General features: G+C 37.5%; 4 protein-coding genes, 1 non-coding gene and 2 pseudogenes across 20 annotated transcripts; 3 read left to right on the top strand and 4 right to left on the bottom strand.

Annotated features, from left to right (window-relative positions):
- The first annotated feature begins 9,499 nt into the window (after positions 1–9,499).
- On the top strand, positions 9,500–39,570 carry PON2 (paraoxonase 2). Its single transcript, XM_050782935.1, has 9 exons — positions 9,500–9,820; positions 19,647–19,717; positions 28,084–28,139; positions 31,931–32,096; positions 32,628–32,754; positions 34,322–34,522; positions 37,379–37,460; positions 38,193–38,321; positions 38,945–39,570. Exons 1-9 carry the CDS (start codon positions 9,684–9,686, stop codon positions 39,101–39,103), a joined length of 1,128 nt encoding a protein of 375 aa, XP_050638892.1. The 5' UTR covers positions 9,500–9,683; the 3' UTR covers positions 39,104–39,570.
- An 8,420-nt stretch (positions 39,571–47,990) lies between these two features.
- PON3 (paraoxonase 3) lies at positions 47,991–78,363 on the top strand. Of its 2 annotated transcripts, none has more exons than XM_050782939.1 (9): positions 47,991–48,118; positions 49,655–49,747; positions 56,670–56,725; positions 65,830–65,995; positions 70,735–70,861; positions 74,159–74,359; positions 75,383–75,464; positions 75,734–75,862; positions 78,072–78,363. In XM_050782939.1, the coding sequence occupies exons 2-9, from the start codon at positions 49,684–49,686 to the stop codon at positions 78,228–78,230; spliced, it is 984 nt and encodes a 327-aa protein (XP_050638896.1). In that variant the 5' UTR covers positions 47,991–48,118; positions 49,655–49,683; the 3' UTR covers positions 78,231–78,363. The 2 variants fall into 2 exon arrangements, with proteins under 2 accessions (XP_050638896.1, XP_050638895.1); XM_050782938.1 differs by having other exon boundaries at positions 48,002–48,118; positions 49,677–49,747.
- A 5,705-nt stretch (positions 78,364–84,068) lies between these two features.
- On the bottom strand, positions 84,069–90,405 carry LOC126950843 (putative zinc finger protein 66; annotated as a pseudogene).
- A 26,718-nt stretch (positions 90,406–117,123) lies between these two features.
- Positions 117,124–142,538, top strand: PON1 (paraoxonase 1). Its single transcript, XM_050782937.1, has 9 exons — positions 117,124–117,404; positions 123,363–123,433; positions 124,941–124,996; positions 126,235–126,403; positions 130,018–130,144; positions 133,349–133,549; positions 135,193–135,274; positions 139,250–139,378; positions 142,132–142,538. The coding sequence occupies exons 1-9, from the start codon at positions 117,331–117,333 to the stop codon at positions 142,288–142,290; spliced, it is 1,068 nt and encodes a 355-aa protein (XP_050638894.1). The 5' UTR covers positions 117,124–117,330; the 3' UTR covers positions 142,291–142,538.
- A 5,397-nt stretch (positions 142,539–147,935) lies between these two features.
- Positions 147,936–539,594, bottom strand: PPP1R9A (protein phosphatase 1 regulatory subunit 9A). 15 transcript variants are annotated; one of them, XM_050782888.1, is made up of 22 exons: positions 539,090–539,177; positions 538,186–538,392; positions 535,295–536,904; positions 331,373–331,505; positions 321,610–321,730; positions 281,358–281,462; positions 245,353–245,488; positions 239,725–239,790; positions 216,212–216,367; positions 195,493–195,546; positions 192,764–192,993; positions 191,157–191,253; positions 190,885–191,056; positions 173,098–173,255; positions 172,304–172,601; positions 167,808–167,895; positions 167,632–167,709; positions 157,068–157,380; positions 155,077–155,196; positions 154,250–154,273; positions 152,661–152,843; positions 147,936–151,289 (listed from the first exon to the last, which is right to left on the bottom strand). In XM_050782888.1, the coding sequence occupies exons 3-22, from the start codon at positions 536,687–536,689 to the stop codon at positions 151,077–151,079; spliced, it is 4,140 nt and encodes a 1,379-aa protein (XP_050638845.1). In that variant the 5' UTR covers positions 536,690–536,904; positions 538,186–538,392; positions 539,090–539,177; the 3' UTR covers positions 147,936–151,076. The 15 variants fall into 15 exon arrangements, with proteins under 15 accessions (XP_050638845.1, XP_050638847.1, XP_050638844.1 ...); XM_050782890.1 differs by lacking the exons at positions 538,186–538,392; positions 539,090–539,177 and adding an exon at positions 539,471–539,594; XM_050782887.1 differs by lacking the exon at positions 538,186–538,392 and having other exon boundaries at positions 539,090–539,193.
- On the bottom strand, positions 164,839–164,933 carry LOC126951886 (uncharacterized; annotated as a pseudogene).
- On the bottom strand, positions 346,384–346,524 carry LOC126951912 (U4 spliceosomal RNA). Its single transcript, XR_007724737.1, has one exon. It is a non-coding gene; the product is annotated as a U4 spliceosomal RNA (small nuclear RNA).
- Positions 539,595–576,716: the final 37,122 nt, after the last annotated feature.

Raw genomic sequence — 576,716 nt, 5'->3', positions numbered from 1 at the left:
TTTTTAATTACATATATGAAAATAAGAGAATGATAATAAGTAAGAAAATAAGATGATAGATAAGAAAGGAATACATCTTACTGAAAATAGTGTTTTCTCCTAGAAGAAAGCCAGGGAGACTTTAAGTTTACCAGTAACCTTTGAATATTTTGCAATGCAAGAGAATTCATGTATTGCCTGTGTATGGAAAAATAAAGAAAGCCCTTTATCAAGTTACGTGTACCTGTTTTGGGTTCGATAATCTGGGTCAATATACTTCTGACGCTCTATCTTGTCTCAAAATGAGTCTGTGTTAAGGGGGTTAACCTTGCTCTTTTTATTAGCAACAGAAAGCCATTCTCCTAGTACTATAGTTTCCAACCACCTTTCTGCTTGAGGAGCTTCACACAATGGGCAAAACTAAAAAATACAAACTAGATTCACAATGCAATTTTGGCACTAATGTTGAGAGTTTAGTTTTATTTGAGAATATGGCCGTGGCAAGGAGTGAAGCATCTTACAATGGTTTAGGAAATATTAATGAGAGAAGTAAAAAAGCATGCTTGAAAAGGGACACTGGGGTGGGAAGCTATTGTCAATAGAGACCATATTTTCCAAATATAGCCAGGAGAAAACACTTGTTATTTTCAAAGAACTAAAGGTAGAAATCTTCTTAAGGAACTAAGACTCTTGTTTGTTTGCTATATGTTGGTGCAAAAGTAATTGGGGTTCTTGCCATTACTTTTAATAGCAAAAGAACCTGCAGGCAGGTTCTGTGTGAAATAATAGCCTTTGAGGCATGGTCTAGAAGAGAAAGAAGAACGGAGTGAAAGCTGAACTCCTTGCCATAAAGCTTTCATCCTAGGGAGAAACTGGGAGGATTCTAATATTGAAGCTGAGTGTTCTTTTTTAGAGACGGAGTCTTGCCCTTATTGCCCAGGCTGGAGTGCAATGGCACAATCTCAGCTCACTGCAACCTCTGCCTCCTGAGGTCAAGCAATTCTCCTGCCTCAGCCTCCCAAGTAGCTGATTACAGGCATGTGCCACCACGCCTGACTAATTTTGTATTTTTAGTAGAGACGGGGTTTCGCCATGTTGGTCAGGCTGGTCTCGAACTTCTGACCTCATGTGATCCACCTCCCTTGGCCTCCCAAAGTGCTGGGATTACAGGCATGATCCTTTTAAAATTATCCTTTTTGATTTTGTCTTGAAGAAAAAATAGGCAAAATAAAGTGGCATTACTAGAGCTTGTATACAAAGGTTTGTGGAAGATGGAATATTTAATTAAAATTACAGTTATCTGTTGAAAACTTATGCTTAGAAAATTCTATTAGGTTGTAAAATCATGAGGTTTTAATTTTATTTATTATCATTTTTTCTTAAGAAATAGATCAGTAATGCATATTGTCTTCCTTGATAACGCTTTAGTAATTATCTGTTAGGATTACCACATTGTTGAAATTTGTTGTTGTTGTTGTTGGAGACAGGCTCTCACTCTGTCAGCCAGGCTGGAGTGCAGTGGCACAAACACAGCTCACTACAGCCTTGACCTCGCATCTGGGCTCAAGTTGTCCTCTCACCTCAGCCTCCTGAGTAGCTGGAACTACAGGCATGTACAACCACACCCGGCTAATTTTTTTTTTTTTTTTTTTTCCAGAGACAGGGTCTCGCAATGTTGCCCAGGCTGATCTCAAACTCCTGGGCTCAAATGATTCTCCTGTTTTAGCCTCCCAAAGTGCTAGGACTACAGGCATGAGCCACTGTGCCCAGCTCCTTGCTGAAATTCTGTGTGAAAACTTGCCCAGCACAGGAGACAGCCCCACTCTGAGCTGGAAACCAGAGCCAGGTGCTGAAAGTTCTGATCCAGCCTTCCTTTGTTCCCATGTGTTAAGCCTCAGAAGAACAAGAATCTCAGGTTTTCCAGGTGAGACACCCAAGTGCTGAGCAGAGCTGAACTCTGCAGGACCCTCCAGGTGAGAATCAGCTCTCCTCTCCATGGCCCACCAGTGTCTCAGGGTGGCTGCAACGAAGATCACTTATTTTTCCACATCGTCAGGATGTTAGGTACAATTAATCAAGCAAAGACCAATTGGGATTATTTACAGAGAAACATTTTTCAGTGCTTTTCTGGAACAATGAGTAAATGGAAAGGATTTTGGTTTTGCCCTTTGGAGACCAAAGAGGGGGAAAAAGGTGCTGGAGAAATGGATTGAACATGAGGTTTCGGTGAGGACACAAATCCAAACCATGTCAGAATACTATCTCCAGAATGTTACTAAAAACCCGTGTTATAAAGAATCAGCATAGGCTGGGCACAGTGGCTCACGCCTGTAATCCCAGGACTTTGGGAGGCCAAGGTGGGTGGATCACCTGAGGTCGGGAGTTTGAGACCAGCCTGACCAACACGGAGAAAGCTCGTCTCTACTAAAAATACAAAATTAGTCGGGTGTGGTGGTGCATGCCTGTAAACTCAGCTACTTAGGAGACTGAGACAGGAGAATTGCTTGAACCCGGGAGGCGGAGGTTGCAGTGAGCCAAGATGGCACCATTGCACTCCAGCCTGGGCAACAACAGCGAAATTCCATTTAAAAAAAAAAAAAAAAAAAAAGAATCAGCACCAGACAAAGTAGAATAAAATAGAGTATGTGTGTAGTGAGAGGCAACAGTTCTAACAGTTAGACATCAAAGCAGGGTCAAAAAGTTTCAAATATGGAGTACAAGAGGGAATGAGCTAAAAAAAATAAGAGGTGGTGATTGGAAGGTGAGATCTTAAAATTGTAATTTTGGAGGTGTTGTCATTACCAGTAATGGAAAAGTCTTCAAGTATAACCACAGGAGTAGGTGTCAAAGTGGAGTAGAGACAAGATCATTGGAAGAGAGATTATGCAACTGAAAAGTTAGGTATGAAAAGATTACACACGGATGCTAAAATCACCAGGAATTTTGGTGGTGTGTTATAAAAGAGAATGACTTTGAGCCAGGAGCTAGAACCTTCTGGAACAGATGGCAAAATGTCCTGGCATTGGGGTCAGTAGATAACATGAAAGTTGAAGAGACTATTTAGAGATATAGTGAATATAAGGGATTTTGCTAATGACTGACTATGATTTCCAGGGGACATAAGGAAGGAGTCTGGGGAGTTGGGGGTGAATTGGGAGATGGGGAAAAGTATCCAACCACATGGGGAAGAGAGTCTGGAAGATGAGGGTTGCTGGGGAACCGCAACTTCTTTTGGGGACTGAAGAAATCTAGATCAAGGGGTACCACAAATATTGGAAGTGAGACACTAAGCACTGAAGAAGAGAGTGGTCTTGCCAGAAGCACACTCCAGGGCTTGCTAGTCACTCCTGCTGCTGAGGGTATAGAGGCCACGAGAGGGGCTGTCTTATGTCAAGCAAAACTAACTGGAGATTTCTTGCCAACCTCCTATCCTATCCCCATCCTCCTTTTTCAGTTGGTTTCCAGGCTCTGTGGAGGCATAGCAAATAAGGTTTCATTCTCCATAGACACAGAATGACTGCCTGGAGCCAGTATGAAGAATTTCAAGGTCACATATGCAGATTCAGGGGAAAGAGAAAAGGGCACCTTTATGTCAGCATCTGCTTTCCTTGGTTTAAGGTGATCCTTAAAGCTCAGATCAATTTCTAATTCTCCATTCTATTTCCCCGCCTTTCCGCATCTCCTAGCCACCTGCATACCTGTAAAGCTCTTAGGAATTCTACTTACACCACCTCAGGCTACAGCCTCAAACCTTCCTGTAGCTCATTTACTCAGATTGCTACACTCTGGGTTAATGATTCCCAAGTCTCTATCTCCAGGCAAGATCTCATTCCTGAGCAGCAGAAACTTGGCTGCAAATGTTTACTGAGCCTTGAGCACATCAAATGTGCTATGTTCCAGGCTGTACTCATTATTTTGTCCTGTCCCTGCCACCCCAAACTGTTCCTCCCCCACCCCAGTTACTCCCATTCACTCATTTACTTTCACATCTTTTTTCTTTTTTAAAAAAACTCGAATCCCATAACAGATTACACCCACATTAAAAAAAAAAAAAAAAAAAAAAAAAAGGGTCTCCTTATGTTGCTGACACTGGACTGGAACTCCTGGGCTCAAGTGATCCTCCCACTTCAGCCTGCAGAAAAGTCTCCGCCCACCCCCATTTTATTAGCCATTTCTATCCATTCAACCTTCAAAATTCCTTGAATCTGCTCCTCTCTGCCATCCCCATACCTCTGCCTTGTACACATGTGTGTCTTCTCTTGAATAGACTCCAGCCCACCTTCTCAATATCCCCATACCTATCATAGTGACCTTTGAAAACACAAACATGCCTCCCTTCCTAAAAAGTCGTTAGTGGTTTTACATCACACACAGGATAGAGATCAAAGTTCTGAGCCCCTGATACAACATTGCATGTTTGTCCAACTGCTTAGACTCTGACCGCCACCGAGGCAGGGAAGGTCTGCCTAGTTTTAAACTCTCCTTCATGCAAGTTTACATGATGTAATTTTCTACAACTCTCACTACCGGCTCATTCATCTCTGCTCTTACCAAGAATAGCAAAGAAATAGAAATCTGTTTTTATTTGACAATTAACAAAAGACAACCAAATGGTTGTTAAATGAGGCAGTGTATGGAATAAGAAGTGCTCAATAAATTATACCTGTGGTTGTTACTTCAGTGGACCCCTTCATTAAGCCTTTTTCATTAAGGCTTCTAAAAGGAGTAGAACATATGGTTCATTCATGGAGAACTACAAATAATGCTGCTTTGGACAATGGAAAACATGCATGCATTTCCTAGAAGAGGATGTAATATGTCTTTACTTTTTCCATAGAGTTCAGCCCATCCAAAGTCAGCCTCAGATGGAGGTTGGGGAGTTTTTGTATCTTTCTCTCCCTACTCCCCTCTTCTCTCCCAGTGTTTTCTCCCTCTCTGTCTTCTTCCCCAGGGTTCAATGGTTCCCGGAAGACAGGCAACAAAGCCTATAGCTCTCCCAATAAATAGGCTTGGGTCTCATGGGGACGGGCAAGCCAAAGTTTACAAAGAGCCTTAAATGTTGACTTTCAACATTATCTCAGAATTCATTTATTCATACATCATAAAGATACATTGACACAACTGAAAAAACTCATTCATTTTAAACTTCAGTTCTACGACTGGACCACTCTGCCTATAGCAAACCAGGAATAAGTATTTTTTATGAATTGCATAATTATTCTGTAACTAGCACATTACATTGTGTTTTATCTCTGTTTATGAATTTGACCTCTACAAACAACAAGTTAATATCATTCAACCTACTATTTGAAGATGTTCATTTGTTGAACATAAATATTTTAAAAAATCTTTATGTTTCTGTTATGGCATTTCTTCACTTTTTAATATGCTGGAATTCTCAGAAAATGGCCTGGCTGGGGGGAGGTTTCCTTTACTCTTTGAGAAGCCATGGAGTGAGGCGTCTAAAAGGCAAATCTTTCTTTTGCTGATAATAACCATCTTTGATAGCATGCCTTCAGTGCATTTTTGCTCCCTTTTTAAAACAGAGGTAAGGAGAGGAAGGGATAAAAGGAATATGGAGGGTCCAACTCCCCATCACATATTATATAAAATTACAATAATCACGAGTCACCTATTTCACAAATTACTGTGAACATTACAAGTAAGAATACAACGCAAATAACTTTAAAGGGTTAAAAGTACAATTATGAAAGGCAGTGTGCTCCATTGACCATTTTCAGTCTGTGAACTCTTTGTTTCTGTTCCATGGCTAGTTAATTACAAAAAATTGAAAGTGAGCATTTAGAAACTGTTACAGAAATTTGACAAGTCATTTTATGTCTGTTGAACCAAATAATAAAAGATTTGGGCTTGTATTTTGTATGTCTGGTTTTTTTTTTTTACTTCATCTTCCAGTAAGTCATTTTCATTGTATTTTACAAAGGCCAAGAAAAACCCGTCCTTCACTGCACATAGTTTGAGAAGCATTGATAAAAGGTATTATTTCTGAAATTTTGCTTCAAACCCACTAAATGTCTAATCATAGTCAGAAGTCATTATTTGAGAAAAACTGTTTCATACCAAGTATAAGGAGTTGCCAGGACACAAGCAAGTTCCAGAACAAGTTTGTTTTGTATTAAGTAACTTGGTTATTTGGTAGTCAGAAACCACTTTCCCCAGGAAACAAACATAAACCAGGGGTTATGTTCTTGGTGTAGCCAAACATCCTAGTTATCTCAAAAGACAGCTAAACTATACTATACAATGTAATAACCACTATAACATTCTTACAATGGTTTCTGATTTCCTAATTAGAAAATATGCCTCATCTCCATCTCCATGTGAGGAATGACAATTCCAGCCCTAGGATGGTGGTGGGGCTGGGGGAAAAGATGGATACTACTTCTGCAAAAGTTGTTTCAACAGCAACATTCAGAAAGAGAAAGAATATGGGGGTAGAAGATTCCTCACACAGATTATTGGGGGAACTCACTGGTCATGTTAATTAAGTTAAAATAAGGTTTCTGTTTCTCTGATTCTCTGAGGGTGAGCTTTGGTGGACTTGAAAGCCCTGGCTCATTATCGCAAATGCTTCCATGCTAAATCCCAGAGCATTGTTCCCCCTGACCACCCAGCACCAAGATGGCAAATAGGTTTCATCCTGAACTGTAATCTGTTCCCTAGCTCAGGGATTCTTATTTCCCTTTTGTTGTTGTTTTAACAAATTGTGAGGACAAGTCTGGGTGTGATGAGACACTTTGCCAAAATCAATCAGTGACACCTACTATGGGCCCGGAAGGAAAGGAAAGTCAGCACAAAAGCTGGTTTTGGTGGTGGTGGTGGTTGTTGTTGCTGTCCTGAGACTATCCTAAAGATGTAGACCTCCAATCCTATAATGTCACCTGAAACCAGGTTGAAGAACATGACTATTAGGAACATGACTTTTTTCTCTTTTTTACAAATTGGGAATAGCAAAATGGAAACAGACATAGAGAATAGGACATACCTGGATATTCTTATTTACCATCTGTGTGGTTTTCGCAGTTTGTGGAACCTGTGGAAAGACACTGTAGCCTGGCTCCTGACCCAGAATCCATGAGGCATAGTTGTGTGTACTTCCCTCAGGGCCTAAGAGATTAAGAGAGAAGCCCAGGCAATAGTCCAAGACCCTTCTGCTTTAGGTCTTTCTTCTAAATTCTGATTTATTTATTTTTGTTACTTTTAATGTTTTTGTAGAGATGGGTTCTCCCTATGTTGCCCACGATGGTCTTGAACTCCCCACCTCAAGTGATCCTCCCACCTGGGCCTTTCAAAGTGCTGAGATTATACACAAGAGCTACCTTGCCAGGCCTAAATTCTGATTTTGTATCTGAGGCTCTTCTCTTCCTCAATGATTGACAACAAAATAGTCCTAGGAAGGAGATTCCACCCTTCTCTAAACAGTCATAGCCTTAGCCTATGTCAGAGTTCTTAACCCAGTTGTCCATTGATAATTCAGAGGGATTAATGACCTCAGATAAGAAAAAAAAAATCTTGATTTCAAATGGAAGTTAGCATTTTCTTCAACTACAAAACTAGCAGACAAACCTCAGAAGCATTTGCAGTACTCGTGACTGTTACTAATGGAAATGACAATTATTTTCATTATTTAATTACAGTTGTTTTCAGTATCATGAAAGAACATTTGCACTCATTATTTAAAAGGATGTTGCTAGATCTTGTTATTTACTATGTTAAATAATGTTGCACACATTACATTACCACATTACTATAGCAAAAATTATGTTTTAGATATTTTAACAATTACATTTCAATTGTCGACCTTTAATTTTGAAGCTAAGGCAAAATTAATGTAAGTAGAGAGTTTATTTGGGCCAAGTTTGAGTACTGCAACCCAGGAGCATAGATTCAAGTTTCCCTAAATATACACGCTGATTAGCAGTAGTTACACATAGATTTTTAAGGGGAAGGAAGAGGCAGTTCCTAAATTCTTTGCGTTAAAATAACATAAGCTGTGGATTGGTTATACTTTATTCTTGGTATCATAAATTTCAGGAATATGAAGATAATGGGTGGGACAGCTACTCGGGAACAAAATATCTTTAAACAACTGTCCCCAGGCATGGGTGTTGGGGCGTGACTGAAATCCCATACTCATGTCACTCTGGGCCTGATAAATTTTGCCTACCTCACAGAGTTCAGACTGCTCTGTTATTTTTTTTTCTTACAATGTAATTGATTTTCTTTGCAATCTATACATTTTATTCACTTAAAAAAATTATTTTTCTTTTCTTTCTTTTTTTCATGAAACAGGAGAAAATCTATGCATTTTATTGCAAGCATTTATAAACATTATTCTGAGAAGTTAACCACAGGCTCACCACTGCCAGAAGGGTCCACGACACAAAAAAGGTAATGCCTCCTGGACTTTCAAAGGCAACTTCTTACTTCTCTTTCTACCATCCAGTGTAATCCAATATCCCTTAGGACTGAAGCAGAGATACACACACAAAGAGGAAGAGAGAGGTTTTTTTTTTGTTTTTTTTGTTTTGTTTTGTTTTGTTTTTTGGTGAGAGGCAGGTGGGAAATTGGCATCTACTTTTATTCACTGGTTCTTTATAAAACTGATAATTGTTAAAAATTGTCAAGTGTGACCATTTCTGCCTACATATTGTAGGGTGGCAATTAAATACGAAAAAGCATTAGAAACTTATTTCAGATGTACTAATATATTGTAATGGTATCAATCTTGATGGGTAAGTTTCATTTTATTCTTTCAAAATTGTATTTTAAATTATTCCTTCATGTTACGGTTGTCAGAGTGAAAAAGGAAAAGAAAAAAACTACACTTCTTCCCATTAAGTTGAGTTTGGATGAAAAAGATGTGTCTAAGTCCTTAAGTCTGTAGTCTAGAAGTATTAATAGAGACTGGGCATGGTGGCTCATACCTGTAATTCTAGTACTTTGGGAGGCTGAGGCAGGAGGATGGCTTGAGTCCAGGAGTTTGAGACCAACCTGGGCAACACAGCAAGACTCGGTCTACACACACACACACACACACACACACACCACACACACACACCTTACACACACTTAGCTAGGTGTAATGGTGCGTGCCTGCGGTACCAGCTACTCAGGAGGCCGAGGCTGGTGGGTCCCTTGAGTCCGGGAGATCTAGACTGCAGTGAGCTGTGCTTATGCCAATGCACTCCAGCCTAAAACACAGCGACACCATGTTTAAAAAAAAAAAAAAGTATTACGAGACACAGGATTTTTCTTTCTTTGCAACTACATCCTGTTATAAAAAGTAGTGATTCCAAAGTGAAATATTTACAAGACGCATCCCATTACTTTCCCTCCGTTGGCCACCGTCCCCCGCCCCCAAAAGCAGCTTTCTCTGTAAGTTTCTCACTGGAACAGCAAGTGAGAAATGTGTTTGAAGACTAGGGAAACGAGAAAGGTATGCGGGCTCCTAGAGGGTTTCGGGTGAGTTGTTTGAAAAAGGAGGTGAAGGAATTCAAAGTTTCACGTCAGGAGCCTAAAGTAAGGCGTGTCAGGGCCGTCCCGAAGGTATCTGGGAAAATAAGTTTGTGAGGACAAAGACCAGCGCCAAGCCCAGGGCGGAGCCTCCGCGGCCCCGGCGCAGGGACTCGACCTAGGCGGAGGACGGGGCGGAGCGCGGCCGGCACTGTCGAGCCGGGAAGATGGCACCGCCCACGGAGCTGCCGGCCAGGCCCGAGCGAGGCAGCGCGCCCGGCTTCCGCGCCATGGGGCGGCTGGTGGCTGTGGGCTTGCTGGGGATCGCGCTGGCGCTCCTGGGCGAGAGGCTTCTGGCACTCAGGTAGGTGGGACTCCCGCGCGCCCCTCCTCGCCGGTCCCCAGGCTGGGGGTGGCCGCGTGGTGCGGGGAGGGCGCAGGCTGGGGGAGGGATTCCTGCGGGACCGGCCCTGCGGCCGGGGTTGGAGAATTTTTGATTGCCGTCCCTCCCCCAGCTGCTTGAACCCCATCACCCCGACTCTCCTCTTCTAGTGAAAAAACTAGCAAAGTTTGGAGTGAATCGCGACACTTTCTTGAAAGTTGATAAGCCCTTGCTGCTAATAAAGTTCCCTTCTGCTTAGGCTGACAAGAGAATGCTTTACAATTACTCAAGGGCCAAACCTGAAAACAAAACGACTACTCATGCATTGAAACTTTAATTATGAAGATTTATTTCAGGTCATTGGTGCTGCTTCTCCTTGTTGCCCAAACGAGCCCCGTCTTTAATAAAGTTGTTCTCCACCCATTTCTGCATAGTTTGAGAAACACTTCAGCTGTAGATCAAAGACACTTGAAATATTCAGCTACTGTTCTTACTTTTATTTATTTACAAGGGGAGCCTGAAGCCAGAATGCCAGACAGTGCAGACACTATTCCATCTCGCATTTTAGTTTTAATGAAAAATCTCTGGTAGGTAGACATCATAGTTTATAAATTGCCAACTCAAAGTTTATTTTTTATTTGTTTTATTTTATTTTTTGTACAGATGGGGTCTTGCTATATTGCCCAGGCTGGTCCCTAGCTCTTGAGCTCAAGCAATCCTCTGGCCTAGGCCTCCTACAGTGCTGCGATTACAGGTGTGAGCTGTCCTGCCCTGCCTCAACCAAAATTTTATAGGCCTCATGCAAAAGAGTTCCAGAAATACTGTGCGCCTGGTATGTGTGATACTCTCTCTTAGGCTCCTGTAGTAGACTACGACCCTTATGGAGTTTAATACAGGGGAAGAGAGAAATAAAATACAGTAAATGTATAAATTAGGATGTCCTAAGGACAGGCACAAACGAACCCCATAGGCTTAAAGAGGAAAGATTACATCCCCTGAAGGTGGAGTTCCAGGAGGAAGAGACATTCGACCTGACCGTGAAGGGTGGGTGCAACACATACAGGCATGAAGGGGCCCATGCCAAATGCATAGTGCAGCAGGAGCAAAGGGACTAAGGTGGGAAGTTGGAAGACTAGCAAATGGGCCAGTTTGAAGGGAGCATAAAGTCAGGAGATGAGAATAGTAGGGTGGTGGGAAGGATAGGTTTTGAGGCCATTAAATATAAGTTGAAAAATGGGGCCCCACTTTGATAGGCCCAATAGTCCTTCAAAAGGGAAATATTGGTGGGTTTTGCTTTTCAACAAGAACTTAATGTAACTAGTTGTGTTTTATAGAGATAAACCTGGAAGGGGGGATTGGAATAGAGCAATGGTTCTCTGTAAATTAGAATCTCTTGGAGGGACGGTGTCTGGGTGGCACCACCAAAGATTCTGATTCAGCTGATCTGGATCAGAATCTACAGCCACACGTGCAATCCCAGCACTGTTAGAGGCCTAAGCTGGAGGACTGCTTGAGCCCAGGAGTTAGCGACAGGCCTGGGCAGCATAGCAAGATCCCATCTCTACAAAATAAATAAATAAATAAACAAAATTTGAGTTGGTAATTTATAAACTATGGTGTCTACCTACCAGAGATTTTTCATTATAACTAAAATGTGATATGGAATAATGTACTGTTTGGCAAGGTGTCTTCAGGGTTCACAGGTAAATAAGAAAGTACATAATGTAAGAACAGTGGCTGACAGTAGCAGTGGTATTTTGTATTTTTAAAAACACTCCTAATAATTCTAATGAGCAGTCAAGGTTGAGAACTACTAGAATAGAGAGCGGACAGGGGGAAGCTGGTTAAGGTATTGCAGTAGGTCAGAGACGATAACAGGGACCCAAATTCTGGAACCCCAGGGATGAGGGAGAAGTCAAAAGTACTGCCAGAGTTTGTGCCACAGCTCTACTGTCCCATGGTTGTAGTTTCATCTACTGATAAAGCAATGCAAAGAGGAAGAGTGTGGTGGCTGAGATGGCAGTGAGAGTTGAGGAAAGAATGCTCATGGGTAGGAAATGGACATGTTGACCTTAATTTTCATGTTAGGTAGTGCCCATTGTGCTCTACAGAACATTCATGAGTTGGATGACTTTGTATATGATCTGTCCTGCTCTCCGTTTGAAAGACAAGACCACCAAAATTTACAAGCTTATTATGTTGTCACTAATGTGTAAGCCACCAGTTTTTCTGCAAGTTGGAAGTTTTCTCAACAGTCACATTTTTCCCCTTCTCACTAATCTTAAGGTTTTAAAGTTATAGCTGCAAATCTAAAAAAAAAAAATGAAAAAGTAAATAAAACTTATTGACAGATGCACCGGATAGTTTATTTACAGGTTTTTGTTTGGTTGGTTTTTGTTTTTCTTTGTTTTTTATTTTGAGACAAGGCCTTGCTCTGCTGCCCAAGCCAGAGTACAGTGGTACATCAAAGCTTACTACAGCCTCAAACTCCTAGGCACAAGCAGTCCTCCCTCCTTAGCCTCCTGAGTAGCTGGGACTACAGATGCGTGCTACCATGCTCAGCTATTACTTTTATTTCTTGCAGAGACAGGGTCTCACTTTGTTGCCCAGGCTTATCTCAAACTCCTGGCCTCAAGTGATGCTCCTGCCTCGGCCTCCCAAAGTGATAGGATTATATGCATCAGCCACCACCCTCGGCCTACTTTACAATTTGATGCAACTTTTCTTTATGTGACTGTGATACACTTTATTGGGCAGTGACTTTATAAAGTGATAACTTTATTGGATATGTGAAGCCCCAAATGGGCTGACGTGAGAATGTTGGGTGGCTGGATTTAGCAAAGAAAAATGTAGGTTACCCAGTTAACTTTGAATTTCAGATAGATAATTTTTTTTTTAAGTATAAGTATGAAATACTTACCATACTTTTAGCATAAGCGTGGAATTTGGGACATAATTATACCGAAATATCATTCATTGTTTATCTCAAATTAAAATTTAACTGGGTACCCTGTATTTTATCATATGGTAGAGTGCCTTCTGTTTACAGAATTTGGTGACCTTTAGAGTCTGTTTTAAAAAGGAGCATGTTCAGCCGGACACGGTGGCTCATGCCTGTAATCCCACACTTTGGGAGGCTGAGGCGGGCAGATCACTAGAGGTCAGGAGTTCAAAACCAGCCTCGCCAACATGGTGAAACCTGCCTCTAATAAAAATACAAAAATTAGCCAGGTGTGGTGGTGCATGCCTGTAATCCCAGCTACTTGGGAGGCTGAGTCAGGAGAATTGCTTGAACCCCAGAGTTAGAGGTTGCAGTGAGCCAAGATTGAGCCACTGCACTCCAGCCTGGACAACAGAGCAAGACTCCCTCAAAAAAAAAAGAAAAAAAAAAAAAAGCAAGTTCCCACTTCCTCATAAGGAAAGGCTCTTCAGAGGAAGTTGAAGAGACAGAGGCTTTATGTTTGATTTTTTGCTTTAATCTGATACCTACTGTTTGATTATTCAATATTTAGAGATGGTGCTTTGGCAATTTCTCTCCCCAGACAGACAGTTATTTCTCTCCCTAGGTTGCCCACTTCAATTTTTAGTATAAGGATGTCCTAGAGGGATAAATGTCATCAAAGCTGTCTTTCTTCTTCTAAACTGTAACTGGGATTCCACACCCTCATTTTCCACCCCTCCCTAGTTGAGCAATAAAGGAGAAAATAACAGTATACAAATATTCCCAGGCCAGTTCCTGGTGTCAAGGTACGCAGCTGTGGATGAATCATGAGGCTTGAGTGCATCAGAGACCTAAGCGTGGGCAGGAACCCCCAGAGTACCCATGTGAATGTTCTGCTTGCTGCCTGGCACCTTTTATGACAATTCCCACAAGAAGCTATGTGGTCTGTTTCTACTTCTGAAGCAGCAGTCTTTTTTTTTTTTTTTCTTTTAAACCACCATCCTTTAAATCGTTTATTAGGTGACTCTTGTGTGCTGGTCAGTGTGTCAAAAGTGTAAACACTTCTTTATTCTTTTTTTAATCTATCTTTAATTTTTTTTTTTTTTTTTTTTTTTCTTCAAGGCAGGATCTTGCTCTCTCTCCCAGGCTGGAATGCAGCAGCACAATCATAGCTCATTGTAACCTGGAACACCTGGGCTCAAGTGATCCTCCCACCTCAGCCTCCTAAGCAGTGAGGACTATAGGCATGCACCACCACACCTGGCTATTTAAAAAAACACGGCTGGGCATGGTGTCACGGTGGCTCATTACCGTAATCCCAGCACTTTGGGAGGCTGAGGTGGGCGGATCACCTGAGGTTGGGAGTTCAAGACCAGCCTGACCAACATGGTGAAACCTCATCTCTACTAAAAATACAAAATTAGCTGGGCATGGTGGCGCATGCCTGTAATCCCAGCTACTCAGCAGGCTGAGGCGGGAAAATCGCTTGAACCCGGGAGGTGGAAGTTGCAGTGAGCCATTGCACTCCAGCCTGGCGACAGAGCGAGACTCTGTCTCAAAAAAACAAAAAATACATTTTTTTTTGTAGAGACAGGGTTCTTGCTGAGTTGCCCAGGCTGATCTCAAACTTCTAGCTGCAAGTGATCCTCCCGCCTCAACTTTCCAAAGCACTGGGATTATGGGTGTGAGCTACTGAGCCCTGCCAAATTTCTTTATATTAAACCAAAATATACATTTACTGACATTTGGACAGAAAGCTCTTTTACTTTTATGCCTTCATCCAGTCTTCATAGATATCTTCCCCTCTACATTATAACTGTAAATACTGAGGTTAGAGAGGTTAACTAGTTAGTTCAACAGAATAATATAATTATTCAATAATATAATTAATGAATGATTAGTGCTGAACCTGTCCCCTCAGCCAGGTCTCCTGATTCCAAATAAGTTGGCCCCAGCTCCCCACAGTCTTCTAGCTTCTCTGCCAGTGGAGCAAATTTTCCCTAGGTTTACAGGCCTAAGCACAAATTCCTAGTAACTTAATGCAAGTATTGCCAGAGTTCAAGGGGTGAATTCCAAAGGGTTTTTACAAGGCTATACATAAAAGATAAAGCCCTGGCTTCTATATCACTTGCACATAGGAGATAAAGCCCCAGCAGTTGTGTGTAAATTCAAAACCAGAGAAGTATGGCACAAAGAAACTCCTGATAGTAACACTGTGTTCCCACTTTGCTCAGGGGCATATTGGCACCATAGCATGGTGCACCCTTACTGCTACCTGCCGTGAGACCAGATAATAGCTAGCAGCCCCTGGTCTCATTCTCCTCTGGAAGGGTACTGCTGTTTCCTGAATGAAAGAAACTGAGATTGATTTCATGCTAATGACTGTTAGTTAAGAGTTCATGCTTTGTGAACAGGTAGCCTGAGTTCATTCATAGCTCTACTATTTACCTGAAAACTTGGACTGATTATTTCACTTTTCTGTGCCCTGGTGTTCTAATCTGTAGGATGGGGAACTACCTACTCCACAGTGGGACTATGAGAATGCTTAAAACAATGCCAGGCACACAGTCAGCTCAATAAATGTCATCTATGAAGACAATGAAATTCAAGCAAAATTCCTTAAACCTTTGTGCCATACATCCTTTTGGCAGTCTATTGAAGCCTTCATTCCTTCTCAGCATCATGTTTTTAAATGAGTAAAATAAAATATGTACAATTACAAAGGAAACCAATTATACTTAAGTACTGCTACCAAACTATTTTAAAATCTATGATATAATATGCTTTTTTAATTAAACCCTTAAATGGATCTAGAGGTAGGTAAATGTCTAACAGATATTTTGAAGTAGCTATGAATGTAAATAGCACTTTGAGCTATCTACAACTGAAATGCGATAGAAAAGTATCTGTAATTTCTATTAGTGACAGAATCACAAATACTACTAATAGTATTGTGGTTTGTTGTGTACACTCATCATCAAAGGAAATACTCAATTTGAATTAGAGGTTTAAATAAAGATGTATTTTTCCCCCATCCAAGTTCATGGATCCCTGAATTCTACTCATGGATTCCTTGGTCACTGGACTCCATAGGGGTCACTTGGGGAATGATTGTGACACCAATGAAGGAAGCCAGCAGATACTGTTTCCTGTATTTTACCTACCATAGGTTTGTGATGAAGAAATAATTAATAAATAACTGTAATGAGGAAGAAAAGAAAGAAAAACAAAAGGAACCTAAAATAGAGAAGGCAAATAGCTTTCCTTTTGAGTGTCAGTTTTAACAGACTCCCTGTGGTTGCGAAACAGTGTGTCTGAGGCTGGCTCTGGGTTAAATGGAGAGTGCGGCTATTGATTAGTGATGCCTGCCTGACAGCAGAATGGCAATAGCCATGCATCTCTGACCTAGCACAGTCATAAGCATGTTATAGACATAAAAGTGTTAGGGAATAAATAGGCTCTGGCCGAAGTAGAGTGTTCCTCCTCTCATATCATCACTTATATGTGTTTATACCATTTATGTCGTGCTTTTCTACATGAATACTTTTAGGCTTATTAATCTAATCCGAAAAGGTTTGTATAGCTTTCTCTATATTGAGAGAAATATGTGTATTTCTTAAATACACAAACTTCTTAAATCTGATGCCAGTGAGGCTTGCTTCCAGCCACAAGTAACATACATCAGATTAATGGTAGTTCATTCGAAGAGGGATTTATTTTCCTCACGTGACAAACACCTCTGTAGGTGACCCAGTATAGAGCTTGCTCGTTGAGCCAGTGATTATATCAAGGAACTGGGTTCTTCATATATTTTCATTATTTGATCTCTCCCTATTGACTTTATAGCTGTATCTTTCTCAAGGATGCAGAATGGCTACTGCAGTCTCAAGCACTACATGTGTGTTTAAATCATGAAGAAAGGAGACAGTGATGCCAGCTAGCTGTCTTCTCATGACTCTCCTTTGTATCCAGAACACAGTATCTTTCCCCAAAACCTGGGTCATATGATTACATCTCAATACAGGGGAGTCTGGGAAAGCAAATATTTGCTTTGCCCGCCACTACAATGGAAGCAGCAAGGGAGAAAGAAAGCGGGGTGGGAATGGCGTGAATTTTGTCAGCCCCTACGGTCTGCCACCCAGAAAACAGAAGTCCACTAACAAGCAGGGAACTAATTGTTCTGCCAGGGAAAACGTCTGGCAGTTTCCAACTGAAGAAATTTGGAAGTCTTAATGGTCCAGGAAGGATAGAGGCAAAACCCCCATTTTCTTTTATCAAAAAGGAAAGCCAAGAAAAAAATCAGTTAAGTGGAAGTTATGCACAACCCTCACGTAACTCTTCCATGTTAATAGCAGGTAGGCTGCATATCAAAACATGATATTGTACAAGAAAACTAGTTGAAAAAGATTGCCCTATTTAGCATCAATTATTTATGCAAACCTAAATTGACTCTGAAACCGGAAGCTCATATTAAACTTTCCAATCACATCGGAATGTGTTACTTTGAACAGATTGTATTTAATCCAAAGAGATTATCTTTGAAAAAGGTAGATGGTAAACATCGTTATTCCTATTTTTGTATAGTCAAATAGGCATAGTAGTAAGTTGTGTAAAATTGACATCCAAACCAATGCTTGATACTAAAACTTAGTGTACAAACAGCAGTTATAACCTATTGCTTTGTAGCTGCATCTGTTTCTGGAGTCATATAACATTAGTAGAATCTTGGAGGTGTTTTAGGCTCATGCTTATTTTATCCATAAAGAAGACTGACACCTATAGAGATTAACTGACCTGCCAAGGGTCATGGCAATTTCACTGCTAAGACAAGAACACAGATCCTTTTACTTCTTTCTGAGAAAAGTACAGAGTAGTTTAAAGCAAAAACTCCCCTGCTTCCAGCACTTCTGGCTAAGTTGAGCCTTGGGAAAATTGTTTTGTCTGATTCAGTTTTTTCATCTTTAAAACTGGAATAATGCCACCTAATTTATAGGGTTGTTTGAAGAATTAAATGAATTTATAGGGTTGTTTGAAGAATTAAATGAATGCATGGAGGTAAATCACTTAGAACAGCGGTAAATTATACGTGTTTTGTTATTTATTTCCTTTGACTACCCATGATTATCACGAGTGTCATCGTCATCATCACAATTAAGATTACTACCACATTAGGCTACATAAACTTTTTTTTTTCTCTCTCTTTGTTTTATAATTTCGATTTTTTTTTTTAGATTCAAGGGGTACATGTGCAGGTTTTACATGGGTATATTGTGTGATGCTGAGGTTTGGGGAACATGATGCCATCACCCAGGTAGTGAGCATAGTACCCTATAGTTTTTCAGCCCTTGTCCACTCCCCTCCCTTCCTCTTCTAGTAGTCCCCAGTGTCTACCATCATCATCTTTATGTCCATGTGCACCATTGTTTAGCTCCCAGTTAAAGTAAGAACATGTAGTATTTGGTTTTCTAGTTTATTTTTCCTCTCTTGAATCACTTCTGTGACACGTAGGAGTGAGATTTATTGTATTTTTTAATGCTTTATTTAAAAATTTGTATTATTTAATACATTTAATGCATCATATTTTTATTATATTTAAATATTGATTTATTTATACTTTTTGCCTTATTGCTATATTGTTTTGAAAGATTTAATATTATTTAAGTTACATGATTTCAAATACATACTGATTAACATTTTAATTAGAAACTTTGTGTATGATATGAATTGCCAAAATGTGTAGTTGGTACAAACTATGAGTAGTTCTGGGTTATTTAGAAGAAACCGGTAGCCTGCGCCATACTCTAGAAGCCTTCCCCAGTGTCTAGACCTCAGAAACTGTCAGGGATATGCACAGGAGAAGAACACACGGCAAATAGCTATTTTGTCTCTTAAATGTATGGTATGTGGGAACCACTGAAAAATGTGAAGTTTCTATAAGGTGCTATTTTTATTATTTATGGCTCTAGAGAACAGAGAAGGTGAAAAAATGTGAGAGGAGAAGGGAAAGCCAATGGTATGTGGCGTTCAAAACCAAAGATCCCACAGGTGTTGCCCCAAACTGCTTCCCGGCCCTTTAGAGTGGAGAGGGAGGGGGAAGATATCCTATTAGAGTTCAACATTCTCTTATTATTTCCTCCTTTTAATTTTCTGGATATACAACACTTTTGCTAAAGTAGTTACAAAACTAGTTGGTGTTCTCCATCCTTCCTACTCCAGTAAATGCTGTCATGGATGGGTACACTAAAATCTCAGAATTCACTGCTATATCACTCATCCATGTAACCAAAAACCACTTGTACCCCCAAAAGCTATTGAAATAAGATAAACAAATTCTTATTTAAAAAAATACTGTGATAGGGATGCTACCTTCTCTTTTTTGTTAGTTAACTATTTGTGGGATGTCTTTGGTGTGTCAGGCTCCGAGCAATGCCATTTTCTCTTGGCTTCTTTGCAGTCTCTGTGTGAGGCTTGGAGTCATTTTTCATTGTTTGACTCTTCAGAAGGAAGACAGGGCTTCTGGTTCTACATCTGGAACTCTTTTCCCACAACACCAACACTGTGAGAAATGTGAGCTGGTGCTGTGTTTACATTTGGATAGGAACTTGCATTATAAGGTTTATTGGTTGAGTTATTGGCTTTAAAATTTAAAAAAACCCGTATCAGTATATAGAACTTTGCAATAGGCCTTTTTGTTTTAACTTCATTTCTGGTGCAGTTTTATGTTCCTACCCTTGTTTTTCTATTTTCTCTTTCATCTGCTTTAGACTTAAAACGCTGTGTTTTATGTATTGCTGCAAGCCTCTTTAAACTCTTTCTAAAACAAAGCAGGGAATACATAAACAAATATATATATATTTTTTGTAACAGAAATCGACTTAAAGCCTCGAGAGAAGTAGAGTCTGTAGACCTTCCAAACTGCCACCTGATTAAAGGAATTGGTATGTATGTGAAAATGCTTGTTGGGAACATTGCATTTTTTGGCCATTAACATTAAAACACTCATTAATGGTATTTTAGCATGAAATTACTGTTTTCCAGTGGATAAATCACATTGGATCAACAAAAACCTCTTTGGTCAACCTCTTGATCTCATGCACCCTCTATTCTTCTTTTCTACCGTCACTGTAAATTATTCTTTTTTGTGTGTAATTCTATGTTTAGCATTTGATTTCTTGCTTGTTTTGTGACTTCTCTGAACTATTTTTGTCAAGTCTGTATTGTTTGTCAGGTATGGCCGCTGCAGTCTGTGTTCTGTGAGCCTCGTGATCAGCTAGTGAAGGAAGCTTTATGTAGGCAGTGACAGCATTTACTCTGCTCACTACTCTGTAACTAGGATCTTATCTTATGGCTAACATGTAACTGACCAATATGGTTTGGTTGTGTCGCCACCCAAATCTCATCTTGAACTGCAGTTCCCATAATCCCCATGTGTCGTGGGAGGGACCCAGTGGAGAGGTCATTGAATCATGAGGTGGTTACCCTGTGCTGCTGTTCTCATGGTAGTGAGTGAGTTCTCATGAGATCTGATGGGTTTGTTTGTTTGTTTGTTTATTTATTTATTTTTTGAGACGGAGTCTCACTCTGTCGCCCAGGCTGGAATGCAGTGGCGCGATCTCAGCTCACTGCAAGCTCGGCCTCCTGGGTTTACGCCATTCTCCTGCCTCAGCCTCCCGAGTAGCTGGGACTACAGGCGCCCGCCACCTCGCCCGGCTAGTTTTTTGTATTTTTTAGTAGAGACGGGGTTTCACCGTGTTAGCCAGGATGGTCTGGATCTTCTGACCTCGTGATCCACCCGTCTCGGCCTCTCAAAGTGCTGGGATTACAGGCTTCAGCTACCGCGCCCTGCGAGATCGGATGGTTTTATAAGGGGCTTTTCCCTCCTTTTGCTCGGCACTTCTCCTTGCTGCTGCCATATGAAGAAGGGTGTGTTTTCTTCACCTTCCACCAGGATTGTAAGTTTCCTGAGGCCTCCCCAGCCACACAGAACTGTGAGTCAATTAAACCTGTTTCCTTTGTAAATTACCCAGTCTCAGGTATGTCTGTATTAGCAGCGTGAGAACGGACTAATGTACCGGCACGTCACAATATGTATTATAAAAACTTCTGTTTATTTTATCTTCTAAGCTGTCACTGCAGAGGAGGAGAGTCTCCCTCTTCCCTTGACTTTATGTAGGATGTATTGTGGAGCCTGAGTCCTTGAGGAGGGGCTCCTAAGAGCAAGCCCTAGTTTTGCTATAGATAAGGAGGGATCTGTCCAGATTCTTCTCCAGCACTGAGGGTCTCTCTGGCGTGTTTGCAGTTTTTCTCCAAGGTAGAGTCCGTGTCTTGCTGTCTTTTACCCTTTGTCATCTACTAAGTACATGTCCCTAGTACATAATAGACTCATAGTAACTGTTGTTAAATTATCAATGAGCAGTAAATATTGGCTTTCCTTTTTTTAAAATTTTCTTTTTTTTTTATAGGTGGCCTCACTCTGTCACCTAGGCCGGAATGCAGTAGTGCAATGTTGGCTCACTGCAGCCCTCACCTCCTGGGCTCAAGCAATCCTCCCGCCTCATCCTCCTGGGTAGCTGAGACTACAGGCACATGCCACCACTCATGGCTAGTTTTTTATTTTTGTAGAGACAGAGTCTTGCTATGTTGTCCAGGCTGGTCTTGAACTCCTGGCCTCAAGCAATCCTCCCAACTTGGTCTCCCAAAGTGCTGGGATTACAAGCATGAGGCACTGAGCCCAGCCAATATTGGCTTTCCTTAGATATAGTTCATGGTATGATTAGAAACAAAAAGAATTAGAAGTCAAAATATCTAGTTTCTAGTTCTATTCTGCCACAATGTGACCTTAGGCAAAATTGGCTTTTGTATTTGTTACCTATAATGATGAGTTTGTGATTAGACTGAAGGTTTTAGACTTTAAAAAGCCTGGAACCATTTATTTATAATCTTACTCTGAGAGCCACAGTGTGGAAACAAATAGACTGTCATTGGGTCCCTTCTAGTCGTTTATAACAACATCCGTCTCTAGAGGTAGGAGAGACAATTTAATATTTTGTTTTATTCTTTAGAAATTAAAACTCAGGTTACATGGCAATGTTCTCCTCTTGGAATAGGTAACATTGTTAAACAAGTTTTGAGTGTCCTTGCATCTTTTTCTGTCTTTTTATGAATACTCCTTTACATAATTTTTAAAAATATAAATGGGGTCAAACTATGTATAATATTTCAAAACTAGCTTTTTATCTTTCCTGATAGTTTCAGTCCATATGCAAACAAATATATTGACTTTTTTTCACAAACAGAATTTTAGTGTAAATATTTCACAACCTGCTTCATTCCTAAAACAGTGTGAGCAGCTTTCCACATCAGCATATATAGTTACTTTGTTCTTTTTAATATTTTCACATTCCATCATTTATTTAACCAGTCCCTTTTTAATGTACATTTGGGTTGTTACAGTTTTTTGCAACTATGAACAGATCAGTGAACATCATTGCTATTGCATTTGTTTATCTGTAGAGTACATCCTTAACAATGGGATTGTTGTTCCCTTAGGATATGTGTTTAAAGTTTTGACAGTCATTGCTAAATTGCTCTCAAGTTGGCAACAGTAATAAACTCGGTACCTCATAGTTGTAACCACATTCACTACAGACGGGGTTCTCAGCACTCTTTTAGTAAAAATAAACCATCACTTGACAGTGCAGCCTTCAGAGTTTCTCTACAAATCCCCTGCTTGCCTCCCTTGTTTTCTTCTTTTAAATCAGCTTCCTCAGGTTGCTCTGCCTCTCATTCCTTAGGCATCTGTTTCCTATGTGTTCTTTCTCCTTTTTTTCATTGATACTTTTGTGTTTCCCCGGTTCCACCTCCCATCCCCTAGACTGGCTGGCTGTCCTGGAATTTCCCTTCTTTCTTTCAATTGCCCAAACACTTAGTGGGAGGAGGCAAACTCATAACAGATAGCAGATTGACAACATCTGTGCTGGATCCTGCAGACAGTTCAAGAGTCCCAAGTAACTTAGCAGCTTCATCTTGCCTTCCAGCTGCAATCAGGAGGAGACCTCTCAGAACTGGTCACTCAGCAAAAGCCAGATGGCATTAGTAAAAGATGTTGGGCAAGGGTGGGAGGTTGGGCCAGTGATCTCTTAGGTTACTTTTGCTGCTGAGTTAATAATTGTCACATTATTAAACAGCCCTTGGCCCTGGGAAGCCCACCTTCTGTGAATACAAGTCTCAGAGTAGACAATAGGGCACAACCAGCCATGTTACATGACAGACTGCCAAGTGCATTCTTCTTACAACTCACTGGGATGGAGCACTCCTCAGAGAAAAACAAGCCCAGCAACATTTGTATTCTGAACAGGCATCTGTCTATGTTTGTGACCTTTATGTTGTGATGTGTGTGAGCTGCTGTCTGGAATTGGAAAGAATGAGGAAATATGTCACCTATGGCCCCTCTTGTGAAGTGTTAAATGCCTCTGAGGCACTTCAGAAGGCAACAGAGCGGAGAGGATGAGTGATTAGAAGCACATTTGGGATACATTTTTAGATCTAATTAGAATTGTGCCTTTTTTTTTTTTTTTTTTTTTTTTTTTTTGCTTTTTTGCTTTTGCCCTGTGGTTAGCACACACCATATGAACATTTGTCAAACGCTATGTTAGTGATGCATAATGGTTAATAATAACTTGTGGTTATATATCTTTAACAACAGTTACTTATTCACAAGTCTTTGACAGTAAGCAATAACAATGTGTTGGACACACGTTTCTATACAGGCAAAAGCAACTTTTTATGATAGAGAAGGGCTGTTTCTTATTTTCTGTTTTGAAAACAGTAGTAGCTATGCACTTGAGGCCAACTCATCCCTCTAAGAGGAGAACCCTCCTTCCACCTTGCCCTTGATTCCCGTCAACACACACATACATATGCACACACTACAGTGCTTCAGTCACCATCACTGGAAGTGAACTATGTGCAGCTTTTGGGTGCTTTATATATATCGTATCATATTGTATCTGTTTTAATAAATCATAGTTATTGACTACATATCATACAGGATGTGTGCCTTCTGTGGGGCAGAAAGTAAGTTCACTATTTAGTCCTTTTTAAAAATTCCTTCCCAGTGTATCTTACAGACAGAAACTAAGCTTTTATACACCCAAGATTTGCCAGATTAACACCTGCATATTAAAAATTAAAATGTCAAGAGCTAGTTTATTTGAGGCTTAAAAGTTTAAAAATCTTATTTTCTAAATGTCTGGCCTTCAAAATTTGAATGGACTGTCTTTCTCAAGATAACTAACAATTTTATGCACTTGGCAATCAAGACCTTTACAATAACTGCTGCTTGGGAGATTGGGGGGGGAAAAGCATTAAAGTCTGTAACCCTTATAATCAAGTACTTTACAGTCTACTGATGGGAGAAAAGGAAAACAAAGCAAAACAAAACAAAAAACCACTGTGAGATATAGATACGTCTTTTCTTTTTCTAACAGATAAGGACCTGAGGCTCAAAGAGGTTAAGCAACTTTTGCAAATTCACTTTCCAATATAGTGTCTTTTCCCAGGGTGGTTAATATATATACTTGATGAGTGAACCAGAAAAGTAGAAAATAATACATTACATTACATATGGGATACTCTATTGGGTATAGTAAAGGATGAGTTGCTGTTACAAAATTATAGTGGCTTAGAAAATAGATAAGTTTATTTTTATTTTTCTCCCATCAGTCTTAAGGTAAGCGAATGGCCTAGGGTAGTTGGGTGACTGTGTTCCATGTGGTCATTCAGGGGCAAATGCTGATAAAGCAACACTGCTATCTTCGTCTAAGACTAGAACTCTGCTTGTTGCCATTTCCCAGCAGGAAGGGGTAGAAATAAAATTTATATAGATTTTTTTTCTACCCAGTAGTTGCATATATATTGTATTCTCACATCCTATTGACCAAAACTTAGACATATGGCCACATCTGTCAGCCAGAAAGGGTGGGATATGTTATCTATAGCTATGTTGCTACGTGCCTATTGCTAAAAAGGCTAAAAAGGAAGAAGGGGAACATGGATGCTGGTGAACACTTGGCCACCTCTGACACAGATAATTGCTAAAGTAATAAGATACTGAAACTAAATGTGATAAGCTAGGAGACTTTCTAAAGAAAGGGTTTGGCGTGCTGCGCTGTGCCATTCGTGGGTTTTTGCTCATGCTGTTCCTTGTGCCTGGAATTTCTCCCCCTAATTCCCCTAAGCAGTGGATGCAGTGGATGCCCTTCCCACATCCCCCCAGCTTCCCTGAGTGTTGGCTACCAAAAGCTCTCAGTGCACCCAGGGAGCTAAGTCCCCTGCCCACAGGCAATAACGGACTGACATGGTGTAGATTAAAAGAAATAAGAGACACATCCATCAATTGAAATGTGTGGGACCTTACCTGGACTCTGAATTAAACAAACTGTAAATTTTTTAAAGCTACACCTTTTAAAAGTGATTGGCTATTTGAACACTAACTAGATTTCTGATGATATTGAGGAATTATTGTGAATTTTTAGGTGTAATAATGATATTGTGGTTTGTATAAATATAGTTAGGGATAATGCAATGCCTGGGATTTGCTTTAAAATAACACAGGATGAGGATAAGTGGTAAGACTGCAAGGGAAACAAGACTGGCCATGAGCTAATAACTGTGGAAGGTGGGTACTGGGTATATAAGAGTTCACCACACCATTCTCTCTATTTGTGTCTATTTCCTATAATAAAAAGTTTAAAGAGAGAGAACCAATGAAGGGGAGGGAGAGAGTCAAGCACACAATAAGAGTGACAAACAGTGCCAAATCAGTCCACATTAAGTTTTTACATATTTACATAAATATCAACTGGAATGCAATGTTGAAATTAATGTATATCACTAGAATAAAAAAGTAAAGATTTATTAAGTGTGTTTTGAAATAAAATAAGTTGAAATACGAAAAAGAAAGAAAAGGTTTTGAAAGAGGTTTTAAAGAAAAGTGCAGGATATTCATTGGTACAGATGTTGGTGAGAGGCATGGAAGCAAAACTTTAGGGGAAAAAGACAACATATGGAATTGACACAATTGAATTTACGAGGAAGTGGCTTTACAGAGGAATCAGGGGATGTTTCTGACAGAGGAAATTCAGTAAATTCTAGCTTGAATATTTTGTTTGCTTTTAAGTCAGACCAAAGGCTTTGAGTTCCAGCTTCCCAGTTTGTGACCTTGAGCAATTGCTTAACTTTTCCAAAGCCTCCATAGTCTTACTCTAAAACAAAAGATAATCATACTGGCTCTTAGTATTATGAAATCATATGAGATATTGTATGCAGGGTATTTACATGGAGCCTGGTACTTGGTGTACCTAAGTATGATAGTTATTATCATTAAATTAGAGGAGCAAAAATTTCTCTAGCATTGACTGCTCTTGACGTAATCACAAAAAATTGGGGATATGCAGTGATAAAATGTTCCTGCAGTAGTGGCTATAGACATGATGACAGGGGAGCAGATCTGGAAAATATTCCAAAGCAGGCTACAGATGGAGACATTTTTTTCCATTGGAATTAGACAATGGAGTTAAACAGAAGTTACAATATGGTTGAAGTAAATGTATTTCTTTTAAAAAAAGATTTCTCTTTCCTTAATTATTAAAAAATATAACATTTTGTAGAAAACTTTAAACAAAGGATAAAGAAAAATAAAAATAATTCATAATCCTATCACCCAAAGAAGCATAGTTATTTTTTTCTATATATCCTTTCTTTTTCCATGTGTGTAAGCATTGTATACATGGAAATTAAATTTTTAAAAATAATTTTCAGGAAAAACAAATTTTAATTAATTGAGCTTCTACTAAATAGGACTGAAAAGCAAAACCTGGACTAGAATTCTCTGTGTGTGTGCGTGTGCGTGTGCATGTGTGTGTGTGTGTACATGCATATGTGCTGTGTATACATGTGTATGTAGTGTAGTGTTCCCCTGATTCTTATTATCGGTGGACAACCACTGTGGAACTGGAGTCTAGTCGTTCTGAACCTTTTTAGGGGAATCACAGTCTCTTTTTTGAATCTGATGAAAATCAGGGACCCTTTTAACAGAAACATTCTCATGTGTGCATACATGAGACATTTTGCGTTGCATAGAATTTCAGAGGGTTCACAGATGCTTTGAAGCCCAAAAGGGATCCACAGACCCCAGATTGAGAACCCCTCCACTATGCCATGCTTAAGCTTATTTCTATGTATCTTCTTTGTGAGGAGCAGGCAGATGGGTCATCTTTACAATGTGAAGTTCTTGGCATTTTTATTTTGTTTTGCTTTTCTGCACTACGATGGAGCAAGCAACACTGGAGGCAACTGGCTAAATGCAAACTCATGAAGCAAGACCAAAATGGCTGGATAGATAGATGCTGTTTGGTTTTGACAACCTAGAAATAATCTTGAAGAAATCCTATGGAGAAGTCTGAAAGAGGAAGATTGGATTTTGTAGACTCAAAGAGTGTGTCATGGTTTGGCTTAATCTAGGCCATTTTTATTCTTCTTTTCTTGTGTTTGGGTCTGTTATCTGTCTGTAGAATTTATACAGTGAGACTGCTGGGAAAGTCTTATGTCTAATTATTTGCTGTGCTGTGTGGAGTGTACTGCAGACAATCAATAAACAATCAATAGTAATTGTAGCCTGCCTCAGAGACAGTAGTGAGAAGCTTCAACTGGCTTAGGTGCATGGTATTTTTCATTAATTTTCTTCTGCTAGTTTTTTCTTTAAAGCCTAAATTTAAAGATTAAATAGAAAAGCTTTCTTTGCTTATGAGAACAAGTAGGCACTGTTTTTAAAAGAAGGAATATATAATCCCAGGTGTTTTACCTCTGTTAATGAGAAAGATGTCTGTTTGCTTCAGATTGAATGAGCAAAGAAGAGGACAAGGATATTTGCATGGTTAAATGCCTATGAGCCCTTCCTTCAGAAAGTAATATTCCCCTGATGTCAATTACTTTTATACGGACATCTGGATGTTTATCATAAGAGTGTACAGATGTCAACTTTTTCTGTATTATAGCTGGAAATGTGGTGATAACTTGACTTTGATTTGAGTAAACATAAAATATCTAACATTTAAAGTCAGAAGTTCACTTCAGGAAGGGGTTTAAACTGACATTTATTAAAAAGAATGGTTCCTTGGAAAAAACATCAGAACCATCCCTAAAGATACAGTCACTCTGATAAAGTAAACAAAGTCCCAGTTATGCTCTATGTAACAAATAACAGAACTTGAACATGACATTTATCTGTTCCTTAAACCTACAGAAGCTGGCTCTGAAGATATTGACATACTTCCCAATGGTCTGGCTTTCTTTAGTGCGGTGAGTGTCTTCTTCCTTCCCCAAATTCAGCAGAGGAGATACAAGGGGATTTGATGAGGGCTGCAGAACAGTACCTTGCTTTTAAAATTCATTTTCCAAGATGCATTCTGAAGAAAAGAGAGGTCAAACAGGATCTTGGAAAACTTCCTCCAGCTTTTCTAAATGTAGAGATGAAGACTCTTTGCCCATTGAGATAGTGTTCTTTATTTCCCCACTGCATTGCACTAAAATATTCCAACGCAATCTGTGTTTTGTTTTCTTTTTCCTTTTTTAAATTTTTTTATTTTTTGAGACAGAGTCTTGTTCTGGTTGCCCAGGCTGGAGTGCAGTGGCACGATCTCGGCTCAATGCAACCTCTGCCTCCGGGGTTCAAGCAGTTCTTTTGCCTCAGCCTCCCGAGTAGCTGGGATTACACGCACCTGCCACCATGCCCGGCTTTTGTATTTTTAGTAGAGATAGGGTTTCGCCATGTTGGCCAGGCTGGTCTCCAACACCTGACCTCAGGTGATCCACCCTCCTCAGCCTCCCAAAATGCTGGCATTACAGGAGTGAGCCACCATGCCCAGCGCAATCTGTGTTTTAAATGTGCGTTATTAAAAGGGATATTTGAGGTCTTACTGTGGATACTCAATACTAACATTATACTATTTTAAATACAGCATCTACTCATCTTTCTATTACATATTCAACTTGAAGCAAATATTCTTGCCATTATTATTTATTTTCAAATATTATACCAACCTTGCCCTTTTGCTTTCTTTCTTTTTTTCCCCTGAACAGTCAATCATAAGTGGAAAGTCACTAAGTTTATTTACACCCTTCACTTTGCCTTGATTCTTGTAAGCTGAAAAACAATATCCTTTCTGGGTATACAATAGAAAGACTTTAAAAACAATTGGCTTGTGAATATTGCTGTGAATATTGTTGAAACTAGCTTGTAACAATATCCATTCTAATTGGGAATCCAGATAGGGGGACAGATGAGGAGGTTCTGACCACCTACCTCCCTGGCTTGGGCAGACATAGGAGTTCTTGGCATCTTCACAGGTCCAGTTTTTCTGGAGGAAGAAGTAACCAACTCTGAAGCCTGACTGTAATTATTCTACTTCCTCTCAACATCCATTATTTTCAGGCTCTGAGACTCAAGAGGGATGTGAAAAACTGGGAGATACTTAGAAGGGAGTCACCACACTAATAAAATAGTTGTTAGACTTATGAGAAAGGTGAGAGAACTCAGCTTGGAGTAGAATGAGAATTAGAACACTCTTCAGGTTCCTGATGGTTTTTATATGAAAGACTGTGAGCAGCTGGTTATTACCACTGAGGGAATAAAGAAGTACTGTGGGCTTTAGCAGAAACACCAATATATATATTTAATTTTTAAAATAAGATTTTAAAAGGAAGATTTCATTTAATTGCCCACACAGAATGAATGAAGTGATATTTATAGTAGGACTCTGGGTCTGTTTAGGAGCACATGCTTGCACATGTGTATATAGGCTTAGGAAAAAACACTGGGACCACTGGTCCCAAATATTCATAAGTAAAGATGCAAAATTTCTGAATAAAATAGAAGGCAGTTGCACTGATTTTTTAATTTGTTAGTTTATTTGTGTTTTTTGTTGTTGTTTTGCAAGGATGTGTTCTTGGAGAGTTTTATAATCTAGAATTCACCTATTTCAAGATTTCTCTCTGGCCCCCTTAGTAATAAATCTGAAGTAGGAGGGATGAGGTCTCCAAGCACATAAATCTACAGCCATTTTAGCTTGGGGGCGTATTATAGTTACAAAGATCTTATAGCCACTTCAATAGAATTTTTCTGCCTTTTTTCTGTTATCCTCCTTTGGTTATTTCACTTTTTTTAAAATTTAGAAACATTCCCAGGTTGCTGCTGTTTTTCATTTACTTGGCATTGTCTCTAAATAAAACCCAGAGTGTACTCTCTTCTAAGTGAAGAGGTCCTACATTGTGGAGGTTGTTCATTCTTCTTCCCAGCATTTTAGCTCGTCTAACCCAACGTATTTTACAGTTATGGGTTGTGGGTCACCTCAGACTAATGTCATACTTCATGAAGAATTGGATGACATAGAATAAAATATAAAAAATGTAAACAATATGAGTGTACTTAACACCACTGAACTGTATGTACACTTAAAAATGGTGAAAGTGATGAATGTTATATGTATTTTATCACAATTAAAAATAAATTTTTAAAAAGAGAAAAAATACTTAAATAATAAGGAGTGCTAACATAACCATGACTAGTTATCACCATCTGATAGTGCTTCCTTTGCATGGAAATCATGCTCTTGTTTTGGGGACATTCATAAAGAATAGAGATTATTAAGAACTGAAGTGGCACTGCCATGTAACAATAGCATAATTCCAGTTTGTTCTACTTACCAGGCCTGCCCTCCATGAAAGTATACAATTGTAGATAATCTTTTTTAATTGGAGAGATTTCCTCTTATGTCCAATTTTATACAGAAAGTGAGACTTTTTTATTGTGTCCCTAATTATGTGTAAATATGACTGCATTGTATTAGTAAACTGAATAAGGTAGTGCATTCACATAAAATTTACCATCACCAAGAAGGCTTTACCTTAAGAATGTAATGATGAATCACCATTTTAGATAGACTGATAGGTAATTTATTAACTGATTTAAAAGAGAAAAGACCTAGATCATCTTAGTGAGTACCAAAAAAGCATTTAATAAAATTCAATACTCATTCCTAAAGTTCCAAGCAAACTAGAAAGAGAAGGAAAATTCCCACAAAACTACAGCAAACATCATTCTTGATGGTGAAGCATTAGCTGCATTTGCATTAATGTTCAGGACAGGAAGAAAATACCCAACAATACCATAACCATCAGTAATCTACTAGAGTTCTTAGTAATTCAGTAAAACGAGAAAAAGAATGTGAGATAGAAAAGAAAAAAGACAAAACTGTCATTAGAGACAGTAGGGACTGGCTCAGTTGCCCAGGCTGGTGTGCAGCAGTGCAATCATAGCTCACTGCAGCCTGAACTCCTAAAATCCTGTGCTCGAGAAGTCCTTCTACCTCAGCCTCCTGAGTAGCTGGGATTACAAGTGCTCACCCCAACACTTAGCTAATTTTTTTTTTTTTTTTTTTGTAGAGACAGGGTCTTGCTATGTTGCCCAGGCTGGTCTCTAACTCCTGGCCTCAAGCAGTCCTCCCACGTCAGCCTCCCAAAGTGCTGGGATTATAGGCATGAGCCACCAGGCCTGACCTAAAGCTGTAGTAATTTAAAAAGTGTTATATTGGCACAGGAATAGACATGAGACATTAAAAGAACAAAACAGAGAGTCCCTAAACAGACCAATGTGTAAATGTCAGAGATCCAGCACACGATAAAGGTGACATTTTGAATGAGTGGGAGAAGGATGGGCTATATGCCAGGCACTGTTCCAGGCACTGGGATCTAGCAGTGAACAAACTTTCCACAGTCAGTATGTAGATATCACTTTTCTCCACCCTCAGCTCTCCCTGGAATCACCTAGTCCACCAACCTTCTGATTACCCTATGAAGAGAATAAATCCCTGATTTTCTGTATCAACTAAACAAAATCAGTTATTTTCAGGCTTTCAGTGTTCCACCTCCCCGTTATTATTTTTTCTATTATCTTTTCTCTGTTTTTTGAGTTTTTGTGGCTTTATGCCACTACTTTAACCACAATCTCTATTTATCCTTCATGTACAGTTCCCATGTTAGTCCATAAAATTACTTAAGCTTTTGTATTTAACATTTTTCACTGTTTTGGAAAGGGTCTAAAATTCCCAGGACTCCACAGCTTTGCACCAGATAAGCCTGGAGGAATACTAATGATGGATCTAAAAGAAGAAAAACCGAGGGCACGGGAATTAAGAATCAGCCGTGGGTTTGATTTGGCCTCATTCAATCCACATGGCATCAGCACTTTCATAGACAACGGTAAGAGCCAATGAGCTACCAATGTTCAGTAATGTGTGATAGTTCACAAATGACTGTGAAAATAGATTCGAATCATATTTATAGGAAGAGAAGAACAATTAACTCATGAATGATTTCTGTATTCTTCATTGCAAAGAAGTTGTTCATTTGCCTCTTCAGCTGGCAGTAAGTTATGCTACATTTTGAAATTTCTAACAGGTAACATCTGAAAGAATGTTTATATGTCATAATCTTTTCATATATCTATGATCATTGCATTTAAAAAAGAACTGTATTTTTGAATTAAACTAGAAACAGATTATGCATGAATTTTGTATATGGAGTAGGAAACACTTTCTTAAAGGTCAGGGAACCAATGATCAGAAATAACACCAGACAGACAGCAATAGGAAAGACAGAGAATGATCTGTTAGGTCGTCCAACAGCTTATACATTCAACCTTTCCTTGCCTGTGGTATTTAAATGTCAGTGTCTGCCCAGAGGTCCCGTGGTTATGTCTTGTAAATTAACTCTGTTCTTTCAATTCTTTAGATGACACAGTTTATCTCTTTGTTGTAAACCACCCAGAATTCAAGAATACAGTGGAAATTTTTAAATTTGAAGAAGCAGAAAATTCTCTGTTGCATCTGAAAACAGTCAAACATGAGCTTCTTCCAAGGTATTTTCTCATTCTGTTCCTTCTCTAATTTATCCCCAGCATTTTCAAACAATCCCCATGGTGGGTTGTCCTGCCATCTTTTATAAGTGCCAGTGTATATATTAGCTAATATGTAAGAGCTAAAGAGCTTATATTTCTTTATTTATATATGTGTGTGTATATAGTTTCCTTATAAACCAGGGCGAGCCTGGCATATGAAAGTTGATGTCACTCATTATATTGTTCACTGTTCTATGCTGACTCCTTTGAGAAAGGATGAAGTGCCTGACTACAGGGTGATACTCTTCAGGCCCCTCTTGAGGGTAGAAGGCAAACCCTAACATTTTTTCCTGCTGTCACCCTCCATCTTAGATGACTTATCACGCAGATGAGTGTCTTGCCAAGGAAGAGTGGCCTCTTTTTTATTGGGTTTGTATGCTTTGCATGGGACTTTATACCAATTGCTTTCATAGGGTTAGCGGTGGTTGCATGTTAGTAATCCCATAGAATTAGGGCCACTCAAGTTGAGAGTGGGTCATTACACTTCAAGAACATAAAGCTGGTTGAAAATGTGGCTAAAAGAGAATCATGTGTACCCCTACTCCCAGTTCAGTGTATATTAGCCTACGGCTTCTTTTACTTTAAACTCGATGAATATTTTAAATTTCTAATGAAATTAAAAATTTCTAATTTCTAATGAAATTAAAAATATTGCCTATGTAGGGCCTATCTATGCCTATCTAGGGCATAAGCATGTAACTTCCAATCATTCCTTCCAAAAATGCACTTGATAAAAAAAAATAGGAGCATACATACCATCCAAGCATTATGGTGCTCTTTTAGAAAAAGGAGACCTACCTTCCCCATAGCTCTGTATTTTTCATTTAGCAAAGAATAAAGCAGCTCTTTCAGAAATTTTTGCATAGAGTAATTGGAATTTAAATTTAATAAAACCCTCACCTAACTGGTCTTAAAAATGAAATTGTTTTTAGCATATAAATCTCTCACCTGAAGCATTGTACTATGGCAATTTCATCATCCATCTCTCTGCAGGTGTTTATTGAGTGCCTATTCATTCTCGGCATGTCAGCTTTGTGAGGCAGGTAGAAATTGAACAGTCAACCTTAGTTTGACTAATAACTAAGCAAGGGAAATTAGAAAAATCCAGGAACTGAGTGAATGGAAGCTAGGTAAAGGTTACTGACTGCCTAACCAGCTCATCAGCCAATCAGGCTGTCTCCAGCTCTGCACTGTGGACAGCTCTGTCCTTACATGTAATTGTTAAACTCTACATTTCTTGCTGTCAAAAAACATGCCTTGATGGCACTAAGTTCCCTCTTCTTTTATAGTAATCCTGCCATAATTGCTAAATGACCTGTGTTCAGATTACCTGGTACCATACAAAATGGTTCTCTGGCAACAATATTATAGTATATTGTATATGAATATATTCATGTGATTTCAGCTCATCTTTTCCTCTTACCAAAAATTTAAAGCACATGTTGTGTAAATCATATGAGTATTTAATATTTAATATGGAGACTAACAGGCCTTTTATTTCCTCTCACATGCTATTTTTCTTTTTCAGTGTGAATGACATCACAGCTGTTGGACCGGCACATTTCTATGCCACAAATGACCACTACTTCTCTGATCCTTTCTTAAAGTATTTAGAAACATACTTGAACTTACACTGGGCAAATGTTGTTTACTACAGTCCCAATGAAGTTAAAGTGGTAGCAGAAGGATTTGATTCAGCAAATGGAATCAATATTTCACCTGATAATAAGTACGGCCCCTTATAGAATATCTTCATTTTTCTTCAGTTGTGGTGCTGGCCAAATTCTTTACCTTGCTTTCTTTGTCAATGTGAAAATAGTTTTCTTGACATTTATGGTGTATTATACGTATAATATGTAGATACACTATATATATAATTATGTATATTTTGTATATATATTTACATATAATACATACTTAGTCACATTATTTATATGCAAATATAATACCATATATGTAAGTATACTATATAATACAATAATATATGTGTATTTACATATAATATATAAAGTTTGGAATACATCATTGTCAAATTTAATTTTATAAATATAAATTTTAAAGTGTGATCATACTGATGCATACATATTGAAGTATCAGGTATTTCCTTTCAAATAAATGTGTTATTATTTTTGTTGGCTATATATTCCATTATATATATATTATTCCATTATAAGGATGATCTTAAACTAATTTAACCAATTCTCTATTGATGGATATGTGTATGGGGGTGGGGAGTTCTACATAAAAAAGTTGTATACTTCTTATGTACCATGGAAGTTTAAACAGGTATTTTTTTTTTAAAGAAAAAGTCCCTAAGATAGGGTTTTCTTTTTTTGGAGATGGAGTCTCACTCCATTGCCCAGGCTGGAGTGCAATAGCGTGATCTCAGCTCACCGCAACCTCTGCCTCCTGGGTTCAAGTGATCCTCCTGCCTCAGCCTCCCGAGTAGCTGGGATTACAGGCATGCGCCACCATGCCTGGATAATTTTGTATTTTTAGTAGAGATGGGGTTTCTCCATGTTGGTCAGGCTAGTCTCCTAGTCTCGAACCTCCGACCTCAGGTGATCTGCCAACCTCAGCCTCCCAAAGTGCTGGGATTACAGGCATAAGCCACCACACCCAGCCCTAAGAGAGTATTAAAACATAATGGTTAAACTCGCAGATTTTTGACTCATACAGGCTTGGGTTCAAATCCCACCGAAGGCACTGGCTAAATGGTTCTATGAGCTAATTTTCTGTAGAACAGACCCCTAGAAATAGAACGATTTTCTCAAAGAGTGTGATTCTTTTAAATGTTAACTTTAATAGATATTGCCAAATTGTCCTCCAAAATTATCTCATTATATTTATATGCGCAACCACAACCTATAAGAGAAGATATTAAATTCTTTATTAGCTTTCTTATCTACTGCCTCAGCACACTGAAAAATTTAAACTACTACAAATACAACATAAAATAAATTTGGCACCCCTTGACAACTAAATGCCCTTATTTTTGTGATCCAGTTTCTCCTCCTTTCTTGTTGACTATAGAAAAAGAATGTGGAATCATTTAATTTAAATTGTCTCTAACTGACCTGATCCAACCTCTGCAGCCAAGTCTGTTTTTCACTCTTATATTTCCATTATGAGAGTCAAACTTTCCAGTCACCCAATCTAACAAAAAAATAACAATAATGAAAAGGGGGATTCAGCTTTTACTCCTCTTTCACTATTCCTATCCAGCCTGTAGGCAGGTCCTGTTGGTTCTACCTGTGCCTCCTTCCTCTACCCCCAAACTCCTTTCCCTTTGAGACCTGCCTAGTTTAGGTTCTTATCTTCTCTGACTAGCATATGAGACTTTCTTCCAATCTGTTTTCTGTCTACTTGGATTTTTTGCACTCTTGCCAATTTTTTCTTTCTATGTCTATCAGCCTTGAAGGGCTCCCCAAAGGGGGAACTCTGTCTTCCTCACCTTTGACCCCTCATGCCAGCACAGTGCCAGGCACAAAGCAAATGCTCAGGAATTGTGGAACAGAACTGACCATTTGTTGCCACTTTATTATTCTAAGATTTCAGTGGAATCCAATTGCTTTTCACATCAAGGCAGAGTAAAGGGTTGAACTTTCATAGGCCAGCTCCAACTTCCCTTTTCACTGTTTCCATGCTTTCTATGCTTTAGACAAAGAACTCATTGTTTTAAACATTCCTTCATCTTGTTGCTCCTGTGATTCTGCTCTTGTGCTTGCTTCTGCCTGGAAAGTGCCTCCTCCGTCCTCATCTCCTCAAATCTCGTCTCTCCTTACATAGCCACTGCAGATGCCCCTTCCTTGGTGAGCCTTTCTGTGTCCTCAGAAGTTAGCTATTTCTAGACCTGAACTATTTCTCATGCTTATTAGGTGTTTAATGTGTACAAACCAGTGAAATTGTTCCAACATACTATAAACTTTCTAGGAGAGAGGCTGTGTCTTCTTCATGTTTATATCTGCTACAACACTTGAGTTCATGGCTTTTTACACATGATAATTGCTCAATAGAACAGGTGCCATGAAACAATCAATTCAATGAATAAAATTACCTCAAAATAGTCCATTAATTCACTCACCTTTGATGTAGACAGATTATTCTGAACTGATACTTATCTCTTACTCTTAAAATTCTCTATGTATTAATAAATATTTTTTTGAATATTAAGGAATAATCACCATTTTAATAAGAGTTTCTTTACCATATATTTCTATATGTACATGATATTTAGAAGTGTCAAATTATATTGTGGAATGTAAAAGCTTTTCTTGTGAAGCCAAGTGTTTGTTTTATTGTCATTTCAGTGGCAAATATAGACTTCATATTCAAAATGATGTTCTATATTATTTTTCCTTACAAGCTTTTTGAAAAACAGTTTAATAATTTCAGATTGTTGTAGCACCACTGAATTGATTCTGAAAGCTTACTTTTTAAATAAAAATTGACCTTTATCAAGGATTCCTTGGGGGCCCATGATTGATTAACTTTTTGGCAGGTTATTAAGACTTACTCTTTCATACTGTATTAATGAAGCTTTATATTGGCATGGAGCTCTAACCAGTGTGTCCTTTCTGCAAAGGTATATCTATGTTGCTGATGTATTGGCTCATGAAATTCATGTTTTGGAAAAACACCCTAATATGAATTTAACTCAATTGAAGGTAAAATATTTATTTTTACCTATAGACAGTAATCTGTTGTGCTTTGCAATGACATGGTTTTTCTATAAGAGTACCACATGTAGAACAAAATATGGATGCCAGTGTAGCTATTCTGGGTTTTTAAATACTCCCTACAACTAGAGAAAGCTCCTGTTTCCAGTGATCACAAGGACTGACCATGATTACATGCAGCAGCAGGTTGAGAGTGATATTTGCATCAGATTTAGGGCCCATTCCATGAAGTATTGATGGCAGTGGAAGAATTCCAATAAGAATTTTCACAATTGAAAACTCTAATAGATGCATTCTCAAATGAAGATTTATGCACAGTGTCAGTTCTTTCAATAATAAATGAAGGTAGAAATTGGGTTCCACACCATTATTATTTTCTTCCTACTCAACAACACATATTTTAGGGTAAGAATTTCCTATCTTGCTTTGATAGAGTTCCTTGAGCTAACCGATCATTGTGCATCTTTTAAGGGAAAAGGAGTTCAGTTTTTAAGAGACATTTTTAGAGGGACTGATTATCACCCTAACTTTCTCAGTTTCAGGGAAGAAGCGACTCAATACCAGTTTTTAATAAGTTCCTTTTAAGCAATATTGGTGTTAGAGGGTGGAAGCAGGGCGATGTGTAATTTCCTCACCTGTATAGAGGCAGGAAGGTTACCTCTAAATTACTTAATCAAGTTTCTCATGTCATTTAGATATTGACAATTTCTCATTTGGAAGGTACTTGAGCTGGATACACTGGTGGATAATTTGTCTATTGATCCTTCCTCGGGGGACATTTGGGTAGGCTGTCATCCTAATGGCCAGAAGCTCTTCGTGTATGACCCGAACAATCCTCCCTCATCAGAGGTTTTTATATTTTTAGTTTTTCAACCTTAATTATTCAAGTCCTTTTGAACTAACAGTACAATAAATTGTCACAGGGATGATTTGTTTAGTTATTTTAAAGCAATAATAAACTTATGTCGTGGTTTTGTAATTGCTTTAAGCCGATAATTGACAGAATGTTACATTGTTCAAATACTTTAAGAAAGGTAATCTTTTGATGTATTAAATTATGGTGGAAACTAGTCAAAAGGCATTTTTATAAAGACATGTGCCCTTCTTGGGTGGTATACTGACAATTTTTAAAATATCTGATTTATTGTCAGCTCACCACATGATGTGATATTTGTTCATGTTGAAGTAGTGTGAAAGTAGGCATATTAGTATGAAAGTATTTCTATTAAAGCTGAATTGCTATAATAACACTAAATCCTGTGTTGGCATGGAATAACTAGATGGTTTAAGAAAGTACTTTCTTTGAAGACTGGAGAAAGTACTTCAATTTAAACATTAAAAAATTGGTAACTGCTATTTTCAACAGCATGTCCCCTTAATCAGTGTGTCATTGTGGAAAACAGGGCTTATTGGTGATTGAGTGACATGCATGTACGGTGGTCTTATAGTAATACTTTGTATCCCCTGAATAGGTTCTCCGCATCCAGAACATTCTATCTGAGAAGCCTACGGTGACTACAGTTTATGCCAACAATGGTTCTGTTCTCCAAGGAAGTTCTGTAGCCTCAGTGTATGATGGGAAGTTGCTCATAGGCACTTTATACCACAGAGCCTTGTATTGTGAACTCTAAATTGTACTTTTGGCATGAAAGTGCAATAACTTAACAATTAATTTTCTATGAATTGCTAATTCTGAGGGAATTAGCAACATTGACCCAGAAATGTATGGCATGTGTAGTTAATTTTATTCCAATAAGGAACGGCCCTTTTAGTTCTTAGAGCACTTTTAACAAAAAAGAAAAATGAACAGGTTCTTTAAAATGCCAAGCAAGGGAGAGAAAAGAAAGCTGCTTTTGAATAAAGTGAATACATTTTGCACAAAATAAGCCTCACCTTTGCATTCTAACTGCCAGAACACGGATTCCACTGAAATAGAGTGAATTATATTTCCTTAAAATGTGAGTGACCTCAGTTCTGGCACTGTGACCACTATGGCTGTGTAGAACTACTGATAATAACGTATTCTGATGTTTTGTACTTACATCTTTGTTTACCATTAAAAAGTTGGAGTTATATTAAAGACTAACTAAAAATCCCAGTTTTGTCTGTGTTTAATTCTCAAGGCATATGCCTAGGAGAAATGGGAAAGCAGCTGCTTCCTACGGAGTTTGGATAGTCAGGCATGGCCATATTAATTTCTCTTGTGGAAAGCCGAAAGTGAATGGACGCTTAATTTGACATAACAGCAACAAAAATCAATGACATATTGCAACTCAAATTCCCAGTTCCTAAGGAGGCTTCCATCAGCTGTCTTCCTTAATGGGAGTCCACTTTAGATACAAAGAGGAAATAAGGGTTTGGACAGGAAGGTCATGCCACCTCCTCATTGAACAGAACTGTGAACTAAAGTCAGGAGAGATGAAGTCAGTTGTCCGTGACCACGTGGTTAAGCAGCAGCAATGCTAGGATCAGGGCTACATGCCCAGCTCACAGAAGGAGAGTTTTTCTGCTCACTGTACCTCCTATTGATTTTATAGGAGCCCTAGAGAGAGACTTTCATGTGTTTCTTTCCATTGTAATTTATCTAAGTACTTCATTTCTCATACTTTTTCCCTATCATCATCATGAAAATATTTGTCAGTTAATTACGATATGCCAAACAATGCACTGAAAGTATTACATTTGTTATCTTATTTAATCCTAATTGCAGCTGTAAGTATTGATATTATATCACTTAACATTTCACAGATGTTCAGTCTATTTCTGATGTCAGAGCCTGTACCACTAACCACTACAGGATACTACTGCCATACAATGAACTAGTATTTTGTTACTCACTTTTTCCTAATGTACACAGTTTCTTCGTGTTTTGTAGATATCAGTTTGAGTTCTGCTTTTAGATGAATCATTTAATGGCTTTTAAATGTAAATTTCAGTAGTAGTCTTAAATTTGGCCTGTATGCATTTGGCCTGTGTTGTTATTTATATATTTACCTAGTTTGTTACATATTGTATTGGATTTATTTCATGCTAAAATAATTTTCTTTTTTGTTTACATTATCCATGGGAAAATGCTAAGTCACAGATGAATATAGCAAGATTAAATATTGCAGACCTAGGGATCCAAATGAAGAACTAGATGTTTTAGATTTTATGAGATTATATCAATGAATATCTAAAAAGCTACATTTATAAAAAGTACTGGAATACAGTAGGCATAAAACAAAGTTGGTTTCTATTGCATTTATTACAAATTTTAGAATAAAACCATGTCCTTTGCAGCAACATGGATGCAGCTGGAGGTCATCCTAAGCAAATTAATGCAAGAACATAAAACCAAATATTGCATGTCCTCACTTTTAAGTGGGAGCTAAACATAGAATACACAGACAAAGATGGGAAAAACAGACACTGGGGACCACTAGACAGGAGGGAGAATGAGGCTATGGGCTGAAAAACTATTGGGTACTATGTTCATCACGGTTGACAGGACCATCCATATCCCAAACCTCAGCATCATGCAATATACCCAGGTAACAACTCTACACCTGTACTCTTTCACTACCCCCTCAAAAAATACTGGGAAGTACAATTTGCTGGATCATATGGTAGAAGTTGTTTAATTTTGAAGGAAACTGCCAAACTTCCAAGTTACTACACTGTTTTGCATTTGCACCAAGCAGTGAATGAGAGTTCCTGTTACTCCACATCCTGGCCAGCATTTGGTGTTGTCAGTGTTTTAGATTATACTGTTATGAAGTGGTATCTCATTTTGATTTGCAATTCCCTGATGACATATAATGTTGAACATTATTATGCTTGTTTGCTATCTGTATGTCTTCTCTGATAAGCTGCCTGTTTGTACCATTGGCTCATTTTAAAATCTTTTTTTATTGTTGTTTTCTTATTAAGTTTTAAGAGTGCTTTGAATATTTTGAATAACAATCCTTTGTTAGGTATGTCTTTTGCAAATATTTTCTCCCAGTCTGTTGCTTGTCTTCTCATTCTCTTGACAGTGTGTTCTGCAGAGGATATTTATTTTTAAAAGCAAAATCAGGGCACCTCTATAAGATAATATAGCCACTTCGAATGATACTACAGAATATTAGCATAGACATGTGCTCACAGTGTATTTTGAATAAAGCATGCAAGTATTTAAAAAATTTTTATTTGGACAAAAGTATATGTAAGTTAATAAGCACATGTATGGCCAGCCACGGTGGCTCACGCCTGTAATCCCAGCACTTTGGGAGGCTGAGGTGGGCAGATCACCTGAGGTCAGGAGTTCGAGACTGGCCTGACCAACATGGAGAAACCCCGTCTCTACTAAAAATACAAAAATTAGCTGGGCGTGGTGGTGCATGCCTGTAATCCCAGCTACTCGGGAGGCTGAGGCAGGAGAATCCGTTGAACCTGGGAGGCAGAGGTAGGTTTCGGTGAGCCAAGATAACACCACTCCACTCCAGTCCAGGCAACAAGAGCCAAACTCTGTCTCAAAAACAAAAACAAAAACAATTTATAAAAAGCACGTGTATTATTTATCTTAGAAATAAAAAAAAAAAAAGAATCTCTGATTTCTGACCTCTCTGGACCATGAGGAATTGTATCAAGCTCTTAGTATATTGTGCACTTATTTATGGTGCCCTCTCTCTGATCTTATACTGAGCTGAACAATTGAAAACAACTGAAACTGTGATTGGGATATGACACCATGAGGGGAATATAGGTCTTACAGGTGTGAGTATGTGTTAATTATTTTTACTCCAAGATTCTGTTTAGTGACAGTAATTGTTTTTTACTTTTTACAAAACCTCAGCTCTTTTATAATGATGAAATGTGAACATGAATACTTAATACAAGGAGTAAGATTAAACATAAGCTATAATACAGTATTTTTTTCATGTTGCATATGGATTAATCCTTAATTGCAACTCATATAAAGCTGATTATTTTCTCTGGACTTTGATTTGCTCAGTTTGAATCCTATCTTGGAGTCACAGCCAATCTAGGCTAGTGAATATCTACTCTTCTCAGCAAAGCAATGAAAAAGTAACAGCTTAAAAGTAACCCACCACCACACCAGCCACTTCTACCTTTCTGTGACTACTTGTAGTTTTCATTACTCATGCTGCTTTCCAGGGAAGAATTTCTGGGTGTGAGAGAAGGAGCTGGGTGGGAGAATCCCAGTAGCATTCTCTCTTAGCTTTCTGCGCCTGCTTTTCAGCACTTTTCTTCTAGTGTATTTTAATTTTCATTCTCTTTTTATGAGTTAGGTACACTTTGAGATATTTAAGGAGATCTGTATTTATTTTTTTGTGAACTTTTTTTTTTCCTTCAAGGATGTTGGCCTTGTTCTATGAATTTCTAGGAGTTCTTCATGTGTAAAGGAGGAAATTATTTTTCCAGTTCATAACTAAATCATCCATTATGCAATTCTTGATAGGGATTGAAAACACCAGGAAAGGATGTTTTCCATTAGAAGAGAAAGCAGTACAGATATTTTCAAACTTTTAAAATCATGGAACCTGGTTCTCCCATCACAGGTAGTATTGAGTGCAGATGACATTATTCAGACCTTTCTTAAGAAAGGGCTAATGTAAAAAATACATTTATTACATGAATTGATTCAAGGCCTGAAAATGATGATTAGGATAAACATGACTTTTGTCACTCCACTTTAGAAAACTCTCCCGAGTTCTCCTATAATATAAAATGGAAACCACAACTTTAAATGGACTCTCTGAAGCTGGGCACAGTGGATCACACTTGTAATCCCAGCATTTTGGGAGACTGAGGCAGGAGGGTCACTTGAACCCAGGAGTTCATGACCAGCCCAGGCAACACAGCAAGACCCCCATCTGCATGTAAAAAAAAAAAAAAAAAAAAAAAAAAAAACCTTAAAAAAAATTACTACAGCGTTATATATAAGATATATGGTGATACTTGCTGTAGTCCCAGCTACATGAGAGGCTGAGGTGGGAGGATCACATGAGCCTGGGAAGTAGAGGCTGCAGTGAGCCATGATCACACCACTGCACTCAAGCCTGGGTGGCAGAATGAGGCTATTTCTCTAAATTTTGTTTTTAAAATGAACTCCCTGATTTTCTATTAATATTGCTTCTGTTTCTTGGCCCCCATATCCATATAAACAGCCCTCTTTAACAGATTCTCCAAGCCTAGACACCTTTCTTCATTTCTCCCTCTCCCTCACCACCTCTTTGCTCATATCCAACCAACTGCCAGTCCCTCCACCTAAGCATTTCTCAAAACTATACAATTATAAGAACTTTGAGAAACAATCTCCTCACCTTCTCCAGTCACCCTCACATATCTCACCCAGAAAGGCCTCCAATTATCTCCCAGCCTCCAGGAAAGGTAAGTGCTCCACCTGCTCCATAATCCACTCTCATCATTGTGGAGCAATGTTTCTAAAACACCTGCCAAAACATGTTACTTCCAGTGGCTTCCCAATGCCCCTTAGAATATAATTCAAGTTTCTTAACTTGGCCTACAATCTCCCTTCCTCTCCAGATTCAATTCTCACCATCTTCCTCCCAATCATTTAAGCTCAGTGATTCTGAAAGCATGGTCCCTGGGCCAGCAGCATCAGCATCACCTGCAAACTTGTTAGACATGCAAATTCTCAAGCCCCACCCCAAATCTAACAAATCTGATACTCTGGGTCTAGGACTCAGCAATCTCTCTTCTCAGGAGCCCTCCAGGTGATTCTTAGGCCTGCTGAAGTTTGAGAACCGCTGCTCTATCTGTACTGGACTATTTCTGTTCCAATTCCCCTACTTGCCAATGCCCTGACCTCTTTCTGTGAACCTCACCACCCTGTCTCCACTTAATTAACTCTTCCTGGTCATACAATCTGACAAGTTCATGTTCAATCAAGTAATGTAATATGCTGAATCTACCTTGAGGTGTGTTCCAAACTAGAGTTACTGAGGGACTACCAGATATTGATGAAAAATCCTCTGAAGACACTTAAAGTGGAAGATAAATCTGGAAAGAACCTTCCTGGCAAAGTGTGCCCCTCAAGGATTCCCCCATTCACTTGGTGCTTATATAGTGAAATGTGAGCCTGCTGGTACCCTGGTGTCCTCCTGCTAAATACACTCAGCTCAGATGACTCCTAGCACACCACAGGCTGCACCTGAAGTCCTGATTGGGGGCACCTTCCCCATGGTGGGTTGCAGGAAGTCACCAAACAAGGTATCAGACTTTCACTACCTGACTTCATTATCAAGTGCATCTTCAGAATGAAATTAAGAATTTTATTTAAATTCAGAGATACCTAAATATTTAATAAATAAGTACAAATTTAAAATAATAAATTTTCTAAATAATAGAAGTCACTTCTTAATACAAATCTCTGGTCCTCTAGCTTTTCTCTCTCCTGAGCAGCACAAGACACATTAATGACATGTAGTTGTACCCAGGTTTTAAACAGTGGTTTCTATGGCTTAGGACAATGTTTTCTAGTGTTCTAAAATCCATATCCTCTTTTTAAAAAACAGCTTTATTGCGATATAATCGTAATCTCTTTTGATTTGTTGCTCTTCTTCTCTATCACCACCTCTTTTTCTCGGCAAGATTCAGTGATACAAACAATCTTTTTAAATTAAAAATGTAGCGATTGTAAACATGATCAAGATATAAAGTTTGAAAATTTTAAACATCACAGAGGGTCATACAGTAAAAGCAAAGTCTCCTTCCATACTCACTGACCTCCCCACTCTCCATGACCCCAATCTTCTGCTCTCAAAGTAACTACTCTTCAGTTTATGTCTAGATTGTTTACATATATATATACACACACACACACATATATGTGTATAATATGTAATTTCCCTAATTTTATACCTTAGGATTATACCACATGTATATTCTGCATCCCCCTTAATGGCATTTTGATTATCAGTGGTGTTGGGCTCCCTAGATCTACATACAGTATTGTGTTACTTACTGTTTAAACGTATAGCATTGAATTTGGTCTACATTAGCTCTTTGAAAGCCCCACTATACATGTAAGGAAAGAAGGGTCCAGAGGTGGTGATGGGTGATTTCAAAAGATTAAAGAGCCAACTACAAATGGAATTGGATCTTGAATTGAGGCCTTTTGAATTTATCTGTCCTGCTCTTTGAAAGTCAACAAACCTCTTTTACAATACTGATGTACCTGTGGCCTCTTGACCAAGTCAATTTGCTAATTGGCCTATTGCTAAGAGCAGATTTAGATGGTGATACTTGATACAGTGGCCTCCCAAGTTTGGAATTCTTTAATGCTAATTTACCATGCTGGGGATTTGAATTACTGATTATGGTATTCAAATAAAAACTAACCACCTCTAGGGTTTAAAGTAAATGTACACACACACACACACACACACACACACACACACACACAGACTCCTCTGCTTAAAGTGAAGAATTTTTAAACAACTTACATCTAACACAGAACTTCAATCAATTGCCCAAGAATATGCTGCTTTCTTTAGCCCTGTCTTCATGCTATGCTGCAAACACAGTGATAAGGAACATGAGCTCTAGAGTCACCTGATCTGAGTCCACATGGAGGCACTGACACTTCTTAGTTATGTAACCTTAAGTGAATTATTACTTTACCTCTCTAAGCCTCACTTTCCTTCTTTTTAGTCCCATCAAACTTGCAGCAAGCAATTCACTTTACTTCTTTGAAGGTAAGGTTAATAAGAAGTAATGTGACAAGGCATGCATGTGCTGAGTGAAATAATAATGTGACTATTATTATTTCATTATCCACTCCATTTATTTTTTATTCTTCTAATTTTTCTTTCTCCCAAGTCCATATTTTACATCCATCCATCTAATCATATCTGTTGAGCCATTATTAAGCACAAAGTTCTATGGATGGCACAGGAAAACCCAGCTATCAATGGGATGGAGTCCTTCCCACAGGAGCCTACAATCTCAAGCAAAGTTCAGAATTAATTAGTGGTTAATCTTTACTTCATAAAACGTATCAAGCACAGTGCAGAGCACTTGACACTCATTATCACATTTAATTTTAAGCTACCTGTGAGGTGGACGCTCTTTTACAGAAGAGGAATCTGTAGCTTAATAAAGCTGAGTACCTTATCTAAGCTGGATCCAAACTCAGGCAGCCTGACTCCCAAACCCTGCATGCACGTCTACACCACAGCCCAGGCCCCTCAGCTCTGTGTGCCTTCCTAACTTCGATTCCTCCTCTGCTTGCACTCTTTTAACATTAGTCATCTTAACAAGAACTCTTATCTATACAATTCAAGACGTTACACTGTGCTTTTAATACAACCCTTCTTCCATAGCTTTTCTAGAGGCAGCATGGTAGAGGCAGCTCAGTTAAGGGCCCAGATTTTGGAGTCTGCTGCTTGATAGCTGTGTGACCTACAGCAAGCCACATAAGCACTCTGTGCTGCAGGTCTCACCTGTAAAATTGGGTTAAGGCTACCCACACCCCAGAGATTGTGTTGATAATTAAATGTGTTAACACAGGTAAAGGTGTCAGCACAGGCAAAGCACACAGTCAGTACTGCACAAGTGGTGGGCTTCATTATTCATCCTGTAATTATGTATTCACAGTAGAATCATGTATCCCGTAGGTCAGGGACCACCTTTTCTTTTTTTAATACCCCCAGGATGGGCAAATCTTGCTCTCTCAACAAATAGTGTACTCAGTGGAACCCAACGGAACTAATGTTTCTTTCTGTCCGTAAATAAAAATAGATCATACTTGAAGATGCTACTTTGCCCGAAATGCTTCTTGTCTTCCCCCATCTTCAGTTCCTCCTCCTCCAACCTGGTCTTCATCAGGAGAGGGGAAAGAGCATTTCTTGCCTGGCAGGAACTCAAGACCTAGAAGAAAGAGGTCCTACCCTGCCAAGGAAACGACCTTCCCCTTCATCGCCTCTGCTCCTCTTCCCGTTTCCTGTGTCTTTTCCTTCTTTTCTCCTGGTGTTTCCTTCTCTGGTTAACTCTGGGGGCAGACACAGATATTCACAAGTCCGTCTGGGCAGCACACTCCGAGGTAGGGCACGAAGGTCAGGAGACAGGTTCCCGTGCCCCAAATCTTGGAGAAGATGAGTTAAAGCTCTTCGCTTCGATTACCTTCGCCCTTCCCGTGTCTCGGGAGCAATTCAGCATCACCTCACGTCTTGCCTTGCAGAAGTCCGGAATTCCAATCCTGAACTGGAGCTCCCCCTTCCCGGCCCCTCCGGTTTCCCTCTCAGGCCATCTGAGGAACTGAGGTAGGATTTAGCGGGTTTTAGGAGCAAACCCCCTCCACAACTTGGTCCTGGGCTTCCTCTCCGTTGAGCCTTGACCTTCGCCCAAAAAACAAGGACTCGTGCACGTGAAGCTGGCCTTGAACCCGGGCTGCGGGGCTGGACGGGACTCGTCGGCGCCCTGCTGCCGCACCTGGGCCGCTTACCAGAGTGGGAGGCGCGGGCGGGAGGGGCCGAGCCGCCCCAATCCGTAGGCGAGGCGGAACCGCCCGCCGCGCCTCCGGGAGCTCTCGGCGCTGCGCGTCGCCTCTGAGCACCCGAGACCATGGGGAAGCTGGTGGCGCTGGTCCTGCTGGGGGTCGGCCTGTCCTTAGTCGGGGAGATGTTCCTGGCGTTTAGGTGAGTGGCATCTTGACAGGGCGTCCTTGACTCTCATTCTCTCCTCTTCCAAGTGAGGTCAGGGGCTGCCTGGCGCCCCCTTCCTAGCGAGTAGGAAAGAGCAGCTTTGGAACCTCACTCCTCCATCGCACCCAGCAAACTGCCCCTTGAGACTCGCTTATGGGGAAAGTGAGCTACTTGCGTTTTCAAAGACTGCCGAGCCGACTTACTCCCATTTATTTTTTGAAGGTTATGACCCCCCTTTACTTTCTGAAGATCATGACCCCCTTTTACTTTCTGAACGTCATGACCCTTTTCCCAGCTCACCCTCAACATTCCGCTTGGGAAAAAAGGATGTCCATTGGGAACGCTGGACTGGGGAGAGGATCAGGCTACCAGTTGGATGTTTATGGCTGACTGAGACATTGCCCGGGTCTAGCTAACCACACAGAAGTACTGAGTTATAGAACCTATCCTAGATTTAAAGAACTGGCCAGATAGCAGGGCAAACCAGCTGAAACCTGCAGTTGGTAACTGGCATTTTGTAGGCATTTGACTTTTTGAAGTGGAAGATACAATGGTAGTAGCCAGCCTAGAAATGTCTCAGGAAAAGTCAATACTGGGCTAGAAAGAAGAATCTTTAAGTGGTAATGTACATTCATGAGTGGATCGAAAGCCTCTGCTTGCTTTCAGTTGTCTTTGAGTGTTTATGTATTTCTCTTAGTAGAAGCTGGCCTTCTCAGAGGATTATGTCTAGAATCTGTTGAGGTGCCCGATGCCTATTAGTAATACTTCCAGTTTGAGAGTTTTATTGTTACATTTGTTCCCAGTGCAACCGCATGGAGAATCATAAAATAATAGTAATAATAATAAAGTAGATCTAAGGGGTATTTTTAAAATAAATGACTGTAAGGTAAGTATCAAGTCTTCCTGAATATACTTTAATACAAATTTTAAACTATCCCTGATATTAGAAGAATGTGGAAACATTCCATTTCACTCTGGAAACAAGAAAATTGTATTGAAAAATAAATTGGCCAATTGTTTAAATTGTGGCTGGTTTAATGAATTTACATACTTGAAAAGTAAGTCAGCATAAAATTTTAAAATTAAAGCAAAAGTGACAGAGTTTGACTATTAGCACACCCTGTTGAATTTTGGGAAAGCAGTTTGGAAGGAGAAGTTCAAAGGGCAAGACTGTAGGGGATTAAGTGCAGATTTATAACAGACGATACTTTAGAAAATTAAGTAGGACTATTTTGTGCATTTAAATTAGTGATATTGTTCAATTACTCATACTATTAAATAGTGTCTTTTATTTGGGCAGCAGAATGTTTTCCATGTAGAATCATATTATAGTTTTTCAGCAATAACTGAGTAAGGTTAGCTGATATAGGTAAGATACCCATATAATGTCTACATTATGTAAATAAACATAAAAGGAGGTACCTACTTGTTATATCATTCATAAATTATGATAAAGATAGTTAACCAACACGAAGATGATTGAAGTCCACATTTAAACGTACATTTTGAACGCTGTGCCTTGATTTCCAGGATTGGGTTTTATCTTCTACAGAGAAAGGATGAGTGCCTCTCGAGAAGTGCAGCCAGTAGAACCTGAAAACTGCCGCCTTATTGAGGAACTTGGTATGTATGTGACAGTACCAAGAGGAGCCAGCACAGCTTCTTTGTCTCCATCCACCTGACTGAGCCCCACCAGCTCATTTAATTACCTGTCACTACTTAAGCCCTCCCAGTGGGACATCTGCCCCGTCCACTCTGCCTCATGCAAGGTCTTTAGGGGTGTCCTAAATGACATCCTTTGTGGCTTTTTCTCAGCACATTTCCTTACTGACATCTCTCCACATTACCTAAAGAATGTCATTGACCACACCCTGGTTTTCCCCTCACTGAATGCTTCTCCTTTCCTGTCTGTGATATTTCACTCTTCTCCTTGTCCTCTGTTACCTTCTTTTTTTTTCTTCCTTCCTTCTTTCCTTCCTCCCTCCCTTTCCTTGTTGTCATTCCTGGCTTCAAGTGTTATTTTTTTCAAAATTTATCTACAAGTACCAAGAGTAATATGACTTAGCCCCTCCCCTCAAGAACCTCAGACCCGGCTGGCACAGTGGCTCACACCTATAATCCCAGCACTTAGGAGTCCGAGGGGGGCGGATCATGAGGTCAGGAGATTGAGACCATCCTGGCCAACATGGTGAAACCCCATCTCTACTAAAAATACAACAATTAACCGGGCATGGTGGCGGTGGGTGCGTGTCGTCCCAGCTGCTCGGAAGGCTGAGGCAGGAGAATCACTTGAACCAGGGAGTCATCGGAGGTTGCAGTGAGCCGAGATCGCGCCACTGCACTCCAGCCTGGCGACAGAGCGAGACTTTGTCTTTAAAAAAAAAAAAAAAAAAGAAGGAACCTCACAGCCTACCTACCTTCTTTTAAAAAAATTCACCAAAATTCCACGGCCCAGTCCCTAACCTTACAAACTGCAGCCCTTCTTTTTTAGTCAGTTAAAGGGTAGCTCCATCTCAAACTCTCCCTAAGCTGAAATCTATTTTACATTTCTGTCCTTTTCTCTCTCATCCTCCCACCCACAACCAGCTCTGCCTCTAGACATTTTCTGTGTATGGTACCCTCATTCTCAAAAGATTCAGTTCAAAATCCAGGAACCACTGTTCCCCGCTTGTCCCTCATGCTTCTACGTGAGACATGGGCTAATCTCACCTACTAGCTAATGCCACAGCTGCTTATTTGGGCTCCACACCTCCAATTCTTCCTGACATTGCTAACAGAAAAATAAAATAAAACCAGGCTAGATTGTGTTCCCTGTTCTGAGAATATGTTCTTTCACTTTCTCACCTTTGCTTATGAAATTCTCTCCAAACTTACTTATTCCTCCGTCTCTGCTTGCTGAAATCAGCTGCTGAATTCTCACTGCACTCTGAAGCTCCGATTCACTTATGATACCTGCCACATGCCTTATATTATAGCTGGCAGTGTTCTCTCTTTCACTATCAGATTGTAAACTCCCTAGGGCCAAGGACTGTGACTTATTTATTAGAATGTGATGGGATAGCTTATTTTGGGATATGATTTTCTATTTTATTGCTATATTAAAAAATACAGAAAAAGTGCCCTTTTAATTTGAGTTTTCTGCCTTTTTTGCCTCTCAATTTCTAAAAAATAAAGTAATCTGAACCTTGCACTCCCTAGTCTTAGAGGTGGTTTGTGCTAGCAGCTGGAAAGCAGAAGAAACCAAAGAAACTCCCTTTCCTGAATTGTTTTTAAGAACCTGAGCCCCTTCAAGGGATTCTGATGGAGAAGGGATATGAATATGTGGATATCTTTGAATAATGGGGACCCTTACCCCACTGGCTGACAGCATTCTGGGAGAGGAGCAGGACCTCAGAAGGAATGGTTGCAAGGTATCTTTAGGGATGCTGGACCCTGTGTTCCAGCTAAGGTAAAGACCTTGTGTCAATGTATGACATGGAAGTAGCAGAATTGTCTAAATAAAAGGGACCAGTAACTGGCAATGAATAATTTGATGATACATAGTATAGAATGAATGCCAGATGGCCTTTCCAAAACATTCTGCTTAGGTTTAGAACCTACCACCTAAAATGATTTCATAACCCTAACAGAGAAACCCAGTAATGACTCAGATTGGATTTTCCATCAACTTAGCAGAATGGGGTATCAGAGTGATTTATTTAATTTTAAAAATAAGAAAATGTGACGTTTACTCATTTGTTTACTGTTTTGTGGTGTAGTAGTATTCATATTCACTATACAAATAACTCTCAAAATGTATAAGCCTGCAAATAATTAAGAGGTGTAATTAGATTAGATGATTGGTAAGGTCTAGTCTGACTCTTGAATTGTATCACTCAACTAGATTTGAGAAGGTAAAATTAGAGTTAATATTGTAAGTCTTAGGTCAATGTTCTGATTTTCCAAATATTTTGAAGAAAATGACTTAGTTGGAAGCAGGCTGGGAGCAGAAGAAAAAAATGCCATGTTACTTCTCATGTCTATTGGCATATGTTTGGTGAACTAAACAAGTTAGAATGATGATGGGTCATGCGTCAGTAGGACAATACTGGTATATATCTTTTGAAAAAGCTGCTTTATCAAAGGCTTGGTGACTATGAGCAGCCTGTTGAGTCCTTTACAAACATCTACATCATCCTCATAACCAATTTGTAAAGTGGGTGCTGCTATCTATGCTTTGCAGATTAGGAAATTGACATACAGAAGAATTAAGTTGTTGTTTGCTCAATGGTCTGGAACTAGGGGGTGATGGGCTTAGCTTATGAGCCAAGACCATTTCCTTCTATGCCTTTGTACTCTCTGTTGTGTAACACCACCTTTCTTATCTACTGACAACACATTTTTTATTATGGAAGCTTCAGGAAAGTATTACAACAGCAGGAAAACAGAAAATCTGAGATGCGAACAGCTGAAATATTACTAGGTATAGGTTAATCAAAACAAGGCGGGCTAGATATTTAAATTAAGATAACTGATAAGATAATACTTACAAGTCACAACTAGTTGAAGAGTAGAGGCTTTATAAAGCCATGAAAAGCTGCTGAAGGATTTTAGGTAGGGTATAGTAGGTTGTAACAGAGCTGGAGAAAAATTCTTATTTGTATTTTCAAGACCCAGATTTTTGAGGTTTATTTTATTGGCGGAAGAAACTCTTATTTTGTTTTTCTTCCCCAGTATTTTTTTCTGGGCAGAAAAGTTGAAAGATGAAATATCTTTCTCCAGAAATCATATCTCATAGATCTTTTTGTATTACGTTCATCTTTTTCTCCAAGGCTTTGAGGGTCAAGGATTGTTTTAACCAGGATGTTATCTGGCTGCCCTTGGCATCTAATCAAAGCTGCACTTGAAATATGAATACTTCAGTAGGGCTTTCACTGGGCAGGATTATTGAGTAGATGGCCTGTGTATTTAATACCTACCTGCCTTCCCTTCCACTCCTTTCCATTCTATAGCTTCCCATGTCTCCAAGATATGCTTCTACACCATAGTAGGTTCCATGTGTTTTCTTAACTGACTATCAGAAACTTCTCTCCAAGATGTGAAGTGACGATAATAAAATTAACTGATAGTAATGTTTTGATGTGACCCTTTATCAGAGTGCCTGTAGGGGATGACTGGAGAAATGAAGAAAAGAGTAAAGAAATGAAGTTATGCCAAGTAGTAGTAGGGTTGACAGGCTAAGAAGCAGTAGGCACCTATTCATAAGTCTGATTTTAGACTTAGCACTGGGGTTTTAATGATAGTTGTGCATAGACTAATAAGTGTGTGGGAAAGTCTCAGAGGAAGGTATCCTGGAGGCTTTTGCTCCCACAGGTGCCATTGTTGCTGAGATGCATGGGGCCTGTCATGCAGGCACAGTGTAGGTGGGAAGAAGGGGTGGTGACACTGTGCAATCTTGTGTGGTAATTCTTTTCCAGTGCTGAGTGCAAAGCACCAGCTTTCCCATGCTCCGGATGGAGCAAGTAAATTAAGACAGGCACAACACGTCTGAAAAATGCCCACTCTGTTTTAGGTGAGTTATTGAAGTAGGTTTATGCTGTCAGAGGAGACATGTAAAATTGTGTTTGGAAGGGAAGAGGAGCCAAACACAATTCAGGATATCTTGGACTCAGAAATCATCACCCACTTTTCAATAGTTGAGCCTCAATACATGACAAAGTTCAAAAAACAAAAAGTGTTTATTTCTTTTTTGAACCAGCCAGCTTTATTAAGAGCTTCTGCAGTGAAAAGGCAAGTATTATGTTGAGTATAAGGATACAACACTGAATAAAACCCAGTTCTTGCCTTCAGAAAGCAGACCATCTAGTAGGAAATTAACAAGTAAACAGAGGGGTGCAGCCTAGTATGAAAAAGATCATGGTAGACATAGTCACAGATGACCATATTAATACATAAAATGGATGCTGAAACCAGGAAAGTTTGCATAGGTTGAGAAGGTGGCCCCAAACCTCCAGGAGCCTGTGGCCTTGGCCAAGTAGAGGTAAGGTTAGGATGGGAAAGGTCTGAGTGTTGCAAGGAGAAAGCAACATATGCACAGAAGTGCTGGTGAATGAGTCTGGCCCATTTCACAAATTACTCACAGGACAGTAGTAAGTACCACAGCACAGCTGCAATGTAGAGTAGAGAGTGGGGCCACAGTAACTGAGACTGGAGCCAAGATGTTTGGGATCTAGACCAAAGAGCTTGGTATTTATACTGTCAGCCCTCGTGGGCCTCTGGGAGGTTTTAAGCAGGGGATAACAAGGTCAACTTTAAATTTTAAAATATGACTCTCAGCAGTGCAGAGAATGGGTTCATGGAAGCAAAGCTGAGTTATTGGGAAACTATTGTAGAAATCCAAGAGGAAGTCCTGGAGCTTGAATGACTGGTGATCAGTTGGATTTGGAAATTAAGGAAAAGGAACGCATCAAAGGTAACTCCAAGCTTCCTGCTCTAGGTGTTTGTGGAATGGAGGCACCATTCATTGAAGTAGAAATATAGAAAATAGAGCAGATTCGAAGCAGAAACTTTCAGATCAGTTTGGGACCTGTGGAATATGAGAAATAAAAGACCCAGGTAGAAATGTCCAACATGCAGGTTCATACAAAGGTCTGGAACTTGGAAGAAAGCTTTGAGCTTGATTTAGAGATTGGGGATTAAAGAGCATCCAGGTGGAAACTGAAGCCATCTGCCACGACCCATGTGGGAGTAGAGTGCATCATGTGGGGAAAATGGATGCTTTGCCATGAGAAAGAGCCATGGTCAGACAGAGCCTGGAAAATATCCACCTATAGGACAGAGAGGGGAATGAGATTAAGGTACAGGGAAACCAATAGGGGAGTGCAGAGAAGAAGGAGAAACACTTGAAAATAACCAACAAATATTCAATGCAATTTTTAAAATGACTTTATTCAGTTTGCTGGATTCTTCTGATGTCTATGTCATTTTGTGTGGAAATAGCTATCAAGGTACCATATATAGGTAAATCTTGATTAACTGGAATACTTAGGAAATGGGAAGTTCTGGTTAATTTGATTTTCATATTTCTAGGTGGGGATTACTTTCAACCTTCAGTATACTGAATAAAATAAAATCTTTCTCAACTTCTAAGTGCCTATTGTTCACCATTTTATTGATTTCAGTTTGCATCTTCTTTGACTTTTCTGCAATTTTCTTTTTCATATTTTCCCCTATACTTCCCCCATTGCCTTTTGACACTCTAGTAACCCACTACTCTAGGTAACCATTTCCCTGCATGTTCCAATAACTATGACTGTGTAGCAAACCACCCCAAAACTTAGTGACTTAAAACAACCACCACTATTTTGCTCAATAATGTGCAATGTTGACAGGGCACAGTGTAGGCAGTCCACTCTGTTTCATTTACATCAGCTAGAATGACTCAAAGGCTGGGAACTAGAGTCATTTCTAGCTCCTATGGCCTGAGCTAAAGATAATGCTGACTCTCTTTCCACTTTGGGTGATCCCTTTGTACTCTTTCCTCTGTAGTTTTACAATAGCCAGACTTTTTACATTTTGATCCAGAGTTGCCAAGGTGCATATCTTAAGAAATAGAGAGAGAGAGAGCCAGTGGCAGCTATGACTATGACTTAGCCTAGGATGTTATGTGGCATTGCGTTCATCTTATTCTATTTGTCAAGGCAGTTACAAAGTTCTACCCAGCTTCAACAGGAGAGAATATAGACTTTACCTCTTGCTGGAAGAGTCTGAACATCACATTTTAAGAACAAGTGGCGATGATACATATTGGTTCTGACATATTTGTAGACTATAGTTTGCCACACTAGATAATCTCACTTCTGTCTACTTGGAACCACATCATATGCAGATCTCTATTCCTACTAGAAGCCATGACAGCTCCTTTTTCATCTTGTTCTCAGTCAAAACTTACTTATTATATGTCTCTTTCCATAGAAAGAAATGCTGAAAACTAGCTCTTAATGAGAAAAAAGATCTGACTAAACTTTCATATTAATTCTCACTAATCTTTCATATTCATTTATACTCAATATTTTATTACTCAATAATTTCCCAATATAATTGTATAATGATAGTGTTTTAGGCTTCACGTTGGAAGAGAAGGAATGCTTGGCAGAGAGGCCTATAATAAAAGACCTTCACGATTATGACTTTCTAGATTTTATTATTGAGTCTATAGACCAGCCTTCTATGGGGAATAAAGCTGAATCTCTCAGGACATGCCCTGGAAATTGTTACTTAAAGAGTAAATCTAGGATATGAGTTTATTTTCTAGATATTTGCCTTTTTCTCCTGAAAATGGGATTCTAAAAAATGATTTAGTATTTGAGCAGTCTGATTCAAGTTTTACTGTAGAGTAGCATGCCTGTGAGATTCCCAAAAGTTAATATAGTTTCCCAAGTAAATGGTTGAACAAGTCGACAGTTTCCAAAAGAAGTTTCCAAAAGATATTTGTAGTTTGGACTGTGAGATGTATTTTTTTGAGCATTCATATATGCATTTTTCTGATTCTACCCTTCTTTTGCAGAAAATGGCTCTGAAGATATTGATATACTTCCTAGTGGGCTGGCTTTTATCTCCAGTGTGAGTATTTTCCATGCTGCTCTGATGCTCACGTCAATAGCTGTATAGACAGTACATTAATGTTGTCCACTGGAGCTGCCAGATGGATCCCTACACTCTCATCCCACCTATGGGTAAACCAGTCAACTAAAAAAACCAAAACAGGATTCTGGAGGGCTAATTAGAACACCACAGGAATGCCCAGCTTTGACTGCCTCATGGTGGGCAACTCCCTGTGGGTAGTGGCATACTCAGTAGGGTCTTGATAAATGTGTATTGATTTCCATTCGATTCCTACACTGGTCTCCAGATCGGTCCTATTGCTATCCATTCTCATCATTGCCCTATTTGACTGGGCTTCCGCTTCTAATTGTGAATGGTAGTTCACTCATGATTGGCTCTCTGTTTGTTTGTTAATGGTGTATAGGAATGCTTGTGATTTTTGCACATTGATTTTGTATCCTGAGACTTTGCTGAAGTTGCTTATCAGTTTAAGGAGATTTTGGACCCGGATGATGGGGTTTTCTAAATATACAATCATGTCATATGCAAACAGAGACAATTTGACATCCTCTTTTCCTAATTGAATACACTTTATTTCTTTCTCTTGCCTGATTGCCCTGGCCAGAATTTCCAACACTATGTTGAATAGGAGTGCTGAGAGAAGGTATCCTTGTTTTGTGCCAATTTTCAAAGGGAATGCTTCCAGTTTTTGCCTATTCAGTATGATATTGGCTGTGGGTTTGTCATAAATAGCTCTTATTATTTTGAGATATGTACTATCAATACCTAGTTTATTGAGAATTTTTAGCATGAAGGGCCGTTGAATTTTGTTGAAGGCCTTTTCTGCATCTATTGAGATAATCATGTGGTTTTTGTTGTTGGTTCTGTTTATGTGATGGATTACATTTATTGATTTGCATATGTTGAACCAGCCTTGCATCCCAGGGATGAAGCTGACTTGATTGTGGTGGATAAGCTTTTCGATGTGTTGCTGGATTCGGTTTGCCAGTATTTTTTTGAGGATTTTCTCAGCGCTGTTCATCAGGGATATTGGCCTAAAATTATCTTTTTTTGGTGTGTCTCTGTCATGCTTTGGTATCAGGATGATGCTAGCCTTATAAAATGAATTAGGGAGGATTCCCTCTATTTCTATTGATTGGAATAGTTTCAGAAGGAATCGTACCAGCCCCTCTTTGTACCTCTGGTAGAATTCGGCTGTGAATCCATCTGGTCCTGGACTTTTTCTGGTTGTTAGGCTATTAATTATTGCCTCAATTTCAGAACCTGTTATTGGTCTATTCAGAGATTCAACTTTTTCCTGCTTTAATCTTGGGAGGGTGGATGTGTCCAGGAATTTATCCACTTCTTCTAGATTTTCTAGTTTATTTGTGTAGAGGTGGTTTTAGTATTCTCTGATGGTAGTTTGTATTTCTGTGGGATCAGTGGTGATATCCCCTTTATCATTTTTTACTGCATCTATTTGATTCATCTCTCGTTTCTTCTTTATTAGTCTTGCTAGTGGTCTATTTTGTTGATTTTTTTTTTTTTTCAAAAAAGCAGCTCTTGGATTCACTGATTTTTTGAAGGGTGGATTCATTGATTTTTTGAAGGGTTTTTCATGTCTCTATCTCCTTCAGTTCTACTCTAATCTTAGTTATTTCTTGCCTTCTGGTAGCTTTTGAATTTGTTTGCTCTTGCTTCTGTAGTTCTTTTAGTTGCGATGTTAGGGTGTCGATTTTAGATCTTTCCTGCTTCCTCTTGTGGGCATTTAGTGCTATAAATTTCCCTCTACACACTGCTTTAAATGTGTTCCAGAGATTCTGGTACATTGTGTCTTTGTTGTCATTGGTGTCAAAGAAAATCTTTATTTCTGCCTTCATTTTGTTATTTAACCAATAGTCATTCAGGAACAGGTTGTTCAGTTTACATGTAGTTGTGTGGTTTTGACTGAGTTTCTTAATCTGGAGTTCTAATTTGGTTGCACTGTGGTCTGAGAGACAGTTCGTGATTTCTGTTATTTTGCGTTTGCTAAGGGATGTTTTACTTCCAATTATGAGGTCAATTTTAGAATAAGTGTGATATGGTGCTGAGAAGAATGTATATTCTGTTGATTTGGGGTGGAGAGTTCTATAGATATCTGTTAGGTCCACTTGGTCCTGAGCTGAGTTCAAGTCCTGGATATCCTTATTAACTTTCTGTCTCATTCATCTGTCTAATATTGACTGTGGGGTGTTAAAGTCTCCCATTATTATTGTATGGGAGTATAATTCTCTTGGCAGGTCTCTAAGGACTTGCTTTATGAATCTGGGTGCTCCTGTATTGGATGCATGTATATTTAGGATAGTTGGCTCTTCTTGTTGAATTGATCCCTTTACCATTATGTAATGGCCTTCTTTGTCTCTTTTGAGCTTTGTTAGTTTAAAGTCTGTTTTATCAGAGACTAGGATCACAACTCCTGTTTTTTTTTGTTTGTTTGTTTTGTTTTTGCTTTTTATTTCCTTGGTAGATCTTCCTCCATCCCTTTATTTTGAGCCTATATGTGTCTTTGCACATGAGATGGGTCTCCTGAATACAGCACACCGATGAGTCTTGACTCTATCCAATTTACCAGTCTATGTCTTTTAATTGGAGCATTCAGCCCATTTACATTTAAGGTTAATTTTGTTATGTGTGAATTTGGTCCTGTCATTATGATGTTAGCTGGTTATTTTGCTCATTAATTGATGCAGTTTCTTCATAGCATCAGTAATCTTTACAATTTGGTATATTTTTGCAGTGGCTGGTACCGGTTGTTCCTTTCCATGTTTAGTGCTTCCTTCAGGAGCTCTTGTAAGGCGGGACTGGTGGTGACAAAAATCTCTCAGCATTTGCTTGTCTGCAAAATATTTTATTTCTCCTTCACTTATGAAGCTTAGCTTGGCTGGATATGAAATTCTGGGTTGAAAATTCTTTTCTTTAAGAATGTTGAATATTGGCCCTCACTCAATTCTGGCTTGCAGGATTTCTGCCGAGAGATCTGCTGTTAGTCTGAATGGGTTTCCCTTTGTGGGTAACCCGACCTTTCTCTCTGGTTGCCCTTAACATTTTTTCCGTCATTTCAACCTTGGTGAATCTGACAATTATGTGTCTTGGGGTTGCTCTTTTCGAGGAGTATCTTTGTGGTATTCTCTGTATTTCCTGAATTTGAATGTTGGCCTGACTTGCTAGATTGGGGAAGTTCTCCTGGATAATATCCTGAAGAGTGTTTTCTAACTTGGACCCATTCTCCCCGTCACTTTCAGGAATACCAATCAAATGTAGATTTGATCTTTTCACATAGTCCCATATTTCTTAGAGGCTTTGTTCTTTTCTTTTCACTCTTTCGTCTCTAATCTTGTCATCTTACTTTATTTCATTAATTTGATCTTCAATCACTGATATCCTTTCTTCCACTTGATCAAATTGGCTATTGAAGCTTGTGCATGCATCAGGAAGTTCTCATGCCATGGTTTTCAGCTCCATCAGGTCATTTAAGATCTTCCCTACACTGTTTATTCTAGTTATCCACTTGTCTAACCTTTTTCAAGGGTTTTAGCTTCCTTGCAATGGGTTAGAACATGCTCCTTTAGCTTGGAGAAGTTTGTTATTACTGACCTTCTGAAGCCTACTTCTGTTAACTCATCAAACTCATTCTTCATCCAGTTTTGTTCCTTTGCTGGCGAGGAGCTGTGATTCTTTGGAGGTGAAGAGGCACTCTGGGTTTTGGAATTTTCAGCTTTTTTGCTCTGGTTTCTCCCCATATTTGTGGTTTTATCTACCTTTGGTCTTTGATGTTGCTGACCTACAGATGGGGTTTTTGGTGTAGATGTGCTTTTTGTTGATGTTGATACTATTCCTTTCTGTTTGTTAGTTTTCCATCTAACAGTCGGGCCCCTCAGCTGCAGGTCTGTTGGAGTTTGGAGGTCCACTCCAGACCCTGTTTGCCTGGAAATCACCAGCGGAGGCTGCAGAACAGCAAATATTGATGCCTGGTTTTTCTTCTGGAAGCTTCGTCCCAGAGGGGCACCCACCTGTATGAGGTGTCTGTCAGTCCCTAGTGGAAGGTGTCTCCCAGTCAGGCTACACAGGTGTTAGGGACCCACTTGAGGAGGCAGTCTGTCTGTTCTCAGAGCTCAAATGCTGTGCTGGGAGAACCACTACTCTCTTCAGAGTTGTCAGTCAGGGACGTTTAGGTCTGCTGAAGCTGTCTGCTGCCTTTTGTTCTGATATGCCCTGCCCACAGAGGTGGAATCTATAGCAAGGCAGTAGGCCTTGTTGAGCTGTGGTGGAATCTGCCCAGTTCAAGCTTCCTGGCCTCTTTGTTTACACTGTGAGCACAAAACCACCTACTCAAGCCTCAGCAATGGTGGACGCCCCTCCCCCTGCCAAGCTGCAGCATCACAGCTTGATCTCAGACTGCTGCGCTAGCAGTGAGCAAGGCTCCGTGGGTGTAGGACCCACCAAGCCAGGCATGGGAGGGAAGTTCCAGGTCTGCTAGTTGCGAAGACTCTGGGAAAAGCACAGTATTTGGGAAGGAGCATACCGTTCCTCCAGGTACAGACTGTCACGGCTTCCCTTGGCTAAGAAAGGGAAATCTGCTGGCCCCTTGTGCTTCCCAGGTGAGGCGACGCCCTGCCCTGCTTTGGCTTGCCCTCCATGGGCTGCACCCACTGTCCAACCAGTCCCAATGAGATGGACCAGGTACCTCAGCTGGAAATGCAGAAATCACCCGTCTTCTATGTTGATCTTGCTGGGAGCTGCAGACCAGAGGTGTTCCTATTTAGCTATCTTGGGAGCCTCCTTCCAGTTTAAATTTTCAATGTTATGCTAAATACACCACTAAAAGTGATGATTCTATAGCTAGGAGATTTCTTTGCTGTTGTGAAATAATGTTTGTCCTTCGTACTGTATATTTTCTTCTTTTTTTTTTTTTTTAATTTTCACTGGAACTAAAAGTTCTGAATCATTACTATACAGGAAGTATATATTTTGATCACAAGTTTATGAGAAATGTTAACATGAAGTTTTTAATAATGAATCTCCTTTTGTAAATGAACAACTTATAGGATAAGGATTATGTTATTTGCTTGTTTCTAATCCTTCTGCACTATAATAAATTCGGGACCTTGTTCTTTTGGTTTCTCCTTTTACCCTTTCTTGCCATCCTAGAAGATGTTTGAAAGTTGCTGATTTGGACAATAATTCTGTGCAATAGATATTTCTAGTCTATTTAGGGATGGCAAACAGGGTATTTTTCTCCCCTGTCTTGGGACTTGACACGCTTATCTTTGACTCCAAGATTACTCCCTTCGTCACACTTTGCCAGCTAACTCCTACTTCTTTGTGAGGGTTCATTGCGGTGGCACTTTACTTCCTCAGCAGAGTCTTCCCTGGCACTCTCTTGTGGAGTGAGGTGCCTCTTCAATGTTCCCTCTTGAATATTCGCCTGAGTTAAGCTGTTATAGACCACACCATACTTATGTACTTGCTCTAGATTTCAAGATCCTTGAACTCAAGACTTTGGAGCATGCATTGACATGCCCAACACCTAACATACTACCAGGCGTGTGCAAGTCCTCGAATATTTACTGAGTGCATGTGGTGATGGATGAGGATAGTGGAAGAGTTCATTGATTGTCCACATATACCTGTAGTTTGTTGGGAAAAATAAGATTCCTGCATGTCTCGATGATGATTTTCACCATTTTCACCAGTGAATGGTATGAAAAGAATTGCTTACAGTCATTAGCACATAGTTGGTTTGCTGCCACAAATTCCTACCTAACTGCTTTACACAGAAAACTAGGTGAATGTGAAGCCATTTATCAGAAGCGTTTCTTCGATCATCACACTTAATCCAGACCAAGCTTGTTTGCAGTGCCCCACCCTTATCTCTTTATCAGATTATTTTATTTCTGTAACATCCAGTCTTTGCATTAGCTGTCTATGCTCTACCTTCCCCCAAGCTACCAAGGTACTTGCCAGTGTGTTCTGTCTTGAGCTGCCTTCCTGAGCAATATTGTTTACTTCCAAACCTTTCTGCATGTGTGGGAGAGAGGCTGAACAATAAATGATCTAAGTGATTTAGGCAAATCACTCATCTAGGCCTCATTTCCCTCATGTGAAAGGGAAGATGTGAGATTAAATGCCCCTAATATATTTATATATATAATTATTATATATATTTGATTTTTAACGTATATATATAATTTTTTTCTCCAGTGCTACTATTATCTGAGCCATTGAGTTTGGTGACAAATTGGTTATGGGGGAAAGAGTGGATTGAAAATTGAATTTTATGGTCCAATGTTGGGGAGCATAGTGATGTCCTTAGCTGAGAAGAATAGATAGAAATGAGAGGATGGATTCGAGGGGAGAATGTTGATTTTGTTTTTGACTATTTGATTTTGAGCTGCCCTTTGGGAGGAAGTTGGGAATGCAAGCTAGAGTTACAGAGTTACAAATAAATGTGCAGACTTGAAAGTCCTTGTTATGAAGGAAATACCTGAATCTTTATGTATAAGATCTGCAAGGAAAGAGTATAGAGTGAGAAGGGAGGAGGGATGGATTTAAAACAGAAAGAGGCAGAAATCTAAGAGTCAGGAAGAGGAGCAGGATTTCTATCTAGGAACTCTACTTTTGACTTTTTGATAAGAAAGAAGAAGGTATATTGTAGTGTCGAATGCCACAGTGAAACAGATAAGAAGTAGAAAAGTTATCAAAATAAAGTAATTTGGAGACCATTATGTGATCTTTATAATGGTAGTTCTACAAACTGGTGGGTGTAGAATGCTAACTTCAGGGAATTGAGAGTTGGAGCAGTTCACAATAGGCAACAAGATCAGGTGATGTTCCTAAGAAATTTGATGGTGAGGGGAAGAGAGAGAAATGCATATATGAAGAGGCAGTAAAGTTAGAAAAATATGGATTTCAGGGAAGGAAACCTTGTAATTTTTCAGGCCAAAGAAGAAGCTGTTAGTGAAAAATGAGTGGTAAAGCAAGAGAGAGAAGGTGTAATCTCTAGAGACAGACCCTAGAGAACAGGGAACCAAGAAAGCAGGTAAAGGATGTAACCTAAGAACAGAGGAGGGACACTCCTTCCTTGAGAAAAGAGGGAGAAAGGAAGAGAATGAATAAAACTAAGAAGAATTACTGGGACAGAAAGGAAAGAATTATAGGAAATTCATGTTAAATGACATGATATCTTCAGAGAAGTAGTAAGTAAAGTCATCCACTCATAATAAAGAGGAAGAAAGTATGGGCTCTAGAACAGTGGTCCCAATCTTTTGGGCACCAGGGACCAGTTTCATGGAAGACAATTTTTTCCACAGTTCATGGATGGGGAGCAGGGCATGGTCAAGACAAAACTGTTCTACCTCAGATCATCAGGCATTAGATTCTCATAAGGAGCATCCAACCTAGATCCCTCACAGGCTCAGTTCACAATAGAGTTTGCACTCCTATGAGAATCTAATGCCACTGCTGATCTTACAGAAGGTGGAGCTCAGGCGGTAATGCTTACTCATCCCCAGCTTACCTCCTGTTGTGTGGCCCAGTTCCTTACAGACTACGGACTGGTACCTGTCTGTGGCACAGGGGTTGGGGACCCCTACTCTAGAAGATAATGAAATAAATTTAGAAGGGAGACATGAGGAAATCGAATAGATTGTCTATCATAATGAGCCAAAAAAAATCAATAAACAGTACTAAACGTCTGGCTGAAGTTGGGGTGGTGACTTTGTAGTGGAGTTTTTCAACCTGATTTTAAACTTGCCCTATATAAGAACTAGACCAAAGCAAAGGGAGTTGGAACATAATGTGATAAGGAAGCAAAGGGTGTGGCTATTGATGATGACAGAATTATGGTCTGGAAGCAGAAGTTTGTGGCTAGGGACATGCCAATCCCTTCTCCAGATGTGCTGACTTAAGGAGAATAAAGAGGGAACATTGCCTCCTCTGATGAGCCTCAGTAGTGCCAGTGTTGTCTGGGAAAAGCCAGGTTTCCTCCAGACAACATTGGGCATATGATTTGGGCATACAAGGACTGTTCTAAAAAAAAGTTTGAAGATGTAACTGGGGTTGTTCAGAAAAGGTTGACTACCTCAAGAGGGAGCAGTGGAAGAGCCGGTAATAGTATTATAAGTGTATGTGTATGTGTGTGTGTGTGTAGAAAGGACAGGGAGAGGGAAAGAGGCAGAAAGACAAGGTGAAATAGGAAAGACAGAATTGCAATAGACTGTAAAAGAAGATAAAGGTAGCAGAGAAGATATAAAGTTATTGATATTGATATATATCCGATCCAGTAATAGATGGGGAACATGGAGAAGAAGTGGACTGTTTTGTAACTGGTGTAGAATAAACCAACCCCAAGGTTTGTCACAGTGGACTCAGATGCAGCGAAGGCTTCATGCATTCAGGATGCCTATTGTTGATTGATAGCTACCTGATCCTAACAGTAGAAAGGACCACTGTCCAAGTTACTGGAATAAACTTTTTGTGATATATGAGTAAAGCATTCATGTCAGAATTTTCAGACATACCTACAGGAACAAAATAGGTCAAAAATAGTCAACTCTATAAGACTGGTATCCTTATGTTGATTCTTGGCCAGCTCTACTGTTTGCCACTACATGATATAATCAATGTAGGAATGGGAATGATACAATTAAACTATACACCCCTTCTCTCTGCTTTGAGGAAGGTTAGTTATAGAATACCAGTACTGGAAATAATCTTATAATCATGTATTTGAACTTCTTCATTTTATAGATGAGGAATGTGTGGTACAGGCATGTGAAGGAATTCACACAAAGTAACAGCCTAGTCTCTTCCGTTATATTTTTTGGCTTAATTCCTTTTCTCTAAATTAAAAACTCTTCCTTATCTTGAATATGGTTCTTTCTGTGTTTATAGCCAATGTTTAGATGACATCAGTAACACCCCAGATCAGATCATGGAAACAGCTGACAGAGTGAAAAAGCCCAGAAATCTAAATGAAATTTAGAACTTTGAACATTTTTATTTGGCTTTGAGATTTTAAATTCCATATGAAAATATTGTTTTGATATGTATATGTGTGCACACTTGTTCTTTATTTTTAAAAGGGATTAAAATATCCAGGCCTGCCAAACTTTGCACCAGATGAGCCAGGAAAAATCTTCTTGATGGATCTGAATGAACAAAATCCAAGGGCACAAGCACTAGAAATCAGTGGTGGATTTGACAAAGAATTATTTAATCCACATGGGATCAGTATTTTCATCGACAAAGGTAAAGCCTGTATGCTTAGGGATAAGGGGGAAATGAGGGAAATAGAAACCATTTATCTCCAGCCCCTCAATATTTATGTAATAGAAAGAGAGAGGACCGTATTTTACCATACACATATGTTTTTGTAAAATGATAGATAGGTATAAAACATTGTAACCATTGCATTAAAGAAGGAACACTAGTATTTTTGGCCCTATGTGGTCTCCTCCTCTTCCTTCTATTCACTTGTCTTCTTGTTTGACTGTCACAACCTGTTTGAATAGTATTCTCAGAAATCTAACATATAAACTAAAGACCCTTTAGTTTAGTTGTCACTAAAGACAACTGTGAGACATTAAAAAACATAACATAAAGGGAAAAAAAAAACAAATTAGACTCATCAAAGTTGAAAGCTTTTGTGCTTCAAAAGACACCATCAAGAAAGTGAAAAACAACCCAAAGAATGAGAGATATTTGTAAATCATATATTAGATGAGAGACTTGTATTCAGACAATATAAATAATTCTTACAACTTAACAACAAAACACAAATCATATAATTTTAAAATGGACAAAGTATCTACCTAGATAGACATTTCTCCTAAGATACACAAAGGCCTGTAAGCACATGAAAGATGTTCATCATCCTTAGTCATTAGGAAAATACAGATCAAAACCAGAATGAGATACTATTTCAGATAGTATCTGAATGAGATACTATTCAGTATCAGAATGAGATACTATTTCAATTATGGTGATAATTAAAAAGACAGACAATAACAAATGTTGGCAAGGATGTATAAAAATTGGAACCCTCTTACTTTGCCAGTGGGATTGTGAAATAATGTAACCACTTTGGGAAGCAGTTTTGCATTTCCTCAACATTTTAAACATAGAGTTACCATACAATCCAGCAACTCTGCACCTTGGTGCATGCTCAAGAGAATTGAAAACATATCCATGCAAAACCTGTACACAAATGTTCATAGCAGCATTACTGCTAATACAAAAGGTGGAAATAACCCAAATGTCTATCAACTGATGAATTCACAAATAAGATGTGATAGGCATTTATACAATAGAACACTATTTGGCAATAAAAAGAAATGAACTACTCATGCATTGCTATAATATGGATGAAGCTTGTAAATATAATGCCAACTGAAAGAATTTAGTCACTAAAAGCCACATATTATGTAATTCCATATATATGAAGTGTTCAGAATAGGTGAATTCGCAGACAGAAAAATTGTTGACAGGAGCCAGGGGAGTGGGGAAGAAGGAATGACAGCTAATGAGTAGGTGATTTCTTTTTGGGTGATGGAAATGTTCTGAAACTAGATAGTGGTTATGGTTGCACAACCCTGTGAATATACTAAAACATACTGACGTTTACATTTTAAAAGTCTGAATTCAATGGTGTGTGAATTATATCTCAAAAATATATTATAAAAAACATAACAGTTATTAACATGCCATATATGCTTTAAAAACAACAGTTTCCAATATTATTTTTGACTTCTTCACAGTTCATAGTTTCAAACATCTAATTTTAAAATATTTGTGGGTCTATACAGCATGAAGAAAAGTAAGAACAGGGAAACCTCACTAACAGTGACCACATGAAAGGAGGGCCAAATTGAAATGCTAGAATTCCATGAAATCTTATATACACTTTTTATTTGCTTAGCAAGCTCTGCTTTAAAAGATAATTGAATCTAACAAATTTTCATTGGTTTATAATATATAAACTATTTTCATTTATAATGGTGTCTTTACTTCCCAAAATAAAATCCTGAGCCCAACCTTGACACTTCCTCTCCCTGGCCCTTTCGATCAACTCATTATAATGTTTTGTTTGATGTATCTCTCCAATATCTCTCCCGTCTGAAATATCTGTCCACCTCTCCCCATCCTCACTGCCACCAGCAGTCCAAGGGCCCAGCATGTCTTCCCTGATTCTGCATGGGCCCCCAACTGTACCTTCCTTCTCATACCACTTCAATTCATTGTCATAGTAAGGATTGCTTTTTATGCAAATCTGATTCTGTCCCTCTTTTCATCAAATTTTCCATGTTGTTCCATCACTCTGAGGATAAACCCCAAATCTCCAGAATGGCCTGTGTTCCTGGGTGCTTCCCCTGTACATTCTGGCATCTGTATGCTCTCCAGTTTCACTGGAAACCATTCTCCCCCAGACTCTCTGGACCAGCCACACTGGATTTCTTTTCATTCGATGAAGTGTCTCATGCCTCGGGATCTTTACATCTGCTGTTCCCTCTGCCTGGAATGTCTTTGTGCCACTTCTGGCTCACTCTTTGTCATCATTGAAGCCTCAGCTTAAATATCATCTTCTCAGGGAAGCCTTCCCACCATCTTGTTCCAAGTTGTGTACCTTTCTATATTTCTTCTCAATGTACCTCTTTTTAAAAATCATTCATTACAGGGGTAACTAACTTTTTTTATTTTTTGAGATGAAGTTTTGCTTGTCACCCAAGCTGGAGTGCAGTGGCACAATCTCAGCTCACTGCAACCTCTGCCTCCCGGGTTCAAGCTTTTCTCCTGCCTCAGCCTCCCAAGTAGCTGGGATTACAGGCATGCGCCACCGTGCCGACTAATTTTTTGTATTTTTAGTAGAGGCAGGGTTTCACCATGTTGACCAGGCTAGTCTCAAACTCCTGATCTCAGGGGATCCACCCGCCTTGGCCTCCCAAACTGTTAGGATTATAGGCGTGAGCCACCACTCCCAGCCTACAGAGATAACTATTTTTTTTTTAATGTTAAAGGATACCAATTTTCTTTCCCTCTCCTGCTCTTGCTCTATAGCAAGTTCCTAAACTTAACTGTTACTCTTCAAATGAATGACACTCTATGAAGAACATGTCTCCCAACTGTAGTATTCTTTGTTTTAATTTATTTAATAATTTTTCCTCCTTGTTTTCCTCTCTCAAATATAATCACCATAAAAGCATATGTGATTTGTCCATTGCTGGATTCTGAGAGTCTAGAATGTATCTGATGCACAGTAGGTACTCTCTGAATGCATATTAGATGAATAAATAAATGAACCCTATAGGACAGGCAGAGCACATAATAATATTCAACTTTATAGATGCATACAATGAAGTTTAGAGGAATACAGTAAAGTGTGACTTCACTTCTGCAGTTAGTAAATGGCTGATCCAGAACTCAGACAGAAGAGGTCTCACTTCTAATCCTGTGTCTTACTAAGGTGAGATTAGGGCTCTATTTAAATAATTTTAAAACCACAACTGTTTTGCCTCACACTGTATAAGACATAAGATTCTTCATTGGAGATGGTATAATAAGTGATTAGATTTACCTGAAACGATTTCATTGCATGGGGTAGTATTAGAGGTAGAGGTAGAGGTGGAGTTGGGGCTTTTTTTCTTTTTTTGTTGCTGTTGTGTTTTTTTTTTTTTTTTTTTTTTTTTTGAGATGGGACACGTTTACACAATAACATTCAGTCATATAATCAGGCTTCCATAAGTTGAGTATATTATGATTCACAGCTTATCTTATTTGTTTTGTCATCTCCCTTAATTGTGTGTTTAATTCATAAGGCCAAAATATTACACATAGAAATAGAGATGGAATGAGGAGATGAAGAAGAAAAGTATTCTCACTAAGTATATCTTATTTGGAAAGAGGGATTCAGTAGATGCACTAGAAGAAATGAAACCAGGGCAGCACATATGATTGTTCACTACTGTGTCTAGCAAAAGACTGAAGGTCCGTGTTGGGGCTGAAATCCAACCCATGTTCTGTTTGCCAAGCCCTGAGCCTTGGAACAGAGCTGGATCAGACCAGAAGGAAGATTTCATCTGTGAGCAAGCACCTTTCCTTAATGTGCATCAAAGTGCCCAGTGTGTTTCAGAGGTCCTGGTTATGAATTTTGCATCTCAGGGTTTGGGCTTGTTCCATTACGTGCTTAAAAACTCCATCTGGGAAAGGAATAGGGAAGATGAATACAGATCAAGTCCTACAGTGGGAGGATGGGGCCAGACCCTTTAAAACTCCAGAGCTCGTCAAACCTAGAACTCCTGATAAGTCAGAAGACAGCACTCTCAGAGGCCAAATTACTACCCTCAATCCTGTTCACAGCAGTTCACATTCCAGTTGAAATGGGTAGGTGACATTTCTGAGGTGGGTACTACCTGGAATTAGTTTGTTTTATCTTGCATTCGTATTTACATGCCATGTCCATTGGGCTCACTAAATATTGTTATGTTGGCTTGTGTCAGAAATTCATTGTCTAGCTGGGAAATGTTGCTTATTTTAAGGTATTTACACTGCCCTGACATTTACTCAGCTTCTGTTGCAATGCAGATAATTATTGCACACACACAACGTCTCAGCAAAGTTTTGTTTGCTTGCACTCACTTTTCTTGCTGAAGGGCCGTCTGGGGAACCACATTCCTGTTTATGCATCATTATAGTTCTGTAGGTTCCTGTTAGGCAGGATATGCATATAAGAGTGAAATGACTATGGCAAAACATCTTGGCTCTGCCACTTTGTGGTGATGACATTGCTGATGGGTCATTCGCCTCCTGAGCTTCAATTTCCTCAATTAAATCTGGATTCTGGTATTTGTCTGACTTACCTATCAGATAGACTGTGAGAGTCAAATGCAAGATGTATGAAGAAAACTTTTGGAAGTGACCAAGTTTTAAAACAAGTCTAATATTAGTTGTGATAGAGGTAACTTACTTGGAAATTATGCCTTTTTTCCATGTAGACCATACAGTGTATCTTTATGTTGTGAATCATCCCCACATGAAGTCCACCGTGGAGATATTTAAATTTGAGGAACAACAACGTTCTCTGGTATACCTGAAAACTATAAAACACGAACTTCTCAAAAGGTATGGAATGAAAGTATTATGCAGTTCTATTTATTTTGCACCTCTGCTGTGTGCTTTGTTTTCTTTGGTTCAGCAGGCTTTCTTAAACTTTTGTTTTGAAGTTGTTTTAGATTTTTTTCTAAAGCTTTCTAATGATTCCCATGGTGACTCTTCCCAGCACCTCACTAGAAATTGCCTGTTAGGTATTGAATATGCCTTTATTTTCCAGCATTTTGAAAGCATTTTAATCCTATAAAGGTGCTCAATTAGATTCGCAGCTCTAATTCCATCCCCTTTACCACAGCAACTCAATACCTACTATCGGTCTCTGTTTGAACACCTACACCCTTTTTTGGTTGTCCTGGTAGGCTGTGTTCCGTGAGCCTCGCCCACCGGGTGTTATAACCAACCTCCAGAGGAGCCACTTCTTTGTTTAATTACAGCTTTAAAGTAGAATTTTTTAAAAGCCCGTGGGCACTTATAAAAAATACATTTGTTAAGCATCAACTATGTGCCAGGCACTATGCTAGAATACTTAATTTAACTTAATTCTCACAAAGCCTTTAACAATAGGCATGGGTAAACTAAGACTTAGAGAAGGTTTGGGTTAGGTAACTTGCCCAAGTTACACAGTTTGTAAGTGGCAGAAACAGGGTGTAAACCTATATCCATCTGAATTCAAAGCTGAGCTCTCAGTTGCAATGAACATCTTTCTTCCTGCATTCATTAAAATAACAGGCTTTTCAGTGGACAGGCTGCCTGTTTAAAGGCTGTAGCAAACAATAAAGAATTCATCTTTTATCAAATGGGCTTAACACTAAAAAAACTGACTCCAAAACAGTAAACTATTTCATGGGATGGAAGAATAGGAAAAGAAAAGAAAGTTCATCTTCTCTCCTTTGCTCTCTTTCTCAACATCATGTGTTAATTTCTCCCCATAGAATATGAGGGAAACAAATGCAGAGGGTAGAAGTAAGAGTGGTTGAAGTTATTGAACTCTGCTCCTAATGCACTGTGCTGGGTTCTGAGGCCATAGTGGAGAACAGGACTTCCACAGGGTTGCTGGGAAACTGTGTCAAGTCACTTAATTGGTGCCTCAATTTATTGAGCAAAATGGGGGTTCTCATTTGCCTGACTTACATAACTGGTGGATTGTGAGGATCAACTGCATTAGCATAGGATCTCACAGGAACAGTCTCCCAGAAAGTGCAGCCTGAGGGCACACCTGATATGTGGCCACTTCATTAGGGAGTACAATCCCAGGAAGCAGACTTAAGAAACCAGTGTGAGGCAAGGAAGGGAGAATGTTATGGGTTGAATTTTGTGTCCCCCTGCCCTCCCTGCTCTGCTCCCCCGCCAAAAAATATGTTAAAATCCCAACCACCACTTCCTCAGAAGGTGACACTATTTGGAAATGGAGTCATTGCAGATGTAATTAGTAAAGATAAAATCATGCTGAAATAGAGTACCCTTAATACAGTAGAACTGGTGTCCTTGCAAGAAGACAGGCAGATATACAGGGAGAATGTAATGTGAAGATGGATACTGACATTGGAGTGATGTATCTACAAGCCAAGGAATGCCTGGGACTACTGGAATGTCTTGCTGGAAGAGGCAAGGAAGGATCCTTCCCTAGAACCTTCAGAGATAACATGGCCCTACCAACAATGTGGTTTTGGATTTCTAGCCTCCAAAACTGTGAGGCAATACATTTCTGGTGTTTAAGCCACTGAGTTTGTGGTTCTTTGCTGTGCCAGCCCTAGGAAACACACAGTGAGGGAGGTACAGCAAAGGCGTCATTAAGCCAACCACTGCTAAGTGCAACTGACTGCTTGAAATCATGGGCTTATCCTCCAGTAATCAACGCAAGCTGCATCTCAGGACAATCTGGTCGAGGAGAAAAAGGGAGAAGGGTTTATCCACTGGCCCCATCTCCTGTTAGTCAAAGGTTTGCCTCAAGAGGCCTTCATTCTCCCACATTCTTGGTTGTTGTGCACATGCAAGTCTAGTTTTGTGGTATCCTATGACTCGATGTCAACATGAAGTCTGGAAGTGGGAGGCAAGAGGGCCACAGCAGACATGAGCTGAGACACTGCTAGGCTGCCCCTGTGGGAAGTATGTCAGACCTGTGCAGAACTGGTTGAAATAATAGCAGCTGGAACAAGGCAGGTGAGGCTATGAGGATCTAAAGAGGAGCCTGAGGGTACGTACACTGGCACAGGCATTGATAAGCACTTACAAGGGGGCAGAACAGAGAGCTACAGAAACAAATTATGAGGCACTTTAACCTAATTTATGGTGTCAGGCAATAGCTTTTGGAGTAAGGAATGCTTAAGCTGAGATGCAAAAGGTGAGTAGCCCGGTGACTTCGGGAAAGTCATTATATATCAAAACCTCAAAGTATTTCCTGATTCACCCAAATTTTCCTCCCTAAAATTTAATCTAAAAATGTTTAAGCATTATTTTTTCAAGTCACTTTTTTCCTTTCAAAAATAAAAATGACTTTGTTGTTCTTACTGATTGTAAGAACAAGACTTGCTCCATTTTAAAATGTCAATGATATTGAAGAACGTAAGAAAGAATATCACTCATAATTCCATCTACTCAGAGAAAATATAAAGGTCAAGATGAACTGGGTTATGCTCTGATAACAGGACAGCAAAACCCTAACATCCTGATGGCTCAAAACTGCCAAGGTTTGTTTTGTTTGCTCATACATGCTATGTATCCAGTGTAGGTTATTTAGGAACTCAGTTTCATATTATCCTCATTCAGGGCCCTAGGAGGACCACAGTCTCTATCATTACTGTGGGAACATGGGGGAAACATGGTGAAGCAAGCACTGGTTCTTAAAATCTTCCATCTACAAGCCACTCACCTCATTTCATTTCATTTCATTTCATTTCACTGGCCAAAGCAAGTCACATGGCTGTGCCTAACTGCAAGGGGATGGGGAGTGTAATTCCTGAAGGAGGATAACCATAGCTATCAGTGAACTGCACTACAACTGTCACAGATAACCATGATCAACATGTACAAGTCAACAGATTTTGGAGTTTGAGATTTATTTGTGAATTTATTTCTTTTCACTGACTTCTGTGAAAGGGAAGAGTGAGAAAATAATAAATGGCTAAAGAAAACCCATGAGGGCAATGCAGAATCATGACTTTCTATGGAATTCCTTAATCCATACTAGTTCATGTATCCTTTTTCAAATTGATGAACATATTGGTCTATGTAGAGATGAGTGATTTTGACAAGGATAAAGGATATTTAAATAACTCATGGGTCTCTTTTTCCACCTCTCTTTCACTTTAGTGTGAATGACATTGTGGTACTTGGACCAGAACAGTTCTATGCCACCAGAGACCACTATTTTACCAACACCTTCCTGTCATTATTTGAGATGATCTTGGATCTTCGCTGGACTTATGTTCTTTTCTACAGCCCAAGAGAGGTTAAAGTGGTGGCCAAAGGATTTTGTAGTGCCAATGGGATCGCAGTCTCAGCAGACCAGAAGTAAGCTCTTGTATGTATTTTTCTATCCTTTGCCCTTGACTTTTTGGTGGACTCCTTTCCTTACGAGGTAGTTACTTCCTTACTTAGGCTTACATAGTGAATATATGTGTGGAGGGATCAGTTGTGGCCAGGATTTGCACTAAATCTGTGATCCTAAGCAATCCATTTGTTTCCTTGGACTTCAGGTTCTTCCTAGTTAAAGGAGGGACGTGGACTTAAGCATAAAAGGACCTCATTCCAAATTTTTACATAACTCTTGAAACACACTTTCCTAACCCACTAAAAAGGAAGATAAATGAGCAATACTTCTGCCCCTTATGAGACTAGAAAGTATTTGACCACTTATGCTAAGTTCAGTTACACAAAAGCTCTTAGGAGAGAGGGAAGGCTACCTTAGATTGGGCATAGGGATTGTAGAAGTTTCAGACTTACTGACTTACAACAGCAGACTATTCAATGAGAAAACACTATTTTAAACAGCATGAAATTTTATGAGAAAACACTTTTTAAAAGTGTTTAAAAATTGAAGGTTTTTTTAAATAAAGAGAAGTACCTTGAATATTAACATGTGTATTTGAGATAATGAACAGAGATGATCCCTGTAGAAAACACCTTTCAGTGTCCTTCCTCTTTTCAAATATTGTGATTGAATTTTATGGTCATTTGATACTTCTTTTCAAGCACTAGTTTTTAGAAGTATATATACTTTTGGCCTTATAGGAGATTCACTTACTTTCATTCAATTTAAGGAAAAAGTTGTGACTTTGAAGTAATAAGATTGAGCCTATATATGTAATGTAGAAACACCAGTTTCATTATGGTCATAACTCATATTCAAAGCCTGTTTAAAGCACTTCAAGAATATTAAAAATACTACTCCATTATCTTATTTAACTATGGTTTAGAAAAGGATTGCAGTTGTACTTTGAAGGAGTGTGAATTTTTATACCTCTTCTCCAAAATAAAAGTGAGTGTTGTCTCTCATTACCACTTGCTTAAATGTAAATGTCATTTACTTCAAAGGTATGTCTATGTAGCTGATGTAGCAGCTAAGAACATTCACATAATGGAAAAACATGATAACTGGGATTTAACTCAACTGAAGGTAAGAGTACCCTGTCTGGCCCACACAATCTGACTTCTTACCTTAGTCCCATACTTGACCCAGGAATGTGCCCCTTGAATGAGGAAAACACGGCTGTTTGAGAGCAATGCCAGTGAGATTATGCATGCGTTTCTAAAATACAGAAGCAAAGCCCCCTAAAAATACCAATTTTAGGTGCCAGAAGGAGCTGTAGGGGTTGTGGGGATGAATAGGGAAGAAAGCAGAGAATTGTTGAGACAATGTCTTCACTGCTCCCTCTTTGTTGTAAGGTGATACAGTTGGGCACCTTAGTAGATAACCTGACTGTCGATCCTGCCACAGGAGACATTTTGGCAGGATGCCATCCTAATCCTATGAAGCTGCTGATCTATAACCCTGAGGACCCTCCAGGATCAGAAGTAAGTTCCTATGCCTCTCTGAGCTCACAGGCAAAGCTGCAAGAACAAATTTGTTGGGATGACTAGAATTTAAGCCAGTTGTATGTGGTGTTATAGAACTAAAGAAATTCTACATATGAGAAAACTAAAGCTTTTGACAGGTAGGGAGATAAGGTTCGTTAACTCTTTTAGACCACCATTAACTCTTCAGTAACTCTTGCTATTGGGAATAATGGAAAAACATAAGCTCAATTATTCATATTGACCCAGATTGCCATATCATGTTTCCAATCAGGAGATAGTCTCTGAGCAGGTCTTGCAGTTAGACAGAGAGTTATATATGGTACCATCTTCTTTCACACAGTTCAACATGATGCTCAGATAAAAGGATTTAAATAACTGTCATCTCAAAATAAAATGAGTTTTTGCCTGCAAGTTCTAACCTGTATGATGGTGTTGAAAATTGTCTTATTTTCAAGATATCATTTATGTTATTTTAAAATATCTCTTCTAAAACAATAGCATAATCCATTGAATTTTCTACATTAAAAACAACATTATAAGATAGTACATTTTCTATGGCATTAAGGTTAACAATTTAAAAATCTTTAATGAATTTATATATAGTTATAAATTCTAGGCACACATACTCAGAAATTTATTCACAAAAATTTATTGAGTACCTATGTTGTGTCACACATTGTTCTTATGCTTAGGATATATCAGAAAAAGTATACAGAGATCCCTGATCTGAAGAAAGGGGGACAAACAATGAACAATAAGCATAAGAAATAAGTAAATTACATAGTAACTTTGAAGATGGCAAATTCTATGGGAAAAAAGGCTCAGCAGAGTAAAGGGGATCAGGATTACTATATTCAGGAGGATGGGCAAGTCCTACTACTAAAGTCAGAGATCAGGGTAGGCCTCATTGAGAAAGTACAGTTTGAAAAAAATTAAAATGTGTGAATCCATATTTGGGGATTTGGGAAAATGAAATTCAAATTCAAACCCGGTAATTGGTCTAGTGGGTAAATTAGGACATACAGTTATTTCTACTTCCAATATTGCTGTTTTTCAGTTAAAAATATGATTTTTTCTTTTTTTATTAATGTATTAGTCACAGCTTCTTAAAAAGAACACAAGAAATGTAAAAAGAAACACAAGTCCAGCCTAAGCCTAGAACCAGAATTGTTACCTTAAACTAGGAAGCAATCCTTGCCTCAGATATATACCCCTAAGAGTGATAGACAAAACTTTCCTTCAAAAGCTCAACCACAATGTCTGCCTTAAGGAAATGAAATATGATACATAGGATTATTGGAAAATTATTTAGGATCTTTTTCATATCTCTATTTTCAAGTTGAATTATTTTTAAAATTTTAGATAAGACTTTTTTGTCACAATTATGACACCCTTTACTTTCAGTTGAATCTCATGTTTTCTACATGAAATCAAAGCTTAAGTATTTTTGTGTAACAAACCTGAGATGAAGGATCTCCCTTAAGACAAAAAAAAAAAGAACAAACTCAATTCTAATAAGAGATATCAATATAGACTCATACCTCATAAATTTCTAATTGTTTTCCTTTAATTCCTATAGTATTTTGTTTGAGTGAACTTCATCCAGGCTATTTGGAAGCCTGAGTGCTTAAATATATACTGATTAGCAAAGTTAAGTGTATTAATCCTGGGATCAATAACAGTACTAGGCAGTGATGTGTCAGATGGAATTCCAAAGTAGTATCCATTATTTATGCTTTCTAGCCACTTTGCAGATGTGAAGGGGCTCCAGTTGTGATGATTGCCATCCCATCAGGTTGGGTTGACTGGATAACTGGTTGTTTCTTCATTATTTTGTCTTGTTTCTCTCCCCATACTGTCAAAGGTAAGATTCTTCCCACAGAGGGATGACCGCTATCCACTTGAGAACTAAATAAGAGCATCCACTGGGTCTTACCTCCTTCTGTAAGGGATGCCTGCACTATAAATATTGTGTAAGTCATCCCTGAGGAATTTGGCTAATGTCAGAAAGCCAGTTCACTTTGGTGCATAGATATCTTTATGACATTAGTACTTTCATCAGAAGAAGAACAAGTTATTGAAGATATACAGATTTTAGCTTCTGATTTCTGAAAAATAGATTCATCCTGGAATGTTTGGGAAGGACAACATCATGAAACAGCTGTTTACTCACATAATATACTAATAAGTGATTTTTTCTTAACAGGTACTTCGCATCCAGAATGTTTTGTCTGAGAAACCCAGGGTGAGCACCGTGTATGCCAACAATGGCTCTGTGCTTCAGGGCACCTCTGTGGCTTCCGTGTACCATGGGAAAATTCTCATAGGCACTGTATTTCACAAAACTCTGTATTGTGAGCTCTAGACGCTAGATGGTAAAAAAAAAAAAAAAAGTCTACATATTTGGTAAAAGTAAGCTGATAATTGTATAAGTGGAACTGCAAGTAAATAGCAAACAACAACCAGTGAGTGTGGCTTTTCTTATGGATAGAAGTAAAGGAGCAGACAGAGATTCCATGATAGCCATCAAATTGCAAGTCAGGTTAATGACAGTCCAACAAGAAGCCAAACTTTACAGCTCTTTGTTAGCAGCCCCAGTATTCTTTCTACAATAAAACATGTGGACGATGTCCAGTGAGGTCTCCAACTCACCTAGAGGTCCTTGGTAACTGGGTCCAAGTTTCTTCCTACAGTTTTGATGTTCTGGGTCTCCTACAGTCCAGACCAAGAGAAAAGCTAATGTTCACGTATTTACAACCCCTGTTCTCTCCCACAAGTTGTGCTGGGCATAGACTGTTAATTAAGTGTTCCAGTCTGCAGATAAAGCAAGAATTAGCATCATGAGAACTTGCATTCTCCCCGGGTACTGACACATAGGAAATCGGGTTCTGAGAAATCTGACAGATGGGCCTCAGAGGCTACCTTAGGGCAGACGGGGCTTATCTGTAATAGGCTGTTATTTGTATTGATGCTTGTATCTAAAGTACAGTTGGCCCTCTGTAACTGTGAGTTCTACATCCGTGGATTCGACCAACCAGAGATTAAAAATATTTGGAAAAAAAATGGATGGTTGCATCTGTACTGAACATGTACAGACTTTTTTTGGTAATTAATCCCTAAACAACACAGTACAACACATATTTCCATCATATTTACACGATATTAGGTATTATAAGTTATCTAGATATTACCTACATAGGCGAATGTACATAGATCATATGCAAATACTATGCCATTTTATATTAGGAACTTGAGCATTCATGGATGTTGGTATCCATCAGAGTCCTGGAATCAATCCTCCTCCTCCTGGAATCAATCCTATTGAGGGACAACTGTTTTGCTAACCTACTGGGCTCTGAATCTTAGATGAAGCCTTAAGGCAGTTGTCTTTGACTGCTTTTAGCCTGCTCTTCTGGTTAATTCAATAAACACTTATTAAGCAATCTCCAGTAAATTTGGCCCTAAGGAATCTGAAATGAGTAGAATGGTTCTGGCCTAAAGTACTATTGTAAAGACCAACCTTAAACTTAGTTTGACGAGAATGAATAGAAGTGTCCTTTTTTGGTCCAAAACCAGTACAACTTTTAGCAAACAAACCATTAATGAAAGTAAGAGCACCCAAGCACCTCCCTTCCCTGTTTGTGACTTTTATTCGGGAGTGGTTTGTTGATGCTTTTTCTCTTTTGGGGATAGAGATTTGGGGAGACCAGTTTACATCCTTACCTTGCTCAGTTATATGTAAGTTTGCTGAAAAGTTTTGCAGGGTAAAATTCTCCCTTTTTCCCCTTGTAACCCATTGTGATTTTGACTATAAGACTTTATAGTTTTCATTGCTTCAAAGAGGAATAAACATTCAGCAGAATGCTATAGTCAATTATCAGATTTTAAATTTCAAAAGCCTAGCTATCAAGAGAACACAGAAAAAAAATAAAGACATAATTTAAGAAAATAAGTAGAATCAGTTTTGAAGAATATAATAGTCTTTGTTTTAGTCCCTAACCCTCATATTTACTATATTAGATAATGTTTACCAGACTAGGGGAGAATAAAGAGAGATAGGAAAAGACAAAGATAATTTAGATGCTGGTGAGTTCCTGAGAATTGATCCTGCTCTGCCTTCTCCTCAGGCCAAGTTAGAAAGGCTGGGGGATAAAACCCCTCAGGAAATTTGGGTGATCTGATTGCTGAGGGACTAATGTGTCCTTTCCCTGGGAGGGCCTGGGAAAGTCACAAAGCCCTAGGGATTCTCTGCGCTCAGCCTGATGAAAAAACAGAGAAGAAATGCTAGTGTGATTTACTGGGGATGGCATCACACCTGCACTTGAACTTGGCGCAGAAGCAAATTCCCATGTGCACAGAGGGTAATGGGGGTTAGCAGAGAAAGAACTGATAGACTTAAAAAGGTTTCGCTGTCTGGAAAAAGAAAATAAGTAGTCATTTGATTCAAATGGAGACCGAAGTTTAGACGGTAACATCAAAGACCAGCTGTCTCCCATGATGCTTTAGCTCTCCCTCCTGGATTTTAGACTCCCGGGATTAGGAGGGGGCCTTGGAATTGCTTTATATATTGATTTGTGCTTCCAAACAATGTGTGGGGACTCAAAAATACAATTACATGAGGCTTTGGAAAATAATAAGTTCTGATACACTTTATGGTTTTAGCTTTATCAGAATTGGAACAGGATAGAGTGGAAAGGACTTAAAGTCTTTTGCTAATGGACATGTGATTACTATCTTTTATTGCTTGTTCTATGGCTAAGACCAATGGGTTATTAAGTTGGCCCTCTCCTGGAAATGCCAGTGGAAGATCCAGCATAATCTCTTTTACATTTCACCCCTGCTCTTGCTCCAAGTAGGTCACTCTCAACCTTCAGCTACTGGGATCCCCTTCCTCAGTGTGTCCTCTCTTTGGGAGAGGCCCTGGCAAGATGGTTGAAGCTTGGATTCCTCCTGGAGTAGGCAATTTACCCATTCTTTCCAAAGGATAGGGTTGCTGATTGTCCCACTATCATCCTCTCTTTGCCTTGTTATCTCCCTTCAATAAGTTTTTTCTCCCCTTCATAGGGAGGCACAGGTTTACCAACAGGCCTGCAGCCTAGACAGTTATCTCAACCAACTTTCCGTTTGTGTAAGCACTCCCAATCTTCATGTGATTATGTTGAGCCTCTTCCTTCATTTAGCTTGGGAAGGAGAAGAATCACTCCTCACAATAAATGCTGTATTTTGATAATTAATTCTCTTCTCTTCCCCAGTCTTTCTGCTTAATTATCAGAGACATGAATTGGGAATACAAGGGTGAGGGTTAGGGGTAGGTGAACTCTTCCAGGAGCCACAAACAAGCTTTGGTTGTGATATTTGACTTCAAGTATTTTCAGCTATTTTTAGAATGTGGGGTACTTCACGCTTTGTTGTTTTTATCTTTGAGCCCTTCGATGCTGATTCTATAATCACAGAAAAATTCTCATTCTATATTCCTTTGGCATCAAACAGGTTTTAGTTTCAGGTAGCAGAAACCACTCTATCTAGTTTTTGGGGAAAGTGATCAAATGCAGGAACTAATGCTTCACAAAATGCTGGGGTATTTCCTTTGGGTTTGGAAATAAGACAAAGATTCTCTATTTTACCATGACTGTTGTTTAACATAGGATTGGAAGTCCTGACCAATGCTATAAGATAAGAAAAAGAAATAGGCTCTGCACAGTGGCTGACACTTGTAATCCCAGCACTTTGGGAAGCTAAAGAGGGCAGATTGCTTAAGTCTAGGAGTTCCACACCAGTCTGGGCAACATGGCAAAATCCCATCTCTACTAAAAATACAGAAAATTAACCAGCATGGTGGCACATTCTTGTAGTCCCAGCCACTTGGGAGACTGAGGTGGGAGGATCACTTGATCCCAGAAGGTCAAGGCTACAGTGAGCTGTGATCACTCCACTGCACTCTAGTCTGGGCAACAGAGAGAGACCCTGTCTCAAAAAACAAAAGAAAAAGAAATAAGGACTGTAAGAATTGTAAGGGAAGAAATAGAACTATTATTATTTGTAGATTACATAATCACCTACTTGAAAGTAAAACAATAGAACCAAGAGATGTACCATTAGGATACTCAACAGTGTTGCCTGATACAAGCTAAATAATAATATTTAATAGCAATGAAAACTATGAATTTGAATCAAAGAGAAGATAGCACTCACAATAGCAAGAAAAGCTATACAGCATTTAATAAAGAAATATGTTAACCAAGAGTACACAAGACCTCTATGGAGAAAACGTTCAAACTCTAATAAAAGATCTAGAAAATATGTTGGATATATGAATACATATTCTAGGCTCCTGGATAAGGTGAACTTATAAGGATATAAATTCTCTCCAAATTAATCAATAAATTCAAAGTCTAGTAGAACTTTTAAAAATAAATGACATAAACATTTTTATATCTTAAAGGGTCATCTTTGATTTCTGGCAATATAGCAGGCTAAATAATTCAGAACAAAACAGCCTAATATAAACAACAAAAGATAATAGATAAAATATTTTTGAAAGCATCAAATATCTCACAAGATAATATGGAATCAGCAAATCATAATTTAAAGGAAACCAGAAATCCAGAAAGGTAAGCCAGATGAATTTGCTCTTGCCCTGAGGGCATCTTAACTGATTGATCTTGTGCTTTGGGTATTAATGTCTCAGAGGGCAAGGGGAACAGAAGCCAAATCCCAATTCATCCTAAAGTGAGGAGTCTAATAAGGGACCAATGCCTATAAAACCAAAACCCTCTGACCCCAAAGGGCTCAATATTCATCTAAGGTTGAAATAAGTATAAACCCGTTCAATATTTCCACTCCCAGAAACCTAAAATGAAAATTGTCTTGGGACTGAAAAAAGTAGAAGAAATAAAGTTAATATTGCTGATTAGTTTAATATTGCTGAAATAAATTCAAAATTGTTGATGATATCCATCTGCTTATCATCACTCAGATTTTGAGTCAAATTCTCACTAATTGAATGGAAAAAAAAAAACTCAAGCTATAAATTTAGTATAAAGTCATACCATATTTGTAGTATATTTACTTACCTGGCAGAAACAAACACATATCCTCTCTGGATTTTATCCTAGATCTTAAGAAACCTAACAAATAATTATCTAAGCAATGAGCAACAAATCACAGTAAATAAATAAATAAATAAATAAGTAACCAAAGAAATAGAGCAGGAGAAACAAAAGCCAGCAGAAACAAGTGATGGCAGAAACAGACTTGCAGAGACCCCAAATACAGAAATGATCAAATAGAGGCTCAATAACTATACCTACAGAGTTTAAAGAAATAAAAGACAATTTTAAACCCAGGATACAGTAAATTGTATTAAAAAATTGCAGCAGATTTGAAAAATATAAAATTGAACTTTTAGAAATGAAAATCTAGTAATTGAAATTTAAAACTTAATGAGTAGCCAGGAAACATTTTATTATTGAGGTACAGCAGCTTAAAAATTGTTCAAATATACATTTGTAAAGGCTCTCACAGTCTGAGGGAAACATTTTCCACTTTTTAATTTCAAAGCACACCAAAAGTGTTACTCCATTGGAAAGGCTATGAGGATGATTTCTAATCTTCAGGACTCAAATGCCTTGGGATAGTTACTCAAAGCCTTTTTTTTTTTTTTTTTTGAGACAGGATTTCTCTCTTTCACCCAGGCTGGAGTGCAATGGTGTGATCATGGCTCACTGCAGCCTTGACCTCCTGGGCTTAAGCAATCCCCGCACCTGAGTAGCTGGGACTGCAGGCGTGCACCACCACACCCAGCTTATATATATATATAAAAATAGGGTTTCCCCACATTACCCAGGCTGGTCTCAAATCCCTGGGCTCAAGCAATCTACTTGCCTCAGCCTCCGAAAGTGCTGGGATTACAGGCATGAGCCACTGCACCTGGCCCCACACAAAGCCTCTAAATATACCCTCTAAAGGTGGATGACTAGTGAGGCCATGTAGGTTGAAAATAAAGACAGGCCAAAACATGCTTAGGCTCAAATAAAGTCATGGATTATGTGATGCATTTGGCTAATTATTGACAAGGGACCTGAATTCATTCTTAAGTTTTTGAGGTCAGTTTTTAGGAAGCAATGTGAGGTTGTGTCAAGGACATTAGAGACCAAAAGAAAAAAAGAAAAGAAAAGAAAATGAAAGAGAGAAACAAAAATCTTTAATGGATGGATTTAACAGGAAATGAAGCAGATCTGAAAAGATAATTAGTGAAATGAAAAATAGTTCATGGGAGATTATACTCAGTGTAACACAGAGAAACTGAGAGATGGAAACTCTAAAAAAGACATGGAGGCCAAAAGTGAGAAGATCTAGCGTAGGACAAATTGGATCCCCAGAAGGAAAGGAAAAAAAGAAAAGAGGAGGGTAGAGAAAATATTTTAATCATACTGAGACTTAGTAATGCATACCTAGCCATATGTTGGTGACATTGCAGAATATCAAACTCAAAGACCTTAAAAGGAGTCAAGGGTGGGAAGAACTATACTGTTATCAATCAAAATAGATTTTGAGAGTAAAAGTTTTAACACAGATAGAAGGGACCACCCAGAAGATATAGTGATTTTCTTTTTATGTTATTTATTTATTTATTTATTTATTTATTTATTTATTTATTTATTTTTGAGATGGAGTCTTACTCTGTCGCCCAGGCTGGAATGCAGTGGCGCGATCTCTGCTCACTGCAAGCTTCGCCTCCTGGGTTCACGCCATTCTTCTACCTCAGCCTCCCAAGTAGCTGGGACTACAGGCGCCCACCACCACGCCTGGCTAATTTTTTGTGTTTTTAGTAGAGACAGGGTAGAGTGATTTTAAGTGTACATTTTCCTTCTAATACAACCTTAAAATATACAAAGCAAAAATTTGCTGAACTACTACAAGAAAAATACAAAGAGTCATACTGTCATCATGGTTGATTTTAACTTGCATTCATTGTTTATTGGTAGAACTAGAGAAGTTTTTTTAAAAGATTAGTGAGAATAGAGAGCACCTAAAACACACAATTAGCAAACTTAACCTAACAGAATTATATAGAACCTTTTGCCAAGTAATTCAGTAATGCAGATAACACATTCTTTCAAGCTCACAAGGAGCATCTACAAAAATTGACTATATACCTGGCTATCAAGCGAGTCTTGATAATAGTATATATTGTCTGACTACAATGCAATCAAGCTTAGATTCAATTTTTTACAAACCTAGAAAATTTGCATGTTGAAAAATTATGTAACATTTCTAAATAATCCGTGAGTCAAAAAAGAGAAAGAAGTAAAATGGAAATAAGAAAGTGGTGTTAATTGAATGAAAGTTTTCCAACAGATAAAGTCTTATAGGAAACAACCAAAATTAAATTTAAGTAAAATTTATACTCTTAAATGAATATATTAGAAAAGAAGAAAGACTGATATTAAAGAGGTAATATCATCCTTTTGTTGATAGAAAAAAACAGCAAAGTAAGATCAAAGAAAGTTCAAGAAGGGAAATAGTAAACATCAGAGCAAAAACTAACATGGTAGTTAGCTCTAGGATTGTTAGCAGTGGTGGATCCATATGGGTCTGCAGCAAGTTGATTCTTGCCTCCTTAAAGGAAATAATTTACCTAAGGGGTATAAGGTACAGTGAGAGACCAAGGCAAGTTTTTGAACAGGAATGAGAGTTTATTTTAAGCAGTTTTAGAGCAGGAGTGAAGGAAAGAAAGTATACTTGGAAGAGGGTCAAGCGGGCAATTTAAGAGACCCAAGTGCCTCATCCCATCCTTCACTTGGGGTTTTTATACATTGGCGTAGTTCTGAGGTTTGCAGCTCTCCTTCCTTGATTTTTCCTTAAGGTGGGATATCCACGTGTGCAGTGGCCTGCCAGCACTTGAGAGGGGCTGCATATGCAATGTGTTTACTGAAGTTTTGTGTGTGCTCACTTGAGGCATTTTCCCTTACCAGTTGAGCATTCCTAGAGGAAGCTCGTATACCAGTTAAACTCCACCATTTTGCCTCTTAGTGTGCATGCTCGGGCCCACTCACCCAATTCCTGAGACCTTATCGGGAAGCTGCTGATCATGTTTCAGGTGTTTTCAATCTACTGGGAACCTGCCTGTCCCTGGCATCAGCTGCCACCCATTACTATTTTAGTGAGTCAGCTTAACAACCACCTGGCCATAACCTGATCGCCTGATCATCTGATGGTCGCCTGAGATTCATGGAAGCAGCGGCGGGATAGGTGCCTCTTTTGCCCTGTTCGTGTCTGCCAAACTACCTACTCTAACATTCCTAACCCAGTTCTTTGGGAAAATGGACAAAGAAAGGTCAGTCTTCGTAACTACTTCCTGCTGACAGAAGGATAGTGATGATTGTTCTGTGGGTCTTGGCCTCTTGCTGTCAGGGCAGGGTGGCTTTGTGGGTTGTTGAAAGTGGTATCCAGCAAGGTCCAGGGGAGACAGGGGCAGGATTTCGCTTCTTTCGTGTCTCACTGATGGACAGTCTAGTGGTCCTCTGTAGAAGTGTGACTCTTTTTTTTTTTTTTTTTTTTTTTGCAGTTTTAAAAAAATTTTGTTCAAGGAAACAAGTATACTTTCAATGTAATTACAATGCTTCCAAAAATCCACTCCTTTTAAAGTTACATGCAAATCATGTATCTAAAAACTGTAGTTGTGGATTCGTTTTTATACCCAACACTCTGATTTAGTGTAATGTCTGAAGTGTCAGTGGCTTAGTTATTCTACTGTAAATTCTCTGATATTTAAATACATTCTATTTTGAATTAATTTTTTTTATATTTACCGCATTTGCAAATTTACATTTTAGTATAAACTCTCTGGTGTTTTCTAGGCTGTAGTTTCTGGGAAAAAAATCAGTGTTTCTAAACTTATTACATTTGCAGGACTCATCTCCAATATAAATTCCCTGATGTTGAATAAAGCTTGAGCAACTGCTACAGGGTTTTCCTCTAGTAAAAATGTGTGCAATAGGATCTGTGATACAAGCAAATGTACTATAACCCCCTTTATATTTGTAATAGTTGTCTTCCCAATACTCTTCTTCACTTTAAAGGCTTATACTTTCTGAAAGATTTCTTGACTGTAATTGCACTGTTAATGCTTTTATTAAAAGGAACTTTTTATGTCGAGTAAAATGTGAGTACGAATTAATGGGTTTTCCATATTCTTTATAGTTGTACAATTTTTCTCAAGGATACTAGCTTTCCTGTGAAATAAGGTATAAGAACTGGTGAAAAGTTTTGCCACATTTTTCACACTTGTAGGAGTTTTGCCAGTATGAATTATCTTACCTACAATCAAGTGTGGCAACCATATAAAGGCTTTGTCACCTTTTATATATCTCTAGGGTTTCACACTAGTATAATTATTTTTATGTATAGAGAAGTTGGAGGTGTTGGTAAAAACACTGTCAGTCACATTTCTTAGGTTTGTAGAGTTCCTCTTCAGCATGAATTATCACCAAGTCTCTTAAGAATTGAGAACTTGTGGCTGGGCATCGTGGCTCACGCCTATAATCTCAGCACTATAGGAGGTCAAAGCAGGTGGATCACCTGAGGTCAGGAGTTCAAGGCCAGCCTGGCAAACATGGCAAAATCACGTGTCTCTACTAAAAATAAAAAAATTAGCTGTGCATGGTGGTAGGCAGTTGTAATCTCAGCTACTAGGAAAGCTGAGGGAAGAGAATGGCTTAAACCTAGGAGGCAGAGTTTGCAGTGAGCTAAGATTGTTGCATTGGTGACAAGAGTGAAACAATCTCAAAAACAAAACAAAACAAAACAAAAGAATTGAAAACCTGTTATAGGCTGGGCGCGGTGGCTCAAGCCTGTAATCCCAGCACTTTGGGAGGCCGAGACAGGCGGATCACTAGGTCAGGAGATCGAGACCATCCTGGCTAACACGGTGAAACCCCGTCTCTACTAAAAAATACAAAAAACTAGCTGGGCATGGTGGCAGGCGCCTGTAGTCCCAGCTACTCGGGAGGCTGAGGCAGGAGAATGGCATAAACCCGGGAGGCAGAGCTTGCAGTGAGCTGAGATCCGGCCACTGCACTCCAGTCTGGGCGACAGAGCGAGACTCCGTCTCAAAAAAAAAAAAAAAGAAAAGAAAACCTGTTATAGGCTTTGCCACATCCTACACACTTGTAGGATTTCTGTCCAGTATGAATTATGTATAATAAGGGTTGAGAACTTCCTAAAAGCTTTGTTACATTCTTTATATTTGTAGAGTTTATGTGCCATATAAATTCTCATATTTAGTAAAAGTTGATAGCTGGTTAAAGGCTTTCCCTCATTCATCAAACTCATAGGGTCTCTCTCCAGTATGAATGATCTTATGTCTCGTAAGCATAGAGGAGTGCTTAAAGGCTTTGCACATGTTCCCACTTGTAGGGTTTCTCTCCCATATGAATTATGTCTATTAAGGTTTGAGGAGGAAATAAAGGCTTTGCCACATTTATCGCACTTGTATGGTTTCCCTCCAATATGAATTTTCTTATATGAAGAAAAAGTTGTGGGACTGGTTAAAATCTTTGCCACATCCTTCACACTTGTACAGTTTCTCTCCAGTATGAATTATTTTATGTGTAGTAAGCATAGAGGACCAACTGAAGATTTTGCCACATTCTTCACATTTGTAGGGTTTCTCTCCAGTATGAATTTTTTTATGTGTAATAAGGTTAGAGGAGCAGTTAAAGGCTTTGCCACAGCCTTCATTCACATTTGTAGGGTTTCTCTCCAGTATGAATTATCTTATGTGTAGTAAGGGAAGAGAAGTACTTAAAGGCCCTGCCACATCCTTCACATTTGTAGGGTTTCTCTTCAGTATGAATTTTCTTATGTGGAGCAAGGTTAGAGCAGCAGTTAAAGGCTTTACCACAGTCTTCACATTTGTAGGGTTTCTCTCCAGTATGAATCATCTTATGTGTAGAAAGATGTGAGGACCGTTCGAAGGCTTTGCCACATTCTTCACATTTGTAGGGCTTCTCTCCAGTATGAGTTTTCTTATGTCTAGTAAGGTTTGAGGACTGGTTGAAAACTGCCACATTCTATACATTTGACAAGTTTTTTTCCAGTATGTCTTATCTTATGTCTGTTTGAATTTGAAAATTGATGAAAGACTTTCACATATTTATCACATTGAAATATTTTGCTCTGGGTAGTTGTCAAACATTGGTTAAGTCCATTATAGCCTCTTTTGTGCACCTTACACACATCTACACTTTCACAGCCTTTTTTTAACTATAAGTTGTCATGTCCACATTTTTCATATCTTCTCAGTATCAGTTTTTGGAAAGAATCTTTTATGCTCTGCTCTGGCTAAAGATCTTGGGTGAAATGAGAACACAAAACTGAGGGGTTGGCTACCATCTCATGTCTCTTCATAGTCAAAGGTTTTTTTCCTTGCTCCAGACAGGTGATGAGGTCTGGCCTTAAGACAACAATATCAAGGAAGACCAGGTTTCTGTAGTTCTCTAACATCACATCCCTATATAAATTCCGCTGTGCAGTGTCCAAGCAATGCCACTCCTCCAGAGACTATTCTATGGCCACAATGGCCACGTCTCTGAATTGCAATGGCCCCTTGTTATACAGGGTTTTTTTCCCAGAAGATCTGGAATAAAGTCTAATTTTTTGAATTTCTAACAAGCTTATCAATAATGTCAATGTTTTTGGCCAAAGAAGGAGGATATTTTGTCAAAATATCCAGTAAGTGGAAGAGCCTGTGTTTTTCCCAGTTTTTCTGACCCAGGTGTGGTGGTGCACACTTGTAATCCCAGCTATTCAGGAGGCTAAAACAGGAGAATCGCTTGAACCCGGGAGACAGCAGTTGCAGTGAGCCAATATCACACCACTACACTCCAGCCTGGGCAACAGAGTGAGACTCATTTTTGGCTTCCAGGGAGTCCTGGCCTCTTAATTGTGGATCTTCCAGTACATGAAGGTAACAGGGCCACAGAGGCTGGGCCTCTAGGAGCTGAGGACACAGAGCAGTGGAGACAGAGTGTGACTCTTGAATATTGAGAGGATGGTATCTCTCACTGAGGATCATCTGGAGCTTGATGGCCTGAAGGTGTGAGGAGACAAATCAGGTTGCTAGATTTAGAAGACATGGCCCAAAACGGAGCAACACTAGGAGACTAACAAGTGGGCCTAAAAGGGGAATAACTCAGGAGAACCATTTCCAGGTTCCTTCCAAATCTAACCAACCCTGAGAGGCTTGTTCCAGTAAACGGGAGGCTCCATTTAGGAGTTGTCTGATATTGTACTTTTCCTGACTGATTTACCCATAAGCAACATTTTTCATCTAAGGCTAAACAAATTCCTCTCTGTGCTGCTGTTAACTTATCTAATTCCTGATCATTTTGGAGGACTATAGCTGCTAAAGAGTCAATTTGCTCTTGCACAGTTGTTAAGGTTTTAGCCATGGCATCGATGTTCTTGGCTATTTCCCTTGAGGGCTGGCTATGGGTCAAGGAGGCTTTTGTGATTCTAGCAATTCTGGTTCCCATACTGGCTATAAAACAAGTCCTGTGAGAAGGAGAATTAATTGGAATGCCTGTAGATAGAATGCCTGTAGATTGGTGCTGGAAGAGAGAGATTGTCAGGGACTATGAAGATGTCTAGGGATACATAGCCTATAGTACAAGTTCCAGTCTAGTTAGTGGGGAGGCACTGGTGAACTGACTGGCCACAAACATAGAAGGCTCCTTGGGTTTTAAGATAAGTAGAGATGTAAAAATGAAACAAGGGGGTGAGGACAGCTCCAAGACATGCCAAGGCTGCCAGGTAGTTGGTGGCTATAGTCATGCCTGCTAAGACTTATGTGCGTGGGCTTTGATTCTGTTTAGTTCCCTTGGTTTTATTTTCCTAAGAAAGAGAATTTTGAGTTTGGTCCAATAGAACCCATTCTTCTGTAGAGCTGAGGTTGGTAATTTGCAGGCATTGGTTGTATCAGCAGGCCGGAATGAGAAATTTTGACTACTGAAGGAGCTTGGGTGTCCCTGGCAAAACTGGGTGGATTTATCTAGCAAAGTTCCCAGAGGAAAGTTAATATTTGAAGGTTTGGGGAATCTTGTGTGATGGTAGAATTAGTTGTGGATATATGTTTGGTAAGTTTGTTGCTTAGGATTTACGGTCAGAGTAACATTGCAAAACTGTACTGGGAAGAGCCCCAACATCCATTTCATTTTTCTTGGCCATAACGCAAATAGGGGCTAGTCCCATTAAAGTGATATTAGAAAAGATGGATCAAAAATTGGGAGGTTCCTTGCAGATACCAGGGAAATCTTGCTTTACTTTTGCAAGAAGGCTATTTGCAGGCCCGAACATCTCCCATTAGCCTCCCATTGATAGAAAATATGCAGTTGTCCCTCTATACTTGTCCAATCTCTTGGTGAGGCTGGATAAGCTCTCCCTGGTGTTTTAGCAGAAGAGCCGGTACATAACCAGCAATTGGTGGAGTAAGGGGATCCTGTGCTTTGGAACAATTACTGAGGTTTTTCCAATAATGGGAAATCAGGATGGTAGTGTGCTGCCAGTAAACAGGTGAGATTGAGAACCAGCAGGAGCATGCCCATGGCAACCTAAGGCAACTGTGAAGAGAGAAACTGGTCACAAAGAAAGCTGCCCCTGGAATGCCTAGTGGTGTACAAGTTAGGGTTAAAATAGTGATAATAATCAGAGCAATTGCGAGTAAGATTTCTAATATTAAGATCATCTTACTCTGAGGAGAAAGGACGTTGAGGGTCATTACTTATCTTTCACTTAAAGAGGAATTACAGATTTTCCAGTGCCTCACAAGTGTGTTCTGGAGCTGAGGGCATTGCTTCCCGATCTGGTGTTTCGGGGCCTTTCCATGGCTTCACTAAGGTGTGATGTATCCAACTGACAATCTCTGGTACTTTAATGGCTCTGGGGGTGAAGAGGCCTCTTCACACTGGAGTTAGTTGGGAATTCAGAGCTTCATCCCTCCAAGCTTTAATGAGAACTAGTGAGCCTGGAGGATACAGAGGCTGGTATTTTTTCCCCTTCTGATTTTGGGTTTCTTTGTAGCCAAAATTGCTGGAAAGCCTGTTGGAAGCCTGCTAAAGAAGAGACACTGTGGGTGATTTTGGCAATTTTTTCATCTAGTAATAAGTCCGAATATAGGAAGGCCTACCATATAAGGCCTCAAAGGGGCTTAATTGCAAGGGAGTCTGAGGGACAATATGCTTCCGAAGGAGGGCTAACGGTAAGAGGTTCACCCGTGGCTGTGCTGTTTTCTGACACAGTTTATTGAGGATGTGTTTGAGGGTTTGTTTAGTTCTTTCCACTTTTCCTGAAGATTGCGATTGCCAGGCAAAGCGATGCCTACTTTATGCCTTTATACCTACTAAGGGCCTACTAAGGGCCCTACTAACCTGTTGAGTTACTTGGGAAATAAAGAATGAACCATTGTCACTTTGCAATGACCTGGGTATCTCAAACCAGGGAATGCGTTCCTTTAGGATGAATTTAGCTACCTCCTGTGCCTTCTCAGTCCCTGTGTGGCAGGCTTCCACCCATTTTGTGAAGATATTTACACAGACCAAGAGGTACTTATACCTGAAGCCTGCAGGGAGATGAGTGAAGTCCATTTGCCAGTCCTCCCCAGGGTATGTACCTCTCCTCTGGATTGGACTTATTAATGGAGGGGGCTTCCCTCTGTGGGAATTATTTATGGTACACAGGGTATAGGCTTGACAAACCTGTTGAATGGTTTTGTTTAGTCCCTACCCACTGAACACTTATTTACAAATTTGCCCTAGACTGTCCTTTGCAAGGTGGCAGAAGTTGTAAAAACTCTTAATGACTTTCTATTGGGAGGTTCCATTTTTGGACCCATCTTTTCTAATATCACTTTAATGGGAATAGCCCCTATTTGCATTATGGCTGAGAAGAAAATGGAATAGATGTAGGGGCTCTTCTCAGTACAGTTTGCAGTGTGACTCTCACTGTAGACTGTAACCAATAAACTTACCAAACATATACCCGCAACCAATTCTCCCATCAACCAAGATTCCCCACACTTTTCTCCACCTACCTGCCAATTTCTTATCTCTCTTTCAATTTCTCCATCTACCTCCCAATGGAAAGATTTCACTGGGAGGCTTTCCATTGGTAGGTAGATGGAAAAATTCTTCCAATCTGTACCATCCATTGGTTTCTTCTTTATACCCATGTTGGGTGGCCCAGTCTATTTCTTCCTTAGTGTACTGGAGAAAGGGAAGTTCACTGGGGAGAGAGGGTTACAAGTCTCCCATGAAGGTATCATTTGATATGGCTGCATCTTCAGCGTTTTTGTCAGCTAACCTATTTCCCTGTGTAGTTTCATAGGAGCCCCTGTGGTATCCTTCACAATGCACTACTGCTACTTCCTGGGGCAAATGAACAGCCTCCAGTATCTCTAAGATTTGAGGCCCATACTTAATAGGAGCATCCTGAACTGTTAGGTAGCCTCTTTCCTTCCAGATAGCCATGTGGGCATGAAATACCAAGATGGCATGTTTGGAATCTGCATAGATGGTTATTCTTTTTCTTTCCCCTAGTTTTAGGGCTCTGGTTAGTGTGATGAATTCAGCTAGTTACACTGAGGTCCCTGGGGACAGAGCTTTGGCCTCTACAACTTGGTGATGGGCCTCTATAGCATACCCTGCATATCTAGTTCCATCCCTGACAAAGCTGCTGCCATCTGAAAACCATATTTTGTCTGGATTATCTATGGGCTGATCTTTTAAATCTTCCCAGCTGGCAAAAATTTTATTAAGAATCTCACAGCATGAATATGTTGAGTTATCATCTCCTGGTAGTGGCAGTAAGGGGCCTAGGTTAAGGGTGGAATGCTGCTCATCTGTTACCTGTGGGTTTTCCAACAACAAGACTTGGTACTTTAGCAATGTGTTGTCAGTGAGCCATTATGATCCTTTTAGATCAAATAAAGGGTCTATTTGGTGGGACATTAGGAGCCAGATTGATTGTCCCATTGTGATATTGAAGGCCCCCTTGAGGAGAAGGGCTGCTGCACCCACTACCTTGAGGCAATGTGGCCACTGTTGTGCTGTTGGGTCTAGGTTCTTTGAAAAGTAACCTACAACATGTTTGGCCTAAAGGTTTGAGTTAGAACTCCTAGTGCTATACCTTGCCTTTTCAGTGACGAAAAACTGAAATGGTTTGGTTAGTATGGGTAGCTCAAGGGCTGGGGCTTTTGAGAGGGCAGTTTTTAGCTACCTAAAGGTTTGCTCCTGATTCTTTTCCCAGAGATTGACTCCCTATTAGTCCCTTCTTTTAAAGCCTGATATAAGGATTTAATAATTCCACCACATTCCAGTGTCCAAAGTCTGCAATATCTTGTGATTCCCAGAAAAGCTCAAATTTGCTTTTGGGTGGTTAGAGTAAGGATTCTAAGGATGGCCTGTATCTATTCTGCAGAAAGCTTGTGTTCTTTGGGGGTCAGGATTATCCCCAAGTATTGGACTGCTTGTCTTAGTAGCTGTGTCTTGGCCTTGGACACCTTGTACCTTCTGTCTGCAAGGAAATTTAGATGTTGGACTCCTAACTCTCTTGTTAGGGACCAGATTAACAGGTCATCCACGTACTGTAGGAGATGCTCTCCCACATCAAGACTTAGGTCTTGCAAATATCTAGCCAAGGTTTGCCCAAACAAATGGGGACTATCTCTGAAACCTTGTGGAAGCACTGTCCAGGTGAGCTGTTAACTTCTTCCTTTTTCATTCTCCCACTCCAATGCAAATATAAATTGGGAGGATGGGTCTAGGTGGATACAGAAGAAATTTTTGAAGTCTAAGACTGAAAACCACTGAGCATCTGGAGGTACTTCTAGAATTACGTAAGGGTTGGAGACCATTGGGTGTATTCAGACTACTGCCTCATTTATGACTCACAGGTTCTGGACTAACCTATATTCTCCATTAGTCTTTTTAACAGTTAAGATAGGGGTGTTATAGGGTGAGTTACAGCATATTAGTCCATGTTTTAGAAATTTTTAAATCAGGGGCCGAAGTCCTTCTTTGGCCTCCAACTGAAGAGGAAACTGTCCTCTGCAAGGATAACTAGAAGGAGCCTTGAGCTGAATTACTATAGGCGTGGCCATTACAGCCTTTCCTGGTATTCCTGGGGCCCAGACCTCTGGATTAATTGGAAGGTCTGTGGGCAGTTCATCCTTGTGTGTGGTTTCCTTGAGGAATAAGACTGCATTTGGGAAAGGGGGTGTTGGCCCTGGAGGAAAGGTTAACTGAATCCCTAGTCTAAACAAAATATCTCTACCCAAAAGGAGCATAGGACATTCTGACATCACTGAAAATGAATGAGAAAATACTATTTATTCCCACAGACGGCACCAAGAAGGAGCAAACCTCTATATTATGGGCATCCCATTTATCCCCATTGCCTGGAAGGATTTGAGGATAATTGCCCAGAAAAAGAGGTAAACACTAAGCAGGCAGTTCCTATGTCCAAAAGAAATCTTACAGTCCTACCTGCCACATCTGAAGCAGCCCTTAGCTCCATCCCCTCAATAGTGATGTTCAATCCAGAAGCTGGCCAGAGCATAGAGCCCCTTCAGCTCAAGGTCATCAGGGGTTGGGATTCTGTCCCAGAGGCCCTTTGGCCCTCAGGGAAGTATCAGATCCAGTGGCTGGGCTTGTGGCAGAGGGGCACACCATGCGGGGCTTTTTCCCATCTGTTCCATTGGGGCTGTTGACCTTCCAGTGGTCTGGCTTCCTGCACCAATGGCAGTTACCTGGGATAGTTGTCTGAGGCAACCTGGAGGGGGCTAATGGACCCGTAGAGCAGCCAATAGTTGGAGCTGCCTCTTTTCCTTTCACCTCTCCTTTTCCTGAACCCTTTCCTCTTCTCCTGGTCCTGGTTGTAAAAGACTGAGGAAGCTGTTTTGAGGGTGTCAGGCATAGGGGTGTTGGGACACAGTGCTCGTTTCTGGAGTTTCTTCCAAATCATCTGGGGCTGCCTGAGTTAGGAAATGGTCCTTTAGGACCAGTTGCCCTTCTGCTGTCTCTGGGTCTAGGTTAGTATATCTCATTAGGGCCTCTTGTAGCCTCCTGAGGAAAGCAATGGAGGTTTCAAGAAGGCCTTGATCTATTAAGGCTGATTCATTGTAGTTCACACGTTTTGTTCTGCTAGCTTTCATTCCTTCTACCAGATAGAGGAATATATGGCTTCTTGTCCACATGCCCCACTGGGTATTGTAATCCCAAATGAGGTCCACCTGAGAAACTATTGTGCCCCCACTCCCACCCCCCACCCCCAGAGTAGCCACCAGGGTCAGTCATATGCATTGCATTTGCAAATTATTGGGCCACTTCCTTAATGGAGTCACGTTCTCCCTTAGAGTTTGCCTAGTATGACCGAGAGGTCCCTCCAGGTGAGTTTAAATGTTAAGCCTGCCTTGTGGAACCCTTTCATGTATTTGTCAGGGTCTTCCATAAACTTCCCTAGTTCCATTTTAATTTGGCTCAGGTCTTGCATAGTGAATGGAGTTTGGACTCTAGTGGCTCCACTGGGGCTGCTAACCTCTTGAAGGGGCATAACTTAAGCGGGTGGTGTCCAGAGGATGGTCCTGGTTAGGGAAGGGAATGGTCTGGGCTGGGAAACTTGGATATAATAGGGTAGAAGGAGCAGTGGAGTTTGAGCTAAGCTCTGCCCTTGGTTCCTCTGGGGCTTGCACCCTGGATAAACACAATAATGGTCTCCCAAACCAACCAGATGGGGCTGCCTGACTGGCTGCTATCATCGCTGGATCCGTTTTACAAGGCTGACAAAGGTCAGGGTTGTTTCTTAGGACTATGAAGCCCTGACATAGGGGATTTTTGCCCAGTTTCCCTGCTGCCAATAAAACAAATCCAGTGAATAGATCATATTAAAATTTGTAATCCCATTTTCTGGCCAAGATTCCTGGTCCCTGAGCTTGTATTCAACCCAGGCTGTATTACAGAAAAATGTTAGCCTCTTCTTTTTTAGGGTTTGGGGGTCAAACTTTTCCCAGTTCTTGAGGATGCATCTAGGGGTATGTCCTGTCATATGGAGATGCAATTACCCATCTGTGAAGAGAGAACAGAGGAGAGAAAAAGAAAAGAGAAGGCATTCCCTCTTATTTCTTTATTATCCTTTCCTAAACAGGGCATCCCCCAATTCGTTCTTAGGGTTCCAGAATAAACCAGTCTCACCAAGTACCCCTAACCTTGGTCCCATCTCATCATGATTACCCACTTGAGAAGAGGAGATACTGGAGTAAACAGGGGGCCCCTTCTTAATCCTTGGAGTCCAGAATGAACTGGTCTTACTGGGAACCCCTAACCTTGCTTTCCTTCATCTCTGTTCTAATGGTAATCTGTGCCTATAGCCTGGGACCAGCCTTCATCTCTGTCCTATGAGTACTTTTGTCTGTTGGGCCTGTAGCCTTGGACTGGCCTATGTGTGTCTCCATGACCTTATGGTGACTCTCACTTGGAGCATTCTAGCAACAAAATGATTATTTCTTTTCTGATATTCCTATTTTGGGGGGCATAAAATTTGAATAAACTTTAATGAAAAAGGCAAATTAAATGTAAAAACATTGAAATTATTCTTCAGGCTTTCAAAGAAGGTCTTGGTTATTTTTTTAAATTATGCTTTAAGTTCTGGGGTACATGTGCAGAACATACAGGTTTGTTACATAGGTATACATGTGTCATGGTGGTTTGGTGCACCCATCAACCCGTCATCTACATTAGGTATTTTTCCTAATGCTATCCCTCCCCTAGCCCCCCACCACCTGACAGGCCCCAGTGTGTGATGTTCCCTTCCCTGTGTCCATGTGTTCTCATTATTCAACTCTCACTTATGAGTGAGAACATGCAGTGTTTGATTTTCTGTCCCTGTGTTAGTTTGCTGAGAATGATGTGTTTTAAGTAGATGAGAAGACTGGTTTTCAGCCAACTGCTGCAAGGGGTTGGACTTCCATCCCTTCAAATATGGCCTTGAAGGTCCTTATACCTATTGAGAAGAGTCTGGAAGTGATTGGAGGAATGGGGACAAATTTGTATTTGAGGTTCCGTATTCTCCCAGGGTAACATGGAGAACAAATGCTTCAACAGACAAGATAATCCCTCTGCTACAGGAGAAAATGGGAAGAAGGAAGAAGAATTCCCATGGAAAACCTTCATGTGCTTGCAAAACAGCATCCCTTGGATTCAAAAGGACAGCATTTTTTTTGTCCTTTTGACATAAAGGAGGAAACTCCAGAGGACTTGGGGCTTGGAATAAGGGTTTGCAAATGGCAAAGGTAGAATTTTTCTTCCTCCCAAAGGGTTGCTTACTCAAAAAAAAAAAAAAAAAAAAAAAAAAAAAAAAAAAAAAAAAGGAAGTAGGTGGAGTCCTTTAAAAGCCACAGAATAAGATTCTATGCAGTGGATAAACAGCATCAAAAGACACCAAAAAACTTGGCCCTGAAGCACAACATAAACAAAATGCATATGGTAAGTCATAAGGAGCTGGCAGAGTCAGGGTTCTGGTGTCTGTCCCAGAAACGAGCCAACAGACATCCACAAGGAAGCCCATCTCTTTGCTGCTGTGCAAACACAGCAAGAGCTTCATGCATATAAATAACAAATCGGGAGTGTGTGTTTAAGGCAGAGAAGGAAGTCGTGTGGCATGCAAAGTGAAAGCGGGGAGGGTGGGGGGGAGGCAGACTTGCCCCGCCCCCTGGTGGGTATGCAAGACCATTTCAGGGTTCACAGAGAGAAAACAGAATAGAGAATAGATGGTGTTGGTTTTAGGGAAAGAGCCAATTTTAGTAGGAAAAACAGAGGAAACCCCAGACATTGCACAGTCTTAGGCTTTAGTCCTACCCATCTCATGAGCCTCCTATCCAGGAGAACCGTTAGTGTCTCAGGTCTACTCGGTACAGTCTCCAAGGTTTTATTCACCCCTGTGAGCCACCATCAGGGCCAGCTGAGAGATCAGCTATGGGGACCAGAGCCACTGTGACTGAAAGGAACCATTCTGGGGGTTAATTAATAAGCAGGAGAGTGAAAGGGGAGAAGGAAACCATGTATGGGGGTTGGATGCCTCCAGCCTAAGAAGGCGAGGCATAGATAAGTGTCTTACCAGTAGGGAACGTATCCAAGTCATGGTAGCAAAGTATTTTTGCACTGGTCAATCTGTACAGCTCTACAACAGCTTAATTCTTGCCCCCTCAAAGGAAAGAATTCATCTTACGTGTATAAGGCAGAGTGAGAGACGAGGCCTAAATTTTTAAGCAGGAGTGAGTGTTTAAGTTTTAGAGCAGGAATGAAAGGAAATAAGGTACACTTGGAAGAGGGTCAAGTGGGTGACTTAAGAGATCCAAGTGCCTCATCTGACTTTTGACTTGGGGGTTTTGTACATTGGTGTGATTCTGGGGTTTGCATTTCTTCTCCCCTGATTCTTCCCTTGGGGTAGGCTGTACACATGCACAGTGGCCTGCCAGCACTTGGGAGGGGCCGCATGTGCAGTGTGTTTACTGAAGTTGTTCATATGCTCATTGAGATGATTTTCCCTTACCAATCGAGTGTTCCTAGTGGCAGTTATATACCAATTAAACTCTGCCATTTTACCTCTTAGTGCGCATGCTTGGACCCACTCACCGAAGCCAAGATCCTGAGATCTTATCAGGAAGCTGCTGATCACCAGCTTCAGGTAGTTTCTATCTATTGGGAGACTGGCTTTATCTGGTGCCAGCTGCATCCAATTATTATTTTAGTGAGACAGTTTGATAACTACCTGACCATCACCTGATAGTCACCTGATATTCCTGGTGGTGGGCAGTGGGAGGGGGAGGCCCTCCTTCCCTGCACATGTCTGCCTAACTACCTACCCTAACCCCAATACCGGAACCCCAACATGAACCCCAACATCCTCACTTCCTGGTATTCATGCCCTTGCATATCCCCCTCCAACATCAAATAGGGCTGACCTGTGTAACCAATAGGATACTCTAGAAATGATGATGTGTGACTGCCAAGGTCACCATTTCCACCTTGCTCCCAGAAAGAGTGTGTTATGATAAACATTTCTGATTATTTTTAGCTGCTAAGTTCCAAAGTAATTTGCTATGATAACTAGTACAGTTAATGAAATAGAAAATGAACATATAATGGAGTGATTCAACAAACCTTAACATTTCATTCTTTAAAAAGATTGATAAAAACTAATACCCATGTGATGAGACAATCAAGAAAATAATGGCTCAAATATCCAATTTTAGAAATGAAAAAACATGCAGATGCTATAGACATTAGAGAGGGAAAGAGGAGTCAATGAATCATTTTATGCCAACAAATTTGAAAATTTAATGAAATGGACAAACTTTTAGAAAAAAATATATCATACTCTATTAATTAGGGTAAGATGAAATTACTATAACACATAGAACAAAAATATAGTGACTTTAAAAACATGGATGTTTATTTCTCTCTCATCTAACAGTTCTTGTGAGAGTTATTAGTAGGGGAGTTTCTCTTGAGGGGGTCATTCAGAGACCTCACTCATCAGATCCTTCAGGAAAAAGAAGGTACACTCAAAAGGGCTATTGAGGGAAGTTCTTTAAGGGGACTATTGACATAAGGATGGGAAAACTAAGGGAAATTAACAAGACACAATACAATACTCCAGTGCTAGCAATGGGATAGAAGAGGAGAGGTGAGGGGAAGGCCAAGAGCTCTTTCCATCTCTAGGTTTGAAGGAATAAGGAGTGGAAGCAGATACTGGCACAAGAAGAGGGTAGCCAAAGTGGAGACTCTCCCAGTAGATGCTGTGGCTGTTGGTAGAAAGATGAAGCCAACCTGTGACAGCTCAGCACAGAGGGCATGGAGGGAATAAATATCCTGACTTAACTTATTCCACCCTCTGAACTAGAAGCCCGAAGGCAAGGGAGCTGTTGGTGGAGTTCATAATGCCTCCAGGGACGGAGCATTGAAGGACTGCATAGAGAGTGAATCTTGAGCAGTGAGTGGCTCTTTCATGTTTCTAACCATTCCTAGGTGACTGCGGTTATCTGCATGGTTGAATTTAGGTCACTACTGTGTCTGTGTTCCGTCAAACTGGAAGAAGAAACACTAGAGAGAATGTAAAGGAGAAGTACCCAATGTCTTAAAGCCCAGGACCAGCAATGGTACTCAGCACTTCAAATTCCCTTCTAATGGTAAAATCTAGCCACCTGGCCATACCTAACTCATTGCAAAAAAGAAATGGGTAATGTCAAATGACTGGAGAGACATATGTTCAAGGCAAAAGAGAAAATAAATCTTAGTGAGCCATTAGCAATCTGTGCCTGCCATTTGACCACCAAATAGCCATCTGCACCCTTCTCTCACACATTGACTCCCTCATCCCTCACCAAGGGATAAAATCCCAACCCCCATCCAATTTCTGCACCCACTTCAAAGTACAGTATCTCTGGGTGATGTTCTGACCTCCACATTAGGTCCACTAGGGCTGCATGTGGAAACCTAGAAAACAAAATTATTATCCACCAACACATCTAGATTACCGTCTAGAGTGTGATCAGAATAACTATAATAAGCAGTCTTAGGAAAAGAAAGGAAGAAGGGAATAGACTTGATAGTCAGTGAAAAGTTATTTCTTTTCTTTTCACATTGCATAGCAATGAGATTATTCCACCAGAGAGGAACTGAGATGGTTCCCTGTCCTGACCATGGTGTACTTCCCCATGTTCTTTATGATTTCAAATTTTGCCCTTTGGAAATTCTTCCTAGTCTGTTATGCTTTAAAGCCACCTCTGAAATGGGTCTTGAAAAGACCATGTAATTTTAGTGTCCATTTCTTACAGGTATAGGTCTGAGAGTGTGAAGTCATTTTCAGGCCATGCTTCTGGTTGCTTTTGAAATATCAATACCTTAGAAACTCAATAGGCTTCTGGGTCTGTTTGGTTTCATGTGCCAGCAATGTCACCCAGATTTCATTTCAGAGCATGGCATTAAAGCCAACTTTACTTCCTGGTTACCGTGACCCATTTCCCTCTCTCATTGAAATGCTGTCTCTTTTGAGGTCATCAGAATACATGGTCAAGAAGAAATAACACCTTTCATAGCACCATATTTGTAGGCATTCTCTGTAGCTTTTTCCTTTATACCTGCTAGTTCTCTCTCTCTCTTCTTCTTTTTTTTTTTTTTTTTGGAGACAGAATCTCACTCTGTCACCTTAGCTGGAGTGCAGTGGTGTGATCTCAGCTCACTGCAGCCTCCGCCTCCTGGGTTCAAGCAATTTTCCTGCCTCAGCCTCCCAAGTAGCTGGGATTACAAGCACACACCATCACATCCGGCTAATTTTTGTATTTTTAGTAGAGACGAGATTTCACCATGTTGGCCAGGCTGGTCTCAAACTCCTGGCCTCAGATGACCTAACCACCTCGGCCTCCCAAAGTGGCTGGGATTACAGGCATGAGCCACCATGCCTGTCCTACTAGTTCTCATTTGAAAACACAATTTTTCTTTTACTGACCTCTGCTAAAAGCATCAAGGAATGGCCAACACACATCAACATTCTGATTGCTCTCTGGGTAAATGATCAATCTTTCAAGTTACAGCCAGAGAGAGTTTCACAAAATATTTTGTGATGACAGTACAAGAGTCCCCATTTTTGCAGCCTGTGTGTGAAATCTGTTTCCTCAGTTCTGCTCTAACCATGTATTTATCTAGGTTCAAATTTCTGTATTTTTAAGGTCATGCTAAGCTGTCGTAATGAAGACTCCAAATATAGTGGTTTAAAGGACATAGACATTGCTGGAAGGTGGTGCATCACAGTGGGTAAAAGCACAGATTCGGGAGTCTAATTTTCTGGATTTCAATCCTGGTTCAGTCATTTACTAACTGTGCAAATCTGGCCTTCTCTGAGCCTTAGTTTTAAAAAAAATTAGGTAATAATAGTTACTACTACCTTCAGGTGGTAATAAATCTTTAAAATTGAGGTAATAATATTACCTAACATTGGTAAGAATATTAAAAGAGTTACTATATATAACATTTAGAGTTAATATATGTTATATGACAATGCTATAGAAGTATCTGCTAATTTTTTTAGAACATTTATATTCTCTTTCACATAAGAGATCTCAGATAATTATTCCAAATCAGCGAGAAAATTCTGATACTTCAGGGGACTAAGAGCTTTCCATTGAGTTACTTACACTCTATGGGGTATTGTCATTAGCTTTCTGATCAAAACTTGCTCACCATCACATCGGATTCCAGCCATGGAAAGAAGAAAGAGAGTGTGAGAAGACACATCAAATATCTTTGGGCCCAATTTGGAAATGGCACAAACTACCTCCACTGACATTCTATTGATAAGAGAATAGTTACACAATTATAGCTAATTGGAAGGAAGCTGGAAAATTTAGCTTAGCTGGTGGTATGGTTTAGCTGTGTCCCCACCCAAATCTCATCCTGAATTGTAATCCCTATATTTCCCAAGTGCCAAGGAAAGGATCAGTGGGAGGTGATTGGATCATGGGGGCGGTTTCTCCCATGCTGTTCTTGTGATAGTGTGTGAGTTCTCATGAGATCTGATGGTTTTATAAGGCAGTTTTCCCTGCTCTTGTTCACACTCTCTCCAGCTGCCTTGTGAAGAAGGTGCCTGCTTCCCCCTCTGCCATAATTGTAAGTTTCCTGATGCTTCCCCAGCCATGCAGAACTGTGAGTCAATTAAACCTCTTTCCTTTATAAATTACCTAGTCTTGGGTTGGTTGGTCTTCCTTCCTTCCTTCCTTTCCTTCCTTTCCTTTCCTTCCTTTCCTTCCTTTCCTTCCTTCCTTTCCTTCCTTCCTTTCCTTCCTTCCTTTCCTTCCTTCCTTCGTTTCCTTCCTTTCTTTCCTTCCTTCCTTTCCTTCCTTCCCTTCCTTCCTTTCCTTTCCCTTTCCCCTTCCTTCCTTCCTTCCTTCCTTCCTTCTTTCCTTCCTTCCTTCCTTCCTTCCTTCCTTCCTTCCTTCCTTCCTTCCTTCCTTCCTTCCTTCCTTTCTTTCTTCCTTCCTTCCTTCCTTTCTTTCTTTCTCTCTTTCTTTCTCTCTTTCTCTCTTCCTTTCTTTCTTTTTCCTTCCTTCCTTCCTTCCTTCCTTCCTTCCTTCCTTCCTTCCTTCCTTCCTTCCTTCCTTCCTTCCTTTTCCTTCTTTCTCTTCTCTTCTCTTTTCTTTGACAGAGTCTCACTCTGTCACCCAGACTGGAGTGCACTGGTGTGATCTCAGCTCACTGCAACCTCCACCTCCTGGGTTCAAGCAATTCTCCTGCCTCAGCCAGGAGTAGCTGGCATTACAGGCACACACCACCACACTGGGCTAATTTTTGCATATTTAATAGAGACGGGGTTTTACCACTTTTGGTCAGGCTAGTCTTGAACTCCTGACTTCAGGCAATCTGCCCACCTTGGCTTCCCAAAGTGTTGGGATTAGAAATGTGACCCACTGTGCCCAGCCTCAGGTATGTCTTCAGAGCAGTGTGAGAATGGACTAATACAGCTGGGTAGCCTTATGCCCAGAAAGGAAGAATTTTGGTAGGCAGCTAGTACATTCTACCATAGTTCCTTAAACTGACTCAAAAAGAACTTGGAATATATTATAATTCTATAACTATTGAGGAAATTAAGTTCGTGAATTAGTATAAAATATATTTCTATTAAAAGAAACTAAAAAATCAAAACAATGAAAGGTCTATAAACATTGAAATGGATAAATAAATTATAGTAGATTCATACAATGAAATATGGACAGCAATTTATCCCATAACTAGAGATACATGCTAACAACTTGGATGCATTTTACAAATAATGTTGAGCTAAAGAAAACAAAAACAATTCATGTAGTATGATTTTGTTGTGGGGGAATTCCAAAAGAAGCATAATCAAACAATGTTATTTGAAGATACATGCCTAGGAAGTTAAACTAGAGAGAACAAAAAGGTGATGATTATCATAAGAGTTAGGACATTTGTTGCTTCCAGGAAAGCAGTCAAGGGAAGGTACAGGGGAGGCTTCTGAGTTGTTAGTAATATTATATTTTAACCTGGATGGTGATTTACATTGGTGTTTGTTTTATAACTGTCCTATAGAAGGATATAGGTATTTTATACACTCTCAGGTATATATATGTCACAATTTTCTAGTGGATATGAGAGAGCAAAGTCAGCTTCAAAAACTAAAGGGCAAGGGTAGGCCTGATAATAAATCAGTTTAGTATTTGTGCAAAAAAAACCAAATAGACCAATGGAACAGAAGAGAGATCTCAGAAAACACCATATTTATGTATGCGGAATTAATATAAAATAAAGTTAGCAGCACCAGTCAATAGGGAAAGGATGTTTTGTTTAGGAGATGGCATTGGGAGAATGGTCTCACTCTAAGGAAACAAATCTGTATCTTATCCAGCATCTCTAGATAACTACCTAAGAAAGGTGGACTCTGGATGGGTTAAAGATCTTAAGGTGAAGGATAACTTTTAGTTAATAGAAGACAATAAAGGAGAGTATCTTTATGACCTAAAGGTAGGGAAGAACTTCTGAAACAAAATTTAAAAAGCATAAACCCTAAGACTAAAAAAACCTGATTGAATCTGAATCATCAAAATTAAGGATTTCCACTCCTTGTAAAACACTATTGGCAAAGATAAACTGACAAGGTATTAGTAAGTAGACTATATTAGGAACTCTTAAAAATTACAAAGTGGGGATAATAAGCCCACAGAATAACAGGCAAATGATGTGAAGAAGCAATTTACAGAAGAGAGGGAAAAATGACACACATGAAAGATGTTCAGAATCTTAGTAATCAGAGATGTGCCAATTAAAACAGCACTTTTAAATTACTTTATACCTATTTGACTAGCAAAAAATTAAAAGGCTTGATATTGCCAAGTGTTGATAAGGAAGTGGGCATGTGGACCTTATGCGTCACTGGTGGGAGAGTAGATAGTTGTACCTGTGATAGGTAACATCCAGAGCTCAAGGAACCACAAGAACTGTAGGCTCCAGAGCCACTCCTGTAGCCACAGGCCTCCCTGGCAAAACAGATGCTTGAAATATTGCCTCTTTCCTCAATTATTTGTAAATTTTAGTTTTGCTCAAGCCCTGGCTAACACAAAATTACATCCTATACAAAATTACATCCTATACTGTGGCTTCAAGGGAGTTGATGGAATATAACCTTTGGTTTCTATCTCTGCAGGGCAGGTATGCACACTAGAAGAGTGAGGTCTAACCCCCCAGTTGGGGTCCAGGCACTGGTATTTTATAAAAACTCCATATATTATTCTAATATATGAGCCAATATTTTAAAACACTGCACCCAAAGGATGTTGGAAAAGAGCTTGAAGGTCTTGATTTAGTGTCCTCACTACACATCACAGAAGGAAGACCTAGGTGCACACTAAGTATTATTGATGTGTTCATGTTTCATTGACACAATACAGCAGAAATTTGTCTACAGCAAAAAACCAAATCATTTACTTTTTGCCAAAGCTCATTTTTATTGTGCAATGAGATTTTCTAGAAAAGTAATTCACTGGAAATGTAAAAGACCATATTAGCACAGCCAAGGGCAAGTCATCCAACTGAGGGAAACCAAGAGGAATGTTCTTAAGCAGAAGCAGAGAATGTAATGAAAACTTTTAACATATTTAGTTTCATATTCTCTATAACAGATGTAGCAGAAAAGCTCAGTCCTTTAGGGATGACTTTGGGAAATGGTGAATGAATAGTTATCACATATTTGTGTTCATCAAGCTCTAGGCTTTGCATACCAGAGGAGTTCTGCGGTTTCTGACAACTAACTGGTGAATCACATAAACCATAAAATGTAATTGATTCTATCAAGAAGTAAAATCAAATGAAGTATAGATGGAGCATTCTGTGGACTGTTATCAATTTTCTTTAAAGCAAAAAAGATTTGGCTTCTGCCATGAATCTGAAGATTGTCTGTGGGTAAAATGCAAATGGAAAATAAATTGTTCATTAATGAATTCTAGAAAAGCCCACTGGTAGTCAGAGAGAGAGAAAGTAAATATCTATATAGAAATTTTGGGAATAATAAAGTCAGATGTGCCCTACTATTACTAGGTTTAAACATTTTGATTATTTCCCTGTCTTTATCTTGCTTTACTCACTACTTTCCAGGACTTTTCCTATCAAGCACAGTCAATAAATCATGTGCTTCTGAAATCCTCTGTCTCCCATTCTAGAGAACCAGACAAACATCAGACATGAATCTAAGTTGCCCAAGACAGGAACCAGATACTCACTGTCTCAGCCTCTGTGGTATATTGGACATCTGTTTTCCAAATATTCCAGTTCTCTTCTTACTGTGCCACCCTCAGTGGGCTGAGTATACATCTCTGTGTCATTAAACTCAGGAATGGTCATGTGACTTAGTTTGGCCAGTGAAATACTGGTAGAAGTAACACAGATCACTTTCAGGTAGGAATTTTAAGAGCCACTGTAGTTTGCTCTGTCTCTTTTCTCTTTGTCCCCAGACTGGTAATGTTTTAGACAGAGTTTGCTCTGCCAGACTGGACCCTGGATTAGTGATGACAGAAGAAGAGCCAGAGCTAACTTGCAGTGGACAAGTAGCATGAGCAATAAATGTTAAACATAGACAATAAACCATTGTTGTTATGAGCCTCTGTTGCAGCATGCTGCATGCTGCAATAGTTCATTCTTTTTCATTTGCCATGTATGGTATTTCATTGTATGAATATTTCACAATTTATCCATTCTACTATTGATGAACACTTAATGTTTATCCAAATTTTTGTACATTATAAATAAACTGCAATGAACTTTCTTGTAAAATGTAGTTTAATGTATGTATGTAAACATTTCTTTTGACTATATAGAATTGGAATTACTGATTAATAAAGCACATATATGTGCAGCTTTAGCAAGTACTGTCAAGTAATTTTCCAAAGTGGTTGTACCAGCCTGCTCCTTCACAAATAATGTTGGAAAGTTCTAGTTGCTTCATTTCTTTGCCAACACTTAATAGTATTAGTTTTTCTTCTTTAACTTTTAACTATTTGGATTGTTATGTAAGAATATCTCATTGTGGTTTTTATTTGCATTTCTTAGGTGACTAATGGAGTTGAACACTTTGTCTTATGGTTATTGGCCAATTGGAATCCTCGTTTGTGCAGTGAATATTTAACATTTTGTTCATTTAAGAAATTAGGATGACACTATTTTTCTTATTGATTTGTAGGTATCAGTCTTTTGTGCATACATGTATTGAAAATATATTCTATTTTTTTGGAGTCTTTTTCTTAATCACTTCTGTTGATGAACAGAAAGTCTGCAATTTTAATGAAATCTAACATCAATATTTTTGTTTATGAATGTTGCTTCAAATATCCTCTTTAAAAATCTTTACCCCAAAATTACAAAATATGCTTTCTTGTTATCTTATAAAATATTTATAATTATTTTTCGCATTTAGATTTTTCATCCACCTGGAATATATTTTTGGTTGTCTTGTGAGTAAGAATGAAGATTCATTTTGGCCATATGTATATCCAATCTATACAGCATCATTTTATTGAAAAGAAAATATTTTCCCCACTCATTGCAGAAGCATTTTATCATAAATAAGGTAACCATACCATATATGTGTTGGTCTACATCTGGACCTTTTTTTTTTTTTTGAGATGGAGTTTCACTCTTGTTGCCCAGGCTGGAGTGCAGTGGCCCAATCTCAGCTCAGTGCAACCTCTGCCTTCTGGTTTCAAGTGATTCTCCTGCCTCAGCCTCCTGAGTAGCTGGGATTACAGGTGCCCATCACCACGCCTGGCTAATTTTTGTATTTTTAGTAGAGATGGGTTTCACCATGTTGGCCAGGCTTCTTTCAAACTCCTGACCTCATGATCCACCCACCTTGGCCTCCCAAAGTGCTGGGATTACAGGCATGAGCCACCGTGCCTGGCCTATATCTGGACTTTCTGTTCTGTTCCGTTGGATTATTTGTCAATCCTTGCACAAAATCACGGTGTTTTAATTATAGTGGATTTATAATAAACCTTGATTTTTGGTTATAAAATCCCCCGAATTTGTTCTTCCTCAAAATTTTTTATGGATATTCTTAATTCTTCACATTTTCACTTAAATTTAGAGTCAGATTGCCAATTTGTACAAAACCTTTCTGGGATTTGTGTTGGAATTTTATTGAGCTCCGTATAGATGAATGTGGGGAGAATGTACATCATTAAATTGCCACCTTTCCAAGATCTGAAATTGGTCTATGTGTTTCTTTAAATGTTTAGTTTCTGTTAGTGAAGTTGTAGATTTTTGTTTAGAGATTTTGAACATCTTCTGTTACATCCTAAGAGTTTAGTAGTTCTGATGCTCTTGTAAATAGTATCTTCTTAAAATTTCATTTTCTAATTGTTTGTTACTACACAAGAACAAATGATTCTGTATATTGACCCTATAGCTAGCTACCTTGGTAAATTTATGTTTTTATTTTAATAGTTTATCTATAGAGTCTTTTGTCTTATCTACATACCAATTACGTTGTCTGCAAATAATGAGTGTTCTAGATCTTCTTTTCCAGCCTTGACATCTCTTCTTTCTTTTTCTTTCCTTTAGTTTAATATTGGGCATAAGTGATAATCATGAATATCTTTGTTGTTTTCTCAATTACCAGGGAAAACTTTCAAATTCTCATCAAGTGTGAAAATTGCTGTAACTTTTTCTCTTTGGCAGATATTCTTCACCTGATTAAGAAAGTTGCATTTTCTTTCTAGTTTACTAAAAATATCTTTAATTGTAAATGAGTGTTAGATTTTTTAAATACTTTTTCTGCATCTTTTGAGATCGTCATTTTCCCCCTTTATTCTGTTAATTATATGTTGATTTAAAACTTTAAGCCAAACTCCCGTATGGTGTGTAAACCTTACTTGATTATGATATTATTACGTTTTTATAATTGTGGACTTAATTGACTAATGTTTTAAGATATTAATGTCTATGTTCATAATAAAGATTGGCCTGTAATTTTAATTTCTCTTTTTTATAATTAATTGTCAGGTTTTAGTATCATGGTTATATTCACCTGGTAAAAGAGTTGAGAGTTATTTATTTATTTTTTATTCTCTAAAAGTTAGTGTAAAATTGAGCATTTTTTCTTCCTTAAGTGTTTGGAATAATTCACTTACGAAGCTACCTGGGACTAAAGATTTCTTTAAGGGGGATTTTAAATTATAGATTACATTTATTTAAAGAACATAGAAATATTGAGATTAAATGTTTCTTCTTATGTATGCTTTGATAAATTTAGGAATTCATTCTTTTCATTTAAATTTGCAAATTTAGTGGAATAAAGTAGCTCATAATATCCTTTTGTTACATATTTAAGATCTGCGGTAATATCCTCTTTATTTCTCACATTTAGAATTTGTTTTCTTTCTCATTTTCTTTCTGTCAGTCTTACTAGGGTTTTATAGCTTTCATTAGTCTTTTCAATAATCAACTTTTGAATGTTGTGTCTTAAGATTTTATTATAGTAAATTTCGCATAGTATAAAATTCATCATTTAACCATTCAATGACATACAATTCAATGGCATTAAGTACAGTCACAATATTGTGCAACCATCACCATGATCTTGTGCCAGAATATTTTTCATCATCTCAGAAGGAAACCCATATGCATTAAGTAGCTATTCCCCATCCTCCTCTCCCCTGCAGTTCCTGACAACTACTAATCTGCTTTCTGTCTTTATGGATTTGCCTTTTCTGGCTATTTCATATAAATGGAATCCTATATCATGCAGCCGTTTGTGTCTGGCTTCTTTCACATAACATAATGATTTCAGGGTGTACCTATGTTGTGGCTTGTATTAGGACTTTATTCTTTTTTATGACTGAGTGACACTTCATACAATGGATAGTCTCTCTTCAAGTTTGTTTTTTATTTCATTGATTGCTGCTTTTATCTTCATTTCCATCCTTCTCCTTTCTTTGGGTTTTTAAGCTTTTTGAGATGTGTGCTTAGACAATTGGAGTGAAGTGATATAGTTCTGTTAGCTTTCCCTTTCTATACTTTCAGGTTCTGTTTTTAGGTACACATCAGTTTTGGATTGCCCATATCTAGACATACAAACTTAGGGCTCCTACACTTCCTAACTGGATGACACTGTATGAATGGGGATACTAATATTGATCCTATCTCCTTGTCCAGGGTGTTGTGAGAGAATGCAAGGTAAAAGCATTTTGTAAACTAACTCCTAGACTTGGACAGTACCTTGTACTTTGCACTGCCGTTGCTTTATATCTGCATGGTGGTTTCACAGGTTTTTAAAAATTTAATACAGCAAACTCAAAGGAATTATCTCCATTTTACAGATGTTATTTCTGCTACTATAGAATTTTCAGGAAGTGACCATGAATTTAGCATTTAAAGCCCAGGGTTTTGGGGGTTTTTTCTTCCAGCTTACTATAGCTGCCTTATGCAGAATGGTATTATTGGCATTCTTAGAACATTGGAATTTCACACTTTCAGAAACTTGAGAACATTGCAACAACTGCCAAAAGGGCTCAGCATCCTCTGTAGAGGAACAACACCAAGTGGTGTAGTCACCCAATCAATCCTTTTACACTTGTACAAAGTTAAACTTGGCAAATTTGGCTCTGGCTTTCTACCAATTCATTTACAGTTTTCACTGACTACTCTGTGAATTAGGCTTTTTGTGGGAAAATAAAAGAATGGGTTGCTGTGATTGCTACCAAATATATTTAGGAAGAAGTATTTGAACATGTGCAAATAAATAAGGCACATGAGGACCAAGGGAGGAAAAGGAAAGGGATTCTAATAGTCAAGATGAGATCTGAGTTTTTTATAAGTTTGCTTTCTAAGTGTTTGATTATACATTTCTGGTGATAAAAAAGTCTAATTTTAAAACACCTTCATAATTTCTCATAACATTTAAAATCTTCACATTCCATGGACTCATACTCGTTTGTACATTTTAACATGTGTGAAATAGGAAATTGTTGTATAATTAATAGTTTCTTAGAATTGTATTGTAGATTAATTATAGTTTTTCTTTTTTAGTAGTACATAAAACAAAAGAATAATAGTAAGATAGTTATGTATTTAACATTGATGGCATTAGAGTGAAATGTGGAACATTAAACTATTCCAGAGGCTTCTGTAATAAGTTTTAAACATTCATTCATTCATTCATTCATTCATGCATGCATGTATTCAACAATATTTATTAAGCACCTAGATTTTGTTAGGTGCCGTACCAGGCGTTAGAGCTATAACAACAAGCAAGGCATTGTTATATGGACTTCTGGTCTGGTTAGAAAAACAGTACAGTAATCAAGTATTAACAATACAGAGTGGCAGGAATAATAAAGAAGCAGCATGGTGCAATGAGACATACAAGAAGGGTATTCAAGATTTAGACATCAGGAAAAACTAGTAGAAATAAACTGCAAACACTGAAGGAGCAGGTAGGATTTGATCATGTTGAGAATAGAGACTAGTATTCACACCCTTGTGTAATTCCTTCACCTTGAGAGAACAGAATGAATAGAACATGGCAAAAATGATATGTCACTTTGAAAATTAGGTTACAGAGAGATGGTGACTTCCATCTTGCTTGTTAAAATGAGATCACAGCCCTAGCTAATGCCTGGGCTATGACCTTGGGAAAGACCCTGAGACAGAGGCACCAGGTAAGTTGTAGTCATACTCCTGGCTCACAGAAAGTGAGAGATGATAAGTGTTTGTTGTTATAAGCTGATACATTTCAGGCTTGTTTGTTTCACGATGGTAGATAACTAATACATCTGTAGGGAAGTGGGGTGGACATAGGTATGAGAGGCATGAGAGGGATTGCAAATAGGCATGAAGAAATTTGGAGGCAAAGGATATATTTATTACCTTGATGCCTGTGATGGCTTCATGGCTGAGTATATATGTCAAAACTTATTGATTTATATATATTGACTTATATATTGAATTAAAAAATATATAATTATATTTATATATTATAAATGTGTGCAGTTTATTGTATATAAATTATATCTCAATAAATATGTTTGTGTTTTAAAATGGGGAATAAAAAGCTTATGGAAAGACAGTGTTTCAGGCAAAAGAGCAAATGAGAACAAAAGCCCAGAGCAAGAGCTCCAGAGAGAGCAGACCATTTCAATGTGTGCATTGACTTGGGAAACCTTTGCTCTTGGATTTGAAAGAGATAAGTAGGTTAGGGGAAGGAAGGAGGACAAGATTGGTTGTGAAAAGAGAACAAAGAGAACAAATAGTCAATGACTTCAAACAAATACCATGGATTTTTGTGCAAGAAAGACCACTTGGATTCTTTAAGGCCCATAGGACAACTGGGTCAGAAAAGGAGAGAGTGGCATCTCTAGTCTACTTCCAAACCATCTTTTACTCCCTGCTCCTCCTGCCTCCTTTATACCCAACCCCTTACCATTCACTTATACTTTCCTTCCCTCTACAAATATTTGAGCATTTACTATGTGCCAGAAGCTGTTCTAGGAGTTAGAGAGAAAGTAATTAGTAAGTTAAGGTCTGTGACCTCTAAAAGTTTACATGCTAGTAGGGGAAGGCAAGTGGTATTAAGTAGGAAGATGATTTCCTATGGAGTGCTGTGAAGACAGGGGTGATAGAGTCCTTAACAATAGGTATGGCACAGCCTCAAACGGTCAGTTCAGCCCCAGCTGAACAAAACACTATTTGGAAGCAGAATCCTAGAGACCCTACTGTGCCAGGAAATAATACCTTGGTTGCTAGATCATGGTAAAATGAGGGAGGATCCCAGGGAAGAGAGTATGGTCAGTACTGTGGAGGACCTCTCGGAGGGTCTGAGGAAGTGGTTATTTACCAACCACTGTAGAAATATGCCATTATTCTAATAACCAGTAATTATGTACTGGTGCTAACCATTTGATATCAGCACTGAGGTCTTAGTAACTGGTGCAGAGAGAGGGTTCAGGAGAAGAAGGTGTGGAGGAAGGCTACTCTAGATGGTAATATTGGGAAAGGCCTCTCAAAAGAAGTAACATTTAAGCTATGACCTGAATGAAAAGAAAGAGAAATGCAAGGGGCAGTTGGGAAGTTAAGTCAGGGGGATGGGAAGAGGATTCTAGCCAAAGAATAGCAAAGACAATGATGGTGAAGTGCAATAAACTTGGTGTGTGTACAGATTGGTACAAAAGCTAATGTTGCTGCCACGTTATGCTGTGTGAATTATAATAAATTAGGTCAGATGATAAGCACAGCCCAGACCTTTTAGGCCACAATAAGGAAGTAAAATGAGAAGCCACAAGAGGGAGGATTTTAATCAGGGAAATGATATAATCTGATTTAAATTTTTAAAGGATTACATGGGCCTTGGTAAGAAGAATGGATTTGCGGGGAGGGTGATTAGGGAGAGAACAATGGAGAATCTGTTCTAGCCTGGAGACGATAGCAGCCTGAACCAGAGTAATGGCAGTGGAAATGGGGAAAAGTGGGTTGATTCAAGATTATTTGAAAGTTGTGGTGGTTTCAAAGAGAGATCCATACATTATTTGATATGTGGGCTAGGCCATTTTTGCATTGCTATAAACACCTGAGGCTGGGTAATTTATTAAAAAAAAGTTTTAATTAGTTCACGGTTCTGTAGGTTGTACAGGAAGCTTGGTGTCAACATCTGCTCAGGTTCTGGTGAGGGCCTCAGGAAGCTTACAGTCATGGAGGAAGGTGATGGGCATCACCAGCATGTCACATGGCAAGAGAGGGAGTGGGGGTTGGGGGAGGTGCTACAGTCTTTTAAACAACCAGATCTCACGTGAACTCAGAGCAAGAGAACTTACTCATTACCATGAGGATGGCACCAAGACAATTCTGAGGCATCCACCCCCATGATCCAACACCTCCCACCAGGCCCCACCTCCACCATTGGGGATCACATTTCAGCATGAGATTTGAGGGGGACAAACATCCAAACCATATCAATATGCCTCAAGGCATATGGAAGGGAGCCTCAAGAGGTGAAGTTTAATTCTTCTCCCCTTGAATGTAAACTGGACTTAGTAGTTTGCATCTAACAAACAGAATATGACAGAAGTTAGGGGATGTCATTTCAAAAGTTTGGTTAATAAAAGATTGTGGCATCCATTTTGGAGGCATGCTGTCTCACTCTTTCAGATTGCTCATTCTAGTGAAAGTCAGCTACCTTGTTCTGTTGTAGTTCTGTAGAGAGGCCCATGTATCAAGGGACTGAAGTCTCCCAAGAGCTGTGTGAGTAATCTTGGAGGCTGATCTCACCTCTTCCACCCACTCCAGTTGAGCCTTCAGATAAGATGGCAATTCACACTGACAACTCAGCTTCTAACTCATGAGAGACTTGAGCCAGAGGTATCTCCCTGTGCCATGCCTGAATTCCTGACCCACAGAAATGGTGAGATAATAAATGTTTGTTGTTTTTAATGGTGAGGCTTTGGTATAATTTGCTATGCAGCATATGATAACTAATATAGAATAGAGGACTGTCTGATCTGTTTGGTGCAAGAAGGTGTGAGGAAAAGAGATGGATGAAAGAAGATATGTAGATTTTGGACTTGAGCAACTGGATGGTAGTGGTGCCATTTATTGAAGTGTGAGTTTGGGCAGGGGGGATTAAGAGTTTTCCCTTGGATGCATTTTGAAAAGACTATTAGACACCCCAGTGGGCATGTCAACCAGGTAGCCTGCTGGGCGCTGCCCAAATTCCTTATGCACTGTTTATGAACATAAGAAAATGATTGTTTGGTTTAGCAGCTAACCTTGGGAAATATCTCCAATCTTCCTTTCTTGCCTTAACCCATTCTAATATGGCTTGTGTTCTTTGGACTCATGTAGAATTTGTTCTTATTAAACCACCCATTGTATCCATGTTATCAAATTGAGTAGTTGCTTCTCTGCCATAAGCATACTCAACTCATAGCCACTTTGGACACAGATCATAACTCCCCCTCTTTTCGAATACTCTTCTCTTTTGGATTCATTGGTTCTACTCTCTTAGGTAGATTCTTCTGCTCTACCTGGTGTTAACCAGGGTGCCTTAGCCAATGGTATTCAGTTGGTGGCCAGGCTGTGGTGGCTGAGCTTTCATTCATTTCTGCTTCTTTGGTGCCAATGGTTAGAAGGTTGGTTTCAGCTGACCACTTTCCCTCTCCATATGTTCATGGCCTTTCATGTGGATGCTCTAGTGCAGTGGTCAGTTTTTTTACATAGAAGCTCAAGGCTTAAGAGCAAGTGTTCAGAGAGAGCAGAGAAAGAGGGCAGTAGTTACAATGTGAGGCTAAAGAAGCTTCCCCCCAGATAACTAAAGGCTATAAGTAAAGCATGTTGGTATTGGCTGGCAATATTCCAGAAAAGATGAAAGGACAGTTATTGCAGAAGAGAGAAGGTGTAACTGGGACCAAAAGCCTTGAGAAGGAAAGAGACATGTAGCAAATCATTCATAGTAAGGGCAGACAGCAGAGAAGAGAGACATGGTTGTACAGAGGCACCTCCTTTGGGTCTTTACTCAAGTGCCCCCTTATCAGTGAGGCCTTCCCTGACTGCCTGTTCTTAAGTGGAGGGTATTCTTATTCCCTTTCTTGCCTTATGTGTTTTCTCCATAACATATGTGCATATCCATAATACACACATGCTAGAGCATTATATATGCCCTAGTGACATGTTTTGCTGATTTCTCAATTGACTCCCCCCATTGGAATGAACGTAAGCTTGGGGAAGACTTTTTGTCCTGTTATGTAGCATCTAGAACAACACCTGGCACATAGCAGGTACTCAATAAATGTCAGCTGCGTGAGGAAATGAATGAGCTGTGTGGGGGATGTACTTGAGAGAACTATAAAGTCAGAGTGATGTTGAGAGAAAGATGCTTGAAATCCAGATGTTGGAAGGTGACACAGAGTAGTAGCCTGGTGAGAACAGTTAGATCTTAGGGGTTCCTACTACAGCCCTCCCTTCCGCACCTTTTTGGCTGTCACCATGATCAAGCGCCTGAATCCCTCTGAGCCGCAAGGACCTGGCTGGCACAAAGTGAGTGCTCACCAAAGCTTGACTGTCCTTTCCCACCTCTGTTTGCTTCAGCTTGTTTGATCTCCCCTCCCCGACCGGACTAGGCACCTATTCTCGGTCTTCTCTCTTTGCAGTGGCAAGAAGCAAAAAGGCGCTTGGCTGAAAGCGCTCAGCTCCGGCGTGGGGCCTTCTGTGTACCTGGTCCGCCCAGCGAGCTGCGGACCCGGCGGGGAGGGGCGGAGCGGGCCAATCGGCGCTGCCCCAGCTAGGCTGCGGCTGCAGGCAGGCATAGCCTTCTAGCCCGTCGGTGTCTGCACCCATCGATCCGTCTGTCTGTCTCCGACCATGGCGAAGCTGATTGTGCTCACCCTCTTGGGGATGGGACTGGCACTCTTCAAGAACCACCAGTTTTCTTACCAGTAAGTTGGGTTGTGGTGAGGGCTGCAGCCTTCGTCCTCCTCACCCCCTGCCAGCTCCATGAGCCCCCAGAAAGTAGGGTCCAGGCTGTTAACAGAACATTTACAGGCAGGTGCAAGATGTACACTCTGCAGGGGTTTCCTAAATGTTTGTCTGGCTGTCATGTGCCCCTTGAAAACAAACTCTTGCTCATGGCCTGAGACATAGGATAAGGAGGCAATTGCCAGGGCTGTGAATGCCCAGGTTGTCAGCATACATGAATTAATTTTTCATGAAGATTTGTGTGCCCTGGCTACAGATTCACTTCCCAACCCGGAAGGAAACTAACTAACCAGGCTGGGGTTTCTCCTGATATTTTGTGAATTAGAGAAAGGAGTCCCCGTCCCTTCTGCGCCTTGACTGCCTGGCCATGGCAAACCTTCCAGGCTTGAAGATTCTCAAATTGAGGCTACTGAGGGCCACAGCAAAACTGCGTGTGGACCCGAGCAGGTGGGAGCTAACATGTGCCGTGATGACTTGCTTCAGTGGGGGCAGGCCGGGAAGAGGGAGCCCTGGAGCCAGCATCTGATGTCCTGGGGTTTAGCTCTGCTCCGTGAGTATGGGATTCTGGGCAAATCACTTTACATCTCTAACCTTCGCTGCTTCAGTAAACTGGAAACGGTAATACACACCTGCCTGGGACAGAGTAGCTATTCAATAAATGTTAGTTCCCTGCTTCCCTTTAAAGTATTTAATAAACGGTTAAGTGTTACACAAGGAGGGTGGGGATATTTTAAGAATGTATCAAAAGTTTCATAACTTGTAACAGGAGTTCATAGTCTAGAGATCATCCTAGTCTCTAAGGCTTAGTCAACAAAGCCTTATTTACTCTAAAGTAAAACCCGATCAACATTAAACATAAAAAAATTATATGTGCTTATGGACTAATTAGAAGCTTATATTCAGAATGGGTTTTTACTAATTATTGTGGAGGTTTTTCTAATTTTTTTTTAAGTTACAGAGTGCTAGAAAAAAAGAAGCAGTTGGTAATCTTGGCTTTTAAATCATGTAAAAATTAGTTTGTGAGTTTGTATTATAGGTTTATTATAGGAGATTATAGGTATAGATAAAAATATATAAAGGATGGGTTGCTGAGCCTCCTGGAGTGGCCCAGACAGAGGAAGGAAGGGAAATCGTACCCACTGTTGGAAACCCCTAAAACCTAGCTACTCAACTGGGTCTGGGGACCAGATGCCTGAGCATCACCTAGGGGCTCCCTGCACATGCAGAATCTCAAGCCCTACCCCACACTATTGAATCAGAACCAGCGTCATTGAACAAAATTCCTGGGAGATTAGAGACCATGAATCTGCCCCAGGGAGAGAAGGCAAGAGATGATATCCTGAAGCCAGCATCAGGAGCAAGCCAAATCCCCAGGGTGGATGCATCCTTTTTTCTTCAGACTTGGAGTGTATGTGTGTGGGGCTCACAGGAAGCTATATGTGTCTGGGCTGGAGGGAACTTATGGAAGCACACAAGCGATGCCCCAAGAGATTTCTGAGTTTCCCAGGTGGGAGCAGCACAGAGAAAGGAACTGGGAGAGTTCCGCTAGACCACGAGTCTCCCACCTTTGTAGTCGCTGTATGTGCCGCACAAGTCCAAGGAATGCCTTGGATGATGGTAGAAACAGCTCCCCTCTCCCACCCCAACTTGGGCTATGGAATGTTGCAGCGCTGCACCTGTATGGCAGCTTCCTTGTCCCTACATTGCTAATTGCAATACGTGAGTCCACTGAGTTTCCCTTCTCAGAAGGAAACCACAAAGCTAACGTTGGGCCTCTCAATGCATTTCTGCCATTCCATGCTTACTGCAGGTAACACACAGTTGTGGGAAGAGAGTAGTGGTGGATTCCTGATGACCTGGGTTAGATCTAATTTCTGCAACTTTCAAGTTATTTTACTACTTTATTCCAGAAAAGTTCCAGCCTGTTTCTCCACCTGAAAACTAGGGGATAATGATACATATTACAGCACAGATGTATGTGTGTGTATATATATATATACTATATTTATATAAAAACATAAAATATATATACGCATACATATATAAATCAGGCATATAGCAGGTGTCCTATAAATGTTAGCTTTTATAGCTGTCATATGTGATCTCAAAAATGCACCTATGAAACCTAATGAGTGATACTTGAATATGTATTATAATTATACCTCATTGAAACTCTGAGATAAGGACAAATAATCCTCCAACCCTCCAGCCTCCCCTAGGAGCGCAACCAACACCATCTTCTCAGTCTGAAGTACTTGCCTTGTATCTCCACAAAACACTTCAGTGGACATTTGCAGAGTACCTTCTCTTTGCAAACATTGTGTTTCTGCTGGAGGTTATAGGAATGAATAGGATGCAGTCTTCACTCACCAATTTTGAAGTCTACTAGGAGCAAAAGAACAAAAACTAACAACTGTGAAACTGACAACTATGGTAAGAAAGTTGACAGTTGTGAAGGTTCCTGAGGGTAAACTAAGGAGTTATTACCCAATACAGAAGACTGGAGAAGCCACAAAGCATCACGAGTAGGGGTCTTCCCAGTGGGTAAGGGGCTAAAGAGCATTCTAGGTGAAGGGAAAAGTGTGAGCAAATAAAGAGGTATGAAAGAGATACAGGGAAGAGTGCTTAGTATCATGACACCTAGTTTCAAATCCCAACTCCACCCTCTTAAATAAGAAACCACGTGCAAAGTACTGAGTCTCTCAGTGCCTCCATTTCCTTACCTACAAAACAGAGTAAACACTCATCTTTTTCTCAAAGGTGGCTAAAAAGATTAAATGAGGAAGTATGTGTGAGAGCCCTTATTGGGGCTTGGCACATAGTAGGCCATGAAAAGGAATTTGAATGAATGAGGCACATGTAGGAGCAGAAAATAGACTGATGAGAGTGAATTTGGCCCCAAGAAGAGTTTGAGAATGGATATGGATTTCTTAATGCCTAGGCAAAGATCTCTGCTTTCTTCTGTGAGCAGCCAGCATGTGTTTTCACTGAACACTTCTGCTTTGGTTTGGATGTTTGTCCTCTCCAAACCTCATATTTGATCTCTAATGTTGGAGGTGGGGCCCAGTGGGAGGTGTTTGGGTCATGAAGATGGATCCCTCATGAATAGATAAAGGCCTTCCTTTCGAGTGAGTGAGTTCTCACTCTATTCATTTTGAGAGAGGTGATTGATTGGAAAGAGCCTGGTACCTCTCCCCTCTCTTACATCCTCTCTCATCCCGTGATCTCTGTAAGTACTGGCTCCTCTTCACCTTCTGCCATGAGTGGAAGCAGCCAGAGCCCCTCACCAGATGCAGATACCCAATCTGGAACTTTCTAACCATCCAGAATCATAAGCCAAATAAACCTTTTTTCTTTATCAGTTGCTCAGCCTCAGGTATTCCTTTAGAGCAGCACAAAGCAGACTCAGACAAGTTCACAGCAAAGGCTGTATGGTTTCTGCACAGAGTTCAGAGTCTAGTGAATCAGGGACATATCTCAGACAATGACCCTTATCTCTTAGGCCCAGAACGTTTGGACTTAAGCCTTTGACAAGATATTTCCTAATAAATTGCAAATGAGGTAGAAAAAATATGAGTTGGATGATAATAACACAGGTGAGTCAGTTTTCAGGTGCCTCATCCAGCTTTTAAGCAGTGTTCTCTGTAGATTTTTCCTGGTTAGAGAGCTAAATGTGAGCTTTGCATTCACACTTGAGTTCCAATCTCTGCTCAGCCACTTCATAACTCTGTGGCCTTAGAAAGCCACTTAATCTTGGTCATCTGTGACTTAGGGAAAAATAACACCTCATGGAGATGTTTGAGGATTAAACGAGGGCATATACGGTACCTGAACTGTAGTAGTAATGATTATCCTGTAGAGATATGACATTTTTGGGCCACAAATTGGAACCCAAATCAACAGGTGCTGACTTAATGCCTCCTTGCCCACCCTGGGCTCTCTTTAACTAGGATTATTCTACCTTTTCCAGGCTAGAGATCATCTTCTAGCCTGAATTAGAATAGGAGCTGAGCAGTTCTGCCTTTCTCTATCTTTTGTGAACCCATATGTTTAGTGACCCTTGTGAGTCAGGCAGTGTGAGTATTCTTCCCATGTGGTTTTGAGTCTAAGAAAAGTGAATTTGACTATCCTTGGTGTTTTTCACAAGTCTTGGCCCATTCAGTGATTTTATGTCCTTGAATCTCTCCTTCCATGCCAGTCTTTGTGTTGTCCTTGGTTATGACCATCACCCTTAACATCTTGTACCTGCCCTTCGGTTCCTTGAGGGCATGCTACAAATATTCACTACACTTTCCCTAGACCAGAATTTTTTCAAATGGTGGGTAACAAAGTCAATTTAGTAAATAATTACTAACATTTTAAAATAAAACAGAATTGAACAGAAAAGTTAGGAATGTATCACACAGATTAGGGCGAGTATTGTTTGTGAAGCTTGATTCAGATGTGTGTGTGCATGTGTGTGTGTGTGCATGTGCTGGGTGTTCGCACCATATAAAATACTTTTCCTAATGTGAGTCTCCGTCTGAAAAGTTTGTAAGCCATTGCTCTATCACTTCCCCTTTTATTTCCTTATTGTGAATTTTTGCAATTATAATGTCAGATTTCCATTTTTGAAATACCTTTCCATTTCTTAGGTTATGGACAGATTCCAACTTTCTGTTGACGTCTGCTTTCTAAGTTCATATCCATCAATTAGGAAACCACAATCTCCTCACAGTCCAAGCCTTCATCATCTATTCATTCATCTCTGTATTTCTAGTACCTAGACTGGTGGTTCTTTACTCTGGTTGTACGTTGGGACAAACTGTGGCACTTTTACAAAGCAGATTACTAAGAGGCACCCCTTACCTCTTAAGTCAGATTTTCTTAGAGAGTGAAAATGATAGCCAGTGACCTGGTGGTAGGAATATACTCATTTTTTCCTGAATGAATAAATGAAAGATCAGTCGCCCCCAAATTCCTATCATTTTGTACCATGTCAGTAAGAATTTTATCTAGCGTGTCTGTTCCCCCTGTAGCCCATCCTCCTCCTGTGAGTTCAAGTCATCAGGAGGACAAGTAAACTTCTTAGCCTATCTGAAGCCAGGTAAGATTTCTAGGGATATTTGAATAATTGTCACTACCTGCCTTGACAATACTGTATCACTAGTTCTCAAAAAAAAAAAAAAAAGTTTATTGTTTAAATCTCTTGGTTGTGCTAACGTCGTCTGTTTCTTTCAAATGCCGCATCAGTAGCTTCACTCTGCTCAGGCAGTTGGCTGGTACTTCCCTCTCACATCTGTTCATTTTTCCTTTGTCCTTTACTCAGACGTTCTCCATGGTGTTTATGCACTCATATCTGATAAGTTGCTCCTGTGTATGTGTGTGTGCGTGTGTGAGTGCACCTGTATGTGTGAAATGCCTTTTTACATGCAGGCCTTGTGCGTGATTTTTTGAAGTTACAAATCCTTTCAACATACCTGTATTTTTCAAGCACTACGTCACAAAGCAGATGCCCAGTCCAGTCTGTGGAGTTAGACTGAGCAGATGAGTAGGAGGCTGCCCATCTGTCAGCATCTCTAAAACGTCAATGGAATAAACTGGAACCATGTTGCCATTTACCCGGACTTTCCACCTAGGAGTCCTTACACATTGATGAAATTGCTCCTGTGCCTGCCTAAGTACACAGAGCCCTGGAGAGGGTACTGTGTATCTCTTGTGTGTACCTATCCACCTCTGCTAAATAAACACTAAATATTGTACCCAGAGTTCCCCACTTGTCTTGCCCTGGCCTTGCCTGGAAAAATTGCAGGAAAAACTCTGGAGTTGAAACTCAGACAAAGTACAGTGAAGGAGAACTTTGTGGGTTGCCTACCTTTGCAACTTAATTATAATTTCTGAATAGTTTTGTGTGTGTTTTCTTTCTTTCTCCCCCACAGAACACGACTTAATGCTTTCCGAGAGGTACAACCCATAGAACTGCCTAACTGTAATTTAGTTAAAGGAATCGGTATGTATGTGAGAGGAAGAAGGGTCTCATTTGAACTTCCGGTATTTTTTTGCTTTTTGTGTGATTAATGTGCCTGTTTAATTTTGTCGAAAAATAAAATTTTGAATCAGGAGAGTCAGTGGTAGTTAATGATAAATACCATGTTTTTTGACTTTTGACTTTACTAACATATTACCAAGGTGTTGGCAGTTTTGGTTGTTTGTTTTTGATCAATAGAGCAAAAAAAAAAAAAAAAAAAAAGAAAAGTAGAATAAAGTTTGATTCCATGGTAATCTAACTTGAGGAGACGGCAGAAGAGGGGCAGGAGAGCCAGATAAAGCAGTGAATAAAGGTTAATTTTTTTTAGAAAAGCTCTGACAGGACTTTGCAATTACCACAAGTCTTCTCCTTATGTGTATCTCTTTTAATATTGGAGAGGAAAATTTTTTCCAGAAGCTCCCAGCAGATTTCTCCTTAGATCTTATTTGTCAGAGCTGGAGGACAGGCTGGTGCCCTAGTTGCAAAGGATGCTGGGAAAGTAATTATTGAACCTCCAATGTGGGAGGCAGGCCCTGTCAGCAAAGATAAAAGGGTAGGGGAATAGCAGCTGGGAGGCAACCAACAAGGAGAGTCCCCGGGCTCAACTCTCCAGCTGGTTCCAACCAACAAGCTTTGTTATTTGAGGACAATTTTTTTGAGATCATGCTTTTGTGTGTTTTGGGTATTTTTGTTGTTGTTGTTGTTGTTCTTTTAGAATTATTCATCTCAGTTGATTAAGGCTCAAGAGGCTAGACCAGATGACTTAGTATCATTAAATTTCACTAGATATCTTATGGTGCAATTGTTTTCTAGAAAAATACGATATTGATATCAAATATCACTGGGTTTTTGAAAAGCATACTTTTCACTAAGTGTATAAATACCTATCAAATAGTTCATTTTTCTCTAGATAAATTGAAATGTTAAAAATTTACATGTACTTAAAGTATAACTAACTTGAATACAGTAATATTTAACTGATGTTTGTAATTAGTAGTAAAAATTCATATTCTGGATCACCTAAAATGTATCCCCATTTTAACTCAACTATTTGGAATTTGCTTATATTTTCAATATGGCTTTCCAAGGGTTTAATTTTTTTGGAACTATTAAGTATCAACACATATTTGTAGTTTACCCTGTATCTTTGGAAAACAGCAAGTTCTTTTCAAATAATCATGGCTTTTGTATATTTTGTGAATTTCCATGAACTTTAAGAGGTTTCAGTCTTTGAGGAAAAAGCTCTAGTCCATCAGTTTAAAACAAATATACTAAGTGTAAATTTTAATTAAACTTGTTAATGATATTAATGTATTTTTAATTTCCATATAATCACATTCATCAATTTGAATAAATGAAAGATGAATTATTCTGAACCTGTTAAAGAAGAGTAACATATAGCCCCAGTTTCAAGTGAGGTGTTAAGAAATGGATCCACTTCCTGCAGTAATATGAAACAACCTGTACTTTCTATTCTCTTTTCTGGCAGAAACTGGCTCTGAAGACTTGGAGATACTGCCTAATGGACTGGCTTTCATTAGCTCTGTGAGTGTTTTCTTCCACTTTTCTGTGTTCTAGAACGTTTTCTAGGACTGGCAGTTTAAGTCTTTCACTTAGGCTTTCTGTATACCAATGCCCACTTTCAAATAAAATGAACAGCCGTGGTTTAAAAGACAAATTGTGTATGCATTTACACCTCTGCTATAATTATGATCATGCGTGTTCCATGCATATTTGTGTTCTTCGGTCTACATTAAACCATATTACCTTAGCTTCTATAGCAGCAATTTGTTTGTGAGTTCAGTGTATTCAAGAATGTTTTCCCCTCAATTGTCTATTCCCTGAAGCACTTAAAATTGCCATATTCAAATATTTGCTAAATTAAATATACATTTAATGTATACTACTTCACATGTCATTTCAACTTTCACATTTTTAAACATATTTCAGAATAAGCCCTCTAATTTAACATTGTTGATAGGTCCCAATTCCCAAGCTTTGAAGAGAGAATCCACCATATTTGTTGAAACTCTCCTGCATATAGATCGCTATGGTAGCTGATACAGTGCAAAACAAAAGAAGTCCACCATCTGGCCTGGGGATCATAACATAACAGAGTGGATAGGAAACAATAGACAATCATCCAGTCATTTAAAAACCTTTGCTACCTCTTGTAATTTATTTAGTCCAGTTTTCTCTTACAAAGATAGTAGATTAGTCATCCTGCAAAGCAATGTCTTGCAAACATTTCTTGAGCAACATAAGGCATACTTTAAGCAAAATCTTATATGGGAACCCAATATATAAAACAACAGCTTTGTTGTTTTGATTGAAGGCTAAGAAAGGAGTAGTTCCTCCGACCCACTAAACCTCTGTCTTTGAGATGCTTCCAAGGACCTACGAGGGAACAGTGTAAAAGCCATAACCAATATTGTATCTGTATTCCTTGCTTCTATCATTGAAGACTATTATTAATTGCCTCTTGGGTCTGCTCTTCCATTTTTGATCTTTCTCATGGGCTGGAAGCTGTAGTGTGGTGCACATATGATTTTGCTGCAGGGGATGAAAGGGTTTGTGTGGGGTGGCCTAGTGGAGCATGTGGCTTCCAGAAGACTTCTCCTGGGGACCCATCATGCAAACTAACTTAAGAGGCTTCCTATGTGGCCATCTGGCTAGCTCTGTGGTTTGGAGCAGTCAACACAAACCCATGGCCCATGCAGCGTCTCTATTAGCATTTAAAGTACTGGTATTGTGCTTGATTTTTCTCCTCCATGGTTTATAAGGGATTACAATATCCTGGAATAAAGAGTTTCAACCCCAACAATCCTGGAAAAATACTTCTGATGGACCTGAATGAAGAAGATCCAACAGTGTTGGAACTGGGGATCACTGGAAGTAAATTTGATTTATCTTCATTTAACCCTCATGGGATTAGCACATTCACAGATGAAGGTAACAAGATTTACTGTTTATTAAAATCAAAACCAAATTTAAAAAACAGAAAAACATGCCAATAAATGAATTATTTTTTCTCATCCAAATGCAGCATAATCATGAATAATGTTCTTACTCTGGGTTTTAAACTTACCCCCTATGTTAATTGACCCTTATAGTAAAACCATTAGAACACTTGAGAATGCTAAAATATTTAAGATTTGTAAAGCACCTGATTTTGTAAAATACCAACATTCACATTATCCCTATAATTACCATAATAATAATATCCAGCCCTGATCATTATAGCTTTTCCATTGTTAACAATTTTCAAGACTCAGGCATTTACAGGAACAGATTTTTCTAACCCAAGGCATCTGCAACCTATAGGTCCAGTGACAGAAAGTCACCATGGTCAGTTTTCTGCCGGCCCCATCACCTTTAGTGCCTCCTGTCTGCTGGTTCCTCTGTTCTGTGTTCAAAATGCTCTTCTGCATGTTGGTCCCTTTCCACACAACTTGTTGATGTCATCCTTTATGTCTTTACCCCATTTCTCCCTTTCCATTTGCTGCTACTTCCTTGTCTCTATATTAATTTTCAGCCCCAGTTGCACATGGTAGCACCTGAAGAGTTTTAAAAGACTCGATACCCAGCCCCCAGCTCGATAGATTCTGATTCCATTAGTCTGAGGGAGGCCTGGATCACAGTACTTGTTAAAAGTTGTTCAGTTCATAAAAATGTCAGGCTAGGGTTAAGAACCACGTTTATACCCATTACCTCCATTTCATCATCAGACGATCCCTCATTCAGTTCCTCTTCTGGACTTTCCCCACTGTGGGTGGCTAAAATTGCTGCCTTGAGAATCATCAGTGATGTTCCTATTTACAAATCTCCTCTCTTCCCTTCGTCCCTCTCCTTCCTTCCCTCTTCCCTTCCTTCCTTCCTTCCATAACCTCCTTTTGTTTTTTGTTTGTTTTGTTTTTGAGATGAGTCTCGCTCTCTCCCAGGCTGGAGTGCAGTGGCGCAATCTTGGCTCACTGCAACCTCCACCTCCCGGGTTCAAGCAATTCTCCTGCCTCAGCCTCCTGAGTAGCTGGGACCACAGGTGCATACTGCCATGCCTGACTAATTTTTCATATTTTAGTAGAGACGGGTTTTCACTGTGTTGCCCAGGCTGGTCCGGAACTCCTAAACTCAGGCAATCCACCCACCTTGGCCTCCCAAAGTACTGGGATTACAGGCGTGAGCCACTGTGCCCAGCCTCCTTCACCTCCTTTTATGCTGTTGACCATTTTCTCCTTCACAAACTTGCTCTTCCTTGATGCTGTAGTGCCCCTAGCTGCTCCAGTTCTCATCCTACTGCAGGTTTCTCCCCAATTCATTGTTTTGTCACTCATTGCCACTTCCCTGAGCACTACCCCAGAGGTCTGATCTTTTACTTCCTCTTTATTTTCTCTATTTCAGAACTTTCAAACCAGTGTCACACTGCCTGCTTTCTAGGAGGACATCCCCAAATAGGGGTATTATTATTATTCTTTTCACTAGTCCTTCACTTTTAATGCCGCAGGTGCTTACTAGACACTTCTATTTGGGTTCCTTTCCTATAGACACTTTAAACTCAAAATGTTGAAAATGATTTTCCATCCTTTTATCTTTCCTTCTCTTCCCCATGTAACGCGCACACACACACACACACACACACACACACACACACACATATATATCCCTTTCAGTGGACTCTCCACTCATCCACCCATTCATCGCCATTACATTTTATTTTAAAAATATTTTTAAATGCAAAGAAATATAGTGTTTGATGTGTGGATACTTTTTAAAATAAAAATGAGGTAGTATTACACAACCTCTTCTATAAATTGCTTTTGCATTAAACACTACATCATGGACTCCTTTACATACAGCACATTTGCAGCTGCTTTGCCAAGGTGGTTTGGGATTCGGTTGTGTGGGAGCACTGTAATATAGCTCATCTGCCAACGGATATTTAGGTTGTTCCCACCTTTATGCTCATTGCAAACAATGCCAAAATAAACTTTCTCGCACATGTATTTCCTGCGACTATATCCTTAGGATTAATTTCTAGAAGTAGAATCCACTGCACAAAATGTGAATCCAGGTTTTAATCCTCACTTGAATTTGATTTCCATACCCTCCTTCCTCAGCTATATTCAGGGCCTTTGGATTCTTCCCTTCAAATACCTCTCATGACCTTTCCTGTCTTTTATTGCCAGTGGCATCATCTTGGTCCAGTCCCTTCTCTCCACATTGCTGGATTACTGCTGTAGCCTCAGCTCATGTTACTCCTTGGTTCAAATCGGCCAGTGAGCAAAGCCTGGATCTTCACCTTAAGCCCTAACAGGACCAATTCTGGCTCCCTGTGGTTTCAGCCCTCTCACTCTCCCACTCTCTCTTGCCTTCACTCTGCTCCCACCACAACCTCACTATTAAGTGAATATGTCCAGGAACTTCTGCCCCGGGGCATTTGCACATTTTCTCTCCTCAGCCTGGAATGCTATTTCCCTAGATATCCACATATTCGTTCTCTTATTTCACTTAGGTTTTTGGTCTAACATCCCCTCATCAGAGAGAACATGCCTGACTCCCATGAGGATAATACTTCATTACTCTCTATTCTTTTATCCTGTTGTATTTTTCCCTTGTAGCATTTAACACCAACTAAAATAAATTAAACACTTGTTTGCTGAAAGGGGTAATGAAAATCATCTTAGCAGCTTTCTCTGTTCAAATCTTCTCAATTCAACCTGCCAAATTTTGCATCTTGACATGGCGAAACCCCGTCTCTACTAAAAACACAAAAATTAGCCGGGCATGGTGGTGGGCGCCTGTAATCCCAGCTACTCAGGAGGCTGAGGCAGGAGAATCATTTGAACCTGGGAGGTGGATGTTGCAGTGAGCCGAGATAGTGCCATTGCACTCCAGCCTGGGCAACAAGAGTGAAACTCCATCTCAAAAACAAAAACAAAAACAAAAACAAAACAAAACAAAACCCACCAATTTGATCATGTCAGAGGTTTCAAAAGACTTACTCTTTCTTAAGGCAAAGGCCACAATCTAACTTTTACTTGCCAACTCTGATCACACATTCTTGACCGCTTAGATGGGTCGCCTTTGTATTCTTAAACTCCCACTGACCCAAGGAAGCTGCTTCTGTTTGCTACTATTTCTCAGATGTTCTGTGAAATTTATCACCTTACACTGTGTAAATTACACTTGAGCACACCTTCTCATATTGGGAGTTCCCATAGTTTTTATACCTTTCATCACAACTGTGCATCTTGTGGAGACCATTTGAACTGGAAAACTTCAAGAGTTCTTTGGAGTTTTAGTGTCAGTGATACTCATTCTTAATTTGATAATTTTTTTTTCTTCTGTGGAGTTTTGAGTTTTCAGAGACTGTCACTGGTTCTTCCTTGAGCCACTTTTCTCTGGAACAGGAACAATCACAAATGCTTCTCTCTACAAAGAGATGAAAATATTCCATCTGCCTGACATCCTAACTACTAGCTGGAGGTGGGTTGAAATTGGTTTTTGGAGAGAGGGCTGACAGTGAGAGCTTAGTTAATGTTTCATTTTTGTTTTTAATCTCCTCTCAGATAATGCCGTGTACCTCCTGGTGGTGAACCATCCAGATGCCAAGTCCACGGTGGAGTTGTTTAAATTTCAAGAAGAAGAAAAGTCGCTTTTGCATCTAAAAACCATCAGACATAAACTTCTGCCTAAGTACTGAGATACAGCACATTTCTATTTTCCTTTAGCTGTAGTGGATAGTTAATCCACTTTTGGTTTTTCCTTTTGGCCAGAGTAGGTATGGCTGTTCAACTCTCATTTCTAATGATCACAAACTCCTCCACATGCTCTTCTGAAGAACGTTTTGAGGACTCAAGCCCCTCAGAGATGGCCCATTCTTTTCCTCTCTTTCCCAGGCTGGCTCCTGGCCTCACGATCTCCATTCAAGTTATTACCAGGAAAAAATCCTGCTCTTCTTCAGAACCAGACTTAGTATTTCAAACCCAAATAGGCTTCATAGATAAATTTGACGTAATGAGCTTATTTATTTATATTAAAAAGTAGACTCTGGGAAGTTTCCATGAATTAGAAACACAGACCCAAGAGGAGACCCTAAATCAAGTGCATGTAAGACCTCCTTATACTGCCTCCACTGCTGTTTGATTGCACGAAATGTATGCAATAGCAGATCTGTGGTAACACTCAATTCCACCCTAGGCGCCTTCACATAACATATGGTGAAATAAAACACTCAAGGATCCCCAATCTCAGTCAGCTTCCTCACATGCCCTATGAAGATCTGACTTGTAAGGCCAGTGATGGATTTAGGAGAACAACCTGACACTATCTTCTAAAACATTTACCTCCAACTCATTACGATTGTCTAGAATCCCAACCTATTTTTGTATAATTTATGTTATACAAAAATTTGACCACCTCCATATCTGTAAATCTAGATGTGTACTCTTTGCAGGTACCTAGCTAAGGGCCTGGTATGTGGTGTGCACTCTGTGATACCAGGACCCCTTCCTCTTCTTTCTTATCAGGTGGTTTGAGGATGAGGAAAATGAGATTGGAGAGAAATTGAGTTACTGGATGAGGGCCAATCAATTCACTAGTGACTAAGTAGGAACCCCCGCTCAGGTCATCTTCTGCTCCAGTGGGATGAGTAAAAGTCCGGAGAACAGCTTTTGGTAGAAGAGTTCATTCATACATTCATTTAACAAATATATTTTGGAAAGAGAATAAAGTTACTGAGTGTTTGGAGAATGTGAAGAACACCAAGATTTAAAGTAGAGAAAAGTATGTAGAATGGAGAAGCTGGGTTAATGATAACACTAATAAATGAGCTTTCTCTGTACGTCAGGTGCTGCACTAACTAATTCAAACAGTTTATTTTATTGATGTTTTACAAATACCTTCTGAATTAGGTGTTAGTATTATATCCATTTTGGATTTTTAAAAAGTTGAGGCCTGGAGTAATTGTTAAGTTCCCCTAGATGACATCATCAGTAAATGGTGCAGCTGTGATTCTAATCCTGGTAACATGAGTTCAGAGCTGGTGCCTTAAACCGCTACAAAATAGTGAAAAAAATTATATGTTTTAACATTTAATCTTGGAAATCTCAGATTTGTCTAAGTTACCGGGTTGGAGTATTTTTTTCTTGAGCCAGTTGCAAAAATGTTGGTCTTAGGCAGCATAGAAGGAGACTGAAAATAACCACGGTGCCATAATTAACTAGAGTTCTGCTCTCTCAACCCAAGGATTAGCTGTGTGTATTTTCTTCTTTGTATTTTATGGTTGTTTATAACATTAATATTCCAATTACTAATTCTATTATAATTTAAACCTGTTATTATTCATATATCACAAGCATTATTATTGGTCATTTACTGTATGCCAGGCATGGTACGAAGGCCTTTGCATTCATTATTTCATTTTATTCTTACCCTAGCCTTTCAAGGTATACAGAGAAAACAGAGGTTTAGAATAGTGGCTCAAAATTTAGTGATAATGCTGTGGCCCCACATTATGATAGCAAGCAGTGTCAGGATTCAAATGAAGTCCATCAGATTTCAAAGCTATTACTCTATTACCCTTTAAAAATTTGTTATTTATTTACTTATTTTACTACACCCCCATTTCAGCAATAAAAAGTTATTGCTCTAAACCATTGCATTCTGCTCCTTTCTGTGAAAAACAGACAAATGATAGTCCAGCATACTAATTTCAGAAATTTACTTTTAAAAAAACAGAGAGTAAAATCAGATTGCAGATTTATGTCTGGTGCCCGTCCAGACTAATCCTAAATTCCGAGACCTTTTTTTTTTATGTTGTAATAGTGGCTACCATTGATTGAGGATTTATTGAATGTCATGCTCCCTGCAAAGCACACAACAGGCATTGTCTCATTGTAATTCCCACTGCAACTCCACAAATTAAGATCCTGACCCTTAGTCTTCTACTAATGAGCTGTATGACTTTGAGAATATCATTTAACCTCTCTTTACAGATGAGAAAACTTAGGCTCTGCATGCCTGTCTAACTTGCCTGAGAGCTCAGAGCTGCGTCAGAGCTGATGCGCTGGCCACGACGCCCTCTGCAATAGAGCAGAGATAATTTTCTCCCAGATCATGCCCTCGGGAACTTCCATCACCTCAATCAGCAAAGAATGACTCACTTATGTGTTCACTATTGTACCTATTAAAGCAGAAAAATAGACTCATATATCTTACATTTTCAGTGACAGAGAGAGAATCCTAATCAGAAAGGGGCGGGGGGAAAGCCATAGCATTCTATTTCTGAGCATTCTTGTTCATGGACATTTCATTCAGTTTAGAATCACGAAATCTTAAGGCTGGAAGATAGACCAGTCTATCATCCTGCTTTCATAGATAAGGAAACTGAGGTCCTGATATGTGAAAGGATTGATTTTTCTTAGATCACACAGCTAATAGTAGCAGAGCTTTAACTAAAATGCAAGTATCCAGGCTGCTGGTTCATCATTTTTTCAGTTTCTTATGGGAGTTAGTTCTATGTGAGCACAGATATGTGAGCACATTTTTGCCCTGACAATGATTTCTGGCCTAATTTAATTTCTACTGAATTTAGTGTATTTACACACACACACACACACACACACACACACACGATGTAACACTATTTTAAGATACATATAAAAGGATTTTTATGTTACAGTGCTATAATCACTTCCTCAGATTTCTTAGACCAATGATTGTCTTTAAGGATTGTATTGGCAGGACTAATTTCATATTAATTCTGTTCCATTATAGCTAGCATGAAGGCTCCATCCCATATCTTGATTTTAGGAATAGACGGCGATGAATGTCAATTCATAATCCTGTAATGTTCAATACCTTCACCTTATATATGATGTGTGTATGTTTTATTTGCAGTTTGAATGATATCGTTGCTGTGGGACCTGAGCACTTTTATGCCACAAACGATCACTATTTTCTTGACCCCTACTTACGGTCCTGGGAGATGTATTTGGGTTTAGCGTGGTCGTATGTTGTTTACTACAGTCCAAGCGAAGTTCGAGTGGTGGCAGAAGGATTTGATTTTGCTAATGGAATCAACATTTCACCTGATGGCAAGTATGTGAACTCTCTGAAATGTAGTGAATTTACCCAGATTCTCAGGAGATATCTTGGAATATATTCTTTTTAAAAGTAATATGATACATTTTAACATGTTACCCTAGTGAGATAAAATCAGGAAAAATGTAAAATGTCTTAATTTTTCAGGGGGTAAAATTTATCAAATCAAAAATTTCGTTGTGAAGGCATATTGGTTTTGTTTCCTTTTTGGAAAAAAAGTACATTTTAAGAGGGGGAACTGTGCTGAAGATTTAGTATGTCTGAATAGACTTGTTTTGAATAAAGATTCGAGTGTATAACGAGATGAATAGTATGCAGGTATACATATGTCAGTAGTTCAGGTTTATGACAAGATAAGGAATTTGTACCAAAATGTAAATCAAGACAACACTTCCTTCATCACGAAAGTAATGCTGTGAAAAACGTCAGTTTAAGCAGTGTGCTTAGTGATGTAGTTGATTTATAATGTTATCTCATGGGGCCCTACAACAAACAATTTGCAAACCAACATTGGTCTGGAGACTGCATTTTGGGTAGCATTGGTATATGCATTAAATATCTATATCCATCCATATATATGCCCTTTGTCATCTTGCATCATCATCAAGGATTTCAGAGTCAGTAACATATGCTTAGAAAGAGCAACAGGGGCCAGGCGTGGTGGCTCATGCCTGTAATCCCAGCACTTCGAGAGGCCAAGGTGGGTTGCTAACCTGAGGTCAGAGACCAGCCTGGCCATCATGACTAAACCTCGTCTCTACTAAAAATACAAAAATTAACCAGGCATGGTGGCACACTCCTGTCATCCCAGCTACCAGGGAGGCTGAGGCAGGAGAACCACTTGAACTTGGCAGGTGGAGGTTGCAGTGAGTTGCAGTGAGCTGAGATTGCGCCACTGCACTCCAGCCTGGGTGACAGAGCAAGACTCTGTCTAAAAAAATGAAAGAAAGAGAGAGAGAGAGATAGGGAAAGAAAGAGCGAGCAAGTGAGCAACAGGGACAGGGACAGCTTTTAATTATTCATATCATGGACCAGTTTTTGAAAATAGAAGATAATCGAGCAGTAATTTCTTTTTTTGTTGGGGGGATGCACAGTGCTTAGACTAACCCCAGGTCTTTGTGGGGTATGACTAAAGCCACAGAGTCGGGACCAGACTCAGGACAGAAGAGGAGGAAGACTTCTCTCGATCGATCCAGGCCAAGCAGCTTTTCTTCTCTCATATTTTTCTCTGGATTAAAACAAGGAGCTGTTGTCAAAGGGCTTTCCTGCAACTTTCCTGGGAGAGAACTCACTATCCCCTGAAATGCAGAACCTGGGGCTTGACACAAATTGACAAACCAAAAGAGAAACACTGTAGTGCATTTTACTCCCAGATACTAAAAGTTGGTGTTAGGGTTAAGTTCCTTCCATACTGATAAGGACAATTACGTCCCCTCCTTCAGAAATAACTTTGCAGAGATTAAATCCCTCTGTGCATTGTAAACTCACTGAGTTCTTTCAGAATTTAGTGTGTTTGAGATGGGTTCCATTTTCCATTCCTTAAACGAAGTTCTTCCCTATGAATAGTTATTACAACTTCATCTTAATCTCTCAAGTTGTGTTACTTCTAGTACTTTGACGTAGCTCTTTCTTCTTTGAAGGTATGTCTATGTAGCTGAATTGCTGGCTCATAAGATTCATGTGTATGAAAAGCATGCTAATTGGACTTTAACTCCATTGAAGGTAAGATGTATTAACACTGTAAGTTTGCAGAGTGATAATTAGATTCTAATTGATTTGTGAAATTAAATGTGAAGAGAAAAGGACTGCTTAATTGGTGTGGGTGAGAACCAATTTTTCACTCCTTTATTAAGAGTCATTAGCATGGTTATGTGTTTGTTGTTCGTTTTTACTCAACTGCAGAGTGGCAAACAGCAAACCACACCTCTCACCCGGGAACCTTGCGTTCTTTCTGCTCTAGCAAACTTTGAGCTTGGCATTGTGTTCCCAGATCCTCCTTCCACCCCTCCCTTCCAGCCTTTCTTCCTTCCTTTCTCCCATTCTCCCTCTCCTCCACCTTCCTTCCCTCTCCTCCCCTCTCTCTCTCTCTCTTTTTCCCTCGACGTTGATGGAACAGCCAAGAAGTAGTCTCAACTTGTACTTAATGCTGGGCTGCTCTCCACAATGTTTATGAAGTCCACGTGCTCACAATGGCTGCCGGGTGACCTGGCTGCTCCTCACCTCTCTGCCTTTTTACCTCCAACCATTGTGTCCCTGCCCCACGTCCTCTGCCACTGTCTCAGAATGGGGCACCATTCCCTCTGCTAGGAGAAACCTTCCTCCAGATCTCCACGGCCCTCTCCTTCATCTCCTTTCATTTTTACTAAAACGTCAGCTCGGTCTTCGAAACCTGGAACTGCTCCCTTCCCCTGCATGTTTTCCCTCGCCTTTCCTGCTTTATTTTTCCATTCAGCATGTATTGCTAGCATACTATATATTTTATTCTTCCCCTTTATTACCTGATTCCCGAACTGGGGTGTAAGCTCCACAAGGACAGGCTGTTTTTCTATTTGCTCCTAGTACAATTCTAGTTGGAGCTGCCTAGTTGGCATTTAACAAATACTTGTTAAATTACTGTGGTGGGGCTGGGCATGCTTCAGGGGTTCACCTCCTGTCCCCACCAATTCTGGTCGTTTGAAGGTTGGAGTCAAAAGGGGTGAAAACACAAAGGATAGGAAAGAGAGACCAAGAGCAAACTAGAGCCCTATGAAAGCAGCCCTCTACCTCTGCAAAACAACAAGATGTTGCTTTCCTGCCATAAACGCCCACTGCAGGAAGCACTGTCAGCGCCAATTGTATGACTGTTCCTGTCAGCACATCCGAGGGACTGTCATGAGGGGCCTCACTCAGAGAAAATTACCTTAAAGCAACATTAAATGTAACATTGTGTTTGACATTAAAAATCACTGGCAGGGCTACTTTGGTATTAGCTCAAGTAAAATGGAATTTCACACGCTCACACTGGCTGAGGGAATAAAAAACAAGCTGCAGTTTTAACAATAGATATTTCTGTAAAGCGAAAGTTAAAGAATTTTATGAGAATAGAACCCAATGTAACATACCTTCACCACAGAATGTCAAGGCTCTGCTCCCACCAGGGCGAGACTGAAGGCAAGGGCAATTTCAGCAATAGACCATGTCTGTCTCCCATCATAAAAACCCCAAAAAGGTTATCCATCAATTGTCACATTATTCTTTCTTTTGAAAGATTGTATTAATTAATGTCAGTTAATTAATACTCGAGAGTGCCAAGTAATTTGATAAACTAGCCGAGGCTAATCTTAAATTTTTGAGGAGGTGTAGATGGGTTTATGTCCAATCGGATATTATTCAGCCTTAAAAAGGAATGAAGTTCTTGGCCAGCTGTGGTGGCTCATGCCTGTAATCCCAGCACTGAGGAAGGCTGAGGTGGGTGGATCATGAGGTCAAGAGTTCAAGACCAGCCTGGCCAACATGGTGAAACCCCGTCTCTACTAAAGATAGAAAAAATTAGCCATGAGTGATGGCATGTGCCTGTAATCCCAGCTACCTGGGAGACTGAGGCAGGGGAATCACTTGAACCCAGGAGGCAGAGGTTGCAGTGAGCTGAGATTGCACCATTGCACTCCAGCCTGGGCAACAAGAGCAAAATTCTGTCTCAAACAAAAACAAAAACAAAAACAAAAAACGGAATGAAGTTCTAATACCTGCTACAACTTGGATAAGCCTTGAAAACATAATGCTAAATAACATAAGCCAGCCACAAAAGGATAAATAGTGTACAATTTACCAATGGGAAGTACCTAGAACAGGCAAATTCATGGAGACAGAAAATAGAATAGAATGCTGATTACTAGGAACTTGGGGGAGAGAAGAACGGGGAGCTATTGTTTAATGGGTACAGGATTTCTGTTTGGGGCTGACTGAAAGTTCTGGAGAGGGATGGTGATGATGGTTGCACAATATTGTGAATATACTTAATGCCACTGAGTTTTATACTTAAAAGTGGTTAAAATGTCAAATTTTATATATATATTACCACGATAGAAATAATTCTCTCCTCTCTCCAAAAAAGATTCCAGGACTTAGTCAATGGATTAGTCACACTTTGATGAACCTCAATTCGCAAAAACCTGGAATATTTGTTAACAGAGAATACCGTTTTTCCCAAAGAGAGTAATTTATTAAGTTTTCTTGACCAAGGAATGCGAAATTTTCCAGTTGCCTTTGTGGGAGTGTGAGATGTGATATGCAGGGGTCTTGCCGTGAGTTAGCATGGAGAGGAATTATTTATTTGCAAGGCAAGGAGTTCACTGTTGGACTCAGAATAGGTTCCCTGCTGGACTGTCAGCACTTCCGTGGCATAAGCTGTGTCTGCTGGGTACCTGGTGCTCTCCAGATGCTGCGTTCCTCGCAGAGCTCATGTAGGAGCCTGGTAATTGCATGTTGAATGAATGGGATCCCAGGTTTCTGTGTCCTTCTCCCACTCCCACTCTCATCTCAGTAGGTTTCATCTGCCATGGAATTCGCCAATCGGCTATGCCGCTTCCAAAGATAAGAGCAAAGCCCTGCAACAAACATTTCCTCATTTAAAGACATTATGGTATCAGAGTGGTGTGCTGACACTGGGATGGACAGGGATTTAGGGATGGAGAAAGCATGGAGCCGCCTGTCTTGCCTGTCTCTGGGGTAAGAAAGACTGATGGCTCTGCATGGTGGTGAGAATGAGGCTCTGCCACGATGCTTGAGTAATCTAATCCCTCCCTGGGCATGTGAGGAACAGCTCTCATTTTGAGTAGGAGGCACAAGAAAGCGCTGGTTTTCTGCAGCTGTCTGTTCATGCCCTGGCCTTTACAATGAGTCATGAGCAGTTATTTACAGGGTCTCTGGGCACTGAGGTATGCTGGTCTCTGAGGTAAATGGTAGATATTATTTCTCCAACTGAGAATAAGAGGTAAACAAATAGATGGGATTTCTCCCTGGTAGAAGGCAGACAAGATGATGAATGGTGGAATTAAGAATCATTGGTATTATTTATGATCCTTGTACAAAGCCTCAGCAGCAATCTGTGCAGTCATCAAATGCTTGCAACTTATATTTAGAGAATAAACAGCAGAAGAACAGGGAGTTGAATAACATCAAGAAACTAAAGAACAAACTTTTCCTCAACTTCAAGGCAAAAACGAGACTCTGGGTGATCATTTCTTCTCTGGCGGCACAGCCTATGATTAGCCATTAAAGAGTCCACATTTCATTGATGTTCTTCTCAGAAATGAATCTACATTTCCTGGTGGTTTTCTGAATGCTTATAAAAATATCATTTGCACATGCCATTTTAGAAGCAGTTGTTTTATGCTGAACTGAAAACTTTTTTTTTTTTCAGTTTTAGGTTCATGCACAGATGTTGGTACAAATGATTTTGTCTAACTTTTAACAGTCTTTCTTGGTTTTCTGTATCTTTACCCTACTGCATTCTGTCCTGGAAACTGACAAAATACTAGCATAGATGAAATGTCAGAGGAATTTTGTGAGTCCTGTTGAAATGGGGCAGAACTGTATCCTTGGAACCAGCAGTGTGGTGGCCAAGGACAAGAGGCAACTTTTCTCTGATATATTTTGCTCCATCACAATTGTGTTTTACTTTATGTCTTGTTCTTTTCTTGTTTTTAATCTTGTAAGTCCCTCGACTTTAATACCCTCGTGGATAACATATCTGTGGATCCTGAGACAGGAGACCTTTGGGTTGGATGCCATCCCAATGGCATGAAAGTCTTCTTCTATGACTCAGAGAATCCTCCTGCATCCGAGGTTAGTTTTAAAAATGAACCAGATAAGTGACTTTATTCCCAGCCGTTGTTTTTTTCAGTTGAAAACATAATTCTCAATTCTATGTGCAAATAAAAGGGGGGACATGGATAGATGATCCAAATGATCAGAAACAAAGGCTTTTGAAGGTGCTTTAGTCAGCGTCTAGGCAAGAAACACATGGCACACTTAAATTGGATAATTTGAGGGGAGTTTAATCAAAGGACTATATAAAAAATGTGTGGACACAGTGTAGGGTAATCAACAGAGGATAATGCAGTACCTCAGGGCTAGCGAGGGAGGGAGGAAATGAATACCAGAAGCCAGAACAGGTACACGGTGGTGGGTGGAGAGGGTTGCCTGAGAGGAACTTGGCCTCTGGTTAAGGGATCCTCAAAGAACATAATGACGCCATATTGCTATGGTTTAATCATTCATTTGTTACCTGCCTTCCTATTCAACTCCCCCTTCCTGTGTGGTAGTATATGCACAGGTCCATGCAATGGACCAGTCCTGGAGCACATTGGCCAGCCTCTCTAGATCTTCCTGCAGGTGGCAAGATAAATCGCTGGAATTATTTTGGCTTAGAAGATCTCATCTTCCACCTTAGTTACAGTACTCAAAGGTCCCAGTTTTTGTCCATGGTCTTTATTCAGTGAACTATTTTGGGTACAAATAAGAATTTGGGACCTACTTCAATATAGGTATTTGCACATTTACTGAGTTTTCAGTATCTACTAAGGGTACTTATTATTTACATCATATATATGACATCATTTTGACATATTTGTCTGCTGCTGTGTATGTATTGTTAAAGCTGAGTTTTAAGAGTCCATTTCACCTGCCCAACAGGAAAAAAAAGTGTTAAAGCCCGTATCTCTTGGGTTAAAAAAAAAATCCAAATGCGTATTTCCATTTACATTATGGCTCTCCTATCTTTTATCTCTAGGTTTACAGGACAATTGTGATCATGTTTAATGGAAATCCTTTTTGCCTTTTGCTAGTTTTTGGCTATTAGGGTTGCTGAATGGTATGTTTAACAGAATTGAAGAAATGTATGCTGTGGAGCATTCAGTGCTCAGAACTGAGCAGAATGTTAGATTCTAATTGTTCTGGCTTGTTAGCTCATTTAGTTATCTTGGGTCGTTTGCTATAGCATGGACTTGGTTTGTTTTTCTGGAAAAAATACTTCATTTCTAATGATTGCTCTGCAAAGGAATAGTAAAAAGTAGTAACAATTCATTATCTAATGCACTGCCCCAGAAGAGTGATTTAGTTTTATTAACAAGAAGCTTAGGTAAGCCAAGGTGCACCGTCAACTATTTACCTGTAACTACTACATGTTAATGCTATGGCAATTTCCTAAGACATCTGTCCTTGGTGCCAGCTGTTTTTAAGAGGTCATTTTGAAAGTTCCCACAGACCCTTTTAGATCCAGGCACTGGTCTTCACAGTTGGCCACATTTGTGATGTACATATCCTTTCTTCAAGTCATTATATATTATCATAAAGGCTTAATAATAGAATGTTAGAGTTGAAGGGGAATTTAGAGATAATCTAGTCCCACCTGTTTCACTCTACAGATGAGAAACAAATGGTAAGTGGAAAATCCAAGACACGACCCAGGTCTCCCACCTCAGTGTAGTAATCACATGCGATTGCTATTTTTGACAGCCAGAATGACCAAATATTGGCTATTTCAAATGGTTGGCTTAACATGATACTATACTATTAATGATGCAATCACATTTCTCCTCAATTAAGTGAAGTAAACTGAACTTACAAAATTTTATACATTTAGAAACAGGAGGTTAACTTTAGAACACCCGAGTATGGTACAGAGATGTGGTTTTTTGGGGGTCACATTTTTTTTTCCTCTTTGTCTGCATTTTAAAAACCAGGAATTAAGTGTAAACATCCAGTTCCCTGACTTACCTGAAAATACATGAAAACGGACTTGAATTACTGCATGGCAACCATTTGGCTGTTGTTGAGCGTATTAGTCAAGGTTCCCTAGACGGATAGAACTAATAGGATATATATATATATATGTAAAGGGGAGTTTATTAAGTATTAACTTACCTGATCACAAGGTCCCACAGTAGGCTGTCCGCAAGCCTGAGGAACAAGGAGAGCCAGTCTGAGTCTCAAAACTGAAGAACCTGGAGTCTGATGTTTGAGGTCAGGAAGCATCAGCACGGGAGAAAGATGTAGGCTGGGAGGCTAGGCCAGTCTCTCTTCATGTTTTTCTGCCTGCTTTATATTCGCTGGCAGCTGATTAGATTGTGCTGCCCAGATTAAGGGTGGGTCTGCCTTCCCCAGCCCACTGATTCAAATGTTAATCTCCTTTGGCAACACCCTCACAGACACACCTAGAATCAATACTTTGTGTCCTTCAGTTCAATCAAGTAGACACTCATTGTTAACCATCACACTGAGTTAACAGCTTCCTCCCTCCACATTTACTTAAGTCCCCACTGCTCCCTAATGTCCCACATCCAGGATGTGCTGCTCATTTGCATTTCCTGCCTCACCCCTGTAGGTTTAATACTCTCCACCTCTGCTAAAGATCACTTGAGATCAGTACCCACCTGTTCCCAAATGAGGAAACAGGTGTGTTAAGTGTAATTTTGGAACAAAATAGGATTTATCTCATTGTATAAGATCATACGGCTTCTTATGGAGGATGACCCTACGCATAAGGTTGTTTTAAGTGACCTGACAAAAATGTTAATTCAATGTTATTTCTTTCACAGGTGCTTCAAATCCAGAACATTCTAACAGAAGAACCTAAAGTGACACAGGTTTATGCAGAAAATGGCACAGTGTTGCAAGGCAGTACAGTTGCCTCTGTGTACAAAGGGAAACTGCTGATTGGCACAGTGTTTCACAAAGCTCTTTACTGTGAGCTCTAACAGACCGACTTGCATCCACGCCATAGAAACTGAGGCCATTATTTCAACTGCTTGCCATATTCCAAGGACCTAGTGATCTTAGCTGAACAATGAATGCTGACCCTAAATGTGGACATCATGAAGCATCAAAGCACTGTTTAACTGGGAGAGATATGACGTGTAGGGCTTTTTTTTGGAGAATACACTATCAAATCAGTCTTGGAATACCTGGAAACCTCATTTATCAATAAAAATCTTTCTCACTAAAATGGATAAATCAGTTATGTCGATTGTCAGATATTAAGTAACAGTGTGTGACCCCAAAAGTACTTACCCTAAAACATGTGTTGCCTGAAAGCACGTGTATGTATTGCTGTCTTGCCATGTCTTGTTCAGAAGACACAAGGGAAGCAGGCCTAGCTCACGTGTCTTCAGAACTCCAGTACTCGCTCAGGGACTCCAGTTCGTGGGCCAGAAAACTAGATGTGCATTATGAAGTTCCCCTCTACTCCACGCACATAGCAAGTCTGACGATGGCAGTCAGACTTACTCCTGTTTTCCCTTTGATACATGACTTTCTCAGTAAATATTAACCTGAATTATTCCAACTCCCCTTGTACTCTTGCTTTTTCAATTCTCCTGTAGCAATGACACATAGGAAAATCTTAAAATTTTTGGGAGTGTTGTCACACCTGAAAATTAGGAGTCTCTATGATCTTGGCACAAATTGTACCTTAGAGTGTCTTTGAATTGGTGAAAGGAAGTTTGTTCACTGCGATGATTGGATACAGATTGAATCCCATAATTGACTTGGGTTAAGCTAAGTGTCCCCAAGGACTACACTGTTGTTGAGGTGGTGGTAGTGCTGGTGGGTTTTTGTTTAATATTTAAACTTGTTGTGGAGGCTGAAAAGAAAAAAAATTGAAAGGTAAACAAACAAATAGAAAAGATCAACAACCCCTTTGGCTATCTTCTGAGACATGACTAGGAAGAAAACATGACTTTATCATTTCTCTTATAGAAGCTGATATATAAAGGTTACCCATTTTCATTTATTTGTCTGTTTTGAAGGTATAACCTTCATGCTGAATTACTTCTTTGGGGTGTTAAGGCAGTGACTTTAGAAACAAATTTTTTTCTTGTTTTTGTTTTTTGAGACCAAATCTCACTGTTTTCCAGTCTGGAGTGCAGTGGTGTAATCTTGGCTCACTGCAACCTCTGCCTCCCAGGTTCAAGGGATTCTTGTGCCTCAGCCTCCCAAGTAGCTGGGACTACAGGCGTGCACCACCATGCCTGGCTAATTTTTGTATTTTTAGTAGAGACAGGGTTTCACCATGTTGGCCAGGCTGGTCTCGAACACCTGACCTCAGGTGGTCTGCCCGCCTTGGCCTCCCAAAGCGCTGGGATTACGTGTGTGAGCCACCGAGCCTAGCCAGAAACGAAGTTTTTCTAAGGCATTTGTTATGATGATAGTCTGGCATTTCAGAGAAAATGTTTTGCCAATAAATTGAGAACCACCAACAGTTTAAGATCACTGACTTGAAGTAATAAACAGGAACATTTTGTTTGGGTCAAAAAACCACTTTCTTCACATCAAGATTGGAGTTAGTCATGATTCCAGTGACATAATATCCTGTGCCCTACAAGGGCTCAATTATTCTGAGATGCTGCTCACAGCCCAGGATGCTGGGTTCTCTGAAAGACTGTCTTGAAATTATCAATGAGTGTGATGCTTAGGGACCCCCACCCCCACATATTTCCTTATTTAGAAAGAATGTCCTGAGTAGTTAGGCTCCCTAACATCTTCAATAAAATGACCACATTCTGTTCTTTCTTATTCTTGCTAGAATAGGCAAATTCCATGGAAGAAACAAAAGTCTATCCAATTTGACACAGCACATACTCAAGATCATTCAAAAAGGGACATGCCTTGGTTAGAAATTTCATAACCTACATTGTGAAAAAGAGGAAAACAGCTTAATCCATGTATTCTGTGATTCCCAAATCTAAATTTTCGCACTGACACAGGTTTAGTCACATATAAATTACAGTAGTTTGCGTGTGTGAGAATGAATGAAATTAATAGCCCTCACTTGTTATCTCCAAGTCTTCTGAATTTTTAAGGCTTTAGAAAGAATATCGTTTAAAATAACCCCATACTCTATGATGGTCCTGATTCTTTCTTAGCTTGCCCCTCGCTATGAGAGGCTGACTACTTAATGAATTTGTCACAGAGGTTTTCCTGGCTGAGAGATATCGGAGACTTTGACGGTGAAGCAGCGACAGGGGAACAAAATGATGGGCGAGGAAGCTTCGAGTGCAGGCTTTGCTCTTTTAACTTTATGCCCAGTTCCATAATTGTGCTTTCAAATGTAATTCTAGCTGCCAATTTACACTTTACCAGAGTTAAAACTTATTTTTAGTTTCATTTCCATGGAAAATGTGCACTTTGCTCTTGATTGACAGATATGCTTTGACAGTTGATACAGGTTTACCCAGTCAAGGCTTGTTTTAGTTGAAGGTGAAAATGGAAGAGGGAAAAAAATTGCTTCAACAGATCTCAGTATTTCTCTTTTTATTGCATTCGTTGTCTAACAACAATAATACTCATTGGCAAGAAATTTATTTACACTAACAAATTAAATTTAATCACAGGTATTGTTAGACTGGTCATAAAACAAACTGTGATATTTTGCTTGAATGCCTCTGAAAACCAAAGAGTAAGGAATGTCATTTGAAACTTTTTGAACAATCTAGAGAAGTACATATTAACCAAGCACAAGAGAACAATTCAGACGTGGCACTATTGTCTCTTCCATGCAAATGATCAGACATCAAAATGTACAAATTAAACGCTTAGGTAACATGCTATCCATACCTATCAGACTTAAAATTATTTTCAAACAATTCTTGTTCTTTACTGATATACAAAGAAAGCTGAAAAGAAATCAACTTCTTACAGTGGAATAGAATTTATTCTCTTTTATTTTCAGCTGCCCAGTTTTGTCAGTAACATGTAGCAGATGTACAAGTGGTTGCAACACCATTAAAAAATACAAAAGCAGTAGTTATGATATTAAATAATGTTGAATAAAACATATACATATATATTTAAGGAATTTCACTAAGCACTAACTAAATTTCATGTTGTTGGGAGGTGTTATCTGGCTGGAGTGCCTCTTAATTCTTACTTTTTAAGGTAATTTAATTATTTCTTGCCAATTGTTCTTTCATGAAAGAATGATTACATCCTTAACAGAAAACCTGGGTGTATAAATAATATAGCTGAAAGAAACAGAAATGTACACCTTCCAACAACATACACTCCCAACCACTTGTGCTGTTTTTGGCAACAACCAAAATGCCATCACTTGCACAAAAAGTAAATAAATGATCATATGATGGCAACATTCACCATAAGAGAGCCAGTAGGCAGTGACTTTAAGCATCACAGCCACCAATTGTCATTTTAGAATTGTGAGCAAATTCACAAGAACACACAGTGCAATTTTTAGCCAAGAAAACTGCAGTCTGCAGTTGAAAATGCCCGAAGCTGCAGAAATTTCTTCTGAGCTCCAACTCAGCAATATGCAACCCTGACATCAAAGCATTAGCCAAATATTTGAGGAAATTTTCTTACTAAAATACCAAGTATCTGATAAATCAATTTTACCAAAATATATAAACATATAGAAGGATAAGTGCATCTAGTAGAAATACTTACAATAAAAAAATCTCTTAAAATCTATGAGCCATTCAATGTATACACAATACAAGAAGTGGCAATAAGGCTATGATTATAGCTCCAGGTCCTGACTGATGTTACCAAGTTCCATACACAATGTATTTTTTAATGCCATGTGATTGTAGTGTGTGTGCATGTGTAAGGTGGGAGTTATATTCACACATATGTAGTTCTGAACATCTACACAAATGGCATGCACATTGTTGAGAAGTTGTCTGTTCTCTTATTCCTTACATCTTATTGTTGAATCCCTAGCAGTTTTGGGGTTGGGTTAGGGTCAAGCATAGGAAATCATCATATTTCTTTCCTTCTCCACTCTTGAGGATCTGGAATCAGGTCACAGGCTGTGCTGGGTCCACATGCTTACATATGCGAACCTTCAAGTAACTACCATTCCATAGGCCCACACAGACACCATGCTCGAGCAAATAAGGACCCTCTGTCTACCATAAATAGAACTTGTTGCTTTCACTTACCAGGAGAAGCTGATTCTGTCGGCTTTCTCTTTGCCCCTCCAACTTCTTAGTTGGGCCTATTCTATGCCGCTACTTCAAGTTACTCAAATGTGTTTTGTCTGGTGTTATTTTTTTTCTCCAGTGTTTTGGACCAAGACTAGATTTCCTGAGACTTTAAATATGCAAGACAAATGCAAACAAAATCTGCCAACATACCCAGGCTGCTTTTCAGGAGTGAATCACTGAAGCACATTCAGATTTCCTATAACCCTGCTTTCTTTTGGGAATGTACAACCCTCCCCCAGCTTCCCACCCCCCATCATAATGTAAACGATTCTAATAGAAAATATGGATGTTTTGGCTGGGGGTGGTAGCACATGCCTGTAGTCCCAGCTACTTGGGAAGCTGAAGCAGGAGGATCACTTGAGCCCAGATGTTTGAGGCTGCAGTAAGACATGATGGTACCACTGCAGTCCAGTCTGGGTGACAGATGACAGAAAAAAAAAAAAAAAAAAAAAGAAAGAAAATACGGACATTTTATTTCTGGACTTTATCCTTAAATGCTTAGCTTTAGAATAGTGTACAGGTACATCCTTGATAAAAAGTAAATTTTAGAAGATAGAAAAGAACTGTGCTTTTCTCTTCCATTTTACCTTTTCGTTCTGAGACCACTAAGGTCTTTGCATTAAGTAGGTGACGGGAACCCTAGTGACCACTGTCCACCAAAGTGTCCCTCATCTCCAGCTCTGCCAGGAGTACCTTTAGTTACTCAAATGGAAATATCTCAGTGTAATGATGGGGCTACAACATATCCAAAGTGTAGATGGTTCTCTCAGGGTTGCTGGGACAGCTTCCTTTAGAATCCTCTAGAACACTACTGTTAAACACTGGATCTCCTCTTGAAGTTTAGTCTGCATAACCTTTAACACTTAAACATGAATCAGAGTATCTATATAAATGGAAATTTTTATTTCCTTTTTTACAAAATGCAATTTTCAAGCACATGTTAATTCTGGTGCACAACGAACCCAGACGAGTTTGTCTTCAGCAGAAACTCTAACGGCAGAGATGCTAGATCAAACCACCTGTGACCATTTTTGTAGCTTGGGTCTGGGATATTTTAAGATGTCAGGCTAGACATGACTACAGTGTCACAGATAGTGGCAAAGGTAAATCTGGTTCCTCATTTTCCCTCTTGCCACTTTGTTTCCAACAACAATGGAGCAAAAGGTAGACAGTCCCATTTTGTGCCAGTTGAAAGCTGAGTTTGGCTTCAGCACCTATCATACTGCAATCATGAACTGCTGTGGGTTAAAAAAGTTTGTGTGATGTTGAGGGTGTGAAATCAATGTCAATCCCAGCTAAAGGATGACAGCCACAGTGCAGCTTTATTGTCATGAAACTAAAGGGGGACTTCATCAGGAATGTTAGAATGGATGAAATGAGGTTTCTTCCCTAACTTAACATTCTGCAGTAAATTCCTGATTCAGGCAAAAAAAAAGAATGAGATAAGTATTACATAAACTGTGAGTTACTTGAAGGGAGATGGTCTTAAACAAAGTAATCTGTTATAAAACTAACATCCTTCAATGGAAAACCCTGACCCAGATACAGCTCATACAATGCTTTCTGTCTGCAGCTTGGCCTCTTCGCCACACACTCCCTCCCAGCAAAGAATAACCTATACCCCAAAACACTTTTGGCTATTGTTAGAATCATACTGAGCTCTTCTTTAGGGAACACAGTTCATAGCATCCAGGTATTTCCTTTTTTGTTCATTTTCTGATAATAAAAAACTGCAAAGTGTTTAAGGTTGATGAAGTAACAATTCTGTATTAAATTGTAAGGACAGTGAAAACCACTAGCATTAAAGTAGGAATTGTGCAAGACACTGGAGCCTCGATTAGGTATCATGCACTACAGTCAATAAAAGAAATAATAGGAAAACAAAATGTGCACAAGATCTGAGGTCTTTCACTTTGTTTTCATACCCTTCATCAGTTTATATCTTATGCTTTGTGGGGCAATCAAACCAAGTGACTTTTACAATTTCATCTGTTTTAAGTGGTAATGCTAAAAGAACTCATTTAGGACTAAAATTACTATAATTTAACTAAAAAATCAAAATAGTTATAATACAAATGATTTAAGGAATAAGAATTTGATTTATAACATTGTCAGCTGGACACTGATCTAAACATTCAATGTACAAACAAAGTTATAAAGAAAAATACTTCTAAGACATTTAAGAAAATGCAATATAATAGATCATAAATTAGGTGCAAAAACAAGACACTTATAGACATTTCCAGTATATACATCCATTTTCAAATATTACCAAAGTGTAAACATAACTTAAGATAATCATCCTTCTATCTCTACTCTTGAATACAGTGAAATTTCCAGTGTGATCCAGGTCACTTTTTTCCCAAAGATAAGCAAAAATGGCAAAAATTTACAATAGCAAGCACTAATATTACTAGATTTTTTCTAATTTAGTGTTTTAGTATTAGAAAATTTTGCCAAATTTTATCGCTCATTAATAGTGGCTTCTTATTTCTCATGATGTTAATAAATAACAAAGCACCAGACATCTCAAGATATTAATAGAGTATCCAATATGGCAGTTTCATTATCATACCCCAAATGAAGACAGACAGAAAAACATAATGGTGACTTTGATAACTGTAAAACACAATGTTACTTCATGTTAACCTTTCTGAGGCTTGAATGAATGGTCTGTACCTAATGACAAAACAGCTGAAGCATAACAGACAATACTCTGGCAATGAAAAGAAAACAGGCCTTGGGTGTAGAACAGAATTAAAAATGTCTAGTTTAGATAATTTCCGAATTCAGATTTTCAGATAAGCAAAAATAATTTTTTTAAAGAAAAAAATCACACTGTTATTAAAACACAAGATGGGGCTATAAGGGAGTTCCCTTAATCTGTTACACTCAAAAGCCTTGCCCAGGCCCTGCATATGGAATAAATACTTCCAGTGGAAGATACGATGATGCTGGGAACGCAGCAGAGATTCCCATTAAGTAAAAGAAGTAAAATACTGTTCAAGAACTCATGTGGCCTCAAGTCTTATGTTGAAACTTGTCCTTTGGAAAGTGGATAACCTCAGTTTAGAGTCAATGCAGCAAAGAGAACCAGATACATGAGCATAAACTACAAAAACCCAAAAAACCCTCATCACACGAAATTTCTCAAAACGAGTTTATTTTCTCCTTCTTCTGCCCCAGTCTCCTGCACTTAGGACTTAGTTTGGTGAAATACAGAAATCCTTAATACTGGCTTAAAATTAGTATAAGTTCCTCCACTACTAAAGTGTATCCTATGCACTGCCTTAAACAAACTTTTTCTGTAAAATTGGAAATCTTTAAAGTATGGAAAGGAATGGCTCAGAAAAACCATTCAAAATCTCCCTAAAATGTTAACTGACAGTTCTTCTTTATAGGAACATTCTTTGTACTAAAAAAAAAAATTGGTTCTCCAGTTGAATATTATTCAAATCTAAATTTCCTCAAACTGGTATTTCTACTTTTCTTAAAAGTACATTTGTTAAAACACTAACTGAGCCCACCTGGGAAATCTTGAGTAGAAACTATGTGATGAGTTCCTGATTGTGACATAGACAGGCTGAAGACCAGCCAGAATGTTCCCCAGGAGAGGAAACCTGAAAATGGTGGTTTCCTTAAAAATCAATTTCCTGTTCAATTTCTTGGGTTGGGTGGGGGGAAGGGGAACTGTGTTGTATTTGCCAGTGTTGCTGAGATGCTGAACACACAACAGTAGCAAGGTCAACAGATCCCAATATCCCATGGCTGCATTAATGTCTGATTTTTTTCTTTCGTGTTCAGCTATATCTAGAGGATAAATATTACTCTCAGAACCTAAGGTAATACTCACATACACAATCTTAAGGCTTTTGCTTTTTTCAGTGGTTAACAAATAGCTATAATTTCTTTTCTTTCTTTTTGATGCCTAGCAAGCAGAATGGCTTGCTTGCCTTTTCCCTTAGTAGGTAACTATGGAGCAGAGCATCCATGTTTCCACAGCAGGGTGGTCTTACTGTCCAGACTCAGAATTAAGAGTGAATCTTTCCCACACACTGGAGTAGGTTTTGCAGCCCTAGAAGTAAGTACTGGTCCAGATCTCATGGCAGGGTGCTCTCTGCCATGCAGACAAGTGCAATTGCCATTTCAGGATCCCAAACTGAAAATTCACAGTGCTCCATCAACAACACCAAGGTGTATCATGCTCTTGTTGGGTGGGGTCAAGCTAGTTCTCCAAGTGACAAAACACACCCAACACAACACAAGATGTTGCTAAGTTAGAGAAGAGCAAAACACAGCTACTTAAATGAAATGTCTGGTTTGTTAATAAATCAAAGGTGGCTTGGGACTATGTCAGTAGTTAAAATTAAGAGTGCCTTCTATTGCAGAAAATGCAGTTATTCAACACACGGTTCCTCAGCCGGCCTAGAGCCGCATTACCCTTATCATTTAGTTTCTTCTTCATCCTCTGGAGGAGAGCAGGGCAGGAAGAGGTGGGGACTTCTCTTGGATAATCTCCATCTTCAGTAAGAGGGTATGTGTTACTGCTCACCAGCACCGTCGGCTGCAGTTGACGTCATCTTTTCTGTCTTTTTGGACTTCCTCTGCATTTGCTCTTGTTCCTTTCTCCTTAGCTTTTCTCTTTGTTTTTCCATTTTCTCTTGGGCCTTCCGAGCCTTCTCTAGAGACATCTTCATTTCCTTGAGTTTCTTTTTGACCACTGCTCGGTCCTGGGATGCTGTCATTCCAAGAGCCTAAGAAGGAAACACACACACAAACTGAATTTGAAAACCAGTGAGCCCTCTGATGATGTTAATATACCATATGTTCAAGTTTGTAAACTAATTCAAACATAAAAGAGATAAGAAAAGAGGAAGAGCTAGTTACATTTGTTAAAAATTAACACACTGGGGGCTACCCTTTTTCTTTTGTTCTTTGAAGTCCCTTGCAAAGTATACCCTAAAGCTCATTAATTAAATGCTTTCCAAATTAGTAATTAATGGGTGAATGAATGGAAAAAAGGCACAATTCTACTTCTCCGACCTTTAGGCTGTAGACATTTATAGGTAAAGGTATTGCTAAACTCATCAATATTTTCAAAGCATAGGAGTGAACACCTGCTGTCACAGAGGGCTCCAAGAAGGGCAAGAAGAATTGAAACAGCTTCCTTTCTGCCAATGTTTTCATTACAATGAGAACCAAAAGTGTCTTTGGGGCCAGAATGCTCGTGTCAGCATGACTAACCATTCTTTCCCTGTAGGTAGACCTATAAAGGAAGCTTGATTATAATGAGGAGGTTGCTCGATGAACTTAGAATTCAGAATAAGGGGAGTTGCTTATGTACTTTAAATGTTTCGTGACCTTCAGAATCAACAGCAGGATGCATCTATCTATCTCCCCAACAGGGACAGCCTTGTCAATGGGGCCTTCATATTCACAAGCTATTGATTGATCTCTAACCTTTTCAAGACTGTCAAGAGATACTCATCTGCCCGTCAGCCCAGCAGGGGGCTGAGGCGGGGGCATGGAGCTTGGGGTTACATGGAGTTGGCTGTAAGCTCCTTTCTCCCTTTCCCAAAGGAATGGATGCCACCTTGGTCTCTAAGGGGGATGGACTGGACAAGTGGAAATGAAAGTGCCATGGAGGGGAGGGAAGATGTGTGTACATACTTGGAGAAAAAAACTTCTGGGGAAAACATCATCCCAGTTTGGGAGTGGTGTGTAAGGAAGAGTGGAGGTGAAGGAGAAATGAACAAGGAAAAGAAGAGTCGTGGATCTGGGTCTTAATTCTAACGTGATGAAAAAGTCCACAGTGGCCATGATTAAAACTCACACTACATCAGAAGGAAGGAGAGTTAATATATGGACCATGTGTTGCCAGGTGGAAGCAATGGAGTGGGTCCCTCGCTCTCCTAATCAGCAGCCTACCATTTAATTTAGAACCCCTGATGGACTTTCTGAAACTTCATTTACTACTCAGAAAGAATTCAACATCCTTTCTGCTGAATGTTGATGAGAATTACCTCTCAGATATGCAGAGTGCTCTTATCTAATGAAAACATTTTAGGTGCTTTGAGTAATACAAGTTATACCTGGTAACCTAACACAGACATATAATTCTTTACCTTAAGTTTATTTCCATCCAACTGCAGGAGCTGCTCTCCAGTGATGTTTTGGGCACTGAATTCAGATACATACTGCTCCAGATTTAGGCTCATTAACCAGTGAGAAACCTGCTGCACACTCCATTCCTGAACGGCCCGATTCTGACACTGACTGTGTTTGGGAGACTGTCCATCATCAAGGATCTGAGATAGGAATGTTACGTAGTGTTGTTAAAGGACCAAGATACTATGGCTCATATTATGCTATCAGAAGGAATTTCTTAACCTATGAGAGCCACACTTATGTTTAAACCAAAATATGATAAGCTAATGGTTCTAATGGTGGTAGAAAAAATACTTATTACCTATATGTTCTTATGTTTTTGGAAGTTTAGAAATTCCCCCATAATAAAAAAGCAGCATTATTAATGTAGGAAGTTTAATATAGAAGAAAATACACTAATTTTGCAAGCTTTTACATCAAAATAGTCTGGACAGATTATAAGAGGTAGAAAATAAATATTTCATAAATCTCTATATGCAATGCATCACTTATCCTCTAATAAGACACTGGAATTTTGTAAAAATATATTAACAAATACTGAGGTATCTTTCACTTGGGAGAGGAGAGCATTAAGCTCTCAAGCCTTCTTAGGGGAAGTTTCACAACCATTATTTCATTCGAGCAGCAAGCAAACTGTGAAGAAGGTAGGGCAGATAATATCCATAATTACTTTTAAGAAATGAGGAAACGGTTGGGCGCGGTAGCTCACATCTGTAATCCCAGCACTCTGGGAGGCTGAAGTGGGTGGATCACTTGAGGCCAGAAGTTCGAGACCAGCCTGGCCAACATGTCGAAACCCCCTCTCTACTAAAAATACAAAAATTAGCTGGGTATAGTGGCACATGCCTGTAATCCCAGTTATTCAAGAGGCTGAGGCAGGAGAATCGCTTGAACCTGGGAGGCGGAGGTTGCAGTGAACCAAGATTGTGCCACTGCACTCTAGCCTGGGCAACAGAGTGAGACTGTCTTAAAAAAAAAAAAAAAAAAAGAAATGAGGAAACTGAGGCTGAGGAAGTCTATGTGATCTGTTCAAGATCACACAGTTAGTAAGTGGTAGAGCTCAACAGTTAGGAGTTTATTCCAAATTTCTGGCTCTGTCCACTGCAGAATATTCCTTTTAATAGTGCAAAAGGACAGGTTGGTTCCTAGACCCACTAAGCTGAGAGGAGATGAAGGTGATGATAGGTCTTGGAGGAAAGACAGGAGTCACCTTGGTGACCCATAAAGGGAACACAGAAGAAGGGATGCGGTAAGCTGAGATGAAGGCAAAGAGGAGGAAAAAGAATGGACCATGTCAATGTAATGGTGATGGAAGATAAATCAAGGAACTCTGGAGGTGCAATGCGGAGATTCTCTTAACTTAGGAACATCTTTTAAACTAAGACATGACAAGGGCAGAGAGTAAAGCTATTTAACACAAGGAAACCCTTCACTACAGAGGAAGGTATTCTTGTATTGTCTCATTTTTCAGCCATCTCCAAAGAAAGAAAAAGCACATTCAAACAATAGCACACAAGCCATCACACACAGCCCACTGATAGCTCACCTCGTCATCTATCATATCCAGGCTCTGAGCGAGGGAGCGATAAAAGAATCAAGACGAAAAGTGTTACAGAAACAGGAGACACAACATACATAGTACATAGTTTTAATAAAACGAAAATTGCACCAAACTTGAAGAATACGGGCAGAAAAGCTTACGAGAAAAAAAAAAAAACTTTTATGAATCAAAAATCATGTTACAAAGAAATAGTAAGAACAAACATTTAGAGCAAAAATATCTTTATTTATGGTGCTTTCTGTCCTCCCCCCATTTTTCAAGGAACTAAATCACAAACCTCACTTCCTGACTCTCTCGTGCACATTTATCTCCTGATAATTTGTAGTAATACTAATTTTGACCCTTGCTTCTAAATAAATGGTTCTCATGCTATTTTCCCTCTTTATCAAAACTATCTCTGTCTACTGCAATGATTCTCAATCAGAGACCTCAACCTAGTCAGAGAAAGTATCAGAATCTTGGAGTGAGGGTGGTTGTAGGAGGAGGCAAGGAAAAAAAAGGAAGGAGTAATTCGTAAACTTTGATGTGATTTCTGAGCTGTTCCCCCATGTTTAACTCTGCACTGCCCAGCCTCCCCATCATGTGTGTTTACATATACATGTAAAAGGGGCCCCTGGAAAGCTTAAGAACAAGATTTTGCTTTTATGTTGAGAAAGGGAGGGAGAGAAATCCTGAAGACTTCATATTAAATATAAACCACAGTCTTGATGATTTCTATGCAAGATCTACCCTAAAAACATTTTCCTGGTGATGGTTCATGGGTAAAATGTCACATTTGACAAAGCAGTTCTGTCACAGTGCCATGAAAGTACCTCATCTGATGACAGTGCTAAGGACTGAGAGAGCCCTGGTGTTTTAGGTTCTGCTCCTAAGCCGCTGAGGTCTGCTGAACTGGTACTGCTGGGACTGAAGTCATCATTGAAGGTAAAATTCTGTAAAAATAAATGAAGCTCAGTGTTACATGAGTGCAGTGAGTGAGCAAGAGGTAGGTGTTTCTGCAAGTTCTAAAAAGGCTCTTTTAAACCATCTTAGCAGAAATTCATGTATGATTTGGTGATGACCTTTAACGGGACAGCGGTTGAGAATGCTGCACCTTGTGCGGTTGAGGGAATTCTGGGTGCTTTCTTCATGTGATGAAAGGATAGATGTTTTAGAGAAATGATTCTTCAATCTCTCTTCAAGGGTACAGAATTCATTATCCTCTGCAACTGCTCAGAGGAATAATATTAATAAGCCTATCTTCTTTGACCCTAATCGTGATGAGTAACAGTGTAAGTAAAAATACAAGATGGTGCGGAGAGGCTGAGTTATTAGGAACAGATGGCAATTCATATTAGAAAGGTAGCTAGAGCACCCCCTGGGAAGGATCGCTTATTGTTGGCTGTGATAAATACTATGAGAAATGGCAGATCCTCTCCTGGATGTACCCTTCAAGATGATGAGTTCTGGGGGAGGTCACAGTCTGACAATACCCTAGTAGTTACATGCTGAAATACAACTCTCTCACAGCACCAGCAGAGCATCAAGGAGGCTGCCACACAGCACAGACACAGGTTTCCAAATAATCACCTGGGGGTGGGGAAGGTGGGAGTGTATAAAGCTTCCCCAGAACTTCATTAAAATGTTCAGTGGATATGAAAATCAAACAACAATGACTACGTAGCTGCACTTGTAAAAACATTTTTAACCAAATCTGGAGTCTCTACAGTGCAAGATAATGGTGGAATTCTTTGAATAGCATTTAGATGCCTCAGGTCCAATACTGAAAATGTTTCAAGACCAAAGTGATGTGCTGCTGTCAAAACCTCCTTTGCTAGTAATTCTAAAATGGCTGGATTTCCAGGAACTCTAAGCACTTGACCAACACCATCTTGTTTCTATTCCATTTCCTTAGGAATTGGACTGTTAGTTTTCCACTAGGTACCTTTATATTGGGTTTAGTTGGTTATCAAAAATAAATACCATGCCAGAGGCTGGAAACTTCAGTACCGAACAAACTCCAAAGTTTGCTAAAACTTCAGAAAAGAAGTCTAGGTTAGAGCACACCGAGCTAGGCCAGCAGAACATTTAAGCAGCAGGACATTTAACACGAACATTACCATTTGGTACCCCAGTCAAAACCCTTTGAGCTGTTGAAAAGATTTAAATTGAAACTGAAAAGAATTAAATTCAAGTAACATTAACCACATGTTTCTGTTTGAGAAAGAAAAGCGAACACAGATAAAAGGAGACCAAACAACGTGTGAAAGTTAGCCACCATATGTGTTTCAACAAAATGTTAGATAAGGTTTGCAGTGTCATGCTGGAAATAACCATCATGCATTTAAAAATGAGTAACACCCATGCATATATTTCCTAATTCTGTTAAAGAACTTTGGTGATAGAATTATACAGCAGTTGTTCAACATAGAAGTTTGATATTAAAAGAGGAAATAAGTAAGGGTGCTATGTCAGTATTGGTTTGTTTTAAAGAGTTTCACTTAGATGTACTGAGCACATATTCAGTCTCAAATTTATTTGCTTTTCAGTAAATCTTGAAGCACAGTGAAATAGTTTAGTAATGAAATTTAAAGTAGAATACTGGGTAAACAGATATATCACTCTGTTCTATGATTCAAATGCATCCTTCCCAGCATGGCTTAACTGTCAAACTGAGATTAAATAGCAATATGTGAAAAGATAGGCAAATCAAAGAGTAACGTACAATCTAGAATGAAACAGTATTAAAGAAGGTGATGGTTAAATGAGGCTTTCTTTTCCCCACACAAGAAATACCATGCATTGTTTATTGCAGTGTTATTACATTGGTTTCTTGGATCCAGACTACAGACATAAGTTGAGAATGCCTTCCAAAGATTGAAGAAGAGGAGGGATTTGGGTTTCTCTTGTTTGCTTTTGTAATCCATGTGTTTTCTACCTTAGACCCCTCTTTATCTGAAATTAGAGTCTCAGGAGAAGGCTGAAGGGAACTTGTAGGTGCAGGCAGGTTCCTGAAGGAATAGGATCCTTTCCGGCTGTCATTAAACCATGAAAAAGGCATGCAAGGGGAACGAGTGGAGGTCTGAGCTGCTGAACGTGGCTTGGGTGTCCAGTTTTCCAGTCTGCCTCTGAAGATCCTGTTTTGTGAAAAGAATGGGTGTGTTAGATAAAGAAAGGGCAGATAAAAGACTTACTGAACCAAAGGACTCTGAATATAGTTTGAAGTAAGAATTTGAGACACTGTTCTACTCAACAGAGTAAAAATTTTGCACTTTTGAATACGACACTAATCTTCATAGTTATCTTTTTGCCTCTAAATGGATTCTGTGACAACGATCAACATTTTCATATTGTTATTGCCATGGTGAATTTTTATAAAATGTGCCTAATAAGTGTATGTGGATGAATTATAATCAGGGAGGGGCACAGTCTTTTAGGAACTGCTATTAGGTTAATCACCACAGCATTTCCTTTATCTGGGTGACATGCCTCACAGCTAGGGACATTAGCTCATAAGCAGTATTCTTTCCTGTCTTCCACTGGACTTGTGTTCCCAAGGGTCTGAGACTTAAGAAAATGATATATTTAAATGATTTTGAAATTTCAGGGTTCATAATGCTTTAGGTAGAATACACAGTTTATTGGTTTTTCACCAGAATCTTAGTGCCTTTTCGCAGGAGGAGTAGGAGATCTGAAGTCCTCATCTCCCACCTGGAGGGCCAGGGTTCACCACCTCCTAAGTACATGGTCTCAGGCCTTCTCTTGGCCTTTAGTTCTCCATCTGTAAAAGGTGGATATTTTTATGTATCTCATTGTGTTTGTTAAGAATTAAATGAGATAATATGTGAAAGTGCTTCAAAAACTGTCAAAGGTCTATGTTTACTGTTTAACATTTAAAGGATTCAAAGGCATTTGAGGAACACAGTTTGAAAACAGATTTTTTTGTCTTAATGTAGGTTCTTTCGTATCTGTAATTATCTTTTGGTTAAGAGAAAAAAATAACTATCAGAAACCAAAGTAGGAATGGGCAGCAGTTTGTGCATCTTGGAAGAGGTCAGCCTTGCCATTTGATGGAATGCCTATTATTTGATAGCTGCTGATATCACGACAAAACAGATTCCCTTTCAGTTAAAAGTGCCTGAACACCACAGCCAGACAACTTCTGTCCCACCACATGTATACTGAATTTCAGTCTTCTTACATTTCATTTCAAATATATTTTGAAATGTATTTCCAGTTTATATAAATAGTATAACACCTAACAATTCCCATTTATTTCCAAGTATTATTGTGAGAATCAAATGGGACATGAATGTAAAAGCATCTTGTAAACTGTAAAGCAAGGTAAAAATGTAAAGGGATTATAAGACTGATAACTAAAGAGAATGAAGAAGTCAGTGAGGTTCTGATAAAATATTGAGATCAGCATGCTGGGCGAACCAGATGTCATCCTACACATGGTCTACACTCTAGGTGAGGCATTCCAAAAATATGAATCTGGATGATTATATAGGAGAGGGAAAGCTGTTCCCTCTGCAGCCTCTGGGGAGGGTGGAGGCAGAAATCTGATCTCCTTAGTGTAAATTGAACTTGGGAAGGATCTTGGGCTCTGACCGTTTGGGATGTAAACATGTGTCTCTAGGGAAAGATATGACCAGTGGCTCCATCTTCACAACTCTGGGAATGTCTCCATGTAGCTGGTCTCATCCCCCTCTTCCACTCAGCCTCCTTAAATGTCACCACATCACCTCTGCCGAGGTAAACCTCTCTGGAGTTCTCACTATCTACGCGCTCACAATTCAACTTCTGTTTTCTCTTTTTTATTTTATTTTATTTTTTTTTGAGACAGGGTCTCGCTCTGTCACCCAGGCTAGAGTGCAATGGCACAATCAAGGCTCCCTGCAGCCTCAACCTCCTGGGCTCAAGCAATCTTCACACCTCAGCTTCCAGAGTAGCTAGGACTTACAGGTATGCGCCATCATGCCTGGCTAACTTTTTTATTTTTTGTAGAGATAGGGGTTTATTATGCTATTGAACTCCTGCCTTGCCTCCCAAAGTGCTAGGATTACAGGTGTGAATCACCACACTCGGCCTCATAATTTATTTTCTGAGGCTTGTTTTTTTAGCTTAGATTCCACATTCTAGTAAAAATGCCTAGAAAGCTCTAGCTGTGCAGAAACATACAAATATTTTCTCTGCAGCCCCATACTCTTATAATTGGGTATCTCTGAGGAAGAACTGGACCTGATGATCGTTATCCCCTCTGGTTATAGATTTCTGAATCAAGAGAATTTTTAAGAGTTTCATCCACAATTGCAATAAAGTATAGTAGTGCTTAAATATATGGATGTTGTTTTAAAGTTTATAAATAGGCCATGATTAATGACAGCATGACAATCTTGTCCTACTCCCAGTGTACAGCCTTTGTAACAATGTTTTTACAACAATCACTATTATCTTTAAAAACAAATAGGGAGAAAATAAGAATTGTTTTCTACTTGTGGTCATTCTGTTGCTTTATTTGAAAAGGACTTTTGGTAGTCCACATCCTGTCCAAGCAACATTTGAAAAAAAAATCTGAAGGTCACATCTAATTAAACTCTTTCACAACAACGTTTTCACTGTCAGAAAAATATTCAAGACTAATAAGTCCACATGGACCCATGTATCCAGCACTGAGGGTCTTGAGGCCATGTGGTTCTTACATGTGTGGTGAAGGAGATCATGGAAGCTGGGCCTCTGGTGATACCCAGAGGCTTTCTTTCCCCAGCTTTGCACACCAAGTTAATAGACAGGAAGGAGGAAGAGCCAGGAAGAAGGCAATGAGAGGCCACTTCTGAGAAGACACCTATGTCTCCACAGTGGCAAACCACCAGATTCATGGATCTTTTGAAGAATATTTTTCAGTTTCCTAAGAGGCTTGGCTGTGTCCCTGCTGAAGCTGTATCCTGTATCTCTCATTCCTCTGTGTATATCTGTGATTTTAAAACTCCATGAACTGATATAATCCCTGGGTACTTGCAAGTATCCTTAAAGAACTGAACAGCGAGTGGTATGCTTTCATTTCTTGGACCTAGAGAACATTCATTTGAAAAAGGAAATTTTTACTTTAAAATTACAGATCTATCAGTTTAGCAGACATACTTTCTAAAATAAATGTCAATTTCCTTCTGAATAAATTGAACTCTTGGGCCCACAATAGAATCAGAAAGGGTTTGGGAGCAGTTATTCTATGTTGATCATTCTTATAGTCTATTTCACTTTGTATAAATCCATTAGGAATAACACAAACTCCTTCTTTCCTTATTTGTTTCCTCCCTTTCTCCTTCCTTCCTTCCTTCCTTCCTTCCTTCCTTCCTTCCTTCCTTCCTTCCTTCCTTCCTTCCTTCCTTCCTTCCTTCCTTCCTTCCTTCCCTCCCTCCCTCCCTCCCTCCCTCCCTCTCTCCCTCCCTCCCTCCCTTTCTTCCCTCCTTCCTTTTCTTTCCTTTTCACCTTCCTTTCTCCCCAAAATCGAGATTGGCAGAAATGAACTCTTGATGAATCTGACAATAATTTTTCCAGAGGATCAAAATAGGTAAATAGTCTATATTCCCTTCACCTTCTTTTTTAGCTGTAATTTAATGGCTTGCTATCATTTTTGGAAAAAAGAGAATCATAAGTCACTTCTAGGAACTGGCAGAAAGAATGACTTCAAATTCAGAGTTCATAATCCAAATATACCATTTCAGGGGTAGCTGTTTCCTGGCATTTAAATGGTTTATGTAATATCTCTTACAAGTAATGAACTCATTTACATATATTTTGAATCCAGTGTATCCTGGGACTGGCACCCCAAAATTAAATTGCCAGCTAAACATTCCAAGGTGATCTTTGTTGTTGTTACTTTAACTTTGAATACAGGTGTGTGAAGTATTCAGCATCTAACTGGATGTCATCAAAATATCATTAAGAGTTCAGAAACTGCCAGAAGAGATGAAGTATAACAGAAATATAGAATTTAAGGCAGGAGTAAAGGAAGTTAATTGATGAACGTTAGCTGCAACCAGAGGAAGAGTTGCAGACTTGTGTTTACCTAAATCAAATGATGCAATTCTATAAGGTTCTAACATCCACCAAGGAGTTTGAGGTTGTAAAGCGAGCCTCATCTAAATGGGATCCAGAGACCCTAACGGATAATAGCTGTGAGAAACATGTCCACCTACAGTTCAGGGCCAACCCCTGGCCCCTACTCAGACATATCCTGCTCCCAGATCCTGAGTTCTGATCTAAATTTCTAATCAATAAATAACAGTCCATCTGAGATGGTCACTGTAGTGTTCAACTTTGAATCATTTGAGATGGTGAAACTATTCCCTTAGTAAGTCTTCCCCATACTAGAAAGGTTTAAAATGAAATAGAAGAGGATCACATAGATAAAATCCACACTATCAAAATGGAAATGCTAAGTTTAAGAATAACAGATATATTGCTTAGGTGTTTAAGAAAATTTGTATGAATAGAAATCTGAAAGAGAAATGTGTCCACTGATTCTATCTTAAAATGCTAAACTCATTTTAATGATCTAAACTCATTTTAAATTTGAGTTTTGAAGACACAAATATATTAAGCACTTTGATAACTATACTGGGATGTTTAGAGTCACTATAGTTAAATATTATTAGATTTCCAAGAGATTTTTTTAAGTATGGAAAAGTGTTTGCCCGTCAAGAATGTAAGTTTGTCAGGCTTCAGGCATTTGAAATACTGTACTTAAAAAGAAAACTGAATATTAAATTGATAAATGCAGTTAAAAATCGGCCAGAGAGTTATGGGGAATAAGTCCAATCTACTAGGGCTAAGCTGACATTACTCAAAAGTCTCCATGAAAATGACTACATTCACTGGGCCAGGCTTAGGCAGAGATGAGGTGTTTTTTAACTCACACACATGTGCTCATCTCCATCAATTCTTCTAAAAGGTGTGTTTCCAGCCAGCTCAGATGATTCTTAAGCAGGGGTTTTGCTCTTACTCAGCAACAGAGCAAAGCGGACCCTCCAGGTACTTGTCATAGGATATAATTTCAAACTCACTGTCATGCCATGATTTATCTAAAGCCTCTTTGGGAGAAATAGCCTATGAAGGACTGCCTGAAGTATAATTCATATAACCCATTCATTCTTCAAGATATAACAAAAGTCATCCTTGGATGAACAAGACTGCCAGCCAAATATACAAGAAGAATATTGTTTTGTATCCTTCCCATCAAACCTGTTTTAAAGATAAACAATGAAAACAATAGCCATTTTTATTTAAGGATTTGAAATGTACTTAAATGTGACCATTTTAATCCTCCTAATAACATGAAGAGGTGTGCGAGGGGTGTGTGTCTGTGTGTGTGTGTGTGTGTGTGTCTACGTCTCCATTTTACAGATGAGAAAACCAAGGTACAGAAAGTTAAATAACCTGTCCAAGAAGTAAGTGGCAGAGTTGGGATTTCAACCCAGGCTTTTAACCACATTGACATTGTGTTTTTGGCTTTGACTGGAAAGTCACTGTTACACTTACTATGAAGATGTTATTGAAGATGTTGCATTTCAAGTGAGTTTTTAATCTAACTTTTCCCTATTCAATTTATTTTTTAATAGATTATATTGTTGTAGCATATGTACTTTTGTATGTAAACAAATTATTTTGGAATAACGAATATAATACAAATAAGTAAGAAAATAATAAATGAATATGTGCTCACTCACAGACCAACTGAATAATGGGGTAGAAATAAAAGAAAGATTTGTCTTTCATAGAATCCTACAGATCAACATTATCCAAAAGAAATATAAATGAACCACATTGTAAACTAGAATTTTCTAGTAGCCACATGAAAAAAAAGAAGTAAAATAATTTTAATAATAATACATTTCATTTACCCTCCAAACCCAAAATATTTTTTGACATGTAATCAATATTATACAATTATTAATAAGATATTTTATGTTGTTTTTGTTCATACTAAGTCTTTTGAGTCCAGCATTCCTTATTCTCCTACACATATCCCAATATAGACTAGCCTTTTCTGACTAGAGGCAACCATACTGGACAGTGTATGCAGAGGTGAATGGGAAGTCAGAGCCATGCAGTGTTAGCCCAATCCACTTATTTTTTGGTAGGAAACCAACATTCCAGGAATTTGGAGACTTGCCTAATGGAAAAGTAAGGACTACTACCTTGGCTTCCAGCTTAGTGTTTTTTCTGTTGTTCACACTTTCTACATGAATGCAAATTCATTTCCATAGAAGAGTGCCATCTCTTTTCTTATCATTTTCTCAACATACTATCACCTAGCCCCATCTGAGACACACACATCTCACAGAGTTTTCCATTCAGTGACTACACTGGAAACTTATCTACAGAGCTCCAAAGTAGACATTAGTGGCTACTTACTCCAGAATGTAGAATAGGATTTTATTTTATCCTTTGGTATATATTTTAAGGGGTGAACAAGCTGCGACAACTAAATGTTTCCTGCTTTCGTTATCTGCTATGCTGTCTGTTTAAAATCAGAACGTTGGTTGGGTGTGGTGGCTCGTGCCTATAATCCTAGCACTTTGGGAAGCTGAGATGGAAGAACTGCTTGAGCCCAGGAGTTCAACAACAGCTTGGGCAACATAGCAAGACCCCACCTCTACAATTTTTCTTTTTTCAAGCTGGACATGGTGGCAAACACCTGTAGTCCCAGCTACTCAGAAGGCTGAGCTGCAAGGATCACTTGAGCCCAGAAGGTCAAGGCTACAATGAGCTGTGATTGTGCCACGGTACTCCAGCCTGGGCAACAGAGTGAGACACTGTCTCCCCCCCCCAAAAAAAAAAAAAAAGACAATGCCACTGAGCACATATTTGAAAAGGGATGGAACCAAATCATATTTCTTTGTTGGGTTTATTTGTTTATTATTATTAGCCTCATCCATTTTCTCTAGTTGTATCATGTTGCACATGTATCTGAGTCATTATGAATCCACAGGAACACAAAAAGGTAAACTCTTTATAGAGAGGAAAAAACTAAAATCAAGACCAAAGAGTGAAAGTCTTGCCTCTTTAAAATCTAACAGCCACAGTTTATAGCTGACCAATAATCTTATCAGAATCTTAGCCTAATAAGAATTGGATGAAATGCCTCTAAAAGGTAACATTACTCAGCCCAAGCATCCTTCCCTCCTTTTTCTGAGGAAGTCTCCCAGGGGTGGTGAGTGTATTCCCATTGCCCCCCACAATCGTAGTGCGACCCTGCAGCTGATGGTGCTCACAGCGCACCAACTTTCAGGGTCCTGAGAATCCAACTCAATTGGATTAAGCTCCTCCTGGGCAGCAATTCTGTTCTTCCTGGGATAGGTTTTATAAGGTTCTGCACCCATTATCAATCTAGACAGAAGAATATAGGCTGTCAATAGATTTTATTAGTGTTAACCAATTACTATGACAGCTCAAAAATTTTTTTTTCTTGCAAGAGAAAAGTGTCCTTCTTCTTCCCTTGTTCTTCTATTTCAATTAGATGAATTCCTTTCCATCCTGCCAAAATTCTACTATAATTACAAATAATTATAAAACTATGATTTTATTTTTTTTGGATATGCCAACGTCATAACAAGGTTTGAGGGAGGCCGTCTCCCACATGCTTGTGAACATCCAATCATCACGCTTATGAACTACAAAAGATCAAAATCATGATTCTAATTAGAAACTAGTTTGTAGTGTGGGTATGAGTACAGTAATTTCTGACTGCTGAAGCAGGGGGACTCCAGAGTTTTAAAAATACAGCGGTAGTTAGGCAGCCAATCTAGAAGTCTAGATGTGGGTTCAAAGTGGACATCAGCCGTGGCGAAGCAGTGTGCTGATGGCCACCTGCCCTTGACAAGCTGTGGTTTTGCCTACAGTGAGGTGAGCAGGCACTCACCAACACAATCAAGATTGACTTGACTTTCATTTGTGATTTATACAAGGAGGTGATAATCTCTGGCTACTATGGCAAAATTCCATCAAACACCCTTCCCCTTCCTGGCTGCAGGTGCTTACATCCCTCTCAGGTGTCTCAAAGATGAGAGGGAGTGACTGTCTTCAAAGCCCAGAGACCAAAGGAAGGACAGTGTCATTTTCAGTATCTGAGTTTCTCTCCCATCGTGTATTTAGGCATCTCTTTCTCCCTTCAATGATTTCATTATTTGTTTTTTTTTCCTGAGTATGTTTGATTTTTTTTTCTATTCTTTTTTTTTTTTTTTGAGACGGAGTCTCGCTCTGTCGCCCAGACTGGAGTGCAGTGGTCGGATCTCAGCTCACTGCAAGCTCCACCTCCCGGGTTTACGCCATTCTCCTGCCTCAGCCTCCCGAGTAGCTGGGACTACAGGCGCCCGCCACCTCGCCTGGCTAGTTTTTTGTATTTTTTAGTAGAGACGGGGTTTCACCGTGTTAGCCAGGATGGTCTCGATCTCCTGACCTCGTGATCCGCCCGTCTCGGCCTCCCAAAGTGCTGGGATTACAGGCTTGAGCCACCGCGCCCGGCCTTTTTTTTCTATTCTTAATTTTAACACACAAGGTAGACCATTCTCACTCCTGAACCACACAAAATTAAACTGCTTTCGAGTTGCATATAGCCTCAGATTTACCTTTATTTTCCTGAGATTTTTGTCCTCTTTATGAGAGCATTCTACCCTTTTCCAATGTACAGTATAAAGGAAAGCCACACTAACAAAAATAATTAATTTGGGAATTCTCTCTCCTCATCTCCAACCCATTATGTTCCTTTAATGCTCCTTTAATTCCAAGAAGAAGGTACAATTTCTCACCAATGTATATGTCAGAAAAGAGAAAAAAAAGTAAACAGCAGTAGACAACCTATGAAGTGAAGAAGTGGTCCCTGCATGATTTAAAGTCTTTTATTCTTAGTGTTTCTTCCTTAGTCTGATATTGAGATTATTTCCAAATTCATAAAGAAATTTAAGCATCATTAGATGCATAAGTAACTGAAGGTGGCATAGTATGTTGGAAAAACATCTATACAAGAGGAGCAAGCCCCAGGTCAACATTAACTACCTGCTGCATAACCCTGGGCAAATCAATTAAATTCTATGAAGGTGAAGTTCTTCATCAATAGAGTATGGTATTATCTACTCTCCCAGTCTTTTTTTTTTTGAGACAGAGTCTCGCTCTATCGCCCAGGCTGGAGTACGGTGGTGTAATCTTGGCTCACTAAAACCTCCGCCTTCTGGGTTCAAGCAATTCTCCTGCCTCAGCCTCCCAAGTAGCTGGAATTACAGGCGTGCACTACCACACCTGGCTAATTTTTGTATTTTTGGTAGAGATGGCATTTTGCCATGTTGGCCAGGCTGGTCTCAAACTCCTGACCTCACGTGATCTACCCGCCTTGGCCTCCCAAACTGTTGGGATTACAGGCGTGAGCCACCCAGCCCAGGCATCCTCCCAATCTTATGAGGATCAAATTAAGTGATAAATGTAAAACCACTTTGTAACTTGTGAATAATAATCAGGTAATAGTAATAGCAATAGCAGCAAATTGTTAACTTTATTATTCTTGAATACATGCCTAGTATCATTTTAAATGTTTTACATGAAAACTCCAAATCCTTACACTGACCTTAGGTAAAACGTACTGTTATTACTCTCATTTTACATGAGGAAATGAAGGCACAGAGGGTAACTCACTCGTCCAAGACTTAAAAGTTGTAAGTGGGAGAGCCATGATTCAAACCTAGGCAGTTGCACTTCAGAGCTTGATGCTTTACTGACTCCCTATACAAACCTCAGCTTAAAATTATATAATCTCAGGAAAAAAACTGGGAAAATTTGGCAACATGCTGTTTGAAGCTCACTCTCTATGGGAAGGTCTTTACTGAAGAGTAAGCATAGTTGATAGTGCCCACAAAATCAATTAAACAGCCAAGTCCAGCAAAAGATGGTGGTCACTCCTACATACATGTGGACAAGACAATCTTGAATGTCTACAAGATACTTAAATGCAAAATGATTATCCTTTTAGACTTAACACAATGCACTAGCCTTGTGGGTAGCCAGGCAAAAAATCTGAAGTATCATAAAATATATTTGATATGTCTGAAGTATCACATAGATATATTTGTGCTGAATTTAGATAAAAACTTATTGAAATGGTTCATGTGGCCATAATTCTGCAATTAAGAACCAATGGATATGCCCAAGGCTAGACAGAGGCTATAATTGGAGTAAGACCAATATAAACTAATTGTGCAATGTTTCTTCCATCTCAATTCTTGGCATGTCACTTCAGCTTAAATATACTGACCACTGATTTTGGTTAACAATGGAAGAGGGAGCCAGAAGGTTTAATTATAGAAATACATGTGTTCTTAATCACACAGCCGTACCTGCTACCTGCAGAAAACCTACTGGCTTCTTTTTCTTTCCATTTCTTTCCCTTGTTGGAATTCCTTCGCAAAGGCGCCCTATAATGACAGCATACAGTCAGAAAGGGGAAGTTGAAATTTTCTCTTTCAATCCTCCTTTTACAGAGGGCTTTCTTTTTACATCACAAAGTGCTTACCCCAGATCCACAAACTTCTGCTTAATTTTTCCTCCTTGCACCGCCAACGAACTGGATGCCCTTAGTGATTTGGGATCTTTGGCATCATCTAGGATATACACATTTGTGAAAAAGATCAATTATTATTATTTTTAAAGTCACAATTCAAAAGTCAATGCATCTCTGAATCTAAGGACTTTGCCTAAATTCCTAATTGTAAAAGAATTAATGGATGCCTTATCATACGACCTAGGAGACACAGTTACATCGAGGAACTCTCAGTTAAGCAGGGGAGGTCCTATATAGGATAGAGGCTCAACATACATCACAAAGAGTTTTAGCTTCAACTGCATGGGAATGAACAAGGGAGAATAAATACTATCAAATCATCCTCAGCATCAAAGTAGGGACCAGCATGACTTTTGTTCCTTCTCTGGCTCCGAATTCTTGGCTTCAAGTGCCTGGGCTCTGTTCTCCATTCCTTTCTTGCCTTGGGGTTGCAGTGCCTTCTAACAGGAAACTAGCCCACTTCTCCCATATCTCCAAAGCCCAGTGCAGAATATCAACTCTGAGAGTCTGAGAGATTTAGGGGGAAAGTCAGAATCAAAGTTTTCTTCTCTAGGCTCTCCTTTGCTAATGCCCTGTGGCCAGTCCTGGGACAGAGGAGGGGAGGACATGGGGGAGACTTCTTAAGCAGGGCCTCAGCTATAAGACATTTATATCTTTGAAAGGGCCTTCTTAATAGTTAGGTTAAAGCACAACTTGGCTGGTTCCCCTTAATGTGGAAGACGCCAAAATCTCCTCAGTGTTCAGAGCAGACTGATCTTTGCTTCTTTGAGAGTTTTGCTAGGACTCTCAAAGGTAGCAGCTGCTGGGGAATGGGGACCCTCAAAATGATACCAAAAGCCAATAGGAAGACAGGCCTTGCAAATGGAGTTCAATGTCAACGTGGGAACCAATTCCACTGGTGGCACTTGTTCTATCTCAGAGTAGACAACTCATACGGCTCTACCCAAACTACCCAGCAGAGGATACTGATCAGCATCATGTTTCAGCATATCCAATTAGCTCAGGAGATTAACAAATGCTGTTTTAAATTTGATGTTTTTTATGTGTGAAACTCTTCCTCCCTACTTCTCTGTTGGTGTCTGTTTTTCTGTCTCTTATCTTTTAAAATGTTTTTTAAATTTCTAGGAACTTTTTAGTATGGAATGCAAAGAATGGCCCTCTTAAAAAAGGTGTTCAATTGAACTTTGCAGGTTAGTGTTGCTCATGATTTTTGTTTACTTCAAGAGAAATTTCTAAACACACATCGACATACACCTTTAAAAAACATGAAGTACACACACAGTTCATGGATAGGAATCTAGTTCAAAGCTCTCAAGCAGCACAGGGCACTGACAAATACTCCACGTGTTTTTAGCAATGAGCTTTTCATATTTTTAGTTAATGATACTCAGATTACAATAAGCAACTCACTGAAATGTACATAATGAAATACAAGAGTCAGAAATATGTCTGTGTCAAAAATCCACTTCAAGCCTCAAATATTTATTATGCATATTTACATCATTACTCTTTGGGTAACTGAATTGTCACAGATGTGACACAATCACATAAAAAAATTCACAGACATAGACATGGCACAAACACCTTCTAAGGTGATTTTATTAATGGTTTTTTTTTAAAAAAGCAAGATTTAAATTTTCTTAATAGAAGCTGAAGAAAAGAAAGTGCCAAATTCTTCCAGATCAATCCTAAAGCAACTTTTAATGGCTAGGAGTATGCAAGTTAAAAGAAGACTGCCTATTTTCTGAATTAGAGGTTGCTGGGAGATGTTATAATGAGTGGTGAGAAGACCAGCTGAGGCAATGTATACGAAAACACTCTGTAACCTATGAGTGTTGCAGCTATTTGGACATCTCACGACTAAAAGCCTGATTCTGCCTATCACAGAGCCTGGTGCTAGGCAACCTCACATCTTTATCTCACACATTTGCCAAAGTGTGTTCCCAGGAACACTGAAATGAATGCTTCCATAAGGTTGAAGAGGTTAAGAATAAGGAATAATGTACTTTCCCATTCTAAATTGATCAAATCCATCTTTAATGCACACTAAGAACTTGTAGTCTGCATAAAATCCAACATTAGATTGGTATGATTTCAGGAAAAAAGAAACATACATTTTTGTTTATTTAGCTCTATGTAAGGCTTGTGTTAGGCTTTTAAAAATCTCTCCAATACGACCTTTGTGACTAACTGTACATCTGAGCCCCCAGATTGGGTGCTTCAACTTTAAGCTGTGGCAACCGGGTTTTCATTTTCAAATAATAAATGATCTCCTGATTGCTAAATCCTAAGGTCTTTTACTGGACTGCATCTCCTTAATCTCACTGTAATAAGATACTTTAGTATCTCTTCCTTTATAATGGGGACTCCCAAATCTCCCTGGCAGCCCTGACCTCTCTCTTGTGCTCATGACCTCTTCTGTTAAAAAAATGAGTTAATCCTATCTCCATCATGTTCCTGATTTCCTATTTTCTGTTAATGACAAGACCGTATGTTCTGAAGCGTGAAGCCCATGATAGTTTTGCCTCACTTTCTTCCCTGTTACCTAGTCAATGTATGTCTCAAGGGTCCTTGTATCATTCTTTCCTGTCATTGTCTACTGCTCCTCTTTGGAGGGCACCACCTCACAAGGTCTACTAACTCAGCTTCTCCATACCTGGTGGTGCCTTTTCCTTTTTATTCCTCTGCTCAACCTTCTTGTGGTTTCCTAGTAATATGGTAAGTTATCTAAGATATTTAAATTCTAAAGCTATATACTTAACCTACCTGCTCACTTTTGTGTGTAACCACTTTACCCTGCATAAGCAAACTGCTTCAGCCAGGTTGGAATAGCCTCGTTCCTTTAAATCACATTTTATGTGCTTGACTCTGTTAATGACATCACTTTACCTTGTATTTCCTCCTTACCTACGCTTTTTTTCTTAAGTGCTTTGATGGTTATTCTAATTGCACTTCCTTTTGTTTACCAACCTCAGCTGGATGCAACCTCTCTCTCTTCTGAGCATTGACGTAATTGTACTCTATTTACACTTGCAGAGGCCCAATACCTTTAATCAGAAATAAATCTTGTAAAGCTTTAAAAAAGCCAGTTTCTATTTACTAGGACATCAATTCAATGAATATTTTTGAAGACATTTTCTGGGTCAAATAATGTGTTACTAACCACACAAAAAATTAGAACAATAATCTCTAGCAATTGTGAATAGAAAATTGATAGTGTTCAATTTACTCTATTTAAACTTGACTGAACAAAGGCCCAGTGCTATGTAAGCCTCGGGACCAAAACTCTAGTATTAGGTTGCTTATAGAATAGGAATGAGGAAAATATTTTCATGCCTTCTACTGGCATATAACCTGTTTTACAAATCTCTAGAAAAAAATCTTTTACTTCCTCTAATTCGATATTCAGTTAGATGCTTATCATTTAGCCAGTTATAATGGAACTTTTCCATCCCAATTTCCACTGATGTCCTTCAGATATGAAAAAAAAAAAAATGACTTGTAAATGTGGTACTGACACAATTCAGGAAAAGGCCAACTCCTGTTAGGGTAACCAGTCTTATCCTCAAGCCTGTAATCAAATATAACTGTAATGTAATCATCTTTGTGGTAACTTGATAGACCAAAAGTAATGATATATTAAAATACTTTTTAAAAATTCTAGATAAATGGCAATCAATGATTAAGCCATTTTCAGAGTCTATCCAATTATGTTGAGTATAAGAAAATATACTTCTAGACCAGGCATCAGGAAGCTTTCTTTACCTGGTAGGGGCCAGAGAGTAAAATATTTTAGGTTTGTGAGATACACAGTCTCTGTCACAAACACTCAACTCTGCTACTGTAGCATGAAAGTAGATAGTATGTAAGTAAAAAAGTGTGACTGTACTCCCATAAGACTTCATTTACAAATGTAGGTGGAGACTGCATTTGATTATCCCTCTTCTAGAAGATCTGCACTGGTTATGTGGAAAGGTATATTAGCAATTCATCCAAGAACATTATTATCAATTATATGCCTGTGTCACTTTGATCTTCCTCTTTTTTTTTTTTTTTTTCCTATATGACTATGTTAGTGTTTACTGAAACTCTGGGCTGCTATTCTACAAAATTGCTCTCTATTTTTTCTATATGACTCTGTAGTGTTTTTTTCTTTATGACTATGTTAGTGTTTGTTGAAACTCTGGGCTGCCCCACTCCCCTGAAGAACTCCCTTGAGTAGTGAACTTATAGAGAGCTGAAGAGATAAAAATATTGAACCAAGTAGGAAAAGATTAAACTAAAGTAAAATACATGGAGGAGTTGTTTCTCTTATTCTATAATGTAAAAAGAAAGTAATATTAACTATCAGCTATGAGAAGACAAATAACTTATGATTATGAGAAAAAGTCATTTTTATACTGTACAAGATGAGGTGTTATGAAGTCAGAAAAAAAAATTAACAATACCTTTTTCTTGTAATATTTTCTTGTTGCTGGTTTGGTGGTGGCAAGGAGATTCTTCCATATCATGATCAGACTTTGAAGTAGAAAAGAGTGAAGTGTCTCCCCACATAGAGGAGAGAGGCCCCACTTCTGGGTCCAGTGGTTCTTCTTGAAATTCAGCTATGTGGTCAGACGAGAAGGGCACATTGCTATCCACTGGGGTGAGGGGTGGAACACCAGAATCTGATTCTGGAGAAGTTCTCAAACCCTTAGGTGGAAGTAATTTGGTAATATGCATGTGGTTATAGAAACTGTTTGATGGCTGTTGGTACAAGAGATTATAAGGAAGGTTATGCCACTGAGTATCAGTTCTATGCAATACTTACTTTGAAATAAGACCAACCTTTTATTAGTGAATCCCCATGGAACCAGTTTTTGTTGATTTACAGATGAGAATGCATAGTTCATAACAATCACCATATTAACATCGTCACTAATACATATACCTAAGACCTACAGAAACAATTACTTGTACATTCATTATTTCCCACTAAGTAAAGCCAATAGCTGAATATCAAAAGCACCATCATGAAATATGACGATATGGATAATGCTCTTGGTTAGTTCACTGAATGAATAGGCAAAGTATTTTGAATTACAACAATTTAAAGAATTCAGGAGACAAAGATGTGAACTATATTAGCTGCTTCCAACTAGGACATAGACTCTGGTAGTAGAAAAATCATAATCTTCAATAAGCTGTAGGAACAATGATACACTCCAACAGTACAAATCAGAAAACGGTCAAGGGTGCTCACCTTTCTCTCTAGACTGTCCTCCCCATCTGTGGAACTAACACTATCATACAGTCTTGTCCTAGAGGGCCTCTGGCGTCTGTTCTTCACAGAGAGCTGGGCTCGAGTTTTCAGTGCTTTTGAATCCAGGCGCTCTGTCTCTGGGACTGCTTCATTCAAGTCTAAGAATATTGAAAGATAATCAGTGAGAGAAGCCTTTGGAGGGAACTGATGAAGAGACCACAGACACTGATAAAATCTCAAGATAACCAGTAACATCAGGTAAGGATCAGGTGACCACTGTGACAGCCTGCAACCAAGAAATAACCAAGAAATCAGTGGGACTTAGGAGGAATATACAAAGTCAAAGGAAGAAACCAACACTAAAGATGATGAAGGCAACATAAAAATCTAACCTCTGAAAAGCATACCACCTTCCTGCAACATAATTATAAAAATCACTAATTTGTATTTATTATTTATGTGTATGCATGTTGGGGAGTTAGATGACCAAAGATGTAAGAGGAAGGTATATCAAAAGTTGAGAGATCTTAGAAACCAAGGACAAAAAAACCTACAAAAGTCAGGTTTCCAGTTCAACTACAGGCAACAGAAGGTAACTATCATAAATTTACTGTAGCAAAATTTACTAGTAGTCTTCAGGTACTATATCATTCTCATTTTAATACATATTTTTCCATCCCAAACAGTTCCTGAAAGTCTACCATGTTCCTTTTTGAACTCTGTAGAAAGACCAGTGAGGAATTTACCTCATCAGCAAATTTACAGTAGCTGGGGAAATAAAACAAAGTCTGGCTACACAAATGAAGAAACAGTTAAAAAACTGTGAGTACTTAGTCTACTAGTATTGTGGATGGAGTAAGATAAACATTTCCTTTTCTTTCATTAACATCTAACTTTGTATTACAAGTTATTTGTATGTGCCTCTGACTCATCTCTCTGAATACCTTCTCTCCCCACCAGAAATGACACTGATTTTCGAAGGGTAAATGTTTAAGTCTTTAAATAAAAAGGCTAAAAGAAAAAGAGAAGAAAAAAGAGAGTAAAGTGGGACACAAAGAAAATGAACTATTAACAGTAAAGGCCACAGAGAGAATCCAATTAGTCCTCTTTAGCCTGGTTCTTACCATCTTTAATTTTGCTAGCCAGATTTTAAGTTAGGACCCCAAAGTTAACATTCTAAAGGAAAGGTACCCATGAATATACCAGGATATCGGTGAAGGAAAAGTACTCTCTAGTGGAATTTATTTGAAATGCTGCTACTCCTTTCACTTGCATATTAAATCACTCCTTAGAAATAAAGGAGTTTGATCATTAATCCCATTTTGCAGTAATTACCTAAAGCCATGTTCAAGGAATTAATAATTGAGTGCAAATAACTGAGTTGCAGAAAATTATGTACCTGTATTAACAGAATAAACAATTTCTTATACTATTATTAGCTCAGGCAATTCCTTTTTACAGCATTATTCTAGATGTGCTCTACATATACTATATTACAAAACCAAAGCAAGGAAGTACCTCAGTTTGTGCCTCTTGTCTATGAAACTTAGCACTTAGGATATGGCTTTAATAAACAAAATCAACTACATTTTGCCCAGGAGATACATCTATTGAATGACAATATTTAGAGGTTTTGACTTTTCATTTCCTATACCTGAATGAAGAATGAATACTCGAAAATTCAGACCATTCAGGTACTTATAAAGAACAACTAAATATTTTCTAATTAGCAGTCTCTTTACTTTTTACATGTCAGGGGAGAAAAAATAATTCCTTGATCACTTTAATTTCCTCTTTACGATAAAATCTGTATTTGTAGCTGCCCATTAAGAGTTCATTAGTTGTGATAATTGGGAGAGAGTCAACCTCATAAGCTCTTGTTTACATATAAAACGTGGAACATCACATAGATTAAAGCTATAATATAATTAGAAACACTGTATGTAGTACATGCACTTTTTATGCCTTATCTAGCTCATATTTGGATTGTATGCTCTATAATACAAATCATACCATATACTCTATCTCATTTGTTCCTTACAACAACCTCATGAGATAACAATCAAGTATTTTTTTTCCTCTCCTGAAGCTCACAGAACTTGAGTAGCATGCCCTCATTTACACAACTAATTAATGCGCTACCATGATTACTCTAGTGTCTTGATTTCCAGGCTACTAGGCTATCCACTATGATTTAGCTAGTGTTGACAAAGGTCCCATCGCAAGATTTTAATGCCATTAGAGTTTGGTGTTTTGGGCTATAAAATCATGTATGACATGACTAGTCTAGGAAAGTTGTTTCTCCAATAGGCTACATCTAAAATATTATAATTAATCTTCCATATATGTTAGACAACATGAAAAATAAAAAGGATGACATGTTGAAAAGTACAGAATAAATTACTTCCTGGATGATTTTTTATTTTGGTCTCATTGGTTTAATAACAGCTTTGGCTATTCAGTGACAAAAAGGCTCAAGGAAGAATCTCACTCTGCTTTTGTAAACATGGTTCCTTTTGCAGTAGTAGAATGCTGGCCCTGAGGACCTGGTATGGGACCCAATCAATAGGTACTCTATCAATGGGAGTTGAACAAATATAAGTGAGAGAAAAATCAGAACTACTTATTAGCAGGTTTTAATAGTGCAGAAAATTTACTCTAGGACTCCTGGCTCTATTACTATTCAGTAATTTGCCTGGTGCTTCCGTCAGACAACCCCAAAATGGCAATCTGGTGTATCTGCTTTAACATTAGCTGAGTAGGTGCAAACTGCTTGAACACACACACAAAAGTATACCTATTAAAGATGCCGTTAGCTGGAATCTAAAAAGTTGTGCCTTATATCCAAGTGGCCAACAACACATTGTATGCAGTTAACAATTTTTAAAGGTCTGAAAGCAAATATCAGAGAGCTACTTTATTGAAGTGATTCATGGATTACAAATCAGTAATTTATATTCCATCCTAAAAATAATGTTTTAAAAGAGCCAGAAACATAAGATGGAGTTGGAAACTTTCGCCTTAATAGCATTTACACCAGAAGGAAGCTGGAAGGAATGCTGTCCACAAGAAGCACCTACCAAAAACACTGCATGTAATATGTCCCCCTTAATAATATTCGAGGACCTGTGTGTACACAGAAGGAAAATGCGTACAAGATTTATGCTGCTGGGTAACTAGAAGGGTGACTGACCATCATATGCTATCTTTTTCCATCATGTAATACAAAAATCCTAATATTGCAACTCAAAACAACCTTGGGATTCTGGTCCCAGCTTATTTCTCATATAAGAAAACTGAGGCTCAAAGAAGGTCAATTTGTGTATTAACTGGCACCACACAGTTAATCTGTGACAGAGACTGAATAGAGCTCAGGCTTCAGAAGCCTATTCTCCTTCTGGAAGGTCAATCTCAAGTCTGGAAGTAAACTTCACATTCTTCTGCCTTCTTTGAATCCTCTTTTTGGTCTTACTTTACGTTCCCAACAGAAGTACACGTCAAGGGCTAACTTTGCAAACTTGCAGAAGCATGTAGCATCAGAGGGCCAACACTGAGGGATTTTTTTTGGCTTTACATATATCCAATAATAGAATTCTTACAAAGAAAAATAGATGTCAGTTTTGTGGATGGCAGTGTGGCAGGGGAAATCCAACTGGCTCAGTGTTTCTAAGTTATGTGCTGCTAGATGTAAAGGCTTAGGTGGCCATGTTCTCTCATTGTCATTCATTCTCTGCAGACATTTTAGTCAATAATATCACACTGCTTTTATAAGCCTAAGACCTCAGTCCCTTCTCTTCCACTTTTCTCCAGTGTGCCTTGTTCTGCTGTCCATAAGGGTCTGCGGAAAATTTCCTCATCGTCCTCTGCTTTCTGATCTTCTATTTTTTTCAGACCCTCCAGTCTCTGAAATAGCCTACCTCTGACTCAATGCAGCTAGAAATACAAAACGGGAGAAGACTCAGGTGAATCAATAAATACAGAAAGATAAATACACAGAAGATATGAAGTGAATAATGACAGAGGAGTTTTGAGTGAGAGAGACTCCACCTCTATACATGCATTTTAAGACTATTTTCAATACTGCTCCAAATTAGATCCTTTAAAAGAATTTAATGGATTTGATGATTTTAGCAGCTGTTATGAAAAATGCTCTATGAAATTAGGACGTTATACATCATATTACACAGAGACCAGTTCCCTACAGTAATGCTGTGAGTCATAACAGTTTTTTTCACTAGATTGACGTTATTTTTGACGTAAATGGAATGCTGCCCACAGATCAGATACAGGCAGCAAGGGAACTAGGGGAATGGAGCAGCATAACAATGGGGTCTGCTTCGCACAGTTACGTGCTCTAACCCACTCAGAAACAACCATACCTCATGCCGTCACACTGCCTCGCCCGTGCTATTACCAGCAGAGGTGCTGAGCATCATGAGGCACTTGGTGGCATTTTAAAACTTGAATAGTATCTGCATATCATTTGTAGCCACTGCAAGTTCATAAAAGGCGGGCATGCTGGGGTTTGGATTAATAGATAATTGCCTTCAGGAGGTAAGTTTATGTATCTCAGAGAGGCAATGTGAAACAGTTACCATGAGAGTAGACTTGGAGTTTTTCCTTGAATAGAATTCAGAACAAGCGGCTGTCCCATTAAATTGGGCAATTTGTCTAACCTCTGTCCCTCATGATCCTCAATTGCAAAACAGTCATGATAACAAAACATAATAACTGTATTGCTATGAGGATTATATATGCATTAATAGATATAAAAGTGCTTAGAAGAGTGCTCAATAAATATCTTTATAAAGAGATTAGCAAGATGTTAAGTGGGTAAAGCAAGTTGCAGAACAACATGTACACTCATTTAAAATATTTAGAAAACATTAACACAAAATACATTTTCTAGTGGTAAACATATGCATATAGTTGCATAGAAAAACTGGAAAGAGGCCGGGTGCGGTGGCCCATGCCTGTAATCCCAGCACTTCGGGAAGCTGAGGTGGGCAGATCACGAGGTCAGGAGTTCAACAACGTGGTGAAACCCTGTCTCTACTAAAAATACAAAAATTAGCTGGGTATGATGGCACGCGCCTATAATCCCAGCTACTCAGGAGGCTGAGACAGGAGAATCGCTTGAACTCAGGAGGCAGAGGTTGCAGTGAGATGAGATCAGGCCACTGCACTCCAGCCTGGGCGACAGAGCAAGACTCCGTCTCAAAAAAAAAAAAAAAAAAAAAAAACCAAACAAAAAAACCCCCGAAAAACTGGAAAGATATACTTCCTACTGATATAGTGGTTACTTACAAAGAAGGTATTAGATTAGGGGATGTTGGTCAAAGGACACTTTAATCTTATTCACAATGTTAAAAATTTGGTATTATATTTTGTATTATGTAATTGTTTACATTTATGTATTACTTGTGCAGTTAAAATTAATAAAAATAGAGAAAAACATATATTTAGTATATTTTCTCTTAAAGGCATCTTAATTCTATTCTAATCTAATTAGACCTGGTGTCCTAGGACTCAGTATCTCCACATGTTGATATGAGCCCAAGGAACTGTCAAAATCTGCATGACTATCATTCTTCCCCATGAGAGAAGGCTGCTCTTTCATTACATCTGTGGTGATTGTCTGCCTGACTTGCTACCTTACTAACTGCCAGATGATTTTGGCCTAAGGTCTATGGCTTAGCTTTTAGTTATTACTTCATTTTAGTATTGCATGGGGAAGATGTACTGAATTAGACACAGTTATGGAGGAAGTGTGTCTTTCAACAGTTCCAGAACAAGCAGAAGATTATTGCTATTTTCTAATATTCTAACTAGGTCTGAACTTACTGTTGTATGAGCTATACATTTAATTTGCTAATCGTTGAAAGAATATTAAGAAATTCCTTTTTTAGTTTTTTGGTCAATACATGCAATCTCAAAACTATCTGTATAGCCTTTGAAACATAAGTTGGTTATTTGTTAGTGTAGTACTTCTCTGGTGCAATCTGATATCTAATATACTCTTCTTCAGTTTATGATCAGCCTACACTACTGTTCTCAGTGGGCGGAGAGGCTTAAATTCTGTTATCCATATCTCAGAAACAACTCTTCAGTAATACCACTAAGCTACATGGAAAGGCAGTGACTACTAGTCAGAAAAAACTATAGGAAATGTCCTAACTGCTATCAAATATCGTTTGAAACACTTGTAAGAGTTGCTTGATTCTAGACTATGAAAGAATGTGGAATTTAGATTTAGACCACAGGGAAAGGCATTTACGTATCTCAGGGTTCTTTCAGTGTCAGATGTCTTTAGATTCTGATAGAAAAGAGATCTGCATAACCTAAAAGCCAGAGAAATAGAAAAATCTAATCAAATGACCAACTGGTTGGGGACTCCAGGCATCTATGAGTAGAACTATGACATCATGTGGATAAGTTGGGTCATGGGAGGTAGGATATGTGAATGTCCTTTTCTTGACACTGACGTTGTAGTGTCTTTGACATGGCAACAATAAATGAGATTCTGTGTTTTCACTCAGGGTTGCCTACAAGAATCTAATCAGTTTCTCAATCAAAATCTGTGGATATTAGGTAACCCCAAGCATGCTAAGTAGGCACCCTCCCATTACATATTGTGATACAATAGCATCCTTGATTAGTACAGGAAGAATTCAGATTGTACGCCTCTTAAAGAAAGTAAACTCAGTTACCTGAGATGATAGTTATTTCCCTAAAAAGGAAAGCATCGTTCATCACGGAAAGATTTTGTTATGTAAAGCATTAGAAAATGTAAGAAAACTTAAGGTTCACAATCCTTGGAAGTGTAATATAATAGATATGTAAGAATTTTTTAAGTACTTGCAAAGACTGTCAGTCTCCTAGTAAGAGTACTTAAATAGAAAATGGAATATAACAAATTTGTAAATGTGTCGTTAAATTTTTATAGGTGTTTCATTAGTTAAGCTTGGAAATAGTTTGTAATAAAGTTTGTAAATCAACTAAATATTAAAAATCCCTTAACAGTGATTTTCAACAAATTAAAAAGTTTAAAGAATTAGGTTTTTCATAATGTAACTTGAGTAAATCAAACATTAACTTAAAACCAAAAATTAATATCTGAATGACTTTTTCAATGTTCAAAAAAACCCTCAGTGTCATCAAAAACTCACAAGCAACAGTCTTTTTTGGTATAACTATGTTCTAATGTTTCTTTAGTTTCCTTGTAAGTGGATTTATTCCCTATAGGTCTTAGACGTCATTACTCCATAGTATTCAAACAGAAGTATTTCATGTCTACTTAAAGGAACTCAGTCATAACCTGATGGACCTTGATACTCTAATTACTGAAATAATATGGTTGGCACAATTTTCAGAACCATACACAGAGCAGAATTTTCTGGTACTAAATAACTGTTCATCTGTTCAGTTTTAACTTTACAGATGCTTCAACCTCTGTGACTGGTCATGTTTCCCTCTTGGCTGTTAGATATCTTCCGTGAACACCGTGCCCCACCTTGAAAACTATGTAGGAGCCCAGGGAAACACGTCATATACAAACCACACTGGGTAGCATCTTCTCCTTCATACTTTTAGATCCCTCTACCCTGATATCCCAGTCTAGTCAATTTTATCTTAGCATAACTATACAGTTATTATTTAATCTAGAATTAGAATTTCATGGTAAGCCAGGTGAACCAGACCATATATCATGTATATATCATGGTGAATCAGACCATATATCAATATAAGAAATAATTTGGAATACAGCAGTCTTCTGAACTTCTGAAGTTTCCTTGAAAACAAATTACTCACATTTGGGTTAAAATGATCTTTACTTATAAAAGATCATAATGTATCGTGTTCTATTAAAAGCAAGTAAAATTCAAAAGCCAAAAGAAAGTAGCCCACTTTTCCTAAAATGAACAGAAAATTACGAAGTTAAAGCTCATTCTGACAAAGTAACATAGTGTTTCCTCTTAAAGCAACTTTTTATATATATATATATATATATATATATATATATATATATATATTTTTTTTTTTTTTTTAAATCAGAGTCTTGCTCTGTCCCAGGCTGGAGTGTCGGGGCACCATCTTAACTCACTGCAACCTCCACCTCCCGGGTTCAGGCAATTCTCCCACCTCAGCCTCTCGAGTAGATGGGATTACAGGTGCCCACCACCAGGCCCAGCTAATTTTTGTATTTTTAGTAGAGATAGGGTTTCCCCATGTTGGCCAAGCTGGTCTTGAACTTCTGACCTCAGGTGATCCTCCCGCCTTGGCCTCCCAAAGTGCTGGGAAGACCGGTGTGAGCCACCGTGCCTGGCCTAGATCTCTCCCAGTACTATTTTATAACTCAGTATGATTGAAGGGTCTGGTGGATTCTATGAATTTATGAAGATGCAGTGAGAAATATGAATGAAGCAGAGCTGTCAATTTGCCACTGAATACCTCCTTTAGAATGTCTCATTGATTTGGCAACAAAAGTTTCAACTGTTTACAAGTAGGCAGATTCAAAACTTGCACAAAACTAGACAGGCAATTTAGGTGCTTTGCTTTTTAAGTAAGAGGACAGATTTTGGCCTTAACGATATGCCAGAAAATAATCAATAAATATTGATTTCTCATTCACTTGGCTTGTTCATTAAAATTTACCAGAGTGATTTACCAGGAATGTTCACCCTTTAATTAGTGCAATTCAATATTTCATGGTCAAAATTATTTATTGGGGATTAAACAAAATTGAAAGTAAGTTTTCAAGAAAAATGAAAATTGTGAAAGTTTACCATATTGTATTGGTATGCATAATTTTTTTTTTTTTGAAAAGGCTGAATGTACTCTAGAATTCCCCAGGCTCCGGTTTAGAACTAAACAGTGTGACAGCATGAAACACTTACCTCATTGCTCTGTGCCTAACGCTCTTGTACGGCAGTCTCCTGACAATGTAGTGCAGGCATTCACTTTTCTTTTAGCGACTTTCCATCTAATCAATTCTGGCTTTGATCACGCCTTTAACCTTACTTTAAAATTATAGGTTCCAATGCTAAAAGAGAATGCTTAATGCACTCTCAAACTCTATCAGGAAATAAATCAGATGTGGTGGTAGGGGTCTGGCCTCACTTCAAATCCACAGGTATCTGAAAAGAGCTGCTAATTTTGAGGGCTCAAGAGATTGGCAAAAAGGACAAAGAAAATGATGTCTTGGAGGAGGACTCCAATGACCTTAGGAACACACTTATGGATATAAATGTCTGGCTGATGCTATCCTTTTTTATTTTCTTACTAAACATTAAACTAATATGTATTTTTTAGCCTAAAAAATCTTTTGTGGTTTGCTTATTCTTACCTTTTAATTATTTTAAAGTTTCTATTCTAAAACATTTACATACAAATGTATACCAACAATGTAAGTCATATGAAAAAACAAAAAAAAAGACAACCCTGTACCTCTATCAAGCCTAAACTATAAAATTATTACTTTTGAAGCCCTCTCTGTTCCCTATTTCTAGTTGTAACCCCTGTGTTTTCATCTAGTTATTCCATAAATTTATCCCTAAAGAATATATTGATTAGTCTTTCTTGCTTTTAAACTTCAGATGCATGGTAGTGAATTGTATATAATATTCTGCAAATTGTTTTTTAGTTAGCTGGTTTGTTTGCTCAACATTATGTTGAAAGGTGTAACTAAAATTAATTAACTTTTTTACTGCAGCTATACAAACAATGCTACATGGAATGTTTTTGAATATGCCTTTTGGTATACATTGACAAGAGTTTCTGGAGGATATATATACACATCGAAGTAAATTTGCTGGGCCATAGGATTTTCACATCTTCTATTTTAATGGATAATGCTAAATTATTTTAATGAAACAGTTTTATGAATTTTCCTGTTTTTCCATGTTCTGGCTATCACATTTTACTGTGAAACTTTATCTTTGCCAATTGTTTGATTTTTGCTAGTGAAGTTGAATGTCTATGTTTACTAACGTTTAGGTTCCTGTTTTTGTGAACTTCTTATGCATTTTGCCCATTTTTCTACTATGTTGGTTGTGTTTTTCCTACGATTTATGTGAGTTCTCAATTTATTGTGGACAACAATATTTTTTTCTTAGTTATACATGCTACAAATATCCTCTTCAATTTTCGGCTTCTTTCCATGTACTTTATAATGTCTTTTAATGATCAGATTTTCTTAATATTACTGTGGTCAAATTTACCAAACCTTTTTATGATTTGGAATTTTTGTGTCTTAAGAAATCATATGAAACCTACATTTTCTTCTAAGCGTGTTAAGTATTGTCTTTCAAATTTGAGACTGTAATCCATTTGGAACTTATTTCATGAATAATGTGAGGTGGAATCCAATTCATTTTTTTCCATATGGATGGTCAATTTTCCTAGCACCATTTATTAGTCCATCCTTTACCCACAGAACTGCAGTGTCTGCTCTGTATTATTCTCAAATTGACGTAAATGTGTCAGTCTGCTTCCGGACTCCGTATTCTGCATATTAGTCCACTTGACAGTTGTTGAGACTACACCACATGGTCTTAATCACTTTTACTTCATAATGAATCTCAGTATCTAGAAGAACAAGTTCCTCACCTTGTTCTTCCTCAGGAGAACCTGGCCCTTATTCTGGGCCAAGCAATTCATCCATATACATTTTAGAAACAACTCACTATTCCAGAACACAACTATGTAAACAGCTTAAATCTCATAAAAATGTATTAACTCCATCTCCAATTAAATTGTTTGTTAAGATATACAAATATGCACTCCACTAATTACAAAAAAGAAAAACAAAAACAAAAAACCATATTCAAGGTATTTTCCAGGGAGTATAACCTGTAGCTCATTGCCCTTCAATATTTATAAAAAGCTAATTTAAGAACTATAACACATGAATGGGAGATATCTTAATGAATACTCAGCTTGTACTCTCCTGCAAATATCTTTTTTTCTTTTATTTATTTTTTTGGAGACAGAGTCTTACTCTGTCGCCCAGGCTGGAGTGCAGTGGCCTGATCTCGGCTCACTGAAACCTCAGTCTCCTGGGTTCAAGCGATTCTCCTACTTCAGTCTCTTGAGCAGCTGGGATTACAGGCACTGCCACCAAACCTGGCTAATTTTTGTATTTTTAGTACAGACGGTGTCTCACCATGTTGGCCAGGCTGGTCTCGAACACCTGACCTCAAGTGATCCACCCACCTTGGCCTCCCAAAGTGCTCGCATTACAGGCATGAGCCACCGCACCTGGCCTCTCCTGCAAATATTATTATTTATCAATTAGAATTTATAAATTATATCTGTAGGTATCCACTAAAAGAAGAATAAAAGCTAATATAGAGAAAAATAAGAAATAAGAAGAAAACACTTGATTAATCCAAAAGAAGGCAAGAAAACACAAAAGAACAAATAGGAAACAAATAGTAAGATGTTAGATTTAAACTCTACATATTAGTAAATAAATTAAATAGCAACTTTTAAAGTGCATTTAAAAAATAGAGATAGACTGTAATAAAAAAACAATTACATACTGTTTACAAGAGATATAGAAAGGTTGAAAGCAAAAGGATAAAAAAAGATACGCAATACAAACACTAATCAAAAGATAGTTGACACAGCTCTCTAAATACTGGATAAAGTATATAGTAAGGTGAAATACTAGGAATAAAGAGGAATACTTCCTAATGATCAAAGGACAATCTACCAGAAAGACTGAACAATTCTAAACTGAATATATCTATTAACATCACCTTAAAACACATAAAACTGACATAGCCAGAAAATAGATAAGTCCACAATCACAATGTGAAATTTTTTACACATCTCTTTCCGTAATATATTCTAGAAGTTTTGAACAATATAATTAAAAAACTGGGGCAGGGCACGGGTGGCTCATGCCTATAATCCCAACACTTTGGGAGGCCAAGGCAAGTGGATCACCTGAGGTCAGGAGTTCGAGACCAGCCTGGCCAACATGGTGAAACCCCATCTCTACCAAAAATGCAAAAAACAAAATTAGCGGGGCGTGGTGGCTGGTGCCTGTAATCCCAACTATTCGGGAGGCTGAGGCAAGAGAATCACTTGAACCTGAAGCAAGAGAATCACTTGAACCTGGGAGGCAGAGGTTGCAGTGAGCTGAGATCACACCACTGCACTCCAGCCTGGGAAACAAAACTTCCTATCAAAAAAAAACACAAAAAAACAAAAAAACAAAAATGACTTGACATACATGACAGTCCTTTCCTCCCCTTTCCCCTTTCCCCTTTCTCCTTTCCCCTTTCCTTCTCTCTCTCTCTCTCTCTCTCTCTCTCTCTCTGATAGAGTTTTGCTCTTATCACCCAGGCTGGAGTGCAATGGGGGCGATTTCAGCTCACTGCAACCTTGGCTTCCTGAGTTCAAGCAATTGCCCTGCATCAGCCTCCCGAGTAGCTGGGCACCTGCCACCACGCCTGGCTAATTTTTTTGTATTTTTTAGTAGAGACAGGGTTTCACCATGTTGACCAGGCTGCTCTCAAACTCCTGACTTCAGGTGATCCACCTGCCTTGGCCGCCCAAATTGCTGGGATTACAGGTATGAGCCACCGTGTCTGGCCATGACAGACTTTTCTACCTGAGCACCAAGCTAGTCAACAGTACCATGATATCCTATCCATCCCCTCTCCTCAGTAGCTTAATTCCTTTTACTGAACACTATTTTGTATATTTGTATGATGACATTAGCCAACACTGAGGGTCACTATGTGAAAATATCTTAGTAAAATCATTAGTGGATCTCCTTTAAGGATATTATCAATATCAACAGCACCGTTTGCCACAAATCATGCATTATTTTACTTGTTACCAGTAATTGTATTTTCCTTTAGCAGTTTGTTTTTATCTTATAAATACTGTGAATAATATAATTGACAAGGGTTTCCTTTTCCTTCTGGTAATTAGAAAGCCTAGAGCCAAATTGAGGGTCCAACCTTATAAAAAGTGTAATTGTGATATATTTGGTTGCAGCATCATTTCTGGTTCCATTCATTCTTCTCTCTCATCTTACCACTTTCAGTTCCCCTATCCTGTCACATAAAGTGTCTCTCCAAATTACTTCTAGACAGTATATGAATAAATGAATTATGAGAATTTTAAAACACATGGGTAGTGGAAAAGACAGATACTCTTAATGGCAGTGTATTTTCTCTTGTTATTCCTGATAAAGACCCTATTTATTAAATCTGAGTAAATTTCAGAGAAGTGAGTAAATACAGAGAAATAAGATTCTCTAACAACTGGGTCACATGAAGCAAATACCAAGTAGATGAGGCCTGATGACCACAGAATTGGCTCGATTCAATATGTAAGCTGACTCAGAGTTCCACTCACATGTCTACAATTTCTGGGTCTGGGATCAGGGAAGTTGAGTTTAGGATACACGTGCAGACTACCACCTTGGGGATCTACTTTCGGGGTATCTGGGGTCTTACTGCAACAGCCAAACCATTTTGTGGAAAAAGAGTAAGAGAGAGGAGAGGAAATAAAAGGGATTATTTTCATATTCTCATGCTCCTTCCTCTAGGATAGTTTAAAATTAGCTGGGAAGTACCTAAGAAATATTCCTATTTTTGAAAAAATCCAAGACTGAGTAATTAATTTCAGCCACAATCTATTATGAAAGTCTAGACTTTTCTATGAGCTTATAGGAAAGATTATAACTTTCCTATAATCTTTTATAATCCTTCCTATAATCTTGCAATTTAAATATTTTCTTCTTGCTCAGTTTTCATTAGAGCTAAGGAACAGTAAGCAACTAAGGGAACAAAGTATAAAATGCTTTATATAACCCTCCTTGTTCACACTTTTGGGAAGATAACATGCAGTATTACCTAACTGGTGGTCCACTGATGGAGTAGGTAGGTGTGAGAAGGAAATGAAGCAGCACTTGGTAGCAATATTCAAACTTCACAGAAATCCTTGAGTTACATCTACAGACCTGCAAGTGACTAAGTTCCTGTTATGCCTCAAGACTGTGAATGGGTCGCAATGCTCACAAAATTATGTACAAACCTTTCTGCAGTCAAAGCCCACTTTCACTCCAAGAACACACTATGCCATTTCAAATGGCTCTACCTTTTTAACATAAAGACTATGAATCAGAAAAAAGTTATGCTAATGTTATTCAATTTTCTCTTCTTTGAACTCCCTCTCATCTTTTGAGATGCTTACATAGTACCTTAAATTCTATTTATTTGTCTCCTACCAAACTTTTCCTCTTTCATCCTTGATCCCACAAATCATATACCTTGCAGTATAATCAGCAGGACCTAGTACTTTCTTTCTGCCTAGTAGCCACTCCTTCTCTTACAAGTCAGTGTGCCACCTAAAGCCTTCCTGGAAGCAGGTTTTCAGTGTTCAAAATAATTTTTAAAATGATATCATACTTACTCCTGATCTCTCATGGTAGAACAGCCAGAATATGCCTTCATAGGTAACTTCCACCTACTGGCTCTAGTCTTTCTTTCAGTATCTCTGTGGGATATGCATAATCCTTTAGCAAACCAGCCTACAAAATATTTGAAGCTGCAAACGGTATCAACATAAGGATCCTGGAATTTCTAGAAGCTCAGAACGTGTTGCTTCTGTGACTTTTCTAGAAAATCCAATAAAACTAATATTACAAGCTTTTAGCCTACCAAGATCACGCTAACATACCTATTCTCTGTTTTTATCCTAATCCTGGCATTATTTAGGCACTAAGAAATGACAAGCATGAAAGAGCAGCAGGGCATAATTATCATTTCTCCTCTCCTGGAGCACAAGGAAAATACTTGACCAGCACACTAGTATAAACTAGAATGGATTTGGGGTCTGTTATGGCTCTTGGTGGAAAAAAATTTGTTACATCAGCTTTCTGTAATCATGATAAGAAAAAAGTGTTAGATTACATTCAATAACAAATTTGTATTGATGATTGTTATCAAAATTTTAATAATACTTGAGTTGGCTTAGGTTTTAGAGATAAACACACAAATGGTGGTCAAACATAATTTTAAATTTGTGCTAAATTTCTGTATGGTTTGGAAAAAGCTTTTACTCATCAAAAATCTGTAATTCAATATTGAGAGTCACATCATTTTGGATGAGCATGAGTACACATGAAGGAACGGCTGCTCAGAGGCTCTTCCTTCCTTCCTCCTTTGCCTGCCTTCCCTTCCTTTTACTATTTCATTCTGACCGTTTTCATTGATCTACACTTGATTATTCTTTTGCTTCATGAACTACCTCAATGCCTAAAAACATGCTAAACCACTCATCCTACCACTCTAGTGCCTGAAAAGCAAACAGAATTGGACAGTCGGTAGAAAGTGGGGAGCATGACACTTGCATCTCATGAGCAGGAGCCTTGGAACTACTGGAAGTGCTATCCCTCTCCTGGTACAAAATGGTGGTGGTGGATTTTTAAATGTGGAATGGCCTATGTTAGGTCTGCAGCCTTACTTTTCTTTCTAAACCTCTAGTATTTCAGCGTTCCCTAGCAACAGAAGCAAAGGATCAATTTAGAAAAGTGCTTTCCAGAGCATTCCTATCCAGCTACTGACCAAGCCATTTTAGTTTATGTGATCAAGCAACTGAAATTCAAAGAGATTTATCACTGACTGTCCTCACAGCAAAACTAGAAGAGCACTTGATATGTATGCTACTAATATCTGAGATGACCGATTCTACCTCTACTGCACAAGCATGGATTGGTTTCAGTAAGAATTAGTAGTCTCCACATCTCACTGTGAACTGACAGTGTTGCTAGGGAAACTGACAATTATGTGGCAAAATGGAGGGTGTAGAATAGAAAAAGCGTTCAGAAGAAATGTAAGGTTTTGATCCAAATGGGCATGTTAATAGTATAGTGTGTTGATCTTCCATAGTCATATAATTTAATAAATACCATTAATTATATGTTTGACAAGATACAGATGTCTAAACTGAAAGAAATGAATAGAAATGAAAAGCTACTAGATACTGCTCATATTTTGTGTATGCCACAGCAGGAATATGTATTTATTACATATAAACTATAATTTTTTAAAAGTTAAAATAGTCAAAAAGGTAAAAAATTTGGTTTGATTTCTGATATTTTTCTTTAGATATCAATCTTATAGTGTTCCAGGTATAAAAATTATAATTCCATAAGAGCTCGAATAAATTACTTTTTTGGCTTCAAAGACTAAATCATATAGTCTCAAAACAGGTCATAAAGTGGTGAAGAAAGAAATACTACTTTTAAAATATTATACACAGTAATATCAACCCAGAGAAGCTAAATACTCTTCCTGAAGTCACACAGCTCCTCACTTAGTGGTAATGCTAATGCTAAATCCTCCTCTTTCAGCTGCCTAAGAGGCACTATTTATAAATTACATCCTGTTTAGGGAAAACCCATTAGAAGGATATAAACCCAGTGAATGGATTCAAATCTCCAGATATCATTTTAATTTTAAATGAAGATTTCTAATACTTTCCATTTTTAATGGCTAAGAGTTTAGTTCTAAAAGTTCATGATAGGATATAAACACTTGCTTATCAGGAAAACCTCACTGGACACATTTTAATATGTGAGAAAGATCATGAAAACTCTAAAAAGCCCATTATAACAGGGTTTTACTGCACGTCAAAGTGTTGCCTCTGAGTTGTCGGTCCTGTCATGACAACCCTGCTGCACTACATTCTTTTATTTTCATTTTCCAGGGACTACTATGTATATATTTAAAAAGATGAAGCCACACATTCCTGTGTATTTATCTTTATAATTATTATGTTTTCTAATTTGCAAATACACCAGAGATATTAAAAGTCATTCATGTTCATACACGTACAATCTCAGAATAAGAATGGTGTGTGTGTAAGAACATAAGTAATTTATTTATGGTTGGTGTATGAATGAAGATAATCATCTATAATCATTTATAATACAAAATGTCTCCAGTGTTTTGGTCTTATTTCGTCTTTGACATGAAAGACCTAAGTATACATGAGTACACCATGGTAAAAGCACAAAACTATATGGACTTCGTTAACTACATAAATCTCAAGTGCTGAAAGCAGCAGTCTGCCTTCTGATATTATGAAAAAGATCTTTATTCTAGTGACTTAAACATTGTAAAGCTTGGCTGGGCGCGGCAGCTCATGCCTGTAATCCTAGCACTCTGGGAAGCCAAGGCAGGTGGATCACCTGAGGTCAGGAGTTCGAGACCAGCCTGGCCAACAAGGCAAAAGCCCACCTCTAATAAAAATACAAAAATGGGCTGGGCGTGGTGGCACATGCCTATAATCACAGCTACTGGGGAGGCTGAGGCATGAGAATCGCTTGAACCTGGCAGGCGAAGGTTGCAGTGAGCTGAGATTGCACCACTGTACTCCAGCCTGGATGACAGAGTGAGACTCTCAAAAAAAAAAAAAAAAATCTAAATCTTATTCATTAACACGTAAGTAGTGTAGTTCATCCTAGATAGGATGAACTATAAAATTTATAAGGTAGTTTATTAAATCTGTCAATTTTATGATGATTTAAAAATAGTATTTAGCTTGTCTTTAGCTGGGATTTATTAATTCTACATATTAAAGTATTTATTTTTGATAAGATAAGAGCTAAAATGATTGGCTCCTATTTTGACAAGCCTTTTCTTCTTTCCCATAGAAGGAAGGTATTTCCAACTTTTAAATCTCTGGGCCAGAAAAAGAAAAATAAAAGGCCAATTACACAGTTATGAAAAATGATTTTTGTGGTTGGGTTAAACAAACCTTGACTTAGGCCATCTTGGCAAGATGTTTGCTTGACATCCAAGTTCTCCATGGTATCCCCTTTAGAGACTTCACCAAGAGATGTTCTTCTCTCAAAGATGTTGTTATTATTGTTAACTTGAGTACCATTTTGCTTCAGTAGCCTGAATACCTCAGCTTCCAAATCTCTAATCTAGGAAAAACAAATCCATTCATAAAACTCTAAACCAGCACTCCTCTCCAAGTACAGCAAAACCATCTTATTATTTAGTGTCTTAGGGAACACAACTCACCCGCACTTGGAGGCCTTGCACTTCCACAAGATGAGCTTTTTCCAAATCTTCTATTTTCTTTCTTTCTGCTTCCTGTCTTTTGATGAAATCAAGCTCTCTTAAGAAGAAAATAATAGTTCTGATTATATCATACACTCAATAAATGAAAGTTCTTATCTGAAACAATAAACTGCATAGTAGGATAAGCAACTGAACAGTTATTTAAATGGACAACATTCAATCAGTTAGAGGAAAATGTATAGTAATGAAAGAAACCAAAACATCTTTAATGGGTCACAAGGCAAAGAAAAATGATTTGATTCTGCTTATTATAGCTTATTATAATTTTCTTTTGTAGCTCCTGATTCTAGAACACCCATACATATTTAGATAGGAATGACTGCACTAATGATCCAAGTTGGGTAATTTAGTGGAGACAATTACTTGTCAGGTAGAAATAATTCCATTTTTGCAATGTCATAAGCGTAGTATAGTAAACTGATGTAACTAGATAAGAGTTCAAAAAAGATAACTATAAGATTTCTATGAATAACAGTGAAGAGGGGCTGGGTGGGTCAGAAACATCAAGAGGGGCACTCACTTATAGACCTAAGGATAATAGGGGGAAAAGAGAAATAACTCCATTTTGAAAACCTGGAATAGAATATGCAAATTTAGCAAAATTTACTATAAAATTATTTCATGAAAAAGAGTTTGGCAAAAAGTTAAAACAGTGATGTATTGAATTTAGAGTCACAGAGAATAATTACTCCCCTTTTATCAAGAAATTTTTGATAGCAATCTCTTTTAAATATTAAAAACATCCTTTCCATAATAGGAAATAATAGAAATATGGTGAATCTTACATATATGCTTAGCTTCTGAGGCTTGACATGGAAAGCTAGAAAAGGTATTGGCACTACTTATTTGTTCTAACTAGCCAGAAGTAACTGATGAAAAAAATCTAGTAAAAATCTCCGTGGTCAGTCTCCGTGACATTACATCGAGATCCAAGAGATGGAAGCAAAGGAGCAGTAGCTCAGAAACAGCTGCTGAAAATCAAAAACAGAATGTGGTAATGGTCTCTCTCCCTGCAGTGAACTGAGGCCCTCCTGATTCTCTCAACAGCTGAGAAATGCAGAGTGGCAGGGCAGGGGGGCTTGCTAGTCGATATGTGCGCTGTCTGTAGTGGGAAATTCTGTAGCTACTGATCTAAGAATAGAGGAGCAGCCTGATTCAGGCCCCAGCTGAGGCTTGCGTGCTCCACATCCAATAGTCAGTCATTCTGTATGACTTTCAGCTGGGCTTCTTGCTTCTAAATCACAGAGGTGTTTCAAAAAGAATAAAGAAATTCAGATGTTTTAACAGTTACTAACAACAATTAATTATCAAAAATAGCCAAGAGGCCTGGTAGTCAAAAACTATAAAATATACAAAACATAATCTCATGAAAAAGTAATAGAAGTGACTTCCAAAACTTAATGTGTATTTACGCTGTAACTATGCTCCTGGATAGGAAAGATATCTCTGAAGTCATCTTTTCTATTCCACTAGATATTACAAAATTATTGGACATAAACCTTCTTTAGACAAACACAACTATTCTTTAGTCATTAGAAGTGGCTTACTTTTGTTGAAAATCCTTGATCAACTTCTTTGCCTTGTTGTATTTCTTTTCCAAGGCCTGATACTGGCTTTGAGTCTCTTTGAGATGTTCATTCACTGTGTGGCATAATGTTTGGGCCTCAATCCAGTAGCTTTCCAACTTCAACATTCTTTCCTTATTCTCTTCTATGTTTTGTTGGAGTTGGGTTTTTTCTAGTTCCCACCTCACTTTCTCATTTTCTGCTGCCTGCAGCTGGAGAAAGCAAATGTCAAGGAAAAGATAATTTGGCCATTTTGTAGCAAAAATCTCTCATTTTTATAGCATGTTGTAGATCAAGTTCTGTTATCATAAATAATCACTGAAACCACTTAAGATGAGAAAAGCAAGTATTATTTTTATAAATCCATAGATGATAAAACGGAAGCCTTGAAAAGTGAAATGATTTGTCCAAGGTCACACATTTGATAAAAAAACATGGATTGGATTCCACATTGCATGATATTTCCATCACATCATGTGATCTGAAATGCTGTGAGCAGTAAAAGATGTTTCAGAGTTTGATAGGGATCTCTTTTAAATATTAAAAACGAATGTCAACATGTTTTGAGAGTTTTTTTAAAATATACAATCATATATAAAAAGTTAACTAAAAAGGGAGTGGAGAGGGGCAGGGAGGAGAGAGGAGTTAGAAGCACAGTATGGCCTAATGGTTAAGAAGGGCTCTCTGGAGTCATTCAGCATAGATTTGAATCCCAGTTCTGCCATCATTGGCCATTAAACCTTGGACATGTAATTGAAGTTCTCTAAGACTCAATTATATCATCCATACAACAGAATTGTGATATAACACATCAGTATGCTTGAAATAGCTCCTTGGGCACAAGAATCATCTGATAAACATTAACCACTTTCACTCTGCTTTTAAACCTTTTGATGATCTTATTTTGTTCTTTATTTCAATGAACATGAACACAGTCTACAGTTCACTATTTTACATGTAGTGTAATGAACTTCTCAAGCTTTATAAACCTAAATTCCCATAAAAATATAAAAGATAATGTAAGTAAAAGTATAAATTGTTGCTTGGTTAATTTAAGTCCCTCCCACGGAACAGAAAGCCGTAACCAGCTTTTTGTTTTTCTGCTTCTAGGGACTCTTAGGAATAGATAGTAAACTAGTCTAATACCCTCATTTCTACAGAAATCCAAGACTGATCATTTAGGTGAGGGCTCAAAAGTCATTCCCAATAACTCTCTGGCCTTCAAACTGGTACTTTATCTACTTTATATGCCTTCTTTAAAGTTCAAAATGATGCAAAGTCATTATAAACTATCAATGTTCAAAATCATATAGCATTTAGCAAAAGTAAACATGTATTTATATACACACACATCTATGTTTTTGCAAATATTTTTAACTAAACACATTTGCAAAACAGTTTACAAAGTTAGAAAGCAGCCAAAACAATTTCAAGATTAGGAATTCTATTATCGAAATGAATAATAAAGAATCATAATAAACTGTTAATCTGTGGATATTACATGCCACTGTAATGATGAAACAATATAAAATGCTAATTTATAGTATTTTCTAAGTTAAATGTCTATAGTCTAATACATAAGCTCCATTAAAACATTTACAATCACAGAGAAAAAGAGATCTTTTTAAAACAACAATTTAAAATATCTTCAATTCTTTCTATGTTAAGAGATAATAACAATTTAAAACAGGAATAGGTTATTTACTGCATCTTTTATTAAGCAATGTTTTGTATCAAGTTGTTTATTTAGCAACCACTACTAATTTGAAATTATTATTCACGGAGCTGGTCTAACACTGTGAATGACATATAGATGTATTTTGACTACAGAGCTGCAGAGTAAATTAGCTGAGAATAGCATTTAACCAAAATAGCCTTGGTAATTCATCTCCATTTAAAACACATGGAGAAACCAAAACAAGTGTTCAATGTGAACAACAAAACAGATCATTAGTGGTGGTGGTGGTGGTGGTTGGGGGGTGATTATATCTTAATTTTTAACAGACCAGGGAAACAATAAAGAATATTGCTTTAAAAGTAATTTAAAATATATTTTTAAATCTTTGAAATTGTATATTTGATAAAACTAAACAAAATTGCTAGAACTGGGTCTCATACAAGTGCCTTAAAGTTTGTCAATTAAAATATATAGACTAATAATACATACTCCCTTTTATCAGGACCTTTTCTCCCTCACAAATTTAAATTATATGAACCAAACAACTAAAAATTTCCAGTAGTACCTGGCACTTAAATTATGCATGTATTAAGTTTATAATATTTAATTATTAGAAATTAGAACTTGTTTATAAAAAATTGATGTGCTATACTAAATTTGTTCCTACAAATAAATGATTAAATCTATTTATAATAAGGTAAGTAAAGAGGAGATATAGTAGCTTTGCTTAAGGAATTAGTAATCAAAACATACTTTGCAAGCTTGAACCATTAAAAACATTACTTAAGGAAATCTCAGAGGCCACATATGTGCAAATACATAAATATATATATCTAAAATATTGTGTAATTTGCACTGAGGGGGATGTGGGTGTTTGCTGTCACTGGCAAGTTTGTCTATGTACCTAACAGTGAAAATGAATCTATCACATTTGTATTCTTTCAAATATACAGGGACAAATCCTAGGGTTGAATTTATTCATAGTATCTGAAGTTTAAAAAGTAAAATTCAAACACCATGTTTCGGTGCTTACCTTGGTCTTCAATTTTTGAATCTCTGCTTCTGTAACTGCATGTTTGATTTGCAACTGAAAATTGAAAAGAAAGAAAAAATCTGAACTAAGAAAGTGTATCTATATTTGTAAAGCCTCAGCAGCTACAAGAATGCCTTATTACATAGTAAAAGGCCTAGAAAAGTGCTGCAGTGCAGCAAGTTGTAAATTAAAGTGTCTACTGTGTGAAATGACACTGGGTGCAAACTAATTAAACACAGTTTATGGTCTATACTCCCTAACATCAGATTAGGTTACCAATTTAATTGCTCAGGGACCAAGAGAAGAAAACACTTTTTACTGCCCTCTTTGCAGCTCTTCCTTTATGGTTTGAGTGTCAAGGAACTGTTTCCTTGCTAAGCCTAGCTAACTGAACGGCATAAGCAGGCAAGTGAGCTGGTAATGTGATTTAATTCCAAACCTGGCAGTGTGAAGATTTATTCCAAATCTGCAAGAAAGGTGGCGCTATGGTCCTGTGAGTTGCAAGCACATTCTGCTCAGCAGCTCGGCTGCAAAGGGAGAGGAGGACTGCAGTTGCACGGGGAAATCTCTGATATATATTTTTTATTTTAATTGCAAGAAAAGTACAGATCCAGATTTCTGTCTTCCAAAAGATCTGCTCCTTTTAAAGACTCAGATCCCCAATAGCTTCTGCTACAGCTTATTAGCATAAGAGTAACAGTTTACATTTGTTTTGCTTGTCCCTCCCCCGCTTTGTTTTCTTTGTAAGGGAAGAAGAACAAACTGAACGAATCATTCATTTTCCTTAGGGGATCAATAAATACTCCCAAATTTAAGGAAACAACTTATGGGTTCACAATTTCTTGTCTGAAATCCTTGGGGCCAGATGTTTTTGGAAGTCAGCATTCTTCCAACTTCAGAAAGGTAGTTAAGACGTATCTTCTACAAATTGTTTATTATCCACAGCAGGGTCTTTAGAGGCACTCTATAGTCAAACACATGACTTATTTTTGCCACCAAACATGAATATTCCCACTAAGTGAGGTACATAAAGACTGTAAATAGCATCCTGTTAGGTCAGGTTGTACCACTAAATTAGTTTGACACAAAATTACAAAGACGACTGGGGGCATTTTGGATTTAAGACTGTATACATGAGGGACCATAAACTTTTACTATTACTGTAATCAAGTAAGGCTAAGAGGTTTTCTTATCAGAAGTGAGTGAGTCTGACAGAAGGACAGAAATGTGGAGTTTTCAGACTAGCAATGTGAACCTGTGGAGACTATAGCACCTCCTAAACCTCAGCCCTCTCTTGGGTTTGCAACCCGTATTCCCTTGGTTTTTACCAAGTTCGTGGGGACATGTGGGAAGGATGATAAGGGGAAGATGGAAGAATCAAGGACAGGTTTATTCAACCCCCTTGGATGCCAGTGGCTAACTGCCCAGAACCTGAGGGTTCCTAAGTTCCTCGTAAAGTGCTCCCTCCTGTTATGCAAAAGGCCATGAGGTCTGCACTGCCACAGCTCTTGTTACCGCTCTTGGTGCTGAGAGGTGATTTTGAAACTTTTTAGTTTGATTCTGCCCCACTCACACTGCTTACATTCTTCCTGACCTCGTCACTCTGGCCATCTTGCTGGTGTGGCTATTACTCCTTGCACCCTCACTGGCTCCTAGGAGCTTCTATGCTTGAACAGTTTCTAGAGTAGGACCGTATGTGGAAATGTTATTTTTATAAGGCACAAAATCTGGCTCTTTTAGTTTCTTACCACAAGTGGTACAATTCTTACTTACCTGCCTTTAGCAGATGCTCAGAGCATTAGTGCACCTGGCAAGGAATCTAATCACAAGTTTTCTCAATGACTAGATTGGAAGAAGGTATAAAGACACAACAGTGCTGCTCAGAAATCCCTGCAATTCCCTACCCCCTCACTGATGAGGTCTATGCTCATCCTAAGTCCTAGCCTGGATTGATCTTTTGGAAGCCTGACAACACCAGGCTAGCCAGTCAGATAGGCTTGAATGCCCAGTGGATACTCCAACTGTAGGCTCTTCTGAACTCATTTTAGACACGGGAAGACTAAAGATTAGAGAAGACAACCAACCTGGTCTTGTCCTCACAGTGAATCAGCATTAAAACCAGGACTAAAACCTGGATCTTCTCGTTCTGATTCAATGCCATTTTCCTTAGAAAATAAGGACCAATTCAATAGGCATTCATTGAAGAGTTGCTATGTGCAGGATGCTGTGAAAATAACTTTTTCTCCCTCTAATAAATATTAAGGCTAATCTCCCCCACCAGTATAAACTAATAACGTAAAAAAGGGCAAAAGTACTTAGACATTAGACACATTATTTATATATAAATCTACAAAAACAATGTATATGCACACACACATATATGGCTATGTGCTAAGGAATCCAGAAAATCCATACACTTAGGTGATTCTGGAGGATTTGCAATTGTTATTGACAAGATCTACTTCTTGTTCTTTCAACCATGTGCCAAGCATGAAGGGTAGTTAACTTAGACTGAATTCATCTCTGGCCTACCATGTACTCTATAGAGCATTAGAAAATTACTTAACCTCTCTTATTTCACTTTCCTCACCTGTAAAATTCAGTTCCGTATAAGTCATAACCTTCCTTATTGGATGATTAAGTGATATAACCCATATAAAGCACTTAGCACAGTGGCTAGCATAGAGTACGTTCTCAATAAACTCAGCCAGGACCAAGAGAGAATGGTCTGAAGAACTCAAATATGATTACCCCAGCTTCATCTCGCAGTTAAATATGCTAACGGCTGTAAAATGTCACACCTGAAGTAAAATGAACACCTCTGATTCTATTTAAAGAGAAGCAAGAAATCAAAAGGGCAGATTTCACAGTGAACACTGCACTATGGGCAAGTGCCAGATTTTATTAACTCCTGGTAGGGTAACCAAATATGTGGCATGCAGCTTGTTGGGATTTTGGACTTTCTTTTCTCAGATCACTGTGTCTTCTATAAGTTGCTTCTCTGGACCTCAGTTTCCCATATGAAAAATGCTAGATGGAACTCCAAGAGCCCTTTCACATATGACAGGTGTGACATTTACGAAACGAAGAACCTGAAGGTAGTTGTCAAGGTTGCAGAGTTTAGAAATTCTTGTCCTGAGCCAATATTTTCCTTCTTGTGAATAAATACACTAGATTAATCCACAAACTGCGGGACAAACCCAGGTAAAACTGTGAAAGAGCCCATGTTGATCTACTCTACCCTTCCCATCTCACCAAAAATGGATAACAGGAGGGAACTGAACTAATTAGCAGTGAGGTGAGAACAACTGCTGAAAGTTTGGACTGTTACTAAGTACAGCTAAATTCTTTACATATAGGAAAGCAGAATGAATTGTGTAAATTCACGTATTATTCAGAATGGACAAAATTTTCTTAGTACACATAAGGCCTAAAATTTAAAATATGTGATTATTTTAATTCTGTATGTACATTAAGAGAATTTTTACAAATCCATCACTATTGACAAGAAAAGCATCAAAAATACACTAACTGAACTCTTTCATTTTACATAGTATGGACCTGTGTCTAGTGAGCTTACGTTGGAAGGCTATTAGTTGCCAAAGCTAGGTTTTAGAAATCTCAGCCCATGGTTCTTTCCACTAATACTAAATTTCTTACATCTGTAAGCCCCTTTATTTTTAATCATCTTCCTTTATCATTGCAAATGACTGGGGGAGGCAGGGCAGGTGTTGTGAACCTCATGGTTCAGATGAGGAAAGAGGCTCAGGGAAGTCACACACCTTCTTCAAGTTCCCACTAGAAACAGGTGGTGGAGTGGAAGCGAAACCAGATTTGACTCTTCCTACCTCTGTTCCTCCCTTAACCATGTATCTAACTGAACCAGTTGCTTTGGGATATATTTTTCATTTACTCTTTCCCCAAACCCCAAGGCATATGTCATCATCATAACCTCTCAGATGAGAAGTTATTACTCCGACTGGAAACCATGGATCACTTCTGGTAGTCTGAGCATTCTGACACTGAATGCAAAATGGTGCTAAATCAGCTGCTGTTGTTATTAATGAAGCTTAGAAAGCACACCTCCACCTCCCTTAATAATCAATCGGCATTTAGTGACTGAGACTATGTGCTAGGTACTATGCTAATCACTGAGGATACATGAACATGACATAGAATCTACCTTCAAGATACTTCATGGAGATTAATAAATACCACCTTGTAAGAATTCTCCAGATCACCCTGTGAGAAAGGTCAGAGGCAACTTGCTGCTGGATGGCTTGTTTAGTCTTTTGTTCTATAGCAAGATCAGATGTCATGTGTCTTTGGCCTGTTTGTCCAGACGTGGACCCTACTTTCCAAGCAAAGTGAGCAAGATGGACCCAAGATATCTCCATTTCATGAGGAAAAGAAAATTGCTTTTCACAGGGGTGAAGGACCTTGACAAAAGGAGCATAGTTGGTTAAAGGTTGAGTGTTCTTATCCTAGAGCAGTTCCCTTTCCACATGTTTAAGAGATTTATGTCAAGAATCAATAACCTTTTCAAAGTACAGGTCCAAGAGTTTGCAAGAATGGTCAGGTAGGCTGCCTGCAGGGATAGAAGGTCAACAGGGCTGGTTAATAGAAATAGAGCCTGAAATGCCTGCTGGAGTTTTTGGGCTTCAGAGAAGCTAGGTTTGGAGAAAAGACTTGGGATTAGGAGGGCATAAATAAAAAGAAAAGGTTAAGAACTGCAGGTCAAAGTCTTTTAACTTACAAGACCATCTTTTTCATCTCTTTTGTCATCTTTAACACGAAAGCCATAGATATGCACCTCAAGATTTCAGCACAAATAAACATACACATTCCTATGAGAACAGGAGTTTTCATTTAACATTCTGAAGGTGTACCTGCTGTGTATAATTTTTTTTTTCAAAAAGATGAATACAGAACATGTACTCATATTACTGGATCGATATAATCCAAATATAACTGTGCTAAAAATAGAAACATCCTTTACACAGAAACTTAAATAGGTGAGACTGAACTTTTGCCCTCTCTCTACTTATCCTGTGAGAGCATGGAAAACATTTTTCTTTAAAAAGTGAAAAAAATCTTTGTAGGAAACGTTTTAAGAGAGCTCTAGTTCTAGAAATATTACAATCAGATAAGAGCAACATTTTCTGCTGTTGCTTTACAAAAGCAAATCAATAACTAATATTTGCAGAGAACTTTATAAAGTGCTTTCTAGATTGGAATCTAAATTTTTACAGTTATATTTATGAGTATTTGAGTGATGTATTACCTACAACAATGTGGCTTCACAAAAGAAATCAAAGTTGTTTTTAACTACATTTTGGTGTTAAGTTGAAGCTTTGCCACAATTCTTTGTAATTTCTGCTGAAAAGTTTACATATGGTATCTATCTTACTTATTAACAAAAGTGTTTTACTTACGGAATCACGTATGCAAAATGAACTAAAACTGGCTGACTGAACAATATCACAATCTAATCTGAATGGTAACACTAATTGCAGCATATGTAGCATAGGGTGAGATTCTCTAACAAGGTCACTCCCTAAGTAGGTACTCATAAACTTGTTATTAATGATGCTGCTGCTGGATGTAGTTGATGGCCTATAATTACAGCTCTTTTTTTAAAATAAGTAACTGTTTGCTATTAAGTAGGCAGCAATTTATAGCTTCCCTACATGTTAGTGGAAACTTTCATAAAGATAACTTAATGTTATTATCCCACACATTTTATAACTTTTCTAGATTCTTTTTCATAGACTTAAATAAATAAAATAAACCAACTTTTAGACTCCATTTTTTCTTCAAGAGAAATGTAGAATTTTTAAAAATTGTTGCTATTGCTGTGACTCCTGAGGAGGAATGGCAAGGGAGAAATTGGACAGTCAGTTTAAATGGCACCTGGCTAACAGTTCCTGAGCCAGCCTCGCTGTAACTTCCACTAAATTACCAGTGAAATCACATTAAAAACAGAAAAACTCATAACCAAAAATGAACACAACTAAAAACAACAGTTCATAGAATATAAAAGAGTCATGAAGTTGAATTAAGAAAAATCTATACAAGATTCCCTCTGACATCAGGGAGACATTTCGTACCACCCTCATTGATGGCTTGAGATCCATTCTGTCCCAAGCAAAAAGTGGACAACCCCTACTGTCTTGCCCAGGAATGGGGCGTCAAACCAGGCTCTCTAACTTTCTCAGTATTACATATTTGTTCAGAAAGCGACTGTTAGGGGGAAATGCAGGAAGGTGGCTGATGCATGGCACACTGCATACTTTCAGCTGCAGACCCTATATAGACGGGTGGCTTCAGTAAGTGCCTTGGTAGCAGTGAATACTGGAAATTACCTTTTTTTTTTTTAATCTCTTTAACTTAGAGAACTGTGTGGCAATACTTGGGAGTATCTCACCATAGTACAGAGAATTGCCCTAGATGTCAGACTGCTAGAAAACAGCAACTGGGCTGGAAACAAGGCACCTAAATATCCCTCCTAATCTAAGTCCAGAAATGAGATTCATAATCAAAAAGTGAATAATTACTGACTAACCAATTACTAAAAGGTTTTTGTCTCATTTCAAGATAAAGAAAGAAAAAACAGGCCACCTTAGGTCTACTAACAAATACTGCAAATCAAGGTAAAGAAAATACCAACTTGAACACACAAATAAGTAAACTTGAGAAAATGATGTATCCTATAAGTAAAAAATATTTTAAGATCACTTTTTGAAATTCTAGGATGAAAAGAGAGTACAGCAAGAATGAAGAGTAAGAAAACTAAACATTTAATGAGAGAATTAAGTCATGTTAGAAGTGCTAAAAAGCATAAGCGAATTTGAAGTTAAAAGCATATTTAATTCAATTAAACTGTACACTTAAAATGATGAAGACAGTAAACTATACATGTATATTTTTCCCAATAAAAAATTAACAAAAAGCATAATTAATGCTACAAAAATAAAATCACTGATATGACAAGACAAATTTAAGAAACAGTCTCAGACACAGAAAAAAACACAAATTAAATAAAATGATAAAAAAGTCATAGATACTGATGATGACAGTGTTTCTAGAAAAAAACGGAAATAGAAAAAAAACTGAAGGAAACATTAATGAACTAAAATGAAAACAAAACAAAAACAAGAGCAATGCAAGCAAATTAAAAAGAAAAATTATCAATGAAAGAAGGCCTATTTCAATAAATTATGCTAAAAACTTTTGAAGTACAAGGTGAAAACAATACAAGCATCCAAATGCAAGCTTTATGTCAGACTTTTCCTTTAAAACACGCTTAAAACAATAAAACTTGCCCTACCACTTTTTCAGGGAAAAAGTTCGTTAATGAATTAGAATGTCATTCTTAGTATGGGAAGATCATGGAAACTATATCCTCCACAAATACTAAAAAAAGTACTTAAAGATATACTCTGAGAATGAGAAAAAATTCAGAATATAAGAATGAAGAAATTATTCTTTAAAAGGAATAATAGTGGATACTGATTAACCTGAGAGTATAACTGTTGTAAATATCATTAGAAAACTAACCAAAAACATAAGTTTTAAAAAAAAGTGACAATTATATTTTAATAATCTCTCTTAGAACCCAAGATTGTATCAAAATCTTCCATATGAAACATTCAAATGATTATTTGAATTCAAATTATATTTTGTTCTTAATCTTTAATATTTTAATTTTTAATTTTAATTTTAATTTCATTTTTGATATTTTATTTTGTCCTTAAATTTTTAAACACTTTTCAAAAACTTAAAGACAAGCCTTAGTAAAAGCCAATAAACATAAAAGAAACATATAGCATAAAACAAGGTGGGAACACCTATATCTTGCATAATTATAATTATAAACTTAAACTGATTAAATTTTCTTAGTAAAAAATACAGACTCCAGGGCCGGGCGCGGTGGCTCACGCCTGTAATCCCAGCGCTTTGGGAGGCCGAGGCGGGCGGATCACAAGGTCAGGAGATCGAGACCACGGTGAAACCCCGTCTCTACTAAAAATACAAAAAATTAGCCGGGCGCGGTTGTGGGCGCTTGTAGTCCCAGCTACTTGGGAGGCTGAGGCAGGAGAATGGCGTAAACCCGGGAGGCGGAGCTTGCAGTGAGCCGAGATCGCGCCACTGCACTCCAGCCTGGGCGACAGAGCGAGACTCTGTCTCCAGAAAAAAAAAAAAAAAAAAAAAAAATACAGACTCCAATATTATATTTTTATTTGTTCATTTATTTTAAGACAAGGTCTCACTCTCTTGCAAAGATTGGGGTGCAATGGCACAATCACCACTCAACTGCAGCCTCGACCTCCCAGGCTAAGGTGATCCTCCCACCTCAGCCCTCTGAGCAGCTGGAACCACAGATGATTATATTATTTTAAAGCTACTATAAAACAAAGTGCTACAATTAGGTTTATGTTAAAAATAGGTACACACTTATACACTGGTGTTTATCCAGCAACTGCAAACAAAAGTAGCAGTAAGAATACTGACATCAAAGTATACTTAAAGGTTGATAAATCTTGAAGTCATATTTTACGTACTTTCAATATAGCATCAACCTAGATAACCAAAGCTGTAAGACACAAAATACAACAACGAGGTATAATTTCAGTATATATAATTCTCAATTTCCTAGATTAAGTAAGGAAAAATGAATATGGATCCAGAGGTCTAGAACACATCATGTCACTTTTACCAAAAACACCCATATTAATCTATAATGAAAGCATCACATTCAAAAAAAGAAAAACTTGAAAAGACACTATTATCTGGCCTCAATGTAATAAAACATTAAATAGATTAAAAAGCTACAAATTGAAAAGTTTCCTCAATTGTTCAAGTCAAAGAGAAAATGAAAGTCAAAATAAAAAATACAGACTATTTATGAAGTGATGAAAATGAGAAGAATGCGCGTTGAAACAAGATGTGGCCAAAGGCATAATAAGAGACAGGTTCATAATTTTGACTGCTTTCATATTTAAACAATCAAGTATGACAATAAATGCAGCATTGGTTGCAAGAAGTTAGAATATGAGTAATCAAACATTCCTAAGAGAAACAGGATGATGGAATAAGTAAAAATACAAAGTTAGGGAGGGGGAAAGTGCCAGTGCAATACAACATAGCAAACTAACATGCCTTATTCCCTGTCTCTCTTGAATTCAACTTTGGAGACGACAAAAAAGAAAAATAGACTATGTATGGGCTTCAGGGTCTTATTCATCAATTAACAAAACAGCTGGTGAGAAACTCATACAGAACACAAATGGTTGCAGATGTCTTTGGAAAACTGAGGATCTGAAGCAGGAGAGTACAGTAACCAGGAATGGGGGCCAGCAATTTAATTTTTCATCTTCTCCATATAACCTGGGTAAGCCTGTATCTGGAGGTACATCAGGGATAGCCTATTTCAGGCCCTGAATCTTGGACCTCCTAGACACTAACTTATCCTTTAGTGCCTTTGGTAGAAACCTTTGGTGTAATGTGGTAAGCTGCAGCACCAGAGATAATAGTGAATTAACACTAGGGCAGCACCAGAATCCCATTACAGTTGGACAGAAAGAAGTACAGGTGAGCTGGAACTAATTATTTTGTAAAAAGTACACTTACAAATATATGTAACTAAAACTCTTCAAATACAAAAAGTTGGCAACAAGAGGAGAGGTAGAGGATGGTATGCTAAGGGTATTATTTTGTTAAATGATAAAGACATGGATATTGATCTGCTTTATACATTGCCAGGAAAAAAAACCTAAGACTAAGTCAAAATAAGTCAGGGTAATAAAATACAAATGTACAACTTTTAAGCAGCAGATAAAAATTTGATGTACCTAATGGCAAGTAGGTAGAAAGACTTAAAAAAGAAACAAGAAGAAAGCATGGACATTGTAAAATATGAAATAAGGTGGCATACATAAGTTCTAATATTAAAGTTATTAAGGTAAATGTAAATACGTTTGACTCACCAACTAACTGAAAAATACTCCCAGAGTATTATAAAAGTAAGATGTAGAAATAGGTTGCCTAAACGAAACATTTAAACAAGAGAATACAGAATTGTTGAAAATAAAGGGATGGAAAAACTAGATGCTGTGAAACAAATATAAAGAAAAGAAAGCCAGAGTTAATTTTTTATTATGAGACAAAATATAATTTGGGACAAAGTGCACCATAAGGGAGAAGAGAGATGTTATAAATAAAGAAGTTGTAATAATCCTCAACATATATGCAGTTAACAACAAAGATGTAAAATATCTAAAACTACCACTGGTAGGATTACAGGAAGAAATAAATGATGGTAACTGGTGATTTTAATATATGCTTTTTCAGATTTGGTAGATCATGTAGACAAAATATAAGCCATAGTATAGAAAAAAATGTGTATATGTGTTTGTATTATTAACCTTATTTATATTATGGTGGCTCATGCCTGTAATCCCAGCCCTTTGGCAGGCCAAGGCGGGTGGATCACCTGAGGTCAGGAGTTTGAGACCAGTCTGGCCAACATGGCGAAACCACGTCTCTACTAAAAATACAAAAATTAGCTGGGTGTGGTGGCGCATGCTTGTAATCGTTGTGCTCGTTTATAAAAGAAATTTCTGAAAATAAAAAAATAGGGGAAAATCTTCCTAATTTATATTGAAGCAAATATAATCTTTGTGGCAGTTAAAAATGTTTTTTTGTTATAACAGATTTTTGGGAAACAGGTGGTGTTTGGTAACATTAAAAAATTCTTGAGTGTTGATTTCTCAGGTTTTGGTAAACCCATCACCTGAACAGTGTACACTGTACCCAATGTGTAGTCTTTAATCTCTCACCACCCCACCTTTTCCCTCGAGTCCCCAAAGTCCAATATATCACTCATGCCTCTGTGTCCTCATAGCTTAGCTCCCACATATCAGTGAGAACATACAATGTTTGGTTTTCCATTGCTGAGTTACTTCACTTAGAATAATAGTCTCCAATTCCATCCAGGTTGCTGTGAATGCCATTATTTCTTTCCTTTTTATGACTGAGTAGTATTCCATGGTACATATAAACCACACTTTCTTTAGCCACTCATTGATTGATGGGCATTTGGGCTTGTTCCATATTTTTGCAAATGCAAATTGTGCTGCTATAAACATGTATGTGCAAGTATCTTTTCTGCATAATGACTTCTTTTCCACTGGATCAAATGAAAGAACTTTTAGTTCTTTAAGGAATCTCCACACTGTTTTCCATAGTGGTTGTACTAGTTTACATTCCCACTAACAGTGTAAAAGTGTTCCCTTTTCACCACATCCATGCCATCATCTGTTTTTTTTTTTTTTTTTTTTTTTTTTTTTTTTTGATTATGGCCATTCTTGCAGGAGTGAGGTGGTATCACATTGTGGTTTTGATTTACATTTTCCTGATAATTGGTGATGTTGAGCATTTTTCCATATGTTTGTTGGTGGTCATTTGTTTATCTTCTTTTGAGAATTGTATATTAATTCATGTCCTCAGCCCACTTTTTGATGGGATTGTTTGTTTTTTTCTTGCTGATTTGTTTGAGTTCTTTGTAGATTCTAGATAGTCGTTCTTTGTCAGATGTATAGATGGCAAAGATTTTCTCCTAGTCTGTGGATTGTCTCTTTACCTGCTGATTGTTTCTTTCACGGAACAGCAGCTTTTTAGTTTAATTACGTCCCATCTATTTACCTATGTTTTTGTTGCATTTGCTTTTGGATTCTTAGTCATGAACTCTTTGCCTAAGCCAGTGTCTAGAAGAGTTTTTCTGATGTTATCTTCCAGAATTTTTGTGGTTTCAGATCTTAGATTTAAGTATTTAATCCATTTTGAGTTGATTTTTGCATAAGTTGAGAGATGAGGATCCAGTTTCAGTCGCCTACATCTGGCTTGCCAATTATCCCAGTACCATTTGTTAATAGTGTGTCCTTTCCCCACTTTATGTTTCTGTTTGCTTTGTCGAACAACAGTTGGCTGTAAATATTTGGGTTTATTTCTGGGTGCTCTATTCTGCTTCATTGGTTTATGTGCTTGATTTTATACCAGTACCATGCTATATTGGTGACTTATAGTATAGTTTGAAGTTGGGTAATGTGATGCCTCCAAATTTGTTCTTTTTGCTTAGTCTTCCTTTGGCTATGTGGGCTCTTTTTTGGTTCCATATGAATTTTAGTCCTGAATGGTACTGTTAAGAATGATGGTGGTATTTTAATGGGAATTGCATGGAATTCATAGATTGCTTTTTGCAATATGGTCATTTTCACAATATTGATTCTACCCATCCATGAGCGTGGAATGTGTTTCCATTTGTTTGTGTCGTCTATGATTTCTTTCAGCAGTGTTTTGTAGTTTTCCTTATAGAGGTCTTTTACCTTCTTGGTTAGTTATAGTCCTAAGTATTTTATTTTTCTTTGTTGCTACTGTGAAAGGTGTTGAGTTCTTGATCTGATTCTCATCTTGGTCGCTGTTGGTGTACTGCAGAGCTACTGATCTGTGTACATTAATTTTGTATCCCGAAACTTTGCTGAATTCATTTACCAGTTCTAGGAACTTTTTGGATGAGTCTTTAGGGTTTTCTAGGTATACAATCATATCAACAGCAAACAGTGACAGTTTGACTTCCTTTTTACTGATTTGGATGCCCTTTATTTCTTTCTTTTTCTTGTTTGCTCTGGCTAGGACTTCCAGTACTATGCTGAATAGAAGTACTGAAAGTGGGCATCCTTGTCTTGTTCCAGTTTTCACAGGGAATGCTTTCAACTTGTCCCCGCTCAGTATAATGTTGGTTGTGGGTCTGTCATAGATGGCTTTTATTACCTTAAGGTATGTCTCTTCTTTGCCTATTTTGCTGACGGTTTTCATTGTAAAGTGATGCTGGATTCTGTCAAATGCTTTTTCTGCATCTATTGAGATGACCATGTGATTTTTAAATTTTAGTTCTGTTTATGTGATGTATCACATTTATTGACTTGCATATGTTAAATCATTCCTGCATCCCTGGTATGAAATCCACTTGATCATGGTAGGTTATCTTTTTGATATGCTGTTGGATTCAGCTCACTAGTATTTTGTTGAGAATTTTTGCACCCATGTTCATCAGGGATGTTGGTCTGTAGTTTTCTTTTTTTGTTATGTCCTTTCCTGGTTTGGGTACTAGGGTGATACCAGCTTCACAGAATGATTTAGGAAGGATTCCCTCTTTCTCTGTCTTTTGGAAAAGTGTCAATAGGATTGGTACCAATTCTTCTTTGAATGTCTGACAGAATTCAGCTGTGAATGTGTATGGTCCTGGACTATTTTTGTTGGCAATTGTTTTACATTATTTTTTCTTTTTTTATTATAATTTAAGTTCTGGGATACATGTGCAGAATATGCAGGTTTGTTACATAGGTATACATGTGCCATAGTAGGTTGCTGCACCCATCAACCCGTCATCTACATTAGGTATTTCTCCTAATGCTATCCCTCCCCTTGCCCCCCACCCCCTGACAGGCCCCGGTATGTGATGTTCCCCTCCCTGTGCCCATATCTTCTCACTGTTCAACACCCACTTATGAGTGAGAACATGTGGTGTTTGGTTTTCTGTTCCTGTGTTAGTTTGCTGAGAATGATGGTTTCCAGCTTCATCCATGTCCTTGCAAAGGAAATTAACTCATCATTTTCTATGGCTGCATCGTATTCCATGGTGTATATGTGCCACATTCTCTTAATCCAGTCTATCATTGATGGGCATTTGGGTTGGTTCCAAGTCTTTGCTATTGTGAATAGTGCTGCAATAAACATACATGTGCATGTGTCTTTATGGAAGAATGATTTAGAATCCTTTGGGTATATACCCAGTAATGGGATTGCTAGGTCAAGTGGTATTTCTGGTTCTAGATCCTTGAGGAATCTCCACACTGTCTTCCACAATGGTTTAACTAATTTACTCCCACCGACAGTGTAAAAGCATTCCTATTTCTCCACATCCTCTCCAGCATCTGTTGTTTCCTGACTTTTTAATGATTGTCATTCTAACTGGTATGAGATGGTATCTCATTGTTGTTTTGATTCACATTTCTCTAATGACCAGTGATGATGAGCTTCTTTTCATATGTTTGTTGGCCGCATAAATTTCTTCTTTTGAAAAGTATTGTTCATATCTTTAGCCCACTTTTTGATGGGGTTGTTTTTTCCTTGTAAATTTGGTTAAGTTCCTTAGATTCTGGATATTAGCCCTTTGTCAGATAGATAGATTGCAAAAGTTTTCTCCCGTTCTGTAGGTTGCCTGTTCACTCTGATGATAATTTCTTTTGCTATGCAGAAGCTCTTTAGATTAATTAGATCCCATTTGTCAACTTTGAATTTTGTTGCTATTGCTTTTTGTGTTTTAGTCATGAAGTCTTTGCCCATGCTTGTGTCCTGAATGGTATTGCTTAGGTTTTCTTCTAGGGTTTTTATGGTTTTAGATATTACGTTTAAGTCTTTTAATCTATCTTGAAATAATTTTTGTATAAGGTGTAAGGAAGGGGTCCAGTTTCAGTTTTCTGCATTTGGCTAGCCAGTTTTCCCAACACCATTTATTAAATAGGGAATCCTTTCTTCATAGTTGGCAATTTTTTTATTGCCATTTCAATCTCTCTGCCTGCTATTGGTCTGTTCAGAGGTTTTTATATCTTCCTGGTTTAATCTAGGATGGTTGTATATTTCCAGGAATTTAAACATCTCCTCTAGATTTTCAAGTTTATGCATGTAAAGGTGTTCACAGTAGCCTTGAATGATCTTTTAGTATTTCTGGGTATCAGCTATAATATCTCCCGTTTCATTTGTAACTGAGCTTATCTGGATCTTCTCTCTTCTTGGTTAATCTCACTAGAGATCTAGCAATTTTATTTATCTTTTCAAAGAACCAGCTTTTTGTTTCATTTATCTTTTGTATTTGTTTGTTTCAATTTCATTTAGTTTTGCTCTGATCTTCATTATTTCTTTTCTTCTGCTGGGTTTGGGTTTGGATTGTTCTTGTTTCTTCAGTTCTGTGAAGTGTGACCTTAGATTGTCAGTTTGTGCCCTTTCAGACTTTTTGATGTAGGTATTTAATGCTGTAAACTTTCCTCTTAGCACTGCTTTTGCTGTATCCCAGAGGTTTTGATAGGTTGTGTCACTACTATCGTATAGTTCAAATAATTTTTAAATTTCCATCTTGATTGTTGACCCAACAATCATTCAGGAGTAGGGTTATTTAATTACCATGTATTTGCATTGTTTCGAGGGTTCCTTTCAGAGTTGATTTCCAATTTTATTCCACTGCGGTCTTAGAGAACTTGAGATAATTTCAGTTTTCTTAAATTTACTGAGACTTGTTTTGTGGCCTATCATAAGGTTTATCTTGGAGAATGTTCCATGCGCTGATAAATAGAATATATATTCTGCAATTGTTGGGTAGAATGTTCTACAAATATCTGTGAAGTCCATTTGTTGTAGGGTCTAGTTTAAGCCTATTGTTTCTTTGTTGACTTTCTGTCTTGATGACCTACCTGTCAAGTGCTGACAGTGGAGTATGAAAGTCCCCCACTATTATTGTGTTGCCATCTATCTAATTTCTTAGGTCTAACAGTAATAAATTTGGGAGCTCCAGTGTTAGCTGCAAATATAGTTAGAATTGTAATATTTTCTTGTTGGACTAGTCCTTTTGTCATTATATAATTTCTCTCTTTGTCTTTTTTTAACTGCTGTTGCTTTAGTTTGTTTTGTCTGATATAAGAATAGCTACTCCTGCTTGCTTTTGGTGTCCATTTGCATACAATATCTTTTTCTACCCCTTTACCTTAAGTTTATGTTAGTCCTTATGTGTTAGGTGAGTTTCCTGAAGACAGCAGAAACTTGGTTGGTGAATTCTTATCCATTCTGCCATTCTGTATCTTTTAGGTGGAGCATTTAGGCCATTTACATTCAATGTTAGTATTGACATGTGAGGTACTATTCTAGCACTGTGCTGTTTATTGCTTGAATATTTTTTTTCCATTGTGTTATTATAAAGGTCCTGTGAGATTTATGCTTTAAGTAGGTTCTATTTTGGTGTAATTTGAGGATTTATTTCTCTTTCTTTTGGGAAAGTTTTCCTCAATTATTCCCTCAAATTTGTTTTCCAAACTTTTAGATTTCTCTCCTTCCTCAGAACACCAATTTTTAGTTTGGACATTTAACATAGTCCCAAACTTCCTGGAGACTTTACTCATTTAAAAAAAATTCTTTTTTATTTGTCTTTGGTGGATTGGGTTAATTTGAAAGCCTTGTCTTCAAGCTCTGAAGTTCTTTCTTCAGAGCTTGTTCGATTCTACTGCTGAGACTTTCCAGTGCATTTTGTATTTCTGTGTGTCCTTGATTTCCAGAAGCTGTGACTGTTTTTTTATTTACGCTATCTATTTCACTGAAAAATTTTCTTTCATTTCCCATATTATGTTTTTGATGTCTTTAAGTTGGACTTCACCTTCCTCTGGTGCCTCCTTGATTAACTTAATAATTGACCTTCTAAAATATTTTTCTGGCAATTCAGAGATTTCATCTTGGTTTGGATCCATTGCTGGTTAACTGGTATGATCTTTTGGGGGTGTTAAAGAACCTTATTTTATCATATTACCAGAACTGTTTTTTCTGGTTCCTTCTCATTTGGGTTGACTACATCAGAGGGAAGATCTGGGATTCAAGGGCTACTGTCCAGATTCTTTTGTCCCACAGCGTGCTCCCTTGATTTGGTGTTCTCCCCCTTCCCCTAGGAATGGGGTTTCCTGAGAGCTGAAATGTAGTGATTATTTTTGCTCTTCTGGGTCTAGCCACCCAGCGGAACTACCAGGCTCTGCGCTGGTACTCGGGAGTATCTGCAGAGTACCGTGATGTGATCCATCTTCAGGTCTTGTAACCATGGATACCAGCACCTGCTTTGATGGAGGCAGCAGGGGAGTGACGTGGACTCAGAAGGGTCCTTGGTTGTATTTTTGTTTAGTGTGCTGGTCTTATATTGGTTGGACTCCAGTCAGGAGGTGGCAATTTCAAGAGCACATGAGCTGGGGTCCTATAGGGAGGATGCATATTTGCCCTAGGGCAAAATATGAATACCTGGTTAAGTATTCAGGTTTCTCAGGCAGTCAGCAGGGCCATGGAGCTCCCAAGAGATTATAACCTTTGTCTTCAGCTACCAGGGTGGGTAGAGGAAGACCACCAGGTTGGGGGAGGGACAGGAGTGTCTTAGCTCAGTCTCTCCTTGGGCAGGGCTTGCTGTGGCTGCTGTGGGGAATGGGGTTGTGGTTCCCAGTCCAATGGAGTTATATTTCCAGGGGGATTATGGCTGCCTCTGCTGAGTCACATATGCCACCAGGGAAGTGGGGGAAAGCCGGCAGTCATAGGCCTCATTCTGCTCCTACGAAGTCCAGAGTCCTAATGGCCAGTTTCACACCCACCATGCCCTTCACAACAGCACCAAGTCTATTTCCAGGCAGCTCATGACCAGCGCTGAGAACTCACCCTAAACCAGGAGCCTCCCTGTTGAGAAAGCAAGCAGACTCACAGGTTTTTGGCATTTCAGGGAGCCTGCAGTGGTGATCCAGTTCCTTCGAAAGGTCTGTGGATTCTCTTGGCTTTCCTGGTATTTTCCTGCGGTAGTTCTTGGGGCAAAAGTTCACGATGTGAGTCTCCACACGCTGTTCTGTCCATCCAAGCAGGAGCCGCAAGCAGTCCTGACTCTTATCTGCCATCTTAATCCTCCCAGTTTTTGTTTATTTATTTGAGAAGGGGTCTTGTGTGGCTCTGTCACCCAGGCTGGAGTGCAGTGGCAACCTTCATTGCTCACTGTAACTTCAAACTCCTGAGCTCAAGCCATCTTCCCACCTCAGCCTCCCAAAGAACTGAGATTATAGGTATGAGCCACCATGACTGGCCATATGGCAGCTTTTATTTAACCTACTCCAGTAATATGTTCTGTTACTTATAGCTGGATACTTAGGTAACTTAGTATGTATGTGACTTACATAATGAATAAAGGGCACTATAAAACTTTAGGGAGGATGAGAAAAAAGGTTTTAATTAAACAAATATATTCCATGAACTTGGATTAAAAGATTCGATGTGATTTTTAAAATGCCAGTTCCCTGCAAATTTACTAGTTTAACATAATTACAACAAAAAATGCAGAGTATTTTTCAATGGTATTTATAAAGTGATTCATACATTTTCTTGAATAAGTTGAAAAATAAAGGAATTTTTGAAAAGTTGGAATAACGTGACTTAGCCCATCAATACTGATGTATATTCTAATAGTATTGCACTGAAGAAAAATGAGAAGATGGAGCAGACTATGAAGCCATAAGCAGTTCAGAAGGTAAAGGCACAAATTCTTTAGATAATAATGTTGGCCCTCCTACCAAAGGGAAATTGGTAAATGAGCATTTAATAAAAGGGTTAACCAACTTTTGTTGGCTATTTGGAAACGTTAAATTAGGTACATGTCTTATATCATACAACAAATTCCAGTATATGTTTGACGCCATTCATTCCCTAAGTATTTCACCACTAACTATATGCCAAGAATTATACAAAGACTGAGGACACGATAATAAACAAAAACATGGGAGCTTAGAGTCTAGCAGGAAGATAGATACAAAACAGGCCCAAAGTACAACTGATTGAGATAATGTCAGTCTAATGTGTTCTGCCCAAGTAGTAAAACATACTTTTGCTTAAAATAATTAAGACAATCCTGTAACATGAAACTTTATAAAGACGCTAATACAATATGATCCTTTACACTCACCCCAAGTTTTGTGCATAATCCTGTTAAAAGTGCCTAGTGCTATATAATATTTGGACATGTCTATTAATCACATAAAGAAATTTCACAAAAAGAGTGCCACACAGGTGATATGCAGGGACAATATTCTGAAGAAATGAATATATTAATGTTAAATGTAAAACAAAAGAAGATAAAAGAATTGTAAGTGGGACGATGTGGTATCGCCTGTTATTGAGGTGAGGACAAAATTCCAATTCTTAGAAAGCAAAACTAAAAGAAAGTTATAGACCTGGTTACTCAGGCTAAACATAAATCAGCCACATTACACAGAATCAGCCAGATTACACAGCAGTCTACACCACGGTCAGCAACATTTTTCAGTAAAGGACCAGAAAGCAAATAATTTAGGATTTGCAGGCCATACAGTTTCTATTGCGACTACTCAACTTTGCTGTTACAGTATGTTATCAGCCACAAACAATAAAGAGATGGGCATGCTTGTGTTCAAATAAAACTTTATTTATAAAAAGTAGGCCAGATTTGGACAATATATCGTAATTTGCTAACCCCTGGTCTAGATCACTCTACACAATGGTGCATGCTTAAAACAATATTTATGGAGGTTTGAGTCCTTGGCTCAATTTTGAAAATGGAAGATATAACTTTTCATATATTATCTGTGCCCTGTAGGCTCTTCACCTTCCATAAAAGAATATGGACCCTTCTTCCAGCTCAATTATCTACCAAAGACTAGGGGTCATACTTACCTGGCAAAATGAAAGAGCTGTATTATAGGCTTTTGCCAGGGAATACTACTTTGATCTCATTGCCTTCAATATTTGTTAAAGTTGGGTTGTGAGTTAAAATATTCTTAGAGAACAAGGCATCTACCTACTTTTCTTGATAACTTATATTCTTTGACCAAATAAGGGCTGCAGAGAAACAGGTACTAGATTACACTTCTTCCTCACACTCAGTCACTTTCTGCAGAACTTTTCTTTTTCTGCATTGCTCTTTGGTTTGAAGATATCAGTTAATTTAGAAAGTCTTCATAAGAAATGAACAAGTTGTAAATAATGACATATTTCTCTTCAGTGATGGAGAATACTCTTCCAAAACAAGGAAGTATAAACTGCTTGGGGACCTGTTAATCACTGTTTTTGTTTTATATGTGTCAGGGTTCTGAGAAGTTACTTTGGAAGAAAAGCTATCCACATTTCCTCCCCCAAGGTTCTATTCTTGGCCCTTCTCTAAGAGCACACTGCCTCAGGAGTCTGACCTCTTCAGACTCTGAGACTGCATCACCATACTCCCTTGCCTGGGTTTGGAAGCATCAGCAGAAAAGGAAAGCAGAGTCAGGGTATATTCTTACCCTTGCCCCAAGGATGCAGCTTTTAGCAGTGGCTGCATCTTATAAAGCTGCGGATGTTGATGGTAATAGCCTCCTGCTGTTGCCAGTCCCCATGCACTTCAACACCCCTTGTTAGTACTATTAACTCTGCTCAAAGTCTGTGTATTAAACTCTCTTCGAGTAAACCCTTTGGGTATGCCATCTGATGCTTATTAGAAACCTATTTCATGAACAGAAAGACAAAAAGAGCCTTTTTAGGAAATCCCTGCCTTAAGAGAACAGCTTATCACCAGGTACCAAAACTTCTGTAAAACTGAAAAAACATAACTTAAACATCATAAAACTGCACATGTAAGTTACTGCTTGAAATTATGGGCTACATGTATGTCACTATGACAAATAAGCATTTAAATCAATGATTGTGGAATGAGATTTACTGAAATTCTACTTGAAATTCAATGAGACTCAAGACAACCTGTTATTAAAAAGCTTTCATTTGCAAACTGATTATTCTTAATATACTATTTGAACAGAAATATATACTTAATGAAATGAACACGCATAGAGAAATATTTTGCAGCTTAGTGGCATACCTCTTTGAACTTGTGACTGAGCTTGCTTGTGTCCAGGTCTGATGGGGAAAACATGTCCTCATTCTCAGGCAGCTCAAAGACTTCAATGGCCATGTCGCTGCCAGGAAGGACAGGTCCTACCTCATCTTCTTCTTCATCTGTGGCATATTCTCCTGTCTGAAAGGAAGGGGATTTCAGAAATCCAGCTGTCCTTACCCCAGATGGAGGTGAGTTATTTGAAAATATTTTATAAAAGAGAAGTAAGACATGTACCCAAATGGTGAAAGTGTAAGTAGGTTTTTCAGTCAAGCATGCCTCATGCAGTCAATGTTATAAACAAATGTTAGTTTAAAGATCCAAAGTGACAAACCTATGCCATATACAAGTGCATTTCTAAAAATCTACTAGTATCAGTGGCATCTTTAATATAGAAACAAGAATTGTTTTTTCAATCTGAGTATTTGATTATTTTACCAAATAAAATTATGTTGCTGTGGGAAATAAGTAATTTCTTCAAATTCTCTTTGTGAATACACCACCCAATAGTGGGAGCAAGGGAAAGGGAAAAAAGGGAAGGGGAGTTTAACGAATCACAGAGTTGGAAGGGACCTTAATTAAGGCTTGCAAAGGTTTAGCTGGTTAATTCTCCTAAGCTTTAGACTTCAAACAGTTCTGTTTTGTTTGCTTGTTAATTATTGTGGTGGTGAACTAGTGAGCTAAAGAATAAACCAAAGGTTTCTAACTTGCAGCCTGCACCAAGTGTATTGTTTTGCCTGCCTAGCACGTTTATAAATCTGAATATTTTGTCAACGTGAGAAAAATGTTTCACATAAAGTTCTAGATTTCCAGCTTTCCTTGAGAAAGCCAAACATCTGTTAATATAGGCATACTGGGACATTATAACAATTGGCAAGTTAGTAGTGATTGCCCCTTTTAGAGGAATTATATGCTTTCTGATACCCCACAACTTTTCTAATGCCATATTGTTTCACGCTGTTAGCTTCACTCCTTTGTAATACCCACCGGTCCCTGTAGGTATCTGAGTTCATGACCTCTGGAATAAACGTTCCTCTTTGCCACTAATTTCCTTAACTTTATTAGAAAGTAGATCCTCTCCTGGTAGCATCAAGTTATGATACTGTAATTCAAAATAATTGTTTGAAATCTATACCTTATGATATAATTTAAAGATAAATCACTGACAGAGTTAAAAAGACAAAGTTCATTGAACTCATCCTTATTCCTTCAGGTAGCACGTTATCTAACACATAAAACAGAGATAGGAATTCATATTGTCTTTAAAACACTTTCATGAACAGTGTACTGAATGATCTATTCCTTTGATTAAATAGGCTCAGCCGTTTGCTTCACCCGGCCCATGTCTGCACATGAAGGAAATCTGGTCCTTAATCCCAGTCTAATAATTCCCAATGTCTGAAAGACCATTATTAAATTGCCTTCAGATTTCTCTTTTTCAATAAAATAATTCTAGTTGCCTCAAAGGTAATTTGCTGTAATTGTCTTTGTGGTTGTGCTCTGATTTCTCTCCAAGTTTTCCACGTTTCTCTAAATTGCAGATCCTGAAAGTGGACACAGTTTCTAGTAAGGAATTTGAAGGTCATCGACCATGATGAACACACTGCCATAGCATCCTTCACGCTCTACCTCCCCACACAGAGGCTATTATCATGGAGAACTTGACATTGGTGGCATCTGTGTACAGAAGTAAGCTCAGAATATTCCATGTGGAGCAGTGATTTTCCAAACTGGTTACAGGTTAGTGGGAACCTTTATTTTCCCCAAATATAATCACAGGTGATTTGACTAAAAGGAAAAGAGGTTGGTGGCCTCCAGTTTGATCCTATATATCTCCTCAGTACCTGGAACTCTAGATCTCTGTAGAAATCAGTCTGAAAATGTCTAAACTATAAATACCAATTCAAATGTCTTTGCCACTGGCAGGTGAAGGTAGCTCAAGAATGGGAGCTGGCTGGTCAGATAGCTTATACTTATTTATTAGCACAATGAGATCCTACAAATCTTAAATAACTCTAATTCCAGATCTGGCTTTTTTTTTTTTTTTTTTTTTTTTTTTTGTATTCTGTGAATTAACTCATCTCCTGTTCATACATATTTCTACAGCCAACAAATACTTGGTAAATTCCAGTGAAATTAATTAACAGGAAAGCAGCAAGACTGGCAAGTAAGTAATCTCAAGATACGTTGCTGAAAAATTTTCATATAGAGGTATAAAACTGTGTACTTGTTTTTAACCCTATCATTACAACTGGCAGCAAAACCCAAGCCTTTATTATGAAGGCTTAAACCAGGTATATAGAATTCACTATATACAGCATTGAATGACTCAAGAAACTCTTATGCTAAATTTAAAGTATGACTAAGCCATAACAATGTGGCACATTTTAAACATGAGTTGAAATGAACAATTTGATTTCCTTTTGCTAGCTTGGAAATAAATACTTGTTCACTATATGTGAGAGAATTAATATAAATATGTGCCTAGGATGGGACCTGACATATAACAAGATCTCAGCAAATATTTTTTAAAAGAATAAATCCAAGAATGCCAATGCATTAACTTGGTAATATATAGAACTTCCTAAGGAGGTTTTCAGTAATATCAAGAAAATGAACTGTGGTCACTTGTTAAGAAGGCAGTAATATATTATACTACAATCTTACTGTGAATAACAGGAATAGCGTATGCACAACATATGCAATTCTTACCTCTAAGTATAAGTTGCACTTTGTCATCCATATACAATTTAATTTTGAAAATTATCTTCAGAAATATAAGTTGTTAAGCATTCTTCTCGATTCTTTTGTGGACTTTGCCAGTATCCTCTCCTTCCCAATACCCAAATTACCTGCAGTACTGTTTAATTCTTATCACTCATTTCATCTTTTCATTTACTAATGCCTTCTTTCTCCAATTAGCCTTATAAGCATCCTGAGGACAAATATGTCTTTTGCTGTCTCGATTCTACTTATTACTTATTATAGGCTAGGGATGTCATGTTTAAAACATTATGTTATAATTCTCTCTTCCTGAACAGTTGCCATTCCACCCTTAAATAGGCTTTAGGATAAAGGATGCATTTACTACAGAATCTCCTAAATACCTGGAAATAAAAAAGTTACAGTTAGTGGACTAAGAAAAATAGATTCTTCTAATATTTTATCTTTATTGAAAATGGAAATTGTTTTTGTGGTTATACTGCAAATAAAATACGTAACATGGAATGTGTCAGCAGAATGTTGTAAACCTCAAAATTAGATTGGATTAAATCTGCCATTTACAAAGGAAGATGAACAATGTTATACCAAAAAAAAAAAAAAAAAAAAAAAAAAAAAAAAAAAAAAAACCCCAAACCAACAAAACCCAAAATTACTACAACAAAGTATTTCCATTGGTATCTAGCTCTATTTCTGCTCAAATTAAAAATCTTTCAAGTAACCAGAGATTCTTGAAATTCTTTGTCCTAACACGCAAATCCACTTCAAATGTGGCAGTAACAGATTTTTGGGTAAAAAACTGACAGAGATAGTAAATTTTCCTTTTCATGTCTTTACCTACCTTTTTGATTAATATATGATATATATGATATTATACGATATAATATATGATATTTTTAATAGCCCCACACAAAGGGGTAAAAAATGAAGAGCAATACTTTTGCAACTTACTGTGTGCTCAGCATTGTACATTCCTCAACTACGGGATATGGGTGTTACCATACTATCTTAATTTGAGGAAACTGAGACTCAGAGACCATACCTAAAGTCAATTAGTTAAATTATTGAAGCTACATCCAACATATTTCAAAGCCCATGCTCCTTCTTCTATGCTATGATGCTTCCAGTCTACAGAAACTAAAGTTCTGCAGGAAAAAAAAAAAAATTGGGAATATACTTTTTAATGATCCCAACCCCAAACCTGGGTGGATAATCCTGTTGTATTGAAATTCACCTTCCATGGCTTTGAACATTATCATGAATTCACTTTGAAGACTCACACCTCTGTATAGTGGGCTCCAAAATTCTTGTCCTCTTCTCTTATCTCATAATATGCTTAACCTGGGCAAGTATATAGAATTCCCTTTTGAAAGAATCAGGAGCAGTACTGGTGGGTTAATTGCAATACAGAGAGGAATCACTGACAAACAAACACACACACACACATATGCGTACCATTTTATGTTAACTTAAATCACAGAAGTATTCATTTATTGCTTATCTTTTAATTGCAGTGTCAAGTCTTCCTCTTGGCTTATGGGTCTGCTGACTGACATTTTATGCACTCTTGTATAAACTACAACAATAAAATATAGTCTATGAAATTATTGTAGCATCTTTAAAACAGATGAAAAAGATCCTCCCAAGGCAAAAGGAATGCAAAATTTCTCTAGATTTTTATGGTTTTCCTCTATCTTTTATATTTCCTTCTCACACCTAATTTTCTTGAGCTGCCAGTCTTTATTAAATCTTCCCAAAACATTGTATTAAGTTTTCATAGATACAACGACTTCCTTTACACACATATTACATCACTTAATATTTTATAAAATAACATAATTATAACAACAAGTACAACCAACAGGTTCTGCCTCTTGGTAAACATATAACTTTTGACTAGTGGGAGACGTATGCAGACATACTAGAGCCTGGGACACTCATGAGAGCTATAGATATCAGTCTAGGCTTTGCAGAAGGAACAGAGAGTATCTGTTATATTGGCAAGTTGGTTAAGTGGGGATCAACGAAAGAATTTTGGTTTTGAAGTCACGTAGACCTGTGTTCAAGTCCTGGCCTTGAGACATTGGGAATTAGTGTCTATATCTAAGCTTTAATCTCTTCATCTATAAAGTAAGGACAAAACAGTTGCTTAGCATACGAAAGTTGTCATGAGATTAAGTTACATGCTGCTCATGTATTTAACACAAGGTCTGGCACATGGTAGGTGCTCAAAACGAGTGACTGCTATTGTTGCTGCTGCTGGTGTCGATACTGCAATAGCAACAGGCTAAAGATTTTCCAATCTGTATCTTGTAACCACGTTTGCTAAACTTTGGTCTCATAAATGTAAATTCCTAGAAGACCCCAACACATGAATCTTTTATAAGCAAATTGGTCATTTTTGAAGTAAAACTTTTCCGTTCCTCTATATATACCTGTTCCTCTACTCATATTCCCAGTTTGGAGTAGGCACCAGCTTCTACCCAAGCCCAAGAATACTTCCATGCCTCTGTCCTCCTCACTTACTGGCCCCAACCTGCCCCAGGGCTTCAAGATGAATAACTGTGTACGTGAGAACATCCTGTGAAGCTGCTGCCCTTAAGACTTTCCTAATTCACTCCTTTATGCTCCCACTGTGTGACTGACATCACTCATAATGCTTTGACGTTTCTTTATCTGCCTTCTCTCATCAACTTCTTTCATCTGAACATTCCTAGAGAGTGCCAGATACAATTTATCCCTGCAATCTTGGTGTGGCTAGTACATTGCTTGGCATATAGTGGGCACTGAACAAATGTTTGCTGAATAAATTCAGATAGTTGTAGCCACATCTGCATAGCACAGCAGAGCCTGATTTTCCTGTTAATCTCAGCTTTCCAGGATGAAATATAGTGAAACACAGCTGCAGCTGGGGCCTAAAAGACCCTTCTGGGGATTTTCTCTTGTTGTTAGGTTCAACCATTAGCAGTAATTTTTGCTGTAGCAATGTTTGCTCTGGTAAATTCAGGGAAACTAAATGGTGCTAATCACAAAAATAGCCTTAATTATGCAGTTTTTGTTGGAATTTGTTTACTGGATTTGAATTTGGTTCTATGTATTTTCAGATGCACTTCTGTGAGAGAATAGAGGAGAGCCGCTTCTTCCCTGGAGGAGAAAAACCTCAAACTCACATTTTAATGTTTAAAATTCCTAAGTCTGCACCCACCATCCAAGGGCTTTTGGCAAAAGCATCCCTCTCTCTGCCGAAGCATCTCTCTTTCCATTTTTTTTTTTGTCAGTGACATCTGTGTGTCCTAGTTTTATAATGTTAGTACACTTAGTCTCTTTGAATGTTGTTTGTTCATCTATAAAATGGGAATAACAGCACCTTCTTCATTTAAAGAGGTTGTTATGAGAATTCATTGTGGTGATATGAAAGAGTTAACCACAGTGCCTAGAATATGCTAAATGACTGCATGACATTATGATTATGATTGTTTTCACCATCCCTTATTTCTCCAGGACAACACCATAAACTAATGCAACAAAAAAAGCATTCGGGGTTGGAGAGATGAGGGCCAGAAGAGAGAAAAATCCTAATGTCGCAGTTGCATAACAGTGAGCAAGTTCATTTAGTTTGTATCTTTTGTGGTCTCCTCTATAAAACGGTGTAAAAGATACCAATCTCATAGGATATTGAGAGGATTCAAAGAAATGAAATATGCAAAATATCCAACACGATGCCTGGCCCAGCATATATATTTATTTTTTCTCCCACTTTTCAACTCATTCAAAATTTTCTTGTCAATCTTTTGTTATTGGAGTATTTCCTGATTTTTCACTCCATTCTCACTGTCTAGTCACCAAGTCAAGAAACATCTAAAATCCTTCTCTAGATTACTCACATGGCCTCTGTGTTCCTTGCCTTCAGGCTCTCAGCTTGTCAGGTCATTGGTAATATTGCTGAAAAATTATTCTTCCTAAAATTTTGACCAAAAAAATCATTATTTGCCAATAAAATCTTTTCTAACAACTCAAATCCATTCTTCAGTTTTTATCCCCTTCCTTTTAGAAAGTATCCTCTGGAAGCCGGGACTCTGTTTCCTACTACAGGAGGCAGACTCCAAAATGACCCCAGTGACCTTGCTTTCTGGGTGTTCATGCCCTTGTATACTCCCTTCCCACTGAGTGAGGGCTGAACGACTGATTTCTAACAAACAGAATACAACCAAAGTAATGGAATGCCACTTCTCAGATTAGGTGAAAAAAAAAAAGACTATGATTTGTGTCTCTTTTGTCCTCTTGCGCTCTCTCTCTCTCTCAGCCCTCACTATTGGGAAGGAAGTTGCAATGTTATGAGCAGGGAGAAGCCCACATCCCACGAAGCTGATGTTTCTGGCCAACAGCCAGTGAGGACCTGAGGCCTGCCAAGTCACATGAGGGAGTCTGGAAGTGGGTCTTCTCAGTCCTGCCAACAGTTGTGAGTGAGCATGGATGCACATCCTCTCCCATTGGAGCATTTGGATGACCACAGCTCTGGCTAACACCTTACTTACAGCCTTGGGAGAGATTCTGAGTCAGAGGCATCCAGCTAAATTGACCCACAGACATGGTAATGTACAAATATGTCTTGTTTTAAGTTGCTAAGTTTTGGTGATAATTTGTAATGCAGCAAATAGAAGAGGGATGCTGCCAAAACAAATACAGAAAAAAAACAGAGAAGTGGCTTTGAAACAGGCAGTGGGCAAAGGCTAGAAGGATTCTGAAGAGTGTACTGGAGCAAGCCTAAATTGCACTGCACAGATTGTGAGTGGAAACTGGAAGGGAGCGTGCTTGTTATGTAGTGACACAAAGCTTAGCAACATTATCACCTTCTCTAATGAGAAAGTAGGAAGTGTTCCTTGTGAACAGGGTGATCTGGCTAAGTAGAGTTCTAAACACAGTGGTGAAGGTGCTGCCTGATTTCTTCTTGCTGCTTATAGTAAAATGTAAAAAGAATAGAGTTCAGTTGAGAGTATTAAACAGAAACGAATTCTTTCTGTTTAAACAGAAACTTGATGGTTTTCGAAGTCTTAAAATTAAGTCTAAAATTAAGAAATGGCTTCCAAACAGAGTTCAAATCCAGGGAACTGCCAGAAGAATGTGGTTTAAAAATGAAGCAGAACGTATAACCAGGCTGAGCGTGGAGGCTCACACCTGTAATCCCAACACTTTGGAAGGCTGAGATGGGTGGATCACTTGAGGTCAGGAGTTTGAGACCAGCCTGACCAACATGGTGAAACCTTGTTTCTACTAAAACAAACAAAATACAAAATTAGCTGGGAATGGTGGCACTAGCCTGTAATCCCAGCTACTCAGGAGGCTGAGGCATGAGAAACGCTTGAACCTGTAAGGCAGAAGTTGCAGTCAGCCAAGATTGCATCAGTGTGCTCCAGTCTGGGCAAAAGAGCAAAACTCTGTCTCCAAAAAAAAAAAAAAAAAAAAAAAAAAGAAAGAAAGAAAAAGAAAAATAGTATAACCAATAAAATCTTATTAAGAATTCTGCCCTTAGGAAATTCAAATTTTTAAATAATGAGTGATAAACAAACCTGTCACTGTCCTAAAGGGATATACTATCTCCCAATGATACCAACATCATTGGAAAGATAATTTGAAACATAGGCTGCTGTTGCTGCTGCTGCTCAAAAAACAAAGCAGAGAAGGGAGAACCCATGGAGGAACTGTCTCCAAACAGCGTCCACCCTCATTTTTACACAGTCTTGGCTTGGGGTGAATTTTCCCCGAGCATGGCATTCCCTTGGCCACACTGATCAATGTGATCAAGAGTGGCTAGGACCAAAGCCATTCAGTCTGTCTCAGAGCATATGATTAATACTGCTATCAATAGGATTCCAAGCAGCAGAATTAGTCTAACTTGCAGCATTGATAACAACTATATTCCCTAGGCTCCCAGACCCAACTGGTTAAAGAAATCCCATAAACCATCAGGATATACCTTAGAAACCCAGGACTTTCTCCTTAAGCTTCTGTATTGACCTTTCCACTTGGCCTAAGGTATTAAACCAGGTACAGCAGGATCAATAATTACATAGACTCAAACCTTGGCATACAAGGAGGAAGTCTAGGGGTTAGAGCAATTCTACTGTCCAGAGAAACCCTGACCAAAAGGTTGAGGCTGACATGACTGCCTTCCAAGACTGAGGTAGTACCAATAATCACATTACCTAAAATCAGGAACAATTTTCATAAGACCTTATCTGATTAAATGACTTTAATCATAAGGACAATTGCCTGTAGGGCTCATACAAATAATAAACTAGTTATCCCTCAGGAAAGCTCCCTTTAGTAACTAAGAGTAGCCTCATTTTGGAGGGATCTCTATAATCATCTGAAGGCTACATGATCTAATGGTGGTCTTTCTTTAAATACATATATATGTATTTTTAAATTCTTTAAAATATTCTAAAGAAAAGATTTCTTTTTTTTTTCTTTTTTTTAAAGAAAAGATTTCTTACAAAGGTCTTTCTTTGGTGATGGATATCCCAAGTAAACGAATTTGATCTTTACAAATTAAATGAATGTATTAAATCATCACATGTACCCTGAAAAGATACATATCTTATGCATCAATAAAAATATTTGTAAAAGAATCACCTGGAGATCCTATTAAACTGCAGATTCTGATTCTATTTTTAAAAGCCTTTCTTTAAATACGTTTAAATATATAAAAATACCTCTAAGGTGCAGCTACATGAGCAGTTCAAAGAATGTGACCAGTTGCCACAATTTGCTTCCACTGTTTGCTATCCCAAACTTTTTTTTAATTGACTGAGTAGAGACAGGGACTTACTCTGTCACCCAGGCTGGAGTGCAATGGTGCAATCATAGCTCACTGCAGCTTCAAACTCCTGGGTTCAAGTGATCTTCCCACCTCAGCTTCCCATGTAGTCGGGACTACAGGCATGCAGCACTGCCATGCCAGGCTTTTACAAAATTATTTTTTTAGAGACAGGTCTTGCTATGTTGCCCAGGCTGCTCTTGAACTCCTGGCCTCAAGTTATCCTCCCACCTCAACCTCCCAAAGTATTGGAATTACAGGTGTGAGCCACCACTCCCAACCCTATATATCCCAAACTTCAATATGTCAGTCTGTAATTTTAGGAGTGGCAGACCCAACAAATCAGTTGCAATAGACCCACAGTTAGTAAAAATATAACAAGCTTCATCAAGGGGAGTATTGGCCAGAGAGATAAATGGACTTGTGTGCTGCCTGTTGAGCAGAGTGACCATGTCCATTTTGGGGTCTGCATAACTAGTGCTGAGATTGAAAAACCAGAAGACAACATTGGACAACTTCGCAGAACCATCAGTGAACCAATACCAGGGATTTAAAGAAAGTCTATGAATTGAAGACATCACCAAGTCAAACTCCCCATTTCAGGAGGCAGAGAGACAAAGTTTTAATCAAACAGAAAGCTACCACTTGTAGCCAGCCTGGCAGCTTTCTGGAATCTGTCCTTTCTATTTGACAAACAATGTGTGTTGAACCCTTCCAATCTTGTTGGTCATGAGTTCAAGTTGACCCATCTCAAACTGAGAATATCAGGCCAGAGGTATTGTCTGTCCATGGGTCAGACATTCAATTTCTTTTTATTATTTTTTTAATGTGTTTTTAAAAATATACTTTAAGTTCCGGGATACATGTGCAGAACATGCAGGTTTGTTACATAGGTATGCATGTGCCATGGTGGTTTGCTGCACCCATCAACCTGTCATCTACATTAGGCATTTCTCCTAATGCTATCCTTCCTCTAGCGCTCCACCCCTTGACAGGCCCCAGTGTGTGATGTTTCCCTCCCTGTGTCCGTGTGTTCTCATTGATCAACTCCCACTTATGAGTGAGAACATGCAGTGTTTGGTTTTCTGTTCCTGTGTTAATTTGCTAGGAATGACGGTTTCCAGCTTCAACCACGTCCTTGCAAAGGACATTGACTCATCCTTTTTATGACTGCATAGTATTCCATGGTGTATATGTGCCACATTTTCTTAATCCAGTCTATCATTGATGGGCATTTGGGTTGGTTCCAAGTCTTTGCTATTGTGAATAGTGCTGCAATAAACATACGTGTGCATGTGTCTTTACAGTAGAATGACTTGCAATCCTTTCGGTATATATCCAGTAATGGGATTGCTGGGTCAAATGGTATTTCTGGTTCTAGATCCTTGAGGAATCTCCACACTGTCTTCCACAATGGTTGAACTAGTTTACACTCCCACCAACAGTGTAAATGCGTTCCTATTTATTCATATTCAATTTCAATAAGAGCTTAGTAGCAAATTCATAACCACTTAAAAAAAAAAAGAGGTGTGTTCAATGACTGATCAAGCATGTGATATTGTTGAGTTGGGAAATGGCCTGAGAATCCTGGCAGCCAAATATTTTTATTATTTTATTATTATTTTTGAGACAGAGTCTCATTCTGTCACCCAGGCTGGAATACAATGGCACTATCTCGGCTCACTGCAACCTCCACCTCCTGGGCTCAAGTGATTCTCCTGCCTCAGCCTCCCGAGTAGCTGGGATTACAGACGTGCACCACCACACCCAGCTAATTTTTGTATTTTTAGTAGAGGGGGGTTCACCATGTTGGCCAGGCTGGTCTCGAACTCCCGACCTCAAGTGATCCTCCCGCCTTGGCCTCACAAAGAGCTGGGATTACAAGCATGAGCCACTGCTCCAAACCCATTAAGTGTCTAAATAAGCTGTGAATTCCTTTTCTCCTCCTAAGATGCTATCTTGTTTCTGCTGGGCCACCTGAGAGAAAACAGGGAAGGTGATATACATGATCCACTGTTATTGCTCTACATGTGGCAATCTCTGAATGGGAAAATTCCCATGGACACTAATGTGACAAGAAGTTCACGCATGTAACACATCAATTCCATTACACATTTAGCAGTGGAAACTATGACACCATTACATTTTATTTGCCCACAAAGGGTGCCATCCTCAAGGCTATTTTAGCTTACCTTCCCACTATGAACCCATTATATCAGCTGAATTTGGGTATCCTTCTCACAGTGGCACTAGGTGAAATAGTGAGTTGGGAACCACAGTATCAACAGAACAGAATGATAAAGTTCAAGTGTTTCCTCCTCCAAAGTTCTCCATTTTATTCAAGGGGTTTTTATAAAATTTGGTCTCTCTAGAGGGCAAAAAGATTTCAGCCCAAAGCAACTGAATCAGGGAGGAGCAGGTAGGCATCAAGAGGTGTGGAAGCAGAGAAGAGCTCTGTGGCAGTCACAGGCACATTCAGTTCTGAGCAGTGCAGTGTTTACTCCTGCTTTAACCTAACTTCCAATGTTTATAGTCCACCTGAGGCACTCTATAAGGCTGCTCATAATTACTGACACCATCTACTTAGTTTTGAGGAGTCTTTGACTCAGTAATCATAACCTTGACTTCTATAGCAAAAATTCCATTATACAGTCCATCTTCATCTGGGACATTCACTGCCCTGTTATCATGATAACATCTCTTTAAACCTGGTTTCAACATAAAAGGACACGGGAGTTTTCCAGGATGATAAGGCTGACTGTAAGAATTTATCTAGACTGTCTTGGGACAGTTTCACATTCTCCAGTGAGTTACCTTCATCAGCATTATAGGTTCAATGCAAGGCAGTTAGGGTGCAAGTACTCACTAGGTTTCCCATAGGAGTTTATGTATCTCAGAGAAATTTCCCCAATAGGAACAATATTCCCTTGTAATAGCCAGGACCAACAGCAAAGAACACTGTGACACCTTTTATCATCAGAATGAATCTAAACTTGGCATGACAGACATGACAGACTGCAAGAGGGTTGAGTCAAAAAGCAGCCTAACTGTTGCTATTCCTCCTTATCTAGCACTACACACCCTGCCTCATCATCTCCCCAGTGAGTGAAATTTCTTCAATTCATGCTCAATATAGGTGTGGGGTCAGATCCTTCTTCTAACCCAGGATGGGTCTTTGAACTAGTTGAAACAGACTACAGTAGTTTCCCCTTATCCACAAAGGATAAATCCAAGGCCCCTCAATGGATGGCTGAAACTTCAGATAGTATTGAGCCCTATTATATACTATGCTTTTTCCTATACATACATACCTATGATGAAGTTCAATTTATAAATTAGGCACAGTACATTCTATATACTACATTATTAATAATAAAATAGAACAATTATAACAACATATTATAATAAAAGCTATGTTAACATAGTCTCTTTCTCTCAAAATATCTTATTGTACTGTACTGTGGGTAACTGAAACCCTCACATGCAAAATTGCAGATAAGGGAGAACAGCTGTATTACCATTTTTGGACTGGCTCCTGAAGCCACATTTCCAAAGGGTAATGAGTAGAAGGTCAGATGATTCCTGCACAGGTAGACAAGTCAGAAGAACCCAGAGCTATGTAACCAGAATCTTTCATAATCAGCAGTAAATATTACTGCCCTTTGCTCTAAAGGGAAAACTATCTTCCAAGGCTGTTCAGTCCACAAACACAAACACTTGAAAAGGTAGTCCAGAACATAGGGCAGTCAGCGTCTCAGAATTGTGACAGGCCCATGGAGAACTGTTTCCCAACAATTATTTAATGGAAAAAAAAGTCTATACAGTTAGATGAAAGATGAGGCCCTCAGGGGGGTAAAAATGTCAAGAAATTCAGTTGATTTTAGAAAGATTGAACACTATTGTTATATTAGGTTGGTGCAAACTAATGCCATTACATTCAATGGCAAAAACCCGCAATTACTTTTTAAAGTAATTACCTTTTAAAATACTTTCTAGCTATGATTTGTTTCTGTATACTCTGCTCTGCGATAGGCTGCGTTTTTTTAAAAAACATTTTTGGGCCGGTCACGGTGGCTCATGCCTGTAATCCCAATACTTTGGGAGGCCAAGGAGGGTGGATCATGAGGTCAGGAGATCGAGACCATTCTGACCAACATGGTGAAACCCCATCTGAACTAAAAATACAAAACTAGCTGGGCATGGTGGCATGTGCCTGTAGTCCAAGCTACTCAAGAGGCTGAGGCAGGAGAATTGCTCAAACCCGGGAGGTGGAAGTTGCAGTGAGCTGAGATCATGCCACTGCACTCCAGCCTGGGCAACAGAGCAAGACTCCGTCTCAAAAAGAAAAAAAAAAAATTGAACACACCCTTTATTGCCACAGCTGCTTGTGCTACAGAAAATAAACAAAACAAAAACCTCTTTGCAAATAAAAATAGAAAGCAGAAATATCAAATCCACTTTTATTTTGTATCCCTTAACATTGTGATGATTCTTTTACACTATGGTTATTGGATCTTTTGACAGGTTGCCTTGAAAAGGATTTAAATTTTTTACTACATATATTAACTATTTTCACAGCAAAATAAGCTGCTTGTGAATATAAAATATATTCTCCATGTCTTAATATTCTTAATTCAATTCCATTTAATACATTTACCTACTTATAAAGAGAGAAATGCTATTGTTTTTAATTAAGTCCCTGATAAATATATTCTATATGAGGAGGGAACCAGTGATCTCTTTTTGCCACTGAGATCCTGAACTAAACGGTCGACAGACCAAAGTAGACCTCTATAATTCAAATGTCACACTGCAAATTCAAACTGGCAGTCTTCCTTGAGTTTCATTTTACTTGCCAAGAGAACAATGAAGCACTTATTCTGATGCCAGTAGAACTTTGGGAAGAGACTAAGAGATTGTATTTCCCTGAATTTTCCTCTACAGAAGAGGACAGCTATGAGTGACTGAAGAGACATGTTATCATTATTGTAGTAATTCTATAATTGTACAAGTAATTGAATCTTGAAAAATAAGGTGTTTACATAAAGACTGATTCATATAATTGCAAAAATGCTATCAGATCATCAAATAGAACCAGAAATTACAGTTACAGAATTTAAGGTACAAAAAAAAGTAAAATCAACAAAAATGTCACTAGTGGTATTACATGGATTATGGTATTACACAGATTAATGATAAACATAGTCTCAATCTTAAAATCTCCTTCCAGGGAGAATAATTCTAGTCCTTTCCTCACATGGCTGTCTCATGATTTGTGGCAGCCATTCCGTCTTGCAAAGTGCCTGCAATGCCAGGACTCAAAGATCTTTACTGCAAGATTCCTGGCATCTTTACACTGGATCACTCCAATACTGATTGCGTCTAACCGCTTCCCACAAACATCCCAGGTGATATCCTTGCAAGCCATATTCAGATTCAGTAGGTCTGAGGCTGGGTGGATAAATCTGTATTTTTAAAGAAGTAGCATGATATTCTCATACTGAAGCAAGTTGAAGACACAAAGTTTTAAGCCATTTTATAAGTCCTCAGAGTGCAGGAACTATGTCCTATTCATTTTATATCCACATAATCACATAACTGCAAAATATATTATACTTGGCAGCTTTTGAATTATATTAAATACTGAGTTGACATAAAGCCTATTCAAGAAATAAATTTAAAACATAATGAATAATTATATAACCACCATGAATAAACTAACAACTTATTTCAGGAAAAGGAACAGAACAACTCATTTTCATTGAAGTCCTCTGTGTGTGCCTCCTTGATTCCATTTCAGTTACTCTTCTGGAGTAATTCTGCTGAATTTTATCATTCTGAGTTTTTTTTTTTTTTTTAGTTTTGCTATATTTTTATATCCAAACAATGTGTTATTTTGACATGATTTTATGCTTTATATAAATGGAATAATATTGTGTGTATTTTTCTGTGCCTTTTTGCTTTTAATCCTGTGCTCCTAAGATTCCAGAAGTTGTTGCGAGTTGCTGAATCAACATATAATTTCATTTTATGACTATACAATAATACAATAATATATTTATCCATTCTCTTGTTGATAGAGATGTCAGATATACTCAAATTTTGTTACTACTACAAGAACAATATTATACATGTCTTATAGCTAATGTATATGAATTTTACTAGGGTGGTTTACAAAAAATATAATTGTTGAGTCAACTTTGTTAGATAATGCCAAATTGTTTTTCAAAATGGTTGGGCTTATTTATTTTTCTACATGCAGAGAATAAGAGTTTCCCTTACTCCACATCCTCACTAAAACTTAAAATATCTGATTTAAATCAATTCAGTGGGTATAAAGTAGTATTTTATTTTGGGTTTTAATTTTCACTTGCTGATTGCTAATATATTTGGACATCATCTGGTATGGAGATTTCCTCTTCTAAGACATACCTGTTCAAGCCAATGGCCCATTGCAGTATTTCCTTACTGCCTCATAGAAGTACTTTTTATATACAGTCATGTACCATATAATGACATTTTGGTCAGTGCTGGACCTTACATATGACAGTGGTCCCATAAGATTATAATGGAGCTGAAAAGCTGTCATAATGTCATAGCACAATACATTACTCACGTTTGTAGTGATACTAGTGTAAAAAAACCTACTGTGTGGCCAGTTTTATAAAAGTATAGTGCATACAATTATGCACAGTACATGATACTTGATAATAAACAGCTTTGTTAGTGGTTTATGTATTTAGTATGCTTTTTACTGTTATTTTAGAGTGTAGTGCTTCTACTTATTAAAAAAAGACTAACTGTAAAACAGCCTCAGGCAGGTTCTTCAGGAGGTATTCCAGAAGAAGGCATTGTTATCATGGGAGACGACAGCTCCATGTATGTTATTGCCCCTGAGACCTACCAGCTACACAAGACATGGAGGTAGAAGATACTGATGATTCTGACCTTGTGTAGGCCAAGGCTAATGTGTATGTTTGCGTCTTAGTTTTTAACAAGAAGATTTAAAAAGTAAAAACTTAAAAACAGGAAAAAGCTTACTGAATAAAGATATTTTTGTACAGCTATACAAAGTGTGTTTTAAGCTAAGTGTTATTACAAAAGAGTCAAAAAGTTTTTAAAAATCTAAAAGTTTATAAAATAAAAAAGTTAGAGTAAGCTAAGGTTAATTTATTTTTGAAGAAAGAAAATATTTTTAAATAAATGTATTGTAGCTTAAATGTATAGTGTTTATAAAGTCTGCAATAGTGTAATGTCCTAGTGTTCACACTTACTCACTGACTCAGCCAGAGCAACTTCCAGTCCTGCAAGCACCATTCATGGTAAGTGGCCTCCATGGGTGTACCATTTTTTATGTTTGTTTTTTTTTTTTTTTTTTTTTTTTTTGAGACGGAGTCTCGCTCTGTCGCCCAGGCTGGAGTGCAGTGGCCGGATCTCAGCTCACTGCAAGCTCCGCCTCCCAGGTTTATGCCATTCTCCTGCCTCAGCCTCCCGAGCAGCTGGGACTACAGGCACCCGCCACCTCGCCCGGCTAGTTTTTTTTTGTATTTTTTAGTAGAGACGGGGTTTCACCGTGCTAGCCAGGATGGTCTCCATCTCCTGACCTCGTGATCCGCCCGTCTCGGCCTCCCAAAGTGCTGGGATTACAGGCTTGAGCCACCGCGCCCGGCCCATTTTTTATGTTTTATACCATATTCTTACTGTACATTTTCCATGTTTAGATACACAAATACCATTGTGTTAAAATTGCCTACAGTATTCAGTACAATAATATGCTGTACAGGTTTTGTGCCTGGGAGAAACAGGCTGTAACATCTAGCCTAGGTGTGTAATAGGCTATACTATCTAGGTTTGTGTAAGTACAGTCTATAATGTTCACATGATGATGAAATTGCCTAAAAGTACGTTTCTCAGAATTTATCTCCACCATTAAGCAACATGTGACTGTAATTTACTTTCAGTTATTTATTTTTTAAACATTTTATTCCAGCTTCTGATTTGTCTTTTCACTTTCTTAACGGTATTCTTTTGATGAACAGAAGTTTAATGTAGTCAGGTTTCTCAGCGGCTCATTTAAGAAACATTTCTAAAAACTGAGGTCATAAAGGTATTCTTCTACACTATCTTCCAAGTTTTATATTTTTGCTCTTCACATTTGAGTAGTCAGTCCACTTGAGACAGAATTTTGGGTATGGATTATATGGGGGCTCAACTTCACTATATTCTCTTTATTGAGGAGCCAAACATTTCTCAATTCTTCTAGAGTGTAATCTATGTCATGAATCAGGTCTTTGTATATCTGAAGTGCTGTTTCTGGGCTCCTTGACCAACTTGCCCATTCTTTTGTCTCAAAGTATAAATTTACTAAAGTTTAATAATATTTATTTCCATTTTATTTTATTTTATTTATTTATTTATTTATTTTTTTTTTGAGACAGAGTCTCGCTTAGTCGCCCAGGCTGGAGTGCAATGGCGCGATCTCGGCTCACTGCAAGCTCCGCCTCCCGGGTTCACGCCATTCTCCTGCCTCAGCCTCCCGAGTAGCTGGGACTACAGGCGCCCGCCGCCTCGCCCGGCTAATTTTTTGCATTTTTAGTAGAGATGGGGTTTCACCGTGTTAGCCAGGATGGTCTCGATCTCCTGACCTCGTGATCCGCCCGCCTCGGCCTCCCAAAGTGCTGGGATTACAATTTATTTCCATTTTAAAGCATGTGAAATGCCATGGTTATTTCTCGTGTATCGCCCTTTCATGTATATTTTAGCAATAGCTTACCAAATTCTATTTAAAAATCTTTTGAAATTATTTTTACAAGAATTGCACCAAATCAACAGGTATTGAATCTTCCAAACCATGAACAAGGTTTCCTTGTCCTATTTTATACACTTTCTTTAGTATATCTCTATATGATTTTATTTTTCTCTGTGAAGGTCTTCCCTATCATTTATGTCTTGAAGGCTTATAAATGGTAACTTATAAATTATGTTTTCTCCTGGTTTGCAGACATATTGAAACATATGTTTTATTTTACATTAATTATGTATTCAGCAAAGTTACTATAATTTTATATTACTTCTAATAACTTATCTATAGGTACTTTTTGAGATTTTTTAAATGGACAATCTCATCGTACGTGAATAACAGTTTCATTTCTTCCTTTACAATTTATTTCTTTAATTTCTTTTACTTGCCTTCCAGTACAATGTCAAATATAAAAAGTGACTGATTTTCCAATGTTAAACCATACTTGCATTCCTGGCTAAACCCAACCTAGTTATGATATATTATCTACGTAATTTATGATAAATTTTTTAGAATAAAAGCACAACATACTCAATTCTAGAATGTCATTACAATAAAAGCAGAACACACTTTTCTTGAACTGCTTCTTTCACTCATCATAATGTCATAATTATTGTTAATACTTAAACGTTATGATGATACTGTAATTGGTATTACTTTGAGTTATAGTAGACAAAACCCAGGGTCCACTTGATGTGGGATGCTTAATTAGGAAACTTCATCATAAAGCTGGAACCCCATGGACTACACCTTTCTGTAAGGTGAAAATAAATCTATCACCCTTTTTACTGTTTTTTTAGAGTGTAGTCCTTCTACTTATAAAAAAATAGACTAACTGTAAAACAGCCTCAGGCAGGTTCTTCAGGTGGTATTCCCGAAGAAGGCATTGTTATCATGGGAGATGACAGCTCCATGTATGTGTGTGAGGTATGTGTGTATTTGTGGTATGTGTGGTGTGTGATAGAAAATACATTTCTAAGATTTAAGGCTATTTCTAAGTGAATACATTGGGAAGGAGATAAGGACATATATGCAGTATTGTAATTTAGGCCATTTTGACTATTCTGTTTCAACTGCAGGTTTATTCAGTTATGACTAAAAAGAAGGCATGTTACTGTGAGTCAAGTATGTTAAGTATGTTCTGCTTTTATTGTAATGACATTCTAGAATTGAGTATGTTGTGCTTTTATTCTAATGACATTCTAGCTATGATATCTCTTTTATATGTTGCTTCATATGGTTTACTAATACTTTGTTTAGGACTTTTTTGCATTGTTTTTATGAATGGGATGGACCTATAAGTTTTCTTTGTCATCGTTGTTAGCTTTTGGTACCAAGGTTATGTTTTATTACTTCATACATCTCACACTCTCAAAGTTTTACTGCATTCCTGGTATCAAGTTGTACTACTTTTGTTTTTCTGTCTTCTGGAATAAGTTATATGCAACTGGAGATATTTGTTCTAGTTTGGCATAATTGATAATAAAAGGATTTTGACCTTATATTTATTTTCTTTCTTCTTTCTCTTTCTTTTCTTTTCCTCCCTCCCTTTCTTTTATTTTCTGCTGTTTGTTACTCATGGTGCTTTATTTCCCTGTGAACTTTGTACCTTGAAATGGTTAACTCGTATTTCTAGAAACTTTATTTTCTTTGAGTAACAATGAATGCCCAAGGAAAGATATGCTTTTTTTTTCTTCTGAAAAGTAACATAAATTAAGTCTACTTGTGATCATAATTTCTTAGAAAAAAATTTTTTGGCTCTTCCCCTCAGCACCTAAGGTTTGACACTGGCAATTATCCATGCAGTCCCCGGAGTGATAGATTTATTTTCACTTTACAGAAAGGTGTAGTCCATGGGGTTCCAGCTTTATGACGAAGTTTCCTAATTAGGCATCCCATATCAGGTGGACCCTGGGTTTTGTCTACTATAACTCAAAGCAATACCAATTACAGTATCATCATAACATTTAAGTATTAATGACAATTATGACATTATGATGAGTGAAAGAAGCAGTTCAAGAAAAGTTAAGTATGTTCTGCTTTTATTGTAATGACATTCTAGAATTGAATATGTTGTGCTTTTATTCTAATGACATTCTAGAATTGGAGAAATTAACTTACAGTTTCAAAAAGCAGACTGAATAGTTGTCTCAGGCTGAGAGTGACTACAAAGTTCCATAAGTTAACTATTTGAGGTAATAAAAATGTCTTATATCTTGATTATGGTGGTAGTTACTCATCAAACCATTAACTTAAATACACTGAAAATTGGTGCATTTTATTGAATGTAAATTATTACTCATTAAAGTTGATATTTCAATGGGACTATGTAATGATAACATATCAAATTATACATTTAAGATCTGTGCATTTCACTCTATGTCAAATTTATCTCAATAAATCCATTAAAAAAATCTCTTTAGGAACTGAAACTTCCGAAATCAACTAGAGTTTTTAACATCCTTACTAGCTTCAATATCACTTAAAAATAAATGAAGCCTTTATCAAGCCTGACAAAACTCCATGATAAAGCAGCTTTACCATCTCAATCCTTGGCCACGTCACCATTCAGTTTTCATTGCAGATGGAAATGTATTTCTGTGACAGAAAATATGTTTCTATGATTTAAGGCTATTTCTAAGTGAATACATTGGGAAGGAGATAAGGACATATATGCAGTATTGTAATTTAGGCCATTTTGACTATTCTGTTTCAATTGCAGGTTTATTCAGTTATGACTAAAAAGAAGGCATGTTACTGTGAGTCACCAAGTTGCTATTTTGATAGTCCCAAAGGTTTTCAAGGGATAAAATATGCACATTCATTTTTTTCTGGTTTTACATGAAGAAGATTGTGGTTTAGTGTGATAGAGATACGGTCTTCTTGCAAATTCATGGACTCTCAAGACAATTAAAATGTTGTAGCAAGCAAAAGCTCATTGAAACCTGTCATTGAAGAGATTACAGGCTAATGGGGGGAATTTATGGATAAATAATGATAGAAAGAGATACACACAGTACCACTAGCCCAGCAATGCTTTGTGAAGGAGATGAAACTTAAATGGAACCCTGAAAGGTGAACAGGATTAAGTTGACATACAAGGGCAACAGAGTCAGTGTACTACACCGTAAAAGGTAGAGGAAACAAAAGGCCTAGAAAAACTAGGGGATCCCGATGGCCCCTGGGAAAGTAAGTCTGTTTCCCAGGCATCCATCTCTCACTGTGTTTTTTAGCATTTTAGAATGTTTTGGTAAATTATTCATACATTTTTAAAGTCAGAAAAATACTGTCATTTGTGTTAGTTTCTATGACATCTCTTTAACACTGCAAACTGTGTTTCATCATTGTAATATTGAATTGTTCTAGCATAGTTTCTAGGGAGTACAAAGTCTACACTTTCAGAGAAATTTAATTACATGGAAGAATTTGATAAAGTTTATTTGGTATTTCGTATCTAGCTCATGAGTAAATAACATCACAATGTAGCAGTGGGAAGGAAAATATATTCAAATCATTTGCATCATAGTTTTTTTAAATCAAAGAAAATGAGCTACAAAAAGATGACATTGTTTAGATGAAGGTTCCTATCCTAACCTGTATCTCCCCTTTACCCATCTTTCTGTCTGTACACAGTGTATTAAAAAATAACATCTCCATATACGAAGAATATTTCTAGAGAAAAATCTTTTAAGTACAGGAGGATGTCTACCCTGTGGGGTCAGAGTGTGTGTGGTGTGTGTGGTGCATGTGTGAGGTGTGTATTTGTGGTATGTGTGGTGTGTGAGGGTGGTGTGTGTAGTGTGTTTGTCGTGTGTGTGGTGTGTGTGTGGGTATGTGTGGTGTGAGTATGGTTGCGTGGGTATGTGTGGTGTGTATGTGTGGTGTGTATGTTTTTGGGTATGTGTGGTGTGTGCGTGTGGGTATGTGTGGTGTGTGTGGTGTGTGTGGGGGTATGTGTGGTGTGTGTGTGGGTATGTGTGGTATGTGCGTGTTGCGTGTGGGTGTGTGTGTGGGGTGTGTGAGGTGTGTATTTGTGGTATGTGTGGTGTGTGATGGTGGTGTGTGTAATGTGTTTGTCATGTGTGTGTGGTGTGTGTGTGGGTTTGTGTGGTGTGAGTGTGGTTGCGTGGGTATGTGTATGTGTGTGTGGTGTATGTGTGGGTATGTGTGGTGTGTGTGGGTATGTGTGGCTTGAGTGTGGTGTGTGTGTGTGTGTGTAGGTATATGTGGTGTGTGTGCATGGGTAGGTGTGGTGTGTGTGTGTGGTGTGTGTGTGGGCATGTGTGGTGCGTGTGTGGTGCATGTGTGAAGCGTGCGTATACACTACTTAGGCCAGAGCACATATGGATAGAGTCTTAAACAGAATGTTTTCCAAGCACCTTGTGATTCTGGGCCTCAATGACAATGACCGTTGCTACAGATTTGGGGATCATAAACCAAAGGATGTAATTAAATTTAATGATTTTAGAGATTAGACCAAATTGGAGTCTGTGAACAGGCTGTTAAATATATTTCTTTTATTCTTCAGGCTCCTCTAATTGCCATAAATCAGCCTGCCTTTTACATACACTCAACCTCCATTTTTAAGCACCTCTATCTATATTAACAGCAACTAAACATAATGAGAATTATTTTATTATTTAAAGTATAGTATCATTTTAGATATTTTGATATGTCTACCATATAAATCATGCAACTAAATGCTACTATAATTTAAAGATATATGTATCTAGTGTTTTGAAAAATCAAGAATTTTGTCTCAAAAGATTAGTTTCTTAGAAAGTACTGGATTTACAGACAGTATAAATCACTATGTACATTATTACTGTATAAACATCATACAGACCTGCTGTTGGACATTTGTTTTTTCCCTTTAATTTCAATCACAAGATATTTAAAGTGTTAGGGGTTAAAAATATCCATGGCTAAATATTAAGAAATGAGTCTAAATTGCAGAAGCTATACCTAAAATATATGCTATGTTTCAGAATTAAATGTTTTTTTATGATTATTTTCAAACTATTATTCAATGCACAAAACACATCACTCTAGAGAAGTTCTTCAGAACATACAGATAGTTAATAAGACACAAAGAATATTTAATTTTACATATAAACCAGGAAAGTACAGGTAAGCATTACTTTCAACGAAAAAACAAACCTTAAGAAAATAGTTGTTATTGTTATTGCAGTTGCCAGACATTCCTTGTAATTCAGCCACAGTGTTCTAAAATGGTTGACAAAAAATATTAAAGAAGGCTTAACCCCCACTGCAAAGAGAAAAGCCAAATGATAAAGGATAGAAAAACACTGAGTCCCAGTGCTTACTGTTATACACAGTGTTAAGTACTAAGACAATATTGCTGCATGTTGGTAAAAAATGCCCCCACTCTTAGTTTCTCAGTATTATTCAGTATAAAGTCTATTTACATTATTGTATTCACATGATTAAAAGGCCAACCATAATAACTGCAATCTCTTGTTTACACACACAAGCTGTTTCCAACTAGGAATGGCAAACAGTATGAGTCAAATTTAATGTTATCCCTCTAACACTTTTTATAACATAAATATTATATTCTTGTATACCTTTTAATACTTATGCAAACCAAAGCTTCCATTATATTTTTCCTCTAATTATTACATGCCAACACAAGCAATAAAAAACCATACCCATGTGGGCAGCTACTCTAAACTGTATTTAATACTTTAAAAGATTCTAAAAATATATTGTTGCTATAACATTCTTATAATGATATTAATTTCCAGTAATGAAAACAAATTATGAAAGAAAGATTAAATTATATTTTAGAAGAAGGGGCTTCAGTTTCTGGAGTGATGATTAACCTTCTTATGAACTACTGCCTAAGGAGACTTTGAAATGCTATCTATAGCTAAGACTTTACAATGTCATAAATATTATATCTTAAAAGAATATTTAAGGAAGCCAAATAATCATAATTTTTACAGTGCAATACTTTATTTTAATTTCAATGACCATACTTATTTTCTAATTCAGAAATGGAATATAGCACCAGTTCATACTGTATTTCCTCTAAGCCTGCAGCACTTCAAACTGCACAATGCTCTTAAATAAAAAATACTCATAATATATACACGCTACACAAAATATATACCATAATTACATCATCTCACTACTAAAAGGCTACACACTGATAGTGGTGGAGTATGACAAGAGAGTAAATGTAATTAAAAAGTTAAATTCTAGTTGAAAAATTTATCATACCCCCCAAGTGTCATGAAATAGTGCTGACTGTCTGAGGGATTTACTGAAATCCTCCATGGCAACCTTTCAGATTGTTAGAAAAGAAAGAGAAAGAAAGAAAAAAACCCAAGTGATCAATACTTCTATTAAACAGAAATTAAATCATGAATCACAGATATATTCAGATATACATTTAAAATTTTTCAATTGTTCAAATATTCATCTCCCTCTTCTTAAATAGGATCCTCCTTTTTATTCTACAGCTTTTAAGCAGAGCCATTTTAACATTTTTTTTAAAAATCAGAATGTTTAACAGAGAGTAAACAAAAACAGGGATGCAAATTAAAATAAAATTGGCTCTTCGCTTATTTTAAACCCTTCTAAAGATGTAGAGGAAGAAAAAACAGAAAAAGCAGAAATTTAAATAGTTTGAAAATTATCTATATAGCTTAAATTCTACTAGAGTATGACTTATAATTTCCTAAAGCATTGAAACAGATAGGTCTAAGCATACGTAATATATTGTAAGGTAATCTTCCTCAATATAGTTCTTAGAGCTCCACTGTAGGTTTATAATTTCAGGAGCTATTTCTCCCATTGTGATGTTTTCCATGTAGTGAATGCAAGCAAGCAAATACCCTCTGTCACTGTGACAAGTTCCAAGTTACAATCAACTGGATGATTTGATGAAAAACAGAAGCTATCTATCCTTCAGCAGAAAATGCTGATCTAAGAGCTGGCTCTGGAAATCAGTTGGATGAACTTGGTTGCTCTGAATCTAATTGGAGGTTTTCCTTACTGGTGCAGGGAATGTCACAAGGGATACTGTCAAATAAAAATAACTCTAACTTGGAAATCACAAGATGATTCTATAAATCATAAAAGTAAAAAACCAAGTGAGTGATTACACACATCCAGGCCTTATTTTAACAAAGATATATCAATCAATAAATTGTTGGATTATATATGAAATTAACTCAATTATTCAAGGAGCATTTATTCATTATATATTCAACATTTGTTCTTCTCATTTCCTTTATGCCTCTTGGGCATTTTATTCTTCGTTCACAAAGGAAGACAGGGAGTACATAGAAAATGGGGAAAAAGCACTCAAATCAATCAATTTAATAATATTTTTTAGGCCGAGCGCAGTGGCTCAAGCCTGTAATCCCAGCACTTTGGGAGGCCAAGGCAGGCGGATCACGAGGTCAGGAGATCGACACCATCCTGGCTAACACGGTGAAACCCCGTCTCTACTAAAAAATATACAAAAAAACTAGCCAGGCGTGGTGGCGGGTGCCTGTAGTCCCAGCTACCTGGGAGGCTGAGGTAGGAGAATGGCGTAAACCCGGGAGGCGGAGCTTGCATTGAGCTGAGATCCGGCCACTGCACTCCAGCCTGGGCGACAGAGCGAGACTCCGTCTCAAAAAAAAAAAAAAATAAATAAAATAAATAAATAATATTTCTTAGCATTAGAAAAAAAAGAATTTGAATCAAATGATAATTTGAAATTTTAACATTGGAGTCGATTTTCACTATTTGTACAGCTTTCATCTCTCCTATATAACAAAAATTAACAGTTGGTTTTTATCTGGGCATCTTTTGGTGAGGCAGTGTGTAACATACAAAAAAGGGAAAAAACCCAAGTCACAGAGGAGGATGAGAAAGAGATACAAAGGAAAATTCTCTTTGACATTTTTCCATAAAGTGAGTTACTTGGAGTAACATAGCAAGCACCTTGTTTTTACTTCTACAACTTGCAGAAAGAAAAAACAGTTTAACTCAAAGCTAAACTAATTTCAAAAATTGAGTACTCAATCATTCTTCCCTTTAAACTCTATGAAGATGATTCTTACGGACTGTTAGATAGAGTAAAATAATTATCCAAAGACTTGATTTCCCTATTATTAGAAATACAAAACAAAGAATCATAGAACCTGAACTGTAGCACCCCAAACAGTAATTCTCTTAACATCTTTTGTTACCCAGTTATTCTGTGTCTGCCTGAATAGAGCAGGAGTGTTCTGTATACTCTACTGAAAAACAGCACAGTGTGTTGCAAAGAGTCCAGGCTTTTGAGCCAGCAAGACCTTATTCCAGTTCCAACTCTGCCAGCTACTGGACATACCACTAGAAGAAACCTCAGTTGCTGCATTTCTAGGAAAAAAAAAAAATCTCTTCTGGCTGCATCAAAGATTAAATGAGATCATGTAGGAAAGACACCTTGCAAAGTGCCTGCCACTAAATATTTACTTAATTTCCTTGCCCCTGACAATATCTGCTCAGGTGACAACTCTGATTACTTTACAAAAGCAGGCAAACAAACAAACAAAAATCTATAAGCAATCTGCCATTTAAGATGTGATACATTCCTAAGTATAAATGTCATGTAAAAAATATTCTTTTTCCATCTATTCAAATTATCAAGTTAAAGAAAAATCTGGGCCAGGTGGGGTGGCTCACACCTATAATCCTAGCACTTTGGGAGGCTGAGGCAGGAGGATTGCTTGAGGCCAGGAGTTCAAGACAGGCCTGGACAACATAAGTGAGATCTCATCTATTTAAAAAAAAATTTTTTTTTTCATTAGCAGGATGTGGTTCTGTGTGCCGATAGTCCCAGCTACTCAGGAGGCTGAGGCTAGGCAGAAGGTTGGCTTGAGCCCAGGAGCTTGAGGATATATTGAGCTATGCTTGCACCACAGCACTCCAGCCTGGGTGACAGCAAGACCCTGTGTCTAAAAAAAAAAAAAAAGAAAGAAAAAGAAAAAGCTAAATCTTATATCAACTTTTGGGAATGAATGAGATCAGTGCCTCAAAATAACTGTAGAAAATGTGTGGTCTGTGATCTAAATGTTTTACTTGGAGTGCCTTAAAAATGTGACTATCTTGTTTGCCCCCTCTGCTTGTTAGACTTGATGGCTTATTTCACATTCATGGAACATTAGAAGGTGGAAGGAATTTTGTGATCTAGCCCAATCCCTGTGCTTTCGGGCCAAAGACACCAAGGCACACAGACTAGAAAGCCTGGCCGCGTCCCCTTCCACCACTTGATGTCACTGTACTCCCCTGAACCTAAGACCAAAAATCCTAGCACAGTGAGGATGCAAAAATCAAACCTGCAGAAAATGATTCTACAATCTTAGAAAAAGCTTGCAGTCAAAGCAAATTGGTGTCTTTGATAAAATACAAAATACTAATGTAGAGAATTGAAAACCAAGAAAGATACAAGTTCAAAATATTTGAGGAAATCCCTTTTTTAGTTTGAAAATTCAAGAGAACATTTTTCATGCAAAATATCTCAGTGTAATGAAAATATACTTGCCATTTCAAATGGACTCATCAAGTAAGAAAATAAATTAAATCAAGTTCTAAGAGTCTAATTCATTCACTTAAAGGATTTCTAGTGTATTATTCTTTGATCAAAAGTTAACAGATATACCACCTCTAATTTTCTACTAAAATAAGTAGAGAATATATCCTCATTATACCACATATTCATGAGATCTTAATATATATTGGGATTAAAACATCTCAGATTAAAAATATGTGAAAATATTTGAATGTCTGTTTATTAATCTCTATATCCTGGCTAGAAAGCAAAATTCTGAAAAGTTATATATTCAGAAAAGAAGGGGTTGAATATATGAAGTTTCACTGTGGTTATATCAGCTGGAATGAAGAATATTTATTTTATCTGAATATATACTAGTATATGGAGTATAAAATACTACAATTAAATTGTTGATGGATCTTTTGACATGCCAATATGAAACATATGCATGTTTAAATGTGTTTATAATAAAGCATGTTGTCCCGTTATATCAATGTACATTTGACAATGACATTAGAAACAGACCAGCATCTGTATTATATTACAGCACACAAGGGTTCTGGAGAGCTGTTTTCACTTGAGGGTTAGCTTCTATTCATTTACTTGATCTTTTACAGAAAGCAGGATGTAAAATTATTCCAATATGTATCTACTCTATGGAACATGTGCTAGTGGAAAGCTTTGTTCTGCATTATGTTAGCACAAATCATAGTGAGCAGATCCAAAGAACTTTCTCTTCCTGGGGGAAAAAGACACTGGAAACACTCAGCAATCTTTACTACTTTTCTATGTATATTTGTTTGTGTTTGGGTGTGTTTACCAAGTTTTTGGAAAAGCATTACATACTATAGTAGAACATTTGGAAAAGATTGAAAAAATATAAAGCAGAGAGAGAAAATCGCCCAATTCCACCAATAAAGACAGACATTATTCACATTTCTGTGTTTTTATCCTTTTCTGTTTCTATGACTTCCTTTATAATAGTGCAAAATATAAGACTTATTTGTGTCCACAGTCTTCATACTGTAAAAAGGATACCATGACTTGATTCTTAAGTGTGTATCAGATGCTAGTAGTATTTCTTTTCTAAGGTAGAATTTTAGTTCAATGTGGACACACCTTCCTCAAGAAACTGCATAAAACCTGTCATACTGTTTCATACTGTTATACAGTAGAGAGAGTTTCATGAATTAGAAAATGTGGGAAAAATAATCATTGCAAGCACTACTGACCTCGTCATCGTCGGCATCATACTGGGCATAATGCTGTTCCAGCAGCTCTCTCTGGCGCCTCTCCTGTTCCAGTGTCTGGCTTATCAACTGGGCAACCTCACTCACTTGTCCTGGTTTTTCCCGCCCAATAACAAATCTGTGGAAAGGTTAACAAAGACTAATATTTAAGACTCTCCAACAAAAAGGAGTGCTAAGAAAAGTAACAAGCAGGTTTGATCTCAGCAGGGTCCATCAAGCCTCAAGAAAGTAATATCACCTACGGACTTCAAAATGGTTTTCTTGGGTGAGAAGAAAGGTTAGATGAGCAATTGAAGTGATTTTTAACGACACAGCTCATAAAAGAAGGGGGGAAAAGTAAAGGACCATAAAAATTATCATTTTAAGAGAAGATGTAACATAGGTAACCCATTCTGCAGCACTTTACACATTTTTGATGCCATACAAAATGGAAGCAAGCTCATAATTTCCTGTACCATTGAACTCAAGAAGCATTTGCATAACTATAACAAAAATTGTTCAAAAACATTTTGAGGGCCAGGCGCAGTGGCTCAAGCTGTAATCCCAACACTTTGGGAGGCCAAGGTGGGTGGATCACTTGAGGTCAGGAGTTCGACAGCAGCCTGGCCAAGATGGCAAAATCCCATCTCTACTAAAAATACAAACATTAGCCAGGCTTGGTAGTGTGCTCCTGTAATCCCAGCTACTCTGGAGGCTGAGGCAGGAGAATCACTTGAACCCGAGAGGCGGAGGCTGCAGTGAGCAAAGATCGTGCCACTGCACTCCAGCCTGGGTGACAGAGACTCTGTCTCAAACCAACAACAACAACAAACATTTTGAAGTACAGCATAACTTAGGTGGCTAAATATATAACTTTGGAAATAAGAGAAAGGGAAAACTTAAGTAGTGTTTTTTGTTTTTAAAATGAAAAACTGTAATAAGAAGAGGTGGTGAATTAATTCACTTCCTTTCGGGGAAAAGATAGCATGAGAAGGGGTATGGTTCAATAAATAAAGGGAGGAAAGGAAATATTTGTTGATATTAATGCCTGTAAAAAAAGCCTAAAGAGAAAAACAAGGAAGATATTTCCTTATTGCAAGCTACAGTCATTTACGATATATTCTTGTCAACATAATGTGTTGTGCTCAACATTTTAATATTTGTTTTTTGACATCTTTTCACACTAATATACATGTTTCTGTTTTTCTAAAAATACAAGTGTGTCTCCAGGATGCAGTTTCTAAGTATTACTTATCATCATTTTAATATGAATCTTTGTTTAAATCTTGTTTCTACATTTAATTGATGCTTTCCTCTGATTAATGTATGTTGCTGTCTTTGATCAATTTTAAAAGAAATATACCATAATTTTTCTGCATAATACACTAAAGGTCAAAATTTTCACCCTTGGATGTTAGTAGTTAATTGCCTTTTAATAAATACTTTTATATAGTTTCAAGCAAGACTTACTTTGAAATTATCTTTAAGTGTTCACTTATCTTTTGCGTTATTTTCCTTTGGAAATCAAGTATTAATAGAATTTATAAATACTATCTTTTTCATCTTTATTCAGGTACAATTTACACACAATAAAATACATGAATTTTAAATGTACAGTTCAATAATTGTGATACATACGTAAACATGTAATTACCACATTAATGAAGATACAGGACATTTCCATCAACCCAAAATATTTCCTTATATTCCTCTCCAGTAAGTCATCTTCATCCTGGGCCTATATTTATCTTTTCCAGAGTTCTATAAAAATGGAATTTTAGGGTGTCTAGCTTGTTTGGCTCACCACAATGATTTGGAGGTTTATCCATGTTGATGTAAGTATCAGTTATTTGCTCCTTTTTATCACTAAATAGTTTTCCATTTGTATTGAATACATCACGTTTGGTTTATCTATTTTTCTACTGATAGGTATTTGGGTTGATATTATAAAGAAAGTTACTATAAACATTTGTGAACAAGTCTTTATGTGAACATAAGTTTTCATTTCCTTTAGACAAATAATGGAATTGATGAATCATATGGTAAATGTATATTTAACTTATAAAGAAATTGTCAAATTGTTTTTCAAAGTAATAGTATCATTTCATATTCCCACTAGCAATGCATAAAAGCTGACGTTGCTTTGCATCTTCATCAACACTTAGTACTGTCTTTAATAATTTTGGCCATTCTAGTAGGTATCTAGTGGTATTTCATAACGGTTTTAATTTCCATTGCCCATATGATCTTTTCATGTAGTTATTGACCATTCACATATCTTCTCCAGCGAAGTATCTTTTCAACTCTTTTATCCATTACTGAAAATTAGGTTGTCTTTCTATTATTGAGTTATATTTGTTCTTTATAGACAAAAATACACACACACACACACACACGTGTGTGTGTATTTTATTTTTAGAACAGAGTCTTGCTCTGTCACCCATGCTGGAGTGCAGTGGCATGATCACAGCTCACTGTATCCTAGAACTCCTGGGTTCAAGCAATCCTCCTGCCTCAGCCTTCTGAGTAGCTGAGGTAACAAGCATGTGCCCCATGCCTGGCAAAGTTCATTTTATAATGTTTTATAGAGATGACAACTCATTGTTTTGCCCAGGCTGTTCTTGAACTCTTGGCCTCAAATGATCCTCTCACTTTGGCCCCCCAAAGTGCTGGGATTACAGCCATGAGCCACCACACCTGGTCCTTTATATATTCTTGACACATATCCTGGTCCATGTATGTTCAATATACATATACAAACACATACACAATATACATCTATGTGTTTATGCATTTAATTTATTTATTAACTTGTCCCAGTCTGTCGCTTGCTTTCTCATTTTTTAAATTGTATCTCTCAAGGAAGTCTAATTTATCACTTTGTTTTAAAAATTCACACTGGACACGGTGGCTCATGCCTATAATCCCAGCACTCTGGGAGGCCAAGGTAGGAGGACTGTTTGAGCCCAGGATTTCAAGACCAGCCTAAGCAACAAAATGAGACCCATCTCTAAAAAAAAAAAAAAAGCCAGGTTTGGTGGCATGCACCTGTAGTTTTAGCTACTTGAGAGGCTGAAGTGGGAGGACTGCTTGACCCCAGGAGGTCAAGGCTGCAGTGAGCCATGATTGCACCAATGCCCTCCAGACTGGGTGACAAAGCAAGACCCTGTCTCAAGAAAAAAAAAAAAAAAAATTGATGGCTTTTGCTTCCTACATAAAAAGCCTCTGCCTGATTTAAGATTGTTAAGATTTTCTCCTATTTTTCTTCTTAAAGTGTTTATGTTTTGCTTTTATATTAGGTCAATGATATCTTGTAAATTAATTTTCATGTATGATGTGTGGTAAGGGTGGAGTTTCCTTTTGTATTTCTAAATTGATAATGAATTGTTTCAACACCATATGCTAATAACACATTCCTCTGATTACTATATAATAAGTCTTTAGGTGGTGTGAGTTTTCTAACTCTGTATCAATTGTTTTTCCTCTGCAATTCCATATAAATTTTACAATCAGCTTGTCAGTTTCTAAAATAAAGCCCACTGGGTTTAATTTAGAATTGCTCTGAATTCTAAATTAATTTGTAGAGAACTGACATCTCAGCAAAATTGACTTGTCTGATCCCCGAACATGGTGTATCTATGTATTCATTCCGATTTTTACTTTCTCTCAATAATATACTATGGTCTTCAGTATACAGGTCTTAAAAAATCATTTGTTAAATTTACCTCTAAGTATTTCATGTTTTTTTTTTTTTTTTTGGATTGTAAGTGATATTGGTTTTTAAATTTCTGTTTCTGGTTATTTGTTTTTAAAGTATAGACATATAATTGATCTTTGAATACTTGCCTTGTATTCTGCAACCTTGCTAAATTCATTTATTAATCCTAGTAGCTTTTTGTAGATTTCCTAGAATCTTTTGATATATAATATCACATCCACTATGAAGAAATACATATTTTACTTCTTCCTTTCCTATCTATTTATTTGTTTATGTATTTATTGCCTTAATGTCCTGGCTAAAACTTCCAACATATATTAAAAAGAAGGTGTAAGAGCAGACATCCTCGCTTTGTTCACTGCTGATCTAGAATTCTAGAACATGAGTTCTAGTTTGCCTAGAGATACACAGAATAATTTTATTTAGAGATATTATGTTTTTTACGGTTAAAGATATATAAAGTCTTTAACATGCTAAACGAATCCATAGACAAATAATGACTACCTTGAATTCATTACATTTTTTGGTAAATTTTTAAATGTCAGAAATTATGTCTAATGATACAAATATAAAGCAATTCAGAAGCTTATATCCTAGAATGGTAATTTTAGAAAAGCCTAGATTGACCTTTTATCTTTATTTAAATGCATCATAGAGTAGCATTTCAGAGTATCGCTTACTACAGAGTTGACAGGAAATCGAGGGTAGCAGTTAATGTACAAAACGCATATAAATTGAAAACAGCAGCCTAGCTCAAAGTAAAAGGTAAATTAGAATTCAAATTCATTTAAGCCATAAATTCTTTAAACTTATTTGAGAATGTTATTGCCAGATCTTTTAGTTTAACAATTTTTCTAATAGAAATAAAGTTCATTTTCTCTGAAAGACAAGTGCTACTCAGACTACAATTCAGGGAGAAAGAAAGATGATTTTAGAAATTATCTGCTAGCCAAAGATTAGAAACTACTGTTGCTATTTCCAGAGGTGAATGAAAGTGTCTTAAGAAAGACCCTGTGAGAGATTTTAAAGCAGAAAATTATTTTTATATAGTTCAGATTATAACAGAGTATATAATAAATTATATAGTCATTTATCACAAATCAAAACTCTAATATAATTTGCAAATTTCTTCCTATCCTCAAAAAAAGATCCCTAATTCCAAATCAGAATTATTTGTGAAGCTAAAATTAAAAAGAATAAATGCATTTATAATAGAAGTTTGAGAGGAAATAAGAATCCTTCCACACTGCATGAGAAACTTGCATTTTAAATCATGAAGGCACAGTTGCTCAAAATCGCAGTTTCACTTTCTCAATTTGCCATACAATTTAACGTAATTCACTATTTGTCCAACATTGCTTTGTATTCAAAATCACTCTACAGTCTTATGAAATAGAAATGATTTATAATTGCACATAAGACAGACAATTCATCTCATGAAATATACTCACTTTTAAAAGTGTAATGTTAAAGTACATATATCTCTTCATTCAGGCAGCTATTTTGAGCAGTGTTATAGCACCCAGATCCACATATCTTTAAAGCTTTGTAATCCAGTAAATTTAAAGCACAGGTTTGCAATAATAGAATGCCATCCTGATAAGTATGATCCAGATGGAAAGCACGCAGAAGTGGAACCAAACAACAGGCCCCTGCCTCATTTTCCTCATGTGGAGATTAGTATACAACCTCATGTGTCTGAAGGGGTGATAAAAGAATAAAATGTGGCACATACATGAAAGAACTTGAATGCACTATTGTTATTATGATGAAACTGATAAAATCTCCCATACTGAAAAATCTATATCATTCAAATTACCTTCCTGTGTGTTCTTAAGTGTCTGGTCTATTTTATGCTGTCTTTGTAAATATGTCCTATAAGACTATGTATACAACTAGCATAAAGAGAATTCAGCAGAAAATGTAAAACTTAAAGTAAAGTAGTTATTTCAGTTATGAATTTAGAGTATGGGTATGCTATGATAGTACAACTTAGGAGTTAAAATGGTAAGTAAAAGGGAAAACCAGCTTTGATGGGACAAATCCACCAAACTATAAATACCACTTAATGATTCTGTGACCTTGGATGTATTAATATTTCTAAGCTTTTGTTTCCACATTTGTAAAATGAGTATACTAACCATAATAAATACTATATAATCCATAAAAAAACTAAGTATGTGGTGCTTAGTGAGGGTTTAATAAATGTACATTGTTGTTTTAATCTAGACAAGACCAAATGCATTTAAAAGTACTTCCTGTAAATTGATCTGAAACTTTTGTGGCAACATTAATAGATAATGTATCAGCCTTTCACTAGTAAGCAAAGAACATTAAATTGAAAAGAAAATAGAGATGCCATTTCCTATCTATTCAGTAAATAATAAAATAACAAATTAAAATAACAAATTGTAATAGTGCTGAGGCCATGGTGAAACTGCATATTTATACATTACTTATTGATTACAATGCACACTGTTACAATATCTTTGTTGGACAATCTGACAGTAGGTAATAAACACTATGAAATGATGAAAAAAAAGTACTTACTGTACACACTGTCTCAATTCCCTTTTATTTGATCACAGTATTGAAAATAGAGTTGATTTTTTATGAGTAAACCATAGGAAAAGGATAAAATCTTTAATCTAAAATGTGCTCTGAAAACCGAAATTTCTGTTGCCACTGAAATATTAAAGTATAAATCTATATAATCACTTTAATTGAATTTTTAAAACTTTCAAAAATATAACATTAGTCAGCAATAATCAGTCCTAAATATATGTGGCCAAATCAATTGATATTTCTGCACAACTATGATTCATATCTTATACATTATCTTTAACTGAAATGACAACATGTACTGAATCAGCCTGTTTTTAAACTTAAATTTTCTTTAAGATAATAATATTTTCTCTTGTCACATTCTAAACTTTTTTCTTTGCTTCAACAAAGAAAAATAATGTGTGACAGTAAAAGTAATAGTGGGATCATTTTATCTTTTAGGTATAAAGAATAAATTAACAGAAAACAAATCTAAGGAATTAAATTAAAAATTAAGTATTTTTTCTAAGCTTATCATTGCCAAATAATGCAATACCAAAACTAAAATCTACAATTAAGGTTTATGTTTTTAGCCTGGCTTTTTATTGTGTTAAATGAAATTACCTTGGACAAAAATTATCACTAGATAGAAGGGACAAATACTAGTGTTCTATACTGCTGTGGGATGACTCGAGTTAACAATAATATATTACACAGTTTCAAATAGCCAGAAGGAGGATACTGAATGTTCCCAACATAAAAAAATGATAATGTTTGAGATCACAGATATGCTAATTACCATGATATGATCACTATACATTATATAACAAAACATAATTATGTACCACTTCAATATATGCAATCATGTCAATTAAAAATTTTTATCTTGTTTTAATGTGCATTATTTCACTAAGAACTGCCCTCTCTCTCCTTCATGCTGAGATACAATAAGCCAAAGCAGATACATCACTTATTCCTTTCTTTTCATTTATTATCAGGCCAAGAAATATCCATGTACTGTTCTTTGGAGTATAGGTATCTAGATTATGTGGGATTCATTTCATTAGTTTATTTGGTAAGCTGTCAAATACAAGTTAAACAACAATTAAATTGTATTTACAATTTACTAAACTGAAGTCATAAAGATCCTACATGCTCCACGTAAATGATGAGAGGTTGTAAAAAATGATAATTTATGAATTCCTTAGTTTTCAGATTTAGTTGTTTTAATAAAATTTATGTACTAGTCAAAAATGGCACTTATTTAATGTTGAAATTTTAAAAATCTCAACGTGGAATTAAGTTTCAGTAAAAATGAAAAAGCTGATTGTGGAGTCAAGACAGCAGACAGGAGACAGGGCTGACATGTAGCTCCCACTGGGACAGACAGAACAATGTGTAGAGACTCACAATGTGGACTTTTAATCCAGGAACCACCACAGGAATGTACCAGGAAGACTAAAAGAATTCATGGATGCTTTGAAAGAAGTGGCAGGCCACTGGAAGTTCTGAAAGACAGGCCAAAAACTCTGGTGATCTCTCGAAAGTGCCACCTCCTGGCTGGAGGCTGACCAACTTAGGACATTACAGCAACTCATGACAGAACAATCCTGTTCTGAGGAGGAGAAGACAACAGCTAATTCCACTGCCTGCAAAATCCCAGCTAACCAGTGGTCCTCAGTGTGTCCATGTGACAACTTTACTGCTGGCATAACCAGCATTCAAGAAAGCCAGCATCCTCAATGTATCTAAAACTAAGGACTCTCACACAGTCTATTTCACAGCCCTGTCAACTCCACCAGAGCAGGTACTGGTATCCATGGCTGGGAGACCTGAAGATGGATCACATCACAGGACTCTCTACAGACATTTCCCAGCACTAACACAGAGCCTAGTAACCCTGCTAGGTGTCTAAACCCAGAGGAGCAACATCAGTCACTAAAGTCTGGCTTGCAGAAAGTCCCATCCCTGGGGAAAGAAGAAATGTACCACATCAAGGGATCACCCACGGGACAAAAGAATCTAAACAGCATCCCTTGAGTTCCAGATTTTTCCACTGAAATAGGTGACTCAAATGAGAAGGAATCAGAAAAGTAATTCTGGTAATGTGGCAGAACAAGATTCTATAACATGCGCGAAGGATCCAAACCAAGAAGAAATCTCTGATTTGCCAGATAAAGAATTCAGAAGGTTGATTACTAAACTACTCAAGTAGATACCAGGGAAAGATGAAAACCAACTTAAAGAAATTAAGGAAAAAACACAGGATATGGATGAAAAATGCTCCAGAGAAACAGATACCATAAAGAAAAAACAATTACAACTTCTGGAAATGAAGTACGCACTTTAGAGAAATAAAAAATGCACTGGAAAATTTCAATAATAGCTGAAAGTCAAGGACTTCAAATTAACCCAATCAAACAAAGACAAAGAATTTTTTAAAAATAAACAAAGCCTCCAAAAAATTTAGGATTATGTTAAACAGCCAAACCTAAGAATAACTGGTGTTCCTGAGGAGGAAGAGGATCCAAATACAGTGAAGCTCAAAGAACACTTGGGAAATACATTGCAAAATGTATTTTGTGTGTAATGGATGATCACCAGCAAAAAGATCATCACCCAGGCACATAGTCATCAGGTTATCTAAGGAAAGAATCTTAACAGCTGTGAGGCAAAAGCAAGCAGTAACCTAAAGGAACGTAAAGCCGTAACATAAAGGAAAACCTACCAGATTAACAGCAGATTTCTCAGCAGAAACCCTATAAGCCAAAAGGGACTACGGTCCTAACTTTAGCATCCTCAAACAAAATAATTACAAACCAAGAACTCTGTATCCAGCAAAACTAAGCTTCAAAATGGAGAGATAAAGGATTTTTCAAAGAAATAAATGCTGAGAGAATTCATCACTATCACACCAGCACTACAAGAATCTTGAAACAAACCCTTGAAATGCACGAAAATAGAACCTCCTTGAAGCATAAATCTCATGGGGCTTATAAAACAATAACACATGAAGAAAAAACAAAGTATTCTTTGGGAGGCTGAGGCAGATAGATCACTAGGTCAGGAGTTCAAGACCAGCCTGGCCAAGATGATGAAACACTATCTCTACTAAAACTACAAAAATTATCCGAGTGCAGTGGCAGGTACCTGTAATCCCAGCTACTCAGGAGGCTGAGGAAGGAGGATCACTTGAATCCAGGTGGCAGAGGTTACAGTGAGCTGAGATTGCCCCACTGTACTCCAGCCTGGGTGACAGAGTGAGATTCTGTCTCAAACAAAACAAAACAAAACACAACACAACACACACACACACACACACACACACACACACACACACAAAACAAAGTATTCAGGAAATAACTAGTGTGATGAATAAAATAGTATCTCACATGCCAACATTAACACTGAGTATAAATGACCTAAAGGCTCCACTTAAAAGATACAGAATGGTAGAATGGATAAAAGTCCACCAACCAAGTATATGTGGTCTTCAAGAAACTTACCTAAGGCATTAGGATTCACATAAACTTAAAGGGGTGGAAAAAGGTATTTCATGTAAATGGAAATGGAAAGCAAGCAGGAATCGCCATTCTTCTATCAGACAAAACAGTCTTTAAAGCAACAACAGTTCAAAAAGACAAAGAGGGATATCATATAATGATGAAAGGACTAGTCCAACAGGAAAATATCACAATCCTAAATATATATGTACCCAATGCAGCACTCCTAAATTTATAAAACAATTATTACTAGATATAAGAAATGAGATAGATGACAACACAATAATAGGGGACTTCAATACTCACCTGACAGCACTAGACAGGTCATTAAGAGAGAAAGTCAACAAAATAATGGACTTCAAATGGACTTAACAGATATTTAGAGAACATTCTACCCAACAACTGCAGAGTATATATATTCTTTACATCAGCACATGGAACATTCTCCAAGATAGATCAATAAATTAATAAATTAAACAAGTCTCAATAAATTAAGGAAAATCAAAATTATATCCAGTGCCCTCTCAGACCACAGGGAAATAAAACTGGAAATTTTTGGACTCCAAAAAAAAAAACAAAAAAAAACACAAAAAAAACCCCTCAAAACTAAGCAAATACAGGAAAATACAATAATCTGGTCCTGAATGATCTTTGGGTCAACAATGAAATCAAGATAGAAATTTAAACATTCTTTGAACTAAACAATAATAGTGAAACAACATATTAAAACTTCTAGGACACAGCAAAAGTGGTGCTAGGAGGACAGTTCATAGCATTAACTGCCTCCATCAAAAAGTCTAACAGAGCACAAACAGACAATTTAAGGACACAACTCAAGGAACTAGAGAAAGAACAAACTAAATCCAAACCCAGCAGAAGAAAAGAACCAACATTAGAGCACAACTAAACGAAATTGAAACAAACAACAAAAAATGCAAAAAAATCAATGAAATAAAAAGCTGTTTTTTTGAAAAGATAAACAAAATTGATAGACCATTAGTGTAACTAACCAAGAAAAGAAAAGATCCGAATAAGTTCAATTAGAAATGAAATGGGAGATATTGCAACCAACACCACAGAAATACAAAAGATCACTGAAGGCTACTATAAACACCTTTATGCATGAAATCCAGAAAATCTAGAGGAAATGGATAAATTCCTGAAAATATACAACCCTCCTAGATTAAGTCAGGAAGAAATGAAAACTCTGATCTTATCAATAATGAGTAGTAAGACTGAAATAGTAGTTTTAAAAATTGCCAACAACAACAACAAAAGTTCAGGACCAAAAAGATACACAGATGAATTCTGTCAGGCGTTTAAAGAACAATTGGTACCAACCTTTCTGAAACTATTCCAAAAGATAGAGAAAAAGGGAATCCTCCCTAAATCATTACATAAAGCCAGTATCACCCTAATACCAGAACCAGGAAAGGACAGAACAAAAAAAAAGAAAACTACAGACCAACATTCCTGATGAACATAGATGCAAAAATCCTCAATAAAATACTAGTAAACCAAATCCAACAGCATATCAAAAAGATAATCCACCATGATCAAGTGAGCTTCAAACCAGAGATGCAGGGATGATTTAACATATACAAGTCAATAAATGAGACACACCACATAAACAGAATTAAAAACAAAATCATATAATCATCTCAACAGATGGAGAAAAGGCATTGACAAAATCCAGCATCCCTTTACAATTAAAATCCTCAGCAAAATTGGCATAAAAGAGACATACATTAAGGTAACAAAAGCCATCTATGACAAACCCACAGGCAACATTACACTGAATGGGGAAAAGTTGAAAGCATTCCTCCCGATAACTAGAACAAGAAAAAGATGCCCACTTTGACCACTTCTATTAAACATAGTACTAAAATGCTCTAGCCACAGCAATCCGACAAAAGAAAAAAATAAAGGGCATCCAAACTGGTAAAGAGGAAGTCAAACTGTCGCTGTTTGTGGATGATATGATCGTTTACCTAGAAAACACTAAATACTCATTCAAAAAGCTCCTGAATCTGACAAATAAGTTCAGTAAAATTTCAGGATGCAAAATGAATGTACATGAATCAGTAGCACTGCTGTACACCAATATCGACCAAGCTGAGAATCAAATCAAGAACTCAACCTCTTTTACAACAGTTCCGCACCCTCCCAAAAAAATATTTAGGGAGTTTCAAAAGATCTCTACAAGGAAAACTACAAAACATTGCTGAAAGAAATCATAGATGGCACAAATGAATAGAAACACATCCCACGCTCATGGATTGGTAGAATCAATATTGTGAAAATGACCATACTGCCAAAAGCAATCTACAAATCCAGTGCAATTCCTATCAAAACACTATCATCAACCTTCACAGAACCAGAAAAAACAATCCTAAAAATTTCTATGGAACAAAAAAAGAGCCTGCATAGCCAAAGCAAGACTAAGCAAAAAGAACAAATCTGGAGGCATCACATTACCTGACTTGAAACTATACGACATGGCTATACGAAAACAGCATGGTACTGGTATAAAAATAGGCATGTAGACAAAAGGAACAGAATAGAGAACCCAGAAATAAAATCAAATATTTACAGTCAACTGATATCTGACAAAGCAAACAAAAACATAAAGTGGGGAAAGGACACCCTATTCAACAAAAGGTGTTGGAGTAATTGGAAAGCCACATGTAGAAGAATGAAACTGCATCCTCATCTCTCACCTTATACAAAAATCAATTCAAGATGGATCAAAGACTTATATCCAAGATCTGAAACCATAAAAATTCTAGATAACATTCGAAAAACTCTTCTAGACACTGACTTAGGCAAAGAGTTCATGAACAAGAATCCAAAAGCAAATATAACAAAAACAAAGGTAAATAGATGGGACCTAATTAAACTAAAAAGCTTCTGCACAGCAAAGTATGTGCAGAAAGAGTAAACAGACAACCCACAGAGTGGGAGAAAATCTTTGCCATCTATACATCTGACAAAGGACTGGTATCCAGAATCTACAGAGAACTCAAATCAGCAAGACAAAAAAAAAAAAAACCCATCAAAAAGTGGGCTAAGGACATGAATAGACAGTTTTCAAAGAAGATATACAAGTGGCTAACAAATATATGAAAAAATGCTCAACATCACTAATGATCAGGGAAATGCAAACCAAAATCACAATGTGATACCACCTTACTCCTGCAAGAATGGCCATAATTAAAAGATAAAAAACACAGATGTTGGCATGGATGTGGTGAAAAGGGAATACTTTTACATTGCTAGTTGGAATGTAATCTAGTACAACCAGTATGGAAAACAGTATGGGGTTTCCTTAAAAACTTAAAAGTAGAACTATCATTTGACCTAGCAATTTAACTACTGGGTATCTACACAGACAAAAAGAAGTCATTATATGAAAAAGACACCCACCCACTCATGTTTTTTTGCAGCAGAATTCTCAATTGTAAAAAGATAGAACACCCTAAATGCCATCTATCAACGAGCAGATAAAGAAAATGTGGCACACATATATACAGCATGGAATACTGCTGAGCCATAAAAAGGAAGAAAATAATGACATTTGCAGCAACCTGGATGGAGTTGGAGACCATCATTCTAAGTGAAGTATCTCAGTAATGAAAAAGCAAACATCCTATGTTCTCACTTATATGTGGGAGCTAAGCTATGAAGATGCAAAGGCATAAAAATAATATAATGGACTATGGGGACTTGGGAGGAAATTCTGGAGTGGGATGAGGGATAAAAGACTACACATTGGGTACAGTGTACACTGCTTCAGTGATGGGTGCACCAAAATCTCAGAAATCACCACTAAAGAACTTTTTCATGCAACCAAACACCACCTATTCACCCAAAACGATTGAAATAAATACATAAATAAAATGAAACAATTCTTTAAATGAAAAAGCTACACCAGGATATAGTTATCAGTTCTTATATAACAAATAATTTCATTCAAACAAACATCTACTGTATATACATTTAATACCTGAAATATATATCTCTAAAAAATAAAAACAGATGCACACAACTTATACTTGAATATTGGGATACCTTCATTGGTGGGTCACAAGATCCTAGAGTGTTTTAGAAAAGCACAGTGCCTCATTGTTTCTATTTGATTATATTACATGGCTTTTCTCCAAATTTGATAGCTTTTTAATATTTAACTTGATTTCGATGAGTATGTAGTGGTAAATTTAACTCTAGCTATTTTCACTAGTTTGCTGACAGTAGTTAAGAGTTAAAAGTCCTAGACAACCAAGCTCTTGCTCCTTATTTGTAATCGCACATTCTTACATATTTTTCCTTTCTATATTGGGAGCTAGATTAATATACCTTATTATATACTTAACATTAAAAAATTTAAGAATTCATCTATGAAGATGATTGCTTTTGAAAGCTGGATCTGGCCATTGCACTCCAGCCTGGGTGACATGTTGAGACTCCATTTAAAAATAAAATAAAATAAAATAAAAGATATTAAAAATAAAGCGGAATCTGAAATATTTAAACTTAATTATAGGCAACAGTTCTTTGAAACGATTTTTCTATCTAACCCAATACTAATTATAAGAATACTTTTGGCCAGGCGTGGCGGCTCATGCCTGTAATCCCAGCACTTTGGGAGGCCAAGGCGGGGGGACCATGAGGTCAAGAGATCGAGACTATCCTGACCAACACAGTGAAATCCCGTCTCTACTAAAAATACAAAAAAGCCAGGTGTGGTGGCAGGTGCCTGTAGTCCCAGCTACTCGGGAGGCTGAGGCAGGAGAATCACTTGAACCCAGGAGGTGGAGGTTGCAGTGAGCCAAGATTGCGCCACTGCACTCCAGCCTGAGGAACACAGCAAGACTAGGTCCCCCCCATCAAAAAAAGAATATTTTCGCCAGGACTGGTGACTCATGCCTGTAATCCCAGCACTTTGGGAAGCCAAGGCAGGCAGATCACCTGAGGTCAGGAGTTTGAGACCAGCCTGGCAAACATGGTGAAACCCTGTCTTTTCTAAAAATACAAAAAAATTAGCCAGGCATGGTGGTGACTGCCTGTAATCCCAGCTACTTGGGAGAGTGAGGCAGGAGAATCACTTGAACCTGGCAGGCAGAGGCTACAGTGAGCCGAGATCGTGCCACTGCACTCTAGCCTGGGCAAGAGAGACCCTGTCTTAAAAGAAAAAAAAAAGAGTATTTTTCTATGCTATATTTTATTGTAAACAAAAAGTTGAATTCTTAAAAAAAAAAAAAAAAAAAAAAAAAAAACCTTGCCTAACACATGCCACTTCAAGAACTACTCACTATTTAATAGATATAAACTTAAGGTACTTTCCAAAAATACTACATCCTTTCCAGGAATAACATTTCTCTGCTTAGTAGTTAGCCTTGATGTCTTAGGTTTAAACATTAATGTATATGAACATTACAAAGGTAGTATGCAAAATGTTAATCTGTATATAGTGACACCAGAAAATGTCTCATCAAGCCAAAATCTCATTTCATTAGTTTGTTTGAAATCCTTGCTGGTTTTACTCTTTCTCTCAACAGTGGTTGTTGACCATTCTTATATATTCAACATTAAGGAGATCTAATATCCATGATCCAAAATCCAGAGTAGTTGCTTCTGTCATCTTAGGAGTAAACACAAAATCCACAATGGTGGATGATTTCCATGAATATGAAAATTCCCTCACTGCTCTCCACTGCATATAACACTTTATTATTCAAAATCACAAAACAAAAAGCTCTGATAAAAAGTGAAATTCTCAATTGCCCCTTGTACTATAGTGGCAACAAAAACAATGAAATAAGTAAAGTAAAAACATTTCAAGGTTTACTGCATTTCAAATGGAAATAATCTTAATATAAAAGAAACAAAAGCTTCCAAGCATAGAAATTACACATCCAGGTATATATCCAAATATAAACGTACATATCTATTAAAAAACTCATTTGTCATTCATTTCTATTTTCTTTTCTTTTGAGACAGGGTCTCCAGGCTGGAGTGCAGTGGTGCCATCATTGCTCACTGCAGCCTTGAACTCCTGGTCTCAAGCAACCCTCCTGTCTTGGCTCCCAAGTGTTGGGATTACAGATGTGAGTCACTGCGTCCAGTCTATATATATTTTTTAAATTTTTTATTTTTCATATTTTATTGGGGTATGGGTGGTGTTTGGTTACATGAGTAAGTCCTTTAGTGATCTGTGAGATTTTGGTGCACCCATCACCCAGCAGTATACACTGCACACTATTTGCAGTCTTCTATCCCTCGCCCCCACAACCTTCCCCCCAAGTCCCCAAAGTCCATTGTATCATCCTTATGCCTTTGCATCCTCATAGCTTAGCTCACACATATCAGTGAGAATATACAATGTTTGGTTTTCTGTTGCTGAGTTACTTCACTTAGTATAATAGTCTCCAATCTCATCCAGTTGCTGCAAATGCCATTAATTCATTCCTTTATATGGTTGGCTAGTATTCCATCATAGACACACATATATGTATATACATATGTACACACATATATACATATGTCCACACATGTATATACATGTATATGTATATACATACATATATACACACATAGACGTATATGCATGTATACATGTATATACATATACACATGTATATGTATATATACATACACATACCTATACATATGTATATACATATACATATGTCTATGATGGAATATATATATATTCTACATATGATAGAATGTATACATTCTATATATGATGGAACATGTATATATAGAATATATATGAACTCACATATATATGAACTATATGAACATATATGAATATATATGAACTCGTGTGATATATGTAGAATATATATCATATATATTCTGTGAATGTATATAGAATATATATAGAATACGTTTGTTGGTCATTTGTATATCTTCTTTTGAGAACTGTCTATTCATGTCCTTAGCCCACTTTTTGATGGGATTGTTTTTTTCTTGGTGATTTGAGATCGTTGTAGATTCTGGATATTTGTCCTATGCCAGATGTGTAGATGGCAAAGATTTTCTCCCACTCTGTGGGTTGTCTGTTTACTCTGCTGACTGTGACTTTGTGCAAAATCTCTTTAGTTCAATTAAGTTACAGCTATTTATCTTTGTTTTTATTGCATTTGCTTTTGGGTTCTTGGTCATGAAACCCAAAATTGCCTAAGCCAATGTCTAAAGGGTTTTTCCAATGTTATTTTCTAGAATTTTTATACTTTTGGCTCTTAGATTTAAGTCCCTAATCCATCTTGAGTTGATTTTTGTATAAGGTGAGAGATGAGGATCCAGTTTCATTCTCCTACAGGTGGCTAGCCAACCTATATCCCAGCACCATTTGTTGAAAAGGGTGTCCATTCCCCATTTTATGTTTTTCTTTGCTTTGTCGAAAATCAGTAGGCTTTAAGTATTTGAGTTTATTCCTGGGTTCTCTATTCTGTTCCGTTGGTCTATATGTCTATTTTTATACCAGTACCAAGCTGTTTTGGTGACTATGGCCTCATAGTATAGTCTGAAGTCAGGTAACGTGATGGTTCCAGATTTGTTCTTTTTGCTTAGTCTTGCTTTGGCTATATAGGTTCTTTTTTGGTTCCATATGAATTTTAGAATTGTTTTTTCCCAATTCCGTGAAGAATGATGGTGGTATTTTGACGGGAATTGCACTGAATATGTAGATTGCTTTTGGCAGTATGGTAATTTTCACAATATTGATTCTACCCATCAATGAGCATGGGATGTGTTTCCATTTGTTTGTGTCATCTACAATTTCTTTCAGCAGTGTTTTGTAGTTTCCCTTGTAGAGGTCTTTCCCCTTCTTGGTTAGGTATATTCCTAAAGTTTTTTTTTTTTTTTTTTTTTTTTTTTTTTTTTTTTTGCAGCTATTGTAAAAGGGGTTGAGTTCTTGATTTGATACTCCACTTTGTTGCTACTGGTATATAGAAGAGATACTGATATGTGTATATTAATTTTGTATCCAGAAACTTTGCTGAATTCTTTTATTAGTTCTAGGAGCTTTCTGGAGGAGTCTTTAGGGTTTTTGAAGTAAATGATCACATCATCAGCAAACAGTGACACTTTGACTCCCTCTTTACGGATTTGGATGCCCTTTATTTCCCCTCTCTGATTGTCCTGGCTAGGACTTCCAGTACTATGTTGAAGGGTAGAGGTGAGAGTGGGCATCCTTGTTTTGTTCCAGTTCTCAGAGGGAATGCTTTCAACTTTTCCCCATTGAGTATTATGAAGGCTGTGGGTTTGTCATAGATGGCTTTTATGTCGCTTGTATGCCGATGTTGCTGAGAGTTTTAATTGTAAAGGAATGCTGGAGTTTGTGGAATGCTTTTTCTGTATCTATTGAGATGATCTTGTAATTTTTGTTTTTAGTTCTGTTTATGTGGTGTATCACATCTATTCACTTGTGTATGTTAAACCATCCCTGCCTCCCTAGTATGGAACCCACTTGATCATGGTGGATTGGCTTTTTGATACATTGTTGGATTTGGATAGCTAGTATTTTGTTAAGAATTTTGGAATCTATGTTCATTAGAGATATTGGTCTGTAGCGTTCGTTTTTGGTTATGTCCTTTCCTGGTTTTGATATTAGGGTGATGCCGGCTTCATAGAATGATGAAGGGTTCACTCTTTCTCTATCTGGAATTGTGTCAATGGGATTGGTACCAATTCTTTGAATGTCTGATAGAATTCTGCTATGAATCTGTCTGGTCCTGGACGTTTCTTTGTTGGTAATTTTAAAATTACCATTTCAATCTTGCTGCTTGTTATTGGAGTGTTCAGGGTATCTAATTCTTCCTAATTTAAGCTAGGAGGGTTGTATCTTACAAGGAATTTATCCATCTCTTCTAGGTTTTCTGGTGTATGCACATAAAGTTGTTCATAGTAGCCTTGAATGATCTTTTGTATTTCTGTGGTGGCAGTTATAATAGCTCCCATTTTGTTTCTTATTGAGGTTATTTGGATTTTTCTCTCTTCTTTTCTTGGTTAATGTTGCTAATGGTCTATCAATTTTATTAATCTTTTGAAAGAACAAACTTTTCATTTATCTTTTGTATTTTTTTGTTTGTTTGTTTCAATTTCATTTAGTTCTGCTCTGATCTTGGTTATTTTCTTTCTTTCACTGGGTTTGGGTTTGGTTTGTTCTTGTTTCTCTAGTTCCCTGAGATGTGACCTTAGATTATCAGTTTGTGCTCTTTCAGTCTTTTTGATAGAGGTGTTTAGGGCCATGAACTTTCCTCTTAGCACCGCCTTTGCTGTATCCCAGAGGTTTTGATAAGTTGTGTCACTACTGTCATTCAGTTCGAAGAATTTTTAAATTTCCATCTTGATTTCATTTTTGATCCAATAATTATTCAGGAGCAGGTTATTTAATTTCCATATATTTGCATGGTTTTGAAGGTTTATTTTGGTTTCCAGCTTTATCATACTGTGGTTGGAAAGAGTGCTTGACATAATTTCAATTTTCTTAAATTAATTGAAGCTCGTTTTGTGGTCTATCATATGGTCTATCTTGGAGAAAGTTCCATGCACTGTTGAATAGAATGTATATTCTGTGGCTTTGGATGGAATGTTCTGTATATATCTGTTAAGTCTATTTGTTCCAAGGTATAGTTTAAGTCCACTATTTCTTTGTTGACTTTCTGTCTTGATGACCTGTCTAGCGCTGTCAGTGGAGTACGGAAGTCCCCCACTGTTATTGTGTGATTGTCTATCTTATTTCTTAAGTCTAGTAGTAATTGTTTTATAAATTTGGGAGCTACACTGTTAGGTGTGCAGCTCCCAAATATGTTTAGGATTGTGATATTTTCCTGTTGGATAAGGCCTTTTACCATTATATAATGTCCCTCTTTGTCTTTTTTTAACTGCTGTTGCTTTAAAGTTTGTTTTGTCTGATATAAGAATAGCTACTCCTTCTCATTTTTGGTGTCTATTTGCATGAAATGCCCTTTTCTGTCTCTTTAAGTTTATGTGAGTCTTTTTATGTGTTAGGTGAGTGAAGGCAGCAGATGGTTGGTGCATTCTTATCCATTCTGCTGTTGTGTTTCTATTAAGTGGAGCATTTAGGCCACTTACATTCAAAGTTAGTATTGAGATGTGAGGTACCATTCCATTCATCATGTTGTTTGTTGCCTGTGTACCCTGGCTTTTGTTTATTTTTTAACTTGTGTTTTTGCTTTATTGTTCCTGTGAGATTTCTGCTTTAATGACGTTTTGTTTTGATGTGTTTCCATGATTTGTTTCAAGATTTAGAGCTTCTTTTTGCAGTTCTTGTAGTGGTGGCTTGGTACTGGTGAATTCTCTCAGCATTTGTTTGTCTAAAAAAGACCGTATCTTTCCCTCATATTTGATGCTTAGTTTCACTGGATACAAAATTCTTGGGTGATCATTGTTTTGTTTGAGGAGGCTCAAGATTGGGCCCCAATCCCTTCTAGCTTGTACGGTTTCTGGTGAGAAGTCTGCCATTAATCTGATAGGTTTTCCCTTACAGGTTACCTGGTGCTTTTGTCTCACAGCTCTTAAGATTCTTTCCTCCATCTTAACTTTAGTTACCTGATGACAATGAGCCTAGGTGATAATCTTTTTGCAATGAATTTCCCAGGTGTTCTTTCTGTTTCTTGTATTTGGATGTCTAGGTCTCTAGCAAGGCCTGGGAAATTTTCTTCAATTATTCCCCCAAATATGTTGTCCAAACTTTTAGATTTGTCTTCTTCCTCAGGAATGCTGATTATTCTTAGGTTTGGTGGATTAACATAATAATCCCAGACTTCTTGGAGGCTTTGCTCATATTTTCTTATTCTTTTTTCTTTGTCTTTGTTGGATTGGGTTAATTCAAAGATCTTATCTTCGAGCTCTGAATTTCTTTCTTCTACTTGTTCAGTTCTATTGCTGAGATTTTCAAGAGCATTTTGCATTTCTATAAGTGTGTCCAATGTTTTGTGAAGTTTTGGGGTTTTTAAATTTATACTATCTATTATATTTAATATTTATCCCTTCCTTCTTGTATCGTTTTTTGGATTTCCTTGCATTGGGCTTTGCCTTTCTCTGGTGCCGCCCTAATTAGCTTAATAACTAACCTGAATTATTTTTCAGGTAAATCAGGGATTTCTTCTTGGTTTGGATCCATTGCTGGTGAACTACTGTGAATTTTTTCCGGGGGTCAGGGGGTGGTGTTAAAGAGCCTTGTTTTGTCATATTACCAGAGTTGGTTTTCTGGTTCCTTCTCATTTGGGTAGCCTCTGTCAGAGGAAAGGTCTAAGGCTGAAGGCTGTCGTTCAGATTCTTTTGTCCCATGGGGTGCTCCCTTGATGTAGTACTCTCCCCCTTTTCCTATGGGTATGGCTTCCTGACAGTGAAGTTATAGTTTTTGTTATCTGTCTTTTGGATCTAGCCACCCAGCAAATCCACCAGGCTCTGGGCTGGTACTGGCGGTTGTGTGCACAGAGTCCTGTGATGTGAACCATCTATGGGTCTCTCAGCCATGGATACCAGCAAAATATCTGGGGTCTCTCCCAGGTCCTGCAAGAGAAATCTGCTTCCTTCAGAGGGTCTGTGAGTCCTCTTGGGTTTTCTGACTATTCCTGCAGTCGTTCTGGAGCTAAAATTCATGATGAGAGCCTACACATGCTGCTCTGTCTGTCCAAGTCACAGCTGCAACTTAGTTCTGCCTCCTGTCTGCCATGATCCCAGCCTATATTTTCTTTTATGTATTTTAACCTTTTACAAAAAAGATAAATATTTAAGACCCTCAGATTAATTATTTTCTATTGTTATAATTCCTAGAAAACTGTGACCATCAGAAGTTATATGGTTCCCTGTCAAAGTCATTAAATCCATATGCTAGGGATAAAAGTAAAATGAATGCATAGTTATTGATCATGGGTAGCAGATACTTTCTTGAAAGCATTTAAAGTTTAATGTGAATGACACTGAAAAGCAAACATATAAATCATTGAAAATTTCTTCAAATTGAAACAAAATCTCTGTCTTATATCAAACTTTGCCAAATTGCTGACAGTACCAGAATGATTGTCTGGAGTTAAAAAAAATTCTAATCCTTTTTCCAGAGTTCACTCTTTCAAATGCTTTATAATTACAATGTCTTTTAAGTTTTGTTTTTTTGTTGTTTGTTTTTTAAGGCAAAAGGTTATAGAATATTTTAACTTTTATATATAGAAGGAAAATAGTTAAACCTCTCACCATCCTGGTCAATCTTTCCTAAATAGTCTCAGGTTTTTCAGGATTCTTAAGGTGGGTATGTAACATAAATTAAGTTATAGTGTGGTATAGCATTAATCTATCTGCCCGTTATCTGTCCGCCTGACCGACCATCCATCCACATCCATCCACCCACCCATCCATCCATCCATCCATCCATCCATCCATCCATCCATCCATCCAACTAGTTATTGATCCATCCATCCATCCATCCACCCATCCATCCATCCATCCATCCATCCAACTAGTTATTGATCCCTACTATGATAGGCTGCCTCTAACATAGACCCAAGTGATCCTTGACTCCTTATATTTAAGTCTGAATGTAATTATCTACCCTTGCATGTAGGCTGGACATATTAACTCACTTTTATCAAATAAAATACAGAGCTGACGGGATGTCATTTCAGATTTTAGGTTACAAAAAGATGGCAGATTGCATCTTGGGCACTCTCTTGCATCACTCTTTGGAGAAGCCAGTTTTCATGTGGTGAGAGGCCTGGCAGAGGGGCCCAAATGAGTTCACTGGGAAGTGGATCACAGAAACCATGAGGTAATAAAAGTTAGTTGTTTCAGGTCACTGAATTTTATAGTAACATGTTATACAACAATAGGTACATGAACTATTCCAGTGGTCAACAAGACAGGCAAGGTCCTGTTTATAGCTGTAGACTCAAGAAACATGAGTTTTCAAAAATTATGTTACAAATCCATGTTTGATAAAATCAGATGCAAAAAATTGTACATAAAATATTATTTTCTGGTAAAAAGTCAATAATAATATTTTAAATATAAAAGTACACAGTACCATAAAATCTTGAGATTGTTATTGAAATTCACATTGATTATATCTGCCTTTGTTAAAGAGACAGTCCTTTTCACATCACTATCACTATCAACGATAATCAATTTGTATAGTGCTTTTTAAGTTAATGATAGCTATTATCTCACATTTTAAAATTCAATTTTAGAGTTCAAACTATATATGTTAAAATTGATATTTAAGTTGTATAATCTGAGTAGTTTTGATAAATGTATACATAGCTGTGTAACAAACACAGTAATCACAATATAGAACATTTTCATCACCTCAAAAATGGTCCTTCCTTCTTGTTTGCAGACAATTCCCTCCCTTCATTTGTGATTCTGAGCAATCATACATCTGCTATTACCACAGTTTTGCATTTTCCAGAATTTTATACAAATGTATTCAAGCAGTATACAGGCTATTGGCTTCTGGCTTCTTTTACTCAGTATAATGGTTTTGAGAGTCATACATGGTATTGAAAGGATTGGCAGTTTGTTCCTTCATATCACTGAGAAATATTTCACTATATGGGATATAACATAATTTGTATATCCATTTATCAGTTAAAGAACACTTGAGCTGTTTCCAGTTTTTAGTTATTATGAAAAAGCTGCTATGAATATGCAAGTATGAGTCTTTATATAGATATATGTTTTTTATTGTTCTTGAGTAAATAGCTAGGTGTAGAATTGCTGGCTCGTATAAGTGTAAGTCTAACTTTGTAAAAACCTACCAGACTGTTCTGCAAAGTGGTTGTGCTATTTTGCATTCTGATCAGCAAATAAATGTGAACCTCGGTCTGTATGCTTGTCAATGCATAGTGGTATCAGTCTTTTTAATGTCGGCCTTTTTAACAGGTGTACAGTAGAACCTCATTGTGGATTTAATTTACCTGCCCCTAATAATTAATAACGTTAAGGAGCATTTCATGTTTAATGGTATATCTCCTTTGGTGAATGGTCTCTTTCAGTGATTTGCACATTTTAGTAGGATTTGCATGTTTAAAAACTCTGTTATATAGCTGACAATATAATCTTATTGAATTACGAGAGTTCTTTATCAGAAAATTGTTTTACAGATATTCATTCTGTGGCTTGTGTTTTCATTTTCTTAAGGGTATTTTGTAACAAATGTTTTAAATTTTGATGCAGTTTATCATTATTTCCTCTTACACTTTTTGCTTTTGTGCTCTAAAAAATCTTAAATTGTTAAATTACATTAAAAAATTTTTTTCATTCATTTAGAGGGTATATAAGCAGATTTGTTACATGGATATATTGCGTAGTGGTGGGGTTTGAGCCTCTAGTGTACTCATCACCTTAACAATGAACTTTGTGCCCAATAGGTAATTTTTCAACATTCACCCTCCTCCAGTTCTCCTCTTTTAGAGTTCCCAGTGTATATTACCTATAGTGTTTCCCTCTGTATGTCCGTGGATACCCATGTTTAGCTCCCATTTATTTTTTTTTTATTATTATTATTATTATACTTTAAGTTCTAGGGTACATGTGCATAATGTGCAGGTTTGTTACATACGTATACTTGTGCCATGTTGGTGTGCTGCACCCATCAACTCGTCAGCACCCATCAACTCGTCATTTATATCAGGTATAACTCCCAATGCAATCCCTCCCCCCTCCCCCCTCCCCATGATAGGCCCCGGTGTGTGATGGTCCCCTTCCCGAGTCCAGGTGATCTCATTGTTCAGTTCCCACCTATGAGTGAGAACATGCGGTGTTTGGTTTTCTGTTCTTGTCATAGTTTGCTGAGAATGATGGTTTCCAGCTGCATCCATGTCCCTACAAAGGACACAAACTCATCCTTTTTTATGGCTGCACAGTATTCCATGGTGTATATGTGCCACATTTTCTTAATCCAGTCTGTCACTGATGGACATTTGGGTTGATTCCAAGTCTTTGCTATTGTGAATAGTGCCGTAATAAACATACGTGTGCCCTCCCATTTATATATGAGAATATGAGGTGTTTGATTTTCTATTCCTGCGTTATTTCACTAAACTTAAAATTACAAAGATTTTTGACTGTTTTCTAGAAATCTTAGTGTTCTAGATGCTGCAATTAGGGTTGTGATCAGTTTTAAGTTAATTTTTATATATACTGTGAGATGAAGGTCAAGGCATTTTTTTGATTTTTTTGTTTTCATTTTGTTTTAAATGAGACTAATTTTTCCAGCACCATTTGTTGAGTTGACTATAATTTCCTCCACTGAATTACCTTGGTACCTTTATTTAAAAATCAATTCTTTATATCTGCGCAGGTCTGCACTGCAAATTTCTATTCTGATCCATTAATCTATATTACTATTCTTATACCTCAGCCAGACTGCCTTGATTAGTGATGTTTTTAGGCAGGGAAAGTCCTCCAAATTTTTTTTTTAATGATAACATCTACAAAATAATCTTCTAAAATTTTTACTAGGGTTATGTTTAATCTACAGACTAATTTAGGGGAAACTGAAATCTTAACAATATTGAATATTGTAATACATTGAACATGGTCTACTTCTTCCCCATTTAAGTTGTCTTTACATTCTGTCAGCAATATTTTGTTGTTTTAAGTGTGGAAGTCTGCAATATACTGTTAGATTTACCTTTAAGTATTTAATATTTTGGATGCTGTCATCAATGTAATTTTTCAATCTGAATTTTCAATTATTCATGTTGATAGTATATAGACTCTGATTTCTGCACGTCAACTTCATCTTCTGTAACATGACTGGACTGTGATCAGTTCAAGTAGCATCTTTTGTAGATACCTTAGGATTTTCTACATAGTCATCTGTGTATAAATGACAATGTTGCCTGCGAATAAAGAGTTTTACTCCCTCCTTTTCATTCCTTGGGCTTTCCATTAGTTATTACTGTCTCAGTGAACTAGCTATGGCCTCTGGTACAATCTTGAATGGAAGTGGTGAGGGTAGAGATATTTGCATTGTTCTTAATACCAAGAGAAAAGCATTACGTCTTTCACCATTAAGTATGTTATTAGTTGTAGGTTTCACTAAGATCCTATTTATCCCATTGAGGAAGTTCCTTTCCATTTCAAGTTTCCTGAGAACTTTTTAAAAAAATCTACATCTGTTGAGATGAACAAATGACTTTTATCTGTATCTTATTAGTATTAAAACTTCCATGGGTTGATTTATAAACATTAAATCAACCGTACATTCAAACAATAAATGTCACCTGGCTATTGGATTTATAACCCAATTTGGATTTCTGTATCTACATTCATGAAGAATATTGGTTTGTGATAGTTTGTATTTTAACATCTTTTAAAAATTATACTATCATAGCAACATTGGCTTCATAAAAGTAGTTGAGAAGTACACCATCTTCCATGTTCTGAAAGAGTGTATGTTGAATTGGTATTATTTCTCCATCTAATGCTTGCTAAGATTCACCAGTGAAACAATTTTCTTTTTAAGAGGATCTTAAATCTGAACTCATCTTCATGTATATGCATAAACAATTTTTTTCTTGAGTGAGCTTTGGTAATTTTTCATAGCACTGTCTTCCAAAAAATGTAAAACATTTAGTCTATCTTGTTGTAGTCACTGGCATAAAGTTCTTCATAATATTGGTTAATCCTTAAAATATCTGTGGAATATGTAATTACACCTTCTCATTCTAACTTGTGTCTTTGTTCTTTTTATATGAAACAAGTCTGACTAAAGATTTACCAACTTTATTTATCTTTTCAAAACTGACTTTTAAAATTCATTTTGTCTAATATCAATATAACCACACTAGTGCTCTTTTGATTAATGCTAGCATGATCATTTTTTTTCTATCCTGTTACTTTTAACCTATTTGAGACTTACTTTGTAAAAATCTAACATGACAATCTCTGCCTTTAAATTGGTCATTAGCCCATTTACATTTAAGATAATTCCTAATAAGTTTGGGTTTAAAGCTACTATTGTGCTGTTAGTTTTCTATACATCTCTTCACTTCTTGTTCCCCTATATTCTTTTTATTTTTTGCATTAAGTACTTTTATAATTATGTTTTATCCTTTTTGTATAACTCTTTACTGGTATAACGCTTTGCTGGGGTTTCTTCAGTGTTTGTTTATGTCTTATAGCATACCTCTTCAATTTATTTCAGTCTGTATCCAAGTAGTATAATACTATATCATGCACAGCATAATCGCCTTACAAAAGTATACTTCCATATTGTCATAAAAGCCAACATGCTATTGTTCTAAATTTTACTTCTCAATGTTATAAATCTCAAACAACACAGTCATGTCCTTTGTTTTAAAAAGTTAATAATCCTTTAAATAATTTTTTAAAAAATGAAGTAGCCTATATTTACCCATATAATTTCGATTTCTCCTCATTTCCTTGTGTAGGCCTAGAATTTCATTTTATATTATTTACATTATTAAAGACTTCCCTTAACATTTCTTATAATAACATCCTCCAGGTAATGAATTCTTTTAGCTTCTGTATAGAAGAAAGTCTTCATTTCATCTTCAATTTTGAAAGCTATTTTCTTGAGTATAAAATTCCAATTTTTCTTTCAAAACTTTTAAATTATTACTCACTTTCCTTGGTGATGTATTATTTCTACTGCAAAGTCTACTCTATTCTTATCTTTGGTTCACTGTACACAATATGTCTTTCTTCTCAGAAGGCTTTTATAATTTTCTTCTTTACTACTGATTTCAAGTACTTTGATTATGATGTCTCTTCATGTAGTTTTCATTATATTCCTTCTGTTTGGGATTTCTAGAATGTCTTGGATCTCTGATATTATAAATCTTAAAAATTTAATCAAATTTGAAAAATTTTCAGCCATTATCTCTTCAGTTATCTTTTCTAGCACTTCTCTCATCCCAATCCTTTGAGATTCCAAAAGTGTATATTAGTAGCTTATAATTATGCCACAGCCTCTTGAAGTTCTGTTCATCCTTTCCTGTCTTTTATTTCTGTGTTTAAATTCTGATACTTTCTATTGTAGTATGTCTTAAAATTAACTAATTTTTCCTTCTGCATATTTGAATCTGTTATCCCATCCAATGTACATTTCATAACACATATGTTTCATTTTAGAAGTTGGAGTGGGACCTTCTTTTTATCTTTTGTGTATCTACTTATCATACTCCGCCCTTTTGCTACCTTATTGTATTTCTGAAATCTAATTATAATAACTATTTTAATGCTTTCATCTACTGCTTTTATTTCTAACATTGCTGGATCTGTTTCAGTTAATTTCTCCACTGACTGTGGCTCATATTTTCCTCACTCTTTGCATGCCCAGAAATTGTTGATCGCATGCCAGATATAAAGATATTTTTTGTAATACAATAAGTATTCTTGAGTATTCCTCTGGGACAATTAAGATACTAAAAAACAAATCTTTTTGAGGCTTGCTTTTAAGGTTTTTGAATGTGGGATCAGAGCTACATTTAGTTTAAGGGTAACTTGTACTAATTTTTTAAATTTTTTATTGATATAAACATTTGTACATATTTATGGGATAAAAGTGACATTTTCTTACATGCTATACTGTGTAATGAACAAATCAGGGTATTTGGAGTGTTCATTACGTCTACTATTTATCATTTCTACGTGCTGGGAACATTTCAAGTGCTCCGTTCTAGCTATTTTGTAATATACATAGGTTGTTATTAACTATGACCACCCTATTCTGCTACTGAACATTAAAACTTATTCCTTCTAGGGAACTGTATTTTCGCACATTTTAACTAGCCTCTCTTCATCCGCCCACCCACACCCCCACACTCTTCCCAGCCTCTGGTAACTATCATTTTACTCTCTACCTCCACAAGATCAACATTTTTAGCTCCCATATAGGACTGAGAACATGTCATAGTTGTCTTTCTATGTCTGGCTTATTTCAGTTAACATAATGACCTCCAGTTCCCATCCATGTTGCTACAAATGACATGATTTCTCCCTTTTTTATGGCAAAATAGTATTTCACTGTGTATATATAACATTTTAAAAAATCCATTCATCCTTTGATGGACACTTAGGTAGGTTGATTCCATATCACTGCTATTGTGAATAGTGCTGCAATAAACACTGCGATGCTGCCATCTCTTTGATACACTGATTTCTTTTCTTTAAATAAATACTTAGTAGCAGGCCTCATGGATCATTTGGTAGTTCTATTTTTAGTTTTTTGAGAAAACTCCTTACTGTTTTCCCTAATGACTGTATTAATTTATATCCCCAGCAGTGGTGTGTAAGAGTTTCTTTTTCTCCACATCCTTGTCAGCACCTGTTACCTTTTGTCTCTTTAATAACAGCCATTCTAATTGGGGTAAGCAGATATCTTATTATAGTTTTATTTTGCATTTCTCTGATGATTAGTGATATTGAGCCTCTTCGCATATATCAGCCATTTCTAGGTCTTATTTTGAGAAATGTCTATTCATATCCTTTGGCCACTTTTTAATGAGATTATTTTTGTTTGTTTTTTTTAACTGTTGCATTGTTTGAGTTCCTTTAATAGTCTAGATATTGGAATCTTATTGAATAGTTTATTAATATTTTCTCCCATTCAACAGGCCGTCTCTTCACTCTGTTGTTTCCTTTGCTGTGCAGAAGTCTTTTAGATTAATATAGTCCCGTTTATCTATTTTTTTTTATTGCCTGTGCTTCTGAGGTCTTAGCCATAAAGTATTTGCCTATACCAATGTCCTGAAGTGTTTCCTCTAAGCTTCCTTCTAAGTTGTTTTGCTGATGTGGGGCTTACATTTCAGTCTTTAATCCATATTGAGTTGATTTTTATATATAGTGAGGGATAAGGGTCCAGTTTCATTCTCCTACAAATAGATAAGCAATTTTCCTAGCACGATTTATTGAAGAGGGTGCCCTTTCCCCAATGTATGTTCTTGGTGTCTTTGTCAAAAATCAGTTGGCCATAAAGGTGTGAATTTGTTTCTGGGTCCTCCATTCTGTTTTATTGGTCTATGTTTCTGTTTTTATACCAATATCTTGCTGTTCTGGTTACTACAGCCTTGTGATACATTTTGAAGTCAGGTAATGTGATGCCTCCAACTTTGTTCTTTTTGCACAGAATCACTTTGGTATTTGAGCCCTATTTGGTTTCTTACCAATAGATCCTATTAGGATCTTTTTTTTTTTTTTTTTTTTTTTTCTATTTCTGTGAAAAATGACATTGATATTTAGACAGGGATTATACTGAATCAGCAGACTGCTCTGGGGAGTGTGGTCATTTTAACAATGTTAATTATTCTGATCTATGAGCATGGGCGCTTTGTTTTGTTTGTGTCCTCTTCAATTTCTTTCATCAGTGTTTGTAGTTTTCCTTGTGGAGGTCTTTCATCTCCTTGGTTACATTTATTCCTAGGTATTTTTTTTTTAACTATTGTAAATGTGGTTGCCTTCTTGTGTTCTTTCTCAGCTAGTTCATTATTTTTGTATAGAAACACCACTTATTTTTTGTATGCTAATTTTGTAACCTGTGACTGACTTTGCTGAATTTGTTTTATCAGATCTAAGAGTTTTTTGGTGGAGTCTTCAAATTTTTCTAGATATAAGATCACATCATCTGAAAAGAGGGACTATTTGACATCCTCTTTTCTGATTCAGACACCTTTTATTTCTTTCTCTTGCCTGATTACTCTGGCTAGGACTTCCAGTACTATGTTGAATAGGAATAGTGAAAGTAGGCATTCTTGTCTTGTTCCAGCTCTTAGAGAAAAGGCTTTCAGCTTTTCCCCACTCAATACAATGTTAGCTGTGAGTTTGTCATATATGGCCTTTATTATGTTGAGGTATTGATATGGTTTGGCTGTGTCCCCACCCAAATCTCATCTTCAATTGTTACTCCCACAATTCCCACATGTCATGGGAAGAACCTGGTGGGAAGTTATTGAATTATGGGGACAGGTCTTTCCCGTGCTGTTCTTGTGATAGTGAATGGGTTTCACGAGATATGATGGTTTTAAAAATGGGAGTTTCCCTACACAAGCTCTCTCTCTCTGCCTGCTGTCATCCATGTAAGATGTGACTTGCTCCTCCTTGCCTTCCACCATGATTGTGAGGCCTCCCCAGCCACATGGAACTGTAAGTTGACTAGATCTCTTTCTTTTGTAAAATGCCCAGTCTCAGGTATGTCTTTATCAGCAGCGTGAAAATGGACTAATACAGGTTTGTCCCTTCTATGTATGGTTTGTTGAGGGTTTTTGTCACGAAGGGATTCTGAATTTTATCAAATGCTTTTTCTGCATCGACTGAGATGATCATATGGTTTCTGTCCTTCATTCTGTTGATGTGATGTAGCACATTTTATTGATTTGCATATGTTGAGCCATTCTTGTATCCCTAGGATAAATCCCACTTAATCATGGTGTATTATCTTTTTGATGTACTGTTGGACTTGGTTTGCTAGTATTTCACTGAGGATTTTTGCCTCTGTGTTCACTGGGAATATTGGCCTGCAGTTTTCTTTTTGGTTGTGTCCTTATCTCCTTTTGGTATCAGGGTAATGCTTGTCTCATAGAAAGAATCAGGGAGAAGACCCTCTGCTTCAATTTTTTGGAATAGTTTGAGAAGAACTGGTATTAGTTCTTGTTTGAAAGTTTGCTAGAATTTGGCATTTAAGCCATTCGGTCCTGGACTTTGCTTTTTTGGGAGAATTTTTATTACTGATACAATCTTGTTACTTATTATTGATCTGTTCTAGTTTTCTATTTCTTCCTGATTCAATCTTGGTAGGCTACATATATGTATCCAGAAATTTATCCAGTTTGTCTAAGTTTTCTAGTTTGTTTACTTTGCTTTATTTTTAACAATTCTTCCTTTAGCTTATCTATCTTCTCATAAATTTTAGTTATATACAGCAAGAAGCAGCTAGTGACACTTTCAACAATGGCTTAAAATCTTATGAGTTAAACGTCCCAGTGAATATTCTACTTTCCATATTACTAGAGGTAACTTTTGTTAAATTTTCTGTCATTACAAAATGAAGATCATCTTTCTTCTTCAAATTTTCTTTCTTTGTTTTTTTGAAATGGAGCTTCATTCTTGTTGCTCAGGCTGGAGTGCAATGGCGTGATCTCGGCTCACTGCAACCTCTGACTCCTAGGTTCCAGTGATTCTCCTGCCTCAGCCTCCCAAGTAGCTGGGATTATAGGCATGTGCCACCACGCCTGGCTAATTTTGTGTATTTTTAGTAGAGATGGGATTTTACCATGTTGGCCAGGTCGAACTCCCGACCTCAGATGATCCACCTGCCTCGGCTTCCCAAAATGCTGGGATTCCAGGTGTGAGCTACTGCGCCCAGCCCAATTTTCAATAACATTTATAGTTTTCTTCTTTAAGCCCTCACCAGCCTCCTCCTCACAGGCTATCAGTTTTCTCCCAGCAATCACTGTAAGATCTCTTTGGCTTTTACTAATACTCTCCTCATAGTCCTTCCAGCCTCACTAACAGTCCAGTCCCAAAGCTACTCCCACATTTTCAGTTTTTGTTAAACTGCAGCCCATGTTCAGGTACCAAAATATGTGTAAGTTGTAGATGCTGATACAAATTACCCCAAAACTTATAAACGCTTATTATCTTCCATAGTTTCTGTGAGTCAAGAATTCAAGGGAGGCTTGTTTGTTCAATTGTGGCTTGATGATTCTCACAAAATTCAACCAGTTGTTAGCTGAGGCTGCAGGCATCTGAATGCTTCACTAAGGCTGGAAGATCTTCAAAGGTGCCTCCCCACATGGCTGGTTAAGTTAGTGCTGGCTGCTGGCAGGCTCAACGTCTTCCCTGTGTAGGCATCTTCAAAAGGGTAGTTGAAAGCATTCTTGATATGGCAGCTACATTTCCCTAAAATTGGTGATCCGACAGAGCAGGGTGAAAGCTACAGTGCCTTTTATAACTTAGCCTCAAAAGTCACAGATCATTACTTTCATATTCAAATTATCATACAGACTAGACAGGAATCAATACAGTAGAAAACCCAAAAGAGAGTCAATAACCAGGAGGAGAGGATCAGAAGAGGATCAGTAAATGAATGCTATGGAGAAAACATGGTAATTGGGATAGAGTGAATTGGAGTTTGGACAACATAAATATGAGAAAAGCTCATTCATTGAAGAACTGATATTTGAACTGAGACTTGATAAGGTGGAAGCAGCCAATTGCATGTCATGTGATACAGAGTTTTTTTGGGGGGAGGGAGTAAAGCAGGGAAGAGGGGCAGAAGACAGGGAATGGCATAAATAAAGGATAATACTTGGAGTATATTAAATTTGATGTGCCTTTTGGAATGTCATATGAAGAAGTCAAGTAGGAAGCTGGATATACTATTCTTAAGCTCTGGGCAGAGAGAATGGAGTTAGAAATAAAAACAGAAAATTGAGAATAAAGCATAGAACAGTTAAAATAGCCCATGCCTGAAAAAACAACATGGTAATCTGGAAGAGAAAATTTAAGAAACTCTTATAGCATACTAGCAAAAAGTCAAACAGATGGAGATCCTGAGAGAAAATAAGATTCTAGAGAATATGCCCAGAAAATCTAAGCCCCACTTAATATTGGTTTGAGAAGAGAGGCCAAAGACAATGCAAAAGAAATAAAGCAAATAACCAAAGCATAATAGAAAATTTCCCAAACCCAAGTCTTCAGACTGAATCCCAAGCAGAATTTCACAAAACCAAATAAACACAGATCTAGTTACAGCCTGATAAAAATTACAAAAACCCAATTATAAGAGAAAAAAATCCAAAAGAGGGGGTAAAAAAGAAAATACTATAAAGGATTACAAATCATATGAACATGAAACTTTTCATTACCGATTGTAAATATTAATAGACAATGAAGGTAATTGGAAATTAAAGCAATCAGATTCCACCATACATCTATTTGAATAGTCAAAATCCAAAACACTGACAACAAATGCTGGCAAGGATATGGAGCAATAGGAACTCTCACTCATTACTGATGGGAATACAAGATGGTACAGCCAGTTTGAAGATGGATTGGTGGTTTCTTACAAAACTAAACATACACTTACCACATGATACAGCAATTATGCTCCATGCTTGGTATTTACCCAGTAGAACAGAAAACTTATGTCCACACAAAAACCTGCACATGGGGCTGGGTGCAGTGGCTCACACCTGTGATCCTAGCACTTTGGGAGGCTGAGGCGGGCGGATTACCTGAGGTCAGGAGTTCAAGAGCAGCCTGGCCAATAGGGCAAAACTCCATCTCTACTAAAAATACAAAAATTAGCTGGGCGTGGTGGCGGATGCCTGTAATCCAGCTACTTGGGAGGCTGAGGCAGGAGAATTGCTTGAACCCAGGAGGCAGAGATTGTAGTGAGTGAAGATGGCACCAGCGCACTCCAGCCTGGGTAACAGAGCAAGACTGTCTCAAAAAACAACAACAAAAAACAAAACAAACAAACAAACAAACAAAAAACCCCTGCACGTGGAAGTTTATACAGGTTGAGCATCCCACATCAAAATATCTGAAATCCAAAATGTTCAGAACACTCAAAACTTTTTGAGCACTGACACGACACTCAAAGGAAGTACTCATTGGAGCATTTCAGATTTTGAATTTTCACATTAGGGATGTTCAGCTATTAAGTATATATTGCAGATACTTTAATATGCCAAAAAAAAATCTGAAATCAGAAACATTTCTGGTTCCAAGCATTTAACATAAGGGATACTCAGTCTGTACTAGAGTTAAGCAGAACAAGGTCAATTTCTTTTTCCATGATAGCCCTTCATGTATTTGAAAACTATAATTATGTCCTTCCGTGAGGGTAATGGTGAACAAAGCAGACTGAAGAAGCGAGAATGTGAAATCAGACAGACCAGTTAAGAAGACATTTGAAGACTTCTGAAATCTGTACAAGGCGAAAATAATAACACAAGATTATGCAGTCAACAGAGGGAAAAAAAGGCATGGCTATGGTTTCATGTAACTACAAATTCTTTTCCAACTGAGAAATGTTCTTATGAGTTGAATGTATATCTTACCTATTTCATTTTAAAATTTACTTTAAAGTCTAATGGACAGCTTCAAAACCAAGTTCTATATTGACATGGGAAAGTGCTCTTAAGAACACACAGTGATCTTCAAAATAACAATCACATTTACTGAATGGGCCCACCCACACAACTCAGAGAGCACCACGCAGTTTTGCAATTATTTTACACACTTTTCTCAGGACTGTGGATATTCTAGAAACATCAACATAGCACCCACAGAAGTAGTTTAGGTAATATTCCTTAAGGCATCCCTTTAGCATTAGAAGATGATTTACAGTTGAAAAAGCCTAACGTCTAAAACTTAAATTCATGCTTCAGCAAAGTAAGACATACTGCAATAATATCCTAATGTTACTGTCTATATAGCAATGTTAACTCGTTAATGTTTTCAGAGTATTTAGCAGTTTCATTTTGATAATGAGAACACCCAACCATTTTCATCATTACACATACTAAATAATGTTTCCTTAATGTTTCTTCCACAAGAGGTATGGAAAACTATATGATATAAGCAATACTTAAGTAAGTAACCTATAAGCAAAAAAATACCTGATTTCAAACCTTGACTTCAATTAGCTCTAACCTGCTTTCTTACTTGTTTTCCAATATACAATATTCACAATCCCAAGGTTGAATATAAATTTCAAGGTCCAAAAAAAAATTGCACCCTAAGTGCATTAAGTTGGAAACGTTATAATTCATCAAACATTGGTCATGGCTGATTCCTTAAAATAATATATACATTTAAAAAATATACTTACCTTTATTCAACCTGATTATCTAAAAAACATATAACATTGACCATATGTATAATCATTTCAAGTATTGTATAACTGTGTTCCTTAAAAAGATTTGGGACCTAATTCATATTTATTGAGGTTATAACTAGAAATTATATCTTCCTGGAAAACATAGTATTTTAGAAAGATATGAAGACAAGCACTTGCACTTGTCTTCATATCTTTCTAAAATACTATGATTTGTAATTTTAAATTCCATTTTCATGAACTAATTATAATAAAGGTGAAAATATTTAAAACTAAAAGCAAAGTTTTACTATTCAGGTAAAATTGTCATTGTAATTACATTTATTTGCAGGTTAAAGTTTAGAAAATTAAAATTCAACTAAAGTAACAACATGGTGTATATTAGAAGACACATATTTACCTGACATTGCCCTTGGTGTTTCTGAGAACTGTTGCTGCAAAATTCTGTGTCACACCCACCAAGCTGATTCCATCCACTTCTACAATCTGGTCATTGACTTGTATTCTTTAGAAAGAGGAAAAAAATTACCCACAATTAATTTATGTAATAATCATTTCCAACAAATCAGTTGACGAAATATGTGATTTTTAAGATACTCTTTTTGATCCAAAATCTATATTTTACATACAGTCAGTCTTGCTTTCTGTTATCAGTGGGTTCCACATCTGTAGATTCAACAAATTGTGGATATAAAATATTTTGAAAAAATAAAAAAAGTAGTACAATAAAAAGTACAAATTTAAAAACTTAACTATACAGCATTTGCATTGTATTACATATAAGTAATCCAGAGACGATTTAAACTATTTGAAAGGATGTGCAGAGGTTATGTGTAAATACTATCTCTATACTATACTATAAGAGACTTGAGCATCCACAGATTTTGGTATCCACTGAGGTCTTACAAAGAATCACCTGTGAATTCCCAGGGATGACTACAGAAGCTCCAGATCTTAGTCAAACACTTAATGTTTTAAAAAGACTATTTCCATTAAAAACTGGGCAAAAAACATGAACAGACATTTCTCAAAAGAAGACATACAAATGGCCAACAAACTTAAAAAAATGCTCCACTTCACTAATCATCAGAGAAACGCAAATCAAAACCGCAGTGAGTTACCATCTCACACCATTCAGAATGGCTATTACTAAAATGTTAAAAAAAACAACAACAACAGATGCTGGGGAGAATGTGGAGAAAAGGGAATGTTTATCCACTATTGGTAGGAATATAAAGTAGTTCAGCCACTGTGGAAAGCAGTTTAAAGATTTCTCAAAGAACTTAAAACAGAACTACCATGTGATCCAGCAATCCCATTACTGGGTATATATTCAAAAGAAAACAAATCTTTCTACCAAAGTGATACATGCATGTTCACTGCAGCACTGTTCACAACAGCAAAGACATGGAATCAACCTAGATGTCCACGAATGGTGGATGAGATAAAGAAACTGTGGTAGATATACACTATGGAATACTATGTAGCCATAAAAAAAGAATGAAATCACACCCTTTACAGCAACATGGATGAATTTGGAGGCCATTATCCTACGCAAACTAACACAGGAACAGAAAACCAAACACTGCACATTCTCACTTATAAGTGCAAGCTAAACATTGGGAACTCATGGACATAAAGACAGCAACAACGGAAACTGGGGAGTACTAGAGGGGAAAGGAAGAGAGGGAGGGGAGCAAGGGCTGAGAAACTAAATATTGGGTACTATGCCTGGTACCTGGGTGACAGGATCATTCACACCCCAAACCTCAGCCTCACTCAATATACCCAGGTAATAAATCTGCACATATACCCTGTGAATCAAAATATAAATCAAAAAATAAAAATAGAGACTGTTTTAAAGGACAGAAACAAGTAATACTAAATGGAGACATTCGGTTTACCAAACATCCATATTCCTATCACAAAAAGTGATAACTGCACATGACATATTTACATATTTATATCATTTTTGTCCTCAATAGCTGTACATAAAACATAAGAGATCCAGTTGAAATATGCTTTGGGCCTAATACCTAGTCTCACAACACATCTATCTTCCCTAAGGAAAAACTTAACCAGGAATTACAGGGAATCCTTCCCATTCAAGGTGTACACTTCAAATATGTAATGCTCATTCATGTGCGTGTGTATACTTACATATACATACAAGTGTTTGTGTGTGTGTTCATACTTATGTTTATGAGCAGTGTATGTATTGATACTGTTTACTGTATAATACTTTTACATTTCTATATATAGTTTGTATATATCACTTTTATTCTTCATAACGAAATACTTCAAACATGAGAAATGTAGTGAAATAGATAATAAACTTTCATGTACCCAATACCCACCTTTATTAAATCCTAGCATTGTGCTATATTTGAGTCATATTTTTTCTTTTTTTTGTTTTTGTTTTTGTTTTGAGACAGTGTCTCCCTCTGTCACCTAGACTGAAGTGCAGTGGCGTGATCTTGGCTCACTACAACCTCTGCCTCCCGGGTCCAAGAGTCTCCTGCCTCAGCCGCCTGAGGAGCTGGGATTACAGGTGTGCACCACCAAGCCCGGCTAATGTTTTTTCTATTTTTAGTAGAGATGGGGTTTCATCATGTTGGTCAGGCTGGTCTTGAACTCCTGACCTCGTGATCTTCCCGCCTTGGCCTCCCAAAATGCTGGGATTACAGGTGTGAGCCACCACGGCCGGCCCGAATCATATTTTTTCTAAAGAAACACATTACAGAAAAGACGAAGTCCATTTATTATTTGTCTCTAGTTTTATTCCTTCATTGCTTACACAGAGGTAATCACCATACTAATTAGATGACGGGTTGACGAGTACAGCAAATTACCATGGCATGTGTATACCTAGGTAACAAACCTGTACATTCTGCACATGTACCCCAGAACTTAAAGTATAATAATAATAATAATAATAATAGAATAAAGTTTTCTATGTATTTTTTGAAACAGAATCTATATATATGCATGAATAGGCATAATTTATATACATTTGTTTATTTTCAAAAATTATGAAGTATACCTCTCTTTCTGCAACTCAGTTTGCTTCATTCAGCATTACATTTGAGATTTAACCATGACTATAACTGTAATTCTACCAAATTTATTTTAACAACCATATAGTATCATCTTTTATCAATATGCCAAAATGTATTTATTCATTATTTTGCAGCTGGACAATTGTGTTGTTTTCCATTTTAACTATAATACAATAGTGCTGTAACAGTCAATTTCATACATGCGTCCTTGTGCACATGAATGAGTTTCTCCAAGATATATATCCAGAAATAAAATTTCTGAGTCAAAGAAAAGAATATAAGCATTTTCAATTTTATTAGACAACAAATCTCCACGCCCTCAGGAATACTTGTTATGCTCAGATCCTTTAAGTACTGCCAATCATATAGGTGTAAAAAGATAGCACAATGTGATTTTAATTGCATTTTCCTGATTACTAGTGTGGGTAAACATTTTTTCATATGTTTATAGGTCACCTGTCTACTTCCACAAATTGTCAAATCATTTCTTTTACCCATTTGTTACACTGTTGTTGTTGGGTTGAGTGACTTTTCTTATTAATTTACATGAGATATCTTTATATATCTTGTATATTAATATTTCCTAAAACATATTGCAAATACTTTCACCCTACCTGTAGCTGGTCTTTTTGTATTTCTTTGAAACATGGTGGTTTAGAGGAAAGTAATTTTTTAAAGTATATCCACATTTGTAAATAGGTATTGTTTTCTGTTTTGTTTAAGAAGGACTTTTCTGCCCAAAGGTTATAAAAAGACTCTATATGTTCTTCCCTTTTTTGGGAGGTGGGGGATGCAGTCTCACTATGTTGCCTAGGTTGGTCTCAAACTGCTCGTCTCAAGTGATCCTCCTGCCTTGGCCTCCCAAAGTAGATCACAGCTATGAGCCACTGCTTTGGGCCTATGTTTTCTTCAAAATGTATTAACATTCTGATTTTCTATATTTAGGTAGTTATTCACCTGGAAATTTTCTAAAATTATAGTATGTGTTGGCAATCTAATTTTATTTTTTTAAAATATATAAACAACTGGCCAAACAACATTTACTAGAGTTCATTTTCCCCCAGAGTTAAGTAGTGCTATATATGTCAAGCTTTCAAATGTGCATCATCATGTTTGTAGGTTCCCTATAGGTTCTATTTATCTCTTTGTTTATCCTTGCATCAATGCTACATTGTCTTAGCTAATAAAGCTTTATAACTAGTTTTTGCATTTCATAGGGCAATTCTCCTAAAACGGTTCATTTTCTTCAAATTTGTCTGAGTCATTCTTGATACTTTGCTCTTCCTAATTAGTTTTGGGCTTATTTACCAAGTAATATGAAAATATTTGTTATGGTTTTAATGAAATCAGACTGATTTTAAAGATTACCTTGGGGAGAACTGACAACTTTATCATATTGACTTTTCCCTTCAAAGAAAATTTGAGTGTTACCATAAGCGCCCCTGGGTAATGGTGGCATAAATCACATTTTGATCCCAAATGTTAAGAAAAGTTTTTCAAAGCTTGGAAATAAGGTCAAAAGTAGGGCAACATATTCTTTCATTGTCATATGAAGGCACTGTTTAACAGATCCATACAAGGATAATTCAGGGAAATGGACTTATTTGATTCACTGTTTACTACTGACTAAAGGTTCTAGTTACAGCAGCAGCCACTCCAGATGGCCTGCCGCCGCCATCAGGCCGACTGCAGCAGGGAGGTGCCGCCAAGGCTACATGCTCCATGGAGCTCCAGGCAGCAGGGGACAAGCATAAGCCCTTCTCCTTCTGAGGTGGGGTGGGAGCTCCCTGGGTGCAGCTGCAGCTGCTCAAATTGCAACTGCAGACCTGGGCCTCTGGCTCCATGGAAGAGGCAGGAGCCTCACCTTCCTGGGAAGGGCTGCAGGTGCCCAAGCTGTGGCTGCAGAATGGAGCTTCCCTGCACTTTTGGGGGACCAGAAGCAGGCAGGAGACCCACTCCCCTAGGGTCACTGCAGCAGCCCATATTGTGGCTGCAGACCCAGGTATCCCTGCACTCTGTGGGGGAGGCGGTAGAGCTGAGAAGGTCCCCCTGCCCCTGTAGGCTCAGAAGTACCTGCTCCTGCTGCTTGGCTTCTCCCTGCTGTGGGCACCTGCTCCCATCTTGGAGCAAATCGGGACCAAGCCCATGTGCCATGAACAGCAGGGGGAGGCAGACAGATACCTGGGCAGAAGGGGGCAGATCTCTGAGAAAAGGCCTGAAGCCTGGGGACAGGACTGCCAGTCCTGCTGATTTGGAGGACAAACTCATGGTGGTTTTTCCTGGGTCCTCCCATGGCTTCCTATGGACCAATCAGCATGCACTTTCCCTCTATTAGGCCTATAAAAGCCCCAGGCTCAGCCAGAGCACAGCAGATAATGGGATGACCAGCTGCAGAAAAGAGCTACCCTTTCCACTGACAGCAGGAGATGTCCTAATAACCAGCAGAAGAAAGAAGCTACCCATTCTAGGGCCTCTTTTCTGCTGAGAGTTTCAGAAACCTGCAGAGACACTGAGACTACCAGCTCGATAGCAGAGTGCAGCAATCCACACCAGGGCTGCCTCTCTGCTGAGAGCTAAGAAGACAATGGGATGACCTGCCTGCTAGGAGGAGCTTCCCTCTCCAGGGTCTCCTTTCTGCTAGGAGCTGAACACTCATCAGGACACCCTGGCTGTGGAAAGGAGCTACCATCTGCAGGTGTCCTGTGTGCTGTTCTATGGCTCAATAAAGCTCCCCTTCATCTTGCTCATCCTCCACTTGGCTCTGTACCTCATTCTTCCTGGTTGCAGGACAAGAACTCGGGACCTACCGAATGGCAGAGCTAAAAGCTATAACACAGGGCTGAAACATGCCCCTTGCTTGCCACATTGAGGTCAAAGAGAAGGAGAGAAGAGCTGTGCCTTCTCAGGCAGCCCAGACCTGAGAGCTCCCTGAGCCAGGGTTGTGACTCCCTCTTTGGGATCCTGTGGTGCCTAGTATCTCCAAGCTTCCAGGTGCCACTGCATTTCCCGGTGCCAGCTGGGGATGCTGCCTGCAGTGCACCTTGTCCGGCCACAGCCTCATAGTTGGCCAGTGCCTGTGCCAGCACCTCTAACTGCCCACCCCATTGCAGCAGCCGGCATGTATGATTGCACAGTGGCTGAACCCCATGCTCCCTCACACACCCCTTGCCACTCCATGCCTGACTTGCCCTTGGCAGGTATGGGATCCAGGCCAGTAGCGTAAGCCGAGCACAGCCTGCCAGGCCAAGTGGGCAGAACAAGCCCAGCGGGCCTACGCAAGATTTGGGCAAAGACATCACCAGACAGAAAAGCAATACCCCAAAGATCTTGTGACACTAGGCATAGTGAAGTTCTTTATTAATTTGTAGATTTTTATCCTGGAAAATTCTAATATTTTCAACTATTAAAAAAGATAATCCCAAAAATAATGGTTTATTGTCATGTAAAATATTAACTAGATTGTATGTATCTTAGCTATATTATTCTAACATAAAATTCATTAATTTGTCTTTAAGAAACTAGTTCCTAAAGTGCACTTTGAACCATATTTATAATCTCACTAGTCCTCTACTTAATTAGGAAGTGGAGTAAAGTATTTGATATATTTTCTTTTTATGTTTACAAAAGTCACAATTTAAATTCTTTGAATATTAACATGTTATACTTTTGGAGGATTCACTGAGATACTAAAGTGGGTTCATAAAGACAACCAAACTGTGATAGCACAGAAATGTACTTCAGGAGCTGTTTAGGAGGGACTTCTTTTCTTTCTCCTCAAAGTGATTCTCAAAAAGCAATAGAGTACTGGTGCAGTGGCTCATGCCTACAATCGAGCACTTTGGGAGGCCAGAATTGTTTGAGCCCAGGAGTTCAAGACCAGTACAGGAAATAGTGAGACCTTGTCTCTACAAAAAATACAAAAATTAGCCAGGTGTGCTGGCATATGCTGTGCTTTTTGTCCAGCTACTTGGGAGGCTGAGGTGGAGGGATTGCTTGAAACTGGGAGGTCAAGACTGAAGTAAGCCATGATCCTGCCACTATACATCCATATGGGGGAAAGAGCAAGACTCTGTTTCAAAAAAAAACAAGGGCAATAGAACTTTACCTTTGCTGTGATGCCAGTCCACTACAAGTTGGCTTTTTTCTTTAAATTTTGAATTTTTCATTTTCCTTTCTAGTTCTTCACCATTTTGGTTCTGGATATAGTTTCCACTAGAAGATGATAATGATGATAATGATAATCCCCATGCATAGCATTAATAATTGGGAATGTAATTTTATAATCTGAACTTTAGAGACCTCTGTTAAGATTAAAGGGATTTCTTGTCCTTCATATGAGACATGAAAAGGAATGAGAGTTGCCATTTTTTTAATTCTTTGTTTCACTATTTGTACATCCAAATAATTTCATAAAACATTTTATAACTACTAGAAGGGAAAATAATCTTTTGAAATCTTAAACAGTGAACTTTGGTGTTTCCTTGATTACCTAACCTGTTGCTGAGACTGTATAATTAAAGCTACAAATTTCATTGTGTTGCTATAACTCAGAAGTCATTCTCTTTCATTATGTATGAAGTATTTTCCTAAGAAGAGTATTAATAAATAAAATTCAGAAATCTCTGAATTTTAAGGAGCTAAGATATAATTGGTTTACATAGTATAAGAAGTTCATGAATCTACAGTAATATCTAAAGAAAACTTCAAATGTACTAGAAATTTAGGGGAAAAATTCTTCTTACAGTATCTGCTAGCAGATTACAAAGATTTTAATTTATGAATCTAAATTCATGCAATAAAAGTGAATCTTTGTAGACTATGTGTTAAGCCACAAAACAAGTCTCAACAAATTTTTTAAAAATGAAATCACATCAACTATCTTCTCAGACCACAATGGAATATAACTAAAAACCAGTAATGAGAAACTTTAAAAAAATGTACAAATACAAGAAAATTTAAAAATATGCTCCTGAATGAACACTGGATGAATGATGAAATTAAGAAGCAAATATAAAAATTTTTTGAAACAAATGAAAATGGAAACACAACTTACCAAAACCTATGGTAGATAGCAAATGCAGTGCTAAGAGGAAAGTTGATATCCATAAACTACTACATAAAAAAAAGATACAAAGAAAAAAAAACCACAACTAAAAATAAGTAGGAGGAAACATATAATAAAAAGTAGAATTAAACAAAATGGACACTAAAAAAGACAACAAAGAAAAGGATAAGATCAAAATAAACACAATCAGAAACAGAAAACAGACATTACAACTAATACCACAGAAATACAAAAGTTCATCAAAGACTATTATAAGCAACTAAATCCTAATGAACTAGAAAGTTGGAGGAAATGAATAAATTTCTGGATACACATATATAGGTTACTGAGAGTGAATTAGGAAGAAATAAAAAACTGGAACAGATCAATAGTAAGTAATGAGATTGAGTCAGTAATAAAGTCTCCCAACAAAGAAACGTCCAGGACCGGATGGCTTCAATGCCAAATTCTACCAAACTTTCAAGCAAGAACTAAGACCAATTCTCCTCATTCGAAACATGTAAGAAAATATCACATGTACCCCATAGATAGGTACCAATATAAGGTATCAATTAAAAACTATTTAAAAATTTAGTTAAAAACTGATTCTTTGGACAAATCAGACTGATTTAAAAATTTTGTCTGAAATTCATAGCTATGTTTTCTCCATAATTTTGTACGGATGTTGAGTTTCTGTTTTCAGAAAAGACTAGTTAACCTGAACTTCTTAAAATTCTGATAATAGTGTATTGATCAGATAAGCTAATGATATCCATATCTAAAGTTTAAAATGATAAAAAAGTAAAACTGTTTGACTGAACTGAATCATGATTCTAACAATATTTTGTATCCATACCTACATGTTTTAGAGTGTCCACTTAAATGTGATTTCTAAGATTCTTACATACTTATCTTCAAGATCTTGAATAACAAGCTTAGTGCTTACAATATACAACTCTACTTCTTACCTTAAAATGTTACAGTGTTACCATGATTTTACATCATGTTAATGAATGTGCTCACTCTTGTCACTTGATGAAGACATAAATATAATGTATGTGAGATGGGCCCGCAGTGGCTCATGCATGTAATTCCGGCATTTTGGGAGGCTGAGGTGAGTGGCTCATTTGAGGTCAGGTGTTCAAGACCAGCCTGGCTAACATGGTGAAACCATACCTCTACTAAAAATACAAAAATTAGCCGGATGTGGTGGCAGGTGCCTATAGTCTCAGCTCCTTGGAAGGCTGAGGCAGGAGAAACATTTGAACCTAGGAGGTGGAGGCTGCAGTGAGCTGAGATAGCACCACTACACTCCAGCCTGGAGGACGGAGCGAGACTCTGTCTCAAAGAAAAAAGAAAACAAAAAGGGGGTGTGGCTGTAGAGAATGATATTTCCTAGTCACCTAAATTGCTTGTGCATGATAGGCAATTATCAAGTTCCTATCTACCAGAGAAGCTTAAATAGAAGTTAATTAACAATGGTAATATGGGTAACTTTGAGTCCATTTTAGCAGGGACAGTTTTAAGAAAAAGCATAACTATGTAGGTGAGGTAACAGGATAAATGTTTATTTTTCAAGAAAAAGGACAGAAGTTTAATTCTCAGATAAAGTGAAAGGTTGCTCCAGAATTAAGAAGAAACAAAATGAGGACAACAACTTGAGTGTACATAGTGAGTTGAGGAAGCTTTAAATAAGAGTTTTTATTTGCCTTGATTTATAATATTGGGACAAAACGGAAGCTGTAAATGGGTTAAAAATTTGACACAATTCACTCAGCTTTGAAAGCCTTATTCATAATATAAATTAGAAAAAAGAATGCATGGATCCTTTACTGTAAAATATTAATGCAAATATAGAATAGATTACATATTAAAATAACAATTTATCTGGAATATTTAGTATTCTCTTATTAAGGGATTTTAAGAGATTATGCTACTCATCAGGATGAATTTCAGGTCAGGCGCAATGGCTCACTTCTGTAATCCCAGCACTTTGGGAAGCCAAGGCGGGTGGATCACAAGGTCAAGAGATCGAGACCATCCTGGCCAACATGGTGAAACTCCGTCTCTGCTAAAAAACAAAAATTAGCCCCGTGTGGTGGCATGCACCTGCAGTCCTGACTACTCAGGAGGCTGAGGCAGGAGAATTGCTGGAACCTGGGAGGCGGAGGTTGCAGTGAGCCGAGATTGCGCTACTGCATTCCAGCCTGGTGGCAGAGTGAGACTTAGTCTCAAAAAAACAAAACAAAACAAAACAAAAAAACAAAAACAAGCAAACAAAATGAATAAAAGAATGATTCTCAGTACTACATGTGGACTTTATCATTTCCTTTATTAATGTAAAAAGTAAAAACAAACATAAATAAGCAAAGCTTCCTACAGTAACCTTCTCCTACCTATTTTGGAAATTAATAAACTTTCCTTTTGTAAGGTATTTGTATGTTCAGAACAAAATTAAGTGGGAAATTTGGAGAGTTTCTCTATAGATTCTGTCTGCACACATGCACAGTCTCCCCCCATCAACATCTTACATGATAGTGGTTCACATATTACAGGGAAAAAAAAAACCTATAGAGATACATCATTAGGTTCAAAGCCCACAGCTGGCATAAGCATTCACTCTTGGTATGGCACATTCTATGGGTTTTGACAAATGTATGATGAATGGCATGTGTCCACCATTATAGTATCACACAGAATGGTTTCATTGCTCTAAAAAATCCTCTGTGCTCCACTTATTCATCCCTCCCACCCACTTAATCCCTGGCAAACAATGATCTTTTTACTGTCTCCATAGTTTTGCATTTGCAAGAAAGTCAAATAATAGGAATTATAAAGCATGTAGGCTTTTCACATTAGCTTCCTTCATTTACTGATATGTATTCTTCCATGTCTTCCCATGGCTTGATAGCTCATTTCTTTTCAGCACTGAATAATATTCCAATGTCTGGATGTACCACACTTTTTACATTCACCCAGTGTAGGACATCCTAGTGGCTTCCAAACTGGAGTAGTTATAAGTAAAACTGTTATAAATATCTGTGTGTAAGTTTTTGTGTGGACAAAAGTTTTCAGCTGGGTCATATCTTGCATTCCCACCAGGTATGAATGAGACACCTTATTGCTCTATATCCTTGTCAGCATTTGTTGTCAGTGTTTTGAATTTTAGCTATTGTAACAGGTATATAGTGGTATCTCGTTATTGTTTTAATTAGCAATTCTCTCATAACATATCATATTAAACAACTTCTCATATGCTTACTTGTTTTCTGCATATCTTCTTTGGTGAAATGTATGATCCGGTCTTTTGAGCATTTTAAAATCAAGTTATAGTTTTCTTATTATTTAGGGTTTAAGAGCTTTTTGTATATTTTAAATAACAGTCCTTTATTAGTTTTATCTTTTTTAAAACTTTATTAGTTTTATCTTTTATAGTCCTAGCCTATAGCCTGTCTTCTCATTCTGTTGACACTATTTATCACAAAACACAAGATTTTGATTTAAAAGAAGTCCAGTTTTTCAATTATTTCTTTCATAGATTATGCCTTTGATGCTGTTTCTAGAAAGTCATTGCCAGCCAGATACGGTGGTTCACGCCTGTAATCCTTCGGGAGGCCCAGGGGAGCAGACAACAAGGTCAGGAGTTCGAGATCAGCATGGCCGATATGGTGAAACTCCGTTTCTACTAAAAATACCAAAAAAATGAGCCGGGCATGGTGGTGCATGCCTATAATACCAGCTACTCAGGAGGCTGAGGCAGGAGAGTTGCTTGAACTTGGGAGGCGGAGGTTGCAGTGAGCCAAGATTGTGCCACTGCACTCCAGCCTGGGTGACAGAGCAAGACTCTGTCTCAAAAATAAAAAATAAAAAGTCATTGCCATACCTAAGCTTACCTAGATATTCTGTGCTGTCATTTAAGAGTTTTTGCTTTTGCATTTTACATTTAGGTCTGTAATTCATTTTGAGGTAATTCTTGGGAAGGGTGTAAGGTACCTGTTCAGATTTTTTTTTTTTTTTTGGCAGGGGGATGTCCAGTTATTCCAGTACAATTTGTTGAAAAGACTGTCTTTTCTCTAACGTATTGTTTTTGCTCCTTTACAAGGTTCAGTTGAGTATATTTATGTGGGTCTATTTCTGGGCTTTCTGTTCTGTTCCACTGCTCTCTTTGTCTATTCTTTTGCCAGTACCACACAGTTTTGATTACTGAAGTTTTATAGTAAGTCTTGAAGTCAACTAATGGCACTCCTCCAACTTTGTTATTTTCCTTAAATATTAAGTTGGCCATTTTGCATCTTTTGTCTTTCCATATAAACTTTAGAATCAATTTGTTGATATACACAAATTAACTTGCTGAAATTTTGATTGAAATTTCATTGAAACTTTAGATTAAGTGGGGAAGAACTGACATCTTCTTATCCATGAATGTGCAATATCTTACCATTTATGAATTATTTGATACCTTTGATCACAGTTTTGTAGTTTTCCTCATATAGACTTTATATTTTATTAGGTTTATACCTAAGTATTTTCATTTTTAGGGGTGCTAACAGAAGTGAATTTTAATGTGTTTTTAATTTTCAATTCTACTTGCTCATTGCTGTTATATAGGAAAATGATGACTTTTGTATAATAAGCTTGTATTCTTAAACCTTGCTATAACTGCTTATCAATTTTCAGAGGTTTTTTAGTCTATTTAGTCTAGGATGTCACTGTGATCAAAGATTCAAAGACTTTTATTTTTTCCTTCCAAATCTGTGTTTTGTTCATTTTTTTTTCTTATCCTACTGCATTAGCTAGAAAACAACTATAAGAAAGGATATCATTGTCTAGTTCCTAATCTTAGGAAGTTTTTTAGTTTCTCACTATTAAATACAATGTCAGCTTTAGGTGTTCTGTAGGTGTTTTTTTCAGGTTGAGAAAATTCTGCTCTACTCCTAGTATACTAAGAGTTTTTCTCATAAACTGATGATTTTTGTCAAATGCTTTTTTCTGCATCTACTGATATAATCATGCTATTTTTCTTCTTTAGCCTGTAGATATGATGGACTATATTCATTGACTTTTGAATGTTGAACTAGCCTTGCATACATGGGATAAATCCCATGTAGTTACTGTACATAATTCCTTTTATATGTTGTTGGACTCGATTTGTTAATGTTTTATTGATATACATTTCTATATATCAATATACATATTGATATATATTTGTTTTTGCATTTATGTTCATGAGAGATATTAATCTATAGTTTACCTTTCTTGTAACATTTTTGTCTGATTTTGTTGTTAGAGTTCTGGTGGACTCACAGAATGGAACAGGAAGTATTTATCATCTTTGCTTCTATATTCTGGAAGAGATAGAAGAGGATTGTATACTTTCTTCCTTAAGTGTTGGGTAGAATTCACCAGTAAACCCACCTGGCCCCACGTTGCTCTTTCTTTTTGAAGGTTGTTAATCTCTTTTTTTTTTTTTTTTTTTTTTTGTATTTTTAGAGAATTAGGGTTTTACCATGTTGGCCAGGCTTGCAGCCAACTCCTGGCTTCAAGTGATCTGCCCATCTAGGCCTCCCAAAGTGCTGAGTTTATAGGCATGAGCCTCTGTGCCCAGCTGGTTGTTAAATATTGAATCAATTTCTCTATTAGATATAGGACTATTCAGATTGCCTATTCTTGTAAAGTTTTGGCGGATTTATGCCTTTGAAAAAATTGGTCTATTTCATCTTGGTTGTTAAACTTGTGGGCACAGAGTTGCTCACAATATTCTTTTATTATCCTTTTAGTGCCCATGCCATCCACAGTGAATTGTCCTCTCTCATTTTTAATATTAGTAATTTGTGTCATCTCTCTTTTTTTCTTAGCCTGGTTAGAGGCTTATCAAAAATACCGATCTTTGCTAATAAAAAGCTTTTGGTGTTACTGACTTTCTCTACTGATTTTCTGTTTCCAATTCACTGAATTCTGCTCTAATTTTTATTATTTCTTTTGTTCTCCTTACTTTGAATTTACTTTCCTCTCCTTTCTATAGTTTCCTAATGAAGATGCTTAGATGGCTGGTTTTAGAACTTTCCTCTTTTCTAACACATATGCATTCAATAATATAAATTTCCCTCAAAGCTCTGCGTTCACTGCATCCCAAAATTTTTAATATGATCTATTTTCATTTTCAATGAGCTCAAAATACTTTCTAAAAAATGACTCTTCACAACAACAAAAGAAAATTTCAGGCCGATATCCCTGATGAACATCGATGTGAAAATCCTTAATAAAATACTGTCAGACCAAATCCAGCAGCACATCAAAAAGCTTATCCATCACAATCAAGTCAGCTTCATCCCTGGGATGCAAGGCTGGTTCAACATATGCAAATCAATAAACATAATCTATCACATAAACAGAACCAATGACCAAAACCACATAATTACCTCAATAGATGCCGAAAAGGCCTTCGATAAAATTCAACACCCCTTCATGATAAAAACACGCAATAAACTAGATATTGATGGCACATATCTCAAAATAGTAAGAGATATTTATGACAAACCCATAGCCAATATCATAGTGAATGGTCAAAAGCTGCAAGCATTCCCTTTGAAAAATGACACAAGACAACGATGCCCTCTCTCACCACTCCTATTAAACATAGTATTGGAAGTTCTGGCCAGGGCAATCAGGAAAGAGAAAGAAATAAAGGGTATTCAAATAGGAAGACAGGAAGTCAAATTGTCTATGATTGCAGATGACATAATTGTGTATTTAGAAAACCCCATCATCTCAGTCCAAAAACTCCTTAAGCTGGTAAGCAACTTCAGCAAAGTCTCAGGGTATAAAATCAAGTTGCAAAAATCACAAGCATTCTTATACACCAGTAATAGACAAACATAGAGCCAAATCATGAGTGAACTCCCATTCACAACTGCTACAAGGAGAGTAAAATACCTAGGAATACAACTTACAAGGGATGTGGAGGACTTCTTCAAGGAGAAAAACAAACAACTGCTCAAAGAAATAAGAGAGCACACAAACAAATGGAAAAATATTCCATGTTCATGGATAGGAAGAATGAATATCATGAAAATGGCCATACTGCCCAAAGTAATTTACAGATTCAATGCTATTCCCATCAAGCTACCATTGACTTTCTTCATAGAATTTGAAAATCTACTTTAAATTTCATATAAAACCAAAAAAGAGCCCATATAGCCAAGACAACCCTAAGCAAAAACAACAAAGCTGAAGGCATCATGCTACCTGACTTCAAATTATACTACAAGGCTACAGTAACCAAAACAGCATGTACCAAACTGATACCAAAACAGATATATAGGCCAATGGAATACAACAGAGGCCGCAGAAATAACACCACATATCTACAATATCTACAATCATCTGACCTTTGACAAACCTGACAAAAACCACCAATGGGGAAAGGATTTCCTATTTAATAAATGGTGTTGGGAAAATTGGCTAGCCATATGCCAAAAACTGAAACTGGACCCCTTCTTTACACTTTATACAAAAATTAACTCAAGATGGATTAAAGATTTAAAAATAAGTCCTAAAACCATAAAAACCCTAGAAGAAAACCTAGGCAATACGATTCAGGACATAGGCATGAGCAAAGACTTCATGACTAAAACACCAAAAGCAATGGCAACAAAAGCCAAAATTCACAAATGGAATCTAATTAAACTAAAGAGCTTCTGTACAGCAAAAGAAACTATCATCAGAGTGAACAGGCAACCTACAGAATGGGAGAAAATTTTTGCAATCTATCCATCTGACAAAGGGCTAATATCCAGAATCTACAAAGAACTTACACAAATTTGCAAGAAAAAAACAACCCCATCAAAAAGTGGTCAAAGGATATGAACGGGCACTTTTCAAAAGAAGACATTTACGCGGCCTACAAACATACGAAAAAAAGCTGATCATCACTGGTCATTAGAGAAATGCAAATCGAAACCACAAAGAGATACCATCTCACGCCAGTTAGAATGGCAATCATCAAAAAGTTGTGAAACAACAGATGCTGGAGTGGGTGTGGAGAAATAGGTATGTTTTTACACTGTTGGTGGGAATATAAATTTTTTCAACCATTGTGGAAGACAGTGTGGAGATTCCTCAAGGATCTAGAACTAGAAATACCATTTGACCCAGCAATCCCATTACTTGGTATATACCCAAAGGATATAACTCATTCTACTATGAAGACACATGCACATGTATGTTTATTGCAGCACTATTCACAATAGCAAAGACTTGGAACCAACCCAAATGCCCATCAATGATAGACTGGATAAATAAAATGTGGCATATATACACCCATGGAATATTATGCAGCCATAAAAAAGGATGAGTTTGTGTTCTTTGCAGGGACATGGATGAAGCTGGAAACCATTATTCTCAGCAAACTAACACAGGAACAGAAAACCAAACACCACATGTTCCACTCATAAGTGGTAGTTAAACAATGAGAACGTATGGGCACAGGGAGGGGAACATCACACATTGGGGCCTGACGGTGGTGAGATTACAGGTGTGAGCCACCATGCCCAACAATTTCTGTCTTTTACTTGATGCATGTAAACCACTGACATTCAAAGTGATTAATTGATGTACTTAAACCACTGACATTCACAAGTAACAAATATTGACTAATATCTACAATATTTTCTACTTTTTTCTATTTGTTGCCTTTGTACTTTGTTCCAACTTTTGTCTTCAATTCTTTTTCTGCCTTTTGTGGTTTTAATTTTTAATGAATCTTGAAGACTGAATTTTGGGGCTGGTTTCCCATGCTCATTCCCATTCTTATTTGCATTCCTTAAACTTTAATATAGTTGGTCTGCGCCACTAACAATATATTCACTGCAGACAGCATCAGTGATGAAAAGGTGAGAAGGTTCTCTTTTCTGTTTTATCTTACCTCTTCTACTTGTAAATATTAGGTGATCTCCTCTAAATAAGTGGCATTGTATTATTTCCCTGAATGCTTGAAATGTTTATTACATATTTAGATTTGGGATAGCTAGTACGGACATTTCTACAATATTCTTCCAATTCATGAATACGAGGTATCTTTCCATTTATTTGTGTCTTTTTTTTTTTTTTTTTTTTTTTTTGAGGCGGAGTCTCGCTCTGTCGCCCAGGCTGGAGTGCAGTGGCGCGATCTCCGCTCACTGCAAGCTCCGCCTCCCGGGTTCCCGCCATTCTCCTGCCTCAGCCTCCCGAGTAGCTGGGACTACAGGCGCTGCCACCACGCCCGGCTAATTTTTTTGTATTTTTAGTGGAGACGGGGTTTCATTGTGTTAGCCAGGATGGTCTCGATCTCCTGACCTCGTGATCCGCCCGTCTCGGCCTCCCAAAGTGCTGGGATTACAGGCTTGAGCCACCGCGCCCGGCCTTATTTGTGTCTTATTCCATTTCTTTCACCAATGTATTACAGTTTTCAGTATGCATATCTTTCACTTCCTTATTTAAATATATTACAAAGTATTTTATTATTTTAGATGCTATTGTAAATGGTATTGTTTTCTTAATTTCTTTTTCAGATAGTTCACTGTTAGTGTGTAAAATACAGCTGATTTTTGTATGTTGTCCACTCAGTAAACTTGATCCTGCAAGTTTGCTGAATTTATTTATTAGTTCTAACAAATTTTTGGTGCGCGCTTTAGCATTTTCTTTAATCAGGTCATGTCGTCTACAACAGGAATAGTTTACCTTCTTCCCTTCCAGTTTGGATGCCTTTTACTTCTTTTTCTTGCCTAATTATTAGGCTAGGACTTCCAGTACTATGTTGATAGTGGAAAGAGTATCTGTGTCTTATCCCTGATCTTAAAGGTAATATTTTCAATTTTTCACCATTAGTATGATGTTAGCTGTAGGCTTGTCATACGTGGACTTTATTGTGGTACATTCCATAATAGAAAACAACATAGAGGTTCCTCAAAAATTAAACTGAACTACCATATGATCCAGCAATCTACTTCTAGGAATATATTCAAAGGAAATAAAATCACTATGTGGAATCACTATTTTCCATGTTCATTGCAGCATTATACACAATAGCCAAAATATGAAAAAAAAAAAAAAACCTAAGTGTCTGTTGATGGATAAATGGATAAAGATAATGTGATTTTACACACACACACGATAAAGTATTATTCGGCCTTAAAAAAAGGAAATCTTGTTAATTGCAATAACATGGATGAATCTGGAAGACATTATGCTAAGTGAAATAAGTCAGACACAGACAAGTTCTGCATGATCTCATTTATATGTGGAATCTCAAAAAGTCAAACACACAGAAATAGAGTAGAAGGCTGGTTATCAAGGGTTGGGGGGAGTGGGGCAAATGGGGAGAAGTTTATCAAAGAGTAGAAACTTTCTGTTATAAGATGAATAAATTCTGGAGGCCAAATGTATAGCACAGTGAGTATAGTTAACAATAACGTGTTGTGTACTTATAATTCACTAGGAGAGTAGATCTTAAATGTTCTCACCACAGATGAAATTAACTATGTGAGCTGATGACATGTTAATTAGCTTGATGAATATGTTAATGATGCACTCATTTCACAATGTACATGTACATCAAAATATTACAATTTTTACTTGTTAATTATACTTCAATAAGCCTGAAAAAATAAAAACAAATTAAAAATTAAAAGAAGATTTGGGACAGGAACTAGAACTAGGAAATGTCAAATAAAATATTAGCTAATTCATGTGATCAGACCTGTCTTTATCATACTTGCTAGATAATACTTCCCAGGTAGTACCAGCCCAGGTAATAATGAATTAGCTCTTAGCCTCCTACAAAGCCAAGACTCCTTTCTCACAGGGGCCTCTGCCAGGGGCTTCATAAGGAGGAAAACTGAATGTTAGGATTTAAGCACTAGTGACTTGGTGGAGTAAATACCAATAAATCACCACTAATATCCTTGTAACCAAAATAACAAATTGACTTAGAAATACCCGAAACCAGAGTTCCTCTAACCATCTATATCAGAATTACCTGGAGGTACGTGTTTAAAATACAGTGGGCCCCACTCTGAGAGCAGATCTCACCAATAAGTATAATAAGTCTGAGATCTACGGTCTTATTATATCTAAGAGGTTTTAAATGGAAAAAAAGAAAAATATAGTAATATTTATCTTCTAGCAGGACAGAATGGCCAGGCAGCTATGGAATGCCAATAAAGACTAAAACAGACCAAAACAAGAGATGATATCTGAAAATCACAGATGACACCAGAAAGCTAAGCAACCAATAGGAAGATATGACAGTTCATTAGAAACTGATTATAAAGAGCCAGAGTGTCCAGAGCTGTACATTGGAATAATACGGATAGCTATATAAAATACAAGTAACTTAGTCTAACCCTAATGTACTAAATCAAATTCAACAAAAAGGGCCAAGACTTCAATCTTCAGAGAATTCCTTGGGATATTCAAGGATACTTCATAGCTGAGAAGACTTACAGGAGACTCCTTTGTTCCTAAATTCATTCTACACATTCCAGTTAGTATGAAATAATAATATAAAATCAAGTCATTGGATAAAAGAGAAGGAATAATTATAATGGAAATATATGTAATATATATTAGATAACACATAATATACACAAAATGCATACTGAAGACATAATAATTCAGCTTTGTCTCTTTATATGTATCGCCCAACAAACTGCACTGACTTAGGTCCATACAGTTTCACAGTGGTACTTCCTCTAACTCACCTCATTATCATTGGCTCTATGTGTTCCTCAAATCCATTCTGCATACTACTCATTAAAATATTAATTTAATCCATATAATAAACACATATTTATGATCTACAGACTTTCAACAAGGATGCTAAGACCATGCAATGGAGAAAGACTAGTCATTTCAAAAAATGATGCTAGAAAACTAAATATCCATATTGAAAAGAATTGAAGCTACGAATATATCCCTTCCTCACACCTTATACAAAATTAACTAAAATGTGTCATAGACCTAAATATAAGAAAGACTAAAAACTACAAAACTCTTAGAGGAAGATGAATGAGTAAATCTTTATGACCTCAGAATATGTAGAGTCTTCTAGGATATGAGATCAAAGTACAAGTGACAAAAAACTAGATAAATTGAACTTCATCAAAATTAAAATATTTTATGTTTCTAAGGAAACCATCAAGAAAGTGAAAAGGCAACTTGTAAGTTAAAAGAAAATGTGTATATATTATGTATCTGATAAGAGGCTTCCGTCCAGAATATCATAAAAAACTCTAACTCAACAACAAAACAACCCAATTTTAAAATGGGGAAAGAATCTGAATATTCATTTATCCAAAGTAGATATAAAAATGGCCAATAAGCACATGAAAAAAATGTTCAACATCATTAGCCACCAGGGAAATGCAAAGCAAAACTAAAATGAAATACTTGATACCCACTCAGATGGCAATAATCGAAGAGATAAAAACAAGTGTTCATGAGGATATAAAGAAATTGGAACCCTCATACATTGCTTGTGAATAGGTAAAACGACTCAGCTGCTTATGAAACCACTCTAGTCGTTCCTCAAAAGGCTAAACACAGTTATTATATGACCCAGAAACTCTACCCCTGATATATTCCCAAGAGAAATGAAAATATGCCCACACAAAAACTATCACATGAATGTTCATTGAAGCATTATTCATAAGAGCCCAAAAGTGAAAACAACCCAAATATCCATCAACTAATATCAAAATGAATAAACTAAATGTGGTATTATCAAGTCAATGGAATATTATTTGGCAATAAAAATGAATTAAGTACTGATAAATGCTACAACATGAATGAACCTTGAAAACGTTTTACCAGTTTAAAAAAAAAAAAAAGTCAGTCACAAAAGACAACATACTGTTTTCCATTTATATGAAATGGCCAGGACAGCCAAACATAGAGACAGAAAGTAGATTTGTATCTATGGCAGAGAAGGGAGAGGAGAGCTGGGGGGAAAGGAAAGTGACTGTTAATGGATTTGGGGTTTCTTTTTCGGTGGTAAAAATATTGGGTGGTAAAAATTCTAAAATGAATTGTGGTAATGGTTATATAACTCTTGAATATACACAAAACCACTGAATTGTACACTTTAAATGAGTAAACTATATGGTATATGAATTATATATTAATAAAGGTATAAAAAACAAATCTTAGTAAACAATTTTATCTGAAACACCATCAGCTTCACCATTCCAATAAAATATATTTCTAATCACTTGGCTTAGTTTTCAAGTTTCTTCAGCATTGGGTCTTCACCTAATTCTGATATTTTCATCCGAAACTATCATCCTTGACATTTAAGTTTTTTTATTATCTATCCCCTATCTGCCTTCACCTCACCCTTATTTCACCAGGCACAAGACTGAAATACTTTACCTATAGAAAATAGGAATGTTGGTCAAGTTCGAGAATATTTTATTGCTTATTGTGGTGGTTTCATTAAAACTAATTAAGGCTGGGAGTGGTAGCTCAAGCCTGCAATCCCAGCATTTTGGAAGGCCAAGGCAGGCAGATTGCTTAAGCCCAGGAGTTTGAGACCAGACTAGGCAACATGGCAAAACCCCATCTCCACCAAAAAAAAAAAAAAAAAAGAAAAAAAAAATTAGCCAGGCGTGGCAGTGTGCACCAGTGGTCCCAGCTACTCTGGAGGCTGAGGTGAGAAGACTGCTTTAGCTTTGGAGGCAGAGGGTTGCAGTGAGCCAAGACTGCGCCACTGCACTACAGCCTGGGTGACAGAGTGAAACTTTGTCTCAAAAAAATAAAAATAAAAAATAAACGTACTCTCATCTCCTGGCTGGTTGTGGTGGGTCATGCCGGTAATCCCAGCACTTTGGGAGCCTCAGACAGGTATACCACTTGGAACCAGAAGTTCGAGATCAGTTTGGCCAACACGACAAAACCCCGTCTCTACTAAAAATACAAAAAAATTAGCCAGGTACAATGGCATGCCTATAGTCCCAGCTACTTGGAGGCTGAGGCAAAAGAATCACTTGAATCCAGGAGGCAAAGGCTGTAGTGAGTCAAGATTATGACACTGCACTCCAGCCTGGGCAACAGAGCAAGACTCTGTGTCAAAAAAATAAAACGAAATAAGCAATTATAATTGATTGAAAAGTAATTAATGGATTAAATATTATAGTGGATTAAAAATTCTAGAATACTGTATATATGCCTTCTCCCACTTGATCCATGTGGTTAGAGGGACAGAGGCTCTGTTCTCCCATAGAGTATGTCCAGAATCACGTTTTCCCTTTGTTAATCATTCTTCCCAGAAATTTAGAAAAGCATGGCCTTCTCTAGTTCTCTCTAGCTTACGCTCCACTCCCCTACAGTGGAAAAATGAATGGAGCTACAACTACCTACTTCTACTTTCATTTCTTCTTTTCTTTCTAGCAAGTGGCAAGACCTGGGTTCACTTTGAGCTACTTAGCCATCTCTCCTATTTTCTTCCAGTATAGCCTTTCTACTTTTCCTCTAGCTCTAAGTAGTAACGCATTTGGTAGCAGTGTGTTAGTAATATTAAAGATTTGCTTTAAAGGAAAACAAAAGACATAAAGTCTTCTAGCTAATTCCAGACTCACCTAGTTTAAATACTCTGCCAAATTAAGGTTACTCATGATGAGGTTGGGAGTAAAAGCTTCAGGGTTTGTTTTTTTTGTTTTGTTTTCCTTTATGTAATGTACATGAAACAATGAAGTACAGATCCCACATGAGGGAATATAAAGAAAGTTGAAATTCAGTCTTCATTCTAGCTGCTAGGCCATACACCAATAAGATTGCATCTTTCCAGAGAAGGCATGATTTTTCAAATTTGCAAAAAAGTACTCTACGAATTAGCAGTGTCCCTACCTTACTGGATAAGATAGTCTAGGGCACTGGTTCCCAATGTGCCTCACTGCAACAGAATAACACAAAGCAATTTTGAAAATTATAGATTCCTGAAGTTGCACCTTCTGCAAAAGTCTCATTCAGAAGACATGAGGCAAAAGCACAAAATAGAAATTTGAGTTGTGATACGGTTTGGTTTTATGTCCCCACCCTAATCTCATCTTAAATTGTAATCTCATAATCCTCACATGTTATGGGAGGGACCCGGTGGTAGGTAATTGATTCATGGGGCTGGTTTTCCTCCATACTTGTCTCGTGATAGTCAGGGAGTTCTCGTGAGATCAGGTGGTTTTAAAAGGGCTTCCCCTTTGCTCTGCACTCATTCTCTCTCCTGCTGCCCTGTGAAGAGGTGCCTTCTGCCATGACTATAAGTTTCCTGAGGCCTCCCCAGCCATACTGAACTGTGAGTCAATTAAACCTCTTTTCTTTATCAATTACCCACCCTTGGGTATTTCTTCACAGCAGTGTGAGAATGGACTAATATAAGTTGTTTCCTGATTTTGTCTATTATGAGTAAAGTTGTCATTCACATGCAAGACTTTATATAGACATATGTTTTCATTTCTATTGGAAAATATCTTGCAGTGGAATTGCTGGGTCAAAAAGTTAAGTGTATATTTAACTTAAAAAAAACAAAAAAAACAAAAAAAACTTCCAAACTGTTTTCCTAAGTGGCAGTGAAATTCTGCATTCCCACCAGCCATAAGGGAGCATTTCACTTCTCGACATCCATGTCAGCACTTTATATTGTTAGTGTTTTTATCTTTAGCCATTCCACTAGGTGTGCCGTAATATCTCATTAAAGTTTTAATTTGCATTGCTATTACATTGAATATATTTTCACACACTATTGGCCAGTCATATGTTTTCCACTTTGAAGTGGCTGTTGAATCTTCTGTCCATACTTTAAAAATTCAGTGGTTATTCTTCTTGTTGTTACTAGTGTTCTTCATATTCTAGATACAAGTTCTTACATATATTTGCAAATATTTTCTCCCTGTCTATGTCTTTGCTTTTCATTTCTTAACTGTGTTTCTCAAAGAACAAAAGTTGGATACAATGAGGTTCAAGTTCTCAGTTTTTTCTTTCATGGTTCATACTTTGTGTCCTGTTTCAGAAATTTTTGTTTAACATGATTTTATAAAGGTTTTCACCTCTGTATTCTTTTAGAGGTTTTATAATAATAGACCTATGTCCAGATCTACAGTTAATTTTGAATTAACTTTGTATATGGTGTGAAATAGGGTTTGTGGTCCAATTTCTTATTTCTCCATATGGATATCTAATTGTTCTAGCACTTTGTTGAAAAGGCTATACTTTTTCCAATGCAGTTATCATGGTACTTTTATTGAAAGTCAATTGGCTGGGCACAGTGGCTCACTCCTGTAATCCCAGCACTTTGGGAGGCCAAGGCGGGCGGATTATGAGATCAGGAGATCGAGACCATCCTGGCTAACACAGTGAAACCCCATTCTCTACTAAAAACACAAAAAACTAGCCAGGCATGGTGGCAGGCACCTGTAGCCCCAGCTACTCGGGAGGCTGAAGTAGGAGAATGGCATGAACCCGGAAGGTGGAGTTTGCAGTGAGCCGAGATCGAGCCACTGCACTCCAGCCTGGGTGACAGAGAGAGACTCCGTCTCAAAAAAAGAAAAAAAAAAAAAGAAAGTCAACTGACTACATTTTCATCTATTCCTGACTTTTTTCTATTACATTGATCTATATTTTTATACCAATGTCATACTGTCCTGATTACTGAAGCTTTATAGCAAGTCTTGAAAAATCAAATAAGGTCAGTCCTCTTTGTTCGTCTTTTTCAGAATTGTTATTCTTGGTCCTCTGCATTTCCATGTGCATTTTAGAACAACCTTGTCAATTTCTCCAAAAACAACAACAACAACAACGACAACAACAACAACAACAACAAAAAGCCTCCTAGAGTTTTGATTGGGATTTCTTTGACTCTACAGATCAATATGGGGAAATTTCACATCTGAAAGACAGTGAGCCTTCTGTTCTATAAACATCATGTATGTTTCCATTTATTTACCTGACAAATATCCTATTGCCATCAACCTTAATTTCATTTCAACAAGACTTCATTTTTTTCCAGCAACATCCTCACATTAACTAAAAGCATTAAGGCAAGTCACACCCTGAAAAGACTTGCATCTTTCAAGAAACTTTGCCCATAAGTCCTTTCTCTACCCTTTCAAAAGCCTTTTCTTGAAGGTCCAGCTGAAATAACTTCTCTTTGAAGCTACCTGCTTATCCAAGCTTATGATCTTTTCCATCCTTTGAACCTCTTCTATATCATTGTATACCTGAAACTAACATTACATATTACTAGATATTGTTTGATATTTCTTGATGTATAAGGTCTCTTTAAGCAGACAGATTGCAAACTTCTTGGGTCTTATAGCTAAACCAAGAGCAATAAATATGTTTTCCTAATCTTACTAAGTCATTTTAGGAAAAGAAATAATTCCTTTTATTTGTGGTTTTATTTTCTGGATGGGACAAAAGTTAGGTTGTCAAATATTAGGAAAGTATTTCTGACACATACTTGGTGATGAGACTTAAAAGCAGCAAATGTTCTGCTGAGTTCTATATCATTATGTACATGCCATTCTCTTTCCTATAATCACATATTCTCCTGCCAATCATCATTTAAAACGCTATTTTCTCAGACTATCTAGAAAACATCTTTCCTGACTAAATGTTACATGACCTTAATACCATTTTTAACTTTATATCTTTGTGCATGTTTATATATGACTTGCATCATTTTATTTATTTATGATTTTAATTTTGAAACAAGGTCTTGATATGTTGCCCAGGTTGGCCTCAAACTCCTAGGATCAAGCAATCCTCCCACCTTGGCCTCCCTGGTAGCTGAGACTATAGGTGCATGTCACTGTGCCCAACCATATAATTTAATATTTAGTTGCATTGTTTTATAAAAGTTATTATGTTGTGTAAAGATGTGTTGTGGCAGAGACTTTGTGTTGTAAGTTGATTCTAGACTACCCTAATGCCTGATATTATGACTTTTATTTCAACTTATACATAAAATAAAATAGAATGCTATGGAATTAACATGTGCTTAATATATTCTTTGATAGCAATAATTCATCAATGTTTCTGAGTGACAAATGACTACAAATGGCAATCCTGCCATGCAACTTACATGGCACTACAAGTTGGCTGACTTAGGGACATATATGGAAGATAAAGGCAAGAAGAAATTCTTTATCTTTCAAATATTGTATTTTGAAAGCCAAATTAAAGTTGTTATGGCATTTGAAGGATGAACAGAATTGGCTTCCCAGCAAAAAAAAAAAAGGCAAGGAAAGCTAAAAGCTTAATCTCTCAAACACAAAGACAATCAATGTCATACTTTCATGAGGCGAAAGGATTAATAACGCAACTTTAATAAGGCAAGAGCACTCGAGAAGGCAAACTTTTTTTAAAGGGCAAAAATTTAAGGATGAGTAACAGGAATCCTAAATAATAGATTATAATAAAAAATTTGAAAAGGACTTTTTTTTAAAAAACAAGTATGTACAGAGCTAGTATTTACTGGGAAGAAAAAAATAAAAGCAAAATATAGGTTTGTACACTATTGATAGAATAATCAGAAGTGAAAGAAAGCTAAGGTGATAATTGCCTTAATGGGCAAAAATAAAGAAAGAACAAACTAGATCAAAAAATGTCTGAAAATAAGCATCCTGTCAATTCTGATAAAATGCAATGAAATAAGTACAACTGAAGGGACTAAGTAATCTAATCAGAAGAAAGATAGCAGAAATGCTGGAAAAATATAAGTAGAGAAAATAATATGCTTGCTTCATTGGTTTGGTTGATTCATCCAGTTAGTAATTTAGCAAAAGTAATTTGATCCTGACTATAGTAAAAGGACAGAGAGAGTTACTGGGATGCAAATTTAAATAAGACATGGTCTCTGTTTGAGGATACCATACACATACACAAATACACACATGTACACATACACGTACATGTATGTGTATACGCATATATAGGATATGTGTTGCAGGCATTATAGACATAGGAGTGTGATAAGCTGTAAAAAAACATGTTAAGTGTGCTAAGAAAGGTATGAATAAAATAGGTTGATGTTAAGAGGAGGGGCTGCTGACTCTAAAGTGAAGATAAAACGAGAGCAACAAAAAGACTGAGAATAGATGGATTCAGAAGTCTCAGTGTTTTTCCAAATAACCCAAGAAAGTCATCAGCCCTAATGTATAATGCTGTTTTTTGAAAAAAGTAAATGGCAATATGACCTTCACAAAGACTAGAGATTATTGAAAATTCCCTTTAGGAAAAGTAATAGAACAAACATGAAAAACTAAAGTTATAAGGAAATTTGCCAAGAAAAAAATTGATTCCTGAAACTGAAATCATTCCACTCACAAATGTGTTTGAATGCTTATCAAGAGTCTAATATAGGCCAGTCTAATATATGTCTGTAATCCCGGAACTTTGGGAGGCTGAAACAGGAAGATGGCTTGAGGCCAGGAGCTCAAGACTAGCCTGGGCAACATGGTGAAAATCCATCTCTACTAAAAATACAAAAATCGGCCAGGCATGGTGGTGTGCACATGTGGTCCCAGCTACTTGGGAGCCGGAGAATCGCTTGAACCCGGGAGGTGGAGGTTGCAGTGAGCCAAGATCACACCACTGCACTCCAGCCTGGGTGACAGGGCAAGACTCTGTCTCCAAAAAAATAAAATAATAATAATAATAATGATGAAATCAAATAAAATGTAATACACCTAGACATGGTCTTCTGGTCCTAGGAATTCATTCCAAAGAATGATGCACAATAATTTTTATGTAAAAATGCTTACCTCACCAATACCCTGAAACAACATACTAGTAAAACAATATGTAAATGATGTATACATATATATATATTTATAATATGACAGCATAATATATCCTTAAAGTCTATTATGAAAACTAATGACATGATATAAAGTAATATATTATTTAAGTATAAGAACTAGAGTCAGATATCCGAGGTATACAGGTAGGTCCTGCTACTTATTTGCTATTAGTGATAGCATAAGGAGGCAGACAAATTTCTAGGCAGACAGGGACAGGTCCCTGGTGAAACCTGACCTACAAGCCAAAGACAGTTTAAAGCCTGAAAACTGAGCTACCAGTCAGTTCATAGAGCCCGTGACTGGAATGAGAACTTCCTCAATGCCTTTTAACCAATTGAATGGTGCTTTTTCCAGGCATGCCCATGGACCAATCAGCATGCACTCTACTATTATGCCCGTAAAAACCCTGGACTCAGCCTCACAGAGGCCTACCTGCTCTTGGGTCCCTTCTCTGCTGAGAGATCTCCTTCTGTCGCTCAACATAATTCTTCTCTGCCCTACTCAGTCTCTGGTATCCAAATATCTAATTCTTCTTGGTCATGGCACAAGAACCCAGAATTTGCCACTCTGCAGGCAGCAGGAGCAAACGAGCTGTAACACGAACAAGGTATAACATTTCTTGGGGATCTCAGACCTTGGGACTCTCTGGGTGAGAGCAGTAACAGCTCTTGGGGGCTCAACAGTTGCTGACATCTCTGAGTTTTTGGTTGTCACCACATTCCCCTTGTCTAGATGCCAGCACCCAAGGCCGAAGCAGGTTGCTGCACACCCAGCCCAGCCACAGACTGTGTGTGGATTCTGTGGCAGGTGCAGCATCCAGACTGGGGCACAAGCCAAGTGCAGCCTGCAGTGGGTGGGTGAGCAGCATAAGCCTAGTGAACCTGAGCAAAGAGGCATCAGCCGCAGAGATTTCCAGGCAAAGCGGCACCAAAGGGATCATGTAACACTGGAATCCTCCCTCCTGCTCACCAAACTATGGGGGAAAAAGAGCTGCTGGGTGTGATTCTCACCCACCACTGAACTACAAAAGCCCTGACAGTTGGTTCAACATATACAAATCAATAAATGTGATTCACCACATAAACATAATTAAAAACAAAAACCATATGATCTTCTCAGACAGGGAAAAAGTTTTAGATAAAATCTAATAACCCTTCATGATAGAAACCCTCAAGAAACTAGGCACTAAAGAAACATACTTCAAAATAATAAGAACAATCTATGACAAACCCACAGTCAACATTAGGCTGAATGAGCAAAAAAACTGGCAGCATTCCCCTTGAAAACCAGAACACGATAAGTGTGCCCACTCTCATTACTCCTATTCAGTATAGTACTGGAAGTTCTAGACAGAGCAATCAGATAAGAGAAAGAAATAAAAGATATCCAAATAAGAAAAGAAGAAGTCAAACTATCTTTAAGGACAATATAATTCTATACCTAGAAAGCCCTACAGACTCCACCAAAAGGCTTCTGAAACTGATAAACAACTTCAGGAAAGTTTCAGGAGACAAAATCAATGTACGAAAATCAGTAGCATTTCTATTCACCGATACCATTCATGCTGAAAGCTGAACCAAGAACAAAATCCCATTTACAATACCACACACAAAAAATAAAATACCTAGGAATACATCTAACCAAGAAAGTGAAAGATCTCTATAACAAGAACTATAAAATACTACTAAAAGAAACTACAGATGACAACAACAAATGGAAAAACATTCCATGTTCATGGACTGGAAGAATCAATATTAGTAAAATGGCCATACTGCCCAAAGCAATCTACAAATTTGACACTATTCCTATCAAACTACCAATGTCAGTTTTCATAGAACTAGAAAAAATATATAAAATTAAAAATTCAGATAGATCCCAGCACCTACCTCCTGAAAGACCAAAAAAAAAAAAAAAAAAAAAAGCATATAGAATCTAAGAAGAGCTGAAATAGCCAAAGCAATCCTAAACAAAAAGAACAAAGCAGGAGGCATCACATTATCCAACTTCAACCTATAATGCTACAGTAACCAAAACAGCACAGTACTGGTACAAACACAGACATATAAACCAATGGAACAGAATAGAGAACCCAGAAATAATGCCCCATGCCATTCTGTTTTCATGCTGCTGATTAAGACATATCCAAGATTAGGTAATTTATACAGGAAAAAGGTTTATTGGACTTAAGGTTCCACATGGCTGGGGAGGCCTCACAATCATGGCAGAAGGTGAAAGGCACATCTCACATGGCAGCAGACAAGAGAAGAGCTTCTGCTGGGAAACTCCCCTTTTTAAAACCATCGTATCTCGTGAGACTCATTCACTATCATGACAACAGCGCAGGAAAGACCCATTCCCATAATTCAATCACCTCCTAGCAGGTTCCTCCCACAACATGTGGGAATTGTGGGAGTTACAATTCAAGAGGGGATCTGGGTGGGGACACAGACAAACCATATCATTCTGCCCCAGCCCCTGTCAAATAATATGTCCTGACATTTCAAAACCAATTACACCTTCCAAACAGTCCCCTAAAGTCTTAACTCATTTCACTATTAACTCAAAAGTCCGCAGTCCAACATCTCATCTGAGACAAGGCAAGTCCCTTCCGCCTAAGAGCCTGTAAAATCAAAAGCAAGTTAGTTACTTCCTAGATACAATGGGGGTACAGGCATTGGTTAAATACTGCTGTTCCAAATGCAAGAAACTGGCCAAAACAAAGGGGTTACAGGCCCCATGCAGTCTGAAATCCCTCAGGGAAGGCAAATCTTAAAGTTCCAAAATGATCTCCTTTGACTCCATGTCTCATATCCAGGTCACATGATATAAGAGGTGGGTTCCCATGGTCTTCGGAAGCTCCACCCCTGTGGCTCTGTAGGGTACAGCCTCCCTCCCAGCTGCTTTCATGGGCTGGTGTTAAGTGTCTGTGGCTTTTCTAGGCATAGAATGCACGCTCTCAGAGGATGTACCCATCTGAGGTCTGGAGGATGGTGGCCCTCTTCTCATAGCTCCACTAGGCAGTGCCCCAGTAGGAATTCTGTGTGAGCACTCCGACCCCACATTTCCCTCCCACACTGCTCTATCAGAGGTTCTCCATGAGAGCTCCACACCTGCATCAAACTTCTGCCTAGGCATCCGGGCATTTCCATACCTCCTCTGAAATCTAGGCAAAGGTTCTCAAACCCCAATTCTTGACTTTGTCCACTCGCAGGCTCAACAACATATGGAAGCTGCCAAGGCTTAGGGCTTGCACCCTCTGAAGCCACAGCCCAAGCTCTACCTTGGCCCCTTTCAGCCACAGCTGGAATGGCTGGGAAACAGGACACCAAGTCCCTAGGGTGCAAGCAGCATGGGGACCGTAGGCCCAGCCCATGAAACCGCTTTTCCTCCTAGGCCTCCCAGCCTGTGATGGGAGGGGCTGCCTTGAAGACTTCTGATATGCCCTGGAGACATTTTGCCCAATGTCTTGGGGATTAACATCCAGCCACTTGTTACTTGTGCAAATTTCTGCAGCTGACTTAAATTTCACCTCAGGAAATGGGATTTTCTTTTCTCATTGTTAGGCTGCAAATTTTCCAAACTTTTAATCTGTTTCCCTTTTGAAACTGAATGCCTTTAACAGCACCTAAGTCACCTCTTGAAGGCTTTGCTGCTTAGAAATTTCTTCTGCCAGATACCCTACATCATCTCTCTCAAGTTCAAAGTTCCACAGATCTCTAGGGCAGGGGCAAAATGACACCAGTCTCTTTGCTAAAACATAACAAGAGTCACCTTTTCTCCCATTCCCAACAAGTTCTTCATCTCCATCTGAAAACACCTCAGCCTGGACCTTGTTGTTCATATCACTATCAGCATTTTGGTCAAAGCCATTCAACAAGTCTCTAGGAAGTTCCAAATTTTCCCACATTTTCTTGTCTTCTTCTGAGCCCTCCAAACTGTTTCAACCTCTGCCTGTTGTCCAGTTCCAAAGTCGCTTCCACATTTTTGGGTGTCTTTTCAGCAATATCATACTTTACTGGTAACAGCTGACTGTATTTGTCTGTTTTCACACTGCTGATAAAGACATACCTGAGACTCGGTAATTTATACAGGAAAAAGGTTTATTGGACTTACAGTTCCATGTGGGTGGGGTGGCCTCACATTCATGGCAGAAGGTGAATGACATATCTCACATGCCAGCAAACAAGAGAAGAGCTTGTGCAGAGAATCTCTCCTTTTTAAAACCATCAGATCTCATGACACTCATTCACTATCACAACAACAATGTAGGAGTGACCCACCCCCAAAATTCAATCACCTCCCACCAGGTTCTTCCCACAACATGTGGGAATTGTGGGACTTACAATTCAAGATGAGATTTGGGTGGGGACACAGCCAAACTCTATCACCTACAGACTTCTAATCTTTGACAAAATTAACAAAACTAAGCAAGGGAGAAAGGACTCCCTATGCAATAAATAGTGCTGGGACAGCTAACTAGTCATGCTCAGAAGAATGCAACTGAACCCCTAGCTTTCATTGTATACAAAAAATTAACTCTAGATGGATTAAAGATTTAAACATAGGACTTCAGACTATAAGAATCCTAGAAGAAAACCTAGGAAACACCATTTAGGACACTGGCCTTGGGAAAGAACTTATGACTAAGTCCTCAAAAGAAACTGCAACAAAAGATGGGGCACAGTGGCTCATGCCTATAAGCCCAGCACTTTGGGAGGCTGAGCCAGGTGGATCACCTGAGGTCAGGAGTTCGAGACCAGCCTGAACAACATGGTAAACCCTGTCTCTACTAAAAATACAAAAATTAGCCAGGTGTGGTGGCAGGTGCCTGTGCCTGTAATTCCAGCTACTCAGAAGGCTGAAGCAGGAGAATCGCTTGAACCCAGGAGGCGGAGGTTGCAGTGAGCCAAGATCACACCACTGCACTCTAGCCTGGGCAACAAAAGTGAAACTCCATCTCAAAACAAACAAACAAAAAACAAACAAACAAGAAACAGAAAAGAGAAGAAAACTTGATGAGTGGGACCTAATTAAAGAGATTGTGCAGCAAAATAAATTATCAGCAGAGTAAACAGACAAGCTACAGAATGGGAGAAAGTATTTGCAAACTATGCATCTGACAAAAGTCTAATACCCAGAATCTATAAAGAGCTTAAACAATTGAACAAGCAATAAATAACCCAATTTAAAAATGGGCAAAAAACATAAACAGCACTTCTCAAAAGAAGGCATACAAGCAGCCAACAAACATATTAAAAAATGCTCCATATCACTAATCATCAGGGAAATGCAAATCAAAACCTCAACGAAATATCATTTCACACCAATCAGTATGGCTATTATTAAAAAGTCAGAACAACAGATGCTGGTGAGGCTATGGAGAAAAGGGAATGGTTATACGCTGTTGGTGGGCATGCAAATTAGTTCAGTCACTGTGGCAAGCAGTTTAAAGATTTCTCAAAGAACACAGAAGTACCATTCAATCCAGCAATCCCATTACTGGTAGATATCCAAAAGAAAACAAATTGTTTTACCAAAAAGACACATGCACTCGCATGTTCACTGCAAACCTATTAATGACAGCAAAGACACAGAACCAACCTAGGTGTCCACTAACAGTGGACTAGACAGAGAAAATGTGGCACATATGCATTATGGAATACTATATACCTATAAAAAAGAATGAAATCATGTCCTTTACAGCAACAAGGATGCGACTGGAGGCCATCATCCTAAGCAAACTAATGCAGGAAAAGAAAACCAAATACTGCATATTCTCACTTATAAGTGGGAGTTAAATGCTGGGTACTCATGGACATAAAGATGACAACAAGAGAAACTGGGAACTAATAGAGGGAAGAGCAAGAGACGGAGGCAAGGGTTGCAAAATTAACTATTGGGTACTATGATCAGTACCTGGGTGATGGGATCATTCATTCCCCCACACCTTAGCATGACACAATACACCCAGTTAACGAAAGTGCACATGTACCTCCTGAATTTAAAATAAAAGTTGGAAAAAAAAAAAAAAAGAAAAAAGAAGAAAGAAGAGATACAAGATGCAAAGTATCCCATGTAACAGAAACAGTAAAAATAAGACTTTTGGCTGGATTTGCTCTTTGCATTCAGAGGTCAGAGATCAATGTAAAAAAGAGGAATCCTATGACTAAAATACTGATTCTACATAGTTCTTCCTGTCTACCTTAATACTGAAAACATTAAGGGGGACAAATAAAGCTTCATGATATTTGATCGTTTTTTTCGTCAAAAGTATGTCCATTTAAATTCTTTTCTCATTTCAAAGTGATACATTCATTAAAGAAAAAATTTGAAAATCTGATAAACAATTAAAAAATAAGGAAATAAAAACATCTTCAACATTTTTGTAAAGAGTGAGTGAGGGAGGGAGGAAGAGAAGTGGAGTTCTATGGAGTTTGCTATATAAGCGGCTTTTCAATTTACCTTTTCATGGAGGTAAACTGTAATGATTAAGGTGGAGACAAGTTCAAGAAACTAAAAATGGGGAGAAGAGGAGGGAGAGATAAAGAGGATTGGGTGGGAGATGAGGGGAATAATGGATTAAAAAGGCAGCGGTTCCGGTTTATTCCCATTATAGACGGCTCCTACAACTCACTAGAACATGAGCCAGCATAGTATTAAATATAAAAATGGTTACTGTGATGGGAAAATTTTTCTGGTGTCTAATATCCACTTTGCTTGTATCTTTTCTCATGAGAAGACAACTTTTAGATGCAAACTCATAGAACAGTAACACTGATAATCTCTCTCAAATCTTAGCTGTAATGAAAAGCCCAGAAAAGACAAGGGAAGACTGTCAGTGGTTAAAAACAAAAGAATACCTAGACAGAGCTCTGTATCAGACCATCCCAGACTACAAAGAATAACCAGTTCTATGGATTATCTAAACTTTTCAAAAATTTTCCAGGATAGCAGAGGAAATAGTCTGTTTCCCCTGGAAATACTGTCCACTGGAATGGAATTTACGGGAACATACCTGGCTAATTTGTAAAAACCATCTCATCCTGGCCAGTTTCTCAATAGTTTCCATGTGCTTACCATAAACAAAAGTGCACAACAGCACTTTTCTTCAGCCTCACTATGATATTGCTGAGATCCTGCAATTCTGAAAACCAGAATCAATAGGGATAAGGCTAATGAAAATACATAAATTGGATTATTCTAGGGTTTGTTTAATGTTACTGGATGGTTACTTATTGATACAATGTTTCTGGGAAGGGAAAAAACAATAACCCTACCTCATGGGGCTTTTGTCAACAAAGCCACCAAAGAAGAATGACAGGGAGACCAGCTGGAGCAACATTAATGAACTTTGGTCAACAGAGATCTTCCTCAAAATGCTAGATACTGAAGTTTTAAATGTATGTGAAAATTGTGAAAATACATGCCAAAGCAGTAACAGCCCAAACCTAAGGGGTGAATAGGCAAAATATTTTATTAGAAGACTAACATGAGAGTGTGTGCACAGACAGGAAACCATCGACTGGGGAACCATGACAGAATCAATTAAAACAAGTTTCCATCCAGGGTTCTCTTAGGCTGGAGGGTACTTCAGGCAAAGATGGGTCCTAAGAGGGGGTAAGTTTGCTGCAGTTAGATAAGCAAAAGAATGGGACTCTTTATCTATTGTATATGTTAGTATATCCCAAAAGATGGGGGAAAAAACAATTAAAATCATTTAAAAATCAATACTTGAATGAGGATAAACTACATAGAACCTTAATTTCATATTTGGTATCTCTTCCAGTAAAATTGAAAAGGACAGTGATTGAAAATGATGATGAGCAAAAGCTTGTGAAACAAAAACAGGACCCAAAAACAAAGTGGATCCAAAATGGATTTTTTATTTGCCTCTAATTTAGCACAGCATTATTAACATCCTTTGTCAGTTACCATCCATGTGATTTACTCTACAATTCAGCATTTTGAGTTGTTTTTATGAAACTAATTTTGCTTTAAGGAATCATGAACGAGGACTGGAAAATCACTAGTGTGTGAAAGTGTCCTGTGTGCAATCCCAAAAATTACATTTATGACAACAAAAACTAATAGTATATTTAATATTATTTTACTAAAAATTTAGAAATGAAACAGGAAATAGAAATGAAACAGGAAATAGAAATGACTGTCATGTCATTCAACTAAATTATAAGCCACTCTGTAAAAGGCAGGTAGCACAAAAACAAAACAGAGAAAAATGATAAGCCCAAGAAAAGGTTTCAAAAGTGATTAAAAGCCCCGCATGGTGGCACTCGCTTATACTCCCAGTTACTTGGGAGGCTGAGGTGGAGAGTTCACTTGAGCCCAAGAGGTTGAGGTCAGTCTGGGCAACATAGTGAGACCTCGCCTCTAAAAATAAAAAATAAAAATAAAAAGTGATTAAAGCACAAGGATTCACTCATTCAACAAATATTTACTGAGCACACTCTTAAGTTTAAGCCATCAAAGGAGAAAGTACACACATGAAAAGCTTGACAAAAGAAAATTTTGAAGGTAAGAGATCATATCAAAGAATAATGAAGGGTCAACACTTTTCAACTATACTGGATAAACTCAGGAGGATAAATATCCACCGCAAATTTTTTAAAGTACTCAAAATGTGGTGAGAGTTTACAAGCCATTTAAGCAGGAATACAAACAATCACAATGAAAAAGCTTCTTGTGGGGGCAGGAAGGAGGGAGGAGGGGGAGAAAAAACGTCCTCTATATATACATGTATGCTCATTTAACATTCCTTGAAGGAGGTATGACTAAATCTGAGATTAAATTGAAACAAATTTTCTTAAATAGAAAGAGTTATTAAGAATCTAAAGCAGCTAGAAAACAATAATAAAGAATCTTATCCTTTCAAGGCTAAAAGGAACTACCTTACAGAATATCTAACCCAGAACTTTAATTCCGTCAATAAATGAGGTCTGATGAGTAATTTCCTTGGGGTGGAAACCTTATCATTTTTAGTTTTGAGAAACTATACACAAGTCGTATATATTCTCTACAAAATTTGATATTCTATACCAGCCAAAATTTTTTTTAAATCCATACACTAGAGCCGTTCAACATTTTTGTATGTATTAATTTTAGACTTTTTCAGAAAGAGAATGACTGAGAGATAAGGACAAAAAGGAACAGAGACAGAGAAAAGAAGAAATAGAATATATACCCTACACAAGAATGGCATCATATTAATCATACTATTTTGTAAATCCTTAATGGAATATTTTTCTATATCAGTAAGTATATATAACTTAAAATGTATTATTGACTAGAGGAAGTGCACTTTGTATAATTTTTGTATGTTGATACCTTTTAAATAGTAAACATCAGTAAACAGTAAACACTGTGCAAATAAGCACACCAGTAGTGGTAGAAATAATAATTTAAAAGATATAAATCTGTTGTAAGTATAATAATCATTTTATTTTCTCATTTTTTTATACCCACACACATATGCACATATACAACCACCCTCAATTTTCTTATTAATAAACAAGAAAATGTGTTGATTATAAGAACTCTGAAGTTTCTGTGACCTCTAAAATTTTGATTCTGTACTTATGTTGTACACCTTTAATTGTTTTCCACGAGGCTTTTCCCATAATAACTACTTTTTAAATTAAGTTTCAAGCTTACTCTTACTTGGTTCAAGAACAGTTTCATATATACAAATAGCACTGTGGAAGGTTATTCACACAAACCTAGTTAATGCTTATTCACACAAACTTAATTAATGCTTACCACAACCCACAATGTAGATAACATGAAAATTAAGTAATTTGTTCGATATCCCCAGAAGATAAGTAGAGGGAATGGAATGAAGGCTCCCGGTTACATTATCTTAAAGATTCTGTCCATTCCATCACATCAAGGTTTTTTTTGTTTTGTTTTGTTTTTTTGAGACTGAGTCTCATTCTGTCACCTAGGCTGGGGCGCAATGGCACAATCTTGGCTCACTGCCACCTCTACTTCCTCGATTCAAGCGATTCTCCTGCCTCAGCCTCCTGGGTAGCTGGGATTATAGGTGCCCACCACCACGGCCAGTCAATTTTTGAATTTTTAGTAGAGACGGGGTTTCACCATGTTGGCCAGGCTGGTCTCGAACTCCAGACCTCAGGTGATCCACCTGCCTCAGCTTCCCAAAGTGCTGGGATTACAAGCATGAGCCACCTTGCCTGGCCCAAGTTGCCTGTCTTAATATATTCACTGAGGCATTTTTTAAGCACCTATTATAACAACAACAGGATTAGTATACTAGGAAAATACTCATTTAAAAGAACTGAGGAAATAAATGTACACTGTGACTGGTAAAGCAGAGTTCTAATATAGTTATAAATAATGAAACCATGTAGAAGAATGAATAATTAGTAAATAGATTAATAGAAAACAAACCTAATTTTAAAACGATTGAGGGAAAAATAACTATGTCTATGTTTAGAACAACAGGAATTGGCTAACTACTAAGTGCAAAATTTTCTTTTTCTTTCTTTTCTCTTTCAGGACACGTGTTACATGGCTATGAATGTAAAATATTCTGATTTTTTGTTCTTTTAATCAAGTTGTACTTTGATTTGGCTTTCTGGATGGTTCATAATAATTAAGCATGTTTGAATACTAACTATAGCATTATTTCCCACCATCTTAAATTTTTCATCAAACTTAATAAGAAATGCGATATATTTTACAAACAAGTTTTAGCTCTCTTGGAAGAAATGTGGTAAATTAATAACTGGAAATACTACCACCATTATCTATAATTTATTAAAGGGGCACAAAGAGGTTATTTCCTTAACTACTCTGAAAGGAGGAAGACTGTTAGTAAGTTACTTTAAGACACAAGATAGTCATATTCCACATTCTTTGTTTTAAATGTAGTCAGCTGAATGTTCACTCAAAAGATTTATTTCAAACCTTCTCTATGCAAAGCATTATACTAAGTGCTATAAGAATACAAAGCTACTGACTAAGATGTTATCCCTAACTTCACGGAAAAGAAGATGTAATAAGGTGTGGTTTTCTATTTACATAAATCAATTTAGCTCTCTTTGAGAACTATCAGTGGGTATCAATATGCATTTTTAGGATTAAAACAGAAACAATGGGCCAGGCGCAGTGGCTCGCACCTGTAATCCCAGCACTTTGGGAGGCCAAGGCAGATGGATCTTGAGGTGACTTGAGGTCAGGAGTTCAAGGCCATCCTGACCAACATGGTGAAACCGTTTCCACTAAAAATACAAAAATTAGCTGGGCATGGTGGTCCACGCCTGTGGTCCCAGCTACTCAGAAGGCTGAGGCAGGAGAATCACTTGAACCTGGGAAGTGGACGTTGCAGTGAGCAGAGATCATGCCATTGCACTCCAGCTTAGGCAACACAACAAGATGCCATCTCAAAAAAAAAAAAAAAATGCTGCTCTGGGTCTCCTCAGACATTCACAAAGTCTTTCCAACATGCTTTATTATTCCCTGATAAGATGGTCAAATGATACATACTTAAACATAAAAAAATTTAAAGCTATTCATTAAATGTACATAAAACAACATAATATTTCTTTGAATTTAGCAGTCATACATTTGGGTCTACTTTTATTATATTGCCAACTGCTATGGTTTGAATGTTATGTGTTGAAAACCATCCTTAACGCAACAGTGTTAAGAGGCGAGACCTTGAAAAGGTGATTAGGTCATAGGGCACTGCCCTCACAAGTAGATTAATGTCACTATCGTGGAAGTGGACTTATTTCTTTGAGAATGCATTTGTTATAAAAGCAAGTTTTGCCCCTTCTTGCTCTCTCTCACTTGGCCTTTGCACCTTTTACCATTGGATGATTCACCTGCAGGGTCCTCATCAGATGTCACCCCTTAATCTTGGACTTCCCAGCCTCCAGAACCATGAGTCATATAAATTTCTGTTCATTATAAATTACCCAGTCTCAGGTATTCTGCCACAGCAGCACAAAACAAACTAAGACACCACCTTCTGCTTCTAGCCCCACCCTGATATATAAGAGCCAAGTATGAGGGTTAATCAAAATCTTGGCCCTAGATAGATAGATAGATAGATAGATAGATAGATAGATAGATAGAGCTTGAGATTATGAAAGCTAAGACAAAACAGTGATTATCTGGATGCTCTGCTGTGTACTAGAATTATCCAAGGTGCAGACTGCCAGACTCCTCTACTGGAGATTTTAATTCTACTGGTTTAGGTGTACCCAAGAATCTGTGTTTTTACATAAATGTATTTGGAGAAACACTGACCTTCAGAATTACCAACAATACAGAATTGAAGTCCCTAACTTACCATATACCTGTGTCATTTTTTAAGATGCCAGAACTATTATCATTTCTTTCAATATTTCTGAAGTGAAACTATGTGCTGACCTCCATAGTACACATTCTCAACTATATACACCCATGTTTCTGCCCACTTCCCACCAGATACATGAATGGATAAAGACAGGTATAGACTGATAGATCTACCCACTCATTTACCTAATATAAATTAAAGAAAGCAGATATTTTGCCTGCATATCAGAAAATAATTTAAGTGTTTTAAGATTTCTCATATCTGAGAAACCTGAAATTCTGTCCTAAAAAATCAACAAACAAAAGCAAAAAGCTACAACTGAAAGAAACTTACAGGAAAGTTCCCTAAAGATTTTAAGTTAACAACAGTCCTTAATTTACCTGCCATCCCGTTGAGCAGCACCACCTTCTGTTACCGTCTTGACGAATATTCCCAGCTTTTCAAGTCCAGCATCTGCTCCAACACCCATTCCAATAATACTTATACCAAGACCATCCTCATCTATTAAAAAGAAAAAAAGCAGGGAGGTGAAACAACCTAAGTTTTACACTAGTCTGCAATTAGCTGGTGAGAACTACTTGCTGTCTCTAATTTTATTTTTCCTTATGGATAGGAGAATAACATGCTTGATTTAGCAGAATTATTTTCTAAGGTAGGCAGTAAGGGTATCTAATGAGAGCCTCCAAAAGGCCCATGCATTTAGCATCATTTTACTACTACTGTTGGTAATGCATTGTGGTCTCAAGAAAAGGTAACAACTTTGTTATTGAATAGTCACTCTGCCTTAAAACTTAGATTCTCTAAATAATGCAATGAATTATTTTAGGCATAAGAGTACACACATTCAAACATATAATTTTAAATAAATGTGATCATAACGTATCTGGAATTCCTCCTTCATTTATATGGTCTTTTCTTCTTTACTTGTTTATTCATGTTAATAAGATAGCACATGTGGCTGGGTGCAGTGGCTTACGTCGGTAATCCCAGAACTTTGGGAGGCTGAGGCAGGTGGATGGCTTGAGGCCAGGAGTTCAAGACCAGCCTAGGCAACATGGTGAAAGCCTGTCTCTACTAAAAATACAAAAAGTTAGCTGGGTGTGGTGGCAGGCACCTGTAGTCCCAGCTACTCTGGAGGCTGAGGCAAGAGAATCGTTTGAACCCAGGAGGCGGAGGTTGCAGTGAGCCAAGATCGTGCCATTGCACTCCAGCCTGGGTAATAGAGTGAGACTCTGTCTCAAAAAAAAAAAAATAATAAGATAGTATGTGTATTTGAGTACTTTCCTCTGTGCTTCTATACCCAAGAATATATACTCATCAAAAACTATAATACATCCATACATTCACTTAGACATATATGAATGTGCGTGTGTATATATATATAATATATATACGTGTGTGTGTGTGTATATATATAGCTTGTTTTTCCTTGTTATTTGCTTACACAAGTGAGATTACAACTACTTCTCTTTACAGCTCACTTTTTAAAAACCAATGAAGCATCTGGGCACAGTGGCTCACGTCTGTAATCCCATCATTTTGGGAGGCTGAGGTGGGAGGATCCCTTGAGCCCAGGAGTTCAAGACCAGCCTGGGCAACATGGTGAAACCCTGTCTCTACTACAAATAGAAAACTTAGCTGGGCATGGTGGGGCGCACCTGTAGTCCCAGCTGTTTGGGGACTGAGGTGGGAGGATCACCTGAGCCTGGGAGGCAGAGGTTGCAGTGAGCTGAGATCATGCCACTGCGCTCCACCATGGGCAACACAGCGAGACCCTGTCTAAAAAAAAGACAAAAAAATAAAAAATAAAAAAATATGTCATGGATATCAATGTCCTCAATGCTCATAGCTCTAAATTATTTCTAACGACTGAATAATATTTCATGGTGAGATGGCATCATCATGTATCCAAACATTCTGTATTCATAGGTACTCACTTTTGTTTCCATTTTACTGGTCCTATGAACAATACTGTGTAACAGTTTTTTTTTTTTTTAATTCACTTACAAATCACGTGTTTATCCATATTTCCATTTGTCCTTTCTGTGAATATATAAAAGGTACACTATATTGTGTGCCACATGTTTTAGTTAAAGTTCAAGGTTATTTTCTGATAGTCTCAAGTCTTTGTAATCATGCTTTACTAGTAGCATAAAAATACTAATTAATCAACAGCACTGGATTATTAAAGAAATACTGGTCCATATACTCAACAGAATGACACTTTTAAAAGACTTTTCAGCAATAACCTTTACTTTCTTAAGTATTTTTTCTTTTTTTCTTTCTTTTCTTTTTTTTTCTGAGACAAGGTCTCACTCTGTTGATCAGGCTGGAGTGCAGTGATGTCATCATGGCTCACTGCAGCCTCAACCTCCTGGGTTCTGGTGATCTCCCACCTCAGCCTCCAAGATGCTGGGACTATATGCATGTGCCATCACATCTGGGCAATTTTTTGTATTTTTTTTTTTGTACAGACAGGGTTTCATCATGTTGCCCAGGCTGGTCTCAAACTCCTGGGCTCAAGCAATCTCCTGCCTCAGCCTCCCAAAGTGCTGGGATTATGGATATGAGCCACCATACCCAGTCAGGATTCTTGTAATCAGTATTCTTTGGATGAAGGTTCATCTCATACATTATTACTTACCACCAGCTTATGCCTGAAGTATTTCCAAGTACACCTGACAATCTTACATTTTTTTTCTATATACGTTTTAAAAGATGTCACTTGGCAAAAGTGTGATTTGTTTGCTCAGCTGTATGCTAAAGGAATCTGTACAGTGTTTCCCCTGGATGAGCTTCCTCATGCAAACCCCTGCTGAAGGCACTTCCACATTGATTCTAGGCATAGGTATCTCTTTAGTGTGAAAACTTTAATGTTGACTAACATAAATAATCTCTGAAGACTTTCCTCATCCATTACATTTAGAATGTTTATATACATGTGATTTCTCCTATTTATTCAAATTGTTTCTCTGGTATAAAGACTGATTTCATCAAGAGGATTTATCTTGTTAAAGACTTTTCTACATTCATTATAGTTTTAAAATTTCTCCACAGAATGAGATTTCTTGTGTACATGAAGGTTAGATGTGTGTTGAAGGCTCTCCCACACTGGTTACATGCATAGGGTTTTCCTCTCTCCCACCATGAATTCTCTTCTGTGTATAAGGTTAGCAGATGGCTGAATTCTTATTCACATTCATCACATTCATAGGGTTTCTCAAGAAAATGAATTTTTTTTCACACTGATGAAGGATGAATGATTGCTGAAAGCCTTCCCATAGTGTTTACATCCACGTACGTTTTTCCCCTCAGTGTATTGTTCTTGTGTTGTTTAAGAGACGATCAAAGTAGCCTCTCCCACGCTGAAAAATACCACAGAATTTCTCTCCTGTATGAAATCTCTGGTGTATATATGTATTGGTATTCTTGCTGAATTCTTGCTCACTTTCATTATACTCACAGGGTTTCTCTTCATTATAACTTATCACATGTCAAACCAACATAGAGCTGTGAGTCAAACTTTCCCATACTCATTACTGTACAAAGGGCTCCTCTCAAATGTGAACTCTCCATACTGTCACACCATTAAATAATTTCTTCCTGCAACTATCTTGAGTGAAAATTACTTCTTGGTTTCTAAATCCATTTTCTCTGCCTCGACTCACGTCTTGGTAGAATTCTCTTTCTTCCTTCCATTGCTCCTCTCATTGCTTTTAACTGGAAATTACTAAGATCTGCAGAGCTGAAAATCCAGTTGCAGAAAAAGCAATATTAACTTAAGCCATCCTCAATTCTAATGCAAATTACCTACAAGGACAACGTGATGACTGAAGGGCAATACAACAAAGAGCACAATCAACGCACAGAGACCAGAAGACTGATGTTCTCCAGCATCTTATTTATGTACAGCTTTCTCTAAGATGAGTGAAGTCTGGAGCCTCATCCTTAAAGGCCACTTATTACTCCTGTGGCTGCCCCATCAAGAACCTAGCTGCACCCTGTCTTCCTCTCTATACATTCCTAGGGACAGGCAAAGCACTAAGGCAAAACAGCCATAAAATGATGGCAAAGCCAGTGGAACTATGTCATTGTGGAAGACACTATTGTCATACTTTGGAGCCCAAAGCTTATTTTCTAACTTCTGGTTTCCCATTTTGGGTAAGCCTCTTCTGCCACAAGCCTAGATGATACATGCAGTCATGTGAATTTTCTTTATGACATCTTCAATATGTTATTATTTAACCCATGTAGAGTTATTTATTTTTACCTATGCTATAATGAAGGTGTCCAACTTTAGACTCTTCCAGATAGATGCTCAGTTATGCAAGAACAATTTATAAAGCACACAATTACTTCTAAGCTGAAATATCATGGGTGTCATATATTAAATTCTCACACATACTAACATCTTTTTCTGGATTTTCTATTTTGTTCCAGTAATCAACTGCCATTTGAATACAATTTGTTCTGTTACAAAAGCTTTACATTGTATTTAGATATGTGGTAAATTAAGTCATTCATATTCTTTTTCATACTTAAGTCTGTATTTCTCCAGACTTAAATTTTACCAAAAAACTTTAATACTGTTTTTTGCAATTCTCCTCTCCCAACCCAACTTTGTTGGCAGTTCTATTTGGAGTCTTCTCATCCAAGAATATGGTTTGTCTTACAATTTGCTTTCAAATTGAAATGTCTTTCAAAAAGATGTTATTACTTTATTTAGATAAATTCCATGTTTTTCTTAGTAATAAATATTTTGTTGTTTTGGTGCTACTGCAAATGAAATATTTTTCCCATTTTCATTTCTAAATTCTTAATGTGATTACATAGAAAAAAATGATTTGTATACATATCTTGGATGTAACCTCTTCCTTCACAGATTATTTTACCAAATTTAATATTTTAAATTAGAATCAGTTTGGTTTTCTAGATATATATGGATATGAATATATCAGCAAAAGGTGATGCTTTTCATCTTTTATTTGCTGTTATTTATACTGGTCATTTCATTTAAAGGGCATTACAAATTTGATTTCTAGTTTTAATTAAAATATCTTTAGTGTTTACTCAATTTAGAAATAGAATTGTTTGTATTGCAGATTGACAGTTTGCATAAATTTAGGCAGCTTCCATCACGTGCTAATTTACAGAGTCTTTCAAGTGGTAAATGTTACCAAATTGACATCTTTTCATATCAATTTAACATGAAATTTTAAAAATTTAAGGGCTTTTCTTTTAAATTTTATGTGGATAAATCTCTGAATAATGAACCATTCTGGATCCTTGTATCTAAAACCCCATTTGATCTTAATGAGTCTTTCTTTTTTTTTTTTTTTTTTTGAGACAGAGTCTCGTTCTGTCGTCCAGGCTGGAGTGCAATGGCACGATCTCGGCTCACTGCAACCTCCACCTCCCGGGTTCAAGCGATTCTCCTGCTTCAACCTCCTGAGTAGCTGGGACTACAGGTGCATGCCACCAAGCCCGGCTAATTTTTTGTATTTTTAGTAGAGATGAGGCTTCATGGGTTAGCCAGGATGGTCTCAACCTCCTGATTTCGTGATCTGCCCGCCTCGGCCTCCCAAAATGCTGGGATTAGAGGCATGAGCCACCGTACCTGGCCTTTTCTCTTTAACTATTTCTATATTTGATATTTTATTTCATTTAGAATTTTAAAATATATATTCACAATTGTAGTTGTACCATGGCAATCTTTTTTGTAGTACATTAGTTTTGGGTGTAAACTTATATGGTATTTCAACGAAATGAAGAGTTTTCCTTCATCATCTACGATCTAAAATAGTTTAAATAACACTGGTTTTATGTGTTCTTTAAAGGTACAATAGAATCATCCAGTTCTGACAACATTTTAATGTTTTATCTTTCGTTGCCATTCTCGTTTCTTCTATGGCAATTAGTCTATTTTACCAAAGTTGATTCTGGTAATTCAAATTTTGTTAGGACATAAATTATTTCTGGGCATACACCTCATTTGAGAAAGAAATGCAGTGACTGACTGATCTTTTCTAGTAACACTATATATTTGTCTTCCATTCCTAGTTTGCATAAATTTGCTTTCAATTTTCACCACTCAGTATTATGATTGATATATTTTATAGATGTATTCAATGAAAAGGATTTTTATTACCTTGTTTTACTAGATTTTCCTTTCTATGTTATTAATATTGTTTTTACATATACTACTCTTCTTTGCTAGTTTGTTTATTTGGTTTACTTTTTCTGATTTCTAAGACAGGTCCGTTGTTTACTTTTTAAATTTTTTTATTTTAAAGAAAGAAATCAAGGATATAGCTTTTCTTCTGAGTAAAGGTTTTGCTGTGTGCTACAGACTTTTTTTTTTTTTTTTTTTTTTGTGAGACGGAGTCTTGCTCTGTCGCCCCGGCTGGAGTGCAGTGGCCGGATCTCGGCTCACTGCAAGCTCTGCCTCCTGGGTTTACGCCATTCTCCTGCCTCAGCCTCCCGTGTAGCTGGGACTACAGGCGCCCGCCACCTCGCCCGGCTAGTTTTTTGTATTTTTTAGTAGAGACGGGGTTTCACCGTGTTAGCCAGGATGGTCTTGATCTCCTGACCTCGTGATCCGCCTGTCTCGGCCTCCCAAAGTGCTGGGATTACAGGCTTGAGCCACCGCGCCCGGCCCAGACTTTTTAAGTTTAATCCTTTCCAAGATGGTTTGGAATATGAGTTTTAATTTTCTCTTAAATCAAATATCTACCTAGGAATGTATTATGTAATTTCCAAATTCTCATATTAAAGGAACTTTTAAAATTTTTTCCAAAGGATAAAACTTTTTCTCTTAAAATACAGCTTGAAATAGAGTTCATTGTATTAACCCACTCCTTGATTTTTGTTTTCTGTCCATAAATTTGTCCAGTTCTGAAAGAAATATATTGAAATCTCCAATAATTGTATTTGATTTGGTTATCTTCTAGTTTGATTTATCTAGTTTAGTTTTTTGTATGAAATATGGCAATATACAAATGAGTTTAAGCAAATATTTATCTACAAAACATTACGTTTAAACAATAAAAATAAAACAAATGTCCATGTACAAAGACACAGAATATTACTGACATCATAAAAGCCCACTATATATCCCTCCCTGACTCTTTCCTCAGTGACCATTATACTAAATATTGTGTTAATCATTCCCTACTTTTTAATACTACTTTTTAAAAACTACTCTTTTGTGTATCCCAAAACAATATGCTATTTAATTTTCTTGGTTTGAAATGTAAGTAAGTGCAATTATATTACACTAAATGTCTTCTTCTGTGGTTTGCTATTTTTTACTTTCCCTCGATAACATGTTAAGAATCATACATACTACTGCATGAACTGTAGCACCTCCATTTTCACTGCTGAGTAATATTTTATTGCCTAGGTATGCTACAATTTATAGACCCTTTCTACCACTGATGAATATTTGGATTGTTCTCGTTTTTTTGCTATACTAAAATAAGTAATATGATGGCCCAGTTGTGTTTGTATGGCCCATGAACTAAGAATGGCTTTTACATTTAAAAATGTATGAAAAATGTAAGCACTACTCTTTAATTCACTTTAACCCCAAATGAAAGTGTCTTTTAACAGGAGTAATCCATCAGTCATGTTTGATGTAATATGACTAGTATTCTTCATACTTTTTCATTTAAGCAATTGTATGTTTAAAACTTAATAGTTTTCACCTCTTTTTTCCTTGCCTTTGCTGTTTTGAACAAGCTGCTCTTTATTTCCCTCCCTCCCTGCTAAACTGGACAGTAAATTACTCAGATAAAGTATGTAGGCAATGTGTTCTTTAAATCCTTAGATAGCAGCAGATGTCTTTCTTTCACCAGGATGGATATGGAATTCTTGGATCACCATCCTTTTCACCCTCAGTGGCATGTAAAATTATTTCTACATCTCCCTGCTTCTAGTGTTGCAGTCTGATGCTAGTCTAATTATTTTGCCTTTGCAAGTATCTTTGCTTGTTTATTTGCTTGGGTATTTTTTGGTCTGGAATTTTTTAAGATTTTTCACCTTGCCTTTGAACATTAGGATTTTTTCCCAGGCTATGCCTAAGTGTGAGATCAGTTTGGGGTTATTTAGCCTTCTCACTCACAAATGGATAAGCTCTTCCTGATATATGCCTCAGATCTTTTTTTTTAAGGACAAGAAATTTTTTTTGTATGATTATTATTAGTCTGTCCTTCTCCATTGTCATTTTCCCCTTCTGTTGCCTACAACTTATATATTGGGGCTCTTTCATGACTTTTCTTGGATTTTTGCTCTGTCATTTGAGAATTCTTTTTGGAACATCTCTTAAACGTCATCTTCTAGATTGCCAACTTAAGTCTCAACAACAACTAACCTCTTCAATTCTCCTGGTGAAATTTTTCATTTCAAAATCAAGTAATTTGTTCTTGTTGCTAAGTTGCTCAATAATGTCTTTTTAAAAATCTTTATAAATTCAGGGGAGTACATGTGCAGGTGTGGTATATGGATATATTGCATAGTGGTGAGGTCTGGACTTTTAGTGTAACCTTCACATGAATAGTTCACATTGTACGACAAGTGGTTATTTGTCAAGCCCCATCCCCCTCCCACCCTGGTAACCTTTTGGAGTCCCCAGTGTGTATTACTCTGCTCTGTATGTTGATGTGTACCCATTGTTTAGCTCTCACTCATAAGTGAGAACATGCAGCAAATAATTTTGTGTTTCTGAGTTATTTCATGTAGGGATAATGGCCTCCAGCTCCAACCATGTTGCTGCAAAAGACATGATTTCATTCTTTCTTATAGCTGCACAGTAGTCCATAGTGTATATATGCTCCATTTTCTTTATCCAGTTATCTATTGATGAATACTTAGGTTGATTCCATGACTTTGCTATTTCCAAGACTATTTCCATTTAATAGTGCTCTGTTAAACATACAAGTCTCTTTTTGATATCATTTCTTTTCCTTTGGGTAGATATTCAGTAGTGGGAGTGCTTGGTCAAATGATAGTTCTATTTTCAATTATTTGAGAAATCTCCACACTGTTTTCCAGAGATTGTACTGATTTACATTCCGCCAACAGTATCTAAGCATTTCCTCTTCTCTGCATCCTCACCAACATCTGTTGTTTTTGACTTATTAATAATAGCCATTCTGACTGGTGTGAGATGGTGTCTCACTGTGGTTTTGATTTCCATTTCTCTGATGATTAGTGATGTGGAGTGTTTTTTTCATGTTTGTTGGCTGCTTGTAAGTCTTCTTTTAAGAAATATCTGTTCGTGTCCTTTGCCCACTTATTAATGGGTTTCTTTTGTTGTTGTTGTTGTTGTTGTTGAGTATTTGAGTTCCTCATAGATTCTGAATATTAGTCCTTTGTTAGAGGCATCATTTGCAAATGTCTTTTTTTAAACCATGCTTGAATATCCTTGGGTAGGTTTTTGTTTCTTTTTTTCTTGTTATTCAAGTTATCATCTGTTTGTTCTACTCTTTTGTTTTCAAAGATCTCTCAGAGGTGTTATTTCTCTGTTCACTGAGTGACAGTTCAGTTCTTGGGTGCCCATCTTACATCTTACATAGCAATCTCTGATCCCATGGGTCAGCAGTAACTACAGTCAGCAGGGTGTTAGTCCAGGGAGAGAAATCAGAAGGAAGCCTTTCTGCTCCCTCTTCTCTCTGCTCTCTTTCAACCTTCTCCCCTCAGAGATGGAGAGGATGTAGCCCTACTGTTAAAATTTCCTTGGATTCTACTGCCTTCATTAAAAATCTCCATAATTTTCCAATTATCCACCAAAACAAAAGAAAACAACCATCTGCCCCAAGCTCTCATATACCAGCCCTTTCTGGGCTCTCAGCTGTAGCAGCCCTTTCCAGGAATACCAACAAAGCATTAGGCCTCACTCATACCTCCCTGGTCCTAACCACCATCCCAGCCAGCTAAGATAGATGGGTTTCAGTTGGGAGTAAAACTTTCAATCCACCATCTACTCAGAATCCATATCAACTGTTTTTGAAACTTAATATATAAGATCCTCTGTGAGAATTAAAATTTTATCTAATCCTTAGAAAAAAGGCTACACTTTGGAAAAATAATTCTGTATTATTAACATAGCAACATAATGATATTAACACTGTAGCACTCACGAACCTTTCTCTAGTTCCACTGGGAAAAGTTCCAGCTTTTCTACACGTTTTTCAAGTTCATACTCAGCTGAAGCAGCCACAGGGTCAACTTCATCATTTCTCCTGTCATAGTCTTCATTGGAGTATGTGTTGAAAACCTGTAGTAAGAGGCCAACAAGATGATAATATAGAAAAAAAGAAACTGCCAAGTATTCCAAACTATGTAAGTTTAAACATTCACGTGATGAATTTCTTCTAAACAACTGTTTTGCCTTTAAAATCAATTGGGATGTTAAGAAAAGGAAAATTGAGTCAGTATAAAAGTAACTTACTAATTTTTAAAATGTATAAGTGATAGTACCACTTTTAAGAGACAAAGTAGCCACAGAACACATTATGTGAATAGCAATATTTATCGTCTTTTATAGAATCAGAATATACCATATTAGCTGCAACGCTCTGCTGTTTCCCAATAAAACTAAGGTAAAGCATCTTGAAGCTACCTAAGCAAATAACCAAACTAAACCTCTAGCCCTGAAGTAGCAGTGTGTCAGTATTATCATGCTATCTCAATCACAGGATTGCTGAACCTGATCTCCATTCTAACACTGTCCTGGGCTCTTGTTTGTCATCCCTCATTTTACTTGCATATACATTTAAGTTAAATCATCATTGAAACTTTCTATGAAATTATTATGAAAATATCGCTCAAGGGCTGTACAGCAAACAGGATATTGACAGCTGTTTATTTCTTACCTACATCATTTAAAAGACAACTAAATGTGGCCTTCAGATATAGCCATAAGAAACCTGATTGTCCTTATTTCTGCTGAAATGTTTATCTTAAAAGGAACCGAAGTAATTGTCCAACCCCTCTCTTAATACAGGAAGAAATATATGAAAGAAATACATGTATAATTAATCAAGTCCAATTATTATACATAACAAACACTGGCATTTTCAATTAAATTCAATAATTATTATGCATCTAAACTGTGTCTAAGGAAACTGTGTCCTCCCAAAAATCGTACAGTCTAGGATTAGCCTTTAAAATAATATTTATAAAAAGATACAGTAAAAGCAGAAGGCAGAACAGAAGGCCAAAGATTAAAGAAATTATGTCTATTTCCTACAAAGCTGGCCCTGCTGGTCTATGGACACTTTACATTATATTATTGGAAAACAAGTAATTCCTGTATTCTACATATGGTAACTTATAAACCAAGAATACATATGCATATATAGGAGCAGATGTAATGTGGCTCCTAATGGTATATGCTTTTCAAAATAGTGTCATTTGTAGGATTTGTACCTGAGTGGGTACTGTTTTTCTTCCTGACTTTCAACATGTTTTCATAGCCTCGTGCCACTTGGATCCCTATTTGGTCTCTACCATGTTTCTCCACCATAGTCAACCTTATTGCATCAAAATGCACATTTCCATAGTATGGGGTTGGTGCTTTTATTTCTCTTTTCACAATATTTCATAAATATTAGCATGTTTCCCATGCTAATATTTCTCTTTTTCTTTTCTTCTTTTTTTCTTTTATTTTTCATTGAGACAGGGTCTTGCTCTGCACTCCAAGCTGGAGTGCAGTGGTAGGTTCACTGTAGCTTCTGCTTTTTGGGCTCAAGTAATTCTCCTACTGTAGCCTCCTAAGTAGCTAGGATTACAGGCACATGCCATCATACTCAGCTAAATTTTAAAATTTTTTTGTAGAGGTGAGGTCTCACTATATTGCCCAGGCTGGTCTTGAATTCCCAGGCTCAAGCAATCCTCCCATCTTGGCCTCCCAAAGTGCTGGGATTACCAGCTTAAGCCCCTACACCTGGCCTAATATTCTTTTCAAATTGTCATACTTATAACTTTCTCTTAGACAACCCTTTTGATCTTTCACTTCCTTTTATATTTTTTAGTAATTGCTTATTCACATTTATTCATTCAACAATATTTTAGAGTTCTAAACTCATGCTTGACATCATGCTAGGCACTAGAGAAGGAATAGTTTCTAGTAGCTTACAATTTAAAATGTGGTAACTGATATAAAAGTAGAATATACCAACTATTTTTTTTTAATTTTCCTGAGAAAGTAAAGAATTTTGTGAAGGCAAAGATACTTGACCCGAGTCTTGAAGAATAAACAGAAATTCACATATTTGAGTGCAGAAGAGAAGGAATGTATATTTCAAATATAAGACCCTAGACCAAAATATATATACACACACATACACATATCTATAGTTTTTTGGAAAACATTGATAGTTGAATATACTGCAATGGAAAATGCCTATAGGAGCAAGTTTTACACATAAAATAAGAGTTAGCTGGGCCTGGGTCTCATGCGTCCTGGAAATCACTGGCAGATATAACTGGAAATTATTCATTAATATTTATCACTTCTCTACTTCTGCTAATAGGTCCAGGTTTATGACTGCAAAACAGTGGTTTAAATAGTATTCATTCTGGAATATTGCTCAATTTCACTAGTACTAGTAAGTAAATGAACATGTATGTGTGTGCCTATATATAAAGTAAGTATGAAAGAACTGTTTCAAATAAGTAACTCCTTCCCCACATTTTTTTTTTCCAGGAATCCAAACACTCTGATATCATAATGTTCTTTCCTATTTGGGCTAGTTTATAAAGTTCATTTGAGGGTATTCTGAAATTAATTAAAACAAACCTAAAACAGTAGGACTGCATATTGGAAAATGATACTGTGTATAATTTTTGAGACATCTAGCAATGAGATGACTATGCCACCATTTCATTCTTTAATCTCAGCACTTTAGGAGGCTGAGGTGGACAGATCATGAGGTCAGGAGATCGAGACCGTCCTAGCTAACACAGTGAAACCCCATCTCTACTAAAAATACAAAAAATTAGCCAGGCGTGGTGGCAGGCGCCTGTAGTCCCAGCTACTAGGGAGGCTGAGGCAGGAGAATGACGTGAATCTGGGAGGCGGAGCTTGCAGTAAGCTGAGATCCGGCCACCGCACTCCAGCGTGGGTGACAGAGCAAGACTCTGTCTCAAAAAAAAAAAGGAAATAAATAATGTAATATACTCTTCATCTTCAGCTTACTCATAAATTAAGTAGGCATGCAGAAAACGCTGCAAATTATTGAAAAAGAAAAGCCAGAAGTCGTTATTTGTAGATTAAACAATTGATTACTTGGAAAATCCAACAGCTTTAACAGAAAAACTACTAGAACTAATAAGAGTTCAGTAAAGTGATATAGCTTTTAAAACTCAATACCTATATACAAAAACAATTTAGAAAATACAACAAAATGATCAAAATAATACTTAGTAATTACCAGCCATAAATGTAAAAGAATTTTTCTCTATATAAAACTAAGTGATGAGTACAAAAAGCCCTGAAGAAAGTGCAATGCCATATTATTTTCCAGGATTAAAATCCTTAATATTATGAAGACATCCACATTCCTAAATAACTGCAAATATCAGTTTATCCTAAGTTAATTTATGAATTCAGGGCAATAAAAAATAAAATCCTACCTACATTTTTCATGGAAACTAACAAGCAGTTTGAAAAAGAATAAGGGTAGAATCAGGCCCTAGTGGATATCAAAACACATAATAAGACTTCACTTATTAAGGCAATGTAGTTTGAGCTCTGGGATACATTCATTTTTATATTCTATTCTGTTCCACTCCTCTTCTTTTCTATTCAAATTAGTTAGAGTGGTCTATTTAATAAATTATGAAAAGAATTAGGTATCTACCGGAAAAAGATATTCCTACTTATATCACGAAGAAAAATACAATTCAGAACAAAAATAAATATATATATATAAAGAATGCCAAAAGAAAATTTGGGACAATGTTTAGCTAACAGGTTAGAAAGAAATTCACAGATCCTAGAAGTTCTAAAGGAAATAAATAATTTGATTAAAAACGAAGGCTAAAAATTTCTAAGCACTAAAATATACCATAATGAAGTTATAAGTCACAGATTAGGAGAAAATATGACCAAATATTTAGATGAAACATGAATATTCCTAATTTATAAAGGGCTTTATCAACTCAAACAATTGCGTGTATAAGTAGGTAAAGGAAATTGAGAATTGAACAAAGAAGAAATACTAATGTCCAGTAAATGATGTAAAGATGCTCAGCTTTATTAAAAATTAAGCAAATGCAAATTAAAACAAGGATATACTATGCATTCATCCATAAGAATAGATTGTTTTTTTTTTTTTCAACTTCAGTAATTTTTATTGAGATCCCTGTGGTTCATGTGTCTCTACGAATTTATTTATTTATTTATTTATTTATTATTATTATTATTATACTTTAAGTTCTAGGGTACATGTGCATAACGTGCAGGTTTGTTACATATGTATACTTGTGCCATGTTGGTGTGCTGCACCCATCAACTCGTCAGCACCCATCAACTCGTCATTTACTTCAGGTATAACTCCCAATGCAATTCTTCCCCCCTCCCCCCTTGAACATCGATGCAAAAATCCTCAATAAAATACTGGCAAACTGGATTCAGCAGCACATCAAAAAGCTTATCCACCATGATCAAGTGGGCTTCATCCCTGGGATGCAAAGCTGGTTCAACATTCGCAAATCAATAAACATAATCCAGCATATAAACAGAACCAAAGACAAGAACCACATGATTATCTCAATAGATGCAGAAAAGGCTTTTGACAAAATTCAACAGCCCTTCATGCTAAAAACGCTCAATAAATTCGGTATGGATGGAACGTACCTCAAAATAATAAGAGCTATTTATGACAAACCCACAGCCAATATCATACTGAATGGGCAAAAACTGGAAAAATTCCCTTTGAAAACTGGCACAAGACAGGGATGCCCTCTCTCACTACTCCTATTCAACATAGTGTTGGAAGTTCTGGCTAGGGCAATCAGGCAAGAGAAAGAAATCAAGGGTATTCAGTTAGGAAAAGAAGAAGTCAAATTGTTCCTGTTTGCAGATGACATGACTGTATATTTAGAAAACCCCACTGTCTCAGCCCAAAATCTCCTTAAGCTGATAAGCAACTTCAGCAAAGTCTCAGGATACAAAATTAATGTGCAAAAATCACAAGCATTCTTATACACCAGTAACAGACAAACAGAGAGCCAAATCATGAATGAACTTCCATTCACAATTGCTTCAAAGAGAATAAAATATCTAGGAATCCAACTTACAAGGGATGTAAAGGACCTCTTCAAGGAGAACTACAAACCACTGCTCTGTGAAATCAAAGAGGACACAAACAAATGGAAGAACATACCATGCTCATGGATAGGAAGAATCAATATCGTGAAAATGGCCATACTGCCCAAGGTTACTTATAGATTCAATGCCATCCCCATCAAGCTACCAATGAGTTTCTTCACAGAATTGGAAAAAACTGCTTTAAAGTTCATATGGAACCAAAAAAGAGCCCGCATCTCCAAGACTATCCTAAGTCAAAAGAACAAAGCTGGAGGCATCACGCTACCTGACTTCAAACTATACTACAAGGCTACAGTAACCAAAACAGTATGGTACTGGTACCAAAACAGAGATATAGACCAATGGAACAGAACAGAGTCCTCAGAAATAATACCACACATCTACAGCCATCTGATCTTTGACAAACCTGACAAAAACAAGAAATGGGGAAAGGATTCCCTATTTAATAAATGGTGCTGGGAAAATTGGCTAGCCATAAGTAGAAAGCTGAAACTGGATCCTTTCCTTACTCCTTATACGAAAATTAATTCAAGATGGATTAGAGACTTAAATGTTAGACCTAATACCATAAAAATCCTAGAAGAAAACCTAGGTAGTACCATTCAGGACATAGGCATGGGCAAAGACTTCATGTCTAAAACACCAAAAGCAACGGCAGCAAAAGCCAAAATTGACAAATGGGATCTAATCAAACTAAAGAGCTTCTGCACAGCAAAAGAAACTACCATCAGAGTGAACAGGCAACCTACAGAATGGGAGAAAATTTTTGCAACCTACTCATCTGACAAAGGGCAAAGAACTCAAACAAATTTACAAGAAAAAAACCAAACAACCCCATCAAAAAATGGGCAAAGGATATGAACAGACATTTCTCAAAAGACATTCATACAGCCAACAGACACATGAAAAAATGCTCATCATCACTGGCCATTAGAGAAATGCAAATCAAAACCACAATGAGATACCATCTCACACCAGTTAGAATGGCGATCATTAAAAAGTCAGGAAACAACAGGTGCTGGAGAGGATGTGGAGAAATATGAACACTTTTACACTGTTGGTGGAATTGTAAACCAGTTCAACCATTATGGAAAACAGTATGGCGATTCCTCAAAGATCTAGAACTAGATGTACCATATGACCCAGCCATCCCATTACTGGGTATATACCCAAAGGATTATAAATCATGCTGCTATAAAGACACATGCACACGTATGTTTATTGCGGCACTATTCACAATAGCAAAGACTTGGAAACAACCCAAATGTCCATTAGTGACAGACTGGATTAAGAGAATGTGGCACATATACACCATGGAATACTATGCAGCCATAAAACAGGATGAGTTTGTGTCCTTTGTAGGGACATGGATGCAGCTGGAAACCATCATTCTTAGCAAACTATCACAAGAACAGAAAACCAAACACCGCTTGTTCTCACTCATAGGTGGGAACTGAACAATGAGATCATTTGGACTCGGGAACGGAAGAATAGATTGTTTTAAAAGACTACCACATCCAGGCAGGGTGCAGTGGCTCACGCCTGTAGTTCCAGCACTTTGGGAGATCTAGGAGGGCGGTCACTTGAGGTCAGGGGCTAGAAACCAGTCTGGCCAACATGGCGAAACCCCATCTCTACTAAAAATACAACAATTAACCAGGCATAGTGGCATGCACCTCGGGAGGCTGTGGCAGAACTGCTTGAACCTGGGAGGCAGAGGTTGCAGTGAGCCAAAATCATGCCATTGCACTCAAGCCTGGGTGACATAATGAGACTCAAAAAAAAAAAAAAAAAAAAAAAAAAAAGACTACAACATCCAGTGTTTGTGAGCATATAGAAAAAAGGATACTCTTGAAGAGGAAAGCATAGTTAGAAAGTAGTTATCAGTATTTTAAATGTAAATGTCTTTGACATAATAATGTCACATCTGTGTTTACAGAAATACTTGCAAATGTGTACAAAGATGTATTTGCAAAGAAGTTCATTATAGCATTATCTGTAATAGCCCAAAGCAGGAAATTGCCTGATTGTCCACCAGTAGAGAAAATGGCTTGCTAAATTATGATATATACAAATATGTAATTCAATGCAGTGACTGAAGAGATGTATATCTCTCTACTGACATGGAAGACCCCAAGATACATATATCATTAAGCCAAAGAGCATGATGCAGATATAGAAAAAGATATTCCCAATTCATATGATCTCCAATTGGTATGGTCCCAATTTTAACCTAATTTAAAGCCCCCTAAATAACCTAGTTATGTAGCACTTGCCAACTTGTAAAACCATGCTAAGCCTCAGTCTCCTTATTTACAAAATAGTTATTATAATAATAATGCCTATCCCCATAAGAGTATTATGAAAATAAAATGAAATAGTCCTTGTAATTATGCTTGGTTCAATGAGGGGAGAGGAAAAGCTTTCCCAGGGTAATACGAGGGATAATATTTATCCTGATACCTACTATTCATATCATACTTTTTAAAAATTAAATTTGAAAACATTTTTAATAGAGATAGGGTCTCACCATATTGCGCAGGCTAGTCTTGATCTCTTGGCCTCAAATGATCCTCCCACCTTGGTCTCCCAAAGTATTGGGATTATAGGCATGAGCCCAGCCTCATATTCTCTTTCATAAACATGTTTTGAATATATCATCCACTGGGATGTTTAATGTCCTTTAAGCAAAAATCTGCGTAACTGACTTAGTATTAGAACATAGATTAGGCTGCCAAAATCGCCATGTCCAGAGCAATGCACTGTCATTACACAATGGCTCACGGCCTGCCAGGCTTTCTGTTTTTTTCCTGACCAGGAAGCCCTTTCATCTACATGATCTTGATTCTTTCCATTTTCTTACAATAGTTCTATTATTTTTATTTATGTTAACCTTAATTGCTCTACAAAAATATGGATAATTAATCAAATAATCATCAGAGCATGATTCCTTCTGGTATTCCAGCAACACAAAAAACTCTAAAGGCCAACAGTATTCTGGGCCCTAATGTTCAACACCATCAAGATATATGTATTTTTGCAGTTCAAGCACCTTCACATTGTTCCTGTTTTATTTCACTGAGAAAAGTAAACAAAGGATGTTTAAATTTAAGACTTCTTGTTTCAGGGCCAACAAACGATATTCTGGTTCCCGGATCAAAGGAAACAAAACAAGACCTCATCCACTGCTTCACAGCAGCGACAGGCTTTCAGGGGTAATGAGTTTACAAACACAGTTAGCAAGGACATTTCTGAATGAACAACCCAAGGCTATGAAAAGCAAATAAAGTAAAAATTAGCTTATTATAAGATTTCAACTAGAATCATTATCTTATATATATTTTCAGTAGTTTAAACTGCAAGACTTTTTCAAAACGGCAGCAATACATTTTCAACAATAAGAAAAAGACATTTCCTTCACTTCTTTATGACACATTTTCTTTAATCAATGCAGGTCTAAATAAATTCAGCATTTTCTTGAAATACTGACTGGAAGGAATCTCCCACAATGCTTCCACAAGGTCTCAGTTCAGGCTATGGCCCAGGTTCTGTAAAATCTTCCGGACACATCAAAGATGAAAAATGTTCCAGGTCCTAGCACGCTGAGTTTCAGATGATGGCTTGGCAAAGTGTACGTACTCCTGGAGATAAGCCAAACATTCACATGCTTCCACAAACAGGCTACACTCATCACAAGCTTCCTTGGCAGAACCCTGACTCACCTTCACATGATTTCAGTGGCTCTGCAAAATAAGCTCTAAATTGAAACTAACAATAAGCATGGAGAAGATAGCCACATATTAACATTCCAAAAACCACTTTGGCAATCCTCACAAAGGAGAATTCTAATAGCTTTAGAGCAATGTATAATCTCAACTTTCCTTTTCTTCCCCCAAATTAAGGCTAGTTCACTGATTGACAATAGGAAGAATTATCTAGTGTATTGATTGCCCAGTGTGTGCCCGGGAGTATGTTAAGAGTAAGCCAAACTGGAGTTTACAATCATCAGACAATTTAGGGTAAACACTGGTAGTCTCCAAAGATCTAAACAGCTGAGGGCTTTATAGTCTATTCCTCTACAATCTTATAACGTAAGGAGTATGTTACAATGAAAAGAAATTTCAAACTAAATTCTGCTGCATGTAAAAACATTGCTTAACTGGAAGGTGCAAAAAACAGACTCATAGGGCTATCTCATAAAACTCTGTAAAATCCCAGATTTCTGTCCTTAAAGTCATTTTGAAAAGTAGCCTGTGTGAAAGGTTTACTTAAAGCAGTTGCAACTACATTCTGTAGTAGGATGCATTTAACATTCTAAGTGGATCACTCACCAGAATCTTACATACCACAAAACAGGATCAAATGGAGTACTAGTTAGGTATTACTCCAAAAGTTGTTAATTTGCTACCCTCGCCTGACCCAAAGTCTAGTTACACAAAATATTTCTAAGGCTAACCCATGTACCTTCAACATCATTGATTTCACCAATTATTTGTAACATACTTAACATTAATACCCTGTCTTGTGTAGATTTAAAGTATCAATATCTGGGTGCAGACTTCTAATCAGCATCTTTCAAATAATAACTTACTAATCCTAGTGTGTGGATTCATGAATGAAATACCTAGAAAGCTAAAGGGTCCTAAAACAAAGTCACTCCCATAAATAGTATGTTATATATGCTAAAGTACTTTAAATTATAGACAATATGACACTAGACACAAATTAGCTCTCTTTACCAACCAATCTAGGGAGTAAGGCAGAAAAGCATAAAGAGAGTTCCCACGGTTTTTCATATTTTAGTGTTTCAATGGATTACTAAAGAACAAGAAGTTGGGCTGGGCGCTGTGGCTCACACCTGTAATCCTTGCACTTTGGGAGGCCGAGGCGGGCGGATCACAAGGTCAGGAGATTGAGACCATCCTGGCTAACACGGTGAAACCCCGTCTCTACTAAAAATACAAAAAAATTAGCCAGGTGTGGTGGCGGGTGCCTGTAGTCCCAGCTACTCTGGAGGCCAAGGCGGAAGAATGGCGTGAACCCGGGAGGCGGAGCTTGCAGTGAGCCGAGATCACGCCACTGCACTTCAGACTCCAGCCTGGGCGACAGAGCCAGATTCTGTCCCCCAAAAAAAAGAAGTTAAAAAAAAAAAAAAAACACAACATACCCTACATACTGGGAGGCAGAGAGCATGCTAGTTCAAATGGCAACACAAGGAAGTCCACCTTTGTCAAGGTTTTCTAGAAAAACAGAATTAATAAGATATGTGTATGTGTTTTTTTATATATACTATATATATTTATATTAAAATTGATTTATTTTAAGGAATTGTCTCATATGACGGTAGGGACTAGCAAATCCAAAATGTGCAGGGTAGGCCTGCAGGCCGGAGACCCAGGGAAGAACTAATGTTGCAGTTCAAGTTCAAAGGCAGTCTGCTGGCAGAATCCCCTCTTCTTTGATAGAAGTCAGTCTTTCTTCTATGAAGGTCTTCAATGAATTTGATGAGGCCAATCCACATGAAGGAAGGCATCCACTTTAGCCCACTGCTTTAAATGTTCATCTCATCTAAAAGATACTTCATAGACTCCAGAATAATGTTTACCCACATATCTGGGTACTGTGGCCTACCAATGTTGACTCATAAAATGAGGCATCACAAAGTCCTTCAAACAGGATATTCTCTGGCTGCAAAACTGAACTTTTTAGTATTTGACAAGGATAGTCTGGAATATGACTTCCTTACAAGTAAGTAGAAATAAGACTACAGATTTACAACACCTACAAGCTACAGAGACATTTCTGACAAGTTAAAGCATTTCATAAGTATAATATCATTACTTCCATACTTAAACTCCTAGCTTAGAAAAGAAAAAGCCAACCTAGCTAGCACTGCAGTAGGAAAGAATACTGAGGGGCAACTGCATGGGGCCCACATGTAAGGCAGTGGTCAATGAGAACTTGTGCTGCCGTACTCTGTGGGCTTGGCCAACTCACTGGGTCTTTCTGAGATCAGGCTTTTATGTGCAAGAATGCAGGACCAATTCTGATACCCAGGCTGCTGGATTCTAGGGTCAATCTCGACGCTGAAACCTAATCAAAATTCTTATCACTATGTGTCTCTCTGATGACAAGTCTTCAACTATTCATACCTACATTTGATGGTAAGTTAACTAAAAGCATGAATTCTAAGTTGTAGCTTATTTATAGCAAGTTATCTGTTCCACATTTTTTAATACTGCCACATAAATACACAATCCTATAGAGCATTTGAGGGATGGATCATCTGGGACCCATATGTCTACCTAGATGATATTATTATGTTTTTTAGATAGTTAAGCTTTTAGTTAATTTTACCACTCTGCTAGTTCCATTCTCACATCTAAATCATCTAATAGGCATTATAAATGCCAAACCAAAACACTTAGTTTACTGCCCTCTGCTAAATATGGGTCAGCAAGGCAGCTGAGACCCCTCTACCCAGGTAAAAGATAATATCCATAAGCTACTTTTGCAAGGAAAGGTTTCTGAGGGATATCCCATTTGAGGGCATTAATAGGCCAGATGCTCTCCTTCACAACCACAAATCCACATAATGACTCAAACTCTGAATTCAGCAGTAATGTACAAAAAGAAAAGGAAATGTAAAGATTAATACATGTAAAAATCATAAAAGTAAGTTTTTTCTTGCAAAAATACAGGAAAAAAGAGAAAGTAAAGATCAATTTATATTTGTTCATATAAACAGTAAGCTCACTTCTGTAATCCATGTGAGCTAGCCCAAAGAAAGGTAAACTAGTCTATCTATGAAGATGTTAGTGCTGCTAAGCAGTATTTCCAGTTCTTCTTGTGGGTGCGAAGGGTATTTTCTTTCTTTACCCTTTCTTGCCTTGGGGTGGGGCTATGTAAATAATTCTCACCAATGGGTTCTGGGCAGAAGTGGTGTGTGTCACTGAGCCATTTTACTGCGGAGGCAAGACCTTGCAGTGTTTTTTTTTCTCCTTGTATTTCTGGAATCTGGAAAGCATATATGATGGAAATGGATCCTCTACAAGTTTAAGTACCTTAGTGACTATACTGAATACAAGGAGCTTCCCTTTGACCTAACATGGACATGTAACATCAGTGAGAAATAAACATCTGTTAGAAGATAATGGGATCATTTAGTAGTGCAATATAAACTAGCCTATGTTAACCAGGCTACCATCTAAAAGAATCACTTGCTCACTATTACTATGGATTGCAAAGATCCTATCTTGCTTTAAAAACACAAGATTTTGGGGCCAAGAGATGAATATAACTAAGAACCTTTCACCTCATTTTAAGTGAAAACATTAGTGACAATAAATCATACAAAGAACCCCAGGCCATGTCAAAAGCACTAATCTCAAGTCAAGGCCCTATTGTCTGTTCTTCTGCTGTAAGCTCAGTTCCAAAAGCCTACGGGCCTCAGGGAGGGGACTGAATACCACCTTCCATCCTAGGTGGTTCTAGATCTTCTTCCCAGCTTTTCCTCACACAGGGCTGTGGGAACCCAGGCATGGCTGCTTATAGTGGCATCAATCATATCTTCCATATTACCTACCTCTCATGTATTTCTTCCCTTATGCAATACAAAGAGAGATAGTTTTCAGAACCAGTTCTTATCTAAGGACAAAAGAAGTAGTGAGCAAAATAGTCTTCAGAAGGTGAAGATACTGGAAAACACAACTTACGCTGCTTACTAAGTACTCTCAATTCATATCTCCATAGTATTCTTCTTATATTATTTGGAGCAAATTGTTGTATCCCCAACATATTCATATTCAAGCATATACAAAAGTCCATGATAAAATCAAGTATGCATTTTTGTATTATCAATAGCACCAACCACCTCAAATATAGAGGATGCAAACTCTTTAAATTTTTAAACTATTTATTTATTTTTAATAGAGACAGGGTCTTGCTATGTTTCCCAGGCTACTCTCAAACTCCCAGGCTCAAACAATGCTCCCACCTTGGCCTCCCAAAGTTCTGGGATTACAGGCATGAGCCACCATGCCCAGCCAGAAAACTCCTCAAATTTAAAATAGCTACAGTTGACTTTGTGGAAAGTTTTATATATACATACATGCATACACACACACACACGCACACACACACATATAAGTAAAATATATATAGTAGTACATATATATGAAAAGTTAAATTTTCATATATATGAAGATTTTTAGTGAAAGAATATTTCAAGATAAGTAGAGTTTTACTAAGGTCACATATATAGAAATATTAATGAAATAAGTTAAATCTCTTGCTTTTGACAACACAGAATTCAATCATTATTGGTACCATTTATTGGCAAATATGTGTTGTTAAAATACTTGAAAAGTATTTTTTTATTTTAATTTTCATTTTTATTCTAGTGAGACTGAACATTTTCAAACAATGGTCTTTTTTCCATCTTCAATTTGTGACTTACTGGTTACTATACATTGTTTTTCATTGACTTTTAATAAATTTCAATGTATAGTATTGCCTAGAGAAGCCTTAAAAATAAGTTCTCCCTGTAAAAATAGTTTATGCCATTAAAGTAATCAGGGAAAAAAAATCCTTCATAAATGTAAACTTAACTCATCCTGAATATGGACAAATTCTAAGACAATTAAACCTAAATTAGCGAGTTTTTTAACAGAGAACTGGGAAATTCCACTGATGTTCATGTTTTCCTCAGTATTTTTCAATTTATTGTAAACAATTAAACACATCCATGAGAAATTAGCAATGTCTTCTTTCAGTTCAGCCAGAGTTTTAAACTGGAGACATATTTTGCTAACTGACAACTGGTGGCCAGCATGAAATAAATTGGTGGCCTTGGTCCAGTTTCCACTGGACAGGTGTCCTCATCACAGAAACATTTAACTAATTAACCCAATTGGCACCTATTTGGGGGCAGTGGACAATCTCCTAGGTGAAATAACTGATTTCTCATTCCAAGAAGTAAATACTCTTGTACAGATGCAGCAAGTTAAGTTAGTAAATCAATTTTTGTTCTCGCATGTGTCTCAGCAGTTAGTCCTTCCTGCTTCTTTTACTACAACTGCCAGCACCGTGCTTCTAAAAGCCCATAGAGGAAAATTAGTCTAAATTGTCTAAATAAGAAAACAGATGGAGGGGACCAATACGAGGTGCTTGTGTGTGCACACGCAGTGAGATTACAGAGGGGAAATGGGGATGAGGGGATGCCGGGCACACGAAAGAGGGTCTGAGAGCTTCTCTGGAGCATAAAAATGGAAAGAAAGATTTTAAGCTTCTCCAGTACAGAAGTTTACACTCTCCCATGAAAATCCCCCGGGGTGACTAGACCTCTGAATGGAAGGGAGGGTGGGGTAAAGAGTATCATGAGAAGCAAACACTAAACTCTGAGGTCTTGGGTACCTTGGGAAGAGTACCTCAAGCTCCAAATTTTACCTGGAAACAGAATGAAACAGCCTTGAAAGGAACTTAACTGTTCGTTCAAGGAGGTCATCAGAAACAACTGTGGGCTAAAGTCAAAGGGGCTCTCAACACAAGGACCTCTGTAAAACTCCCAGGAACCGTACATACATTTACCCAGGGTAGTGGAAGAGAATGCCAAAACATGGATGAGGCCAAACAAGTGGGTGAGGATCTCAAGAAGGTTAACATTAGTGCAGAGGAAAAAAGGAATGTGATATAAAGTGATTGGCAAACTAAAATGGATTCCTATTCCTTACATAAAAAAGGTTGATGATCAGGCTCTTCACAGTACTATAATAGTCTCTTTTTTCTTTTTTTTTTTTTTACATTTATTTTTATTCAGTCTCCATAGAGACTGCCAAAAAATGCCAATGCTAACTATATTGTAAGTCATCATGGCGGGGTATTGGGAAAGGTTTTCAATTAGCTATAATCACGCCTAGGATAAACCTCAGTTGCTGTGATACTGCCACTGCACAAAGCTATGATGATCTTTCCATATGTCAACATGACTAGGCTATAGTTTCCAGTTATTTAATCAAACATTAATCCAAGTGTCACTTTGAAGGTATTCTGTAGATGTGATTAAAGTTCAAAATCAGTTGACTTTAAGCAAGGGGAATTATCCTAAATAATCTGGGTGGGCCTGATTGAATCAGTTGAAAGGCCTGAAGAGCAGAGCTGAAGTTTCCTGAAGATAAAAGAAATTCTGCCTGTGACAGCAGCTTCAACTTGTGCTTGAGACTTCCAGCCTCCCATCTTCATTGCCTGCCCTATAGATTTCATACCCAGACTCCACATGTGCATAAACCAATTCCTTGTGGTAAATCTCTTAAAATGTATCTTCTACTGGCGGTGCTTCTTTGGTTGACCTTGACTGATACATCAACAGTTCAACTCTTCCTCACAGAAAAGGTAGAGTAATTTACAGCAGTAGTTTGCAAAGTGCTGACTGTGACCTAAAGAGGTTGTGAATCAATCTAATAGGTCATGAAGAACATTGAGAAAGGAAAGTAAAAAGGATAGAATAGAAAAAGTCAGCATTCATTATAAGTAGTAAAAGGACATGTTGTATTTCAAAACTTTTGGTTTCAAATATACACATACATATACACATATGTATGGATCATATGTCAATATGAAATGGTTTTGATTTAGAGACTAAAAGAACAGTAGCACTTAAGAAATAGTGAAAAAGTCAAAGCAGGGAATATAGTTTTCTCCAACTACTGAGCCTGTGAATGCTGACCACAGATACAGAAATTACCCTTCACACTTTGTCTCCTTTTGAGCCACTGATTTTTACTTCAAATCCTTATTAAGCACCAGTTCACTGGCTGGTACTATGCTCAGTATTGAAAATATCTTATTAGGCCAGGCATGGTGGCTCACACCTGTAATCCCAGCACTTTGGGAGGCTGAGGTGGGTGGATCACCTGATATCAGGAGTTCAGGACCAGCCTGGCCAACATGGTGACACCCCTTCTCTACCAAAAATACAAAAAAATTAGCTGGGCATGGTGGCAGATGCCTATAATCCCAGCTACTCAGGAGGCTGAGGCAGGAGAATCGCTTGAATCTGGGAGGCAGTTGCAGTGAGAAGACCGCACCACTGCACTCCAGACTGGGTGACAGAAAAAAAAAAAAAAAAAAAAAAAAAAACTTTACTAATCTCAGACCTATCATTGTAACCAACAAGGGCTGTAATAAAGGGATGTGGGCCATACTACGGGAGCACACAGTAGAGACATCTAAGCCTACCTGGGAGGAGAGGTGAGCAAGAAAGGATTTCCCAAGTGACCCCGAAAGCAAAGAGTTCAGCCAGCAATGGTTAGAGTGAGCAAATAATAAGGCGGGGTGGGGGTGGTAGGTGTGGAAGGCATTCTGAGAGGAACAGTAGCATGTGCAAGGTAGGAATAAGACAGAAGAACACAGTAACAGGACAGGAAGTAAGCCAACATGGCCAAGGCTACATACAGCAGTGAATGAATGGGAAGAGATGGTACAAAAATAGGTAGAGGAGCTCTGGGACACAGTTTTTGTGAGTAAAATCCACATGCCATGCAGAGTCCCTAAAAGCATTTGTCTTTCAGAGAATGGGAGTTTACGAAGAAGATTAGAGAGAACCAGAACTAAAAAGAAAGAGAGGAGCCAGGAGCTCTAGGAAACCTCTATCTTCAGTCCTTTTGGAAGACTTAATGGGAGTCTAGGCCCTCTCAGAATACTAAGAGATTTTTCTCAAAGTGATCCTGGTGAGGGGGCCATCATTTGTGTCACAGCAGAAGGAAGGCAAGAATATGATTGCACTGTCCTTGCAACGAAAGCAAAAAGAAGAAAGGCAGCATCAATCTTAGAAGGCCATGAGCAAACCAAAGTCCTAAGAAGTAAAGTTTCCCCTGCAGTCAGTCAGGCACAAGAGGAACATGAGGGAGAATGACAGCAACAAAAGCCCTTCCTTTGCCAAATACATGTTACATTTTTAGGGTGAAATTATGTAAAATACATGCATTGTAAAGGCCTATCTAAAATCCTCTATTTCCACAATGTGCTGGTCTCATATAAAGAGAATTCATACTTGAGGCTTAGCATTATCTATTAAGAGTCAAAGAATAAAACAAAGGTTGCACAATTTTCTACAATCTCAAACAGTTTCAAATGCTGACAGAGGTTTAAAAAAACTGTTTTAGCAAGGATATCTAGACCTACACAGTACAACGAAAAATTTTAATTTCTGTAAAGGTCAAGAATAAAATATGCTTAATTTTTAAATTCTTCAAGCTGAGGCCAGACATCACATGGTTGAAAAAAAAAAAAAAAAAAAGAATCTTCAAAACAAGACTGAAGCACAAACAACTAATTGTTAGGGAATGCATATATACATGAGGACACTGATGCTGTGGTACAAGGCTGAGCTTGTAAACCTAAGACTAGACTCACAAAAAATCTTTACTGCATTCGGGGCAGCTGTGATCCATGTTAAAAAATAATCATGTTACCCTTAAAAAGCAGGAAAGACTCTGTTTCCTTATAAACAGATTGTCCCTTCCCTTTAGACTTCTCCAAGAACTACAGTCAACTGTAATTGACCAATTCTGGATCATGACTGAAAATGTCAATATACAGCTAAATCTACAAATGGTATCTGTCTCATGTTCCCTTACTTATTGGAAAAACTGAAAGGGTGGAAATCCTTTACAGGAAACAAGATAATCGACTATCTTTGTTAAAATATGTCGAGGACAGTGTTATCTCATTATTCTTAGTGTTTTTGAAGTAAATGCTGCCACCACTTCCGTTAGTATAGGATTAATGGTCAAATCTGGGAATCACTGACCTTGAATCATACTAACTTTGACCTCATATATCTTTTAATAGAACTGATGGTTTTGTAAATATGCTTCTTAAATCAGTTGTCACCACAGCCTCAGAAACTGTCCACATGAAAGAACACACTAGAAAAACTGGTAATTTCTTTATTAAAATAAATAGGTGAATGCTCTGTAAGCAAAAAAGAAAATGCAGCAATCATCTGCACCTCCTACCTGGGTTCCTGATTCTGTATAGACGGTTCACACTTCTGGACCAGTTAGATGCCTTGATAGCACCTCAAATTTAAAGTATCCCAAAACAAAATTATAGTGTCTCTCATCTTGTCTTCAGTGTTTCTCATGTTTGAGGACAACAGGATCCTTTCGGCCACATAGGCTTGAAAGGGCAGTCAATCACACAACAAAACTTCCTCTTTTCCTCCTATACACCCACATGAAATCAGTAAAAATCACCTTTTGTTCCTATCTCTTTTTTTTGGGGGGGGGGTCGGAGTCTCCCTCTGTCGCCCAGGCTGGAGTGCAGTAACATGATCTCGGCTCACTGCAACCTCCGCCTCCCAGGTTCAAGCGATTCTCCTGCCTCAGCTTCCCAAGTAGCTGGGATTACAGGCATGTGCCACCATGCCTGGCTAATTTTTGTATTTTTAGTAGAGACAGAATTTCACCACGTTGGCCAGGCTGGTCTCAAACTCCTGACCTCAAATGATCCACCTGCCTTGGCCTCCCAAAGTGTTGGGATTACAGGCGTGAGCCACCACACTCAGCCTGTTTCTATCTTTAAAAGGATTCTTGTTCTACTCACTCGTTCCTATTCCCTCTGCATACTAAGATTCCTAATAAGTTATCCTGCAACTTATGATACACCACATCTAGGTGCCATTCCTAAAGCGTGGCTCTAATCACATCACTGTGGGTCAGGAAACAACACTGGAAGATGGGATGGAGTAGGGTGCCAGAAGAGAGAGAATGAATTTATGAATGATTTTATATTTCTTTTATATACTTTTTTGTACTTTCCAAATTCTATATAATGAGCAAGTATTACTTTCTAATGGAGATGGAGAAGGGCACAAAAAAGCCTCCTCAGTTTCTCCATATTACCTGGAGAATATAGTTCAAACATGCAGAAAGACATCCAAAGTCCTCTAAGATCTGGCTCCAGCACACATGGCCAGCCTTTACCTAGCACTACTCTTCCTTTCACTCACCCTATCATCCAAAAATTGTTACTATTTTGTTATATGTTTGCTAAGCTTTCTTTAATATTCTTCGGTCTCTCCTAAGATTTATTACATTATGCTATATATTGTATTTATCTGTGACCACAGTTTTTATTCAAATAAAGTCAGCTGCTTTGGAGTCTTATCTTTCTATCACTTAATGTTCACAGTACAATGTTTTAGAAGCAATGGGCCTTTAATAATTGTCAGTGAAACATATAAGGTTGGTACCTTAAATCAGAACCACTTCTGAACAAAAGAAAAGTGACCTGTGAGAGGCAAAACCTCACAAAAGGATAATAATAAAATTTATAACTTCAAAACAAAGAAGTCTTATGCACAGTTGAGGCTGTATTCTAGAAGACATGACCTAATAACATAGACTTAATGATTATTTATGTCAGGAATCAAGTATTACCAAAAAAGGAAGATTTATTAATAGTACCAAAATTAATTTTTGTATCATATGGTAGACAACATAAAAAAAGATTTTTACTCTCCTTTTGATGGCTTAGGTTGTTCCCGGCAAAAAATTTTATGTTTCCGGTTTTTGATCATTTTAATGTGACTGAATAGAGAATCTAGTTTGGAAGAACTCATAATTTACTTTTTAAATGTATTTTGAAATGCTAAAATAAAACTGTATTAGAAATGGTAGAGTCAAGGGTAATTAGCTTTACTGATGTGGATGAAAGTGTATTATTCGGGTTCTCAGGTTGAAATATAGAGCTGGCAGGAAGAATTAAAATGCTTACAAGTATTTCAATTGTTGCTGGAGAATGGATTTTAAATATGTAAATATATAAAAGTGGTTGGCTCCCTTTGCAGCCTTGAGTGCAACATCTATCTTTAGGTGATGTAAGGTCAGTTAAGGCTTTAATGTCCCACAACTGTGGCAGATTTGCTGATTGAAATACAGCAGTCACTTTTACAGTTTTGCATTCTAGTCATGGTGGTCTAACCTGAGAAACTCCATCTGTTGTTGCCTGTCCTCTCTCAAGCCAAAAAAAAAAAAAAAGAAAGAAAGAAAGAAAGAAAACAAAACAAAACAAAACAAAACAAAAAATCATCCCATGTGTAAGAACTCAAGTCTCCCAAAACTTGTGGTCACGGCATGTCATCTCCACCTGCTGTACTGATATCGGGAAGGTAAATACATATGCCATATGTCTTAAACAAAAGTGTAGTTGTACTCAAATGTCCATTTGCTTCTTACAAGTCACCCTGACATAGACAAAGCAATTATAGAAACACAGTTTAATACAGAAGAGAATTAAGCCTCACTCTCTCACTTTGGAAGAAACCAAAACCACTTCCAAATTATAGGTTTCAATTTCTTGAATATCTTGGAAATTCCCTATGACAATATCCTCCAACATTAGGTGACTACCCTCTTGTCTGTAACACCTGTAGTCCTTTAGTACTTACATCCTGCCTTTCATCTGTTAATGCTATTTTACTGTTTAAATCTGCCATCTTCAGCACAGGACTAGTGTCTTACTCCCATTGTATCTCCAAAATCTGGCTTTGTGCCTGACAGAGGATCTATTCAATAGATGCTTGCAGGGAGACTGCCTGATAAAAGCAGTTTTTCTGGAAGTTCTGTAACTCCCTTGAATATGTACTTCATTCATTCAAACAGCTGTTCAAGATTTCAGATAAGCTGGCAACATGAGCAAAGGAATCTTTTTCACTGTCTGGTCCACCCTGCTGGCTTCCACTGTAAGCACTGGTATTTAGGGCATCCAAGATTCTGGCAGCAGCTACAGTTGGCATAAAAATGCAACACAGAGAACTAGTCCTCAACCAAAAAAAAAAAAAAAAAGAGTATGTAGTATAAGATACAGAGAAGAAAAAGCTGCTCCTCTGATGGCTGGGCCTGTTCCAATGCTGGCTCTCTTTCCACTCCTTTCTCACTATATATAATGTAAAAGTATATCCATCAGCTGTCATCATAAGAATTGAAAAGATTTCAACAGTGACTACCGGGTGGTCAGTGAGATTGTACCCACTCTGTTTACAGGCAAATAGCAGACTTGAATGGCATTTTCCTTCAATTCTGTTCAAAAATGCCTAAAGAGCGAAATGACAGGTAGGTGATAATGAGGAGGTGAGGAAAAGGAGAAGTGCAGCTACCATTGAGTGATTCTTCTGGGATAGGTATCTCATTTAAATCTCATAATCATCTTTTTTGGCAGACCAGTCAACTTCAGGCTCACAGATGACAGACAGTTGGCCCAAAGACACACAGAAAATACATAAGTGACAACAAAATACAAGTCCATGAATTAAAAATCCATGCTTTTCTCTCCATGCCACACAGCTTTTGGGGGGGGGGGGGGGAAGCATTATTAAAAGCACCAAATGCCAAAACTAAAATAAGCACCCCTAAATAGAATAAACAAACCTCAACCCCTCATGCCCCTCAACCCCACAACTGTAAAGGGCCATAAATTGAAGGGGGTGGAGATTCAAACTTACCAGTAACTAAAGAAATGCAAATTAAATTACATAAGTAATTTTTCATCTGCAAAGATTTAAGGCTGGTCATGGTGGCTAACACCGGTAATCACAGCACTCTGGAAGGCCAAGACGGGCAGATAACTTGAGGTCAGGAGTTCAAGACCAGCCTAGCCAACATAGCAAAACCCCATCTCTACTAAAAATACAAAAATTAGCTGGGCGTGGTGTCATGTGCTTGTAATCCCAGCTACTCGAGAGACTGAGGCAGAGGAATCACTTGAACTCAGTAGGTAGAGGTTGCAATGAGGTGAGAGTGTGCCACTGCACTCCAGCCTGCGTGACAGAGCAAGACTCGGTATCAAAAAAAAAAAAGACATAAAACAAGGCAAAGAGACAGATAAACTCACTCTAATACACTGTGAATAAAATTTAAACAGGCATAACTTTCTGGGGGACAAAAATATTGAAAACTTTAGTATCAGCTGACCTAACAGATTCTAACAGTTTAATGAAATCACAGATATACAGAAATATTTCTGCACACTGACATTAATCACAACATTACTTTAAAAAGGGAAAAAAAATCAAGTCCAACAGAACTTAAAGAAGAAAATAAAAATTTAAAAGAGCAAAAACTTGGAAGCAATCTAAATGTCAAAAAGGAAGGGTTAAAAAAAAATGGTACATTGATACAATGGGATATACTGATTCTTACAGATGTATCCTAAAAATCATGCTCTATAAGATTATTCAGTGACACAGAAAATATTCAAATATATTCAAATATTTGGTATGTGAAAAGATTACAAAACTATATCACTATGTACACACATGATCCCAATTATGTAAATACATATAGACATCATAATTTCTGAATGCTAAGATTATGAATGATGTTTTTCCTTTTCTTTTTTTGAGATGGAGTCTCACTCTATTGCCCAGGCTGGAGTGCAGTGGGGTGATCTCGGCTTACTGTAACCTCTGGTTCCTGGGTTCAAGCGAGTCTCCTGCCTCAGCCTCCCAAGTAGCTGAGATTATAGGTGTGCACCACCACACCTGGCTAATTTGTGTATTTTTAGTAGAGATGATGTTTCACTATGTTGACCAGGCTGGTCACAAACTCCTGACCTCAGGTGATCCGCCTACCTTGGCCTCCCAAAGTGCTGAGATTACAGGCCTGAGTCATTGCGCCTAGATGATTTTTTATTTTCTTTATAGTTTTCTGGATTATTAAAATACAGAGCTTTGGTAAATGTTATCTTAAAAATATTCATTACAAAACCATGAATGATCAATGGGCATAAGTTTTCCATACACTATAAAAGCAAATTTGTCTATATATCAACTTAAAATATATTTTTATAGCACTTCCAATGTTCATTTACATAGTGATAACTTATGTTTACAATGATGGGCCTATGATACAAAAATATCTTGTATTCTATAAATTTCAAATGCAAAATAAAATCAGGTTCAGTTTTCTTTTTAATGTAATAAGCTTGTATTTGCCAGGCAGTAAACTGAAACTATGCTCTGCAGTTAAGCTGTCATTGACCCCTCAAAAAAAGGATTAGTGCGTGTTGACCTTAAATACTAAAAACCACCAAAGACTTAACCCTTAATAACAAAGGGACTCTAAGATCTCACTTCCCATTTAAGACAGCTTAGTTACTAGGACACTTTGATTTTAATTTTCAGACTGTGTTACAGGAAAGTCCACTGTACTTTATCTTCTTTCAGACATTTGGCTGAGGGTCTGGAAAATTACTGCTCATGCTGAGAAAAATAATAATAATAATAATAATAATAATAATAATAATAATACCGTGCTTCAGTTGAAGTTTTCTGAGCTTAGTTCACAATGACATTTTTAGTATGTGTGTTTGTGTGGAATAATCTGTCATCATATGACAACAGAAGAACTAGTTCCCTGAGTTACATCTACAGATGGTTCTAGCATATTGATTAGTCTAAAGAATAAAAGTTTATGTAAAACTCAGTAATATTATAAGTTAGTTTAATTCAGAAAAAAAAAAAATTAGCTTCTAAAATATACAATTGCAGAATGTTATAACCCAAGAGGATCTGAGCAATTACCTAAGTAGGGATGGAAAGAACCACGAGACATGGCAAGCCCTCTTCCTGTGTTGGATTATCCAGGTGAAGAATGTGAGGCAAGTGCGGCCATCTTCCCAGAATCTCCAAAGCAGTTAACTATGTGATCAATTTAAGGGAAGGACAAAAGAAACATATTTGCCATATCTGATCTAATCTTATTTTAGATTTAAGGAAAGAAGTACACATTCACACAGTTATTCAAAGCTCATGTTAGAAAAAAATTCCAGATACAGAGTATTCTTGATATATTTACCTTGTATTCTTTCAGAATGGTTCTCTATAAAAAAGACAAGCAGCAAAATGAGTCCTTTCCCATGAAAGAGATGGAGCCCTCTTGTATTCCAATTTGGATACTGCAGTTATACTTCACATATAAATTGTATGCATTAAAAAGCATTTGAAAAGAAATGTGTAAAAGTGGTAGTAGTCATTGTAAAGTAGCTGGAGTACTAATTTGCTTTATTGTCTTTAAGATTCTCGTATTTTGGTGTTCTATATGAGAAAATAGAAATGAGAAATTTCACTTAATTTTCTATTGAAAAAGCAACGTATTAGCATTCCTACTTATAAATAGACGTTGGCATGGTGACTCAGAAGATCTGCTCTTCCGCTTGTGTTATCTTAAGTAAGTTGACCTTTTTAGGCCCACATCTTCCTCATCTGTAAAAATGAGGGGAGTTAAGTAAATGACCTCTAAGATCACATTCAGCTTTGAAATTCCAAAACTGTACCTACAATAAATCTGCTATTTGAGAGTAGCAAATTATCACTGCATTAATGTTTTCCAGTCTCAGCAGTAACTACTGACTAAAAGACAAGGAATCACCTTTTCCCGGCTTTATTTTTCAAGGGAAGAGACATCCATTAGTGCATGCCTCCAGGTCCTCCCACTTACTCACATCACCCCAGGCAAAAGTGATTTACTTGTCTGGCTGGTCCCTTAGTTATAACAAACTGGGCCTGTGTAACAACCTCCTACCTAGTATTTAACTGGATACTTTGATCTCTACAACTCTAACTTTTGTCTTACCTCTCAAGTAGTTCAGAATTAGTCAGAGAAAAGAAATATTGTTCGATAGGCTTCTCAAACTTCCAACTTCCAAAACAATATTGAGTTAACACAAGCATTTGCAATCACGGCTGTGATTTTTCCTCTGCTATCTCTAAGCTGCCCTGATTGCATGGTGGTTTAACCAGTGCCACAAACTTCAGTGAAACTTTCCAAATTCAAAGTTAGAAAGCACATAACACAGAACACCATGGTCCTTAAAAAATATATACCACCATATATTTTAAATCAGAGGTTGAGGTCCAATATATTCCACCTTCTTTAAAAGCTCGAGTTTCTTTCCTCTTCTCCAACATGATGAATGCTCTTCTCACTGAGAAATGATATTGACTATTACATCCCAATTCTCAGCTACTATTCAGGTACCACTCTAATCATACCAAATTGTTTATTAGGATTCTACTCTGATTAAAGAGCCCACATTTCTTTTTCTTGTAAGGCACAGAATAAAGCTCAAACAATATAGTGTATCTTGCAAGATTTTATTTTTTAAAATTCTTATTTCCCATCTTCTCTCTGACACACTCTTATTGGTATCTCCAGAAAGCTCAAGATCTCAAACTACTTAAAATGAACAGAATTCCCTTTCATGATTCTTGTTTTTTTTTTTTTTTTTGAGATGGAGTCTTACTCTGTCACTTAGGCTGGAGTGCGGTGGCACGATCTCGGGCTCACTGCAACCTCTGCCGCCCAGGTTCAAGAGATTTTCCTGCCTCTGCCTCCTGAGTAGCTGGGATTATAGAAGCCTGCCACTGCACCCAGCTAATTTTTGTAGTTTTAGTAGAGACAAGGTTTCACCATCTTGGCTAGGCTGGTCTTGAACTCTTGACCTCGTGATCTACTGGCCTCAACCTCCCAAAGTGCTAGGATTACATGCGTAAGCCAGCACGCCCGGCCACTGAGTCTTCTCATCCATCTAAAAAACTACTTATCCTTCAAGGTTAAATGTAGACATCTATCCTTTTACTATCAATATTTCATCATGTTTCACTTTTTCCCCATCAGAGTTCTTCAAGTATTAGGCCCATGACCCAGCAAAAACACTGACCCATATTAGAGATTCCATAGTACTATGAATGAAGAAAATTTACTTCATTTGTAGTTTGAAATTACAGAGACTAATATTTCTAATGAGCTACAATTCTTAAAACTGAAGTATTTATCTTTATATAAAACATTGAGACTATTTGATTAGAGAAAGGGAAATCTAAAACGGGTTAGCAATTCTCATGGGATAAAAGTAAACATCTGAGTGCTATAGAGCCACATCTAAATTATGTTTATTTCTGTGTCTTAAAGAGTGAGCAACTATTACAGAAGGTAGATTCACAATCGTAGCACAACTACAATAACTGTGTTAGGTGGTTTCTCAGAATGAAATTACCATAACTTGAACTCTTAGTATAATGGGTCGGCCTTATGCTTTTGGCTTTCTCTCTTTTTTTTTTTTTAATAAGAAAATCCACTTTTTATTTATTTGTCTTATTTTTTGAGATAGTGTCTCACTATGTTGCTCAGGCTGGTCTCAAACTCCAGGGCTCAGGAGATCCTCCCTCCACAGCCTCCCAAAGTGCTAGGATTACAGGTGTGAGCCACTTGCTCCCGACCTAAACTCTCTTTTCTGAACCAAAATAGCATTTTCATGAATTTCCCTGACTTCTCGTCTAAACTAGCAACCACTTTATAAGTTATGTTCACTATCTGCCTTGATGTGATTTTCACTGATCTTGGGCTAAATTTCATATATGAGTATTACATGCCCCCTTTTGAGTCTCCAAATTTTAGTGTATATATTTTATTAGTGACATGCAGTAGAAAAGAATAAAAGTAAACAAAAAAATGCTTGGCCTAGTGCAGCAAAACTAGTAGGTTTTAAGAAAAATCTTTATTCCCTGTTTTCCCATTCTAGAATTTAGAACTAACTACAAAGGCCCCTTAGTTAGTAATCAACAAACTCTATAGTTGTAAATGTTGCAAAGAAATTCAAGATATTTTGGCAATAAAAAGGCAACAGACTAAAACATCCTTTGCCAAGTTAAGATTCTTCCCCAAATCTTTTTCAGGTAAAACACTTATTTATATTTGTGTCAAAATTTATGACACAGTCACCCCAAATCTTTTTTAGGTAAAACACTTATTTATATTTGCATCAAAATTTATGACATAATCACCCTGTTTTGATTTAAACTACCTATAAAATATGTTGAGATAAAAATCCTAAGCTAAAATTCCCTAAAGTTTTGTTGTAAAAATAAAAACCACTTCTACAATGTGCAGAGCAATATGTACTACCATCTATTCTAAAACTATGCTAACATAAGATGTTAACAATTGAGGAAACTGGGTGTGGAGTATATAGGAATTCTCTGTACTACCTTTGCAGGATTCCTACAAATTTAGAACTATTTTAAATTTTAATATTATTTTGGAAAAAATTGGGGGGACAGGAATTGGTTACTTACATAAAATAAAATTTAAAAAAAGAAAAAAAACACATTAAATTATATCCCTACCTCACATCATACAGAAAATAAATTCCAAGTGGATTAGTGTATTGAAGACAAACTGAAAACCAAACTCTTAAAACCTTTAGATGAAATTACACAAGAAAATGTTTATGGTCTTAGGAAGATTTTTAAAACAAAAAGAAATCAAATATTAATCATTATGACAGTATTAAAATTTAAAACTCCTATATTATAAGGAAACATATACCAAGTGAAAATACAAGTTATAAACTGAAAGAATAGACTAATAAAATGGTATTCACAATATTTTTGGGCGGCGTGCAGTGGCTCTTGCCTGTGATCTCAGCACTTTGAGAGGCCAAGGCAGGTGAATCACTTGAGGTCAGGAGTTGGAGACCAGCCTGGCCAATATGGCGAAACCCCGTCTCTACTAAAAATACAAAAATTAGCCAGGCATTGTGGTGAGCATCTGTAATCCCAGTTACTTGGGAAGTTGAGGCAGGAGAATCGCTTGAACCCGGCAGGCAGAGGTTGCAGTGAGCTGAGACCTTGCCTCTGCACTCCAGCCTGGGCAATAGAGTAAGATTCAAAAAAACAAAACAAAACAAAACTTTTTTTTTCTTTTTTGCTGAGCGCAGTGGCTCATGCCTGTAATCCTAGCACTTTGAGAGGCCGAGATGGCAGGATTGCTTAAGTCCAGAAGTTTGGATTAGCCTGAGCGACAGAGTGGGATCTCATCTCTGTTTTTCTTTTTTTATGAGACAGATCTCAAATTCATATAAATAAGAGAAATAAAAATCAAACAAAAAATGGGGGTAAGATATAAACACATCATTCACAGAAAAGGAAAATCTAATGGATAATAAACACATGACATGGGTCCTACTTTAGTAGTAATCAGCAATATAAATTAAAACAATGAATTCCATTTTACATCCATTAGAGAGACTGAGTATGGGTGAGAATGTGGAAAAACAGGAACTAGTAAATTATGTGAGGGTGGGTATGGCCCAATGATAAGTAATGCGACAACAGACACTAACAGTAAAGGTATTATACGAACCTAAAACCTGGCTAGTTCACACGGAGACACACAACACAGAGAAACACTTGCTTATGTGCCTATGTAAATATGCACAAGGATACTCACTGCAGCATGGTTTGCGATGGTGATGAATTATAAACTATCTTAATGTCTATAACAAGAAAATGATTACAAATTCTGTACTATTCATAGAATAGAATACATGTACTAACTATATAGATTACAACTAAGTGGGCTATGGCTCATGTATCAATAAAGACACATCTCAAAATAGAAAACTTCAACAAAGAGTATATTTATCTGACACCATTTATAACAAGTACAATATGTTTTAAAAGAATATAAAATGCTTGGTAACTAAAAGCACCAAATTCAAAAGAGTGATTACTTCTGGGAAGGGCTACAAGATGATTTTATATTAGGGAGTGAACACTGTGGAAATCTAAGTCTGTAATATTATATTTCTTTAAATAGAAAAATACAAAGCAAGCATGAAAAAACATTAAAATTTTACAAAGCTAAAGCAAGCATGAAAAAACATTAAAATTTTACAAAGCTAAATGGTGGGTACTCAAGTTGTCATACGATAAGTTCTATGTTCAGAATTCTTTATAATAAAAATGTGTAAAGATTAAACTTGGCAAAAATAATTTCTTAGTGATGTTTAGCCTATTTTTTCAAGATTTCACTACTAAAGTTAATTTTTACTTCATCATGTCCTTCTAATTGTTCTCTGCCCTTAGGTACATAATCCTTATGTAAATAGTAACAGACTGACTTCTCTGTCTACATCCAATAACTCAGAATTTTTCCCTAAACTTTTCTTTCAACATAGGCATTAAATTTTGTGTTAGCTCACTGGTGAGTGGTAACACTTGTTCTTTTCTATTTTAATAAACTGATGCCTATGGTATATACAAGCTACCTAAGTATGAACAATTTTTTAAGAACTTAAATATACGTCTTTGCCTTGTTTTCTAGCATACAATTTTCCTGATAAGAAATCTGCTGTCGTCTTTATTTTTATTCTTTTCTCTGCAATGTTCCCTTTGTCTCTGGCTACTTTCAAAATGTCTCATATTCACTGATTTTAAGCAATGTGATTATGATTGCAACTTAGTGTTGTTTTCATTTTTCTTGTGGTTGGGTTCATTGAACTCCTTGGATCTGTGAACTTAGTGTTTTCATCAAATTCAGAAATTTTTCAGCATCATTTCTTCAAATATTTTTTCATTCCTCATCTACTTTTTGGAACCCAATTACAAATATATTTCTTGCTGCTGTTTGTTATTGTGGAGGTGGTTGAGATTGTTTGCTTAGAGACTTCTACACTAAAGTCTATAATCCTTGTGGTATGGAGCCTCTGAAGTCTCTGCTTGATTAGCTTAGCAGTTAGCTAAGCTGGAACTACCTGGAACCACTATGTTTCCTAGTCTTTGCAGCAGAGCTCTGAAGTGTTAAGGGACACTTTTGACAAAGTTCAAGACATGCTACCCCAAAATATGGCACCTTGGAAGTTGAGGAAAGAGCAGAAGCAAGAGGCCACTTGCACCTTCCCCTACTCACATTCTTCCCTGAAACAGGCCATAAGACCTAGGTTACCATGTAACCTCTCTCCCTTCTCCGCTGAAGAACGTTAACGTGATAGGTGTCTTGCCCTATACCGGGGGCAAGGAATGTCACACAGGGACATGAAGAAGAATCTGAAAAACTAGACATTGCCGAGTTCCCCTAGTTTATTACCATTAGATCATACCCTTTTGTCCCCCAATCATAGTTCTACATGACTGTCCATAAAAATACACAGATCTACCTGTTTCTCTGGGTCTTCATTCCTGAAGGCTCCTATGTCACATAAAATATATACTAAATAAATATATATGCTTTTCTCTTGTTAATATGTCTTTTGTGGGACCTCAGCCATGAACCTTGCAATGGGTGAGAAAAGAAATCCCTTCCACTCTACACTTTTTTTTTTTTTTTAAGAGACAGGATCACCCAAGCTGGGGTGCAGTGGCATGATCATAGCTCACTGTACCCTCAAACTCCAGGGCTCAAGCCATCCTCCCACCTCAGCCTCCCAGGCAGCTGGAATTACAGGCACACACCCCCATTCCCTGCTAATTTTAAATTTTTTTGTAGAGACAGGGTCTCGCTATGTTGCCCAGGTTGGTGGTCTCCCACTCCAAGCCTCTAGCAATTCTCCTGACTTGGCCTCCCAAAGTGCTGGAATTACAGGAATCAGCCATCACACCAGGCCTCTACCCCCTACACTTTCAACGTGCACCAGGCAGCACACAACGCTGCCTTAGCCTCCACTTCTGGCTTATACAGAGTCTCAAGGTCAGCCTAAGGTGAGAGTTTAGGGCCTTCTTAGGTGTTTCCCGAGCATGCTCACAGCTCTACACATGCACGTAAGTCTTCTAAATTCCCAAGAATGTGTCAGAGCTTCCTTCAAACCCCATATGAACATCTAATTCCCCAGCTTCTCCTATTAAGTTTTTTGGTTAGCCTTATTTTTTGTTTTAACTACTAACTACCACTAAGACAGCAGAAACGTAAAGCAAGTATTTATGACAAACACCCCTCTTTCCCACCTCCCCTGCAAAAAAATCTGTTTGCACTGAGTCGGGTCAAATAAAAATAATCTTTGTGAGAGGGGTTATCCAGACAATCACCATACAGGTCAAATAATGACAATTCGATGAAAATGGAATTTCTAAGGCAATTCAATACTATAAGCCCCTGCAGTGGCTGCCAAGGTGGTGGTTTTCACCATGATTTCAGGCTGTTGGTTTCAAGGCTATCATGGCACTGGGAAGTTTGCTGGGGGCAAGGGAGAAGGTAAAGGTAATAGAGTAAATTTAAATCCACTAAAGTTGCTGTTCTTACAGAGCTTATTATAGTCATTTTCCTTAAATGCTTCATAATTGTAGCAAGACTTTGGTTCATTTCCAAAATTCTGGAAAAAGGTGACTGACCATTTTGCCAGTATTGCTTTTATGAAGAGGAGGATTCCCAGAGCACCTTATCCCACCATTCCTGCTGATGTCACTACATATTTGGCCGCTTAAGTTATCTCACTATTTACTAATGCACCTTTCAGGGAGTTCTTCCCCAGTCATTTTTATTCTCTCTGTTTCATTTTGGAAAGTTTCTATAGCTGTATCTTAAATTTCACTTATCTTCATTTGTTCACTGTCTAATGCACAGTTAATTCCATTCAGTACATTTTTCATCTCATTTTTCATTATAGTGCTTATCTCTAGAAGTTTGATTTGGACCTTTTTCGTAGTTTCCATATCTCTTCCTAATACATTTTTCTCTAGCACCTCAAAACATATGGAACACAGTTAAAATAACTATTTTAATATACTTGTATACTAATTCTTTCATTTCTGTCATTTCAGGGTCAATTTTGATTGACGTTTCACCTTGTTATGCTCTTTTTAAAGTCCCTGCCTCTTTGCATGCCTGGAAATTTCTGAATGAATGTCAAATATTGTGAATTTTACCCTGTTACTGCTGGCTATTTTTGTGTTACTACAAATATCCTTAAGCTTTTTTTTCTGGGATGTGGTTAAATTACATGGAAAGTTTGATCCATTCAGGTCTTGATTTTAAGCTTTGTTAGGAATAGATGTGCTGCATACGCTTCTGAATTAATTGATTCTACTCTTTTTCTCAACTCTTTGTAAACTATAGTTAACAGGCAGATATGTAAATTGACGTGCCTGATAATGTTTTAATTGATATCTTACCCCATATGGAAAAATAGTTTTGTTCCATTTGCAAGTCATCTGGACCTTTCTTTATCTCATTTAAATCTCTACTGTTTTGACTTCTCTGAACCTGTTACAACATCTACTTGGTTCTGTAGGAAACCAGAATATGCCACCCAAAAATATGACTGTAGGAGACCAGAATGTCACCCCAAAACATGCTCTTTTGCATATTGATTATTTTGAGAAGCAGCAGACACATGAGAAGCTCTAAAAACAGAGTAGAAGATACTCTTTTGTAAGGAAAACTTAGATCTATGGAGAAAAGCTCCATTTGTAAGAGTATCTCCCTCTTTGTGGCAGGAAATGAAGAATTACTAAATCATAAGAGACTCTTATCAATGGAGAAGGCACTGACTCAAATCTGCATAACAAACCTTACTCTTCACCATGCTTTTCCTGGTCACCTCCCCACAACTGGCCTCACACACAATCTTTCTTCCTTTTTAGCTGAAGATGTTATTTAAATCTGAATCCTAAGCTATCTCTTTGAGATTTACCATTATTTCTTATATACCTCCCTTGTATACAAGAGGTGTACATATTAATAAACTTCTGTTTGTTTTTTCTTGTTAATCTGTCTTTGTTATGGCGGGGGCGCAGGTCCCAGCTAACAATGCAGAGGATATAGGAAAAATTACTTTTTCCTCCTCTACAGTTCCCTCATATTATACTACTGAAAGAAATCCTTTAACGGGCATTCACTCTTGAATCTGTATAAGAGATATAATTTTCCTTTTTATTAAAAATTATCTTGTAACAAAGTAAAATAATAAAAGTCAAAAAGATGAGGGGAAGTCAAGGGATTAAAAAAATGGAAGTAAACTAATATCCTCACATTCAATAATATGTTGGTAAAAGTCTACTGATTTTTAAAAATCACAAATTATATAAATTAACTGTTTAAAGATCACTACTCTAAGTGAAAGTAACAAAGACATAGACCACAAAGCAAAAACCAGAAAACAAAGTGATTATTAGAAACAAAAAAATATAAAAAGAAGTTGATATAATTAAGAGCAAACATTTATTTCATAACAATCATTGCTTACTGAGGAAAGTCAGACATTTGAGGGAAAGAAAATTTCAGACTAAATTAAACATCAAAAGCCAAATCTATATTTACATAGACGGCTTATTTTGAATAAAGTCATTCTAAAAGGTTAAAAGTAAAATGGCGTTATTTGAAGGGAATCATTCTGTGAAACAAGACAAGAAAAAAGAATAAAAGGTATAAACACTGGAAAGAAGGCATAAATATTAGAAAAAGATAAAACTATAACTTACAAAGGATATAACTAAAAAATAAACTGGAAAAGATTAGCAGTATAACTAAGAAGTCCGATTATAAAACTAGTATACATAACCTAAAGCTATTTTCATATATATACAATAATGAGAGAAAATAAAATGAAAGAAAATATTTCATTTCTGATTACCTCAGGAATTAAGTCCTATTTAAGATATTAAGTCCCACTGAACTCAGAAACTCCAAAAGATTCTCACAAAATAATGTACAAATATTTTTATTTTGAAATATAAGTTTGCCTGGAAAAAGTACACACTAACAAACTAAAATTTTTTGAATAAAAATAGTATTGGGGGAGAGTAGCTAGGTATAAGAGAAAATTTAAAGTTTTGTAAACATACAATAATTGTTATTACTAGTGTAGGAGTAGACAAATTGATGAAACAGAGAGTCCAGAAAGATCCAAATTCAAATATATAAAATTTTAGTTTATGAGATACAAAATATTTGAAAATAATGAAGAGAAGGTAGATTATACAATAAATGGTATTAGGAAATTATGCTAACCTGATGAAGAAAAATAAAGCTAGATCCTCACCTAATTACTTTCACCATGTGAGTTTGTGAAGGGAATCAGAGTAGGCCATTGCAAAATATGCCACTTTAGTCTAAGAACTGTGTTGAACTAAAGGCAATTGTTCTCTGACCTGCAACTTTCTGTCTAAAACTAGGACATAGGCTGAGTGTGGTGGCTCACACCTCTAATCCCAGCACTTTCAGAGGCCAAGGTGGGAGGATCACTTCAGCCCAAGAGTTTGAGACTAGCCTGGGCAACAGAGTGGGACCCCATCTGTATAAAAAATAAACATAAAACCAGGACATAAATTTCCTTTTGTAAAGATGACATATTTTTCCACTTATGAAGATGTTCTCCTCTTCCATACCAGAAAGAAGACTTCTAACCTGCAAAACAAACCTTAGTAAACAACCCTTAATTACTATACATTTTCTAGTTACTTTCCCACAAGTTACTCATTGCTGCACCCTACAGAAGTCCAAAACCCCTTTCCTTTGTCTAGCTACCTCTCCATATTTTATCATCTTAAGTTGGTATATAAGCTTCAAATTCTAACCACCTTCGTGAGTCACATTTCGTTGTGAACTTCCAGGCAGATGTACGTAAATGAATGTTTTTCTTCTTGTTAATGTCTTTAGTTTGATTCCTGGGTTCTAGACTCTGAACTTAAGAAGGCAGAAGATTACTTTTTTTTTCCTCCCCTACATTTTTAGTAGATTTAAGATTTAAAGGTAAAAATAAAATTACAAGAGGATCTAGGAACAGATTAGTGAATCTTTTTAAATGTGATCCTATGTTGGCAAAGATCTTTTGAAGAATGACATAATACTCAGAAGCAATAACAAAATAACAAATATAAGAATCTGAAAACATGAAAATTGGAATAATCTATATGACTATAAAGGAAAAGAAGTCAATAATAAACTGAGAAAATTATTCATGGCACAAATCAACTAGCTAATGGCTATTTTACAACAAAGTGTTCTTTCAAAAGCAATATGAAAAACATTGATAAACCAATAGAAAAGTGAACCAATGACATAGACGTGTAGTTCATAAGAAAAAAATACAAATAGCTCAAAAATATGAATATTCAACTCCACTTACAATATAACTTAAAATAAAAATTAGCATTCATCACCTATCACATTAGCAAAACTTAAAAATTAAGTGATACTTAGTATTGGAGAGAGTAGGAGGAGAAAAGCAATCTCACAAATTTGAAGGACAATTTAGCAACACCCATGGAAACTTAAAATATGAAGTCTTTGGGCTGCGTGTGATGGCTCACGCCTGTAATCCTAGCACTTTGGGAGGCCAAGACGGGTGGATCACCTGAGGTTGGGAGTTTGAGACCAGCCTGACCAAGATGGAGAAACTCCATCTCTACTAAAAGTACAAAATTAGCCGGGCATGGTGGCACATGTCTGTAATCCCAGCTACCCGGGAGGCTGAGGAAAGAGAATTGCTTGAACCTGGGAGGCAGAGGTTGCGGTGAGCCAAGATCGCGCCATTGCACTCCAGCCTGGGCAACAAGAGAGAAACTCCGTCTCAAAAAAAAAAAAAAAGTAGTCTTTGACACAGGAATTATACTTCTAGGACTTCATCCTATATATTTACTTCACAAGTACAAAATCCTAATAATAAAGACAGTCTTTGCACCATTGTTTCAATAATATAAAATAGGGAAATAACCCAATGGCTTGTGATGGGGAATCAATAAATTATAGTAATATTAAGATGGGATAATCTAAAAATATTAGAATAAATTTATATGCTCTTACATAAAAAGGTAAAAGCTAAATACAATGATTATTTTGCCAATAACTAAGTACTTTTCATATACAAACTTAGTGAAAGCTCACATCAACTCTATGAGACAGATATTTGTATTGTTCATCATGCTAAGCATAAGGAAACTGAGACACATTAAGATATGAAATAACTTTCCCAAGATGTCACACATACTAAATGTGGGAATTGGGGTTCAATCCCAGACAGCATAGCTGAAGATACTGTGCTTCTAACCTCATTCATCATTCTTACAATATACCTTAAGATGAAAATTCATGTTGCCTAATAGTGTGTGTGAGTGTGAACATGCTTGTATAATATTTTTTGTTTAAAGAAGTTATGGCTGGTTTCCATGGCTTACACCTATAATCTCAGCACTTTGGAAGGCTAAGGAGGGAGGATTGCTTGGGCCCAGGAGTTAAAGACCAGCCTAGGCAACATAGCAAGACTGTCTCTACTAAAAGAGCAAAAAAAAACAGTATTTATTTACGCATATATGTATTTAAATATGCATCTAAAATTTCTAGATGAATACAAATATATTTATCAGTAGTTCTGGTGTGTGAGCCTTGACCAAAAAAAAAAAAAATCTTTCACGTATTGCATTGAATAATGGTACAAAATCAAAAGATACTGATTGTGTAGTAATTCGGTAAAAAAAATACAACAATTGGGATAAGCATCAATTAATTTTAGAGAAAGGTAGCTACAAACGTTTTATTAAGTTATAAAAGAGACAGGCAAAGTCATTAAAAAGCAAGCCCTTGGCAAGAAGTCTTTCAAGAAAGTAAGTTCTAAAACAACTATACCAGAGTCAAATCCAAACTTACTCTTATGCTATGTTCTATATATACTGGTAGCTTTACATGTAGCTATAATTAGAACAATATAAATTCATAATATAAACCCTGAAATATAAAAGTAGGCTGGGCAGAGTGGCTCATGCCTGTAATCCCAGCACTTTGGGAGACCGAGGCAGGTGGATCACCTGAGGTCAGGAGTTTGAGACCAGCCTGGCCAACATGTTGAAACTCTGTCTCTACAAAAACTACAAAAATTAGCTGGGTATGGTGGCAGACGCCTATAATCTCAGATACTCAGGAGGCTAAGGCAGGAGAATCACTTGAACTCAGGAGGCGGAGCTTACAGTGAGCTGAGATTGCGCCACTGCACTCCAGCCTGGGCAACAGAGTAAGACTCTGTTTCAAAATAATATTATTATCATATTATATACTAATAAATATAATAATATTACATAATACATTATTATATACTAATAAGTATTAGTATATTATATATTATATATATTATATTATGTGGATATATAACATTAGTATATAATATATTATTATATTAAATTATATATTTTTATTATATTACTATATTATATAATAACACATATTATTATATATTATATTCTATATTTTTAGTAAGGCAAAAGCTATGTGCATTAGACAAATATGAGTTTATAATAAATAGGAAAATAAAAAGAACAGTTTCCCCTTAAAAAGAAGTAAGTAATAGAAGAGAAGTTTGGTTAATATATTATGAATTTGACATGAATATACATATTTCTTTTATAATTAACCTAGTTAATAAAATAGAATTAGTCCATTTAAATTAAACATGACATTATGGTTCACTTATGTAATATAACAGTAAGCAGCCATTAAAATTTTACCACAGAACAATATTTAATAAAATGAACTGCTCTTTTAAATATAATATAAAGTTGGCAAAAGACTACAAAAAGATAGATAAAATATGATCCTTTAGAAAATAAAAGTATATGTCCTTATAGGGAAATAGCCTGGAAATCTAATTTCAAACTGTCATAGTGTAATAATTAACACTGGGTAGTGGAGCTACAAAAAGTTTATTTCTGTATTTTCTAAAATAAACACACTTTTATATTAAAATAATTATATTAATGTATTTCAAAATTTAACAAATAATACAGATTTAAATTTTTCTAAATATACTTTCGTTTATAATAAGACATGTTATTTTAATTTTAAAACTACTAGATATTCAGCTATTCAAAACGATCCCAGATAGCTAACATTTTTGTAGACTCTATTTTGTGACATTTAAAAGAAATAAAAGTGGAAGGTAAGTTGAGCTAAGCTTTTCACATTCCTATTTTGCCATGCCTCCACAGTACTCCTAGAACTGCCACATAAAAAAATTCAACTAGATATTGTATCTAGGAAAAGTAAAATTTAAAAACTAAAATATTCCCAAAGATCTGGTACTATTACACCTTTGCAAAGAACTCTCAAAATAGATTATTCTGTATTACATGGCCTCAATATCCCCCTAGTGAGCTTGTTTTCTAGTTTCTCTCGCTATATGGCAAATACTTCTGTCCCACTGCTAACTCACAACAAAGAGGATAGGCTCAGGTAGTTATTCTCCAAATTCTAAAATCTCATAATTTTACATTTTAAAAAAATCACTAATATACTTAACATTTCCTATAAGGAGATATTGCCTGCTAATTCTAACAGACACCGTGATAGCATGAAACCATTTCTAAGTATGATGACTTAGCTTTATGAGCCCTGAATACATGTGAATCAAGTGACAATCTTCAGTTTATAGTCACAATTGAAAATCAGCTTCCAGTTTGAGATGAATCATAAATAAATGTCCCTATCTCCTCTTTTTCCCCTTGATATTCTCACAAAAAATATTCCTCAATTTTTTTAGCCAATTAACATTATCTGAATCATCTGAGGCTTGCCTCTCTTGGTGTTTAAAGTCTCAAAGTAGAAGCCATTGTTCACTAATATTCTCTTTCCATATGACAGAATACATATAATGACTTCATAATACTCTTGAAGGAACAAAGATACTAAATACCTGTAAAGTAGAATTAGATAATGATTCTACAATGGGGAAATTGAAAGCATGATCTGACAAAATGCTCCAAATAATCACAAAAAGTCTCATTTATTATGATCCTGAACTTAGAATTTTACAAGTATATGAATTCTGACAAAATAGTCTTATTTCATAAGTAAAAACATCTTATACATATATACCAGAGATTTAAATAATTGAGATTTAAATTTTAGTATTAGTCATTTAAGTGGGGTGCTCTGTATAGTCCTATGAAATAGAAAACAAACCAAAAAAAAACTTTATTTTCCTTCGTTGATCACTGGTTTTCAGTAATTGCCTAAATTTGCTTTCACTAAATGATTTCAAGGGAAACTATTACAAGGTCATGGTGATCAATGTTTACTCAAGCAATTATTTCAACATCTCTTGCTTAAGATGTATCTCCATTCAACAATTTTTTTTCAAACATAATTAGGCCAGAAACCACCTCCAATTAACATAGAAAATTTTCCATGACATACAGGGAAAGAAAGCAGGCTTACAAGAATGTGAGGTTACTTATATGATGTTTACCCACTTGGGAATGATTTTAAGACAAAGTCAGGTGCCACCGGAATGTTACATTAAGGTTAACGAAGAAAACCAAGTAAGTCAATAGCCTGGAAACCTGTGATACGCACAGATTTTCTGTAAGTAGGGCTAGGAAATGTCTTTCTTGCAATAACGTAATAGTTGTACCCACAAAGGGAATCATGTATTTTTTTTTTTAAAGTGCTTGAAGACAATAAGAAATAGAAGGGAATTTTAGGGTTATAGGCTCAAAGAGTAAGAAGAGATCATTTTACTGTGTGCTAACAACATGAACAGCACATAGTAGTAGTTCCTACATTGGCAACATGAAGCTAAAGGACCCCAACACGTATAGTAAGATGTAATGGTTCACTTTACTCTCTTCCACCTTGGCTGTCTCTTCGCTTGGTCTCTGACAAGAACATTCTCATGAAAAAGAAAAACAAGTCCTTACAAACATAAAGGGCTTTCAAGAAATGGCAGGCACCTAACAAGAAAAAAACAGCATATAGGTGGAGAACCCTGACTGCTACTAATCTAACTACACGTGTCAACACTGAAAAGAACACAAGCTGACTGGGAAGCAAGTAACTGCAAAAAAAATACAACGGCTGGGGTATATTAACATTTATTAATATGTATACACATAACCTCCACTGGGGTACACAGTGGAGTGTCTCAACAGTGTCTTGATTTTTCCTTTCTTCTCTCTCCCTAATGTACTCCAAACCCAGCCTATACTCCTCCTTCCCTCTCCCTCCATTTTAACTGCCCCCCTTCTAAATGTAGTCTATCTAAAGTGTAGCCCTACTTCCTTTACTAGTATTAATATTTCTCCAAAAGAATATAATTATAGAAGTTTAAAAGCCAAACACTCAGGTTTGTTACATAACAGAGAGTAATCCCCTGCCCTCCCTCTCCACATTTCTGATTCTTGTCCTTCGTCCCTCCTTTGAGGCAGTTACACACACACTATCCTCCTCACATGTTGGGAAAATCATTAGGTAGTCAGCCCTCCATATCTGTGAGTTCTGCAGATGGCTGCATTTGTAATGAGGATGTACGGGCTTTTTTTCTTGTCATTATTCCTTAAACAATATACTATAACAACTATTTACATAGTATTTACATTGCATTAGGTATTACAATTAATCTAGAGATGGTTTAAAGTAGACAGGAGGACATGTGTGGGTTATATGCAAATACTATGCCATTTTAGGATACTGATTTGAGTAGTAATAAACTCCGGTCTCCTGCACAGCCGGCTCTGCATGAATTACTCTTTCTCTATTGTAATTCCCCTGTCTTGAGAAATCTGCTTTATCTAAGCAGTGGGCAAGGTGAACTCATTGGGTGGTTACAAAAGCAAACACCTGACTGCTGGACCTAGGTCCCCTCTTCATCATCTCTCCTCAAGTGTGTAGGCCAACACCTTCTTCTAGCCTTCCTTGGTCCTGCGGCCCACTATCTACAGAGATGCTAACGGCATAAGCTCAATTTTTGAAGAGTGGTAGACATGACTAGGGAAGGGATGCCAGAGACCTGGGTTTGGGGCTGGCTCTGATATTTTCTACCTATAAACCTAAGGTTCTCTGACCCTCAGTTTCTTCATCTGTAAAAGAGGCACAAAAGTAACCCAGGCTATTTGGTTAAGATGAATGTCACTTTTGCTTTTTGTGCTTGTTTTTTGTTTTGTTTTGTTTTTTTGAGACAGAGTCTTGCTCTGTCACCCGGGCTGGAGTCTAATGGTGCGATCCTGGCTTACCGCGATCTCCACCTCCCAGGATCAAGCAATTCTCCTGCCTCAGCCTCCCAAGTAGCTGGGACTAGAAGTGCATGCCACCACGCTCAGCTGATTTTTGTATTTTTAGTAGAGATGGGCTTTCACCATGTTGGCCAGCCTGGTCTCAAACTCCTAATCTCAAATGATCTGCCGGCCTTGGCCTCCCAAAGTGCTGGGATTACAGGCGTGAGCCACCATGCCCGGCCAAATGTCACTTTTGTCTCCCAATTCTTGCTAACAGTCGTTACTTCTTAATAGGCTGAGATTTGCAATATTGTAGGGGTTTGCAATATTTTAGGAGTTTGCTGGCGGGCTAGACCACATATCCAGTTTTTTGTGTTTTTTTTTTTTTTTTTTTTAAGCAACAAGGCTGTTTATTTCACCTGAGTGGGCGGGCTGAGACCGAAAAGAGAGTCAGTGAAGGGAGATGGGGTGGGGCTGTTTTATAGTTTGACTGTAGTTTTCCACATTTCCAGTTTTAACCATGATCTAGCCAGATAGCCAGATCTGAGGCCCAGCTGTAGAAATTTGGTCCTTTGTGGAATTGCTTTTACTGAACTTCCATTTGTAGCTGACCAATAGTTACCTGGGTATACACAGGTGTGTTACTGAAGCTGTAGACCACCTGATTGGGCACTACTGTATTTATGAGCTTCTTGGAGAAGTTCTCTCAAACCTCAGCACTTGGAAAAGAAAAAAAAGAAAATACTTTGCCATATAGGAGTTGAGCATCCACGGATTTTGGTATCAATGGGGAATCCTGGAACCAATTCCCCACAGACACCGAGGGACGACTGTGTTATTATTATCATAAAAGTTGTTTATGCCTGAGCTACTTCATATATAACTATCTCTTCTTTCTCACACAAATTTTTGTTAACTATAAAGTTATAATTGTCTTTGTTTTTTGAATAACTTTTTGGTGTACATTCGCTAATTCAGCCCTAGATATTCCAAAAGGACTACAAAACTTCCTTCCCTCCAGTGTATTGCTTCAGATAATATATTAGCTTCATGCTTGTTTGTTTTCCTTAGACACCGTCCTGGAGTATTCTGACTGTTTTAATCTGGACTATAAACTCTCTAGGCACTGAGCCAACTATTATCCTAAACTTCACAGTCATTGTGGGAATTCCCTTCACATCTCTCTGCTGGATCCCATTTCCTGGATTCCACATTTTCCTTCTTCATTTATTAATTCCCTGAATTTCATGGTACACAACTCCAGTAGCTTTCTGAGAAAGGGCAGACAAAACATATTTTTAAGACACTGTATGTATAAAAATATCTTTATTCTACTCATGCATATGATTCATAATTTTGGTATAGAATTCTAAGATGAAAATTATTTTTCCTCAGAATTTTTAAGACATTGCTCTGTTTTCAGCTTTCTTTGTTATAACTGAGAAATCCGATACCATCCAGATTTCCCAACCATTAACATGGCCTGTTGTTTCCCCTGAAAGTTTTCAAGTTCTCCTTATCTCTGGTGCATGAGAATTTCTAAATGACATGTCTTGGTGAAAATTCCTTCCTTCTTTATTGCACATTTAATAAGGCTTTCTATCTCAATATTCACTTATGTCTAGCTCTAGGACAATCTCAGTATTATTTGCTTGATAATTTCACTTCCTTTTCCTCTGTTCTCTAAGTTTGTGTGTATTAGTTGGATGTTGGACCTCCTGGACTGATTATCTTCTATTGCCTAATTTTTCTCTCCTATTCTCCATATCTACTATTTCTACTTCACTGGGAAATTTTCCTAACTTTATCTTCAAAAATGCAAGAAATCTTAAAATGTCCACTATCCTCTCAATGTTCTTTTGTCTTCTGAATATCACTTTATTAAGAAACCTTACTCCTGCTACATAAATATAGTATCTTCTCTTCTATTACTTACAATGTTTTCAACGTTTACTTCTCCTTCCTACATTATCTCCATTCTCTTCTACTCCCATTTTTCCTTTGGTTTATCTTACATGTTTGGCTCTACATACTTAATTCTTTAAGAGTACTTAAACATTAGTTTGCTAGAGCTGCCATAACAAAATACCACAGTCTAGAGGACTTAAACAGAAATTTATCTTCTCACAGTTACGCAGGTTAGAAGTGTAGGAGTGCAAGATCAAGGGGTTGGCAGGTTAGGTTTCTTCTGAGGCCTCTCTCCTAGGCCTGCGGTCTAGTCACCTTCTATATCCACACATAGTATTTCCTCTGTGCATATACCCCTGGTATGTACAAATTTCCTCTTCTTATAAGGACACCAGTCAGATTGTATGACAGCCAATCCAAAAGGCCTCATTTTAACTTCACCACCTGTGATAAGGCCCTGTGTCCAAATTCAGTCACATTCTGAGGTGCTGGGGTTTGGGGCTTTAACACATGAATCTGGAGGTAGGCACACAATTTGGACCATAGCAATACATTTCTATAAAGCTGATTGGAGTACTGTGCCCTTGCCTAGGCTTATTAACTAGTGAATCTCTTTGTAGGTTGAAAAAGTAGTGACCACATGAGCCAGTGCTTATTTCTCATCTCTATATGGAAGAGTCTATTTTTATCCTTGAATTTTACACTACCTAGATGTTATCAATCTCAACTCTCTAGTAGGTTAAAAAAATTGAAATTGTGTAGATCATCTATCTTTATCCTTATTGTTCTGTGGGAGTGACATTCACTATGGGAGTGACATTCTTTCTGGCTTTTTACATCCCAGGATTAAGTACAACCAAGCTATGCACTCAAATTAAATCACTACTTTGGTCTGTGCAGAAGATAGATGATTCCTGAAGAATAACAGAAGTTTATTGTCAGTTTAATCCAGTGATTCCAATCCCAACAGATAATTCCATTTTCTTGTAATAAAGCTCCTGAAACAGGCATGTACCCAACAATCTTGAAATTCCTTTTTTAAAAAAGTAAACTTAAAGTCGTCCAAAGTAACTTTAAATCACCATACTTGCTAAGACATACATATCTAGAATAATTCTGAACTAGCTAATCTGGAAAAAGGAGAAAATTTAAGAGTGAATTAAAAAATGAAACAACTTGGGGCGAGGTGCAGTGGCTTATGCCTATAATCCTCTGGGAGGCCCATGGGAGGGCTGCTTGGGGCCAGGAGTTCGAGACCAGCCTGGGCACCACAGCAAGACTATGTCTCTATGCAAAATTTTAAAAATTTGCCAGGTGTGGTGGTGCACGCTTGTAGTCACAGCCACTCAGGAGGCTGATGTGGGAAAATTGCTTGAGCCCAGGAGGTCAAGGCTGCAGTGAGCTATAAGCATGCCACTGCACTTCAACCTCAGTGACAGAGTGAGACCATGTCTCAAAGAAAAAATAAATAAATAAAAAATAAAAACACTTGGGCTCCAGTTTCATTTCCACAACACATTAGGCAGGTCGACAGTGGTAAATCACTTACTTAATCTGTCAGAATCGTCGTTTTTCCACTACAGATAAAATTAATTATGTACCTGAAGCACTATAAAAATTTTACAAGACATTATACAATTGTGGTTAATTTCATTATTTAAATCAAAGATATTACAGTAAAGTCATCTTAATATGTTATAACACATCAAAAGTTCTCATTAATTCTCCAGATTCTGCAAGCATTTACGTGACTATACAGGTTATTCCATAATTTACAATTTTTGGCAAAACTACTTGTAATCAATTCTCATTATTCGTGGATTTCAATATTTGAAAACTTGCCCACTTGCTAAAACTCATTTGTAACTTCAAATCCGTAGGGCTTTTCTGGCATTTGCTGATATGTCAAAGAGTGACAAAAACTTTGAGTTGCCCAATGGGCACACTCCCAACTGAGGTCAAATAAGTAAGGTGTACTTTTCCTTCATTTTTCAGCTCTTATTCTGTAAGCAAGTGTCCTTTCTTCACTCCACTTAGTGCCATACTTTTTGTACATTTATGCTTTTTGTTGGTGATTTTGCTGTTGAGAATACCCCCTATGCATAGTGCCAAAGTGCTGTCTAGTGTTCCTAAGTGCAAGAAGGTTGTGATGTGCCTTATGGAGAAAATACTCGTGATGTGCCTTATAGAGAAAATATTCGTGTCAAATAAGTTTCATTCAGGCATGAGCTATAGTGATACACTAGCCATGAGTTCAATGTCAATGAATCAAAAATGTACATTAAAGTGTCTTTAAAAAGAAACACACATGAAACAAGGTTATATAATGATTTACTGATGAAAATGTGACCGGAGGCTGGAGGGGACCTAATGCTGTATTTTTCAACCAGCAATGGTTCTATATTCACTAGTTCAGTGTTTTCTGTGACTTTACGGAACTTAACAGCAAATAACAGTACTACAGTTTAAATGATAAAAGAAACTCTTCTGAATGTACAGAGTTATTAAACAATTTAAGAAGTCCTAGTTAACTATTACCAAGATAAGTGGATCTCAAAAGTCCCCATTTTTATAGTAAATTTATAAGGCTCTCTTTACTAACTTGAAATGAATTAACATGGTAAAACCTACCCACACACATAATTTCAAAACAAATATTATGCCCTGGGTAATATAAAGAAAAAATAAGACTATAATTTATGTTAAATAATGTATTTCATTATGAATACGTTTCAGACTCAACTACATTAGAAAACACATTCCCACAAATTTCCACAACTCTCCTGATAAGAATCATTCATGTTCACTTGGCCCTTTTGCAGTTTCAAGAAAACTGATTATAGTACAAATGCAGGCCAAAGAAGCATCCAATACTCAAACTTACCACATCCAAATTTCATCACATATGCATGTAAGAATCTGTGGCAAATGAGAAGATATAGGTAAGATGCATCTTTATTTTATTTAAAAAATTTTTTTAAAAGTCTTGCTCTGTTTCCCAGGCTGGAGTACAGTGGCACAATCACAACTCACTGCAGCCTTGACCGCCGGGACTCAAGAGATTCTCTCATCTAAACCTCCCAAGTAGCTGGGATAACAGGCATGTGCTGCCACACCCAGCTAATTTTTTAAAATTTTTTGTAGAGATGGGGTCTAACTATGATGCCCAGGCTGGTCTTAAACTGATGGGCTCAAGCAATCCTCCTGCCTCAGCCTCCCATTAAATTGCTGATATTACAGATGTGAGCCATTCCCTCCATCAAATGTACCTTTAATTGAGTAAGGCACATATACAGGGTCATACAAGATTACTTGGTGACATGAAACAGTCTTACAATAAATGATGGAATTGTTTTCTCTTTCATCAAAATACTCTATTGGTGATACTTTTCTCCAGTCATTCCCTTGAGTCCTCTCAGACTTACAGCCCAGCAATTCCCTGCCAAGAAACCACATCAATACTGGTCTGCATAAAAGTTTACATGGCTCAGATAAATGTTTTTCCTCTTTTTCACATTAGACTTTCAGTTCTGCTTCATCACAACAACACTCTATTTGACCAGTCAATTTCCGATGGAAGTTTATTTTAACAATATTTGCAGGACTGCAGCTGCAATCCTGCAGTCCCCCATCTGCCATCTAACACCCACAGCCGCTACTGCTACCAAGCAACACTCCTCCTTTCATAATAGGAGAAACATGGATATGTAAGTGCTCCATGGCAGCAAAGCCTGTTGTGGATATTTTTCTTTTAAAACATAGAGTGACTCTGCTAGAAGCAGAAAAAAGTGGGGCAGGGTAAAGAAAAAGTATAGTTTTATAATCATACATAGGGCAACTAAACTGAAAGGAGAAAAAAAAAATCCCCCTTGGCAGGGCGCGGTAGCTCACGCCTATAATCCCAACACTTTGCGAGGCCCAGACGGGCGGATCACCTGAGGTCAGGAGTTCAAGACTACCCTGGCCAACATGGCAAAATCCCGTCTCTACTAAAAATACAAAAATAAGCCAGGCATGGTGGCACTCACTTGTAGTCCCAGCTGCTCAGGAGGCTGAGGTTGCAGTGAGCTGAGATTGCACCACTGTACTCCAGCCTGGGCAACAGAGTAAGACTCTGTCTTAAAAAACAAAACAAAACAAAAAAACCTCATCTATGGAGTTGAACTACTTAAACTTGAAGGAGCAAGAAAGACCTGCACAGGACATTTTGGGTTCTCTTTCACACGGATGCATAGGGAATTTGGGAAGTTAATGCTGTTCTTATGCCATCTCAAATGTTAACTGTCACGTGACTTCATAAAAACAAGGGTGAGTGTGAATCTGAAGACACTGGTTTCCAAAATGTTACAATAATGAAGAGTCTCAGGCAGAGTGCTCCACTCACCCTCAAAGGTCACCTAACGCATGCTCCTGACTCCAAGCACCCTGTCAGCTGTGCAGAGGAGTCACTCCTCCATCTTCAACATCTACACAGTTGCCGAAGGAAAATAAGAGCAGAAACAATTACCAGAGGATGCAAGTTAAAGAAATTCTCCTCAATTAAACTGCCTGAGTCATTTAATTTAAAAAGAATTTAAAAACAACATCTTCTCAGGGTCATACAAGTTTGTTCCAGTCACTAAGATATTTTCATGGCTCACTACAGCCTGACCTCCTGGGCTCAAGCAGTCCTCCCACCTCAACCTCCCAAGTAACTGGGACCACAGGTATGCACCACCACATCTGACTAGTTTCTATATTTTTTGTAGAGATGGGGTCTCCCTATGTTGCCCAGGCTGGTCTCAAATTCCTGGGCTCAAGCGATTTGCCCGCCTTGGCCTCCCAAACTGCTGCGGTTACAGGTGTGAGCCTCCGCATCCAGCACCATAGCTCTTTACACATCATTCAAAGAATAACAAGTTACATTATAAAAGCCTGTGGTATTGTTAAATAATTATTTTATCACAAAGGTGAAAGAATTCCAAACGGCAATTAGAATATCACAAAATTTTTGCCTATTCACTTAACATTTTTATAGATGTTAGCTCATACATGTATTTTTAAACTTCCTATAGATTTTCATAGAGAACTTCATATGGGTGACATTATATTGAGTCCCAGCACAAGCCCAGGAAGGCAAGGAGTCCAGAAAATCCCAGTTTTTGATTATCTGGACTTAGGACTCCCCTTATAACACAAATGATTTTCTTAAATTCCACGTTATTATGGGATTTTACTGTAATCAATTTATACATGCACACATAGGGTCAGAGGTAATGTTCTATTTATGTACTCCACCAACAGTCCATATCACAGTCATAATACGCTGGCCCGCAACTTCCCTGGGTCATCTACCCCTTAAACTAGGACTAGTTCCCACGGTAACCTTTGTACATTCATAGTGTTAGTTATACTGGGATTAATGGAATAGTTACATTCATTCCAGAGGCCTTTTCTGGGGAATATATAGTCAGGTTATGTGCATGTGAATTTGCTGCCACATGGCACAAGCATATTTTATTAAAATATTTTCTAAATTGAAATATGAATCCCTATAGCCAATCAGGTGATACTGCCCACCCCTCTGACTACCTGACTCAGTAAGGGTTGGGTAGGGTAAAAGTGCCAACTTCTTAAGGCTGCAAAACTATATCTAGATGATGTCAGCATCTAAATCCAGTTGTAACTTATGGGGGAAAGTTTGGGGTCTTCGGACCTTATATTTTCAACTGCACTATCTAACTAACCAAGACTGATTCCATCATTTAATTTATATAAACAACAGATCTCAGTTTACAGTCCCACTCATAAAAGACACTCTTATTTGGCACTGGTGAAGGAGGCATGGCCTGGGTGATGGGTCATGGTCACTTCACCTTCCTTTTTCATATCTACTCTTTATTAGCTCATTTCAAGTTCAAATCCTAACCTGTACCTTAATCCTTGGTTCCATAAAGTTGATTTATACAAATCCCCAAATCTGCCCCACCCCCTTGCTAAGGCATGGCTGGCTCAAGCTTCCACTGTTGGAGAGGTCCAGCACAGGATGTTCAGTCAACTCAGACACTTACTTGTCAACCTCTCAAAACTGTGTGGCAAGAACCTGGATACCTTGGATTTCAGTTTTCTAAGTAAGTCTCAACCTATGAAAGGTAGGGCTATAGCTCCATTAGACTGAAGGCACTATGGCACTTACAGAGCTGGTGTTTCAGAGTCAGACAACCTCTGCTGTGTAGGAGAACTGGGGATGGGGTAGACTTCAGAGAATCACCAGTCTATTTCCAGGAGTGTTTTCACTTCCAGGACTGCTGCCAAGTTCTCTGCTCAATCTCCCTCAGCCTGTATCTTCTCATGCACCTTAACCCCTACCAACATCTGAGGCAAAACACCTCAGCTACACATTTTTCAGAGTCCTTGATGTTCCTGTCTCTCCTCCAAGTCTTGCAAAACAAAAGCAAAAGGGGTGAAACAAGGTCTAGATCAGAATCCAAGGTTTCCACAGTATCAAAATAACGTAGTACACATTAGGAATGAAGGAACCTAAATAAAATTCAAGTCTAGGTGGTAGAGTATTGAGTTACAAAGTTCCTTTGTAGGGACTAATACATCACAAAAATTTTTGTCCTTCAAAGTCACACTCAGCATACATAAATCTGTTACGCTCAACTTCATACAAACTGCTTATGCTCCAGAAATAACAGATACAGAAAAATGAAGTAATAAAATATGAACTTTTCATGCTCAGGCTAGTCTATTTTGAGACATATGTTTGACATTAAACTGATCATACTGTCAGATATACTGACTCAAGGCCTTCTAAAGTCTGAGCTGAGAACCTTTAACCTATTACTACTTTGTTATTCTCTTGTATGGTTAGCCTCTGTAAAAGGTGAATAAAGAAAAAGTGGGGTTTTCACAGGACTAAAAAGCTATTAAAACAGTTATCTGAGACTTTGTAAAAAGAAATATAAAAGGATACACAAGAAACTAGTAAGAATGGCTGTTATGATCAATGAGGAGAAAGGGGTAGAAGACGTTTGGGATGACTGGTAAAACAAACCTTAGCCTATACCTTTTAATAACATTTGTATTTTTTTAACCATGCAATTATAATACCTACAAAAGTAAAGATAAAATAGTGAAAAATAGTTAGCATGGTAATTGGAAATGGAAAAAAAAACACATGGAGATGATACATGAATAACTAAAGTTTGAAAACTAATGCTTTGAGGCTGGGTGTGGTGGCACATTCCTGTAATCCCAACACTTTGGGAAGCCAAGGCAGGTAGATCACTGGAGGTCAGGAGTTCGAGACCAGCCTGGCGAACGTCGTAAAACCCTGTATCTACTAAAAATACAAAAATTAGCCGGACCAGGTGGCACACGCCTGTAATCCCAACTATTTGGGAGGCTGAGGTAGGAGAATCGTTTGAACCAGGGAGTCAGAGGTTGCAGTGAGCTGAGATCATGCCACTGTACTCCAGTCTGGGTGACAGAGCGAGACTCCATCTCAAAAAAAAAAAAAAAAAAAAGGAAAAAAGAAAACTAAAGCTTTGATATAAAAACCTTCTTCCTACTCTACCCCACTCCACCTCCACCCCCAACCCCACTCCCATCCCTTTTCTTTCCTTTGGCAAAGTCAATTTTCTTGTATCATTTTTCTTGACCTCTTACAATAGCTTCAGCACATTTGACTATTCCCTTCTGGAAACCTTCCTTTAGTCTGACAAACCTTCCTTTATCTTTCTCATCTTCTTCCTGCCTCTCTAGCAACTAGCAACTAGTCCAGAATCTCCCTTTCACACCCTTTCTCCTTTAACCAGACACTAAAGACTGTACTTCCTGAGGGGTCCAGAGCCCTCTTCTCTTCTCAGTTTACATTCTCCGCTTTAGTCTCATTTAGTTGGTTCAAATTACAACAACCACTCTAAAAGCATCTTTGGCCCAGATATATATCTTCTTGTGTGCTTTTTTTTTTTTTTTTTTTTTGGTTTTTTCCAGGAAAAACATCTTGAAATTCCTTGCATTCTCCATCTTCCCCAGGTATAACATCTAATACCTAGTAATGGATCTGTAAATAGTCCAGTTAACAATTTTAATTTAGCCTAAGTCATTATTTTTTACTTATAAATTCAACTAAACAATCCAACTAAAGGTAGAACTTTTGGGAGATCAATCTACAAAGGAACAAAAGACTAATCCTTACAGTATTATTTAAGATGATTACTTACAGTACTTATTCACAGGACCACTTCTGAATCAGACTCTCCAATTACAAACTTCAGAATACGTGGTCCCCAATGTTCTACAAGAATTTCTAGTGCTCAGGTTTATAACCATTGGTCTACATATCTCTCTAATTGACAAATACGGTCATTCCAATTATTTAGAACAAAGATCTCCCCAATTCCTGATCTATTACCCATGCCTAAAGTTCAAACTCAGAAGAAAATGGATTATTAGAGAGGAAGTAAGTGAAACAAATTTTAAAACATTTGTTCAATATAATTAATTCCTCTTCAATACTATACTGAAAGGGCACAGGAAGAAGGAGTCAAGTGGATTCTATTACACTGAAAGTTACCCCAAGTAGAAAACTGGATAAGTGAAAGGAATAAAAATGAGTAGGAATATGGTTATTAACAAATTAGATCTGAGAGGATTTTAAAAAATTAAACACAGTGATGATTTCCCAAGTTTTAGAGGTTTTATAAGCTGTCTATAATCATTTCTTTAATGTACCTAAATTCATCTGCTAGTTCCCTTTGGGGAAAATGCCTCAAGTTCATAGAGTAGACCCAAATTAAATCTCTCTACCATGACCATAACTTCTTTTAAACCATTCTAGAGATGTACACTATTTCACATCTGCACTAAATGAGAAACAAACCACTAGCTTTTGATGTCACATTAAAAACAAGGTAGTTACTACTAAAATATAGCACTTTAGCTGTATGAGTTACTTAATTACTATGGAGACAATTTAAATTTTCCCCCTTTTCTTTTCCTTATAATTTGCTTTTTCTCCATGTTCAGGGGGAAAAAAAATCAAGTTCATATAACTATAATTTGTGGCATATCTAAAACAGCTGTGGTTGAATGATATAGTATTTGGAATCCCCCAAATTATGTGAGTTCGAAGACTGTGAGTTTCTTGGGAACAAATAACAGCAGAAAAAAAGAAAAGGAAAAAAAGACAACTCAGCATGAAAGCCAAACATATTCCCTAATGAGGCTTCTGATGAAGTCATAAATTCCTCTTTTTCTTTTCTAAGTAAAGTCTCCAAATAATACGTTTGTCATGGAGAGAGAGAGAGATCAAAATTCAACCATTTGTAAAGCAGTAAATCACATTAATAACTTAATCTATTCTTATATATAACATGAAGTTATCTAACAAAGTTTAGTGAAGGTGTGTCTGATAATTTTTTAAATCTGGTCTAGCAGAATGACATAATTAATGTCCAAACATAAATATTCATTTAGACCTTGGCCTTTTCAAGATTCAATCACTTTTTCTTAGGAGCTTCTCCTAAAGCAAATACCTGCAAAAATATACTAGTTAAAATATTTCGTTTAAACAGATCAGTGATAACTTTCATGAGTTGAATTCATATTACATACAGCTGTATATGCCATTAGTATTACTTCAGGCAAACTTGACTATCACAAAGCAACTTCTGGGAATATGGTCAAACAATGCATGCAATATTTGCAAACTAAAAAATACAGCAAAATCATATGGCAGGGGGAAAAAAATCACATGGCAAGGAAAGCCTGTTATTTTGTGACACCATAAGATTACCATGGTTAATATGAATACAACACTTCATTAACCTCAAACCACTGTGAGCCCCAGGGTTTGAAGTAACCAGTATTACAAGAAAAAATATATCTGCTATGCTGCTCAAAGTAGTCCAGTGTTATACTGAAATTATCTTTGCATGACCATAAACCAGTATATTGATTTGTTGGGTGGCAGGGTGAATACCACGTAAATCCCATGTCTATAAACCTGTTCCTTAATAGTGAAAGATTACAAGAAAAATAAAAAATTCACTGAACTTTTGTTATTCCAATTTAATTGTTTAGATGAGAACTTCTTGGACTATTAAAGTTCTTTAGCACACAAATTCATAGGTATCAAGTGTGCCCATGATAAGAAATGTCAGCCTTTAGGAAATGTTAAATGTGTATGCAATTTTAACAAGTAAAAGTGAGAAATTAATGTTGCTAATAGTATACGCAAGTAAAGAACTATGAGACATAAGTCTTGCCTTCTGAAAGCTTTTGCAATTTTTATAATGAAAACATACTTATATACAACAGTTAAATAACAATACAAGTTAATAAATAACTGGATTAATACTTATTTGGGATTGCTCTGTATTGATTAGCAATGCTTAAAACATTAGTATATTATTCTGGCACATGGTAGATTCTCAGTAGATAGAAGCTCAAATAGGTATGCAAAGGTTTATGTGAGAGAAAATAAGAACAAGAAATTCTTAATGTATGTTGAGGTCAAATTTAGAGTGTATTGTCAGGAAACACTTCCTAGAGTACAAGGTACTTGAGCAAAAGGGCGTTCTGGGATAGAATGAGAGACAAAAGAAAAAGACAGAAATGAGTGTACTAAGAAACCGAGGAGATGTACATGATGCAGAATTAACATGTTATGACTAAAGTCAAAGGCCAGGCTTAAAAATATTGATAGCTTAAAAATATGGATATTATCAAACATGCTATGGGGATCACTAAAGGTTATTGGCAAACATCACTTTTAAAGATTAACCTGTCTTTGGTGAGCTTGATGGAGAAGCGAAAACAAACATGGTAAATGTTATCATAGCAATCTAGGAAAAATTGATGACACTAGGGGTGGGTGTTAAGTAGTGGTAATAAAAACTGAAATTGGAGATGTTTCCAAGGAAGAATTAACAGGACTTAGAAACTTAACTCCATGTCAAGAACAGAAGAATGGGTAGAGTTAAGAATTCTGAAGTTTTCAACAGAAAACTTTGGTCCTAGAATTCTCAACAGAAATGGGGAGATTCGTAAACAGCAATATTTTAACTGGGGAGAGGAATGGAAAATATATAGTAACACTTCTAGTTATAAAATGCCCCCTAACACTCTGCACAGTCCTTTCCCAAACATTTATTTTATGCTAATAATGGCAAAATAAGCAATGTACATATTATCTCCACTTAACAGATTTGGAAATTGAGGTATCAAGGAGAGAAAGACAGTCAGTGAATACTTAATCCAAGAAATAGACTTGTCTCCCTCCTATACCAAGGTTCTTTTTCCTAAAATAACTTTTGTTTTAACACCAAGACATATAATTCATCAGGAATTGATCACATAAGTTAAAATAGTTAACTTGCTTTTATTTATTCAACGAACATTTTGAACATTACAAATAGACCCTGTGCTAAGCACTGGAAGCAGGGTAATGAACGAGATCAACACAGTCCCTGCTTTCCATTTTATGAAGAAACAAGTAAACAAATATAAAACAAAACTTTTCCAATAGTGTTCAATGCTTTGAAAAACGAATGTCAATGTGCTGGGAAGAGGAGCTCATCTGGGGCAAGTACAAACCTAGACCAGTCAAGAAAGAGAAAAAGGTCAGATTTGGAAGATAGAAAAAAGCGGCAGTTAGTGTGGCAGGGACAAGCAGGGACCAGGGAGCCAGGACGCATAGGGTCTTATAGCTCTGGTAACCACACCTTCTAATTCACCTAGGACAGGACTGGGCACACCTGTGCTCCAGGTACAATCAGTAAGTAATAGCACTTCCTTTTACTCTCAAAAGAGTTCTAATTTCAATGATAAACTAAATGATCACTCTAGTTCCAGACAATGCATGGTAAGGACATAGAATTATATCCAAAATCCAAGCCAGGCATGGTGGCTCACGCCTGCAATCCCAGCACTTTGGGAGGCCAAGGCGGATGGATCATTTGAGGTCAGGAGTTCGAGACCAGCCTGACCAACATGGTGAAACCTCGTCTCTACTAAAAATACAAAAAAAAAAAAAAAAAAAAAAAAGGCCGGGCTAGGTGGCTCAAGCCTGTAATCCCAGCACTTTGGGAGGCCGAGACGGGCGGATCACGAGGTCAGGAGATCGAGACCATCCTGGCTAACACGGTGAAACCCCGTCTCTACTAAAAAATACAAAAAACTAGCCGGGCGTGGTGGCGGGCGCCTGTAGTCCCAGCTACTCGGGAGGCTGAGGCAGGAGAATGGCGTAAGCCCGGGAGGCGGAGCTTGCAGTGAGCTGAGATCCGGCCACCGCACTTCAGCCTGGGCTACAGAGCGAGACTCCGTCTCAAAAAAAAAAAAAAAAAATTAGCTGGGCGTTGTGGTGGGCGTCTGCAATCTCAGTTACTTGGGAGGCTGAGGCAGGAGAATAGCTTGAACCAAGAAGGCAGAGGTTGCAGTGAGCTGAGATTGTGCCATTTCATTCCAGCTGGGCAAGAGCCAGATTTCCTCTCCAAAAAAAAAAAATACAGTGGGGAACCACTGGAGGAAGCCACAGTGGACTAATTTAATATTATCAATGTATCTATTCTAAAATGTTATGCTTCTCTGTATACTCAACATAAACTATCTATGTATACTTATTTTAGCCGATTTAACGTTTCTTTCATCAGTTTTATCTTTTCAGGCTAAACGTTTTGTGATTGCCCTTCAGATCTTTCCTATCTTCAATATACCTGTATGAGCTGAACTCTCTATAATTCTAGAGAGCAATGCATAATGAATTTTGTCACGAAGCTTTCCAAACTATGTAGTTCCCTTTCTCCAAGTTACTGCCTATTGCCCAAACAAGACCAAAGTTTGGTGAGGTCAGTAGAAACCTAAATGAGGGAAGATCCTAGGAGGCCTACTTTACAGACCCACATAGAGCAATGTGTCAAGTGCCTCACAAACAGATTCTGTATTGCCATCCTCTTCAGGATTAGGAATCCAAGTTGTAAGCACCCTCTCCAAAAAGTGAGTATTGTACTCCACTTTCATCCCCTCTCTCCCATCACAGTTCAAAAGTAAAATTACATCTAAGAATAGGCTTTCTACACAGTTTCCAATATTGTTATTCCTGTTATCTAGTATTTTTATTTTTATTGGTGTTGAGAAACTTACTTAAAACCTTATTGAATTTTTTGCAATACTTCCTTCATGTGCATGAATGAAATTTCCCCAGAGCCAACTGTATCATGGGAAAATTACAGATAAACTTCCTTAGTGTGAGGTTCAAGTTCCACATTCACTCTATTCCCTGTACCCTCTGCTTTGTAAAAAACTGACAAGCACATACCAACACCTTACTGATGAAAGCCATAACCCATTTCTATTACATTCCTTCAGATTTGATTTTGTGAGAACTTTAATCACTTTATTTGCTTTTCTTTTAACAATGAGTTTCTTCACATCCATCTCAACACAGAGAGACCCTAACTGTGAACAACGTTTTAATGAAACTTCCCCTGAGTGAGGATGGAGGGAAGTCGTCCCACCAATGCTACTATTAATACAAAGAAATGAAACAGGCTTCATGAAGGCGGCATGTTTTATCACACAGGAAGATTGCTTTGGGGGCTTAGTCAATAAGGGACTGGAAGAAGGGGAGACTAGAGGCATGCAGACAATCCCAGGCTTTTGAGATTTTCCAGGGTAGAAATGATGAGAGCATGATATAGAGCAGACACAATGACAAGAGAAAGGGGCAGAGGTAAAAGAGATATTGCAGACTTAGAATTGATGGCACTTGGCAACTGACCTGACACATAAGGTGAGGGAAACAGAAAATTGAAAATGACTCCAAGATTGCTGTCCTAAGTTCCTACTGGTTGATGCCAATAACTAAAACTGGGAACACAGAAGAAAAATTAGGTTTTGGAGAGAAGATGAGGAACTGACAAGGCCCCCCCATTTAGAGATATCCAGCAGGAAGAAGAAAATTTAATGACTTAATATTATAAAATTCTATGACATAAATGCTTAAGCATGTCCATATCCTTACCAACTTCTAAAATTAAAATGCCTACAATTCAACACATCTATCATGAAACTCAGTATCTTCTCCTATAGCCTGTTTTCTTGCTTGTATTTCTTATCTTGAAGGATGGCAACACAATCCACGGGGCTCCCCAGCCAGAAACCTGGGTATGATTCTTAACTCCTCCTTTTCAACCATTAGATTCCTTCCACCTTCTAACTAACTCTTCAATCTTTCCACTTTTCTCCATTCCCTCTATCACAGCCTTGCTTCAGGCCATCATAATCTCTTATATGAACTACTAAAATAGCTTCTTATTTTGCCTTCCTTCTCATTCTCGCTTTTTACCAGTTAACAAGTTTGGCAAAACAATCTTCCTAAATTTCAAGCCAGTTCATAGTCTCCCTGACATTATGCCCATTACTGACTGATTATTATTTCCTTGTGGTGATGAGAGCCAATGACTATAAAATGCATCTGGGCCAGGCACAGTGGCTCATGCCTATAATCCCAGCACTTTGGGAGGCCGAGGCAGGTGAATCACTTGAGGCCAGGAGTTCAAGACCAACCTGGCCAACAAGGTGAAACCCCATCTCTACTAAAAATACAAAAGTTAGCTGGGCATGGTGGTGTGCACCTGTAATCCCAGATACTCAGTAAGCTGAGGTAGGAGAATCACTTGAACCCTGGAGGTGGAGGTTGCAGTGAGCTGAGATCACACCACTGCACTGCAGCCTGAGCGACAGAGAGAGACTCCATCTCAAAAAAAAAAAAAAAAAAAAAAAAAAAAAATTTAAATAAAAAAAAATTTTAATGCATCCAGTTCTGTAGATGTTCAATAAATAGTGATGGCCATGGCTGACTTTTTTTGTTGTTTTGGCATAAAGGATCTTTTGTAATTGAGCTTCTGAATACCTCTCCAGTTATATCTTCTAACCCTGAATGGTATATTCCAGTAGTAGCAAACTGGGTAACCCCAGAAAATAGTATACTTTTTCACACCTCAATAAATTTATACATGCTATTTCCTCTTTCTGAAATGACATGTATAAAGATGCCAATTTTTCCCAATTAAATATAGAGATTCAACATAATCCCACTCAAAATCTCAGAAAGTTATTTTATGGATATTGATAAAATGGTTCCAAAGTTTATATGGAGAAACAAAAGACCCAGAATAACTAACACAATATTGAAGGAGAAGAACAAAGTTGGAGGACCAACACTACCTAACTTCAAGACTTACTATGAAACTACAGTAATCAAGATAGTGTGGTACTGGTGAAAGAAGACAAACAGATCAATTGCACACGATAGCCTAGAAACACACCCATATAAATATACTCAACTGATCATTGACAAAGGAGCAAATACAATGCAATGGAGAAAAGACAGTCTTTTCAACAAATTGTCATGGAATAACTGGACATCCCCATTCAAAAAAAAAAACAAAAAACAAAAGAAAGAATCAAGACACAGACCATAACCCTTCCCAAGAAACACAGACCTAAATGTAAAAATGTAAGATGCAAAACTGTAAAACTCCTAGAAGATAATGTAGGAGAAAATCTAGATAACTCTGAGTATAGTGATGACTTTTTAGATACAACACAAATGCACAAACCATGAAAGAAATAATTGATAAGCTGGACTTATTAAAATTTACTTGTGCCAATAAACAAGTTTGGCATTGATGGGACCCCCATTTAGAGACATCCAGCAGGAAGAAGAAAATGTAATGATGTAATATTATAAAATTCTATGATATAAATGCTTAAAAATGTCTATATCCTTACCTACTTATAAAATTAAAATGCCTTAAATTCAACACATTTATAATGAAACTATCTTCTCCTACAGCCTGCTTTCTTGCTTGTATTTCTTTCTTTTGAGATGGAGTTTCACTCCTGTTGCCCAGGCTGGAGTGCAATGGCACAATCTTGGTTCACTGCAACCTCCACCTCCCAGGTTCAAGTGATTCTCCTGCCTTGCCTCCCATGTAGCTGGGATTACAGGCATGCACCACCATGCCCGGCTAATTTTGTATTTTCAGTAGAGACGGGGTATCACCATGTTGGTCAGGCTGGTATGGAACTCCTGACCTCAGGTGATCCACTCGCCTGGGACTCCCAAAGTGCTGGAATTATAGGCGTGAGCCACCAAGCCCAACCTATTGCTTGTATTTCTTATCTTGAAGGATGGCAACACATCCTTCAGATGTGCCTATCACAAGGCATATCTGATAAAGGAGTGTTATCTAAAGTAATTTTAAAACTCTTAAAAGCCAACAATAACAAAACAATCATTTTGATTAAACAGATATATCTCACCAATGAAGATATACACATGGTAAATAAGTAGATGAAAAGATGCTCCACGTATGTCATTAGAGAATTGCAAATTAAAACAACATGATACCCACTACATGTATTAGAATAGCCAAAATCCAAAATACTAACAATACCAAATGCTTCTCAGGATGTGATGCAACAGGAGCTCTCACCATTGCTGGTACAGCCACTTTGGAAGACAGTTTGGCAATTTCGTACAAAACTAAATATACTCTAACCATACAATCCAGTAATCACACTCCTTGGTATTTATCCAGATGAACTGAAAAACTATGTGCACACAAAAATCTGCACACAGATGTTTATACCAACTTATTCATAATTGTCAAAACTTGAAAGCACCCATAGGTGAATGGATAAATAAACTGTGGTATACTCAGAAAATAGAATATTATTCAGAGCTAAAAAGAAATGATCTATCAAGCCATGAAAAGACATGGAGAAAACAGAGATGCATTTTAAGTGGAAGTCAATCTGGAAAGGTTATATACTATAATATTCCAACTATAGTACATTCTGAAAAGGGCAAAACTAGGGAGACAGTAAAAAGATTAGCGATTGGCAAGAGGAAGGGATTAATTGGCAGAGTACAGTGGATTTTTAAAGCCATAAAATAATACCATAGTGCATGATGTGGATATATGTCATTATACATTTGTCAAAACCCATGAAAAATACAACACCAACAGTGAACCCCAATGTAAACCATGGACTTTAGGTGATAACGATGTGTCAAAGTAGTGTCACTGATTGTAACAGACGTACCACAGTAAGGTAGGATCTTGAGAGTAGGGGAGGCTGGGAAGGAGCCAAGGTGTGTATAGGGCCTCTCTACTTTCTGCTCAATCTTGCTATGAACCTAAAACAGATCTAAAAAGTAAAGCCTATTTTTAAAAGTAGGTGGGGTCCTCTTTTTTTTAACCCAATCTCTTCCCAAATTAGTGGTTTATCCCCTGGAGGTAAAAATTGACCTTTCTTCCCCAAAATAAACAAATTGGAACAATTCTTTCTGATCTCAATCCCTGAAATTAAAATTTTTAATTTATGGAGCCTGGAAGTGACTGTTGATGAAGTTTATTCCACATGTGACCTTCTACATGCTCCTACGCATATCTCTTTCCAGCATGGTGTGCGTTTGGGATGCTACAATCAAGCACCCATTGGTCACACAAACAGAAGCATGATAGCCCAGGGTCTGACCAGACTTCTCCCTGTGCTTGTTTGTGTTTGTTTTATTCTCTTTTGCTTTATTTTGCAACTGTTCAATACATTGTAGAACATGATTTTGAAATGCCCAAGTCATTTTTACTTCTCAGTATTTGTAAATGTATAGATATAACTGAAATAATGTCAAATAACAGATACACTTATATAAATGCTTATATCAATAAAAACACAGTAATTAAAAATAATAGCTGTCATAGGGCCGGGCATGGTGGCTCACACCTGTAATCCCAGCACTTTGGGAGGCCGAGGCGGGCAGATCATGAGGTCAGGAGTTTGAGACCAGTCTGGCCAACATAGTGAAACCCCGTCTCTACTAAAAAATACAAAAAAATTAGCTGGGCTTGGTGGCAGGTGCCTGTAATCCCAGCTACATGGGAGGCTGAGGCAGGAGAATAGCTTGAACCCAGGAGGCAAAGGTTGCAGTGAGCTGAGATCGCGCCACTGCACTCCAGCCCAGGCAACACAGTGAGACTCCGTCTCAAAAAAAAAAAAAAAAAAAAATGCTGTCATGGTTAAAAAAAAATACCAATATATACTTTCATTTCTCCAGAAAACTTAGCCTTAACTACTTAAGCCAATTACTTGCTCTTCCAAGACACTGCTATAATAATATTTCTATTATTGTACTCATCATATAGTATTTGTTTATCTTTCACATCCAAATTTCTCGGATTAGTTCTTTGAGGCTAAGTATGATCCTGTTTATCTTAAAACTTTGTTATGTAACTTTTTGTTGAATGAATATTTAAAAATGATAAATGAATGAATTACAAGAAACCATAAAATAGATGCTAACTATTGAGGAGAAAATCCTCTCAATTTTTGTCATCCTAGTAAACAAGAACTAAATATCAATATTTGTACTAAAGCCAGTTTTATGTTAGACTTTATGTACTACTATTTAATGTACATTTCACTTTACATAAAATTAGATGAGTAATTAAAAATATAATGAAGTTCTCTTATTCTGTTAAGAGCTATTTCTTTTTAAAATAAATACTCTACTTGGCAAAGTATAATTAAAGTCTTACTCTAGTTTAATAATATAAATAAAACTGAATTCCGTCTAAGGTAAAACAGGAAAGATTTATTAACCAGCATGTTTTTATACTTATAGTTTGTTCTATCTGTTCAGCCTACAGCATACATTTTTGTAAAAACTTCAAACACTTTCTATATGGAGTACTGCCAACTGCAAAGGCCTAATAGAAAAAGCTACCACAAGAATGTGTCCCCTTTATGTCTGTGCCTCATACCACAGTGCAAAAGATAAAGTGGTCCCCAATGAATCACTCTGGCAAAATTTTTGCAAATTTAAATGGAAAATTTAAGGCCATTAAAATAATCTGGTGAGATCAAGAAAATTCTTCAAAATCTCCTTCTTCAGTTTCAGCAAAGGTACCACCTGACAAAAAGTGTACTGAAACAGTCTTTTTGGGCTCATCAAGCATGTCAGCTAGGGCACTCAACTATATTTACAAAAAAGCAGTATCAGAAACATTCTTTACTGTGAATAAACAATAAGCTCATTCAAAACAGACAGAAAAAGATCCTGGAGAATTGAAGCCATTATGTCTCAAAAAGTGAATTTCTAAAAAGAAAGCTTTCTAGCAAGTTAGAAAATGATAGATTTTGTCACTGAAGACTGAAACTGTATTGATGGCTCCCTATAACTGGCATAGTACACACCAACTAAAAAATGTACTCTAAAGCATTTGTGCCAAAACACTGCTTAATAGTCCCTACTGATAAAATTTATTCATGTATACTATAAAAGTAAAAAGCCATTTGAAATAATAAAAAGAGATGGCATGCTGACTTCAATCTTAGGGCTGGAACCACCATAACACCCTTAGAGGTAAATGTGAAGTAAATCTCAGCTGCTGCCAACTATGGTGTGTGTTACACTGAACCTGGAGAGCTCTCACTGGTCCCTCTCTGCTCTCCTGAATTACTCCATTGTTGAAATCAACAAATCCAAGAGAGGGCCCAGCACCACAACTAAGACATACAAAAAGCTTTCAATTATAAATACCACAACAGATTTAGCTTAGTGGTCATAGTTGGCTGCAAATCGTTTCTCTGAGAAGGAAAAATAAGACTTTATCTACCAAGGTGGTTATAAACTTTAAAGAATAATTTTGGAATGCAGGGTCAACAAGACCAGAATGTGTGCTTTTCATTTAAGGATTCATGAGCTTTTATTACTGGCCTAATTTAATCAAAGATAATGTATTATTTAGAAACAAGCAATTGAAAGTTGGTATAAAAAGAAGGAAGTGAGAAATCAGTAGCAAATAAGTAGCAGCTGATGTCCCCATATCTAAAATGCAAAACAGAGAATTCCCTGGACTCAATCCAAGTATTACCCATGCAGGCCTCTATCTTTTCTCTCTTAAAAAGTATCTTCTTAGAAAATATGCATATTAAGAAAGTATTTAAATACAACAGAAGAGAAGAATAGAAGTTTCATATGATATTCCACAATTCCGTGTTATCAAATAGCAGAGTCCAAAAGGTTTTAGGCAATGCCGAAGGCTATCGGGTTATCTGCTTTTAGAAAATACAGTATCTGAAACATTTAATAGAAATACTACCTAATCTTGACTGGCTCATGCTGATAATCACAGCCTTTTGGGAGAATGAGGCAGGTGGATTACTTGAAGTCCAAGACCAAGAACTCGAAGTTCAAGACCAGCCTGGTTAACATGGTGAAACCCCGTCTCTACTTAAAAGTACAAAAATTAGCCGGGCGTAGTGGCACGTACCTGTAATCCCAGCTACTCGGGAGGCTGAGGCAGGAGAATTGCTAGAACCCAGGAGTCAGAGGTTGCAGGGAACTGAGATTGTGCCACTGCACTCCAGCCTGGGCGGCAGAGCGAGACTCTGTCTCAAAAAGAAAAAAAAGGGAAATACTACCTATTCTTAATGATACTCAACACTGATAATTCTACAGCCTTCTTTAGTAGCCTGGTATGTGTTTAATAACCCATTAAATTCAGAAATTATAATTAACTATTTTCTGTTGCTCCATTATAAGCCCATTTTCTCCATTTTATTTTTGTTGCATCAATATATTACAGTAGGTAGTTAGTCAGGCATAAGCAGGGCAGGAGAGGGCTCCCCTCACCCACTAGGAATGTCAGGCAACCATCAGGTGATGGTCCCACAGTTGTCACACCACTTCTCTAAAAATGATCATTGGTCACAGGTGCCAAAAAGAGGCCCTTTCACAATAGATAAAAACACTTGAAATTGGTAACTGGCAGCTCAGGAACTGGGCAAGTAACTTGGGTATGTGCATTAACAGACAAAATGGCAGAGTATGACCTTCCAGGGGCATTCCACTGGAAAAGAGAAGAAAGCCTCAGGTGAGCATGCGTACAACTTCTCAAACACACTGCGCATGTTCATCTCCCAAGTGTTAGCAGGCCACTGCACATGCAGGCAGCCCACCCTAAGAGATGGGAAAACGTAAACAAAAACCTGTAAGTATGCCAACATATAAAACTCCAAATCAAAAGTCAGATGCCACCATTGACCTCCAAAGCGCCCGATTAGGTCTCTTCCAAGTGTACTTTCCTTTGTTTGCTGCTTTAAAGCTTTTTAATAAACTTCCACTCATGCTCTGAAAGTTGCCTTGGTCTCTTTTTCCACCATATACCCCTCAGTCAAATTATTTCTTCTTAGGAAGCAATAATTGAGGTTGCCATACACCCATATAGATTTGATGCCAGTAACTCGGATATTTGCCACCCCTAACAAATACGTTATTTCATATGCCTTAAGGAGTTACAAGGAGTTAACCACCTTATCTAATTTTCTAAGGACAAAATGAAGTCCCAAGCCTTTTCAACGCTAGTCCTAGAACATATTTTTTCTATTAATTTCATCATTTTTATTGCCTTTTACTGAAACCACTTAAATTTTGAAATAACCTTTTAAAACCAAACCTATTCCACTAACAAAAATTGGGTCCAACTATGTCAAAATCAAACACTGAGGTCAGGCACAGTGACTCACTCTGTAAATCCCAGCACTTTGAGAGGCTGACGAGGGAGGATCCCTTGAGCCCAGGCATTCCAGACCAGGTTGGACAATATAGTGAGACACCCCCATCTCTACACTATATATATATATACACATAATATATATTTTAATTATCTGGGTGTGGTGGCTCACACCTGTAATCCCAACACTTTGGGAGGTGGAGTTGGAAGAATTGCTTGAGCCCAGGAGTCTGAGGCTGCAGTGAGGTTTGATTGTGTCACCTAACTCCAGCCTGCATGACAAAGCGAGACTCTGCCTCTAAAACAAACCAAAAAAACCTGAAATAATTGTTAATAATATAATAATATCAGCTTATTGACTGTATAGTCCCTTACTTTTCAAGATATTTTCAGCTTTTTTCTCTTTTAGACTCATTAAACCCTTCCAAGTTAAAAACAGAAACTTGAGATAATATTCCTGATCTTGCAAATGATATTGCATGGGCAAAAATGCTCATATCTTGTTCTTTTAAACTTCAGTTACTTACATAAAGCAGGGAAAACATAGTGGGAAAAGAGTATAAAGAGCCACAGTTAAGGTAGAGCAGGAGAAAGCAGAGGGAAGTCCCTTCAGGTGGCTCATTCTTTAATAAATACGTTGAGAATGATGGATAAAGTGTGGCTTTCAAGACCGGAGGCAAGAGGAAGCAGTTAGAACAGCCACTGGCAGACCCCCTCCAGAAATAAAGGACAAACAACTAAAACACTGTAACTGCCTCCTTTCCCGTTCACCCAGCCTAAGGTTTCTTTTGATTTTTCTCTTTTTCAGTTGAGTTTTGAAGCAGTCTCCAATGTACTGTTCTGCTTCGGAGATAAGAGGGCTTTAAATCTTGATCAAACTAAGGAGTGATCCACTAATCTTATTTCTGATATTAATGTACTTTAAACCCTAAGAAAATTGATGAACAAGAGGCTCAGGTATTTCTGGACAGAACTGGAAGAATTAGAGTAGAAAACAAATGGCATGGAGCAGCCAGTAAGAGGAAGAAAGTTAAGACCAAGTCTAGAGATGATGTTTTAACAGTTTATCATTAGAGGAATTCGACGTTAGAATTCCCTAAATGTTGCCCACTAGTGACTATCTGGGCCCAGTGGCACAGCAGTAAAAAAATTTACCAAGACAATAGTAGATAAAGAAAAGCAGATTTATTAAGAAAGTATGAAAGTATGTTGTAAGACAGGCAGCACAGCAGAGAAGGGGCTGTCTGCAGATGGAGGGAAGTTTTACAGGGTCATGCTAGAAGGGCTACCTGGAGAATGAGGTCACTGTGCCTACAGAATTAGGTCGAGGTCACTGTGCCCTTGGGTTGTTTTGATTAGCCATCTCTCAGAACAGTTGTTTACTGTTCTTCCCCATCTGCGGCCCTTCCTCCTTGTTGCTTACTTATCAGGACTCCACATGAAACATTATGTACAAGTTTTTATTCATTTGTGTTGTATGTTATTACTGTCCAAAATATTTTAATTTTATAGAAAGCACAAGCAAGGGTATTTAGTGGAATGTGCCTGTTTATTCTCAGCACAGTTAGTCAAGGCAAATATGTCTTACCACTCTGCTTGTATTATCCTACTGAGTCACCACTAATTACCCCATAGCACAGTCATACCTCAAGTAAAAGAAAACTCAGGGGGAATTTCAGTCTCTCTAGAATTTAATTTGAAATCTCATTCCCTTAAGTGATGGAAATATCACAAAAGAATAACATAGGTTTAAAGAAGGTAAAGAAGAAAAGACCTAATTTAGCAGTCTCATTTTTTATATATGCTACAGGGACTGCACAGTAGCAAATTTTCCATGTCTCTTACCTGTGTGGGGAAAACATTTTAAAAATATGGTTCTAAGTTAATGAAATTGTGTAGCAAATGGAGTACCTAAAATCTGTCTTAAAGGAACTTTTTTTTTTTAAACAAAAATATGCTTTTAGATGTACCAGAAAGATAAAATTCCAAAGTGAGAGTTATCAGCTAAACTCTGTTTATTTCAATGTGTGGATTATTTCAAAACATGAAATTTATTTTAACATGTAGATGATGCTAAAACCATTGTATTTTGTCAGCTTGATGGCATCTTTCGCCTTTTCTTGAGCATAAAAATAACCTATAGACTATAACATCAACAAGAAGTTTTACTTTAAATCAAGACATCATGAAGTCCTCATTAATATACACCTGTGAAGAACAGGTGTGTTAAACAGAAAGATATTTTGCATAATAAAACAGACACACTGTCAAAACCCTAAATGTATAATAAATGAATCACGTGTATGGTATATTTTTCAAGGCATCATAAATGAAGTGCAACTTTACCAAAATTTGATATTTTCACTTGACGAGATGAAAAATGGTATAGATGCCTTCATGCAAAAACAAGGTCATAAGATAGCATTCTTAAATTCATTTCATATGAAAAGTTCTACATCTAAACAGACATGTCGTCTGACTCTTCTAATAAAACATGCCAGTTTTAAAAAATAGTAGCATAAGTAGGAATTTTAGGTTGTGTAGACAAAATTTCAGAAAAAGACCCATTGCACTGCACACGACGCATGAGTATCATGTATTCCCTAAATGCTTATTCTTCCCTGTCTACTCACAACTCCACACCTCCTGAAAAAGGGAATATTTTTGGAATCATCTCAAATGCTTACGTGTAGGTCTATTTCATGTACAAGTAGACTAGGAACTCCAGGAGGGCAGTAAGAGCACACCTGACTACCTGCTTTCCCTGACATCACCTTCCCAAGTAAAACCTATTGCCCACAGGCCTGAGATGGATGGTAGGACCCTCTCCCCACCAGTGAGTGAAGCACAGAAATAATGTCCTGTTCCCAAGGATGTACTACATGGCTGGTCACATATTTTGACCTCTAATAAAGGTCCCATGTAAAGTGTTGTAACTTCTATTTGCACCACCCAGTGGGCAAATAGATCTCAAATTTATGCTTCCAGTAAAGGTCCTGGAAGTCTCACTGAAAAAAAGTTCAGGAAATAATGAATTTTTAAATAAATAAGTAAAATAATATATGGGAATAATGTATAGTTAATATTTTTGATGTGCCATAAGTCACTTCAGAGTGATACAATACTCCTTAAGGACATGTCAATAAACATTCAATTATTCCTATTTCAGAAAAGCATGAGATTTCTAGTTACTAGAAACTACAAATAAAAGAAAACTGAATGAAGCACAGCCTTTGCAACAGGAACATTAACAAGTATACATTCATATTTTAGAGTGACAATTGGATAAATGTAAATAACATTTAGGGAGGCTATAGAAAAGCTGCAAAAAATTCATAAGAAATGAAAACACATTCTTCTTAAATTTGTCAAATAATCCTACACTTACATTGTCAAGATGAAATATAACAACAAATGAAATAAAACTGAGCTCTCTGGAAGACTTTAAATACTACCAATGCAAGTTTCCAGAAACATGATTAAAATCTTTTTTTCTCCTGAGATTAAGAGCGGAAGGGTTTTTCCTCCTATTTTTCTGCATGACAGTCTTTGCAGATTATAAACAGACGCAGGGGATCATTCTAAAAACCTTGAAGAAGAAATCAGCATTTTGGGATTCGTCTACTAACGTATGTCATCACCTCATATGCAGCTGGCCTATTCTCCATGCTCATTACTACTAAGATGACCTTAGTCATGCATTTCCCTCCTGTTCCCTTTCCCAAACGTTCACATTCTTCCTTCAATCCCAGCATTTCCCAAACTGTACTCTGCAAAACATTAGAGATCCAGGAGACACTAAGTGGATATTTCTGTCAAATAAATTTGGAAAATATTTCATGGGATATCTCCTCTCAGAAATCACAAACTATAGTTTGGGGCAGAGTAAGAAGGCCCTTGAAAGACAGGCTAAAGAGGTAGATTTTATTCTGGAGGCCAATGTGAGAACTGTAGAAGATTTTCAGCAGGGAGACAAAGGCTTAATCTCTTTCATGGAGAATGCATATTATGCTGGGAGGATGGTATTGGGGAAAAAAGTCAACAGATCATCAAAATAATCATGCAAGACAAGTCAGTAACTGTAAAATTCGAGAGTAGATTAAACAATTTCTTCAGAGAATGAAAAGTGCCTAGTGAAACCTAGATGTGGCACAAGGGAAAGGATGGAGATAAAGATGGCCTAAGTTCTCTATGATCACTATTTTCTCAGTAAAATAGAAAGCAAAATAACCTGAATAAGGGAGAAGATACAAATTTCAAGAAACAAGAGGAAAATAACAAAGGTCAAGTTCTGAGTCAACTCCCGTGAGCAACAGAAGTACATCCTGTATTATTATTAAAATAATATCCCATATTATTTTTATTTTATTTTTTGTAGAAACAAGGTTTCCCTATATTGCCCAGGATGGTCTCAAAGGATGCTGGCTGCTTATAAGTAAAATAACTCCTTAACATCATCATGCATGGAGCCGTTACTGACTCAGCCATGCTATCTTTTCCTCCTCTAAATCCCTTATAGCACTTTTTTTTTTTGTTACCTCCCTAGGATACTTTAAAATCTGTGCTGCATTTTTACTTATACACTTATTTTACTTTCTTCTACTAGATTTTAATTACTTGACTGGGGGAGAGAGAGAAGTTATTAGGTCTTATTTATCCTGTATTATCTTTCATAAAACATGCCATATGGCAGATATTTAAAACATCCATGTCATAAAATGTATGCAACCTTGCTTCAATATCCACCTTTCTGATCCTTGTTCCTCTATAGGATAGATGTATCTTCCACCATCTCTCTTATTTCAAGATCTTCTCTGTCTTTGGTTTTTGGCAGTTTGAATATGATGTGCCCAGCCAGGTGTGGGCTGTTGGTATTTGGTTTTTGTTTGTTTTGCTATTTATGCTACCTGGTATTCCCTGAGCTTCCTGCATTTGTGGGTTTCTGTCATTAATTTCAGAAAGTGTTAGCCATTATCACTTCAAATATTCTTCTCCTTTATCTATTGCTCCTCCTGTTACTCCAATTATGGGTATATCACACCTTTAAAAATTGATCCACAGTTCTTAGATGCTCTATTCTGATTTTTTCCCCTTTATTCCTTTTTTCCCTTACATTTCAACTTGGGAAGCTTCTATTGACCTATTTTCAAACTTACTTATTCTTTCCTCATCCTTATCAAGTCTACTGATACCCTGAAGGATTCTTCATTTCTGTTACAGTGTCTTTGATTTCTAGCATTTCCTTTTAATACTTTTCTTTTTCTTCTTGAGATGCTGTCTCCCTCTGTCACCCAGGCTGGAGGGCAGTGGCACGATCTTGGCTCACTGCAATCTCTGCCTCCCAGGTTCAAGCAGTTCTCCTGCCTCAGCCTCCAGAGTAGCTGGGATTAGAGGCATGCACCACCACGCCCAACTAATTTTTGCATTTTTTGGTAGAGACGGGGTTTCACGTTGGCCAGCCTGGTCTTGAACTCCTGAGCTCAAGTGATCTGCCTGCCTCAGCCTCCCAAAGTGCTGGATTACAGGCATGAACCACTGTGCCTGGCCCCCTTTCAATTTTTTATTCGAGTTTCCAACTCCATTCTTACATAGCCCATCTGTGCTTGCATGTTGTCTACTTCTTCAATTAGAGCCCTTAATATATTAATCATAGTTATTTTAAACTGCCTGTCTTATAATTCCAATCTCTGTGTCACCTATGATTAGGGCTCTGATGATGGCTTTGTCTCTTCAGACTGTGTTTTTTCTTGCCTTTGGCATGCCTTGTAAGTTTTTGTTGAAAGTGGACATGTTGTAATGGTAAATAGGAATGAGGTACATGGGCTTTTGGTATGAGGATTTATGTTCTGCTGGCTATGTGTTGGGCTGTCTAATGTTTGCTGTGGGGTGCTAGAGGTATAAAATTCCTCCAGTGCCCTTGTTTTCATCTTCCCTTTTAACTATGGGTTTCTTTAAGTACTCTTCCTCGGAGGGAATTTGTGTCTTGAAGTTCTTTCAGCTGTCATCTGCTGTTATTATACTGGAGACCTGCCAGTGTGATAGTGAAGTGGGGGCAAGGAATAGCATTCTATAATCTCTGATTAAACTAAACCTCTGTTTAATCAGAGATTACTGAATGTCTTTTAGTGAGCCTTTGTCTTTTGTGAGCCTGTGACCTTTACAAGTTTTTTCATGAATTGTTTTTTCCAATTCCTTCAGTGAAGCAGGAAGGCTACAGGGCCCAGGCAGTAATGGCCTACTCCTATGGCTCTGGCACAAGGCTCTGATACAGTCTTTCACCCTGGAGTGCAGACATTTTATAAAAAGGGCTCTGAGTACATTTTAGGATGATTACTTGTCCACTTCTCCCACCAGGGCCATGAGGGGATCAGTTTTAGATCATCTGTGAGAAACTGGTGGGGTTCCTTATAGGCAAAGCCCATGAACACTGGTGGGGAGGCAGGTAGGAGTTTCTAAGTCACGCCCTGTTGCATACTTAGCCTTCAGCAATTTATCAAAATTACCATTTAAAGTGTTCCTACCAGTTTATGACTCTAGCAGCTTCTTCTTCAGGTAAACAGATCTTGGCTGAGACTCTCTGGATGCACCTGTCTCCAGATTTCAGGGAGGGGGTTTACCCTGTAACCTCAATTTTCTGATGGGTCCAAGGAGAGCCACTGGTTTTTCAGTTTGTCCAGTTTTTTCTTGTTGTAACCTCAATTTTCTGATGGGTCCAAGGAGAGCCACTGGTTTTTCAGTTTGTCCAGTTTTTTCTTGTTGTAACGATGGAATAATAATTTTTTAAAATTTTTTTGTAGAACAAGGTTTCCCTATATTGCCCAGGCTGGTCTCAAACTCCTGTGCTCAAACAATCCTCCTGACTTGGCCTCCCAAAGTGTTGGAATTACAGGTGTGAGGCACCACACCTGGCCAAGATTAACAACTTCCTTGATCTTAAAACGTCAGAGCTGAAACTGGGAGACTCAATATCGAATTTTTATATTAATCCAGTGTTAAAGTGCATGTACACGCGTGCACGCGCGCACACACACACACACACCATTCTTTCAGATTCATATTCTCAACAAGGGCTAAGGAAAGAAAATGTATGAGTAGAGCATATTCAAAGGTGCTAGTGATAGAGAGCAACTTAAGGATATTACAGTGGTGCAAATCTGGTATTTAGAGTAAGAAGATTCAGCCATGAATCCTTTCAGATGTACTAAGTTGATCATTTAACTCCTCTAATCCTAATTTATTAAAATCGATATGAAATCACTTTTGGTCATAACACATGTGGTCCTAATAATTATCATCATAACTCCAGGTGACATTGTCATTTTAAAATAACAGGCCAAGAGTGACAATGCTTTATATTTATGAATGCAATCACTAATTTTAAAATTTCAGAAAACGAGAATCAATATTCTTCTTTGTATCGTTATCTCTGTGGCATACTTTCTTTATTTTACTGCTTGTCTGTTATTTCTTCTCAAAAGTAAAAGTCAATTTTTTTTCAGTTAAAGAAAAGCAAATATTCACATTTATATATAAAATTTCCATTACTAATAATGGAAATTTTCAAACATATACAAAAACAGAGAAAAATAATGGACCACTATATGCTCACAATCGATTCTCAATAATGAATATCAACATTTCTGCTATGAAGTCTCATCTCTCCCTCCCCCCGGTTTTTTCCCAGAGTACTTTAAAGCAAATCCCAGACAACATGTGAATACTTCAGTATGTATCTCTACGAGATAGAAAAGTCCCTCCACTGGGTACAGTGACTTTGCTCTCACCCCCTTTGGAGGAGAAGTGAGCTGCTTTTCCTGTGTATGAATGAGAGCAGAAGCGAAGCAGAAGCCATTTTCCTACATCCTTTTGGCTGTTTTAACTGCAAACAAAGACAAAGAAATGCAAGGTATTAGTAGTGCTTTTTGTGGCACTTTCCAATTTTCTGGGTGTCAAGAGGCAATTGTGACTACAGCATTAGCAGTGTAACTCTGGCTTCCTGATTACTGGATTGCAGCAAGAGGAGTATATTCGTAACTCACAGTTGCAGCAACCATATTAGCTATAATTGGCTCTTGGGTGGATCAGTTCTGTACTCCCTAAAGTCATTCCAGCAAGAACAGCCTAGAACTCATATCTTAGATCTTCCAACTATTTTATAAGCATCAAATTCCCTTGTATTTAATATCTTCCTGTTTAAAATAAATGTAATTTTTGTTTCCTGGACTAAATCCTGACTCACACACTATTTGATGTATCTGTGTGTCTGTGGAACTAATACTAAAGTTTCATGAAAATCCCCTTTTTATGTGTGATACACTAATTTTTCTATTTTACTTGTCCTATTTACAATTCTCTTAAGTTTATAGTCACTCTTAAACTTCCATGCTATTCTATGTCTATTCATCAAATAAAAATGCTAATTGCAATGTTTTAAATCTACTTCATGACCCACCAGTGGGTTGCAAGGTTCAGTTGAAAGACACTGCTTACAGCATGATCTTATTAAGATAGCTGAAGTATATTGCAGAATATCACAACTGCATTACTTATTTTTCTTTAATTCCATCCTGGTCTTCATGATAGACAATCGAAGCTTTTCCAGCTGTAATCTTATTGGCCTCTACCTAAATAAGAGACAACATTGAGGCAAGGCTCCACATAGCTAAGAAATGTTTTCGACAAATAAGCAAAAATGGAGAACAGAAAATAATAAGAAGAAAATCATATGACAGACATTAAGGTTTGGGATAAAACTGCTCTTGATCTCAAAAGAACGCAAGGTTTTTTTATAAAACCATTTTCTGAAAGCTTTCATTGACTGGACTTGATTTTGTTATTAAAACATACCTCCAGAAACCATATGCAATGTTTGATTTTTTTTTCCTCCATCTACTCATTAGTCAAACAGAAATAAATCTAATATGGACCAAAAGAACTTTTAAAAACTAAACATCCTTAAATCTTGTTATATGAATAGTGAACTATATTCAGATTTTGGTTCTTGATTCCAAAACCAATAAAATCACAGCAAAATGTTAAACGAATCCACAGATCTCAGAGGATAACAGATCATAAAACTCCCACAGATTTGGCAAGGTGGCAGTCACTGACAGAAGGAGAAAAGATATATAAATATAAGCTAAAATTTCACATTTTTTTCTATGCTAAAAAATTGAGCTCTATGTAAAATGCGGAATATTTAAATATAAAATGTTTTTCTATTTTAACAAATACATAGCATTAATGAATACTATATTCAAGCATTATATGCTCTCTTTACTATAGGAAAAATATTTTTAATTAATTTGAATCATTAATTGAAGCTCAGCAGGCTTAAACTTTGATTTTAATGTTCTGAATAGAAATCTGAAAAATGTAGTACCCTTTTACACCTAATAAAACAGAATAAAGTGAACATTAGTCTTTTGATGCTTCAGATTTCTCATTATCGTAATCAATTACCATCCCCATGCTGAAATACTGCACTGAGCTCAGGAGTTATTGATACATGGCAAAAATTAGAGTGAAAACATCATGGATGTTGGTGTTAAACACAGCCTAGTTCAGATCATGGTACTCACAACCTTCTAGCCGTGTGACATTGTGCAAATTAATTAACATCCCTGCATTTAGGTCTCATCTGCTATAAAACAGGAATCATAATGCTCTACTTTTAAGGTTGTTAAAAAGATTAAACAAAAATATAGGCAAGAAAATAAGGTTTTTTTCTTGCTATTAACACTATAAAATCAAGTATCTCTTCTCAAACTAGAATATTCCATAATTCTGAATAATTGATACAAATGTACAAATAATTGGTAAATTGGGCACTACTGTATTTGTAGACTCATATACCATAAACTTTTAGAGTTCAAAGGACAAAATACGGCCGGGTGTGGTGGCTCATGCCTATAATACCAGCACTTTGGGAGGCTGAGGCTGGCGGACCAATTGAAGTCAGGAGTTCGACATCTGCCGGACCAACATGGTGAAACCCTCTGTCTACAAAAAATGCAAAAATTAGCTGGCTGTAATTCCAGCTACTCGGGAGGCTGAGGCAGGAGAATCACCTGAACCTGGGAGGCAGAGGTTGTAGTATCAAAAAAGAAACAAAGGACAAAATATGATGTGTGAGAAATTTACACCTTAATTTTAAATATATTTAGAATAAATGCTATTGTATTGCTTAGAATATTTTTTAAATTAATGCTGTATTTTTAAAATGTCATTATGTTTATTGATATTACACAGACATAACTAATTTTTATTTTAATCTTGTATACCAGAAATCTTGCTAAATGGGACTACCTCTAGCAAAGGACATACAAAAATCTCTAAAGATAACTTCATAAAATGTTATTGAGACATTTATAAAGACCTGGATAAATGAAATATATACTATTTATATGGATTGAAGAGTAAATATAAAGATGGCAGTTTTCTCCAAATTACTATGGACTCAATGTTATCCCAGTCTAAATTCACAAAAAAGTTTCTGTGGAAATTGACTGATGTAAAATTTATATGCAAACGCAAAAGGCCAAGAATAAAAAACAAGGCAATTTTGAAGAACAAAGTGTAAGAATTTTATGAGATATGAAGATTTATTATAAATAAATAGCAATTAAGATAGTGCAGCATTGGCATATAGCATCACAAAAACAAAAGACAAATGGGACAGACCAGAAAAACCTAGAAACAGACCCATACATATATGAATCATTGATTTAAGACAAAACTGGCATACTTCATAGAAGTAGAGAAAGGACAGACTTCTCAATGACAATGTTGAGACAACTAGATGTCCATATGGAAAAAAAACCTGGAATTGGATCCTTCTCTGACACACACACAAAAAATCAACTTCAGGTAAGTTTTTAGGACTTAATGTGAACACAAGCAAAATATAAAGCTTTTAGGATACAGGAGAAAATCTTCATGACCTTGAGGTAGGAAAGATTTCTAAAATGACACACAAAAAGCACTAACCATCAAGGAAATAACTGATAAATTTGGCTAAATTGAAAAAAACTTCTGCTCAACAAAAAACATAATGAAGATTGAAAAGACATGGTGCAGAATGAGACAGGACACTGTGACCCACAGAAGCAACTAAGTTTCCAGTCAAATTCCATATAGAAATTGTATAAACTGATAAGAAAAGATAGCCCACTAGAATGAAAACTAGACAAAGGACTTGAACATATATTTACAAATAAAAAATTAGGCCAGGCACGTGGCTCACGCCTGTAATCCCAGCACTTTGGGAGGCCGAGGCGGGTGTATCACGAGGTCTGATCGAGACCATCTAACCTGGCGAAACCCTGTCTCTACTAAAAAAAAAAAAAAAAAAACACACACACACACACACACAGACAAATTAGCCAGGCATGGTGGCAGGTGCCTATAGTTCCAGCTACTGGGGGTGCTGAGGCAGGAGATGGCGTGAACCCAGGAGGCAGAGCTTGCAGTGAGCCGAGATCTCGCCACTGCACTCCAACCCAGGCGACAGAGCAAGACTCCGTCTCAAAATAAAAAAATTAAAAATTAAAGAGTAAGGTGTACTACTACTATTTAGGAATGCATTAAATAATATTATTTTAAAGGTAACAGAATGATTACTGTTAAAATTAGGAACAGTAGTTACCTCCAAGAATTAGAGACTTCTGAGGTGAAGACAATATTCTACTTCTTAATGTAGGAGGTGGTTTACACGGGTGTTTATTTTATAATTACTTGTAATGATACACAATATAAGATTGTTTTACACACTTTTGTATGTATTTTGTAATAAAGCAGACTGTCTTAATTATACTAAAAGAACTCAGTGACAATTTTCCAGACAACACATGCTATACAGCCCAAAATAAAGATTCTCCGGAAAAATGTAACTTCTAGATTCAGATTTTCCATTTTGTTGTTCTAGAGTCAGACTGACCATTGTGGGTAGAATATAATAAGATATATTGCTTTCTCCAGAGAAGCTTACAGGGAAGTGGGGGCATTGGTCTAGAAACTGAGCAGCTAAAGCTGAATAAATAAGCTTTAACTAAGGGTAGATATGGGGGAAAGGATTCGATTAGTTTTACTATTCCTACCCTCAGTTTGATGAGTAAATCTTCCTGAATAGTGAGCTTGCTCCTCTAGATTTCAGTTTCTTATTCAATTAAAAAAAAAAAAAAAAAGGTTATGTCTTAGTGAAAACACAAGTATCAAGTTTTCTCTCTCTGGTGATCTTTTCACAAAATGCATTTTGAGAAATCGTCCATGAACCTGCACCATCTATTAACTCTCACCGTAATTTTATGCAACCAAGAGAAGCATGGAGAGATACCTTTGGCTAGCTACACAGGAAAGGTGATAAGGTGCATCTTTGACATCCACCAGCATGAAGAGTGAAATAAGATCTAGAACCAGGAAATTCTGAGACTCAGTGTCCTCAAATTTCAAACAGAAACAATAACGTCCATGCTACGTATCTCAAAGGCTATATATCACAATGGTTGCCAACGTGATTTGAAGCAAACAGATTATAAAATAGACCATCACTTCTGAACACAGATAGGGTACAGTAGAAATAACAGGAAACAGAAATCCAAGGTTTTGCCTCAGGCATTTACTAGCTGAGTGACTCACTGACTACAGATGAGTTAGACCAGTCTGGTTGAAATAATTTAAGGTTATCTTCCCATTTCCATAATTACATATGAATTAGTCCTTCAGAAACTATATACTATTTAAGGTTCTATACTGTCTTTTTTTTTTTTTTGAAACTGAATCACCGAATCTCGCTCTGCTGCCCAGGCTGGAGTGCGGTGATGCAATCTTAGCTCACTGCAGCCTCCGCCTCCCAGGTCCAAGCGATTCTCTTGCCTCAGCCTCCCGAGTACCTAGGATTACAGGTGTATGCCACCAAGCCTGGTTAATTTTGATATTTTTAGTAGAAACAGCATTTCACCATATTGGTCAGGCTGGTCTTGAACTCCTGACCTCAGGTGATCCCACCCACCTCAAATTCCCAAAGTGCTCGGATTACAGGCATTAGCCACTGTGCCTACCCAGGTTCTAAAATACTGATTTTACAACAAACATTTTATTAAAAATCAAATATTATGCCCAAGATAAATTAAAATGATCACTTTATGAAAGGATTCCAAATAGGGTTGCTTTCAGTAATTTTCCCAGAACCTATATTTTTACTTTCTGTATACCTTCCTAAAAATGTTAGAAATTTAATGTTACATCTAAGTTATACCTTCAACTGCCAATGTTAGGAATTAAATGTTATATTAAGTTATTCCTTCAACTATCTCCTACAACTGATTAAAGTAAACAAAAGGAAGAACAAGTTTCCGTAAGACAAAACTGAAAGCCAGTATTATGAATCCAGTTTTGGGTAGACACATTTGGGTAAACGCGAGGTTGATATTCAATAGTCACACATGGGTTTCCGCCCTACTTGGCCATCAGCTGCTGTTTAATAGAGGGCCCAACTACCCCTTTCCCACACGAGGTTCCCAGTCTCCTCTCCCAGAATCCCTGAATAAGTCACCTGCCCTACATTCCCCACAACTACACAACGAAAGAGCTAAACCCCAGGAGGAAAGGGCAGGCCCAGTATGCTGTTCCAGTCCTGAATCCTTGGTGCGTATGCCACATAGGTTGTTAAATATTTGGAAAATCCTCCTTGGGTAAACACTACGTGGGTGAAATATACTTTATGCCTTCTAAAGGAAGAGTAAGAGATTTAGTGGATCTGACTTCAAATTTTTCTATCTCTTTGGTTGAGTTGATCAAATTACTGACAGCTTTATGTATATAGGTAGGCAACATTGCTCCCTGTTCTTTTTGGGGTTACCACCTCTTTTTTCTTTGTTGTCATTATAATGGTAAGAACCTCAGAGCTAACACTTGGACAGGAAAACTCTGTCCAAAGTATTTGCCTCTAGGAAATCAGACATCTAAAAGTATATGTCAGTCACTTTCTCAGATCTCAATCTGTGCAAAATTAAAAAAAAAAAAAATTAAAAGACTACAAAAATGTTTTTCAATAAAACATATTAAAATGTACAGTTTTTCTCTGCAGTCTCAGATGAACTTAATGGAATAGTAACTACTGGCTATCTAGAACACCACCAAATGCCAAAGAGACTGTCAGTTTGATTCAACTTGCTAATTAAAGTGAACTAAGATAACATTTGAATGATGTTTTTAAAAAGCTTTTTGCTAAACACTTGTTTACTTATTAAAAATCTTTCTAAATATTTCTGATTTGGATCTGACCAGCTACCTTGTGATATGTGTTATTAATACAATTTCACAGATGAGGATATTGATGCTCGCAGACGTTTGCTGAATATTACTCTGCTGTTAATTAAGAGAGGGCACTATGCACAGCAAGAGAAGCATAAGAAGTACCCTAGAGCAACTTACAATTCTAACTAAAGGGCAAGCTCAGAGGGCTAACAGAGAGTTAGCAATGAGATACATGTCTTTGGAATGTCTCTTGCACTGTCATTACCATATTCATCCTACTACAAAGGAAAGAGCCCTAGGGCATGCAACAGCTATGATGCTCAAGCTAAGCCTGCTGTCGTTTTAAGACAGTAACATGTTCAAAAAGTGGGCAAGGGATATGAACAGACATTTCTCAAAAGAAGACATTCATACAGCCAACAGACACATGAAAAAATGCTCATCATCACTGGCCATTAGAGAAATGCAAATCAAAACCACAATGAGATACCATCTCACATTAGTTAAAATGGCAATCATTAAAAAGTCAGGAAACAACAGGTGCTGGAGAGGATGTGGAGAAATAGGAACACTTTTACACTGTTGGTGGGATTGTAAACTAGTTCAACCATTATGGAAAACAGTATGGCGATTCCTCAAGGATCTAGAACTAGAAGTACCATATGACCCAGCCATCCCATTACTGGGTTATACCCAAAGGATTATAAATCATGCTGCTATAAAGACACATGCACACGTATGTTCACTGCAGCACTATTCACAATAGCAAAGACTTGGAACCAACCCAAATGTCCATCAGTGACAGACTGGATTAAGAAAATGTGGCACATATACACCATGGAATACTATGCAGCCATAAAACAGGATGAGTTTGTTTCCTTTGTAGGGACATGGATGCAGCTGGAAACCATCATTCTCAGCAAACTATTGCAACAATAGAAAACCAAACACCGCATGTTCTCACTCATAGGTGGGAACTGAACAATGAGATCACTTGGACTCAGGAAGGGGAACATCACACACCGGGGCCTATTATGGGGAGTGGGGAGTGGGGGGGAATGCATTGGAAGTTATACCTGATGTAAATGATGAGTTGATGGGTGCAGCACACCAACATGGCACAAGTATACATATGTAACAAACCTGCATGTTATGCACATGTACCCTAGAACTTAAAGTATAATAATAAAATAAAATAAAATTAAATTAAATTAAAAAAAGACAATAACATGTAAACTTAGTAAATGTACCAATAATTTAGTAAAGTAAATGCCAACTAAAATGGCAATGTATGTCAGTTTTGATTCACTAAAATATGCATCAGAAATATGAAATCAAACACGTCTAAAATAATTTTCCAAAAAGCAAATAATGAGTATGATAGGAAAGACATGCTTCAAAATAAAACTTTCTTCCCTGGGATTTATTAGATAAAATTCCCATTTAAAAATTAATTACAATAATTCCAGTGGTAGCACGATGTAAGTCTCCTATCCCTAATAGTTCTTTACCAAACTTATTAAGGGGAAAAATCACTTTACAACACACAAGTTGTCTTCTGTAATTACTTAAGACTAAACAGATCTTCTGGGATCCCTTCATTCACCGATGGTTAAACAGTTGAGTAATATTTTAACATACATTCTATCTAATTGCACAGAATTTTAACATCATCAGCTATTGCCTAGAATCAATTATCTCAATCACAATTTCTCTAACTTTTTCCAAATATTTTTTTCTAAATCAAAATCTGGTCTACTTACAATGAACTCAAAACCTGCTTACAGTTCCAGAACACAAAAATTTCCATTAAGTTAGGACTTACTACACAAATAACAATAATAATAATAATAAATTTCAATTCACGTTTTCACATGATCCTTTAAAAAGTAGCTTGGCCTCCCATAAAACACTTCCTCACCCCATGAAAAAGATTTGTGACAGAACAGTGCGAGGAAGGAAAGTATTTGGTGCAAAGAATATACGCAGCCTCTGTATGTTAACATTTATCAATGCTACAGTGTCTAGGATATAGTCTAGCGCCTACACTCCAAAAGGCAAAAATTATTAAATGAAGCTCTTCAAACAGAAAGGCTCAGCTGTGACATATGCACCAAAAACAGGAGTTCTATTTTCCTTGGCTTTAAAAAAAAATCACTTCTGAGAATTTCTTCTGAGACTAATCTGCAAATAGACTTTTCACACTGACCTCCTTGTTTGTCCAAGCAGGTCTAAAGAGTGAAACCACAAGGTTCAGTCAGTTTAGCTATCTTCCTGCTTCAGGCTCCACTCAAAGAGGGCTATTATGTCAATGCAGCCCTGCTACAAACAACTTCTGTAGGTGTTTCATTTCTGTCACCAGGGAACATCTGTCTATGGAATTTGTTTGCATGTATTAAACAGGATGTTCTTTACGTAACAAGCATAATAGAGCAAAACTTATATGCATATTCTAAGAACTTTAAACTTCATAAAAGGCACTTTTTAAAAAACTTCCCCACCCATGCTCCACATTCTATTCAGCCAAGTGAATATACATTATTTCCTCTAGCCCTAAAAAGTTACCTAATATTTATTCCATCACACGATTTCTAATAAAACTTACCTAGATTACATGTTAACATATGCAATTACATGAACAATATATTAATAAAATGTGTTGTGTTAATCTTTTAATTTCCCTTCAGCAGAGCATTTGAGATTGCTATTCTAAATTATTCCAAATATATAGTAAGCAATATGAATTCATTTTTATGAAAGAAAATTTCATATTTCTCATATTTCATTTATACCCCTGATTAGAAATATCAGCTATTCTAGGCTGAGTTTTCATCTTTGGGCAGCTGTTTTCTGTTTGTCCAACTTTGCATTACTAGTATGATCTAAAATCACCAAAATATTCTCTAAAAGGATTACATATGAGTTTTATGATTAAATATACTTGATTTCTCTACAGTATTTTCTTCTGAGGTGATTCTGAATCCCAAAAGACTCATTTATCCATAATCACAATACAGAATTTTAGTGACAGAAGAACTTTTGGTGATATGATACAACCCTAAATTTACAGTTGAGAAAAGTGAGGCCAAATAAAATGAAAATAATTTTATGTTATCCTGAAAACTAATATATGTCACTCAATGGACCTAAAAGTAAATATACAGGCAGGTCATTCATGAAGCCACAGCACAAAAAAAAACAAAATACATAAAGCAAGTACAGTCATATGAAGCATGCGGCATAAAGAGGTTTTGGTTGACAACAGACCACAAAAATGAGGGTGGTCCCATAAGATTATAATACCATACAGTAATTTTACCTTACCTCTTCCATGTTTAGATATATTTAACTATACAAATACCACTGTGATGCAACTGCCAACAATATTTAGTACAGTAACATGCTGCACATGTTTGTTGCTGAGAGCAATAGACTATACCATATAGCCTAGGTGTGTAGTAGATTATATCATTTATGTTTAAATACAGTCCATGATGTTTGCACAGCAACAAAATCACCTTGAAGCATCTCTCAGAACATATCCCTGTCACTAAGTGACACATGACTATAAAAACGTAGCTCTTTTCAAGGGAGGCTGGCAAGATAGCCGAATAGGAGCAGCTCCGGTCTGCAGCACCCAGCGAGATCAACGCGGAAGGTGGGTGATATCTGCATTTCCAACTGAGGTACATGGCTCATCTCATTGGGACTGGTTACACAGTGGGTGCAGCCCACGTAGGGTGAGTCGAAGCAGTATGGGGCATTGCCTCACCCGGCAAGTACAAGAGGTCAGGAAACTCCCTCCCATAGCCAAGGGAAGCCATGAGAGAGTCTCCTGTGAGGAATGGTGCATTCTGGCCCAGATTCTACACTTTTCCCACGGTCTTTGCAACCTGCAGACCAGGAGATTTCCCTCCGGTGCCTATGCCACCAGGGTCCTGGGTTTCAAGCACAAAACTGGGTGGCTGTTTAGGCAGACACCGAGCTAGCTGCAGGAGTATTTTTTCATACCCCAGTGGCAGGTGTAATGCCAGCAAGACAGAACCATTCACTCCCTTGGAAAGCGGGCTGAAGTCAGGGAGCCAAGTGGTCTAGCTCAACAGATCCCACCCCTACGGAGCCCAGCAAACTAAAATCCACTGGCTTGAAATTCTTGCTACCAGCACAGCAGTCTGAAGTCGAACTGGGACACTCAAGCTTGGTGGGGGGAGGGATGTCCGCCATTGCTGAGGCTTCAGTATGCGGTTTTCCCCTCACAGTGTAAACAGAGCTGAGGGGAAGTTCCAACTGGGCAGAGTTCTCCACACTTCAGCAAAGCCACTGTAGCCAGACTGCCTCTCTATATTCCTACATTCTGGGGAGGGTATCTCTGAAAAAAAGGCAGCAACCCCAGTCAGGGGCTTATAAATAAAACCCCCATCTCCCTGGGACAGAGCACCTTGGGGAAGGGGCAACTGTGGGCACAGCTTCAGGATTTAAACATCCCTGCCTGCTGGCTCTGAAGAGAGCAGCAGATCTCCCAGCGCAGTGTTTGAACTCCACTAAGGGTCAGACTAGACCACCTCCTCAAGTGGGTCGCTGACACCTGTGTCTCCTGATGGGGAAACACTTCAAAGCAGGGGCCAATAGACATCTCATACAGGAGAGCTCCAGCTGGCATCTGGAGGGTGCCCCTCTGGGACAAAGCTTCCAGAGCAAGGAATAGGCAGCAATCTTTGCTGATCTGCAGCCTCTGCTGGTCATACCCAGGGAAACTGGGTCTGGAGTAGACCTCCAGCAAACTCCAGCAGATCTGCAGTAGAGGGGCCTAACTGTAAGAAGGAAAACTAAAAAACAGAAACAAATAGCATTAACATCAACAAAAATGATGTGCACACAGAAACCACATCTGAAGGTCACCAACATCAAAAACCAAAGGTAGATAAATCCACGAAGATCAGAAGAAATCAGCACGAAAAGGCTGAAAATTCCAAAAACCAGAACACCTCTTCCCACAAAGGATAACAACTCCTTGTCAGAAAGAAAACAAAACTGGATGGAGAATGAGTTTGACGAATTGACAGAAGTAGGCTTCAGTACGTGGGTAATAACAAACTCCTCCGAGCTAAAGGAACATGTTCTAACCCAATGCAAGGAAGCTAAGAACCTTGATAAAAGGTTACACGAATTGCTAACTAGAATAACCAGTTTAGAGAAGAAAATAAATGACCTTATGGAGCTGAAAAACAGAGCACAAGAACTTCGTGAAGCATACACAAGTATCAGCAGCCAAATCAATCAAGTGGAAGAAAGGGTATCAGAGATTCAAGATCAACTTAATGAAATAAAGCATGAAGATAATATTAGAGAAAAAAGAATGAAAAGGAATGAATAAAGCCTCGAAGAAATATGGGACTATGTGAAAAGACCAAATCTATGTTTGATTGGTGTACCTGAAAGTGACAGGGAGAATGGAACCAAGTTGGAAAACACTCTTCAGGATATTATCCAGGAGAACTTGCCCAACCTAGCAAGACAAGCCAATGTTTAAATTCAGGAAATACGGAAAACACTAAAATGTTACTCCTCAAGAAGAGCAACTGCAAGACACGTAATTGTCAGATTCACCAAGGTTGAAATAACGGAAAAAATGTTAAAGGCAGACAGAGAGAAACGTTGGGTTACCCACAAAAGGAAGCCCATCAGGCTAACAGTGAATCTCTCTGCAGAAACCCTACAAGCCAGAAGAAAGTGGGGACCAATATAAAATATTCTTAAAGAAAAGAATTTTTGCCAGGCATGGTGGCTCACACCTGTAATTCCAGCACTTTAGGAGGATGAGGTGGGCAGATCACGAGGTCAGGAGTTCAAGAACAGCCTGGCCAACATGGTAAAACCCCATCGCTACTAAAAATACAAAAATTAGCCAGGCGTGGTGGCGAGCACCTGTAATCCCAGGTACTTGGGAGGCTGAGGCAGGAGAATGGCTGGAACCCAGGAGGCAAAGGTTGCAGTGAGCTGAGATCATGCCATTGCACTCCAACCAGGTGACGGCGAAACGTCATCTCCAAAAAAAAAAAAAGGGGGGGGGGATTTTCAATCCAGAATTTCATGCCCAGCCAAACTAAGCTTCATACAGGAAGGAGAAATAAAATCCTTTACAGACAAGCAAATACTGAGAGATTTCTGTCACTACCAGGCCTGCCTTACAAGAGCTCCTAAAGGAAACACTAAATGTGGAAAGGAATAATCAGTATCAGCCACTGCAAAAACACACCAAATTATAAAGCCTATTGACACTATGAAGAAACTAATGGGCAAAATAACCAGTTAGCAGCATAATGACAGTATAAAATTCACACATAACAATATTAACCTTAAATGTAAATGGTCTAAATGCCCCCAATTAAAAGACACAGACTGGCAAATTGGATAAAGAATCAAAATCTCTCAGTGTGCTGTATTCATAAGACACGCATACGCTCAAAATAAAGAAATGAAGAAATATTTACCAAGCAAATGGAAAGCGAAAAAAAGCAGGGGTTGTAATCCTACTCTATGAGAAAACAGAGTTTAGAGCAACAAAGATCAAATGAGACAAAGAAGGGCATTCATTATACAATGGTAAAGGGATCAATGCAACAAGAAGAGCTAACTATCCTAAATATATATGCACCCACTACAGGAGCATCCAGATTCATAAAGCAAGTTCTTAGAGACTACAAAGAGACTTAGACTCCCACACAATAATAGTGGGAGACTTTAACACCCCACTGTCAATATTAGACACATCAATGAGACAGAAAATTAACAAGGATATTCAGGACTTGAACTCAGCTCTGGTCCAAGCGACCTAATAGACATCTACAGAACTCTCCACCCCAAATCAACAGAAGATACATTCTTCTCAGCACCACATCACACTTATTCTAAAATTCACCACATAATTGGAAGTAAAACACTCCTCAGCAAAAGTAAAAGAATGGAAATCACAACAAACAGTCTTTCAGAACACAGTGCAATCAAATTAGAACTCAGGATTAAGAAACTCACTCAAGGAGGCAGTGCCCAAGATGGCCAAATAGGAACAGCTCCAGGCTCCAGCTCCCATCGTGAGCGACACAGAAGATGGGTGATTTCTGCATTTTCAACTGAGATACTGGGTTCATCTCACTGTGGCGTGTCGGACAGTTGGTGCTGGTCCATGGGTGCAGCTGAACGAGCAAGAGCTGAAGCAGGGCGAGGCATCACCTCACATGGGAAGCACAAGGGGGAAGGGAATTCCTTTTCCTACCCAAGGGAAATGGAGACAGACAACACCTGGAAAATCGGATAACTCCCACCTTAATACTGTAATTTACCAAGGGTCTTAGCAAATGGCACAGCAGGAGATTATACCCCACACCTGGCCCAGAGGGTCCCACACCCATGGAGCCTCCCTCATTGCTAGCACAGCAGTCTGAGATCTAACTGCAAGGTGGCAGCAAGGCTGGGGAGGGGAGCCCAACATTGCTGAGGTTTAAGTAGGTAAACAAAGTGGCCAGGAAGCTCAAATTGGGTGAGCCCACCTCAGCTCAAGGAGGCCTGCCTGCATCTGTAGACTCCACCTCTGGGGTCAGATCATAGCTAAACAAAAAGCAGCAGAAACCTCTGCAGATGTAAATGTCCGTGTCTGACAGCTTTGAAGAGAGCAGTGGTTCTCCCAGCACAGAGGTTGAGATCTGAGAATGGACAGATTGCCTGCTCAAGCAGGTCCCTGAGTCCTGAGTAGCCTAACTGGGAGACATCCCCCACTAGGTGCACACTGACACCTCACACCTCACATGGCTGGGTAGACCTCTGAGACGAAGCTTCCAGAGCAAGAATTAGACAGCAACACTCGCTGTTCAGCAATATTCTATCTTCTGCAGCCTCCGCTGCTGATACCCAGGCAAACAGAGTCTGGCGTGGACCTCAAGCAAACTCCAACAGACCTACAGCTGAGGGTCCCGACTGTTAGACGGAAAACTAACAAACACAAAGGACACCCACACCAAAACCCCATCAGTACGTCACCATCATCAAAGACCAATGGCAGATAAAACCACAAAGATGGGGAAAAAGCAGTGCAGAAAAGCCGGAAATTCAAAAAATCAGAGCGCCTCTCCCCCTCCAAAGGAACGCAGCTCATCGCCAGCCATGAAAGAAAGCTAGATGGAGAATGACTTTGACGAGTTGAGAGAAGGCTTCAGTCAATCAAACTTCTCAGAGCTAAAGGAGGAACTACGTAACCAGCGCAAAGAAACTAAAAACCTTGAAAAAAGAATGGAAGAATAGATAACTAGAATAATCAATGCAGAGAAGTCCATAAATGAACTGACGGAGATGAAAACCATGACACAAGAACTACGTGACAAATGCACAAGCTTCAGTAACTGACTCAATCAACTGGAAGAAAGAATATCAATGATAGAAGACCAAATGAATGAAATGAAGCAAGAAGAGAAGTTTAGAGGAAAAAAAGTAAAACGAAATAAACAAAGCCTCCAAGAAATATGGGATTATGTGAAAAGACCAAATCTATGTCTGATTGGTGTGCCTGAAAGTCACAGGGAAAATGGAACCAAGTTGGAAAACACTCTGGAGGATATCATACAGGAGAACTTCCCCAACCTAGTAAGGCAGGCTAACATTCAAATTCAGGAAATACAAACACCACCACAAAGATACTCCTCGAGAAGTGCAACTCCAAGACACATAATTGTCAGATTCACCAAAGTTGAAACGAAGGAAAAAAATGTTAAGGGCAGCCAGAGAGAAAGGTCAGATTACCCACAAATGGAAGCCCATCAGACTAACAGCAGATCTCTCGGCAAAAACTCTACAAGCCAGAAGAGAGTGGGGGCCAATATTCAACATTCTTAAAGAAAAGAATTTTAAACCCATATCCAGCCAAACTAAGTTGCATAAGTGAAGGAGAAATAAAATCATTTACAGATAAGCAAATGCTGAGAGATTCTGTCACCACCAGGCCTGCCCTACAAGAGATCCTGAAGGAAGTACTAAACATGGAAAGGAACAACCAGTACCAGCCATTGCAAAAACATGCCAAAATGTAAAGACCATCGATGCTAGGAAAAAACTGCATCAACTAATGAGCAAAATAACCAGCTAATATCATAATGACAGGATCAAGTTTGCACATAACAATATTAACCTTAAATGTAAAAGGACTAAATGATCCAATTAAAAGACACAGACTGGCAAATTGGATAAAGAGTCAAGACCCATCAGTTTGCTGTATTCAGGAGACCCATCTCATGTGCTAAGACACACATAGGCTCAAAATAAAGGGATGGAGGAAGATCTACCAAGCAAATGGAAAACAAAAAAAGGCAGGGGTTGCAATCCTAGTCTCTGATAAAACAGACGTTAAACTGTCAAAGATCAAAAGAGACAAAGAAGGCATAATGGTAAAGGGATCAATTCAACAGGAAGAGCTAACTATCCTAAATATATATGCACCCAATACAGGAGCACCCAGATTCGTAAAGCAAGTGCTTAGAGACTTACAAAGAGACTTAGACTCCTACACAATAATAATGGGAGACTTTAACACCCCACTGTCAATATTAGACAGATCAATGAGACAGAAAGTTAACAAGGATATCCAGGAATTGAACTCAACTCTGCACCAAGCAGACCTAATAGACAGCTACAGAACTCTCCATCCCAAATCAACAGAAGATACATTCTTCTCAGCAGCACATCACACTGATTCCAATATTGACCACATAGTTGGAAGTAAAACACTCCTCAGCAAATGTAAAAGAACAGAAATTATAACAAACTGTCTCTCAGACCACAGTGCAATCAAACTAGAATTCAGGACTAAGAACCTCAATCAAAACCACTCAACTACATGGAAACTGAACAACCTGCTCCTGAATGACTACTGGGTACACAACAAAATGAAGGCAGAAATAAAGATGTTCTTTGAAACCAATGAGAACAAAGACACAATGTACCAGAATCTCTGGGACACATTTAAAGCAGTGTGTAGAGGGAAATTTATAGCACTAAATGCCCACAAGAGAAAGCAGGAAAGATCTAAAAATGACACCCTAATGTCACAATTAAAGGAACTAGAGAAGCAAGAGCAAACACATTCAAAAGCCAGCAGAAGGCAAGAAATAACTAAGATCAGAGTAGAACTGAAGGAGATAGAGACACAAAAACCAATGAATCCAGAAGCTGGTTTTTTGAAAAGATCAACAAAATTGACAGAGCACTAGCAAGACTAATAAAGAAGAAAAGAGAGAAGAATCAAATAGATGCAATAAAAAAATGATACAGGGGATATCACCACCAACCCCACAGAAATACGAACTACCATCAGAGAATACTATAAACACCTCTATGTAAATAAACTAGAAAACCTAGAAGAAATGGATAAATTCCTGGACACTTACACTCTCCCAAGACTAAACCAGAAAGAAGTTGGATCCCTGAATAGACCAATAGCAGGCTCTGAAATTGAGGCAATAATTAATAGCCTACCAACCAAAAAAAGGCCAGGACCAGACGGATTCACAGCCGAATTCTACCAGAGGTACAAGGAAGAGCTGGTACCATTCCTTCTGAAACTATTCCAATCAATAGAAAAAGAGGGAACCCTCCCTAACACATTTTACGAGGTCAACATCATCCTGATATCAAAGCCTGGCACAGACACACACACAAAAAGAGAATTTTAGACCAATATCCCTGATGAACATAGATGCAAAAATCCTCAATAAAATACTGGCAAACTGAATCCAGCAGCACATCAAACCTTATCCACCATGATCAAGTGTGTTTCATCCCTAGGATGCAAGGCTGGTTCAACATATGCAAAGCAATAAAAGTAATCCAGCATATAAACAGAACCAAAGACAAAAACCACATGATTATCTCAATAGATGCAGAAAAGGACTTTGACATAATTCAACAGCACTTCATGCTAAAAACTCTCAATAAATTCGGTATTGATGGAACATATCTCAAAATAGTAAGAGCTATTTATGGCAAACCCATAGCCAATATTACACTGAATGGGCAAAAACTGGAAGCATTCCCTTTGAAAACTGGCATAAGACAGGGATGCCCTCTCTCACCACTCTTGTTCAACGTAGTGTTGGAAGTTCTGGCTAGGGCAATCAGGCAAGAGAAAGAAATGGAGGATATTCAAATAGGAAGAGAGGAACTCAAATTGTCCCTGTTTGCAGATGACATGATTGTATATTTAGAAAACCCATCGTCTCAGCCCAAAATCTCCTTAGGCTGATAAGCAACTTCAGTGAAGTCTCAGGATACAAAATCAATGTGCAAAAATCACAAGCATTCTTATACACCAGTAACAGACAAACAGAGCGCCAAATCATGAATGAACTCCCATTCACAATAGCTTCAAAGAGAATAAAATACCTAGGAATCCAACTTACAAGGGATGTAAAGGACCTCTTCAAGGAGAACTACAAACCACTGCTCAGTGAAATAAAAGAGGACACAAACAAATGGAACAACCTACCATGCTCATGGATAGGAAGAATCAATATCATGAAAATAGCCATACTGCCCAAGGTTATTTATAGATTCAATGCTATCCCCATAAACTACCAATGACTTTCTTCACAGAATTGGAAAAAAAAACTCTTTTAAAGTTCACATGGAACCAAAAAAGAGTCCACATTGCCAAGACAATCCTAAGCCAAAAGAACACAGCTGGAGGCATCACACTACCTGACTTCAAACTATACTACAAGGCTACAGGAACCAAAACAGCATGGTACTGGTACCAAAACAGAGATATAGACCAATGGAACAGAACAGAGCCTTCAGAAATAACACCACACATCTACAACCATTTGATCTTTGAGAAACCTCACAAAAACAAGCAATGGGGAAAGGATTCCCTATTTAATAAATGGCATTGGGAAAACTGGCTAGCTAAATGCAGAAAACTGAAACTGGACCCCTTCCTTACATCTTATACAAAAATTAACTCAAGATGGATTAAAGACTTAAACGTAAGACCTAAAACCATAAAAACCCTAGAAGGAAACCTAGGCAATACCATTCAGGACATAGGCATGGGCAAAGACTTCATGACTAAAACACCAAAAGTAATGGCAGCAAAAGCCAAAATTGACAAATGGGATCTAATTAAACTAAAGAGTTTCTTCACAGCAAAATAAACTATCATCACAGTGAAGAGGCAACCTACAGAATGGGAAAAAATTTTTGCAATCTATCCATCTGAAAAAGGGCTAATATCCAGAATCTACAAAGAACTTAAACAAATGTACAAGAAAAAAAAATCAACCCCATCAAAAAGTGAGCAAAGAATATGAACAGACACTTTTCAAAAGAAGACATTTATGCGGCCAACAAGCATATGAAAAAATGCTCATCATCACTGGTCATTAGAGAAATGCAAATCAAAACCACAATGAGACACCATCTCACACCAGTTAGAATGGCAATCATTTTTAGTCAGGAAACAACAGATGCTCAAGAGGATGTGGAGAAATAGGAATGCTTTTACACTCCTGGTGGGAGTGTAAATTAGTTCAACCATTGTGGAAGACACTGTGGCGATTCCTCAAGGATCTAGAACCAGAAATACCATTTGACTCAGCAATCCCATTACTGGGTATATACCCAAAGGATTATAAATCATTCTACTCTAGAGATACATGCACACATATGTTTACTGCAGCACTGTTCACAATAGCAAAGACTTGGAACCAATCCAAATGCCCATCAACGATAGACTGGATAGAGAAAATGTGACACATATACACCATGGAATGCTATGCAGTCATAAAAAAGGATGAGTTCATGTTCTTTGCAGGGACATGGATGAAGCTAGAAACCATCACTCTCAGCAAACTAACACAAGAACAGAAAACCAAACTCTGCATGTTCTCACTCATAAGTGGGAGTTAACAGTGAGAACACATGGACACAGGAAGGGGAACATAACACACAGGGGCCTGTCTTGGGGGCAGGGTAGGGGGCGGTGGCTAGGGGAGGGATAGCAGTAGGAGAAATACCTAATGTAGATGATGGGTTGAGGGGTGCAGCAAACCACCATGACACATGTATACCTATGTAACAAACCTACACGTGCTGTACATGCACCCTAAAACTTAAAGTATAATACAAATAAATAAATAAATAACCACAACAACAAAAATGTAGCTCTTTTCTATGATAAAGCTGAACTTACAAATTGAATATTCTAAAAAATAATGGAATATTTAATTTATATCTTCCTTTTAAATTTTATTGACATTTGATTCACAATGACCTGGATATATAAACTGTACAATTTGACGATTTCTTACCTATATATTCCCATGAAACCATCACTACACTGAAGATAACAAGCATTTCTACCAGACCCCTTACAATCCATCTCTCACTGTACCCTGTTTCCAGGCTAACACTGATCTGCTTTACGTCACTACAGGTTCATTGTACTTTCTAGAACTGTATATAAGTAGAATTATATAATAAATATTTCTCTATTGGTCTGGTTTCTTTAAGGGTAATTATTTTGAAATTCATTGATGATGATGATGATGATAATGATATAGCCGTTTGTTCCTTCTCACTGCTGAGTCCACTGTTTGGGTATAATATAGTTTGTTTCTCCATTCGCCTGTTGATGGAATTTGGGTTGTTTCCAGTTTTGGCTATGGCAAATGAAACTGGTATCAACATTCATGTACAAATCTGTGTATGGGCACATGTTTTCATTTCTCTTGTATAAATAAATTTTAAAAAGCCAGTGGAATGGCTGGCTTGGGTTGGGGGGATGCTTAATGCTTCGAGCAATTGCCAAATTGTTTACTGTTTTGCATTAACCTCAGTGATATATATAATTTCCAGTTGTTCCACACGCTTGCCATCGTAATGGATGTAGAGTAAGATAAAATTGTGATTTTACTTTGCACTTCTCTGATAACAACCTATGCTAATCATCTGTTTATGGTTTATCAATTATTCATGTATTTTCTTTTATCAAGTATCTGTTCAAAAATTTTGCCTACTATTTTAAAATTGGATTGTCTTGTTATTATTAAATGGAAAGAGTACTTTATATATTCTGGACACAAGTCCTTTGTCTGATATACGTTTTGGAAATGTTTTCTTCAATTCTTGCTTTTTTGTGATGTGACCTTACTGTGTCATGCCCCAAGGGTGCAGATTTTAAGTTCTATGTTTTTTATTTATTTATTTATTTATTTTAATTGAGACTGAATCTCATTCTATCACCCAGGTTGGAGTGCAGTGGCGTGATCTGGGCTCACTGCAACCTCCACCTCATGGGTTCAAGTGGGATTCTTGTGCCTCAGCCTCCCGAGTAGCTGGGATTACAGGCGCCTGACATCACATCCGGGTAATTTTTGTACTTTCAGTAGAGATGGGGTTTCCCCATGTTGGCCAGCCTGGTCTCGAACTCCTAACCTCAAGTGATCTGCCTGCCTTGGCCTCCCAAAGTGCTAGGATTACAGGCACGAGCCACCATGCCCAGCCTATTTTTTCTAAATAGTATAGTTTTAAGTTTTACATGTTGGTCTATGATCCAATCGAATTTTTATGTCTGGTATGAAGTTAAGGGTTAATGTTAATTGTTTTACAGATGGATATCCAGTTAATATGGTGCCATTTCTGAAAAGATTTTCCTTTTCCCTTTTAATTACCTTGGTACTGTCAAGAACTATGAAGGATCTGAGATTTTACCCTACTTGCAAGCTACAAGTTAGCATGCCATGGCTTCCCTCACACTGGCAGAAGACCCAAGACACCTGAATCAGAGACAAAGCACCTTATTACTCTCAGCATATCAGGCAGAAAGAGCTTCATGTTTGCACTGGTCTCTTTACCCACCAAGGTCCACAGGGAAATGCAGAAGCAAGGTCAGATGAAGGCTGGCACACAACGGGTCAGTGTCACAACTGAGGAACCATAAACTTAGCAAACCCTCACTCTTACACAGTGGCTGCTGGCAACCCTATCCAGGCTTTGCCTAAGTTGAAGACATTATGCTTACTATCGTGGTCAGAAAACAAATCCAGTTCCTCCGTCCTGTTAGTGCTTGAGAGAAAATGTCATGAAAAGAAAGATACTAGTCATACTTAAAAGTAATTTTATCTGAGATTTCTTTGTGGAAAATATTCCCAAAGATTGTGTTGTCACCAGGCCAAGTGACGTAAGCCTTGGTGATGTCACCCGCCATCTTGGCCTCTTCCAACACATTTTCTAGTGATACCCAAGAAACAGATATCCCAGATTTCTGCAGCAGAAGATGATAATGAGAGCCTTCTTGGACATTTAATGATTGTTGGCAAGAAATGTGCTGCTCATCTGGGCCTGAGTAAGGGTTACTGAATGAATGGTGATGAATGAAGGTTCAGATGGCGGACAGTCTGTCTATCATATTCATCTCCATGTTCTTGGAGTCAGCAGATGAATCGGCCTCCTGGTTAAGCATGTTTTGGGGATAATTTTCCCTTCTCTAGGCAATGATGAAGTTTGTACATTCCAATATGTTAAATAGGATATTTATTTTTGCCTGTGTATGGAGAGATTCAGGAAATAATTTTTGAAACCTTTAAAACCCATACATAATAAGCTATTGTTGCATGGCTAAAAATAAAAGAAAACAAATCCAGACTCTTCTCCCAGAGAAAGGCACTATCTCAATCTCCCAAGCAAGTTTACTATACAAACGTCTTTGGAAAGATAGTCTAGAACAAACATGCCAATGCATCTTGCTCGAAAGATGTGTAGAAATGTCAGAGAACCACAAGAATTTGTCTTAGAACAGATACCTCTATTAAAAAAATCAATTGCTCATATATGTGTGGGCCTATTTTTAGATTATCTATCATGTATAATTTCATCATACCAAAATGTGTTGATTATTGTAGCCTTATATTAGTTCTTCAAATCAGGTAGGATAAGTCCTCCAACTTCCTTTTCTTTAAACTTCTTTGGTCATTCTAGGTCCTTTTTTATTTCCACATAGTTTTTATAATCAGCTTCTCAGTTTCTTCCCTCCTATCCTATTGGCAATATTTTGTATTTTTAGTGTAGGGGTCTTAGACATCTTTTGTTTTGTTTATACCTAAGTATTTTATGATTTTTAGTGCTACTATAAATGAGATTCTTTTAAAATTCAATTTCTAACCGTACGCTGTTAGGATAAATGAATGCACCAATTTTAGTATATTAACCTTGTAGTTTGCAATCATGAAGATTCACTTATTAGTTCTAAGAGTTGTTTTATAGGGTTCCTAAAATATTTTCATGTAATAATCATAACATCTGTAAACAGTAACAGTGTTATGTCTCATTTCCCCATCTTTATTCCTTTCATTCCTTTTACTTGCTATATTTCAGTTTCCCAGAGAGTACCACAAACTGCTTGGTTGAAAACAACAAAAATTTATTATATTGCAGTTCTAGAGGCTAGAAGTCCAAAATTAAGGTGTTACTGGGCCATGCTCCCTCCAAAGCTGCTAGGAAAAAATTCTTCCTTCCCTCTTCCAGCTTCTGGTTGCCCTAGAAGTTCCTTGCCTTGTGGGAACATAATTCCAGTATCTGTCTCCATCTTCATATGACTGCCTTCCCACTGCGACTCTTCTCTTCTAATAAGGACACTAGTCATATTGGATTAGGACCCACCCTAAATCAGCATGGCCGCATTTTAACTTGATTACAATGCAAAGATCCTATTTCTAGGTAAGAATACGTTCAAAGGTACCAGAGGTTAGGACTTCAACACAACTTTTTGAGGTACACGATTCAACCCATAACATATACCTTATTACAATGGCTAGGACCTCCATTACAATGCTGAATGGAAGTGGGCGAAAGTAGGTATCCTTGTCTTGTTCTTATTCTCAGGGGAATAAGATTCTGTCTTTCACCATTAAATATGAGTTACAGATTATTCATAGGTGTGCAGAGTTTGAGGAATTTCCTAATTTTTATTTAATAAATGGATTATTGTCACATGCCTTAAATGCATCCACCAAAATAATAATGGGATTCATTTCTTTTTTTTAATTACACTGATTGGCTTTAGAATGTTAAATAAACCTTGTTTTCTTGGGATACCTTCTACTTAGGCATGTATTATCCTTTTATATATTATTACATTTGATTACTAATATCCTGTTAAGATTCTTGCATTTACATTCATGATAGATTTTTGTCTATAATTACCAGCTTCTCAATGTTTTTATCTGGTTTTGGCATTAGGGCAATTCCTTTTCCTTAACAGATATAGTTATTCAGATTCTCTGCTGCTTCTTGCATTAATTGTGGTAAGGTGCAATTTTCAAAACATTTATTTATTTCATCTCATTGTCAAATGTGTGGCATAAGACTGTTGCTGTATTCTCTTATTATCCTTTTAATGTCTGTAGTACTATTATATATCCCCCCTTTTCATTCCTGATATTGATAATTTTTTTTTCTTCATCTGTCTCTAGCCCCCATGATTTTCAATGAGAAATTTGTGGTCATTTAAGTCATTATTCCATTGTATATGATAAGTAATTTTTCTCTGTCTCAAAACTTTGTTTTCATCTGTGGTTTCAGCAGCTTGATTACAATCTATCTAGGCAAGATTTTCTTTCTTATTCTTTAGAGACAGGGTCTTAGGTCTTACTGTTGCCCAGGCTGAAGCGCAGTAGCGCAATCATGGTTCACTGTAACCTTGAACTCCTAGGTACAAAAGATCTTCTTGCCTCAGTCTCCTGAGTAGCTAGGCCTACAGGCACCCACCATCATGCCTGCCTAATTTTTTTATTTTTTGTAGAGACGGGGTCTCACCATGTTGCCCAGGATGTTATTAAACTCCTGGTCTCAAGTAATCCTCCCACCTTAGCCTTCCAAAGTACTAGGATTACAGACATGAGCCACCATAAATCACCTAGATTTTCTTTGTACTTATCCTAACCGGTGTTCACTGACCTTCTTTAATCATTAAATGTGACTTTCTCTTCATTTACAAGACTTTTTACCCACTATTTCTTCAAACATATTTTCCTTGTCAGTCTCTCTAAGACTCTAATTACATTAACATCATAAATTTTGATATTATTCAGCAGGCCCATGAAACTCTGTTCATTTTTTCTCAATCTTTTATCTCTATTTTTCAGACACAATAATTTCTAATGATCTATCTTCTGGTTCACTGACACTTTTCTCTGTTATATCCATACTATTATTGAGCCTATCCAGTGAGATTTCATTCAGAATTCTATATCCAGTGAAAATAATCCTTAGAAATGAAGGCAAAATAAAGACATATTTGATAAAGCTTCCTATCATTCTATGTAGACATTAAGTTGTGGCGATGATAAATAGCATTACACATTATAGATTTTTAAATATAGATAGACCAATGCAGAAATAGGTATATATGTATGTGTATGTATGTGTGTGTGTGTTTTTTGTGTGTGTGTATATATATATTCATGTGTGTACATATATATTTTATGTTTGTCCACTAAGAGCAACTAGAAGCAATGATACTCCAGTATATATAAATACTCCAGTATAAATGATACTCCAATATAAATGAAGTGCCCAGGTCTTGGTTTCTAAAAATCATATTCAAATAAAAGAAACTATAGCTCCTTGGAGAAATGGATTCTTCCTAGACAGGAAGAGATCCATATACAATGAGTCTGGAACATCTTTTTGTGTCACAGAATAAAGAAGAATTCAGGGAATTATGGAGATTTTTCAAAAGGAAACAGAACCATCCAGAAAAGGTTCCAAAAGGCCAAATCCGGGATAATTTGAGCAAAAAACAAAACCATAGTAACGGATTTTAACTCATAGATTAAGATAAGAATTAATGAGTTCATGCTAATATAAATAAATGCATCAGTAAGCAAGTGAGAAAGTTCTTCCTTACAGTACAATGACAATTAGTAAATACACAAGTGACAGAATGAGAAAAAGCATTTTACAACTATCATAGTAATGCTTTTTCTAAAGCAGTGATGCTTCATTAATGCAAGAATCAACAGGTGCTAAAACTAGTGTATTTAACTTTGATGAGAAATAGATATTTACAAAGTCTCAAAGTATTTTCACATAAGATATTTATTAAAGGATAAAATAATAACTTCATAGGGAACAAACTGGCAAAGTGGAAAAACCACCTTAACAAAATGATCAAAGTTAATATAATCAATAACTGGACAAATCTTTACAATGTATCTCCAGACCTTATGTACTGAAAAGAAAACAAAAACACTTCCATAGTATTCCTCCCAAGACTGCATAAATCCAAAGCTAATCATGAGGAACAGAGCAGAAAAACCCAAGCTTATGAACATTTTATCAATTAACTAACTGACCTACAGACTTCAAAATATGTCAATATCATAAAAGACAAAGAAAAAATAAGGAACTCTTCCAAATTAAGGGAGACATGATGACTAAATCTAATTGTCTGAGCCTAGATCAGATTCTAAATCAGATTTCTTTTGTTTTCTCATAAAGGACATTACTGGGTCAATGGGTCTAATTTAAATAAAGGATATAGATTAAATAAATAAAAGTACTGTATCAATGTTAAGTTCCTGATTTTGATCATTGCATTGTGGTTGTTTTAGACCATGTTCCTGATTTTAAGAAATGCATACTTGAGTATTTGGGGATAAAAACATAATCATGACTGTAACTTTATCTCAAATAGTTCAAAAAGAAAAAAGAAGAAGGCATAGAAAATAACTATGATAAAATGTTTCCATTTTCCATTTAGGAAATCTGGGTTATAAGTACATGAGAATTATCTGTAATTCTTCCTACAGTCTGTCTTTAAATCTGAAATTATTTCAAAATAAAAAGTTAGAAACGTACAGAGAAAATGCTAAAAACTTGTTCATCAGCTGAAAGGTTTGAGAAGGCCTGCAATATTAATAATTTTTAAATCACTTCAACCTTTTAAATGTAAACTGAAAATTTCTTCTTGCACTGGTAGCAAACCAAACTAAGTAATTTCTTAATTAATAAGCACAAGCACTAATTATTTCCAAATGAACGAAAAAAGTATATGTTACTAAACTGGGGATCAAAATCTGTCCCACTACAACAGCAGTCAGGTAGGAGTCTCTTTAATGACAACACAGAAAAGATTTGGTGAAATTTGCAGAAAAATATCTGTTCCTACTTCTATACCATCCTACTCTGGTTTACTTCTTAAACATTTGGATAACCCTCTGCTTGCCAGTACTAGACTAATGCAATCAGCAGGGACAGAGAAATTATGTAATAAAAAATGACAGTCCATGGAACAAAGACTATTTAAGGAATATGAACGAAGAAAGGAAACCACTGAACTGTGTAAACAGATGGGAAGAATACACAGTAATTAAAAATTGACTAAATTTTACCATACTGAATTAAGGTTACAAATGTCTAGGAATTATATTCCCATATCCCTGTATATACATATCAGTAAAATAATGAGACTGACCTATCAGTAAACACCTATTCTTCAAATAAAACCATCAGTTGATTAATTTCTTATGCAGTGAAAATGACAAAGGCTCACAGATTAAAAATGGTCAAATGGCATGGGTAGGGAGTCCGCATGTATCATGAAGCCTGTTACAATTCCAACACCAACCTCTTTCCCAAATCATACTTTGAGGAATAATATGAATTAAAAGGTGTCCACAACAAAAACAAAAACTTCCAAACTCTTCAATAAATCCTACTACATATACACAAAAAATGGAAGGGGCCAGAGAAGTCATCCCATCCAGCTAGTAAATTAATCCCCTCTTTACAATAATAATCTAGACAAATTGCCATTCAGCTTGACGGGGAAAGGACTCACTTTGTGAAGGCAGCCCAATTGAGTGATTCCAACTTTTCACACCATTACATAATAATGTAATCTACTTCCCTAAAACTTCTATATACTCAGTGATCCTAGTCCTGCCTTTCATAAGAAGGCAGAATAATTTTATGCTCATTGCCAGAAATCTTTTCTCCAGATCAGGTCCCCTAGAATTGAGAAGTCCTTCTCTAGACTTCTCAAGCATTCCCTCCAAATAAAGTATCTCTTCCTAAAAGCATGATCTTGTTCATCTTATGGATATCCAATTATTCCTTAATATATAAAGTGTAAAATGAAACAAATACTCCAAACGTATCCTAAAGAGCAGACAACAGAGTACAGGGGGTTATATGGCTTGGATCTGTGTCCCTGCCCAAACATCATGTGGAATTGTAATCTCCCATGTTGGAGGTGGGGCCTGGTGGGAGGTGACTGGATCATGGGGGTGATTTCTCATGAATGGTTTAGCACTATCCCCCTAGTGCTGTTCTCATAATAGAGTTCTCAGGGTATCTGGTTGTTTAAAAGTGTGTAGCACCTCCCCTCCCCCTTGCTCCTACTCTGGCCATGTAAGTTGAGCCAGCTTCCTCTTCGCCTTCTGGCATGACTGTAAGATTCCTGAGGTCTCCCCAGAAGCAGAAGCCACTATGCTTCCTGTACAGCCTGTAGAACTATGAGCCAATTAAACCTCTTTTCTTTATAAACTACTCAGTCTCAGATATTTCTTTATAGCAGTGCAAGAACGGACTAATACCAGGGACCTCTTGGAAACTATTTAAAAACTATTAACTACTATAGTCCATGATTATGTTGACAGTTTTACCAGCTTTATCCTATTGTTGGATCATATAAAACATGCAGTCAACTAAAACCTTTCTGTATTGTTTCCTTGAAATTAAGTGAATATTTTATATATATTAATGCAGACATATATATTTATTCACATGAAATAACATATTATTTGCCATGACATAGCATGTCAGTCCATTGAGATAATTTTAAATTCCTATTTCTCTACTCAACATATTAGCTATTCCTTTCAACTTTTCATGCCCTAAAAATTTATTTTGTGTATCTTCATCTAAGTCATTCATAAGAAATGTGGAGCAGATTTCAAGAGCTCCCTTTCCAAGCTGGTGCTGATTCATCCAAACCACTCTCTTTTGGAATCTTTAGTCACCCAACCATGAAGAATTTCAACTGGAAGTTGTTCTCTCTAGTAGAGTAGTTTTTAAATGCCAGTCTTCATAATTCCTGATTAGTAGTAAATGTGTGATTAATAAATTTTAACTGAAGAAAGTGAAAAATATTAAGAAATCAGAAGAGCAGAAAAGGAGTCGTTTACAGAGAAAATAAGGATAAAAGGATAAGACCACATATACGGTGATTACTTTTGAAACATTACCTTAGGTTTTAACTTGATTGTTCAATTTGAAAAAAATCACAAAAATAAATAGCATCATTATTTCCCCCTACAATCAGTAGTTCATGGTACAGATCACAGTCTGCCAAGATTTCCTTATAAAAAGAAACTCTGAGAAAGACTAAGTAAGCCAAAATTTTTCAGATGCTTTTATTGTAAGATAATCTAAAAATCAACCTTGTGAAAGAAAGCTCTATTGTAATTCCACATTTGAAAGTATAAAATTAATTTTGGTATGTTTAATTCAGATATTAATGTTTGCATGATTCTCATTTTACATATAACATAATATTGAGCATGAAGTATTTTGGATGTAATATGCTGATACAAAAAATATCTTCAAAGAAAGGCTGAATTCTGAAAGGCAGCGCTGTTATCTTAAACTTAGGCCAAGTGTAAAGAGATGATATTGAAAGAGAAAAGTTTTCTCTCAGACTGCATTTCTGTCAGGCAGAATCCAATTTATCATTTTTATCTACTCTCTACGTGCAATACCAACATCAGCGGTACTTGTATATCTTTATGAACAGTAACATCTGCAACTAAATACAGAAAATCAATATAAGAATACTGTTCCCCTAACAGATCCTCCTGTTTATCTTTAAATTTTAAAATATTATCTGTTATAGCAATAGTACCTGGTTCAAACAGTTGTAATTTTCAAAAAGAGTAGTACATAGAATTTTTAAAAACTATATACTTTGATTATATATTTTGGGGTAAACTAAAGGTGAAGGCAAAAAGGAAAAAAACTGTCTGAAGAACTACTAACCACATAAGGGACTAATCCACCTTGCTAACATACAGTTTCAACATTGAGTAACTACGCTGAAAGACACAGACTTCAACTAAATTCATTATGAGTAGAACTCAGTGACAGAAACCAAAAAGACCAAGTAAAATTTAAAGAATGAATTTCCTTTAATTTAAAAACAGAGATAATTATCAAACTTGTAAAGAAAAACAGAAGTTCCGAAATCAGACTGCACTTAGAGGAAGCTATTTTGTTTCGTTTTGTTTTTTCTTGAGGTAGAGTTTCACTCTGTTACCCAGGCTGTAGTGCAGTGGCAGAATCACAGCTCATTGCAGCCCTGACCTCCCGGACTCAATCAATCCTTCCACCTCAGCCTCCAGAGCAGCTAGGACTATAGGTGTGTGCCACCATGCCCAGCTGCTATTATTATTATTATTATTATTATTATTATTATTTGTAGAGACAGTGTCTTACTCTGTTGCTCAGGCTGACCTCAAACTCCTAAGCTCAAGTGATCCTCCTGCCTCAGCCCCCTAAAGTGCTGGGATTATAGGCGTAAGCCACAGCATCCAGCCAGTATGAAATTTAATACATACAAAGTTTTTGATATTAACATTTCTGGAACTGTGAATAGTCTGTACCCTCTGAATAGTACATACAGTACCAGAAATGCTAAGATTTCTAGCCTGGAAAGGTTCTTAATAGAACACATCATTCATTAAATAATTTAATACAAAGTTCCTCCATTTTTATTATAATCAAATATTTGCTGCTGTTCAAGTCTATAAAACCTGAGGAATTATTTTCCCTGTGTAGCAAGGAACACTACTTTCCTGCTAAGCCATTCTGCCCCATCCTCCTCTTTACCTGGCAGGATATGCTGTGTGCACTATTCCTGCCTCTTTACATCCAAGTAACCAGAATTCACTTCATTACTCTAAGAATATATATTTATTCCTTTCATTTCAACTGGCTGTCAATAATTCCAAGCTCCTAGTTGCTTGGCTAACAACATTAAGTCCTAACTGCTCAAACTGCTGAAGCACAAGTTCTGGCAGAACTGTACAACTCCCAGTATTCTTGAAAATCCAAAGGAGCACTTCCAAGAGTCCAGTGATTACTCCTGACCTCTACTTTTCATTACAAGTCCTCAAGATGAAGCCCTGATGGGTCTAGAGAAGTGCTAATCAAAGCTGGAACTCAACACTTCCCTAATATCTAGCCACTGGAAGCATTAGGAAGCCGCCCATATCTTGATGGCCAAGACGTAAGAATCCCAGCACACCTGGATGCTAGAGAACAATGCTATCATCCCGGTCAAGACAGTAGGCAGCAACCTCTTTCTTTAAAGAAAGAGTCTTAACGCAGAAACCAAACTCCACTCTCTCTCATTCTTCACTGGGGTAGGTGTGACCATGAAACCAAGTTCTCACCAAATAAGAACAAACAGAATATGAGCAGAATTTAAATATCCCACTTCCAGACCACTTCCAGACCACTGCTTTTAGGAAATCAGTGAAGCTTACAATGTACATGGTGATCCCATTAGATAGAAGGAGCTTCAGTTCCTGAAAGAATGTCCAACAAACCTGAAGCAGTAAGGACTAACATGTGAGCAGGAAATAAACTTTACTGAACTGAGCCATTAAACTGTGGATTTGTTAATGCAACTTAGCCTGCTCTGTAACTAAAACAGAATCCCACAATAAGGCTGATTCCTTCATCCACTGTTCCTCTTGGCAAATAGAGATAAATCTATAAGGAGTCTCTCTAATGCATTTTAAAACTTCATATATATATGCATGCCGATTGTAGGGCGATTTCAAGTAGGTTTTTCCCCCTAAAAACCCCTTTTATGAATCGGATAACAGAAATGTTAAAATGGAGTAGAAGAGTACCATCGAACTACAACCCACCAAAGGCATCTGATTCTCAGCTGAGCTTAGCTGACCATATTTATCATGTAATTTATTCCTTACAATAAAACCATAAAATAGATATTATTTCAATTTTACAGAAGAAAATACTGAAGCTTAGTTTGCTTATTTATTTATTTATTTGAGATGGAGTCTCACTCTGTCCCCCAGGCTGGAGCGCAATGGCGTAATCTCGGCTCACCGCAACCTCCACCTCCCAGGTTCAAGCAATTCTCACACCTCGGCCTCCTGAGTAGCTGGATTCCAGGCATGTACCACCACACCCAGCTAATTTTTGTATTTTCAGTAGGGTTTCACCATGTTGGTCAGGTTGGTCTCGAGCTCCTGACCTCAGGTAATCTGCCCAGCTCGGCCTCCCAAAGTGCTGGGATTACATGCATGAGGCACCATGCCTGGCAAAGCTTCGTTTCTATAACTTTGTAACAGCCACATATGGAATACTGAGGATAGTATTTAAAATCGATCCAACAGATACCTAAACTAACTCTTACTTATACTATACATGGAGTATACAATATTTCCTCTCCAGGTTTTTACATATTTGTTGATACATACTGGCTATAACATAAAAATCACCATTTCTACACAAGATAATCAGGCCTTAAAATAAAGTTACTAATTCAATTAAGCAAAAATTACTGGGTTCTTATACATAATAACACAATTGAGGAGACATGTGTATCGGAAATGAGAGAATACAAACACAAAAGACCTTCTTGCCCTAGAGTAGTGGTTCTCAACTGGAGATTTTCCCCTCAAGACGACATTCAAGCAACGTCATCTTAAGACATTTTTGTTTGTCACAAATTGGGCACAGAGAAGGCACCACTGGCATCTATTGGGGTGAGGCAGGGAACACTGTTAAACATCCTACAATGCACAGGACAGTCCCCCATGACAAAGAATTATATGGGTTAAATGTCAATAGCGTCAAAAATACCTCCCTAGAATACCTTACAATCTATGGCAAAACTGTGCTCAAATGAGGCACCTAAAATTTAGGATGGCCATTCAAAAATGTATTATAGCCGGGCACGGTGGCTCATGCCTGTAATCTCAGCACTTTGGGAGACTGAGGCGGGCGGATCACCTGAGGTCGGGAGTTCAAGACCAGCCTGACCACCATGGTGAAACCTCATCTCTACTAAAAATACAAAATTAGCCTAGCGTGGTGGCGTGCACCTGTAGTCCTAGCTACTCGGGAGGCTGAGGCAGGAGAATCACTTGAACCTGGGAGGTGGAGGTTGCGATGAGCCGAGACTGCATCATTGCACTCCAGCCTGGGCAACAAGTGCAAAACTCCATCTCTCAAAAAAAAAAAAATTATTATGGCCATTCAGTGAAAATAGATCAGGCACGGGAAGGAGACAGTGGTAAGACAACTGAATGCTTAAGCAGCTATTAGCAAATAAACCCTGTCTCACCTCCAGCAGACTATATCAGAATTGAGAAGGGTAAGGGATATGGAAAACTACTCTTTATAATTAGAAGGCAGTAAATTTTATTTTTTCTCAATAGTTTACCAAAAGTTATTATCCTACTAAATAAAATGTTAATTTCCTGTGTTGCAGAAATATATAATAGGTCATGCACTTTAAATTTAGGATCTTCAAAAACTCAAAGGCCTAGCCAAATATCTTCTTATATAAACAAGCATTAAAAATGTTCTTGGCCGGTCAAGGTGATTAATGCCTGTAATCCTAGCAGTTTGGGAGGCTGAGGCAGATGGATCACCTGAGTTCAAGACCAGCCTGGCCAAGATGGTGAAACTCCATCTCTACTGAAAATAACAGAAGTTAGCTGGGCGTGGTGATGCACGCCTGTAATCCCAGCTACTCAGGAAGCTGAAGCAGAAGAATCACTTGAACCTGGGAGGCGGAGGTTGCAGTGAGCCGAGATTGCGCTGCTTCACTCCAGCCTGGGCAAAAGAGCGAAACTCCATCTTAAATAAATAAATAAATAAATAAATAGATTTAAAAAAATGTTCTTAAGATCTCAATTTATTTTAATCCTTATGAAAGGTGCAAATTGAAGCAAGTAGTTCAGATTTTGTGGAAGGATTCTTGGCAAAAATTAACAAATAAGGCTACAGAGAGAACATTAAGACATTTAAAAACTTAATAAAAGTATCCTACCATCAAAATACCACTAAGGTTTTTACAAAATTGAAATCTATAAGCAAGATGCTAAAAATAAGTGTAGATTACTTCTAAGATACTTTCCACTTCTAAAAATTCTACGATTCTTCTCAATAGTTTTTTTTTGTATCTTTCGAAGAGAATAATAACTTACGTCAGGTAACAAGGGAAAGGCTAATTAATTTTTCTATTGGCATCTGTTCAATGGAGAAAAGAATTCACAAAAATCGTGAAGTGGTAAGGTTTGTAGCACGTATTTATATAGGCTACTATAAAGATTGCCAGAACATTTTTCTAAACCAAAGATCTTAAAGAAATGCTATATTAACTTTCTTGGCAGGTGCTGGCCATAACCAGATGCTAGTATATATCACTTTTACAACATATAAATGATCCTAAAATGATCTGAATATTGAACTTTTGAAAATGAAATTAGGTTTAAATTCACAAGGTGAGTTTGTAATTTAAAACCATTCTGTGGATTTTCTTTTTTACATATTTAAGTGTTTTGAAATGTGAATAAATCTGTGTGATTCTGAATAGGTTTCCTTAATGTGTTTTATATCTGTGATTATATGCTTTGAAACTTCTAAAAATCTTCTTTAAACTTTTTTTAAAAGTTTATTATAAGACAAAAGTTCAACACTAATGTTCAAGTCGGTGTTTAAACTGTTATTCTCTATAAAATTCACAAATCCTCAGTTTACTGAATGTCCTGAATAAACAATAAACTGTTACCATATTTAGCCCTGTGAAGAAAACTAAAAATAGATTACATCATATAATTACAAAGTGAAATAACAAGTGGAAAAATGAAAAATTAAAAAGTAAATAAATCACTTTATCAAAATTAAAATCATTTACCTTTCATCAGGAATACAACAGTGCTCTAAACAAAATCCCTGCCCACGTGGTGCATAGTCTAGCAGCCTGGCACCCAACCAACAAAATGCCAATTCTAACAGCTTACAAACAAAAGTATATAGTTTGTCCATGAAAAATTACTTCCATTATTTCTGTTCTAGGATAATCGGAAATCTTTACTCAAGTTGGCAAGAGAAAACTATATTAAAATCCTCTTTTCCACAGGGAGTCATTCGACAGATCTTTGTTAAGATATGGACTGTAGTTTGTGGGAAGGAATCATCATGTGTAGTGTGTCCTTCCCCTTCACCATGACAATGTGCAGCAGCAAAGCTGGATGAAGTGCATGTACCCATCTGTCATCAGGAGTATATTTAACCAATGACTACAGGATAGCAACATCAAACAGGTCACCAGTTAAACCACAGTACATGGTATCTACTCCCAGTTATATCCAGTCATATCCTTTCTATTATTGAGCCTATCCAGTAAGTTTTCATTCTATGCATGAATACTCTGGATTAGCCCTCTAAAGAAGGTTCATTTAGACATGTAGCATCCAGAATTGATATTAATAAGACATTCCTATTCTTTTCAGAGTCTTTAAGCAGCTCCATATACATGGAACTCATTCATTAAGTCAGTACTCATAAGCTAGTTAATTTAAAAATGTATAATTATGTTGATTATAGCAGAAATGGGATAGTGACAAAGTAAGCTTTCTTTAAAGATTTTTAAACATGTCTCACAGACTTAAAAGAGGCAAAATGTAACCCAGGTGTGTCCTCTCTTCCTCTCCTTCCAATAGCTTTTTTTGGCCGTCATACTGTTTTAAAATAAATTTCTTTACAATATAACCAGTGATTGTGCTGTCATAGCTTAGCCAAAAACCACAAAGGAATGCTTTTACATCTCTTTAGTTTGAAGTGATATACAGATCTGCTCCATTCATATATTTCTCTGACAGATTACCTGATACTCTTGGCACAGTAATTTTTTTCCTAAAATGCTAAAGATGCAGGAGATGCTCAACTTGTTACTCAAAGTCAAACAGAAGAAGAGAAGTTAAAACAATCTATCATTCGCTTCTTTCCTGACAAGAAATGCCACCACACTGTAACATCCAAGAACTTTACTTTCAGTACTGCACACTGGCCCATGTGTTCTGGTACACAGGGTGCAATATCCAAGCCTTCACCTGCTCCCTACCTTGATCTGTTAGAAGCAGCACAGATGGGTAGCTAATCTACAGGTCACTCCTTTTCTTCCTCTTTCGTTTTCTGATTCCACATGAAGATAAAAGTTCAACTGTGTGTTTCTAAGGCAGTAGTTTTCAATTCTGACTACACATTAGAATTACCTAAGGAATCCAATTAACCATGCCTAGGCCCTAACCCAGACCAACAATAATATCAGAATCTCTGGGGTTAAGATCACACTGGTAATTTTAAGAAGCTCCCAGGTGATTGTAAAGAGTAGCCAGGGTTGAGAACCAGCATTATAGGTCAAACAAATTACTAAGTATTTGATCTATGTTTGGGATTGAAAGTTACCTCTCCTTACTTTAAATTATTTCTGCAAAAACTTACATAAATATTAAAACCAGGGTTATATTTTTGTTCCCTCATTAGAGAGTTTTCAGAATAAAGGAGCATCCCCTTAACAATCTCATTTTTATACTCTACATGGTAGACTTTAGTTTCTAAATGATCTCACTTGGAATCAACAAGGAAGCCTTTTTTTTCCCAAGGTACAGAATAACAAGTTGAGTTACTACGTTTTCTAACAACTAACAGAACACGGAAATTTTATTTCCTTGTTTATTTTAGAGATAAGCATGGACTATATTTTATGCATGATTCCTCATATTAATGGAGACGTGTAAGATTAATTATTTAAGTTTTTCCTGATAGGCTTGAATCTGACTACTGAAAACAGGAGACGACTGTTTTCTTTAGCAACTAAGAATGACACTTTACTAAAATTACTTATTAAAGAAACCTAAAGAAAAGAAAGACACAATCACCAGCATTTTAAAAAGGCAATTTTCTGATTTATTCTTAACATACTTTAAGGCTTATCCTTTACAAGTGTCTTATGGGACTTTTTTTATAAGTTATGATGACACTGGCAACTCTCCAACCAGCAGGACTCAGGATCAAGTTCCCATACTCGCATCCTCTGGGTCCTACTGCAGTGTAGTCATCCAAGGAATAATGAGGCTGGCCCTCCTTTTTATAGGCGTAGCTATTACAGATATCATGGGTAAAATGTAAATACAGAGTAAATTCATATGAACACTTTCATCACAGTTTAAGGACACCTAAAGAGAGTAAACTATGTATGGGTAAGTTAGACACCTATACTGTGCCATCCAATTAACTAATCTCAGCTTGAAGACAAATCATGATTTCTGCCTGACTCTACACTGTTCTGTTTTGCCTAGGAGATGATAGTTCCTCTTTCACTTTTCTTTCCTGCTAAATCATTCTACTTCCAATATTAGGCCAGGTAATATTTTTCCATTCTGTATATTTTCCTTTAACTCTGGGTTCCAAGCTCACAAATGGAACCTCAAGTCTAAACTGCTCTCCTTACCTCCCTAAAAGGAATCCCTAATTTGACTTTCCTCTGACTCTAGGAACCAAGCACCTTTCTCAGGTCCCCTGAACTTATTCCCATCTTCACGTGTCCTAACTGGACACCCACCTCAGCTACCTCTCACCTCTTCCTTCTCATAACTTACAGGTCTTGGATAAACTCTCAGATTGCTCATAATTCTGACTCCTCCTTCCAAGGCCTTCTTAAATGAAATATAGTTCATATCAATGTATGAGACCTTCAGTGTATGAATAAATCCTAATCCATAATATTATAATTTTTGCAATAGTCATATACTTAAAATATCAAACTCATTATTTTTAATAACATGTTTTTGAACAGTGTGGAATGGCCTCTTAACCATTAGGGGTTAGTAAAGTTTCAGTATGAAAGGTAATTTTCACTCCCACAAAGGTATTTTGAAGGGCTCGCTATTTCCCTCTTAATAGACCAACATTAGTGTTTACCATAGATGATGCCACTTCATAATTGCTGCAGAGAGAGCACTTATTACAAAGTTCTGGTTTCTAAAAAGCATGGCTTGTGACACACAAACACTAAAACATGTCAAAGAATTTTGTCAATGATTAACCTTTTGAGTAGAAACACCTGAATTAAAGCATCTTAGGAAGAACTCTATGGTTTCCCCCTTGGTTTTTTTGTTTGTTTGTTTTGTTTGTTTGTTTGTTTGCTTGTTTGTTTTTCAAATATGCCTCTGGAAAGTGACAGCTTAATATTAGATTTTAATAAATGGCTTTGTCTTCAATACATTTAGAAAACTTCTAATGTAGGCTCCAGCTTTCAGAGGGCTGCAAATAGTAACTCTGAGCTGATTAACAAAAAATACTAATCAAAATGATGTGAAATATGGAAAATGAAAGATAACTGGTTAAACTGGACTCAAAAATCAAAATAAAATTTGTATTTCAACTGGGTTTGATGTTGCAAAAGTCACACTAAGCATCATCCTATTCTCCTCATACAGGATAATATTGTGAGAGTTATATGGGCAATTGGATCTGTTAAGATTTTCAGAACATACTTCTTAGTGTATTATATGACTCTCATCTACCATAAAGATTTAATACCTTTGGACTTTGAACTTTTCTGCCTTTATTATAATTGTATGCTTATCACCCTCATGGTTATGCAGCATGAGAAAGGAAAAGACCATTGAAAAGCTTCAACTTTTCTGTCAACAACAAGGCAAAGCATTTTTTCTGCTGCTGTTGTTTGTTTGTTTGTATGTTTTTCTTTCAATAGCTCAACTGAATAGCTACATAAAGAAATGTTACTTATCATGCAAGCCAAGCCCTTATTTATAACAGCCTTCCCTGAATTCAAGTACAAGTATATTTCTAAATCCAAACAATACAGGTCCCCAGAGACATGTGAATTCCAGACCAGCATTCTACCAGTCAAAATTCTTAACTGTAAAACATCGAATTACCACAGCAGTAACAACAGATCTGGGAATCACTGTTTTCTCACCATCTGCTTATATGACAAACAAATTAATAAACAAGGATTTAAGACACAGGGCTCTAGACAAGATAATTACAATTATAATTTTTAAAAGATCAGAATCAACCTCTGAAATGACATTTTCCCACTAAATACAGTCATTTCCTTCTCATTCTTTTTAATCAAAATTGCAAGTCAATTCTGAGTTAACTAAAGCAAATAGATGATCTATCCCTTTTTGAAACAGAATATTCAGAGACACTGTAGCATCAGCAAATAGAACAATGACCCTGGAGTCCTAACCCTGCAACTTAACTGTGTGACCTGGAGAGAAACGATTAGCCTATCTGCATCACTTATCTCATCTGTTTACCTACCTTACAAAGAAGCTGAGGGAGCAAACAAAATAATATGCATAAAATTCCTCCCTAAATTGCCCTATCTATATAAGATAAATCAGTATCTATATAAGTATCTATAAGTATAAATAAGTATAAATAAGTATCTATATAAGATAAATCAGTCAAAAAACTACAAATTATATTTCCAATAGGTAGGAAATTTTCACCTGGAAAAAAGAAAAAAATCAAGGAAAAAGAACTCAAATTATGTAGGCTATAGTAAGAGTACACGAAAAAGCATCAGTTACTACATAAAATAAGATTGGTTTAAAAAAATCAAACTACTAAGTACCAATGTTAGAAAGGAAATGGCTACTAATATACATCATAGAGATGTAAACATATGTGTATGTGAAGTGTATATGCAAAAATCCACATGAAATCAACAGCCATGAAAGAATAGCTTTCTTGAGATCTGTTAGGCCTGTCATGAGCAAACACTGCAATGCAATAGAACAGACTTATTGTATCATTTTATAAACACTTCCTGAACACCTGCATCACACCTATATCACGTATGAAGCATTATTTTGAGTGTTGAGGACACAAGGATGGGTATGAAAAATTTTGCTGCACTACTCACAAAAGAACTACATCAGAACTCATGCATGATGAATTTTAATTTAAATAAGGTATCTTGGCTGGGCACGGTGGCTCATGCCTGTAATCCCAGAACTTTGGGAGGCCAAGGCAGGCAGATCAGTCGAGGTCAGGATTTCAAGACCAGCCCAGTCAACATGGTGAAATCCCATCCGTACTAAAAATACAAAAAATTAGCTGGCCGTGGTGGCAGGCACCTGTAATCCCATCTACTCAGAAGGCTGAGGCACAAGAATCGCTTGAACCCGGCAGGCAGAGGTTGCAATGAGCTGAGATCGCGACACTGCACTCTAGCCTGGACAACAAAGTGAGACTCCGTGTAAATAAATAAATAAATAAAATAAGGTATCTCAACTGGTTTTGGTAGTGATCCTACTCTTCTTGTGCTAAAAAGTAACGCAACTCAAATAGTTGCACATCATCAGCAATTTCTTAGGAAATGTTTTGTTTATTTTATTGGGCTTAGTTCATCTGCTCATTGGATGAATATTCATTGAGTCCTTAATAGCCACTACAGATGCGTCTCAAAGGAAACCTTTCTAAGACTATCTGAGGACATATGTGTAACTAAGTTATTTGGTGTTTTCTGTTTATTTTCTTTTTTAAGTAAGGAGTTAATGAAATAAAATAATAGTAACAACATAATTCTTCAATATTAAAGAGTAGCTCTAACTAGTAGACTGAAGAGATTAACCTAGTGCTATATCTATCCCTTCCTGTCCACCTCTCATCCATCAAGAGTGGCTGTCCCATTTCTATACCATAGGCCATACCGATGAAGCAGTGACTGAACACAGGACAGCTTTCAGTAAGAAATTAAACTGTAGCTCTTAGATTCGGAGTGCAGACTGCCCAGGTGCACATAAAGAAGATTTCTGCCAAGTAACACAGTGCAAGCTGTTGACATTCCCTGCTTCCTTCGATATGAAAACTTCCCCAACAATTCAAGGTCACAATCAATGATCTACTATTTAGAGTTCAAAGTATATCATTCATCACAATATAGTCCAAGTACTTTCTAGGAGATTAAATAACATAAACACAACAATTGAAGAGGAATGAGGAATAAAACAAGACGGATGGCAGTGGCTCACACCAGTAATCACAGGACTTTGGGAAGCCAAGCAGGGAGAATCGCTTGAGTCCAGGGGTTCAAGAACAGCCTGGCAGCATGGTGAGACCCTGTCTCTACAAAAAAATTAAAAATCAGCCAGACATAGTGGCTTATATCTGTACTCCCTGCTACTTGCGAGGCTGAGATGGAAGGACCACTTGAGCCCCAAGGTCGAGGATGCAGTGAGCCATGGTTATGCTACTGCACCCCAGCCTGGATGACAGAGTAAGATTCTGTCTCAAAAACAAACAAAAAAATACCAAGAAGTATGTAGCCATCTTCATACAGTTTGATAAGCAGAAATCTTACATACTGAAGCGTGAGAAAACAGAATAAACCAAATGTTGGACTGGATTTAATATAAACTATTTCAAGATTGTTTAAACAGCTAGAAGTTACAACAGAGCCCATGTGGACTCAATGCGCTATACAAAGATTAATAGGAAATGGAGTTCTCTAAGAATCTCATGCTGAAACAGCTCAAAATCAAAGAGACCTTTAAAAAAAAAATCAAGCTGACTAAGAAAAATAAGACTGAGTTAGGATATAAGAGGTCTTATTTCAAATGCTAGAAAAACTCATATAAGCCAGACAGTTTAAGAGTCATTAAGACAAAACATTTGACCCTTCTAGAAGTTAGTTTCCTCCTGTAAAATGAGAGGGGTAAATAGTTCACAGGTTTTCAAATTTTATTTTTGGGAGTACCAAATTGCTTTGGAGTTAGGTAGAGACCAACAGAGCTATAAAACTAATTTAAATGAGAGCAAATGAAGTTTTAACTATTTTCTATATTGGGGTCCAGTGTAGAATTTCGTTTTTTAAAAAAGGAGGGAGGAGGGCTCTATTTCTGTGAAGAGCTACTCACTAAACAAGAAAAATAAACTACCTCAGGTTATATTTATTCAAAGTCACAATTAAAATAAATTCTTCTATTAAAAACAGAAATGGTTCCACTTCTGCCATGATGGAACAAGTAAAACTGTCCATACCTTCTCACTGTAAGCTACTAGAAAACTGGGGGAAAAAATTTTTTTTTCAAACATTGAGACAACAGGCAGCCCAGAACTATGATCCATGAATGAAGGAAAAAAACTGAGTAAAACCTTTTCCATAAGACCCTTTCTACAACAGTGCAGGCTAGGAATCCCAAGTAGATCACAGCAGCCTCACTAGGTTGAGGAGTTAAAAATAAGACTCTAGGGAGACTGAAGGGGCCAGAGTTTGTAGGGCTGAGTACCAGTGAGTTCAGAGCTTAGCAGAGAAAGCTCCAAAAATCTTCACAGAGGCCCCTGAAGCCAATAGCTAACTACTAAGTTACGCATATACACAGAGGAGAAAATTCGATGAGACTGGGTGACCTATTACTGGGGAGCTGCAAGTTAAATAATTCCCAGTGGTCTCACTGGGCTGCAAGATGCTTGAGTTCTGACAGACAAGAATAGAGAGACAAACACCCTAAACACCGAGCAGAGGGTTACATCTTAGTAGCAGAGCTACCCTGCCCTCCACAGGGGTATCACCAGACCGACCATAACGAAGTTTTGATAAAAGCCTCAAAACATGAAGCTAAACCACAGTAGCTTTGATACCACTCAAAACAAATTTCAAAAAATGTAAAAGAAGATAATAAAATCTAGACAATAGCATAAGAGTCATAATATCCAACATCTGATAAAAAATTTCAGATATCAATTTTAAAATGTGATTCATAAATGGGTGAAAAGAGACCAGAACAGACCCAAAAATATATGAAATAATAAACTTAGCAGATCATGGAAATGTTAAAATAATTAACCTAAATAGGCTCAAATATTTACAAGAAAATATGAGTATGATTTAACAAATGGAAGATATATAAAAGAAAATGGAACTTTTAGAGACAAAAAACATACAGAGTATCTGGCCAGGTGTGGTGGCTCACGCCTGTAATCCCAACACTTTGGGAGGCCGAGGCAGGTGGATCACCTGAGGTCAGGAGTTCAAGACCAGCCTGACCAACATGGTGAAACCCCGTGTCTCTAACAAATACAAAAAATTAGCCAGGCATGGTAGCACAAGTCTGTAATCCTAGCTACTTGGGAGGCGGAGGCTTGAACCCAGGAGGTGGAGGTTGCAGTGAGCTGTGATTACGCCATTGCACTCCAGCCTGGGCAACAAGAATAAAAACTCTGTCTCAAAAAAAAAAAGTACAAAAAAAGTACAGAGTATCTGAACTGAATAATGAAAATTACAGTAAATTTTAAAACACTGCAATACAAACAAAAATGGATGAGTATGAAAAAATGGACCGCAAAATATTAATAGAGCCTAAGTAGCCTACAATAGTAAACAAGTGACATATGTGTACTTTGAATCCAAGAATAAGAGAGGAGAAGGTCACAAAAGGCATTTGAGGAAATAATGGCCAATAATTTCCCAAATTTTTATGAAAACAGTAACTCACAGGTGCTCAGGTAAGTTATGCATAACGAAAACCACACCAAGGCCACATCAATATCACATTACTAAAAACCAGCAAAAAGAGAGAAAATCTTAACTCATCTGTAGGAGTTCTTTAAAAAGTCTAAAGAGGATTTTTTTTGTCAGATGCATACATGACAAATATTTTCTCCTAGTATCTAGGTTTCTTATCCATTTATTAACAGTGCCTTTTCATAAAAAGGTTTTAATTTTTATCATGTTCAATTTATCAATTTGTCCTTTATGCATATTTTCTATGTTCTGCATAATACATCATTTCTTATCTCCAGGACATGAAAATATTATTGTTTTTTTCCTAGAGATGTTAAAGTTTCAGCTATCTATTTAGGTCTATAATTCATCACATATTAACTTTTGTATAGCATAAGCTAGAGGTCAAGGTACATTTTTTTTCCCCAAGATATATCCAGACTGTAAAACACTGTAATTTATGGAGCAATAGACTGAGTATTCAGAAGGACTTTGTTCCACTAGTGAAATAATTATGAGCCATGGACCAAATGCTGTTCTTGCCCTGCTCAAAACTTTTTAAAGCAAGATCCAAAAGGATAAAATTATTTCTACATAACTTAAGTGAATCCCAGAAAAAAACTCAAGAATATTTATAGAAATACAAAAATATCTAGTACTCAATAAGGTAATTTTCAGAATGGTATCCAATCATAGAGTCTCAGAAATGTAAAGAAGCAAGAAAGTTTGAACAATAATGCTGAGAAAAATCAATTCAGTGAAATCAATATAGAATGGACACAAAGGGCACAAATTTTAGAAATGGTAAATATGGACATAAAACCATCATTATAACTGTATCATAGAGTCAAAAATTAAGTACAGGTATGGGAGATACTAAAGAAGACTGAAGCTTCTACAAGTAAAAATTATAATGTCTAAGATAAAAAATATACTGAATAAGATTAACAGTAGAGTATAAAAATTACAGAAGAAACGTGTAGTAAATTTAAGACATAACGGAAACTATCCAAAATGAGACACAAAGGAAAAAAATTTAATAATAAAAAAATCAAAAGAGCATCAAGTGAAATATGGGACAACTTCAAGCAACCTAACATACGTGTGATTTGAGTCTCCTAAGGAAAAGAAAAGGAAGGAAAGAAAATATTGGGGAGAAAAACGGCCAAATTTTTAAGTTTTATAAAAACTCTAAACCCATAGATCCAAGAAGCTCAACAAAACCCAAGCACGAGAAACATGGAGAAAAAGGCACCAAGGCATATCATAACCAAATTACTCAAAATCAGCAATAAAGGGAAACTCTTAGGAGCAGCCAAAGACGAAGATGAGAGGCCATTTCTCTTGAAAAACAACACTAGCAAGAAGATAATGCAGCAACTTATTTAAAGTAATGAAAGAAAAAAATATCAACTTAGAGTTGTATAATCAATAAAAATACTTTCAAAAATAAAGGCAAGAAAAAGACTTTTTTCCAGACATGTAAAAGCTGGAAGAATGCATCACTATATTAGCAAACTACATTAAACAGCATGTTGAAAGGATAATATATTATGACCATGTGAGTTTTATCCCAGAAATGCAAGTTTGGCTTACCTTGAAAAAGCAATTAGAGTTTGTGGGGTTTTCTTTGTTTTTTGTTTGTTTGCTTTTTTTTTTTGAGACAGAGTCTCACTCGGTCACCAGGCTAGAGTGTGACGGTGTGATCTCGACTCACTGCAACCTCTGCCGCCCAGGTTCAAGTGATTCTCCTGCCTCAGCCTTCCGAGTAACTGGGACTACAGGTGCGCACCACCATGCCCAGCTAATTTTTTATTTTTAGTAGAGACGGGGTTTCACCATGTTGGCCAGGATGGTCTCAATCTCTTGACCTCGTGATCCACCTACCTCAGCCTCCCAAAGTGCTGGGATTACAGGTGTGAGCCACCACGCCCACCCAGCAATTAGTTTTTTAAAAAATTAGTGTAATTAAACTAATTAATAACTTACAAATCTAACATTTATTCCTGATAAAAACTCTCTATTTAACAAAGAATAGAAAGGAACTTCACCAACTTGATAAAAATTGCATTTTTAAAAAATACAGCTAACCTCTTACTTAATGGTGAAAGACTCAGTGTTTTCCCTGTCAGGGCTCAGAACATGATATCCCAAAATATGGCACCTTGGCATGAACACAAAGATCACTCTGATCTTCTGCCGCCCTTTTTCCCTGGGGCCACAAAAAGAATTTTCCCCACCTTCTCCCCTGAAGACCCTATGTGACTGGTGTCCTGCCCTATACCCAGCGAGAAGGAATGAAGACACAGAAGAATCTGAACAAACAGGCCTTTCTAAGTTTCCTCTACAATCCCAATAGATCATACCTTTTCAGTCCAATCGTACTTCTACATGGCTATTTATTTTTTCATCGCACCAATGCAAAAAAAAAAAAAAAAAGTACAGTTTTCCCTGGGTCTTTAAGTCTTCATTTCTGAGGGCTCCTGTGTCAGATAAAATTTCGGTTAAATAAACTTGTTACGCTTCTCTCTTGTCAGTCTGTCTTTTGTTATGGGATGTCAGCCGTAAACCTTGTAATGGGCAAGGAAAAGATACTTCTCTTTCTCCCCTACATCCCTACAATCAGGAATAAGACAAGGATGTCTGCTTCACCATTTATATCCAACATTCAGTTGGAGGCTTTAGCCAGTTCAGTACTCAAGCAAAGAGAAAAGAAAGATGTAAAAGTATCTTTATTCACAGATGACATGACAGTCTGGGTAAAAATCTGACAAAATTTGCAAGCTACTGATACTAATGGAGTCTAGTAAGATTAAAAGATATAAAATAAAAGTATTTTTAAGACCCACTGCATTTCTAGATACTAGCACAGAAAATTGAAATTTTAAAAATTGCCATCTACATTAGCAGCAAAAATAGGAAATATTTAGGGATAAACGCAGCAAAAAAAAAAAAGTGTAAGATATGTACGCTAGAAACTATAAAACACTGCTGAGAGAAATTAAAGAGACCTATACAAATACAGCTATAGCTTGTTCACGAAAACTCAATATTGCTAAGATGTCAGTTCTCCCCAAACTGATTCATAGATTCAAAACAATACAAGTCAAAATACCAGCAGGCTCTTTTGTATAAATTGACAAGCTAATTCTAAAATTAATATACAAATGAAAATACTTAGAGGAGCCAAACTGGAAAAGAACACAATTCAAAGGCTAACTGTTCCTGCTTTTAAGGATTATTATTAAGCTACACAGTGTGGTACTGGCATCAACACAAGACAAACAGATCAATGGAACAGACAAGAGCACCCAGAAATATATAAAATACATAAACTAGAGCACCCACACATATATAAAAAAAACTGATTTTTGACGGAAGTAATTCTGTAGAAAAAGGATGGTCTTTTTGAAAAAAAGTACAGGAACAACTGGATATCCATATGCAAAAACAAAAACCACCATACACATACTAATCTATACCTCTCAACATGTATAAGATTAACTCAAAATACTCAAAATATATCATATACTTAAAAGTAAAACTAAAACTACAAAAATCTAGAAGAAAAGATAGAATATATTTGTGACCTTGGATTAACCAAAGATTTCTCAGATATGACACCAAAAGATGATCCATGAAAGAAAAACTTGCTAAAGCAAACTTCAACAAAATACACAGAATAAATATATTATTTATATTCAGAATAAATAAATATTAAAACAGTAAGAAAAACAACTTAATTTTTTAAAAATCAGAAAATATTTAAGCAAATTTTTCACAAAATAAGATACACATATGGATTGCAAAAAAAGGCAATAAAAAGATGCTCAACATCATTAGTCATTAGAGAAATCTAAATTGAAACCACAATAACATTCTACTACATACCTATTACAATGGCTAAAATTTAAAAAGACTGCCAAGACCAAGTGCTGGCACGGATGTAAAGGAAAGTGAATGTTCATATACTATTAGTGGGAATATAAAAATGGTACAATCACTTTGAAAAACAGTTTGGCAGTTTCTTTAAAAGTAAACATACATCTACAATATGATCCACTCCTAGGTGATTACCCAAAAGAAAAATGTATGTTTATATAAAAATGTGTATACATCTGTTCATAGCAGCTCTATTTGTAATACCCAAAAGTGAAAGCAATTTCCGTATCTGTCATCATGAGAACAAATAAATTGTGGCACAGCCATAAAAAAAGAATCCTAGCTGGCAAGAAGAAGGTATAAAGTATTGATACATGCACAACATGGGCAATTATGCTAAACAAAAAGGCTGGATTTAAAAAAGAGTACATACTCTGTACTTGCATTTATATACAATCCTAGAAAATGCAAACTAGTCTATTATGACAGGAAGCATATCAGTAGTTGTCTGAAGTCGGGGAGGGGAAGATTACAGCAGGACTCAAAGAAAACTTTGGGGTGTGATGTTCATTTTCCTCATTGCTGTGATGATCACATAGGGTATACATTATGTTTAAACTTACCAAATAGTATACTTTAAATACATACAGTATACTGAATGTCAACTATACCTCAATAAAGCAATTTTAAAAGAAGAAACTTTTAATAAGAATGGTGACAACAGGCTGGGCGCAGTGGCTCACGCCTGTAATCCCAGCACTTTGGGAAGCCAAGGCGGGGGGATCGTTTGAACTCAGGAGTTCAAGACCAGCCGGGGCAACATGGCGAAACCCCGTCTCTACCAAAAGTACAGAAGTTAGCTGGGTGTCTTGGTGTGAACCTGTGTTCCCAGCTACTCAGAAGGCTGAAGTGGGAGGATCACTGGAGCCTAGAAAGTCAAGGCTGTAGTGAGCCATGATCCTGCCACTGTACTCCAGCCCTGGGTGACAGAGCGAGACTCTGTCTCAAAAATTAAAAAAATAAAATAAAAAAAATAAAGAGTGGTGAAAATAAAAAAGAACGAAAAAATAAAAATTAAAAAAAGAGCTATTACCAGTCAGACTACCAAAAGCATAGGCAACAAAAACAAACAAACGGGACTATATTAAACTAAAAAGCCTCAGCACAGTAAAGGAAACAATCAACAGTGTGAAGAGACAACATGTTGAATAAGAAAAAATATTTTCAAACTATTTACCTGACAGGAGATTAATATCCAGAATATACAAGAAACTCAAACAGAAAAAAACAACAAAAAAGCAAAAGATCCAATTAAAAAATGGGCAAATGGTCTGAACAGACATTTCCCAAAAAAAGACAAACAAATGGCCAACAAATGTATGAAAAAATGCTCAACATCACAAATTGTCAGGGAATTTGAAATCAAAACAACAATTAGGTATCATCTCACTCTAAGATGGCAATTGTCAAAAAGACAAGACATAGCAAATGCTAGCGAGAATGGGGAGATAAGGGAACTGACACACTATTGGTGGGAATGGAAACTAGTACAGCCACTATAAAGAACAGTATGGAGGCTTCTCAAAAAACTACAAATAGAACTTCCATTGCTGGGGCATTTTTCCAAAGGAAAAGAAATCAGTATATTGCAGAGACATCTGCACCCCCATACTTACTACAGCACCATTCACAATAGCCAAGATACGAAATTAAATCAGGTGTCCGACAACAGATGATAAAGAAAATGTGGTGTATTTATACACAATGGAATACTATTCAGCCATAAAAAAAGAAGGAAATCCTGTAATTTGCAAGAACATGAATGTAACCGGAGGACATTATGTTAAGTAAAATAAGCCAAGAACAGAGAGTTAAACACCACATGTCTCATTCATATGAGGAAGCTAAAAAAGTGTTGATCTCATAGAAGTAAAGTAGAACAGAAGATACTAGATGCTAAGAAGGGGAAGCACAAGGAAGGGAAAGGGACAGATTTGTTAAAGAATACAAAATTACAGCTAGATAAGAAGAGTGAATTCCAGTGTTCTATAGTACTGTAAAATAAATACATTTAACAATAATATATAGTTTCAAATAGCTAGAAAGAGGATATTAAACATTCCCAACACAAAGAAATGATAAATGTTTGAGATGATGGATATGCTAATTACCCTGATATGCAACATCATTATGTACTCAATAAATACACACAATTATTACGTGTCAATTTTAAAAGTTATAAAAAAGAAAAATGAGAAAGAGAAATGGTGAATGACTCCAATTTAGCACACACTTATTTAATGTTTTCCACTGTGCAATATTCAAAGTATCACACAATGTTAGTGCCTAAGACAACCTTGGGTCTCATTTGGCTCCATCAACCTTATTTTGCACATGAGAAAACTGAAATCCAGAAAGCAAGTACTTACATCATCACAAGAGCTTTGATGCCTTTATCTTTATGTCCTCACCAGCACTGTGAATTACAAATTAAATAACTTACTAGCTACAAAAAGGGAATAAATCAAGAATGACCTCCTAAATCCAGGGCCCTTTATATCACATCACCCAGCTTCTTAAATTCGCCAGGTCCTTTCAGAATTGTGAGAGGCATTTTATTATGTATAAAATGGCTGACTAAAGATAAGCCTTACTAAAAGATCTTCAACTAAAATTTTTCATATTTTAACTGATCAAATGCTTCATGAAGCATATTTTATACTAGATCAATAAAGTCTTTTTTTAATTATGTTCAAAAACTTCACAACTACTTTATTATATAAATACATATTTAATTCCTTCACAGGCAATAAAGAGGTTAAAATATCAGCTAACAGGAGCAATCTGACCTTGATTTTTAAAACAATGAACTGGCTACATATGAAATAATTTGTATAAGAAATAACTTGTATAAGAAAACATATGATTTATTAAATAAGTATTACAAATACACTAAATCTTTTCTCTGTCACATTAAGATGATGGTTCTCAAACTTTAGACTGCATCAGAATCACCTGAAGAGTTTGGTAAAAAGCCACTATAAGGAAATTGGGAATGAGAAAAAAGATGACAGTGCACTCAAGATGGAAAAATATGGACTTTGTGGTACAAAACCTTCCACGTTTTCTTTCTTTCTTTTTTTAATATTTTATTATACTTTAAGTTCTTGGGTACATGTGCACAACGTGCAGTTTTGTTATATATGTATACATGTGCCATGCTGGTGTGCTGCACCCATTAACTCATCATTCATATTAGGTGTATTTCCTAATGCTATCCCTCCCCTCTCCCTCTACCCCACGACAGGGCTGGTGTGTGATGTTCCCTTCCCAGTGTCCAAGTGTTCTCATTGTTCAATTCCCACTTATGAGTGAGAACATGCGGTGTTTGGTTTTCTGTTCTCGCGATAGTTTGTTGAGAATGATGGTTTCCAGCTGCATCCATGTCCCTACAAAGGACATGAACTCATCCTTTTGTATGGCTGCATAGTATTCCATGGTGTATATGTGCCACATTTTCTTAATCCAGTCTGTCATTGATGGACATTTGGGTTGCTTCCAAGTGTTTACTATTGTGAATTCTAATTCTAGCCTTTCACTGACTTTGAGCGATACTGAAACTCAAATTGTTGATTAACTGCTGTAGATAACTGAGAGTAATGTAAATTACTCTAGTCTGGAGACATGCAAGAAAATTCTGTCCCATGGAGGTTCAACTGACTACCCCGATAGAAAAAGTCAGTTTGCTGACCACTTGGAAATGTACTTCAATATCCTTTATTCCACATAAATTTGTGCTTCTTTGAACTGTTTATAATATCTGACTAGTTCCATCATTAATGACTTAAATAAAATCTTCAAAATGTGTTCAATACTTAGATAACTCATTATTTGTATCTAGATAAGAGTGTTGATTTTACATCTCTTTGAAACCGTAAGTCAGTGGGGTTTTTTTTTCAAATATGGTTCTAAAACCAGCCTCATTAACATCACCTGGAAACTCATTAGAAATGCACATTCTCAGGCTACATTTAGACCTACTTTTCTAACCAAACTTCCAGGTAATTCAGATGCAAGCTAAAAATCTGAAAGCTACTGGACTAAAAGAGCTCTCAAAACTGTGATAACCATTGTTTTAGAGTTAACTCTATTTTGATTGTTTTCTGTTGTAAAGTCAAAGGGTTCACCAAATTTAATCAGTAGTTTTACATGGGACTAAAATAAGCTAAAAGATTTAATGCAAATTTTAAAACTACTGAACAGCTAAGGACTAAAAAAAAAAAAATCAGGCTAAATTATGGGGTGGGAGGCAGGTTATCAATCCTGGATGTTAGGATATGGAAGAGAATATGTATATGTATTTGTATTACATCTATTCTAAAGCTGAAACTCTGCCTACTTTACACCTACAGAATGGTTTACTCTCAACATATATTTTGACTCATAATTTCTTTTCTTTTTTTTAGAAAGTAGACATTTCTCACTTCACTTTTCCACTGTTTTCAACAAAGGTTAAGAAAATGTAACAGAAGTAAATACCTACATAACTTAGACACTCAAATTCTGTTTCTATACTCACTAGGAATTATTTAGCCTGGTTTTCAGATCTAATCAGATCTGCTGGAAATTGGCTCCAATTCACTACTTACTTAAATACACACAGTATCACCACTTGGAAACATTATTAAAACAAACAAAAAAAAACTTACCAAACTGTTGAGCTGGTGTCTTATTCAATAATTTTTAATAAATTGGAACGGTCTCTTCTTAAATAGTTAAATTACAAATAAGTAAAATAAGCACTAGAATATGAGAAGATATGGAGGATCTATTGTCAATTATAAAAGACTTTTAATATTCTTGATTTTTGTTTTGTTTTAACTGAGGTATTTCCTCCAGAATTGTAATATACACATATTTGGGTTATTTCTACATATTCCCAACATCTCCTTCTAACCAAATTTTCTGGTATTTTAATTGTAATAAAGACTGAACATCAGAAGGCAGAGTTTCCCATCTGGAAACAGATGACAAATTCCTAGGCCTCTAGCCCACCAATGTCCAGGGTAATGAACCTCTGACACAATTCCAAGTATTTACTGTGTTAACTATTTTTTTAAATCAAATAAATAAAAATGTATACACAATGGGATGTGTTTTATCACCTTTAAGTTAGAATATTAAGTGAGTTACAATGCAAAACGTGACAAGAACTGTACTTTAAATGACAGTTAATATTTTACAAAGAGAATAAAGTTGGAAACCTGAATAACATCTCAAAAGTATGTAATAAGATATGGAGCAATTGAGAAAAAATAAAATAGTAAGTTAGCAAATAAGCCAGAAAGAAAAACAACTATTCTAAACATGTTTTCAAAACAAGAGAACATCTTTTTAAAGTTAAGAAATGGCTCACACATAATAGTGTACAAATTTCATTTTATAAAACATTTTTACATGTCTCAAGCCACTATAAATAATTTCATAAATATCCTTTTCAATGGTTGCATAAAATAGCATCCAGGGAAGACACCTAAAATGTGTCACTTTTAGGGTAAGGGTATGAGACTGTTCACTAGTTTAAATAAAGCTACAGAGAACTTTCATCCTTTTGAATTATTTACATAGAATACACTATGAGAAGTAGGCTTACTAGCTCAAAGAATACAAACATATCTTGATTTTTACTGGCGGAAATACCTCCTCTCCTGCTATCATACTTGACGCAAAAGGAGTATTACTTTATCTATACAGTTAAGATACTGTTTTCTTAATAGGATTTAATTTCTAAACCTTCAACCATTTTTGCAGTTTCACTAAATTTGCAATTTTTTTCTTTTACATAAATTTTGAGACACTGTTTATCTGCTAAATAGGACACAACAGAATGAATTACTTTATGTGACATAAACAGCAGAGCCGCAGCCAAAGCTACTTTTAAAAGAGAAAAAGGTTTCAAAACGATAAATATTCCCTACTTTGTCAACCACACAATGTACTCTTCCAGTTGATATTTTATCAATTTCTGACCATTTGCAAACATTTTATTTTTATTCCTAAACTTCACTGGTCTATTACTTTGAGATCACCAAGTAACTGCATAGTTCATGTTATCAATTATAAAAGAAAAGTGGCCCAACGCATACCCTGACAAGAGAACAGCTCCACACCAAAGGCTGCTGCCCAAACCCTACTGGCCAGCTCCTATATGGCTGGAGAGCAATGGATACTTTCACAGCATTAAAGATCTGGCGTAAGCCAATCTTATAATAAAAAAGACAAAACAAAATTACCTAAAACTAGAAGCAGCAGCAGCTTTTTAAAAGTATATAGTCTATTCAAAAGTCAGAATCATGAATCTATTTCTTTTTTCCTTTAATTTTTAATTGACACATAATAATTGTACATATATATGGAATACAGTGTGCTATTTCAATGACTCTGTATCCAATGTGTAATGATTAAATCTGGATAATTAAGATATGCATCACCTCAAACATTTATCATTTTGTGCTGTGAACATTCAAAATCTTCTAGCTTTTTGAAAATATACTCTAAATTACTGTTACCCATAATCATGCTACACTGCTATGCAACACTAGAATTCATTCCTCTCTTCTAGCTACAACTTTGTATCTGTTAACCAACCTCTCTCAGCCTCTAATAACCACAACTCTACTCTCTACATCTATCCGCGCACGTTTTAGCTCCTATCTACGAGTGAGAACACAGTATTTATCTTTCTGTGCCTGACTTATTTCACTTAGCATAATGTCCTTCAGGTACATCCACATTGCAGATAATCACGAATCTATTTCTGAATGTCAATATTTTAATCCATGTAACAATAATTTTAATAATTTTATTATAAGAGAGCATAGAGTCAAGTGGACAAGAATATTGGAAAAGGAAGAGAAAACAGAACAGGTTCTTCCAGAACTTGAGCAATGAAACTACAAGTTTAACTAAAAAGAAGATAATGGTAGTGGTAAAAGTATAACACGACCTTGAAAGAACCTACCTAGCATATTCACCGAAATCAGTGCTACAAACCTTCCCCCAACCATCAAAATTTTCTCCATTATATTTTTTGCTTGCTGGTATCAAGTTAGTTTCCAAAGATTTTAAAACTTGTGGAAACTCACTTACACTGAATATCTGAAAACAGCTATCACGTCTCCTCCTCTCACCAGCCAAATCTTCCTCAAGATAAATATCTCATTTTTCTCAAAAATTTCTCATATCCATCCATACATGGCAATTGCCATTAGCTATTAAAATTAAGTTGAAGAATACTTAACAATCTGAAAGAAAATTTTATGATTTCATTTTTTATAGAGAAATAGAGAAGAATTGGGAAAAGTGCCCTCAATCATAAGAAACCCTCCTCTAAGATCCATCTCACATGCAGAGACACACATAGGCTCAAAATAAAGGGATGGAGGAAGATCTACCAAGCAAATGGAAAGCAAAAAAAAAAAAAAAAAAAAAAGCAGGTGTTGCAATCCTAGTCTCTGATAAAACAGACTTTAAACCAACAAAGATCAAAAGAGACAAAGAAGGCCATTACATAATGGTAAAGGGATCAATTCAACAAGAAGAGCTAACTATCCTAAATATATATGCACCCAATACAGGAGCACCCAGATTCATAACACAAGTCCTGAGAGACCTAAAAAGATACTTACACTACCACACAATAATAATGGGAGACTTTAACACCCCACTGTCAACATTAGATAGATCAACAAGACAGAAGGTTAACAAGGATATCCAGGAATTGAACTCAGCTCTACACCAAGCAGCCCTAATAGACATCTACAGAACTCTCCACCCCAAATCAACAGAACATACATTCTTCTCAGCACCACATTGCACTTATTCCAAAATTGAACACATAGTTGGAAGTAAAGCACTCCTTAGCAAATGTAAAAGAACAGAAATCATAACAAACTGTCTCTCAGACCACAGTGCAATCAAATTAGAACTCAGGATTAAGAAACTCACTCAAACCTTCACAACTACATGGAAACTGAACAACCTGCTCCTGAATGACTAGTGGGTACATAATGAAATGAAGGCAGAAATAAAGATGTTCTTTGAAACCAATGAGAATGAAGACACAACGTACCCAAATTTCTGGGACACATTTAAAGCAGTGTGTAGAGGGAAATTTATAGCACTAAATGCCCACAAGAGAAAGCAGGAAAGATCTAAAATCAACACCCTAATATCATAATTAAAAGAACTAGAGAAGCAAGAGCAAACACATTCAAAAGCTAGCAGAAGGCAAGAAATAACTAAGATCAGAGCAGAACTGAAGGAGATAGAGACATAAAAAACCCTTCAACAATCAGTGAATCCAGGAGCTGCTTTTTCGAAAATATCAACAAAATTGATAGGCCGCTATCAAGACTAATAAGGAAGAAAAGAGAGAAGAATCAAACAGACGCAATAAAAAATGATAAAGGGGATATCACCAATGATCCCACAGAAATACAAACTACCATCAGAGAGTGCTATAAACACCTCTATGCAAATAAACTAGAAAACCTAGAAGAAATGGATAAATTCCTGGACACATACACCCTCCCAAAACTAAACCAGGAAGAAGTTGAATTGCTGAATAGACCAATAACAGGCTCTGAAATTGAGGCAATAATTAATAGCCTACCAACCAAAAGAACTCCAGGACAAGATGGATTCACAGCCGAATTCTACCAGAGGTACAAGGAGGAGCTGGTACCATTCCTTTTGAAACTATTCCAACCAATAGAAAAAGAAGGAATTCTCCCTAACTCATTTTATGAGGCCAGCATCATCCTGATACAAAGCCTGGCAGAGACACAACAAAAAAAGAGAATTTTAGACCAATATCCCTGATGAAAATTGATGCAAAAATCCTCAATAAAATACTAGCAAACCAAATCCAGTAGCACATCAAAAAACTTATCCACCACGATCAAGTTAGCTTCATTCCTGGGATGCAAGGCTGGTTCAACATACACAAATCAATAAACGTAATCCATCCCATAAACAGAACCAAAGACAAAAACCACAGGATCATCTCAATAGATGCAGAAAAGGCCTTCAATAAAATTCAACAGCGCTTCATGCTAAAAACTCTCAATAAACTCGGTACTGATGGAACGTATGTCAAACTAATAAGAGCTATTTATGACAAACCCACAGCCAGTATCATACTGAATGGGCAAAAACTGGAAGCATTCCCTTTGAAAACTGGCACAAGACAGGGATGCCCTCTCTCACCACTCCTATTCAACGTAGTGTTGGAAGTTCTGGCTAGGGCAATCAGGCAAGAGAAAGAAATAAAGGGTATTCAGTTAGCAAAAGAGGAAGTCAAACTGTCCTTGTTTGCAGATGACATGATTGTATATTTAGAAAACCCCATCGTCTCAGCCCAAAATCTCTTTAAGCTGATAAGCAACTTCAGCAAAGTCTCAGTATACAAAATTAATGTGCAAAAATCACAAGCATTCTTATACATCAATAACAGACAAACAGAGAGCCAAATCATGAGTGTACTCCCATTCACAACTGCTACAAAGAGAATAAAATACCTAGGAATCCAACTTACAAGGGATGTGAAGGACCTCTTCAAGGAGAAACATAAACCACTGCTCAACAAAATAAAAGAGGACACAAACAAACAGAAGAACATTCCATACTCATGGATAGAAGGAATCAATATTGTGAAAATGGCCATACTGCCCAAGGTAATTTATAGATTCAATGCCATCCCCATCAAGCTACCAATGACTTTCTTCACAGAATTGGAAAAAACCACATTAAAGTTTATATAGAACCAAAAAAGAGCCCGCATTGCCACGACAATCCTAAGCAAAAAGAACACTGCTGGAGGCATCATGCCACCTGACTTCAAACTATACTACAAGGCTATGGTAACCAAAACAGCAAGTACTGGTACAAAAACAGAGATGTAGACCAATGGAACAGAACAGAGACCTCAGAAATAATACTACACATCTACAAACATCTGATCTTTAACAAATCTCACAAAAACAAGAAATGGGGAAAGGATTCCCTATTTAATTAATGGTGCTGGGAAAACTGGCTAGCCATATGTAGAAAGCTGAAACTGGATCCCTTCCTTACACCTTATACAAAAATTAATTCAAAATGGATTAAGCACTTAAATGTTAGACCTAAAACCATAAACACCTTAGAAGAAAACCTAGGCAATACCATTCAGGACATAGGCATGGGCAAGGACTTCATGACTAAAACACCAAAAGCAATGGCAACAATAGCCAAAATTGACAAACGGGATCTAATTAAACTAAAGAGCTTCTGCACAGCAAAAGAAACTACCATCAGAGCGAACAAGCAACCTACAGAATGGGAGAAAATGTTTGCAGTCTACCCATCTGACAAAGGGATATTATCCAGAATCTATGAAGAACTCAAATTTACAAGAAAAAACACAACCCCATCAAAAAGTGGGCAAAGGATATGAACACACACTTCTCAGAAGACGACATTTCTGCAGCCAAGAGACACATGAAAAAATGCTCATCATCGCTGGTCATCAGAGAAATGCAAATCAAAACCACAATGAGATACCATCTCACACCAGTTAGAATGGCGATCATTAAAAAGTCAGGGAATAACGGGTGCCGGAGAGGATGTGGAGAAATAGGAACACTTTTACACTGTTGGTGGGACTGTAAACTAGTTCAACCATTGTGGAAGACACTGTGGCGATTCCTCAAAGATCTAGAACTAGAAATACCATTTTACCCAGTGATCCCATTACTGGGTATATACCCAAAGGATTATAAACCATGCTACTATAAAGACACATGCACACATATGTTTATTGCAGCACTATTCACAATAGCAAAGACTTGTAACCAACCCAAATGTCTATCAATGATAGACTAGATTAAGAAATGTGGCACATACACACTATGGAATACTATGCAGCCATAAAAAAGGATGAGTTCATGTCCTTTGTAGCAACATGGATGAAGCTGGAAACTATCATTCTGAGCAAACTATCACAAGGACAGAAAACCAAACACCGCATGTTCTCACTCATAGGTGTGAATTGAACAATGAGATCACTTGGACACAGGGCGGGAAACATCACACACTGGGGCCTGTAGTGGGGTGGGGGGTTGGGGGAGGGATAGCATTAGGAGAAATACCTAATATATATGACGAGTTAATGGGTGCAGCAAACCACCATGGCACATGTATACATATGTAACAAACCTGCACGTTGTGCACATGTACTCTAGAACTTAAAGTATAATAAAAAAAATAAAGTTAAATTAAAAAAAGAAACTCTTCTCTATAATAATTACAGAAACTTGTAACAACCTCAATTTTGCTTCATGACTGCTATGGAAATATGGACAGTAGTGTGAAAAGACAAGAAATACAAAATTGTATTAGAATATATGTACATATACATATATATGTGTAATAGCCTAAGATGAAGACTTCACCTGAAAATAACACCAACTGGCGGTTGAAAAGAAAATTATCTGTAATACAAGGTGAAAATATGCCCACAAGAAAATATCTGTAATAATAAGTTTTAAAAAAAATTGTAGGTCAGGCACAGTAGCTAACGCCTGTAAACCCAATACTTTGGGAGGCTGAGACAAGTGGATCATCAGAGGTCAAGAGTTTAAGACCACCCTGGCCAACATAGTGAAACCCAGTCTCTACTAAAAATACAAAAATTTGCCAAGTGTGGTAGTGCGCTCCTTAGTCCCAGCAACTCAGGAGGCTGAGGCAGGAGAATTGCTTGAACCTGAGAGACAGAGGTTAGAGTGAGCTGAGATCTTGCCACCGCACTGCAGTCTGGGTGACACAGCAAGACTCTGTCTCAAAAAAAAAAAAAAAAAAAAATTACACTGGACCTCCTGCCTAAGAAGGTTTATGGGAACGAGGGTACCCTACTCAAGAAAAAGGATGTGACATCTGGGACCAAAAACCTAAGCTTCTAGCTCCCATTTTCTTCTTTAAGCTATATACAAATGAGATGATCAAAAACTGTGAGCAGGCAATCATCCTCCATTATTCTCTATCACAGCTGCACAGCAATTTACAAATATTTATTCACTTATTTATTATCTCTTCCACTACACTGAAATTCCTGGAGATAGAGACAGCCTCTGTTTGTTCATCTTCAAAGAGGCAGTGGTAAGTTCAGAGTGTGGCACACAGTTGCCACTCAACAAAGATTAGTTATACAAATATATGACTCTTCTATATGCATTTTTAAAATTATCTGATGGTAAAGATCACTTTCTTGTGGCCAGTGGGCTTTGAGTAATATTCAATAATTTTATCCTTCTCATAAAAACCCAGAACAAAAAAGTGATTTTTATGTACACAGTCATAGTAACATACCCCATAGTTGTGCGGCACCTCAGAGATCAGGTAGGCCAGAATTTTTCAAAAAGCAAGTTATGACTCAGTAAGGGGTATGAAATCAATGTAGCTCATGTCCAACGTTTTCTAAAAAAAAAAAAAAAAAAAAAAAAAACTAAGCTGGGCATGGTAGCATGCGCCTGTAGTCCCAGCTACTTGGGAGGCTGAGGTGGGAGGATTGCCTGAGCCCGTGATCCCGTGAGGTTGTGTCACCACACTCTAGCCTGGGCAATAGAGGGAGACCCTGTGTCAAAACAGATAGAAATATATTAGAATGTATATAAAAGTAAGTACTATTTCATGAAACTTTTATTTCATATATATAACATATAACTGTAATATTAATACATATATATATACACACACACACACGCATACAAATGTGCCAAGGCACTGCTTAGAGCAAGCTTGTCCAACCTGTGGCCCACGGGCCGCATGTGGCCCAGGATGGCTGTGAATGTGGCCCAATACAAATTTGTAAACTTTCTTAAACATTATGAGATTTTTTGTGATTTTTTTTTTTTTTTTTTTAGCTCATCAGCTATTGTTAGTATATTTTATGTGTGGCCCAAGACAATTCTTCCTCCAGTGTGACCCAGGGAAGCCAAAAGATTGGACACCCCACCTTAGAGTGTAGAGTTGTGGTCAAATTTTAAGAACAAGCATCAATCTAGACAATTTCACCAATAGTAAAAGAAAGTTAGTCTAGACAATTACAGCAATTCATGAGTATTATGAATTTTCTGACTTAATATTTCAATCCTTACAGGTAAATACTAAAAAGGTACCCTAAAACCAAAAAATAATACTTTTAACATTGCCAACCAAAGTAACATATACTCAACTATTCTCTTCCTCTTATCAGATAATTGAGTCATGCCTGCACACCACCAAACTAGCACTTGGCTTTCACTATTTTAAATAACTGGCCATAGGACATAGGAGACATCTGCACAGTTACAATTAAAAACAAAAGTTGAGTAAAGAGCCTTACTCCTTCACCTAAGCCACCATAGAATCTGGTATTTCCTCTGGAGAAAATTAAGAGGTAATAATGACACTTACCTGAATGGGTATTCAGAGATCTTCTGTGGGGTGACCTTGATAATAACAGATTACAAGTAACTGTATGTCAACTGAAAACAGCTTTCTCAAAAAAATTTTTTAAGTCCACACTATCTAGAAATAACCCAGAATTACTGTCAAAGCTTTGCATCCATTTGCTAAGTAACATTTAACATTAGTGCTAATTACCTTTTGTAAAAATATAAAGGTGACACACTCAAACCACAAATCCCATTTAGAGATCGCCAAGAAAATTCATGGAGACAGCACTGATTAACAGCTATACTGTCCTACAAAGACCCACTAATGGAGATATACAGGATATATCTGGCTATTAATAAACTGAATTTAATACAATTTACTGCAGAAAAACTAAAAATGTAATCTGGCACTATAAATATATGACAAATTTGATTAATAAAAGAGTTTGCTCAAACAAGTAAATTCTAATAGTAAACCAACCGTCTCTCCCTTCAGAATTTGCCCAGAAAGCACCATAAACTTGATTTAAACAACTCATATTCTATCACTAAAAATGTTGATGTTGGCTGGACACGGTGGCTCATACCTGTAATCCCACCACTTTGTGAGGCCGAGGCGGGTGAATCACTTGAGGTCAGCAGTTCAAGACCAGCCTGGCCAATATGGCAAAACCCCGAATCTACCAAAAATACAAAAATTAGCTAGGCCTAGTGGCACATGCCTGTAATCCTAGCTACTCGGAAGGCTGAGGTAGGAGAATAGCTTGAACCCGGGAGGCAGAGGTTGTAGTGAGCTGAGATCACGCCACTGCACTCCAGCCTGGGCAACAGAACAAGACCGTGTCTCACAAAACAAAACAAAACAAAAACTGTTGATGTTTTAAGAAGAAGCACTATTCTGAACATCTAAATTAAATGGATTCTGGAAAATAAATCAGTCTAGAATTTTCAGAAATGTTGAAAAGTTGAAACAGTATTCAGAATACTTACACTGGGTCATTATTTCATTCTAAATATGACTGGTGTTTATTTTGGGGAAAGTACTCAGCAAAGAAACCACTGAATGAAAATGAATCCAGCCCCCCCAAAAAAAAAGATCACGATAGGAAAAAAATGTCAAGAAATGAATTGGCAATGTAAAATTTTTAAGCAGTCTCCAAGAAAAGGAGTAAGTTTTTAGGAAAAATGCCTAGAATTATTTATCAGGTTTTCAGAACTTTACTGAAGGAGAATCTGTAATATTCAGTCTTTCAAGCATTTATTCTTTCAGTAGCCATTTACATGTCACATAAAAATTTAGTCTACTCTATAATCATAAATCAATTAAAAACATACAGGCTCTATATTTAGTAGATAGCCATAATTTGGCTTTTTGGTACAATTCAATGTCAGGTTAAACTGAAACAATTTACTTTCCTAGATTATTCCTTAGCAAAGTATCTTATAAGAAATCACTTTATGGCCTATGAGAATTATGCCACTCCCCATTCCCTATCCCTCAACATTCACAGGCTTTGCATCACAATCTACTTTGAAGACACTGGAGTTAAACACTTCCTTCATCCCCTTCATATCAGTCACAAGAAGCCCAAGATGGGCCGGGCATGGTGGCTTATGCCTGTAATTCCAGCACTTTGGTAGGCTGAGGCAGGTGGATCATGAGGTCAGGGGTTCGAGACCAGCCTGGCCAATATGGTGAAATCACATCTCTACTAAAAATACAAAAATTAGCTGGGCATGGTAGTGCACACATGTAGTCCCAGCTACTCAGGAGGTTGAGGCAGAAGAATCGCTTGAACCTGGGAAGCGGAGGTTGCAGTGAGCCGAGATCACACCACTGAACTCCAGTCTGGGTGACAGAGCAAGACTCCGTTTCAAAAATAAAATAAAATAAAATAAAAAAGAAGCCCAAGATACCCAAGTCATCCTTCACCACCTAGTCTCTTATCACCATAACATTCTCTATATCCCCTGATTTGGCCTCATATACCAATCATCCTCTCAGGAACTCATTGTCAACTGTCTACACATTGATAAACAGTCTGAAATGTTAATCTTCAATTTAATTATCTCCTCTAAATTCTCTCCTGAACTCACCCCATTCAAGCTTTTGTGCCACCTCTCCATAAAAATGACTCCATTCAAAGATTACCAATGTCCTCAATGTTGCTCAATGATCACTTCTCATCTTAGTTGAACCATGAGCAACATTTAACAAAACTGATCACCCCATTTTCTTGAAACATGTTTTTTAACTTGGCTTTTGGGGCACCATCTACCTCAGCTATTCTTGATGGTCACAGTTGCTCTTCTTGGTCTACTTTGCTAATTCCTTGTCTTCCCAGCCCCTCAATATTGGAGAGCACTGGGGCTTGTAACTTGAATCTCTTCTTTTCCTATATTTACTCTCTAGTGATAACTGCCAAATTTCTCTTCATCCCAGACATCTCCCCTAAACTGCCTTTCGAACACCTCAATTTCAATGTCTAACAGGAACCTCAAGTTAATACATAAAAACCATATCCTTGATCCCCTCTCACTCCCACAAGCCCCCATATCCTGCAGTCTTCCCCACTGTAGGGAAAGGCAATTACAGGCTTCTAGCTGTTTAGACCAAAAACCTGGCTGATATCCTTGATTCTCACATACCATAGCCAATCTGTTAGCCAAGTTGGATCTACCTTCACAATATATCCCAACACACATTTACTTATTCAATTCTCATTTATTCTCTGGATCCCCAGCAAAAATATAACCTACATAAAGAAGGGACCATGTCTGTTTTGGTCATCGTAGTATCCCCAATACCTAGAATAGAGCCTGATACCAAGCAGACACTCAATAAATACATGTAGAGTGAATGATTAATAAATAAAAGGTTCCAGATCCTTGATTCCATTCAAACTAACAGCCATCCCATCAAAGTAAAACATTCCCTGAGGCTGAAGTTAAAACAGCCTTACTCCCTGCTAAACAGAATCTCTTTTATTTAATGAACACATATATTCACCAACCATAACCAGTCAAAACAAAATATGCATTAAGAATAAAACATGTTAGGCCGAGATAGGCGGTTCACGAGGTCAGGAGATCGAGACCATCCTGGCTAACACACTGAAACCCCGTTTCTACTAAAAATACAAAAAATTAGCCAAGCATGGTGGTGGGTGCCTATAGTCTCAGCTACTCAGGAGGCTGAGGCAGGAGAATCGCTTGAACCCGGGAGTCAGAGGTTGCAGTGAGCCAAGACTGCACCACTGCACTCCAGCCTGGGTGACAGAGCGAAACCCCATCTCAAAAAAAAAAAAAGAATAAAACATATTAAATATAACAGATAATGTATTATGCATGGCTCACCAAAGTTCAAAGAACTAAAATCCAACATAATAAACATGCTGTAATAATTTTTGTATTATGTTATTAATAATTTAGTAGGTATTTTAGTTTTCTATCCTGTACAATACCAGTCATCACCATACTTGACAGATAACAGATAATTTCCCAAATAAACTTTATATCATAAGCCCTTACCAGTCTCTTTTAAAGACAGAAAGTGATTAACTCTATTACTCAATGCTGGCTAAAAGAAATATAGGAGCACTAACCATTTTGTAACCAAACCTGTACACACAACCCCTGATATAGAGACATAAACTTAATAATGACCCAACATTTAGAGAGAAAAGAGAAAGTAAAGAAAGAGGAAGACTGAGAAACTGGGGCTACCTTTCTAAAATAGTAATCACTACGGGAATGAATAACCTGAAATTGTACCTTTAAATTGAGGGGAAGGAGTTAAAAATGTATAATTAATAAATTACTGGTTTTTATGAAGGACCAGTGATATCTTTTGAGAAGACCCCAACCCAGCTAAACAAAGATAACCTATTTTTTTCAAACTGATTTGGGATATATTTTCCCACAGAAACAAAAATATCAACTCAATGAATGGAAATTGTACAGTTAATACTTAAAGTACATTTGGGTGAAAAATGTTTGTGAACTGGCCTGGGAACATAGTCAATAATTTTTGTGCTGCTTCAATAAGGAAAAAAAAATGAGTCCTGAGTTCCAAACAGCTGTCTTACACATAAACTTCTGAAACACAACTAGCTCATGTGCTGGAAACTGTGTATACAGGTTGTATTTCAAGGGATTCAATTTGGCCCACAGCATTTCTGAATATGTTTAAGAATGAGTCACTTTACACTAGACCTCTTCCACTCAGATGCAGTTTCAAAGACCTCTAGCTTCAAGGATCTTAATACTTAAAAAAAAAAAAACAACAACAACTCCAGCTTGTCCAGAAGTAAATGGAAATGTTGAACATTTTATAAATCTGCGGCAAAGCCAAAAGAACAAGGTCAAGCTACCAGGCTACTTTTATTCATCGACGAATAAACTAGAGTAAACTTCCTTTATCACAGTGATTCATATCAATTTTTAGGTTATAGCACAATGTCACTGCTTATTTGATTGTGAGACCAGAGTTTGTTATATACCAAGATTCTTCTAAAGACTGCAACACAGTATATTTTTCCAAATTAAGAGAAGACTTAATTTTTTCAAGAATTTAAAAATGCTAGCTAAACTTATCTGAAAAGCTCTCTCTAAGGGTCCTGAAAAATATGGATTAAGAATCATTTATATATAGGGATATGTCAGATACTATAAACTTTCCTCTCAAATTCTATTATTGCTTACCAGAGCCCAGGATCTTAAAACTACAATCAATTTCCTGTATGGTGTCTGTATTTTCTCAAATTAAAACACCATTTCTGTTTTCTCTTCCCCATAACTTTCTCTTCTGTATAACTTGTCTTGACTTATTTATGAGTTATTTTAATGAACAACTCAAATAGCTGCCTTTAGTGGTTGAAAATGCTGTCAGCCAGTCAAGACCAGCTTGACTATGGCAAAGACATTTATGTACTTTTCCCAAGAGTTAAGAAAATAAAACGAGAAGCGTCGATGTTCCTTTAGAAGAGAAACAAGAATGAAACTGTGTTGAGCTGACATAACTAAAGAGATTCATCACTGCCCCAGTGTTTCTTAGATGAATTAATCAGAAGAAAAGGTCATGCTCTTGTTCTTTTTCCAATACCTTCCTCTGATACATCATACACTCTCACAGACAGATGCACTACAATCCAACACGAAGATCTATTTTTACTGGACAGCTCTTTCTGTTTGGATGTCCTGTTATCAAATTCATTGCAATATATAAAGATAACACTCAACTTATCCAAAACCAAACTGACCACTTCATCTTATAAAACTATTCTCCTAATTTCCATTTCTCTCCCTATGATTATCCTGGGGTCTCTGACTAGGAACTTGTTTACCATTTATATCAGAAATGCAGAGACTACCTTTAAAAATGCAATTTCTGTCCTCTTACCCATCCTGCCAAAATCAGAACCTTACCAAGTTCCTCAGGTGATCCTAATACACACTCAAGTTTGAGAACCTCTATCTCAGATTCATCCTTAACTCATGCAGTTCATCCAATATCACATCCTTCATCTCTCAAAGCCCACTATTGTTGCCAGAGTGCAGGATCCTAAAACTACAATCAATTTCCTAAATGGTGTCTACATTTCCTCAAATTAAAATTTCTGAGGTCAGGTGTAGTGGCTCATGTCTGCAATCCCAGCACTTAGGGAGGCTGAGGTGCAAGGATTGCTTGAGCTCAGTAGTCTGAGACCAGCCTGGGCAACAAAATGAGACCCTGTCTCTACAAAAAATAAAAAAGTAGCTGGGTGTGACAGCATGAGCCTGTAATTCCAGCTACTTGGGAGGCTGAGATGAAAAGATCACTTGAGTCTTGAGGTCGAGGCCACAGTGATTGTGCCACTGCACTTCAGCCTGGGCGACAGAGTGAGACCTTGTCTCAAAAAAAAAAAGAAAAGAAAATTTCTAAAACATCACTTTTGTTTTCTCTGTTCTATAACTTGACTTATATACCATAAATAAAGCTCATCTTCCTAATTCTGATACTATCTAATCCCTATCTCTCTCGTCCCCCATGAATTATCTACTCTGATGGCAAATGCTCATTCAACATGCTAATTCCTACCTCACTAACTATACTCATTTTAGTCTGATATTCTCCACCACCAACAGTTCAACTCTCCAAAACCTACAACGTTCACTTTTTTCTTATCTATCTATTCTTCAAAGAAATGCTTAAGTCCCAAACTCACTTTTTGGTTCTCAACACATGACATCGTTACAATTCAAGGCATTCTTTTAGCCTATCATTCTCTGTACATCTCCTAAACAATAATCTTATTAAAGCACTTTTTAAAAATAAGCAGTTCAGCCCTTTTCAACTCTAGTTTATAATCTAAGGCAGAAAATAGCTTAGTACACAATAACCAAAATATAAAAACACACATTATTTTTATGATGTGGTAGATATATTTCTTTGAGGTTTTGTGGAGGTTTCTTGTTTTCACAGTATTTAAGACAAGGGACAAAATCTCATAAAGCAAAAAAGTGAAGGAAGTGAAATCTCAGCATTGTTTTAAATGACTGAAACATCCTGGAAAAGTACTAAGTAATTTCTACTTCCACCTTTTAAAAATATATTGTGTCCAGGAAGTCGTTATTTCCTAACCATTAAGAATCTATTCACTCCATTGGTCTTTATAACTATTATGGAATGGAAGGAACATGAAACTTTGATTCAGTAAGAGTATATTAAATTTAGAATGGGATGACTTTTTGACAAGTTCCTCTCTCTCTCTAAGATCCAGTCTCTCCATCAGTAACATGGTAGTTACCAGGTCCCATGACTTGGCAACACTTAATTTTCAGATCATCTAAATCCTAAAATATTCCAGGTGCTCTCAACCTGTCTTCAGATTAATCTTCCTCCAGGCTGCCAGTGTACACCTATTACAAATCTACTTAATTGGCCATTCATTTTCTTCTTGCTCAGAAAGACCAGTTCCTGGGAAGAAAACTCAAACCCAGGGAACACATCTGGAACAAGTTAGTGTCCTAGTCACTGTGCTAATGCTAGAAAAATCATAAATCTACTATTCATGGGATAATGCTTAGCTACTTGTGACAAATCGAAGGTTGAGAAAATATTTGCACAAAGAGCCATCATACCAGCTGAGTCAGGGCCAAGGTAGAGGTCGCTGCTAGAGAACAAGAAGCCTGTCACATTTGTAGGGGAAAAAAAAAATCAGTCCTAACAGCATAAGTTAGGAATGCATTGCTTCATCTAAGAAAGGTTGTTTCTTTTCTCTCTGGTCAATGTTTGATTTGCATTCATGTAATCATGAAAGTCGAAGTCAATGTGAATCTTATCCACTTACATATCTAGAACTAAAACTTAGAACAGATAAACTACCTAATAAAAATAACAAGACCATATATACACAGTAGCAAAGACCAATAATAAGTACAGTACAATACCAAGGTTGTATGAAAAAACAGACAACTGCTTTCATGAATTAAAATTAGGCATTATTATTCACATGCCACAGCCACCTTCTATGTGTGCCTAGGTCATCATGGCTATAACAGAAATATCTCTGTATTTTAATTTAGAATCAACTCATTATGAGAATACAAACTGGGCAATACATTGTACTGAAGTATATAAATAAATTACATAAGGAGAGTTTGTAATGATAGAAGCCTTCTTCAAGACAAAGCTTTAAATCAGGTTTTAAAGGAAACAATGACTATTAAAACAAAGGGAAAAACTTAGGAAGAAAGAATTCTTATATCCTGACCAATTTAAAAATCCTGAAAATTTCAATCGATTAACAAAGTTCAAAGCATTTTTCTTTTGAATAGCACTGAAGAGATTGCTAAAATACTTCAACTAGATTACTGCATCTATGAGTTGAAACAGCAACTTTCAGCACACCTTTTTTGGTTATTGCTTTGTTTGCTTCTCCGTTGATCTGCAATCACATGCAAACACTCCTATCTAAACACTACTGTGAGTACTACAGACTGACCCATACAGAGGGTATCCAAAGGTACATAATTTCACCTGCTAGCAACAAAAAGAAGAGAAAACTGTGAATTCTCAAGATGATCTCAAAGAGTTTTGAAGATGACTAAGATAGTCTAAGTAAGAGTTAAGAGTTATCTTAAGCTTAATCAGTTTGTTTCACATTCTTTTGCAACGAGAAAATAACTAGGAAATCTGGCCATGGGTAATAAAGAAAAAAAGTGTTGCAGTCTTTTCTTGCTTGGTCAACTTTAACAATTCATTTATCCAAAATTTCAAGCATGAAATGATTACCAAGTAGCTTTTGCCATAAAATGCCATTTGTCCATTAATACACTTGGCTGACTACCTGAGGGTTACTTAAACGTGATTTCTACCAAGAAATCTTCCTAGACCTCCCCCACTGCACTCTGACCCCCAGTAGGAGGCTCCTCAGTGGTCCACCACTAAGTGATTATCACTCTTGAGGCACTCACCACACTGGCTTCTAATGGTTGACTTACAAGTGTTGCTTTTATTTCTCTTTTGTCCCTTTCCCCTCTCTCCTACTAGGTTCTGAGCTCATCTGAAGACAGAGCGTCCCCAAGTTCTTGCACAAATTCTGCCACAGAGTAGACACTTGACAAATGTTTGCTGAATGAGAAAGCACAGAGAGAGGACAAGAGTGCTGAAAACCACAGAAATCTTCCAATTGTTGAACTTCCACTTACTATGTAAGAAATTAGAGGTACAGAAGATTTAAATGCTAGAGTCATGATTAGAAAACCCATTTCCACTACTCAAAGATGCTTCCTTATGTCAGTTCATTATATATAGAATACAGAACCCTGTTTACTCTTAACAATGTAAAATTAGGTAGTCCCAGCTACTAAGGAGACTGAGGCAGAAGAATCACTTGAACCCAGGAGGCGGAGGTTGCAATGGAGGTTGCAATATGCTGAGATCACGCCATTGCACTCCAGCCTGGGCAACTGAGTGAGACTCTGTCTCAAAAAAAAAAAAAAGGTGGCTGGCAAGATGGCCAAATAGGAACAGCTCCTGTCTGCAGCTCCCAACGAGGTCAAAGCAGAAGGCAGGTGGTTTCTGCATTTCCAACTGAGGTACCCAGTTTGTCTCATTGGGACTGGTTAAACAGTGGGGACAGCCCACGGAGAGTGAGCCAAAGCAGGGTGGGGCATGAGCCAAAGCAGGTTGCGACACTGCCTCATCCGGGAAGTGCAAGGGGTCAGGGAACTTCCTCCACTAGCCAAGTGAAGCCGTGAGGAACTGTGGAGTAAGGAACAGTGCACTCCAGCCCAGATACCACACTTTTCCCACGGTCTTTGCAACCTGCAGACCAGGAGTTTCCCTCTGGTGCCTATGCCACCAGGGTCCTGGGTTTCAAGCACAAAACTGGAAGGCCATTTGGGCAGACACCGAGTTAGCTGCAGGAGTGTTTTTTCATACCCCAGTGGCACCTGGAACGCCTGTGAGACAGAACCATTCACTCCCTGGAAAGGGGGCTGAAGGCAGAGAGCCAAGTAGTCTAGCTTAGTGGATCCCAGCCCCATGGAGCCCAGCAAACTAAGATCCACTGGCTTGAAACTCTCGTTGCCAGCACAGCAATCTGAAGTCGACCTGGGACACTCCAGGTTGGTGGGGACAGGGTTGTTCACCATCAGGCTTGAGTAGGTGGTTGCCCCCCTTCACAGTGTAAACAAAGCCACCAGAAAGGTCGAACTGGGTGGAGCCCAGTGCAGCTTAGCAAAGCCAGAATAGCCAGACTGGCTCTCTACATTCCTCCTCTCTGGGAAGGGCATCTCCAAAAGAAAGGCAGCAGCCCCAGTCAGAGGCTTATAGATAAAACTCCCATCTCCCTGGGACAGAGCACCTGGGGGAAAGGGAGGCTCTGGGCACAGTTTCAGCAGACTTAAACATTCTTACCTGGCAGCTCTGAAGAGAGCAGCAAATCTCCCAGCACAGTGCTTAAGCTCTGCTAAGCATCAGACTGCCTCCTCAAGTGGGTTGCTGACCCCTGTACCTCCTGACTGGGAGACACCTTCCAGCAGGGGTTGACAGATAACCCCATACAAGAGAGCTCTGACTGGCAACTGGTGGGTGTCCTACTGAGAAAAAGCTTCCAGAGGAAGAAACAGGCAGCAATCTTTGCTGTTCTATAGCCTCCACTTGTAATACCCAGGCAAACAGGGTCTGGAGTGAACCTGCAGCAAACTCCAGCAGACCTGAAGCAGAGGGGCCTGACTGTTAGAAGGGAAACTAACAATCAGAAAGGAATAGCATCAACATCAACAAAAAGGATGTCCCTGCAGAAACTCCATTCAAAGGTCAACATGAAAGCACAAAGGTAGATAAATCCACAAATATGAGGAAAAACCAGCACAAAAAGACTGAAAATTCCAAAAACCAGAATGTCTCTTCCCCTCCAAAGATTCATCACAACTCCTTGCCAGCAAGCAAACAAAACTTGATGGAGAGTAAGTTTGACGAATTGACAGAAGTAGACTTTAGAACATGGGTAATAACAAACTCCTCCAAGCCAAAGGAGCATGTTCTAACCCAATGCAAAGAAGCTAAGAACTTTGAAAAAAGGTTAGATGAATTGCTAACTAGAATAACCAGTTTAGAGAGGAACATAAATGACCTGATGGAGCTGAAAAACACAGCACCAGAACTTCGTGAAGCATACACAAGTATCAATAGCCAAATCGATCAAGCAGAAGAAAGCGTATTACCGAGACTGAAGATCAATTGAATGAAATAAAGCATGAAGACAAGATTAGAGAAAAAAGAATGAAAAGGAATGAACAAAGCCTCCAAGAAATATGGGGCTATGTGCAAAGACCAAACCTACATTTGATTAGTGTACCTGAAAGTGACAGGGAGAATGGAACCAAGCTGGAAAACACTCTTCAGGATATTATCCGGGAGAACTTCCCCAATCTAGCAAGACAAGCCAACATTCAAAGTCAGGAAATACGGAGAACACCACAAAGATAATCCTCAAGAACAACAACCGCAAGACACATAATGGTCAGTTTCACCAAGGTTGAAATGAAGGAAAAAATGTTAAGGGCACCCACAGAGAAAGGTCAGGTTACCCGCAAAGGGAAGCCCATCAGACTAACAGAGGATCTCTCTGCAGAAACTGTACAAGCCAGAAGAGAGTGGGACCAACATTCAACATTCTTAAAGAAAAGAATTTTCAACCCAGAATTTCATATCCAGCCAAACTAAGCCTCATAAGCAAAGGAGAAATAAAATCCTTTACAAACAAGCAAATGCTGTGAAATTTTGTCACCACCAGGCCTGCCTTACAGGAGATGTGGAAGGAAGCACTAAATATGGAAAGGAACAACCAGTACCAGCCACTGCAAAAACATACCAAATTGTAAAGACCATCGACACTAGAAGAAACTGCATTAACTAACAGGCAAAAAACCAGCTAGCTTCATAATGACTGCATCAAATTAACCCATAACAATATTAACCTTAAATGTAAACAGGCTAAATGCCTCAATTAAAAGACACAGACTGGCATATCGGATAAAGAGTCAAGACCTGTCACTGTGCTGTATTCAGGAGACCCATCTCATGTGCTAAGACACACATTGGCTCAAAATAAAGAGATGGACGAATATTTACCCGGCAAATGGAAAGCAAAAAAAAAAAAAAAAAAAAAAAAGGCAGGGATTGCAATCCTACTCTCTGATAAAACAGACTTTAAACCAACAAACATCAAAAGAGACAAAGAAGGGCATTACATAATAGTATAGGGATCAATGCAACAAGAAGAGCTAACTATCCTAAATATACATGCACCCACTACAAGAGCACCCAGATTCATAAAGCAAGTTCTAAGAGACCTACAAAGAGATTTAGACTCCCACACAATAATAATGGGAGACTTTAACACACCACTGTGAATATTTGACAGCTCAACAAGACAGAAAATTAACAAGGATATTCAGGACTTGACTCAGCTCTGCACCAAGTGGACCTAACAGGCATCTACAGAACTCTCCACCCCAAATCAAAAGAATATACATTCTTCTCAGAACCACATCACACTTATTCTAAAATTGACCACATAATTGGAAGTAAAACACTCCTCAAAAAATGTGATAGAACAGAAATCACAACAAACAGTCTTCCAGACCACAGTGCAATCAAATTAGTATTCAGGTTTAAGAAACTCACTCAAAACCATGCAACTACAGGGAAACTGAAAAATCTGCTCCTGAATGACTAGTGGGTAAATAACAAAATTAAGGTAGAAATAAATAAGTTCTTTGAAATGAATGAGAACAAAGACACGAATGTACCAGAATCTCTGGGACACAGCTAAAGCAGTGTTTAGAGAAAAATTTATAGCACTAAATTTCCCACAAGAGAAAGCAGGAAAGATCTAAAATTGACACCCTAACATCACAATTAAAAGAACTAGAGAAGCAAGAGCAAACAAACTCAAAAGCTGGCAGAAGACAAGAAATACCTAAGATCAGAGCAGAAATGAAGGAGACAGAGACATGAAAAACCCTTCAAAAAATCTATGAATCAGGAGCTGCTTTTTTGAAAAGATCAACAAAATAGACCACTAGCCAGACTAACAAAGAAGAAAAGGGAGAAGATACAAATAGACACAATAAAAAATGATAAAGGGGATATTATCACTGATCTCCCACAGAAATACAAACTACCATCAGAGAATACTATAAACACCTCTACACAAATAAACTAGAAACTCTAGAAGAAATGGATAAAATCCTGGACACATACACCCTCCCAAGTCTAAACCAGGAAGAATTCGATTCCCTGAATAGACCAAAAACAAGTTCTCAAATTGAGGCAGTAATTAATAGCCTACCAACCAAAAACGTACAGGACCAGACAAATTCACAGCCGAATTCTACCAAAGGTACAAAGAGGAGCTGGTACCATTCCTTCTGAAACGATTCCAAACAACAGAAAAAAAGGGACTCCTCCCGAACTCATTTTATAAGGCCAGCATCATCCTGATACCAAAACCTGGCAAGGTCACAATAAAAAAAGAAAATTTCAGGCCAGTATTCCTGAAGAACATCGATGCAAAAATCCTCAATAAAATAATGCCAAACCAAATCCAGCACCACATCAAAAAGCTTATCCTCCACAATCAAGTCAGCTTCATCCCTGGGATGCAAGGCTGGTTCAACATAGGCAAATTAATAAACTTAATCCATCACATAAACAGAACCAATGAAAAAAACCACATGATTATCTCAATAGGTGCAAAAAAGGCCTTCAATAAAATTCAACACTTCTTCATGCTAAAAACTCAGTAAACTAAGTATTGATGGAATGTATTTCAAAATAAGAAGAGCTATTTATGACAAACCCACAGCGAATATCATAATAAATGGCCAAAAGTTGGAAGCATTCCCTTTGAAAACCAGCACAAGACAAGGATGCCCTCTCTCATCACTCCTATTCAATATAGTATTGGAAGTTCTGGCCAGGGCAATCAAGCAAGAGAAAGAAATAAAGGGTATTCACATAGGGAAGACAGGAAGTCAAACTGTCTCTGTTTGCAGATGACATGATTGTATGTTGTATATTTAGGAACCCCATCATCTCAGCCCAAAATCTCCTTAAGCTGAAAAGCAACTTCAGCAAAGTCTCAGGATAAAAAAATCCATGTGCAAAAATCACAAGCATTACTATCCACCAATAAGAGACAAACAGAGAGCCAAATCATATGTGAACTCCCATTCACAATTGCTACAAAGAGAATAAACTACCTAGGAATACAACTTAAAGGAATGTGAAGGACCTCTTCAAGGAGAACTACAAACCACTGCTCAACAAAATAAGAGAGGACACGAACAAATGGAAAAACATTCCATGCTCATGGATAGGAGGAATCAATATCGTGAAAATGGCCATACTGCCCAAAGTAATTTATAGATTCAATGCTATCCCCATCAAGCTACCATTGACCTTCTTCACAGAATTAGAAAAAAACTACCTTAATTTCACATGAAATCAAAAAAAAAAAAAAAAAGCCCATATAGCCAAGACACTCCTAAGCAAAAAGCACAAAGCTGGAGGCATCATACTACCTGACTTCAAATTATATTACAAGGCTACAGTAACCAAAACAGCATGGTACTGCTACCCAAAACAGACATATAGACCAATGGAACAGAAAAGAGGCCTCAGAAATAATGCCATACATACAACCATCTGATCTTTGACAAACCCGACAGAAACAAGCAATGGGTAATGGATTCCCTATTTAATAAATGGTGTTGGGAAAACTGGCTAGCCATATGCAGAAAACTGAAACTGGACCCCTTACTTAAACCATATACAAAAATTAACTCAAGATGGATTACAGACTTAAATGTAAGACCTAAAACCATAAAAACCCTAGAAGAAAACCTAGGCAGTACCATCCAAGACATAGGCATGGGCAAAGACTTCGTGACTAAAATGCCAAAAGCAACAGCAACAAAAGCCAAAGTTGACAAATGAGAGCTAATTAAATTAAAAAGCTTCTGCACAGCAAAAGAAACTATCACCAGAGTGAAGAGGCAACCTACAGAATGGGAGAAAATTTTTGCAATCTATCCATCTGACAAAGGGCTAATATCCAGAATCTACAAGGAACTCGAACAAATTTTCAAGAAAAAAACAAACAACCCCTTCAAAAAGTGGGCAAAGGACATGAACAGATACTTTTCAAAAGAAGATATTTTTGCAGCCAACATACATATGAAATAAAGCTCATCATCACTGGTCATTAGAGAAATGCAAATCAAAACCACAATGAGATACCATCTCACACCAGTTAGAATGGCAGTTATTAAAAAGTCAGGAAACAACAGATGCTGGAGAGGATGTGGAGAAATAGGAACACTTTTACACTGTTGGTGGGAGTGTAAGTTAGTTCAACCATTCTGAAAGACACTGTGGCAATTCCTCTAGGATCTAGAACCAGAAATACCATTTGACTCAGCAATCTCATTACTGGGTATATACTCAAATCATTCTACTATGAAGACACATTCATACATATGTTTATTACAGCACTGTTCACAATAGCAAAGACTTGGAACCAAGCCAAATGCCCATCAATGGTAGACTGGATAAAGAAATTGTGGCACATATACACCATGGAATACTATGTAGCTAGAAAAAAGGATGAGTTCATGTCCTTTGCAGGGACAAGGATGAAGCTGGAAACTATCATTTACAGCAAACTATGACAGGAACAGAAAACTAAACACCACATGTTCTCATTCGTAATTGGGAGCTGAACAATGAGATCACAGGGACACAGAGAGGGGAACATCACACACCGGAGCCTGTCAGAGGGTGGGTGGTTAGGTGAGGGATAGCATTCGGAGAAATACCTAATGTAGATGACGGGTTGATGGGTGCAGCAAACCACCATGGCACGTGTATACCTATGTAAACTGCACATTCTGCACATGTATCCCAGAACTTAAAGTATAATTTTAAAACAGTAAAATTAATCTTTTCAAATATTAACCATATACTCCCAGATAATTATCTTAAAAAAAAAAAGAAAGCCTATGTCCCTGCAAAAACTTCCACATGAATGTTTACAGCAGCATTATTAATAACAGCCAAAATGAGGAAACTACCCAAATATCTCTCAACTGATAAATGGATACATAAAATATGGTATAGTTTGGGCAAACCTAACCCAGAAATTCAAAACATTCTGAGCACTAATGTAACTCCACAAATGGAATATCCTACACCTGACTTCTAGTGAGAAGTTGCATTCAGAACACAGGTGCACAATAAACAATTTAGTCAGTTTCCCCAAGTAATAAAAAGACCCCTCCAACCCTTTTCAGGTGGAATATATATTTTCCTGCACACCCTTATTCCCCTACACACTCACACAAAGGGTAATAAAATGGCACACAATGTGCAGGTGGATATGCCAATGGGATATGTCAATGCCAGGTTCCCCACAATGCCCCCACATGAGGTCAAGACCTATGTGCATCACTCACTGTGGTTTTTCTACTTATTCTCTACTATCTGGTATAAAGATATTGTTGAAAATGTCACAAAGGCTTGTATAATACATAAAGTATTGCAAATATTCAAAACTTCAAAAAATCAAAAATCCAAAACATTCTGGTCCCAAGCATTTCTGAAAAGGGAAACTCAACATGTATATCCATACAATGAATATTAATTGACAACAAAAAGGAATGAAGTATTGGTATGCACTGCAACATGGATGAAAACATTGTTAGGTGAAAGGTAGAAGACACAGAAGACTATATAGTATATGATTCTATTTACATAAAATGTACAGAACAAGCCAATCCAGAAAAAAACATATGATTAGCACTTGCCTGTGGCTAATGTGAGCCAGGGATGGGGTGATGGAAATTTCTAAAATTGATTATGGCTGAACAATTCTGCAAGTATACTAAAAAATTTATGATATGTGAATTATATCTCAATAAAGCTGCTATAAAAAATAGAAACTATAGTTTAAAACTGAGTTATCCATCATATTAAAATTTAGAAAGTCTCATTAAGAAATTTTCATTTCCATGCTTCACCAATCCAAGTTAAGTGTGGCATAACTGGTAAACCTAAAATTCATTTCAAATTCCTAAAATGTCACATTTACACAAAAACTACTTATTCAAAGAAGTTTCCATGTTAAATATATTTTAATATTTTGAGAATGGTTTGTTCATATTCTATGGCTAGGTGGTTTCATAAACCCAAATGTTTGATTCCCCAAGTATCTTGAATAACAAAATTTTTTTGCTGTATTTAAGCAATTTCTATTTTGAATTTTAAATTCTGTGACTTCATATATTTAAAAGTAAGTCATTTTACTGATAAAGCATGTATGAAGAGAAAGTAAATCCAGGAAAGGAAATTTCTACTGTGAATTATCCTGTTATTCTGTGGCAAGTATTCTGCCTACACCGAAACCCACAGATACAGAAATTCAAAGGGAGCTGTGTTAATATGCAAACTTGACTCCAGCAGGAATATACTTAGTCCTTTTATGCTCAAGTCAATGACACTGTAGTCACTCAGACTCCCAAGATCAAGCCCAAAATTAAGGTGGAATTTACTGCATTTCATATATATTAATTTTTTTAGATTACACATGCATCATTTCAATGTATTTTTTAATGCATGATTTTGCTATTTATCTGAATTTTCAACATGAGTTTTTTGGTTGAATACCATATGCTTATAAATAGAACTCCAGATGTTTTCCTTATAAGGAACAATTTCTGCATTCCTTTAAAAGAAAAGTGAGATTTTCTTATAAGAAAGAAGTTAAAGAAATCCAATTTAGAGTCATATGTCATACATTCACAACATGGGGAAACTATTGAATATTTTACAATATTTTTCAAAATTTTGAGTGTCTTTTTCTTAATTAAAAAAACCACTAGTTTCAACTGACAATCCAATATAATAATATATGAGAACTTTGTTTCATCAGGACGTTCTTCAAAAATCTAAGAACAGCTAAGGCACCAGAGTTGACAAAACATATTTACAAAAATAATTAATTACAGACATCTCAGCAGCAGCACATTTTTGTGGTTTATAAAATTTGGAGACAGTGAACTACCCAGAAACATACCATGAGTTAATGTGAGGATGTATTAGACATAAACAAATATTTTTTAAAATCTCATTCTATATAAAGGACCCATTCACAGGTGACCTGCACCAAAAAAAACCTGTCACTCCTGATGTTGAAAAGATTTAAATTAAGACTATGGGATTAGTTGATACACAGTGAATCCCAGAAAATTCATTTGACTCCAAAGTTTCTATTTCAAAACCCAATGAAGATTCAAAAAGTAGATTCAATACATTTCTCATAGAATACTTTTAGGCACACAGTAGGCATTGAATTATTTATAAAATAGTCAACAATATTGATTTTTTAAAAATAAGGTAAAATGAACATCCTCCGACATATCAACACTTGGGCTCCACTCAAATACATTGGCTGTACCAATACAAATCTGTTCTAGGATTTGTGTTCAAATCACAAGTAAAACATGAATGTGTTCAAGGATAAGGGCAAACATTTTCCAAATACTTTAATTCATACTTTAAATAGTAATTTGCTGCCTAAAAGGATATTTGTATCCTAATTTGGCACTATGTGCTACTACAATGAGTATAAATATTTCAAAATAGTTTTTGCAAAAGGGCACCCAGTCATTTCTAAAAATAACCTTCACTCTGAATACTTCAACTTCCTATAAAGATAACCAGATAGAACTCCTAAATCTAACCAATTTTATACATATAAGGAAACTCACAGTCTTTTAAACATAACATTTTACTTAAAATATTATAGATTTTTGGCTCTGAATTTGTCTGGCCCAGTGACTCAGGCTATCCATTTTTTTTTTTTTATTTACTCATTAATGAAATGGGAATAATACCTAGTATACGCAACCTACTGGGTTATTAGAATAATGCTAATAGTATTAGTGATGGTATCATTTTGAAAAGCACAAAACATTCAATACAACCAAAAGACACCCAAGTTATCTGAAAAAATAAACCACCCCTCATTAAGGTTCAAGTTTCCCTTTTAAGGCAAATGTGTCACTTTATTTATAAGTTTTGTGTTTTTATTAACCAGTCTTGTTTTCTTATAAAGCAGAGGAAGGAGAACACATAAGAGTCAGGAAGTTAGTGAATTTACGATCTTTCCTTCCCGATTAAATACATCATATCATTACTCAATTCTCTCCTTTACCTATTCAAACTAATTTACATAAAGAAAAGCCTATAGAAACCTGAAAGCAGATGCGAGTTCTACAAACATGTATCTTTCCTGCCAATAAATGGGTCTACAAAACCAATAGGGATGATTTAGAAAGCACATTGGAACTTTCTTTGCTTTTCTATTAAATATATCTGCAGGGAAAACAAGCAAATGAAAAGAAACATAGCCACAAGCAACATCTTTTAAACGAACACAATTTTAACTTTATTGTCATTTATTTACCTTCTGACGAAGGAGATATGGATTAAAAAAAGAGATCTGGATTTTAAAAAAATAAACACATCTAGATTCAAATTTTGGCTCCTTCGCTTAATAGTTTTATGACCCCTGAAAAGTTAACTTTACTGAATAACAGTTTCCTTATGTGTAAATAAACTTTATGAGGGATTAATATTACTTACCTGGCAGGTTTATGGTAAGAATGAAATCAATTTAAATTAAATAGTCTATGCAAAACATCTGGTAAGGTGTAGGCATTTAGTGTTATTTCCTTTTTCTATCCCTACTTTCAAAAAGGGTTTCAGGAGCTTTCTCTCCATTTTATTTTGACCTAAACTGAAAGGAACACAGGCTATCATTTATAACATAAAGGACACTATAGGATTAGTATCAGTGTACTTTTTAAGAGAACTCTTATTTTCCCCTCCCTCCCCCCAGCATAGAGATTTTTCCCTCCTTTCTTTCCCTCCTCTTCTTTTTTCTTTCTCTCTTCTCCTCCTTCCCCTTCTCTTCTCTCCCCTTTCTCTTCCCTTCTCTTCTTCCGTTCCTCTTCTTCTCTCGACGCACACAAAGCTGGAAGAAGGGTCAAAAGACTAAAGGATTTCACTGATCGGTTTTACTTAGCATCAGTAGAATCACCTTGTAAATTATAACTGAACAGTCTTAAGAGAGTGCCAGAATTCAATCAGATATTTTAATAACAGTAAGATTTCTGTGCTTCTGCCAGATAGAAAGAACATGAAAAAAGAGAGAGAGAGAGAGAGAGAGAGAGAGAGAGAGAGAAAGAAGTCCATATAGTTCTAGGATCTTTAAAGCTTGGTGAAAATGTATTTAAATATCTTAATAGCCAAAGAAATACAAAACCCAATCAAGTATTACAGACAACATTCTACAAATGAATAGAATAGGGGTATAGACCACATGGTGAAGCAGAAATTAATTTATTACATGTCTGTTACCAATAAATAAAGTTTGATATATCTTAAATGAACTAACAAAAATCTTGCTCAAATTCTTCATGCAGCCTCAAATAATTGAGAAAATTGCTTGGGATAACGTAATTCTGAGGAGATTTAAAATATGAAATATTTAGGAGAATCAAATTCATATTGTTAACATTTTATAATAACAAAATCAATCATATTTTAAGTATGTGTAACTTATAAGAGAATATGACCTATTAGAGTGACAGGACAATAATTCCTTGTAGTCCCAATTAAAATTAAAAATTGAATAACTGATTGACACTTGTGATTATAAGTAGAAATCTTACTAGCACTAAACATAGTATTGACATATTTAAGAGAACATTATAGTCACTATATTTGTAAGTTTAATTTGTAACATGCATAAAATGTATATCAATTCTCAGAAAATTAAAAATCAAATATATTAAATTTATAGAGTTTTGTGGTTAAATTTGTAAATGACTAAATATCATTCAAAAACCCTTAAATGTTTAAAATTTGATATATTTATAAAAGAATAATGTGCTTTATAAATAGAACTTAGAAGCCAAAGATAAAACTAGGTGTTTGAATCTGTAACATTAATAAATTTAATATTAATTTTTTAAATCAAAATAATCTTTTCATTTTTATATGTCCACAACCACTATTGCTCAGAAAACACCAAACACATCACATTAAATAAAGCAAATTTAATGACAGGCTTTAGAGGTGACTATTTCTTTTACAGAATCTGAATTCATAGAATCCTCCAACTATAGGTGGTTATTAAATACCGAGTAACTAAGTAACTTGACAAATCTAAGAAAATGATTCTTTCCATAGGTAAAATGAAATACTAATCTTGAAACATTTTGTGCTTTTTCATTTACATCCAAACTAAGTCTAGAGTTGTCCTTCCATTATCATTAGTTTGGATATAAATAAATAAATGAAAATTTTATTCCTACATTCAAACGGTTGTCCATTAACTATTTCTATTAACTTTGTAGTAGTTGTTCATTAACTATTCTCCAAACTTTGAAATCAGCAAAATATGTAACCATATCCATCTTTGGTATTTTAAGTTTAATTATCATAAAACCTCTTAAGGAAATTTAAGCAGTGATACAGAGAATGTATCTTTTCTTTGAAAATAACCAAATCCATTTTAAAAAGGAATTGTTTATACAGTCTGAGATTTTAGCCAAGTTACAATTTTTAATGAATGAAAATAAATATATAATGTAACAAGAAAGCGAATACAATCTCAAAGCTTAATTTAACATTGCTGATGACTTAATGAAACTATATTTACCTCAAAGCCCTGATGTGATACGGCCATTTGTTATTTTTTAGGGCCCACCTATTTCGTATTCCCATAATAACTCTAACAAATGACAACATAATAACTCTAACAAATAACAGTAACCAAAAAAGAAAAAAGAAGGTGAGAGTAAGAAAATGTATACATTCACTTGGTGAACATTTTTTGCGTACCTGCCATGTGCTAGGCAGTGGCCTAGGCCCTGGGAATAAAGAGGTGAATGAGATAGACAATGGCTCTACTATCCCGGAACCTATAAGTTCCAATATGAGAAAAATAAATGAAGAAGAAAGATCAGGTAATGATAAATTACACTCTGGAAATAAAAAGAGTGATATGTTAGAGCCTGAGAAGCTAATTTAAACTGCAGAACAGGGGAGGTCTCCAAGGAAGTGACATTTAGGCAAGTGGTTTGGAAGTGAGAAACTATCCATACACAAACTCCTTCCAGCAAATCATTCAGAAAATTTAACTAGTTTTATTATGTTTTAGGCAAGTACTGGATCTACTGAGACCAACAACCACAGTTTAGGCTTTTTTTGCACACAAAATACACATTATGTCTTGTCCTCAAGGGGTACTTAAAATCCACATTTGAAACTGATTAATGATTAATAAAGAATAAGGGTCTAACACTAGTACCTTACCACTAAGCCACTTTCTAATCTAAAAATGAGTAGATTAGAAAGCTGTTTAAGAAATTTCTACCCAGAAATCATGATAGCAGGCCTATCAAATATATACTTGCTTTCTCATACCTAGTTAGTCAAAGGTAGAAAAACAATTAAAATTGCTTTAGTTAGTATGGCTTACTGCCTACTATTCCTGTCGTTTCTACAAAAAGAAGTGTGAAGAAAGAAGGTTGTACAGTAAAGTGGGCTAAGTAGGATATCTCAGGTACCAATTTTTAACTCCATCAAAGTTAGTCATTGTATAGCTCCATGAAATCAACAGAAAGAATAATACTGATTCCTTATTTTGTTAAAAGATGGAAGTTTGCTCACAAATCCTATAATTTCAAAGGTAACAGTCAGCATTTGGAAAAGGAATTAAAAATCATCTCCCTTCCCTAAGCTTTGGAACCCAGTTCCAGCCATACCTGCCAATCTAGTCACACTTACTTTTGCTTCCTGATAACTCCCTAAAATTCTGGCTTTCATCCTCCCATATGTACTCCAAGAATCTTCTTTTCTCCCATTCTATCTAACAGAATCATTTATTTTCAAAATTCTTCCTTCCTTAGGACACAGTCTTCCAAGAATGTTGTCAGTAATCTTAACAGGGTTGAACTCAGAAACATAAAAATGGTTAAGAGATAAGGAACTTTAAGTTTTAACCCCTGTCAAGCACGATACCCAAGCAGGTAGACTGAAGTCCAGGTGTCCTATGGCTTTATACTGTACAGCATAGGAGTGACTGAGGCAAAAACTGTGTCTTCCCTTCAACTATCTGATGCAGTGCCATCAGAATAAGTCTATTATTAACCAATAAAACTGTAGTGTAGCTTTAAAATAAAGAACACAGGGAAACAAATTTTTCACTTGTTGCAAAATAAGATGTGAAATTATGGCAGAGAACTCTGCCATAAGCCCCATTTATACTAAAAACCACTTTGAGGTTTAACACTTTCGGTTTTTTTGGGGTTTTTTTTTTTTGAGACGGAGTCTCGCTCTGTCGTCCGGGCTGGAGTGCAGTGGCCGGATCTCAGCTCACTGCAAGCTCCGCCTCCCAGGTTCACGCCATTCTCCTGCCTCAGCCTCCCGAGTAGCTGGGACTACAGGCGCCCGCCACCTCACCCGGCTAGTTTTTTGTATTTTTTAGTAAAGACGGGGTTTCACCGTGTTAGCCAGGATGGTCTCGATCTCCTTACCTCGTGATCCACCCGTCTCGGCCTCCCAAAGTGCTGGGATTACAGGCTTGAGCCACCGCGCCCGGCCCGAGGTTTAACACTTCCTTTGTGAAAAGGAAAACGGATCAAGCTGATCATGTACATTTATATCTGGATATAAATTAATTCAGTATGCAGTTATCTTATAATTACCTATATTTCTGCAATTTTGATAAATGAAAATTTTGAATCTAAACTTTAATGCTAGCTCATCTGGTTGATTTCTATTCAAAACATTAATGGAGGACTGACTATGCACTGTAGGTAGGCACTGAGCCAGCAACTATGAAATTAAAAATAATAGTAAGATTTGCCTTCGGGGAGTTGACCATCTCTACATACTACTTTTTTTTCCTTAGGAGACAAGGTCTCACTCTGTTGCCTAGGCTGGAGTGCAGTAGCACAATCATGGCTCACCGCAGCCTTCAACTCCTAAGCTAGTATCCAACTCCTGAGCTCAAGCTTCTTCCTGCCTCAGTTTTCCAAGTATCTATGACTACAAGTGTGTCCCATCACACCCAGCTAATTTTTTGTTGTAGAGATGGGGGTTTTGCTATTTTGTCCAAGCTGGTCTTGAACTCCTGGCCTCAAGTGATCCTTCCACCTCAGTCTTCTGAAGTGTTAGAATTATTATATCATTTTTTTTTTTTTACTCTAAGTAAAAAGTGGGTATTCAGAAACTAGATATTAGAATTCAGAAGAAAGAAATTACTTCAAGATACCAATTCGATAACAAAATTATTTGAAGAAATATAATGCATTTAATGCTAGCATTTGTCTTTATACTTGAAAGTAAAGCTCATAGGGATAAAAATGAATATTCTAGAAAACACTTTCTTGCCACCACTGCATTAATTTATAAATTTTCCTAATATTAAATCTTGTTCAATCATATTACAGTACAATCATATTATAGTATACTCATATTACTTCTGCTGATTTACAGAAATTAATCACCAGGTAACAACCAGAAAATGAAATAAATCAATGAGGTAGCATTTCAGTACTGTAGGAAAATAATCCATTTGTTTAGATAAATTAAATAGAATAATATGAAATTCAAAATGAATAAAGTTAAGAAATCAATCTTTACATATAAAATAAAAGATCTAAAATTCTACTCCTATGGCACACAAGTTTTTGCTTAGAAATAAACTAGAACCAAAGAATATTAACACTCAATATGTTTACAATAAAAAGAAGATTCTTAATTGCAGCTAATTTTCTCTTGAAAGCTTGTGTCCTTTCTGAAATGCTCACCGGTACTTTAGAACCAAGGGTTCAACTACCAACAAAATGGGCTGTCTGAGAAAATTAAACATGCCTCTACAGAAATGTTTTCCTTGGAAGTCTGTCCAACCAGCATCACTGATGAAAAAAATCCAACCAAGCTAGGGGCCAGCAGTAACTGGAGAACATGGTGTCAGGTAACAGGATAGAGTGAACAACACTGTCACAGGTACAGGCTGGCAGGTAGGCAAGTAGGCAGGCAAGCCTGGCAGCAGATAGCGAGATCCCAGTTAAAGTTGTCCAGGTAATCACGAAGACAGGTAACCAAACACAGAAAGCAAGACAGGAGCTCTCATCCTACAACAGGGGCACAGAACACCTAAACTTCCCCAACTCAAACAATACTGGCCCCAAAGTCTCTATCAGGACCGACACAGAAAATGCGGCAAGCTTATAGGATACTGGTAGAATTTAGTGACACTTAGTCATGCAAGTTATCACAGTGTGAGAACTACAAATATGCAAATGAAGAACTCCTAAGTCCGAGTTCTGCTTCAAATAAGCACTGATTTTTATTTTATTTTATTTTATTTTTATTTATTTTTTTTTTTTTTTTTGAGACGGAGTCTCACTGTGTCTCCCAGGCTGGAGTGCAGTGGCGTGATCTCGGCTCACTGCAAGCTCCGCCTCCCGGGTTCACGCCATTCTCCCGCCTCAGCCTCCCAAGTAGCTGAGACTACAGGCGCCCGCCACCACGCCCGGCTAGTTTTTTGTATTTTTAGTAGAGACGGGGTTTCACCATGTTAGCCAGGATAGTCTCGATCTCCTGACCTCGTGATCCACCCGCCTCGGCCTCCCAAAGTGCTGGGATTACAGGCTTGAGCCACCGCGCCCGGCCATAAGCACTGATTTTTAAACCGTACAAAATAACAAATTTGTGACAAGTGAGAATGCATTGAGAACAGCTATACCTGTTTCAGTGCCCAGACAGTTAAGGGAACTAAAGAAAATTAACAAGTCAAGTTCAGACATTTTTTAGAACAGCAATTAGAGCAAGCAAGAAAGTACTATCCAGTGGGAATCAAAAGAAATAGGATAACTATTTTGGACCAATTTGTAACAGGAAAAAAAAGATTCTGAATCTCCTACAGGTTATTCTTGATTATCCATGTCACAAGAAGAGTATAGGAGTATGGATAAAACAAAGCAATAGATAATACACAAATCATTATACAGAGTATAGGAGTATGGATAAAACAAAGCAATAGATAATACACAAATCATTATTCTTTGATAGATATTTCAAGAAGTAAAATTTTATACTAAGTTTATCTTACTATTTATGTTTTCTTTTGAACAACAGATCAGATAGTGTGCTATTTACAGTTAAGAGTGAGCATAAGATTTCAGACAAAAAAATGAGACAGCTTAATAATCCTTTCTTAAAAGATGTACACTTCAGGAAAAAGGAAAGTAATACTAGAGAAAAATCTGTGACACATGAATAAACAGTGAAAAAAAAACAGAAAAACAGGTGTGTAAATGAAAATGAACAATAGTTGTATTATTGACAGTAAGAATTATCTGATTCAGCAAGTTTTTTTAAAAAATCTAAATATGAGCAATTTTGTAAACACAGAAAGCAGAATAACAAAAATGACCTAAATGGTTCACAAGGAGATAAGAATATTGAATAACTGTAGACTTTGTTAAGATACACATATATAAATACAAATATATGTGGGCATATACATACACACACACACACACATGCATATTTACAAACACATATTCTAAAATAACAGAATAAACAATTTTAAAAATGACTAAGCTCCCTGCTACTGAAGGGGACAAAACAAATGAGAAGGAAAAACTCAAAAAAATCACCAAAAATGAGGAAAAAAAAAAAAACAAAACTGGAAATGTTACATAAAAATGCTAAAAATAATCACAAATATATTAATAATTATGATATATCTAAGTGAACCAAATACCCTGTTATCTTTAAAAGTCTGAATTTTTAAGATATCTATTGATATGCTGTTCATAAGACATTCCTAAAAAATAAGGACACAAAAATATTGCAAAGAAAAGACTTTAAAAGAGGCCTTCAAGGAAAGCTAATGTAGCTATATTTGCATCCAACATACAGACTATAAGTAGAAATAAGGAAATGGCATATACCTACATAAGGAAAGAATGACTTTTAAAATTATAAAGGAAGACATAACTCTAAACTTATATATACTTAACAAAGAGCTTCAAAATACATTAGTAAAAAACTGTCAGTAAAAAAATTAATACTTACAAATAATTCACGGCCAAAGGAGTAAACAACAGAAATCAGAAAACACAAAAATAATGACAACATACTAATATAAAAACTTGTGAGCTAAGCAGTAAAATTTAGTCTTAAAATCTTGTGTTAGAAAAAAAGAAAGGCTGAAAATTAATGAGCTAAGCATCAAAATAAGAAAAACAACAAAAAAAGTAAAATAGAAGAAAAAAAAAACCCACAGCCAATATCACACTGAATGGCCCAAAACTGGAAGTATTCCCTTTGAAAACCAGCACAAGACAAGGATGCCCTCTCTCACCACTCCTATTCAACCTACTATTGAAAGTTCTGGCCAGGGCAATCAGGCAAGAGAAAGAAATAAAAGGTATTCACATAGGTAAGACAGGAAGTCAAATTGTTTCTGTTTGTAGATTACATGATTGTATATTTAGAAAACCCCATCATCTCAGTCCAAAATCTCCTTAAGCTGATAAGCAACTTCAGCAAAGTCTCAAGATACAAAATCAATCTGCAAAAATTACAAGCAATCCTACACCAACAAGAGACAAACAGCCAAATCATACGTGAACTCCCATTCATAATTGCTACCAACAGAATAAAATACCTAGGAATACAATTCACAAGGGATGTTAAGGATCTTTTCAAGGAGAACCACAAACCACTGCTCAAGAAAATAAGAGAGGACACAAACAAATGGAAAAACATTCCATGCTCATGGATAGGAAGAATCAGTATCATGAAAATGGCCAGACTGCCCAAAGTAATTTATAGATTTAATGCTATACCCATCAAGCTACCATTGACTTTCTTCACAGAATTAGAAAAAACTACTTTAAGTTGCACATGGAACCAAAATAGAGCCCATATAGTCAAGACAATCCTATGCAAAAAAAACAAAGCTGGAGGCATCATGCTACCTGACTTCAAATTATACTTCAAGGCTACAGTAACCAAAACAGCATGGTACTGCTACCCAAAACACATATATAGACCAATGCAACAGAACAGAAGCCTCAGAAATAATGCCACATATCTACAACCATCTGATCTTTAACAAACCTGACAGAAACAAGCAATGGGTAATGGATACCTTATTTAATAAATGGTGTTCTGAACACTGGCTAGTCATATGCAGAAAACTGAAACTGAATCCCTTCCTTACACCGTACACAAAAATTAACTCAAGATGGATTAAAGACTTAAATGTAAGACCTAAAATCATAAAAACCCTAGAAAAAAACCGAGGCAATACGATTCAGGACATAGGCATGGGCAAAGACTTCATGGCTAAAACACCAAAAGCAATGGCAGCAAAAGCCAAAATTGACAAATGGGATCTAATTAAACTAAAGAGCTTCTACACAGCAAAAGAAACTATCACCAGGGTGAACAGACAATCTACAGAATGGGAGAAAATTTTTGCAATCTATCCATCTGACAAAGGGCTAATATCCAGAATCTACAAGGAACTCGAACAAATTTTCAAGAAAAAAACAAACCACCCCATCAAAAAGTGAGTGAAGGATATGGACAGGCACTTATCAAAAGAAGACATTTATGTGGCCAACAAATGTATGAAAAAAGCTCAGCATCACTGGTCATTAGAGAAATGCAAATCAAAACCACAGTGAGATACCATCTCATGCCAGTTAGAATGGCGATCATTAAAAAGTCAGGAAACAACAGATGCTGGAGAGGATGTGGAGAAATAAGAATGCTTTTACACTGTTGATGGGAGTGTAAATTAGTTCAACCATTGTGGAAGATAGTGTGGTGATCCCTCAAGGATCTAGAACCAGAAATACCATTTGACCCAGCAATCCCATTACTGGGGATATACTCAAAGGATATTATAAATCATTCTACTATAAAGACACATGCACACATATGTTTATTGCAGCACTATTCACAATAGCAAAAGCTTGGAACCAACCCAAATGCCTATCAATGGTAGACTGGATAAAGAAATTGTGGCACATATACACCATGGAATACTATGCAGCCAGAAAAAAGGATGAGTTCATGTCCTTTGCAGGGACATGGATGAAGCTGGAAACCATCATTCTCAGCAAACTAACACAAGGACAGAAAACCAAACACCGCATGTTCTCACTCATAAGAGGGAGTTGAACAATGAGAACACATGGACACAGGGAGGAGAACATCACACACCAGGGCCTGGGGGTGGGGTACTAGGGTAGGGATAACATTAGGAGAAATACCTAATGTAGGTGACGGATTGATGGGTGCAGCAAACCACCATGGCACATGTATACCTATGTAACAAACCTGCACATTCTGCACATGTATCCCAGAACTTAAAAGTATAATAATAATTTAAAAAGAAAAAATATATAACATTACCAAAATTAACTCAAAAAAAAGGTTTTAAAGTTGAGTGCTATAATCTTCAAAGAAGTTGAATGAAAAATTTAAAACTCATAATGCAAAAAAAAAAAAAAAAAAAAAAAAAAGTCCTAAATGGTCTGAGAGGAAACTGAATGAAGCACTCAAAGAACAAACCAATCTAGTATTACAAAAACTCTTTCAGAAAACCTAAGATATGAAAACATTCCTCAGGTCATTCTATGAGACTGGTATAACCCTTATACCAAAACCCAGAGGGACAGTAGGAGGAAGAAAAATTATGGGTCTATCTCACTCGACCATCAATGCAAAACTCTGAAGAAAATATTAGCAAATATGATCAGCCAGTGAATTAAAACATAAAATACAACAAAGATTTATCCCATGAATTCAAGTGGTTTAACATGAAAAGTACCTATTAATATCATTAAAGGAGAAATCTTATATGATCATGTCTATATAGATGTATTTTAAAAGTTCAATGAAATTCAATACCCAGTCACAATTTTTTAACACATAGCAAATAAATAAATGGCAATTGAAGAGAACTTCCTTAACCTGATCAAATATACCTGACAAAAATTAACACCAAATGCCATATATAATAATAAAATATTAAAATAATTAACATTAAAATCAGAAACAAGACAAAAATGTCCACTACTCTCACCTTTGGTTAATATTTTAAAGAAGGTCCAAGTAAGACAAAGAAGAAAAAAGACAAAACTATAGGCATTTTTTTTTCTTTTCTAACAAACAAACTATCATTATTGGAATACTATACAGTCACCTATTTAGAAAATCTGAAATCTGCAGGCAAATTTTTAAAATTAATAACAACCCAGAAGTTCTAAGAAAGTTACTATTCAAAAATTAATTGCCTTTCAGGCTGGGCACCTGTAATCCCAGCACTTTGGGAGGCTGAGGTGGGCGGATCCCTTGAGCCCAAGAGTTCGAGACCAGCCTGGGCAGCATGGCAAAACCTCATCTCTACCAAAAGTACAAAAATTGGCCCAGTGAGGTGGCACATGCCTGTGGTCCCAACTGCTAGGGGAGGCTGAGGTGGGAAGATCACTGAAGTCTAGGAAAGTTGAGGCTGCAGTGAGTCATTTATTGCACCACTACATTCCAGCCTGGGTAACAAAGTGAGATCTTGTCTCAGAAAAATGATTTTTTAAAAAAGTAATTGCCTTTTAATTCATGGACAAAAAGAAGACACTATCCACAACAGTAGCAAAAAACATTTTAAACAAAAGTTGTATAATAACTTATGTAATAAATATATTAAAGAAGACTCAAAAAGATAGAAAAGTATGATCTTAGCCAAGGACCGGAAAATTCATTATTTTAAACATTCTCTCAAATTTAATCTACCGATTCAATGAAATTCCAATCAAACTGAAAGAAAAAAGTTTTATGAGCAATAGCACAGGCTAATTCTAAATTACACAGAACAAAGGGCTAAGACGAGCTCTCTTAATGAAGAACAGATGAGAAAACTTGCCCTATATGATACCAAATGTACAAAACTATAAAAGTTGACAAAATCAGTTTGTGACATAGAAATAAAGCAAATAATGCATCCCAACAGAAAAGAGATCCCAGAAGCAGAATCCTGCTTACATAGAAATGAACATAAAAAAAGAGCTGGCCTAGTCAACTATTCCCAGCTAAGCAATTCAGCTCTCTGAACTATACCAAACTATATATAAATTTCATATTCCAAGAATTACAGAAATTTCACTCATCCTATTTCAAGTTTTTGAGAGGAACAAGGTATACATTAATGAAGATAAGTAAACAGACAAAACAGTAGAGACAGTTACTTTCCATAGAAATCTAACTTATTCTTCTTGTGCAATAGATGTAATTCACCTAGACAGAGTGTTTTTGGGATCTTCTATAATTTTTAGGTAAAGGAGTCTTGACACCAAAAAGTTTGAGAATAGCTGCTTCTGAAAAAATAAGAAAAGCAGAAAAGTTCAAAACAAAGTAACCATTCAAAAAAAGAAAAACAAAAACAGAACTGTTTTACTGGGGAAAGAAAACATGTCATTTTGAAGCATGAACCATTTTGAAATGCCTCCTTTACTAGCCAGAAGACAACCTTAGTAAAGAAGTGGCTCAGTGGAAAGGGGCAAACTATCTCAACATCACACCCTATGATTCACCTCCCCTAGGGCTCTCTAACTTGTTTCCTCCATCACCACCCCATCAGCCCCCAGGTGAGGTTCCTGCTCCATTAGGAAGCTTTCCAGAGCTGTGTGTCCTTTCACAGGGCTGTCATTAAAAGGTTCCGCATACTTGGATAAACTCCCACCACTGTCTGAGCTGCTAACTAGCCCAATAGAGGCTTCATAGTCTCTAAAATAAGTCAGAGTAGCCTTCTACTTTGCGTAAATCCCGTTCTTGTTTTATATGGGGGCCACAACACTTGCATCCAATTCTGAGGACCCTATTTTATGCCCTCCTTGACATGATCTAAGTATTCCATTCCCTGCTTCATACCTCCAATATCAGACCCAGCAAGACATTTGAGTATTATACTTCTTAATACAATAGTCCTCATGAAATTCACCTTTCATTGCTCCTCCTCCTCCTCCCTGCACAAGTGGGCGAATGGTAGAAGTCTGCGAGTGTAGAAACCAAAAGGCATATGAGAGTTTTGAGAAAACTGACATTTCAACTCCCAAAAGCAAGTGCTAGCCCTTGAGTCAGCTCCATGTAAATCCAGCAAAGCTCACACACAGGCAAAATCCCTCAAACCTGCTCTGCTAAGGCTAATCAAAACTGGATAGAAATGGGCAAACCTCTGTAATGCATTTGTCGGTTTTAAAAAATATTTTTCTTACCATTCTCCCTTGGTTTTTAAGAATTTCTTTTTGAAAATGCTGGCTTATCCCAGATGTGTTTAACGGAAACAAAGGTAAAAACATTAGGCCATGCTTGGACCAGAATGTTAAGGCCAAAGTTTTCTAAGGAACATTAAGGTTGCAAGTTAGCCCCAGGGTTTTGGTGTAGTGATATATATACCCTTGACACAAAATGAATAATAAGAATTGGAGTACTTAGCCTTTCTCTCTCTTCGGAAATATATTGTCCCCAGAGCTCTCCGTTTAAACCTGGAAAAGTTCTGAAAGACCATGGAGCCCAGAGTTTCAAGTATGCTATAAATGCCAGAAGCATGAGAAAAGGATTACCAGAATGCACAAAGAGAAGTTACAAGATGCAAAAGATGGATTTTATTTACTTCAAAATTATGCCTGGGACTAACCACGTAACTTGGAAAGAGAGGGGGAAGCTAGCTACACTTCCTTTCTACCCCTTAGTATATCTCAGAGACATAGTAAGTTAAATAAGCTTCTGTACGCTAGCCTGGAAACTAAATCATCAGCTTCTTTGGGAAAATGCATCATGGTACGCATCCCTCTGCCCCCTCGCAGTGACTGGCAAACCAACTTCAGGCATATGACCACTAGCTACTTAGAGGATACTCAAATAGAAACCTGCTGCTAAGAATGGGAGTGATGGGGGAATGGGGAGAACATAGGAATGAAGAGGGAAAATGTAAAAACAAAAACACTCCATTATGGTATATAAAGTACAAGTGGTTAGAGTTTGCCAGATAACTCTAACGTGCACATTTGGCCTGTCCCTCCCTACTCCTGCCCCACCACTGTACCAGGTTTCTAATTCATCCTGAATACCTGTGGTCCTAGCTTCTTCTCATCTACAGCTTCTGTTGAAAATCTGTGGGCCCTTGGATTAGTTGGCTGGGCCTATATCCTGAGCCTAAGTCCTAGCTACAAGGAAGGTTGAGCAGAGCAGTATGTAGTGTTTTCTAAGTGAAACCATAGGTTTCTAAGCGACAGGTTTCTAATTCATCATGATCATCATGTTCCAAATTTACAATTAATTCACTCATTACTTATTATAATACATACCAATATATTCTTTTTTCTTTTTTTTTTTTGAGACAGAGTCTCAATCTCGGCTCACTGCAAGCTCCACCTCCCGAGTTCACGCCATTCTCCTGCCTCAGCCTCCTGAGTAGCTGGGACTACAGGCGCCCGCCACCACGCCCGGCTAATTTTTTGTATTTTTAGTAGAGACAGGGTTTCACCGTGTTAGCCGGGATGGTCTCGATCTCCTGACCTCGTGATCCACCCGCCTCGGCCTCCCAAAGTGCTGGGATTACAGGCGTGAGCCACCGCCCCCAGCCATACCAATATATTCTTACGGACCCACACTGAATATGAAAGACCTGCTCTTGGGAAGGAGAACCCATCATGGGACTACAAGGTGGCATGGGAAAAGGACAACATGACATCAGGAGACCTGGATGGACTGTATACAGAGCTGAGCATCAGGTGGATGGGCCCATTATTTGAGTAATAAAACAGACTTAGTCACACTGCCGGACTCAATATTTCACTCAGGCCTCCCCAAACCTCACCCAAAAGGACCTGACTACCTGGCTATAAGTGTCAATCCCATCAGGAGGCTAAACTTTTGCAAACAAGCTTTCATCTTACTGTTCTGACCTGCACCTGTTATTAGCATACATATTTTCCCCTATTGTTTCACCTTCTGGTTTGTTTTTTCATGAAACTTATTACAAATTCTAAGTCACTATCATATATACTCAAAACATTAAACACAGCAAAAACTATAAATTAGCACCAATCTGCCTCTCAAAATATGTACTGGAACTCTTCTCAACATAAGTGACACCTGTACTGTGGTACTACAGGTTCTGAAAGCTTCTCTTCCCTTCTAGTAGTGTCACTTTACAGCTCTCTGGGAATGCAGCTACTGCTCCCAGAGAAAGCACTGTTCAGAACCCAGCATCTGAACCCACTTTCTGCATTTGAAGAATCTCTTACTTCATGAGGCAGAGCCCACTCTTCACTGTAGCTGTAGAAAACACAACATACTTGGTCGCTCAACCTTCCTTGTAGCTAGGACTTAGGCTCAGGATATAGGCCCAGTCAACTAATCCAAGGACCCACAGATTTTCAACAGAAGCTGGTGATGAGAAGAAGCTAGGACCACAGGAATGCAGGACAGGGTGGTAAAACTACATTCCGTTTCCAGAGGTAGCAATTCTGGAGTTTGATAAAGGAGTGTCCAGCACTGATGGTCGGCAGTGCAAGCCAATATCTGTCCCTGGAAGCAAAGGTGATGTGTGTTCACCAGACCAGCTCCAGAGGGTGAGCATATCCATTCCTGGCTCCATGGCCTGCAAGCAGACCTTTCTATAAAGTAACAACTTTCACTTAAAAGGTTATAACAACCGTATTCAAGTACTGTGCCAAATCCTCAAAGAAAAAAATTAAAAAGATAGAATGTCTGACCATTGGGCTTTTAGTATTTACTAACAACAATAAGAAAAGGATACAAATAATAGAACACAGAATTCATAAGAAAGTGATTCAAAGATACAAATACAGTTCTCAGAGGTAGGGCACACCAGATCAATGCAGTGATATAAAAAATGAGCCAAAATTCCACATATTTATCTTAGGATGACAACAGTTCAAACAGTAAACAGACATCTTGCCCTTACCTTGCATTTTGTGCAAGCATTTAAAATACAGTAACTAAGATCAAGTCAAAATATTGTTAGTACAGTGAAGTGGCATCTTCAGAACACAGAAAGTAAATTTGAATTACATAATCAATCATGTAGGTCTTTGTATTCCATCATCCCCAAATAATATATGCCTAAAGTCTGACAGTCAATATGTACAGGCTAAATCCTATGGATTTTAAGTGTTTTCTGACTAAAGAAAAAGAAATAAAATATGCAAATGAGTATTAATCAATTTCCTGTAAAATTAACTGAAGTGAGATCATCTAGACACATAACCTGAGAAAAGTAAGGTAAAATTGACCACTGTGTCATATCCTTAAACCATGATTCTGACTATGGGATTTTCACCTGACTGTTAGATGCAACTCACTCTACACAGTGCCTCCATAACAAAGTAGAGATTGTCCAATTAAGGTTCCTAGTTATATTGGCTTCTAAATTACACTTCAAAAAAGGCAGGCCCTAGTACTATGTTCTTCTACAAACTTTCCAGGCATGGCATCTAGAAGCCCAAATCAGACAGAATAAACCAGCTGGTTCACACATTTTTATCTATTCTCCATTACAGAGAATGAAAAAAACAAAAACCTAACTTATTTAAGTAATGGTACCTATGTAAACTGAAGACACTAAAATATAAAATGCTGGAAATACCAATGTGTTCTACATATTTGTTATTGTATTAGATTTCCTTTCATCTGTCCATAGTGTTTTATCTAAGTAAACTTATCTTTAATGACAATAAATTTTCAAATCTTTCTAATCAAAGCTTAAAATCTACAGATTCATTTTCATGTGTAATATTGAACTTTTTTTTGGAATCTCTTACATTTTTAGCATATTAGTTATCTGAAGATGAAACATTCCCAGAATGAACACTGTGTGAGTTACTGATCTAGTAAAGTATATTAAAATTAATATTCAGACTCATAAAATAAAATCCAAGAAATAAACTCTATACATAAGTATATAAGTAAGCCTCTTAACAAATTCTTTTGTTTCTATTCTGCTTTGGGCATATCAAATGATCAGATCAGTAAGAAAATCTTTAAAAGATTCAAATTGTTTTAGCAAAACAAATTTCTATCTTTATTGATTCTTTTCTTCCAACATGCTTCCAATTTCAAAACATATGTTCATAAATATTTAGCCTCTTTCAACTGATAAACTGTAATAGAATATTGTTATCTTTTGTCTGCGACTAAACAGCAAGGAGATATTTGTGAACTGAGCATAAATATAAAGTGACTACAGTTTTCATGCCAATTTGATATAAACAAAATGAAAGACTGGCAATTTTTCAAAGAACCAGGACATGCACAATGAATCAAGTTAAATTATTTAAATACTCTCCCTAATATATGTCCCTCCATCCTGACAAAATCTTTTTTTCTCCAAGCTTTCAGCTTTAATTATCCAGAAAACCTAACCCTAGTTATATTCATTTGACCTTAAGAATCACTGTCTTTTGTATATGTCATGAAAATAAGCCTCATAAACTTCACTTAAGAAGGTATAATCACCCTCATTTTTAACAGGAAAGAAAAGCACCAGAGGTTAAGTAACTTACATGAGATTACTCAAACTTCTAAGAGTTTAGACACCTAACATAAATCCTTTTACTATCATACTTCTCTGATCTTTTTTATATACATATATATATGAATATATCATATATACAGGCATATAAACGTATATAGGGTATAGTCATAGCCCATGAAAGCTGAAAGGTACGTATCTCATGTAAGGAAATGAAATCAAGGTAATCAATAGATCCTTAGGAGCAAAAGTTTGCCTCTTGGCTACCACACACTTTCAAAAAGTTTTCTATTTAGTAGTCTTATCAAGCACAGATATTATATGTCATCCCCTCAAACCCACTGGAACTAGCTGGTGAATCTGGACTTAGAATCCAAAATGTGATTAAGAATTTCTTTTTTTTTTAAATCCTTGGAATGTAACTATCCATATACATCTGAAAAGCATTACCTCCAATGCCCTAAAATAATGGTATTTAATTAAAATTCTACAATAGCTCTCAAAATCTTATGTTCAGAAGTACCTAGAATAGCAAATCCAGGCAATCTACTATTTTGAGAAAAAGATTCTGAGTATCCAACAAACAATACAAAAAGTGATTGCAGAAACTGCTCTGAAAAGGGTGTGACAAACCTTTTCAAATGACAAATCTGTCATTGACAATAACAAATGAACAAATCTGTCAAAGAAACGGTTCTGATCACTAGGTCATCACTCTGGTTTTAGTCAAAGTTTAACTCTACAGGTTTATAAGAAATGAGGTGCCCTCTTCCCCCTTAAGTAAAAATTAGCAAATCTAAAGAACCATGAATCAATTCCCAGGCATAGATAGTAATGACCTTTTTTTTTTTTAATGGGGGGGGGTGGATATTTCTACTATAGTCACAAACTACTTTGCTAATTATATAGTAAATGTTTAGTGAGTGTGTAAGGGGCATGGTGCCAAGCACTACTGGTGATAAACTCTGACATTATTTTATATAAATATCATAGGAGATGTCTAAAAGAACAGGTGATTGAAGGGGATATATGTTGGAGTGGAAGGGCAGGGAAGGCAGGAAAAATTCAATGAGAAAGTGTTATCAGACATAAGTGTGGAAAATTATAGTAAACAATAACTTATTGTATATTTCAAAATAGCTAGAAGAATTGGAATGCTCCCAACACAAGGAAAGATGAAAGTATTAGGTGATAGATATCTTAGTTACCCCGATTTGATCACTAGGGATTGTATACATGTATCAAAATATCACATATACCCCCAAAATATATATAACTATTATATATCAATTTTAAAAAAGAAATGGACTTGGAAGATTGGTAGGACACTCACACAGATGGAATGAGGTAAGTACTTTACAAACAAAGGGAATAACAAACTCAGTAATTAGAAAACTGACGGCCGGGCGCGGTGGCTCAAGCCTGTAATCCCAGCACTTTGGGAGGCCGAGACGGGCGGATCACGAGGTCAGGAGATGGAGACCATCCTGGCTAACACGGTGAAACCCCGTCTCTACTAAAAAATACAAAAAACTAGCCGGGCGAGGTGGGGCGCCTGTAGTCCCAGCTACTCGGGAGGCTGAGGCAGGAGAATGGCGTAAACCTGGGAGGCGGAGCTTGCAGTGAGCTGAGATTCGGCCACTGCACTCCAGCCCGGGCGACAGAGCAAGACTCCGTCTCAAAAAAAAAAAAAAAAAAAAAAAAAAAAAGATAACTGACTATATTTTTAAAACAAATATCCTACTTTTGCTAAAAAATAGGTCACAATTTGGCCTTCACTGATTTTCTCAACGCCACTCTCCACTGCAAGAAATCCATTTCTAAACTCTTTCACAGGCTATCACTATTTCCCATACATAGAAATGATGGTTATTTGTTTTAAATATCATTATAAATAAAGACCTAGTTTTGTATCTGAAACATACTCAACAAATAATATCTCCATCCCATCTCCCAGGGTCTACTACACTGCCTTGAATCTTGATAGTTCAAAGCACGTCAGTAGATGACTTAGAGGCAATCATAAGCTTTACTTCCTCAAGACCTCTCCTTTTAGACAACTATAAAATTTGCCTGGGAAGACAAAGCAAAATCTCTGAGTAACACACCTAATCAAAGTTGACTTATTTCAGCAAATATTACCTTACCCCATTTTACTGCCCAAGAACCTGAACTCATTCATTCACTGATAAACATTTCCACAATTTCTACAGAGCCTAAATGGCACAAGCTAGGAAATCTCCATGTGAAAATATAAAACATGTATTTATAGGAAGAAATTTCAGAAAGTCTTTGTTTACATTCTAAGTCATGTGCCAACAATCTTTGAGGAGAGATTTAGAAAGCTCAGCTTTAATAACTACAGAAAGCTATACCCCTCTGGGGAGATAGTTAATGGCCTATAGTTTGTCTCAGAGAGATGAAAACAGATGTCTACATAATATAAATAAAAATGCTTATGAAATTATTTTAATCAGCAGTTTACTCACTTTTAGTAACCTTGAAACTACTTCTGAAATTTTAAGAAAACATATGAAGAATTAATACTAAATAGTACATGTTCTATCCAAAATAACTAAATAGTCCATGAATGATGAAATGAGATCTATGAATTCCAGACCACGTTTGAGCTCACCTAGAATCATGGTAGCTAATACTTGAAAGTTATGAGATATATTTTTTAATGAGAAAATTCGCAGATACTTAAACATGATTTTAAACCAAAGTTTGTCAGGAATATTCACCTAAAGAAATGATCACAATCTTCTAAATCAGGAGTTGGCAAACTTTTTTTTTTTTTTTTTTTTTTTTTTTTTTACAGGGAGTCTCACTCTGTCACCCAGGCTGGAGAGCAGTGGTGCGACCTCGGCTGACTGCAACCTCCGCCTTCCACGTTCAAGTGATTCCCCTGCCTCAGTCTCCTGAGCAGCTGGGATTACAGGTGCCCGCCACCACGCCCGGCTAATTTTTTGTATTTTTAGTAGACACAGGTTTTCATTATGTTGATCAGGCTTGTCTCGAACTCCTGACTTCAGGTGATCGGCCCGCCTCAGCCTCCCAAAGTGCTGGGAAGGCAGACAACTACTTGGCTCTGCCTTTATAGTAGGAAAGCAGCCATAGATAATACTTACAGGCATAAGCATGGCTGTATTCAATAAATCTTTATTTACAAAAGCAAACACAGGTCTAGCTTTGGCCTAGTGGCCATAGCTTGCCAAACTCTGTCCTAAATTATTCAATTAAAATTATGATCTTTTAATTGATAGGGTTGACTTATTTCTAGACAAGTTCATAATCTTTATTCTCCCACCCAAGTCTGAGAAGTGGTTGTTTACTGCTGCAGAATACAAAAGGAAAACTCATTTGAAGCTCAGGTTAAATTCTCTAGAGCCTGGCGAAATTGACTTTAGTGCTATTATGGTTTCTGAGTGACAGATCAAGTGACTAAGAATTGGAGAAATATATTCTGACTGAGAAGAGAGAAGTGGGAGAAATGATATTTAGATATTTAATCATTAAATATCTTTCCTTTTCTTTTTTTTTTTCCTAACCTCATTAAGAATTATAAAATTCTGAGTTAGCATTACATATCAGACACAAAACCGGGCCCTTCATATATATATTTCATGTGATGTACAAAACCATATGTGCCAGAAATTATTCCAATTTTCAGGTAAGGAAATTAAGGATCAAAAAAGAAACTTCGGCTTAAGGTCACAAAGATGCAAAAACATAGCCAAGTGCTCTTTCCATTAACTACATTGTTTCTCTAAAAATTCAACGATTTTTTTTCTCATTCCCTTGTCTATCTCAAAAATAGGACTCCAACTTTTCATTATCAAGATGAATCGTAAAAGATCATTTGTAAGACACATAGAAATTATAACTTAATTGTACAAAAATCAAGATTTAAACGGAAATTAGGTTCCCACACTTGCCAGCCCACAAATACTTATTTATCTGATCCCAAATATGGGTGGCTTTTAATTTTGAGAAACGGGTCAGCCTAGGCCAAAAAAAAAAAAAAAAAGTTGCTGATTAATTGAGAGTTGAAACCTTTCCATATCATACTGTACTTTAAGAGCATTTAGATAAACTCCTTTCTAAAGTATGCAAACATAGTTTCTTCCCTTCTTAAAGAGAGTACAAGGAAGAAGTTCAAATTATCAATGAATCATACCATCACATATGCAGACGTACAGACACCACTTACCAGGGATAAAGATGCACATAAAGATACAATTCCAATCTTGTAATTACTAGGGATAAAGATGCATGTAAAGATACAATCCCGTATCTTCCTGAGGTTTAGGCAACTGTCTTATCACTTACACATACTCTCATCACAGCACCCCTGCAAGGCAAAACTGATCTCTGCTTTGTCCATTTGTTACTAACTCTGAGCCCTGTTTGTCCTATTTGATCTCTGCAACAGCTTCTAAACGCCACTGTTTTTTCTTTTAACTTCTTCCCCTCTCTAGTCCCATTTTATTTTCATCTCTTGTATCTTACTGTCTGTCCTGCGACTTCTGGATTTTAAAAAATATTAGTCTTTCATAGACAATATCCAACCAAGTAGAGTTTACTTTTCTTTCTGCAAAATGAAGACACACAGTAACTGTGCATAATGTATTTCTCAAATTTTCAGCTCTTCTGTGATTTTGTTGTTGCCTAAAGGGGTCTGTTTCTCTTCATTATGAACAACTTTTTATAGCTTACAGAAAGATGAGAGCTGGGCAAGGTGTATTTTGGAAGAATTAATTCCCTTAGACTTCCAGTGTCCTAACTTATTTTTTAAGTGTTCTAATTTATAAAACATTTTTCCTATTTTAAAAATTAAATAAGATTGTTTCCAGCTTTGAAATTCTATGAATCTACCAGAAATCAATATTGTATATAACATTTGATTTTTTAATCTTGCATTCTGGTCTTTCAAGAGAAGCAGTTTTAAGCAGATAAAGACAATAAAGTAGATGAAGACATTTAGGGGGATTCTGAAGAGACTTTTAATTATTTTTAAGAACTCTAGAGGCTAGCAGAACCAACTTATTTTACTTTAGGGCTAAACATTTTCCTTTTCCTTTATTATACAAATATATAACATTAATACCAAACTCATGTTTATGAGCTATGATTAGCATCATCCTTGGTTCACAGATCCAGTGAAGAAAGGGAAAGAATTCTCAGAGTAACTGCGAAGAAGAAGAAAAATAGTATTAAGGAGGATGTTACACATCTGGATGAAATGGGCTAAGCTCCAATTAACTTAGCTGTAGTTAAAAAAAATAAATAAAAGAAAAAGGAGACCCTACATTATACTTGATCCTCCTAAATGGGAAAAAAAAAAATGAGAGATGGTTATGACATTGGCAAATTATCTAACTTCTCTGAGACTCCAATTCTTCATATGTCAAATGTGAATAGTAACAGCAGCCTCCTCAAGATGTTATAAAAGGATTAGTTACTGCCTGAAAGTTACTTAGCCTAGAGCATGATACATTATAAGGGTTTAATTAATATTAGCCATCATGATTATTATGGTTCAAATTCTTTTCCATAGAAATATTGCTAAATCAGAACCTTCATCTATTCATGACTCAACAAATATTAACTGAGCCGTTACTACGTCCTAGGGGCTATACCAAGTGCTGGTGGTAGAAGTGATCGACACAAAACCTTCTACTTGTGGAGCATGCAATCAGTGATTAGCACAAGTCAAGATAAGGAACGAAGAAAAGAGATAGGGTGTCTAAGTTTCTATAAGTTTGGGTCATAACATTACACAACCTCCTGGGACGTGTGTGTGTGTGTATATACATACATATACACACACACACATATATACACACATACATACACACACACATATATACATACATATATACACACACATATATATACATACATATATATACACAATCTTGTCCCTGTCATAACATTATACAATCTTCTGGGACGGGACACATGGTATCCTCCCAGTCAATGTTTACCTAAGTTACTAAGAGCTAAGTACATAATGTATGTTCAACAAATATGTATTTGTAACATAAACTGTTCAATGGTATGATAATTTGTATGCTTAGTCTCTTTTGCTGACTAAAGTACTTTATATATCCTCCACTGGAATACTGAGCAACACATTATTATTATCAAAATCTTGCCTCTACGAAAAATCTATATTAGATTAATATTTATTTTCTTGAATTGAAACATACAGAAGAAAGAAAATAAAAAGGGGTAACCTGAATGCTTCTGCTAAGAAGCAAATTCCTCCAGTTCAATGTTACTCTGTTTCATTTATTCAGCAAGTATTGTACACTCATTTTCTACCAGCACTGCTGTAAGTGCTGCCACAATAATATCTATCAACAATATAGGTATCTGTCAATGTAAACAATAATGCTTTTAAGTTTAGAAAGTGTCTTGACATACTCATTTAATTCCCAAAACAACACTGTGAAAAAGTATTATTATCCCTTTTCCTAGATGAAGAAATAGAGGCTGGGAAGACATTTACACAAAGTCATTCAACTAGTAAGCACCAGAGCTGAGTCTCAAACCCAGATCTTCTTGTTCCAAATCCATCATCCTTCTCAGTGCCTCCACTGGGATTCATCTTCATCGCACAGTAATGAATTCCTGGCTGAGCATCTCTATACCAGTAAACAAATAATACTAATACATTTACATTTGCTCATAAAAATTCATCTCTCTTCCACAATTTGGGGGGAAAAAAACACCATTTATCTCTCCCTTTAAAAACACAGGAATAGTGTATCCACATCATGATAATTGTCTAAGATTATATAAGAAAATACTGCAAGAACTCTTTCAATCCCCAGAACTACATACAACATAGCACATTTCAGTTTCCATCTCCAAAAAAAGAACTTAGAGGAGAACCAACTGATTATATGGCTGATAGTTTACACTTTTCAAAGTAGTTTTACTGTTTGTTCACATGGTTTGATGAAATTTACAGATTAGTTTAAAAGTTGGCTTGCCCAAGAAAGATGAGAGCCAGGACCATTTCTGATCTTTTCAACAGCATAATCTAATTCAATTTGAAACAGGACCAGTCAAAGAAAATTTTTAAATAAATCACATTAAGGAAGATGACAGAGAAAAAAGACAAGAGCTAGCAATGAAAACATGAAATGATTAACACTGGTAAATTAGGAACACTTTTCTCCTAGTAATAGCCACAGTCAACATATTCATACTAAGAAAAAAAAAAAACCTGTTGAAAGCACCAGGTATGTCTGAATGGCAACAACTAACAGTAATTGTCCAAAATCTCTGAAATACTTACCAGTTATGACCTTCTACTCCAGCAGTCCCCAACCTTTTTGGTATAAGGGACCGGTTTCATGGAAGACAATTTTTCCACAAAAAATTCAGGGGGCAGGTGATAGTTTCAGGTCTCATAAAGAACGTGCAACCTAGATCCTTTCACATGCACAGTTCACAATAGGGTTCATGCACCTTTAAAATCGAATGCAGCCACTGATCTGACAGGAGAAGGAGCTCAGGCGGTAATGCTTGCTCACCCACTGCTCACCTCCTGCTCTCCAGCCCAGTACCTAACAGGCCACGGACTGGTACCAGTCCATGGCCCAGGGTCTGGGGGATCCCTGTTCTACTCTACCAGAGGACCCCAGTGATACAGAAAACTATGGTGAATATGTTGTCAGCCCAGCTCCCCTCAAGATGGAAAACTCTGATGGTACCTGGGAAGGGAACTAATATTTCACAAGTACGTACCTGTACCAAGTCCCACATTAAACATTTCACATTCAAGACGTCCATTAATCTTTCCCGTGCCCTATCTTAATATAGAATATGATCTTCATTTTACAGAGGAAAAAATGGATCTCCCATAAACCAGTAAACTCGCCCTAAGTAAATGGCTATAGAATACCACAGAGAAGATGCTTTCAAACATCAACTCCAAAACCTGTATTCTTTTCAATCTACCACAATGCTGATTACATAAAGGTTCTCACCCCTGATTTCTAATTAGGAGAGTTATCTCAAGAGACTTGGAAAACATTTATTTTGTAAGAAACTGCGCCTGTGTAATTGGGTCATGACAAGTTTCTGAAATTTAAGTTGCAAAGAACTGAGGAGTTACCTGTATGTTGATGGCTATGGCCATCAGGAGAGCTATGTTATGATCCAAATATACTAGGGAAAAAAATTATTGCAACACTGAAGAAGTCTGTAAAAAACAGGCCAAGACTTTAAAATTAAGACACTGGATATTGATTCTCAAGTTTCAAGTTCAGTTCAAATTTATTTTTAACTACCGTGTGCTTAGTGCTGAGGATACGACAATGAATAAATGACAATCTGTGTCCCCGAGGAACTTCTAGTGAAGGGAACAGCCTCATACTTTCAATAAAATATGGTTCATTACATGCTAGAAGGATTCGCAGGGAGCTTTGGGAGCTCAGGAGAGGGAGAGCTTGGAGGACAAGAAAAGGCTCTGGGCAGCACTACTTCTAGGAACCTATCCCACAACACTCACACATGTACACAAAATATATCAAGATGCAGCATTATTCATAGAAGCAAAAACACAGGAAAAATATAATATCCATCAATAAAGAAAGAATAAATAATAAGTTAGGGTATATTTATACTAAAGAGCTATTAAAATGCTAATACACGGACATGGAATGGTCTCATATGGCTGTCAACTGTCATACCATCAATTGAAAAAAGCCAGAAGGATAAAACAAAAAAAAAAGTACTCCTATTTTTACTTTAATACGTGTAAATTTATTCAGAATATCGCAAGTATATATAAGAGCTAAAGAGTCCTTTAACAACTGAAGAAATTACTAGCCCAAAGTCAAAGAAGCAATTAATTACCAGGGGCTGGTCATTTACTACACAAAACATTACAGAAATTAATGTTTTACCATTTGGTAAAATTTCCCACCAGTATGTTTAGAATTCTTAATTATTTAAGTTGTTAGATCACTTTTGGAGGGAAAAAATATATACACAAACACACACACACACCCGCCCCCCTACACAGTCTCCCGGTACTTAGTGAAAGGTTTTATTAATACACTGTTTAAACAACTTTAACATTATTTGAAGGCAAAGTACCTTAAAAGGTTCTTTCATGCAATCTTTGCTCAGGTTTTCCTGTTTACCATACTCAAGTACCTTTAGAATAAGGAATACAGAACATGACATAAGACAGTAAATGGTAAGATGAAAACAGAGATGTCCTTTTTCCCTGGACCTCCAGCATTGCTAAAGAGCAAATAATACTACTGTCAGAAGCCTGATTTGATGTTAAAAGCTTTCCTGGGCAAAACAGAAACAAGAACTAGAATTATTGTTTAGATATAGAATTAAAGAAGACTGATTTTAGGAGCTAAGACAGATCTTAGATCATCTAATAGAACCTTTTCAATTTAGAGAAGAGGAAACTGGTACCCATAAAAAGATCACCCATAACAAATGATTACCACTAAGAAAACACAGACAGGAAAGTCTAAAAGTATCAAACTCCAAGTCCATTGTCTTCTCTGGTACCCAGACATCAACACTTAAACCTAGTTATTGAGGAAAATTACTTTAATTCAGGCTTGATTACCCAAATGGGCTTTCTCTAGGGGATGAAATTACTGCTCAAATCTTCTTTTACAAATGTACACATAGCCTAAAATATTTACTTTACTACTATCAATTATTTAAACAAAACAATGTTTATAATGTTCTTATATTTTATGGCAATATAGTTATCATGAGACAGAAAATATAGCATGTTATAATCCAGGCTGATTCAGGAGATTAAAAGAAAATTTAAAATCCACAATCTCTGGTTTCCAGAATGAAATGGCAAAAATGGTCTACTTAGTGCAATCAACAAGTTTTACTCAAAGGTCAAAATACTTTATCCTAGCAATACTTTTGTTAATTGAAACCACTTTATCATAACCCTACATTCATTATTATAAAATTTTCAGATTTCTGGGATAATCATTGAGGGGAGAAAGGCAATAAGAACTGAACTCATGAAATGCAATTCAAAAGAATAATTCTGTTTTTAAAACTGTACAACAATACTTTTTACCAAACTGTCAAACTGTGTTCCAGAAGTCACAGAATGTTAAATAATATCACATTTAAAACAAGGCAAGAAGAGAACTTTTTCAAAAATGTATTAATGTGGTCTTTCAGGGGCCTTGCATACATTAAGCTTTGTGATTTTTTAAGAAGGTGGCATGGTATAAAGTTTCCCAAACATATTCAACCACAGAACCATTTTTTTTCACAACGCTCCCTAATATCTACTAAAACTTATCTTTGGCATAGGCCACTACATGTTGTCATTATTTGGCGCTAGACTGTACAAAGTCCTTGGTTCACTGGTTTTATATGAAGGGTTATGAAAAGGAATAATATTTAAGTAGTAGCTTAGCCCTGCAATCTTCTTTTCACACTTTGGCAGAGACATGAGAAGGAATTGAAGGTGACCAATTTCAGGAAGTGAAAATGACTCTCCATAGACAATGTATGAAAACGCAATGCACATTATTCATGAACATAAAATTTGTATGTCTTAAAGTTCAAACCATTGCACCAATTATTCTCACACTTTATTACATAATATTCTCTTAGAATTGTTGTTCATCAAATAATTATAAGCTGGGTGCAGTGGAACACAACTGTAGTCCAAGCTACTAGGAAGGCTTGGTGCAGTAGGATCACTTGAGCCCAGGAGTTTGAAGCTTCAGTGAACTATGACTGCACCTGTGAATAACCACTGTACTCCAGCCTGGGCAACACATCTCTTAAAATATATATGTGTGTGTGTGTGTGTGTATGTATATATATACACATACATGTATATGTACATATACATACACATTTGATGAAAACTTTTAACATCAAATATATACACATCAAATATATATGTGTGTGTATATATATACACACACATATATATGTATATACATATATACACACACATACATATACACACACACATATACACACATATAGTTCCAGAAACAAGTATATATTTTTAAAACATAACATAGATAATAAAAGGGCAAAAAATGATAAATAAAAGCTCAGATAATAGCCTAAACAGAACACAAAGGTACTGTAAATTTCTGTCTATACTTGTTTTGACATATTTTTTAAACTACACTGAATCTGATCTAAATTCAAAGGCCAGATCTTTGTGACAAAAAAAAAAAATTTCTACAAACATGAGGGGTAATACTTGGGTGATAAAACTCAGGATAGATCTCAACAATAAAGGTTGAGAAGCTCTCAAATTCATACCACATGTTAGAGATCTTGAAAGGTCACATTAAAGGAGATGAAACAAAGGACAAAATGTTCAAAGCAAGTGTTTGATGTCTAAATTATTACGGGTGTGCTGTTGTGACTCAATTACTTTCTGAACTGTCAGTGTGAGTCTGATAGAGGGAAGACACATTAACTGACCCCTGATCTAGTGCTCTCCTATGCTCATATGCATTTTACACAGTAAAAGGCCAAAATATTGCCCAAACAAGATTCTACATTCAAATTATTCCTGGGTCACCTCTTACGTTACCCTCATTTTGTGGATTTAAGACTCTGCCTCTGGTTCCTCATCTGCTAATTATGAACTATTTCACAAAAGTTTTCAAAGACTAGTCAATAAAATAACATTAACAAAGAAAAACTAAAAATGTTAAAGTTTCATTTGTACCAAATTGGGAACATACATCTTTATTTACTTTGACCACATTATTCAATGGCAGTCTGCTCTAAATTCAATTAAAAGCATTAAAGGGATTTTCCAAATGGGATAAAAATAGAGAAAGAAGATAGCTTATCATGGAGGGCCTATTCTAAAACCTGACTCTTACATCAGTAAACACACAGGCTCAGGCCAGACTACCCAGGCTGCATGCTGGGTCTGTCCATAAACTGTGGGCTCCATGCTTAAGTTCTTGGTGCCTGGGTTTCCACTGCTAAAAAGTGATCGGCTATTGTAAGGACTAAGTTAATTAGCATAAATAAAGCCCTTTACTTGGTGTCTGGTAAGGTGAATGTTAGCTATTTTTATTATCATCATCAAAATGATAATGTCCCATGTAAAAACTTGCTCTTTTGGAACAAAACAAAAGCTTTATTTTTTCTGAGGTAAAAAGATGCCACTCGTCCTTAGAACAAGAAGCATGTAATTGAGTATACCTCCTTTTCACAGTGTTAATCACACTGGAGCTGTGTCTCCAATACAGTTGAGAGAGGGAGGAGAATGCCTCCCACTTCACATTCTATTCTGATCTCTCTGCCTGTCTACCTAAATTCAGTCATGACTTAAGAAGCACTTTGATACTTTACATGTTTCAGCAGCATTTCTGCAAATAGTTCAGAATATGTTAATTTCACCTTGGTTGTATTTCTGACTTTCCAGAGAAGTAGCAGGCCTTATTTAAAAACTGAACCATAATACATTTATCTCTCTTAATCTCTTCGTAAATTTGCACATTTCAAGTGGAATCATGGCAAACTACATTCCCAAAGAATTTCTTTCAGCTTTCTAGTTCAATAATGTAACTGTTCTTAATAATTACAGCACTGAAATTTTCCTACATGATGACAGGACACTAAATATGCTATATATATACACATATATATACATACACACATATACATATATACACACACATAGTGTATGTACATATATAAATGCATATACATGCAAAGAGATGTGTGTATGCCTAAATTGTCAAAATCTATATCTGTGTGTTTATTTATAGACCAAGTTAATTCATTCCTGACTTTTTATCATACAGCCACATATTTAGTCACATTGTGCTGGTTCACTCTGTTCCACAGATATTCACTGCACTCCCAACCATCTGTCTCACAGGTATGTGATACCAGTCACACGGGAGAACACATAGTGGAATGAAGATGGGTTAAACCGTTATTACCTCTCCTGACCAAAAAAAAAAAAAAAAAAAAAAGAACGCTTCAGGTGGATTGGAATGTCCAGCTCCATCTTTGTAAATGAAGAGAGGCATATGAAAAAGATGTATCATACTTATTATTGGTAGAGCAGGTGGTTTATTTAATTCATGAACTGTCGTGACGTTGAGTTCACCACCCCTTTCCCTTCTCCACCACTCCTACATATAATTGCAAGGTCAAATGCCATGAATATTGAATTCTCTCAATTTTAAGATAGGTAAAAATTTAACTTCCAGAATTAGCTCTACTCCTAGGGTCTCCAAAACTCTGCCTCAATTCTAACAAACTTAGCAAACACTGAATACATATCTCAAAATAACATTCACAAAAACAAGGGGTCTGACTATTTATGTAGCACATTAAGAAGAATTCAATAATAAATGCTTGAAATGTCTTATCTAGATAGATCATCTAAACCAGCACTTATTTTTTAGAGAATTCAAACATGGAGCTGGCACCAATTCAATCTTTTTGACACAATTTACAAAATCATAAAGCAAAATATAATGACACAAAAGCCTTTTGGCTGGCAGGTACTCATCTGTTTTGAAAAATCATCATCATCATAATCCATTTTTTCTAAGAAGGGCAATACTAAGTTGATGGATTTCTGACCACCCCTAAGGTGGAAAGGCTCAATCAAAACCATGTGCCAATTTATCTGTATAACAGCAGAGAAAACTAAACTTGTTTTTAAAACTGTCTAATGACTCCTCCACCACCTACCTACCTCAAGTGAAGCTAATGCCCAGAGCCAGGTCACTGAAGACTCAGCAGCAAAATTCACTGAAGAAGAAATAGCCATGGAAACAGTCACTCCCCTGCATTTACCATCCAAACACTCTGAGACACACACATAGAAATGGTATTTTAAGAATCCACAGTCAGCCGGGCACAGTGGCTCACGCCTATAATCCCAGCACTTTGGGAGGCCAAGTCTGGCAGATCACCTGAGGTCGGGAGTTCGAGACCAGCCTGACCAACATGGAGAAACCCTGTCTCCACTAAAAATGCAAAATTAGCCGGACGTGGTGGCACATGTTTGTAATCCCAGATACTCAGGAGGCTGAGGCAGGAGAATCTCTTAAACCCAGGAGGTGGAGGCTGCAGTGAGCCGAGGTTGCACCATTGCACTCCAACCTAGGCAACAAGAGCGAAACTCCTCAAAAAAAAAAAAAAAAAAAAAAAGAATCCACAGTCAGTCTAATTCATGCAGAAAAAAAATCCCTAAAGGGAGCATTTACATTATTATCATGCTGATTACTATACCTACTAGTTACATAAACATACACTGTATGTTCTCTTTATTCATTTTCATGACTAATTGTAGTATTTTTATAATGTGATATCTGTTTCCAGAAACAAAATATCACTGTACAACACTGGGCCAATAGGAAAGGGATTTTAATTTACAATGACCTGTCAAGCCTATTACTTGAAATCAACTGGGTCAATTGGGTCAATAGTGTTCCTGTAACTTAGGAGTTACCAGAACACTATCTGAAGTTCACCTGCCTTCAGAAAAGAACATAAAACTTCTTACTGGTGAGCACTTATTTTTTCAGTGTAAATTAATATTCAAAGAGAAATTACTTCATTCTACTGCTGATAAAGAATAATATCCAAGTATATTTCTCTGAAGACTTTAAGATCATTATAGACCCAGTACTTCAGAGGGCAAAACAACAGCTGGAAAAATCTGCAAAGAAAAAAAAGAAAAACTCCCAGTTGACCATGCAAAATCATTCTACAGAAGGCAACATTAATCTTCATACCTATTTTGTATGGATACACTAACAGTCTATCTTAACCTGCAAAACTGACAGCCAAGCCCAGCACTGGTTCTTTTAGGACCTGATCTCTGATTCCAAATCTGCCATAACCTTGTGCACAGCTCTAAGTTACTATTACATATTTTAAATGGTCCACTAATGCTAACCTACTTTACCAGAAATAAACGCAAGTCTCTATCTTTATATCCCTGTAACTCCTTTCCCCTTCTTGATGCGCAGTACTCTTTCCCCAGTCTCAATCCATAAATACCATTGGCTTTTCTCAGAGTTACTTACTTTACCTACCAACTCACCTCTATAAAAGTATAAAGACTACTAAAAATACAAAAAATTAGGCAGGCGTCGTGGCGGGCGCCTGTAGTCCCAGGTACTCCGGAGGCCGAGTCAGGAAAATGGCGTCAACCCGGGAGGCGGAGATTGCAGTGAGCTGAGATCGCGCCACTGCACTCCAGCCTGGGCAACAAAGCCAGACTCCGTCTCGAAAAAAAAAATAAAAAATAAAAAAGCATAAAGATAGGGCTGGGCATGGTGGCTGACGCCTGTAATTGCAGCACTTTGGGAGGCCGAAGCGAGCAAAATCACTTGAGGTCAGCAGTTGGCAACTGGCCTGACCAACATGGTGAAACCCCATCTCTACTAAAAATACAAAAATTAACCAGGCATTGTGGGGGGCACCTGTAATGCCAGCTAGTTGGGAGGCTGAGGAAGGAGAATCGCTTGAACTTGGGAGGCAGAGGTTGTAGTGAGCTCAGATTGCACCACTGTACTCCAGCTGGGGTGACAGAGACTCCATCTCAAAAAAAGAAAGAAAGAAAAAGTTTAGCAACCTTTATCCTTCTTAAAATCTTTCCAATCTTTTTCTCCAAACTTTCTCTGAAGCACTATTTCTCAAACTCTATTTCTCCAAAATGTGGGGCTCCCCCATCATGCTGCCTCCCAACACTCTCACACTGTCTTACCCCTTATTCTCACCTTTCCTCTCCTCACAGTATCCCAATGACATAGATACCTGGATCTAACACTCAGATCCACAGCCTTGGCTCTAAGGCCCCCATGAGTTCATCCATCCTATTTTGCAACTATTGGATTAAAGACAATCAACTTCCCGTTTATGTCTAGTTAATTCCTACACTAGCTCTCATTTGCTGAGCATCTGTTATTAACAAAGCACTAGGCAAGATCCTTTGTGGGGAAGGTAGGAAAAATACATGGATAAATAAAAAACAGTCACATATGATTTTTATACTTACAAGTTAATTTCACACAAAATAGCACCTCTTACTATCTTCTACCTAATCCAGCTTACCCCAGTTTACCCTTTGCTTGTTTCAGCCTCCATTCTGATATTCATCAGTCTCATCTGTGTTCACTGTGACTGCTGCATACCCACCCCACACTTAGCCTTTCAATCTATCTCCACTCTCTATTAGAGTGGCCTTCTAATATACAAATCTAATAATGTCTTTCCATGCTCAAAATCCCCTCCAACAATTAATATGTTTTCAGAAAAGTGTGCAAACTAAGTCTAGCACAAAGGAACCTTCTTAATCTGCCCTTGCCTTAACATGTACCAACAATATTAAACTTTGTGGTACATGCCTTACCATGTACCAACAATATTTTGCCTAAAAATAAATCATACTCTGAGATCTGCAAACGACAGCATTTTTTTTCTCTCCTCTGTGCCATGCTGTTACGTTGCACACTTGTCCCTTTTTCTGCCAACACTTACTAAACCTTCCAAACTCAGAGTTTGGTTTCTCCCAGAAGTTTCTGGGAACTTGACTCCAGAACCCAAGTGCCCTCTCTCTGCACTCACAGCATCCTGTGCACACCTCTATTGCAATGCTACTCTCACTACATTGTGACTTACATGTCCATCTCTCCCAAGCTAATTCAAGCTCCTGGAGAGATGTATTCAAATATGTAATTCAAATAAGTGCCTAGCTTAAAGCAGACACTTTTACAAAAAGATGCTCTCTTAGAAGAAGCAATTCAGACTAAGAATGTGTCACATATTTGAAAATGGCAATTAAAGTTAGAAATCATAAAAACTGATGTATATTTTCATAGGTCTACATTAATGTAAGACACCTAGAAGCATATTCATTCACCAATCTTTTGACATCAGGCCAGCACCTTTACTTTGAGTTTAGGTCTGCAAATTAATGATCCGCAGTATCTTTCATGCATAATTCATTGGCTATGATGGCCACTTTGGTTTTCTTTAAAGTGGGACAAAAACTTGAAGACACTCACAAAACAATTGGAGTGGCAAATCTTTTTAGATATTTGTTGAAAGAGTTTCTGTCATCTATATCTCCCTTATCTAATTTAACAAGATCTTTAAGTGATATATTTTATCAGATCTTCCCCAAAGAATTCAATTTACATTTTTATAGCAAAAAAAAAAAAAAAAATCTTTTCACACTCATGTTTTATCAATTTACATAGCACTGAATACACACTTAGAAAGACAAATAAAGAGGGCAAAAACAGGTTTAGGAACGTACACAACCAACTCCTAGTCAGTCTATGACTGTAGGTGGTGAGGTGAGTAGTGAGGGCATACTAAAGAACAGTCTGTGAGGTCATCAGTCAGCATATTCTATCCAGCAAATGGAAGACATCAGTTAACCCAGCAAGCTGAATAAACAGAAGTTGGTTGAAAGCTTCTAGGATAAATGTTTACTGAAAGAACGGAGAGAAAAAAAATGGGGGACCAACGGATCTTCTCCACCCTTCCATAACCACCAACAAATAGGAGGGACATATATAGCAAAGTGATGACGTCATCTATCCCTTTAAATTATTCAATGACTTCCCATAGTTTGCATTTTATTTCCAACTCCTATGTATACAAGTCCCTCCTTGAACTACCACCTGCCTACATTCTTACACTACACACACACACGCACTTCATGTTCCTCCAACTGTTCTGGTTTACTCTTATCTCAAACATGCTTTTCCCTCAGCTTAGGATTTTCCACTTCTCTACCTAATTAATTCTTATTCATCTTTAAAGCTTCAACTCAAGCATCACTTCCTCTAAGAAGCCCTCCCTAATGATTCCTCTCCTCCTGGTAAAGGTAGACTCCCCTGCTTAGGAGCACCACTGCAAGCTGCTATATCAAAGGTAACATGTGTACTGGCTTCCCTGAGTCAGTTCCAGATTATGTCTGTTGCCCCAGTGTAAGTATTCATAACATTCCCTTTCATTCTCAAAAAGCATCCCAATTTTGACAATAAATTCCATGGTCACCTTAGACGTTGCATGATCCAAAGAGGACTAAACAATGGTCTGTGCCCTTATTTGAAAGATAGTAATAATAATCAGAACACCTAATTTCTCAACAGTTCGGACAATAAATTATATATGATCACCCTATGTATATACCTCTATCACAGCACTTATCATACTAACCTACAAATGTTTACTTCTCTTCTTCATAAGTCTATAGTCTCAAGGAGAAAAGGTTTGTCTTATTTATCTTAATATCTACACAGCAGAGCTCAAAGTCAACACATTTTAAACATATTCAATGTTTGTTGACTATTATCAATCAACTCAGAAGACAATGCTTCTCTAAATAGCTGTAGCATAACCACTTATTCATAAACACTTGAATAATAGGTGATTTATCAGGCTTGACTAATGCCTATATAGTAATGATAAAATGTTATAATCATATTAATCTCAAGATGAAAAACAGCAGCAACAAAATCACATCTGACATAGTGGCTCAATTCATTCAAATAATATAATGAACCTTCATATTAAGTCATATATTCTTACCAGCATCCTGCTAAAAAGTGCTTTTATTATATTCATTTTAGAAATGGAAAAACAATAACTTTTATAGTTATATTTTTAAATAAAGAGGATATTATCAAGGGCCCTGAAAGATTCTTCTACTTCAATGTCTACAATGCATTTTACAAAACATTGCTTTTACATATCTGTAGAAACATACATAACTCCCCAAAATATTATTGTACATTTAAAAAGAAAATGTAGAAAACAGCTTAACCATTCTCTTCCTTAGGATGCCATCAAAAGGTATTTCTGCCTAGGAAAAACTTGTTTCTACATAAACATATTTGCATGAACAAGCAAAGCTATTTCATATTTCAGCTTAATAACAACTGTCAGACATTTTCCAGATAATGTAATTCATGGAGGAAACACACAGGCAAAAAATACAACTTCAAGACCTTGGATTATTTGCTTCCATGCAATTTATTACTAATTACAAGTCACCAAGAAAATGAAAAACTGTTCTCTGGATAAACAAATTCATAGTCAGCAAAAGCTTGTTTAGAGAATGAGACAAGTGACTACAAAAATAATTACAAAATTGTAACTTAGCTATGGAATTAAAACCAACCACATTCCTTTTTTTTTTTTTTTTTTTTTTTTTGAGACGGAGTCTTGCTCTGTCACCCAGGCTGGAGTGCAGTGGCATGATCTTGGCTCACTGCAAGCTCCGCCTCCTGGGTTCAAGTGATTCTCCTGCCTCAGCCTCCCGAGTAGCTGGAATTACAGGCGGCCGTCACCACACCCAGCAATTTTTTTTTTTTTTTTTTAGTGGAGACAGGGTTTCACTGTGTTAGCCAGGATGGTCTCGATCTCCTGACCTCGTGATCCACCCACCTTGGCCTCCCAAAGTGCTGGGATTACAGGCGTGAGCCACGGCGCCTGGCCAAAACCAAGCACATCTCTAAAATCAATATTAAGGGAGTAGGGGGACAGAAATGACCCCAAAAAAGTAATTCCTCTCTAATCACTGAAAAAAACAAAAGAAACCACATTTTAGTAAACAAGACCGGAAATAAAAGGAAGGTAAAAAGACTAAATAGTAAAAAAATTATTCAAATGTTTCAGTTAATTAAATTTTCGATATCTTTCATTTTCAGAGTATAGATACACTCACATACTCAAGTTACCAAAGGTGAGGCAAGTTACTGCAACCTCTAAATAAGTAGCTTTACAACTTTCTGATGGAATCTCAATTTTTAGATTTTCTTGCGACTAATTACAAGCTTCGGTGATCTAAGTAGAAATAAAGTTAAGGCAAAATGAGTACTCTCCCCCTTCAACTTCCATAGTTATATCTCACACAACCATACTTTAATGACTGTGGTTACTTATGAACTGTCATTACCTTACAGGTCAATAGATTGAGATTTCCCAAATGAAAGAGAGCACAACAGCTTCAGCAAGCCAGAGCAGTGGCCAGGAAAGATTATAATCTGCAATGGAATCACCCAGCTTTCATTTATAACTGCTAACCTGAATGCTAGCAGTTATAAATTTATCTATAAAAAAAATCATACAAGCATTACACACATAAAAATGTTAGCCCGGCAGTGGCCCATGCCTGTAATCCCAGCACTTTGGGAGGCTGAGGTGGGAGGATCACTTGAGCCCAGGAGTTCCAGACTAGTCTGAGAAACATAGTGAGACTCTGTCTCTATAAAAACGGAAAAAAATTAGCTGAGCATGGCAGCACATGCCTGTAATCCCAGCTACTCAAGTGCCTAAGGCAGGAGAATCCCTTGAGCCCAGAGGTCGAGGCTGTAGTGAGCTGTGATCATGCCAGTGCACTCCAGCCTAGGCAACAGAGTGAGATCTTGTCTCGAAATATAATAAAAATAATAATATTATTATCATCCCAACTTGGACCTTCAGGTGGCGGGAGGGGGAGAAGAGGAAGGAGAAGGAGCAGAGATGATGAACATAAAAGGTTATTAATGCCAACTGTGTGCCTACAATGTGCCAAGCGGTGTGACAATCCTACAGACACAACCATAAAACAAATTCCCTGCCCTCAAAGTTTAAACAAACTTTCTTAAGAAGATCAGATGTCTGCAGGATCTGAACACAGGTCTGTCTGATTCCAAACATATAATCCTCTGCTACAACATACTGCCCAACAGAGGGAATCCCTTCAGCAAATTTTCTAAGAATGAGAGGGAGAGAGGAACCAACTCTCCCACTAAGATATGTGGGGGGAAAAAATGAGTTTTCTCCCTGAAACAGCTTCAGAAGGGGCAATCAAAACAAGAAAGTTTGACTGTGATAGTTAATTTTATAAGTCAACTTGACTGGGCCATGGTGCCCAGGTATCTAATCAAACATTATTCTGGATGTTTCTGTGGGGGTGTTTTTAAATGTAATTTGAGGAAAGCTCATTTCTTTCCATAATGTGGATGGGCCTCATCCAAACAGTTGAAGGCCTGAATAGGACAATAGACTGACTCCCCCATAAACAAAAAAAATTTTCCAGCACAAGGCTTTTATACTTGAACTGCCATGTCAACTCTTCCCTGGGTCTCTAGCCTGCCAGCCCACCCTGCAGCTTTTTGACCTGCCAGTCTCCATAATCCTGTGAGCCAACTCCTTCCAATACATTTTTCTCTGTATAATATACACATCCTATTGGTTCTGTTTCTCTGGACAACTCTAATATGCCAGGTAAACATTAAATATAGGATATGGAAAAAGAATACCTTCAGAAATATTTCATATCAATATTTTTTCAACCATATTCCAGCTACAGACTTTCAACCATCTGAGGGACAAGCTTCAAGGGTTCTAATGGATGAACTCTTAACAGTTCTCCTAGATTAAGGGTAAGAATTTCGTTCAGCAGGCCAGGCGCAGTGGCTCACTCCTGTAATCCCAGCACTTTGGGAGGCCGAGGTGGACAGATCACTTGAGGTCAGGAGTTTGAGACCAGCCTGGTCAACATGGTGAAACCCCATCTCTACTAAAAAAAGAAAAATTAAGCCAGGCATGGTGGTGCGTGCCTGTAATTCCAGCTACCCCGGAGGCTGAGGTGGGAGAATCGCTTGAACTTGAGAGATGGAAGTTGCTGTGAGCTGAAATCGCACCATGGCACTCCAGCCTGGGCAACAGAGCAAGACTCTGTTTCAAAAACAAAAAATAATAATGCAGTCAGAGTGAGACTCCATCTCATAAATAAATAAATAAATAAATAAATAAATAAATAAATAAAAATAAAGAATTGTATTAGGTAATAAGAGTCAAAACCCAGTAACTCAAACTAAAGCTCTTCTGATTGCTACATCTGCAAATGGGACAATCTCCTGAGGCAGCTCCAGTTCACTAATGGTCCTACTCATAGAACTCGTTATACAGAGAAGAAGCCAGCAAAATAAAAATTCCACAAGCATCATAATCTCCATGGAAAAACATAAGCCTCGTCTCAAACTTGATTGGGTACATGATTAACTAAAAAAAGATATCACTGCCTCAAATCATTCACAAATTTATATAAATATGCAAAATCACAACCAGTAAAATTATTTTTTCTTGAACTCCAATTGTCTTTTTCTAATGTAATCATTTTATAGAAAAGAGTCAAAATTTTACATGGTTTGTCTGTTAATGTTGCCTCTTTTTCTTTAGTTACTATAATTATATACAATCATCTATATATCCCTACTAGAAACCCAGTATACAAGAAAATATTAACAGAATTTATCAACCATATTGTAGTAAGGTTTAAGAATACTTAACAAAAAGTGATAATCCAACCACCAGATTATATTGTAAGGTAATTTAATTAGGACTTCACCAGAACTAATAAAATGCCAGAACTGCTTAAAACTCTAAGATCAAAGTAATCTGCTGATCTGATTAAACAAAAAGCAATAATTTAAACTTCCAATTTCAGAAAACTCTGCCACCCAACAAAAATATGTTTGTCATCATTTATATACTACAACATTATCTACCAAAGCTTTTCAAAGGTAGAAAATTATCCAATAGATGAGGGGAACTGACCCTTTGACTCTAACTAAAAATATACTACCATATAGTCCAACCATACATCAAATGAATCTCTTTTCAGCTAATATGGTTTTTAAGAGGAACAACAGGAAACTACATATTGGCTGGTGTTTTAGGACAGGAAACATTCAAATGGCTTCTGTGGAGGCCTAGAACTCAAAATCCTATTTTTAACTGGGTGTGTACGTGAGTTTTTTCAAAGGATTATATGTAAGCAAGATAATGAACTTGACATCTCCACTCTGTCACCTTCACAGGGAGCAAGCCTGTTGAGGCTCAATAATCTATCAGAAAGACATCATGCCACATGGCAAAATGGTTAAGTTTCCTTTAAGTAAATGTTTATTATTTTTAGTAAGACTATTCATTAAAATATATTTCACTTCAAATTCATTATACCCAGTGTTTAAAAGCATATTTTAAGTAACACATTAGAATATCATGTACACAATAGCTGAACTTAAGGAAAATATCTCAGGTCTATGCAAAAGTTATATAATCACAATTCAAAATGAATTGGAAGGTCTCCCTCCCCATAATACTTACAAGCTTAGCCACAAATGTGGGATCAATTTTACCAAGGTTTAAGAAATATGCACTTAATGAATTCAACTGTCAAAAGTTCATCCATTTTCTTAAAGTAACACCTTCTCCAGTGTTATATAAATTTACACTTTTCAACCAAATTTCTTTTCTGTGACATGTCCTCCAAAAAAAAGTACATTAAAAGATAATTAGAATTTGGGGCAGCATTTTAAAGTGTTTTTGTTAACTTCCTTATGTTGTTATTGCTGATCATTCCAATTGTGTCCCACCACTATTTTTTAATGTAATTAAAGAAGTAATACATGCTCACTGTAGAAAATTAAGTAAATTCAGAAAAGTATACATTTATTTAACATCACCACTATTCTCTCAATCCAGAAATTTATCAGAGTTAACATTTTGATGTATGTGTTTTTAATCTTTGTCCTACGTGCAAATACACATATTTTTAAAGTAAAAATAAGACAGAAATGCATATTAAGCATTTAACCAGACTTTTTATTATGAAGTATTTACATCTTTAAGTAATCTTAGAAAACATGAGTTATACAGCTTTATCCTATTATACTATATGCATTTATCATAATGAATTTAACCATATCCCCATTACTGGATATGTGAGTTGCTTTAACTTTCTACCAACTCATTTAAATAACACATTGATGTAGTCTTTACTAACAAACATTGATTTAAAAAGTAATAAAAACCACTCAGAGCTCATATCAAAAAAGCCTATAAACACATAAAAATCTTCAATCTCATCAACAGATCAAGTAGAAATTATAAGAGTTATTTTCACTTACCAAACTGAAAACTGCAAAGCATATAAATAATACTAAGTACTGGTGCGGGGATTGTGAGAAAACTATTCCAATGCAATGCTGATTATAAACTAATACACCCTTTCTGAATAACAATTCAGGCAGTATATATAAAGGGCTTTAAAATAATTTTATTTTTAATTAATTTAAATATAATTTAATAAAATAAATGATAAAATTATAAATTAATAAAATTATATTTTATTTTTAGGAATCTATCTTAAATAATAGGTAATTCTAGATGCTGAGCAAAAAACTGTATATAATATAGACATGAAAATCATAGATTTTTGGGCCCAGCCCTTCTTTTTCTTTCTTGAAATAGGGTCTCGCTCTGTTGCCCAGGCTGCAGTGTGGTGGCCCAATCACAGCTCACTGCAGCCTCAATCTTCCAGGCAGCCTTGATATTTCGAAAGACTTATTTACAGGTTTGTTTGTTTTAGTGCTCAGTGCTCAATGTTAAAATTTCTAAAAGGAAATACATGCTCTGGACATAGAATATTATATAATTCCTGGTGTACAATTTAAATTACTGTATTTTATTATTCTACCTACAGAATAAACTTCTAAAAATAAACACATTCTAGGTAATGGTAGATAAGATGTCATTCAAACATCCTACAATAAGTTTTGCCTTTCTCCCCGAGAAATGGGTTCTTTAAAAAAATAATTTTATACATGTCTATAATATCAATTAACAATGAAAAGTACAAATTTACGTCTTTCTCTTCCTTTACAAAACAATTCTGCAACTCAGTTTTACCCAAAACAAGTACTTAGTAAAAGAATCCATCAATATAACACTGACTCAAAAACAGGTATTTTTTTTTTTTGAGACGGAGTCTCGCTCTGTCGCCCAGGCTGGAGTGCAGTGGCAGGATCTCAGCTCACTGCAAGCTCCGCCCCCCGGGTTCACGCTATTCTCCTGCTTCAGCCTCCGGAGTAGCTGGGACTACAGGCGCCCGCCACCACGCCCGGCTAAATTTTCTGTATTTTTAGTAGAGACGGGGTTTCACTGTGTTCGCCAGGATGGTCTCGATCTCCTGACCTCGTGATCCGCCCACCTCGGCCTCCCAAAGTGCTGGGATTACAGGCGTGAGCCACCGTGCCCGGCCTCAAAAACAGATCTTAAAAACTAACCAATAAACCTGATTTTCCCTCTCCTCTGTGGGCCCTTACCATGAAAAGAAAACTCTTTGCAAGCCTGAAAAGGTACCTCTGACTGTGAGTACTATTTAAGATTCTTATATTGACCGGGCGCGGTGGCTCAAGTCTGTAATCCCAGCACTTTGGGAGGCCGAGACGGGCGGATCACGAGGTCAGGAGATCGAGACCATCCTGGCTAACACGGTGAAACCCCGTCTCTACTAAAAAATACAAAAAACTAGCCGGCCGAGGTGGCGGGCGCCTGTAGTCCCAGCTACTCAGGAGGCTGAGGCAGGAGAATGGTCTAAACCCGGGAGGCGGAGCTTGCAGTGAGCTGAGATCCGGCCACTGCACCCCAGCCTGGGCGACAGAGCAAGACTCTGTCTCAAAAAAAAAAAAAAAAAGATTCTTATATTGAAGATTAGACAATTTTCTGATGTGAATGTAGCCTCCATGAAGCTGTATACTTACGTATTTTTAAAAGAGGAGGAGTAAAAAGAAATTTTTGGAGGAGAAATCTGAGGTGGATAAAAGAGAAAAGTCCATGTTACCATACAGCAACAGACTCAACATGCACGTCACTCAGTTTCGTACGGTCATGCCAGTCCTAAGGCATCAAGACAGAAATACCAAAGACCTAATCTGGAAGCCTCTCACTGCTTATTCCTGGAAAGAAACTTTCATGGTCATGACTCTGTTCACCCTTTTGACCCTTGACAACCACTCTATGTCTGAATCTAGCCCTACATATTTCAACTGGCATGGAAAACAACTTGGAAGATGAGCTTTCCCCGGCACAAAACTCATCTGACTTATAAAAGAGGGCAGGAGACTAACAGATCTGGGAGCAGTTTCATTTACCATTATCCATAAATACTTGGTGAATAGTTTTAACTCCACAAATACTTTTTTAAAATACCAATGAAATAATAGATTAAGTATAAGCAAAGAACAAAACTTTCCTCCTCCTAAAATATAAAATTTCCTGATATCTTCATACTCTATTTCGCTGTCTTCTTTGTAAGGATATGTGCATGAGAAAGAGTAAGTTAGGCTGAAAACTGGGAACTGTACAAAAAAATTATCAATATTTCAATCATGTTGAACTGTGCTATGAAGCTATTTCCAGAGCAAAAGTGAGTGAAGCAATTAATATGTCAGCAACTATATTACAAAACATTTTTTTCTTTATTCTTAGTTTCCTCAGCAGGGTGTTTTAACATATAGTTAAACCCATACTTTCAAAAGTCAAGTTGCTCTAAAAATCCACTCTATAAAAATGTACTCCCGTGGACTTAATATTCTACTCATTTTAAGGTTTCTACTATAATCTATAGAATTACTGTTCTCAAGAACAATTTAACATAAATTCTTCATTTTGATATTTCAACAAAAGATGTCCAAAATTTTCTCTTTGAAATCACAGCACAAATATTTATGATTATGGTGTAGTACAAATATGTTTAAGACACAGAGAATTCCAGAATGGTAAAGCTGAGAAACAATCTTAGCGATAAATTACTATAATAATAAAAAGTGATAAATTAAGTAAGACAGCCTCAATTACAGGTAAGAAATTAAGGCCTCAAGAGGCACACTTGTCCAACCTGACAGAATATCAAGTACCTCTTGATGTTATCATTCTTATTACTAGTTAATGATATTTAATAGTAATATAGACTATATAGTAATATGCTCCAACAGACCACACATAGGAAACTAAATAAATATCTGCCTCAAATCACTCATCTTACAGATGGTTACAGTTCAGATAATAGCATGTAGGCATAAGAAATCTATATCGAAATATCGAAGGATGAGAAAAAATTTTAAAGTAGTGAAACTGGCCATGAACAATTCCAGTAAAAGTAAAAGAATAACAAAAGCAACAATATAAAGAAGTAGGATAGAAATAAGCATCAGATTATTAGAAAAGGAACAGGATTCCTTCATGCAAGAAAAAGACCAATGTAAAGATGAAACTCAGCATCAATGCCACTTGTACCTTTAAAGAAACCCTATGCAGGCAGGACCTGATGGCTCACACCTACAATACCAGCATTTTGGGAGGCTGAGGCAAGAGGGTCACTTGAGCCCAGGAGTTCAAGACCAGCCTGGACAACACAGCAAGACCCTGAATCTTCAAAAAAAAAATTTAATTAGCCAGGCACTGTGGCACATACCTGTAGTCCCAGCTACTTGGGAGGCTGGGGCAGGAAGATCCCTTGTGCGCAGGAGTTCAAGGCTGCAATGAGCTTTGATCGTGCCACTGAACTCCAGCCTGGGCAACAGGGCAAGACCCTGTATCTAAAAAGAAATAAAGAAACCCTATGCTGAATCAAACACTCATGATTCATATGTAGCAATTTTAGATTACATTAAGAGAAGTGTGGTGCCCCATGCAAGGGAGTTGTTCAGCCATCCTCTTAGCCACATAAACCTATTCTTCCTCAGTTATACATTTCATCCCTTCTTGAATCCTACTGTCTCCTCAGCTTCATGTGTTCTTCCTCTCTATGAAATGCATAAAATGGCAGACAACATTTGTTGATCCCAGATAGCGCCACTTAATTTTTAGACCATGTCACCAACCAGAAGAAAATTTTTGCCATTGCTCTCTAGACTTTACTGTAGTGTGCTATCCTCATGATATCTTAAATTTAATATATCCCAAGCCATACTCCTATATTCTTCTTCAAGTATCCTATAGTCTTTTTTAAAAGCATTTGTAAGAAATGTCTGGAAGAAGTAAGTCTACAGAAAAAGCAAGTCAATTACTGCTTGCCAGAGGATGGAGAAGGATGGGGAATTGGGAATGATTATTCACAGACACAGGGTTTCTTTCTAGGATGATGAAAATGTTCTAGAATCAGATAAAAGTGATGGTTGCACAACACTGTGAATATACTAAAAACCACTGAATTGTGCACTTCAAAGTGGTGAACTTCGTTACCTGAATTTTATCTTAATAAAAAATTGCAAATTAAAATTAAATAAAAAGAAGAGTGGGTGCACCACCTCCCTACACACACCAGCATGCCCCTCCTTCTAACTTTCCTTTTACCTTCCAAAGTAATAAACACTCCATCGGTGGAATTATTCAAGCAGAAGCTGAAACATCATCTGTCAGGAGTATGCTAGTGAAGGGCTTCCTGAAGTGACTGGGAAATGACGCTAGATTACCTTCAAGTATATTTCATCTCTAAATGTCTACGTCACAAACTAAAGAGATTAGAATCAGGAGAAAACTGTAAAAGTGACCAGAAGAAAAACTATAAGGCATAACTTGAAAAGTTTTCTTCCTTTTCAAATCCATAGCTATAGAATATAATGAAGCAAAAGAACAAAAAGAAAATAGGTCCAAATGAGAGCACAGAAAATTAAGAAAAATTCAGGTAAATTAGATAACAGCATAAAAAGCAACATATTATAGCAATGTTTGTTTTGTTTATACAGAATTTATCCAATATCTAACTATATTTCTCTATAAAAATTCCTAAACTTGTTTTCAAGCGGTAGAGAAGATGTTAGAAAAAAATCTAATGCAGATGAGATTTCAATCAAATTACTTCTGATGGGCATGTAACTGGGTTCACAAGGTAAACAACGTATGGATAACATAACACAAAGTGATTTTCCTCCAAATTTGGCATCTTATCTTTCAAGTACATGAACCCAACAACTAGAGTCATTTGTGAGAAAGAAAGTTTAGAGGGAACACAAATTATGTATGATCCAAAAAGCAAGAAACTGCTGGGCACAGTGGCTCAACACCTTTAATCTCAACACTTCAGGAGGCCGAGACAGGAGGGTCGCTTGAGCCCAGGAGTTCAAGACGAGCCTAGACAACATAGTGAGACTTCATCTCAACAAAAAATAAAAAAATTAGCAAGCATGGTAGCGCTTGCCCATAGTCCTAGCTACATGGGAGCTGAGGCAGGAGAATTACTTGAGCCCCAGAGGTCAGGGCTGCAGTGAGCCATGATTGCATCACTGCACTCCAGCCAAGGTGACAGAGCAAGACCTTGTTTCAAAAAAAAATAAATTAAGTAAACAAAAAACAAGAAACCTTAAATCTTTCTATTACAAGTAAATGCCAGTAAACATCTGAAATAATCTACTGTCAAAAGAATTCCTTTTTAAACACTAAATGATCATTGTTCAATTTAAAAAAAAAAAAAGTATAGATATACTTCTGGATTTTAGAAAAGGGGTTCATTCAACAAATATTCATTATTTGATTTTACAAAGTATATTAAAATATTTGACATATTTCATTTACCTGATTATGAAGCATAGGTCATAAAACATAAAAATTTACAAGGAAATCCAATTTAAATGTTATACCATTGGCCGGGCACAGTGGTTCACGCCTATAATCTCAGCATTTTGTGAGGCCAAGGCGGTTAGGTCACTACAGATCAGGAGTTCGAGACTAGCCTGGCCAACATGTTAAAACCCTGTCTCTACTAAAAATACAAAAATTAGCCGGGAATAGTGGTACATGCCCGTAGTCCCAGCTACTCCAGGGGCTGAGGCACGAGACTCTCTTGAACCCAGAAGGTGGAGGTTTCAGTGAGCTGAGATCGTGCCACTGCACTCCAGCCTGGGTGACAGAGCAAAGCTCCATCTCAAAAAATAAAAACTAAATGTTATACCATCAAAGTTATCCAAGAAAAGCAAGTTAAATCATATGACAGTTCTTATACTCTCTCCATAAGTTTATTAATTTACACTTGTAAAAGAAAGAAAGAAATGAAATTTCTGATCCTATTAAAAACTTCCTCCTCCCAACTTTTTATAACTAAAAACGTAAATCACACAAAGAGCCTAGGATGTGACTTTTTAATGACCCAAATGCCTTATGAGTTAAGGATAATAATCCACTTTGGGATCCAGAAACAAGAGTGTTCATGCACTTTACAAGATTACACCTTATTTCATCTTCAGAGAATATTATTCCACCCAGCCAGCTATAGCAGCCCCATCTGGAAAGGAAATTTATTAAATGTTGCTTTCCTAACATTTTATGACCAGCCACTTTCAGAAGCTAGAAGATTGTACTTCAGATTAATATTCCAAAGAGTGATCTCTTGATCAGCGACATCAGCACCACTTGAGAACTTGTTAGAAATGCAAAATCTTAAGGTCCCCCCCAGACATACTGTTATGTAGTTTTCCTATATTATTTCAGAATATGAAATTCTATTATAGAGGTAAACAAATGGGATGGATGAAATGCTTAAGAAGTGACAATCATAGATGGTATATAAACTAGTAACTTATGAGACAGAGGCAACACTCAGGCTGGGCCAAGTATTGATAATGAGAATGGAAGCTGGTGAAATGAAGGCAGTCAACAGATGCGTAATAAATAGGTAAGCTGGGAGTAAGACATGACAACAATAAAATAAATAGAAATTATGATAAAATGAATGAGGTTTACGTATAGACAAAAAGCAATGGAAATACCAAGTCACCATTATGCCTGGACTGACAGCTACATTACTTCCACGTCAGTCATCTACTGAGGACACCAAGGATGGTCCCATGGCTCATGAGCAGGCAAACTAGCAAAGCTATGGCTGTACCTAAGTGTATTTGTCACATCTTTTCAATAGAACAAGTGTGTATCATCGACCCAGGAAATCATTAGTCTATGGAGTCTTGGTTCAAATATCAGCTCTGGTCCTCATAACCACGTCATTAATGGGGAACGGTTATGTGAAAGAAAGATGGGACATAGGAATATTGTTTACCCAGGACACAGGTAGTGTGGTCCTTCCAGCCTGGTTTGAACTGCATTAACTTACTCCATAGCTTTCCTCTTGCCTCAGGATTTGTGTTTAACTGGTTTGGTAAATCATGTGATTCAAGCATTTTAACTTGTTTTCTGAGTCTTCTATTCCATAACCTCTGAGATAGCTTGCCTGGTGGTGTACTTGGAGCCCAACCATTGTATCCAGGTAATTTCCCACAGAATACCTACTGAATCAGAATCTCCATGCTAACAAGATCTCCCAAGTGATTCATATGCATATTAAAGTTTAAGAAGCAATGACAAAACTGTTATAAAGGGAAGCCTCTGCAAAGACAAAAAGTTGGATCTCAACAGAACTATTCTCTGAAAACAATCTTGAACAAAAAAACTTCATATATCCATGAACGCCCTAACAATGACTCGGAGCCCCAAAAGAAGGAGCGAATACAAGAAGATCCATTTTCAACAACTATTATGTAAGGTTTGAAGCTCTGGTACCCTTGCTGATTATTTGAACTCCAGTCCTGTAAAGCTCCATATGAGTTGAGAAAACACTCACAATATAGCACAATGTACCTCAATATTAACTCTGTAATGTCCTTCTTACTGGGAGTTAGAAAAATCTTTTTCAGATATGCTGTTTCAAGGATAACAATCCACTGTAACACAATAGTATTTGAGGGCAAAAAAATACCAATCCAAAGGACATAAGAAACAGAGAAAGGTTGTGACTTCCTTAATGAGACTGCAGCAACCTTAGAAAGATCATCAAAGCACAGAGTTGGGAACAGCCTGAGAGCTTCCTTAATGGGCTGTACACTTCCCACCTACCAGCAGCTCCTGACTTCATCAGCTCCTCATTTTATGTATTTGTTATATTTGCATTGTCCCTGACACATATTAGGGGCTCCGTAAATGTTCTGAATTAGTAGAAAAAATGACACGTCACCCTCTCTTGTTTTGATTCATCTGAGACAAATTTACTTTAATTCAATCCTTTCATTTTGAAAAATTCCTGAGAATGAAGGCATAATTCCATCTTGAATTAGCATGGTTCATAACATTCTCCCATTCCGTATCTCAAAGTTGGATCTTAATTTGCTATTATTAATTCCATTCTAATATTTCATAACCCTATGAAACATATCAATCTATCCAATAAGATATAACTATCTATGAAAGATAGAAAAGTCATACTGACAGCTGGCAATACAGTCCGACCATTTTTAAAAGTCAAGGTACATGTTCGAGTACAAGGTATATGCTGCACAGGAAAGATCAACTATTATTCTGATGTTTTTCTACGTCCAGATTTAAGACATCTTACGGAAATATCTACGTAAAACATCTATAAAAAGAACTGAAGTAGTCACTGTGGACAATATTGCACATACAAAGATGATAAATAAGATCTATAACAAAAAACTAAAGCTGCTGGGAATTTTTAACCTAGTATAGAATAAAGTGACAGGAAAAGAATGTAAAAGTTCTAAAAATCATTTATTTAAATAATACATTCCCTATTGCTTCTTTAAGAGGAAGTATGTTTAAGCTTCAAAGGAAAAGACTTAGATTAGAAACTGTAATTTCCCATTCCATAAATAAAGCTTTATGAAAAGAATAAAGAAACACAGATAGAAAATGGTTGCGTGTATTCCTTTCCAAATAATCTATCAAATCCCTTTCTCTATATGCATTTAGTACAACCCAGTGCCATTAAAGGACTCACAGGACATTAAACATTTAGGCATAGATTTTTATACTGTTTTTTATGGATTCTAAATACAATGTGTTTAAGAATTGAGTCTACAAACTCACAGAGGAAAGGGGTAACCTTACAGACTTTTGTGTCTTCTTCAGCTAACAGCATGAGAGAACACACATGATAAGCCTTCAATAAATACTTTAATTGGATCTAATTAGGTATTACCACCCTCTGAGGCAAAAAAAAAATCTTAATTGGGGAATAACCTAAACACTAAGACCTCCACCATGACCAGTAGAAAGCAGCTCTCAAATTTTCCAAGTGAATCAACTTGCATATTAAACAATGGAAGCAGCAAGAAAGAGCAATTGTCTTATTCATTACAAAGGACTAAGAATGAATCTTCTGTTTGCAAACTTAATCTACTCCAAGTAGTCCTGTTAACTGCCCAGTAAAATGCAATACATTACTTTTGTTTCACAAATCTTATGCTTGATCTAATTTGTTTTACAAATCTTATTCTTGATAAAATGTGTTAAATGTAAATAATGTTGCATTCTTTGCTATACAAAATTGTCATTATATGAAAATTAAGAGGCAAAATACTTATTATCAGCAATCATAGCAAAAATTAGTTGAACTTCAAAATGTCATTCCCAAAAAGCAGGTTTGTTCACATAAAAACAGACATATTTCAATGATAAATACTTTAAAATCCATTAAACCTACTAGTGCACAGTTATGTTTTGTGCAGCACAGGACCCAAATACAGGCTGGTATCCCACTTGGCTGACGGGGTAGTGTTCTACTTGATAAATTTTCATAAGCTGCTATCCTCCATATTAAAAACTTAGTCACTGGGTTTAACAAACTCCTTGAAGAGTTCATTTCAGTTATTCCTGCCTTTCTCAATGTGAAACGATTTAATCTTATTGCTTTCTTCCTAAGGGGTAGAAAGATGATGTTCAAAGGGGATGTGAATGGCGAAGTTTAGGAGCTCACTGGATAGGCTTGGGGGAAAGGCTGCTTTAAAGACCATCTAGAGTAGGGCAGAGGGCATTGGGAGGGGTAGGAAGGCAGGAGACAGAGAATCACAAAGGAAGGTGGTAAAGCACTGCAAAGAAACTTACTTTCAAACTGGATTGACATCTGTAGTTTATTTTAAACTACAGTTTAACTTAACATGACCCATTCTGACCCAGAACTTCTGCCTTACACTAATAAAATGAAAGTTTGCCTGCTAACATCTGTAAATAATTTCATAGATTATTACTATATTTCAGAATAGTCTTTCATAATCAGAACAATGTCAGATTTCTCTTTAAATATTTCTATGTAAATTTATATTTTAGAGCCTTATATGGAAGGTCCTAAAATGAAAATAACTGATTTTAGATTTTTGAGGAGAAAATTTACAGAAATGTATCAGATTCCAAGTCTATCATATATACACACTGTGTAAGCTAGAAGCCCCTAGAATGTGGTCTAAAACTACCGTTCTGCACCATAACCTTCCAGATTCCCCCAAGGAGAGCATGCCAGAATCTCAGGACTAAGCTGTGAGCAAGTATACTTTGAAAAAGCACCCCAGGAGATTCTGATACTCAACCAACCACCTCCTGCCCCTATTGCCATTATCCGCTAATAACATTCCACCACCCACTGCTGATGTACTTTGTGCTATTCTTCCATATCAAATGTTAACTAAGTGAAGTCATTAGAGCATGTGAATTCAATTGTCATTTACCCAGTTTTTAAGAGGTAAAAATAAATCCATGAATGGCAAATCAATGTTATTTCTTTCAAAAAAATTCATTTTAAAGCTATGTAACGAATTTTGAACTCAAAGTGTTTACAGTCAAAGCTTTTCAAAGTATTTAAGTCAGTTAATATATTTCCACAAATTAAATTTTGACCACCAAGTAGCAGTACCCAAAAAAAGAGTTCCAACAAAATTCCCCACAATCCAGTTACACTTAAGTAATAATTCATATTTTTTAAGAAAGTAAATCAAGTATTATTCCCAGATTATCATAACTCTCCCATTGTACATTATACTTCATACCTTAAAGTGTGCACATTCAGAAGATATTATTTAAGAATAATTTTAGGTAAAACTAAAGTAATTACATTTCTAACTAACACTCCTGGTTTTCGGTACTCATATTACTCATACTCCAGTTCACTGGAATGTATCTCACAATCCCCGAACTTCTTCAGCTTTAATATTACTCACTATTGGTGGATGCCCTTATAAAGCACATTTAAGAAATGTAATTGATATCTCTCAAACTCCAAACTTTTAAAATCACCTGACAACAGGTGTATATCAACAATCTTGAATCCCTTACAAAAACTCCTACTAATTGTCAAGTCTATTCTACATACAATTAGGCCCTAGTACTAAAAACAAATTTGAAAACAAATGGAGAAAATACACTTACCTTAATAGGGGCACTACTAAACTTAATTTTCCTATTTGCTGGGATTTCTTCTTCTTCTGGCAATCCAACGATTTCCGAGTATTCCATATCAGGCTGATAGTAATTGTTCTCATCACTATCTTCCTCCTCATCCTGCTCAGTGCCGGTCTCTCCCCAGTCTGAATTATACCTGGATCTCACCCTATACACATTATAGTCACTGTGCATGTACACATGGGAACTATCAAAACTGTTTGAATCTTCGGGTACTTCTTTTCCACAACTGGATGCAGAAGCATCAGGAGAGGTGAAATCACCACCTGCAAGTTCTTTCCTCTGTTGCTTTGCTGCCTCACTTTCAAGCAAATTAGTTTCAGCATCTTCTAACAGTTGGCTTTGTGGTGAAGGGATTTCAGACTTTGGCATTGCCTTACTTTCAGCACAAGGTTCTTCAGGACCGTCTTTGTCAATGCTGTCGGGAGTCTGTTGGTTAGATGTGGAGTCCTCGGGTTCCTTGCTCTGCTGGATCTCTTCACCAGGTATCGAAGCTAGAGAGGTACTTTTAGAAGCCACTTCTGGTACTAGAGTTATATTACTCTTGTGAGCATCCTCTGTATCAACACCTTGCTTGTTTGAAGGAGACCAGGAATTAGAATCCTTAAGGTGGCCAAAGGTGTCAAGATTTGTAACAGTAACAGATGGTAAATTCAAAGGATAATGCCCAGTCACTGAGTATTCATTGTTCTCAGCCTTCTCAGAAATGATGGCACTGGGAGAATCAGTGTTCTCAAATACTGCACTCAGTTGACTCACAGTTGGGGAGACAGCCTCAGTTCGGGAGCTAAGGCTGTCCAAGGAATCAGTACTGCCTCTGTTGGACTTGGAACCTCCCCATTCATCCTGAGGTTCACTCCCTCCAGCTTTCTCTTTCTTTGGGGAATAGCGGTTGTTTTGTCCTGATTCATGCACACTTCTCTCAAACATCTTCCGAGTCTCAGTGAATTTGGAATATGAAGGGCCATCGTACATTGTGTCAAATCTACTAATTCGTTCAGAAACAGAGGACTCCAACTTAACAACTGAGCCATCTGTTTTCTCCAGAAATTCTTTGGGCTTCATTCTTCTCTGAGGAGATGAATGTCCACCTTTCCCCCTTGTTTTGGCAATGACTGCAGCATTCTCGTTGGGTTCCATACCCATCTGCATAAATAGGTTTTTAATTCTGTTGACATTGGAGCCATATTTCCTCCCCCTGCTCTGCTGGGAGCCCTCACCTTCTTTTGTTTTTTGTTCCCCATCTGACTTGGGTTTGTCAAAGGTACTTTTCAGTGCCTGGAACTCAGTTCGATATGCATTCCTGTGAGGAGAGGCACTTCTGAGAGTTGTTCGTTCACCTGAAGACTCAGTTTTCAACATTTTCACTTCAGGGGTGAAAAGCCAATGTTCATAATGATCAAAGAAAAAACAAAAAACCAAGATACCTGTCTTCTCTAATCACCAGTATTGGGTCAAGAAAAGTACCTCTCAAATGGTATACTGTGTTAGCAATTGTGCCAACAGGTGTATTAGGAACTTAGTAACAGTCAAGAGTTACAGAGAATGGTTTTTTCAAAGCAAGACTAGAGGTTCATCTGAAATAGAAAAGAATGAATTTCTGAATTCATTTACTTACTTGAATTTATGTCTAATCAAATAACATACATTTTATTTTCCAAATGGCTTAGCCACGTGGCAAACAGAAGAGCTTACTCATTGAAACGGGAAGTTAAAAGTCAATAAGTTATCATTCTGATTGTCTTTGGTAAAAAATGTTTCAAACACAATTTGGAGATACCTATCAAAATCTCAAACACACACACACACTCACAAATACAAGTTACACATAAGTATATTTGAAAGCAATACTTTAGACCAAGTTTTAGTCACTTTTGTGAATGCCCTTTAAAAAGAAACCAGCAGTTCATCGATCTTTAAGAAATCAACAAACTGTCCAGAAAATCAACTTCATTCAGGATTCTCCACAATTAGTTGGAACTTACTCTTTTTAGGTACAATTAAGTTTGGAATCTATGTTTACAAACTCCAAAACATGCCTACAGAAGCATATTTTACTTTTTCTGGTCCAGTATTCTCATCTACAGCATCCCCAAAGCAATACTAATGCAATTTCAGACCAAAACAAGAAGGAAAAAAAGTTCCTGAATGGCAATAAGTTTCATTAAATTCAGTTATAACAAGTATTTGGAAGTTTCCTAACAGTGGTTATTATTAATTATGGAGTGGGATGCAGACTACCATGGGAATAAATGCGTAAGAATGTGACAATCAGAAAGCAAATATACTGTGACACCCCTTTTCACAGCCCTGATTTGTTTATTCTTTCTTGCCTCTAACTTACTACAGTTCAAAACGCTACGCAATGCACGCTTGCTGGTCTCCTTAAGCCCACAGCAGGATTTTATATCAATAAGCCAGCAATCAAATACTTCAAGATATGCTGAAGAGCAGACAATGCAGGCAGTTCTAAAGATTTCTCATTTTATTTTTGTTTTGTTTTGATGTTAGACCGAGCCACATCACCCTCACGTACAAACAGCTGAGGAGGCACACACTTTCACTTAAAACGTCTCCAAACTCGGCTCATGGCCCAGCACGCATGCATGGCCCATGCAGACAAACAAGAAAGGCTTTGGAGTGCGGTGCCTGTTTTTCCTTTTTTTGTAAAGCATCGACAATCTCCTTTTACCCTGACCATTCTTTTTAAAGCCACAAACACCCTCCCCTCTCCCCTACACACACACCCCATTCCCTCCCCCGCCAATTCCAACCCGAGGAGGCGGGGGCGGGGGAGATGGGGCCGCCGGGGGATTCAAAACCTGCCCTCACAAAAGACAAACATAAATAACACCAACTTGAGAGGCAGCCGATTCCCAAGCCCGGTTCGGGACGCAATCCCTCGGCCCTGGGGCAGGACCGGGAGAGCAGGTGACGCCAAGCGCTATGGTAGGAGGTCGCAGTCTAGCTTTGTGCCAAGAAGCACCTGAAGTCCTAACACATTGGCTGCGGCTCCCGGCGGCTGCCAGGCGGATCCCAGTGTGACACGGAGAGAGACGAGCTCCCTGGCCACATTTAAAAAAATAGAAAAGAAAAAAAAATTACAGGGTAATGAAAATAAATCCCTTTGTTTTTCCTCCCAATGTGCCAGGAAACAATAGATCCCACTGATAATGCCTCCGATCTTCAACCTATTGCTCCTCCACCACAACCCACCCCCACCCCCAGCCTGCAACTCAGCCTTTGTACAAGCCGATTTTTTCCTCCTCTCCACCCTCCCCAACTCCTCGCCCCGCGCTCAGCCTCCCCCTTACCCGAGCGGGAGCGCCGCGGGCGGGGAGGGTCGGGCCGCCACGGCTCCCACCCTCTCCTCGCAGGCGCCCCCCGCCCCACGGTGGCCGCGGCGGCACGGCACGGCGCCGGCCCGCTGTGTACACCGCAACCCGCTCTTCACGGCGCAGCGCGCTGGGCGGCTGCGGCGGCCGCTTCCACTCGCGCCTCGGCCCCCACGCGCTCCCTGCCCGCGGCGGGCGGCCCCGGGAGGCGCGCTGCGCTCCCCAACGCCATTGCGGGCGGGCGGCGGCCCGGGCAGCTACGCGCCCGCATGCTCGGACCGGCCTGGGGCCAGGGGTGCCGGCAGAAGAAGGGGTTTGGCCCACGTGCGGTCGCCAAGCCGGGCCGTTTGGGCAGCCGGGGAGGCCGCGGTGTAATGGAGGCGAGGCCGCGGGGGTGAGGAAGACCAGGGGGTAACAGGTGCCTCACCTCGGCTGATGGGATTAACTCTAGGGCCGCAGAGAGAGGGAGCCCGGCAGCAAAATCCCGGGAGAGGGAGAGAGAGGGAGCCTCTGGCGGCCAAGGAAGGGCGAAAAGCACCGGCCCGAGGCGAGGCCGCCCCACCCCCTCGGCCGTGGGCGAGGGGCCTCTCTGGCCTGGGGCAAGGCCCCTTCCTGTTCGGGTGTTGGCTCCGGAACTTGGTTCTGGGGCTGACCGCTGCTGGAGCCCCACTTAGTCTGAGTCTGCAGTTAACTCCGTGACCCCAAGGCATCCAAATCCCAGGCCACTCTGCTGGCCTGGAAGGCCAAGACGTAGGCCCAAGTCTGGTGTGGCCTTCACCTAAGCCACTGCGCCTGGCCTACTACTTACCTTGACCTTAAAGTCCCACTGCCAAAGAGAAAGGGATGAGGAGGTCTTCTACCTTTCCTGTCTAGGGAGAGTTTTTCAGCTCACCCCACCCCTCCGCCCTTTTCTAAACGCTCAGTACTCCCTCTTACACCCCCAAGTACCGGAAGTGTTACCACCTTCCTGCAAAATATAAAACTGATCATGACTGTCAATACAGATCTTTAAACCAATCCTTCCAAAAAGCCTAGGTAGCAGGAACTCTTAAAGAATAATTTTTCAAGAAGGTAAAAACATGACAATGGTAGAAATACAAAATGAACATGGGTCAAAATTTTATAACTCTTTTAATTAGAAAGGGAACCCCAGCAAGATACCGCAACCCACTCATGTGAGACTGTGAAGAATAGGTATAGAGACAAGAAGAGGCAAAGCCGCTTAATATTCTATAGAGCACTGAAATGTAATGTGTATTATTATCTGTTTTACAGGGCGGTAACCAGTTGTATCTGTAAAGTAACAAATTTGCATTCTGTAGATAAAACTCATTTACATTACCAAACGTATCTACAGCTTACTGAGTAGTAAAATAGCCTAGTGAAAGTCAGTCTAAGAAAGGTGCAGAGGACTCTAAATTTCACAACACTCCGGAGTCCTGTAGATAACATCCAACATTCCATTGAAAGGACAAACAGTAATCTTTTGCTCATTTCAAAGTCTTTCACAAGTTTTCCCAACATAACGATTTTTAGCCCCATTTCACTGATGGAAAAACTAAGGTTTAGGTTTTGTAACTTACCCACTTCTTTATTGGCTATTAATAGTGAATGATTATGGCTGAATATGAACCCAGCAAGTCTGTACACAGATTCTATATATTCTGGGAGCAAAATCTTTTCATTTCAAAAGGATTTTGTAACTACTCAATTCTATGTATTTTTCTATGTATTTTTTTAATTTTAAGCAGTAAGGGCTCTTTTTTTTTTTCCTTTAAGCATCACCAAATTCTGGGTCCTTTCCCAAGAAATTGGCATTCTCTGTCTATGAAGTAGATGTCACTTCTATAAGCATAAACAGATGTAACAGGCAATGTGAGGGGGCTGTGGTTCCAGGCTCCACTTTTGGAAAGAACATTTGTGCTGTCTGGGATAATCTAGTGGAAAAGTTCCTGTCATTTATTTGCAGTATGGAAACCAGGTTTTTTAGGCGAATAACCTAAATAAATGCAGAATCTAATCACTGAGTTCTGGCTGTAGAAGAGGGGGCAGAGTTGGCAATAAAATCAGTCTTACACCTCTTTGCAAAAAGATGATTCATACAGAAAAGCACCCTAAAGGATTTGGTTGGTTTAAGTTTTATCTTTTGAAAATATGAAACTTTTGGAAAAATTTATACTGAAGGCATGACAGAGTTTTAAACCCAATGGTGAGAATTTAAGATTCCTAGATTTCCTATAATGGACCTTCCATTTCCAACATTTACTTGAATGTTCGAAGAGTCTGTTAGACCTGTGCTAATCCAATACATGCGGCTATTTAACTTTAAATTAATTAAAATTAAATACAATTGAAAAATCAGTTCCTTAGTCACACAAGCCACATTTGAAAGGCTTGATGGCTACATGTGGCTAGTGGCTACTCTGTTGGATAGTGTAGATACACAACATTTCCATCATAGAAATTTCTATCAAACAGTGTTGTTCTAGACCACATTTGCACTTCTATGAACTTTATAAGGGTTAACTTAGTTCAATACATCATTAATGTACGAGGGATCAGAGGTCATAAATTTTATATGTTCCAACTGGAAAGGTGGTGAAAAGTGTGAAAAGTGAACTTCATTACTGACATGCAAAAAATCCAAAATGTGTTTGCGGTAGGGGAGTTCTCAATTTTCATATATGGTATCTTAACCTTTCATAAATCATATAGAATATTGTGGGCTGTTATTTTCATTTCCTTTGCAACCAATAATATCATGATTAGTAAGACCACAAGATTAGAGGATAAACAAAAAGTGCAAAATATATTCTACATTGTTTTAGGGGTTTTCTCAATGTATTTCTAAGTTTTTGTGATGGACATTCTAAGAACTATACAAAGAATTAAGTTATTCACGTGTGTATGTGAACCACTGGGTGCAGCTGTGAAATTAAGCCTAAACTAAGCCTGAATCAAATTTTAAGACTAGGGAAAACTGGCTAAGCTGGTACTGAAGACTGCCTGTCACAACTTCATTTCTAGCAGGAAGATACCTAGCTGGTTGTGTACTAATGGAAGTTCCTGAAGGAAGAGAAAAGACCAGAACAAACTAAAAGATCTCTAGACTTAACTTCTTTATGGAGAAGGCAAAGTGGGAGAGCAATTCCTGTAGGTAATTTTACACATAATTGTAGTGTAAAAGGACATGTTATTCATACCACTGTTTTCTTACCGATATGCATGTTTTGATAGTGATGAGGCAGCTTTTTAAATAAAAGTTTAGTTATAACTGCTTATTTCACGTTTGTAAGTATTGCAGAATGCTTTGTTAACTTCAGTCTTGAATGTCGATGTTCAATTTTCTTAAAGGTCTCTTTAAAATAAATATCTCTATTTGAGGATAAAAGTTTAAGTTTACTTTTGAGTCTTATAATATTTCACACAAACTCCATCATAGAGGTAGAATATATTTCTCTAAAATAGTCCTCAGGCTCACATTCAGACTCAAAGATATCTATGATCAGTCTTATTTTGTAATGTTAGCTATAAAATTAACATTAAAGGTGTCATTTCTACCCCAACAAATTGATAATATTCAGCATGGCTTTCTACCTACACTCATGACTTGGGCATGCCACTGAAAATTTAAACCATCATCTCTGTCCATTTCCCATTCTACAAGTATCTTGGATTTTCAGCTTAAAAAGTTCATAAGGTTGAGTATTTATTTTTATTTGCCATGAGTAATGAACTGTAGAACTCCTTGGGATTCCTTTAGGTCATTTTTAAGTATTATTAATATCTTATCTCAACAAATAAACAATAAATTTACACAGTGTGTTTAGGCTAAAGTGATGAACTTCTCTTTCTTCGCTACTATTACTTTATTTGTCCACCCACACAAAACAAAGTAAAACAAGAGTTTTATTGGACTAGACATTGGTATAATGTTTTCATTACTGTCACAGCTTCTGAGGTTGAAACAGCAGCTGCTATAACCATTAGTTTTCAGTTTTATAGTGGTGCATGTTACACTTTTAAAGACAAGTATGAGGCATTTATTTGCTTCCACAGAAGCTCATTTTTCTCTCAACAGATTAGCCCCTCTAGCAGGACTCTAGTGGTGGTTTTCTGTCTGCAAATCCTCCACCTACAAGTTGCACCTGAACTCAAATTGGCATGTTGCTGATCTTCAAAATAATTTATTCACCATTTATTATTTTGAAGTAGGCTGTGTTCCATATTATTTTGAAGTGGCTCTATTCCATAGCATTAGCCTTGGTGAATTAACTATTAAAGTAAATAAACATCCATGTTTGTCTACAATTAAATAGGAGATTTCTGTGACTTTATTTCCATTTTCAGTCAAGTTCTAGTAATAAACCTTCTTGGTGAGGTCCACAATAGTCCCATTTTATACAAAATTTACATTATAAAAATGCATTTTAAGAAAATCATAATATTTGTGTATGCAGTCATCAGCTTTCAGAAATAATTCAATGATAAATTTGCTCTGAAGTTACTAGTACATTTTTTCATAGGTTCTTAAATAGCCATAATCCATGTTCATCCAGCATAGTAATTTATTACCATTACATTAACACACTGTTTCAAATAAAGTTTGAAAATGTATCATAATCCCTTACATTGTTTGTACACCATTAAATTTCTCAATTGGATCAATAATGGACAAGTACTTATCCCCATCCATCAGAAGGCAGATCTTGAGCTGGTAGCGTTCTCATTCTTGTCCCGGGACAGTACTCAACATCGTGATTACACCTGGAAATGCTGCATGTTTTAGACTCTTCTTAAGTGATACTACAAAGTTAGAATCACTTAAGTAGTATTTTTTATTAGATTCTAAATGCATGGATGGATCACATAGTTTAGAAAGGCTTTTTTGGCATTATTAGAAGAAAAAAAATTTTCAAACAAACCAACATTTTAGATTTTTAAAAATATATATAGAAAAGATGAAATAAACAGTCTGGAAAATCTTGTGTCTGAATCCTGTTATTGCTTTTTTTAATTGAACAAAACACTGTTACATTTAAGTTGCTCTTTGGCATGGAATTCTCTGAGCAGAGCAATCTCAAACACAATGATGGGTTAACAATTGTTTGGTGAACATGGATATTTCACAAAGAGTTCAAGATGTCAGTTTGGGCATCAACTAGATCCAGATTCCCTGGGATAACCCGGACTGCACATTGAGGTCTTCAGCCTTTGCCTCCGATAATTCTGTGGACTACAAGCCAAGTGTTTGTTTCCTTATATCAAGTTACTTTTAAAGGAAAGCTATGGACACCAAGGTTATATATGTCTATGCAAAATAACAAGATGCTTTTATTTTCCATATCGAATTTTGACCAAAAACCATAAAAACTAATCTAAATATTTTGTGAATACAGAAACAGCATGTGGACAGTTAAAAGCAATACCTAGCTGTGTCCTCAAAGGACATGAAATTCATATTTGATGATACCAAAAATAGAAATAAACATATTAATGTGAAATGAAATTGAATTGATATGAATTAAAATTGTAAAAGAAGCTTACATGTATCATTTTTAAAACAAAAACGAGATAACATTTTTACTGGGAATGCAAAGTTGGCCTGTTGTAGCTTTAAAGGGAAAGAAACCAAAGTCTGTGGATTTTTTTAAATTACACTTTGTTCTAGAATTTAATGATCTAGTCTGACATTATTTTGTGTAGCTGGAATGATTTTCTTATAATAAATCACATGTCTGTGAGTGCAGTGTACTATAATGTAATTTATGCAAAGTATACATATTTTGTTATTGCTTTTTGAACTCAAGAGCCTCAGAAATTAAGCAAGGCCAGCAACATACCAAATGATAGACTACCACATGCTTACCCAAAGTAGAGTTGGACCAAGGCCAAGTGAAGCATTTAGATGCATAAACAGTCATTTATTATGCGATGTAGCTTTGTTTTCCAAAAATCTAACACTAAGCTTAAAATTGACACTGAGATACTCTTGGATGACTACTGACCTAGAAACATCCATATTTACATAAAGGCTCAGTTTCCAAAATATTTGTACATCATTATCACCTCATTAAAACTGTTCTGATCTCTTCTGTGGGATTTTTCAAATCACAAGATTATTGCATATTACAATGATTTTATTTTGCTTTAAGTGAAATTGTTTCCAATTATGGAAAATATGACTTCCCTAAAAGAGTCTAACCATATATTTGGGTTGTAAAGCCTAAGAAATAAAAGGACTATATAATTCAGAACTGACCAAGGGATCAATAAAAATAACACAACATGCTGCCAGTAGACAGTACTATCTTGTAAGATTACCTAGGAAATTTGTAGAAATCAAATATGCAATTGATATTGAATGGTTCTTGGCAGGATTTAGACTTTGAAAAAAAAAAAAAGGAAATTGCCATGTAGTTTAGGTTAAAATAAAAAACAATTATGTGGCCTACATAATTTATATTAAATAAGTTAATAAAATCCCACTATGTTCCTTGCTCATAGAAAGTTTGATTATCTGGATTTAAGTCGTCATCATAGTGCTAGACACCAAAGATGAATTTTAGTTGCCCTTGTCTTTGTAAAGGATGCTTGGAAAGCAATGTAAGAAAACACATAAACTATATTGCAAAACTCGGAAAAGTTTTCCCTTTTTATGAGTATCATATTCACTGACTCAAAACCTTGTGTGAAAATCAGAATCACCTAGAGAGCTTAATCAGATTCAGATCCCTGAGTCCCATGCCAGACTTTCTGAACAAGAATCTCTTGGGTACGATTTAGTAAACTCCAGAATGCTCTAAAGGTGTTTCTGTTGAGCAGCTGGACTAAGGATGGATGTTAGGGAAACACTAACTAGATTATGTAACTGATATTAAAATCTAGTAAGTTGCTAGTGTCTAGTGTACACCTAAAGTTCTCACTCTTGCGTTACTATTTGGTGGACCCTATGTAGTAGGGTGTTCATATACACAGAGACGATTATGGGATTATGAGCAGGAGATACTAGAACCCATTCTAACCCCATCTTCCCTGCTGTTTTTGCTTAAAAAGCTCTACTCCTGGCTTTTTGGTTAAGATGATAGTGAAAGCCATTGCTTCTATAGTTACTACTCTGATTAGCTCTGTGCATTGATCCAAGTAAGCTAGAAAAAAATGTGTAAATGTGGTACTCACATTTCTAAGAACTGAGAAGTCGTCTTGAGTCTCACTGCTCAAAACTTTCCTCTAACTTCAAGACTATTCAGAAAAATGTTAATCTCTTAGATATAATTTATTTAAATATGTAAGTACAGTAGTATATTAGCTACCTCTGTTGAGATTTCAGAAATGTTTAGAACTGGTGGATACTTCTCAGAGTCACTGAAGTTCTATTTCCAGCAGAAAAAGAAATTATGGAGTCAGTCGAATATTGAACATGTGTTAAAAGATCTTTCTAACAAAACAGGTAAGATCATGACTTTCATACATATATAAAATGGAAACAGGCTAACAATTTTATTTAACTAATTAATTAGGAAACTGGCAAGGTATTACAACCACATCAATGGACATCGTGAAAAAAAAAAAAAAGACCAGTTATAGTCAGTAATTGTGAACTTAAAGTGCAACTGAAAGCAAAAATGGCCTCTTCCTCAGTGAAGGAGGGAAGGCAAGGAAACCTCCACCTGACAGAATTTACAGGTCTATACATGGGAATTATTTTGCATTGTTATCAGCTCTCTATAATTCAGACAGCTGTAAAATGGCTCAAAAACAAGGAATGATTAGAACCGAATACCTGGAAGAGTGTAATCTAAACAATGTATAGTTTTCCATTAAAGCATAATGTTCTAACAATGTCAGACAACAGGACTTCTATAAGGTTTTTAGTTTTATTCTCAAACACTTATATTAAGAATCTTTGGGCCATGCACAGAAATGTTCATAGCAACATTATTCATAATAGCCAAAAAAGAAAAGCAACATAAATGTCCATCAAATGATCAATTAATGAAACATAGCATATCCATACAATGCAACATATTTGGCAATAAAAAGAATTGAAGTACTGATATGTACTACAACATGGATGAAGCTTGAAAATATTGTGCTGAATGAAAGAAGTCATCACAGAAGGCCACAAACTGCATGATTCCATTTACACAAAATGTCTAGTATAGGTAAATCTATAGAGACAGAAAATAGTTTGTGGTTGCTTAAGACAGGGGCTAGAGGCTTGGGGCTGGTAAGGGACAGCGAATGAGTACAGAGTTTCTTTTAAGGGATACAAAAATGTTCTCAAATTAGATCATGGTGGAGGTAGCACAACCCTGTGAATATGCTAAAACACACTGAATTGTATACTTTAAATTAAGCAATTGTACAGTAATGTGAATTATATCTCAGTAAAGTTATAAAAAAAATTTGGGCATCAATATTAAAGACCACAGCCTCATAACCAATTGCCTATCTCTGGTGAAATTCTCATATTTTAACCAAGTTTATTAACACTGTTGTCTACCACTGAATGGTTCTCTTAAAGGACTAGACATGTGAGTCAGGGCTAATTCAAATTATAACTTAAGAGTTACTGAGCTAAAACTAAATGTAATAATTCAGATTCTTACAGTTATGTGAGAGTCTGCACACAGAGGGGAAACAAAATTGGAAATAAATGTTTCATCTCTATACAAAAGCATTAGATAAATAATGTCACTCTCTCTTGGGATTTACAGAATCTCCATGATTTGAACTGAGGTAACTATACCTTGCTTAAAATCCTTTTTGGAATACAGAAAATATAAATTAATATATAAATAACACTGCTGATTTGACATATCTAAAAATTTAGAAGGGAATATGTGAGGTATTCATGAATAGATAACCTCTGTGGATACCTGGTTTTATTTGTTTGGTGTTTTCTTTATTTTCTCAGATGCTTCATAGTCAAAATTTTTTCTATGCATAAGTGTATGTCAGGCAATGTGAGTGATTTTTAAATAAATATGACAAAAATTTGCATCTAAATGAGTCTCATCTCAATGTAATTTCCTAAGTTACTCAGTAATGAATATCTTCATACCTTGAGATAGAATTTTAAGACATATATCAACAATCTAAAGTTATTTTCAGTCAAATATGACATGAGAAATGAAAGTAGTGAATCCACTTTTATAAAGTAACCCAATGACTGAATCAGAGGCTGGTTTATAACAAAAGAGAAGTTCCAAAGGATTTTTTTTAGCATTATTTGAAAAGGCATATTCTTGGAAGGAGACAAGACTCATTTTGATGCATTGGTTAGGTGGTTAGGTGTTTATTTTATTGCATTTCAGTCACACCTCATTATTGTCACAGCAACAGCTTAACAATATTTTACAATTTATTATACAAAAATATTTCACAGACAAATAAGAATTATTGCTTGTAATGTAGTTACACTGCACAGCTTCATTATACAATGTGTGTTGTTAACATGGCACAGATTCACTATGCAATGAGTAGTTGTCACTGGCATACCAGATAATGGAAAAGAAGCTGACACAGAACATTGTCTCATAGACAATTTTCATTGTTAAAAGTATGATTTCATTTTGAGAAAGGAAAACAAAGCTGGTGGCCTCACAGTTTCTGATTTCAAAACATATCATCAAGCTACAGCAATTGGAACCACATGGTGCTGGCAAAAATACAGACATATAGACCAACAGAGAGCCCTAAAATAAACCTTCTTATATATGGTCAAATGATCTTTGATGAAGGTACCAAGGCTACACAATGGAGAAATGATAGTCTTTTCAATAAATGGTGCAGAGAAAACTGGATACCACATGCAAAAGAATGATGTTGGACCCTTATCTGATACCACCTATAAAAATTAACTCAAAATGGATTAAAGATCTAAATAGCAGATCTGAAACTGTAAAATTCCTAAAAGAAAACAGAGAGAAAGCTTGGCCTCCCAAAATGCTGTGATTGCAGGTATGAGCCAGTGCACCCAGCTGTTCTCTTGTCTCCTGCCATGTGAGACGTGCCTTCACTTTCTGCCGTGATTGTGAGGGCTCCCCAGCCACATGGAACTATAAGTCCATTAAGTCTCTTTCTTTTGTAATTTGCCCAGTCTCGGGTTTGTCTTTATCAGCAGCATGAAAAATGGACTAATACAACTTCCAACAGAGATAGACCCAGGGCCTATTTGTGGGCAAAGTCAAGATTTTCTTCCACAAGCAATTCTAGGTCTTCTTAGTACTTAGAGAAATGAATGAGGGAGACTGCCATGTCCTGCTCCAGAGAGCAGGAGAACTTTGCCATAATTATTTTTACCTGGGGAATTTTTAAAGATGATACATAAAATAACTCAAAAGCTCCCACAAAATGTGAGACTTTGAAATATATTCTAGTGAACCCTCCAAGATAAACTGGTTGCAAAATATATCTCTAGGTATATTCATTTGATCTTCCATATAAGATCATTACCAAATATTAGTAAATATCTGACTCCAATGATGATTTGCAACTCATACTGGTGGCTCTTAAACCATTCTTTCTGGGAACGATTTAATAAAAAATCACAGCTTATTGAGGTATTATCTAGTTCACTGACAATAAAAATATTTCATTGTGACATTTAATTTAGCATTATCTCCTGGGAACTATGTTTATTACATAAAGCAAAATATATCACGAGTGGTCATACTAAACCCACATAAGTGATCGATCACACAAATTTAAACACGTGTGTGCACAATTTTGGTTGTGGTTTTCTGAGTTTGTAAGTGCAATAGCTTCTGAAAGTTTGAAGTTGCTGAGTAGAAAGGGTGCTTTGTGTCCTGATAAACCCGTGGCTGGAGTTGTCCTAAAAGCAGGAGCAAGGAGTACCCACCGGGGAGTGTCCCAAATTGTCAAACAGGGCCAGCTGGGATTCAAAAGAAAGAAGCCATAAATGCCAGTGGGATCAGTCCAAAGCATTCATTTGGGAAACTTACCCACCAAATGGGCTCCAGCAATCCTTGAGTTGGACAGAAAGAGAACAGGGATATCCTACCTAGGTGTGTCTGCAGTGAGGGGGTCAGGGTATGGAGTTTATATGAAGGTTTAACAGATTTGGCTTAGGGCTACTGCCAATTTATTTCTAGTAAACCTAGATACTTTTATCAGTGTCTGGGAATACTCAAGGGTTGGGTTCAAGCCTGCTGGCAAAAAATATCTGCAGCTGGCTGGGTCACAAAGTGATGCAGGCACTCTGTGATTTTTGGTCTGGACATAGAAAGAAATGGGGGAAGTATGGAGGATAGGGGATAACTGGGGGACCCTACAAGGGGTGAGGAGCATTCAAAAGCCAGCCAGATGGCAAATTGTATTTTGTGTTCATCTACCTAGATGTCTCCCTGGTTCTTTTAATACTCCCCAATGCCCAAGGTGCCAGAGACATTGTTTTCTTCTGGTCACAAACATTTCCTTTCCCTAGTAGAAGAATCTCTCAATGCAGTGCTTCGTGTTCCTGACTTTCTCCTCTCCATTGTCAAAACTTCCAATCTAGTGTTTCAGTCAAGGAAACTTTTTGCTTTTGTTGCCAACTAAACAGTGTTGGTATTTCAATAATTGTCGGATTCTTTTTAAAAAATATTAGTGGGCCTCGGCCGGGCACGGTGGCTCACGCCTGTAACCCCAGCACTTTGGGAGGCCAAGGAGGGCGAATCACGAGGTCAGGAGATCAGGACCGTCCTGGCTAACACAGTGAAACCCCTGTCTCTACTAAAAATACAAAAATTTAGCCGGGCGTGGTGGCAGGTGCCTCTTGTTTCAGTTACTTGGGAGGCTGAGGTAGGAGAATGGTGTGAACCCGAGAGGCGGAGCTTGCAGTGAGCCGAGATCACACCACGGCACTCCAGCCTGGGTGACAGAGCGAGACTCTGTCTCAAAAAAAAAAAAAAAAATTTAGTGGGCCTCATCAATTAAAGACAAGTAGTTGACTCTTGGGACCAGATCTCAGGTTATAAACATCTTAGGTAAAAATCTTGGCCTGTTTTTACTAGGGTTTATGCATTTTCCTCGCTGATATGCAGGAACTCCTCATGTATTACATATTGATCTCTTTTAGGTTTTAAGCACTGCTAATATCACATATCCCAGTCTGTCATGTCTCTAACTTTGCTCATGTTGATGCTTAATTTTTATGTACTCATGATCTTTTTTTTTTTTTTTTTTTTTTTTTTTTGCCTTGAAACTTTTGCTTTTTGGATTTTCTTAATGAACGGATTCCTTATCTTTATACCACAAAGATAATTCTCCTACATTATCTGTTTTTTAACACAGTGGTTTCACTTTTCCTATTTAGGCCTTTTATATCAGTCCACTTTCACACTGCTGACAAAGACGTACCTGAGACTGGATAATTTATACAGGAAAAACGATTTAATGGACTTACAGTTCCATGTGGCTGGGGAAGCCTCACAATCATGGCAGAAGGCAAGGAGGAGCAAGTCATGTCTTAAGTGGATGGCAGCAGGCAAAGGGAGAGCTTGTGCAAGGAAACACCTCCTTATAGAACCATTAGATCTCCTGAGACTTATTCACTATCACAAGAACAGCACTGGAAAGACTCACCCCCATGATTCAGTTACCTCTCAGTAGGTCCCTCCCACAACATGTGGGAATTCAAGATGAGATTTGGAGGTCTGGAGCAGTAGCTCATGCCTGTAATCTCAGAATTTTGGGAGGCTGAGGCAGGTGGATCACTTGAGGCCAGGAGTTTGAGACCAGTTTGGCCAACATGGTGAAACCCTGTCTCTACTAAAAAATATAAAAACTAGCCGGTTATGGTAGTGTGCACACCTGTGGTCCCAGCTACTCAGGAGGCTAAAGCAGGAGAATCATTTGAACCCCAGAGGCGGAGGTTGTAACAAGCCAAGATCACACCACTACCCTCCAGCCTGGGTGACAAAGCAAGACTCTGTCTCAAAATAAAATAAAATAAAAATAAATAAATAAATAAAATTAGGCTTTTTTTAATACCTATATGTGCTAGCCACCAATATTTGGAGGTAAAGGCCAGTACAATCTCACTATTAGGTGATATATATTACAATTAAGGAACTCCTTGACTAAATTTTACCACACTTACATATACTTACGAGCAAGTAGGCTCAAGTTGTTCTACAAGCTCAAACAAGTCCTAATTATTTCTTCTTTTAGGCACTCCAACAAGCTCCTTGTATGAAAATTTATTTGGAAATAATAATATTTTATTATTGGTGTAATATTATAGCACCAGGATCCAACTAACCTTTTAGGAGTCAGAGGAGGAAATTTTAAGCTATGTAATTGAATACACGACAGTTCAAATATTACATGCGATGTACCACTCAGTGCATTTCAAACTTTAAAGTGCATTCGAATCTCGTTGAAATATAAATCTTTTAAAAATGCTAATCTGGAATAGGTGAATCTGAGATTCTCAGTTTCTAACAAAATTCCTCCTGTTGCTGGTGCTGCTGGTCTAGATTTCACTTTGTCTATCAAGGGTATAAACCACTGATCTTGGTAAATTATTTCTTCTTCTCTTTTTTGAGACAGGTTCTTGCTGTGTCACCCAGGCTGGAGTACAGTCACGCGATCTCAGCTCACTTCAACCTCGACCTCTTGGGCTTAGGTGATCCTCCCACCTCAGCCTCTTAAGGAGCTGGGACTACAGGCACACACCACCATGCCTGGCTAACTTTTGTATTTTTTGTAGATACTGGGTTTTGCCATGTTGCCCAGGCTGGTCTTGAACTCCTGAGCTCAAGCAATTCTCCGCCCTTGGTCTTCCATAGTGCTGAGATTACAGGCATGAGTAATTTTGTTTTGTTTTTTTTTTTTTTTTTTGAGACTGAGTTTTCACTCTTGCACTCTTGTTGCCCAGGCTGGAGTGCAGTGGCACAATCTTGGCTCACTGCAACCTCCACCTCCTGGGTTCAAGCAATTCTCTTGCCTCAGCCTCCCAAGTAGCTGGGATTATAGGCGTCTGCCACCACATCCTGCTAATTTTTGTATTTTTAGTAGAGATGGGGTTTCCACCATGTTGTCCAGACTGGTCTCGAACTCCTGACCTCAGTTGATCTGCCTGCCCTGGCCTCCCAAAGTGCTGGGATTACAGGTGTGAGCAACCGCGCCTGGCCTAGTCTTAGCAAATTTTTATACCCTGTTCATTCAGGGGTGGGAGGACCTATACAGTCTTCTTAGTCACACATATATCTTGAACACCAATGAACAATTTCTAATTTTTTTTATATTTTAAAATGCACCTGGTATTGATAGTAGTTGGAACAGCTACTTCTCTAAAGCCTGGATTACGGAATTACTTGGTCTTTCAAATTGAAACTACCTATCCCCGAACTGTGTATTCAGTATTAGGGTGCTTGTAATGTTAGCTCACATTTATATTATGGTGCCTATGGTGGATCATTTGATATAAATTAGCCTCATTCCTGCTCTGAAACTCTAAGTTTGATCCTCCTCTTTGCCATTTCTTCTTCTCTGTTTCAAATCTGAATGCAGGCCAGTCTCAATGGCTCATGGCTGTAATCCCAACACTTTTGGAGGCTGAAGGGGAAAGATCCCTTGAGGCCAGGAGTTCGAGACCAGCTTAGGCAAAATAATGAGAACTTGTTTCCACAAAAAAATAAAATAAAGACAGTTAGCTTTTCTCCTCACCACTCTCCCTCATTTTCACTTTGAATTGTGACTAGTGCCTTTACCTTCAACACAGGCTGAGACATTGAACAACCTGGGTAACATTGTATAATAGAGTAACTTTCAAAGAAATTTTGGTACCAGATTAATTAAATGAGATTTGCTGGAAGCGAATCTCCAGGTAGCTGTAGTTTAGTTTGTACCCTTTCCCTAGGTAATCCTAATATGCAGCCAGGGTTGAGAATTACGACTGTAGCACACTGATTCTCAAACTTGGCTGAATTTTGGAATCCCCTGAGGAGCTTTTTAAAAATATAGATACCCAGGTCTCACCCCAAAAGATCCTGACTTCATTGTTCTGGAGTGCATCCTAGCCATCAGGATTTTTAGGAGTTCCCCAAGGGATGTTAATATTTCTTAAAATTTGAAAATCACTACCCCAGTAAGTGGTAATTAGTAAGATCATAACTCGATAGCCAGTTCCCAGAATGCTGCTTGGTTCTGTTTATAAACTCAACTTCAAGAATTGGTTGAAACAAAACAGCAGGATTCCTCACAATTTCTTTCACATTAGGGAAAAGGATTTGGTTTACTTTCAAGGCATACCATACCCAGGTCTCACTGAAAATCTGGTCAATGTTATTTGTAAGAAAGTTATATTTGTTTTAGTATATATATGTGCCTAAGGATACACTAACAGAGTTAACACAACTTAACTTAGCATAACAACAGAGTTAGCATAACTTCACAATGCAGATCAGAATCTCCAGAGAAGGGTTAGGAAGAAGGCTTATCAGTCTATATTTTTAAGGAGGCTCATGTGGTAATAACAGCATTTGTGAGACTATGGTGAGCATACCATACAAGTAGAATTGCCTAAGTGCTTGGTAGCCATCTAACTGTTTATCTGGTATCTTTTGAGGCTGAAGGGGATCAGGATATGCCACACCAAAATTTGCCACTTTGGTACAAGAATTATTTTGAATTGAAGGCAACTGAAAGTCAACAGATGCAGGAGGACTTCTCTGTTCTTTCTTTATCTGCCTAAAAGCAGCACATAAATTTTCTCTTGTGCGTTTCCCTTTCCTGTACCAGGAAGAGGAGAGTAGCTCATCACTAAAAATGGAGAATTGACACTAAGATGAGTTTGCATAAACAGACCTTACTAAAATAACCTTATTCTCCATCAGTTCTCCCATATATTTCCTAATCACTTCCCCATGATTTCTTACTGGGTTTTAAAGCCCAACTCCCTTTCCCTTTGTCATAATGGTATGCAAGTCCCTGAGTTTAACTGTTTCTTTGAGTTTAGTTCTTTTTTACGAACTCTCGTGCAGGTAAATATTATAAAACATGTGTGTCTTTACTCCTGTTCATTTGTCTTTTGTTAGTTTAGTTCATAGAGCCCAAGTCATTGATCTAAGAGGGTGGCAAAAAAACATTTTCCCCTCCTTGACAGTTTTGGCGATGAGGATGGGTTGGTTGGGCTTGAAGTCTTTGCTTGCTCCTGAGGCTGTGACTGAGATCTCAGGACGTCCAACAAAGCTGACAAGATAAGAATAATTGCCAAGGCAGCCACCTGGATTTCTACTTAGAGTCCAGTTAAGTGAGGCCTGTAAGGGCCTCTTCCTAAGTTTAGCTTAACAGGAAAAAATGTTTGTAAGAACTAGTTTTTTGGATATTGCAACTCTTGTGATTTTGATTTGAGTCCTTTTGTTAATGATCATTTCCTTCCCTGGGATGGTCACTGTTTTATCTTAATCTCTGTGTTCTGTCATTTCTCCATAAGGAGGAGAATCACAGAACACAAGAATAAGTCTTATAAGTCTATTGTTCAAGTCGGCCTCACAGACTGGTGAATTTATAGCTCTCACCAACCCAGCATTCATGTTGACAAACTTTGTTGTGGGTCACTGATTAAAATATACTGGATAATGTTCTGCTTCCTTGTTTTTTTTTTTTTTTTTTTTTTTTTTGAGACGGAGTCTCGCGCTGTCACCCAGGCTGGAGTGCAGTGGCCGGATCTCAGCTCACTGCAAGCTCCGCCTCCCGGGTTCACGCCATTCTCCTGCCTCCGCCTCCCGAGTAGCTGGGACTACAGGCGCCCGCCACCTCGGCCGGCTAGTTTTTTGTATTTTTTAGTAGAGACGGGGTTTCACCGTGTTAACCAGGATGGTCTCGATCTCCTGACCTCGTGATCCACCCGTCTCGGTCTCCCAAAGTGCTGGGATTACAGGCTTGAGCCACCGCGCCCGGCCCCTTCTTGTTTTGTGTTCTGAGAGTTTGGCCTGGATCCAGAGAGTGTTCTCTCTGGTGTTCTGCCTCTAGGGGGAGGAGAGTGGCAGGCACAGTTTCTTGGGCCTTCATCTAACGATGACTAGCTATCAGGATAGGGCACCCAAGACACAAGGTGCACAAGGAACCCTTTCTGTCTGACCATGCCAGCTTTCAGAGGAATTAGTCTAAATAATTTCGTTGTTTTTTCCCTCCTGCAGTTTGCATTCAAAGAATTTTTCTAAATAAAGGGCCCCAGTCAATAAGTAACCCTTGTCTCTTCCCACATTGCCTTGTCAGTACTGGGGAATTCCCATCTCTGTAATGCCTGCCTGGTGTCAGTCTCATGGATCAGCTGGGCTGTGATTGGCAGCATCTCACTATATGGGAGACTAGAGACATGATTTTTCACAAACACCATTCTTCACTGCCTGTGGCAATGAAGTCCTTTGCTTTCGTTCTTTTTAGCTATCTTTGGGAAAGCCTTTGGATCATGAGAGCTATATCTTCCGCATCCTCTTTGGGAATGCCTCTTGTGACCATGGTTAAGCCATAAAAAGGCTTATTGGTTTTAAGTCACATTAAGAATAGATATGCCTTTGGCGGTATCCTTTGATTGGCAAAGCTTTTCTATTTTTAAAGAATTTTAAATCCTTTTAAAAAGATTTAGCTCTCACCCTAAACAAATGTCCTATTTGTACCTATGGGAGGATGAAATTGAAAGAGGATGCAAAAAAGCACCATGGCTAGCCTAAAGGACTCTCTTAACAAGATTAAAGAACAGAAATCAGATTTAAATTTTTTTTTTTTTTTTTTTTTTTTTTTTTGAGATGAAGTCTTGCTCTGTCGCCCAGGCTGGAGTACAGTGGCTTGATCTTGGCTCACTGCAACCTCTGGCACCTGGGTTTAAGCGATTCTCCTGCCTCAGCCTCTGAAGTAGCTGGGATTACAGGTGCATGCCACCACGCCCGGCGAATTTTTGTATATTTAGTAGAGATGGGGTTTCATCATCTTGGTCACACTAGTCTTGAACTCCTGACCTCGTGATCCACCTGCCTTGGCCTCCCAAAGTGCTGTATTACGGGTGTGAGCCACCGGGCCTGGCCTAAAAGTTAAATTCCACACCCACTGTAAATTTCCCCTCTCACCTCCCTCCTATACTTCCTTTCCCCAACCCTCTAGAAGATTTTTTGAATCTCTGGATCTCTGCCTCAAATTCTCCTCTCCATATTCTGGCCCTACCTCCTCAAAAATTCCTTTAATTCCTGAAACTCCTCTGATTTTTCCAGAAAATCCCTCAATCACTCAACTTTCCACTTTAACTTCTCTTTCTTTGCAAGAATTGCAAAAAGTGCTCTAGTGTGACCTATAGGTGTAAAGATACACATTACTTATGTAAATGACAATAACCACAAATAATTCTTGCAGAGGCTCTGTGAATGCTCAGCAAGACTTATCTTACTTTCCCTTATAATACCACCTTCTTCCTAGGACTCTGTAATCAAATCCCATCAGCTCCAGGTCTTCCCATGCAATACGCATTGTGAATGTATCCTGGATTCCCACCATGAAGAATTCATTTGCCCTGGACAGTAGCAGATCTTTTTAAATTTTATATTCCTTTTACCTCTACTTTCTGAAAATTCTACCAAATTTAGAAAGGATGTAGAAAGAATAGTGGCCGTCCACAGCTTGACTCATAGGGCCCGCGGCAGGTTTCCAAGAAGTTTTCTTCCCACTCATGATTATATTGTAATTATTCAACAAGCCAGGAGGCCCTCTGGGGAAAATCCTCTTCAACAGGGAAACAGATGACTAGTACCCCTCCTCGGACCCCCATGAATGACCAGGAAATGGCATAGTTGGAGACTGACATTCAAAGCTTAATAAGGGTGATTGTGAGGATTTCTCCTTCTAAGGTTGAATTCTTCACTTAGAAAGAAGGTGAACATCAAGCTGAGTGTGGTGAGTGTGGTGGCTCATGCCTGTAATCCCAGCAAACTGGGATGCTGAGGCAGGAGGATTACTTGAGCCCGGGAGTCTGAGACCAGCCTGGGCAACATAGTGACCCTGTCTCTACAAAACAATAAAAAATCTTCCAGAAGTGGTGGTACACACGTGTAGTCCCAGCTACTTGTGGGCCTGAGGTGAGAGGATGGCTTGAGCCCAGGAGGTCAAGGTTTCAGTGAATAGTGATTGTGCCACTGCACTTCATCCAGGACAACAGAGTGAGACTGTGTCTCAAAAAAAAAAAAAAGAAGAAGAAAGGAGGAAGAAGAATAAGGAGGAGGAGGAGAGGAAGGGGGAGGGGAAGATGAAGAAAAGAAGCAGAGGAGCAGGAGGAGGTGATGGTGAACAACCTAAAGTCTTCGTGCAACAATTTATAAAAACATTCTTTTTTCTTTTTTTGAGACAGGGTCTTGCTTTCTCACCCAGACTAGAGTACCGTAACATGAACATGGCTCACTGAAGCCTCAACCTCCTGGGCTCAAGTGATCTTCCCACTTCATCCCTCCAAATAACTGGGACTACAGGAGTGCACCACCATGCCTGGCTATTTTTGTATTTTTTTGTAGAGATAGGGTGTCACTATGTTGCCAAGGCTGGACTTGATGCCTGAGCTCAAACGATCTGCCTGCCTCAGCTTCCCAAAGTGCTGGGATTATAGGTATGAGCCATCGCACCCAGTCAATTTATAAAAACATTCTGTTACAGTAGGTAGCTAGTCAGGCATGAGCAGGGCGAGAGAGGGCTCTGCCTGACCAGGAATGTCAGGCAACCATCAGGTGATGGTTAGGCAGTTGTTAACTGACTCTCTACAATAATGATTGGCTGTAGTCAGTGCCAGGGAAAGGCAGCCTCCCTATAGACAGAAAAAATCTGAAACTGGTGATCAGCAGCTTCCCAATAAGATCTCAGGAGCATTTGCTGGTAAGGGAAGAATGCCCCAAGTGAGCACGCATACAACTCCGGTAAACACACTGTAAATGCTGCCCTCCCAAGTGCTGGCAGGCCACCCACTGCACATGTGGACAGCTCACCCCCAAAGGAAGAATCAGGGGAGAAGGGATGCAAGACCCCTGGAGTATGCCAGTGTATAAAACCCCAAGTCAAAAGGTCAAGCTGTGCACTTGATCTCTCAAGTCAACCCTTTGGCCCTCTTACAATTGCACTTTACTTCCTTTCATTCCTGCTTTAAAACTTTTCAATAAACTTTCACTCCCTTTTCTAAAACTTGCCTCAATCTTTTCTCCTGCCTTACGTCCCTCAATCAAATTCTTTCTTCTGAGGAGGCAAGAACTGAGGTTGTTGCAGACCCCATATGGACATGAATTCTCCACTGGTATCAATTCTAAAGGTACACTGCAGTAAATCCACAGGTTCCAGAACATAGGAATTGCTTAATTTCTGCCTTAGTTTGCAATCTTCTCTCAAAAGACAAAAGCAAAATACAGATGCTCAACATACAATGGGGTTACGTCTCATAAATTCACTATACGTGGAAAATATCCTAAGTCAAAAATGCATTTGATATGCCTAACACTATCATCATATGAACATCAAAGGCTAGCCTCACCTACCTTAATTATGCTTGGAACATTTATATTAGCCTACAGTTGGGCAAAATCATCTCTCAACGAAGTACCTTATATTGACCTAAAAGGAAGAAGCTGGCTGGCACGGTGTCTCACACCTGTAATCCTAGCACTTTGGGAGGCTGAGGCGGGTGGATCACCTGAGGTCAGGAGTTCGAGACCAGCCTGGTCAACATGGTGACACTCCATCTCTACTGAAAATACAAAAAAATTAACCAGGCATGGTGGCGGGCACCTGTAATACCAACTACTTGGGAGGCTGAGGCAGGAGAATCATTTGAACCCCAGGGAGTGGAGGTTGCAGTGAGCTGAGATGACGCCATTGCACTCCAGCCTGGGCAACACGAACAAAACTCTATCTCAAAAATATAAAATAAAAGGAAGCAGTTGAGGCAAAATTAATATAAGTAGAGTTTATTTGGGCCAGCCTTGAGGATTGTAATACGGGAGCATAGATTCAGATTGCTCTGAATACACACTCTGATCAGTAGCAGTTACAAGTGAATTTTTAAAGGCAAAAAAAAAAAAAAAAAAAAAAGATGGGCATAGGGAGCGGGCTGATACAAATTTGTTTGTCAGAAACTCTCATTGGCTTATAGAAATAACATTGATTAGTGGTTGTACATTGTTAAGCTATAGGGTATGGGTTAGTGTATCCACTGTAGCATTATTGGGCTAATTTATAGCTACTTGTGACAATAGCAAGACGTTTCAAGAGATGAATACATAGCTCAAAGGCGGAGGAGGGAGTGATTGCTGTCTCATTTTAATGCCTCTCTAGGCCTAATAGAAAAGGGCTCATACTCCTCCGATGAAAGTTATCTTTGTTCCTCACCTGTGGAGTATCAGTTGTGGTCATCCTTGTGATTGTGTGACTGACTGGGTACTGAGGCTTGCTGTTGATGCCCTATACCACAAGAGTAGCATATTGCTAGCCCTGAAAAAGATCATTCAACACCTGAAGTACAGTTTCCACTGACTGTATCACTTTCATACCATCATACCCTTGAAAAATTAGAAATGGAAACCTTGTAATGAGGCAAGATAGTAACCAGGTAGTCAAGGAAGTAACTATGTCCTCAGTACGTCTTCAGGATGCAGCAACCATTGGCCCCAATAAGCCCAGTGTTTGCACTGTAGTCAAGCTCATTCAAGCAAAGCTATCTCCAGTAGGAAACCTCCACTGTAGAGAGCATGTGCATTTTGATTTTACCATCAGTCATCAGACTGACCCTTTGCTCATTATAACAGTAAAACTCACACCCCTGGGTGGAACTTTAAAATATTAATGAGACACGTGATATATAAACAAGCATGTACAGCTACTGTGCATGTGCACCCAGAGGACTACCCAAAACATGCTTCCTAGCAACACCTCTTTCCAGCCCCTTATGAATAATCATGTAAGACTCCATAAAGGGAGTTTCCCTAGTAATGGTCAATGCTGTCTCATCCTCATGAGCAGCTCCCACTGAATTGCCTCTTAGGGTGTACTGTCTATTCTGCACCTAATTTTCAGAGTATTCTTTCTCCTTTGCAAAAAATTGCTCTATGCTACATCTCCCTTGCTGTGTGTCTCTTGTTGAAATTCTTTTAAACTAAGAAGACAAGAACCTAGGTTTCACAACAGCCATCAACAGTAAGTCAGGGACCATCTGTAGTGTGTGGTTGGATGGACAGGCAAGGTTATCATTGATTCTGTCAACCAATTCTTTCAAGAGTTAAAAACAACAGTTCTTGTCTTACTAATTGAGTGTTTACAAAAACAGAAATGCAGCTCTAGAGGTAACCCAAAGCCCACCTATCTTTCTTTTTCAATCTCAAACCCTCCCCTTTCATCTCAAAGTGCTTGTAGATAATGTGGCAGAAGGTCAGGACATTACGAGAAAGGGACTGTCCTACACTTAAAAAAAGAAATACTAATTACTCTAGGTTCTGATAATAGGAAAATGTGCTCCTGAACTCCTTCTTAGAGCTTTAGAAAGTTAACATCATTTCTCTGTCCCTTTGGGAGGTAAATCTTCCCTCATCCAGAATGCCCAAGAGCCATGCTTTTACAATGCAAAATCTAAAGGAAAGGGCTCTGGCTTTCATTCCAAAGGGCATCTCAGTGTAACTTCTCAGTTGACTAAAACAACCACCTCAAGCTGAAAGGGAAAAAGAGCTAATTGGAAACAGGCTGAATATTTTATCCACATGGATGGGCTTTGGAAACACCCAGAAAACCTCTCAGTATTTCCAAATTGTCTCTCCTCCAAAATTTATTTCATAGCCTCTCTAATATTAAATATCAGGGCAAATCAAAATCTTAGAAGTCTTTTTGTTATAAAGTTTCGGTGCCACAAAAGAAATAGCACTCAAATAAATTTTCTTTTTTTCTTCTCAGCAAGGCAATTTACTTCTACAGAAGGTTGTGCCCTCACAGGTGGAGCAATGGTGAGCGCATACCTGGGCAAGGGAGGGGAAGGGGTTCTTATTCCTGACACATGTGGCGGCTGCTGCTGTGTCCTTCCCCTAATGGCTAGGTAGGGTTTGACCGCACAGGCTAAACTAATTTCGATTGGCTAATTTAAAAAGAATGACAGGGTGAGTGGTTTGGCAGGGAAAATGGTTATGGAATGAGTTAGGGTGAAGCAGGTAATTGGAATGAGTCAAGGTGGACAGGTGATCAGAATGAGTCAGGGCGGAGCAGATAATTGGAATGGAGTGAGTCAGAGTGGGGCAGGTGATCAGAATGAGTTGGGGCAGAGCAAGTAATCAGTATGAGTTAGGGTGGAGCAGGTGAGCGAAAAAGGTTGCTTTGTGAGGAAGTTTATAAGCAGAAGGCAAAGAATTGAACATACTGACATATTGATTCTTTGAAGAGAAATTTAGAACTCATATCTAACATTCCCTCCTCTTGCATTTCCCTTACAGTTCTTTCTCTTCAAACTTCTTTAACATGTCTAGGCTTAGTTGTTCTGTTTGATTTTCCAAAAGCAGCAGCTTTTCTGGATAAGGTGGAGGACAGTTAAGGGAGGTTGTAGTAAGTGCCGTTCTCATGAGCCTCTGCACCAACCCACAGATGCATGGTATGACATAGCACCTGACAAGAATAAGTACACCCAATACGGCTGTGAGGGAAGTAAGAACTGAGGCTATTATGCTTTTCCATTTACTGAACCATTTTTCTAGCCATCCTGTAAAGGGGACATTTACCCCGAGTTGTTGGCTAACTCATTGGACAGAGCAGTTAGACCTTGCAATGTCTTTGTTATACTTCCATCAGGAGCTGTGTTGTTTGGCATGAAGGTACAACATTGAGTTTTAATTATGATGCAAACTCCTCCTTTTTTTGCTAATATCATGTCTAAGGCTATCTTATTTTTCCCAAGCCATCTGGCTAGTGGCCCCTAATTGCTCAGCTATTCCTTTAACAGCATTTCTAGTGTAGTTAATAGATCACTGTTGGTTTTAATAGATGTAGTTTATCTAATCTACATTTTATTGTCACCAACCAAAATATTTACTCAAATCCTGCAGCTATTTGATTTTGGGCTTTAAATTGATCTGGTATTCCCCATGGGACTCTAATTGTGTCTAAATAGACATGAGAGTTGAAAGGCAAAGACACATAAGGGGCTTCTTTTGCTTTACGATGTCTTATTTTTCCTTTCTCTGGTTGATGAAATGCAAGGGTGAAAGTGATAGCCAATTGGACTAAAGCACAAGTGCCACTTCAATTACTCGGCAGAGTGTCCAATAAAGGTCCACCATAATACCAGCACACATCCACTCGGGGATGAATAAAGGCTGATTGATTGGTAAGCTCCTGAAAATTCTTAAGCTCACTATATCCCTTCAGGTCTCCAAGGAACTCTAAGTTTCCTCCCTGTCTCGTGAGGGACACAAAGGGAACTTAGTGTTGAGAGACGGAAGCTGGATGGCCCTCGGGGGCTGACCCTCAGGGTGTTGGACTTCAGGATATAGCAGAGAGAAAGAGCTTGGCACAACTTGTTACCTCAGGCTATAGAATCATGGAAAAGAGCTACCACGCAACCCACGTCCATTTGACTGGAGGACCACCCTAGTGGAAAGGGGACAATCTGGGCCTCTGACCTGCTGTGCACACAAGCATAACAATTGCCTTTAACATGCGGATGGAATATTTAATCCATCTTAACTAGGCATTTACATCCTTATACCCTGTTTCAATGGCTATGGTTTGCCTTAGATCTCCTATTTTTACTACTGAGACCTTGTTTTTGTCATTTGGCATGAGCCAAGTCATAGTTTGATTTTGCAGGTTTGGGAAAGGGGCAACTGTAGGAGGTGGAGGGAGAACAAAGCACACCTTAAAGAAACCTATAGTATCCTTTCCGGTGACCTCTGCTCCTAAACAACAGAAATGCTCTAAAGTGGGGTTAGAGTTGCTAGTGGTAGGAATAGTAATGGATATAAGTACTGGGTAAGGAAAGGAAAGGAATATATAGATAGACTAAGCTTTCCTTAGCTTTAATTTGGTAGGGCTTGATCCAAGAATAATGGCCCATGATTCTGATGATAATGGTGCTTGCTTGACTTGGGCGTGATGTGTCCATCCCTTTCCACTGAACAAACAGCAGTCTCGGTGGTTAGCAGCACAAGGTAGGGTCCTTCCCAGGCTGGCATAAGTTTCCCTTCATTCTACCCTTTGATGAGAATGTGATCCCCAGGCCAATGCCGATGTACTAGAAACTCCAAAGTTGGCTCCTGTGCTAAAAGACCTCTTGTTTTAAAGGAACAGCAGGTGGAGGATAAACCAAGTATATAATTTCTAAGAAACTGATCTTTTGTTTTAAATGTGGGGACATCAGCAGTGGACTTTATAGTTCTTGGTGACTTCTTCCCGAGAAAGTTTTTTAGCACCTATTTTTATTAGTTTTTAGACAAAAGAAAGCCAAACACCATTTTATATTTAACAATGCTTCCTGTATGATTTTTATACCAGATGAGCTAAATTTCACCTTTAGTGTGTTATTAATGTTAAACTTAATTTTAATAAAACCTTATAGATGTATTTATCCAACTTTAATGTCTGACCATAGGTAAGATTTTTATAGACTCTTTTTAACCTTTTATAATTTGTTAAGGAACAGGTTAGTGCTTTAAGAAAAACCTGTTTTGCTTTTAATGTCCAGTTCACAGAAAAACTGGATAATACCCCTTTAACTTTAGCCAATATGTTTACACACAGAATTTCCTTTACGATTAATGTTTCAAAACTTGCTTAAACCTTTTAACAAAATATTTTTTAACCTTTTAATATAGGTAAAAATCCAAATTTTTATGCTTCCTTATAGTCCTTTTACCAAAAGTATATTTTACTTTTTTTACACAGCTTGCACATAAACTGTTTCTTCAATAGTTTTACATTCAGGAGGCCTAATTGCTTTTAAATTATACAACATTTCTTGCATAAATTTCCTTTTATAACATTTTTTTCATGACTTTCACAGACAATTCCTCAACATGTCTCAACTTGCTGACTTGTTGCAAACATCCCTTTCTTTAAGCAACCAGTTAATTTATTTTAGAACAAGAATTTACCATATAACGGTCTTCTTACATAAATTCTCCCCTCCGCCTGTTTTTTCAAAGATGATAACCATTCTTTTCCAAAGCGAACTTCCTTCATGTCTGTGGACTAGACTGCATAAGGCCACAATATTAGAAGTTAGGATAATACATGTTACACTATTAACTTTTAGCAAACTTTACTTTTGTTGAAACCCTTGTAAGTTTGGGAATTCAATTATTCTTTGCTATTAATAAGACCTTGTTCAGTCCATATTAACTTAGAATTGGTATAGATGACTCCTGACTGATTCTGTTAAGTACTTTAAGGCTTGGTTGAGTGCAGACAGCTTGCACATTTGAGCAGAACATTTTTTAGGCAATTTTCCTAACTTTGCTTCTACAAGAGTTTCCTTATCACTTACTGAATACCCATTGTGTCTTTTTCCCTCAGTCACCCAGCAGGAACCATCTATGGTACTGTACTGAAGGGAGTTCCTCCTAGGTTGGGTAGGACCTTTGTATGGTAATTAAGATTTAGATCCCCAGTTAGGAAACCTGCTGGGTTAGGGGAATTTTCAGAGGTTAATGTTAAATCATCTTTTTCTAACAGAATAGCCTCATACTTTAAGGTTCTTGAGTTAGTAAGCTACCTTTTTTTTTTTTTTTTTTTTACTTAGGATAGTTCTGACCTGATGAGGTGTGCTCACAATGAGGTTTCCTCTAAAAGTTACTTTTCTACTTTCTTCTGTTAGCAAAGCAGTTGCTGCTACAGATTGAATGCATTTGGGCCATCCGTGGGTTACTGGGTTAAAGATTTTTGATTAGGAAGGCTATGGGTTGTCAGTGGCCTCAGTGCTTTCAGGCAATGCCCTTGTTTACACTGACAACAAGGTGGTATTGGAATGTTATAGGGTCATGGAGAAGACCTTCGATTATCAATTATAGGTTTTAAATTTACCCTGGCTTTTAAAGGAATAGGGTACACTGTTTTCTCTTTACTTCTATCTCTCTCTCTCTCTCTTTCTCTTTCTCTCTTTGACTCCCTGTCTCTCTTTCTCTCTCTCTTTGACTCCCTCTTTGTCTCTCTGTCTCTTTCTCTCTCTCCCTGCCTTTCTCTCTCTGACTCTTTCTTTCTCTCTGACTTCCTCTCCTAGTTTCTCTTTCCTCTCTGCTGGTCTTTCCCTGCCTCTGCCAGCCGCTTATGCTGCTGTTCTCCCCTCTCCTTCGCCTTCCCCTAGAGGAGGGATTGGCAGGAGTGGAGCTACTCTTTCTTCCCCTGAGAAGAAAGGAAAGGGGAGTTCTGAATTTTTTTTTTTTCTTTTTTACTACAGGAGGTTTGTGTGAGGTTCAACCCCCTGAAATTTGCAGAAGGCTCAATCACTCAAACCAGAGGTGTCTTGCCTTGCCTGCCCCAGAAGCCTCAATCCCTCAAACTGGGGATGTCTTGCCTTGCCTGTCCTGGGAAGTTGACCCTTTCCCACTCTGAAAGTCCTTTGCACACTTCCTACTCATGCTGTCCTCTCTGGCCACTCCCCTAAGGGGGAATTAGGCCCCTCTTAGTGTTGGAGTGCCAGTATAAATCCCACGGCAGGATCCACCCTAAGCCATATGAGGCAGCTATGGAACCGCAGAGAGGACCCACTCACTGTGTTCAGCAGTAGAACTTGTCACCATCTACACGAACAACACCACAAGTAGGGTTGTTTGTGATCATTCATGCACACATACATTCAGTCCTCCAGAGTCTGACTACCAAGGAAGTACTTTACCGGCTCCCCCGGCTTCTCCTTCCTTGGTCTGTGCACAGAGTCATCACCACAGTATGTGAGGATCCTTTACCCCAGGTTGCCAACCGATTTCTTTCCACGTTGCTGAGAGCTGGGGTTATTCCTGGCACAGAGTGGGTCCTGATTTCTCACCCCTGAGGCCACCACGAGGGGGTGGGACATGCCTTCTCACAAGAGAGAAACACAGAGACTGCCCCCAGAGGGAAATGTAATCCCAAATTGTTATAAATAAAGTTTCCGTGCTGCAAAAGAAATAGCACTCAAATGTAAATTTTTCTTTTTTTTCTTCTCAGCAAGGCAATTTACTTCTATGGAAGGGTGCGCCCTCACAGATGGAGCAATGGTGAGTGCACACGTGGGCAAGAGAGGGGAAGGGGTTCTTATTCCTGATGCACGTGGCCCCTGCTGCAGTGTGGTTCCCTTATGGGCTAATGTTAAAATGGTTATGGAATGAGTCAGGGTGGGGCAGGTGATTGGAATAAATCAGGGTGGAGCAGGTAATAGGAATGGAGCGAGTCAGGATGGGGCAGGTGATCAGAATGCGTCTGGGCAGAGCAGGTAATCTGAATGAGTCAGGGTGGAGCAGGTGATCGAAAAAGGTTGCTTTATGAGGAAGTTAAGTTTAAAAGTAGAAGGCAAAGAATTGAATATACTGACATATTGATTCTCTGAAGAGAAATTTAGAGCTCATATCTAACATTTTAAAATAAATATTGGCAAGAAGCTTTAACCCTCATATTGAGCAAGTAATCTTAACTTGCTACATCTGCCAGAAATATAATTCAGATTTTAAAAAATGAAGCAGAGGCTGCATGCAGTGGCTCATGCCTGTAATCCCAGCACTTTGGGAGGCCAAGGTGGGTGGATCATCTGAGGTCAGGAGTTAGAGAGCAGCCTGACCAACATGGTGAAACCCCACCTCTACTAAAAATACAATATTAGCCGGGCATGGTGGCACACACCTATAATTCCAGCTACTCAAGAGACTGAGGCAGGAGAATCGCTTGAACCTGGGAGGCAGAGGTTGCAGTGAGCTGAGATCATGCCACTGCACTCCAGTCGGGGCAACAAGAGTGAAACTCTGTCTCAAAATAATAATAATAATGATAAAATAAATATAATAAAACAAAATGAAGCAGAAATGATTCATATAAATGAGTGAATTTTGTGTTTCTGTAACCTCACTCATGGCTAAAATTTTAGAAGATCTCTATATGCATCCCTCTATATGTTTATGTATATGTATGTCCCTTGTGTAGATGTGATATTTATCTACCTACAAATGATCTTAAGGTCAATTGACAATCAAGAAATGCAGGAAGAAGGCAAGGCACGGTGGCTCACACCTGTAATCCTAGCACTTTGGGAGGCTGAGGCGGATGGATTGCTTGAGGTCAGGAGCCTGACCAACATGGTGAAGCCCGCCTCTACTAAAAAATACATAAAGTAGCTGGGCGTGGGGGCCAGTGCCTGTAATTCCACCTACTTGGGAGGCTGAGGCAGGAGAATCACTTGAACCCAAGAGACGGAGGTTGCAGTGAGCTGAGATTGCCCCACTGCACTATAGCCTGGGTGACAGAGTGAGACTCCGTCTCAAAAAAAAAAAAAAAAAAAAAAAAAGAAAAAGACATGCAAGAAGAGTTTTCTGCTCTCCTCTTTTCTGCCTAAAAACAGGGCATATTTTTCTTTGTGAAGATTCTTCCTCCCCATCCCACCCACTCATACCTAGGGATACAGAGTCAAAACCAAGAGGAAGTGCATGACTAGACCTTACTAAAATAATCTATCTTCCATTATTTTCTTTATATATTTTCTTGTCACTTCACCAAAATTTACCATTCCCTGAAGCCCAAATCTCTTTCCTTTGTTACAATAGTGAGTAAGCCCCTGAGTCTAACTGTTTTGTCTAGTATCTGAGTGTTACTTCTTTTATTTTTTGAGACCGAGTCTCCTTCTGTCACCCAGGCTGGAGTGCAGTGGCGAGATCTCCACTCACTGCAAGCTCCACCCCCTGGGTTCATGCCATTCTCCTACTTTAGCCTCCCGAGTAGCTGGGACTACAAGTGCCCACCACCACGCCTGGGTAATTATTTTGTATATGTAGTACAGACGGGGTTTCACAGTGTTTGCCAGGATAGTCTCGATCTCCTGACCTCGTGATCCGCCTGCCTCAGCCTCCCAAAGTGCTGGGATTACAGGCATGAGCCACCGTGCCTGGCCTACTTCTTTTCTATGAACTCCCATTGGGTAAATATTAACAATTTGTGCCCTTTCTCCTGATAATCTGTCTTTTGTTAGTTTAATTCACAGGTCCCCAGACACTGAACCTAAGAAAATAGAAGAAAAGTTTTTCCTCCCTGAAAAATTTTACATTGTGAAGCTCCCTGTCCACCAATATCCCCTTTACTGGACTGGGTATGGTGACTATAATTTCTACTCTGGACTCACTCCTTATAATAAAACCTTTCCTCAATTAAAGGTAAATATGCCAATATATGTTAAAGCTGATTGTACAAGTTGGATCATTTTTATCATATCCAATTAAATCAGAGTGAGGAGGCCAGGGGTAAAAAGCACTCAGGTACGTAGCACCAGATCTAATAATTGAATTTTCCTTAAATCCAGCTGCTGAAAGGACCTGCTGTAACCAACACCAGTTCTACCTAGTAGCTGCTGAAATGACCTGCTATGACTTTAAGATAGGTCTTGAACCCCTGACCTCAAATGATACCCCTACCTCGGCCTCCCAAAGTACTGGGATTACAGGCATGAGCAATCGCACCCAGCCAAGGGCTTTTAAAGGCAGGGATAAATTTCAGGAGAGTAGAAGTTACGGACAAGATCATACATGAAGGTTATACACTGGCTTTGGCCTAAAAAGGTGGGATATCTGGAAGCCAGGGCTTACAGCTTATAGGTAGATTCTAAGATTTTCTGAATTGCAATTGCTTAAGGAAGAGAAGCTTTGTTTAAAAATTTGGGAGCAGCAGAAAAGAATGTTAGCTCTAGCCCCTGGGTGTGACCTTCTTCAGGGCCCCCAGGAAGAAATTTAGAACAAAGAATGGAGGTCAGTTTAGTCCTCAACTCCCCCTTATCTGAGATCTACCTGACAGTAGATCCATTTGGTGAGGGTCCAGGTTTCTGAAAAACAACTCAGGGACATATGTTAAGATATTTCCTTTAGTTTCTATAGATAAATCAAACATTTTTAGACTCTAACTTTCTTGGCTATCGTTTTAGGCTACTATTATCCTCTTGCTTAACAAGTTACTTATTTACCTCTCAGAGTTAGCTAGGTGCCTGGAATTTCCCTTGAGGGAACTCCAGACTTTCTTTTATTTCCCCATTCTTGGGGTGGGGAGGGGCTGGTCAGGCCCCTAAGAGGGGGTTCCCAGCTCAGTCTCATTTATTGTTGAGAAATTCATCTATTAACCATTATTTCACATCCATTTAATTCACATGTTCTTAGCAAGTATTCTTGGATTCTTCATGATGATTTCATGAGATATTAAATAAAGCAGCCATCATCTTAAGTTAGTTTCTTATTAGGCAAGTATCAAAACTCACAAAAGCAAAAAACCTAAAAAGTTAAGCATATGGCTTCTTTATATCGCCATGTTTGACATATATCATGCAATTCATTTTTACTGTATATTTTTTCTTAGATTGAATATATAATTTTATAGTCTTAAATATCCACTAGAGATACATAAATTTATTTGACTAGTAAACCCAGGTGGAATAAAAATATATGTCTGCATTATATTTAATGATAACAACTCTGAAGACAAACCTGTTTTTATTAAGCCAATAATATTAAATTAGTTTTATTTAATAAAGGTTTTCCCAAATCATACGAACTTGAAAAGCATTTGGGTTTGAGAAAGAAAAAAACCTTTTATCTCAGGGATGTGAGCCCCTTTAAATTTATCAGTCCCAGAAAGGCATTTAAAATATAATAGCAGTTATGTCTCAGTCCCCTTTGAACTAAATAATTATCTCTCGGGGCCACTTGCTCTGTGGGATCTAGACTAACAGACGCCAAGTAGCCATAAAATGCCATACATTCTGTAGTTCAACAATATATAACCAGTCACTAACCAATGTTATTTCTATAAACCAATGAGAATTTCTGACAAACAATATTTGTAATCGCCCCCTCTCCTGATTCATCCTTTTTTTCTTGAAAAATTTAAGCCTCTCTTTTGTTCTCTGGTACAATCCCCAAGGCAACTTGGAAGTGTGTCCTGGGCTGCAGTCCTCAATATTTCTCTTGAATAAGCTCTCTTTAAACTACATCCTGACTCTTTTGATTATTTTAGGTTGACAGGTTAGTTCCTATATTTTGAGAGTTTTAGGAATACTTAAAAGCACTTATTTGCTTTTATTTTTGAGATAGAGTCTCATCTGTCACCCAGGCTTGAATGCAGTGGCGCAATCCTGACTCACTGCAACCTCCACCTCCCACATTCAAGCAATTCTTGTGTCTCAGCCACCTGAGTAGCTGGGATTACAGGTGTGCGCTACCACACCCGGCCAATTTTTTTTTTGTATCTCTTGTAGAGATGGGGTTTGGTCATATTGGCCAGGCTGGTCTCAAACTCCTGGCCTCCAGTGATCTGCCTGCCTTGACCTCCCAAAGTGCTGGGATTACAAGAGTGAGCCACCGCACCTGGCGGAGCACTTATTTACTTCTAAACCAATTAGAGCTCTTAACATGATTTTGGTAATAGTATATGGAGGTAGATAAATATCACATCTACACAACATACCTACATATACGTAAACATACAGGCCGGTGCACATAGAGATCTTATAACTTTCATTCTAAAATTTTAGTCATGAGTCAGGTATAAATACAGAAATGCAAAACTCACTAATTTATATGAATTGGTTCTGATTTCTACTTCATTTTTAAAAATCTGAATTATATTTCTGGCAGATGTAGCAAGTTAAGGTTACTTGCTCAATATGAGGGTTAAAGCTTTTCACCAATATTTATTTTAAAAGACTTCTAAGATTTTCATTTGCCCTGATATATCATCTTAGAGAGGCTGTGAAATAAATTTTGGAGGAGAGACATTTTGGTAATACTGAGTGGCTTTCTGGGTTTCCAAAGCCCATCTGAGTGAGACTGACTTTTTGGGCTTGGGCTGTATGGGAGATGGGTGAAGCCTGTGGCTGCCGGCATTCTCCCACTCTTCTGGCAACACATTTAATGCAGCAGAGGCAGCCATAATCCCTCAGGGAATTTAACTTTATTGGCCTGGGAACCACACCCTCATCCCCAGAGCAGCCACAGCAAGGCCCACCTAAGGAGAGTCTGAGTTCAGACAGGCCTAACCTTGCCTCCACCTGATGGTCTTTCTCTACCCACCATGGTAGCCAAAAACTAAAAATATAATAACTTGGGAGCTATATGGCCATGTCCACTGCCAGCCCAGAGCACGGTAGCTCCACTGGGTGGCTAAATCCAAAAAATAGTAATAACAATCACTTCAGTTCAGCTCTCAGGAAGCCCCATCCCTAGGGGAAAGGGGAGAACACCACATCAAGGGAGCACCCCATGGGACAAAAGAATCTGAACAGCAGCCCTAGAGTCCCAAATCTTCCCTTTGACATAGTCTACCCAAATGAGAAGAAACCAGAGAAACAATTCTGGTAATATAACAAAACAAGGTCCTTTAACACCCTTAAAAAATCACACTAGCTCACCATCAATGGATCCAAACCAAGATGAAATCTCTGAATAGTCAGAAAAAGAATTCAGGAGGTTGACTAATAAGTCAATCAAGGAAGCACCAGAGAAAGGTGAAGTACAACTTAAATAAAAAACAGATACAGGATATAAATGGAAAAATCTCCAGTGAAATAGACAACATAGATAAAAAACAGTCACAACTTCTGCAAATGAATGACACACTTAGAGAAGTGCAAAATTCACTGGAAAGTCTCAGCAATAGAACTGAACAAGTAGAAGAAATGATTTTAGAGCTTGAAGACAAGGGTTTTGACTTAACCCAATCCAACAAAGACAAAAAAGAACTTTAAAAAATGAACAAAGCCTCTAAGAAGTTTGGGATTATGTTAAATGACCAAACCTAAGAATAATTGGTGTTCCTAAGAGATCTAAAAGTTTGGAAAACATATTTGAGGGAATAATTAAGGAAAACTTCCCTGGCCTTGCTAGAGACCTAGACATCCAAATACAAGAAGCTCAAGCCCTAAAAAATTCATTGCAAAAAGATCATCACCTAAGCACATAGTCATGAAGTTATCTAAAGTCAAGATGAAGGAAATAATTTTAAAAGCTGTGAGGCAAAAGCATCAGATAACCTACAGAGGAAAATCTATCAGATTAATAGCAGATTTCTCAGTAGACACCCTACAAGCTGGAAATGACTGTGGTCCTACCTTTAGCCTCCTTAAACAAACTATTATCAGCTAAGAATTTTGTATCCAGGAGATCAAGCTTCATAATGAAGGAAAGATACAGTCTTTCTCAGACAAAAAAAATGCTGAGAGAATTTGCCACTGCCAAGTCAGCACAACAAAAACTGCTAAAGAGAGCTCTAAATCTTGAAACAAATTTTCAAAATACACCAAAGTAGAATCTCCCTAAAGCACAAATCTCACAGGACTTAGAAAACAACAACACAGTTAAAAAAAAAAAAAAAAAAAAAAAAAAAAAACCCAAAGGTACTCAGGCAACAAATAGCATGACGAGTAGAATAGTATCTCACATCTCATTGCTAACGTTGAATGTAAATGGCCTAAATGCTCCAGTTAAAAGATATAGAATGGCAGAATGGATAAGAATTCACCAACTGAATATATGCTGTCTTTAAGAGACTCACCTGACACATAAGGACTCACATAAACGTAAGATGAAGAGATGGAAAAAGATATCACACGTAAATGGACACTAAAAGGGAATAGCTCTTCTTATATCAGACAAAACAAACTTTGAAGCAACAGTAGTTAAAGAAGACAAAAAGGGACATTAATGATAGAAGGACTAATGGGAAAATATTGCAATCCTAAATATATATGCACCTAACATGGGAACTCCCAAATTTATAAAACAATTACTACTAGATATAAGAAATGAAATAGACAGCAACACAATAATAGTGGGGTACATTAATACTCCACTGACAGCAGTACGTAGGTCATCAAGACAGAAAGTCAACAAAGAAACAACGGAATTAAACTATACTCGAGAACAAATGGACCTAACATATATTTACAGAACACTCTGCCCCAAAACTGCAGAATATGAATTCTGTTCATTAGCACATGGAACATTCTCCAAGATAGACCATGTGATAAGCCACAAAACAAGCCTCAACCAATTTAAGAAAGTTGAAATTATAGCAAGTGTGTGGTCTCTCAGACCACAGTGCAATGAAATTGGAAATCAACTCCAAAAGAAACTCTCAAAACCATGCAAATACATGGAAATTAAATAACTTGCTCCTGAGTGATCACTGGGTCAGCAATGAAATCAAGATGAAAATTTAAAAGATTTTTGAACTGAATGATAATAGTGACACACCCTATCAAAACCTCTGGGATACTGCAAAGGCAGTGATATAGTTTGGCTGTGTCTCCACTAAAATCTCATCTTGAATTCCTGCATGCTGTGGGAGGGACCCAGTGGGAGACAACTCATGGAATCATGGGGGCAGGTCTTTGCTGTGCTGTTGTCATGATAGTGAATAAGTCTCACAAGATCTGATGATTTTAAAAGGGGAGTTTCCCTGCACAAGCTCTCTTCTCTCTTCTCTTGTCTGCCACGATGTGAGATGTGCCTTTCACCTTCTGCCATGATTGTGAGGCCTTTCCAGCCATGTGGAACTGTAAGTCAATTAAACCTCTTTCTTTTGTAAATTTCACAGTCTGGGGTATGTCTTTATCAGCAATGTGAAAATGGGCTAATACAGATGGTGCTAAGAGGAAGGTTCATAGCATTGAATGCCTACATCAAAAAGTCTGAACGAGCACAAATAAACAATCTAAGGTCACACCTCATTAAACTGGAGAATCAAGATCAATCCAAAACCTAATCCAGGAGAAGAAAAGAAATAACAAAGATTAGAGTGCAACTAAATGAAATTGAAACAAACAAACAAAAATACAAAAAACAAATGAAACAAAAAGCAGTTCTTTGAAAACATAAATAAAAATTGATAAACCATTAGCAAGATTAACCAAGAGAAGGAGAAGATCCAAATAAGCTCAATTGGAAATGAAATGAGAGCTATTACAACCAATATCACAGAAATACAAAAGATTGTTCAAGGCTACTATGAACACCTTTATGTGCATAAACTAGAAAACCTAGAGGAGATGGATAAACTGGAAATATACAACCCTCCTAGATTAAACCATGAAGAAACAGAAACTCCGAACAGACCAATAACAAGCAGTGAGACTGAAATGGTAATTTAAAAGTTAAGAAAAAAAAGTTCAGTGCCAGATGGATTCACAGCCAAATTCTATCAGACATTCAAAGAAGAATTGGTACCAATTCAATTGACACTATTCCAAAAGATGGAGAAAGAGGGAATACTCCCTAAATCATTCTATGAAGCCAGTATCACCCTAATACCAAAACCAGAAATGGACATAACACAAAAAAGAAACTACAGACCAATATCCCTAATAAACATAGATGCAAAAATCCTCGACAAAATACTAGCTAACCAAATTCAACAGCATATCAAAAAGATAATTCACCATAATCAACTGGGTTTCGTACTAGGGATGTAGGGATGGTTTAACATGCTCAAGTCAATAAATGTGATACACCATTCAAACTATTAAAAACAAAAATCACATGATCAACTCAATAGATGTAGAAAAAGTATTTGACAAAATCCAGCATCCCTTTATGATTAAAACTCTCTGCAAAACTGATATAGAAGAGACATACCTTAACATTAAAAAAACCATCTATGACAACATTATACTGAACAGGGAAAAGCTGAAAGCATTCCCTCTGAGAACTGGAACAAGACAAGGATGCCCACTTTCACCACTTCTATTCAACATAGTGCTGGAAGTGCTAGCCAGAGCAATCAGACAAGAGAAAGAAATAAAGGGCATCCAGATTGGTAAAGAGGAAGTCAAATTGTTACTGTTTGCTGATGAATTGATCGTATACCTAGAAAACCCTAAAGACTCATCCAAAAACCTCCTAGAATTTGGTAAATGAATTCAGCAAAGTTTCAGGTACAAAATTAATGTACACAAATCAGTAGCCCTGCTATCCACCAAGAGTAACCAAGCTGAGAATCAAATCAAGAACTCAACCCCTTTTACTATAGCTGAAAAAATAAAATAAAATAATAATATACTTAAGCAAGGAGGGTGAAAGATATCTACAAGGAAAACTACAAAATGCTGCTGAAAGAAATCATAGACAACAAAAACAAATGGAAATACATCCCATACTTATGGATGGGTAGAATCAATATTGTGAAAATGATCACACTGACAAAAGAAATCTACAAATTTAATGCAATTCCCATCAAAATACCACCATAATTATTCACAGAACTAGAAAAAACAATTCTAAAATTCATATGGAACCAAAAAAGAGCCTGCACAGCCAAAAGCAAGACTAAGCAAAAAGAACAAATCTGGAAGCATTAGATTACCCGACTTCAAACTATACTATAAGGGTATAGTCACCAAGACAGCATGGTACTGGTATAAAAACAGGCATATGGACCAATGGAACAGAATAGAGAACCCAGATATAAAGCCAAATACCTACAGTCAACTGATCTTTGACAAAGCAAACGAAAACATAAAGTGGGGAAAGGACACCTTATTCAACAAATGGTGCTGGGATAATTGGCAAGTCACATGTAGGAGAATGAATCCTCCTCTCTCACCTTATCCAAAAATTAACTCAAGACAGATTAAAGGTTTAAATTTAAGACCTGAAACTATAAAAATTCTAGAAAATAACCTCGGAAAAATCCTTCTAGACAGTGGCTTAGGTAAAGACTGTGACCAAGAACCCAAAAGCAGATGCAACAAAGAGAAAGATAAATAGATGGGACTTAGTTAAACTAAAGAGCTTCTGCATAGCAAAAGAAATAATCAGCAGAGTAACCAGATAACCCACAGAGTGGCAGAAAATCATCACAATCCATTCTTCTGACAAAAGACTTATATCCAGAATCTA

Source organism: Macaca thibetana, chromosome 3, assembly GCF_024542745.1.
Source record: "Macaca thibetana thibetana isolate TM-01 chromosome 3, ASM2454274v1, whole genome shotgun sequence".
NCBI lineage: Eukaryota > Metazoa > Chordata > Mammalia > Primates > Cercopithecidae > Macaca > Macaca thibetana.
This window is presented reverse-complemented; position numbering and strand designations above follow the sequence as displayed.

What these genes read in the sequence shown, in the direction of transcription:
- PON1 (XM_050782937.1), top strand. Translation starts at nt 117,331, where the DNA reads ATGGCGAAGCTGATTGTGCTCACCCTCTTGGGGATGGGACTGGCACTC. An exon ending in GACTGGCTTTCATTAGCTCT is followed by an intron (nt 124,997 to 126,234) that starts GTGAGTGTTTTC and finishes ATGGTTTATAAG; the next exon opens with GGATTACAATATCCTGGAAT. An exon ending in AACATTTCACCTGATGGCAA is followed by an intron (nt 133,550 to 135,192) that starts GTATGTGAACTC and finishes TCTTCTTTGAAG; the next exon opens with GTATGTCTATGTAGCTGAAT.
- PON2 (XM_050782935.1), top strand. Translation starts at nt 9,684, where the DNA reads ATGGCACCGCCCACGGAGCTGCCGGCCAGGCCCGAGCGAGGCAGCGCG. An exon ending in AATATTTCACCTGATAATAA is followed by an intron (nt 34,523 to 37,378) that starts GTACGGCCCCTT and finishes CTTTCTGCAAAG; the next exon opens with GTATATCTATGTTGCTGATG. An exon ending in TGAATTTAACTCAATTGAAG is followed by an intron (nt 37,461 to 38,192) that starts GTAAAATATTTA and finishes CTCATTTGGAAG; the next exon opens with GTACTTGAGCTGGATACACT.
- PPP1R9A (XM_050782890.1), bottom strand. Translation starts at nt 536,689, where the DNA reads ATGTTGAAAACTGAGTCTTCAGGTGAACGAACAACTCTCAGAAGTGCC. An exon ending in ATAACAACTATTTTCTTAAG is followed by an intron (nt 216,368 to 239,724) that starts GTTTGTTTTTTC and finishes CCTTCCTTTCAG; the next exon opens with ACAGGAGAATATGCCACAGA. An exon ending in CCAAGATGGCCTAAGTCAAG is followed by an intron (nt 173,256 to 190,884) that starts GTTTGTTTAACC and finishes CAATATTCTTAG; the next exon opens with ACTTGAATGAAGCAGTCCCA.
- PON3 (XM_050782938.1), top strand. Translation starts at nt 48,045, where the DNA reads ATGGGGAAGCTGGTGGCGCTGGTCCTGCTGGGGGTCGGCCTGTCCTTA. An exon ending in CCGCCTTATTGAGGAACTTG is followed by an intron (nt 49,748 to 56,669) that starts GTATGTATGTGA and finishes CTTCTTTTGCAG; the next exon opens with AAAATGGCTCTGAAGATATT. An exon ending in AGGACCCTCCAGGATCAGAA is followed by an intron (nt 75,863 to 78,071) that starts GTAAGTTCCTAT and finishes TTTTCTTAACAG; the next exon opens with GTACTTCGCATCCAGAATGT.